At 39.0% G+C, this 576716-nt stretch overlaps 3 protein-coding genes and 5 long non-coding RNA genes across 11 annotated transcripts; 7 read left to right on the forward strand and 1 right to left on the reverse strand.

Annotated features, from left to right (window-relative positions):
• Positions 1–9825: 9825 nt before the first annotated feature.
• Positions 9826–34804, forward strand: znf507 (zinc finger protein 507). Of its 2 annotated transcripts, none has more exons than XM_008404909.3 (7): positions 9826–9969; positions 12032–14353; positions 17215–17332; positions 17440–17548; positions 21992–22096; positions 28780–28914; positions 30363–34804. In XM_008404909.3, exons 2-7 carry the CDS (start codon positions 12035–12037, stop codon positions 30751–30753), a joined length of 3177 nt encoding a protein of 1058 aa, XP_008403131.2. In that variant the 5' UTR covers positions 9826–9969; positions 12032–12034; the 3' UTR covers positions 30754–34804. The 2 variants fall into 2 exon arrangements, with proteins under 2 accessions (XP_008403131.2, XP_008403132.2); XM_008404910.3 differs by having other exon boundaries at positions 9831–9969; positions 30507–34804.
• A 3988-nt stretch (positions 34805–38792) lies between these two features.
• dpy19l3 (dpy-19 like C-mannosyltransferase 3) lies at positions 38793–95422 on the forward strand. Of its 2 annotated transcripts, XM_008404908.3 has the most exons (18): positions 38793–39572; positions 40504–40631; positions 49591–49681; positions 50623–50744; positions 51036–51181; positions 52383–52506; positions 52616–52750; positions 54358–54489; positions 55816–55917; positions 56124–56197; positions 57668–57826; positions 60215–60343; positions 65481–65592; positions 65992–66048; positions 68778–68860; positions 83290–83422; positions 88289–88447; positions 90524–95422. In XM_008404908.3, exons 1-18 carry the CDS (start codon positions 39455–39457, stop codon positions 90725–90727), a joined length of 2208 nt encoding a protein of 735 aa, XP_008403130.2. In that variant the 5' UTR covers positions 38793–39454; the 3' UTR covers positions 90728–95422. The 2 variants fall into 2 exon arrangements, with proteins under 2 accessions (XP_008403130.2, XP_008403129.2); XM_008404907.3 differs by lacking the exons at positions 38793–39572; positions 40504–40631 and adding an exon at positions 45990–47146.
• Positions 95423–96555: 1133 nt separating this feature from the next.
• Positions 96556–450344, reverse strand: LOC103462246 (neural-cadherin). Its single transcript, XM_008404906.3, has 37 exons — positions 447254–450344; positions 349027–349224; positions 346808–347033; positions 339596–339800; positions 313953–314064; positions 304761–305010; positions 290310–290452; positions 275081–275253; positions 270555–270723; positions 270283–270453; positions 269385–269557; positions 268375–268542; positions 265289–265538; positions 263556–263683; positions 263249–263435; positions 256354–256497; positions 249266–249386; positions 245805–245967; positions 243801–244469; positions 240300–240491; positions 239592–240035; positions 238773–239103; positions 237681–237774; positions 232776–232960; positions 224934–225163; positions 216332–216609; positions 206574–206788; positions 188077–188204; positions 182591–182718; positions 179337–179460; positions 173970–174150; positions 169315–169481; positions 158994–159258; positions 148193–148373; positions 134173–134417; positions 108299–108453; positions 96556–102108 (listed from the first exon to the last, which is right to left on the reverse strand). Exons 1-37 carry the CDS (start codon positions 448278–448280, stop codon positions 101500–101502), a joined length of 8829 nt encoding a protein of 2942 aa, XP_008403128.2. The 5' UTR covers positions 448281–450344; the 3' UTR covers positions 96556–101499.
• LOC103462245 (uncharacterized) lies at positions 105073–107288 on the forward strand. Its single transcript, XR_001776464.2, has 2 exons — positions 105073–107127; positions 107207–107288. It is a non-coding gene; the product is annotated as an uncharacterized LOC103462245 (long non-coding RNA).
• LOC145551033 (uncharacterized) lies at positions 318234–320113 on the forward strand. The gene is made up of 3 exons (XR_014086789.1): positions 318234–318933; positions 319424–319538; positions 319633–320113. It is a non-coding gene; the product is annotated as an uncharacterized LOC145551033 (long non-coding RNA).
• A 4468-nt stretch (positions 450345–454812) lies between the features above and the next one.
• On the forward strand, positions 454813–464318 carry LOC145551034 (uncharacterized). Of its 2 annotated transcripts, XR_014086792.1 has the most exons (4): positions 454813–456420; positions 462209–462402; positions 463984–464073; positions 464164–464318. It is a non-coding gene; the product is annotated as an uncharacterized LOC145551034 (long non-coding RNA). The 2 variants fall into 2 exon arrangements; XR_014086791.1 differs by lacking the exon at positions 454813–456420 and having other exon boundaries at positions 458743–462402.
• A 68-nt stretch (positions 464319–464386) lies between these two features.
• LOC108166178 (uncharacterized) lies at positions 464387–468115 on the forward strand. Its single transcript, XR_014086790.1, has 3 exons — positions 464387–464471; positions 464590–464632; positions 466468–468115. It is a non-coding gene; the product is annotated as an uncharacterized LOC108166178 (long non-coding RNA).
• Positions 468116–562452: 94337 nt separating this feature from the next.
• LOC145551035 (uncharacterized) lies at positions 562453–565844 on the forward strand. The gene is made up of 2 exons (XR_014086793.1): positions 562453–564917; positions 565030–565844. It is a non-coding gene; the product is annotated as an uncharacterized LOC145551035 (long non-coding RNA).
• Positions 565845–576716: the final 10872 nt, after the last annotated feature.

A 576716-nucleotide genomic window follows, 5' to 3' on the forward strand; every position in this document is an offset into this window, starting at 1 on the left:
CTCAACTCAACAAGTATGAGCTGCTGGTCATCTTCTACAGTACCACTATTCAGAACAGACTGAATACTGGTCCTGTTTGATGAGCCGGACTGGACGAGTCAGGCTGCAGTCTGGTCTGTTTGGCCAGACTGCAGTGAATTCCTCTTGGAGTATTTTTTTTTTTTTCTGTAATTTTACAAAGTGAAATGATGTGGGGGGTTTTCCCACAATTTCTTACATGTTCAAAACAACTGAAAAGGACATAAAATTCAGTGTTATGCATTGACCTACAAATTATGACAGCGGTGGTGGTGGAGTAAGATGTTTTATTTTGAGTAATATGATGATATTATTCTGTTTTTATGCTTAAAAAATTTACATTTGTGAACTCTTACCCTTAGAAATGATTTCTATGGTCCAGAAAGCAGTGACCACTCACTCTCCCTTTATATTAAAGAAGCAATCTGGACGATGTACCTACCCATCAGAATGTTTGAGTTTGGGCTCAGAATGGGGCAAAATGGGATTAAAGTGGAGTTAATCTAGCATAAATACGGGAGGAAGTTGTAATACTGACGCAAAATCTGCACAAAATGTAACCGGCTGGTATAAAATTTTTTTATCTGGCCTCCTTCAAAAAACCAAAGAGATGTAAATCACCAGAGCTAGTTGAGATTGTCAAGAGAGCCCAGATTCTGATTGATTCCCAGAAAAAAAACAAGCAAATAGTTGTGTTTTTTACAAAACTATAAAGATTGCTGTTAGATTTCCTGTTTGGTGTTATAAATGTCTTAATTTTATCATCAGAATGGTTGACTCAGAAACAGTTGGTTGTGTCTGACTGACGCAGCGGTTTGCGTTCATATTTGTTGGAACTTTGTGGCACATATAGAAGAGATAAATTAGGCACTGAAGAGACAATAAAGTTCTGTGTTGGTTTTGTTGCGACAAAAGCCCTTTGACTCCATCTTCCTCATCGATGTGCGTGATCAGCACTTAAAGCGAGTTGCCCAGAGAAGTCACCGCGCCGAGACACATTTCTTCATTCACACACTAACCCCTCCATGCACAAACAAAGCCCTTTGGCCAAACACACATTGGCGCTTCTCTCGGCACCTAGGAACCCCACCTCAGGCCCCCTCCTCTTTCCATACCCCGGTGTCCTCCAATTCCTCCAGAATATCATGATCCATATATTTGATGTGGCCCAGATGGATCATGAAGATGCAGTGCTTCCCATTCTTCAGGTGAAAGCATTATTATACCATGTTGTTGTTGTTAGCACCGGTGTGTTGGTGTAGCCGTCACACTATTTTTCTTTTCTTTTTTTTTTTTTTTTCCAGGTGAACCATGGCCGGGAAATTGGCCGGGGCAATAGAAAGAGAAATCACAGCGGAGAGGAAGGGAAATCGGATCAGCGAGCACAATAAAGCGGCAGCTCCAAGGAAAATGACCTGGGAAAGCGAGCCACACGGCAAACTCTCTGAATGTGTGTGTGTGTGTGTGTGTGTGTGTGGGTGTGTGTGTGTGTGTATGCATTACCAAAATATATATTTAAGGGAAGAAGGACTGCGATACATATAACTACAGGCTGTCGTTTTGTTTGCTCACTCCCGTGGTGAAATAGGGGGCATACATCGTCTCTTATTGCTTAAAAACGGGGGGAAATGGTGGCGTTAGGGCGGTGCTGCAATGCAATCTCAGTTGCCCTTGGGTGTGGTGTGGTCCTGGTCACTCTGGGAGTGTGCTGCGGGAGTCACATGGTTCAGATGGATCACATCAATTTGCTACAAAAACAATATACCTCCGCCTATTCCTCTCTCCTTCATATAGTCCTGCTTATTTCTCTTCTAAGCCATCAGTCCATCTTCACAGTATAGAAGAAGCCAATCCACACTTCTTTCCTCAGTTTGCTTTTCCTTTCTCAGATTGTTTTCTCACTGACTGTGCAGGCTTTCCTTACCTTCCTTATTAGGTCTTAGCCCACACCGGTATGTCATATACTACATGTTGTTTCTTTCCTCTGGATTTTTCCTCACTTTTTAAACTTTGTCATCCTCGCAGTTGTTGATCTTGAAGTTGATAGGTAAATAATTAAAAAGTATCAGTCACCACTGACATCCACTAACATGACGCAATGTGCATTCCATTTAAATACTGAGCTTGTAGTGTCTGAATCTCCCTAAATGCCACTGCTGTGCGTTTCTACAGTCCGCAGCTGAAGACCACTACTGCCACCCTGTGGTTGATGTTAGTATAGATTCAGAATTGCATATTATGCTGTAAAACTGGCACATGGGGAATACCAGAAAAAACATGCTGTTAATATAAAGCAATTTGATTAGGTGAGCAATCGGCTGTTTTTGTTGAAAAAAAAAATGCAACTTACAATTAAAATTATACCTGAGTGTAATTGGTATCATGAGGCATTTTGTAAAAACAGAAAAAAGGATGGGGTTTTGAAATATGGTCATAAAAAATATTTTAAAAATATTTCACTCTCGACAAAAGAAGTGAAGTGACTTTATTTACTTGATGCTTGATTTTTGTCTCGGAGGAATTAAAAAGAAAACATTTTTACCAATTTTTTTTTACGTGAATTTAAAGTTTCAAAAATAATTTAAAAAATGAATAAATTACTATGAATAATATTATTTCTCTGTGTTCTTTGTCATACAACATAGCTCATTTCCACTTTTTGGATCAGGAAGTGTAGAAAGTTTTGAACACGTTTATCCAGCTGTATCTATTCAATGTATCTGAAAACATTAAGAGGATTAATAATTATTACACAGAATGTACCCAATTTATCACTGCATTATATGATCTTCGAGCAAAAAATGATCTGACTGGATAGACTCTGTATAGAAACATTAAGGTATTTTAGTTTTTTTCTTTTACATCTGTTATGCATTTTTCAAACATTGGAAAGCTACATGTTTATGATAACACATAGTGGACACTCTGTTGTTTATTCTAGGATATAATTATTTAAACATCAATATGGATAAAGCAGCACAACTCTCCTTCTGATATCTTGACTGGTTTCTTTAAATTTGTCCATCATGTTACACAAGGAACAAATGTGTTTAAAAATACATTTTCAGCTTAGGTGGGTCTTCATTTAACCCAATTGTTGTGCATAAATGTTATCATAATTTTTAAAGGCATGGTATATCTAAGCTTCTAAATTTGAAAACCGTAATAAACAAATCTCTAAAAATGATCCATCCATTATCTCTAACCTGATATCCTGCAGGGCCATGGGGACCGATGCCTGTAGTCAGTGCTTATTGGGCCACTGGCTCAGTAGACAAAATGGCAAAGGAGGTTAAAAAAAAGATTAAAGAAATCTTATTTTTTTTAATCAAATAAACAAATGTGCTTATTTGATTAAAATAAACAAATCTTCAAACCTCACTGGTAGAAAAGCTTTTTCTGTCCTACCATCACAAACATGAACAAGGGAACTTTCCTGGGATATTAACTGGATCAGTGTGCTTTAGTTGGATGAGTCTAGAGTTAGATGTGAAACAAAAGCTGGACATGTAGAAGAGCCTCACATGGCATCGGTTAATGATAGTGGTACTGCACTGTAAAACATATCTGTGTATTTGTGGTGCTGCAGTAGAACAGAGGTAAAACACAACCAATGTATGGAGGCCTCAGTCCTCGACGCGGACATCACAGGTTTGAGTCCCGACCTGGTGACCTTTGCCACATGTTTTGCAAATGAATCAATTGATCAAAACAGTTATTTGTACTTTTTTTTTAAAGGGGAAAAAAACTTGTTTTTCTAGGAAGTTGGAGGGGGGATTAGGGATTTTTTTTCCTAAAGTTTGTAATGGTCAAACACTATGAATTTTACTTAAAAAATAAATAAATCCAAGCGCATGTAAAAGCTTGAAAACATCACAATAAAATTTCAGCAACCTGCTTGATTCTCAAACATTTATCAATTTTCAATCCAACATCATTTTGGGACTCAGATGCAGAACTTCTTTTGTCAGTCTCTGTTTTATGTTATGTGTTAGACGTCTTTTTTGCTCACAAGAAACCTAAACTGAAAAAGCACATTTCTCTTTTCTTTTCCTTCCTTTGTTTCTTCATTCCTTCCTCCTTCCCTCCTTCAATCTGCCCTCAGCCTCTCAGCTGGAATAAAAATAACAGACTGTGGAATAATAGCTTAAACTGAAGTATTACTTTAATACCTCGATAGAAATAACCTGGTTTGAACATTTTGAAAGAAGCAGCCTCCGTTGCCCGGGGCTACACTGTAATGTGTGATTGAAAGTCTATGGGCTGTCACTTCAGATTAGAGAACAGCCTCGCTGTGCCTGTGATGGAGAGGCAACAGGGGTAATAGGAGGTGGAAGGAATTACACTTCATAAAAATCACATGTGAGTGGTGATGGGGAAACAAGGAGCGATTTCGTCCTCTTTTTTTTTCACTCAGGCTTGTTTTTTATCAACTGGGCCTGTGTTAAATTCTGACTATTTTGTGTTTTGTTTTAAGCATATTAGAGCAAATTTCCATTGCTTCTTATTTGAATTTAAAAGCCTCTTTAGTAGTGGATCAAGGACAGCACTTCATGTAAATTTAGGTTGGAGTGCATTTAAAAATGTTAGCACTTTAAAACATATTCCATTAAAGACTCAAAGGTCCAGATGATGTGCCAAAAAGACTTCAGTCTAAACACTGTACATACATGCATATGTCAGAAATTATAAGAATTATTAGAAACTTTATTGGAATTCAGCCTTATTTTAAGAATTTTAGTCACAAATGTTACTACTTTCAATGTAAATTGAGGAATTCACACATGTGTGGAAGTGACAAGAGGATTCACATTTAATTTACATATAGTTTAGAATAGGATTATATACAGGACATTTTGACAGCTAGTAAATGTACAGCAATTCTATCTATCTGTTTGTGTGGACTGAATTGACATAGTACACTAGAGTTAAGATCACTTATTTATTTTGTTTTATTTTCTTTGTTTTTTGTGGGGAGGAGTTTTAGAAGAAGGGGAAAATGTATTTTAAATCTCACAATTTAATATATGTACCAAAAATTTATCAAATAAATTGATTTTATAGGATGATACTTTTAGAGTTACTAACTGAGAGAAATGGTTATAAAACACTGATATTTGTTTGGCATCAAGGCTTCTTTAGACCACCGTTTTAGGTAGGTCTTAATCTGGTCTCTGCATCAAACACTCAAGCAGTCATATTTCAAATTCTTGAACTTTTACAAACACATTAATGGTATAAATAAGAAATCTAACTGTATTTAGTGTTGGATGTGTCAGTCCAGGGTTTGTTTCCCTTATAAACATTAAAGTAGAGTTGATTTACCTTATCAAAAATGACAGCAAATGATTTCAGTCACCACGTTGATGAACAGGAAGCTACCATCTGAATTGTGTTGGGTTTTGTTTAGTTTATACAACACAGAGATAAAAGAAATTCATCTAGTTTAGGGATTTATTTTCTTTGGTTTTGAAAAACATTTTTGAAATTACTTCCAATGGGCTCACCACCTGTCGGAGGGGCGAAAGGGGTCGGGTGCATGGTGTTATGGGCGGCAGCCGAGGGAGGGGACTCTGGCGGTCTGATCCTCGGCTGCAGAAGCTGGCTCTTGGGATGTGGAACGTCACTTCTTTAGAACCGGAGCTAGTGTGTGAGGCTGAGAGGTTCCAGCTAGAAATAGTCGGCCTCACCTCAACACATGGCTCTGGTTCTGGAACCAGTCTCCTTGAGAGGGGCTGAATGTACTTCCACTCTGGAGTTGCCCACGATGAGAGGCGCCGGGCAGGAGTGGGCATACTTGTTGCCCCCCATCTCGGCGCCTGCACGTTGGGGTTTACCCCGGTGAACGAGAGGGTAGCCTCCCTCCGCCTACGGGTGGGGGATGGGCTCTGACTGTTGTCTACGCTTACGGGCCGAACCGAAGTTCATATTACCCACCCTTTTTGGAGTCCTTAGAGGGGGTACTGGAGAGTGCCCCTCCTGGGGGCTCCCTTGTTCTACTGGGGGACTTCAACGCTCACGTGGGCAATGACAGTGAGACCTGGAGGGGCGTGGTTGGGAGGAACAACCCTCCCGACCTGAACTTGAGTGGTGTTCTGTTGTTGGACTTCTTTGCTCGTCACGGATTGTCCATCACGAACACCATGTTCAGGCATAAGGGTGTCCATATGTGCACTTTGCACCAGGACACCCTAGGTCGCAGTTCGATGATCGATTTTGTCATCGTTTCATCGGATCTGCGGCCGTATGTCTTGGACATTCGGGTGAAGAGAGGTGCGGAGCTGTCCACTGACCACTACCTGGTGGTGAGTTGGCTCCGGTTGGTGGGGGAGGAAGCCGGTCAGACCTGGCAGGCCCACACGTGTAGTGAGGGTTAAAGGCGGAGTCCCCTTTAACTCCCATCTCCGACAGGACTTCGAACACGTTCCGGGGGAGGTTGGGGACATTGAGTCTGAGTGGACCATGTTCCATGCCTCCATTGCCGAGGCGGCTTATTGGAGCTGCAAGATTGCTGGTGCCTGTCGCGGCGGCAACCCTCAAATCTGTTGGTGGACACTTTCGGTGAGGGATACTGTCAAGCTGAAGAAGGAGTCCTATTGGGCCTTTTTGGCCTATGGGCTGATGGGTACCGGCGGGCGAAGTGGCATGCAGCTCGGGTGGTCGCTGAGGCAAAAACTCGGGCGTGGGAGGAGTTTGGAGAGGCCATAGAGAAAGACTTCCGCAAAGGCTTTGAGGTGATTCTGGTCCACCATCCAGCGTCTCAGGAGGGGGAAGCAGTGCAGCACCAACACTGTTTATGGTGGGGATGGTGTGCTGCTGACCTCAATTCGGGACGTTGTGGGCCGGTGGGCGGAATACTTCGAAGACCTCCTCAATCCCACCAACATGCCTTCTGTTGAGAAAGCTGAGCCTGGGGACTCTGGGTTGGGCTCTCCAATCTCTACGGATGAGGTCGTCGAGGTGGTCAAAAAGCTCCTTGGTGGCAGGGCCCCGAGGGGAGATGAGATCCGCCCGGAGTTCCTTAAGTCTCTGGATGTTGTAGGGTTGTGTTGGCTTACGCGACTCTGCAATATTGCATGGACATCGGGGGCAGAAAAGCTGCCCTTTGTCACCGATTCTGTTCATTACTTTCATGGACAGAATTTCTAGGCGCAGGGGATCCGTTTTGGTGGCCTTAGGATCGCATCTCTGCTTTTTGCGGATGATGTGGTCCTGTTGGCTTCATCAGATGGTAATCTGCAGCTATCGCTGGAGCGGTTCGCGGCAGAGTGTGAAGCGGCCAGGATGAGGCTCAGTGCCTCCAAATCCGAGGCCATGGTCTTGAGCCGGAAAAGCTCTCCGGGTCAGGGGGATCGTCCTGCCTCAAGTGGAGTAGTTTAAGTATCTGTGGATCTTGTTCACGAATGAGGGAAGAAGGGAGCGGGAGATCGACAGGCGGATTGGGGCAGCATCTGCTGTGAAACGGGCGCTGTACCGGTCCGTTGTGGTGAAGAGAGAGCTGAGTTAAAAAGCAAAGCTCTCGATTTACCGGTCGATCTACGTTCCCACCCTCATCTATGGTCATGAGCTTTGGGTCATGACTGAAAGAACGAGATCACAGATACAAGCGGCCGAAATGGGTTTCCTCCGCAGGGTGACTGAGCTCTCCCTTAGAGATAGGGTGAGAAGCTCGGTCATCCGGGAGGGACTCAGAATAGAGCCGCTGCTCCTCCACGTCGAGAGGAGCCAGTTGAGGTGGCTCGGGCATCTGGTAAGGATGCCTCCTGGACGCCTCCCTGGTGAGGTTTTCTGGGCACGTCCCACCGGGAGGAGGCCTCGGGGAAGACCCAGGACACGCTGGAGGGACTATGTCTCTCAGCTGGCCTGGGAACGCCTTGGGGTTCCCCCGGAGGAGCTGGAAGAAGTGGCTGGGGAGAGGGAAGACTGGGCCTCCTTTCTGAAGCTGCTGCCCCCGCGACCCGACCCCGGATAAGCGGAAGAAAATGGATGGATTGATATCCGGATGGATGGATGGATGGATGGATGGATGGATGGATGGATGGATGGATGGATGGATGGATGGATGGATGGATGGATGGATGGATGGATTGATTTTTGAAATTAGATATGTAATTTTGAAGACATGTAGAAACATAGAGTTTTGTTGCAGGTCAAATGATGGAGCATTCCTGCATGTGATTTCCAGTCACTCTTCCCTTTGTTACATGCATATTTTGTACATTTTTTTAATTATCTTTCTTAGCTACACATTCCTTTGACTCTGATTATACTTTTGGAATAACTACAGTATTTTTACTTATGTTGTAATTTTTCCCTACTGCCCAGTCTCTTATTTCTCATTTATTGTTTTAATGTTATTACCTTTGTGTGAATCTACATGATTCCATTTTGTCTGTTACTTTCATGCTGGTAAACCTGAATTTCCCTACTGAGGGAAATTCTATTTCTATTCCTTTCCATAAATCATGAACCATTAACTTCATACAGCCACTAGATGGCAGTGTTTAGTTTTGGCGAAACTTGAAAGCAGTTTATTTTGTCACGGACGCGCCTGGTCTAAACTATCCCTTATCCAGGAGTTTCAACCTCCTGGGCTCTTCTTTGCTGCCCATTTATGGAAACAGAAGCTTCTTTCTGCTCCTGACAATTGCTTTCCCTCCGGACAATCCTGAGACTGAGAGCAAAACAAACAGTGTTGAACAAATGTTCACTTCTACTTTATCAGTCTGGTTTTTTGCATTCTTTCTTTGTGCTCCTTATTCCTCATGTCATGCTGCTTTGCAAATTCGCATGACAAAAAACAACAATGATAATAATATAAAAAATACTGGAATTTTCTGAGGGATCAGTGAACATATTGTTTTTATTTAATGGTCTTGACTTTCCTGTCCGATAGAAAAGAAATTCGAAAACAACCTCTTCCACCAATCCTGGAACAATACAAATACAGCTCAAGAAATTAGGATGCCATAAAAAAAAAGTTCAGAATTTTTGTTATGTGAGTCACGCATAAAACATATAAAACGATTATGGCTTATAATAAAAACCCAAAATTAAATCTCTCAGAAAATGTAAATATTACATATGATACAAAGTACATATATTTCTAAAGCATTGAATAATTGGGGCTTTAATTGACACATTTATCTAATATATTTTCTATCTCAACGTGATGGAGTGATACGACTATTGTCAAGCTTGCGTTGCGACATTAGTAAACGCTAATTTCTGTCAATAATTTGGTCTTAAAAAGCTGAAACTTATAACTCATAACACACTGTTATTTACTTAAGAACGTTTAGCTAATAATGACTTAAGGATAATAAAAACCTAAAATGTCAATTACATTTTTTTATATATAAGATGATCAAATGTAAAATTAGTAGTCTAATGTATATGCAGTTAATACTCACGACCCCATTTGGATAATCTTTATATCAGTGTTCAGTGTAGCGTGTAGTGGAGGGGATCAGTCTGTGGTTCTGCTAAGGTGTGAATGAAGTCCAGTTAACGGCGGTCGGTCTTGTTGGCTCTGGTGTCTCTCACCCTCTTTCCTCGTAGGCTACAGCTGCGCTGACCTTGGCCTTAACAAAAAAAAAAACAGTAAACCAAAACCAGTAAGCTTATATGAGCCTTTTCACACGAATGCTATGTTATATTTATAGCTCGTTTTCACTTCCTACTGCGTGGCAGATATTGTTCATTGTTGATAAAGTGTGAAAAGAAGACTGTTTTATTGAACTCTATTGTTTCCGACAGCGTCGCGGTTTACGAGCGGCACCTGAAGACAGCGTTGGTCACCTGACCCAAACTCCAAGTCACGTGACTGATATTCCATCCTCGCCATTTTGCAATGTGGTGGAGAGAGAGAGGCCACTTTTTATAGCTAACGAATAAAAACTCCCGAGTTTTATGCGTTGAGGACAAAGAGCGTCGCACTTCATTTAGTCGGTGAGTGTGTTTTCGTTCACGCGCCTCCACGTGCTCTCCGTCACTCATTAACCGTAAAGAGAATACAGATGCCCTTGTTCATGTGTGGAACTATTAGCACTGTGTGTGTATGTGTTTAAATAGCAGACAGTAAGATGTGAAGCTAACACTGTCTGCACTTTTGTTGGTTATTTATTGAAAGAACACACGAGAAAACTGACTTGTCCGAGTCGGTTTAGCTTACCAGCTAATTTGGGTCTGCGTTGAGTTTGGAGGCTGTGTTCAACTTCATTTCACAGGCTAGAGGAGAAAATATTTTTAGATCCTGACATAACAGGTGCCCCTCTCAGACGGGTCAAAGGACATGGTGATGGAGGCTGAGCTCAGCTTTATCAGGATCATAAATAATCGCTACTAAACTGAAGCGCTAATTTTAAAGCTTGTATGTGGAGTTGCTGCTTCCACTGTGGCTTCACTAAACTCTCACTCACTATCTTTTTATGATATACTTCCCAAAACTGTGTCCCACGTTGTGAGCTGCTGGTGTAGTTGCAGAAATGGGAGAAAGAGGAAGCGAGAGCTGCGGTCGGAAGATGGGAAGCTGGGAAAGTGTTGGATTTGGAGAGATGAAAGGAATTTGAACCGCTTCGGTAGTGATCATTTCCTCAGAGTTCAGTTTGTAAACAGAAGCACATGGTTCAGTGCGGAGGCCTTATCGTGAATTGGTTAAGCCGAGTCTTTCTTATCGAAGGAATCGTTTGCAAACTCACACTTTAACTAGACAGATCAAGATTTGTCTGTACAGCACGTTATATTTATAGAGAAACATCCAGAGATGCAGTTTGTTTCTCTGTTAAAACAAGATAATGTTAGATCTTAAGCACGTGTTGAGCTGTGTAGATGCCTTTCAATTATTAGGTCAATTTGTTTAATTCAGAATGTTTTCAAGTGTTTATTTTGGTTAATTTAAAGATAACAGCTGATAAATTAGAACATAACTGACACAGATGGGAAAAAAGCAACAGAGATGACTTTCATAGCCAGGTAATAGGCAACTTATTGACATATCCAATTTCAGAGAGTCATTGTGGATAGTGACACTGTTAAAGACAATATCTTGTTGTCACAGTCCCAAGTTGTTAGGAATCACAGCTGCCCAAAAGGGGAAAAAAGTAAGAGCAAAAATCCTTCCACTTGCAAGGCATCTAAAATAAGAAGGAATAATCAACCAAACACGCAGCACCTTGACCACAAATATTATGAACTAAGTTAATAAAAAGACCAAATCTGAACTAAAGCGACAGAGTTGCCACCATGAGTAGCACAGTTCTACAGTAATCCATTAGAATAAGTTTAAAGTTTTATTATTTAACTTATCTAGCTAAATAATGAATATTTATGTACTTAATTGTTTCATATTAATTGTAATACAATATATATTGTGGCCTATAGGAAGACTGCTAACCTGGCAGTTGTCCAGGAGAGTGGCTTCACCCTCCATAAGGAGGAGAAATTACAAAAAGCCAAAAGTTCATAGAGTGCTGTACCGAGGTATATTAAGGGAAAGTTTGTTGGAGGGAAAAAATTCTATAGAAACAGGTGTGCAAGCAGTAAGGACAAGTGCAGCTCCAAGAAGCTTGTTAAGCAACAAATTTACTGGTGTCCTGTAATATTAGTACTGTATTTTCCGCACTATAAGGCGCACCGGATTATAAGGCGCACCTTCAATGATTGGCCTAAAGTTAAGTTCCGTAATTTACCATGATGGGCATGAGATTCCTAGTTTTTATTTGCTTACCATACCACACAGTTCATAAAAAAAAATAACACGAGAGTGTGAGTTGATCTTTAAAAAAAATAAAACAGACAATTACATCTGCAAAAACAAATGATTATTACAATTTATAATTTTTCTTTGTATAATGATAAATTTGGCATATACTAACCCTAGTGATTATTGTGGCAGAGTACAAACAAAACATACATCAAGCATGTCAACATGAATGAATTTAAGAACAAATTCTACAGCATTGTGTGAATACCGTGCAGTAACCACAGAGACTATGTACTGCTATGTTTCTAGGTGATGGATGAGAATTGCAGCGATGCTGTCCTCATCTCAAAGTCCTCCTCTACATCTGATGCTTCTTCCTCTGCTCCAGTACCTGGATGTCCCTTTGAACACCAGCCTCACAGGGTCATAGGTCAGGGTGTCCCAGGAAGTGTCCAACCAAAACAGGTGGATGAGTCCCTCATCCAGGTCATTGAGAAACTCAGCAAGATAGTGGAGCAGCGTCCGCAGAGGCGCTGCCCTCTGGGGGGGCAGAAAAGAGGGAAACATCTGGACTCCTCCGAGGTGAGGTTGAATCCAGGAAGCTCTCCTAACAAGAGGATGAAGAATAGCTGCGACGAGGAGGCGAGAGCAGAAGGTAGTGAAACAGATGGCATTTCTTCTCTTGCTCTGGGTGACAATAACAACAGCATCACTACTGAGCCGAGCGAAATTGCTGGCGGTTCAAGCCACATCGACCTCAAACGGACAGTAACGTGCTACCAGTGCAGCCTTTGTCCCTACCTCTCCCAGACGCTGGCCCAGCTCAGAGAGCACCTGAAGCAGCACAATGAGCAGCACAGCGACCTCATCCTCATGTGCTCCGAGTGTCACTTCACGTCCAGAGACCAGGAGCAGCTGGAGGCACACGTCAAGCTGCACTTCGACGACAGGGGCGGCACGACGAGAACCTCCATGGAAGAGGAAGGAGTTCTGAAACAGTGTGGGGAGGGGGAGCGGGACAGTGAGGTGAGCAAAAGTTCACTAGATGAGTCAAGCGACCTACCAAAGAAGAAAAAGTGGTATAGCTACGAGGAGTACGGTTTGTACCGCTGCTTGATTTGCAGCTACGTGTGCAGCCAGCAGCGAATGCTCAAGACCCACGCCTGGAAGCACGCCGGCCTCGTCGACTGCTCCTACCCCATCTTCGAGGAAGAGGAAGGCGGTACAGCAAGACAAGAGACTCAAGCAGCTACCAACAACATCATACCCCGAGAGGATCTAGTGATCCTGTCTACAGGTCTTCACGATCAAAATTTACAGAAGCTCCCAGCTGCCATCAAATTGCAACTCTGTGTGCCTGTCGCTACTGAGAACCAGCAGGATCAATACAATCCATCGGTCTCGCATTCCAGCGAAGGTTCTGCAACGGCTGCAGATAAAAACGAGGAGGAGGGTTATGCCAACAAAGACGTGAGCTCTGAGGAGTCTGTGGTGGAGGTGCAGGTGACTTTGGAGGGAGATGGCGACATGGAGGTGGACAGGACCCAAGAGAGCAGCTCCATTCCTGACAGCCTGCTGTCGTCAGCCCAGAAGATCATTAACAGCAGTCCGAACAGCGCCGGACACATAAACGTGATCGTAGAGCGCCTTCCGTCAGCCGAAGACACCGTCATGGTGACAAAGCCTCTTCTCCTCAACTCAGATGTGGATAGGGACAAGGGTTTGCTGGCTGTGAAAGAGGAGGAGGAGCAGGAGGAGAACCCTGCAGGAAGTGTTGGCTGTGTGGATAACTCCACTAACAGTCTTCCAGTAGATGCTGACTGTAAGTCTCCCCTTCCTAAAGGTGACACGTCCCTAAGGGATGAAAACATCCCCCCAACTAGCCGCAAGCGAACGCATTCCGAGTCGCTCCGCCTCCACTCTCTGGCTGCAGAGGCTCTTGTTGCTATGCCAATGAGGATGCCAGAGCTGCCCACCTCCAGCCCTAAGGTGACCCTGAGGAGCGCTTTACCCCAGATTCAGAATCAAAGGATCTCGGACGGAACTCAGAGCAAACAGAGGGCGTCGGACGTAGAGAAGACAGCAGCCCTGTTGGAAATGGAGCTTTGCCAGGCCAAACAGGAGGAATTAGGATCCCTGGGCCTTGTGGAGGGTGATGAGGAAGGTCCCACCACTAAAGCTGGAATCAGCCTTTCACTTCTTACCGTCATCGAAAGACTTAGAGAGCGCTCAGACCAGAACATCTCCGATGAAGACATCTTGAAAGAGCTTCAGGATAACGCGCAGTTCCAGAATGGGGCTGTAGCTGCAGCGATCACCAGCAACGGAGCTGAGAGTTACGTGTGTAACATTCCAGGCATTGATGGGCTGGTTGGCCCGGCCGACGGAGGGTTGGTGGATTACAACCCGGGCAACGAGCGGCCGTACCGGTGCCGGCTGTGTCACTACAGCAGTGGCAACAAGGGTTACATTAAACAGCACCTGCGTGTTCATAGACAGAGGGCGCCATACCAGTGTCCCATCTGTGAGCACAAAGCCTCAGACAGTAAGGACCTGGAAAACCACATGATCTACCACTGCAAGAGCAGGATGCACCAGTGCAAATACTGTCCGGATGCCTTCCACTACAAGGTGAGAAGAACTTCCTGCTTCTGTTTCTGCCACGCTCTGTTCACTGACCCGGCCCAGAAACCAGATATAGATGTGTTCAGCTGATATGCTGGCGATAAAACTAGCTTTTTTTGATAAAGTCAGTTACAGCAGATTTTCATACTTCCAGTGTGCCTGCTTTATATCTTTATGTGCAGACGCTAAACGCACAGTTATTAAAAGTTGATTAAAAGGTGACCTACACTGTGACGTTTCATATTCTTCATATTATAACAGATACTGTTATTTTTTGTTTGGGTTGTCTAACAGTGAAACAGTTGCAGTGGATATATAAAGTCTTCACATCCCTGTTGACATGGCAAGTTTTAATGATGTGAAAAAAGAGACGAGATAAATAATTTAAAATCTTTTTTCCACCTGAATGTGACAGCGTAAAAAAACAAGAGAGAATTGACTTATAGTTAGAGCTGAGCATACTTCCCTAGTAAAAGAGCAAGAAAAACATTCCCAAAGCATGATGCTATCACCACCTATATTCACTGTTTCTAGTTGTCTTTTGATTTTTCTTTTTGGAAAAAAAAGAGGTGTTTTTTGCTACATTTAGGTTGACTTAGATGTTTTTCTTAGTAAGAACAGGCTTCCTCCAACCACATAACTCAGACATCTAAAGATTTTTGGTGATTTCTGCTACATGTTCTACACAGACTGACATTCCTGCAGCTCCTTCTGTGTTACTGTAAGCGACTTTGCAATCTTTTGGTTTTCTTATCTTTTCATCAGTTTTGGAAGGATGTGTGAGTTCTTGCTATTGTTGCTGTTGCGCCATATTTTGTCCTGATTAGGACTGTCTTTATTTTGTTCCATGTTATGCCTGAAGTCTTGGTTGTTAATTTGTACTCTTCTTCAAATTTAGACCCAGTAATGAGATTCCTCTGATGACCTTGAAGATCTTTGCAGATCCCTGCAGTCACACTTGTGCGCCCTTGTGTAAACTTGTGCAATCACATTAACTTTTCTTAGAGTTTCTTTTCTCTCTTAAAGGCTTCAGGTTTATTTTCCAGTTGAGTCATTAGACATCTCATGAAAGGTGGAAATTATTCAGAAATCCCTGGTGTTGTAGCAGGGGTGTGTATACTTTTTATATTCGCTGTATCTCAGAGTTGCCTGTATTATTGTACTGCAAACGTGTCACGTTTAGTACTGCATTCCTTAAAATGACAGTAAAACATTCCCGGTTCCAGAGGCACTGATCAAAATATTGTGGCTGATTTCGTAACTCTTATTGGTGTGAAGTCTGCTAAAAGTACAGGTTTTAGCAGACTTCAGTTTCTCTTCAAGAATTAGATTGTTTTATGGTCATTTATACTGAGACTAGATGCAACATCACACTATATGTGTGAGAGCAGACGCTGTACAACAGGGCTTTAAAATAATACAACATGAAAACGAGTGCGCTTAGCATGGCTAGCATTATGAAGTGAAGTCTTTGTTTTCCCTTAAGTAGATGCCACACACACTTACAAATGTAGTATGTTCAAACACAGGTTGCATGTATGAAAGAATAAAAACTTATTTAAAATAAATAAATAAAAATACACACCACTTTATCTATTGAAACTCTCGCTGTTCAAAAGTAGCAGCCTGAATGGACAACTACCTGCCCGCTTGGAAAGAACAAATTTGATTTAAATGGCCTGTTGCTAGGAGTGCACTTAGTGCAGTTTTCTGGCCAATCAATCACCAATATTTAAAAATCTTCTCACAATAAAATGTGTGTCTTTTAATAGCTGCACTCCTACCTAAGCAAATCTGCTTTAAATTCATTAATTTAGTTCAGGTGAATACAGCTGCAAGCCTTTATAAAGAGCAAAACAAATCCAGTACTTATGGCTGAGAATGGATTATGTTTGTTTGTTTTTTTTTTTGTTTGCTTTTAATTGCAACAAGAAAATAATTTCTAAATTGGAAGCGTTTCTTCCAATTTGCAAAGCAATGTGTAAAAGCCTTTCAAGATTTTGCATTAACAATAATTAACACATCATACTGCTTTACTTATTTAATACAGTATTGCAAACTTAGTTTAATGTTAACCATCTAAATCGGCCTGTGATTATTTTTGACTTTACTATTTTGGCTCACGAGACAAAAGTAAAGTACAATAAAACAGCATCTACATCAGTATCGGCCAATTTTTATTGACATGTTTAAACTGATCTGACAAGTAAAACTGGACCAATATTAATGACTGGCGCTTACTTCCATCTTTTTGCCGTTTGTGTTTCAGAAGGGAAGAGGGTGGTGGTTTTTACTCGGTGTTGAAAGAGAGGGAATTATAAAATATATATAAAATAACCAATATTTTACATATTTGCTATCAGAAGTAGCAATATCGGACGTATCCAACATTTCGTTAACAGAAATGTTGGATGTTGGTTTCATGTGTGTGAAAGAGCCTCAGAGTGACTCATAGAGATTTTCTAACAATACAGAGAGGGTATAAACCTAACTGGCTTCCTTACGCTCATTTCTTTGACCAAGTAAATAAATGACCTTATTATCATGTGGAACAAAGTGTAATTCTTAAAGTTCTTTGGATTGTTTAAAATAAAGTCTGGGTAGCTGTTCAGATATTAGGATTTGGATGAATTGGCCTTTTTTTCCACAGTTAGCAGAAAAGCTAATTAGATTCATTCCACAGATTTGGGAACTCAGGCAATAGAAGTTGTAATTGTAACTGATGCCCTACTGTGACGTCTGCACTGCAGATGGTAGATGGGATTTAGACCTATTAAGCCCAATAGTGCACCAGTAGATAACTTATCTGTTGTCATGCCTTTTATTCCAAGTTCCCTAGTTTCCGTGTGTGTGTTTTTTCTAACTAGAGTCAGTTAAGAAATCATGAAAGAGAGCACCACAGCTGCAGCAGCGACACGCCATCACCCACAACGGGGACCGACACCATCATCCCAGTGGAAGAATCTGAACGGGGAACAGACGAAGGTAAGAAAGTGAAAAGCTCAGATTTCTAACTCTGTCGCTGAATCTTTGAACATGCACACCTTCTCAGGAGGCTAACAGTATTGTCTGCTTTTGTCTTTTCCTTCCAGAAGGTGGGGTGCCAAAGATGTACAAATGTGATGTGTGCAACTATACCAGCTCTACTTATGTAGGGGTGAGAAACCACAGGCGGATCCATAACTCTGACAAACCGTATCGGTAAGTTGTTCATGAAAAATAATAGCAGAATAGTAGAAAGTAAACGAGAAATCTATCCAGGCTGCTGTGAGGCTAACCTCTTAACGTCTAAACAGTGGTGGGCACCGCTAACTAGAAGGTTAGCTGCACTAAACCTAAAAGGCTAGTCAAACAGTTAGTTTCTCTAACGCTAAAGCGTTACATAAACACTTTATTTATCAAATGCTAATTCTGAAGAGCTAACTCTATCTGTCCTTGAAAGACTACAAACCTCAAATCAATTTGATTTTGACATTATTATTTACATGTTCTATAATGCCCTTATATTTTAGGGCTTTTTTTAGATTACAAACAAAAAGTACAGTGGCCCAGGAGCAGATTTCTGCTGTAAAAAAAAAACAGTTTTTAGAATTGCACATATTTACAAGAAAAAAAAATATTTTGATGTGAAAAAGTGGCAAATATGCGAGGAAAAAAAAGCAATCCTCCACGACAAAAGGTAAAAATTTATGATGTTAAAACTAGGACATTATCCGACATTGTAAGAACTTTGAAAGAAAAATAGAAATTTCCCGAAGCGGAAGATCCAATCTCTTTTTGTGTATCGGAACAACTTGTCACAGGTAAAGACTTGACATGAATGCCTTCTACAGGATCTAGACTACATTTCTGGCTTCATTGTGTCTTACTGTTGACATTTCTGTGTCTTTTTCTGTGAAAGTCCAGTTTAAATGTCTATTAGTTGCAATGCTCCAAAGAACCTTTAGATGGCAGTAACAGTTTGCTAATCAGGATGAAGGTGTCCCCCCCCCCCACTCAGAGCTCTCGCTGTGTGTATCACATACACTGTTTGTGATTGGATGTGTTGTTGACCAAAACCACATATATGTGCTCATCAGTCTAAAAATGAAAAATCTACTCAGAAACTTGTGTGTGCTGCTTCTGTGAGCCTGTGATTCACAAGACCTTGAGCTGTTCCAGACACAAACATTTCAACGAGGAGAATGAGAGGGCAGCCATCTTGCTGCCACCTTGCTGGGGTCACATGTGCAGCTTTCTGATTCAAATCAAGTCTTCTGTGTTGGACACACGAAGGCGCTGTAAGGACTGTTTCTCATGCAGAAAATCCTCTCTCCCACTGAATTGAGGAGTAAATGGCCAGAGCAAGAAGCTTTTCAGCCAAATGCAGGAAATCATGACAAAATAAAACGATTTCCTGCCTATAGCTGGGTTTTCCTGCTATCTGTCTGTGTTTTGTAGAAATTCGCCATACTTCCTTCTTAAAAGGTGTGGTCCAAAGTTCCTCTAGGTATATTGTATGTATATTTTCTCTCTATGCCATGTAATCTGGCAGTTTTGTGGTGTCTTATCCACTTGCTTGCCAGTAGAGTTTTAGGCGACATATTGAGAGGGAATGCAAGCACAATGTAGGACTGCAGCTAGCCAACAATCGACCTCATGTTTCTTTCCCACAGAGGAAAAATGCAAAAACACACAATTATTCTGCAAAGCTGCCTCACTGACATGACATATGCAAAAAGAGAAACCTATGAAGTCAGATTTTCTTTATTTCAGCAGTAAAAAGACTATGTCTAAAGTGTAGGTGTTATCAATATTTCATTAGAATTTGAGAATATTTTAGGAAAAAGTTGGAATCCTCTCATTTTGTTTTTTTTACAAACACAAAAAAGTTTGTGTTGGGAAAATATTGGCAAAAAAACTAAATGTGAAGTCAAAGTCAAATCCCCAACAGGGAACTTGGAGTTGGATTGCATTTGCTTCAGTAGAGTGAGGCAGCTACAGTTCTACTCTGTTCTGCAGCTTCAATCAAACCCTCAGATAAACGCTGGAAGTTGCATGTCTTACTCCAAGTCACTCCAAAATTGTCAGACGAAATGTGTAAAGAATGCAGTTCATTCTTTACGCACTACATGTAACTGCAGTGTGAACATGATGCTTTGTGTTGCATCATGTCCACTGTCTCCCATGCTGAGAAATCTCTGCAACTGTTGGAACAACTACTTTAATTAAGGAGTTACAATTCATTGAGCTTGAAGAGCCAATAGAGTGATCTGATTATATTTGTGCAGTAATACTGAACAATTTCCCCGACTGGATCAGTGTAACGGACAGACTGTGGAGATGTCCTCTATTATCTTGTTTTTATGCTGTTAAAATTAATCACCACAAATGACATAAATGCAGGCATTTCCTGTTAGAAGGGAGATGTTCCTTTTATTTCATTAAAATGTTATTTTCATTTAAACTGTAGCTCTGGTTTTCTTGAAACTGAAGGTTGGTTTTACTCACTGCCTGCTATTTAGGCTGAACTTACTGTACTTACAAAATTTAATCAAGTGGACTCATGACAATGCATCTATTGCACATTACTTACAGATATTACATGTCAAATATTTTTCTCGTGTGTCAAATCCAGTGGGTGCCTAGCCTTGGCATGCTAGCTGTTAGCCTCTCCAGTGCTAACATAAATGAGTAATCTTCTTCTCAGTTGTCAGAATCTGTCTGATAATGGCCTATCATAACTCAGATAAGAACATAGGAATGCTATAATCTTCATTTTGGCCTTAATATTGTTACAATATAATATCATTATAATTTAATATATCATAAAATAATGGCTATAATATTTTGATGGGAAAGCTAACAAGTTTTTTGGGTGACATGAAAACCTTCGAAACGTTCTGTTTTATTAAACATCCAATCAAGCTTTCACCAATCTGATGCTGTTTGCAAGAATCTACTCAGTGAGGTTTAGACTCTCTGGACATTCACACCAGCCCTGTTTAGTCCACTTTAATTAAACCCTAGTTTTGTTTCTCTAGAAAGTCCGGTTGGTTTGAGAAAGTGTGAATGTGGATTCAAACTCTGCTTTGGACCAAAAATAAAAACAAAAACAAACTGGTCCGCCAAAAAGCTAGGGCTCAGCTCAATTTAAGTGAACTTGGATGGTAGACTGCTCCAAAAACAGGAAGTGGACTAGCATTCTGGGTAAATACAACCAAATCAAACATGCCAGTCTAGCGCCAAAAAAGAAATCATCCAACCACTAAAATCTGACGCCACTTCATTTTTGTTTACATTTCGTAAAGAAGTGAGTTGCGTTCAGTGTCGTCTTCAGAGGTCTTCATGCTGTTTACATCAGTGGTTCTTGTTGCAGCGCCACCAAAGGCGAGGGAGGAAAAAAGGTTTTCAAAGGGTTTTGTTCATTTGACACAAAGCATTGTGAAAGTGAACCTCATCAGCTGAAAATGTAACAAATGTTGCAACTTTAGTCCCATTTCAACTGTGTTTACCGGAATGATCTGTTGAAAACAAAACTGTAAATAGCCCTTTGGGTTTTTGTTCCAATCAAAAGCAGATGCTATAACATCACCATAGTTAGCAACTAACAGGTCATGAGCTCATTCTCAGTGCCTGTTAATCTTTTCCATGTTGAATCCAGAAAGGCTGCAGCACATTGTCACAGTGCTGGAGGACTTCTCCATGATTTTGTGACAGAGCGTTTATCAGCCTCTTCAACTGCAAGTCTTTCTCAGTCAGCTCCATCAGAACATTTTTTCTTTGTGTCTATCGTTGTTGATGTTCTTTATGTAAGACTGTTGGAGGATCTTAGCAGGCACACAAAGAGTGTGGTGTTTATTTATCCATGTCTCTGTAGAAACCAAAAGGGTTCAGCTGTGTATAATGAAGTCCAGTAGTCATTTTAAAGTGGAACAAAACTTTTTCTGTTACTATCTTTCTATACTCCACACTTCTATGAAGAGTACATTCACCTCATACATTTTTAATCAAACTGCACAGCCCTCCCTCTTCTAGTCTTGAAAGCTGCTTGAATTTCATTTTATGCATTGTTCTAATAACACAAACTGTTTCCATAGATCCTTTATTTTCCCTAAACCCTCGGTTTAAAAAAAAAAAATAAATAAATACATCAGTTGGGATTTCTCCATTATCCTTATGACTGTAGAGATGCAGAGCAGCTAAAGAAGCCAAAGTGCAACTAAGGAACAACTTGAAGCAGTCATAGAAAAGAAAAGGGAGATAAATTATGATGCATATGTTTTCTAATTAGGTTAGTAAGAGTTTGCTTGTGTTGACTCAGAAAGTTCTTGCTTAGTTTTAATGGCGTCCACATGGCCACGAGCGCAGCTCCCGTCTCCAGACCTTGAGCAGAAGCATATTTGCCCCTGAGCAACAACCAAAGCCAGCCTCATCTTCCAAACAGAACTTCCAGAGTGCAGTGCAGCAGAACGTGCCACGATTTATTCCTAAAGTAGCAATTTCCTCTCTGTTTTTTTTTTTTTGTTGCTGTAAATCCTTCTTAGCTCCCTTAAGGCTACAAGTGTAAAGAAGCAGCACAATGACCTCGGTACGCAACTCGTTAAACTGACGGCTCATCTTCCTGTTTCTCCTTTTTTTTCTTCAATTCCTTTCGTCTTCTAGCTGCTGTAGCTGTGATTTTGCCACCACCAACATGAACAGCCTGAAGAGCCACATGAGGAGGCATCCTCAGGAGCACCAGGCTGTGCAGCTGCTGGAGCAGTACAGGTGAGAAGCAGAGGTGGAAACTACATCTGGCTTCAAAATGAGCTGAACTCTATGAGCCTCCCTCCTGTTCTGTTTTCCAGAACAGGAGGGAGGGTTCTCTACACCACCATGAGAGATTTGTGCCGTCAACCCATCGGTTTCTTATAACTTGTAATGAGTGTTTACAAGCTCTTAAAGTGCACACTCAGGTAGGGTTTGACAATAAATCAACAACAGTATATGTTGATATAATAGATAATATGTCTGACAGAACATTGAATGTTCTGTTAACTTCCTAAAATAATGACCCAAATCACTTTTTTCAAAAGCTTTTTTTTTCTTCTTTGTTTTATCTAAATTGTCTTTTGGCAATGATAATTTTATTCATATAGCACAGTTTCAGCAACATGGCAGTTCAAAGTGCTTTACTTCAATTAGAAGAAAATTCAACAAAACAGCAAACCAAAGAAAAGGGCAAAAGAAAAAATAAATTATAAAACTACAAAAACGGGACACATTTTTATGGTCAAAATTACTTTTGGGAAAATATATAAGCCGTTACATTAGGAAAGTGAAGACTGAATATTCACCGAACTCCCATCCAGTACCACACACCATTCGGGGGAATGGACCTTACCACAGGGGCCGCGTTTCATTGGCTAATGCCAATTTTACGTCACATCGCAGCTACCACGTGCTTGACCGTCTCACAAATGTAAGCTACTGTAGTAAATACATGCTAATGTACATTGTGGACTAGCAGACCGGAAGAAAGTTTTTGCGTCAGGACTTGAAAAAGAATGGTTCTCCACCGTCAGTGGGGAATCTGTACAGGCGATGTCAGGTATCCTGATCGTGTTTGTGGAACTAAAATTCACAGATTTCCAAAATCTGAAACGGAAAGCCTTGCTTGGATCAAAGCTTGTGCACAACCGCATTTGCAGCTCAACCGTCGTAGGATCAATAAGAACAAAGGAGTGTCTGCTGGTGTAAGTATTATTGCTTTGCGTTCTTTGTGTTTAGTGAATGAAAAAAAGAAAGTCAATAATAAACGCATCCATTATGAAAACCTTTTAGCCAAGTACAGCATAATGGCAGTACCGATACAACTTCTACACCTTGGCCTGTCTGTTACAGTCTTACGTTAGCTGAACAGATCAATATGCAATGTGTACCGTATCTGACATACATTAAAGATTTTATTTTACCTGAAAAGGCTTTTTACTACTGTAATCGTGTTAGCCACGCTAGCACCGAGTACAGTGTATAAGGCCTAGGCACATTCGAACCCTCTAAACCATGAATGACCGACTTCCCAGCCTTGCAAGAACAATAGGCATCAGTGATCTTGTCCACAGCTATATTTATGCTGAGGATCTGCTGTTTTCCTCATCGACCGGTAGCATTTAGCTGTGACGCGCACAATGTTGGAGGCATCGTGTGGCTAAAACACCTTGATGTTGTCCAAAAAAGATGACATGAACTTGTTGGTTCCCCTTGTCGTGGCTGATATTGTGTGAAAATCCGGCAGAAATGCTAAACTAATCGACTCAGAAATACTCTGCAGAGAGTCAGTCGAAATGAAAAATGCCTTGTTTACACATAGAAACTCAGCACCGCTAGGCTCTGCTTGTGAGACATGTAGTCACGTGGGACTTTCGAGGGGCGTCTCTGGGCGGAGCTTGGTAAGGTCCATTTAGGCAGCGGAAGGATTTCAGCGACTTAACCTCTCATGACGCACTAACCAAGGAGGCCGATATCGACTAAATCGCTCCCTCCTTGGTTACCTAGCAACAACCTGTTCTTGCGCAGCAGCAGTTTCAGGTTTCGTCACTGTGTTTCCTTATTCTTAAGGAAGTTTTTATTTTCCTTAAAGCGACAACTTTGGATAAAACAGGAATGGTCACGACACAAGTTTGTCAGTGTTTCAGATCTTTAAAATTAAAACAAATCATCAATTATCAGTATCGACTGATATGAAACACTGATATCATGGTATGTTTTTAAGCCATATCATTCTGCTCTAGCCTCATATAATAACAATAATTAGAGGTGTGCCGTTCGATCGGTTACCGATCATAATCGGGCCGATTTTCGTGAAAAAGTGCATGATCGGTGATCGGCGATCATTGGCTCTTGTTGCCGATACCGATCACCTGCATCGCATCCTGCCTGTGCAGCTGGTCTCCTCTTTCCTTCACATTGCGCAAACGCGCAGCAACAAATCCTAAGCGGTGTGGAACTATAACGCACTGAGTGAATGGGGACGTTTGCGTGTTGCTGCGGAAAATTGAAGCACGTCAAAATGCATCAACACAATGAAGATAATACGACATAAAAACAATGCCATACTTGACGGAGTTTGGCTACATCGAGGCTCACTGCAGTAAAAAAGACATACGAACAATCAGATAGCAGGTAAAGCAGCGCGCAGCTACAAACACTCACCCGGATTAGCATGACGGTCAGAAAGCTAAACAAATAACCCGCAAAATTATTTAAGTCTTGGAGCTGCGATGTAAGACGCTGGTTCTGCTCTCGCTGTTGAACCGCTGCTACACGCTACAGGTAGTAATATTTCACAGATGGAGCACCGCTTCTGCTTCACCTGGTAGTGACTCTCACACCGAACCTCTGCTTAAAGCTGCAGCATCTAACCTAAAAAAATACATTTTACATACGTATTAAAACTTTCGCTGTCCTAACATGAGAAAGATAATCTCTAAAAAAAATAATCGATCTCCTCCCTGCTCTGCATAATTACTCCACTCAGTCAGAAACGGCCAATCAGAACTAGCAATAATCAGCTAGCCGCCATGCTATCAGGAAGTTTTCATTCAGTAATTCTGGATTGTTTATTGTAATGGAACCTGTATTTGCCTTTGAATGCTAAGTTTTATACTTGAATTTTTTTGGCAATGTTGAGAGGTTTTATTTTGGCTCTTTGCATTATTTAGCCTCTTCAGAGCCTTCATATGTTATCAGTCTGTTAAAGATAGTATTATTGATAGCAGTACAATTTACACAATGCCTGTTTTGTTTAGTTTTCTTCTTGGAAAAAGTTATTAAAAACAAGTTTTTGTCTAAATTAAGGTGAATTCATGGTTCCTTTTTCTACATAATGTAACCGGTAGTGTTTATGATAAAAAATAATAATAATAATTATGTGATCGGTATCTGTGATCGGCCTTCATGGGTTATCGGTATCGGCAACGGCAGGAAAAAAACCTGATCGGCACATCTCTAATAATAATAATAAAGTTTTGCTGTTTTGTCTTTTGCCTGCAGTTGTTTAGAGAACCTTTTTAATTACAGCAGGACTCCAGAGACAGGTTAAAAAATGAAGCAGCAGATCAATAAAGCTTTTGATGAGATTAAAGATCAGAGGTCAACTGATTTATAAATAATCTTGGATAAGGTAAGACAGTTTAGAAGCTAGTAGGAAAAATATAAATTACAGCAAAAGACTTGAAAATTTGCAGCCAAGCCCTAAAAAGTGCTCTGATCTTTAAAGTTAACACAAAAACAAAACTGTTTTCCGAAACCGAGCAGTCGACGCGCGATCACATGATTCCATAAAACATTGAAAATACAATTAGTGCAACTTTGCCTTCCACCTCCTAATATTTAAAATCACTGCTCCTTAATTTGTTAAGTCATTGTTGTTATTGGTTGAAATGTAAATTCTCTGTTTGTGCTGCGTTTTAATGGCCAGGTGTGGGCTGTGCCTTCATTATTTCTTCGTCAGATAAGCAAGAAAAGTAGTTAAATGGGAAACTGCTGCTGCCGAGCCAACAACAAGCACTCAGAGCTCTTAATTCAAGTAAAACAGGCCACAAATAAAGCAAATCAGGTTAGAGAGTGAACAAGAATATTAGGGAAGGACAGTTCATTTAGGAGAAGCTCAATATTCTGTCTTCAGTTCCACTGAAGACATTATTGGTTGACCGATGGACAATAAAGAAAAACTCCAAAAACTTCAAATTAATTTTTAAATTGAGTCCAGACTTCACTTTTAAAAAGCTAAACTTTTTTATGCTTAATCAAGTTCAGTAGTGTCTGCTTACCCTTAAATTAATGTATCTCGAATGAATGCCTTAAAATGTCTTCAATTCAATTTTTTTTTTTCATGTAAAATGAGAAATTTCCGTTTCTGCGATGATTAATTGTAATTAAATAGGATTCCCCAACCAGCCCCTGTATTTATATAGTTTTCTGTCTTAAATTTCATTCAAGGTGGCAAAAAAAATCTTAAAATGTCTCTAGGAGGCTAAGCTAGGTGGGCTGCATCAACTGATTAACTCACTCACTCTCTGGTTACCCAGCAACATCCTGTTGAGTAACTTGTGCAGCAGCAGTTTCACGTTTCACCACTGTGCCTTCTCTCTTCACAGTGGAGGATGGTTGTTTACAGCACAGGAAATTTCCAGTAATCTTCTTGGCATTGCACTAGAGCATTACATACGTCACAGATAAATGTTAGTAATTATGTAAAACTAAAAACCTCAATACAGAACATGAGTTCAGGAAACAATCATTGCTCAACAGCTGAGAGCCTAGACCCTCTGGACGAATCAAAGTGTAGAACAAGGGGCTGGTTTTTACCAGGCTAGGTTAGTGGATGCTGTTGTCCACTTTGCTCAGAGCCTGATTTGTAAAGTTTTGGCAGTGATTTTCTTATGGTAAATGTCTGTTTTATCCACACTAACATCTGTGTCACAGAATCTCACAAGAAAACAAATTCAGAAAATTCCAGAGTTTACGTCTCCAGGTTGTCTCATTAGTGACGATTAGTGACGGTAAACAGAAATCAACTTAAGGCAACATGTGAACATGTTCTACTAATAGGAAGAGCTGTTGTGCCAACTGGAATCGGATGAATGTGTGTTTGGTTCTGCTGCTGTAGCAGCACCAGCTGTGGCTGCGGCCCAGGTTGTTAGGTTCTCCATCTGGACGTTGTTAACGCAACGTCTCTCCAACGGCTCCGGGGAATTCCTCTAAACTTACTCTGTGTAATTACTCAGTGGATGAACAGCTTTCTGTGGTCAAACAGCAGTCCACTGTGACATCATGTTCCCTTGTTTGACACGTTTGTGTAATTCTGGGATGATTGATGATATATTAAGTTTCAATTTGCACCAAATTTCACATTATAATCAGATGATCCCTCAGTGAAATCTATTGGCATTATCAGCCAACCTGGAAAGAATCGCAGAATTGAGATGGAGAAGTGACAAACTTTTTCTGGCTGATGATGATTCCTTGTTTTCTGCTAATGTTGGTTTTGGGTGATTCAAGTTTGCGCCATAATGATTTTACAGCTTGACCTGTATTAATTTTAAAAAAACAACAACTAACCATTAAAGAAAGATATGATGCAGGTTTCCTATTAGAGGTAGCAACTTTAAATTCAATAAAAAAAAAAAAAACATTTTAAGATGAATTAATCTCCAGTGTTATCCCAAGTCCCAAAACTGCCAGGAAGTTTTGGAATTTTAATTAGAGCTCAAGTTTATTTTGTCATCACTTTTTCTTTGTCTAATTCAGTTGGTTTTAATTATTTTTTAGAGTATGTTGGGTAGTTTTTATTAGTTAAAGAAAGCAAAAAATTAAATAAATAAATAAATAATTTGATTAACCTGACCTAATACAAGAAAGCTCCAATCTGTGGGGGGAAAAAACTTTTCAAGGTTTCTAAAGATGTTTCTGCTCTCATCTGAAATGTCTAAAGAGAAACTGAAAATAAGTTTTGGATCAGACGGAATAGAACAGAAATTGGGGTTCAGCCGCCTGCTGTCTGATAGCTCGGTGTTGCCTCCACTGCAGAGCATTCAGAGCAGCCTTAAGGCAACCAGCTACAGCAGTTGACACACACTCTGTTTTTAGGTTTCCAAAGACTTTTTTGCAGTTTGTTTCTTCTGTCTTTTTGAGGTGTGCGGGTTGTTTTTTTTTTTTTTTTTTCCAGAATTAGAACGAGTTTAGAAGCAGGTATTAGTGAGAGGTAAGCAGAGAGATTCTAAAGATTATGGTAAATGAACAACTTCTGTGGTCATTTCTATTATTTCATGTTTTTCTGTATGAGAGGACAACAGATGAGGACAACATTTTTATGTTACGGTGATGGGCAGCACTGTCAGGGCATTTAGACTAGTAATAATTTGTGTACTAAGTCACCCTATAGAGATTTATTTATTAAGATAAATACTAACACATTTTTCATTGTCTGTCACCGGCATGGAATAATCAGCTAATGTTCTTTTCAATGTTTTCAATTGTTCCAAAATGAGTAGAACTTAAAATAAACACAAATAATAAAATTAAATCAAAATGTTCAATCCGACATTTGTATCGGATGTCGATACAAATGTTGAGTTTGCTGAGTCAGCTAGTTAAGGGAGGCGGGCTTGACTTTCTTCGTTCTTAACATTTGGAGCTCTGAACCTTTAAATAGTGCTAACAGAATTACCTGTAATTCTATCAAATTTGACAAATGACTCCAGCAGTTTGCTGTAAATCCCCTGTGCGCTCTTTGTCTCCAGAGCTCGCCGTCTCCATTCTGGTTGAGTCGGGATGATTCCTCCAGATAGAAAGGAGGAGGAGGATTAGCAGAACCTCAGCTCGCGTATTAAATCATCTTCCACTTGATCCGCTTTTGCTCTGTCGTTCATCTTCTCCTCCGTCACACTTCCTCTCCTCCATGCCAGGTGCTCCTTGTGCGGCTACGTGTGCAGCCATCCGCCGTCGCTCAAATCCCACATGTGGAAGCACGCCGGGGACCAGAACTACAACTATGAGCAGGTCAACAAGGCCATCAATGAAGCCATCTCCCAGAGCAGCCGGTAAGCACTGTTCACTGTTCAGGCTGGAAAAGGTCTGCAGACATGGGCAGCCTGAACTTTTCTGCATTTTGCAGAAAACCTGTAGTGTGTTTTATTGAAATTTGATGTGATGCGTACAGCCTGTTGGACAGGCAGCAGAGACCAGTTACAGGCTGTCCATGCATCTTTAAAATGTCTTAAATTTATGTATTTAAAATGAAGGCCTTAAATTCTTTTTAAAAAGAGAGAGTTGGCCTTTAATTTGTTGATCACATTTTTATTTAACCTTGAATATTCTGCACATTTATTTTCTCGATGGTATTTTTTGTCAGTAAAAAGGTTGAGTTGCACGCAGGTTGCACGCAACTCAAAGAACTCATAGAAGATTGCAATGAAGATGCAATCTTCATTGCAATCTTCTGCAATGAAGATGTCAGAATGCAGACATCATCATTGCATTCTGTGACTCATGGCCGATGAGGCTACAGCAACTCACTGCTAACATAAAAACTAGCTAGCTTTTTTGCGCTTTTTATGGGTAAGTATAAATTTATTGGCAGTTGACTGGAGAAAGTTGACATAAAGGTCTTTTACGTGAATCGATTCATAAAGGCCTTAGTAAAAAGTCTTGAAATCCTGAGTTAACTCCAGTCGTGTTGTTGGACTGTGGGAGGAAGTTGGAGCACCCTGAGAGAATCCTCACTTCCTGTGGCAGGAAGAGAATTTAAACTCCATGCAGAAAACCCCCAGAATGGGATTCCAACCCCAGACCTTCTGTGACCCCATATTGTCTGATTTTCAAAATGTTCCACAAATAAAGATCTAAAAAGTGCGGCATACAGTATTATTGATCCCTATTTAAGTCAATAACAGCATCATGCTGTGTGGATGCTTTTCCTCAGCAGGAACAGGGTAACTGGTGTGGAGATGGATGCAGCTGAAATGGCCTTATTCATACTTTTATGTCACACAGATGATGACAGTAGATGTCATCATCTATAGCTGTCCACTAGGGGTCTCTGTGGACGTCTGCATTCTTGGCATCATTTTGTTAAACAAGTGCTTTGGCAGGAATAATAATAGGCACCAAACACACAGTATTAGTAGAAAAACAAAGGAATAAGATCATAAACAGAATAAGAAAGTTGTTCCCAGTGTGGATCATCTATCTTATCTTGCAACGCTGAATAATTTTAAAATGGATCCATAGACCAAGGTGACCATTATTACTTTGGACATTGACCTCTAAGTTCTTCTGTGCATGCGGATCGCTTTGGGGTCATAAACCCTTCACTTGGAAATCAGATTTAATTGGCATGAACGACTCTGCCTGTCGCAATAAGTAATCACTCAATTAATGATAATTATTTGAATGTTCGGACATGTGAGATTATGGAAAAGTTAGATTTTTGTGAAACCCTGCCACATGTTGTGGATTCCTCCCTGAAGCTGACTTGTGTTCCCTTCAGAGTGTCTCAGAGACGGCCTGCTGGCCCGGAGTCTGGGGCCGAGTGTCCAGCGGTGACCCTGCCTTTAAAGGAGATGGCCAGCTGCCAGGTGGACCCTCACCCAACACTCGCATCAGTAACAAAAGCCTCTCTGCCTTCCGACAGCCCGGCCGGACCACCCACACCCCCTCCAGACTCCACCCAGGGGAAGCGCACAGGGCCCGCCACGACGGGGCCCCCGATGGAGTACTGCATGCTGCTGTTCTGCTGCTGCATCTGTGGCTTCGAGTCCACCAGCAAAGAGCGTCTGATGGAGCACATGAAGGAGCACGAGGGCGACATCATCAGCATCATCCTCAACAAGGAGCAGCAGGAGGCGGAGGCCCAGGCCGGCCTCCAGACAGCAGAGTGACACGCATCCGTATGTGTTGAGGTCAGAGGTCACTCCGATGTCTGCTGTGTCACACAGGCACCTCTTATAGGCTTCAGGAAGAGGAATGTGATTTTAATCCGTTAATATTCATGTCAAATTATTTCACCTTACAAAGCTTCAGCCCAAGTTCGAACAGTAATAAGCTCAACCTTCAATAAATCACAAAACATTCAACTACTTCCTTCCCTAATTTGATCACTTTCCTATGACGGCAGCTCTTTCATTGCTACTGTAGTATTTACCGTGTTTGGTGCGACATGGCTGAGGTTCTCATCCTGTAAAGAGTTAGCAGCACACCTTCATCAGAGCCTAAAGGCTCTCATCGCTGCTCCAACAGAAGGAATATTTATCCGTTTGTTTTTCCGTTAGCTTCCAGTTTGAAGAGAGGTTTTAGTTTCTTTAAGTTTGTTGTATGGTTTGTAAAGTAGAGAAGGAAGTGGAAGTAATATACATTGACTGAGGGGTTGTTTTAAATGCCTGTAGACAAAAGGAATGACAAAAAGGGAAGTCTGTTAGTATGTTAGTTATTTGAATCTGCCAGTGCCAAGGTTAGGATGTAGGAAAACGTTTCCTTAAAGTAGTCACGGTTATCTCTCATGTTTGTGGTGCTATGTTCATTTGAAAGCAAACATTTGTATGTATTTTTATATCTCCTGCTGTTTATGTTGCTTGTGTGAGTGTGTGCGTTTAGTAAAGTTTTTATTATATTTTAGCGTTCTCAAAAGTACAAATCATCTCCTGACCAGAGCGTTTCTTAACACAGCAGACCCCCACCACTCATGGTTCAGTACTTACAAATTATCCTGTAGACATGATTACAAATTTTTTGCAGAAAATTCACCCATTTATTAATATGGTTTGTAAATACTCTACAAGAAAATTCCACTTGGGAAGTGAAACTACTTAAAAGCAATGCTACTTGACACACCATTGGCTGGCGTTAGCAAAGCAGCCAATCCAGAAGCGGCATTCGTTTTCAAGATAGATGAGTAAGACTCGCCTATCTTGAAAACGAGATGGATGAGTCTCGTTTGGCGAGACTCGTTTCTCTACTTTGGCGATAGCGTTAAGACGCTTTCCACTGTGTGTGTTAATGCATATTACGGTATATCTGGTATTTGAGCTGTTAATATAGCAGTTGTAAGCATTTTTAGACAGGGTGTCGAGTTTTCACTGATCACTGGGGGTTCACTGTAATTGCCTACACAGTGGAACATTTTGTTTCATGTCATGGTTGAAACAATGCAGTGAAACGTTTTTGAGTGGAAGCAGCTGCATTGTTCACCTTATTCCTGTAACCATGATGCTTTGCATGAACTGTTTAACACACACAGGTCAGGAGAACATGGAATCAGGAATACTACTGCTGAAAATTGCAGTGACAACGTAGACGAGCGCAATCTCTTCTAAACCTTTTCCTTCTATACCTTGTCACCACAACCATACTGTTCTAGGAGTTTTGAATCTATGATCAATATGTGGATCATGGCACTTACAGCATCACATTCCACCAAATATTCTATCCAAGCAGTACAGGAATAAGGTGGATAAGAAGTTTGGATTAAAACAGATTGGTTATTGCAGGTTGGCTCACAACAAAGCTACACTAAAAAAGATTGTATGAATATTTGATAAATATATTGCCTCAAAGAGCGTACGTACGAAGAGATTAGCTGAAAGCGGTCGTACATTTACTAAAATATGTTGGTTGCACTTAGTGTTATTAATCCCAGCATAAATCCTCATGAAACATTTTACATTAACATAAAAAAAAACATATTTATGTATGAACTCATTCTCCTTGCTCAGCTGCTAGTTAGCATGAAGTGACAGCTCAGCATGCTAGTAGATTTTTAGCTCGTGTTTTAGTTCAATCCAACCAGGTTGTTACTGTTTAATTTAGTCGTCTTTAATAATGTGGGATTTCAGCCTCTTGTAAAAACGTGTAAAATATAGAAATTTGGAAATGTAAGAAACCTCAAAGATTGAATTTACAGAAAATTGGGAAACAAATGCCTTGAACTCCAAGTTAGCATGGGTTAGCCAGTTTCAAGTTGCCAAAGAAAACTTTCCAACACCTTTAAACTGGCAAAATAATGAAATTCTGCATGCAAGTCTACTAGTGGGTTTGAATTTTGCTTTTGTTTTGTAGGTGAAGATTATCTGAAATGTAATGTTACACCAGAGTTAATTAAACTTATTCAAAGCTGTTGTACATGATCTTTCAACATACCAGAACAATAATTACCTTTGTTGGTTAAATGCCAACAAGTTTAAAATTTGATATTTTAATTGGAAGGCAGTTTTTTCTTATGCTGCTTCCTGAAGGGCTAAATTTCTGGTAACTTTGCACAATTAGTAACCAAGCTGTGGTGTGTTGTCACAGAACACACCACATAGAATTTATAATCCACCTGTTTTGAAACATTTCCCCTCCTTTGAAATGAGGTGAAGATGGCTTTGTGGAAACGTTAGCTGTAGCTAAAAACACAAACAGGGACATCTTGAATACCAGAGAAACTCTACATCTTGATCATTTTAAAGTAACACGTGTTTTTAACTAGATGCAAGAATCAGCAGGTAAAATAGGTAATCAAGTCTAGTTCCTGTTACAGATAACATGACCAATAAACTAGATAACATGAGCAGAAAATGACTTAAAACAGTGTTCAAATCTGGAATTATTTTTACATTTTGTCCGACTGCTACAAGATAAAAGCTACTCCAGATTTTATAGCCTCTGTGTGATTAACTCACAATAATCAGTGCAGTTTTTTTTGCTCCTGATTGGACATACTGAGGTTTTCTACAGCCACTCTTCACTATACCCAACCATACCAAAAACTGTGACTCTGAATTATTCCGTCGTAATGCATACAAATATTCACTTCAGTCTTTTTCTTTAAAAAAAAAAAAAAATCTAGCATGGAATGTTAAAAGTAGCCTTACTGGCTTTCGTGTGCCAAAGTTTGAGGATGTAACATGAGAGCTGAAGAAAACCAGTCGAATGTGTAACCTCTAAATTGTCCTGAATTGTTCCAACAAAACTTTCTCCATTTTACTGAATATCAGCAGAGAACTTTAGCACTTGTTGTATCTGTTGCTTTTTGTCTTTTTCTCAGTTAAACCCGACTGATTTTTGATCTTTTAGACGACGGGAAGCTCTGAGGCATGAACCAGACATGCGTATGAAGGCTCACACCTCAGTTTTTTATTTGTTTGAAACATGTCTCAAAATTAAAATATTTCAGGAGGAACAAAATATTGAACTGATACTTTATTTACTAAGAACTGACACAAACTTTAAGCAAAGTTTTTGAGACTTGTGTGTTATATTTCTAATTATTATGAAAGATATATTTATATATAATATGTGGTATATTTTATGTGTGTTGGAGCACATGGAAATTCTATCCATTTTTCTCGCTGTAAGTTTTGCTAAACACCACAACTACATGGCCTTTATTGTGTGCCATATTTCTGTTAAAAAGCAATGATATCTTGTCTGTTTTTTTGTTTTTGTGCCTTTTAGTGTTTTTGTGTCTGAAAGCATTTGTAGAATATTAAATAACCCTGATCCTCTGAAACCTTTGTTTTCATCATTCAGGTCAAATAATCCAACACACCAAGTACATTAGGCAGCCCTGATGTATCACAAACCAGAGCTCAAATGCTTTCACCTTAACAACCTCAAAAACTGACATTTCTATAAAATATGAAATATTTTTAAAAGTTCATTATGCTATACAAGGTTTTCAAATAGATTTTTTTTGCTAACTTTTGATCTATTTAGAAGAAATCTTGGTTTGAAGTTCAGCATAGCAAGACGAGCTATGTCTATTTGAACCAAAGGACACGACGTCTACTCTGTATTTTTATGCTCGTATCAAATTTTGTAACAGATTCAACATGAAAATGTCTCGGACTTTAATGTGACACTTGCTTTGTTTGTATTTATTTTTAAACATCCTACAAAGTATTTCATCACTTTGTCATTGTATCTTTTGCTAATAAAGAGAATGTGAAATGACTTTGGTCAAAATGTTTCAATAAAAACAGGCTGAGGAATCTGAATGCCAGAATACCCTGAACAGGTAAACACAGAGTCACATGACCAATAACTGGATGTTGACCACTGGAGCAAACCAAGAAGAAGAAAATGACATGAAGTAGTTTGAGGGCCATCTTTTTAAACGATTTGTCACATGAACAAACTTTTTCATGTGTGATTAAATTTTCTTTAATGGAATGGAATCACTACAATTACAAAATTGTGTATTTTCGACACTATCAGAATATTGACAAACTTTTGTGCACATTTGTAATGGAAACGCAGCTGCTGTCATTTAATGGTCTGTCCATCTTCCAGTGTTCATTGGCTTTTTCTAGCCAATGAAGTCCTAGAATTTGAACAGCAGCATTCAAACTGTTATCGGACTAACTCATCATTAAAACGTCTACATAACATCATATTTTGGTCTATCTGAAGATGTCATTTTTAAATATTAAAAGATTGATGTATAGGTCAGTTACTCAGTACTTGAGTTCACTTTTTAACAAATACATTTACTTCAGTGAGAACATATTAAAGTATTTCTACTTTAACCTGAGCACAGTTTGATGCTGCTCCTCCCCCCCAGGGTGTTGGAACTGTGATGTGCTTTGGGCCCGTCTGAACCACAGCTTTTATCGAGACGGGTGGGACAGTCTTGCTATTTGTTTCCAGGGGAGACGAGGGTAGGCTTTGTCTTTCTGACAACTCCTTTACATCTTTATTGAACGTTTCTCATTACACTGTGCTGCCAGGCTGTTTTCAAGGTGAACATTTCATTTTGTCTTGTGGACAGGCAATGAAACAAATGAAAATGCAGTCTAGGTTCTTTTATAATCTCTTAAAAAAAAGAAAAAAGCTGATTGAGGATCAATTGAGTTTTACATTTTCTGTTTTTGAAGAAATAAATGAAATCTAATCTCCCTCAGTTCAGCCTTTCCATTACTTCACATGCACAATATCTCCTTGTGAAAGAAAAAAAAATGTCTGCCTCTGCATTCTCATCACGTTTTCCCCAAATCCTGAACAAAATAAAACCTTCAGGTCTATCGATTTCTTTAGAGGATCACATTTTCTACCTAAACTTGTTAATATCACTATGAAAGTGAAGATCAAGATGAAAGAAGGGTGAGAGAGGCAAAGAAAAGCAGGGGGGAAGTAAGAGCTGTTCCTATTGAGATTAATTGCTAATTCTGGGATTTCTTGCTTCAGAAACCTTGCTTCATATGGCAGTGAGTAAAGAGGAAAGAGGATTTTCAACTCCATGCTGTCTAAAGAGTTCAACTGGGAGAAGTGAGAGAAAGACGAGGGTTATCTCAATAGGCCATCATCCAGTTGATTAATCATCAGGACAGGGATGATAGGACAGACAAGAGAAAAAGGATACATTTGGGTGCAAACTGAAATGATTTAAAGGGGCAATATTATGTGTCTTCCAGACACATAGCACAGTTACTTGATTGTACAATTTTATAACACAATCAAGTAACTGTTAACTTCAGTTATGAGAATGCTACATGTATCACATATGACTTGAAATAATTTTCAGGGTGAATGGAGGGGGTGGGTTTGGCTGTGATCAGGACTAAAGAAATGTCACCTTATCCACTTTGTCACCAGTGGTTAGAGCAAAGCAGACCTGTTCCACTCCATGTTCACATGGCAACTCAATCACATATGTAAAGCTGAGTAATATTTAGGTGTGTAAGAGGAAATGAGCAGCACAAGAAAGACTGATGTATCAAATGATCCGAAATAATTCCCTTCAAAAATAAAGACTTGTAGGGAAACAAGATGTAGGTCAGAAGTTTACATATGCTCGTCAGTGCCCGTAAATAGACTCGTAATTTTGGACTGATCAAATTTTCTAGCCTGGATTACACAACTGTAATGGTTTTAAAAACAGGAATTGATTTTAAATTTAAGTGCAAGGAACATCAGAGTGCAGTGACAGAGAACAGAATAATCTGGGAGGGAGGAAATGAACCTGACCGGCTTCAAAGTGCACAAAGAAGCGTCAGCAGAGATCCTTCCTCTTGCTCTATAAACAGAAAGAAATACAAAGAGATCTAATACTAAAATATGAATCTAAACTAAAGCACAAAGTTGAAGAATACAATAATGAACAAAAATAAGAACTAATAACTTATTAGATCAACCTTAGTGACAATTATCAAAGACCAAAAAAAAAAGAGAAAAGAAATTGCATGACATTATCTTTAATCAATTTACAAAAATGTAATGAGGATATTAAGACAAATATAGTGTTCTTTTAATAGTAGAATTGTCCTCTATTATAACAAAAGCTTGTAGAGGAAACGTTTCTATCATTCCTGGACTATAATGTGATCCAACATGCTTTAACTGAGCCACTGTTTTCCACAGAGCCAGGATTTCTTGTGTGTTTGGATTTAAAATTGCTCTCAGTAAACCATGACAGGCACCAGATCATTTTTATTGTTTATTAACTCTTCCACACAAAATCATTGTTATCTTTCAATGCAGGTCTCTATAGGAGACCCTCCAATAATCAGGTTACAGCTAGTCACCAGATGTTTTCAACAAAATTGCTCCAGTTTTTCTTCCTTTGATTCACAAACTTAGAATACCTTCAGAAAAACGTTGATCAGATTCTTTATGGATAATTTACACAAGTCATGGAACCCTTTGAGTGTTATTACCTTTATTGTTTTAAGTCGATTTGTTGCTTTTACGAAGCTTTTTTTTATCATCACTTATTTAATAGGATTTTTTTTCTTGAATTTGTTCTCATAAACGATTTCAAAAATGTCAATCTTTGAATAAAAAAAACAAAAAATTAGAAATGAGTACAACAGTTTATTGGAACATTTATTATTAGATTTTCCAGCAACTTAAAACTTTATATTTTTCTGTTTTCTATTTGGGTTTTTTTTTGTTTTGACGGCCATAATGTCAACAGTTTCTCAGTCATTACAAAGAGCTTTCATCTTCACCGATGCACGAAGCTGCAGGAGGAAAAGGCCAATAACAATGCCACAATATCCAGTCCAATAAGTCCAATATCACTTCTTCATATCATTTCATCACCAAGGTGAGCCAGCAAGCCAGCTGGAGAGTAATAACGACCATTTCGGAAAATGGAATGTAAGGTTTTTCTTTTCTTTTTTTATATATATAAATTAGAGCTAGAAGAAAATTGTAAAAGGAGATGCAGCTTGAAACCACATTATTTGGCAGTGGCCCAGTGATAGCTTAATAATAGTGAGAAAATCATTATGTGCATTTGAGAACTATTACTTTTATGTCAGACTTGTCCACTCACATAGACGTGGGGTCTTTTCTCAAGCAAGATGTTATATATGAAGGACAGAAGTTTTGCTTATTCCATTAGCATGAACCACTGTCTGGATGAAGACAATCAGCATCAAAAGGAGACTAGCAGCAGAACACAGGAGAGGGTCAGAGCTAAGTTGTGAAAAGCGGGGCAGTTTTTGCAGGAAAAACATATTAGCTAAAATTGTAAACTCCCCATCCAGAGCTATCACTAAAAAACATATTGATGTGAGAACAATATTATTATAAGACTAATTCTGTCACATTTCTTAAACTGATATTTTACCACAAGACGGTCTGTTATTCCTAATTAATATTTTGTTTATTTTTATTCTAATTTTTCTTGTCGATCGATCTCTAGTACTTTACGGGATCTGATGGGCCGGAAAATATCTTTCACTGGGATGCAGGCAGTCTAAACAAGAATAGACTTAATAAAGCTGGAAATGTAAGTAAGTTGAAATCAAGTACCATTTTAAAAGATTAAGCGATTTTGTAAAATTTTCTTATAATTCAAGATCTATTTTAAACACTTCATTTATTCAATTTGATTAAACTTATATGTTTTATTCATGTGTTTTGATGGTAGCAAATCACAATAAAATCACCCATGTAGAAGTAAACTTATGATATTTTAGGATTTTATTTTGAAGCACAGAACAGCCGACTTCCGGTACTGAAACACAGTGCCGCAGCCAGCAAATATTAAACACACGGGTAGGATTGAGCAAGTTTTGGGAGAAAAAGGGGGAGAAATTGGGACGAGCAAGTGATATAGGAGGACGCTGGTAGAACAGGGAGACAGGGAGCTGCTGGACCGTCCTACCAGCCGCTCCTTTAGCCCAGAGGAGGGTGAGAGGCTGGCATGGACCGCTTGTATCCTAACGGAGACCGTTCCGCCGTCCGTCTGCAGCGCGAGCGCGCCTTTGTGTTAAAAAGCAGAATGACTGTAATGAGGCGCTAGCTGTGTGTCCGAGCGGCACAGCGGGGCTTCAACCCTGCCTCACCCTACTCTGTGTGTCAATGACCGCATCACCCATGTGTCAGCTAACTGCTGATGATATGTGAGCAAACCCTCCGGTTTAAAGATGGTAGAAATGAATGTGGCTCTCCGTTAATCTGGTCTCGAGCGAATTCTGACATTTCTCAGTCCGGCTGTAACGTGAGCAGAAAATCCCGAGCAGAAGGCCCGTCTATCCCGGTGTTATAGCGGCGCTCAGCGTTGTTTACATCCGCGCATTAAAAATTAAACGTATCTGCGTGGATCTCTACACGCCCTCTCGCTGGTGTTAGGCGTAGGGACAGTTTGGCAACATGACGAGCCTGCGTCAGAGGAAAGGCAGCAGGGGGAAGGAGGCGACTCCGGCTGCTGAAGTTCAGTCCCAGGAGTCCAACTGTTGCACCCATCACCATCCAGACAAGATCCTGCAGGGTGAGTGAGAGAGAGAGAGAGAGAGAGAGAGAGAGAGAGAGAGAGAGAGAGAAAGAGAGAGAGAGGGGAATCCTCCTGGGACGCTGAAATAACGTTAGTCAGTATGAAAACCTGATGACATTAAATAACTAAAACAGCGGTTTTGTTCCATTAAGGCATGACTTTTTAGGACTCAAGTCAATGTGTTGCAGCCTCCTGCCAGTGTTGAACAAGCTCTGCGCTGGTGGTAACATCACTCTGCAGTGAACTCTTCAGTCATAGCTGAACCTTTCACAGGGATGTTTTCTTGTAGTTTTAATAGGTGATGGTGGTTGCCTGCTGCACCCAAGCCTAGGGTCAATTAAAGTAGAAAGTGACCTAAATGCAGCCATGTTTCTGGGCTGTGGGAGGAAGCTGAACCCGGAGAGAATCTACACTTAAGCCTGTCAGCAACAAACCAATTAATTGCATGATAAATTAAAGAGCTTGATAATTTCCATTTGGACATTAGAAGTTATAAATATGCCCCCCTTTAATATTGCTATTAAAGGGGGGTAATAATAATAATATTATTATTTTTAGCTGAAACTGGTCTCTAAAAGACAATATTATCATTTATCTCAGTAATTTCTGTTGCAATTTATCGTCTAGTATACTTAGTTATTGTGCCAGGCCTACAGATTTGTTGGCGAACATTTAAACTCCATGCAGAAGCACAGCCTTTGATTCAACACCAGGACCTTCTTTATTTTAATGTTTCTAGAACACATTAGTCTTTTGCCCCGTTTTGTAAATAAGTTAATGAAAAAAAACCTTAAAAAGAATGAAAAAAAAAATCTAAATGATGAATTACCAAAAAAATAAATAAAAATTGGTTTACCAATAAAAACCAGAAAATAATAATATTTTTTAAAAAAGCTGTAAAAGACTTAACATTTTCATGTCCTTGCAGGCGATTGGTCATGGGGTGCTATAATCTGGACATCGATTGGTTGGTCTGTTTCTGTGGGCCTGGGCCTTCTCTGTTCCATCTACGTGGCCACGCTGCATGAGAACGACCTGTGGTTCTCCAACATCAAGGTAAAGGCCATAACTCCTGCTTTCTGCTGAGTGTTCTTTATGATGAATGTGATTCTCCGGTTCTGTTCAGTCCAACTTTCTGTCTGTCTGTCTGCACTCTGCAGTCTGAGCAAAGGGAGGCTCAGATTTCTGCAAATCCTCCCAGTCTGGAAGTGAATGTCTGGTTTCAACTACCATGTTCTCTTGGAACCAGTCACAAACTGGGAAGCCATTTGATTTGTCCAAATTGGAAAAGCTCATGTGTAAATGCTGAAATATTGCACTCAGAACTTGTTATGATGGTTTGTGTTGTGTTACATATTGTCTCGCAGTATCTCCTCTGAGGCTTACAAGGGCACTTGTTAGAACAAAGCCATCACTCAAGTCAAGCTTTTGTGTGAATAAGTCAGCCATCATGGTTTCACACATTAGCAAGTGTAGAATAGGAACTGTTTGTTCAGGTTGAAGTATGAAATGAGTGACCCTGAATTCACAGCTGTTTTCCTGATAGAGTGATGGTGTACGGGTAAAGAATGAAATGTCCATGAGTTTGTTTGCATACAAAAATCTCTGTAGATTGAGGTTGATTGATCCCATGGCTTTTACATTTTCAATGACACAAAACAAGAGGAATAGAAGCAACAAGTTCTAAAAAACAACCCAAAAAATAACAGGAACAACAAAAATGGTCAAATTAGCTGTGTTTCCCTTGTACAATTGTTCAATCTGACATTTCAAAAATGAATATGCTTAATAGAAGCATATCAATTTAAAAAAAGATTATTTTTTTTGATAAATAGCTTTGGCCATAGGATGAGGTGTTTTTTTTTCCATATTGAAATTGGTTTATTTTGCAAAACTGCAATGGAGACACTTTTTCGCTTCACACAAGTCATGTGATCAACAACTGAATGTCACTGGCACAAACCACGAAGAAGAAGGTGACAGGAAGTTGGTGGAGGATTGTGGCACAGCATGTTTTTTAATGACTTATCGCGTGAACAAACTTACTCAAGTGTAATTTTAATTGCGCTTCTTATTTAATGGAAACACTGTAATATGGAAATTGTATTTTTTTGACATTAGTGGAATATTGACAAAGTTTTGTGCATACTGTATGTGTAATGGAAACACAGCTAATGACATGAATGGCAAAACAAGAACAAAAATAAATAAAAATAAAAAAAACAGTGAAAAAGGACAACATGAACAAGAAAAAACACAAAAGAGCAGAATCAGAGTGGATCACCATGCCTTTATTGTCATCTTACAGAAGCACAAAAACATTTCATTTCAGCACAGGCCATGATGATAAAGAACAATTAGCGCAATAAGAACAACAACAACATGGAGAACAAGAACAAAATGAAATGAAAAAAGACTGCTGGAAGTTAAATAGTTGTGGACGTTTTCCACATAGACAAACAGGTCAATAGAATTCTGATCCGTCACACAACAGCATCACATCAAGGCAAACTAGGGTTCAGTTTAGGATTTCTATTGTCACAAAGCTAATTCATTTTCTAACTGCATCTGTCACCATGGTAACCTGTGCTGGAAACCTAACCATCTCCACGACAAGTTCAAGAGGATTGACAGCTTTTCTTCTAATAACTGCCAGAAGCTTTTTGAAGTTAATGTCAAAATGTGATTGTGTGGCAGAGTTCTGCCTCTGTTAAACTCTCTTTGTAGAGTGAAGATTGTCTTCAGTGGGTTTAAAACCTACATAAATGTGTGCTGTTGGTCTAAAAATAATTTTTTTTACTTAATTTTGACATCATGTTTAATTTTTTATTGCGATTACCTAAATTCAAAATGATGTGTACAAACTAGTGGCTCTAAGAGGTAATTGAAACTGATCATCACTGATTGTCATGTAACTTTGCTTCTAATAGGCTCTTACAGAGTAACAAACTTATGTACGGGTCAAGTTTTAAAATTCTAATTCTAATTTCACATTTTTAGTACTCAATTATAAGGAGGTTATTAAAACTAGGCTTAATTTTTTTTAATTTTCTGCTTTTTGTCGCGTAACAACACATCTTCATCATGTTACAATGATGCACCTCCCCTTATGCTGTGTTCTCCATCAAATGCCTTGGAAACGCATCATAAACACCTCATTGTGTGAAAGGATGATGGTTTTTCCATGCGTAGTGCGGCGCTGATTTCTGAACTCAGCCAAATGGAAGCTTCATTCCTCGGGGATAATGTTTGCGCTGTGTGGTGTGGCAACATTGCCAAAAATGAGGTCATTTTTAATGACCCTTGTAGCAGTGCAGAAAAACATTGTTTTAGACTGACTCAAAGCAGTATTATCTGATTTCACAGTCTGCATTAAGCACAGACAAAAAAACATGGCAATGAAAACTCCTGCTGTGGGTTTTCTCATTTTGTAACACTGTTAGTTCTCATGTGTTTAGGTGGACAGACCCTGCCAAAGATGTGTAGAAAGTAGTGGTGGGACTCCATTGCAATTTTTAGTCAAGTTAATTCCAGATTCTGTAGTTAATGAATTAGTTAATTAACTGGCTTTTAATCAATCAATCAAATTTTATTTGTAAAGCACATTTCAGCAGCAAGGCATTTCAAAGTGCTTTACATAATTAAAATAAAAACAGAATAAACAGTGAGAAAGAGAAATAGATTTTAAACAGTGAGAAAGAGAAAAAGAAATTAAAAAATAAAGATAAAAACATTAAAGAGATTAATCAATCAAATTTTATTTAATCAACTTCATATTGACTAAATAAGCAACATTCTGGATTCAAAAACTCTTTTTTGTTCCTCAATTATTGAACGAGTCATACCAGCTCAACAGCAAAGATATTCATTGGCTTTAGTTTGTTGTTGAGGTTTCTCAACCATCAGGATGTATATAATAGCACATTGCATTATATACACATTCAGCTGTGTGAGCAGATGTTTCAGGATTTGCTCACCTTGAAGAGGCCTGGTGGCTGCTGATTGAATTGCAGCCTCCCTCCTACCAGTCTGCCCAGTTTACCACCATCAGACTGAAGGTCCTGGCAGCAGAACCACATAATCTGCAAAATCGCTAACAAACCTCAGATGAACAGCATATGTTTATTAAGCTTCGAAAAGGTTATTTAATAATCAAAGCCAAAGCTACTAAAACTGTGAAAAACGTTAAACACTAAATGTTCCCATTGGAACTAAGAAAGACAGAAGCAGCAAGGTTTTTCTACCGAAGCGACTTGAGTAACTGACAAAGATTTATTCACAAACATGAAACATTAAAGCTATTCTCTCAACAAATAGATGCTTAAGATCAGCATTATAAATAAGATGTGTTGTTTGGGTATTTCTATCTCTCTTCTGCACATCATTAAACTCTTTAATAAACCTAGAAAAAAGTAATTGCATAAAAGACAAGAAAAAAAAAGCTCGCTATAACCAGACACTAAAGTAATTACATTTGGGAGACCTGTCTTGCTTTGCTTTGTCACTTAAAACTTTACTGGGTAATAAAACAGTCTTAGGTAAATCTTCCTCTGAGAAGATTTAACCTTCTCTGAGCACAGAACCATTCCACTGGTCACAGTGGAAAAAGTCTGTTGATAAATCAAGATTTTCAGATGTTGTGTATCTGAAGCTGTGACCAAAGACATTGTTGTTCTTCTTAATCAGAAAGCTCTGTCACTTAGAGTGCTACATTTGACAAAACTCACTGTTTTAAGATACTTAAGATAGCAGCAATAATGTTTGTTTATTTTTGAGTTTAGAGCAATGCATGGTACAGTCAAGCTCATGAGTTTTTACAGGGAGTTATGTTTTTTAGCAGGCTGATTCTAAAGCAGATTTTGCAGCCATTGAGAAGTGCAGACAATGGAACAAGAAGGAATAGACACCAAGTAATTTAAAGTGGACATATTCACTTAAATTCTTCCTTTTCACATGCAAATCATTCACTTATGGTCTATAAAAAGTAGGACTGCAATGCATTGTTCTGAATTCCTGGTTATTGTAGCTCCACAAACTGTTTTAGAGCAGACGCATTTTAGAGCAACTCATTTTGCTGCGGTCTTTTTAAATGTGAATGAGACGTTTCTTGCCACGTCCCCCTCCAGGTCGCAGAATGTTCCACTCCACCCCGTTCAGCCATTTTTGTATTTTTTTTACACCTCCTCCATCCATACAAACCAACTACAATGTGGAGTGTAGTTTAACTAGTGTTAAACATATGAGATACCTATTAAAACAATTAATGCTACCACAATATGACTGAAGTAAACAAAGCCTTGACATAATCCAGGAGTTAGAAAATGTGTCAATAATGTCACTGAATGCACTTGGGTCATGTGTTTTCCATGACACAAATGGCAAAAACAAAGCCAAATGATTATATTCAAGACATGCTGTACAGTTATATCCACAATGCAGCTAACAGCTAGCATACAGTGCTAACAGAAGCAGAAGGCTCAATGCTACTATCAAACCAATGGCCAGGATGTCATTATCAACATGCAACATTCATGCCTAAAATAAGCTTTGCTGTCATTTCAGTGTTATTAGCAGCTCACTGCCTTGCTGTGTACCTTGTTTATCAATGGAGAAGGAACTGACCCTCAATCAGATGACGTCTTTCAGAAAATCCCTCTTGATATGGTGCAGGTTGCTAAAACATTCATCCTTAAATACTCGGTGCAAACGGACTTTCTCCATTGATGTGGGTATATTCCAGAGAAAAATCTAATTTAACCAGACACTTCGAAGAGGCTCTGATGCCAGGGGATGATGTAAGGAATCCTGTGAGTTAATACACGCTAGAACCAAATATTTTGACTTGTTTACTTTCAACGTCTGCATAACTGAATTTGGACTACAAAATCAATATGAGAAAAAAATAAATATGGTGGATTTACAAAACTGATTAGCCGGAAGTCATGAGCTTGTTTAGCAGTTCTACAGCAAATACGGTGGCGTTATAGACAAGAAGAACATTATACTAGCAAATAGAGAAAAATGATCAGACTAAAAAATATGACCCAAAAAGAATATAAAGATATCTATGCATCACTGGGAGAGAATACAATATTTTGATATTGGTGGGACGTGTAAGGACAAAATGATCAGTAATAAGGGGTTCATGACTGACACTGAAAGCTGTTGTCCATAACAAGAAGTAGAACATATTTTAATAATCCTTCTTTCCTGACGCAGTGTGATCCTGAGATAACGTTCTACGCTGCTGATTATCACCAGTGCTGCTGAACAGTGAGCTCAGTTGGTTCAGTTTGTCCTCTTGAATTCATCAGGTGTGAGCTCATGTCCATGTGGACTCCAGGACCCTGCGGGGGTTTATTTGGAGCATGCGCTCATAGCTTCATACCAGTTTCAGAGCCACAAATTCTCCGACAAACGTTCCCCACGTTTTCCGAACGATGTTCCAACACGTTCCCCTCGGTGCTCTCTCTCACCCTCCTCTCTCTTATCCTGCGCCTGTGTGTGTTTTTATAGACAAGAGGTCAGCAGTAGTCCTCTCTTCTTTTTTTTTAATTTTCCCTCTCCCTCCCTTCGGCGGCTGCAGTTGTCCACAGTCTGTCCTGTTGTTCACACACTTACTGCAGCTTACTTTTTATTTTTTTTCTTTATACTTTGAACTGTTTAAAGATAGCTTTTTATTTTCACCTCAACCAGAAGCCGGGACATTTTTTCTGCTTGAGGAAGGAGTCAGTGGTTCCAGTCGCGACTTCACTCATCCATGGATCCTTCAAGCAATCACATCAGAGATAGAAGTTATTCAAAATTCATCAAGAGGACATGCTGACAGAAAGAAATGAAGGGGAGAAAAATTAAGTAGCTTTCACAAGGAAGGCACTCTTCTGAACTTGTTCACTGGGCTTATTCTCTTTGACCTCAATATAAACCGGGGATTATCCGTATTCCTTATAGTTTTTGGTGAAAAGCCAGTGCTTGTTTTGCCTTGGGTAGACTAGAAAGAGGATTGGAAAGGAAACTAGCTCCTCATTCCCTGTGAGAGAGCTTTTGCATATTTCCTCTGGCGAAGAACTTGAAGCGATTAAAAACCGTTCTTTAATTTATTTGGAGCGACTTCAAGTAAAGGAAAAAACATGGCGTGTTGGTATTTATCCCTGTAATGGATTTGGATTTCTTCTACGAAGTATCCCAGGCGCATCCTGTTTATTTTCCTGGATCTAACACGTCAAACGATCCGACAACATATTGATGATCTCCATTTTTCTCATGCAATGGAAGTTCGGAAAAGAGCAAAGGTGAACCAGGCTGGGAGCAGTCTGGGGATTTTGCTACCCGGATCATCTTTAGAGAGATGCAACAGTGGCAAGAGGACGGAGCCAGCAAGGATTAGAGAAGGAGTTTCCCTGCTTGGACAATCCGGTTCTTTTTCCGGTTCATGCCTTCCGCGCCAGTGGCCTTGGCAACGGTGTGTTTCCATGGCAGCAGGGCTGTTTCTAGCGGTGCTGCTGGCCGTGACTCAGGCCTGGTGTGTCAACGCCATACACGAGAATCTGCTGTGGTTCTCTCAGCTCACGGTAGGAGACACTGCTGGAATTCTAGAAAATGGCTTGCTTTGAAAATGAAATAAGACGAGGCGCATCATGCGTCGCCGTGTACAATAGGCAGCACTAAAGGGTTGGGGGGGATTTGGTCAGTAATAAAGTGGACACACAAAGCTGTCACACCTCTCAGCTGGCCAATCACAATTCACAGCAGGAGTTCCTACCTTTCTGTCTTATTTGTTAGTTCACCCATTGGGGCAGCTGTGGCTCATTTACCAGAGTCCTTGTCTTGCTGTTAGTAAGATGTGGGTTTGATTCCAGCGTCCTGCCCCTGCCACATGTCTGCTTGCTCCTGACTGTAACTCCAAGTTGCCTCCAGACCTGTGTGTTGAATGGTGTGACTGAATGAAAAATGTAACTCTGACTTAGAATGCAGTGATGTCAGTATTTTGTGTTGTAGCCATGTTAACTATGTTCAGGACATGTTTTGTTTTGGAAAGAGTCCCTCTTCACCTTAGTAGTTTTCACCAAAACTGTAAGGTGAAGCAGTTTTGGTGCTTCACCTTAACCAAAGGAGAAGCATATAGGTATACACATGTATTCAAAGTGTACATGTGTATATTACAGAATTTAGTATTTAAAAACTACATTTTGTTTAGTAGTGGGACTCAATAAATTTTTTTATTGAGTTCATTTCAGGTTCTGTCATTAATTTTTACAAGTAATTGCATTTTAATCGAGAAACATATATTAATTTGCTGCTAAATTATGACATAAATTGATATATGAGCTCACCATGCAGCTTGAGAAGCTGAAACTCCTAGACACAACATAACATGACACACTATTCGCTGGCATTAGCCTAGCAGCATTTATTTCCATTGGCAGTTCCTCCCAAGAGCGGAGACAAGGAAGATATTAACTTCTGCTGCAGAGCTTTGTATGGAAGCCCACTTCTGCCATGAAATAAAAAATACTACAAAAGCCCAACTGAATGTCATCATTTTGAATTTTAAACCCATAATTGAGATTCAGAGTCATCATTTTCACTTTAAAGTGATTTTATGTCTCATAATTAGGACTTTGAATCTCTGAATTATGACTTCCTGCTTTTTCTTTCCTGGCAGAAATGGGCTTCCATAAATATGAGCTCATCTGATCAGGGGAAGCAGCAGTCTCAAACCTTCATCCATCTATACATCCAAAGGTGTTATGGAAAAGGAACAGAGGGTTTATTTTTACAAACTCAATCAAAAGATCCTTCCTGCCCACAGCATCACCATCAACAATGACTCTTTAAAGATATGTGGATGATTTTAGTTATGGCAGCATCTAATTTCCCTTTGACTGATATGCAGTAGTATGTGCTTTCAACAAAGAAAGTTCCACGTCAAAGAAAGTCATGTGTGAGTCAGAAGTCATGATGACATTTATGGATTCTGGTTTTCCAGCAAACTAACAGGAGACACATCTTTGGCAGTTTATTTGTGGACTGCGTGTGGGATTTCTTCTGCACTCCATATTTATTGTTCACAAACTGGACCCATTGGCCCAAATTAAGAAGACAGTCTTTTGGTCCATTTAATGTCTTCCTTGCAAAAATCCAAATGACTGTCAAATGATAAATCAGGAGTCCTTTTCCTATTTTTCCTTCAGAACCAGTCCACATTAATCAGAGAAGTGACCAAGAGGTCAACAGTCACTGGATTCTTTTGTTCTACTTTGGAATCTCCTGATATGATGACAAAAAAGTATATTTAGAGTTCATTTGACTGTTTGTTTCATGGTGGATTTTCAACCTTAATAATATTTTAAATTGAAACCCACATGGCTCCAGGCTTTCCCTCTCTCATGTACTTACTTAATCTGCTGATAAATTGAAAGGAAAACTAATCTGTTCCCATTACAGGCTTTTTATGGTTTTAAAGCTGACATTATTACTGGAAAATACCAGAAACCACATTGTAGTAATGCTTTGATATATGGTTTCTTTTTTTTACAGACTCTGGATTGCAGGAACTCTTGGACTGTTTTTATCTTTAGACGGCGGTAATGCCGGAGAACAGTTTGGCAGACTCCTGCTGAATTATAAAAACAGATTTTCATAAGGAAACGGGCTGCTGTTGTCAGAGGATTTCACTTTTAATCAAACGCAGATTGGAAATGTTTCCAAACTAAGTGTAGCAGACAAACAATTGATGTAATATCGTGGCGTGGGACATCCTCAGTGTCTTTTCCTCTCCTTCTGAAGTGGAACAGTAATCATGCTCGGCGGGCGGTGGGGGGTATGGAAGAGGTTCTCCTGGGATGGCTGTGTTACCTCTCTGATTGTTACCTCAGAGGGCTGCCAGTATATCAGCCGGTTTGCTCTGGTCCTTCTCGGCTCTGTTTTGTCTCTCCAGAAAATCTGTTTTCCACATCACGCAGAACAAAAGAGCTTGGATTTATATCAGCACATTCCCCATTTCTGTTTTCAGGAAGTGGAGAGGGAGATCTCTTTCCGGACGGAATGTGGACTCTACTACTCGTACTACAAGCAAATGTTGCAGGCTACATCCATACAGGAAGGTATGCTCAGTGTGAACCACCCAAGTCTTCATCATCGTCTGCAGTTCAGCTCATTATTTCCTTACTAAATTCTCTCTTTTATTAATTACGTAGATATTTACAGCTGTAACAAACTGTAGTTAGAGAAGCACCGATCCTATATTAACATCTGTATCTGTATGTATCTGTATCTGTATGTATCTGTTTCTGTATGTATGTATGTATGTATATATATATATATATATATATATATATATATATATATATATATATATATATATATATATATATATATATATATATATATATATATATATATATGATGAGCTACAAAAAATCTGCGAGTTATTTTGACATTAACCTGGTAAAGATGACATTAACCTGGTAAAAAGTAAATAATTCCCAGTTATTTACAAAGTGATGCTAAATCTAATTATGCTGAATAACCAAAAAAAAAATAAAAATTGGTGCAAGGATGCTGAAGTTTTTAACAGCAGTAAAAGGCCTCATGACTGGAGCAGCAGTGCTTCAGGCGGACATGCTCAGCTATTTATGATACAGTGATCACAGTGGGTCCAGTCATCTTCAAACTAAACTTTATAACTCACACTAGGGATGCATCCATCCACTTTTCTCACTTCCCATACTGATATCTGAGGTTTAGATACAGAAAACAGTGCTGAGTTGACTTAAACTATTTATTTTCCTAAACACAGACATAAATGTCCTGAATTACAAATTTACTTGATAACTCAGCACAGTACAGCACACTTAAATACACCAGTAGCTCCACAAGCTTGGTCAAAGATGTAAAAAAACATCCTTAAGTGGTTCAGAAAGTGCAAATAGGAAGTCTAAATGTAAACGTCCATGTGTGTGTGTGTGTGCGTGCGCGTGTGTGCGTGTGTGTGTGTGTGTGTGCGTGCGTGTGTGCGTGCATGCGTGTGTGTGTGTGCTCTCAGGCCTGTCAGAACTGATCCGTGACAACTTGACAGAATCAAAGAGGACCATCAATCTCTTACAGCGGATGAATATCTACCAAGAGGTGTTTCTCAGTGTTCTGTACAGACTGCTGCCCTTGCAGGTAACACACCACCCACGCTGCTCATTGGTGGCAAAAATTGACTCTGGGGAAAGCTTTTTATTTATTTTTTATTTTTTCAATTTGAGCCATAAATTAAAAAAAAAAAGTTTGCAGGAAAGTTGTTACATATTTAAAAATGATCCAAACTTTTAAACTTTAGCAATTTTCCAAACTGCCCAGTTCCTCTGCTGTCTTTGTTGGCCTAACTATCAGTGCCTAATAAGCCATTTTCTTTTGTGTGTGTATGCGTGTGTGTGTGTTTGTGTGTGTGTGTGTTTGTGTGTGGTCCAGGCATATCTGGAGCCCGTGTATTTCTACATTTACACAGTGTTCTCGCTCCAAGCCGTGTATGTGATCGCTCTGTACCTCACAGCATGGCTCCTGGCTGGTTCCTGGCTGGCTGGTTTACTGACTGGAGTCTGGTACATTCTTAATAGGTAAGTAATAACAATGTTCTGCATGCTCACCGGGACGAGGCAGAGGAGAGAGCACCACTCTGAGTTTCTGTAGAAGTCGTGTTGCACTTATCTGATAGAGTTCAAACCTTCTCCCCGACCAGAGAAAATGTCAATCATAATATAAAGTTTGTAGAATTTTTTTGTGACAGACAGAGTAACTATTGCATAAATATGTAGTGGATAAAAAAGTGATTCACTGTTTTTACATTTTTTTAAATAAACATCTGAAAAGCACATCAGGTATTTTTGTTTAGACCATGTCCAGGACTTCAACATGGTAATCTCCATTTATTAATTACATAGATTTCAACATCTTATTTTTTTATTTTAGTGCAATTAATGGCATATTTTTCTGACATAAAAGGGCTCAGACCAGAACCTAGAAAGGTTAACCTATGCGTCAATGTTGATTAATCAACAGATTTTATTTCAATTAAGCACATTTTTTTCTTAGCCAGCACTTGGCCACCTCCTGTTATGTCCTATATGTGACCGGTGTCCTAAAGAAAAGTAATATAAATGGGGATGTTTGTGGGGATGCAGTGTTTGTGTTAGAGGGGTTATGAGGATGAAGTATTAAAGCTTTAAATCCTTTAAAGCTTTAGGACAAAGCATGACAAAATGTGATAGACTTTGATAATAGCGTCTACTTCAGTAAATAATTCTGTAGATAGAAACTGATATTGACAAAAATGTATTCCGGCAGCTTATGGTATATTAAAATAGAAAGACACAGGGAGCCTGTAGATATAGTTGTGTGACACAGAGTAGCTGTGTTGATGGGTTGTATTACTTTTTATTTTGCTTGGAGCATTTTTGGAAAAAAGGCATACATTTAGAAGAAATTTCAGGATTATCTTGACTTTCTGTTCAGGTCGATGCTTTGGTAGGATTTTTTTTCAGTAAACAGTCAAAGCAGAGGGTAGTAGAGGTCTCCAGCTCTAGAAAACAGCTTTGAGCTGGAAAAACAAGCCTGCAGAGCTTATTAGCATATTAGGCTGCATCTTCCAAATTTTTGATGGCATAACAAATGTTCACACATGATGACCTTAATTAATTTCTCAGGTTGTTTTCTGAGAAATGAGACACATTTATTTGATTGTTTTAAATCAAATAAAGTTGATTTAAAACAATCAGTGCTTCTCCATCTAAGGGCTGCTCTTCCGTTTCCTTCTTTCAGGGTGGACACCACTCGGGTGGAGTTCACCATCTCCCTCAGGGAGAACTGGTCTTTGCCCTTCTTTGCCCTGCAGGTCACTGCTGTCACTTGCTACCTCAGGCCTCAGCTCAGCGCCTTGCAGCAGGTCCAGCTCACACACAAACCGAGTCTAGATGAATAATCTCAGTTATTTAACAAAGGTCGAAGCAGAAGCAGCACAGAATAAGGTGTGTTTTTGTGTGTTTGCTCGCCAGAAAGTGATGGTATGGCTGATGTACGTGACGACATGTTGCTTCTGTCTGACGTGGCAGTTCAACCAGTTCATCCTACTGGTTCAAGCTCTCATTGTTTACATCCTGGACATCGTCGACCTCTTGACGACGACCCAGGTATGTAGGACACAGTTGCTGTGGCATCCATGACACCAACTGGTATCATCCACCCGTCCGTCCGTCCGTCCGTCCGACCGACCGACCGACCGACCGACCGGTCCATTGATCAATATAGTATCAACACAGGTGTCACAGTATCAATGAGGTGTTTGCAGTAACTAGTGACAAGCAACATAAAGTTCACTAAAAAATCCCTTTACGAATATTATATCTGTTGGATTGTTTAATTTAACAGCAGTGATGAGTTTCAGTGACACTTCTTCCGTGTGTTTCTGGGTTGTCTGCATTCACACCGTTACACTGATGTGTTAACATCTGTAATTGGCACCAAGTACACACTTTTCCTAGTGATGGTTCAACATTCTCACTTCTCCATTTTTGCTTAAAAACTTAATCTGAATATGCAGTGAGACTGATTTGAGCACAAATATCTCTGCGAGCGAACAATAATTTTTGACATGTGCATTTAAATCTCTCACAAATCTGCTGAACCCGTACTTGAGTCTGATGAACTCGTGCTCCACTTCGTCTGTCACTCCACTCTGGCGCTCCTGCTCCTTATATACGGAATGTCTGGAGGGCCAAAAAACACACAACATTTAACATGTCCTTCACGCACAAAGTATGTTTCTAATGTGCAATCAAAAGTGCCCACAACTTAAACTGTATGTAAATGAACCACATCACCAGCCAACCTCATGCGGTTGGTTTTGTCTGATTAAAGTAGTCGGATGGTAAAGAAGCAATCAGAACTAGAAAATCTAAATTCTTCACCAAGAGGCATCAATTACAAAACAAAATGTAAAAATTTAGGAAAAACAAAAGCATAACTTGAGTTTTGTATACTAACAATATGTAGTAAAGCATAAAAATATGTTTACTTTATGCATTTCAGAGCTGCTATGTAATATTTAGCATTTTTATATTGACTTTTAGAGATAGGCCCAGTCAAAGTAGCTCAAATGCCACAGTCCCTGGATCAGTCAACTCATTTAGCATTATCCATGGCATAACGTATATGGTGGGTGTTCTAAATTCACACTCCATTGTGATGCTTCATTATTAGTATTTTATTAGTAATCTGCTGCAGTCCTGTCTGGTCTGATCCAAATGTCTTCTGAAGGTGTTCAGAGGGAAGCCGGGTGTGTCCTCTCCTCAGGTCGACTCCAGGACAGAAGCCAGTCCAGGTCTGGCTGAGGTTCCTCTTTTAAGCTAAAAACTCAAAAAGCAGCTGGGCTAAATGAACCGAGAAAGAGGAACATAAGTATTCTCATGGAGGTTCTCCAGGCTTTACATTTCCCCAATAAAATCCGTCCTAATTTACATTTCACTTTAAGAGCGGTTTGGCAGCTGTGTTGACATGTGTAGCCATCCCTAAATTATTCATAGCCAAGCCAAACTTTGATTTTTACTTGTTATTTTTTTATTGGACCAGTAGTTTTCTTTTGGGCTGGAATGATGCAAACCTTGACAAGAAAAGGAAAGACAGTGAATGTAAATGCGGAGTGGCATAAACTGCAAACTGAATCCTCCATGTGATTGTGAAACCACATTGTGATTGTTAGCAGAGCTTGGCTCACACCTGGCTGTGTGTGTCTGCCCAGGTGACCACACTGTACCTGGTTCAGGTGAGCGGCCTGCTGAGCGTTTGGCTGCTGCAATTCTGCAACTCCATGATCCTGGGATCGCTGGTGCTCAGCTTCATTGTTGCAGCACTCTTCATCAGACACTGCCAGGTTAGTACGCATGTGAATCTACTCTGGATGTCAGGATGATTGAATTAATGATGAGTTAAATAGTTAATTAGATCCCGATGTTTGTTTTTCATTGCATATGCTAATGAACAAAAGTAGTTTAAGATTTTATCACAACCAGAGAGCAGAACACCGCACCACTTCTGAGTTCCTGACTCCTCTCAGACTGGATTTTGCAGAGTTTCCTTTCTTCTCTGTTATTATTCAGTGAAATGCAAACATACACAGCAACGCTTTTGTGCTCTCTGCCACTATCAGAGGTTCCTGAGATACTATTGCAATTTAGCAGGAATCCACCTAGGTGAACCTGATGTAAGTGAGCATAATTAGGAAGGTGCTTATGTCTGTTTTTCCCCCATGCACCTTTAAAAGGAGAAATTAAATCATGGCCATACTATTTGTAAAGTCTGTAATGCCACTATTTATAATGGTTCTACTGCTCACTGTAGCATAAACAGGATTGTTTTACAAACCTCAGTAAGGATTTATCATTATTCGTGCTGAATGACCAAAGATGTCGACTCGAGTTGCTCTTAAATCACAAAAGTTAAACGTAGAGATGCATTGATTGGAGTTTTCTGGCTGATCACCGGGCTTTAAAAAACCTGACATACAGATATGGATATTCTTTCTTTGTCTGAAATGTTGCTAAATATAGCAACACTGCGGTGACTGTTGTTAACCGCAGATGTGAGCTGATAGGCGAGTCTGCCAGTCAGTGAACAGGGGACTCAGAGTGTTTGGTTCACTTGACACCAAGCAGATTAACAGCAGGTTGAATGTTTGCACCCTTAAGTGAAACTATTTGTTCTATGTATGCTGCTGTTCATTTTCTGTGTTTTTGTGCCCAAACTACAAAGAAAATATTTTTACTGTAGCAATGAGTTTAAAAGAAAAAGATCTCCAGAGGAATGTGAGTTTCGGTGGGGAGGGTTGTAAGGGCAGGTTTAGAAGTGATGTGGCCCACTATGGGGTTGATTCTACCGTACATGAGCTATAGAAGTGTTTTATATTCCTCAACCAGTTGTTTTAGAGGGATCCACGCCTTAATTAGGGATCAGGGGGTCAGAACTCCTCAGCCTCCCAGGCCTGGTGAAAGGAGGATCATTGGCCCTGGGCTGACCTGTGGGTCTGATTGCTCCCATTAGCACTTCCCTGGTTAACACTCGGTGGATTGATAATAAATGCCATATTTTCTAACAAATATAAAACATGTAAGGAGTGTAATTTAAAGTCTCTGTAAAAACTGAAGGCTTTATTATCTGGCCGATTAGGTTTGAAATCAACACCATGTATTTTGTCTTGCAGTCTGCTTTGAAGACTGGAGGCCTGCTGGTTCGTCTGGCCAAAGTTCTCCTCCACAGCATCCTTGTTCTGCTGCTCGCCTTCATCATCAACTCCTTGACTAAGGTGCTCGTCTTCCTCTGCCTCCCTTCCCTCTCCTCCCCTGTGTTGTCCTCCCGTTCTCTCGTCCCTCCTCTCATCCTCTCCTCAACGCGCCTCAGACCTTCAGAGCAATGATGCAACGTTGTCCGCCCGGTTTCTGCTCCTGTTTACACTTCTGAAGGCTGATCTCTGCCCAGACGTGATGACCTTATCTGTGCTTGTGTTTACAGAAAGCGCTTCAGCTCAGATCAGACGAGCACATTTTTAAATTCATCAAGTCAAAGTTTGCCTTGGGGCCGACGAGGTATGAACACATAAAACACACAAACCTCAATCCAATGCTTGGTTTTTTGCCGAACACCTGTTCTCTAAAATCCCATTTGACTCGCATAGGCTGAGAGTATATGTACAGTCAGTGTGCTGTGGGCTTGTTACAAAACTTCCACTTGATCTAGAGTGACTACATTATTCACTAAGCACTAGTGTCATAGCACCTGCAGCGTTAATGTGTGTGAATAATAGATCGTGGGGTAAAGCCACTAGACCTCTCATCGATCAGTGTGTGTTGCCTTGTCGGGACGGCTGCTCCGGGCCAGCGAATAACACGGCTCCCAATGCAATGCTGCACAACTGGCCCTTCAATTATTCAGGAGATTGTAGAAAATGCGAGGCTCACTCCATGCTCTGCTTCACCCTCAGCTCCTCTCTCTCTCTGCCTCACTCAGACTTCTTTCTGCTCTCCCACTGTTTCGTTCTCCTGTCCTTTGAGTCCTGCTTTGCATTTGTGGGAGCACAGCTTTCAGTTTGAGGTAATTTTCCAAGCCTTTATTTATCTTGGGCTGTATATTGCAAGTAAAAAGTACTCTGAAAGAAAAAGCTGACAGTCGTATTAAAGATGAAATACAGCATCAATACTTATGCCCAAAACCAATCTGATTTGTTTTAGCATCTGGTCCAATGGAAAATGGAGTCGGATTATAAAGGCAGCAATTAGAACGTGTCAAAGTCAAGGTGACCTCACAGCCTGCTGGAGACTGAGACTGTCTGACCAAGACAAACCTCTTAGTTTGAAGCTACAGAGCAAAATGATAGAATTGTAATGAGTGAGACAGAAAGTGAGCCAAATAAAATAGAAAGCCAAAGAAATATTTTACTTGGAAAAAAAGTAGCTTACTCACCCATGATTGGCAGTCTTATTCAAGCTTATTTGCTCTGAGTTTGGATTTCTGGCATGTACTCTCACATGAATACTGGATCTCATGAGTCTGTTGGCTCATAGAGGGAAATATTGCATCGGAGTCGATGTATCAAGTAAAAATCTGGTCTAAGTGTGAAAAGTTGGACTCAAGTGGTGTGTTTTGGACCTCTGCTTCCCCAGGGTAGGACAGATGATGAGGCGCAGTTCCACCAGGTGTTTGCTAATTGGGTTCAACAGAGGCCTTTAAAATCTTCTCCTAACCACAACATATACTTCTCCAACCAATGAGTATTGAGATAGATCAAACAACATTCAAAGTAATCAAATGAAAACATGTTGAACCCCAAATGCATTTTATTTGGGGTTCAAATATTTGGGGTTCAAATAACCCTAAATGCTAATGCAATGCTAACACCAATTAGCTTTACCGGATGTGTTTCTCTGGTGCAAACCTGTTCACTTAGAGAGAGAAACTCTTCTTGCATGTATATCCGCAGAGTTTATCCACTTTAAGTCAAATTTATAGCCAATCATATATTTTGTTGAGAACATCAGGTAATATTATCTCTCCTGCAGGGACTTTGATGCCAGTCTGTATCTGTGTGAGGAGGCCTTTGGGCTGCTACCACTGGACACTGTGGAGCGCCTGGCTGGCACCCTGCTGCTGTACCCATACGTCCCCACTGTCCTGCTGCTCAGTGGCATGCTGGCAGTGGCAGTGCTGCACAACCTCAGGTACGTGATGCTCAGCGGGAAAAGTTTCAACATGAAAACAAGTTGATTTTGATTGTCCTCAATGGCTGAATGAGCTGGATAAACTGAACTATACTGAACCTCATATGGGACTATTGAGCCTCTGATGGCAACAAGTCATCCAGTATGGTTCTTAAATTTGAAGCATCTTGGATCACAGAAAGTCTCACACACAGATCCACACATCTAACACACACTGTTAGGTGTGTGGATTGTCTTACAATGTGGCCATGATCAGAAATTTTTGCTGAATAATACATCAGTTCTTTACTACCTGAATATGATCTGGTATCCCATTCTCTCTGTATGATAACCTGTGAAACAGTTCTGATTTTGTCTCTCTGGGACACTGAATATTTTCTGTTTTCTGTTGTAAACGGTTGCTTAAGTAATCAATTATTCTGACGATTAATCAAGTAATTGAATTTACAAAATTGTCCCGTTCTGTAGTAGCTGTTTAAGCTAGTAAAATAAATATGAAATAAAGATGTTTATATATCAATAATAGTACACTTGAAAAATCAAGTAGATTAATCAGGGGGGCTGCACAGTGGCGCAGTTGGTAGAACTGTTGCCTTGCAGCAAGAAGGCTCTGGGTTCGATTCCCTGCCCCAGTCTTTCTGCATGGAGTTTGCATGTTCTCCCTGTGCATACGTGGGTTTTCTCCGGGTACTCCGGTTTCCTCCCACATGTCCAAAAACATGACTGTCAGGTTAATTGGTCTGTCTAAATTGCCCCTAGGTGTGAGTGTGTGTGTGCATGGTTGTTTGTCCTGTGTGACTCTGTGTTGCCCTGCGACAGACTGACGACCTGTCCAGGGTGACCCCACCTCTTGCCCGGAACGTTAGCTGGAGATTGGCACCAGCAACCCTCCCGACCCCACTGAGGGACAAGGGTGTCAAGAAAATGGATGGATGAATGGAGATTAATCAGGGAAGAATAATTTATGTATTAGGAGTAGGTAGTGAGCAAGTGCATAAGACTGGTAGAACACTGTCATGACATAACACCTGTTATGAACATGAAGTCTTTATGAACGTGAAGGAGTCTTTATGAATATTAATGACTGTTGTCATGAAGTGCCATTTGGTAAATAATGACACTTTTATTGCAAAGTTGCTTTAAAAGTTGCATTGAAAGTGCCAGCTTTGCATTAAAATGTCATTATTTGCCAAATAATGCAAAGTTGGCACTTTTAATGGACTTTTAAAGCAAATTTGCATTAAAAGTATTATTTACTTGCCACTTCACAATAACACTCATAAATACCCACAAAGACTCCTTGATGTTCATGACAAGTGTTATGTCATATTTATGTCAGAGTCATATCAGTCCTATGCACACCCCTTCAAATGAAGTGTTACCAGAACTATTTATTGTTTATTTTTAGGCTGCTGTATGGCTGTGAATGCTTGGCACAGCAGTGGCTCAAGCACAAATATTGTTCTTGAAAAACATTCCCACTTAAAATAGGCTTTTTTAGGACTCCATATTGTTAAAAACGTAAACTGCACATAGTAGCTGCATTTAATCAAATTTTAGAATTTACTAATATTTACTGATGTTCTCATGGGACAATCAGTGGAGAAGATAAAAATAAAATTTCCGTGTATCCCATTGTGTTTACAGGTAATACTGGTATAAGAAGCTGTGTTTATAATTAATGAATCAGATGCCACTTTGTAAAATAAAGAGATATACAAGCGTGGTAGATGAGATGAGGGCTTTTGGTAGTTGAAGGAAAACCTAAAACAGAGGTCACCATGTTTTCCTCTACCCCTGGATTTCCCTCCATTCTCTGAAAAAGCAGCATCATCCACCTGCTAGCTGCCTCTCCCAGCTTCATTTGCCTGTGGTGCAAGGTGATAGGCTGCTCTCAACTAATCAAATTAGCATTTCAACTCGCCCTGCGCCACTGGACTCCTGGAATACTAACCTCACAGAACAAAGGGCTATTTGCCAATTCAGGAATTAATTTAATCCAGCATAGCCAACCTCACGTAGTCAGGGGAGCCAGATTTGATTTATATTCAAATGGAAGTTAGTGTCCGTCTGATTTGGTGCAGGAGGCCACATCGTGGGAGTAATATCATCGCCTTCAGGGCCTCGCTCTGTTTGTATGCGCGCTGACTCCTGCAGACAGAAACGGTCGTGGGTGTGCATCGTTACATGTCCACTTGCAAGCTGCTAATGAAATCTGAACAAGAGCTACTGAAATCTGAATAATCAGAACAATATCAATTCCGCCCACCTACCGTCCGTCCTGCCTCTCCTCTCCAGCGTCTGGATGTGATGTTTTATGTATTTACCGTCGGCTTTTGGTAACGTGCTTCTTTTCTGCTTTAATGTCTGGTTTTTGTTTCCCATTAGACCGAAAGGAGGTTGGGAGGAAGAGAAGAGAGCAGCTGCAGGGGGACAGGTGGAGACTTTCCGGCCAGATGTGGCCTACAACCTGCTGCACTCTGTGCTCTACGGCCTCCTGGCTTTCAGCACCATGAGGTAAACTCTGAATTGGTGAGGCAGCAGAACACGTGTACATTCACACTTCCAGGCATAGGCGCTGATTCCTGAGCACCAGTCATGCAAGCATGGCTAGCACCACTGATATACATCACTGCACCAAGTAGCAACTATAGCTAGCCACAGGCACTTTTACTAGGCATTGAGTCATATCCACAAACCCACAGTTCGATGCGGGATGAGCAGGAATCTGTCACAAAAATGTTCATAACTTTCTTCTTTATTATACGGTTTTCATAAAATGTAGCTTAAATTAAAGCTGTGAAAATTACTGTTTTGATATGTAAACTATGTATTATTCCTAGATATAACTCTATAAACGGTTTGGTTTCTGTCATTTCTTTTATACTGGATAATTAATTTATTTTTACATAATTACCACAGTAGGAAACAGAATGTTAAATACCTTATGAAAAATGTTATCTTACTTGATGACTATTGTGAATATTGGCGATGTCTTCGAACAAATGAGGAAGTTAGAGCAGTTTTTATTGTTTGTTGAACTTTAAGAAATTTCAGTGGCTGCAAATCACCACAGCTAAGGAAAAATTGCATTAAGAAACAGGTGAAGAATAGCTCAAAACCACAAGCACACCTATTACCATGGCGACCGGCTGACAACAGCTAAGACAGAGCAGAGATTAAGTTCAAGTGTATCAGGAACATCAACATTTCTCACACAAACAGAAAATTTATTTCATTACAGTTCCATGTTGTCAAGCTTAATGTTTATTTTGCAATTATTAATAAGCGGTTGCCTGGACATGAGGTGGTTGATTAGCTAGTAACTGCCCAAGAGCAGAAATATAAATCGGCGCCCCAGTCTTGCTTTCACAAAGACGCGCTTCAAGTCTTCTTTTTATTTCATAACTTAATCAGTCGTAGTCATTCACAAGTACCTCTTCAGTCCATTTCACTAAGTTGGTTAATGAGTTCCTTCAGAAGCCTTGATCAGCTCCAAGTACTTTCAGCTTTGTGCTGTTTTTTTTAATGGTAAGCGAAGACATTCACATCAAAAGTAAAGATCCTGATGGATTGTTATGGTTAATATCTATGCTCTGTGTCCATTAATATTATATTTGAAACACAACAGTTCAGAGAGGCAGCAGGAACTGTTCACCCTTCTTCACTTTTTTCTCATTATGTTGCATTCCAGACTAGTTCTAAAGCTTTTCTGTAAAAAAAATAATAATTCGACACAAAATCGAATAACATACTGAAAAAAGTGAAAAAAATGCTGGAAGCATTCTCCTACAGCATGACTGGAGTCCCACTGTGGTGGGCTTATTTTATATGAATGGGTTTTGGGTGTATTTCCTGATTCAGGTGTCCTAGATTACAGTGAGTCTTTAGGCACTTCACGTGTCAGGCCTTTCTGATGCAATGTATAGATGATGGCACTCCTCACTAAAAGGCACATGAAGGTTTGCTTCAATTTTGCTAAAAAAAAAACACCTTACTGATTATTATACCAATCTAAAATTAAATAGAACTTTCTGGAGTGAGATTAAAGCAATGTGTTTGGACAAAAGCAGGCACTTCTCATCTTAGACGTCTTCAGTAGAAACAGTTTAAAACTGGGGATGCTTTTGTGAGAGACTAGCCCTTTTTTGCAGTCAGCTAGTTATACGACTCAACTCTATACAATTTGGGTAGTTTTACATTACAATTCTTCATCATACAGTTGTGCGGTCACTGAGTCTGAAAATTTGTGCAAAGTGATCTTTTCATATTTTATTAAACCTCTTCATGCTTTACTTTACCAGGATAAAAACTCATTGACATTGAAAACCTCTTTTCAAGACAGTCCTGACCAAGAGGCAGCAATAAACACAACCCAAAAACCTACAAAGATACAAGAAAATGACAGACTCTGAAAACATGTACATGTAAGTGAATCATTCTCAAGAACTTTTAGTTAGGATGTAAAAGACCTAAACAAGATCAATTCAGTCAGTCTAGAAGTTTCTTGTAGCAAGTACTAAGAAAGGGGTATGAATGAAATCCTTCTCACTCAGTTCTGTCCAAACCGATACAAAGAATCAGCCATCTCCGTAGTATTTCTGTTGTGTTATGTTTGAATCCATACATGACACAAACATAATTATTTGGGTCTTTGTCAGACTCAGTTTCTGTTGTGAGTTTTTACAAATGCCGGGTCAAGTTTTGTGACGCAAACAGTGACTCCACCCCTTACACAATGTCAGAAAATGTCTTCTGACATTGTGTTTTTAGTTCAACTCCACATGCTTGGAAGCCCAGCGAAGTAGATTCTAGAACACTGCCTTGTACCACATAGCCACTACCAGAGAAAAACCCTTATAACAGAGTTGAGCCATGCCGAGGAGGCGCTAGTGGAAAAGGACCATAGTTTGCATAGAGTGTGGGATGCCAGCCAATTGTAGAGAAACTGAACTGAGCAATGATCCAATGCACACAGCCAAGATTACAAAGGAGTACCTTTAGCAGTGGTTTGTGAAAGTTCTTGAGTGGCCCACTCAGAGCCCAGTTCAGTCCAATTGAACATCTCGACCCATTCTGCCCAGCCAACCAGACTGAGATTGATAGCCTATACAGAGAAGAATAGAGAAAATCCCCAAAACTGATGTTCCAAGCTTGTCAGGACAAGATGACTTGAGTCTGTAATCGCTGTCAAAGGTGCTTTAACAAAAATATTAAGCCTTGGCTATGAATACTTATGCTCATATCATGTTTAAGAATTTCTGTTTGCATTACAAAAATGTCTGAAAAAAATGTTCCTTTGTTATTATGAGCTGTTTTATGAAGACCTGAGCTGAGAATTGAAACATGAGTACTGGTGGGAGTTCAAGTTTTTCTCTTAAAAAGTGTGTTAGGCAAATAATGCACAATACTGTCCAGTGTTAAACACCCAAAATTTTTGTCCCTATTTAGATGAACTATAAACACAATTTATTCGCAAATTATTCTGTGTTTTTACACACTTCTACAGTGGTAATAGTTGGATGTTACGGTGTGATTTAAATTAGATTATCTCACTTTCTCCAAGTTAAATTTTACATTCTGAATCAAACAAAACAGAAAAGCGGGTTATTGGTCCTCATCCACACAATTTGTGATCTACAACCAATGAGAGACGATTGCTCACACCCTTCTCTGTGAGGCTGACACCTGAGCCTCAGTCTATGAGGAATCTGAGCTTCTGGAACAGAAGTACCTTCAGATTCTTTGTCTGTCTGTTAATTAGATCATGAAAATGTAGCAAAATTCCAAGGTATGTATATACTTGTCTTTGCATTTGGTGAACTGTAATATTTATGACATTGAATGATAAGTTTTGTGTTTTCATCATCTTTTTAGTTATGTGAAAGCCTGAAAGCAGAGGAAAATATTTTTTTTTTCAGTTATTTAAAAAAATATCATGCTCTGATCAGTTTTACTCTCCACCCGGGACTGTCAAGTTTCTGCTTAGCATTGCAATTACTTTTCTCTTTCATCCTGCTTTATTTTAAGTTAAACTAAGTCTAGATATTAAATGATAAGCCATGCACACCAAAAGCACTCTGCTGTCAAACATACAGTGTCTGTCAAAAGCTCTTTTAAAGTGCCAGGTTTTGTGATGTAAAAATATGAAACCATGATGAATCATTTTAAAACTTTTTGCAGCTTTGATGTGACAATGTGTGATGTTCAGTCCAACTACGAAACAAACGTTAGGAGAAGAAATGTGAATACTAAAACAGATCCAATCACCTGGCTGTGTACGCACTCCGGAGTCATATTTTGATTGTCTCCAGTCTTGTTGGGTAAACAACTGCCATCAATTATAGTTAATTTGCAGTAACGTTTGGACGTTTATCTGTCAGTTTTAGTTTTATTTGTTTCATTTAACTAGAGATACAGTTTGCAGAAAGGATCCAGTTTCATTTTACAAATGCAAAAGTTGGAAAAGGGCAATAATATTGTTATTATTGATGATAATGAATAATATCTTCACCATCATCATGATATCAGTATCATGAGAATGATAAGCTTCTGTGGTTCTGTACATCAAATTTTAGTTTAGAAAAGGTTTGGTACTGAATTCTAAAGAATTATATTTTAAAACCACTTTATGAACTTTACTATAAAATCCTTCCAGTGATGTTTAATCACAATAAGGGAATTTGCATTGAGAGATTTATTATCAGTGCACTTATAAAATGAGGTTCCAATTTTGAGAGGAGTAAAAATCTTGTAGCTGTGGAAAAAAACTGTGTGTTGTGATGAGATTTACTGTCCTCCACATTGGGTCAGCACCAACTAAAATTTACCTTCTGTTACTTTCAATATGGTCATCAAGTGGAGCAGATCGCACTGGAAGAACGAAGCTGCTTTGATAAAGAGCTGTTTGTGTTTCCCTCCTCTGTTCCACCTTTAGAGGAGGGGTCAATGTTAAGTTTTGAACATCAACAAATGATGATTTCTTCATCAGGCACAAATAATGTTGCTCAAAAGTTAATGCACCGGAGAACATCAGTAACTCAAGACACCAGAGACTGAAGTCAAGGATGCTAAAATTAATGAAAAATCTAATGAAAGCAAACAGTTTATAAAACAGATTCCTGTTGCAGTCAAGGCGCTGACTTAGTTCTCACAGAACCACAGAAGCTTTTAACATGATGCAAGTTGTATTTGGAGAAAAGCGCCACGTCTGATATCAGCACGTTCTCAGACATGCTGATTACGAACGAAAGGTCAAAAGAGCAGAAAGCAGTGTCTGTCAGACAGCTGCTTTGCATTAAACAGACTTATTTCTGGATATTTCTGCACCTCTTTCAGCCTCATCCTCGACGTACCAGTGAACTTCTGTCCCATGATATCTCACCTTGTTCACTCTCCTGTTTCATCTTTCCCTTTGCTCCAAAGGCTGCTGTTGAAAAATAAGATCTGGGCCAACATTTTTTTTTTTTGCTACTAACTTTAAGCTCCCCATTTTCAACACCAGTACCTAGGTTCTGTTGCAAAGATAAAGGCTGAAGAGCTTGGAGTTCAGATTTCCATGCTGCGTTCCTACTTTTCTCTCCATGATGGGAACTCGGACTGTTTTTCTGTTTTCAGATCAGAAACTTGACTCCACTCATGTACTTTCCCACAGAATGAAATACATTTGGACAGGCCACATGTGTGCGGTCGCAGCATATGGTGTGTGTGGGACCGACCTGTGGACTCTGCTTCTCAAAGCTCTCCACTGCAACACTAAAGTTCTGGTACATACCTCTCTTTCATGTCCAAGTCTAGTTTTCTCTGTATGCTTTTATTTTTCATTTTGATTAAATATTGCACAGCTTTTATCTTTCTTTAATTTTCCAGTAAATGGGACCTCCCAGATGTGCTTCTAAGTGAAACTTTTAAATGATGTGTTGGTTTAATGTGAGTGTGACTCATACAGCTGCCCTCTGCGCCTCACCACTAGGTGTCAGTGTGGTCCTAACATGACCACAGCAGGAATTAAATTCTTGATAGTTGGAGAACAATCCTGCTCTTTCTCTCATCCCTGTCTTATGTTGTCTTACATGTTTTCCAAGAGCCGCTACGTTTCTGACTCTTCTCATTTTGTACATCTAACTTTACACCTCAGTATTTTTTGTTATCCTCTTTGTTTGCAGCTCCGGTTTATCAGATATGCAGTTCCAGTGCTGATGATTGGCTGGCTGTATTATAAGGTAGGCTGTCTTCCTGCTGCTTTATGATCGTTATCTTATTGGCAGACCCATCACTAATCCTCGGTCAGTTTGAACAGACCCTAACGAATGCTGTGAGCAAGGCTGAATCACCTGAAGGAAGAAATAAACAAAGCCTAACTTTATAAGACATTTAAACTTTAAGCAATGTAAAGTGCCTTAATTTGAACACAAGAATAAATAAGATAAATTGCTGAAGCTAAAGTTCAGTAGATGTGTTGTGTTTCCCATGTTTATTCAGTATTACCTGCTGTCGATGTGTAGTATAAGGTCACAGAGAGGGATTTCTGTCACTGTCTGACTACTTGTCTGCAGGTTGAAAATTAGGAGAAGTTTGCTTTTGCTCTCTGTTCCTAACCATTACCAGCTTAGGGAAATTCTCCTCTGTCCTGCCTTATCAGTGAATAATTTGGTTGATCTTTAGGAATACACCACTGCGACGGAGGTGTAAAAGCTTTGAGATTTTTACTTTTTTCTCTTAATATTTCCTTCAGCCAGCAGAGTATAGTCAACACAGGCAGAGATGATTCCTTTCATAGGTTTGACAACACTCAACCTGAGCTCTCCATGAAACACAGCTCTTATTTTAGGAGTTTGTTTCTTAAAGGGGCAATTTTTTGTGTTTTCCAGGCTCACAGTACCATTTTATACCACAATCAAGTAACTATGTTAACGTATGTTATTATAAAGTTAATGTATATATTAAATATGACTTAAAAGAAATGTGACTTTGTAATTTAGCTCCTTGAAATTGGGCCTCTGTCTCTTTAAAAACTCCTGCTCTTTCTGAAACTCCAACTTCAGGAAGTCATTGCAATATGGCTCCTCTAATGACGCTTTAACAAAATTTTTACCAGCATTGTTCTGAGAAGTAACTCCTATAATTAGCTCCACAGCTGCAAACATCTGGTGCAGTCCCACCAGATGTTTGCTAATTGCTACTGGCTAGTCTGAAGGAGCTGGGTGGTAGAGTTGTGGGGTGGAAGCTTGGAAACTGCCTCTTCGAGGAGGAGCTCTTGAAGGGAATCCAACCAGGCATTCTACACAGCTAAATGGTTGCCATAAAGATTAAAGGATTTCTCAACCACGCATGAAAAAAATCAAGGCAACACTGCAAGTATGTTTTTGACGAGGGAGTAACATTATAACATGCTGTACAGCTCAAAAAAGTTGATTTTACATAATGCTGCCCCTTTAACTTATGTTCAGTCCAGTCAGCTAACTTCAGCCTTGCTTGTCCTGCTCTCCTTCAAAGAGCCAGGACCAGCTCAGTGTAACTTATTGGGAAATGACCCAGGCAGGCCGACGGCCTTGGAGTCTACAGTCAGTGTGTAATTTTCCAGAATGGACAGATTGCCAGTCCGTAATGTGTGATGTAGAGCTGAACCTCTGGATTAAGCCATGAAACAGGCTGAGATTCAGCAGCAGGGAAGTCATGCGCTCTTTAGTTGTCCTTTCACTGTGGATGTTGTTATAGTACACCTATGCAACACCTCCATCTTCAGAGATTTGGTTTATGATGTTCACAAATAACCAAATTCTATGATATTCTATGTTTTTATGCTAAATTCTGTGATTCAGAGATCATGTAAATGATCCCTCTATGAAGACTGTCTTTTAAGAGGATACTGTACCAACGTTGGCGTTGAGAGCACATTGAGACTAATGTGAGAGCATATTTCTGTGAACAAAGATGAATGTAGATCTATATGTGTTTACATCTCACATACTCTCGTTACACTTGGCTGAGTGTCTGCGCTGTAACTTGATCAAATGAATGTAATGGACCACATAATCACAGACAGGTCTTTTTCAGCCAGTCAAAGTAACAACCAATCACAAACAGCAAATCAAAATCCCACATCAGGCTGCAGACATTATTGAACAAAATGGTGAATTTAAGAAAGCACAAGAAAATGTAATACAAAACAAACTTAGATTCATTACCCTAACAATATTATTAAAGCACACAAATAGTTATTGTTGTCCATTTAGATAATATTCCTTTTTATTTATTTTGCTTTTAAGTGTAACCAGCATTACTTAGCTTGTTGTAAGATCCACAGGCTGATTACTTAATTAGTATTTTATCAAAGTGTAAAAAGTAATATTTTTTATTTTCTTTGTAATTTTTGGTGTTTGCCTTTTTTACAACTCAATAGTTGGTGTTCAACTATTTTCAATAATGTTATCCGGTTACACATATTTCATGTCATATTTTTTAATTTCCTGTCAACTTTGAACCTTTTTTTATGCAAAGACCTGGTGAGGTGCTGGTGGACTGCCCAAACACCCTGACCACCAGGCTTAACTAGTTTTCTGATTGAAACCCTGACAGTTTCTTTACTGTCCAGTAGGCCCACATTTCTCTATTGGAAAGGCATTTCATTGGCTTTAGAAATAATCAACATTTCAAAGAAATTTGATTTTAATTATCTGTAAGCGATAATCACCAAATTAGCAGATATAAAAACCTAAAATGCGTAATGAGTTGATATAACATTTGTACTTTAAAGGTTTACTTTTTGGAATTAAATTGCTGGTGTCAATAACTTTTTGAGGATGTTCTAATCAGTTGAGATGCACCTCTTTCAATCAGTGCAGTTTTAAGTGTGAATAGGTTTGTTGTACTTTGTGTCTTAATGAAGGTAAACCCATGGCTTTCTATCTCTCCTCCTTCTTCCTCTTCTCCTCTTTTTCTCCCTCTGTAGTTCTGGCCTAAGCTGATGGAGGAGCTATCAGAGCTGAGGGAGTTCTATGATCCAGACACAGTGGAGCTGATGACCTGGATTAGGTACTTACACACATGCTCACACATGCACCCAAATTTACAGATCTGGAGCACCCATTATATTGATGCAAATTTGATTAGCTTGTTTCGCTAGATCAAGCTTCGCTTCGCCTGATGTCCTTGATTAGTGTGAGTGTGTTCGTGTGTGTGCGTGCGTTTGTGCGTGCGTGTGTGAGTGTGTGATGCCTGTTTGTGGGGGAGTCTGGCTGATGAGTGATGAGAGACGATGGGTCGCCATGAATAAGACATAGGAGTGCTGGAAGGAGCCTAGCTGCTGGAGAAGCTCTAACCCACCTCGGGGTCTCTGGGGCTGGGCTTGAAGAAGATCAACCTGATGGGAGCAGAAGCAGCGCTCTGATTTGGAGTGGCCCCATGCTGTTGCTCTGTATTTTGGAGCTCTAACACATACATTGTATTGCAGAAATATTAATTGTTCTTAAACTTTTCCATCTTATATCATTTTATTACAAGATTCTGTAATAGGCTTTGCAAAATAGTGAAGAGTTGTGTACCGGAAGAAATTTTGCTAATTTGTGGCCTGAAAATAGAGCTGCAAGTCTTTAAAGGTGACTTTCAACAGTGGGTATTTTTTTTCTCCAGAATTGAGCCCTTTTGGTTGTATAGTTTGTTTGTTATGTGCGTTTAAAATGGCGCCTGAAACCCGGGATGTTTATGTAGACTGAGTCCCCTGACACTGAGTGGTTTCTTCTCCAACAGGAGTGCTGCTGCAGTCTGGAGACAATGGTCTCTGTCCACGACAACAGTAGAGTCCAGAAAGCTAATAAAAACTGGGGATTGAGACTCGTTTAGCTCTACGCCTGGTTTACACAGCGAGCTTTTAAAATTGTTGGCTGATTTTCAAAGCCCGGGAGACCCCAGACATATCAGATGTCAGACAGGAAATCTCGTAAAACCTCTCGAGATCAAACGTGAGTTAAGACTAACCAAATATGACCGACTGAGAAGAAGCAATGGCGATAAGTTTGTGGAGGTGAAAGTGTTTCCGTCGCCTCGCTTTCTAATTGGCTACATGTCACATTCAACAGGCTGTGTGCTCCTTTGTCCTCTGGAAACACCACACATACAATATCTGGAAAGCTTCATAGTGTAGCTTCTGTATTGATTGAGCTGTCTCATTACATAAATCATAAAATCAGATCCAATCATTACAACTTCAACAGAGTCCATTGCTTCAAGGAAACAATTGTTTCTCAATAGCCAAGGATCTGGACCCTCTGTATGAAGCCAAGCCTAGAACCAAAACTTCTTTTACCAAACTACTTCTGTGGTAATGCTAAAAACTGTGGGTATTAATGCATTTTGGTTTATGGGTTGTGGAGTTAAAATAGACAGTAGTTAGTGTTTTTATTGGGGGTCTCAGACAGTTGAGGTCCCTAACTATCTGGGGTCCACTGTAAAGACTTTGCTAAGGCGCTTGCAGTTGGATTTTTTTAGCACCCAATGGGTGTTGTTTTGATTAAAATCACTGTTTTAACAGGTACCTCTATTACTTACTGTTCTGCTAGATGAAGGGATGAGGATTCAGGTTGAATTGGTGCTGGGGTGAGTAGTAGGAAGTACTTATTGGGTATGGATTATCCCCAGGTCAGAAACCTGTCAGTGCTGCTGAAAACATGAACTGAGAACAGAAACAAACTGATTTATTCACAGCTTGACTTATGCAATGTGTAGGAAAAGATGAAACATGTGAACTTAAAATTGGATTCCTTACTAGAATCTTAGTGAATGTCTATTGACTATTTTAGATGATGTATCAAAATCTTCTGAACTTGAAAAGATAAGTTTTTCTACTGTTTCATGAAGACATTGTTGAACTGAGAAAAATATTTGTAGCAGATGTCTATCTATGAAACCTCTTTTTTTCAGTCAATTTCATTTGGGTCATATTGTTGGAGATGACGGCAGGGTAGGGCCCTGAATTATTAAAGCTGCTCCTAATCATATACCTCCCCAGTGTGCATGTTATTTAAAAGAAACCCCACGCTCCTTCAGCTCTCAGGTTTTTCTAACCAGGACATAATAAAGATAAAATAAAACATCTGGTCCATGTAAGACTTGAAATGGGTTGAAATATGGACTCAGATGAACAACTATTCTGTACATGACACTTTTAATTATTCATTTAACAAAAACCAGGCCAAAATGCAAATCCATGTCTCAAATTCGCTAGTCGCTTTCATAGGAAAATGGTCCACCGGACCGTCGGTGCTCCTCCAGACCCGTGTCACGTACGTTTGGCCATCTGTACCACACCATGAGGGTCAGTACAGTCCCCCCGGTCATCCAGAGGCAGGCCACTTTTCTGAGTCTACACAAACTTTTCTTGACTGTAAATGTGTGATGATTAGCTCCTAACCAAGAGGTGGCACCAAGGGAACAATGGGCCAAGAAGAGAATTAGTAACACCAAAGCCGGGGAAAGAAATTGGGCAAGAGAATGTGTGAGACAAATGTTGATAGCTTTATTTGGTCCGATTTTTCTCTTGGGAACTCTGCAACATAAAACTGGGTTGAAGTTCAAGTAAGTAAGAAGTCTTTTAAAGGGGTAGCATTATGTATTTTCCATCCAAATAGTGCCATTTTATAGCACAATCAAGTAACTGAAATGGTTTTTGTGCGTTCCTGCCGTCTTTCTTTCATTGTTATTCTCAATTAGGGATGCAGCTAACAATTATTTTAGCACTTGATTATTCTGACAATTGATTGACAAATCAGATAGAAAAACTGGCATGTTCTACAGTATTTTAATTTAAGCACTTCAGCCTTTCTGAATATAAAATTGGAAATTAATTCCAAGGTGCAAATAAACAAATAATTCAATAATTTTTAAAATCATATATTTTCTTTTGCCTAAAATACAATAAGGAAGCATTCTATTAGTGAAATTGAACCAGGTGAAGGTAAAACTGTGTTACTAGAGGTGTTTTGGATGAAACATATTTTAATAAATGAAGTTCGAAATGTATACATATTTTATATAGTTTTGGCTTAATTTCTGTTCTATGTTGTTTTTCAGTAAATTATCATTTGTTGAGTCTGTACATGACTAACAATCAATTACTAATTTAGTTGATAATTACTTCAATTATTGATTCATCGTGATTAATCGTTTCAGCTGTACTCTTAATAATCCTTCCGTCTTGCTATCAAGCTTGTGGCGTCCTCTTCATCACGCAGCAGTCCAGCCTTTCGAAACACTTTGGTAAAAGCCGTATGTTAGCCACATCGCCATTTTCAAGCCATGTGAATAAAATAGTGGCTGTAGAAATGACAGTGGCACAGGAGTTGGAGGTGTCAGATTTTGTAGAATCCCTTGAATTGTAAAGAAATTTCCTCGTGAACTGGGAGGTTTTTTTTTCATTAGCCCAGGGTAACACTCTCCTGTTGAACAGAACCCATCAAACTGGACCAGGTTGATGTGTTTCTAATAGATTATCATTTGCTTTCTCCAGGACTCCTGAGTTATTGATGTGTATTATGTCCACCCAGGCAGTGGGCTAAAAGAAAAAAAAAAGATCGTTTTGATCTAATCCAATTAGACAAATAGTGGAATGGCACAGCGACTGAAGGACATGGATATTAAGGCAGCAGAAGAAGAGGTCTTCACTGCGAATGTAAATGTCTGTGTGACATGGGTTCCCTTTCCTCTCAGATAATCCTGTCAGGCTGTGGGGATTTGAGGCTGCCTCACGGTTACCTCGGCGGGGGCTGAGAGCAGGGGGCAGCGCTAAGCTTCTTGCTGCTGCGCTAATTACATTCCAGATGAGAGCGTTAAAATAGGGGGGGTGCATAAAGGGGCTCGAGTTAAACTGTGTTCTCTTAGTGAACTGAGGCAGTTTAGTTTTACACGGAAGGTTCATAATGACGAGCGAGAACAAGGACAGACTCGTGCAAACAGCAGCTAGCATGGTTTATGACCAGATGGTGTGTTTATGGAAAGCTGTTAGGAACTCATTGCTGTAATTGTAGCTGCAGGGGGTTTAATGTAGCTGTATATGAAATGAGGAGAGCAATATAGGTTCCTGCAGTTCAACCAGACTGAAAAACGGGGTTATACATTAAACGCCAGTAATGGTTGGGCAGTGGAATAAGCAGCTGGAAGGAATGATCCGATTCAGATGTACCGTATTTAGATCTACACGCATACCCCCAATGAGGGTTTAATTGAGTTAATCTGCAAAATTCTGATGTCTAAAACAGACATCAGAGGGCAGAAGTAGTGATGGTGTTACAGGCAGATCCCGGAGTCTCTGACAGTTGATGAATTGTTGTCATCCAAACTATCATTATGTGTTTGTACTTTTGAAAATTTCTATATTCGTTCATTATTAAACCCCTTCCAGAGTCTACAAATAGAAGAAAAAAGATGAGAAATATATAGCAAACACAACGGCGCGTACATGAGAATGACTGACACTGTAAGACCCTCCCACTAGCTCTGATTGGTTGCTTTGTACCAGCAGCAGTGTATTTCTGCAGATGGCAGTAGGACCACAGGGAGGAGGAACAGGAGCTCAATTATCTGTCTCATACTGTACTGTCAGGACATGGTGACAGTTTTAGCAAATATGTAAAAAAAAAAAAATAAAAAAATAAAAAAAAATAATAATAATAATAATAATTATATATATATATATATATATATATATATATATATATATATATATATATATATATATATATATATATATATAATTTTTTTTTTTTTTGTAAATTACTTTCTGCAGATTTAATTGTTGCCCACTGAATACTTTCTCTTTTTAAAATGTTTTGAAACCGGTAAATCCTAGTAGATCAGCAGTTTGTGAAGACCTCAGACTGACCTCTGAGTCCTCTGGTTCCAACAAACACAACATGTTTAAAGTCACTCAAACCCCAATTGTTCCCATTCATACGGTTTAGTTGAACGTACACTGGTTGTGTCTGGCCCAAATGCATTGCTGCAATGTGATTGGTTGATTCACGTTTTGCGAGTGATCAGGTGTACCTAATAAAGTGGATACAGAGTGTATAATGCAGCTTTTAGGCCAAAGAACATTTCTAAACAGATTTTAATCAGTTTGTGCAATCTTGCCAACTTGTGTCAAGTACAATCGACATTTAATAAATACTGAAGACTTGAAGTACCCTCAGTCTCAGGCTGTTTTCTCCAACTCAAAAAATGATTTTCAATTAATCAGTAAATAAGAACACTCAGGTAAAGTGCACACTTGTTATATAAAATCCAGTTTATGAAAGAAGAAAAAAAAGAAAAGAAATCTGCATCTGCTCAAGAGCAATGAGCAAAACCTGCCCTATCAAACGCATCTCTTCATGTCTTTGCTTACAATTATTTGAAAAAGTGTTCACTCCATTGAACTTTGTCACAGTTTGTAATGGAAAAGTCACACATTTCTTTGTATTTTAATAGAATTCAATGTCATAGACAAACAAGCAGGGCATAAATGTAGAGAAGGGAAAGATTACAGCATTTAAAATGTTCTAAGGTATTTTAGGCTGATAACCCCATATAACATTCAGTGCGAAAATGTAGACTTCACTCAATTAGTTAATAGTGAAACATGTTGGCAGCAACATCATGCTGTGGGGATTCTGTTCCTTCACCAGGGACAGCAAAGGCTGAACACAGGATAATCCTTGGAAGAAAACCTGTTAGAGGCTGCAGTAGCTGTAGACCTGGGCGCAGGTTCACCTTCCAACAGGACAGCAACCCTGAACACACCACCAAAGCTCAAATAATGGGTTGAGATGACAGCATATTTACATGGCCTGGCCAAAGTCTAGACATGAATCTAGTTGATAATCAGTGGTGACTTCTGGGTACGGCAGGGAGGACACGTGATGGAGTACTCTCAGTTCGGTCTTGGATTTTCTCAAAGTCAAGTTTATGTTAAAGCAAAGCGAAAATCTGTAAGACCATAATTAAAAAGAACAATGACTTTGACTTGACCTTGACTCAGGCAGTGGCGTAACCAGAAAACTTTCATAGTGGTGGCCAACAACTGATTGGCTCCAGAGCCACTTCAGAGCACAACATCTGTATTTTCAAAATGATTCACTAAAGACAGGAAATATTTTCCTGAAAGCCTATCTAGATTGATAAATATTCCTGTTTTGGTGAGGAACTAACTGGCCGGTCCAAAGGGGTGTTGTGTTCTGCTGGTGAGTTACCTCTCTATGGGAACAACCAGTCACTGCGTGGATCTAGCCCCACCTTTTCCACACAGCTCCTCATTGGAGCTGCAGTTTCCAAGCTTTCAAGCTTCCACCACACAGAACCTCCCTCTCTGGCGCCTCCCCCACTCCTTCAGACTAGCCAGCAGCAATTAGCAAACACCTGGTGCAACTGCATGAGCTGATTCTACATGCAACTTCTTGGTGCAATGCTGGTAAAAACGCTGTTAAAGGGTTAATAGAGGAGCCATGTGATAATTTCCTGAAGGCAGAGCTTCAGAAAGACCAGGAGTTCTTAAAGAGACAGAGGCCCAATTTCAAGGTGTTAAATTGCAAGGTCAATTTAACACCTTCTTTTAAGTCATATTTGATATTTGCACTTTTTTTTTTATTAACAGAAGGTAACAAAGTTACTTGATTGTGATTTAAGATTGCACTATTCGCATAGAAAACCCATAACACTGGCCCTTTAAGTCACAGTTAGGATTAGGTGTTGGATCAGGATAAAGTTATTACACAGGAGATAAAACTAAATTCATTGAATTTAATGACTCATGCCCTGTGCTCTCATTTGCATGGCAAAGCAGGTTGACATGAGGGATTATTAACACTCCTGTGAGAGTAAGTGCAATCTTTACAAATGTATAAATCTGACTCATGGGATAAAATGGCGTCTCTTGTTATTTTAGCAACAGCATAACTCAGTTTTCCTCTTAATAATGTGAAATGATTTCCCGGCCCAACTGCAGACTGACACTAAGCTCCCAATAAACAGTCACAGAAAATGAAAAGCTGTTCTCTGCCCAGCTCCCTGACCGCTACTGGGCACAGAGGAGTCAAGGCAGTGGGTTTGTTAACAGGTGCAGCACAGAGAGAAGCAGCCCAAGCAGAGGCGCGTGTTTCCCACAAACGGCTGATTGCAGGACTCCCAGGGCTCTGGGCTGTCGCCGCCCTGCAGGTTCCTGCATGCTGCTGCCAGCAACAACCAGAAAGCTCCCAGCACACCTCACTGTGTGCACAACACAATCAGATTGATGTTACAGTATGAAAGTCACAATTTCACTTTGGTTTTGAGAAGTTTCACAAGTCCAAAAATCAGATAATATACATAAAACTCAGCCTTATGAACTAAATTTAATTCTAAAAGATTCTTTTGCTAGTTTTTTTTTTCTGCACTCCCCCCTCCTCAACACTGAGCTGAGATATATATGGTGTGCATTGGAGAATTATGAAGTCGGTGGAAATTATTAATGAGAGCTTTGACAGCAGTTTTGCTGCAGATTCAGGAGGCTCATCTGGCTACTCAGCATGGAGAGCCATTCAGAGGAGGAACGGGCTCCTGTGGACCAGTCAGCAAATTTCACTGTAACACTTAGTTGTTTATACAGCAAGTGCTTTAAAAAAAAGTCCAAGTAGTTGTGAAAACTACAGTGCCACAGGACCAGTGGTGATGTTTCAGCAACAACCACTCATGGAAGATTTTTTTTTTTTTTTTACAAATAAGTGTTTTAGTTTAGGCATATAGTGCCTTGTAAAATTATTATTATTATTATTATTATTATTATTATTATTATTATTATTATTATTATTATTATTATTATGTCTAGATTCTAGAGTTTACTTCAGCTTTGACCTCTTAGACAACCCTGATGCAGGCAGTGTGCCAACTGTAACTGAGTGGAAGCAGAAACTAAAGAAGGTGTGTGTGATGGAAAAAATAACTGAATCTTCACAAATGAAAATAGATCTTTTCACCCAGAGCATGCTTAAAGTATACCTGTGTCTTTAAAGTACACAGGTTATAGAAAGGCTTTTTTATTGTTTGTTTATTTAATCGCCTGTCTCTCATAATTTTCTGTTTTGAATTGTGTAAACCTAAATAAAGAATTCGAAAAACTGGGGGAAAAAAATTATTTACATAAAAAGTCTAGTCGTAAATGTATTTAAAAAGTCTGTCGCCATAAGCAAACTGAGCAGCTTTGTACTGTTGAAACTCAGGTTCAACTTGGTGTAAATCACCTTCCACTCAAACTGGATGATTTGGAAGGTGTTCTTGCAGAGCAGTTTCATCTGTATTGCCTTTGTGAGGACCTCATTTTTCTCTGGGGAATACTTCAGCAAGTGTAAAAGCCACTGCGCTTGCTTTGCTTGCCCAAGCTCAATGCAAACCGCAAATATAACCTATAGTCGCGTTGTTAGAGGGACGCGTTGAGCATGGAAGGCAGTGAGAATGATTTATCTGTGTGAACAAAGAATTATGTTTGGTGTGTGTGTTTACATCTCACACACGCTGCCCATCTGTGTCTTTGCTGCAGCTTGATAAAGTTAGTATGTGTTCCTTGGTGCGTTAATGTGCTGGTGGTTTAGCCCATGGAGGAGCTGTTGCGCTCATTCTGTTTTCTGTTGTCACGTGGCAATACATTAAACTGCGTCATATCAAATGCCCCCTCTGCTTCGCTCCTGTCAGGGACTTCTGAGCGCGCGGCCGCGGAGTCAACCTGCAACATGTGAACGAGCGCTACAGCGCCAGCCGGCTGACAAGAGAGGAGATCAGAAAAAACCCGTCACAATGAGCCCAGACAAACAAAACAAACAGCCTCAGTGGAGCTTATTAAAAACCCAACACTCACTAAATAGTAACGCTTGCTCCCTACCGGTATATATATCTTTATGGCGCTGCTGCCTAGTAGTGCCACATATATTATGTCTTCCTGTTGGTCTCTAGATGTGCAGTGTAGCGACTCTAGCTCATCATGCAGAGCCAGCCGAAGGTTGCATGCAGCCTTGAGCAGAAGATGATTTAAGGGCCCCTCTTCCTTCAGCATCACTAACAGAATTTCAATACAGATTTATTGGAATCTGGTAGAGGGACATAAGTTTAATTGGCAGAGCTGAAAAGTACCGTATTTTTCTGACTATAAGCTGCTACTTTTTTCCCACGCTTGGAACCATGCAGCTTATAGCCTGGTGTGGCTTTTTTATGGATTTTTCTTCAACTGCCACAGGGCTCTTTAGCAGGAAGTGAATCATTGAAAGTCAAAATTGGAAATGAAAAAAGAAAGTGCTACCTTTCATTAGAACAAGCACATACTAGCAGCAGGCAGGACGAAGAAATGTTTTCAAACTCATTCCCTCTCATCATGGAAACAACACAAAAAAGTTCATAAGATGCAGCTTTTAAGTTGAGGGCTATTGATCTGGTAGTACAGGATGGAAACAGAGCCACTACACGTAAGCTCGGCTTGAACAAATCCATGGTTGGGCGTTGGATGGAGGGCTGCATCCTTAATAAATCCAGCAGATTGCATCGTTGTGAAAAACCGACAGCGGCAGAGATACCAGTGCTTTATAGCCCGGTGCGGCTTATATATGTACGTTTCCAGTTTTTTAAAAAAAACTTTGTAGGTGCGACTTGTAGAGAGGTGCGCTTTATAGTCTGGAAAGTATGGTAATCACTGATAATTGTAATTTCCTAAGATGTGCTTGTGAACAGATCGAGTTCAAGCACAAAGATTAAACTTATAACATCAGATTGTTGCTATGGTAATAAAATGAAATAAAACTATGAAGATTGTTCTTTGTGCTTTTACAAAGTAAACTGGCCAGCTCCTTTAAATCTTAAATTTAAATGTTAAACAATTAAAACCTTTTAATTGATCTATTCTGAAACCATTAAGTCAAATTTAACAGCAATTTCATTCTCGATAAACAATTGTGAAAATTTGAAATTTATGGTCTGTGTTAAAATGTTAGAATTGATGGGGCCCCTGAAGGTCTGAGGGGTGGAGGCTTAAGCAGCTGCTTAGTTCACTTATACCTTGGGTCAGCTATAAATGTGACCAGCATTACATCGTACAAACCCTCTGGCTCAAACTGTTAATTGGGATTTAACAGAAGTGCAGAAAATGCATATTATTTATTTCAATTGTATTTTTTGTCGTTATTAAGACAATTGTATAAGTATGTTCAACAATCTTTTCCAGTAACATAATTATCCACTGATATTTTAACAGTTCTTGTCAACTTACCATTTTTTAATACAAAAACAATGTGGGCCGACTACCAGGCTCAGCAAGTTTTCTGTGGGAAACCCTGCATATGTGTAGCAGTAATTCCTATTGATGCATTTTCAACACATACCATTGACTGTATTGAAAGCACTGTCATCTAGTGGACAGACTGCCAGTAATTTTAAAAAAAAGGAGCAAAAGTAGGCTTCTTCCTGACACTCGCAAAAAGTGAGTTCTGTTTGGATGCATTTATAAGGAAAATGTTGTTTGCTTGTTTGATTGCCAGTCACTGGCTGACTGATGAGTTCATCCATAATACTGATGTTGACGTACCAATAATATATTTGGCAACATCAAAACAACCCTTACTGCCCATCATGGGCGAACATGATTAGATGGTAGGATCTGAGAAGCTCAAGCATGCAGTCTGCACTTATGAAAATGGAGTTCAGTAAATGAAGAGGTGTAGTTACACTGGAACACTCTCACCTAAACCGGCTACTTTGTGTTCCCATAAAACATGCAGCATACTGATTTTAGTTGATAGTTGTACTTCCCTTGTTTTAAAATCCCTGTAAAGCAAAAAGGATATTCAGACAGTTACTACATTTTGTAAAAGACGAAAATCCAGTTGCAGTGGGGGGGGAAGGGGGGGAGAGAAGTTTTTCAGTTAAGAGATAATGATTCTGGCTTTTAAAACTTTAAACAGTTTTCCTGTCATATAAATCAGGAATGGCATATAGAACTACCTTGTAATTTACACAGATCTACATATGCTAATGGGGGTAGTTTAAGTAACAATTTGTTGCCACCAGCTGATTGATGGGAACCGTGGCCCCGTCAACAGAGCTGTCAGTGGAAACAATGGGAAAAACAAAATCCTTGAAGACTGTCATTCAGGATGGAGTGCGGGAGAAAATGTTGGTTGTTTATATTCGACTGCGTTTAACCCATGTAAGCTGTTTGGGTCTGTGGGGAGCATTTTCTTGTTATTATTGCAAAATGTATACAAGTAATTCTTTTTTCAAACTCATTGGCTTTGGGTGATTTTCTGTGTAGAACACAATTCAAAAATAGAAAAATAGAAGACTACATTCCACAAGGTCCCCCCAAACAGTGTTATCTGGATTGTTAGTTCATTATGTGACTGGTGTTCTAAAGAAGTGTGTTACAAACGGGATCTTTTTTTTAAGTAGTATTTGTGTTTGTTTGCCATGCAGTCCACAAGCAACATAAGAACAATAAATATTTCTTACCACAGAAATTATCATGATTAAACTTTAAGTCCATATCACTCACTCATAGTTCAAAGGTCACTCAAGAAACCGTTATATTTTTACACTTTCATGCAATGCTGATGGAAGAGTGAGTCATCATCATTTTACTTTATTTGATAGTCATAAATCACAAAAATCAGCTGAAGGTAAACCCAGTAATAATAAACAGGGCCAATTTAAATCATATTATATGCTCTTTATAACTGACCAGCGACCAGATTTGATCTCCTTCCACACTTATTCAGGGAGGGAAGATTATTAAATAGTCATAAAGGCAACTTATTTTAAGTACTAGCCCATTTAACCGAAGCTGACATTTTTATGGCAGGAGCAGTCTCACTTTTTCACCCTGTCGAAAAAAAAGGTTAGTCTAGTAACTCACGTTGTTCCTCCTGGTAATTCAGGCCCGGTCTCAGTAGCTTCAGTCTTCCAGCTTCTCCTGTTTGCTGGGTCTGTGTTCATCTGTCGGCGTAATTAAGACAAATTAGTCAATCGCTTCTATCCAGGAAACATGCGCCACTATTCCTTTGTCTGTCAACCGTTCAATGGAAATCGATTTTTTAAATTTTTTTTTGCAACTTCTGCTTCTCTTTTGTCTGACTCGCTCCTCTGCTTCCTTCGTTCTGCTCCTTGTCTCTAAGTAAGCAACATTTGGCCCCTTTTCGTCCTTCAAGGAAAGGGCTCAATCTGCGCTCTGTTCTGTGGTGTTTGTGTCTCAACTCGTCCTGAGGTGTCTCAGAGAGTTTCTGAGTGGTTTCCTTCATTGAACTACTGTACTCACTTTTCAAGTGGGACTTCAGTAATCTAGTCCTGCATATGAGTCCAATAAGATCACCCCTTTAATCACTCTGAATCTCACTATCAGTCATCGTCCTGATTAGCACTCAGGAGCTCTTACCTTGCAGGAGCCGTTGAGCTGGAATTAGAGTTCTTCATACATGGAATAAAACATTGATAATAGTCTTCTCTGTCTGATGGACGGTTCACAAGTCTTACTTAAAGTCAATCACTAAGTCAGGATGCACCAGTCACTGTTTTGTGGCCAGCTTCCAATCACTCTGGAATTCTTAGAAATCTTTGACCAGACAACACTGATTTTAGCTGATTCCGTTTTCTTTTCGATGCCCTTTCACAGAACTGGTAAGACCGGGGACACTCTTCAGTTGGGTTTGCTGCATTCTGTTGGTCAAAGTTTCCTTTCACAACAGAGCTTGTTAGACGAAAAAGACCCTTTGAAACTGAACTGAAAATGCCAAGAAAGACATTCAGTTCTTCATACTAAGGAAACTTGTCCTTTTTATCTCAACTGTTTTACCCACAATTCCCTGCACTAAAATCTACTTCCTGGATTTGGTTTACTTGAAGTAGAACAGGACGTAAGTCCAAACAAACAGGACTTCCATAGCGACCTGCAGCTGAGGCCACCAGGTCTGGTGTAAATGCACCCTGAGGGCTATGATGTATGAAGATATAAAAAATAGCTTTTGCTATGCTTTTTTTTCTATAGAGTATTATTGCATTATGTGTCAGAGTTTGTTGCTTTCTTTTTTGGTTCAGACCTTTGTGTTGGTGTGAATACGCTCAAACAAAACCAAACAATCGAACGGAGACCCACTTTTTGACCGGTGTGTTTTACTTTTGGTGTGAATACAGACTGGCCTTGATCCGAACCAACAGTATGTCTACGTCTTTTTTGACTTCACGAGACACTGTTGCTGGGCATCGTGGTAAAGCGATCCTTTCAGTATCACTGACGACGCTGCTACTACACGAACTAAAATCATAACCAATTCGCCGTTTCCTGCTTAGTGTTGCTGCTGCCACCATGTTTTGGGTCTCATTCAACTTGCAGCAGCATTTCCTGACACCGTTCAAAAATAAGAGATTTCACATCAACAAACCAGCGCAGAATGAGCTCCTCTTCACATTCAAATATCGTTTTGTTTTTTTCCAGCTCTGTGCTCTGTCCCGCCCCCCCGTCATATCTGTCCAATGGGAGGAATCATCGTCACTGGTGTGGCTATGTTTACAAATTATAATCTGTTTGAAAAAAGCGCAAACAGCACCAAATGGAAAAAAAAAAGTTGTCTTTGGTTTGGACCAAAGCATTTTCCTCGAGTGAATTCACCATTAGCCTTTCTTTACTGATTTATGATGTTAGGGGCAAACAAGTCACATGTCAACATCTGCATGTGAGAGAGCAGTTGCTGTAAACACAGGGTTTCTTTTTTGTATTAACATTTAAAACAAAGACTAATTTATTATTTAGAGTGGCTTGCATGACTAAAACTGCAGTTTCTCTGAGTATTCTCTACTTTCGTACTGACTGATCACCACTCACACTGATCCCACTGCTAATCCACCCAACACCTGACAGAAGATCATTTTGCCTGCGGCTATATCCATATATTTTTCAGACCAGCTGCTGTCTGTATGTGGGCCTTGTAGAGCTTACAGGAAGTAATGATTTTATAACCAGACATGCTATGAAACTGACTTATTAACACACAGCAGCCTCCCTGTGTTTGTCCTTGGTATTTGTTCCTCTTGTTGAGTTGCTTAATTTGTCTGAACAAAGAACACTTTTATATTCGCTCTTCATGTAGATGGCTACTGTCTTCAAAGTCACTTCTCTGAATGAAAAAAAACCTCTTAGTGTGTTTAGTTTATAGCTGCAGATCAGAGAGCAGCTGTGGGCTGAATACCAAAGCTGGAATACAAAGTGAAATTCAATTCAACTTTTTTTTGCTGGCTAAATTCATCTGTGAATAACCTTCAGACTGTTTCATCTCCTCCTTTCCTCCATGTATTCTTTTTTTGTACTTTTTAATCATTTCATTCCTCCCGTTTTCCTCTCTTCCTTTAGCTGGGTAAAAGCCCAATCATGGATTGCATGATAGATCATATTTTTCGATATGAGTGTTGAGTCGTCCTCCTCTGTTCGTCCACAGCACGAAGACCCCAAAGCAGGCTGTGTTTGCTGGAAGCATGCAGCTCCTGGCTGGCATCAAGCTGTGCACAGGCAGAGTTCTCACCAACCACCCACATTATGAAGATAAAGACCTGCGGGAGCGGACCAGACAGGTACGGCCGCCTGCCTGCCTGCCTGCAGGCTTTATGTTACACAGCGACTGTGAAACTTAACTAAAGCAATCAGATCAGAAAACTCCAAGGGGTCTGTGAGTTCAGTTATGGGAAATTTACCTCAGAGTGTCAAGGTAAAAGCCTTTTGTTTTCTTTTTGAAGGTTTCAGAAAGATTATGGCATGTAATGTTGTTTTAGTCTTGATAAAATTATACAGTGCCTAGCATAAATACTCATGCTTATGATCAGTTTTATTTTTCTCATGTTTGCCGTTCTACAGATTGAAATCTTTGCAGAGTCACAGTCATTTCAGTCAGATCAGGCAGAGAGCCACTATGAGCATTGATTTTATAGTTTTGAGACATATTTTTAATCAGATTTAGGTCTGTGCTTTGATTAGGCCATTAAATATGCTTTGATCTAAACCATTGCATTGCAGCTATGGTTGCATGTCTGTGGTTGTTCTGCTGGGAGGTGAACTTTAATCCCAGTTTCAGGACTTCTTTAGTCTTTAAAAGTTTTTCTTCTTACACTAACAATTATTTTAGTTATCGATTAATCTATTGATGACTCTGACTATTAATTGGATAAAGATTTTTCCTATAAGTCCTTTTTATTAAATATTAGAAATACATTAAAGACGCAAATAACCACATAATTCAGTCCCTTATTTTAAATAGGAAAGTAAATATTTTATTGCTTAAAATGTTTAAGCAATAAAACATTTGCTTAAACATTTTTTAATGTTTAAGCAAATGTTTAAAATGCAATAACAGCACTCATTCAGTGAGCACTTGATCATTTGTAGTAAAAGTTTAATCTCCAGCTGAAAATCCTTCTGACATCAACATGTGAAAAGGTCAGGTCTCTCTGTTTTACTCAACATCAATAAGTGAGTAAAAGTTTCCTCCCTGCACAACTCACATTAAAATTCAACTTGTGCTGACTCTTCATGATTGTACAATAGAGGCATTCATTTTCAAATGAACAATATAATCCTGCTGTAGGTCCCATGATGACATTTTAAGAACTTTTCTTTTTTCTTTTTTAGCATTTTAGCATCTCAGCATCTTGCGGTTGTCTCTTGGGGTGAACTACATACTAGTTGCTAGAATGTCATCCACTTATAGATTATTTATTAGAAAAACAAACAAAATTTCATAAAGTGCCTTTGTTTTTGTTTTTTTCATATGCCAGTATTTAAGCAGTAAACTCTCGGAAATGTTACTTTTCCATATTTTAAAGCTGCACTAGGTAACTTATAAAAATATATTTTTTATATATTTGCTAAAAATGTCACAGTGTCCTCACAGCAGAACATGAGACAGATCATCTGTGAAAGAAATCAAGCTCCTCTGCCTTCCTGTGGTCCTACTGCCATCTGCAGAACAACCAATGAGAATGAGGAGGAGGGTCTTAACGCTGTCAATCATAATCATGTGCGCCCTTATTATCTGTCTCATGTTCTACTGTCAGGAGATGGTGACAGTTTTAATAAATATGTAAAAATAAATATGTAAAAAATGTTATATGTTACCTACTGCAGCTTTAAGGTGGGTTTTTTTTTCTTTAGAAGAATCTGTCCATGTGGTAGCATCCAGTCCCTCTTTGGCCTGTCAGAGATCAACCTGCAGATATAAAGGGCTTCATTGAACATGTGAAACAGACATGGATCTGTAGATGCACAGAGTACAATGTGTTTCCATTAAGTAAGAATCAATACAGGGCAGGAAAATGCAGTCTGAAAGGGCTGCGTTCCAGTAAAGTGGGAGTTATCTGTGTGTTGATCAGAAATGCTATCAGGGTTTCCCTACAAGCTGCTGACAGTTTAACACCTTAAAAAAACAAATTATGTATATATGTTTTCTTTTCTGACTGAAGGCTTTTCCTGTCATTTCATTGTTTAGTATCTTGTCTTTGACCTCTGTGCCATAACGTCCAGATCTCATGATTATATAACAGAACTGATCAGTGATCATCAGTCTGGCTGCTCCTTCATTCAGCGCGTGCCTTCCTCTCAGTGAGCAGGAAGTGATGTGTAGGTCATCTTCTGGCCAGCTGAGCCTGTGTTCTTCATCCCAGCGGGAAGCGAGCTATGCTGCGGCGCTGGCGAGGCTGGGGCCCCGCATGGGGCCTCACTAATGACCCACGACACTGCTGTAGACTCAGCCTGCAAAGTGTGTGAATGTGTGTGTTTAAAAAAATAGGTGTAATTTAATGATTTGCTTGATTCTTTTCTTTTTTTTCATTGGATTTGAAGTGAATCTCAGTTTCTGTTTAAGTGGAAATAATGTGATGTTCTCTGTTATAAATAAACAGGCATGTGTTGTGAATCTGGTTCTAGTGGATTTAAGGTTCTGAGACAAAGTGCTTCCCTCCTCACAGATTCCTTCACCACTTTAGGATGATGATGACTTATTTAACTCTTTACAGTCCATCCTTGTCATTGTGGATTTTTTTTTATGGCTACATAATATGTGATGTTATTCACAGAGATTTTACACGATTTGCTACAAACCTTAATTCTTAAGCCAAAGAGATCATTAAAGTGTAACTTTTATCCACATAAACCTGCCCAAATCCCCCACAGAGTGTTGTTTTAAACATGCCAAACCTACAGGGGGCAGTGTTTTGCAAAACTAAACCCTGTCAGCCAATCAAAATCAGATATAAAGGTTGAACTACTTTTAAATGGTGTATTAGAATATAAAGTTCTTAAAACAAAAGACTTTGTTGTGTGTGAATTGTGACAAAGTTTGTGGATATATTGGTGCATTATTTGTCTCAGACAGTAAGTTTACTAAAATCTTTACTTTGGTTGAACTTTTCAGAAATAATCATTTTAGGGATATTAAACTTAGTTTTTGTGTGGACGGAAGGCCAAAATGGATCAAAATGCATTTGTTTCCCACGTATCCACTTACATGTGAACATCACCTGCAGCTTGTAATGAAATGTTTTTGTTGCTTGAGGGTTTATAGTTCAACAGACTCCGGACACAGTGTGTCTTTGTTGATGGTTAGAAATGTGTTGATGCTGAGTTCTTCTGTATTTGTATAGAGACGTTAGCAGGAGTGTGTCAAAGGTAACACACCACATAAAGTCTAAATACTTTGATCCATGGCCATTTGACACAACTCCATCAAGCATAAGACCAACAGACATCAAGTAACTTTCAGGATACTTTATGCGTTTTCAGCCCACAACATGTTTGTTAGGAGCTCTTACATTTAAATCTCCTTTTCTGCAAGTAAAACCTGCTGGTTCCATTCTGCAGGTGACCTGGTGACTGATGAAAGCGGAGCGTGGACGGCCAGTGGGTTCAGGGTCACCGTCATGTCACATCGACTGTTTTATCAGTGTGACGTGGGAAATGGAGTCATACACAGCCACACAAATAAAAACAACTTTGTGTTAACCGGTGAACTCACACCGCAGCTGCTCAAACAGCTTGAATAATCTCAGTTTTGGACCTTAAAAATTCTGAATTATACCCAGATTTTCTGTACCGGTTTTAAAAATACTTGCATGTCTTTAATATGTATATTTCCACTTCTTTTTATTCCTTCCTGTTTTTCTTTCTTTATTTATTTGTTTCTATAATTATTTCCACTACTTACGGATCTTTGGGAATCATTTGGAGAAAATTTTACAGAACAGTCTTTTATTTTTGGTTTTTTATATGACAAAAGAATGAAAGGGGAAAAAAATAGTTGCTGAATTTTTGTCTTGGTCCAGCAAAGTTGGCAATTTATTTGAGATAAAAATATAAAATTAATAATGAACAGAAAACTGATTTTTGAAGAGTCTGGCTAGAGCGAGAGTGATCAAAATATCTGGGATTATGAAGGTGTTCTGTTTGCTATGTTTACATGGATCATTACTGAGTGAATAAATAAGTTTTCAAAAGTAAAAAAAATAATTTCTTTCTCCTTTCATCTCTTTTTCTGTCTTTTTTCTTTTTCTATCTTTGCTTCTTTATTATGTTTATTTCTCCAAAAAGAAATGCCTTAATGCAATTTCTTCATTCCATAGTTTGTAGTTTTCACACATGTTTAATCATCTTCTGTCCAGCAGTACTGATGCCTGGAATTTGAATTAGATTATCTTGTTGCTGTGAAGCCCGCGACTCCAAGCAGTGAGCATCCAGTCAGACAACATTTAAAGCTGAGCATTTTATGTGTCATGCAAATCCTCAAAAAGATGTTCCTCCCAGAATTGCTTATTTTAATTCCTTTAGGGAATATTTATTCACATTCAAGATCCCAAGTCATAAAACAAGGATGTCTTGATGATTTTTGGCTTGAAAACAAGGATTTGAGTTGCTGGCTAAAATCTACTGAGGATTTCAGCCAGTAGATTTGGTAGTGTAGATTTGGCACCGCCCACGTTGAGAACCGCTACCCTAGATGAATTGTTGATTTGTAGTAATTTTGGTTGACCGACCTTGGCTCCTGCCGGGAGGATTCATCACTGCCATCTTCCATAATCCACCATCTTTGTGTGAATTTAGGGCTGTGTTTAAATGTGACTCTTTTTAAATATTCCTACTGACATTTTCTGTTTTTGCAGAATGTTGTTTGGATCTACTTCGTCATCTGTAACAGACAAATTATGACTGTGATTTGTTGCAATACTTCTATTATTCCCATCCTGCTGTTTTTCACTTTTAATTTTTTTTCATTTGTTTTTGTTAAGGAGTCGTAATTGAAGCTGAACCAATGGTGGTTAAAAGTTAAATGTGCCTGTTAATTCAGTTCCAGGAGAGAGGTTCCTCCCTCCAGCAATATTGCTGAGAATTAACGATCCATAGAAACCTGAATAAAATCCACTGTTTACTGTGTGTCTGTGTGTGTGCGTGAGCAGGTGTACCAGGTGTATGCTCGGCGGTCCCCAGAGGAAGTGTATGACATCCTGAGGGCGGTGGGGGCCGACTACGTGGTTCTGGAGAACAGCATCTGTTACGAGCGGAGGCACCGGAGAGGCTGCAGACTGCGGGACCTGCTGGACCTGGCCAACGGACATGTGGGTGGCATTTATTCTACGTGACTCATGTTGACTCGTGTGTGTGTGTGCGTGCGTGTGTGTGTGCGCGTGTGTGAGAGTGTGCGCGTGTGTGCGTGTGTGTCGTTGTTGGGTGTGCCTTCTTGGTCAACGTTTATTGCTCGGTGGAATCTCTCAGCCTCCGCAGAGAGATCAATAGTCTCACTTCTTATCAGCACAGCGCTGCTTCTCACTTTCTTGCCGTTGCTCTTTCCTCTGTCACCACACACACACACACACACACACAGACTTTTCCCTTTTCACTCTTGTTGGATGTGGCTTGCTTGGCTCTCTGGATTACCAGAGGCGAGTCAAGCCTCAGTCTGGCCCAGTGTGCTGTAAGACACTTAAAACGCAGCAGCTCAGAGTCGGCATGTGTGTTTGTGCCGCTGTAAATGTCACGCAGCAAACACAACACCTGACAGGTAGACAGCTTTATTGAAGTGATGCTGTGAGGATGTGTCTTTCTGTCTGAACATTTCATGCTCTCATTCTGTCGTTAATTTCTCACTAGCCTTTCTCTGCCGCAGTTCTTCATTTCTTCTTACCTTTATTTATTTTTGTCGTCATCATTACTATTCCAGCCATTACAGAGAGCATTTTTAACATATGGTTTTAGATTTTGTTTATTTTTAATGACAACCCCTTCAAAGGCTTTGGAGATTTAGGGTCCTGCGCATTGCAGTGTGTGACAAATAATGCGTTAGTGTGTCAACAAATTTGCTTTAACACAAATCCCAATCAACAGTGTTTAATTTTAATAACTTTAATTTCTAATGCACTATTTAAAAGTAGTTCACCCTTTAGATCTATCCACGCCACCTTGTTTAATTTCTAACAGGAAGTCACAGTTGTTTTGAAGGATTCTGATTGGCTGACAGGTTTTAGCTGTGCGCTACACTGCCCCCTTCAGGTTTGGCATGTTTAAAACAGTTCTCAGTAGCAGATTTGTGCAGGTTCATGTAGATTAGCGGTTCTCAATGTGGGCGGTACCGCCCCACAGGGCGCGTTCAGCGGACGGCAGGGGGCGCTGGCGGATTTTATGGATGATTCTCTGATGTCCCATTCTCCTGAAGGCAGCACAGAGCTGCACCACCAGAAACTGACAAACACTGAAGAGAAGAAGAGTTATGATTAGTGTAGTTACAGTTCTATCCATGTTTTAATGTTGCAGAGCTCAGTCATTTCAAATAGATCAAAGTTTAAACTGGCATTGTGGCAAATATTTTATCTGGTCATTTTGTGCAAGATTTAACAACTAGAAAATGGCACAAAATAAGAATATTTTTTCCACTCTGATTGGCTGCTGCTAGGCCTACAGATTTTAACTTGAATGTTCATTGCATTTTCAAAGACGCCTGTGAAAATAACTTCTATTCCCATGACTTTTTTGTTCTCTGGGAAATTATTTTTGATGATAAATACAGAAACAAGCATAAAAATCAAAACATTTACAATAGTGATAGTAACATTAATGATAAAATAATGGTCAGTGCAAAGTAGCCTGCAAATCCTTTGGTGGGGGGCGGTGAGGGACCTGGATAAAGGCCAGGGGGGCGCTGGCCCAAAAAAGGTTGAGAAACACTGATGTAGATGAAAACTTTCCTGAAAACAGTTCTGTGTGTACGATATACTTTTAAAAACAATGTGATGGAGATATTTATTTTTATAAATACCAGACTATGTACATACATTGGATGGGGTAAAACTGACCTCTTCTGGCAGAGTTAGTGATAAAACCTTTTATTTTTTAAATTAAAATGACAGTTTCTTGACTTTCTAAGATATCTACTTCCTAAACTTGGCATTTCTGTGTCCAGGCTTTCTGAGGTAGAGTGTTTATCAATGGATCAGTCGATATTCCTCACTAAGCACTGAAAGTCAGTGTAGCCGTTTTTCTCAGGGTCATTGAAGGGAGACTGAGGGATCACAAAGCAGGAGGCTGTCTGTCCACCTACACAGTTCATCTTCATTTGTCCATGTTGTGTTTAATAAAGAATATACAGTAGCTACCGACTTTCTGCTGCTGCTGACGGCGACACATTTCCTCCCCTTCAGATCATGGATGGACCAGGTGAGAACGAGCCAGACCTTGTCCCCGCCTCCCACCCTCGCTTCTGCGAGGCCATCAAGACGGACGCCACGGCTTACACTGGGCTGTTCACCAGAACATTCCAGAACAAAACCTTCTACGTCTACAGGCTCAAGAAGAAACGTAAGAAAAGCGGCAAAGCGTCCTCCGAGCCCGGCGTGAAGCAGTAGCGGGACCAGAAACACAACCAGAGGGAGCACTTCCCTACTGTACAGAGCTGTGATCATGACTTTTATTTTGATGTTGCTTTGTTCTTGGCTAAGCATGACTCCATGAAGTGTGGCGTCAGCGCAGCGGGCCAGTGAAGTCCGGGGTTGCACTTTTGCTATTAGCGGAGAGCTAAAGCAACTCTTAAAAATGCTGCTGTTTGCTACTGAGATCATGTTTGTCTAAGAAAACAGAAATTATTAAAACTAATGAAGTTTCTATATGAACACAATAGAGCCCTGAAAGTCAAAACATCAGGGCAGTTATGATTTATTTGAAGATGGATAGTTGAAGCGATATGAATTAGAAGTTGAAAAAAAATTATTAATTAGTTTTGTGGTAATATCATAGATTTGTTTACATATTCAGAAATTCGATAAAGGAATTTTTTTGGTTTATTAGTTTCTTGGTTTGTGGATCTGAGATTTTAGATATTTTCTAAGGCAGCAGTGTGTTTCCACCAAGAACTGAATCATTCCAGGCCGTTTTCTGCCTGCCACTCATCTCAGGTGATGGTGCCATGTTCTACAAAGTGTCAATGCTTACATTATGAATCTCTGACTGTATGAGATGAAGTGTTTTCTGGACGTTTTTCACCATATCAGTTCATCTAAGCGATCTGCCTCTGTGTACAAGCAGACCTGCTCACACCTAACATCAGCAAAAACATCTGTGAATTATGAATTTATTGACTAATCTCTGTTGTTCTAAGTTTCGAGGACTTTTCAAGCTGCCAATGTATCTTGTGTAAACTCCTACCCCCTGTCGCCTAGCAACAGTTACATTGCTAACTCAAGCTGGAAAAATGTTTTTCCTATTCAATTAAATTATTAAATTACATTTTTATTATTTTCTTTTTTTTCGCAAAAGAACATGACATAAACCTAACAATACAATCGCTTTAATCTTTTTTTAATCCCCAGATTTTAATATACTTTCATATAAAACCGTATTCCGCTATTGCTCTCCCACTTTATCCGCCATTGTTTCACGAATAAAAATCAGTTTGGCTTAGGGAGAAAAAAAAGATACTCCAGACTCTTCCATCAAATTGAGGGGGAAAAGTATGGATTTGGAGGAGCCTTTGAATTCAGACAGCCTCCGTTGCTTCGCTGTTACATAGTCAGCCTTCAAAGGCCTTCGAGGGTTGCAGTCCTTAAATTTGGACATTTTACAAGATGCATTTTAGGGTCAGGGTTTCACTGAACAGGGACATGACAACATTTGTTTCAAAACAAATTGACGACACACGAAGGCAGTTTTAACTCCGGTAGCTAAGCTAACTGGGATGATGCTAGCTAACTTAAAGATGTAAATTAAAGTTTACCCATCAATAAAGTTAGACATAAACCTCTTTGAGAGTGAAGTTCTCACCTTAAAAAGTCAAAAAAATCTCACCAGCACTTATGTCAAATTCCAACTTATACAAAATGTCTACAGTAGAAGCGAAAAATGTTTTATCACTAGTGTCAAATTTACCCTTTAAATACGGAGACACTTTCCTGAGCTGGCAGCCAATCAAAGTATTGATTAAAATATTCCACAGCAAAATTGGAAACTCTTAAAAATAGATTTGGCATCTGATGGTGAAACTTCAGCAGCAGCAACACTCAGATATAATATGCTATAGAAACATAGTTTACATGAAAACATTTCTTAAGGTGAAATCCAAAAGGGCAATACTGCCAAATTAAATACATACATCACATTGCAACTGTTGTGACATTAAAATATTTTAATGAGTAAAATATTTTTTCTTCTTGTCTGGTGGGAACATCTGTGGGAACAACGTATTTATTGAATAAATCATAACAAGTCCTGGACTTATTTTATTTCCTCCCATGTTTACAGACAGGCTCCGTACAATCGAGCCTTTACTTGTTGACTCGTTTTCTACCGTCAAAGTGAAATACAATATATTGGTTAAAATGTTTTAAGCTAATATGAGCTAGCATATTAGCAGTTCTGTGTCTCAGTCCTGGTGCTTCCCTGATCCAAATGCTTTTCAGAACAAAGTCAAGCTGACTCTGAAGCATCGTTTTACTCATGAAAGTTGGCAACAAATGCGGTTGATGATGAACCAACTTCTTCCCTGAACAGCTGATTCAGTTTACAGAGCGGTTTGCTGTCGGTCAGAAGCGCCCAGAGCTAACATTTGGATTAGCTTCACTTTGTTGAAACTCGGACTACATTGTCACTGTTTGGCCTCAGGGTTAACTGTAACCATTTATTGTCTAAAAGGTAAACATTGAGGATAATTATTCTTTTTTGGTTACACATCTGAGGTCAGAGCAGCTTCTTGGTGATATTTGTGTCGCCTTTGTTGTTGTGATTGCCGTCATGTTTCTCTTTGTGACTCGTCAGCGGCAGCCTCAACCTTTTCACTGCCGTCGCTCCTGCATACAAACACGCATGAATAATGGAAGCTGTGAGGAAATTGCAGCAGGCTGACAACCGCACTGATTCCTCGCCGCAATTTCCAAATAATTCGGAGGGTTGCCGAGGTATGGCAACACTCATATGAAACCCAGGAGGAGGAAGAGGGTGGAAAAACAGACTCATGTTAAAGAAAAGTAGAGAAATGAGAGCAGATCACAACTCGGATCCATAATGATCTACAGCCTTATTTCCTTTATCCTCTCGGCTTAAGGAAAGGCTCTGATTGAAACAGAGATGTAGATGCCAGTCAGACAAGGCGCTGGTGTGTGTGTGTGTCTGTGTGTGTCTCCTCACACACCAGCTTTCCAGTATTTGTGTGCATGTTAATAGGAACGTCGCTCTTTGATAATTTACACCCTCCTGCTTTTGAAAACGTGTCGTTTGTTAACTCCCGTCGTAATGCATACCAATCGGATCGGCGGCGCTTGTTCCTCGTCTGTCCTGCCTTCATGCTGATTGTTTAATTAAGTAGATGCCAGATCGCTTTATTTGAGAGGAAAGTGATTCCATTATGTTTGCTTAATAGGAGTGTACTAATGTCATATTTTTCCAGCACTAGTAATTTCCATACATATTGGGATTGGTGGTTCTGCTGTCGGGGCCCATGGTGTTCTGTAACAAGCAGGACGATTCCTGCTGAAGAACAGCAGAGAGAAGCTCAAACAGTTTTCTGGCTGTTCGCTCCAGTATCAGGTGTCGGATGTGGATTTGAAAACAGCAACAAGGTCAATGAGCTGCTGGATGATGATGCTCAGCACGGCTGACACGTCAGGGGCAGGAACTCATGGAACACTAGAATATTTTTCTGAAATGGCAAATTTAATTTTCAGCTGGAGTGGGGTTTTTTTTATTTTGTTTTGTTTTTTTCCTGAATGATTTGGGATGTGCTGCTGCTCCAGAATTAATTATATTCTGAGGTCGTTTTGAGCATTAGACATAAAGTTCACTGGTGATGTTTTCATGTGTCTAAACACGAGTTCAGATACATTCTGTCAGATGTTGTAGCATCTCATTGGCCAACTTGATCAGTTTAAACAAAGATTTTTCTGTTTAAATCATGAGAGTTAATGCCAACACAAAGTCGTGTATAATTCAGAGGTGGACTGAAAACGAAATGGGTTTCAACATTTTGTAAAGAAAGTATTTCAGTTTTAGCTCCAGATCACTCATAAGAGATTAGATACACATTCTCATATTGAGTTATGTCTGGACTTTGACTAAGCCACTCTGTTTGATTAACAGCAGATGCATGTTTATGGTTGTCATGCTGAAAGGTCAGTTTAAACTGGAGCAGCACAAGCAAATGTGGTGGATGTCAGCAGAGCTTTCCAACAACTGATGGAAAACTCAGTTGTGTAGCATTGTCTTTGCTGCCAGAGCTGCTAGCATGTTACCCTGTTGATCTGTTAGCATGTTACCCTAGTGAGCTGTTAGCATGTTACCCTAATGAGCTGTTGGCATGTTACCTTATTGAGCTGTTAGCATGTTACCCTATTGAGTTGCTGTTAGCATGTCATGACAGTCTTTAGTCAGAGGCTTCTTAAGAGTTGTTGAAAGGCTGACTGGTACTGGAGATCCTTCTTGTCCACATCATCACCAAAATCAAATATTTGATGTTTCCTTTGGGATAAATAAAGCTTTTCTTTTAATTGAATGAGTTATGAGACAAAATGCCCACCATATATCGTTTTCTTTACGCTGCAACACGACTGTGTCGGTGTGTCACAAGAATCTTGATAAAATAAATGAACTCTGTTATAAAAGGCTTTGAAAAAAATGAATTCATACATTTACAAGGAGCTACAGGACTCTTCACCTTCATTACATATCTTTGGTGTTTTCCCTGTGATGTGATCATGCAGTGTTGTGCCAAATATGAAAGTGTAAGAAGGAACATGTGTAAAACATTGGTCTTTGTCTCTTGGACACATTTAGTACAAACACATCCACCTGCAGAAAACTTTAAGGAAACATAATTCAGGACGTCCTCAGAATGTATGGACTTTAATGACAACATGGTGTCTGTTTCTGTGAAGGAGGAATGTTCAGTCCTGGATCCACTCGGCTCATATGAAGCCAGTACTGCAGAAGTGAGTCAGTTTCTGCCAGTTCTAGTGCCAAAGTCATTGTTACAGGACGAATCTGTTATTTTCTACATGTTATATTAAACGCATCTATGTTCCGAAAAACTTTGCTCAATAAAAGTACTCTCCACCCCCGCCGTGTTGTTTCCTTGTCCGTCATGGTGTTAGACCCTCCGGTCAGAAATCTGTTTCTCTTCTTTTCCCTCCTGTTGCATGTTGGAGCCTCACAGCAGGGAGTCTGGTGTCGCCCATCGTTTCCGTCACGTCCAGACGCTCAGTCGGGACCCAGAGCGCCACTTCTTAACCCGCAACATGTGATGGGACCCTGGGAGGCGGGGGCCACGTGGTCCCCTCCCACTGTTCACGTGGAAACCCAGAAAAACTGGGTATTAATCTTTATTATGATCAGCAAAACAAAGTGATGAAACCAAACTCTGGAAGCAGATTTTACTCTGTGTTCTACGGTGCTGGTCAGAAGCTTCCCTACATTCATAGTCATGAATGTCTGATTTTGGGTTTTTGGGCAAATTTGAACAGTTCTTTTCTCAGAGTGGAATTAATAACATAGAGGTTCTGTTTAAAGACTAAATTTTGCAGCAGAAGTTTGAATTTAATGGAGACGATTTTCTCTTCAGCAAAGATTCAAATACAAGAGTCAGAAAAATCACACTTTTTCAACATAGTCCAAATATTTTCAGTAGGGTTGATATCAAGATCATTCCAGAAGCGCTGTGTCAGCCTCCGTTTTTTGCTCCAGAACCAGTTTTTTGGGGCCTGTGATATGAAAAGCAATGTTTTTTATATATATATATATTTTAGGTTGACTTAAAATATGAGAAAGTTTTGACCTACTAACACATGAGAAGAGTGGTCAAACATCCAGTCAGAGTCCAGCCAGAAGCGTGCTGACGGCAATGAAAGGCTTGTGATCGAGGCGCAACTTCCCCTGGAGCAATATTCCAAATATTAACGGAGGCTTGTGTACATTTTTGAGGCTATATCTATAACTGACATCATGTGGACTCAAGAAAATTCACCATGATTTCCAACTTGTGCATCCAGTTCTAGTTTTTAAAATCTTTCCACACTGAAAAGAAGAAAAGGCCCTCCATTAGGACGATGAGCACATGCAAACTTTACTCTGGCAGCGTGTGTGTGCGTGTGCGTGTGTGTGTGTGTGTGCGTGTGTGAGGTGGGGTTGGTGGAGTTAGGGAGGCTGGGGGGGTGGGGGTGCAGTAAGTATCCAGCTGCTTTGTTCACACTCAGTCTCTGATGCAAATAAATGGATTTATTGAGAAAAAGAGATGAAAGCAAATACAAAACACTTATATAACTGTTAAAAGCTCATCACCATCATATCAATAGAAAATATGTTCACTTTTATTTTTTACGTTTTTTTTTTTACCCTGCACATTGCAAGCCTATGCTGCTTTTCTTGACAAAAAGCCATAATTCTCTCTCTCTGTTATTTACAAATGAGGTAAAAACATTACGTTTGCTCACAACAGGGCTGCACCCAGAACACAACACCAAGGAAACGGTTCGTGGATCAGAGGATCGTCAGGGAGACATGAAGAGGAAGGCGACTCAGTCCTTCCCGTCTCAGGCTCAGTCCGCTGAAGAAAAAACGATTCAGACATCCCAAAGTCCCTACAGTCTGACAGGAAATCAAATGCAAGATAATAATAAGAATTAAAAAAATAGAATTAAAAACCCAACACATGACTCATCAGAACATTTCTGGAAAGCTGTAATCTGGGATTTGACCGCTGTGTGAAAGTTCACGCAGTGCTTTGGTTTGTCCAGCTCGACCGCGACCCGTCAGCTCCTGTTAGCTTAGCCGACCTGACCTGATCTCATTAGGGTGACCTCTTTACCGCCGTGGCTCTGATGCGATGAAGACCGGAGAAGGAAAGAAAGCTCTGCTGTGGCCGAGCTGCTGGTGGAGCGGACCAGGACCCGACAGACTCCGCTCGTTACTGGACAATTCTGTTGCTGTCACACATTTGACCTGACCACTTAGCGGTGGTCATATTGTAGGAACCTATAAAACCGTGAGGTTAGGATGTATTTTTTCATTTTTGTGCAGCAGGAAAAAAATAAAATAAAAATAAACACAGAAAAATGTGCCGTTTAAAAATGACATTTTTAAGAATATGACTTTTCACCAGCAACCTAACAGGATGCAGTCAGACATGTAACATCTTTCTTACAAGTTGGCTAAATTAGTCATAATTGGGCAGAACATTACCAGATTGAACCAAAGTGCTTCTAGAATGACTCAGTATGTGTTGAATATGCATCAATAGGTATCGGTGGTGTATATATCAAATATCTTTGGTCTAGAAGGGGTTTAAGTTCTTAAAATTCTTTAATTTCACATTTTATTCCTAGAACTAGTCGCTGTAATCAATCCATCCATGTCCTCCTCTTATCTGAGGTCAGATCTGGGGTCGAGGTCCAGAGTCCTGCAACTTCAAGATGTGTCCCTGTGTTGGACCAGTTAAAAACACAAGCTTATTGTTTTGTTTTACACTTATCATGAGATTGATCTGTGTCATTAAATTTACCCTTTCTATATCAGCAAGTCGCCTTTTTCAACCTCCAATGGTCTCTAATAACTTTGGCTAAAAACTGTAAAGAACAAACTGTTTTCAAATATAGATATAAAAACAAATGCAGATTTTATTAGTTTTACACATTTTAATGGAATATTTGCACTGCATTTTCACAACAGAATGAAAAGGAAGATTCTTTTTTTCTTGTCAAAACTAGGCTGATTGTTTTAACCTCATTTTCCTGAAATATTAATACTCTATAGAAGTGTATAGATCTGCTCTGTGAAAATGTTTTGTTTTAACACCTAAAAATAAAAATAAATTATATATTCTTTTAACATGTCAACAACACTCTTATATTAGCTATTTAACAAAAATTCCAATATATATATATTTTGTAAATCATGTGACATTTACGGCTCTTTGGGTTATAAAGGTTGAAGAGGCCTGGTGCTGCTTTATATAATGTGTGTTTTGAATTTCTGCTGGATTCAAACTTTAACTTTCAGTTTCAGTTTAAGTGGCATCTATTGATCTGGTAAGTGAATTTTGGGATTCTGGATTTACTATTTTAAAAAATTCAGATTTTTATTTTGAGCTACATTTAAAACTTTCCATAGAGTTAATGTATTTTATTCAGTGTTAAATTAACACATTGATACTGTTAACATTTGACACACTAGTGTTGGGTAAATTCAACACTGATGTGATGTGTGTTACATTTAAACTATTAGTGTTGTTTCAACTCCATCATGGCGTGTAATTCTTTTTTAAAAAGTTATTTTACCTCCATTTGGAGTGGATCAGTGTAGTTTGACTCTTTAGGATTTGATTAAAGCTGCAGTATGTAACTTTTATTAAAATATTTGATTAAATATTTGTTGAAACTGTGATGGAATGGTATGAGATACTCTGCCTTTTCCCAGTTCTCCCAGTGCTACCTAGAAAACAACCAATCAGAGCCTGGAGGAGGGACTTATCACTGTCAATCATGTCCATTCACTAACGCTTCTCTGCTTCGCTACTGCGTCTCCCAGTCAGTAGAGCCTGATGTGAATGCTAATGCTAGTTAGCCACTGATGACAGTTTTCCTGTGATAAGTTGTGTATCTGCCATTAGCATATTAGCGCGCTCACGTAAATTGATTGACAGCACTAAGCCCCTCCTCCTGACTCTGATTGGTAGTGCAGCAGACGGCTGTAGCAGCTCAGGGAGGAGGTGGAGGACATGGACCTTTTCACAGGTTGTCTGTCTCACACTAAACTATCACGACTTGGTGACAGTTTTAACAAATATGTACAAAACATTTTTTTAAAATAAAACTTACATAACATTTCCAAATTTATTGTGTGCACGGCTTGGTTGCATCGATATAAATTTTCTTTATTGTGCATTTCTTTATAATTGCGATATAAAGTTGATGACTTTTTGCTACAATTACTGCAAGGATGAACAATGTCTCTTCAAGCCAACCAGAGTGACCAGCCGTCCCAGTAGGCCTGCTTCCTGCTGGCCACAGCAGAGGTCAGGCTGTTTGATGTGTCACTGACTGTGTTGCTTCCTGCCTACATTTCCATCCACACCTCCTTCCTGTCATCACAGAGCCGACCGCTCTCTGCCTCTCTGATCCAGCCCTCCACCATGTAATCACCTCTCTTATGAAAGGTGAGAGGAGCTGGGCCGTCCCACTCCCTGCACCCTGCTTCCTTTCTGGCGTTTATTTCTCCTCTTTGTTCTTTTCCAGATAAATTCTTCTCACTGGGTCAAAAGCATCAGGAGGAGGATTGTGTAGTTTAAGAAAAAGGGTGGTGGGGAAACTCAAAGCCGTAATCCCCTGGTGACGTGGGAAAGACAGTGCAGATATTTCTGTATGATTTCAATGCACAGGTGCTCCTGCTATGGCGTCTGTATGAATAATCCGTTTAAATCTCCTCCGACCTGCTCCTCCATTTATTTGAATTTCTCGAGCTGTCACCTTGGGAAGCCGCTCTGCGTAGTTTGTATTCCGCTGAGCGACCGCCTGTTTAAACAGTCTGTAGCAGCTGCCACATTTGGTATGCCTGTGGAGGCGCGCGGGCCGAGCGTCCGCCCCCCTCACCCCCACCCGGCCCGCGGGCCACTCGTCCACTCGCGCCTCTTTGTTAGAGATCTGTTTGAATTTTCGTGCGGCCCCCGCCGGCCCCCCTTGGGTGAGCTACAATGAGCGGCGGCGGCGGAGCGGATGAGAATAGGAAATGAAATGAAGACGCGGGCGCGGTGCTAAGTAGAGACGGCTTGATGTCTTACAACCCACAGAGTGCTGGAGCTCCAAACACTTCACCAATACTCAAGTACTCAACTGAGCTTAAAGAGCAAAAAATAAATAAAAAGTCCAACCCTTGGCATCCGGGGACATATTACCTGCAGGAACCTTTTCCAGGAACCTTTTCTTAGGGGCCACTCCATGGTGACCAGCAGGTCCAACCTGACAGGCAGGAAGTTCACCCAGAAGGTTCTGGTAGGAACCGAGTATTTTTATCTCTCTCTCTATTGGAGAGAGTTTTGTTTTATCAAGCCAACAGTTTCTTCACTGTAAACTCATCAACGGCTTCAATTTTCTGTCAACCTGAGCTGCATATTTCAATATATTAAACAATTCCTGTAATTTTTTTATTAAATCTGTTTTGTGTGTCTTTGACCGTGTGTGTGTGTGTTTTGTTTTAGACCATCAACCAGTCTGGAAACTACAGATGAAAATTAGTGTGTTTTACTACACTTATGGTAATTAATACATGCCATCTCTTAATAAATCAATTCAAATTCAAAATTTGTCATTAAATTTGAGAGAGGAGACGCTGTTGGTGTTGGTGAATGCTACTTTAAGAGACATCTTTTATGATTTATTTATTAAAAATGCAACTACTACACTTAGCACTTATGTGACTTTGAAGTTATTTTAATTCGGGGCAACTCTCTCCTCTGTAGATAACCCATACTGTCAACTTGTTAGTATGTAAGTTAGAAAGGTTGAAAGCTGAAAATCTGACTTTGTGGCTTTAGAAACTCTCTCTTGCGCTCTGTGGCTGAGGAACTGGTCAACACTCAGGTTGAGTTTCAGCCGCCATGAGAAAACAGGCCAGTAAAGGCTGGAAGGTTCCAGGAAAAGTATTTCCAGAGGAAAATCTGCCCTGATCTCATCGTCGAAACGAGTCTTCAGTTTGTCATAAAAACTTGAAACGAAACTTCAGAAACTGTATGGAGCCAAGTGGCAGAACATAATACAGTATATATATTAAAAAAAAAAAAAAAAGAATCAAGGCTCCATCTCTGTATGAGAAACTGATGATGTCATAGTGCAGTGTGCAACGCATGTCCCTTATTTACACGGCTCTCATTCAGCAGCAACAAGATACAAAATACATTTTCACTGGTGCTGATTTGAAATAAAAACGGCCTCAGAAGGACTCGGTGTGTTCAGGACGCTCTGAAGCCTTAATCTCACCTGGAGATGATGTCTGTTCTCAGAAAGCAGTCGTCCCGCTGAAGGGCTACAACAACCCGGACCGCGGGTTATGAGACAGACCGGAGTGAGAGTGTCAGCCTCTCACACTCTGCTCCCTCACCGCTAACCGTCTCAAAGGTTTATAAGGCGTTCTGTTATTAGAGTCCCGTCGCTCAGAGGTCGCTGGCCTCGGCTCGCTCGTACAGAGCTCTCAGTTTCTCAAAGCGAGGGCCCCACTCCCCCAGCGTCTCCTCCCGCCGCGCCTCCCCAGGCCCCTCCCCTGTGCTCCCCCCATCCAGCCCCGCCGAACTGAAGGAGCTGAGGGAGCCGGCGGGTGACCCCCCACCCTCAGTGGAGAACACCTGCAGGGAGTCGAAGGGCCCCGTGTCCGGGTGCTGGTCGGCGTCGCGGATGATCTCACACAGGTAGCGGGCCAGGTCCTGGCTGGAGAAGGAGAGGGAGCGCCGCGCCAGCTGGGAGGGGCGTGCCTGGCCCTGGGCGGGGGGCCTGTTGGGGGGCACGTCCCTGCGGAGACTGGCGGTGGTGGTGGCCGTGGAGGACGTGGAGGCGGCTGAGGGAGGCAGGGTGGTGGAGCTGGACGTCCGGCTGAGGGGGTCCAGCGGAGGGGCGGAGGCCGGGACGGGCGGAGCTTGGTGAAGCAGGTGGTGGTGCAGGTGGTGGGCGGGCGGCGGGTGGTGCAGCGCTCTGGAGCGGCAGTACTGGACCGACTGGGCGGGGCTTGGCTGAAGGGACTTCTGCAGCTCCGCCATGTCGTAGGCGTTCTGGAGACACAAAATGTGACGAGACGCCGTTAGCGTAGCATGGAGCGGTACAACGCAGCAAGAAAAGGGGATAATTGAATAAATGACTTTTTGAAAATAAATTTGCTTAACAGAAACGTCAATTTATACAAAAGGGTTTGACAGTATGGTGAGCTGTTTTTTTCTTGTTTTTATTTTTTCTGATGAAATATGTTTTTTTGACGTTAGCAAAACATTGACAAAGTTTCTGTTTTCGCTGATTTATTAACGGCAGCTTCAGATCAAATCAACAGTTTTGATTTTTTTATAGTTCACAGATTTTTCCAATACTGTTTCCAAAACAGTACAATTTTACTGTTTATTACTGTTAAATATATGGGTATATTTTTTGTAGGTATATTTTTTTTGAACACTAAAGGTTTCTCATGAATCATGTAGTATAAACATACAGCAGTAACAAATCACAGATGCAGAATAAACCAAATGTCATGAGCAAAGGCTGTCAGCTGGGAGACACAGCATTATGCTACCTTCACACATGCGTTAGCATCATCTGCTATGAGCTACAAGCTAACTATGACTAAAGCTTACCAACCAATGACAAAGTACACAGAAATAGTTGGTAATAAAACGCATTCTAACAGCAACCCCACTTACACCTGTATGTGTAAGTTTATGTGTAAACTAGGGCTGCCATTAATGATTATTTTAGTAATCAATTATTCTATCAATTATTCACTTAATCAGATAAGAAAATTGGTACATTCTGGACATTTTTCATTTATCCACACAAACTTCTTTATAGAATATTAGAAGATGCAAATGAACAAGCTAGAACTTGACATGTTCTGGGTAGAAGACATACTTCTTTAGAACAAATCTACAAAATATAAAATTGCATCTTCCTGTGTCTTCCTGACACCAGCCAGTCACTGCATGTTGGCATTTTGGGTCATTCGCTTGTTTCACTACATTTTGTGCAAGAACTTCAATCTCCCCAAATCCAAACCATTGTTTGTTTGTTTTTCAGAAACTGTACAGAGCAGATAAAAAATAAATAACTAAATAATTGGTTACTAAATTAGTTGATTACTTCAATCATCAATCATAATCTGATTCATCATTTCAGCCATAGTGTAAACTTATACCTGTAAAGAGGAATAGTTGAATAAATGAGCAGCAGCCGTGTTTCTTCTTCTGCTCCAGTTACTCAGGAAGAAGTTCTGTCTTTCTTTACTGTAGCTCACTAGCGCTAGACTCCCCGCTGGTTACATTTGGTTACTACATCTACTAAATCAAATTACATATTAACATGTATTTAACTCAATCTACTGGCAAGCACATTATAAATGGAAACAATAACATCCAAGTCTGTAATGTAAATAACATGCAGATGAGGCCAGAGAAGATTAAATGTGCCTCTGACTTATAATGAACACATTTGAATCCATCACAAATGCTTGCAGGGGAGAGGAGGCAGGAAAAAATCAAATGTGACAGAGAAATGAAAGGAGAGCTGGGCTCATTATGTTTACTGAGAACGTTCCGCCGGTTAAGTTTCCGTCTCCGTTTATTCTCTGTGAAAGGTTTAAAATTTCCTACGAGCGCTCTGACCCTGAGGATAAAAATATGAGCCGAGGCGATTCGGAGAGGAGATGGGACTGAGCCTTAGCTGCTGCTACTCTGACACCCAGTAACCTGCAAGTCACTTCACAAATAATATGAGTCCATGAGAACTGTAAAAAAAAAAAAGAAAGAGAAAAGAAAAAAAAGGCACAGAGATGGAAAAAAAACCTGTGGGAGGAGGAGGATGAAAAGATGCTCATGCATGGAGGAGGAGTGGGAGGCTTTGTAAAGCTGATTATGTGAAAAGTGGCAAGTGGCCTTTTTTTATTGAGGTTTTTTTTTTTCTCTCCTGAGATTAAAAACAGAGACCAGAGAGACGTGAACAGCAACTGGACCTCACATCTGGACAAAAGCTTGTGAACATTTTTGCAGAGACTGTAAATAAAAATTGCATTAAACATAAATGAGTCTAAAATTATTTGTAAAAAAAAAAAAAAAAAAGCACCACCCGCCATTCTGCATCAGTGAATATAAAAATAAAGAAAAGTGCCCGCCTTAACGCAAAATTATATTTAATCCGCAGCATTAATCATTGTGATTTTACTCCAAAATGTTCTAAATTACAATTAAAGGGATAGTTCAGTTCCCTTTCTCTGGGGTTCTGTTGCGTAGTTATTAGCTGTCAATATGTCTGTATTTTAAGCAAAGCTTCATGTTTTCCAGCTAGTTTGACAAATACACTTGTCGCACGTTATATTTACATTTAATGAAAGAATGAGTTCAATTCACTTTCTAAGTCCTTATTTTCTATGAATTAAAAAAAAACTTTTTGACATTTGTATTTTAGCTGAACTGTATTTTCCAATATCCCCCAATAATTTTGAGAATATTTTCCTCTTTTTCAAAATTTTTAAAAACTTTATTATGTGTGAACACATAATATATACTTCATGGTACCTTCTTGTTGCTGATTGTGATACATATATAGTGATATTAAACGACTTGTGACATTTAAACAGCGTAGGATAACACATAGGAAATGTGTTATGCATAGAAAAATTATTCAGCCAAATTGTCTTCCTTCACATTTAACACTGAAACACACACATTTTGATCACCAGCCTGACACTGATTTGTTTCTTATTTTTTTTTCCCCCAAATATCTAAAAACTCTCCCACAGCTCTCACACACCCTCTGAACCTCTCATATGGACCAGCACTAGGCAATCAACACATTTAGACTCATGTTTGGCAGCACTGATCAAGAAAGAAAAAAAAAGACACATTTCACTTAACTTTGCTTATAATTAATTTAGTTTTTTTTTTCTCTTCCTGTAAATTGCTATGAGATGACATATGCTGAACTGACGCTATATAAAGGAACTGAATTGAATTCCATTACAGAGATGCTTTTCTCACCTTAGATGTGCGATGGTTGAAACCGATAATGAAACAGCAGCTAGCTTTCTGATCAAATGGCTAATTAGAGTTTAAATGTATGGAACATTGGAACCTAATTACCAGATGGTGAGTTGTCCCTTTATGACATCAGAACATTTAATTCCACCCGGTTGGTCACCAGACAACACACTGTAAGTCTTAAAGGGCCAGCGTTATGTGTTTCCAGGCACATAGTGCTGTTTTATAGCATAATCAAGTAACTATGTTACCTCCAGCTGTTATCAAAGTGCTGTGTATATCAAATATGACTTAAAAGAAATTTACTCTGTCCAGGCCCGGCGGCATGGGCAGGCATTGGGGACATTGCCCGCCCACAGAGTCAGCCGTGCCCCCCCTGGAATGGAAGCTGGTTGTTGTTTTTACCTCAGAGTGGCAAACTGTCTGTTATTGCTATAACGATTTGATACAGTGGGGGCTTCCACACTTCCCATATCTGTGCCCTCTGTCACTTTATTCAGCAGTTAAAACTGTATAAATAATCAGTTTTAATATATATTAATATATATAATAATGTATATTATAATCCGTTGTAAACACGTGAACCTGTTTTTCCGAGCCGCCTTCAAACGCAACATTAACGCTGAGACGCTTGTGCTGGGTTTACACCTGTGCGGCAGCGAAGGAGACCAGCTGCTGCTGTGCAGAGATACGCAGGTGTGTTAGAATCATGGCAGCAAACCAGCAAAATGCAAAGAACTTTGCACAGTTTCCCCCAAACTAACCGACTGAGTTGAGTAAAGCTGTTGGATGAAGGTAAAGTTAGCTAAAAGATGACTAGCTAATAATACAGCATCTTAAGCTTGTTAACAAGTAGCCTGTACGCTACTGATGTTGTTGTCTATGTTCAGCTATGTACATTCATTTTGCCCCCCAAAAATAAGTTGATGCCCCCCCTGTTAAACTAGTCTGGAGCCGGGGTTGACTCTGTCTCTTTAAGAAACTCCTGCTCTTTCTTAAACTCCGCCTTCAGGAAGTCACCACAACATGGCTCCTCTATTAACCCTTTAACAATGTTTTTACCAGCATTTCACTGAGGTTATATAATGAGGTCAGCAGATGTGCAGTTCCACCAGGTGTTTGCTAATTGCTAGTCTGAAGGAGCTGAGTGGCTGATTAGACCTAGCCTGACTGGGGCTAGGTCCAATCAGGCGTTTTACACAGCTGAGTGGTTGCCATGGAGATTAAAGGATTTCTCAAACATGTATGAAAAATGTTTGAGAAACATTTCTGATGAGGGAAAAACATAATAACATGATGTAAAGGTCAAAAAAGTCAATTTAGCATACTACTGCCCCTTTAAGTAGAGAGCAAGCGGCGTCGTTTTCCAAAGAGTTGATTCATTGGTAATAATCACATTTCTATGAAAGAAAAGAAACAAAGTCACTGTAAATTCTGACTATATCATCTCTCCTTTTTGTGGTGATCCTGGGTGCTCATGGTTTGTTTTGCTGCTGTTTCTCAGTCCTTCCACCAGGGGCCGCCTGGTGGGTGATCTCTGGTGGGCGTGACTGGCAAAGCTGGAACTCTACACACCTGCTGGAGATTGTCTCATCTGCGAGGGGCTTAAGAGTGGAGTCAGTCAACACATCGTTACCAGAGTGTTAACCAGTAATGGTACTTCAGGCCATCAGCGTAAACGTTGTTGATTTCCTTGTGAACCTCCCAGTTCCTCCGTTTTCAGGATACCTCCTTGTGACATCATGGTCCTAACCACTCATAGCTCTGAATTCCTGGCTGTTCCTTGTGTAGTCTTCCCCTCGTGACGCTCGGATTTTACCCTTCGGTGCCCGAGCCTCCACTCAATCACCCCGCAGTATACTAACCTACCTGGAACCTCTCGTTGGCTGCCTCCCTCGAACTGCTCCCGGTGAGCTGAAGTTTGTACCGGTCCGCCCTCCAACGCCGCCCCGCCGGATTTCTCCGGACATCAGGTGGTCCCACAGCTAGATCCTCCTCTCCGAAACCACCCAGGAAATCCCAGTACTCACCTCGGCTCTCCTGCCGCCTGGCCAAGTAAGTGGGACGTTAGAATTCATTCAGAATTCTAACGACCCACAGACCTTGAACTCACCGCTCATTCTCTCCTCCTCAGGGAGCCCGCTCCAGTTGCTGCTTCCCCGTGGAATCTGCTGATACTGTTTGGTGCTTTAATATTAAATGCATCTTTTACTGACTATTGGTTCTCTGTTGTTTTTGCATGTGGGTCAAAAAAATACCTTCCGTTATGACACTTTTACTACATTTCAAGCATTCTGGAGCTCGTACAGTTAGATGTGGGATACTGACGCAACATGAAATTTTAAAATTTTAAACTTTTTGTTGCTGTCTGCCGTCACTGAAAACTTTCACTTTTAGGTCTTTTTGTCACTCCCTGTGTGTCGGGCCTATTGTGTGCATTATGTAACATTAACATGATAATATTTTCACATTAGTCGCAGGCCCTTAGTTAGTTAGAAGTCCAATACTTTTCCAAAGTTTTGTTTTGTGTGTTTTATAAGGGATTTCCAGTTACGCTTATGATCCAAAACAACCCTTAAAAATTTAACAACACATTCTTAATTGTCATCTGTATTTATTGTTGATTAATTTGCCTTGACCTCCAGTTGACCCAGACCTCAGTCCAGGCAAGTATCTGTGCTGGACAAAATCATTGGACACATGGAGACTCAAAGGTAAAGTAAAGGCAGAACCAGCACAGTATTAGACAAGTGGTCATACTAGAATGACTGACAAATACATGTGTGTGTGTGTGTGTGTGCGTGTGTGTGTGTGTGTGCGTGTGTGTGTGTGCGTGTGCGTGTGTGTGCGTGTGTGTGTGTGTGCGTGTACTGTACGGCGATGTGGTGATCACATATTTTTCTCCCATTAAAGCTGTGATGGATATTACGCCGGCTCCAAGTACAGCTGAGTGCATGTGGGTTCCACTGGTGGTGGAGAGCAGAGATAAGGATTTCGCGTGGGCCTAATTAAAACACGCCGCACAATTTCTGTCCAAATTGAACTGACTTAATCCACTGCAAGGCTGGTAGCTTGCAAACACTGCCAGGGATGTAAAAATACACACAACTACAGCCTTTAAAATTAGAGTTCTGCTGCTAAAAGCATTTCCTCTTCACACAAGCAGGAGTTCCTGTTGGGAATGTGTTTGAGTGCCGGCCGTTCAGCGTTCCGCCGGTTTCTGTACCTGGTCCTCCTCGCCACCTCCCTCCTCGTCGTAGTTGAGCACGTTCTCCCGGATGTCCTCCCAGCCGTCGTGGTGCGCCGACACATGGTACACGCCCTCCTTCAGACCTTTGTAGCTCCGCCAGCGGGTGTAGAGGAAAATGCCCAGCAGCAGCACTGCAGTTGAGACAAGACAGCAGCGACAGCTCAGCACTGCAAATTCAAATTAAACAATTAAAACAAAATTCTTCAGTCCATTAAGGGTGTACCCCCAAAAGAGAGCGGCGCATTGATGGAACTGACCTTGAGCATCATTTGGTGATAATGAGACCTAAAACTTTGCAGGTTTGGGGATTTAACTGGTGAAGATGTTTTAGAAATCAACACCAGGAATTCATTTTGTTACCCATATTTTATAAAATATTCCCAGGCTGTCAGGCACTGGAAATTTTTCTGTTCATTACAAACAGTTATTCACACTTTCCACTGGAGAGATGTAAAAACACAACTAGCGGTGGTGAGTTTGGCATGAGGAGCGCTCGTTTGGAGGAACATTTGCAGCTACTTTTATTGTTCTTCAGTTTTACGTGCATCTTCACCTCCTCAGGAGGGAAACACCATCTTCTAGGAGCTAAAGACTTCTCAGTGTTCAACAATCTTTGCTTTTTAGTTATCAAATCTTTTTTTATGCTCCGGGCCGGACAGAGGTGAGGGATGGAAATCAGAATAAGCCGCATGGCCCAAGGGTCATAAAAGCAACACATAAACACAGTTAATGTCTTTAGGACTCCTGAACTGCTCTCACAGAAAGAGATGGCAAAACGTTTTTTAATTCATCTGCAGCCACTGCTAAAGCAAAGAGCAGCAAAATGACTCGATAGAAAACACTGAGACACCTGCCGTGTTTTCACCCAGTGGTTCAGGAAAAGGACGATAAATTGTCCAGGAAATTAGTGAGATAAATGAAAACTTTTCAGACTATTTCCTAGTATAGGAACAGGTCCTTCTAAAAAAATAGCATATTGTAATAAAGTTCATTATTTTCCATAATGTAATGATAAAAATTAAGCTGTCATATATTTTAGATTCATTGCACACCAACTGAAATATTTCAGGTCTTTCATTGTTTTAATACTGATGATTTTGACATACAGCTCATGAAAACCCAAAATCCCTGTCTCAAAAAATTAGCATATCATGAAAAGGTTCTCTGAACGAGCAGTTAACCTCATCATCTGAATCAACACAGTAACTCTAAACACCTGCAAAATATTCCTGAGGCTTTTAAAAACTCCCAGCCTGGTTCATTACTCAAAACCGCAATCATGGGTCAGACTGCTGACCTGACTGCTGTCCAGAAGACTGACGCCCTCAAGCAAGAGGGTAAGACACAGAAAGAAATTTCTGAATGAATAGGCTGTTCCTAGAGAGCTGTATCAAGGCAGCTCAGTGGGAAGGAAAAAGTGTGGCAGAAAATGCTGCACAATGAGAAGAGGTGACCGGACCCTGAGGAAGATGGTGGAGAAGGGCCGATTCCAGACCTTGGGGGACCTGCGGAAGCAGTGGACTGAGTCTGGAGTAGAAACATCCAGAGCCACCGTGCACAGGCGTGTGCAGGAAATGGGCTACAGGTGCCGCATTCCCCAGGTCAAAGGTCAAGCCACTGTTGAACCAGAAACAGCGGCAGAAACTCCTGACCTGGGCTACAAAAAGCAGCACTGGACTGTTGCTCAGTGGTCCAAAGTACTTTTTTCAGATGAAAGCAAATGTTGCATGTCATTCGGAAATCAAGGTGCCAGAGTCTAGAGGAAGACTGGGGAGAAGGAAATGCCAAAATGCCAGAAGTCCAGTGTCAAGTACCCACAGTCAGTGATGGTCTGGGGAGCCATGTCAGCTGCTGGTGTTGGTCCACTGTGTTTTATCAAGGGCAGGTCAATGCAGCAGCTATCAGGAGGTTTTGGAGCACTTCATGCTTCCATCTGCTGAAAAGCTTTATGGAGATGAAGATTTCATTTTTCAGCACGACCTGCTCACAGTGCCAAAACCACTGGTATTACTGACCATGGTATTGCTGTGCTCAATTGGCCTGCCAACTCTCCTGACCTGAACCCCATAAAGAATCTGTGGGATATTGTGAAGAGAAAGTTGAGAGACCAAGACCCAAAACTCTGGATGAGCTTAAGGCTATCGAAGCATCCTGGGCCTCCATAACACCTCAGCAGAGCCACAGGCTGATTGCCTCCATGCCACGTCACATTGAAGGCTGCAAAAGGATTCCTGACCAAGTATTGAGTGCATAACTGAACATAATTATTTGAAGGTTGACTTTTTTGGTATTAAAACACATTTCTTTTATTGGTCGGATTTTTTGAGACAGGGATTTTGGGTTTTCATGAGCTGTATGAAAAAAACATCAGTATTAAAACAATAAAAGACCTGAAATATTTCAGTTGGTGTGCAATGAATCTAAAATATATGACAGTTTAATTTTTATCATTACATTATGGAAAATAATTAACTTTATCACAATATGCTAATTTTTTGAGAAGGACCTGTATATATAATGTCATGCTTCTCTTGATCTTATCTGATTAAAAGTAACATAACATAATTCTGTACATAACGCTCCACACTGGAACTGGATACATTTCCAAAATAAAACAAACACAAAAAAGAAAAAGCAGATAAAAACCACACACAAACAAAACCTAGAGACAAACTGAATTATGAAGACTCTAAGCAAAAATATTAATCACCAAAATGGAATTTACCAAGCTGATTTTCATTTATTACACAAATGATTATTTGTTTATTGATCAGGCTTAAACAAAGGCATCCCAACGGTATTTAATATAGAGATTCACTACACACAGAGTAAGATATTTCAAGCTTAGAGGTTTTGCTACTGTAATGACATGTCTTACATGATAACATGCCATAGATTTTCCACAAGGTTAAAGGTCAGGGGAGTCTACTGGCCAATCAGAGACAGGAGCACCATGGCTACTGAACCAAATCCAGCTGGACAGCCTGACCTCTCTGGGTCATAATCATCAAAAATAACAATAAACAAAGGTTTGGAATATATCACTCTATGAATGATGATCATAAATGATTTATGAGTTTCACTTTCTCAGATGACTGGCCAAAGAAATGTTGCACTTGTTCACAATATTCTAATTTTCTTTAGTTGTACTAAAGTATGTGCTTGACGGTTTTTGCAGGTGTAGAAAAAGTTCCAGATTAGAGGAACAGCAGGCGGCAGAGACAATCCTAATCTGTGTGTGGGATTAGAACCGGCCTGACAATGGGAAGAGTAGGTCACTGGTGTTCTGACAGGACTGGTCAGAAAAAAAAAAGAAAGAAAAGATTGTAAAAGCAGATCAGTGACATTGGACATTTTTTTTTCATTTCCTGACATAAATATTGTTCGGCCTCCACACAAATCCACAGTTCAACCAATCTGCATGTTTTTCTCACAATGACCTTTTAAAATGTCCAACAAATCTTGTTTAGCTTCAAACCTCTCACCTCTTGTCTTCCTATTTACCTCAAAACTCACCAGCCTTTCTGTATTATTAACCTCTATACACACACCACACACACACATAACCAGTTCTTCTTCTTCTTCTTAATTCAGGTGTTTTTCTCACTATACTGCAGCAGAGTTTTGTGTGCAACGTTGAGTTAATATTTAATAATTTAACCTGGAATGTCATCAAGTGACTGAGTCATGCTTCACTGTATCTTCAAATCTGTTTTTACGACAATAATAAAAAAAAAAAAAACTCTCCATAGGAGAGAAGCATTTAATCACATTAGAGAAGCACCAATCCCAGACCGCAACTGATTTCAACTGGCAGCATTATAAACATCCCGGCTGCTCAAATCCCATTAATCTCAGATATCACCATGGAAATCTGTGATCTTAAACAACTCCAACACAGATTTTAAACACGCTCTCGTCCGCTTTCTCCCTCTCTTTCAACTGTTTTTCCTCTGTGCCTCCCACGTCACACCTGAAGCCCAGCAGCACCACGGCGAAGGTACTCAGACTCACCGGCGGATTGATAACATCCCATTAAACAGGCCTTCCCCCTGACAACTGTGTAAGAGAGAATTCGCTCAGCCAGAAACCAGCTGCACTGCATGGGAGCAGAGATCAATACTCATTTACTGTCAGCTTGTCGCCCGCACCACAACTTCAGCGTCTGGCAGATTTATAAGAGCAAATTGTTTCATGAAGTTCGCTGTTCATTTTTAGAGCCTGTGTGACTTTTAATGGCCAGTGAACCAAGGGAGGGAGACGGGATAAAGACAGGAAGACAGACTGATGTTTTTGGTGGTACGCGTTTGGGTCGCCATGATGCCAAGGAGCAGTGAAAGTGCAACAACAACTGCACAGGTTCACAGAGCTTCCTTAACACACAGAAATGAATTGAAACTGAGCTGGAAAAGAGCTAGCATGAAGGAGTCTGAGACAGAATGAGACTCAGTGAATACAAATGTTTACTTTGACTCCACGTCATCATTTCTGACCTGTACCTACTTCTCTCCCTTGTCAGCAAAAAAACTATTGTGGAAATATGTTTTACTTATGAAATCCTGTGTGACTAGTGGCACCGCTAACGTTGATGTTTTCTTTATCAAACCTGGTTTGATGTAAAACAGCCATGGGTACAAAACCACAGCCGCCCACTTAAAATGAATATGCCTATAACCCCCTCTCATAACATTTATAACTACCTATTTTATTAGATCAAATACCAAATATTCACTAATATGCAAAAAAGGTGGGAACCGTCTTAGCTCTACCACAGAAGCTAACTTCTACAGTCTTCCTTATTTCCTCTCTTGAGCCAATGAGCAATAAGGAAAATGAATAGTGTTTATGGATTGGCTGCTTTGGAAACTCTAACCAATAGAATTGCTAAGTAGCTTTGTGTCTTGACATTTCAGCTTCCCAAGCTGAACCACAGTTATAATATTCTACATACACTCAAAGGGGGAAAAAAATGGAATTTTCCATGAATAATATTTATTCACGTTCACATAAAAATCCAAGCATGCTTTATTTTCTTATTTTAAAAATAGACTGAATTATTTGTTTATTTGCATCTTTTAATGTGTTTATAACATGGCATAAATAAAGTTTAAATGAAAAATCTGCAGAATGTAGAAATGTTTTTATCCGGTCTATTGATTAATCATCAAAATAATCAATAGAATAATGACTCAAATAATCATTAGTTGCATTCCTACTCCAAACATGTCAAATGTGCTAATACTTAGTTCAGGTAAAAGGAGCCTAACAACACAAACTTATAAAAGACTCTCTTAACAAAGCATGAGGATCAATATTTTTTTATTAGATCTAAATCTAAACAGCAACTTTCCACACAGAGGATATTCCCTTAATCTCTGACGTGGGCTCTGCTGTAGCCCTGTGTTCTATGAACAAGTTCCACATTTCCTTTGATAACATGAACAAGACATGCAGACGAGGATGGATTTGTGTCCATAATTCACATTTGAGAAGAAATAAAACCGTCCGTTGATGACAGATGAAGGAGAGGAGCAGCGAGCGATGCAGCGCTACATCTGTACTCTACTGAACAAATTGAGCCTACAACAAGAAGCTACGAGGGATTCATGTCACATAATTAATTGAAGTTTATGCGCTAATTAAACTCATTAATGAATCCAGTCTAAAGAGGCAACTTGCCTCAGACATGAGTAATATCAATTATTAATGAGGGAGGGCATGGGCTGGAAAAATTCTGCAGTTGCGTTCAAAAACAATCCAGAACGGCACAGGATTTGTCTCGTTTGAGTTGCCATAGCAACACCTGAAAACTATCAAATATTGATTATCTACTTTAGGTCATCTTCCTTCTTTTCTGTCCGCTAATATTCACATGCCAACTGACATGTTAGAATGCTTGTCCAATGCATTAACACTAATAAATGTTAGTGAGTAGACTTTAATTTCTGTGAGCTTCAGTTCTACTCAATTCAAAAATACTTTATTTATCCCAATGGAAGAAAAAATTTTCTCATAACTTATGTTTTCAAAGTATCTTCAAAGAGTCATTTGACTCTTTGACACGTAGGTGTCATGGTTGTCATAACAACGTGACACCTACGTATCTGAGCAGCAGAGACGGTATTCCACTGGATGACATCAGTTGACAGCAAGCACTGCTAATCCGCCTCTTTTGCTTTTGCCGCTCCTCTTTAAATCCATATCTGGTCGTTTGGAGACGTTGGAGACGAGGATCTGATCCTCACCAACGTTATGACTGAGGGAAGAAATGGTTTGAACTTCCTTTTCAACTCCTCTGGGGTTTGGAGTTAGTTAGTTCAGGTTTTATTTAAGCTTTTGGGGATGCAAATCATCTGTCCCCAGTTGTAAAATAATGCTGTTGTCATAGTTACGCACTGTCCAAAGAATTTTTAAAAGTAGAAGAAAAATAGATACAGTTCCAGTTGCACAGCATCCAGAACAAGAGGGAATAATTGTTGTCCAAAAAAAAAAGCAATCCCTCAACCAAAACAATGATGAACAAAAGTCTACAAAACAAAAACAAATCAGAACGAATGTGACGAAATGAGCTTGGAATTTAACAAGGTTGTATTTTAGACAACCAGATGCATCAAGTTTAAAGTGGAATAAACGCCTTCTACAAATTTGGATGCTTTTAAAACAAATGTAATGTAGCTGATGCAGCTTATAGCAGCTCTGCTTCCCTCAGGAACAGGATCTGTTTACATGCAGCGATGCTCCCTTTGGCAAAGCCTGCAGCTAAAAATCCCTACATGAGGATCTGTTATTGATATCACAACCCGCCATTTCCATCAGTGCCACATTTCTACTGTTTTTTATCGTTTCCTTTATATTTATTCATATTAATTGTTTTGATTTCGATAATAATATGCTCAACTTCAAAACTTAGCTTTTTTTTTTTTTAATGAACAAATATTGTTTTTTGCTTCTTCTTCGTCTCTGAAACAAATAAGCATGGGATGGTACATCGACTCCGTTAAATACTCCCGTTTGGCGCAGCACAAAAAGTCAACATGACATGTGAAGGGAAGTGCAGGAAGAACAGAAAGAAATCTGATCTAGAGCCGCTGTGAAGATGACTGCTCTGCTCTGCTGGAATCAATACCCTCTGCATTAGAGCTCAGGCCCACATGAAGGGGAAAAACACACTACAATAACTCACAAAGCAAATAAACAGCAGCGAATATGAACTGTGTTCCTCTTTGGTTTATGGCAGCAGAGACTGTGTTTTCACGCGTCTCCGCTTTCTGCTGCTGTCCTCGGCGGAGCTGTGTGTGAGTGTGTGAGCATGAAGTGGCTGGAATGAGCTCCACGGAGAGGTGAGTGGGGAAGCTGGGGGTCAGGGTGTACAAGATGTATCTGTGCTGTTCAAAGCCCTCTCTGGAGGGCAAACAGAGAAATGGAGAAGTTGATCGGTATTTCTGACAGGGCGTTTGTGAACTTAAAAGAAAGATTATGTGTTTATCTGTTTACAAAGCCTCCAAGGTCCTGCGCTGTCTTTGACCATCTTTTTATTGGTTTAACTCTCTCACTCTCTCCTCTGCTCCACTGTCCACCACTTTCTGGCCAGACTCTTTTTTTAGAAGTAAACTTCTTGAACTCATGCAGTCAACCTGCTTTTAAAATGGTTTTCCAGTCGTTACCTGTTTTTTGCACAATAACCAGTGCATTAGCCCACTATGTTGCCATAAGTGTAAGCCTAGCTTAGATGCTACAGGTGCTCCTATAAGATACAAGAAATAGATATTTGTGTGGTAAATTATACTAGTGCTGCCAAAAACAAAGGCAAATAATTGTATTGAAAACATGAAGTATAGTTATATTCTCAAGGCAGCTAACAGCTAGCATACAGTGCTAACAGAAGCAGAAGGCTCAATGCTACTATCAAACCAATGGCCAGGATGTCATTATCAACACGCAACATTCATGTCTAAAATAAGCTTTGCTGTCATTTCAGTATTTAATGAAGTCTTTCAGAAAATCCCTCTTGATATGGTGCAGGTTGCTAAAGAATTCATCCTTAAATACTCGGTGCAAACTGACTTTCTCCATTGATGTGGGTATATTCCAGATAAAAATCTAATTTAACCAGACACTTTGAAGAGGCTCTGATGCCAGGGGATGATGTAAGGAATCCTGTGAGTTAATACACGCTAGAACCAAATATTTTGACTTGTTTACTTTCAACTTCTGCATAACTTAATTGGGACTACAAAATCACTACGAGGGAAAAAAATTGCGGATTCACAAACCTATTGGATGGAAATCATGAGCTTGTTTAGCAGTTCCACAGGAAATACGGTGGCGTCATAGACAAGAAGAACATTATAGCACAACTATATACCACCTATCAGCTGGTAGGGTCATAATTTCATGTAAAGCTTGTATTTCCAGGTCAGGTGGTGGAAAGACATGGGTGACATTCCCTTATGGAGATGTTGAGCCCTTAGCACCAACTTAGCATTGTTCAAATGCTAATACTGACTAGCGTTTTTTCAGCGTCCTGTAGAGAACTTGGACAGGTCAGAGGGTGTCCCGATCTGATATTCATATCGGAAATCGGTCCGATATCAGGCAAAAAACGAGTATCGGATTAAATCTCCAATATAGGAACTTAGATAGAAGAACTCCACCCAGGATGTGGCGTGGCGCCGTGGTTACAGCTGGTGCCATGCATTCAGAGGCTAGAAACCTCAACAGGCCGTCCTCACTTCAGATCCTTTCCCCACACTTCTCACTGTCCACAGGAAATATAAAGGAGGATCTGGCAGAACAATCAATAAAACGCTGCCTTTATGGTATCAGACTGAGGTTTAGACTGGATCGTATTACTGAACAGGGCTCGCTTTTCAAAGACTAAACTAACATTTAATACTCACATAAAACCAATATTTCTTTCTGTTTTGAACACTGAAAGTTTATTTTCAGTTGTATGTCTCAAGGCCAACATTGTGATCATGAAAGATGGACGGTAAATGATGTATGTGCTGGCTCATGATATGCAATACATAAATGCTTAAAGGCTCTTGTGCTTGAAAATCAAGGTTTTAACTGTGACGCAAATATTCATGGAAGTGCAAACTGGTCAGAGTTCACACCGAGCGTTTGCTCTGCTCACTGCTGAACAACTCGGCTGATAAACCAGATGGGAATAAAATCCTTCAATAAATCACTGTGATTCCTATAATTGTCCTAAAGCCTAGAAAAGTTGTACTGCCTGTCATGGATTAGAGCAAATTTCTTAATTAAAATCTAAGCACTGGTCTGGGACCAGGTAAAACTTTGTTTTAATCTGAATATGGAGAGAAAGTCTGTCATGTGGGGACCTCAATGGGGGATCCATTGTACTTTGAGAGGTTCAATTGGCGCTAAATGAGTGTGTGCGAGTGTGTGTGTGAGTGTAATGAGATTTCCAGTCAGAAAAATCAATATCCAAGCTGGCCTGCAATGAGATCAGTTTCTATGAGTGCATCAACACAAGTCAATAATACGGCATAGATTTTACCCCATGAAACTATAATTCTGTTTACTGCATCCATCCCTCTGTGTTTGATCTAACACTGCTCACCTTCACTGCTCTTAATGTACCGCCGTTTGATGTACGTTTAAAGGCCAGCACCAATATGCAGTTTATATTCACCAGTAAATATCTGTCTCAAAGTCATTTCTCTTCTTGTTCCCACTTTTAAAATCTAGATTTAGAAAAAAATAATTAGCTGCAGGAAGAGGATTTCTGTGGGAGCTCACATCATCCCTCAGACGCTGTAAGGAGTGCCAAAGAAAAGTACCGTATTTTCCGCACTATAAGGCACCTAAAAACCTTCAATTTCCTCAAAAGCCGACAGTGTGCATTATAATCCTTATGGTCCTTATATATGAACCAATATTGAGCCACAACAGGTCTAGCAACTACGGCAAGCAGCCGCCGACTTCATTTTCGCCCGTAGAAGAAGAAGCGCGCGGTGCATGCTGGGATAGTTGTCAGAACGCTGGTTATTACACATTATTATTATTACACAGCCACATTTGTAGAGAACGGAACAAATCGCATCCCGTATCGGTTCAACAGGTGGCAACCCTAACTGTAGCGTCTATTCTATGCACCTTATAATGCGGTGCGCCTTATATATGAAAAAAGTTTTAAAATAGGTCATTCATTGAAGGTGCCTTATAGTGCGGAAAATAAGGGAACTGAATTGGAAGTTCTTATTACTACTTCTTAAAGAAAAAATATTTAGTTCTAAGGGCAGTAAAGCCTTCAGTCAAATCAAATCAATTCCTCAAATAAAGGCCACAATCTGTCCGGTTCCTTTCCGCCTGCAGTTTGTTTTTTGTTCTTATTTATCAGAACCGTCAGTCTTTCTCTTTGTTCTGGGCACAACCTCAGCAGCAGGGTGTTAAAATGCATCTGTCTGGTCGGACATGGGCTTGTAGGATTCCGTACAACCCAGTAGAAAATGGAAACTTGTCGTGGTAATCAGCATTTTTCTTTTTGCAACTGCTGCCCGACAAAGCACCCAGAAAGCATCCACAGTGCTTCTCTATGTAAACAGCTTCATCCCAAATTTTGTTACATGAATCTGTTTCCGCCAAATTCTGCACACAAATCCCCCATTATGTCAGTGTGAAATAAATGAAGAGAGAAAGAAAAAAAGTGAGAAGGAAAGAAAAAAAATGCTTTACTGAGAAAATGCTGAAAACTATCAATCAGTACATGAGTATCAAACTCATAACCAATGCTGAGCCCAATCGATACCAATCTGGAGAAAATGACCCAATTAATACAAACTGAATCACAAAATACTTAGAATATATCAAAGATCAATTCAGCTTCTCCTCCTGCTGTCTCCATATCTCATCCACAACTTTCCTTTAACAAACTTCTGATCTGAGCCGATTCAAATAGTATACTCTCATCAGGTGTTTAAAAACAGCAGTTATCAAATCACTGATAAAGAACAATCTGGACAAATCACTACTGCAGAATTTCAGGCCGATCTTCAACCTCCCCTTCAAAATGATTGAAAAAGTTAAATGGCTTCCTAACGATGACCAACCGCCTTGAAGTCTTTCAATCTGGTTTCAGTGTCACCACAGTAATGAGACTGGGCTAGTCAAAGTCTTCAATAACATCCATATAAACTCGGGGAAAAAAAGAATAACACAAAACCAAGAAGTCAATGGAAAAAAGACCTAAAAGCAAGACAAACACCAGCATAAAACAGGACAAATGGTAACTAATGGAAAAGTAACTAAAAACAACCAATCAGGATTTTAACACACTTAAAGAATTGTACACAAGGAAACATAATGAAATATGAAATAAATACTATTTATGATCAGAAAATCAAGAATCATGACAAACAGGACAGAGATGGACTGTCATCAGATAGGATTTAAGATCCAAGATACTAAACACAAATTTGATGTATTTGTTCAAAAAAGCCTTAAATGATTCCATTTTTTTTCTCATTGTGCAATACATGTATGTAACAATGATAAAGAAAAAGAATCGACCATCACTTCTGAACACTGGCTTTGGTGTCCAGGCTGTTATGAATTATGAAGTCATATTTATTAATAAACCAGTTCAACTTTAGAATCGATAATCTATGATAGATTATACTATCATATAGTATAATAAGAGCATTTTTGTACACGGCAGCACAACCACACAAGCATCGTCTGACACGATGCTTTTTGTCCAGATATTGTGTTGGGTTATTGATCAGGACTGACTTTGTTATTTCAAGGAAACCATCAAAAAAGAAACAAAAAACAACAAATGAAAATAAATAAATTTAAGAAGGAACAACAAAAGCTCTGAACTACACACCCTGGAGCTGAAATAATTCAAGCTTCCAACAGGAATTTATTTTCAGTTCAGCCCAAGCTCCATCATACTTTGAATCAATTATGCATCACTGCTGTGTTGTGCAAGGAAAGACAGAAATAATTAAAAAAAGACTCTTCTCTTCTTTTTCATGTTCGGGGAAACAAGGATGTGGATACCAGGCACTGGCCAGGAATGAAATCATTTCAATATTTCAGCGTGGACAAACAGGGACTTCATGTTCACAGAGAGCCTCAGTCCTGAACGTAGAATCCCTCCTGGTAGAGTCTCAGCAGCAAAACGTGAGAAAACTGTGAAAAACGTTGCTTTTATTTCTGTTCATTTTGTTTCATCCCAAGTAATCCTGTGAACTCTCTTGAAAACAAACAGTGGTGTCCCGATCCGATATTCATATCGGAAATCGGTCCGATATCAGGCAAAAAACGAGTAAAAAAGCACATAAATGCTTAAAGGCTCTTGTGCTTGAAAATCAAGGTTTTAACTGTGACGCAAATATTCATGGTAGTGCAAACTGGTCAGAGTTCACACCGAGCGTTTGCTCTGCTCACTGCTGAACAACTCGGCTGATAAACCAGATGGGAATAAAATCCTTCAATAAATCACTGTGATTCCTATAATTGTCCTAAAGCCTAGAAAGGTTGTACTGCCTGTCATGGATTAGAGCAAATTTCTTAATTAAAATCTAAGCACTGGTCTGGGACCAGGTAAAACTTTGTTTTAATCTGAATATGGAGAGAAAGTCTGTCATGTGGGGACCTCTAATAGCAATTGAGAAAATGTTGAATTAGCTACACATCGTCAGCTGTTTGAGTATAATTTTAGAACAATTTTGGCATGTCACATATTTGTTACAGATTCAACCCAAATCTACACATTGGGAGAGCTGGAGGCGATAAGGCAACAGTGGTACGCCTGTTTGCATAGCAAGAAGATATTTTTGTCATGTGACAGACTTGGTTTATGAGGATTAAATGAATTTGAGAAAAACAAATTAGACATAGTTTCAGCACATACACACACAATTTTTGTTCACAGCATTCCTTAATTCAAATCGCTAATATAACTGACAGCCCATAAGATCAAGAACATGCAGATAAGTGACAGGCAGGAATATGTGAAAAATAATAAGATCACGTTTAATGTTATTAGCTAGACAGTGAATAGTTTTTATAATTATTGGGTCTTTTACCTGAAGTTAACTTTTCAGCCAACATGAATGAACACATGTCAAGCTCTTATAAAATGAACAGAAAGGATTCAAATGATGAAATATCCTTTGATCTGAAGAGACAATTTGGACCTATTTGGACTCGGTCCACAAACCCTCACACATGAGTGGCTGTTGATCCAACGCCAAGCAGAATTCCCAAGTGCTCATTTCCACACAGGATTTCACATACAACTCATTCATAAAACTCACCAAGTGGTTCAGGAGTGGTTCAGCCTAATCTACAGCATGACTGAGGGTCAACTTACTTCCTTACTGATGGTCAGATGTATGCATCAGAGAGGAAACACTCTCACAAATCAATTGTGACTAGCTAGAGCTTTAAGTGACTAACGTCACCCCTGATTGGACCAGGCTTTGCTTGACCTTTACCTTAATCCCTTCTTATTTAAAAGCAATAAAGGTATTTAAGGACAAAGTGTTAGTGTGTGACTTAATGTGTCCCTGCAGAGGACTGAACACTCGGAGGGGACCTATTAGTTGGCATCTTTAAGACCTGGATCATGTTTATGAAGTAGAGCTCAGTCTCTGACAGACTGAGCTTTACTGTGCAGAGCATATCAAGTAACCCAGAGGTTTCTGCACCAAAGTATACAAGAAACATATTCAGACCAGTTCCTGTGTCACAGAACCAACCCAAATTCTTCAAAAAACGTATTCAACTTGGCATTATAGAGGTCAATATTCAACTTCTTAGAAAAAGTTAAACGTTGTGGAAGCACTGATACAATACCGTTTTAGTAGGGTGCATTCATTCAAGCTTCGTACTGCTTTGCTCAAATGGAATTAAATTTTAAAGTAAACTGAAACACAGCCAATGAAATGTGCTGTAAATATGTCTGGGTTTCTTATGCAACAAGCAGCTGTGAGCCTTACCCTGGGTCGCTGCAATGCCCATACACACCTCATAATGTCGAGCTATGCTGCTGCGCTGCAGTACTTTCAGTAACACTTACAAGTTGTTCAACATTGAACTGTTTCTCATGGACTAGAGGAACTAAAACTACATCTGGTAACTTATGGTGTCAAAAGGAAACAAGAAGCAACAAAGAGTCCACACAGACCAGAGAGGAGACGAAGCAATGTAAGAACCTAAACGAGCCAACCATCACAGACTGGCCAAGTTTGTATAAAATGTACATAAAATAAAAGTGTTCACCTCTTTAAAGGGACAGTATTATGTAAAATCTAATTTACATAATGTTATAATGTCATTCCCTCACAAAACACATACATGGAGTGTTGCCTTAATTCTTTCATGCATGTTTGAGAAATTCTTTGATCTCCATGGCAACCATTCAGCTGTGCAAAACGCCTGAGAGACCGAGAAGCACCTTCGATAACAAAGCTCCTCCTCTGAGCTGCAGTTTCCAAACTTCAGAGGTCTGACACCCAGCTCCTTCAGACTAGCCAGCAGCAATTAGCAAACAGCTGATGCAATTGCATATCTGTTGATCTCCTTATATAACCTACTTTTCAGTGTAACACTGATGAAAATGTTGCTAAAGGGTTTATATTGCAGCAATGTTGTGATGACTTCCTGAAGGCAAAGTTTCAGAAAAAGGTTTTAAAGAGACAGAGGCCCAATTTTCATTTAAGTTATACTTGGTATGTACAGGATTTTTATAACAACTCGGTAACATGATAGTGAAAAATTATTCATTTTGTTCCAAAGAAAAACAAAAGTGTGGCGTGAACTTATATTCATCCCCCTTTTCTCAGATACCACCAAATAAAACCCAGTGCCATTTCAGAAGTCGTCTACAGTTAAGAAAACAACATCCAAAGCTTTAAACATCACAAACCTATCAAGAGATGACTGGTGGGAGAATCTGTCAACAAGACAACTACACACAAACCTAACCTTTAAGCCAAAAACAATAAGAAGCCAAAGGAAGTCCTGCTTAAAGCCAAGCAGGTGCATGAAGGACATGTGGAAGACGCTGGTGAAGCTTTCCATCCAATGATTTTTTTAAAACTTTTTTATTTTCAATAACTTTCTTATATATATCTCATATACACATGTCTGCCTTTGTCACATTTCACATTTTAACATCTTATTTACACAAACCATTTTAGACATTTAACCTACAATAAGGCTGACAGGCTGTCATCTGCGGATTATCAATGGAGGAAAAACAGAAGTACATTTGCCTCAGATAAACAGTGGCCCCATTAAGACAAGCCAATACTCATTGACAACATCCATGAATATATAAATCCACAATAATTACAGTGAAAAGGACAACAGTAGGCATAATGAAAATAAAGACTAAAGTAATAAAAGAACATAATAACATAAAATAAACTCAAAAGGTAAGTAAATAGAAGTATCAAGGTTACAATATGAATCTAGTTATAGGTTCCCATCTTAAGTTGGAGTCTTGATGTTGTTTTTTAAATAATGCAGATGTTTTTCATTCTATCTCTTTATTGTGTAATACTGGGAGGTTGTGGTATTAACTAAGCACGTGTTATTCTTTTAAGGGAAAATCTAATGCAGACATAACCTGGGAAGTTTGCAGGTGTAACTTTAACAAAAGGTGACTCTATAAAGTATTAACTCGAGGACTCTGAATGCAAATGCAAATCAGACCAAAACGTTGAAAACCATATATCATTTTTCTTTGGAATTGTCTTATTTAAGAGCTACTGCCCTTCCTCTGCTGGGCTGATTCAAACACATGAAGTTGGCAAAAGACATTTTTGATGGTGTTCTTTAAAAAAAAAAAAAAAGAAAAAGAAAAAAAAAAGTCTCTTGCTGCTACTTAAATTTTAGAGAGAGGAATGCTTGACCAATCGAGCGCGGAATGCTCCACCGATTGAAATTACTACAGGAGCCCCTGGAGCATTGATCTCAATTTCTGCAAGTTTGAGTAAACAGCACCTTATACGCCTACAAATCAAGTAATTAACACTTAAAACAGAACTGAGCTTCAACAGGATCAAGGTTGGATGTCGCATTTAATACGAGCCTGAAGCTAAATTGCAAGGGAGAACTGTGGAATAAAGGTGAAAAGAGGAGAGAGAGAGAGAGAGAGAGAGAGAGAGAGAGAGAGAGAGAGAGAGAGAGTGGGAGAGGGAGAGGGAGAGAGAGAAATGATCATTTGAACTGTGTCTGACTAGTTCCAGGGTGTGAAGGAGTTGCCCTCTGAAATACCAATGAGACGCGCAGACATTGCCAGAAGCTGTGCTCACTTTCACCATCCTCCTCAGAACTACGCAGCTCCCGGTTTCCTTTTTTCTATTGAAAAAAAAAGAAAAAGAAAAAGAATGTTGTGTACCACCTCTGCTGCATAATCTCATCAGTTCTCTTTTGTTTTCCTTTGGTGATTTTCATTGTCCTGTTGTATTTTTGTAGCGCTCTGATCTCTTCCACTGTTCTCTGTCTCCGTCTTGACTCGGCTCTTCTGTTGCAGCGTCCTCAATTAAACAGAGGGAGCCTGTCAGCGGCAATTCTCTCTGTGTGACTGTGCCCAAGGCAAGTTTCTCCTTTAGGAATAGATTTTACGGAGCTAAAGGTACAGGAAGATGAATATTTAACAGACAAATACAGGCAGTCAGGCAAAGAAAAAATTTTTGGATTTTGATACAGGCAAACTAGACACTAGTGTGTTCCAAGTTCATCCGTCTTCAGGGGAGGAAGTGAGGCTGATGCAGAAGTTTAGCAGCTACAAAATTTCTGCTGCTGCTTTCTGACCTTCTTGCTATGAAAGCGTAAATATCAAGAAAACAGCTTTATCTTCAGTCTATTTCTAGATTCTAGTCATGGAACACTGGCCTTATCAAATGCAGGTCTATGAAACTTCAGAATATGATTCTTAAAGGTTTCCATAGGATTTTGTATGAACAGCTGATGCACAACAATCCAATCATTAAGTGCAAACAGCCACCAACACACCAGGAGTAGGACTCCTGAAATACACAGCAGAACTCCAGGAATTCATGCAGATTTCAGATGCTGTATGTGGAACTGAGGAATTTCTTACAAGAAGAAATACAATAGAACCTGTGGAGTGTTTAATTTTAATGCATGAATCAAATCTGTGAGAGAGTCAAAGACTTTGACGGTCCTATGATCGACCATTTTATTAAAGTCCACTATACTGGCACAAAAAACAACATGGCTTCTGAATGAAATTTAAGATTTATAAAACTATAAATACAACGGGTGGTTTGGGGATCCTGCAATATTACAATTAAGCATAGCAAAAAGTGACATTTCTGGGGCCAGTTTATGGCTCTCAGCAGTGGCTTTGTCCTCACAATGTATGTGGCTCTCTACAGCCATAACTCCTGTAGAGACATGCTTAAAAGTTTTCAGGTTTTTCTGCATAGAATACACCCAGTCTCGTGTGGGTTGGCAACTGAAGTGAGCCAGTGGCAAAAACCAGCATCATCCACTCAACTGGAGATGAATTTGCACTTAAAGACACATGGGAGCTGCTTCATTCATTTTCTATGGAGCTTGCACAATGAGGTGGCCATCGCTAGCCCTGCTCCAGTCAATCACCAATGACATTCAACATGTGAAATTTTGTGCTTGTACATGTAGATGTGGACATGTGGGCTTGAGTCACAACACAGGGAAGCTGTACAATGTTCAACTTTTCTTGCTGTTGTCAGTATTGCCGCTCCATGTTGGGTTTCAGCCAGAATGGAGCGGTCAATGTCAACTTGCTCTTGCAACACATCTACAATCATTTAAAAAATTCAGAAAACCAACATATCCTACAAATGTCCAAAAGTATTCTTTCAAATGTATATAAAGAAAGATTTATATAAAGATATAAAGTATGGCAACAGAAATAAGATCAACATGTTATTAAAATCATTTCAAAACGAGGTGATAGTGAACCAACTGCCCTCCAATAGGCTTTGGTGGGAAACAGTAATAAAATGATCAATTATTTCATATTGTTAGGAATCAAACAGTTTACCAATGGAATGGAGGAAATTACCTCTCCTTGGGCTGCCACCTTATCGTGGTGGAGGGGTTTGAGTGTCCCAATGATCCTAGGAGCTATGCTGTCTGGGGCTTTATGCCCCTGGTAGGGTCACCCAAGGCAGACAGGTCCTAGGTGAGGAACCAGACAAAGCGCAGCCCGAAGACCCCTTATGATGGACACAAACGTTGGACTAGGTTTTCCCTCGCCCGGACATGGGTCACCGGGGCCCCACTCTGGAGCCAGGCCTGGAGGTGGGGCACGATGGCGCCTGGTGGCCGGGCTTTTACCCACTGAGCCCGGCTGTGCTCAGCTCGAAGAGGAGACGTGGGTACCCCTTCTGATAGGCTCACCACCTGCCGGAGGGGCCAAAGGGGTCGGGTGCATTGTGCTATGGGCGGCAGCCGAGGGAGGGGACCCTGGCGGTCTGATCCTCGGCTGCAGAAGCTGGCTCTTGGGACGTGGAACGTCACCTCTCTGGTGGGGTAGGAATCGGAGCTAGTGTGCGAGACTGAGAGGTTCCGGCTAGAAATAGTCGGCCTCACCTCGACACATGGCTCTGGTTCTGGAACCAGTAAGGATGCCTCCTGGACACCTCCCTGGTGAGGTGTTCCGGGCACGTCCCACCGGGAGGAGGCCTCGGGGAAGACCCAGGACATGCTGGAGGGACTATGTCTCTCGGCTGGCCTGGGAACTCCTTGGGATTCCCCCGGAGGAGCTGGAAGAAGTGGCTGGGGAGAGGGAAGTCTGGGCCTCCCTTCTGAAGCTGCTGCCCCCCGCGACCCGACCCCGGATAAGCAGCAGAAAATGGATGGATGGATGGATGGAGGAAATTAATAATCACACTGTGGATAATAATAGGAACCGATAAACTGCACAAAAGCTGAATGTGCATAGATTCTGTTTTACAAACAACAGAGTTTCACAGTTTCTCATAAAATTATTGTTTCTTGGCTCTATAACTAATCCACAATTAAAGTTTTTCAGACCAAAATCCACCAGTGAATCCTGTTTCAGTTTGTTGTTTTGAAAAAAAATCCATGATTTTCAACCAGCAAAATGTCACTGTGTGAAGAATGGGAGTGACACCAGGCCAGTAAACCTTTGGGGATTCTGTCAGACCTGCACTTCTTTTTATTCCTGTGCTTAGCCAAGTGTGACATTGTCATTTCTAAATGAGCCTCCAGTCCTGGGGCCTGGAGGCTTTATGTAGAGTCACGGCCGAAGCCAGAGCCACCTCTTCTGAGAGGTCAGTGATGGTTTTACCAGTTTGCTGGAGATAGGTTGATGGCCACAGCCCAGATGACCATATAGGTACAAATGATCTACAACCACTTCCTGCTCATCATATTCAACCTCTTGACAGTTCTGTGATTTGGGATTTACTCATCGTTGTCTATGTGTCATTTAAAATGACTCTTTGAAGAAACTTTATGACAGCAACATTTCATTTTTCTTTGTACTAAATAAACTATTTTTAAATGAATTGTTCCATGTTTCATCAAGCAACTCGTACATGTTTGTGGCCCCTTGCACTTTAACTTTTTAACTTCCTTCATATATACACAACCCAGCTGTTCATATGCAGATTTCTGGCCACTTGGATAGTAATGGATGTACAGTAGCTGCATTTAACTTACACATGTATGTAAATCTTTGTTGATGTTCTGCTAATGTCAAAAAACAGAGAAAATTTGCAATTACCAAGTTTCCATTAAGTAAGAAAAGGCATTAAAATTGCACATGAATAATAATTTTTGGAATTCCAATTTGTGCAATTTTATGGTTAATGGCAATGCAGCAGGTGTCGTGGAAAAATGAGGAATTCTCCATTAAATATTTGGTTCTTTCAAATTAAATGCTAACATATCTTTTGGGTTCAGACATGGAACAGAACACGGTAGAGAACTACAGATGTTACTACTGGTACAGACAACAAAGTTGGTTTGTTTATGTTTTTCCAGACATTGTGCAGCTGGTCCCACCAGAGCTCTCACAGCATCACAGTTCATAAAGTTGTGTGTCATTCCAACATGTTGAATCCATAACTATTCTGTAAAATCTCCAACTACAATTTCCCCAAAACGGAGCATACATTGCCGCTCCCAAGTAGGTGGGGCTTGTTGCCCCAACGCCTGAATAAGACGTCGAAGTCTCCTCTGATTGGCTCCTCATTGTTGTAGTTTTGATTTCTACTTCTTATTTTGCAGTTGTGTTTTTTCCACATTAGCAGAATATCTACAAAGATTTGTGAACATTTGTAATAGAAATGCAGCTACGGCTCAAAGCTGGTTTGCTGCACTGCATCCTCTATAGTTTTATATGTTATTTTAATTTCATTTTTCATTTTATGGAAACATCGAGACTGCAAAACTGTGTTTCCTCTGACCTTGCTGTAAGTTTTTATTTTTACCATTTTTAAAACCAAAAACATTGCTGTCTGTGATTGGATGCTACTCCAGTGTCACGTAACTCAAGACTTTGTTTTCTGTACCATTTCAAATGATCTTGAGACCTTTTTAAATCTCTTACCAGTTGTGCTGAATTTCTCAATACTGTTGAAACGTATGTTAAGTAAGCACATGTTTAAGGATATTAGAAAAATAAGCAGGCTTTGGTTGCATATCCAAATTTTTTGACGACCTTTTGTTCCACCCACCCACACTCTGCGCCGTCTCAGGGTGGTGCTGGACTCTGTCCAGTGTGGTGGACTCTGGCCTGTTGCTCAGTCTGAAACTATTTGCATCCTTCAGTTCTTTTTAATGTCAACACTTTTGTTTATTTGTGCAAATATTCTAATTTCTTGAGGCAATAAAAATCACCTCAAAGGTCTGCTGCATGCACACCCTCACAATTACAACACCAATCAGTCTAAAAATGTTAAATACATTAGTTATTAAATAGTTATTTACCCACTGTTGCAACATTGCAAGTTATATCACCGTTAAAAGACTAAGAACATATATCTGCATGTTTTTCAGAGATCTATGGATTAATGAAACCTGAGCAGAATTTCAGCAGAATGTCAACTAATGTCTGAATGACTGAATGTGGTTTGATAAACCACATTTATGTGAGGAATCCCAAATCTACAATAAGATAAAATCGTTGCTTTCTAAAGTTTTACTTGATTTGCAAAACATCATTTTAAACAAGAAATGACTTGACAAAATTCCATCCAGTTCCAGCTGCACCCTTTCCACCACTTCTACCTGATTCACTGAAAAAAACCCAATTGATTTGTTGTCCTTCCCTTCAAGGTTGTGCTTCCCATTAGCACCTAATGCAATGCATCATGCAGTAATTATTACAACTGCTTCTAAGTGTTGTGTGTTTACAGGCCCCTGTTAGTGTAAGTGTGATAGCATTATTCCAACAGCTTAACTACCTTCTGCTTTAGTTTACCGCACTTCAAAGAGTTGAGGCAACAATCTGACAGATTTCAGAAATAATTAGAAACATCCAGAAACACACAGCTAATGCGTTGTGTAGAAACACTACAACACCTAAAGTAATGAGACTGCTGCCTGGACACGCACACAGACGTTAATGGCAATCAGTAGATAAGTCTGAATGCCGAGTTAAATAATCCTTTACAGCGATGCTGTGAGAGCTCTGGTGGAGTCAGCTGCATATTGTCCGAAAAACAAAAACAAACCTTCATGCTCCTGCTACTTCCTGTTGTCTTCTCTGTCGTTTTCACCTGTAGTAACATCCTGCTGTTGATCATGTGACTTGTGCAATGCAATAAAAGTGTTTTCATTGCTTTTCATTAAAAACCTTTTTTTTTTTCTAAGTTGGAGCGTTTCCATATAGCAAATTTATTTTCTAAATTTATATTTGCACAATTCTGTGGTTAATGGGAACGCAGCTAGTGTTGTGTTTAAATTCATTGAGATACAGAGAACAGCCAATTCTTTCAGAAAAGTTAGTGGCAGCAGAAATCAAAGAGTTGAAAGGATGTCTGAATACCTTTGGCTATACAGTATAAGTTGTAGTCATGCTAGCTATTTAATGAGTATAATAGTAAATATCTTTAATGACTGCTATATCTTCATTTACCCAAATCAGAGGGGCTGCATACAAATATGGCAACTACCAAAATACAGTATTAAATCCATTACTTCCCCTCCAAAAATACATTAAACTGCAGTTTTAAACATTTAGGAATATAAGGAGCCTGGAAACCAGGAAACTTCACTAAAGATCAGGACGTGTGAAAAGTGTTTAGCTCTTCTCACTGTGATATCAAATGTGAAATCACGGTTTTTTGTCTTTTTTTTTTTTTTTTTTCTTTACAAAAGTAGCAATAAGACCGTCTTTCTTAAAAGTTTGTTGTGGACATTACAGAAGTTGACTTTGACCTCACTGCATCACAGTGAGGTCAAAGCTCTGTCAGCATAGAGTGGTGTCATCATTCAGAGTAAACATTATTAGTTGCAAGGTTTTTTCTCTTACTGGAAAATTGTTTCTTCACAACACCAATCATCTGTTAGCCTGCAGGTCTTTGCGTCCTGCAGGGCGTGGCCACAGCACCGTTTGAATCTCATTGTGGCTCGTGCTCATCAGGGGCTCGTTTAGTTTTCAAAATGTCTGAGGTTCAGTTTTGAAAAATGTAGAGTGTCAGCATGCATGAAGGCATTATGTAAAAGCAAAAATAAATGTTTTTTTGTCCTTCGGCGATACGAACAGATTGCGTCCTGGTGGGCTTACCTGCTCTCCTGAGAATGACTATTATGGATTCTTTCTTAAAACACACTGTCACTGTTTCTCGGTGTACAAAAACAAGAGTTGAAGACTCAGAAAGATCCAGATTGTTTATTCTTTTACAAAAAGTCAAAGACAAGAAGTTCTGGCAGGACAGCAGTTCTCTTAGGAGATTTAGAAAATGATGTTACCAAACCTGATGTGTTCGCAAAAAGCACAAGCTTGTCTGTATCCTTACTAAGACACGAGACAGCTGCACCATCATACCAACTTCAGTGGGTTTATTTTCTACTAGCTTTACTTTCAGGACTCTTTCTACACCCTCTGTACTTTTATTGTTTCACAGAACGAAACCCTAATAAAGCATTTTCTGATCTACCTGAGAAAATTCTGAAACTGACTCATCCTTTCCTTGTCAGTATGCAAAACAAGCTGCTAACAACTAATTGATTAACTTATCAAGTTGACCAAGGTTGACCAACCCTCATGATTTTGACCTGATGTTGCTGCTTTTCCTTTGATTCTCACTCTTATTTTTTACACGTCAAACATGAAAAGTGTCATGGAATTCTGACTTTGCTTTTTTGATAACTGTCTGTTTTTAAGGTACATAAAACAGTTTGGACATCAGATAAATTTAAACAATAATTGATTTAATCAGCCAAGAGCTAAACCTAATTTCATTGAATTTGTAGAGTTCATCTTTTGGAAGCCATATTTAAGTATAAGCAAAATATCAGCATCAACGTCGGTATTGGCTGATGTTAGCCGTTTTCAACATTTCAGAATCGGTCCTGTGAGTAAAACTAGGCTGATATTAATTACTGATAGTTATTTCCATCTTGTTGCCATTTGTACATCCATTTTGAGAGAGGAGGGAGTTGACCATGTGTTATTTGTTTGAGCATGTGTCAGTGAGAGTGATGAGGTTTTTAACTGAAGCAGAGAAGCAATCATAGCATCATTTACACCATCGGTAAATATCGGTTATCGGCCATAAACATAATGCACAATGTAAACGGGGTACAGACTTAAAAAAAAAACATGCTTGAAATTATTTCTTAAAATGCATTAAAGCATATTTAAATGCTTCTTAAAGTTGGTGACCACCTTGTTGCATGTTTCTATTGTCATATTGATTAACTACACATATTAATATTTTGAGGTTAAAAGGCCTCCTTGCCATCAGCTCCTTTCCTCTGTATTGGATTCAAGTTGCGACTCCAGAAAGTGTTACTTCCAATAAAAAGAAACATGTTGATAAAAATAAAAAATGAGGAGTTAAACCAAAATCTTCCATGGTTATGAATAATTTTGGTCTCAAATGTGGATTACACCAAGCAGAAAAAAAAAAATCTCAATCTGGCTGTACATTTCTGACCAACTTCTTAACCTCTGGATCTGTTTGTGAAACTTTCATTTCAGCCATTAAAATATCAGACATTCATCAGACAGCTGAGGTTCCCTGCCATGAAGGACACACTGATATTCCTGCTGATGATTGTTCATCTAAAGTTACATCTGAAAACATTTAAAATTCTAAAGTTTTCCAATGCTTGCAACAGATAAATGACTATTTAAATAGGCCAAATTCAACTCTACTGCAAACCCTTAATAAACATAACAAGTGTGATTTCAGGCACACCTAATGCAACCAATCCAACCAAGTGTTTATGAGTAAACAGAACACCTGAAATAGCTCAAAGTCTTGACAGGGACATTTCATTGTGAGAGAAACGGTGGCTACTCCAGCTTCAAACTGTAAACCTAAGAATATTAATGAACCTGAGTCATTTGGCCAGGAGGCCTGAACTGAGATTCCTCAGGAATGCTGAATTATTCCAAGACTGCATAAGTTGTGAAACACTGAATTTTGTGATGCGACATGTAATATTTCATTTGGTTATTACAAAGAGATGTTAGTCTTTTCATGGAGGTTGAATACTTTCAGGAGAAAAACGCACGCACGCACGCACGCACGCACGCACGCACGCACGCACGCACGCACGCACGCACGCACGCACGCACGCACGCGTCAATCATTTAATTAGCCCTTTTCCATACAACACTTGCTGAAAACAACATAAGCTGTAGCATCAAAGCCGTAAAACACACAGAGTAAGGCCTATCTTTATTTCCTGTCAACATAAAGCCAGATATTTCTCAGATTCTTTTTTGAATCACTGTTTTTTTTCAATGATAACTTGTTTTCTGTTTGTTTTTCAGATGTTCACACTTTCTGTATGCAAAAGGTGCAAGGCTGGTTTCCCCGACTGAATGTGAAGCCCTAGGCTACAATTTGAACCTTTTACCAGAAAAAACATCCTTAAACTCAGTCACTAACACCTCCTCAGCTGTAAGAGCAAAGTAAACAACTTTAGTTTACAAGACACTAAGGAGAATTTGGAAATATACCAGCTTTTTATCCTTATGTGTATGGCAGAGGAAAACAACATCAGCTGAACATAACATTTGTACCTCGGCCTTTTCAGAAATTTCCATTAGAGAGCAGCGAGCAGCAATATGTGAAGCAGTTCCTCTTGATGTAAAACTGTCTAAATTTCACCAATTTTATGACCAAAGAACAGCAAATTCACAAATGAAGAGGACTAATTTAGCAGCTTTGATAACATGTACGTATATATTTAGAAACGGAAAATGTGTTCTAACCTTTCAGTGCCAAACAATACTGAAAAGATCATAGAGCAAAAGGCTAAACATATAAATATTGTCTGATAGAGAACCCATCAGAATGACCTTAATGAAACCAAACTAAACCTGTCCCTCTGCCCCCTCACCTGCGGTGGCGCTGCACCAAGAACCACTGACGGAAACAACATAAAAACATCTGAAAAAGGAAACTTCCTTCTTCCCAAAATGTGAAGAAAAATAGAGTGGTATGAGATTTTGGGGGTTGCAGAATTCTTAATTTGTTTGGCAAGGGGCCATGTCTCCCACAACACAAGTATTTGTTTTGGTAGTATTTACCCAGAATGCCCTCGCTGCAGTCTGCTCCACAACACTGTAAGATCCAGGTTTATACTTATAAGCTGGTGTTCTTCAATCTATGAGATGCAATTGAAGCAACACTTACCTAGCAACGCCATGAAGCAGATACAGATGGCAAAGAGCGAGCTGAAGCTCAGGCCTACATCCTCCCTATAAACAGCCAATGTCGTCTCACAGTGGCGCCCCCTGTAGCCCTCTGGACAGTGGCAAGTGAATTTAGAGGGTGACTGGGCCACGCAGGTTCCCCGGTGACAAGGCCGCGTAGCGCATAGCGTGTACACACAGGACTTTTTGGTGCCGTTCACATGGATCATGTGACCAGGAGGACACCTGCAAAACACGAAAAAACCAGGGAGAAAAACAAGAGTTGAAAAGAGGTTTAAGTAATTTAAAAACAAAAAAGCACCCTAAACATTCAAACATTTGCTATGACAGTTTAAACTGCACTAGGTAAAAAAAAGAGAAGTTTTTTACTTATTTGTTACAATTGTCACCATGTCCTGACAGTAGGATATGAGACAGATGATCTGTGAAAAAATGGATCTCCTCTGCCTTCTTCATGCGGTCCAATAGCTCGCAGTCAGAAACAACCAATAAGAGCCAGAAGGAGGGTCAGCATTTGGCATCAACCTTGCTTAACCGGCCAAGAGAGGTTGAGTGGCCGAAGCTTTTCCTCTGCCTACATCTCCCAGAATGCTGAGCGGTTCTAAACCAAAGTTCAGTGAAATTATTGAATATTCTATCAGATGTATTTTCTATTGGTATTGATTATGTGTCCATCGTAATATATTTTGTTATTGATTTATTGTTCAGCACTGCATGAATGCACACAGCGATAAACAAAACACATGACACACTAAATCACAGCTGTGGAAAACGTGTACCCAAAAGTAACCATAAGCTGGTCCATTTTTAATCTTCCTTATTAAAAAATTTAAATGGTTTGGGGATTGAAACTATTCCTTTAAATATACTTTGGACAGCTACTTTGGATCATTTATCTGAGAAAATTTGACTCATTACCACCCACATCTAATCTTATGGAATATTTATTACAACTTCCCACCAGTGGAAGAAGTTAATTACTCCTTTAATCATTGATCTTACAGGGATGTAGACTTTAATAGAGAAGGAACGGCGGGAGATGAAAACGCTGACTGTGGTACTGGCAGTAACAAGGGTGATTTTATGCAGATGGGGCCACATTTTCTGCTTCACTTCAGAAAGCACTACTGTAATTAAAAGCTCATTTGGGTGAAGCAACTTAAACAAACACTTTATGAGAGCCGCATCTCATTCAGTGTCTACGGAGCAGTTCTGGGCACCACATCCTGATGCTATCTGAAATGAGTTTTGTGTTTCGTCTCTGGTGAGGTGCTCATGCTTTGAAGTAATGGCTTAACCTCACAGAGAAAGAGCCACAATACATTCTGAGCAGAACTTTCATTTATCTCATTATTGTTTGTCTTTTGCCACTAAACAAAGAAATGGAGAGTCAATGTAGTGTGTCTTCCGCCAAGATGGGTTATTATTCTGCAATCATGCTCACATCAAAATAATCTGTTTAGCTATTTACACTTGTTGGATTGTCAAGAAGTGCTTCCAATACTATTATTTGTATAAAATGACATCTGTGATTCTTTATTTAGTGAAGAGGAGGCGTGTGGCAGCTTAGCTCTCGCTCTAGCAAAAGGAAGCTGCAAAGAAAGGTGGACAGTTTGGATTCTTTTCATTCTACATGACCCATATTCCATTAGCTTCTTCCTGCTTCAACATAAAATTAAAGCCTAATTAGTAATTTGCTGAATTTTTATTTTTCTTACAAGTAAAGCTTATTAATAAACTAGAATCTTATCCAAGTTCACTTGCTTCAATGGAGTAATTGAAAACACATTGCACATATAGTGAAACATTTTAAGTGATAATATCAGTTATTTCTACATAGTTCAAAAATACTCTGTTTATCTTAAAAGTAAATGAAATGTTGTCATAATTTGACCCTGGCAACCAGCGCTGCCATCCCTCCAGTGACTGGATGTTGCCATGGGGATGGAGCTCACCAGCAGACCTTTGGAACAAGCAGTTCCCCTCCAAAACAAGTGGTGGCAACAATGATAATATCAATATGCTCCAATATTTATTAAGATAGCAAGGTCTTCTAGAACATATTTTCAGTTTCAGTGAATTATTTTGAAAGTACAGATATTGGGCTCTGAAGCGGCCCTGGTGCTGAGCAGCTGTTTGCCAATCCTGAGTTAGCAACGGCCCCAGCCTGGAAACCCTTAGCACAAGTTTCTGGCTTCAACAGAGGCTGTTGAAGAAGCCTCTGTCTGACTGACAGTCTGAAGACTGTAATGACATGCTAACAGCTCAATATCCAGGCAGCAGAGAGGATATTCAATGATAACATGTCCTGGATGACACCATCAATTTGTCTTTTTGCATCACTGCTAATCCACCTCATTTGCTTTTGCTGCTCCTCTTTAAAGCTGTGTCAAATATGACTTAAAGAAAAGTTGACTTTGCAATTTAAAGTCTTGGAATTGGGTCTCTGTCTCTTTAAAATTGCTCTTTCTGGAACTCCGACTTCAGGAAGTCATCACAACATGGCTCCTATTTAACAACATTTTAACCAGTGTTGCACTAAGAAGTAGCTTCTATTATGAGCTCAGTAGATCAGCAGCTCCACCAGGTGTTTGCTAATTGCTGCTGACTAGTCTGAAGGAGTTGAGAGAGGGAGTTGCGGTGGAGGGCTGATCTGTGAAGCAGAAGCTTGGAAAGTGAAGCTCTGAGTACAAGATTCCACCTGGGTCGTTTTTAGTGCGTGTTGACCGTTTGATCTGAGGAAAAAAATCAATAGAGTCTCACACTCTTTAATGTGAATTATAATGTAAGTCGACACTGTTTCACATCATGGAAGATACACACAATGTTTGTATACATCCACCCATGGGCATTGGAAAATCCATGTATGAGGGAGACTATATGAAATATGGATTTTTTTTTTCCCTGAGAGAAACAGAAGACGATTAATATGTGACCCCCTTTGGAATCAACACTGAAGTCTCCAAACATCCAGAGTCAGCAGTGGGGCTGTGATGTGATGAGCGACTAGAAACTCCTATAGTTCAGTGACTCCTTCCTCTGAATGTGGCTTCTCTGCTCTGGTTCAGTCTGACCCATAAACCTACTATTGTCTCCAGACTTTGAGGTTCTAATGAGGAACAAAATCACTCTGATCTCACATTAATTCTTGTAAATTCCAGTTTTTGGTGGTGCCATTACAGCCAAGACTGAATTCAGTGTTGCTTTAGACACTATTTTGCTGTATTTCATGGTGTTTTTTTCAAGCTATTTTCTGCAGAGAAGAAAGTTTGAGAGTTTTAATGCCATTTTTTATTGTGAAAAAAATAAAAATAAAAATTCAACACTGGTGAGTGTTTAGACAGTCAACGATGTTGCAATTCTGCTTAGCTGTGAAAACAAAGAGGAATGGATTGTCTGAGGCACACTTCAGATTTAATTTCTGCTGTTCAGAGAAAATGCCCACTATCCTCATAATGCTGGTAGGAAACACAGTCCCGGCTGTTGGAGAGATATTTCAGAAGATAATTTGCTCTGTTTGGGGATTTGTGTGCCCTCTCCAAAGCTCAGCACTCAGCGTTCATCATGCCTGGCTGCAGACTGTGTAGGTGTTGAATGCAGGACAGCTGTCAGTCAGGCAGACATCACTGCTTTTCTCGTGGTCTCTCTGTTAACTGCTTTCATTAGCAATGACTAGAGTCTGTGCTTTGATGAGTTTCTCCTCCTAACCTGTTTTAACAAAGCAGCTACTATTCATGGATAATATTTGATAGTTTTAAAAGATTGTCTGACACACACGGACTCATGTTTGTTTCTCTATCTTTGTGGGGATTTTCCATTGACTTCTATTCATTTTTACAGCCTATCCCTAAACAAAAGCAGCATTTCACCTCATGGGGTCCAGGTTTTGGTACACACAAAGTAGTATAAGTCAGGTAAATGATCCCTGCAATGCTTCACATAGATATCACACCCACGTACACAAGTTTTATATTCAGATATATGTCAGATGCATGCTACGTTGGGGTGCAGTTGCCACTAAACACACATTGTTGTGTTAGATTTAACTTGTACCATGTACAGTGATCTGACAATAGTTATTTTTATATATTAGAGATGTTAATCTTTCAGCATCAAGTGATTCAGTTTCAACTTTTAGGGTCACGAGTCGATTCAGAAACTAGTTTTAATTCAGAATCTAATTTTTTTGTTCCAACAATCAAGAGATTAAGTTTAGCTTAAGCAGCTGACGAGGAAAAGACAGTGAACACAAACAGAACATTTACTTAAAGCTAATGTATCAAGTTTCATACTGTATTAAATTCCAACAGTTTGTTTTTAAACAATAAAAGGTTTGTGCATAAAATTTACTTAAATTACCAGTATTAGGTTAGCTTAGATGCCTGGCTTTTTCCTAAATTAAATTTATATACAAAACATTAAGCAGATTAAAATAGATTTTTGAGCATTTTGAACTGATCCAAAATTTCCAGAGCTAGCAACTGCAATTCTGTATAGAATGTATATTTTTTGCAGCTTTGTTGTGTACGGATGCCATTTGTTGTTGTGTTTTTTTCCCCCCCATTTAAAAATTTTCCCCAAATTTATCCTGACTTCAGTAAAAATACAAAAAATGTATTGAGCATGCATTAACAACAACAAAACGTAAGTAATAACTGTTATTATTACGTGTTAACACCCTAGTTTAGTACAACTATGCTTCACTAACTTCTCAGTGTTACTTTAGTGAACACTGAGTAACACTCTGGGCTGTGATTGGTTATTGTGTGGTGGGGGAGGCAGAGCCAAGTGCTTTTTTCTTGTTTCCTCTTAAAATGGTTTCTTGTTTTATCTAACATTAGTAGGTTTAGCTTTGCTATTCTCTATGGATTTTTGCATCTAGATCAGTGGTTCTTAACCTTTTTTGAGGTACCAAACCCACCAGTTTCATATGTGCATTCACTGAACCCTTCTGTAGTGATAAATATAATATGATCCCCCCCCCCAAATTCAAGACATAGGGGTGACCCAACTAGACTTTAGTTAGGTCATCCCAAGACCACTAAGTCTTCTTAAAAGGTAGAATCTCTGAGAACAGTTCTTCAAAATATAGTCAGTGTTTTCAGCAAAGTTGAGCTGACTGTCCAGGAACGACCCAAGGTATTTAAAATTTGCCACAGTTTCAACAAGTTGGCCATCGAGAGAAACTGGAACCACTTTAAGGTCTTGTTTAGATCATTTAATTAGCTCTACATTCTTAAGATAATGAAAAATTAACAAGACTTTCCGGTATTCTGATTTAGTAATGTAATTATATTAGCTGTGTTACCACCCCCTCGCCACTAGAGGCAGTACCAACCCCAAAAAGATTCGACTAAGGAGCAGATTTAGAAGTACAAAGCTACATAATTTGGTAAAAACTGAGCTTTGCTGAAGTAACTAAAGACACAAGCTCAAATCCATGCTGAGAGTGGAGCTCCTTCAATCAGTTCTCCTCCGCAGCTCTGATTGGCTAAGCAATGTAACGTGATCCTCTGCAGCAAGTGATGGCAAAGCGGCGCGTCATCACGACTTTACACAAGTGTGTCTTTACCTCCACGGCAGAGGCTCCGCCGAACCCCTGAGTCCGACTCATCGAACCCCTGGGGATCGATTGAACCCAGGTTAAGAACCACTGGAGTAGATAGATAGACTAGTTCATTAAGGAGAAGTTTTCTCTTGTTTTTGACTCAAGAAAATTCAGCTGTATTAAAATACCTCAGAAATATTTTTACTTTTTTTGATTTGTTTCATGGAAATCTTGTAAAGAACATCAGTAACGCCTAATGAGTGAGAATTGTCGACTTTTATCATAATTATTTTTAATGCAACATAGCATTTGAGCTACCTTCACTTGCTTGTGTTTTAGCTGTTGAAATCTGCCCAACTTGGCGTCTCTAGCACCATTTAGATGAGTAGTTTCAGATCACTGGTCATAATAACACAACCGAAACACATTTCACTAGATCATTCATGGCCACTGGCCATGTGCACGGTGGTGTAAAACAGGAACCAGAGGCTAATGGCTCAGCGGTGATTGGAGTGCAATGGGGGGGTGACTGATCAAAGAACGACACAGATCCACTGCCACGACTCAATCAGGATGCAAATCAGCCGTATTATAAAAATAAAACAAAAAAAAAAAACGTCTGCTTTTCCTCCTTTCCACAACAACTGTGTAAATAGAGTCTCTGGGAATGTTGACGCTGGAAGGATTTTCCCAGAAAGAAAGGAATACACTCGTCTAAATTTACATCTGCATATGAACAACTTGTAGTGAGCGAGGCCTTCTGTGGGCTACATTTGGAGACAATTATTCTTAGCGCTCCCTGAAGCCTGTGCCCAGGCTCTTAGAAATGCAATAAATAGTTATTAAAACATTAAAAAACAGACCTAAATTTAACAACTGCCATAACTTTAATTTATTAGCCATAATCCACTCTTGTATTCTGTGTTAAAAACAGAAGTAGAGCCGTACCCAGCTTTGGCAGGTTGTGGCGTTTTCAGATTTTAATGACAGACAGAAGATCTTCCAGAACAAGAATTCTGATCTGCTGCTAACAGGAGTTAATAAAAAAACATTCTCAGCTACACATTGCTCTCAGCTATTGCTGCTTGGATTTATTTATTTATTTATTTATTTATTTATTTATTTATTTTTGGAATCCAAAAACTGCTAGTAAAGAGAACATACCAACTATCAGTGCCTAAATTGTGGACATGCATATTTATATGGGCAGCATTGTGTGTTTTTCAGGCATATAATGCCAATTTACAGTACAATTAAGTAATTATATCAACTTCAGTTGTTATGAAAATGCTCTATATATCAGATGTAACCTAAGGGAAATTTGACTTTGTAAATTAGCACCTTGAAATTGGGACTCTGTCTCTTTAAAAACTCCTGCTCTTTCTGAAACTCTGCCTTCAGGAAGTCATCACAACATGGCTCCTCTATTAACCATTTTAAAAACATTTTTACCAGTGTTGCTCTGAGAAGTAGCTCCTATAATGAGCTCAGCAGATGCACAGTTCCACCAGGTGTTTGCTAATTGCTGCTGGCTAGTCTGAAGGAGCTGAGTAGGGGAGGTGCGGGGGACGGGTGCTCTGTGAGACGGAAGCTTGGAAAGTGCAGCTCAGAGGAGAAGCTGCAGGTCCACTGAGGTTGAATGGTTGCCATGGAGATTAAAGGATTTCTGAAACATGCACGAAAGAATCAAAGCAACACTCCAGGTATGATTCTGATGAGGGCATAACATTATAACATGATGCAAAGCTCAAAAAGTCCATTTTACATAATACTGCTCCTTCAAGCGTGTTCGTGGTTTCTACATTAGGCTAAATGGACAGCTTTTCTGAGCTTAGGGGCTCAGTGCCAGCATTTATTGCGCTCTTACCATCTTTTAACGTTTAGTTCAGATGATGGAAAAAGGAACAAATGCAATGGATGAGAGTAGAGAGGTAGACCGTGCATTTGGCAGAGGTAGAAGGTTAGAAAATTCATGAAGATGAGTCATAGAAATATAACAGATGAATGGAAGAGCTGCGTGTGAGAAAGAGCATTGTTGGGGGCCGGGGGGAGGAGGTAGATGGATGATGTGGGTGAGTGGATCAGGGAAATGGAAAAAGAAAGAGAAGGTGTGGGTGGGGGCAAGATTAAAAGCTAGAAAGCCAGAAGGCTGGACACACTGATTAGAGACTGATGTTTCCAATAGCAGAGAAATTGCTGGGACTAGTGGATGTGACTAAGAGCACCGTTTGATTGGGTGTGTGTGCACCGCACAGCGTTCCCACTGATTCTAACGAGTGGAAAACACAGAGGTGCATATGAAATGTTGATCAAGCAGAAGTTGGAGACCCATCCAGGGCATCAGTCATCCACAGAGAGCATCGGTCTCAAATGATTCTGTCACCAGGCAACAGGCTTTCAGGCTCTTTTTAGTGTTTATGAAGGCAGATGTGTTGGTTTTGACTTCTGGAAAGTTTTACAACCGTTTATGTAATGTTGACAATGTTTTTGTATCATTTTCATGATACATCATAATCAAAAGAAATATCTATGATCATATTCTAAGTTAAAATATGACACTTTAATAGCAGACAACTGTGAGTTTTAATGTGCAAACCGGTTTAAGCGTATGCACAGAACAAAAGAAAACTTATGTAGTGGTGATTCAATAAATTAAATCCTAAATAGATGACAGGATATTGTATTGCAATTGAATTCAATTTAAGGTTTTAAAACTGGTCAACATCAATGAAAATTAAGTGATTTTTTTCACTTAGTCAATTTTCTCAATTAAGAGCTTTAAAATTATATTCTATATTGTAAATTATTTAGTACAGAAAACATCATGAAACTGAGCTCATAAATGTCTTCAGAGCAAGTTATGAGCTCAGAACATGTTATCATGTTTCTCTTTCTGAGCTTAAATGCAACAGCAGAGAAAATTTTTCAGCCTCATCATGTTGTAGAAAGTTTGGGCTTTGAATTACCGTATTTTCCGCACTATAAGGCGCACCTAAAAACCTTCAATTTCCTCAAAAGCCGACAGTGCGCCTTATAATCCGGTGCGCCTTATATATGGACCAATATTGAGCCACAACAGGTCTAGCAACTACAGTAAGCAGCCGCCGACTTCATTTTCCCCCGTAGAAGAAGAAGTGCGCGGTGCATCCTGGGATTGTTGTCAGAACGCTGGTTTGTTAATAAAGTTTGACTGACCTATCTACCCATAGACATAATATAAGAGTAGACCCCGCATTGGCTGCTCCGGCGCAGGAAATACGGCGGCCATCTTGGAGCGGTATACCCTCCTACTTTGCTCAATCAAAACAGTAGAAGATGCCTCAGCACTGAGGGATATTGTTGTTCTGATCGATGGACTATTGATGTGAGGGCTCCACAGACAACATTTCACAAGTAAGATGGACATATTATTGTGTATATATTGTGATTAGAATATTACTTTACTGTATTTATGTCCACCGGCGAGATACCAGCTATTAGCTACAGTGCTTGGTGTAATACGGGTTCAGCCCCGCTATGAAGGCTAACCGAGATTCCGTAAATCTAAAAAAATTAATTATTCTCTAACATTGACTTAGATTATCTGACACAATAGCCTATATTAGAAATGAAACAATATAACACATATTATAAAACTTGTGTTATAACATTCACCAGCAAAGTTTACACAGGTGGCAAAGACTATTATTTATATGTAATTCTTTCACTAGTAAGATACATCCTAAATCGTCCGTTTTTGTTTTGAAAGCTTCTTAAAGACACGATGTGAGGAAGAAGAGAGCGATATCTATAAAGAGAGACGGATTCACTGCAGCACGGATGAATCTCACATCGGATTTTGGACTCAATCTCAGCTGCTGAATCTCTCTGAAGCTAGAACTCGTCGGCTGAAAAACACATATATATATATATATACACATCTAAACATGTATCCAATATATATTATTCAGTATTAATCATTATTTATTTGTGCCATTATTAATCATTATTTATTTGTGTTTGTATAGTTATATAAATATGTACAACTCACTGACATCACTTCCTGTTACCCGTTATTTTGGGCCTTGTAGTTTAGTCACAGTATAAAATAATGCATATATCTGGACCCAAAACTACATCACAACATGGGACGGCCAAATGAGGCAACAAAGCAAAAATTAAATTCTGATGAATAAAGCAATATAAAACAAGCAAAAAAAAAAAAATCTAAGATCTAAGCAATAATTAGGTCAAAAAAAGTGAAAAAAAATTGGCATTTAAAAATCTTTTAAGTCTTAAAAAAGTTAAAACTTGTATATGTTCACTTATAAACCAGTGAAGAAATTTCAGTCTTGGCCACAAAATTCTGTCTTTTTTCTACATTCTCTCTAGCCTGAAAATGCAATGGTCCAAATGAATCGCTTGACCTTTTTAGAGATTTTGCTTAGCACCAGGGGTATTTATTGATAGTGATCAGACATGAAGTGGGCAGAAGGAGAAGGTTGGAATATCAGCAGCAAAGGTCTAAGCTCTGGACCAGACTTCAGGCAGACCGGGCAGTTTCCCCATGGGCCAATTTTTGTTTGTTTTTTTAATTATGATGCTTATTGGTTAATAAAACTGGTAGATCGGCCCATTAGTCATGACTGATACCAGACTGGACCAATTGCAGCAGCTCAGGGCCACGCCCCCTCCCTCAGTGGCCTCAAGGTTGGGAACTGAACCTAACATGGCCTACACCAGCAACGCCCCACCAACTGAATCACTAACAGTCTATAATTTATAGGACATTCAAGGCCATGTAGAGTGTGTGTAAAAATGTAACTATAACTTTAAAAACAATTTCGTTATGCCACAATTTTGCAGTCCTATTGTTTGTCTTAATATAATAGCAACACATCTAAATATTTGCAGAGAACTAAGAATACAGACTCTGACTCAGCGGGGTGACTAGAAATAAATGGGAGATGAAAACTGTTTGGAGATCCAGGGAAGTTTCTGGAAGCCAGCAGTAAAGGGCCAGCAGAGAGGAAACAACAGCAGGAGACTCCTCTGAGCCGCTGCGACCGTCACCTGGAAGGCATTTAATGGCCTTACTTTATTTACTCATGCACATTTGTTTAACTAACAGAGCTGAAAACAAAATATCTGAAGAGATGAATGCAGGAATATGCAGCCAAAGATGATATCTCAGCTTTTACTCCTAAACTACAGGATCCTTCAATTCCCATCATTTCCCAAAGTATTTGGCAAAATTGTGTTATGCTTGATAAATGATGGCACTTTACCTGAGAGTTTTATTGTAAATTGTATTGAGATTTGAGTGTTCGCCAAGGCAATCTATGAAACTATTTTTTGAAGAGCCTGGGAGTAGAAAACACATTGATTCCTGCGTACAACGCTGGTTATTTAGTGAAGCAATCTTTGGTATGGAACACATTATACTGGTGACTTCAGCGGTGATGTGCTAGATCTAAACATAAACATAAAAATAGATAATTATGTGAAAATGTGACTGCATGTAGCACTAGGGTAAAGCATTTCTTGAATCATAAGCCGTTTTCGCACTGCAAGGAACGGAACGGTACGGAACGGCTCCAGCCCTGTTGTGTTTGCATATACACCGAGGGCGCCATCGAAGCTGTACCTGATGTCATTATTTTTGAAACTAAACAATGGTTTCGATGTAGCGGCCGAAGCCTTTTCCTCAGAGATGCGGCGGAAAACTTTCTCTTTCCTCGTTGACCGATCTAGCTCATTCTGTACTCGTTCATCAGCGAGTAAGCGGAGGAAAAAAATTACCTCATCATTAGACCAGGTGATTGCACTATATTGAGACGAATCCATTGCTAATTAAAACTAATAATAAAAATATTGAAAAGAGCACTCTTTACAAAATAAAATACAGTTTAGTGAGACCCAGCTCTCAACGGAAAATCAACGTCTGACTCCATATTAACCAGCGGCCAATCAGCTTCTGATTCTAAGCAGAACTGCTTAGCCGGCCCGATTGGAACCACAGCTCTTGTGGTTCCAAGGGGCCGGGTGGAACCGGTCGCAAGTTCTAATGCAAACACGGTCGAAACCGTTCCGTTCCGTACCGTTCCGTTCCGTACCGTTCCTTGCAGTGCGAAAACACCTATAGAGATTTTATAGGAGTTGGAATGATATAAAAGTCATAGTTGGATTCACTGAAAGTGTTTTACGTTTGTGCTCAGGCCTGAAATAACTACACCTGGTGCTGCAATCTGAATGTTATAGAAATAGACTAAAACTTTTTAAATCAGGTTATTTTTTAGCTATGTTTCTTCATATGTTAAGTTGGTAAACTTTTGCAAAAGACTTATTTTCTAGACTTCTATAAAATGCTTTCCTGTGAATTGATGAATTTACATCCGAATGTTGCCACCTCATAAGAGGTGAAAATATATGTTTTCTTTTTCCTTGAGATCTACAACAACTGCTTTTGTTTAAATCTGTTCAAAATGTAATTTTAGAAGCAAAGTGTCTGATCAAAAACACATTTTGTTCCTGCTGGTGGTCTAAAATATGATGTGGCTAAAACGTCACCTGTCTTTTGTAGAATGGTATTAATGCATGCCTAAAATGGTGATAGTGAAAACAGCTCATCAGCAGACATTGGGGTAAACCCTGAATCCATCACAGGGAAACACAAAGATACACAGGACAGACAACCACGCACACACACGCACGCACGCACGCACACACACACACACACACACACGACCAGAGGGCAATTTATAGAAACCAGTCAAGTTTTTGGACTGTGGGAGGAAGCCGGAGTAACCAGATTAGAAGAACTGATCAACTTTTCTTCTCTTCTACTAAACCTCAGGTATTGGTATTGTATTAGTCAATACTGATTCGATACAGAAAAACAGCTGAATTTACTTAAAATGTTTCCTTATTTAAACACAGACATAGGATGCACTGAACAACAGATGCATTTGATAACTCTGCATCAGTACAACACACTTAAAAACACCAATAACTTCACAAATTTGGTTAATCATGTAAAAACGACTTTGATTTGTTCACTCAGTTCAATTAGGCATATAAGAACCAATGCAAAATGAGCTGCAACAAACCTTTCAAATGGTTCAGAAAGTGCAATTAGGAATTCAAAGCATAATGTAAAATAAATACTAAAGCATGAGGCACTGAGAGCACAAAGCATAAAGTTAGACTCAATGGATTTGCCCTTGTGGATTGGGTCCATTGTCACTGACACATTTTTTTAATGCAGCGACTGATACAGATATTAGTATCAGATCGGTCCGTCTCTAACCCAGAGAGATCCTACGTGGTCATGGTTACAACATGCTAATTCAACGTAGAAAGTTTGAAGTCCACAACCTTCCTGTTGAAAGGCAACATAGCTAACTGTTCAATCATCCAAAAAGTGCTTGAAAAAAAAATACCTGAATGAGTTTTTATTAACCGTCTATTATGACTCCTCTCACTTTACCACTGATTCCTCTTTTTATTTATTGATCGCTTCTTTGTGCCATTTCCTTGCACAGAAGGTAAAGCTCCCATTGAGTTGATTTGAAAGACTGATAGAAGTCAAGAGTCCATCAAGAAGGTTTTCAGTCAAAGTGAGGACTGACCTTTGAAGACTTGGATGCACTCCAATGAGTTTGTCTGTGTGTTTTTTTTAAGTAAAGCTCTTTAAGTAAATTCCAGTTTTCCTCCAAACATATTGAACATATCCTGAGTGTCAGTAATTTTTGAAGCATTATCATTCCAATTCTGAAAGTAATCCAAAGTGTAGAAGCTCCAGATTAGTGAAAGCCTGTGCACAAAAACACCAGTCTCAGAGACCTTTGGGAGTCCAAATCTCTATTGTTGAGACATGTGACTAACTCTCAGATTGAGGTGGAAGAACTGCCTGGGTATAAATACAAGCTGATCAATAAAGGAGCTTTTTCCTGTTTGGTTGTTGCACCTCTGGTGACAAAAGATGGCAGAACAAGATTATATCTAAATCTGGGCTTCACCGTCTTGTCTGAGAGGTATTAGAACTCTTAGGCTGTGGAGAAACTTTAGGTTTCTGTGAGACTTATGAACTCTTTATCTTTATTCAGGTTAGACAATAATTTGAAAGTTCATTCCCTTGTCATAAAACTTCCTCTTTTACAGAGTTGTTTGTAATGTAGAAATGTTATTTTTGGTCTTTTTTAACCTTCATATTTGTTTTCGGGTTTCTTAGCTCAGTTGATAACTAATGAATAGAAATTAGTTTATGTAATTCTTGACTGGATTAACTCTAGTCGATTACGCTAATAATCTTTAGATGAAGTGTAATGATCTTTGATTGATCCCAAATAAATCCAAATCATGAAGAATACACAAAAAAAGTCAGTCGTTGTGGCTTTGACCTAAAAAGATGAAATGAATGTAAGCCTCCCAGAGTGAATGAACTCTATACCATGTGTGTATGAGTGTGTACCTGCATTCGTGCACTCTCCACAAGTCCACGCAGGTAAACGGGGCTTTACAGTGGTACTTTTTGCAGGAGTCTGATGAACATCCGACGGAGAGCCCTTGCACGCTGACCTGGGAAACCCCGTCCCGTGGCTGGCTGTCTAGTGGCATGTAACGACCGTTGAGGCGTAGATCCCTGATGCAGCCTGCAGAAGGAGGAATCAAAGTGGACGACTCAGTGGAACAGGGAAATGTTGCTGTAGGAATTCATCTACCCAGACATAAAATTAAATAGTTTAGCTTGAAAGTCCATGTTACTAATAGATTAAAGAACTGGTTTATTTTTTCATTCACCAAAAAGGTTCTGCAGAGTGCCAACATGTTTTACGTAAGTTGCTGAATAATGGGGGGCGGGGGAGAAAAGCACTAAGAGGATTAAAGTCAATGATTTCCATGCATATGGAATATAACATTATGTGTTCCGTAGTGCTTTGTTATCTACGCTAATTAAAAGTTCTTCTCGTGCAGTCACCTGATAAACTTATCAAAGTGGAGTGTGACCACTGGCTGTTAGACACTGAAAATATCTGTTTGGAGCAAACCTCTAAACCCCTGCTCAACTATAGCAAAAGTCTGCCAGCAATGCCGTATCTATTAGAGCCATAATAGAGGAACCTTCACTCCAAGCAGCAATTAAAATAAACACATCCTTTGTGATCAAGCTACCAGTCAGTGATTGAACGCAGCAGGAGCTGAAGCTGAGCCAGGTACAGAAGGAATAAAGTGCTTAATGCTTGATATGCACTTCTGTGAACTTTTGAGCCGACCTCCAGCTGAACCCAAAACTAAACTAACCCACAGCTCGTCAGTTCAGTGACATTTCCAGCCAAATTAGAATTGTCCACTTGTTCGCTGCAGTGAAGGAAGCTATGTTAGCAGTGCTGCAATTTAGATCTCATCGCTGCCATTTATTAACCCTCTTAGTGGTGTTGGAGTGTTTCGTTGTGGTTTGGTTTCAGAGACAAAGTTCAGACTGTTGAGTACCCAGTGATGTCGCAGGATTCCTTGTCGCAGGAGGCTATATCCATTCTGAAGCCAGCTACAGTTTGGATAGGCCGGTTTGTGACTCAGCAACCGGTGCTGGCAAATGAGAAAGAGACTACTCACTTATGTTCTCTTTGGAGGGTTAGTGACTAGCATGGTCACTCACTGAATTTGTTTTCTTATCTGTTGGCAATTAGCACGGATAAGCTAGTGTTAGCATTGAATTTGCTAGCTTTACCGTTGGCCAGGAAGCTACTAGCATGCCTATAGGCCATTTACCCTCGACTCATACTTTTATCTTTAAAGGAAACTTTATCAAGATAGTTGGCATACACTGTCTGTAAGAATCATACATTAGATTTATTGACATGTGAGTTTACTGAAATCCAACATGACACCAAGTATAAACATAATATACTATGCCGAGCTGAAGTTGGCTTCTGACTGAGGTTTCCAATTTATCAGATAGCTAAAGGTGATTCCACCTAATTTTTTTCTCCTCCTAATCAGAAGTAGGTAATCTAATGTGTGACCAACCGTGTGCTAGCCACTAGCTTCTCCAAAGCTAATGCAAGGTAGTAACCTCCTTCTCAGTTGCCAGCGCCGGCCATCACTAAACCTGGATATCTCTAGTTTCTAGCTGTAATAACTGAAGCTGTGTGCTGACTCTAGATTGTTCCTCTTTAGGTCCAAATATAATAACTTCAGTTTTGCTTCTGGAGTGAACTGGAGAAAATTATTGATTTCTTCTAAGCATTTGTTCAGGGCACTGTTGAGTTCAGAGTCACCTGGTAACATTGTAATGCAGAGCTGTATATCATCTGCATAGTTATGGTGGCTAATCTTATTTCCTGTTATAACCTGAGCTAGTGGGAGAATATTGAATAAGAGACGTCCTAGAATTGAACCTTGGTGTGCCCTGCATGTGGTTTCTGTCCTCTATGAGAAGTTAAGTTGAATCAAAGAAATCCCAGTTTTGTCTTTTTTGTAAGATTCCAACCAATTGAGTACTTGATTGGAGTGTCAAAGTCTTTAGTTTTACTATTGTAGAAATCAGTGGAAATTTGCTAATTAGGTCATATGGCTTCCTATCAGGATGGGAAACCAGCAGCTTTTACACTGTCAGATTTCAGCTCTATGTCCTGAATTCGATCAATACAATAAAGGTAATTATTTTTGCCTTTTTGTTGTAATAATCTCTGTTCCATTAAACTATAAAAAAAACCATCATGGAAATTAGTAATGATGTTACTCACTATTAGAAACTCAGTGTCCCAGAAACCAAACCAGAAACAGCTTTTAGAGGATTTGTTATGTGTTTTAATATCAATTTAAATATTCCACTATTCCAAATACCTCATTCAGACAATTATAATAAAAAAAAATGGTACACAGATGCACAAGAGCTGTAAAAATAACTATGTGACATATAATACAACAATTAAAACATGTAGGACAAAACAGTAGAGTAAAATAAAATAAAGTGGATGATATTCATTACAACAAGTCAAAGGAAAGAGAGTAAAAGCATATTTTTAATTAGATTTCACAACAGTGAGTGAAAGTGTCTGTCTATCGTGCAATTACAAAGCATCCCACTGTTTTGGAGCCACAGCGCTTTATCACCTCTGAGTCTGCATCACGTCTTTGGAACATATAAAAACATCTGGTGCACTAACCTGAACAAGTGAGATTGTACATATGGGTGCAACAATTTAGATGAATTAAAAAAAAGCACATATATTAATATATTTAAAACAAATAAAAGTACCTTGGAAAATAAATTAGAAACAAACTGGAAGGAGGCGGAGGAGATAAGTCAGAATTTGTGTGCATGAAGCATTTTGTACCAGTTGGAAGTGAGAAATGGAAGACTGACTCCAAAAAGAAGTGGGTTACAGTAATCCAGAAAGAAGGTTCTAAAAGAATTTATTATTGCTCAGCGTTTTATTTCCACACAACAGACTTTCTTCCAAAACAAGTTCAAGAGAAAAATAAAAATATATATATTTCACCCATGAAATTTAGATGAGAGATGCATGCCAAATTTGTGTCATGTGATATCAGGAAGAAAGCGTTGATATATGGGTTCTTTCTGGTTTCATTAAGCCTAAACAGCATGACTTCAGTGTTTTTTCTCATTACGATTCAGTAAATGAAGAGCCCTTCATCTGAGGTCAACAAGGCAATCAAGGAGAGGCTAGACAGAGGATCCAGCCATGCACCTCAGTGGAAATAAACCTAGCTGTAATATGCTTAAAACATGAAAGGAAATGTTATGCTTCTGAAAATAGCTCCAATCTGGAAGGAGGAGAGAAAAAAACAGAGGCCCAGAAATGGATCTTTATGGTACTCCAAGGGGACAGAGATAACCTGTTCTTGTCAGCATCATGTTGCTGACAAGAAAACTACAACCACTACAGAGTGTCTGCTGTCAACCAGACCTTTCCATCCTAAAGATCATCAACTTATAATCTCCTTTAGCAATGTTTCCATCCAACTGTTATGCAAATTTTGAGAAAACTTTTAAAATAAAAAGTTTTTCCATCTACTGGATCAGAGGGAATCAACCAGGCTATGCAAACCATGACTTCATCAGGTGTTGACGCTACGTAGCACTGTAATAAACAAGATGCAGACGCTGCAAAGTAGCAAATATCTATGAAAAATGGAGAGCCATCCCCTTCAAGCTGGAGGTTTGTACTTAGAAATTTCTCAGAGTTTTGTGCCTCTGGTAAGACACAGACCCACCAGTAGATGGGAGCGTTAAACCACTCCTATCCCAGCCCAGAGTGCCTCTCTCTGGCTACTGCAGGCTGACAGTCCTCCACTCCCTGCTGGGGGTTTGGATTGGAAAAGTTCTCTACGTCAAAACTTATTCAGTAAACATGTTTCCTTCTCTCTTTTAATGGATTAACTCTTTTTAGGAAAAACCAAGAATCGCGTTGTGAGCGGAAAAAAATGTTTGTGAAATTGAAGACAACTTTTCAAATTTTGCCATTTCCATCAAACTCTAATGTAAAACTTCAAAATGTACATAAAGAAACAAGTTTGCTTTCCTGAGCTCACAGCATGCTCGCAAAAATAAACATTATAAATGTCAGACCTGCAAGTGGGAAGTAGAGGTAAAGACAGATTTTCTTATTTTCTTCTTACAGGATTTTAAGTAATAATCGTCCAAACAAGAAATAAATGTTCTAAATATTTCACTCTCTCTATAATATATAATATACAAGAGTTTTACTTCTGAAATAAGTGACAAAAAATATTGAACTTATTCAAATTTTTTGAGATGTACTTAAAATGTAATTCTCAGTTTGAACTTGTGCTGTGCTCCACGCTGTCCAGTTGTGTGGTAAACATGTTACAGTGAAACGATTAAGCCAGCACAGACTGAAACAACCCCCGGCTTATATTTGTTTAATGTGCATAATGAGGACAGTATTTTCTATTTTAAATCGATCAACATGTGTTTTGTTTATTGCACAGAAGCTCCATGGCGTGTTATTAGGCATAAATCAGTGTGTCTGAGGACATATTTCCAGTATTTCTGTTTTTAATCTCCTATCTGCCAACTTATTGTATTTAGTAAACATTTCTTTCTCTAGCTACCACATTTTAGAGAAAGATATTCACAAAAGTAAATCCAAACAAATGTGCACATATTCAGTCCCTCATTCCCTGCCACAATCTATCAGTCTTGTCTCTGTTGAAAAGAAATGCTTTAAAAAGCCATTTAATAAACTCATGCATTGTCTTTTATTGCCTGAGGCGCAGCTGTCTAAATGTCTTACTGTCTAACTCCGGGGAGCTCTCAGGCTCTTTTACTCTGTGCCTGCATCTTTTATTTCTGACCCTTTTTCTTTATCAATTATCAAACAGTAACTCTTTTTCCAAACCAAAAAAAATGTTTCCTTAGACTCATAAGTGCTGAAAGAGAGAGCAACTTTTTTTTCTTGCATTTTGTGTGTGTTTGTGCGTGTTAAAGGTTTTTAAATATCTTCTTGCATTCACCCCTTACGCTTTTTATTTAACCTTGATTTAACCAGGTCAGTTATTAAGAACAAATTATTATTTACAGTAACGACCTGGCGTATGAAGATGACCTTTGTGTAGCTTAACTGTTTAAGGTCTCCACCTGCCTGTTCAAGACATTTTGCACGACCCGATTTAATGTAAAAATATATGTCAAGACATCTGGGAATGGATGTCAAAGCTACACTGCAGGTGTTTGATAGGCCATGACAGGAGCCAGCAAACCTCTGTTAGGATGGTGAAATAAGAAAAGAAGTCCTGAATTTTTTATTTAAATAAAAAACAGACATAAATCTGAACTACTTTCATATCTGTAAGGAGATGAGATTTGCAGAGGATGCACAGGAATAAGAATAATTAATGAGCACAAAGAATCATTCATGGTAACATGGTACAGTTGAAACCCCAAGTTTACATACTCTGAATAAAAAGACACATTTTTCTCCCCACTGTGAAGTTATATCAGACCAAACCTCTCCTCTTTTATGTCATTTAGAATCAGCAAAATTATTTTTCTTTCCTAAATGCCACAATAATGAGAGGAATAATATGTCAGATTTGTTTATTAATGTCTTCAAAATCAGAGGTTTACTTACATTTCCTCAGTATTTAGAAGAATTGCCTTTCACTGTATGACTTGGTATCGCTATCGGCCAATATTAGCTGTAAAATTTAAATCGGACATAGGCCATTCCGTCAAAATAACTCACTGATGTAAAAGGTGCGGTTTTATATGACAAACCAGAACTACATCAAATGTGCTCTGTTTGAATGTTGTCATTGTCTTAAAGAGAGCAAATGTCATGAATAAATTTGACATTACACATAAAGCATGGGAGTTCGCCCAAACACTCTACATGTGTTTTGTGGACTTGGAGAAGGCGTTCGACCGTGTCCCTCGGGGGGCCCTGTGGGGGTTTCTCCGGGAGTATGGGGTACCGGGCCCTTTGATACGGGCTGTCAGGTCCCTGTATGACCGGTGTCAGAGTCTGGTCCGCATTGCCGGCAGTAAGTTGGGCTCGTTTCCAATGAGAGCTGGACTCCGCCAAGGCTGCCCTTTGTCACCGATTCTGTTCATTACTTTCATGGACAGAATTTCTAGGTGCAGCCGAGGTGTTGAGGGGATCCGTTTTGGTGGCCTTAGGATCGCATCTCTGCTTTTTGCGGATGATGTGGTCCTGTTGGCTTCATCGGAACGTGATCTGCAGCTCTCGCTGGAGCGGTTCGCGGCCGGGATGAGGCTCAGTGCCTCCAAATCCGAGGCCATGGTCTTGAGCCGGAAAAGGGTAGAGTGCCTTTTCTGGATAAGGGGGGTCGACCTGCCTCAAGTGGAGGAGTTTAAGTATCTGGGGATCTTGTTCACGAATGAGGGAAGAAGGGAGCGGGAGATCGACAGGCGGATTGGGGCAGCGTCTGCTGTGAAGCGGGCGCTGTACCGGTCCGTCGTGGTGAAGAGAGAGCCTAGTCAAAAAGCGAAGCTCTCGATTTACCGGTCGATCTACGTTCCCACCCTCATCTATGGTCATGAGCCTTGGGTCATGACCGAAAGAACGAGATCATGGATACAAGCGGCCGAAATGGGTTTCCTCTGCAGGGTGGCTGGGCTCTCCCTTAGAGATAGGGTGAGAAGCTCGGTCACCCGGGAGGGACTCAGAGTAGAGCCGCTGCTCCTCCACGTCGAGAGGAGCCAGTTGAGGCTCGGGCATCTGGTAAGGATGCCTCCTGGACTCCTCCCTGGTGAGGTGTTCCGGGCACCAGGAGGAGGCCTCGGGGAAGACCCAGGACACGCTGGAGGGACTATGTCTCTCGGCTGGCCTGGGGTTCCCCTGGAGGAGCTGGAAGAAGTGGCTGGGGAGAGGGAAGTCTGGGCCTCCCTTCTTAAGCTGTTGCCCCCGCGACCCGCCCCCGGATAAGCGGCAGAAAATGGATGAAATGGACATAAAGCAAGTAGAAAGTGTTTCATCATTTTCAGCATCTTTTTAGCATTTTCATTTGGTAGCAGGTTAAGTTGACAAAGATAATGCAGTATTTTATTTCCACAATAGAGAAGCTATATAGTTTCAGTAAGTAGGTATAGGAAAGAAAATATTGGTACTGGTATCGGTTATCGGCCAAATGAGTTTTAGTATATCTGCATATCGGATATCAACCACAAATCCAATATCATTTGTCCCCACTCAGCAGTTTTGGGTTTTATTTCCACAAGCTTCTCACCGTAGTTTGCTGAAGTTCTGGCTCATTGATAGTGACAGAACTGATGGGACAGAGTCAGGAAGACCTTTAACCTGCCCACAGATTCTCTATTGGACACCCGGGCTTTATGATGACCAGGCCAAAACACTGACTTTGTTGTCCTTAAGCCACTTTGTAACCGTTGTAGCCGTACGCTGAGGGTCATTTTACATTTGGAAGGCCAGTTAGTCTCTGAACTGTAACTTCCTGGCTGAAAACTTAAAATGCTGAGTCCAAAAATGAAGGTCTTTATCCCTGTATGAAATTGAAATCTGGCTTTTTAATGTTTCTTTCAGCCCAGGCCCACACAGGACACGTTCCATCCAACTTTTTTCATCTTTTGTAAATCTGTAAAGCAAATTTGTAAAGTAGCTGAAACATTTTTTTCATACAAGTTCAGTGAGTATAAATCTGTTAGTGAAGCAGTGTACCGCCTTCAGCTGGTCACTAATCTGAGAGTTGTTGTGGAGTGAGAAGCCAGCTCTGGGGAAACACGCTATCCTGATCGTTTGAGTGAATTAGCCATTAAAGTGTCATATCAATCATTCATTAACGCTCAGAAATGTCACAATCCCACCCTGATGAGGCTGCATATGAATAGATAAAAGAATCTATTTTCAGTGGCGCCTGTTGGATAAAAAAACCTTCTTAACCCATCTCATACAATGGCAAAACAACACTTTTTACTTTCACTGTGACACATCAAACATGTCACATCATATTTAAAGCTTTACTCCGTTTCAAACTTCAAGTGGTGAATGTGGAAAAGATGGCCTGCCAAATTTATTTGGAATGCGGTTGCATTTCTTGATTTCTGTTTAAGTGTTGGCTGTCACCTGAGATGCTTTGCTACGTCTGTTATTTGCGCCATGAAAGAAAAGTTCCTGACCTTTTTCCTTTTGACTCATTTATTTACAGTGTTTAGGATAAAGGTTTACTTATTCCATGCTTTGAAGTGACAGCGGCGACAGCAGTTCAAACCAGTCATAATTGAGCGGTAGACCTGATAAGACGGGATGAATAGACAGATAAATAAAGTCCAAACTCATTATTGTGTTTCACAGACGAGCCGAGCTGGATTCATAACAAGAATCAGAAGGACAGATCTGAACTTCAATCAATTGTTCTACACCGGCCTGAATGATTTTTGTGGCTTTTCAAAACACAAAAACAAAAAAAATCCATCCAGCGAAATATGAAATATCAAAGGAACAGAACCTTGTCATGGAATCTTTCAACCCGGGTGTTACCTCGCTGATTCTGATTCACATTTTAACAGATCAAAACGAGATGAGAGTCTATAACATAAGTTATTAAGAACATATTTGCCCCCTTAGTGAGTGCTTCTGTTTTTACTTTTCCACTCTAAAATGTTTCAGTATCAAATTTAATATCAGACAAAGTCAACTTGAGTAAAACAAAATGCAGTTTTGAAGTTATAATTTCCTTTAAGGTTGAAAAATACCCTGCCAACCAAGCCAACCTGGTGCTGTGACCAAAAGTGATTTTCTCCCACATTTAATCATCAATTAAGTATAATTACCCACAATTTCCTGGTTCAATTTCCTGATTACTGCCTGACCTGTAGAATGAAGAATTAACTTAAATAGAAACTGAAGTAGGCTTGAAAGTCACCAGTAGAAAGACAAAAATGAATCCAAATGCAGATCAGTGACTCATTCCTGAGGAAACACAAGAATTCAGAACAACATGTAAAGTACTGGTCTTAGTCTACTTCTAAATATTTGTTTCATATTCTGAAAGATTTACATTAAAAACAACAAAAAAAGAAAAGTCTGTAAGGGGGTGCCTGCTTTTTCATGTCCCTTTATTACTATGAAAACTCATAAAATAGAAAGAGAAAAAACCCACATAAACACTTCTTCCTTCCCGTTCACTGAGCCATCACTCCAGGTGTGCCTTCCACTCCTGTGGTATCACCTGCAAATTTATTGGTCAGGTGCTCTTCATGTGTCAAAGCATGGTCATGTGTTATAAGTGTGAAAGGCAAATTTGTTTCCCAACGCTAAAAAAAAAAAACAGCTCAACTACGCCTGAGGTATTTTGCATAGATGAGCAGATGTGCAACTCTGGAGGAGGGGAGTGAATACCAATTGCACTTTGCACCTTTCAGACTCGATGAAGATGAGAAAAAAAAGGGAACGCCTTGTGTCACTTTCCTTTCACTTCACGATATTCACGGCGGTGTTGGTTACTAACATAATATCCTAACAAAATACACTGAGGGGGTAAAGCTGCAATATGAAAAGACGTGAAAAAGTTAAAAGGGTGTGTTGACTTCGCATGAGTTTCATAAATATGACTGTAGACTTTAAACAGACATGAGTCATTGTGTTGTGGTCAGAGGTAACAGACATGTTGGTTATGTTTCAATCGAATTGTCATGGAAACGTTCAAAAAGTCTCAAAAAAGAAAATGCAAATTAGGCGTGTTTCTGCTCTTTGGAGTGAATCATCCAGGCTAAGCATAGCGTAATTTCATCAGACGATAATGTTATGCATGGCTGCAAGAAACTAAATCTAGAAAAATACAGAGAGGTTTTCAGGAATGTGTTGCTATCGGATACGATGTATTTGTTCTGTCCTGTCAGCTAGCATCAGTGATGCCACCTGCTGTCCGCATCAAAGAGAGGAAAGACACAGCTAATCAATAGTGCAAGGTAAACATTTGTTACCACAGAACTTATCTAGATGATGTGCGTCTATCTTACAGAGGCGGAAATAAATCATTATAACAAGAAAATCTTGTTATAATGAGACGCAAACCGCGTTAAAATAAGAACTTTTTTTCTTAGAATAAGTAAAACCTGTTTTATATTACATTTTAAGAAGAAACCTTTTCATTAAAACAAGTTGAGTTTGATATCTCACTATAAAGTTTCAAAGTTTCTTGTTTTAACAGGATCGTTCTTCTGACTGATTATGACTTGTTAAAAAGGCGTAAAGAGAAACACTGTGACTCTCCTGGTTATTCTGGACCAGATCAAAAAATCCCAAGAGGTGTTGCTGTTTTACTATTTCTTACTTAAAGGAGATGATATTTTGGTTTTAATGAGATTTAAGTCTATCTTCAGTCTATCTTCAGCTTGTTTTTAAATCTTGTAGCGAGAAGGTTTTCTCATTTTAAAATGATGCTGCACCTGCATTTATTTCCAAGCTCTGGCAGATAAACTCTTTTTAGCACATTAACGCTTTTTCAGAAAAACCAACTCTAGCGCGCGCACAAACTTTTGTTTTTCAAAATAGAGGAAGTGCTTTCACATTTTGTCATTCCCATCAACCTTTTCAACATTGATAATTCAGAGAAATGTTAAGTACAAACATGTTTGTTGTGTGACAGGATGAAGTTACAGACAGACTTGACAATTCCTCAGAAAGGGAACCAACACAGAGACGTTTTGGAGTTTCTAAAGATTACAATGCACAAAATCTTTCTGAACCTTTGATCTTAAGACCTGCAGAATACACACCAAGTTGCACGTCGTTTTTACCCACCTTGAAAGCTCTTGTTGCTTTCCGAGGGGAAAGAGTTCCCCAACATCACGGCGGTCGGGTCGATGATGATTTCTCGGCTTCTGCTCTGCGATCCCGTCACCTCCCTCTTCCCTCCGCCTCCATCCAGCCGCAGCGTCATCTCATTGTCGTGTCTGTCCAAGGAGACCTCGTGCCACTCGCCGTTGTCAAGGCGATAGCTGGGTAGGGTCAGGTTGTACTCTCCGTCCCCGAGGTTGTAGAAAGTGCAAAGAAGGCCCTGAAAGACCTGCAAAAGGGAACAAAAGGAAAACCTGGAGTTTGTAAAACAGTTTGTATATAAAGCAGCAGTAAAATGCTGAGCCTCACAAGCAACATGAATTATTCAGACGTTATTAAAGATGTTCCAGGAATGGAAAATGAATACTCTTGCTTTAATAGATCAACAACAACACAAACAAAGCAAGTAAATAGATTCTATGGCTCATTCAGGAAATGATTACATTACCAATCATCACACTGATTATTCGGAGTAAGAGAAACCTTGTTGCATGAGGACAATTATGTCTACAGCGCTAAAAAAAGAAGGGCCAATGCCTGCTGCTCTAGTCTGCAAAACTGAACTTAGTTTGGATTCTTTCAGAAAACCAGTCAGACCTGATTCAGCACAGGGAAAATGGTATTTTATGCTTTTTACAGATTTCACTTGTTTCTCTGCTGTAGGTAAATTTAACAGTATATTCATGTGATTGATTGGCAGCATTAAGACCCGCCTCCTGGCTCTGATTGGTTGTTTTTGACTTGGAGCATGTCTTCAGACGACAATAGTAGCTCAGGGAGGAGGTGGAGGAGGAGATCGATCTGTTCACAGTTTATCTGCCTAATACCATACATTCATGACATGGTAGACATATTTTTGATAAACGTTACATAGTGCGGTTTTAAGTTATATATATTTTTTAAATGTATTTTTTTAAACTTCTCAATTAAGTACATTTTAATTGACTTACATAAAATGTTCAGACGTTTTGTGGAAGAGTTAAGGTCAGCAGTCACGAATAAACAACTAGGAAGAGTCCAGGACGGACTGAGATGGAATTCATGGGAGCGTTCCAGAGCTAAACCCATGCTAAGGGGCTCAATAGGTTTTCACAGCACGGTTACAATCTTTCATTAAATGAGAACAAGAACAAAAACAGCGTTTTCTGCCCTGCAGCGATGCTGACAGCATCATCATGCAGTTGAGTCATGTATCCCGGTAACTCTCGGCGGTATGAATTTATGAGCAAAATAACATGATATCTATCGAAGAAAAGGAAACAAAAGTCATCCATGATGCCTCAGTTGTCAAATTTTTATCAACAAGTAAAGCGCTTTAAAAAGCCGCCTGATTTATTTTGGAATTACCACTCTCCCACTGATGATTCTGAAAGAACCACAAGTTTATTTGAACACAAAAACAATGTGTCGTTTTCAATGTTGGTGAAACAAAGAGAAGCGAATCAGATTAATGTGGTTGAAGAGTAAATCTCTGCTTTCATCACGTCTCACATTCCACACATTTACACCGTATGAGACTTTCTATGAGACTCACCCATAATCACATGAACTGTAGATAACATCCATCCATCCATCCATCCATCCATCCATCCATCCATCCATCCATCCATCCATCCATCCATCCATCCATCCATCCATCCATCCATCCATCCATCCATCCATCCATCCATCCATCCATCCATCCATCCATCCATCCATCCATCCATCCATCCATCCATCCATCCATCCATCCATCCATCCATCCATCCATCCATCCATCCATCAGTCTGAGTATCTAAGTATATCATTGTTGTTATGTCTGCAGTCAATTCCCAACCATTGAGGGTTTTCTATCACACTAAGTAAAAAAAAACCTATTCAAATATTTCTTTTTATATTTTAATATAGTAGCAGACATCCAAGACTATGAAAAACCACTGTGAGTTCATAATGGAATCAAAGTATGAAATTCTTTTTAAAGTAGGGCTGTGACTTTGTAACGTAAGTTTTGATTAATAACATAGATTGTAATGCAATTAATCTTTTTTTTTCATACTGAAGTTTAAAGCAGAATCTTTGTATTTGCGTGTTCCTAGTACGTTTCTAAATCTGACGCAAAGGCGATAACAATGGACAAAAAAGCTGCTTCTCTTGCACCTATGGGGGTTACAACTGATCTGACTTAACTCTGGAAAAGACTATTGTTGTATTCAAGTTCTGTTTAAGGAGTTAGGCTATTAGCAAATCTATCCAAGCCTAAAATAGCATCTCAGTGCTAAACATGTAGCAGCAGCCCAGACGTCCCAAATGCTAACATTAGCGTCCACTGTCCACATTTCTAAAAAACATCCATGAATGATCAGGAGTTCCTGAAACACTGGAACACTGAATGGTTGGAATAGCACTTTACATAAAGCTAATGGTTGAATAACATGAAAAACAGATAAAAAACTATAAATATCTTAGTTGTTGAGTTCGGATGTCTATTTATTCAAATATCTAGCAGCAAAATTGTTTTAAAGTGAGAATGTTTTTTTTTTTTGATATAAAGTTTTTTATTAAAATTTTAATTGTGATTAATTTGTTAAATAACTTGACTTAAAATTTTAATCAAGTCCCACCACTATTTTAACATCTTCCCACAATGGTGATAAAGTATTAATTTCTGAAATAATGAATCATTCAGAAATCTTAATATTTACCGATGATATCGGTTGTTTAGAACTCATTAGATTGTCAGAATCATCAAACAATTATCAAACCTGTTACTGTGATTTCTTTCCAGCTTTAAGGGAATGAGGTTGTAAAGGTTTGAAGTTCACCTTAATGAGCTTCTATTTCACATTACACCTGTTCACATAGAACTCATCATGCTATGCATCACAGGTTCATCTGTAAAAAGGCTAATAAAACTAGCTACTTATACTTGTCCGTTTTGAAGCAGCCTCAGCACATATTAGCTTTATAATCAGCCTGAAGCCATTCTGAGGAAGAAGCTCTAGGCTACCAGGTTCTGTCAGGCATACAATGTTTGGAGGGAAGAGTCTGTGGCTCCTACTGGGACCCAGTGTCCCCACAGAATGACAAGCAAGTACAGTCTGTCAGCAGTTTACACAGAAAAACCCCCTCCAAGGCATTCACTGTCACAAACAAACTCACAGTGCTGATGGAGACAAAACAAAAAGATTTCTTTCTAAAACAGTTTCCCTCAGCTCAGGCGATTAATCTGCTTTTGTGACAGTCCAGTCTCGGTACAGGTAAATATTACACTGATTTCACATTGAAGCTCCAAGCTTAAAACTGGCCCTCTTTCAGTTGGATCTATTTAAAGTAAAACTTAAATGCTTAGCCATAAATACAATAAGGAAAAGCTTACAAACCTCAGGACAGCAGCCTAGATAAAATGGTGGCAGCATCATGTGTGGGTGTTCTGGTGCTCTTCACAAAATAGATGACATCATGAAGGAAGAGCTTTATGTGGAAAAGCTGAAGAAACCTGTTTCAGAATTTGAAGAGACTGAAAATTTGATGTAAAAAAATAAATAAAAAAATAAATAAATTCTGGTTCATTATTGGGGCATTTAAATAATAATAATAATTTTGGTAATACCAACTTATCTAAAATGGGAAAAACTGAATCTGATTGAACATTCACATAAATATATTAAGTTATTAATAGACAGAATATGAAACATGATTGAAAAGGCAGAAGACATTAGTACTGATAGACCCGATTCATTTATTCTCCCTTCAACCAGCACAGGACCAAAGGCTTCATGTTATGATGTTATTCCCTCATCAAAAACACACCAGGAGTGTTGACTTCCAGGATTAATAAAAACCAGTTTGAACAGTAAACTGGACTTAACTGCATTGTTTGATAACTAGGATCAATATGGAATGCATGTAACTGATTTGGAATCTGTTCGTCTTAATGGATTCAAATGATTTTCTTTGTAAAGTGTTTAGATTTGTTGTGAACTGGAGCAACATAGTTAAGCTTTTCAGTGATGTTACAGTTGTTGATATGCTTATGCTGCGTTGTGGTTTCTTGGCTTTGTGTTTTTCCTCTTTCTGTAGGTTTAGAGGCAAACTGCTACACTGCTGACTTCAGTTCTCTCTGTGCTTCAGTCTCTCCTCTCCTCTACTCCTCATTTTCCTTTAAACATTTCTCTCTTTCTTTCCAATTTCTGTCTCCATTACATTTGAAATAAACCCAGAGCCAAATTTCTAATGAAGTTTAATCTATATATCAAGAGGATCATTACAGGGAACGCTGTAATGCTTCACTTGTGAAAGTAAATTTGTTTGGCTTCACCTTGACAGTCATATAACAATTCTGAGTGCCACAGTGCAATACATTTCTTTCTTTCTTCAAAGTAAATACATAAAACAATAAACTGAACTGAAGTTATGTATCTTTTTCTACAGTATATGCAAATATCTGGTTTCAACTCTGTCATTTTACTGAAACTGAATTTTGTAGGATATCTACAAAAAATAGAACAAGTTTTCTTTAAAAGCAAGCTTCTTTTAAATCAAAAATGGAATTTGTCTTTAAAAACGTCTAACTTGAGAAGGAATTATTCATTTTTCTAAGTGGACAAATCAAATGAAACTCATTTGCTTTAGGGAGATCCACAAATGAAGGTTCTAAAACTGTCTGCATGTTAATTTGAAACAAATCCCAAATCAAAAGGAAACTTGAGGTAATTATGGTGAAAATGCTGAAGTGACTAAGGATTAAGCTTCAGATTTAAATATTTTAAAGGTAGAACGACTCCAGTTGGTCTGACTGATTAGAACAATGAGATAACTTAGAGCTGCTCCTTTTAATACCGTAAGGATCTGCAAATTAGATCCACAGTCCAGGGTAAATGTCTAATGTCTTTTTAAGGAAAAACATGCAGGAGGAACGTTTCTAAGACAAAAACGTACAAATACAAAGCAATTAAGACATTTATTACAACAAGCTGCACTGAGGACCTGAAATAAAACCTGGTGCACTTTTTCTGTTTTTATTTTAATTCCAACGCCTCTCTGTCATCCATGCAGCATGGAGGGCCGGGAATGCAGGAAGGGTGGAGGGGGGGGAGACGGAATATGTCCGAAGGCTGTTTTAAGGGAGACATGGTGGTGGGTGTGTCGTCCTCATTTCAATTTCAAACTGATCCTCCAAGTGTCCCACTGAGCATAATTTCCTCCCCTCCATCTTTGTCTGCCACTGCTAGCGCGTAAACACAGAGCTGAGATGAGAAGGGCAGGCAAACTGAGACAAAGCAGGAGAGATGTGACGAGGACGTGGGCGCACACCGGTAACTTCCTCACTTCTCCTCAGCATAATAAACATAAGGCAGGTTTCTGAAGGAGGACACTGGTCAAAAATGCAGATCACTACTCTTAACTTTACATACCCAACTACAAATGTCCATGTCTTTGCTTTTAAAAAAAATCCATTTCTCTCACCTATTCCAGTCCTAATTCATGCATCAACGACTCCTTACTTTTAACAAGAAGTTGGGTAAGATGTTGAACACCTCCAAGGCTGTTTGGCTTTGGGACGGAGGCTCATTCCAGAGCTCTATTATAAGGTAATAATTATGGTCACAATCCACCAGGGCAGTGCTTTTCATCCAGACATGCTCCCAGCCACCTGATTTAACTCCAATTAAAGCAGAACAGAGTGGTGTGATTTGACTCAAGCTCTGCTCCCTGGGTGGCATGTATGAACGTGGTAGCTGGTGTGACTGGAGTTTGCAGGAGCAGTTTCCGCTTTGTGTGTGCCACTCTGTTTTGCAGTCAGCACTTCCAGAGAAGAGAAACTTTTAATCCCTCAGATGCTTCTTAAGCTCTACAGCGTTTTTTGAACAAAACATTTTAATCTAAACATGTGCTCGTCATGTAATTGGTAATTCTAGGCTTTTAATGATTAATTAAGAAGTTATTTTTTTGATGAGCATCGATTCTTGGGATTTGTACCATTGTACATTCCCCAAAATCACTTCAGTTTATTTATTTGTTTCTTATAGAAGAAATTTAGATAATGAACCTGATCTGTATAAAGACCAGACAGATACATGAAGCATACTGTCATTTCCACCACTGATACTTCTCATATACTCATTCTGAATGCATACAAAATGTGATTGGAAAAACATTTTAATCTTGACTGACATGAAAATGGAAAGAATCTGACATTTTGGTGAATGAATGAATGAATGAATGAATGAATGAATGAATGAATGAATGAATGAATGAATGAATGAATGAATGAATGAATGAATGAACTTCAGACATGGTGGCTGAGGTTGCAGCTCCTCACCCATACAGGAGACGCCACCCTTTATCTAGAGTAAATGACCACATCACGATGAAACTGCTACCATTTAAAAACTAATTTTGAAAACACAAAAGTTTGGTTGGCTGAAACTTTGCACAGTTGACACAATCAACCTAACAAACCCACAAACCCAACTAACTAGAGGTGTGCCGATCGATCGGCTCTGCATAATTACTCCGCTCAGTCAGAAACAGCCACACAGAACTAGCAGTACTCAGCTAGCCGCCATGCTATCAGGAAGTTTTTATTCAGTAACTCTGGATTGTTTATTGTAATGGAACCTGTATTTGCCTTTGAATGTTAAGTTTTATACTTGAATTTTTGGCAATGTTGAGAGGTTTTATTTTGACTCTTTGCATTGTTTAGCCTCTTCAGAGCCTTCATATGTTATCAGTCTGTTGAAGATAGTATTACCGATAGCAGTACAATTTGCACAATGCCTGTTTTGTTTTTTTCTTGGAAAAAGTGATTAAAAACAAGTTTTTGTCTAAATTAAGGTGAATTTATGGTTCCTTTTTCCATACAATGTAACCGGTAGTGCTTATGATAAAAAAAATAAAAAAATATGTGATCGGTATCGGTGATCGGTATCGGTCATCGGCCCTCATGGCTGATCGGAATCGGCAGGAAAAAACCTGATCGGCACATCTCTACAACTAACCTAATCCAACCAACTAATCCAACCAACTAACCAACCCGACCCAATATAGGGCAATAGTGCATAAAACAAAAATAAGATCCAGAAATCTGACAGGCCGTCTACTGTCTAAGTAAATAAATGAAATTCAACATGGTGTGTAGTAAAAGCCCTGATGTGAATTCTTAACAGCTGAGTGTAATTCCTTTGTAATTTTCAGCTCAAGGAGTTTTAGTTTGATGCTTTATGGAGTATCTATTGGTGGTAGTGTTGTTTTAGACTACATGTGATGACAGTAGGTGACCTTAAAACAACTAACAAAAGCAAATCATTTGTCCAAAGCAACATCTAGCAAACTAGACAAGCAGGTGTAATTTTTGTTTTACTCTTAACAAAAGTTCAGGTGACCTACAGTGAGGAGCATGGACAAGTTTGGTCAAGTATTTCATTCTTTCATGCAGAAAGCCTTGTAAAAATAAATGAGCTCAGCAGTGTGACCTTTTGCAAAGCAGCGGAGTGAAAGAGCAGCGTTTTAATGCCGTATCCTAATCAGTGAATGTCGGGTTATGCACCGTCCTCGTGACTTTGAGGAAACATAAAATGGCATTACCTGGTCATAACAAAATATGATGCTGTCAACTTTTTCTCAAAGGAGATGGCAATCAATTTATTAACTCTTCAATTATTTTAACAGGGGTGCTGGCAGCGATAACCTGTGGCAATCCACAGTATAGTTTTCAAACCGGGTTTTTAAAAAAGGTTTTACAACCTGGAGGCATGTCTTGATAAATAGTTTTTACAGTGAGCTGGAACATGGTGAGAATTACCTGTGGAGGGTAATTCATCCACAACAAGGTACTTATATATATATAAAACTTAATTTTGTTTTTACTCGGTTCATCTTAATCTGACAGCTTTAGGAGCTAAAAACATTTCAAGTGTGGCGGAAAAGCAAAAGCTGAAGAAATCTGTAGGGGAACAAATACTTTTCCACTGTGCTGTACGATATGCATTTCTAACATGACATAACATCAGAAATCCACGAAGTGCACAGTTACAGTTCATGTTGTTTGTATATTCAGAGTGGATCTGTACAGTATATCTGCACAGATTTAAAGATTTCCTACAGTTAAATGCTTTAGTCACTCATTAAGCCAAACACAATCAGTCCCCTAATTTCCTGAAAGAATATCCAGCCAAGAGTAACTCACACTAATTCCTCCTTCTGATTAAAAGCAAACAGAGCTGTTAGAGAGAACAACATAACCCTGGTAGCAATATGTTCCTACTCCAAGCAGAGACCAAGGCAGAATATCCCGCATGTCACTGCAGGGAGCTTTTTCATAAGATTCACATATCCCCATGCTGTCTGCACCCAGGAATAAATGCACTTTATGTCGTGGATAAATGATGTGAACCTGCTCCCCATGCGGCGGTGCTGAGAGAGCGCTGTGACATTTAAGAGGAAGTGCAGGAACGGATGAATCGAAGGAAGAGACAGATGGATGACAGACGGGGATCGTAGGAGAGGTTGCACTCTAATGGCGGCTGTGATATGGATCCTGTAATCATCATCAGTTAGACACTGAAGTTTGATCAATACACGCGGGCACGGTGCGGGGTGACAAACAGGAGCGAGCGTCCGGGAAGCACCGGAGAGAGGCGCCGCGCCGTCCAAGACAACAAGTTAAGTCGAGACAAAGCAGGGAAACTGGCAAATGAACAGAAATGAAGGAACATTTAAAGTGTGAACAGAACATTCAGTGGGTGTAATGAAGCCCTGGAGACAAAAAAACAAAAAAACATCAACAAAAAAAAACAACAAAAAAAAACAAGTGTTTAATGCATTCAGACCTAGAGCATTTATTCTTTTTCTTTGTGACTTTGTCTACCAAAAGTGAGCATATTTGTAGTAGCATTAGTACCATTAATAATAATAGTAATAATAACAACAGCAAGAACAACTAGCTGTGCATCAATTGCAGTTTTCCAATTTCAAAAGCCTGACCTATCAATTTCGATTTTAAAGTTGAGAAATAGAGACAAGTGGCAATGTTGACCACAGTAGGTGAATACTGTTAACCAGGCATGACCTGGTGGGCGGGGCTGTCGGTCAGTCATGCCTAAGTATCAGCCGATTTCACAAAATGAAGGAAATCGGCGCCAATTCATCAGCCGAAGGATTTATCGGTGCAGCTCCGTCCAGCAACAGTAGTATAAATATATGCTGCTAGCTGGACTCTTACTAAATTATCTTCAACCTGTAATAATTTTCCATAGTTACACATTTCAGCTGAACTGCGACAATATTGATGAAAATGTACCCAGTAATTATTGATTCTAAATCTTTATTGTTACATAGTTCCAAATATTTCCAAAATCCTTCATTATTTTAAACCCAAAGATCCACCAAGCTTCAGCTAGCTTCAACATTGACTCTATAGTAGAGGTTTGTGGTTAACATGTCATGTGACCAGAGGAAGCCCAAACCACCAGCCTCCACCACCGTGCCTCGGCGCTGATGCAGGGAGCTTCTGATCATATCCTATGTTTGATTTTCACAAAGTCTTAGTGTTGTCTCAACGCGTTAGGGGTTAAGTCAAAACTTTTGAATCATGCATCATTTGAGCATTTTTTTCTATTTTTATTATAATTATATTTGTATTATCCTGAACAAATGAAAACTGTAGTTAGTGACTTTCTTGATGTCTGTCAGTTTCAAAACACACACATCCTGACATAAATAGATAATAGTTGAAGGAGAAGCCACTACTTTCCTGGGAACTGAAGTGTAAATGTGAACACTTCATGGTCCATTCATCCATCCATCCAGTAGATGAGTTATGGTCTGACCGCCTTATTAATAAACTGTCTCCAAAAGTGATATTTCATAGACAAATACTTCATAAGCTAAATTCTTTGACAATTTTTCTAAAATAAAAAAGCTATCATACGCAACAGACACATAAAGAAGGAGCATGTTTGGCAAACACATACCAGAAACTCATCATGTACACAGATGCCATCTTCTGGTGGGTATATTTTGGTAACCTATGTTCACAAGACACTGGACTCCATGTTACATAACCAGATCACAGCTGAAGGATTTGTGACTCTGAAATGAACTGAACAATTCAACAGGCTTTTAATCAGGGCCATCAAGGGTAATGCATGGCATAAAAAGCGACACTGAATGTTGTCACATCAGGACTAAAGGATGAATAGACCAAACAGAAGCTTTTGAAGCTGCTCATCACAAACTCTAAACACGTGGCAATGTACCAGTGATTTGATGCGATCATGATCGTGTGCCTACACGGCCAGCTCACCTCCAGTCGCAGGTATTCACTCTGGTCCCTGGACACCAGGCTGATGATGATGCTGCTGTGTTTCCGGGTTCGAACCAGGACTTGGATCCACGTTCTTCGGGCTGGGAGCGCAGACGCCAGCTGGTAATGCAGATGACTGTGGCCGTCGAAGGAATACTCCGGGGCCTCTGGAATACAGATACACACAAATTAGACACTGAACAATTAAGGATCTTCTCTATCATCTATGCAACTCAATGTAATCTCTTTTTTTCAGTTTCTAGAACAAATGTCAGGCAGAATCGATCCAATATTCTCAAATTTGCTGAGAAAATACATCACTCAAATGTCTTTATATTAACACTGGACCCCCGGTTATTGACAGGTTTTCCAGAGGAATGCAGCTCCACAGATATGTTCTTGGAGGGTATCAAAAACATTCAAAAGAAAATACACCTTTGAAATACCACAGAGCAATGTAACTTGGTACAGTATTGGCTGAATCTCCAAAAGCAGAGAAAAAGAAGGTGGATGTTAGCTTCTGCGGTAGTGCTAAGACAGTTTTCACTGTGTGCATTAATGCATATTGAGGTATATTTGGTGTTTGAACTATTAAAACAAGCATACAAAAAATTATTTTGAGGATTTCAGCTATTTGCAGTTGTGGATCCTGACCTCCACTCTGTATTCCAGGTATCTAAGTTTGAAAGAGATGAGCGCTTTAAGCCAAAACCATATCAAGCCCTTTCTCATTCAGCACTGAATTTGCAGCATGAGCTGTCATCTACAGACCACTTTAAAACTCTGTCCTGATTTTCACCAACTATATTGTAGACTTTCATCAATCGCCTTCCACTCATCCAAGATCAGGCCACTAGAAAGGGAAAACCAGACGTTCCTCTCACTAGGAACACTCTCCAGCTCATTCTGGGGGATCCAAAATGAGACTCATTAGAACTGCACCTCCACTGGTGGCAGCATGTTGGAGCAGCTCTGTCACGTTAGTTCTGATTTGTTCAGTTTGTTCATGAATGTTTTTGGCTGAGGCGTTGTGTATTTAGAAGAATATTCTCTCTGCTTTTGGATATTGTGCAGCTGAAGAGAGTTTTGGACAGTTGTTATGATGTGTAACAGCAGAAACAATGTGTTGTTTTCACAAAAGGAAGCAGGTGGTTAGGATCTCAGAATGATCAAATACCTGAACTACGACCCCCAATTTCCAGAAAATGAGACTTCATAGATGCAGAGAATCAGCAAAGAGCAGAGAGAGGAGGAAGTTCAAACCATCTTCCATCAATCATATCCGGCCTATCATGTCTATGACTCTGAAGATATTTGGAGGACAAGAGTTATGACAACTTACGGATTAATAAAGTATTATTCAATTGAATTAAGTTGAATAGAAAGGCATTTCCCGTGAAGGTATAATCACTCCAGCAAATTCTGCCCTTGTTCTACCTCAGATGACCGACTCACCTACACTGACTCCTTCTGATGTAGAGAAACAGTGGCTCAACTTTAAACCAGTCATCAAGGAAGGGAAGGTCTTTCTAACTGCATCCAGAGTCCTTTCCCTACAACAGGTGATTGCCAAACTGTAGACAAACCAGTAAATTTAGAGCTTTGGCTTTTGACCAACCTTTCTTCACCAGAGTAACACACATGCACACACACCAATGAAGCTCCAATATCCGTCCTATCGTCTCTTCTAAGTAAGACACAGATATACTGGAACAACTCCGACTCCCCACCAAAAGGGACCAGAGGTGTAGCTGCATGAGATTTGTAAATTTAGTGTAATTAATGCTATCCTCTTTTGTGCAATAATCTCTTGTTAATTGGGAAGGGCTGCAATTAAGAAAAGAACATTTATGATGGTGATTATGAAAACCGAGCAAACAAGGAATAGGAACAAATCTCTGAAGAGAGTCTTTGGTTGCTGAATTGTGTGGAAAGTGTCTGAACCCGGTGAGCCAAAAGCAAATGCTTCCTTTGGTGCTGCCTTCTCAAATTAAAGCTGAGTAAACAACTCTTTTCTCTTTTCCAAAGAGGGCTTCCCTGGTTGCCAAAACTCAGCAAAGTAATGTAAAAAAACAACAACAAAAAAAACAAGTCATTGTATAAACAGCAAAAGTGATTAATTGCTGTTTATCATTCGTCTCCTCAACTTTTTTCTCATTAAATTGTTGAATGTTTGACGTTCACATTGTTGCACAAAGCCCTTATCGGCTGCTGTTTTAAAACAGAAAATATATTTTAAAAAATAGCTGCATGTCCAGTGTTATTTATATGACAACAGTGTGTGCGCTACTCTTCTACTAGTTCTGTGGCATTTGAGAAAGCCCTGTCAATTAGTGTCACTCTGAGGCAAGAGGACAGTGGAGGGGAGGACGGCGCAGCCTGGCACGGCACGCTGCGGTCAGCAGAAAGCAAACTGGGATGTGTGCAGAGTCAGACCAGAATCATTAAACATCCCATCTCCTTCCAACAGCTGCAGTCAAGTGAACGCCTCCGCAGCCATGCGGCCGGCGCAGACAGCCTCACAAGGAGAGCTCATCCCCGGGCCAGAAGGAGCCTTAATGCGGGAGCTGCCAAGAGGCTGCATGCTGCTCCGCGAGCAACACACAGCAGTAATTAAGAATCCTTAAAGGAAGAAGCAGCTGACCTGTGTGTTCATTTCCCATAACAGGAAACAACATCTGCTCAGAGGATACCTAGAAGGAATGACACTGCGAAGAATTAGCGTCAGAAAGGCAGAAACACAGGCAGATATGGGCAATTAGTGATGAGTGGTGTTAGCAGAGGACTCTTGCTAGCTTCTCCTTCACTGTTAGGATAAATAACAGCAAAAACGACTAGTTTGTATTTAAACCTTGATAAGTATGCTGGATGTACAAAGCCTTCACCCATTTCATATTCTGTCACGTCAGACATTAACGTAAGTTTTCCTTATTGGTATTATATGTAAGGTTGAGACTTCAACCCATTAATTTCAAATAATTAATTACATTGACATTTTTTTAACACATTACTTTTTTTTTTTTAACATACAAAGGTTCCAGACAGAACCTCTTGCAAAGGTTCTGTCTGGAACCTTTGTATTCACATGTTTCTGGTACACCTTTAAAACTGACACACAAACTGTTTTCGCAAGCAACAGCGATGGACAACGAGCTGCTTCACTCCGCCCACTGAGGGTTAATATTTGCCTCAAAAACCGATCTGATTGGACGCTGGAAAAGACTGTTGGTGTTTTCAATTTGTGCTAAAAGGAGTAAGAATATCAGCAAAGCTATTTAAACCTAAAATAGCATCTCAATGCTAAACATGTAGCAGCAGCACAGACGTCCCCAACGCTAACAGCAGCGTTCACAGTCCACATTTCTATAGAAGATCTCTGAAACAATGGGAAGCTGAACTGATAGAATAACACTGTGCGCAAATCTGATGGTTGGAAACTTTGAATAACAATTTAAAAACCACTAATGTTGTTGGGCTCATGTCAATTTATTCAATAATTTTTCTGCAAAAAGGGGTTTTGAAATAAAAATGCTGCTTATTTTATCACTGTGATATATAGTTTTCAGTTTATTGCAAACAATCCATTACAGATCTTCCTAATAACTTGATAAAACTTTTTTAATTGCGTCCCATTACTCCTTATATGAGACAAACATCGCTAAGACGTGCATAGATGTGGAGTTGAACAAAAATCAAACATGCTTTTTGAAGATTTGCAAAGATAAAAACCTAAAAAGCGATGACCCCCTCCTTTAAATAACATCTGTTCTTTATCTGTTTGTTGAAAATCTTTACCCTTTGTGCACCTCTAGTACATCTGCCTAATGGAAAAATGACCAGCAACGTCCTGCACCTTCAAGGTAAATTATTTTCAAATTTTTGGTCTGGAAAGAAGTTCCAGTCTTCTCAGCAGCAAAGATGGGATGTGGGTCACTCCCCTCATAAATGTATTCAGGCTTTTTTAATAAATGAGTGCAACCCAAATCCGCTTTTGAGTAAAAAGCTATGGATGCTTGAAATCTTATTTATAATGAAGTTATAATAAGAGGGAAAAGTGTGGCAAGTAATACATTGGCTTGTTCCTAACATTTTCCATTTTAAGAATATTTTAATTTGTAAAACAAAATATCCATCTGCATCTGTGTTGAAGTGCAGAACTGGTTCCATTCTTAAAATCTGTCTGAGGGCCCATTTAATCCTCCCATGGCCTTCAGATCACACCAGAGCCATACGTTTAACATCTCTTTCGTTAATATATGAATAGGGAATGTTTATATAAAACTACATACATGTGTTAAAATAACCTAGTCAAAGTCCAGATCCAGTCCATCCAATCGGCCTGCATCTGAGCTACGCATAAAACAAGAATGAGTCACTAAACATAAAATACTGCCATGAAAGGTGATTTAATAAAGAATTCAGTCAGATGGATGAATATAAAGATATAACAGTTTTTTATGTGACCTTTTCCCATAATATCTGAACAAAACTAAAGTTTTTGGTGGTAACCTGAAAAAAATGTGAAAAAGTTAAAGGAGTTTGACTTCGTGGCAGATGCGACGTAGAGTTTCAGGCTCTGTGACCTGCCCTAAGACCTGCTCGGTTACCGTAGAGACGGCGTATAGATTCATGAGCCCGACACAGATCTGGCTTACCTTCTTCACACTGCTGTCCCGTGTATCCGGCCACACACTGGCAGCTGAAGGAGCCCCACTCCCCATGACAGCGGCCGCGATGGCCGCAGGCTGGAAAGCCCATGTTGACACAGCTGCTATCAGTGGTGAGGCAGCCTGGGGAGCTGGACTGCCAGTCGGCCGGGGAGCCCAGATCATACAGCTGAACCCAGGAGATAGAGGTGAGACGACAGAGGTGCAGGAAGAACAGAGGAAAAGATGGGAGGAGGTGAAGAAAGTGGAATGGGGAGAGAAGAAAAAAGGGAGGGAAGAGTACAGTTTATTACAAATAAAAGATATAAGTCAGAGGGGATGTTGGATAACAAAAAAGGCAGCAAAGTCAAAGTGTGATGATAGGAAAAGTTACCAGTGACTGAGCAAGGTTAAAAACAGGAGACAAAACCAGTCGGCAACAACAGAGGAACGGCTGTTTGAGAAGCAAAACGCACAGAGATCCAAGCAACTCCACAGCTACAGGGGGAGACAAAGTTCTTTAAAGCAGCAAAAGTCAAGCAAAGTGAAAGGGAGAACTGAAGAAGGGACTGCAGATTGTGCCGAAGGACATTCGCTAAGGGTTCCCTCATTTCCTCTCTCATCTTCCTCCCTTGTTCTGTTTATACTCTCACTCTTCTTGCTCTCTCTCGCTCTCTCTCCGTCTTTCTCTCTCCAACTTCTCAGAGCCGATCCTCTGATGGAAAACCAGCATGACCAGCTGCATACGGCGCTGAAAGGACTGGGGGAGCTCTGAATACTTAAACGCGGCTCCTTTGACAATCCCGTATTCTGTGCAGCCTTTTTGTGCTGCAGAGAAGATGCAGGAATGCAAACGAGTATAAACTGACAGAACGGTGCTGTCAGGGAACCGCTGGCCTCCAGCAAAGCGGAGCATCCTATTGGTTCCTCCTTTTTCAAAACGGCAGGGTTTGTGCGGATCCAGCTGAGGACTAAGAGTTGAAGCCCAAACATTCCGAAACAGCAAGAGAGAGAGAGATTCCCATCTCTGCATGTAATTTGATCATGCATCAGTATAATGACTGAAGAAGAATCTGAACAAAACACTCAAGTGCCAAAGTTCACCTGCCTGTGCACAAATTGTGAAGCGTGGCTTCAGCAGAGAGGAATGTCAGTCTCTCAGATAGACGACTGCAGGCGGCCCTATTTGGTGAGATTAATGTCAGGTGCTGGGTATAAACATGTCAGCGCTCAGAAAGAGAGAAAAATACGCTGAGAACCAAAATCCAAAGCCTACAGAACAGTGTGTTGTGCTGTGAGCGATGTGTCACCAATCATGTGGCAAAGAATCTATTTTAATGCATTTAAAGAAACACTTGATCTCATCTATCATGGATATTTTTTTAATAAAACAAAGGTACTGCATTTCACTAGCAATACTGGTGACAATAGGGAGTCCAAAGTAAGAAGAACAGCAGTGGTGGTTAAAAAGTTAGTCGCGCTAACCCTGAAGCACTAATCATAAATATTAGTTAGTTAATGCTAAATGTCAACTATGCCGATTACCTTCACATGACAAAAACAAAAAGATGTGCTACAACATAGCAAGAAAGACTACAATCCCAGAGCACCAATTTAATTTTGATATTATAATTGACATGGTCTATAAAGCCCTTAGATATTGTATTTTTACGTTTACATGTTGTCTTTTAACTGTATGTTTAATTTTATTCCTGCATGTTTCATATTTTAAGTAAAGTTAAAATATGAAACTTTACTTAAAGTTAAAGGAGTTTGACATCTGCGGGCTGCTGTCTGTGGACAGGAAACAAGACTGATTTGTACATGGTCTTCACCAACAGCAAAAAACGAGCATGGATATAACAGTGGCGCAAAAAGTGGGTATGCAGGGTATGCAACGCATAGGGGCGCAGCACCAGAGGGGGCGCCAAAACCCCGTCTGGAGGGGGCGGCGCGCCGATGATGTTTTCCCGTACACTAATGCGCGCCTTACGCTCCTTCACCTCGCGCACATAACGAGGTAAATGTAGCGAGTCTTACCCTTCACGTATCGTCGCCTCGGGGGGGGGTGGGTGGGGGGGGGTGCTGAGTGAGCGTCGCTCCTTCACCCTGACGTTCCGTCCCTCGGTCGGGGGGGGGGGGGGGGGGCGCCGATCTATGTTTTTGCATCCACCTGAATAATGTGTAGTTGCGCCACTGGGATATAACGTCTGACTACCTAAATACCCAAAACTTCAGTAAAGATGTAGAACTTTTTCATCTGAAAGGTTTCAAAACAGCCAAGTAAATTATCCAGAAAAAAAAAAAAAAAACGAGGGGAAGCTAAATGCGCTGAACGTCTTTAAAGTTAGCTAAAACGCAAAGCTAAAAATTACTATTAGCGGATTAGCAGAAATGTGCCCACCACTGTAACACAGATGTTTCTGGTATTTTAAGGACAGATTCAAATCAAGACTGCTGGAAGTTTCAAAACCAAAGTATGTAGAAACCTGGCAGGCTGAGACACAGAGATATATACTGGTGCTGCTCTCATTCTGTGGGAGTATTTTACTTCAGCGGGCTGCTGGTTGGATTTGATGGGGGGATGGGCAAAGCTAAAAACACAGCAATCCCAGAATAAAAACTTCCAGGACAACAACATGTGGGCATTTATCGTATCATTATCATAAAAATGTCTTATCATAATAGAAATTTTCATTTATCACAACACAGATAAATTCCAGTAAATGATGTTAGGATCTCCCTGGCTGTATTGTCAGAGTTGTTACTTTGACTATATTCTTCACTACTGGTTCTATGAGAACAGAAATGTAGTTTAGTGACAAAAATCAAACCATGTACTGTATGCTACTGGTGTCCTTATGATGTTTCAAAATTGTTATGTTTCTTAAGAGTTTCTTAGAGTCACGTTTTATTTTAAGCTCATCGAATCCATCCCCGAAACCAGAGCTACGACCATTCAAAATGTATTTGTGTGCTAGGTCAAAGTTCAGACCTAAAAGAATTATAGAAAGATTTAAAACAGACATTTAGATTTTATCTTTGTCCTATTTGACTTAGCTTGAGTTATTCTGCAAATACAAGGCAAATGCTTCAGTCTTGATATGGAAAACTGATAAGAGTCAAAAAAACAGAAAGCACTGTTTGATATCTAGGATTAAATGGAATGTATGTGTGATTGAATTCAATTTATTTTTTTGTAAATTTTCTCAAGACATTTTTTGTGAATTTATGTTACATAAATAAATTGAACAGAAACTGAACTGAAGTGAGACGTAATTTAAAACAAAGGTGAACCTAAATGTTTTAAATCGTAGGAACATTTGTCACACGTTTTGGCCTTATGCCACACTTTCTAAATTTTATTTGTAAAACTATGAAAACCACTTTGTATTGGTCTTTTACACAAAATTACACTAAAGTACTTTTAGGTTTGTGGTTGCAATGTGACAAAATGGGGGAACTCAATACTTCTGCAGTGCAGAGTAACGTAATGCATCAGTAACACCCTGATAAGGCGCTTCGTAAAAACGACCCCACGTGTTGTTACTGCAGGTCAAACGTTTCTGCAGAGCAATGCAAAGCTGCTCGCACTCACAAAGCCATTACCCCAAACTGTTGTAAGTGAAAAGCTCCAACCTAAAAATGGAGTGACAGACGTGTCAAAACCAGAGAAAAACTTAGTGCAGAAATCTAAATGTGAGGGCTGAGAGGAGACAGACAAGCTGGGAAATGACAGGATGAGGATAGAGAGATTTAAAAGCAGACAATGGCGAATGACAGCCAGAGGGAAGAGGCGAGGCTCTGGAATAGAAACATAATTATGAAAGACAGGAAAAAATATGAAAAAAATAAAAAAAATCTTTTTTTTCTTTTTCTTCATCCAGACTTCTACCTCAGAGCGGTAACCTCTCCTCACTGCTTCCTGCTGTTGTTTTTAAAGTGTTTAATGGAGCTGACACGGTGCTGTGAGGGTTAAGAACAGGTATATGCAAATATCCACGGGAACTACCTTCATCTTTTCACAGGCACTTACATCCTGGTTGAAACAGACCATGTTGCTATGGCAATGGAAGTGAAACGTTAACACATTCAGTAAAAAAAAATAAAATAAAAGGGCATCAAAGGAGAAACCATGAAAAACCTGAAGCATACAATGCTGAAGCATGTCCATCAACGTTATTAATCATCAAAACGCCCACTCTTCCCTCTCTTTGGAGGTTTATTGTCTTTGCGTCCGCCCACATATACCGTGCAGATTTCTCTCATTAGCACACAGTTTTTGAACTTACTCTTGCTTTATCTCTGGCTAAGGTAAATCCCACTAGAGCCAAGCCTTCAGTAGTTCACAATAATAAACATACATAGCCATGGAAAAGTGTGTGCCCCCAACAGATTTTATTTCATTAAAGTGTCTTTGTAAGTAAGCTGATATGATTGTCATCAAGTACTTGCTATATTGTTCATATTCACTGTTGAGGAATTTTGACCTATCCTATTTATTTATTTATTTGCACAATTATTTGAATTTAAAGCCTGTTTCAGGTCATGCTGCAGCATTTCAGCCAGATTTACAGTCATGGGAGATAGAGAGTGCTATCTCAGCTCAGGGCCTCTATACTCTTGTGTTTATTACTCTATAGGTGAGACAGCTGTCAGGTCTGCATGCAATTAGGAAAACTAAACCAGAAAAAAAAGCAAATCACACTGAAACTCTAGTTATGGTTGTCTGATATTTCCAGTTAGCTAAAACATTTAATAAGCAAAGAGAAAAAAAACCCAGCACTGTATCACTTATGCCCCCTTTTTTCACACCCAGCGATTTGTTAAAACGCCTGTAATTTTATGCTAACAGTTTTACATTGAAAAGAGCAAACAACATCTCCGTCTCATGGATACTGTTCAAGAAAAAAATGACAAATTTCAAAGTCTACAAATTCACACGCAGATTTCCTACCAGAGCCGTCTGCTCTTGCAGAAACGACTCGGGTTTAGGCAGGGCTGGGTTTGGACTGTCACGCTTTGAGCGTAAAGTCCAACTTTTTATAACAACAACCCAGCAGGAGAAGGTTGAAGGGAGCGCTGGCCAGGAGTGCCGAGGCTGATATTCCATTTCACTCTCAGAGAGTGTGTGTGTGTGCATGTGTGTGTAGTGTCTGAAAAGACTTTGAGGTTCCAGTTAAAAGCTTAAAACCCTCTCTAACATGGCACAAGGGCACTGGGAATGTTGAAACGTGTTATTAACGCATTTATCAGCTGGAGTGCAGGTGTGAGTTTGGGTTTGCTTTCCTGCTGATGTTTAAGTGGTTTGTTTGGTCATATGTGGGTGTGTGTGCATGTGTGTGTGTGTGTGGATAACAGGCAGTGTGTTGTTACCTTGCTGTCCACAATGAGGTTGCGGATGCAGCCGGTGAAGTGTTTGTGCTGAAGCTGAGGGTAGATGTAGGGAATGTCCTCGTTCACACCTCCGAGCTGGAGAACTTGACTTGTGTTTAGGTGTCTGAAAATAAACAACAACAAAAAAAAACACAGTCATATGAACACGTAACGACCAGCACCGTTAGAACACAGCATTCTGGAGGCAGGCAGTGTTTTGGACCAACGTGTGTGTGATATTTAAGAGTGCAAAACAAACAGGAGTTGTGTAAAAACAGAACAATAAGACATGATCCCAATATCTGCAGTATTTATGTAGCTTCGGTTTTTAGTACTTAAATTCTAAATCGACATTATTATATTAATATAATCAAAAATATTTAAAAACCCTTTTCTTTCTGCTATGCTAATATAAGGAATAAAATGCCCCTGTGCTGCTTGGTAAGGCAGAGGTTAGCATTAGCTAAATATGAATCCAACTGTAAATTCTTTAAATGGGCTTTTTAATTAGCACAGAATCAACATAGAGGGAAAATGAAGAGGTTGGCTCAGTTGGTAGAGTGTGTACCATGTACAAAGGATGTCATTCTCAACGTGGTTTTATTAACGCTCTTCAGTCATTTGCTGCATGTCTTCCTCCTCTCTCCACTTTATTTCCTGTCAATTTACTGTTCAGTAGAGGTCACTAGTGCCAAACTATCTTTAAGAAAATTATCAAAATTCAAATTAGGCATGTTCAGCTCATAATGAGGGAGCTTTAGACCTCTGCACCACTCATTCCACACATCCTGCGTCGCTCCAGGGATGTTTTAATTGTTCACTGTATCCATCATGTTTAATGGTCTGTAAGATGATAAACTAAGGATACATTAGACTAGAGGTTTGTATTTCTTTAATTTTATGGGATATATTTTCAGCTGCTGGGGGATTCACAATGTGTTGGCTGGTTTACATGGAGACAACGGCCACTATGGGGACATGGGTTGCTGATACAACACACCCAAAGACATTAGAAATATTAAAACATCATCAGGCAAGAAATGAGGTTTGATGAGAAGAACACCTTCCTGGCTGTAGAGAGGCCTCCTGTCTGTCAGGAAGGACTTACAACTGGCTCTAACATTGACATGTTTTACTCTAATGTTTGGTTTGATTCTAGCAAAGTTGGGTGTGTCTCCACTGGCAGCGTTCCTCATTAAAGCAGGCATGAACGTGGGCGGGCCGTGAGCAGGAGCTGTGGTCGACGCTCAGCTGATGTCATTTTGCATGTGTACTCTTGGGCGACCAGTTAGGAAATTTCTTAGTATATTAGTTTGTTGTGGGTTTCCCCATCCAGTTGACGCTGTAGGGTTTGGACCATGTAGTTATCCATTTTCAGCTCACCATCTCGCCAACTACTACGGTCTAATTGCAGATTCTGCAGGACAATCAACGAACGCAGTCTGCTGCTAATCAAACAGCTGGTGCTCAATACCCTGCTAGGTCTGACTCGTACCACCTGTAAGGTGGATCCAGAAAACAAGGAAGAACCACACAGGACCTGCAAATGGGGACGAATCTGGTCAGGGCTGACTTGGGTTGAACCAGTTAAAGCTGAGCCTTTGGAGAGAAAGGTTATAGTTTGGTCAGTTGGGATTTGTTCACTGGTTCTGACAAGATGCTACATGTTATAATGTTTCAAAGCTGTTCAAATTTTATTTTATTTTAAATATGTAAATAAAATAAATGAAAAAAAAAACCTGACCACTAATGTAAGAAGAAATTAAAAGCAAACAAATTGATACAAAAGAGTTTAAAAGAAAATTTGAAGAGATTGTTTGATGCCAGGACAAAAGAGTATTTTATATAACACTAGATTCATGAAGGTATAATAAATACTTTACTTTACAACAATGTGTTATGAGTGCAGAGCATTAAGATGTTAAACACTGCAAGATAAATCCTCACATGGAGAAAATACAACCAATCAAGTGAAAGTCATCAATTATTCAACTGCAAGTGAAGGAACCTGAACACAAAAATCTTTGGAGAGCACACCAACTGAACCGTTGAAATTTTTGTTGCTGACTCAGCAAGTCTTTACTCTTCTCAACAGTAAAAGCTTCAGGAAAATTTAACAATTCAGAAATCACTCATCTGCGAAGCTGAGAAAGACCCAAACATTTTAGGGGAATCGCTTGCTGCTGGAAGTTATAAGTTATTAAGCCATTTCTAACTAGCTTGGAGTTCGCCATTCAGTTGTCAGTGTTTTCAGCAGTCAGTCAACAAGAAGAAGATTAACATTCATGTACTTCATTAGCAAACTTAGTAAGATGCAATCAAATGTTGCATTATGGAGAAGGTACTTGGCTAATCACTGGCAACCATGCAGGAAATGCTCCACCATCATGTATCCTGCCATGTACAAAAAAAAAAAAAAATCTGGTTAGAAACTACACTTTTGTACGCTATTAAGTCAGCGTCAGTGTTGGGGGGAATGCTGTTTATGACGCAGTGGAGTAAATCATCTGGTGTGAATTCAGGCCAACTTGATGGTTTGATCAAATCAACAAACACGTCAGGAGAGAGAAGGGATGGGTCGGTTTCTAAGCTAGCTATTTTAAAGTCTTATAAATGCAGCTGTGCTACTTCCACAGACAATCCGCTCAACTTGAGCAAGTAAAAACCATTACTACACTGGCAAAAACAACATGGGAAAACAATTGTAGTTCTTTTATTCAATATTCCTGTCCCTCATTTCTGACATCTGTCATGGTGCCTCTATGTGATTAAGTGACATAGATGCAAAGGGTCAGGAAAATAAAGCTAATGTTAAATGTACCATCAGCAAGGTGTCCAACAGCAGGAGCTCAACCCATGTTGGGTCAGAGCAGGCCAACATGAATGAATTAGAATAGGGGCCTGTTGTGTCATCATGTCCCAGTTAAAGTTGAGACAGCAACCCAACCGAGGATTATGGCAGAATTTTGAGAACTGTGTGTAAATAATTTCTCACTAAAACCCCACAGTAAATAAGATGGAGATGAAAGACAAACTCATGTAGCTTTTCATAAATTGCCTCTCCATTCTGGTTTAGTATTATGTCAATAAACAGTGACACGTTGCAGTATTTAGCATTATCAAATGCCTGATGTTATATGTACCTATTGTTTTGACCTTTTAATGATTCTCGAATGCATCTCTAAATGTAAAAGATTTGATTCCAGAGTGCCTCTAAATGCTTCTCCGTTTGGAAAATGAGACGTGTTCTGCACCTGTCAGTGTTGGGTGTAACACCCATCACTTCACAGGACGAGTGGTCCTCAGTGGTCAACCAGCTGCCCAGACCCTCCATTTCCATCACTGCTGCTCCTGAACATCGGTCCAGGGTGAAGCGCACTTCCTGGGGAGGAAACAAATCAGGGTTACGTTTCTGAGAAATAATCGCGTCTAAAGCAAAGAAAAGCTGTTTTTCTCTACATCTTGATGAATGTAATTATTGCTTTCTTGTGGCCTATTAGTATTACTATCATCATGGGAGCAGTGACTCATTTGTTTCTGCACTGCTTACTTCAAAGCTACCTGCTGGGTCTTATGCTAGTCGCTACACAGCAGACACAACTGCTCGTCATCCACAAGTGAATCTGTGTTGTTCTAAAATATACAGATCAATGGTTAAAATATCGTTTATTGTTACTGTAAAAACTTACTGAGTATCTTATTAAATGATGACAATACGTAAGGCGGTTCTACAATGCACTGACTCAATGAAAGCTGAATACAAATCCATAAAATGCTTATTGTGAATTATGTATCATTTCCTTCCATCACACAAAATCCTATGAAAATCTCATCGAATTTGTAGTAGAATGTGAAAAAGTTTAAGGGGTATCAGTGGATCACTGGCACGGCTCACCAAAGCAATTTGATTGTTTGGAAGCATTTTTCACAGTTTGTTGCCACATTTTCCTCCCATACTAAAGCGCAGTGGTGGTAAAATAATAGCACTCAGGGCTTTGGCTGCTGAAATCTGCAGAAAGCAGCCGTGCCCTCACTGCTTCTGATCTCAAGCTGTCAAATCTCCAGCCTGGATAAGCTTCTGCTGACTATCCAGGACAAGTGAATAGATTCATATTTGATTTCAAATAACCGCCATGCAGATTAGTCCCGGTTGCAGGAACAATAGAGTCTCGAAGCCGTCTAGCCTTCACAATGTTCAGAAAATTGCTGTCCTTTGGAGCTAAATATTCTGTGTAAACACACATGTTGATGTGAGGCTGACCTGAAGTATTTATTTTTTATAAATAAAATAAAAAATCAATCAATTCAAAAGATGCAATGAAACCTGTTAGTTATGAAGAGTAAATATGATTTTTTATTTGGTAATGGATGCAAATTTAATACCTATCTTAGTGGTTGAGTGGTGGACTAAGGTCAAGGTTTTCAACTGAGAAATCTATTTATCAGGCTGGTTTTCTTTCCCTCCTTCATTTCCACTGAATCTACCAGGATAAAAAAACATTATCTAGGTGGACATTAGGCAGGTAGTACTTTTGTTTTTACCTTGAATCGTAGGGCTGGAACTTGGATAATTGGAGGGTGGTAAGTATTTTAGATTCTTAATTTAAGTTAATTCATTTGATTAGGACAGTGCACATTAATATTCAAGAATTAGCACAATAAATAGATTTCATCCTCTGTCCTAAGACAAGTAAGCGCACAGAAAAACAAACACCTCACTATACAATTCACAGGACAGAACTCAGTACACATAGTTCTATTAAAAGAATAAACCAAAGAAAATCAACAAAATAAATCATTTACACATTAAATAATAAACCAATAGAGAGAAACATTATAAAAACTAGTTACAAGACATTATGAATAGATATATAACTGGTTGGCTTGAGTTTCCTTTCAAAAATTAGTTGACATAATAATGCAAGCATTATTTTTCAATCAGCCCGATCCCCAACAAATTATAAACCTTTTTTTATGCTAACTGTAATATATTTTAAATTGTGAGGTTTCATTTTACGGTTGCTTCTTTCCTTTGTGTTTCCACTGTGGGTCCAAAACAGTAACTGTGTTTCCATTACAAATGTGAGCAAAACGTTATTGATATTCCGTTAAAGTCAAAAAATAACATTGTGCAACTGCTCTGTTTCAATTTAAAAAAAAAGAAATGGAATGAAAATCACATGTGAATAAGCATGTTCATGCAATAAGTTGTTAAAAAAAACTTGCAGCCCAATCATCCTCATAACACTTTCTGTCGTCTTCTTCATCATTTCCTCCAGTAGTAACATCTGGTTGTTGATCATATTACATATGCTGCAAGAAAAGTGGGTTCACTGTAATTTTGTGAAATTATGAAATGAGATGGCTCTGCAATAAAATCAGTCATTTCCATTCATTCACACGCTGATGGCTCTGCCAGGCTGCCATTTCACGCCATCGGCCCTTCTAACCAACACCAGCAGGAAAAGGCGGGTGAAGTGTCTTGCTCAAAGACACAACAACAGAGGCGGATGGAGTGGGAATCAAACCAGCGACCCACCAATGCAGAAAAAAACAACAACAAACACCTCATTCTAGTGCCATTATATCGAAAAATGAGTTTTTAAAAAGTGTTTCCAATGAGAGAACTTATTTTCAAAATTTCTAAATGCTAAATTTTAAGGTTAAAAGTAGTTATTGGCTTAGCTGGAATGTGAGGTGGAGCGACTAAAGCCTTTCCTCTGCCTACATCCCCTGTGCAAATGCTGTGCGGTTCTGAATTGGAGATCAGTGAAATGCTCACCATGCTATTGGACATATTTTCTATTGATACTGATTACGTTTTTCTCACGATTAATATTTTTATCGCCCTGCCCTTGTGAGACATTTTTTTCCTCTCTCACACATGCAGTAACTGTCCTCAACAAGCTGCAGACTTCGACACATGAGCAGCTAGTAGGGCGGCTCTCTCAGTGCCAGCAGATCTGGTTAGTTTATGTAACCAGATCCGTAGAGGACTAACAGTCCAGGTTAGATTAAAGGTTTGGAGTACAAAAGTTCAGAGGGATAAAGTTTTGAAAACACATAATGGGGCCCTGCCTCATGTTAGTCCTCCTATCAGTACTGAACTGCAAACCTCTGTAAGGCGAGGTGAGGATGTTAGGATGAAAGGAGGCAGACATGAGTCCAGTCCAGCTGCTTCCTATGCTTAAACTAAGACAGAAAAGCTCAAAGTTGTCAGGCTGCGTTATATCAAAGCCTCCAAAAATAGAAAATACAAAAGTCTTGTTGATATTGAAGAGGGAGGAATAAAACTCCAAATCCTTGGAGGTGAAAAGCTTCAGGCAGTTCTCAGTCAAATAAAGATGAGCCTAATTTAGCTAATTCGTTTCACTTTAAAGTGTCAAAGGAGGCTGTTGTAACCATCCATCTCACTTTTACTGCAATTATCTGCCTTTGTGCCGTACAGTTCAGACAGCTTTACAACAGTAAATCACCCCCATCTACCTTGTTTGGATGGAAATAATTAGGCTTGCATGAAGCAAAATTATTATGTGAATTAGTTATATGGATGACTAATTCACACAATGCTGTAATGGCACCTAAATGCATTTCTTTTCCCTTTTCTTTAGTTCTTCAGATTACTCAGATTGGCTCAACAGGAACCATCAGAATTTATTACATTTTTTAAGGACAGAATAAAATTGGAATAACAACAAATAATAAAACTTTACTCATGAATATCTAGACTTAGAGTACAAAAGACACTGAGATAGAACAACTAAGAACATACAGATTGTTTTTAACAACCAGCAACGCAGCTGCATTACTGCTGTCATAGTTCCCTTTTTGTTTGTTCAGTTTTTGCTTTTAAAGACGTTTCACATTATGATTTCATTCAATAAGAGAAAAAAAAAATCTGTCCAATCCCACATAGCCTGAGGTGAAAATATAACAAGTTTCCTCATGAAATCATAAACTACCTACGTTTTTGAGGCACTTTCAGTGATTTCTTGAGTCTACAGGTAAGGGAATAATAAGACCTGTGTGTAAAATGTTACAGCAAAACCTCTCTTATCATAATGTAGGCTGAAAGACCTCAAAACAACAACATTATGCCCCAATCTAAAGAAAATGAAGAACATATGAGAAACAAATTACTTCTCATCTATCAGTCTGGAATAGGTTATAAAGATATTGGTACAGGCGTGTACCATTAATCACAAATGGAAGAAAAATGAAAGAGTGGTGAACCTTCCCAGATGTGACTAGTCTACCAAAAATACTACAGGTGTGCATTAATAAGAGCTCATCCAGGAGGTCACAACAGAATCCAGAAGAACTACCAAAGCACTGCAGACGTCAGGTCCCTCAGTCAGGATCAGTGTTCATGACTCCACAAAGGCTCTGATTGGTCAAAAAACATCTGAGGGTGTTTTCACACCTGGTAGTCCAGTACAATCTGTTCAACCGGGGAATAAAACTTCAATATTTGTGAAAGCTGGTGTGGTTCTCTTTCACACTGCCCTGTGTCAAACTAACCAAACTAATCGAAAAACTGCACCAACAACCACTGAAGGGGACAACATGTAAACGTCAGAAGACGAGTGCAAGCCTTCTCCCTTGACTGAATGAATGTCTTTTTACATTTGTATGATTTAAACATCTGTTTAAGTAAACATGTAAGTGTGACATAAAGCAAAAACAGAAGAAAACTGTAATCTAGCCTGTACATTTTCATAACACTGCATGTTCCAGATGGATTAAACTAGGGCTGAAACAATTCCTCGAGTGATTCGAGTACCTCGATTATTAAAATTCCTCGAGGAAAATTGACCTGCCTCGAAGCTTCGTTAATTTATGTTTTATCATTTAGCGCACCGTGTTTCAGCCGGAACATTATTTGCGTTGAGCGGAGCTCTGACTTCCACCTCTGAGTTGTTGACGGAAGCTACGTGTTAGCGCCATAACGTCCAATCTTCAAGTTCGGCCCGCGGGGATTTTACTGATTGGTGATAATTCCGGGTTTCCATCGTTTTTGTGGGACCAATATACATCCTTAAAATGACCGGCGCGATGCCGGGAGTTCGGCAGCCTTTCTGCTCCGGAGCTGCTGGTTGAACGGCGGGAAGAAGCTGAGGAGGATTTATACAGGTGAGCGGAGACTGAACACGGCGGGCGGCTGAGGGTTGATGCTTACAGGGTAAGAGCAGCTACGGACGAACCGTAAATATCCCGTATTGCTCCCCCGGTCTACACAAAAGTAACTGGTAGGGAAGCTCAAATGTGGGAAAAAATAGACTGATGTTGATATCCGATAGTAACACTGGTGTTATGGAAGATTTACCAATATTTTATTTCATAATTGTTTTTATCAGATTAATCGTAAGAAAAATCTATAGATTACTCGATTACTAAAATAATCGTTTACAACAGCCCTAGATTAAACTTTTAATGACCCTTTAAGCATCTTCAGTGAGCAAAGAAACACCATCAACACTCAACATCCCATCATAAACATACAATTACAAAAGTCAAACGCTGACGGCCGAACAGACTGGATGTCAGGCTACTCACATGGATGGAATTTTAAGTGTTATCCATCCAATAATAAATAGATAAAACATAAACAGTGCATGCAAGAATATTTCTTTAAGAGCTGTTTTGTGGAACATCTGCAGCCATACAACACAGAGTGCAGCTAACACCTGCAGGTTATATGCTAAACAAGTGCCAGCCTGTGTAAAATGAAGTGTCTCACCTTGCTGTTGCTACGGACGTCCAGCCGATGCCAGCGCCTGTCTGCCACGTTGATGTTCCCTGGCAGCTGCAGCACAAGCGTGCCAGAGCCATGGTTGATTTTCAAGGTTGGGGTCCCGTCTATTAGCTCTGGATGGAGAAAGAAAGAAAGAAAAAAGACATGTGGGAGAAGAAAAGTGTGAGACCTGCTGTATGGCCAGTTTAAGGTTTCCTGCCATCTTCATCTGAAACGCATGGCAACAAACTGTATGAGGCATTCATGTGTTAAAACGGCACAAAGCAGGCTAAACTGTATATATTTGCTCAATGGTGATTATTTTCTAAAAGCAGGTTGGGATGTGTTTGTTTTTTTTCTTCTTTTTCTTCATGACAGTGAACAAACATCAAACAAAAGTTATTGCATTCTATTTTCTGACTTACTCAAATGGGAAATTAAAAGTTAATGAACTGATTAGAATAACTGGTGTGCTTTGCACCTTATGTAAAGAACTATAAGAAGACATTTATACTGACCCACATTGACAATCCATCATTATGCAGACTGAATTCCAAAAGTTCAAGTGGGAAATGACAATTACGCCAAAGCATCTTGAAATGTAGTATTTAAATCCATTATTTATGCAGAGCTTTTTACCCTGGGTTAGGTGGAACAAAGTCGTAATGTGCCAGGCAAAAAAATAAATAAATAAAAATAATTCTCTACCAGGAAAGATTTCAGGTGATGTTGCCAGGAGTTGTAGATTTAGAATTCTTTTTATATGTCATACACATATTATCACATTTCTGGCACAAATTCAGTACCATTATAGACAAACAGATGGAGAAGACACTTTTAGAGTAAAGGTATTGGAGACATATTATGAATAACCTTAGTAGATATGTAAACATCAATATTGTAGGTGTTGGAGGTTCTGGTGTTAATTACCTTTTTATTAGCTAGCATCTCCAAATCTAACAAACAGGATGCAATAGTGGCAAAAGTTGAACAATTTTCAACTTTCGTGTGTCGCTTCACCAGCATCTATGTGCAATTTAGTCAGTTGCTTGGCTGGAGCAATTCTTTGCACAAGTTCTATAGAAAATGAACAGAAAGGGACACATATATGTCCGTGTGTGAAGTCCTTCTGAAGGGGTCAGGTTGTAGTCAGACAACCGTCAGACATGTGCTTGGAGGCTTCTGTGTGATCAGATCACCAATAATGAATATCAGTATCAGTCAAACAATCAGAATCAAATTCATTGCTTCATTCTTTGCCTGACTTTCAAATTAACTCTGGTTTTGTTCATTTGAGGGGCCCAGCCCACCTTCATGAAGAAACAATGTCAAGAGTTTCCACACTTGACAATCCAGTAGACTTGGTTCAATTGGGGACCAAAATTTGTCACATTTTCAGCTGGTGTGATTCACTTTCAGACTGCACTGTAAAAACAAACCAAACCCTTTGAGAAACCTGATCAGCTCCATCTTTTTAGCAGTTCTAGGATTTCTCTACTCTTTGGCAAAAGACCACGAGCCATTTCTCCTGCTTCCGCTAGACTCATACATTTGTTTCAGTTGTATTTACCCAGAATGCCCTGCACTAGTTCACTTCCAGCTTTTGGAGCGTTTTCCTATGTGTTTGACATTAACATCTGATTTCAAACCGCACCAAGCAGAGACCAAGATTTTTAGGCAGAGCGAGAGTTTCCTGCGGTTTTTTTTTTTATCAATGTCAGAGTTCGATTATGCATTCTCACTTCCCCAAACAAACTAAACTTTCTAGACAAACAAACTAGAATTTGATTAAAGGGAACTGAACAGGGCTGGCGTGATCCGCAGCACACAGATCCCTCAACAATACTACCTTTCTGTTGCTCCGGCTTTGAGAATTGACGGTGGATGAATTACGATCAACTCAACGGCAGTTATGAACAATCGAGGGAAATCCCAGGGTGGGATAACTGTCCACCAGGATTATTGCCATTAACTCTTCCTGTTCCTCCGCAGAGACTCACAGGACTTCACTTAAAGTTCTGAAATGAACTTTAGGTGAAGTGGAAAACCTTCTAATTCTACAGATGTCTCTAGAGAGAATATGTCTGGAATTATGTCTCATGCCAATGCTGCAGCACATCCTGCTTTTCAATTAAAATTATTATCCCATCACAGCATGAGTCCAGCAGTTCATTGTTTCTAATTTTCCCCATGGCTAGCCTGAAGCTATACTCACACAGGTCCAGTGCCAAAATTAGGGATTCACTTTGCACCTAAAGCATTTGCTCCTGGGTCTCAATAAAAAAAAAAAAATGAATAAACCAAATCCCTTTTGGCTCTCTTACAGTTCCAGCTAAAACACTTTGGTTTCAGTCTAGATTAAAAAAAATCCATAATGAGTTTTGCTAATTTAGACATTCTTACATTGGACTGAATATACCGGTCAGTGGAAGCTGGAAGTCACAAGAGTCTGCCAATGCTATGGCGTCTTACCACAGACTTTAAAATGTAAAACAGCTAAAATGTTTCCTACTTGGCCAAATGGATTTGAGTATATCGCTAAAATTACAACAGTTTGAAAATTACAATGGAAGTTCATCTTCTGTTTTGTTATACTATAGTCGATACAAAACACTGATGGCTAACATAATCTACTTCAATGTATTTTGCTATAAATATTTAGAAATATCATTCACTTGTAACATTTAATTGATATATGCTGTAATGTAAATGATTAATTAAGCCACATCCTGTTCAAATAGCCAAAAAAAAAGAATAAACCACCTAAACTAAATATTTCTAACATGACAAAAGTCACGTTGTAAAGCTTTGACGATGTTTAAGGGCAGTTAAAGATAGAGAGAAAAAAAAGGAATACATTTCCACCAAAAGATTTGGAGATTTTTAGATTACTCTTGGAGATTTCTGACTTTCAAAAGTTAAAAACGTTTGACTTTTAAAATTCAGAAAATTACCAAAAGTTGAACATTTTAAACTAATTGAACAAAGAAATCTCCAAGTTTTTCTATAAAATTTCTGAGATTAATTTCAAATATTCTGTGGTTTTTCTAGTTTGACCGTTCAAACTTGGAAATTTCTTAGTTCTTCCCACAAAATAATCTCAAAATTTCTGAGATTTCTCTTGCAAATTTTTGACTTTTGGAATGCAGCAATATACTTGTTTCATCTAGAAAATTTGAGAGATCTCAAAATATTTCAGCCTAATACTACTCTTCTTTTTTACTATCAACAATGGCCCTACTATGCTGTTGTATAGTTATACTATATACTAGGTGAAATTAAAGATTCTTTTTTAACAAATTTATTCTATAAGTTTGATTGGGTCTGTACTGTGAACCATTTTTGTGAGGACGTGAGGTATGGCTTTTAAAAAAAGAAAGGTTAGCTTGACAACCAACTGTTTGGTCAAGCTAAGCAGGTTGTTTACAGAATAATGCGATAATTTTCAGGGGAACTAATGATGAATTTCAGTTGTCCCAAAGAAGACTGCCGAGGAGATTAAAATCAGAAGTGAGAGAGAGCCACAGGCTGCTGCAAGAGCCAAACGGAAGACAAGAGAAAAATAAGAAGAGGAATGGATAAAATGTGCAGCAACAACCTGTGGACAAGGTGACAGAAGAGGAGAGAGAGGACCAATTTACAGTAAGCATGACTTAACACTAAATTTGGGAGAAGGTCAATTGGTGATAAGAAGCAAGCACCTAAGAGGCGAAACAAAACTGAGAGACGGACTAAAACAGACAGAGCAGTTCAAACGGAGGAGCTGCCGGAACAGAGCTGGGAGTACCAACATATTCCCCACTAAAGGAAGAAGAAACCAGGTTTTTTCATGGACTGTTGAGCTACTGTGTGTTGTTGGCTAACGATCGACACAGTTTAACAAGTGCTTCATTCGCTAAATCAGGCCTTTATGTGCAGCGATTCATCAGTATTCAGTTCCACATCAAATGACTGCAGTTGTCACAGCATTAAAGGAAACAACACCTGGGAGCAGCTGCTGATTTGTAGCAACAAGGCCGTTCCTGGGAAACGTAAAGCTTTTCTTTACTGAAACATTCACAACATTTCAGAAGGAAAACTAACAGGAAAACATATACATGGGGAAAAAGTCACCAATTAGTCTGATAACAGTCTAAATAAACCAAATGTATTAAAATATACCTTAGCAAGTAGATACAAGTTTATTCTTTCATTCTAAGCAAATCGGCTGCTAGCCATATGTAAGTACTAGAGAAGTCATGTTGTGATGACTTCCTGGAGGCGGAGTTTCAGAAAGAGGAGGAGTTTTTAAAGAGACGGGGCCAATTTCAAGGCATTAAATTACAAAGTAAAATTTCTTTTTAGTCGTGTTTGATATGCAGCATTTTCTAACTAAACTAAAGGTAACATAGTTACTTCATTGGGCTACCAAATGACACCATGTGCCTGGAAAACACATAACACTGGCCCATTAAATATTTCTCTGTTATTTACTGGGTTAAAACAAACACTGATCAACCAATCAATTAGTACTTACAGAACTTTTTCTCTCATTTTTTCAGTTTGATGGGAAAACAGCATCTGCTGCAACTCACATTTTAAGTCTTTTACAATAATAGTAATTAAACATCCTTGTGTTTTCCAGCAAATAGGAATTCAAGCTGTGAACGCGCCTCAGAGAGACAAACAAAGAGTGACAGGCAAGAAAAGAAGAAGCAAAATGTAAAAGCTCTGCTGGGTGTGGAGCAGAAGGTCTTCGTAAGATGGAAAGCCTTTTAAATGGTCTGGGAGCAACAGGGTTAGCACAAGACCGGGCCTCTATACCGCTCCTCATACGTAATGCATTACCTCCTACTTCGACCAAAGGCAAGAAGCAGAGAGAGGACGAGAAGGAGAAGGACAGAGGAGAAGTGTTTGCTTTGTTTACAAGGCTAGTTGGAGTTCCTGCAGAGATGGGAGGGGGGCTCTTAAATATAAAAAACTTTTTTCCACTTCTGCGGGTCTGGAGCTACACAGGCGTCAAACTGAGAGCATATGGGCTGAATAAACAGCATTACAAATCACACTGCTCTGCACTCCCCACCTCCGTTCCCGTGACAGAAGCAAACATCAGTCTCACAGAGGCTGGAGCCCGCAGAAGTCAGTCTGTGTACAAATCAGCAGGTGAAACAGCAAGTTTAGAGCGCAGAGCGCCTTGTATAAATGGTGTGTCAGACAGCTAGCCAGCCCTGCAGTCAATGCATATTGGATCTCTGCATCCGCCACTTCCTGTTTTATAGCTAGTCTGGAGTCGGGCTATGGAAGCTGCTGTATGACAGCTTGGTGCAAACCGAGCAGAATGTAAAAGTGAATCTGTGTGCAAGACGTTTTCATTTTTGTCCCCCAGGCATGGTCTCAATTTGTCCCTCCATCTTCTGTTTCAGCAGCGGTGCCATGTGAACTAGCAAACAGCTGCATTAGGTAAGGATAATACGTTCCTCCTGGGCCAGGGGAAATCCTTATCTGACACCCTGCCTGCATGTGATTGAAAAGGCCCAATGTAATTAAGTGAATTTCATTTGTCTTGTTAATTTGCGTATTGATTGGAAACGCGCTGGCCTCTGGCTGCTGGGTTTTGCATGCACATGTTGGCGGGTGAAGCCCGCTGCTCCCAGTCATGTTCGTCTTTTATTGCTGATAAGACCCGGCACAAATCACCACGACGACAAACAATCTCCCAGCAAAGGTAAGAGAACAGGTTATATGTGCAGCTTAATGAAGCTCATGAGAAGAAGCAAAACAAACAAAAAGATCCAGATAGAGTTCTGCAAAATATGTAGTTTAACAAATTAGATTTTATTATTTTAGATATCACTTGAATTAGGTAATGATTAATTTGTCTGCTTTTTACAAAATACCATGTTTAGTTTGTTGTTGAATAGAATATAACAATTCTTAGTGTAGGTAAAAAAAGAGACTTGATTTCCATCTATTTAAAAAAAGGTTTGAGCACCAATATCAAAGATAGCACAGCTAAAGACAAAGTTATTTACAGCATAGCTCATTTAAAATTGATATTTTTATCTTCATTCCATAAAGAAGTTTGCTTCTGAAGTAAATGTCAGTTTGGCAGCTTAACACCTTCATCAAATCCAGCTTCAAGCAAACAAGATGCGTCCATCTGCTTGTGTCGGTTTCTCTGCCACGGTTCCAAAACTACCAACTCTGCAGTAGTTTTGGTACTTTTGGAACCATAACAATCAAAAGTAGTTTCTTCCATTGCTTCTTCCAGTGGACTTGGAAAAATAAAAGAAAGCATAAAAGAAAAAAAGTACAAAAATTATTAAGACAACCAGATTGGCAGAAAGACATAAGAAAGGAATGAAAGACAGCTCTGATTTTATTTAATTCTCTATTTTATGTTGTCTTAATTAGAGCTGATGTCCAATCCTCATTTCTTCCTATCTCCTATATCATTTTATGTCTTAAGTTTGTAATGTTTCACAACAATATGTGAAAAAGGACTCAGTCACTGCCGGGTGTCACTGCAGTGTAAAGGAATCCTGATTCAATAAAAAGTATACAAACTGAAGATGGATATTATGAATTTCCCAGACACATAGTGCCAGTCCATACGTCGATCACATAACTTCAGTTGTTATGAAAATCATGTGTCTATCAAAAATAAATGGACAGAAAAATAGATTTTGCATCATAGCTGTACCTTACCACTTGAAATTGATCTCTGTCTCTTTAAGAACCTCCTACCCTTTCCAATGCACACCCTCAACAGTAATCATGTTTCTCCATTGTGCCGTTTACAACCATCCTATAAAGAGCTCAGCTTGTCACCTCCACCAGATGTTTGCTAATTGCTGCTGACACTAGTCTGAAGGAACTGAGGAGGAGGCGAGGGGGATGGAGGCTCTGTGGAGGTGGGAGCTCCAAGGTGGAGTTTTGGGTAAGTGGCGTATTGTGTGAGCAAGTGTTTAGGGATCCCTAAATGGTTGCCATGGAGTTTAAAGGATTTCTCAAACATGCATGAATGAATCAAAGAGTCACTTCAGGTATGTTTTTGATGAAGGAATAACATTATAGCACAGGGGTGTCAAACTCCAGTCCTCAAGGGCCACTGTCCTGCAGTTTTTAGATGTGCCACAGCTACAAAACACTGGAATGAGATGGCTTTATTACCTCCTTCTTGTGTAGATCAGTTCTCCAGAGCCTTGCTAATGACCTAATTATTCTATTCAGGTGTGGTGCAGCAGAGGCGCATCGAAAAGTTACAGGGCAGTGGCCCCCAGGACTGGAGTTTGACACCTATGTGCATGATGTAAAGTTTAAAAAAGTTGATTTTACATAATCCTTAATAATCAATAATACTTTCGTCAATGTACACTATATTACTGATTAACAAATAAGCTAAACAGTTTTTGCGGTATTATCCAAAGGCAAAGTGTTATGTTTTGAAACCCAAGCAGCCATTCTAGGCTAGAATGTTGTTGGAGCAAGTGGCATGAGTTCAACTTTATGATTCTTTTTTCTGTGTTGTTACTCACATGAATAAAATATGTGTTCACCATTGGTCAATAAAAAAATGAATCCTTCATGAAGTGCGGTAAATCTGGATCTCTGGATGTGGAAACTGTTTTGACCACCTTAAATCTAAAACACATTTATGCTAATCTAAGGCCTTATGTATTACTGAAAGTATGCTGATTTTAAATTCAATATCTACCAGAGGTCAGCCGAGGATTTTTCTTTTTTTCATACCGTTTTGGCCTCAACATACACACACATTACACTCTGTTCAATCCATGTAATATCCTGTTTTCCAAGTGCCTAAAGACTGGAAACAGCACACTGCTGTGTTGACAGTGTTTCTATGTGAATGCCTTCCACCTTCTCTGGCATGCACAGCAGGGCCGGCTTGGCGCAGCTGCCCTTCGGCAGGAAAACAGGGTTGGTTGAGTGGGTGGCTTTGGAAGAGCTACAGCTCTGCAGCATAGTGCATGTAAGTATTATTTGTACTGAAGAAAAAGCCAATGAGGAATGTGAACAGGACAAACCGGATCCCTTCCAACCTGTAAAAATACAAACCCAGATAGCAACCGAAAAATCTGCAGGTAAAGTTTTGTAATATTCAACAACAGACATAAAGGTCAGTCATTTTTTCTTATATTTTCTGACAGTTTTAAGGGGAGTAGTATTATGTTTTTTTTACCAGGCACATAGTGCCATTTCATAGCTCAATCAGGTAACTACGTTACCTTCAGTTGTCTGAATATGACTTAGAAGAAATTTGACTTTGTAATTTAACACCTTGAAATTGGGCTTCTGACTCTTTAAAACTCCTGCTCTTTCTGAAACCCTGCTTTCAAGAAACCATAACAACATGGCTCCTTTATTAACCTTTTAAATCTTACTTGGAAAACAGAACCTTCTCTGTTCATCTTGACCAATCCTGTTCTGGGGCCAGACCTATAAAGTATGGTGTTCCCCAAAGGTCAATTTTAGGGCCCATATTGTTTATCTTGTATTTACTGCCTCTTGATAAGATTTTCCAAAAATTTACTATTTCCTTTCATTGCTTTGCAGATGACATCCAGATTTATTTGCCCCTTAAAATGCAAAATGGTACAAATGATTATCTTCAGCTGTTGCTAAACTGTTTAGCTGAAGTTAAATAATGGATGGAAAAAAAAACTTTCTTCACCTCAATGAAAGCAAAACTCAAGTTCTGTTATTTGGTCAAAAACTTCAGACTACAAATCCAAATCAGATTCTTGGTTCTTTGGCTCGGTCTTGTCAGACCTCTGCTAGGAATCTTGGCTTCACTTTTGACAGCTTTTTAAAGTTAGATAAACAAGTTAGTTCTGTCGTTAAATTGAGTTTCTACCAGCTTCGGCTTTTAGCAAAAGTTAAATCTTACTTCTGTTTTAAGGACTTTGAAGGACTTATCCATGCCTTCATAACAACTCATCTGAATTACTGCAACTCTTTATAGAGGGATGGATAAATCACAGATTCAACGTCTTCAAATGATCCAGAACGCAGCAGCACGGCTTCTCACAGGAACCAGGAAGCATGACCATATAAGGCCAACTTTGGCATCTTTACACTGGCTGCCTGTCCTTTATCAAATAGATTTTAAGATTATTTTGTTAACTTATAAAGTTTTAAATGGGTTAGCCCCCCCTTATCTTCAGGACTTTTTAAATTTCCGGTCTGTGTTCAGAACTTTACGATCAAATAATCAGTTATTACTGACAGTTCCTCAGACTCGACTTAAGAGGAAAGGAGATCAAGCTTTTTCTGTTGCTGCTCCTGTTTTATGGAATAACTTACCTTTCCAGGTTAGATCTGCCCACAGCCTGGATCATTTTAAATCGCTTCTTAAAACTCATTTTTACTCTTGGGCATTTAATTGATGTATTGTTTTGTGCTCTGTTTTGTCTTTTGTGTTAATGTTCTTGTACATCACTTTGGTGGAGTTTTATACCTGTTTTAAAGTGCTATATAAATACATTTGACATTGACTTTGACAACCTTTTAACAACAATTTTACCAGCGTTGCACTGAGAAGTAACTCCAATAATGAGCTCAGCAGATGTGCATATCCACTGGGTGTTCGCTACTTCCTGCTGGCTAGTCTGAAGGAGCAGAGTGGGGGAGTCACGTTGGAGGGCTGATCTGTGAGGTTGAAGCTTGGAAATTGCATCTCTGAGGAGGAGCTCAGCCTCAAAGGAGTTGCTGGGACCAACCAGGTGTTTTGTACAGTTGAATGGTTGCCAAGGAGATTAAAAGATTTCATATACACGCATGAAAGTATCAAGGAAACACTCCGGGTATGTTTATGATAAGGGAATAACATTATAACATGTTGTAAAGCTCAACCAAGTTGATTTTAAATAATCTTGCCCCTTAAATACATAAAGCACGACTCCTCGTTCTTTCTATTCCAAAGCTGTTTTCTGTACTATGGCTTCCTATGTTGCCTGAACTTTCCTCGAATGTTAAGCTCTGCTGGCTGGAAGAGAGCAATACTTTTGGTAACACTCCAAGTTGATTTTTCTTCCTGAACAACTTTTTGATTCACTTTCAATATTTCAGCTTCCAGCTCCCTTGTTTTGCCTTTGTTTCCTGTTAGCAGGAACATCAGCGTGAACAGATCTGGAAGCGTTCTGTTTTAACTGCCGTTATTTCCTTCCACAAAATTAAACAATTGACTGAACCTACTCCAAGAGGTATGATTCCATCATATTCTAGCCAGGGGTTGTGTCACATTAAAGTGAGAGTAAGACATTTAGAACTCCGTTCACAATATATTTAATAGTTTACCCAACTATGTTGAATACAAGCTACGTTGAGTTTTTAAGACCCAAAGAGGCTTTATTTGAGTCAGGCAGGATTTCCATGGTAATATATTGAACTTGTCACCTACACCAGAGTGGGTTACATTTAGATTTTAAGAAAACTAAAGGTTTGTTGGTAATTTTAGCAGAACGGTTGGATAAAAGCAGAAAGGAGTAAGTTGAGGTCATCTGGGATCCATGGCTGACTGGATACATTCTACTGAAATGGGATTCCAGGGAAGACCCAGAATGTCCTCAAAAAGCAACAGTCGCCATTAAGACAAAAACATGACTGTTAGGGTGTTTTCACACTTGATCGTCAGGCAAACTTGGTTCAATTAGGGAACAAAATTGCAACATTTGTTCCATTTTCAGTTGGTATGGTTCACTTTCACGCTGCACCTTGTCAAACAATCCAAACTATTGAAAAACCTGTTCATTGCCCTGCCTGTGAGGGCGCTGCACCAAGAACCACTGAAGAAAATGACACAAATGGCACTGACCACAACTTCCTTCTTCTTCTTGTGTGAGAGGAGGGTGAGTGAAGAGCGGAAGAAGAGCGAAAGAAAGAGCGAGTGTTGAACTTCTATCTTTGTGTTTTTCTTACTGTTTTTTCACTTGGTGTTTATGTTAATTGTTTAGTTGTGATTTTGCGTTGGTTTTGTCACATTTTTAGGGGTTTTTGTTTGGGTTCGGGTGGGGCCGTCAGGCGTGCCTGGCTGGCCGGCATCTGATGACGCCATGGTGGTTGGTGGTGGAGCTTTCTCCACGCTAACACGCAAGAACAGCGTCAAGGTGGGCGCCGGTTCTCCGTGTAGCGTGGAGGAAGTTTGTCTGGCGGTGGGAGAGGTCATCGGACATGGGTCCATAAGGTCTGCGGCCCGAATGAATGGAGCTGTAGTTTTGTTTGTTGAGAAAGAGGAGCAGGCTCAAAAGCTGGTAGAGGTAGGCGTTTCTGTCAACAGCCTGTTTTTACAAGTTTTACCGCTCACTTTACCTTCAACTAAGGTAACATTATCAAACGTGCCCCCGTATATTAGTGACGAGTTCTTAGTTAGAGAGCTGTCTCGGCACGGTAAGGTGGTGTCACCAATCAGAAAAGTTCCGTCGGGGTGTTAATCACCTTTATCAAAGAATGTTGTCTCTCACTGGAGGCAACTGTTTATGTTGTTAAACAAACACGACGAGGAACTTAACCTGCATTTTCATGTTAGATTAGATGACTTTGACTATGTGCTTTTCGCAACATCTGCTAGCATGAAATGTTTTGGCTGTGGTGAGGAGGGGCACATTGTAAAAATGTGTCCCGACAGGGCCGGGCTGGCCCCGCAGAGTGCGGCGAAGCAGCAGCCCGCTGCTGCTGAGCAGGAGAAGGACCCGCCTGGTGAAGCTGGGGCAGCGGAGGACCCCGCGGTGGTGGCGGAGGGACCCGCTGTCACGGTGGTGGCAGAAGAGTCAGCTACTGGAGAACTGACAGAAGGTATTGTTGAGGGTTCAGTAGTGGATGGTGAGGAAACTGAAAATGAGTGTATCTGTGAGAATGGTTGTAAGCACGATTTTGTGTGGTGATGGGGTGAATGGTGGTGGTGATGGGGTGAATGGTGGTAGTGAAGGTGAAAGTGAAGTGGTAGAGAGGGATGGTGTGCAAGGAAAGCAGCAGGTGGAGGTGAGGGGCGATGATGAGCATTTAGGGTGTGGGGATCAGGGAGGGAAAGGAGAGGTGCAGGTGGAGGGACAGAACAGTGCGGAGTTGATTTTTGGAGCTGAAGTGGCAGGAGAGACAGGTGAAGCAGAGGAGGCGATGGAAATGCAGGCTTCAGCCCCGTTAAAGAGGGAAAGCAAATGGAAGAATGTGGTGGCCGCTCTGCAGGCCAGTAAACAGGCCAGTAAGCTGGCTGCACAGAAAAAAGACATGTCAGACAGCAGCGACAATGAGAGCTGGGTTTCTGATGCCAGCGAGGTTTCTCTATCACAAAATGGCAGCAAACAACCTAGATACCCTGTAGAGGCTTTTAAAACATTTTTAGAGGATAATAAAGGGGTGAAAGGAGTAAAAATTGAAAGCATTTTTCCTAATTTAAAAATGTTTTACTTCCCAGCAAGATATTACATTAGGACGAAGGAAATTTCAGGGATTACGGATTTAGAAATTTTTAGACTAAAGAAGAAATTGACTAAAGTTAGAAAACAACTTTCGATTTAAATGATGCACAATAGATTTTTAACATCATTTATAGTCTTCTTGTATTTTATTTTTAGCTTCTTACCCAATATGAATTCTTTTAAAATAGCATCTTTGAATCTTAACGGGGCGAGAGAGACTGGAAAACGAGCTTTGATTTATCAAATGCTGAACCAAAAGAAAATCAATGTAATTTATCTGCAAGAAACGCACAGCGATCAACTAATAGAGACAGACTGGAGCAGAGAGTGGAGGGGGGAGGTCATTTTAAGTCGCGGCACCCCCCAGAGTGCAGGGGTGGGCTTCCTCTTTTCCAGAGCGTTCACCCCAAACTCAACAGAAGTAGAACATGTCATTCAGAGGAAGTGCATTTTAGTCAAGACAAAGTTTGATCGTTTTAGTATAGTTTTTATTAATATTTATGACCCCACTACTAATGCAGAGAACAAGTATTTTTTTGAAAAAGTTGAGGAACGGTTGGGTGATTGTGGGTCCGAGGATTATGTTTTTATAAGTGGGGATTTTAATTGCACTGAAAGCGAGTTTTTAGATCGCAATCATGCAGAACCGCATCCAGCAGCCCAACATGTTCTGAGGAGGCTGGTCTCGTCTCACGGCCTGGTGGATGTATGGAGGAGGATGCATACAGGCTCCAGGCAGTATACATGGTCCCACATTAAAGAAAACAGAATCTCTTTAGCTCGTCTTGATCGCTTTTATTATTTTAAACACAATTTTAATGTGTTTAGAACATGCCAGATTTTACCAGTGGCTTTTACAGATCACTCGTTGCTTTTAGGTAGAGTTTTTATCAGAAACATTTTACCTAGAAGCGCTTACTGGCATTTTAACTCAGCTTTAATTTATGATCAATGTTTTAGGGAGGTTTTACGTTTTTTTCTGGGCTGGTTTTAGACAGAAAGTCTGATTTTACCAGTCTTAAATAGTGGTGGGACTACGAAAAAGTTCAGATAAAACTGCTGAGTCAACAGCACACTCTCAATGTCACCCGTGACATTACCAGATCTATCAGAGATCTGGAGATAAACATCGTGGAATTAGAACAACTTAGTGAATCCACTGGAAATCGAGCGCATATTGAAGCTCTCAAATCTAAAAGGCTAACTTTAGCAAACCTGTTGGAGAACAAAGTCCAAGGCGCATTGGTCAGGTCCCGGGTTCAGAACATCACAGAGATGGATGCTCCCTCTAGCTTTTTCTTCAGCTTGGAGAGGAAGCACGGGCAGAGGAAGCTGATCCACTTCTTGCTGTCGGACACAGGGCAGCAATTGAATGAACCAGGTGAGGTCAGGAAGAGGGCTGTGGAGTTTTATCGTTCTCTGTTCCACAGTAAGTACAAGGAGAACGAGGAACTGTTCCGGGAGTTCTGTGACGAACTACCCCAGGTCTCCGGGGAGACCAACTCCGAGCTGGAGCGCCCCCTGGGGCTCCAAGAACTCCAAGAACTCCACACAGCCCTCCTCAGTATGCAGGGCCAGAAGTCCCCAGGCGTTGATGGGCTCACCGTGGAGTTCTACAAGGCCTACTGGGACATTCTGGCCACAGACCTGCACGACGTCTACAATGAAAGTCTGTCCACTGGTTCACTCCCCTTGTCCTGCCGCAGGGCGGTCATCACCCTGCTGCCCAAAAAGGGTAACCTGCAGGACATCAAGAACTGGCGCCCTGTGTCCCTCCTCTGTACCGACTACAAGATCCTCTGTGTGCTCCTTTTAAATATTGTTTTATTTGCCTATGCTGATGATGTTGTTTTTATAAAAGATCAGCAAGATGTCAGTGTTTTAACCAAGATTACAGAAAAGTTATCTGTATTCTCTGCTGCAACGGTGAACTAGGGAAAGAGCGAAGCCCTGGCCGTCGGAGAGTGGTCTGATGGGCTCCCGGTTCTCCCTCGAGGTCTTATTTGGAAAAGAGATGGTTTTAAGTATCTTGGTGTGTTTTTAGGTGATAAAGCTGTTGCAAATAAAAACTGGGAAAACATAGAGCAAAAAATCAAAGACAAGTTGTCTAAATGGAAGTGGCTGCACTCCCAGATGTCCTACAGAGGCAGAGTGTTGGTTTTAAACAACCTGGTGGCATCGCAGCTGTGGCATAAACTTTCTGTTTTAGACCCACCATCTGGCCTACTTGTAAAAATACAATTTCTTCTGGACCGGTCGACACTGGGTGCCACAGTCTGTATTGTTTTTACCAAGAGAGGAGGGGGGCCAGGGTCTTGTCCACCTGGCCAGCAGAACTGCAACTTTCCGTCTTCAGTTTATACAGAAGTACCTGACAGGATCTCCTGTGTGGAGGGATGTGGCCAGCTGTATCCTCAGACGTGTTAATTGTCTGGGGCTGGATGCTGCTCTGTTTTTAACTGATCTTAGTCTTTTAAAGTTAAAGGGGTTGCCTCAGTTTTATCACGGTGTTTTTAAGTCCTGCGCTCTTTTTAAATTGCAAAGAGCAAAAACGCATAATTCTCTGCATTGGCTTTCAGCAGAACCATTGGTTTGTGGAGCAAGACTAGATGTCCAGGACAGCAGCATGCCGGGCCTGACTGAGCTGCTGTCCAGGTCCGGGACGGTGACCCTGCAGCGGCTGGTACGGGTGGCCGGACCGGACTTCTCTAACATCCAGGAAGTTGGCTCGCTGCTCAGGGTCCGGTCCGCCAGGCTGGTACAGCGCTTCCTGGAGCGGGTTAAAGAGCAGCTGTCGGCTGAGGAGAGGCGGCTCCTGCAGCTGCACACAACGAAAGAATGCCTACCTGACCAGAATGACCCGTCTCCAGACGTGATCCTGAAAACTGATTTTGAAGAGGACAGCGGCCCCCTGCTGGACATGACAGACTTGGACTTGTGCAAAACAAGTTCAAAAATCCTGTGCAGATCCTGTACAAAAACTTTAAACAAGAGAACTCTCCAAAAAAGATCCACCAATGTGTGGAGCGACAAGTTCAGAGGACAGAAACCTCAATGGAAGAATTTGTACAAGCCTCCAATTAAAAAAAGGACTGGTGACCTCCAGTGGAGGATCCTTCATGGAGCCATTGCTACAAATTCGTTTTTATCGGTCGTCAGCCCTGGGGTTTTAAATGAGTGTTCATTTTGCAATTTGTCAGAGAGTGTTTTTCATGTTTTTATGGATTGTGTACGTTTAACTGGTTTTATAATTTTTTTAATGAGAATTTTTAGCCTGTTTGGCATGGTTTTTACCAATTCCGTTTTTATCTACGGTGTGCATCACAGCCGAGCCACCAGTTTTAAATCCCGCATTTTAAACTATTTAATCGCAGAGGCCAAAATGGCAATCTACATTACTCGACGGGACAAACGGGCTGGACAAACGGGCTGGACCTCAACTCGATGTGGTGGCTCTGTGGAAGTGTAATGTAAAAGCCAGGCTTAGATTAGAGTTTTGCTTCCACAGAGCCACCAAGGATTTTAATAGTTTTTTACAACTGTGGGGTTTTAATGGTGTGTTGTGCAACATTTGTGATCAGGGAGAACTAAATTTTAACAAGATGCTAATGTAATGATTTATTGTTTTTATTTAGTTTTCTTTGACCTGATGATTATGTGAAAGTGCATTGTTAAATTATTGTAAATAAACGTTTTGGTAAAAATAAAAAAAAATCTTCTTCTTCTTCTTCACAAAATGCAAACAAAAACGGAGTGGCGTCGGATTTTAGCTGTTGTAGTATTTGCAACTTTCAATAAGAACAAGATAAAGGAGATTATTCAGAGCAGTTATTCTTTCTGGACATTCCAAACACACAAAAATGATTAAAACACTTGTATGCCGTCTATAATTCTGTAGCATGAGCCTCTAACACAGACTGGGCTCCCTGATGGGTTTGTTACATGCACCAGGTCAACCTTGAAACAAGTTAATTAGAGCTCTAAATATATACAGCCTGACTAATTACACGCTGCACATGGATCCCACTAACGACTCAACTAACCTAATCCTAAGTCTTTACGACCCAATAAACCCCAAAACACCCTCTGCAACAAAACAATGAGAGCAAAATGAAATCATTCAGGAATTACACATCAAACCTGCCGGTAACATGCACCCAAACATCCACACACACACGCACACGCACACACACACACACACACACACACACACACCTACACACGTGCACACACGCATACGCACGCACAACACACCCAACACACCCAACACACCCGACTCTCCCTACGGACCTCCCCTCCCACACTTATTACTTTGGCAGTGATAGAACAAAGCATCTCTCCCAGGAGAGCGGACCGGTGCAAGGAACGGAATAGCAAGAGATATGAGGAGGTGTTAGTCTATCAGATTAAAACACTAAATATACCAAGATCTACAACAGTTCCTGCTCTCGTTTTATCTGTCTATAAATCCTGCTCTCTATTAAACCGGCTTTGTTCTCTTAAAACATTGTGAACACGGCTGCAGTGAGAAAAGAGAGGTCAGTCATTTTGACTCCAAACATCACAGACACAAAACTAAATTTATGCAACTTTTTTCTCATCTGTAATGCCTCACTTTGGAGAATGAACAGCAGTGATAACATCGGTGAGAAACTTCCCCCAAGTCTTCTCTGCTCACCTCTTGGAGTTCAACGTGACAGGAAGTTCTTTTCTACCAAAACTTTCTGCTTCCCCTCATGAAGTCCACATATGTAACAGTATATAGGTTGAGGTGTCCTTTTGTAGCTGCCAACTTGTTCTCTTCTCTACAGCCTCACATTGGGGTGCAGTCACTCCAGACAATGGTACAGACAATCCGCCATAAATCTTTGTGAAATATCTGGTTCAACACATTATCTAGGCGAGGGGAAGTATGATAAAATATGGGCATGCGAGTTTTCCATCATGCAGCTGTGTAATAGCGCTCAATCATGAGTTTGGGCCCATTTTAGGGAGATGTTATGCTTTCAGGGATCCTACGCATTTTTCATGTAATTTTTCTTTTTTTACAAACTCAACTTAAGATATTTTAGTTCCGTATGTTCATTTTAAAATATATATAAAAAAAATACAACATCATTACTGCATGTATGTACAGCTGGAAAGAAGGAAAGAGTGAACAAAGGAAGTGTGGAAAACATCACAAGTTCACTGGACTGTGCGTTGCAGGCTTGTCTGGACTGTGATTGGCTGGTCAGCCAGTCAATCATGGTCGACGACAAAATCAGAGCCTTAATGTGCTGGAACTTTCTAGTGTGAGGCAAAACTTTTTTTTTGTAGTAGCTTGCAGTAGTTCAACAGCATAGCAACTGTATTATTAAGATGAGTTATAATTGTGATGTTTGCTGACCATTTAGTTTCCTTGCATCAAGAATTGTAAATTGAACAATAAAGATGGCACATCTTTAACTGGATGCCTGCAGTTTTTTCTGATAAAATGACCACGCCCTTTAGTTCAGGAAGGAACCATGTGTTCGTATTTCAGCAGCCATATAAAAACACACCAGTACAGGATCGTGTTTTAGCAGACCGACAGACGTTCAACCGTTTCAGTGAACTGGATGGTACAGTCATTTCCCTGTAACTCAGTCAGACTTTCATTGCATTCACCGAACAACTCTGCGTTAAACTTAACTCCCTAAAGATAAAGAATTGAGCTGGAGAAAGATAGTTTTACCAAATGTGCAGAACAAGGAATACACCTCAACCTAATCCATCCGTTTTTCCAAAGTATTCTACCTCACCAAACATCTCAGTTATTCAATTCCCTTACATTACCATAAACTCTAGTTTTGATGTGATAGAAGCATACAGTCTCATCATATTGTCAGGTCTTGCAAAGTGGGAGATTGAAGTTAAGTAGGTAGTGATTTAAGAACCGTCACTGGCTCCTTCTAAAGTGAGAAAGGTCACCTTTCCCCTACATTTGGCAGACTTTCTGGTCTAATTTTATTCAGAGTGCAGCTACCTTCCACTGCAATGTTGTATAAATAAAAAGTCTGAAAGCATTTCCTCTCTTTATTGAGCCAAAGTGTTTCTGCATCCTACCTATGGCCATGAAGTCCTCGTGGTCCCAGGCTTGCAGCTGTGCAAGTGGGCCGCTGTACAGCAGCAGTCCATCAGCCACGTCTGTGATAAACTCCAGCGACACATGGCTCTCAAAACAAGGCATCATAGGAGGAAACCAAGCATAGCCATTGCCATGGAAACTGTGCTTGTTCTGCTGGCATTCAGGTCCCTCGAACTGAGCAGGGCACTGGCACCTTGGGAAGAAGGAAAAATCAAAGTGAAGAAATTATATGAATTAGTAAATGCAATAAATGTGTAATTTGGCTTTTAGTGGCATTTCCAGATAAGTCGGTTATGTAACTTAAAAAGCACAATCTCCCTCACTGTTTCTGGATCCCATTTATGTCGAATATTTTTACAAGATTCTGGCGGCGTGTTGAACTCCCGACTCTCTGTAAGTTCACAGTTGCATCCGCCTCTGAGGCGACGCTCCCCTTCCGACGATCACTCACACTCCGTATGTTCCACAGATGCAGATGTTCTCATTAGTGGCAAAGCCGCAGGGAGGGAAATCACTGGATCACCAGGAAACTCTTGCACTATTTTCAGACATTCAAGGTCTCATTTACACCGCTTTCCTGTCAAAATGCACCTCTTACCTTTTCTCTGTGGAAGCACTGCGTGCTTGTTTCAGTCTACGCTCTCTGGGTTTCAATCTGCTTCGTAACCCTTTCTGACTCGGTTGGGTTTTGTGATTGGAAAAAAGCAAAAATAGCCTGACAGTGTAAAATACGTTGCTTGTGTTAACATTTTCAAACAGTTTTAAGTCAGTGATCATCAAACAGCCATGTCCAATCACAGAAATCCTGTTAGTGGTAAACAGCACAAGACCCCATGTCGGAATGCAGTGTAACCCGGACCCAGTTATTAACTGCAGCGCCAACAGAGCACTCTATCCCAGCACCGAGAGAAGAGCGTGACACCGATGAGAGGACGTGCCGCTGTGTGCTCAAAATCACCGCTGACCCCACATCCTGAACCCAGTTCGCTAACAGCTGAACTCCTGGAACGGCGAGCTGGTGTAGGGGAATAATTAGCTGCTGCACCGGTGGGCGCCGAGCGAAGCTAATGAGTAGATATAAGTACGACTGAAGCTGAAAAAGGAATCAGTTATAAAAGAGGCGAGCGGTAATTAGCTACGCTGTCAGATGCTGTTGTTCAGATGTAAAGTTGTTTCAAAAAGTGCAGCAGGGCTAGAATGAAAACATGGCATATTATATTACACTGTATGATGTGCTTGTGTTAGTCTCCATTCACTAATGGGTCCAAACTAAAACTTCTGTTAGCCATGCTTATTGGTTCTGCAGCCTATTCTTTAACACCAACTGTTTATATGTATTTATCACAGCTTTCTGTAACCGTCTCCCCATATTTTTCAATCATATTCAATAAATCAGAATATGCATTCTAATGCGGTTCGCATGGAATAAGCAGATATTAAATATATTGTCATTACACCTACATTTATGTATTGAAACAGTTTTATTTATAAGTCTGATGTAATATTCTAATCATAAATATGGTTGTTATGATTTGGTAAGACTTAGTCTGACCAAATCTATGATATGATGAGGTTGAGAGGTTTGCTGGTCTGGACTTACAGGTGTATAGAAACAAAATGCTGTGAAGGAAAGAGATCAGAGCCATGCGATGGACTGGCAACCTGTCCGGGGTCTACCTCTTTCATGTTCTTCATTTGTACAGAGCAGTATGTTGTTGCTTCAGTGGTGGATAACTGCACGTAAAATGATAAATAGCTACATGTTTTTTTGTCTACAACAGTAAAATAATTTTATCCCGTTTCTATCACTTCCAGCCGCTACAGAGCAGCGCACACTGTCAGCCACAAGTAGTTTTTATGTTAAAGGCCTGATTTTTTGCTGCCCCCACCCCCAAACCCCCAGGCCACTTAGTGCTCTGTGTGTAATACGTTAAGAGTGGTGGCACTGCCTCCTTCACACACTGTTCAGAGACCAAAAGTACTTCTTCAAATGGACTACTCCGCTCTGAATAAATAGATTTTTCAGACTGAAACTTCTTCTCCAGTTCGTCAGTATGCTATTTATTGCACTCACAAACACACACACACACACACACACACTTGGTCTCACTGGTGTTTTCTAGACAGCTCATTTCTCATCCAAATCCTCTTTTATTCCTATTCTCAGTTTTCTGTCTGGTTTCTTCAGACATGAATGAGGAGAAATCCAGAGCACAAACACAATGCTGTCCATGATTTTAGGGGCATATTACATAGACTTTCACTAACATGACTATTCGACATAATAAAATATACCCTTTTACAGTGATTCATAGCATGTGTTTATGTGGGTATTGTCATTGTCAGTTAACAAATTTTAACCTCTTTGTTTTGATCTTTAGTAAGCCGTTGTGTTATGCAACAGGATAATGACTCCACCCTAAAACAGAAGTAATGATTAGCAGTAACACCACCACAGCCGGAGTCTCAGTTTTAATGACATGATGAATGATAAGAATCCCTAATATCTAACATGTTTTTCAAACTACATAGGGACAAAAACTGGCTAACGACATCCATGGATGTCCGTTGTTTGAACAGAAATATCTTCAGTGAAGTGTAATCAAGACCCAAGAAAAAAGCCACATGCTTGTATTTCCATTTTTGTAATGTCACGCTAATTCTCTGTGCTCAATCTGAGACGGTTTTTGGTTCAAACATTCCAATCCTCTTACGGCAGCTTTGTTTTGCAACTTTCGTTGTCAGCTGGAAATTGGGCCGGGGTGCCGTAATCCCAGCCCTCCCCCTTTAACTGTCTTGCTCCTGAAATCTCTTTATTAATCCCAGTGCATTGATTATCTACATGTTCCCCCTTCCATCGTGACTCATGATCTGTTTGTGTGTGATGGGGGGTGGGGTCGTATCAGGAAGCCCGTGAAGCAGAAAACTATTCTGCAGCACTTTTATCTTTTTATTAATTCTTATCTCTTTGTGTTATTTCGCGCCACCTCACTTCTCCTCTCTGGCACTATGTTTTTTTGTTTAGTTTAGTTTTTTTATACCTTTTATCTTCACTCCCATTTTGCTCCCTATCGTATATTGTCATCTGTTTTTTGTCTTCTTACCCCACAAAAACATTTTCCATCTCTCTTCGTCTCACCTCATGTTGCTCTTTTCCCTCAATATCCACAAACTTTATTTTCTTTTCTCCTTACCTTTCTGTTATCCTCCCACTGACACACCTTCCTGGTCTTAAATTTCTCTTTATTTCTTCCTCTCTTCCACATTCTAATTTAAGTTTTTCAGTTTCTAATATCCCACATTTGATCTAGTCTCCTCTCAAAGATCCCACAGCAGATGTTGTGGGTCTCAGGTACTCTGGAGTTATTGGAAATATGACAAACACACAGCAGCTGTGACCCAGGCCTGGCAATCTCACCTATTTCACCTTATTCTCACCCTAACATCTGTTTGGGTTATACTTCATAAAGCAATATGTTCCACATTTCTATTTAAAGAACAGCTGATAGCATGAATGTGCTTTTGCATAAAAGAAGCTTAAAATCTTATTTTAAATTTTTTCGGGGTTGTATTTTCCTAAATTAAACCTCAGATTCCCCGGCAATGAAATATGATACAAGAAGAGAACACCAGGTCAGAGGTCAAAATGTTTCACCACACAATGTATGTGGGGACAAACAGAACAGCTTTGTACTGGTTGCAGTGACTCCTTCCTGTCCAGGGACTACTGGACCCAAATCATGGCAACAAGATTCCCTCAAATGTCCCCCGATTGACTCCTTCAAATGTTTAGCTTTCTAAACATCTAAACATCACTTGGATATGACTGCAGGCTCGCCTTCTTGACTTCTGAAAGTCAAGAAGTATGAATAAATCCCAAAAACTGCAGGAATCCTATCATGTCTGTTATAAATGAAGACATTTCTGGTGAGGAATAAATGACCCATTCTATTTTGTAAGAGGTATGTCCTGTTTAACATGGGGTGCCGTTTGTAAAATTTAAATTAGTGTCTTTAGTCAGAGGCTTCTTCAAATTCACTGTAATACAGACCGCTACCAGAGATCCTTCCTGCCTGCTTTGGGATCAAAGAAGTATTTTTAAATTTGAATCACCAACCAAACACAGACTTAGGTTTTTAGGCGAAACAGAATTCACATTTTTGATCTGGATCAGAGTTAAATTACCCATTCACACTTCCCCAAACAAACTGGACTTTCTAGGCAAACAAAGGACACCCAGAAGCTCAAGAATGATGTCCTACAGTTTGATGTTCTGCCTTACACATCATCGACATGTCGCCAGGTTGCCTAATCTCTTCTGCATAATGACATATTAATCAGAAGAAGGTATGTTCTTTACATACAAGATCAGAAAAACTGTATTTTCTTTATTAGTGTATGAACCTCCAGATAAAGTTTTACTCACTCTGGCCACTCAAAGTGCATAAAAGTGTAGTTCTGCCACTAAATGAAACACAACGCAAGCAGCTGAAATGAGTTTCCTCTTAGAGACGTAGTGAGCTGGTTGACAGTTTGGGAGAAACTTCTCTGTCCAAAAGGAGCCAGCTCAATGAAATCTTCAGTAGAAGTGTTTATGTCATGTCCTACTGTGATGTGACACATCTCCCTCTGTCTCACTGAGAGATTATATCAGTTATCAGATGAGCTCTAGGAGCTACGCAGGGAGAAGGTTGTCTGGGGATATCTGCTAAAGCTGTTGGCACAGCAACCAGGATAAAACAGTATACGACCAACACACAGGCGGCTTGATGGATGGATGGCAGGATATTCTCCCAGTCTAAGACTTTGTGTTGGAGCAGTAATGTGCAATCAATGATTTATAGCTATGCACTTCCTGCACACCACTGGCCTTGCGGATAGCCACTTAGGCCCAAAAATAAATTATATTTGTGACATTTTTTAACCGTTTGAATGCAACCCCTATTATGCAATCTGCAACCTTCAAGTAAATGCACTGAGGTTGGGGCATCTAACCTTTAGGGATCAGTAGTTTCAGTGCCTTCTTTCTGCCTTGAAATGAGTTTAGTCTTCAGCTTGGTTCGGTTGGGTCAACTAGCAACTCTGCTGCAGCACAGCTGTTAATGTATTGATCACATGAAAGCTCAAACTGTACTTCTTAAAAAAAGATCAAATAAATGTCCAACCCTACGGTCCCTCACACAGGAAATGAGAGCAGGCCAATCTCTGCTCAGTTTGTGTTGCAAGACTGCATGTATCAGATCTGTGTTTGGAAAAGCAAGCTGGTTTGTGAGTGTTGCCCAGATTTGCCAAGAGAAAGAAAAGAAGGAGGAAGCAGACAGTAATTTCTACTGAGAGCTGTGTTTTTTAAGTCCGCTCGCCCACATGCTGTCATTAGCTGGTGGCTATGTGCTCACTGTACTGCAGGCTGCCACTCAAAAAGAAGGCCTGTAATCACAAATCAGTGCAACACTGCAAGACATGAAATTACAGGAGATAATTGTTTTAAGTTAACTTTTTGGTTTATTTGTGTTTTAAATATTAGTTATTTTTGTTTCTAGTTGTTAAATGTTTGATTCTCTTTAAATCATCACAAACATGAAAAAGCTCAAATGATGTAAAACAGTTTGCAAATCAGGTTACAAAAATCCAAGAAAAAAGATTCATAGAAACTAAATATTCTTTAAGGCTGAGACTTTAACGTGTTGATTTCTATTAATTTGATTAATAGAAATTTCATTAATTTAACATGTTAAAAATTTTAATGCAAGGAATCACTTTTTTTGTGTGTTTTTATACAACCAAAGTTCTGACGGGAACCTCTGTATTTGCACGTTTTTCTGGTCCGCCTGTAAATCTGACGAACAAGTGACATCCGCAAAAACCACAGCGTCGGATAACGAAGCTGCTTCTTTTGACCCACTAGGAGTTCATTTCTGCTTCTAAACTGTTCTGATGGGATGCAGGTGACGACTATTGTTGTGTTCAAGTTGCACTAAAAGCAGTTAGCCTAGAGGTGAAGCTATTCAAGGCTAAAATAGCATCTTAAAGCTAAACACGTGGCAGCAGCACAGACGTCCTCAAGGCTAACAGCATCAACAGGCTACAGCTTTCTAAAGAAGTAAATTTATGTGTGTTTGTGTGTGTAAGTGTGGTTGTGTATGTGTGTGCATGTGAAAAAATTCTGGGATTAAGTCTAACATCAAGCCAGTGAATCATCCTGTTAAGGTCCAACAGTGAGCCACATGCTAACCCTACCAGCCAGACGCCCATCCTGGCCATTTCACTCGCTGCTTCTAATTAAACGAAGCCGGAGGGTAAAATTACCTTCTGCAAGTCCAGTGAAGAAAGCTTTGTGGACATGTGTGATGGAGGCTTTTGTTCATCTGCAACAAAGAATCTTAAGCAGATGTGAGTGCATGGGGGTGTGTGTGCGTGTGTGGGCCTTCAGTTTCATATATTTGTTCAACTTGTAATTGTAATTCAGAAGGATAAAATCTGCTTATACTAAATCATTTTAAGCTGAAATGTTCAGGTTGTTTCAGTATTATTTTTATGAAAACTAATTCCAAGGTTTCTGTCTCTAAGCTGACTCATGCTTTCATTACCAGATTTCACACAGTCCATACCATTAGCATTTATCAAAGGCCACCAGTTACCAGTTACTTTGTCAGCATGTTTCCTTTAACTCACCGAGACTTGAAATCGCTCATGTCATAAACAATACATGTAGTTGATGATGTGCTGAAAGGAGTTTATCTCACTCATGGTCTTGTTTACAGAGTCATTTATGCTAATAGAGACATTTAGTCTTTGGCACAAGATGCAGCGTTATGTGACAGCTAACATCTTTCATCTAGGAGAGTGTGAGCGGTTTCTTTCTATTTAGAACACCAGGAAACAGAAGCATGTCAGAGTTGTATTTTGTCTTTCATTTTTACATAATGCTTTTAGTTTTGCACCAGGGAAGATAACTGCAAAGATAAAGCAGGTCCTTGAGCCCTCTTGGTTATTTGGCTCAATCTTCTGTTAAAAACTTTGGGATAATGTTCAACTAAGTTTTGAGAATCATGTAAAATTATTGGTTCCATCCTGTTTTTACCACTTGTGAAACACTGCCAAACTTAGCCCTATTGTCTCTCATCCTGAGATAGAAACTTTGCAATGCTCTTTTCACTTCTTTACTCAAGAGATACATGTGAAAAATAAAACATCCTGCTGGTGCGTATCTAACCCACACAATCTTATCCTAAAGCCGAGGCTCTGTTTAAAATCGGCAGTAATAACTTTAACCAGCAGAGGGCGGCTGACCTACTCCTGGCGTTTCAAGACAAGAAGAAGGTTTAGAGACATATTGACAGCAAGTCAGACAAAGACAAAGGGTGTTAGGGTTCTCTTAATCTCTTAGAGATCTCCTGAAAACCTGTTCTAAAGATTCTACAGCCCAGACGACTTTAAACTCTCCTGCTGTACATCCAACTGTCTTTTCCAGCATCCTACCAGATTGTTGTTTGGAGGAAAGCAAATCAAGAGAAGCAGCTTCGTTTTCATTGTTGTTGTTTGCAGATGTAGCCAAAATGTTTTAGTTTGCTAATATCCATGTAATTATTTCATCAAAATAAATGCACTAATGTCCCACCCCTACAGATAAAGTGAATTTTAAAAGCCACAGTCCAATTTTCAAATATTTCCAAAAGGTTGATTCCAAAAGGGACCTATAGATCAGTTCAAGCCCACAGGCCCCCATTCCCTTACATCTGGCCCTGCACACAAAACATATGTGTATTTTGACCAGTAGTAGATTAAACCACGGTCATTTTAGATTGAATCTTCAGTACAATTTCATATTGTAACCACGTTTCTACTACATCAGAGGTTGAGGTAGCTAAGTCCTATTGTTTCTTTTTTTACCTGTTGTCTATCTTTTCCACTCTAAACTCCATGCACACCTCTGTCTGTGTGTGGGAGACAGAACAAACAACCTTTGTAACTTAGAACAACATAAACATATAATGTTGGTTCTGTTGACCTTGCCAGCTGGTCCGCGGTCTGACCAACACGTTGATGTTCACTGTCTCTTGTTGGTTCTTTGAAAAAGAATGAAACTTACCCAGAGATCCATGTGATAACATGATGCAAGATAAAACCCGGCCACATTATGAACCAAGTCCAACAAGCAGTCAGTGAGTCGTGATGAAGGTGCATTAGCAGCACCAGTCATACTGGGTCTGGTTTCACAGCCACCAGTTCTCCTTAATAAACCATGGAGATATTCCACTTTCTGAGACACTCTTGTCTGAATCCAGCCTTTCAAGATGCTGAATGGTCCTGATGGCTGAGTGGCTGAGAGCCGGCGCTGCCTCTTCTCTCACAATATGAAATGTTTGGGAATTCTTTTGTGTCTGCTCCTCAGTCTGACCCCGCGAAAGCTGCGGGATCAGCAAAGGAGGCTTACAACCATCCTCATTTATTTACCATGCTTTTATCTAATTCCTAATGCCCCCAGCTTATTCCTCTTAATGGCCCTTCAGGGCTGCACAGGAGGAAAGGAAAGTGTGCAAACATCACTGGGTACAGCAGTGGAATGTGACCAGAACTGATAAGTAAAGCAGCTTTTCTCTTAAGAGGAAATTGATCTCAGGAAAACCTTCGTTATATGAGAGTTTTTCCACTCTTAATGAAAAATCTAAAGGTTTCATCCCACCCACTCCTTCCAAAATAGCTTGGAAATGTCCTCACCTTTGATGTATGCTGTAATGGACAAGGGTCTAATGTGGTGGATGTGTATTTTTCACATCCACCAGAGTAGAAATGTCTTTTTACTTCACTCAAAGTGTGTCATTTATTTTGACAATTATAACTATTTTAGGTGTTAATTACTCCAAAAGTATCAGCATTTATTAAAGAAACAGTAACCTGCAACTAAGTAGGACCCAGGATTTCCCCAGTGTATTATAAGCCTGGTGGGCCTCCAGGTTTTACTTGTGCCCCCACCAGGCTCAGCATTGGTGATTTAAGTATTTTTTTAAATGTTTGTATTTTTTAAGATTTTATAATTGGTGTTCAGGTATTAATCTTCCAATCTTTCAATAACACATAATTATCAAGTGATATTTTCAAATTTCTTGTCAACTTTAAACACAGAAACAGAGTGAAAATTAAATTAGAAGGAAATTAAAAGGTGAATTATGCCATCCCTGCATTAAATGTATCTTACATTATTCCATACTGTGTCAAAGCCACTCTTTTAGAAAGAGCCTCTAAATTTTGTAAAAAATGTTCTCTTCTCTTGCAAATCATTTAAATAATGCAACCACAAAAAGACACCTAACTAAAGGGGGAGCTACTATTATTTGTAAAGCGTAAAAAAAAAAACTAATCTGAGGTTTGAGAAAGGAAAAAGACTTGACTGACGTTGCACTCCCACTGGCGAAAAAATTTTACAAATCGGAATTACAGAAATAAATGTGCTTAATTGAAAGCATAAAGCATTAATTATTCTTGTGATAAAATTACGAGAATAAAGTCATACTATTATGACTTTATTCTCAATATTTCGACTTTATTCCTGTTCGACTTTATGACTTTATTCTTTTGATATTACGACTTTGTTAACGTAAATAAATCACAAGGGGACTCTTGTAATTAAATTTTTTTCTTAGTTTTTCTTAGCATGGCCGCAATACTGCGCCGCAGAACGATGATGACAGAGCAGGAGAAGTGTGCGGGTCGCTCCCTCCAGTCCTGAGGAACCCACCTGTAGCCGTGCTGCGTGTCCACGCACAGCCCTCCGTTGAAGCAGGGGTTTCTGGGATACGAGGCACAAGGCTGATGGGACTGCTCCCGTCCCGGGCAGGAGCACACGGCCTTGGACTCCACCATGACGGAAACCAGGCTCATGGTGCCGCAGTCCACCACCGTGGGCGCGTCCCGCACCTCCAGCACACTGGTGCAGCCGCTGGAGCCAGCGCACTCTGAACCGGGACACTCATCCACCCGGACCTGGAACACGCTGACCTGCAGGAAGGACTGGAGCTGGAGAGAGTAAAAACAAAACCCAATCGGTGTCAGACTAATAACAGACATCATTTATCAGAGTTCCAGCAGCACAGGCAGTACTCTCTTAAATAAGAGCTGTGCAGCATTTTTTTTCTTCTCCCCCTTTTTGACACTGATATGTTCTCTGGTTGTTATCACTGCAGGCAACACAACTTCTTCTTCCTATTGTTTTGTTCTTCTATCTTTCAGACTCACACAATAGGATGTATTTTCCTTTGCACAGGCACCAACTACTAGCAGGGTGATAGTACAGAGACAGCGATCCCTCACCGACTGCCCACACACATACACACGCACACACAGCCAACTGTGTTGGATCAGTGTAAAAAAGACAAAAGCAGAAGCACTGCAGCCTGGTAATGAACCCAGGTCTCTGCTGCGCTGAGAGAGTGAGTTCCACTTTTTCTGCTTTGCTTGTTTTTCTTCTCAAATGTTGCAGGGAAAGAAAAAAAAGCCACCCACCACAACAACATCATTCATTTAGACTCCTGCCATCTTAAAAGTGTGGCTGGTCTGTTCGGGAACAACTCGGCCTGTCAGTGCATGCAATTCAACAGCTGTTAAGCTGGAAGTGGGATTTGACTTTTCAGTTTTTTTTTCTTTTCCCTTGAAGAAATAATTATAGTTTGAAAACTATAGGCACAAGACATCTGAATGCACTTTATTTCAACAGGCAGTTTAATCCAGACACAGGTCCATTTTAAATGACTCAAGTTATCTTTATCTGATATTTAATTTTCCTAATGATCTGAAACATTTAGGTGTGGAAAAAAAAAACAAAACTGAAAAACATCTGAAAGTGGCCACACAACAGCATGTGCTGTACACTAAGCAGTTCACAGCAAAAAAAAAAAAAAAGTCTGTGCAGTGGTTTTCCGTGCAATAGTCCGGAAAAGTGGGCTACATGGTGGTCAGGCAGGGAGGAATTTATGACCCTCAAGGTTGAGGAGAGCGATAAAGCTTTGGAAGGGAAAATTGAGTGGAAACTGAGTGTGTGCTGTGTGTGGTGTACGCATGAAGATGTCCTGTCATTGGCTTGCAGTGGTGACGCAGCACATGTATGTTTCCGCTGAACTGACGTTGGGTGATAACGTCCACACAGACACATTCAGTGTGAGGAAAAAGTGGAAATGAAAGCAGGTCAGCTTATGCTCAATGTTCTGGACTGAATGGACTTTATGCAGTGTGAAATGACAGCGCAGGCTAAGCAACACTTCCTCACTCGGCTCTGCTGAAATAGTGACTGTAATTGTGATAAGGGCTGTTTATATAGGTCACGCTTTTTGCTGACTGATGTTGTATACTAAATATGTAAGCGATATGCTGCATTTTTGCTGATTTAAAGTATTTTTCCCCCATTTGAGGCTTCCCTAAATGTGACCTGCCTGCATCATTAATGTTTTTGCTGTCCAGGCAAATCAAAGCTGAATGTATTAATTCACTGCCTTCTTTCAACTTTGATGATGCGAAAGGAATGTGCAGCCAGACAGGGAATTAATTTGCAGATGAAAGAAGGCCATGTTGAACAAAGTGATTCACTCATGAATGAACTGTCGATAATTATGAAGTCGCTTAAATATGTATATCAATAAAACCTCTGCTCTTTTTTGTAGAAGACACTATTGACATGACAGAGACTGGAGACTCTCTGGTGAAGTACTTGACTTCTTCTCTGTTTCAATAGGAAACTTTTCATCAGAGTGAACAGAAGTGACATGTGGGGCACCACAAGGTTCAGTCCTGGAGTTTAATAGCTGCTTGTTTCTGATAGTTCACATTGTGAGAAGTAATGAGATAAGTTACCATAGCTACACAGATGACACAGCACTCTATGTTATGTCACCAGGTGACTATGATCCCATCCAATCACTGAACAGATGCTTAGAACAAGTCAATAACTTTCTTCAGCTAAACAGAAGTTAAAGCTATCTTTGGACCTAATGAGGAATGATCTAGAGTTGTAGATCTAGAGTCAACACACAGCTTCAATTATTACAGATAGAAACTAGAGATCTGGGTGTAGTGATGAACTCTGACCTGAACATTCAGAGCCACATAAAGACAGTTACAAAGTCGGCCTTCAGTCACCTGCAGAACATTTCCAGGATTAGAGGACTTATGTCTCGGCAAAAGAGAGTTTCTAGAGAAACTCATCCATGTGTTTATCGGTGGTCACATTGATTACTGCAACAGCGTCTCACAGGTCTGAATAAAATCAATCCTCCAGCTGCGGCTGATCCAGAACGCTGCTGCTGGTGTTCTGACTAAAACCAGGAAGATAGACCACATCACCCAGTTCTAAAGTCGTTCCATTGAGATAATAGACTTTAAAATACTGCTGTATTTTATAGATCACTGAACAGCTTAGCACCAAAATACATTAAAGATCTACTGTTGCATCAGCCTTCCAGAGCTCTCAGGTTTTCTGGTTTCTTGATTAAAACCCAGCTGTTTAGAGCTGCTTTTGATTATAGCACATAGATCATGGATCAATATATTTGATGTGTATTTGTTTGACGGTTTTGATGATGACACTTGACAAAATGTAATGTTTGTTGCTGGTTTCAGAATTGGTTACTGAATTATGTCCTCCTGCTGTGAAGCATTTTGAACCGCCCTGTTGCTGAAATATGCTATTCTAATATTCTAATAAACTTAACTTGTAGGAGCCACTTCTTTATTGATGGCTTATTTTCATCAAAAGTGAGCAGACCTCTTTTTTTATGCTCCAGGAAAGCTTTCGGTCACGCATCAGTCAACTCTGCAACAGACAGAAATCTGTTGATGTCAGCTCTGGCTGTCAGCAGTAGAAACAGCAGTTGGTTTAACACAGTAACTTTCAGCCAAAGCCACATATTTAGCAACTAATTGATTTACCAGCAAGTTCTTCTTTGTGGTGCAGTCATATTTAAATCGTTAAAGTAGCTTAATTGTCTCTAAAAAGCTGGTGGTAAGCTGCCTTTAGGACAGGCGCGAGGATGAAAACACCTGAGGGGTCGAACGATCTCTAAATGTTCTTGGATCAATTACACACTGTACACTCTGAATTTTGTTGGATATAAAAATAGTGTACATCGCATGCTATAAGAGGCTCAACCCACACACTCCAACTGTAAAAGATTAATCGTACAGCTGTGTTCTGTCCATCAAACAGTCACATCCAATAAATTAGAATATGCATCCATATGCAGGTCGCTTGTCAGATTAAAAGTTTGGAAATAACATCACTGAAGCAGGTAATTAACAAACTTTACATGTAGCCCATGGAAGACAGTTTTTATTGGTTTGGTGTAATATTCTCATTTTAAATGTCATATTTTCATTAGCTGTAAGTGGAAAATCATCATAAATAACAGTAATAAGGCTTTCACACACCCACTTGTGTGTAATTAGTCTAATTAATGCATTATTCCTTCCTGAAATAAATGGACTTTACCATTCTATCCTGATTTAATAAATTGGTCTGTATACATGGATGCATGTTTCTGTGACACAAAAAAGGCAGCAGAATTTTTTTTTTACATTAGTTTGAGTGGTGAAAACTTTTCTTTTTGTATTTTAAAATATTCTAGCAGTTATTAGGTTATGTGGAACAGTCTCAATTTTTCTGAATAAATCTCACATGAAATACAATTGCAGATGGAACACAGACAGAGATGCTCTTCAGTGTTCAGAACTCCAGATTTCTGTGTAACAGGTTACAGATTAATACTTGGATTAACCTCTATAGATATTAAAAATTTACTTTACCTGGTGGAAGCAATTTATTGCTGCACAATAAATTGTCCCAGAAATTAAATGATAATATTGTTGGTTTGAGGCCTTTTTCAAGTACTATATTGATAATATCACACTAATGCAAGTTTGGCAGTAAACTTAAATTTTATTTAAAAAATTAATAAATAATAAAAAACACTTAAGAATAAAACCGGAAGATGTTTTGAATAAAATAAAACATATTTTATTTTATTGACAAAAGGCGGGGCTGCACTGTGTTGGTAGAGCTGTTGCCTTGCAGCAAGAAGGCTCTGGGTTCGAGCCCCGGTCTTTCTGCATGGAGTTTGCATGTTCTCCCTGTGCATGTGTGGGTTTTCTCCGGGTACTCCAGTTTCCTCCCAAAGTCCAAAAACATGACGACTGTCAGGTTAATTGGTCAGTCTAAATTCCCCCTAGGTGTGTGTGTGTGTGTGTGTGTGTGCATGGTTGTTTGTCCTGTGTGTCTCTGTGTTGCCCTGCGACAGACTGGCGACCTGTCCAGGGTGACCCCACCCCTCGCCCGGCACGCCCGCTGGAGATAGGCACCAGCAACCCTCCTGACCCCACCAAGGGACAAAGGTGTACATAAAATGGATGGATGGATATTTAAACAAATAAAATACATAAACAAATAATGAAGAAAGCAGAACCAAACACAACTTGAACCATAAATGAAATGAATTGTGAATTCTCTCTAGATAAAATTGCTCTTTAAAAAAATATTAAATTGGAATGAAAATTTATATAAATGCACCAATCCAATATGAATGTTTGTATCAGTTTTGATATTTAAAAATAAATCTCTATCAGCCATCAGTGACAATGTGCCTGATCCATAAGAGCCGATCTATTCAGTCTAATTCTATGCTTTGTGCACTGAGCAATGTGATGCTTTATTATTTATTTTACATTATATCCTAATTGCCCTTTCTGAACCATTTGGGAGAAAGTTTGTAATGAAGCTACTGTTTTTTTTTTAAGTTATCGAATACATTTATAATTCAGTACATTTATGTCTGTGTTTAAAAAGAGAAATGTTTTAAGTCAGGCCAGCAGTGTTTTTCTGTATCGGATCAGTATCAGTCAATACTAAAACTCAGATATTGGTATCAGAAGTGAAAAAAGTGGATCGGTGTCCCTAAAGCTTATTGATTTCATTTTAATTCATCATAACTGATTTACTACTTATTGCGACAGGCTTGGGGCTTTCCTCCAATGCATTTAGAAGCTTCCAGTTCCCTCCATGTGGCCGTCTGGGCAGCGTTAATTAACAGGATGAACATCAGTAACATCATTTTTTATTTATGTTTTTTTATTATTATTATTTTAAAGAATCAAAGTTTAATGTCAGGTAAATAGATTTGGAGTGAGAGCCCAGAGGGAAGGGATCAGACCCAGTTCTGAGGCAGAAACAGAAGGACGGAGATAATCTGGTCTACTTTTTTATATCAATCTACTTCTGAGCCATTACTGGAGAACTGAGCACATTAATAATAAACACCGCTTCATCTTCTGCACGGCTTTCCTTTCGTTCCATTCCTCCCCCCTCTTCCCCCATCCTCCCCTTCGCCACGCTTCACATCTCATTCTGATCAATGTCTTCTCCAGAGAACTTGGCTGAATTCAGATGAAATGCTCTGTGCTCTCCTCACAAATCACACCTGAAAGTTTCTACCTCTGTGCTCTCCCATCTTTCTCTTCCTCAGTCCAGGCTTGTCTCTCCACGCCACTCTCCTCCTCAATTTTTATCCGCGCACGTTTTTCCCTGGCTGCAGCTCCACTCTTTCTGTCATCCTTGAAGATAGCCGTATGAAACGGGAGGAAAGGCTGAAAGGCTGAGGGCTGACTGTGGTTATTCACCTGAACTGACCACCGCAATCTTAACCGGGTTGGACTGTTTCTACCCCCTAACAAACATGCATTTGCAAACAGAGTGTGGCTCATCAGCCCATTCCAGGACACCAGCTCCGGCTGCGTGTCTCTGGGCGGTGGAACGGAGACAATGCAGCCTGGGAGGACGACCTCCTGAAGGCTCACGCTAGCAGAGGTCAGGCGATTCCTCAGACTTCTGAAACAAGAAATTCCATCTGACAGACCTCGCTTTGTATGGATATTTCATTTAAAGTAACCTTAACTTGAACATGTCAACACTAAAAATGGAGGAAACAACATCATATAAAAACAAAATTCTATAGAAGCTTTATAAAGCCATTAATGGCGAGGAATAAAGTTTGACTCAATCCTACTTCCAGTATCTAAAACTATACACAAGCAGATCAGGTGTCAATTAATTTAGTCATTGATTAATTATTAAATGCTCAATAAATCTATTTGCTGACATAACATAGAGCAGAAATTAAGCCAAAACTGTATTCTCTCTGTAGATGCTTTTGAAATCAGCATTTAAGTTCACATGCTCTCTTCTATGGCTAGCAGATCTGCACAATCCATTAGATGTTAATGTTAACAGCTCTCTATGAAGTTCAGGATACGTGTCGGCACGGTAACCAGCCTTTTAAACTCAGAGAAAAGTTATCCCTGGCCTTCTTTCCGGGCTGCAGTCGGTCAGGCGGATGCAGCCTGTGCGTGGCTAGCAGCAGATCTGGGTCATCACTCAGGTTCAAACGGTCTCAGACGAACCCTCAGGGAGAATTACCTGCTGCTGCTGGCTGAAAGGGCTGTTCTCACCACGCTGCCATTCTCAGACGGGGATGCACATTCAATGCCAGCACTGACGGTTGTGCACTTTTGCAGTCATGCTGCTTTATGCTCCTAAAACTGTTTCCTTCACTTCTCAGTTGTGCGCTGACACGCACACGCACTTAAAAAAAATCCACCTATTACTGTGTGGTTCTCAATCAGGTGAAACGACGGGACGCTCTAATCCTGTTTACGCCGTCGTCTTGTTTACATATTCCCTGACAGTCGTGTGTGGAGCTATAGAGTAATCCGGCTGATTATCCTTCCCACTGGAAATGAAAGTTAGAGGAAATATGAATGATCTGTACGGGAAAGAAATGAAGTGAAAGGCTACATGCTTCACACTTTATCTACTGCTAAGCCCTGATATACACACTATGTTTTCTTGTTTATGTTTTCTTGTCTAGTTTGGGGAAAAAAGCAACAGCACAAGGACAAATGAGTATTTAATTATATAATATAGATCAGGGGTCACCAACTCCAGTCCTTGAGGGCTACCATCCTCCAACTTTTAGAGATGTCTCTGCTCAAACACACCTGGTTCACATAAACTGCTCATTTCCAGCCTATTGCTGAGAGGAATGAATGCTGGTGAGGAAATTAAGACATTTTGGAGCAGAGGTATATCTTAAAGTTGCAGGATGGTAGCCCTTGAGGACTGGAGTTGGTGACCCCTGCTATAGATTTTTAAATATGTTTAAAATCAGCCAATTGAGGGACTTTGCTTTTCAAATTTTTTATAGTTGTATTTGTTACTTTTTTATTATTGTTAAATGCAGTTTTTGTCCAAAATTATAGAGTGAGAAGTGCGTACATGAGCATGATTGACCCTGTAGCCCCTCCTCCAGCCTCTGATTGGTTGTTTCCTGATTGGGAGCAGTGTACAACTCCCTGGCAGTGTACAACAGCAGGTGGCTGTTGGACCACAAGGAGGAGGCACAGGAGATCAATTTTTTCACTCCATATCTGTCTCATGTTCTACTGTCAGGACGGAATGACAGTTTTAATAAATATGTAAAAAATATTTATTTTCAAAAGAGTTACCTCCTGCAGCTTTGAAGGACTTACTGGAACAGCAAACTTATTGGACAGACATGAACTTGCTTCAAGCAACCAAGGGCAACAATCAAAATGAGCAACAGATGAAAAATCCTCCAAAATGTATGCAGCAGACAAAACTGACCATCACTGCCCCCTATTGGACAGGAGGGTGAAACTGTCGACCACAATCAAGTTAGAAATGGAGCCACATTTACCTGAACCCAAACTTCAAATAATTATTCCCGTGTGAATAAATCCATGTTTTCTTTTTTTTTTTTTTTCATTTAAATGAAGTGATCCTTTTCATCTCCCGATTGCTCAATATATAAACTTTTTACCGCATTACACTGACATAAGGTCCACCCAAACTTAAAGTCAGTACTATGTGTAAGTCAGCATGTTATTAGGTTAAGGAAACCGAGGTCATGACCTTTGTCAATATGGTAAAAGACACTTTGACACTTGCAGTGGTCGGGAATCAAACCAGCAACCTCTGTGGCTGCAGCAGAAGCACTTTGCCAGCTGAACCACAGTGCCCTGCAGGTACAAGCGCAGCTCCAAACAAACATCAGCTCAAACAGAGAGCACAACCCCGCTTTTAAGGCTCGGTCGCACCGACACCCACAGGTGGAAAGTGCACTTACTCCGTGCAGTTGACTAGATTATGTGAGTGCCACTCAGGAGGCAGAGCTGTCAGTCCAGTGAGAGCAGAGACCCCAACAAAACAATCAAGCTGACAAGACTTTATTGTGTTTACCGGGACTGTCGGCATGAAAGCCTGTGAGATGTACAAAGTGACCTACCTTTTGTTTGTGGGCGGCTAGGTAGCCGTGCATTTTCTCCGGCTGCAGGAAGGAGGGGCCGGCGCTCACAGCAAAGCGGACGTCCAGCATTCGCTCCTTCACGTCCATGAGGCTGAAGATGTTAACATCACCCGGTGGGACGGAGAGCATCTCCGACAGGAAGTCCACCAGCAGCTCGTAGCGGCTACGCTGCTTCCCTCGGAGCTCCATGAACTCCCTGGCAGTGATGTCTGTAGAAAGCAGATGGGACAAATGCATTACTGGTCTCCATTATTTTTACACATGTTGTGTGTCATAGTAGTTTTTGTAAAAAAAAATATTTTTGTCACACAAACATCAGTATTTTATTAGCATTATATGAAGTAGAGCATTACTAAGTAGTGGTAGTATCAGCAGTAAAATGGACAATAATAGAAAATGTAGTCAAGATCCGTCCGTCTGTCCGTCCATTTTCTATACACCCTTGTCCCCTAGTGGGGTTGCCAGACCTAGCTCCAGCTAACGTTCAGGGCGAGAGGCGGGGTACACCCTGGACAGGTCGCCAGTCTGTCACAGTAGTCAAGATTATTAACTAATAAAAAACATTTGTTTCACACATGTACTCGGCACACCTCAGTGACTTCTATGTTGAACCATCTTTTTGTAGTCTGGTGAAAAGCAGCTCTTTGTTCTACGCTGTGATTCACTACTGAGAAATGATTGTTCCTCAAGGTGTGGACCCTGTTGAAGTTTTAAATATTACCCGATTGCTGATGTTTTCCCATGATGTTTGTCATACACCAGTTCCATGTTAGGAAGCTTACCAGAAATCGCCTGCATCAAACAACAACCATCCTCCATTGTGAAGAGAGAAGAGCCGATCTGAACGTGGCTGTTAATGGTAAATCAATATCTGGAGACTTGGCCAAAACGGACTGAATGGCTTCATTCACTTCCTCCATGGCCATTGCTAAAACTACAACATTAATAATAATAATAATAATAATAATAATAATAATACATTACTGTAATTGCAACATTCTTTACATCTTGAAATCTCAAAGGGTTACAAAGGTCTAAAACCAAAACAAGAAATTTCAATAAAAATAACTAAGTGAACCAAAAATGTTCAGTGACTGGATTGTGGTGACCTCAGAGTGTCAGGGAGGGCATTTCTACAATGTTTGAAGAATCTCAATCCTTGAAGAATCTAAATTAATGAGTTACAATAATATTTAATTTCCCTTTGGGATTAATAAAATATATTTGAATTTGAATTGTATAGATCTGGCCACCAAAATGGCAGACTACTACCCGGTGTGCTTAAAAAGCACAGAAAACCACACTCATTGTTCAGACGTCTCCTGTCTATTCACTGATTGGCCTGGTTGAGATTCTACCAGAGAACCCAAGTTCAGAAAATCCATGATGATGTTAATCAATATAGATATTAAATGCTTTTGGTTAATTTTACCCATGACGCTCTGGGTCATAGTTCACTTCCTACTTTTTGAGCGGTCTTTGGTCCGCTTGGCGTTCATTTAAACATTCAAACCACACCGGAGTTCACTTCCACCAAACTGAGTCCGAGGTTTTTAGGCGAACCAGAGTTTGATGGCACATTCACACCTCCGCATACCAACTGGACTTTCTAGACCAAAAATCTAGAGTTTTATTAAAGCGGACCAAACAAGGCTGGTGTGGATGCACCCTTAGCTCCAGCTTAAAGAAAAAATAAAAAAACAAACCTCTCTAATTATTTATCTCCTACTTGTTGTTCCATATCATGCAAATGTTGCCGTTTTCTCTCCAGCAGTGGGATCAGGTGTGTTGTAAATGAAAACGAGGACGGCAGGATGATTAGGTCAGCAAGAGAAAAGAGAGAGTCAGAGTCGGAACATTAGGAGACAAGACTGGGAGCTCAGAACGGGCTCAGCGGATACAGCGAGAGGGATTGAGGCAAATGTCAGCTCCCATCAGTGGGTCCACGGGGAGAAACAAGGACATGGGCAGACAGAGACACAGTCAGGAGGGCTGGGGGAAGAAGGATTGTAACTCCTAATACAGAATGTCAGCCTTTGCACCTGGCTTTGATCCAACCTCACAACACACTCCTGCTTTCTCCTTCCCAGAGGCTTATTGGAGCCGCTGCAGTCTCTCTCTCCTGCCTGTGGGTTTAGCATTTACACATGCAGGTGGGGGGGGGGAGAAAGAAATATATCCTGTTTATCATTGTATATTGTTGTGAGGAGTAGAGTGATTAAACAGTGTGGAGCTTGGAAAGTTTATTAACTAAAAGTAGGAAACTCAGCAGAATCATTTAAAGGCTGGTATGATGGCCAAAGTGTGGCGTCTGCAGCGTCTGCAGCGTCTGCAGCGCCTGCAGCATCTGTACGTGCAGCTCAAACAGGTTGTGAAGCTACATCTAATATATGGGCTAATTCTACATAGATTACATCTTAATCAGCATACTATCCACTAAATAGAACTTAAACGTTTTCCAGACACCACAGCTGAATTCCTGCCCAATGAGAGATGTGCTTGCTCAGATAAAACTTCCAACCTAACCGCTTCATTGTGTCTTGCTTTCCTCCCCGACTGTCTGAGGAGGAAAAACAGCAGGAAAACGCTCACATCTTTATTCTAACAGACATGCAGTAGACTGCAGCAAAACTGCTTCACCATCAGCTGCTGTTTTTGCATGTTTACCTGCAGTATCTATCAGGTGTCAATAAAAAGAGACTAACTGCAGATCCAGTCATACCAACGGAAAGGAGCTTCACAAAACAAAACATGCTCAGTACAGTGTTTGATGTTGCTGTGATGATGACAACTAGCTGCCTGTTTTTAGCCAACCAGATTCATGGCAGACCTGGTATTTTACCTAGTCATACACGTTTTGGTTTTTAGTATCAGTTTGGTTCAGTGTAAAACAAGAAGACCTGCAGCGGTGTGACCTTCGGAAGATTTACTTTGGAACTCTGTTTTTTTCTTTTTAGTTCATGTCCTGGAATGATGGCAGCATTAGGTCTGATTTGTTCTTATTTTTAAAGTTTTTTATTCATATCTTCTGGTTGAGGCGTTGCATGTTTGGACAGATATTTTTTTCTGGTTTTGGATGCTAAGCAGATAGAAGGGTTTTTGCTCTTACTTTATAACTTTTGGATGGTTATTATGTGTGGCAACAACGTATTGTTTTAACAACTGAAAGCAGCTGGTTAGCATCTCAAAAGCTCAGATAAAACCTGAACTTTGACCCCAAATCTCTGGATGGATGCTGAGCAGGGAGAAGAGGAGGATGTTCAAATAATCTCTTCCACCAATAAAAATGCTCAAATATCAAACGAGACACAAAATTGCTTCTTTTCCAAATTTTAACTACAGAAATTTTATAACAACTTTATATTTGTTTTTAGGTTTCATACGTTTTCTTCAATGGGGCATTTAATGTTTATAGAAAGGTACCTTTAAAAAAAGCAAGTAGTGTTGACAAAAAATGACTTCATAAAGAGGATTATTCCTCATGTGATCTGCTTCACACTGCACAGAAAACATCAACCAAACTCTCCTAATATGGACATTTTCTGTATTTAAGCAGATGTTTCACCTCACCATCTTTTAAATCCGAATCATAACCGTTTTCTTTAAGACAGAAATCCTCACAGACATTTACACATATGCTGACTGGAGCATGTTTTTATTTGCTTTTCTTCAGCTCAGCATCTGTGCCAGTACAAATCAAACTGCCGTTCTGATGCTCTTCAGTCTGATGTTTAAATTTAGACACTTTTCTGAAGCTTTATTGTTTTAAACTTAAGACCTTAATGAAACATGGAAAAATAAATTAATAGGTTATCCTAATAGATCTCTAAATTATAAGTGGGTTATGGAAAAACTTAAGCAATTGAAATACAACTTTGTTAACTTAAGTAGATTTTTTTTCACTCATGTGACCGAAATATCTGACATTTTAAAAATAATTATGGAAGATATTCATCCATCGTTTTAAGACATAACATAAACATAAACTCTCATACACCTAATTAGATTACACCTAATTATTTTTACACCAGGCAGATAAAGTTATCATTAAGCTTGTTTCTGACTCAAAATTGCCAATTTCTAGAATTCTATATTTTTTTCCTAACATTACTTAAACCATGATTGCATGTCAAAAAGGAATGTATGGTGATGCAGAAAATGCATTTTTAATTTGACTAATGTGATTAATTAAACAGTTCCACCATCTCCAACTGTGATGTTCTTCCCGCAGAATAATTCTGTCTTAGTGTCGACTTGTGTTAGACAAGTGGGAGAAGCAAACGAAGTGAATCTCACTTATTATTCCAATACAAATTGATTCCCTTCTTTCTTTAAGTTGAAGTAATAATGAATTTACTCTGGAGGGTGGAGAGATATGAAAACAGACAAAAGAAGGATTCTATGGTCTCTTATTCTGTTGCAGAAATCAACTTCACAAACTGCAGTGTGTGTAATATTATTGCCTCAGCCTGCTGAACGTACTGAATGAACCGTGTGACTGTGGTTTTATATGGGCTCGGTTTGTGGGGCCTGAACATCTCAAGGACTTTTTGTTTACTGTATTTTTACCTTTCTATCAATATTGGAAAAGCAAAAGAGAGAGCGAGAAAAAGAGGACGAGAGAGAAGAGAGAGAGAGAGACTTAATCCCACTCAGGCAGATTTAACTAGTGCTTTCTTTGAGCTTCCTTATTGCATTCCACATTTGTTCTTGAAATGGGATTTAGAATGTCAAGGAGGGTGTAAGTAATGCTATAAGTAGAATATTTTCATAATCCCCGGCACTGAAAATCAATGAGTGTTTACTCTAAAGCTCCACAAGGAAAAATAAAATCCTGGAAATGACTACAGTTAAACATTATCCGTGCACGCACGCACTTATGCACACAAACGCAAAAAAATAAAATAAAATAAATTCCAGAAGCTTTCTGTATCCCAGGATGCTCGAGGAGTCATTAGATCTACATTCTGCTTTCAAAGGGCAAGTTTAACATTTTCCTGAAATGATTACAGACTGAACTGGAGGTCAACAGCATTTGAGCGACTTCAGACAGCGTGAGCACACAGGTGTCTGAAACCGGAGCTTTCTTTCTTCTAATCTACTCCTCTTGGTTTCAACAGATGCCATATTAAACAAAGAACATTAATAACCGACTTCTTAAAAAGCTGCTAACCTGCATGATACTGAGAGCAAATTAAACAGTGGAAATATAAGTTTCTCTCATGAAAATCGATTATATATATATATATATATATATATATATATATATATATATATATGTGTGTGTGTGTGTTTTTTTACCTATTTACTGATACATGATTTTGCACATGGATTTTTCTCCTTTACTTAAAGTGGCAGTATGTAGCATTTACTAAAAAATGTTTTTTACATATTTGGTAAAACCGTCACCAAATTGTGAAAGTATAACACGAGACAGATAATCTGTGAAAAAATCAATTTCTCCACATCTTTGCTTTGACATGATTTCCAATCGTGTTATTAACTTTGTGTTGTAATTTGCTATTTAAAAGTAGTTCAACTTTTATATCTGTCCACACAAATGAACCTCCTGCCGCCATGTTTAATTCCTAACAGGAGGTCATGGTTGCTCTGAAGACTTCTGATTGGCTGACAAGTTCTAGCTTTGCATTACACTGCCCCCTGTGGGTCTGGCATGTTTAAAGCAACACTCGGGGACGGATTTATGGATGAAACCTTTTCTGAAACAGATCCCGTGTGTAAAATATATTTTTACCAATGTGGCGGAAATATTCGGTTTTATAAAGACTGGGCTACATAAGAGGCCTAAATGTGTGAACCTGCTTTCCCCCTCGTGCCTCGGGTTTTTGAGAGCACGATTTAAGCTCTTCCTCTTGTTTTTAGAACACGAAGAAATCCTTTTATCTGCTACTGCGAGGCCTCTTCTCTGCTCTCGTCTTCCCAGAGCATCATCCGCCCCCCTCCGTCTCCTTCTCCATAACGCTATCTCTGAAATCATAAAAATCCTTCAGCCACGTCCTATTCCTCTAAAGCGAATTTAATTCCGAGCAGAGTGAGACGCGCCGTACATCAGGTAATGATGGATGCTGCTCGTCATGTGAGGGAAATGTGCAAGCTGAGCAAATCCACAACTAATTATTTCGCAAGCATAAGTAATGAAAAGAGGCTTTTCTGACAGCAGCAGAGATCCCATGAGTCAGGAGAGAGGAATTAATAATGGGAGTGGGGAAAAAGAAATCCTTAGATGTACTTTGAAACACTGCAAACGAGAAAAGTAAACAACAATTAGCAGTGTTCTGAAACCTGAGAGGAGTGTGCAAATAATGAGAAAATTCAACACTTTTTTTCCCCAAATGCATAGTGTTGTAAGTCCAGCAGTACCTGTTGCTGTTATGCTACTGCTCAGAGGAACAGTGGATACGTTTAGAGTAGAGCTTAACAGTGGAAAATATGAGGATTTCAAAAAGTGAGGAAAGCAAACAAGCGCATCTGGAAAGTATTCACGTAGCTTCGCTTTTCTTTTGCTACAGTCTTAATCCAGATTGTGTTACATAAATCTCTTTCCTCAGAATTCAATTTTCTGGGAGCATTTTACATATTCTGTTCTCTTTACAATGATAACCCAAAAGTCAAAGCCATCGCAATCAAGTGTCTTCAGAAGTAAACTGCTTTGTCAAGAGTTTGATCCTTTGTGGTGTAAATCCATCATTGAACGAAGAGCATCATAAAAACCAAAGAACACGGCCAATGGGTCAGGCATCCTGTGAAAGTTTAAAGCAGAGTCAGACTATAACACCACACCCCAAGGTCTGAACATCTCATGTATCAGTGTTCAGTCCACCACCTGAAAACACGAGATAATACGGCATCGCTGTAAATCTACCAAGACGTGGCAGGTTACCTGAAAGGTCGGCCCATCAGAGTCTCAATCAGAGAAACAGCTCAGAGCATAAAGCCGGCCTCCCGCTCCGGCTTCAACAAAACAATCTGTTGACAGCACAGATACTGACTTTGGTCTTCAAAAATACCCCAAAAGTGAGAAAAGAAAAAAAGAATAGTAACACATCCAGTTTGGTGTCTAACACAAGCATGTAAGGCACACGGCAAACATTCTCTAAGCGCTTTGATCAGATGAAATCAAAAGTGACATTTTTGGCATAGATTTTTAATGCCAAAGAAACCTGTGTGGAACTCATATAACACATTACTCTAACCACACCATCCCAATGGTGAAATGCTGTGGAAATGGTTTTACTTAACAGTAAAAGGGAAGTTTGTCAGACTTAATTAGAAGATGGATGGAGCTAACATTAGCCTGGAAGAAAAGCTGTTTAAGGCATGAAAAGAAATGTGAAAGTGGAGCAGAGGTTCAGGACGACCCTGAAACAAATCTCACGGTTTGGATCAGAATTCCTGAATGTTCCAGCTTCAGACCCAAACAATGAAAATGTAAGAGGGCCGTTTGTTTCTGACAACACAATCTGCATCCACAGCCAGTTTATTTACTATTAAATGTTGCTTTCATTTCATTTATTGCTTTCATTTATTTTCAAGTCCTGTCACCTTTTATATTGTTAAAATACTAATCTTTTCCTGTCATCTTTTTTGGCATTTTCATTAATTTCTGAAGGGGATGTCAAGACCCCCAAATTTCCATGTTCAGGATCCCGAGTGGGGTCCCAAACCCCCACTTTGGCAACCACTGGTTTATATCAAAGCACATTCATGAGTTAAAAACCAACTGCGACTCTCTTGCTGTGTAAATCTAGAACAAAACCAAAAACTTGCTGAGGCATTTCCAGCAAAAGGAGTCCCTCTCACCTGCGAGGCGAAGGGATGCAGAGTTGTAGATGGCTTCGTCTCGCAGCTCCCTCAAGTATACGGTTACTGTGGAGACGGCGTCGGGCCAAATCCCATCAGACACGCGGACCTGGAACTGGTAGGTGCCGGGTGGGGTGTTCTCCTTGATGATAAGGAACCCGGTACGCTTGTTCAGGATGAAGTAACTAGGGGAAAACACAAATACGAAATTTAATCAATACACTGTCAGGGTTAAAAGAGAGCACATGCTGTTTGGTGCATCAAGTGCAGTAGTGAAAAGCTTTCCATGTCAACCAGGCTTTAAGTGGAACAAGTAATCTCCCCCTTTATTAAAACTATTAACAATGATATTAACTTGGTCAAGTTTTACAAGTCACACTTTGGCCTGCCAAATGTCTAGCCTGTAGAATTAAAATGCAGTAATCACATAAAAGAACCTGTTTGACAATACGAAGTAGGCTAAAAGAGCTAAAAAAAAAAAAAAGAAAATTTCCCAAATAAAAACAAAATTAAGAAAGGAGGAGTAAACAGTGTGTTATCATAGTGAAATCCATTATCCACTTATATGGAACAGTGGTGAACAATGGCTGGTCTTTCAAAATTACTCCAAAGACTCATTCTTTGGAGTAATGAGTCTTTGGATCAGAGTTCTCTTGTCACTCTGATCCAAGAGTGACAAGAGAACCCAAAACAGGCATTAATTGTCCCAGTTAATGCACATTTTCTCCTTTACTGGCTGTCAATTCAGTACATAGAAGTATAAAAATACTGTGGGACTCGACTAAAATTTTTAATCGAGATACTAATAGATAAAGGAGCTGAAAGACAAAGATAATTATTGTTTTTAATCTGTTATTTAGGTTCTCATATCATCACACTGGTGCAAAGTGTTATTCTACCCATTCAGTGTTCCAGTGTTTGAGGAACTCCTGATCATTCATGGAACTTCTTTAGAAATGTGGCCTGTGGACGCTGACGTTGGCGTTGGGATGCTGCTGCTACATGTTTAGCACCGAGATGATATTTTAGGCTTGAATAGCTTTGCTGATAGATTAACTGCATTTAGGACAATTTGAACACAACAGTAGACTTTTCCAGTGTCCCATCAGATCGGTTTACAAGCAGACATGATCCCCCAGTGGGACAAGAGCAGCAGCTTTGTTGTCTCTTGTTGGTGTCTGCGGACGACGCTTGTGTGCTAGATTTACTGGTGAACCAGAGACATCCGATTACCAAGGTTCCAGTCGGAACCTTTGAAAGTAAAAAAAAAAAAAAAGACGTTACGTTAATTAATTATGTTAACATTTTTCATCATAATTAATGTGTTAAAGTCCTAGCCCTAGAAAAAAAGACTTCTTGACGACATAAACAAAGAATTACTAATTTATTATTGGAAGGTATGTTTCTGACCATGTAAGCTTAAAATTAAAACAGAATTTTGAAAAAAAAAAAGAAAAGAAAAAATATGTACATAGTAAGAAAGAAGTAAACATGGTGGCGGTAGTGTGGTGGTGTGGGCTTGATTTGCTACTTCTTGATGAAGTTTTTTACCTCTGAAAGGCTGGAAAAAAGTTGGTTGTGAAACAGCCTGGTACAATGAAAACCAAGATTCCAAGTAGAACCAAGTAAATTATCTTATTTGACTGTAAAAAAGCTCTAAATAATCAATATAAAGAAAAGTGGGTCAAATTTTCTCTATAGCGACTTAAAAGATGATGTTGTGGGGTGGAGCATACGTGGGATTAGTCCGACCTCAAAGGGGTCCACTGGACCACAGTAGAGCCTTGGAGTTACACTAACACTGTCATGTTTTCCTAATAATCTGTATTCTGCATTTGATCAAGACAGAAACAAGCGTGGAATCCTTTTTTCTGTTTTGGCATTTCTCTCTTTAAGCATTTCATTTACTGCTGTCAGTCTGCTCTTGAGGTTATGAAAAAAAAAGGAAGAAGTGATGAATTAGGGAGAGCGAGTTTAAAAAGGGAAAAAAAAAACTTCAATGTGATGAGGCAATTTTACTTGATTCTTTCAATCAATGCTGCCTTTGTACAGTAAATGAACTCATTCACTTTAATTACAGAGGAAATCTGAGGCAGAGCCTTGGAAAATCAAATAATATACTACTTGTAGCGACAAGAGCTGCATTTAATTCATTTACAGAACATTGTATAAAGCGTGCTTCGCACCCTAGGTTCAGTGATTAGTACCAAAGTTGTTTTATTACTGCAGGATTACTTTATTTGATTCCTCATTATAAAGTTAGTTGTTTCTCCGTTAGGTAAAGGTATTCTATTTGCAAGAATCTGAACAGATGTTGAGTCATAACACAGCAAACGTCTCTATGCCCCAAACAAACACATTCAGTGCCTCTTAAACGTTTTTACAACCTTTAAAAGTTTTAGATTTTTCACATTTATCACCAACTTTTTTTTACTTTGTTTTTACCACATGATCTGTTGTGATACTTTAGGCCTTCCATGTGAAAAGGTTGGTTGCCTACATGTACCAGGGCAACTTTGTTCCACAAAAAGCATATTTAGAGATCAAGCACTAATTTCTTAATTAGCTTTGTTGAATCTGTTGTCAATTGACATCCATTTTTCTCAATCAGGTCAGGTTTTTATTCTAATTTGATTTAGATAAATTTCATCTTCTGACTAAATTGATGACATTTTTGTGACAATTCCATTACTATTTCTCATCCAAAAAAGGTTTTAGGGAAAATAAATTGTTTTCTAACAGAGTTTATTAATTAAATGTTACAAACTTGGAGATTTCTGTAAATTGAATAATAAACACTGATAAGGGTAAGTACATGTGAATTGAACATTACGTCTTCATTGTATAAAATTATCCGTCTCTTCACTGTCCTGATGGAATCTCTCCTCCTGCTCATCACTCATTGATCAGATTGTCAGGAAACTGATCCAGATGTGAGATGCATTTTGATGCTCATGTTGCATCTATAACTCTGAAAGTTGACCTGATTGAGCAAAACCAGTGTGATTTTTGGAATCAGCACTTCAGAATTACCTTAAGAAGTTGAAAAACCCCAGACACATTCTTGGCTATTGACCAGTGTAATCCATAATCGCAGGTAAGGGCTTCACTTGTCAGTGGTCATAATGTTATGCCGCTTTGGCATATCGGTTAGATATGTTTTTGGCAAGATCTTAAATAAAGGTCGAATCTAATTTTTAATAAGACAGTAAGTTAAAACAATAAATAAATATGTTCATGCTTGGATATCAGGTCTGTGATAGCTCCTTATTTGTTCAAACAGAACAGATCAGAGCCTGCTGAAATGTGTGTGAATATCACAATGACAAAAATCCTCAGTGGTTAGAAGGATTTGTATGAAATACTTTATAAAATATGGCAACTCTGATGTTTGTAGTAGGGTTTGGTGGTGCCAAAATCATAAACTTCTTCGCAGCTCATAAACATTTTTTTTTATTTTTGTTTTGTAGTCAACCAGGCGTTACTGTTTTACTATTTTGGTTCACAGCTCCAGAATAATGCAGGAACTTTGAGCTTGTGAACATCATCTCTTCTGCCATCTGGCTAGACAAGTGAGCCACACACGTGCTCTGATGTGAGCAGGACTGGCAGCCTGCTGGGAATCAGGAGACACACAATCAATGGCTCGTGTTGTGTTTTCTTCCTGGTTGTGTGACAACACACAAGACTGGCAAGTAAACAGAGATGTCTCAGGGAACGGATCAGATCGGTTCTGAAGCAGTCAGTCAGTATCTTACCAGCAGCAGGAATTATCTCCCAAGCATCACAGGCTGGGAAAATGTTGTGCACCATTGCATTTTGCAATTTGTGTTTGTCATGGACCCAAGTTGATCTTTAGGATAGACAACTATGGGCTTTACAATCTGCAAATGTTAAAGTAGTGGCAGTAATGTTTGCATAAAAGAAAACATAAAAAAGTAGATATATTTTGTAGTTTAGAAGTCAGCTTTGGATGTGGCTCTAGACTAGCTTTTAGGTGAACTTTTCTGTTTATTTAAACTAAAGTCTTTTTTTAACATAAGCATTTAACTGCCAGAGCTTGTGAATAAATTCAGAAGTAGCATCTCGTGCAAAACACGTTAAAATGAGAAATCACCATCACAATCTGCAGCCACACTGTTTCTGTTCTGTTGCTGTATGTACATTTTTTATTTTTATTTTTTATTTTAAAGTAAGAAAAATTAAGAACATCCGCATTAAATTTGATTTGCCTGATTGTCATTTGTTGCAACAGGACAGAGTATGATGCACTGAGATGTCAACAACTCACTTTTGCTTTCTTCCATAATCTGTGATCAACTGGCAGCCTGGGGATGAAAGTCCAGAGCTCTATTCATAGTCCACTGGTGCCCCCAAAGCCCAGATAATTGTTACATTAGCTCTAACGTCTCCACTGATAAAACATTCTTCGTCAGCGCAGACAGAGTGTTTGCACAGCGTAGCATGAAACTGGAGGAGCTTATCATTGAGTCATTTCTGCAACATTTAAATAGCGCTTCTGCACATTGCATACCATCAACAGTATGTGTGGCACTTAGAACATACAGTTATTAAAATGTATCTAAAATCTGAGCCTACTTGGATTAGATGGTTATACCACTACATTTTCTATATTAAGCTGATCATAGACAGCAATTCAGTCATATTAATTTTACATTCAAATGAAAGGCAGATATGTTTTGGGTTCTTAGCAGTTGACCGACAAACAACTAGCAACAAATACTAATGGTATTTCAGTTCAAAGAAAAGGACAAATTCACGTTCAGCAAACGCAGATCTTTCTGTTTGCATTATGACGTCCTTTCTTACATTTTATATACAAAAGAAAACAGTACAAAATAAACACATAAAACAGAACGCACTTATCTGCTCATTCTGTGTTACCTTGGCATGTGTCCCTCAAAGACGTAGGTCTTATTATCCCAGTCATCAGGGTCAGGAGCGTAGACCTTTCCAAGAACTGTTGTTGGCATGCGGCCTGAAAAGAGAGGCATAAATTAGCTGCTCTATACCTGTGCTGATGATACAACGTATTATTTTTGGCACACATATTGCTGTTTGCCCATAATTTAAATGTCAGATACATCTTTTATGCTTCTTTGAACTTAGACCTGGAAATTCTGTCTAGGGTCGGCACTTAATGACTCAATGAGACTTCAACTGTAACTGGCAGGACTTTCTTTCATTCACAACTTTTCATTCACTGTGGATTTTAAGCTGAAAAGGGCTGACTTATATTCCATCTATAATCAGACTGGCTTGAGTGACATAAAAATGTATTTTATTTATGGTGCATATGTACAAAATTGGATATTTATTGTACCTGTTGTTCTTGTAAAGTGCCTTTTGCTGGGAATTTGTCAAAAATAAAACGATTAAAAACAAAACAAAAAAACAAATAAAATAAAAAACAAAGAGAGGACTGGATGCAAATACTTCAAGTTTCATTCAGTATTTTTCCCAGCATGCATGATTGGAATTGATTTGCCCAGAAAAATGATAATACAGATATAAAAGCCCGGTCAGAATGCATAATGATTATAATCAAGAAGAAAGAACTAAAGGTTGTGAAAATGATTGAGAGTTTATCCTTCAAATATAAAGGCAGACCTTAAAATGATGAAATTTCAAGGTTGCAGTTTGTCTTTGACAGGAGTTGTGAATGTGGAAGTTACACACGACTGAATAAAGTTGTTGTCATTCTCGGCCACTGACAGCAGGTATTTCAGACAAAACTAAATTAAAGTTCTCCCTGCTGTAAGAGGTGCAAAATTATTCTTCTAATACCAGACAGAGTCAAAAATGTTTGAGAACCATGAATCTTTTTCCTTCGGTTCTTGCACTACTTTAAATGCTAGTAGTAAATACACTAAAGTTTGTGATGTAGTGTGAGAAGCTGTGAAAACTCTCAAGCTGTGTCCTTCTCTGTTAAACACCCGCCAGGCTGAGGCTCGTAACATCCGTTCATCTCCTCACCTCTGTGGCTGTTGATGGATATCTGCTTCTCTCCCGCCATGTGAGCGTGATCATTCTGGTCACCAATGGTCACAGTCAGGGTGCTGGTCACCGTTTTGGCCGGGTGACCACTGTCGCTCATGACGATGGGAAGGAGAAACTCCTTCTGGCGCTCGCGGTCGAACGTCCTGAGGGCCGTCAGCGTGGACGTGCCGTTCAGGTTGTCCTGGAGGTAGAAGTCGTTGCTGTAGCGATACTCCGGTGGGACGGTGAAGTGAAAGGGCGGCCCGTTCTCGGGAGAGTCCCGGTCCACGGCTCGGAGGAGAGCCGAGGTTTGGTTCAATCTCACTATCTGAACGAGGAAGAAGAGTTTGAGGAGTTTGTTGCTTTTTCAGAACCACCGACACAAGGTGTTATATTTAATGATAGTAAAAATTTAAAGAAAAGATAAATATTTTTGTAAACTGCAAACAATTTGAGTTTCTGGTTGTGAACTGATCATATCACACTTGAGTTAATTATGTGTATATACCAAAATTACATGTTTGTGTGTTTTTGTTGTTTTATTTGATTTCTAAAATAATTGTTTCAGTGGTATGACAAAGTGACATGTGGACCGCAGTAAGGATAGCCGAAACATTGATGCAGCTAAATGTGGATCGTAACTAAACTAAACTAAACTAAACTAAACTAAACTAAACTAAACTAAACTAAACTAAACTAAACAAAACTAAACTAAACTAAACTAAACTAAACTAAACTAAACTAAACTAAACTAAACTAAACTAAACTAAACTAAACTAAACCATTGCACCTAATAATCCATAGAGTCCAGCCTACCTGTGGACCATCCACATTCTCAAAGACGACAGGAGAGTAGGCAGCCTCAAACTCTGGTCCGTTATCGTTAACATCCAACAGGGGCAGCTGAACTGTGGCGCTGCCTGTCAAAGCAGGCATCCCGTGATCTGTTGCTATGACAACCAAGTGATGCTGAGCTGTTTTCTCTCGGTCCAGTGGCCGGGCCACCGAGAGTAGGCCGGACTGGTCGATGGTAAACAGGCCCTCAGGGTTCGAGTCTTCTGACAGACTGTAGGTGATTTCACGGTTCTGGCCCGAGTCCGAGTCACTGGCCACCATACGGGCCACGCTGGTTCCCACGCTGACGTCCTCTGGTAGCGGCGCCAGGGACAGGAAGTGTGGAATGAAGACAGGAGTGTGATCATTGTAGTCCTCCACCTCGACCACGCAGTGCAGAAAGCTGGAGAAGTCCAGATCCTCCACCTGGAAGATGAGACGCACAGTGTCACGTTTCATAAGGACAAAGAAAAACACCGACTTTATGACAGGCAAACAGAGTTTTTCCAGCTTTCCTTTCACTGAAATGCCATTCAGTATGTACAAGTATAAAGATATTAGTGGTGGGACTTGATTAAAACAGAGAAAAACAAGAATCCAAACCGATATCAAACCTTGGCTTTATGACAGTAAACAGAAAGCAACAGACAGAAATGTTTCACAGGCAGATTTAAAGATACTTTTGTGTACCTTCAGCGTGAGGTTGAACTTCTGTTCGCTGTGTCGCTCGTAGTCCAAGCGCTTCTTCAGCCTCAGGACTCCACGCTGCTCCTGCTTGTGACTGACCATGTAGAACTTCTGCTCTTGATCTCCGGCCACAACGCTGAAGGTCAGTTGAGCGTTTTCTCCAGTGTCTCTGTCCTCTGCAGCCAGCTCCAGAACCTTACAACAAAAAGGGACATTGTGAAAACAAAGCAGGTTCTGTGCATGATTGGAAATGGCTGGAATTTATAGAAGTTCTGTCATTTTGCAAAATTCACAGTGTTCTGCAGCATGTCAGAGCACCAACCGTACAGGTTATCATCCTGAAGAGCTTAGGGAAGAAGGCTAGATACATTCAGAAGAATGATATTGGCATAATTTTGGGTTTTTAATAATTAATTTGAACAATTCTTCTTTTGGGATGATGACACGATATTGTCAGTGGACATTTTGTGAAAGTTTCCATTCATGTGGATTTTGTCTAATCCACATAACACTGACATTAAATATATGTAGATAAAAGCTATGAGTTACACCGCAACTTAACATGTTGTCAGGTGTTCCTTAGTAAGGTGCAGGATGAGCAAAACAAAACAGGCATTTCATCAAGTTTCTGGCTCAGTGAAGTTCATGGTCATTTGGTTGATTTCCTGGAACAAACATGTTTATGTGATTCTTTATGTGACTGGTGTCCTAATTAAGTTTATTACAGATGTTTGCCTAGAGCAGTGTTTTGTGTTTGAGGGGCTGTGATTGCTGCCATGGAGTCACGGCCAAACAGTTATCTCAAAAAGAAACAATAAATATTTCTTACTATCACTTTAGTACCACAAAATATGACAATACATCTTAGGACCCATATTTACCAGCCTTCATGGATGCAGGTTTAACATGAAGATGAACTGAGAGGAAACCAACTAGGATCCAAGTTCTACACTATCAAACAAGACTGGAGATTACAGCTGGCCACACAGACAGAGGAGGAAAAGATGGAGGTGTATGACCACAGCAACAGGAAGAACCACTTTCAAACGCTGTAGGCCCCCTAACTGTCTCACATGGTAATGATAGGAACATGCTTCCAGTATTAGCTAAAAACATTTGACTGCCACTCCATGTCCCAGATCCATGACTCGCAAACAACCTGCTAAAGATATACCAACATCCAACGGAGTATCTACTGAACGACTACAACTCACCACAATTACTATAAATGACATTATTAAATTATCCAGCCTCTGAAATAGCCAACCTTATCCAGAAATCCAAGCCCCCCCAACAGTTCTTGTAAAACAATGCCTTTGTTCCCTTCTGTTTCTGCCATCATTATCTCCTCTCTTTCATCTGGAATTTTTCCTACTACCTTCAAAACTGCAGTTGTTTCTGCTATCCTTAAAAACCCTGGATTGGATCCAAATCATTTCAATAATCTCCACCCTATTTCTAACCTTCCTTCCATCTCCAAAATTCTAGAACAAACATTTGCCTCTCAACTCCATCTCCATGTAACCAGGAGCAGTCTGGTTGAACAGTTCCAGTCCGGTTTTCGCCCTGGTCATAGCACAGAATCTGCTCTCCTCAGAATCACTAACACTCTCCTCATGCCATCAGATTCAGGTTTACTTTCTCTTCTCATTCTCCTTGATCTCAGTGCAGCTTTCAAGATCATCTCTCTCACAGTCCTGCTCCACAGACTCTCTTCCATTGGTATCACACACACACTCCTAGTTTGGTTTCAGTCATATCTCTCTGGCCGCACTCAGTTCATCCAACTTAAATCATTCAAATCCCCTCAATCCTCAAGTGGCTTCAGGTGGGTCCCAGGGCTCTGTCCTGGGACCCCTCCTTTTCATAATCTATCTTCTCCCCCTTGGCAATATCTTTCGTAAATTTAACATCCACTTCCACTGTTTTGCCGATGACACCCAGCTCTTTTTATACACTGCACCAGATTTTTCCCTCCTTTTCTTCTCCCTCACTTCTTGTTTAGATGAAATAAAATCCTGGTTTGTATCAAATGGCCTCCTCAAATTAAACAGTTACAAAACAGAGTTTCTACTCATTGGCATTAAATCTACTCCCTCTAAAGTCAACAACTTTTCCCTTACAATTGACAGTTCTCTGGTCTCGACAACCCAAGTTAAGAGTCTGCGTGTCATTCTTGTCACTCTCATATTAATAATATTATCAGGTCTGCACACGTTCACCTCCGTAATATTAACCGACTTCGTCCGTCACTCTCCTTCCACTCTGCTCCCATCTTTGTCCATAATCTGGTAATTTCTTGAATGTATTATTGTAATTCTCTCCTGGTTGGTCTGCCTCATAAATCTCTCTGTAAACTTCAACTGGTTCAAAACTCTGCTGCTCGCATCATTACCAAAACGGCCTCATTTCACCACATCACTCCAATTCTACAACAACTTCACTGGATTCCTGTTTCATTCAGAATTCAATTTAAATTTCTGTTGTTTACATTCTAGGCAATCCACAACCTTGTGCCTCCTTATCTGTCTTATCTTCTGCACATCACCACCCGTTCACATTCCCTTCGTTCTTCATATTCCGTCCAGCTCAGTGTGCCTCTTGTCCATCTCAGCACCGTGGGGAAAAGAATCTTTTCTTACTCTGCTCCCCAACTCTGGAACGCTCTTCCCCCTGACATCCGTAATATTGACTCTCTTCTGACCTTCAAAGCACAACTCAAAACTCCTCTTTTCAACTTGTTAGCCTTCTCACTTTAACTGTGTAGTTATTTAGTGGATTTGTCTCTTTGTAGCCATTTCTTTACTGTTTAATTTGTGTGTTTATTTTGTAAAGTGTCCTTGGGAGTTTTGAAAGGCGCTGATAAATTAAATGCATTATTATTATTATCAACATTTTAAAGAACCCTCACGATTTTACTCTTCAATAACTGAAAGCATGAACGTTACAAATTACACATCTCAACATGAATAAAAGCTCACTTTAAGCCTAAAGAAACTCCACAAAGCCCTGATGAGCCTCTCTTCAGTTACGCCGTTTTGATCAAATGAACAATTACTGTTCCTGAACTTTGACTTTGTTGTAAAGCTGACTAATGACTCAGCAGAAGCGCTGAGTGCCGCCGCGTTATCCACCTTACTTCTGCTACAGGACAAGTTCCTATTTAAAAAAAAAAGGAATTTGTGCAGATTAAAAAACAAATTAGTTCCACTTAAGTTATCAACAACTACCAGCTGGCATATTTAGGAAATGACTCTGGATCAGTGCCAAAATTCTGATACATCTGAGCATTTTTGAGTCATTAAAGTTGCAAACAGATGCATAAAATAGATGGTCTAGACTTTCATATCTTGGTGAAACATTTAAACCCCTCAAGGTTTAACATATACGAGCAAAAACAATCAGGTGTGAAATCTACATTTGCATTTATTCCTACTAAGGAGTAAGAGCATGCTTTGAGTAAAATAAGCTACATTTCATGCGTTAAAGCCAGTGTTGACCCACCTGTGCGTTGGGCTCTGAATTTTCAGAGATCCGTGCCTGACAGGAATGATCGATGAACCTCGGAGCGTGGTCGTTGACGTCCATAATCTGAACGGTTGCAGTTCCAGTTCCCGTCATCCCTCCTCCATCTCTGGCCTCGACGAGGAGGAGGTAGGACTCCACCTGCTCCCTGTCCAGACCACCCAAGCCCACGGTGATGGTTCCTGTGGTGGGGTTGATGGTGAACATGTCTGAGATGGTGGGCACTCCTCCCACTTTGGCGTTTGTGGCGTCTAAGATGCCCACGATCCTGTAGGAGAGCACAGCGTTCTGTCCCACTGCTGAATCGTCCAGGTCAGTGGCAGTCATCTCCATGACGGACGTCCCGATCGCAGAGTTCTCTGCTACATCTCCGTGGCAACTGAGGGCGCAGGGGAATATGGGAGCGTTGTCGTTGATGTCCCACACGTTGATGATAACGTCCGTAAAGCCCGTCAGGCCTTCACCGCCCTCATCTGTTGCCAGGACGACGAAGCGCCAGACGGCACGTTCCTCGCGGTCCAGCGTCCTCTGAGCGTAGATCTTGCCAGTGACCTCATCGATTATGAATTCGCTCTCAGCGCCCTGGCCATGGAGGGAGTACCGCAGGGCCTCCTGGTCGGCATCCTTATCTGGGTCAGACGCCGTTACCTAGAACGTCACCAGTACAAGGAGAACATAACCAGAGCTTTTCTTTTTTTTTTTTAAATGCCAGACGGTTGCTGAAATATTGCTGAGGTGAAGAGATCTCATGAGGAAAGATGTTCAAATGTTGTTCTGCTCTGTGGAGTTAAGCACTCTACAAAGAAAATCCCTCCCCAAAAATATCTAGCTTAGGATCTGAAATAAAGGTGGAAAATGTTTTGATTTATATACAGCGATGTAGAACTAGAAAAAGTAGAATTGGTCCATATGTAGCTGAAACCAGAAGTGTTCTCACACTGAATAAAACAACACACGCACCCTTTTTTTCTCACTGTCTCTTGTTTTAGGTCAGTTGGAATGATCAAAATTACTTCTACTTGTTAAATGTCACAACAATGAGAAAAAGAATGTGTCAGAGATTTAATAATTAGTCTTCTAAATCAAAGTTTTACTGTCTCTTTAAACAACGAGGGAAAGTCCAGATTATATCATGGCTTTGAAAGTCTCTGATAGGTTAACTGACATGTTCAAGTTAATCTTCATTCTGTGTATGTAAACTTCTGGTTTGTACTACATCTTTACATTCTTAAAGGAATGTTCTTACACCTGTCATCTTCCATGAACATCCAGGCCCTTTTGCATTCCTGAGTACACTAGAAGACTATGTTATTCTCTGACTATTCCAAAATGTAGATTCTTCCTCTACATGAGTTCTTGTAATTTCTTTCATGTACCCTGGAGGTGACCTGCTTTGATGGCATGAGATGTTTTCACAAACAAAAATGGAAACACCACATCTGGAATTAACTCTGGAGTAAGTATATAATGGAGGAATTGTCCACACCTTTGAGTCAATTGCTAAAATATGAAAAAAAAATAAAAATAAATTATATATATATATAAAATAGTGCTTGGGAAACTTTTATAATTAATGTGATCTTTTTTTTATTTCTATTGTACGTTTTATACCAAAAGCATACTGTATTGTTACCGCCACTGATGAGAATAAATAATTATGTGATTTCCTCTAACGCTTTTAGCTATTTGCATGCCTGTATATACTTACACACACACACACACACATAGAGCACAAAGCTAAGACTAAAGGAAATGACATACTAGGGAACGCCTTCTTTAGGGCGTAGCTTAGATAAAGGCTAACAAAAAGAACTACAAACTGTTGTTAGATGCCATTTTGCTCTGTTAGCCCATAAGGATAGCATGAACCATGAACCAGCGCTCTGTATTAGTCTTAATAAATATAATTAATGGATTCAACTCACTGACTCTTCTATAGATATTACGATATGAATATCAAGCCGTATCACATATCCCCAGTACCTGCAGGACAAAGACAGGCGAACCGTCCAGCTCCTCGGTCACGCTGCCGTAATACTCGTTTACTGTGAACACGGGCGACTCGTCGTTCTTGTTCACCACGTTCACCGTCACCGTCGTGTAATCCTCCCACTTCCCGTCTGAAGCCAGGACATGCAGCTTGTATCTGAGGAAAAGTTTCAAATTTCAGAAACAAACCCTCCTCAGTCTGAATGAAGCCTTGTGAGTCACATTTTACGTAGCAACTTCTCAGGCAACAGCCTTTTAAATCGAGGTCCATGTTCAGAAGATCAGCAAAAGAAACATTGTTTAGTCAGTTTTCCTGTGGCAAAACTAGAAAATCTAGTCGTGTATTAGTCAAAACTCTATCTTTATCTGATAATTTTGTCAATTTAAGGGACAGTATTATGTGCCTGGGAAACCCACAGGCACATAATTTAATTTTATTTCAAAATTGTTAGTTTTCTTTCAGTTGTCGTACAAAATGCAACATATGGCAAATCTGACTTAAAGAAATTTGACTTTGTAATTTAGCACCTTGACATTGGGGCCTTGTGTCTTTAAGAAACTCTTGCTCTTTCTGAAACTCCACCTTCAGGAAGTCATCAGTACATCAGTACTACATCACTCATCAACCCTGTAACAATGTTTTTACCAGCGCTGCAGTGAGAAGTGGCTGGTATGACAGAAGCTGTGAATGTGGATGGACGTTCATGTGTTGAGGTTCACAGATGTCTTCTTTCTATTTTCAGCGCAAAGCTTGGGATGTTGTTTTATATCCCAACTCTAGTCTAAATGTCTTGATCTGTCTTTGTTCATTGGTCTTCCTGGTGCTGATTGTTCAGGTATCAGAGTAAACAGATCTGAATACAGATGGATGCCATATTTACTGATGTATATCTAATAAAACATTTGAAAACCAGGCATCACTTTTCTTTCACTTTCCTATTATGCATTGCTTTGAGTTGGTATAGCAAATAAAACCCATTTTTGTAACATAAATGGACTGAATTTATATAACACCTTTCCATTCACACTGAACACTTAAAGTACTTTACACTACAGATGTGAACACCTGTTCACACTTATACACAGATCAGTCGGTATTCTACAACCTTAGGATTGTAAAAGGACCTGGAAGGTTTAAGTTGTATGAATTTACTCACCCTTCCTACACAAAGCTTCTCTGTTTTCTGTTCTGACTTAAACACATGCATCTCTCACATCAGACTCTCCCACACACTTATTAAGTCTTAACTCTACATCTGAATTGGTCACATCGACAGTGAGTCTCACCTGGTTGGATGATGTTGGTAAATGAAAGATTTAAAAGTAGTGATATACTTTATGATTGGGAATTTAATGGGGGTTTTTTATTTCAGTGTAGGAATTGATAACTAACTCAACTAATGATTGAGGTAGTTATCAATTAAACAATTTCTTATTCTGATGATTAATCAAAGAAACAAATTGGCACATTCAGCAGATTTTTATGGTTTTTTTAAACAATATCATAGATGCAAATAGAGAATTAAATTCCTTTTTAAAAAAGAAAAACATTTTATTGCCTAAGTGCAATTTTTTAGAGACATCATACTCCAGTTAAATTTAATCTATTACTGATGTACTACACAAATATTTTAGTTATTGATTAATCTATTGATTTTTCTGAAGATTAATCAATTAATTTGATAAAAAAAATTATTTTTTTAAATGTAAGCCTTTTTCAAACAATACTATAAATACATAAAAAATGCAAATAAAAAAAAAAGAATTGTATTCATTTTTAAATAAGGAAATTAACAAGTAGCAACTACTATTGACAGTTATTGATTAATTCAATGATTGGTTGATTAATTCAATCAATGGTTTCGGCTCTATTGCAGTGACTGTGATTTTCCAAAAGACTTGTTTGGAGAATCAGATCACACATGCTTGCTCAGTCAACACGAAACTAAAATGTCTGAGATGTGCACTTGAAGTAAAATCAGAGGAAGAAGAAAAAAAGGCTCAGATTACAGATTTCCATCAGCACCAGCTGCATTTTCAACAGGCAGCTCATTTAAGTCAAGCTGTTTACTTTCTGTATTGATTTCACTGTTAAGCAGCTATGATAATGAAGCTGTTATCCACCATGTGCACAATAATGACAAATTGCTTCAAACATTTGTCTACCATTGCATGACTTAAGGTGGAAGCTTTTGGCGCACTTCACTGAGTGACTGTAGAGTCACCCTTAGTGCAGAAGCTCCCGGCAAAAATAATTACAAAGAACACAAAGGATTGCACAGTTCAGTGGAAGGAGTGTGTCAGAAAACACCAGTGGGAGCTCTGTGAAGACACCTATAAGGAATGAGACTTCATTTTAATCCCTGCAGGACCGCATGCTGTGAATGAATGAGCTCAATGATCAGAAAGGTATGGGAAAAGTTGAAATGAAGAAATGGTGGCATCAGAATAAGTTTCTGTGGCTGCAATGAAATAATCTCTCTCCTTACTGCTGCTTCATATCAGAATTTAACACATTAGATATCATATATTCCATATATATTTGTAAGCAGGTATAAGAAAGACTTTGGATGTTAGCCACTGCAGCAGCTAACTGTAACTCTGTGTGTTAATGCACATTAAGGCATATTTGTCTGGATATTTGTCTTCTACTGCCTGGACAGGCAGTAAGCAGGACAGGCAGTAATTTTGGCTCTTCATGGGCGTCTGCAGTCCCTAACCCCTCCAAATATTTGGGGTCCTCTTTATATATTTTTTATAAAGGTAAATCATTTTTCTATGCCTCCCTAAAGGTACATGGGTAAAAAAATAATAAAAATAAAAATGTTGGCTTCTCATACACACTGGATACTCTTGGTAACCAACCAAGCAACAGCTCAGGCTACTAAAGAGACTGGAAGCAGTAGAAGAAATATCTAACTTCCTGAAAACACTAAACATAGATGATAATGGCATCCAAAAACTCAAGGAAGAGTTATATCTCTCTTCAAATTTCACAATATTTTCTTGTGCGCACGAGAAAATATCTGGTGCACACAAGAAACCGACTTTTTTTTCTTGTTTTTACCTGCGTCCCCACAGGGAACTCTGTACTTTTCAGTTACCTGAGGTTTATTTTGGATTTTTAATGACTAAGAGAGAAATACCCTGCTGGTCCTGGAATATGTACACACACGTACACGCACGCACACACACACGCGCACGCACGCACACACGCACGCACACACACACACACACACACACACAAACACAAAGAAAAAAATCTGTCAACAAAAAAGATGTCTGTTGAAACAAATCTAAAACAACCTAGAAACATCAACAAAAAAATAAAAAAAGTTCAACTAAATTTTAAAAACTAACTGAATCATCTCCAATTTTAACTTTTACAGCTCAGCGCCAACGAATAGAAGAGGAAAATGAAGTGTTGTGTGGATGTGCTGTGACAGAAGGCTCACCTTTTGTTCTGTTCATAGTCCAGAGGCTGAGCGATGAAGATGGTTCCCACCTCTGGCTCCACGTCAAACACGCCGCCTGTGTTTCCTGACGTGATCTGGTAACGCAGCTTCGCATTCCCACCTGCACCAAAAAAAGAGCATGCTATTTAATATGCTATATAATACTCACAGGGTGTCTGCAAGTTTCACCTGTGAGTGAAACACTTAACACTTTATTCAGATCATTATGAATGAAATTTAAAACCTATACATCCACACAAATATATGAACTTTGTCCAGCCAACTGGTGATAAATGTAGACTTGCCCACGATAAGACACGAAAAAGCTAGCTATAGCTAGCAGGCTAGCATGTATGTTAGCAGTAGCCTCAACAGCCTTGAGTCGCAGAGCACAATGCTTAATTTTAATTTTAAACACATGAATTTCAGCCTTTTTAAGGGTGTGGACACTATGTACCTATAGTAAGTCATAATTTCAAAAAAAAAAAAAAAAAAGCAATAAAAAATACCTGCTTTTTGCATTAAAAAAAAAAAAATAAATAAATAATAATAATAATAATAATAATAATAATAAAGAAAAAAAAACTATTTTCTCACAATATTATAGACAATCTAAGATCCCTAGAATTCACTATACAATCTCTTCATGATTATACCTGAAATAAGCATTTGGTCATCTATTAGTGGCTGATCAATGAAATGCTCTCCTAAATGAAACTCCTGGTAAAGCCATGGTCTGCATCTCAATCCTCCACCCTGGATGTTAATGTGAAAGGGAAAGATGAGGCCTCTAAAGGCTAGATGAGATTCAGCGCTTATTAAGGAGATGAAAGTCAAGGAAGGAGGGAGCAGAATGCTCTAATCCAGATCGTTTTGTACTGTCTGTCTGTTTTCATTCTAAATGAGACATTAGGGAATACATAGGATTGTATTCCGTTGATTCATCCTCATTGTCTTTTTTTGCACTTGTATAAATCCCTTAAGCACTTAGAAAATGCTGAAATCCAAAAGGAGGAAAAAAAGCAGAACTGCACAGGGAATAATTAAAATAAACAAACAACTCCAAAGAAAATTAACGTTTTTTTCCCCCCAAATGTAGCAATTTTGAAGTTATATCTCCTCTCTGGGTGAGAGGCTTTACTGACCCCAGAGTGCCAATAAAGATGAAGTCTGGTGCTGCAGTCATGCATTTCTGGTTACATTCTGTAGATCATGTTGTACTTATGTAATATGAATTTTACTGTAAGTGATAGTGATGTATTTATAATGGAAATGTATTACGTTTTGACTAATGGGTTCCTCGTCCAACCCCAGTATGTTCCCCACCCTCCTAATGCCAATTATATTGAATGAATCACAACACAACTTAACCAAGAGCATGCACTTTGACTTTTTTGTTTTACTTTAAGAGAACTCAGATCATACTGTTATTAATCATTGACTGCTAGGCCAGTGTTTCTGCTCTGTCCTCTCAGACCCTCAGTCGGTCGTGGCAGATGGCCGTCCACGCCGAGTCAGGTTCTGCTGGAGGTTTCTTCTAATTAACAGTCCATTTTTCCAGTCTACTGTCATCACATGCATGCCCAGTGTGAGGAACTGCTACAAAAATGAGGATTTCATGTGATCAAATGTCTGTTGCCACATGTTTTGCACAGGAGGAGGGAAGGATTTCTGCAAGGTCAATGACTCTATGTAACCTGCTGGATCAAGATGGAATGCATGTAACTGAAGGTTTTTACATGATTAGATTGAACTGACTAGATGTTTCTGCATTTAAACTGAATGTTTACCTTGTAACGTGCCATGAGACATTAAATCAGTGCTTTGTAAAGAAACTGACCTAAAACTGAACTCAATTAGATAAAGGTTAAGAGCACATGCCTTGATGCAAATAATTGTCAAGGCAATTATAAAGTTTGAATTTTGTTTTGGAATAAAAATACTATTTCTACAATCAAAACTACTTTCATTTATGTGTTCTATTGCTTAAAAAGAACGTGTTAGCCAGGTCAGAACTCAAAGAAAATTGAAAAGGTCTGATTGGTCCATCTCTGAATAAATTATTTAGAAAAGACTGGGATTAAGATCAATTTATGGATAAGAAGCACGTACAGCATAAGAAACCTACTGCAAGCAAATCCTAAATAAATAAAAGTTGAAAAAATAAAGACAAAGGATGGCAGTGTCATGCCCCTTCAAGGTCTTTTGCCTCGGGCTGCAAAATAACTAAGTCCTCCTCTTCACCAGTCTGCCTACAACATCGTCTCATTTGTCCTAACAACCAAAGTACTGAGTACACTGGATTTGGAATTCTTTGCTGCTTATGGAAACATGAATTCTGCTTTCTACCAAAAAATCTAGAGGGAGAATGTTCGGCCGTCCTTTGCTGACCTTAGTCTCAAGCACACTTTGTGTTTATAGCTGGAATATGATCTAAAGGAAGCAAACCAGCAAGTCTGCTGCTGTGTAGAAAACTAAATGACAATTTGGAGTATCTGAGGTAAACACTGCAAATGAACAGAACTGAGATGATGTGGTCTGGTCTTAATTAGGCTATCCGTGTTGTAAAGTCCTTCTATGTGTATGAATTGTCTTTTCTTCCTCCTTGTGATGTAAAAGACTGGCTGGTTTTCACCAGTAGTGCTTAAGTTTAAGAGAAATTGATCTTTCCTGACTGGGAAGGTCAGAGCACAACAAAAAGTTGTTGATTTGGGGAGTTTTTTCTTTTTACAAGTGAAATCATAAATTGAAGAGTTCTTTTTGTATTTACTCAGGTTAAAATGTGACAGAACATCAATAACAGAAAATCTAAAAGGAGGCAGACTTTTTGTCAATTGCATTAATATTATTGTGGACATAAAATATTTAAAATATAAGCCTAATGTTGCATAATTACAATACTTTCTTTGTGGATGTTTATCTCTATGTTGTAAAGTGCCTGTTAGACTTTTTTTACATAGTGAATGTTTTTCCTTAATATGAGTTTATAGTACGCCCATGCTGTCGCATGGAGACAAGAGCAAAAATCGCTAACTTAGCATTTCTAGATAAGTGAAATAAAACATATCCCAATGTTTTCATTTGATTATGAGTTGTCAAATGGAGTCTTTCTGATGTGAAACATTTAAATACTAAGATAGATTATGGCCACGCTAAGAAAATAATTGAAAAAAGAGAATAATGTTAAAATAAACTGCAAGACAAAACTTATCAAATTTAGAGAATAAAGTCATATGGGAATAAAGTCAAAATAATATAAGAATAAAGTAATAGTATTATGAGAATAAGGTCAGAATATTATGACTTTATTATTTTATTATTATGACTTATTTCAACTGCATTCTCATACGATTACTCTCATAATTTTAATTAAGTAACAAATTTTTTTCTTAGTATGGCCCTAAAACTCTGTCAGCCAGCAGTACTATCAGCGAAAAGCTATACAAGAAAAACCTAATTCAAATACAGATAATAAAATATACACAGTTACTCCTATATAAGCCTCTTTCTCTCACTCAGGACGTAAAGGTGTTAGTTTCTGTCAGCCTGAAAAAGAGAAGATGCTGCGACATAAAGCTGCTATATTTGGAAGTTCATTTTCAGTCACATTACCTTTAAAGATAGAAAATGACACTGTGAAGCTCTGTAATAATCTTATCTACAGGATTCACATAGGAAGGGGATTATTATCCAGCAACACATTCCAAGTTTGGCACAGACCAATAGCATCGTGTTATTGCAGTACAAACACTTAATATGGATGTAATATATATTTCAGTGTCTCTGTGGACAAGCACAACTTTATGTTCTCTAAAGGTATTTTGACTCCCTTCTATAAGGTCCGAGTCAGACAGGCTGTGCTGCCTCTGGCAGATGAAAATATTGAAAACTTGTGACTAACAGCTCGGAGCACACATCATGGGATTATTCTAATTAAATGTGTTGCTGCACTCCCGATATAAAATTAAAATAAAGATTTCTCTGGTGATGCAGTCATCCAGCCCGACTGTTGGTGCACCAACACATCACCTTTGTCACACTACCTACAGGCTCTGGTTATTTTTAGTGAGCGCCGAAAGATATGTATTATACATGGATTTCACTAAGTAGCATCGCAATTTCTTCTGCTCTTAGTCTAAAGAAAATCTATTGGAAGATATCAATTAGAAAATGATCAAAATATTAATTTATTTACATTCAAATGATTACATTTTTAAAAAATATATGTATAAAATCATAGCAATGTTGATTTATTTCACTAATTTAATCCCAAAATTCACTCTATATAGATTTTGTAGATATAGATACATAGAGTGATAATATATTTGTTTAGCATGTATTTATACTAATTTGGATTAATATGGTTCACAGCTAATGAAAACCCCAGATTATTACTACTACACCGACTCCATGACACATTCAATCAACGCAGTAATTTATGCCAGTTTATCTTATTCTAATTTATCAAGATGCACCTGTACACTAAAGGCTTCCCACAAAGTCTCCAGAAGTAGAATGACTATAAGAAACACATTTTCTTTTGAGGTGAAGTGAATGACATGAATTTTTTATGATAATCAGCAGGAAATCACATCTGGCACACTGTGATGCAGACGTTAAATTTAAAGTTAGAGGAAAAGCTTTTGAGTGTCTTTATTTTGGAGAAGAGACACTTTTTTCTAAATTTTCAATCTAAATTCATGCAATCAAACAGAAAAAGTCAAACATTAGAAAAGCATGGATCTCCTGCAGCTCTTTCAGTTTGTCCAACTGTATATTACATAAGAAAAAAACCGGATTTAATGTATAAATACGATTATTTTTCCCTGTAGAAATTCTCCCCCAATATTATTGATTGGGGTGACGACTAAAAACTGATAATTCAGAGACTTAAAAACAAAAACAAAAAAATCTAAGAAAGAGATCAACAGAAGGACTGACCCAGAATTGAAGAATTGTGTATTAACTGTTTAAAAGAAACAAATACATTGGATGAAAGCTGACTACGGCTATAAAGAGAAGAGTTGCAAAAGAATTCTGGCTGGTCTTCATTCACATAAGGTAGAGAGTTTATAGATAGATTTTCAGTGATCAGCACCCAAAGGAACTTTGACTGTTCCAGTTGTCACTGCAGTGCTGCTGATAAAGAGAAAAAGCTCTGCCACTTTTCCAGAAGATATTTTTCTGTTTTCCATCCAAAAGATGCTTCAGCTCATCCTTGTCAGCGACTGCTTGCCTTAAATCTCATGACTGCTAAATTACATTGTTCTTGAAGTTCCCAAGACGCAGCTGCTGAGGGTTATCAGAGCGAGAAGAAACAGGCTCAGCACATGACCCCACGCTGAGCTGAGGGCGCCGTGTTAAAAAGCTGCAGTCTCTCTGAGGAAGGTGCAGTCTGCTCTATCAAGCTGCTGTCAGCTGTGGCTTAGTCCAGAGGTTTGAGTCTAAGTGTTACAATGAGCCCTGAATACGCATTGGAGTGTTGAATCAACACCCTGTATGTTTGAGACTCTTATTTTGAAGTAACAAAGGAAGCAGTCCTTAAATTGCCTGCTTATTTTGACTTAATAAGGACCAAAAAATGTCTATGACACCATTTTGTTTAAGCAGAATATAGTGACAGACAAGATGCTTCATAGCTTTCTATTGATGCTAAGCTAAAGGACTTTGTGTTTCTTTCCAAAGAGTCTGGACTGCATTTGATCTTCTTGAGTAAAATATCTAACATATTTAAACTTGGACTAGATAATTGTAAACTGGGATGCTTTAACACACGGTTTGGTGTTTATAGAACTTTTATTGTACTGTATTTATAAAAAATAAAAAAATCTCCACCAGAATAAGCCATACCAGACGTAAACAAAGAAAAAAAAGAAAGAAGTTTGTGTCAGTGGAGCTGGTCTCAACCCAGACCTGTCACTCTTGGTCTGACAGACTTCCCTACATAAGCTGTCGTACATTGTCCACAAACAGTCGCCGTTGTTGTTAGTTGTGCTTTTTTAAAATATATTAGATTGTATTGCATTTGTGAGCTTATCGATTAAACGTTGCTGAACAAACTACAACTGATCCAGAGTCGGCTCCATCCATGATGACTTCTGTACGCAACACGCTGCTGTGTGACGTCAACGTTCTCCTTCTGCGCAAGCAGGTCACTTTGGAGTCGTATCCAGTTCACTCAGATGTCTGCATGATACTGCATTGTTCTGTAGAATGACCATGCGAAATAAATAAACAAATATATTGGAATTTAGCATCAAGACCTTCTGTATGAGCGCAGCCACTCTTTCCTCCATGTGTTCTTCATGCTCTTGTTGGGCGCTATGGGAGTAGTTTTGGCTGCTATGTTTTAAGTCATTGGATGTAGTGCCAGTGAAAGGTTTTCATCACAATTACGGGTTACTTTACTTGTAATTTGCTGCGCTGAATAGTTGAAAGAACTAAAAGTGTTTAGGGATCCTTTAAAGAAGAAAACCGCCTCGTAGGCCGTTACCAGACTGAGATCCAGAAGTGACAAGTTGAAGATATGAGAGAAAAAGAAGCAGACATTAGACTCCAGGGACGTCCGTCAGCTGCACACGGCTTTTAAAGAAACCTTAGCTGTGAGATATAATTGACTTTAGTGATGGAGAATATTTTCAAGCCCCCAAAAAAAAATCATTAGAGAACACATTTCCAATCCTTCAGAGTTTCTTCATGCAGCTTACATTCAAATGTTATATTAAATTGATTCTTTCACGGTGGCTGATTCAACCTCACATATTATTGTGATTTTCTTAGCTCTATAGCATGTTTTATAGTGCTCCCTTCCAAGTAAGCGGGCGTCAGACAAAAGCAGCAGAGTTAAAAGAGGATTTTTCTCTTCCTAAAGTGAGGGAAAAGCGAAGCAGTCTGGCAGTGTGGCTTGTGTAAATGTGTTTGATTATGCATTTCTAGCACTGGCCTCACATTCACGCCTACATATTCTATTCTGCCTCTATATCACCGGATGTCAAAGCACACACACACACACACGCACACACGCGCGCACACACACACACGCATTCACGTTCACATGTAGAGTCCTTTTTTCTTTCCATTCCACCTACCTTCGTCCCCATCATTGGCACTAACTGTGAGAATAGCAAAGCCCACGTCAGCGTCCTCATCCACATCAACTTCATAAGACGCCTGTGCAAACACAGGCTTGTTATCGTTCACGTCGCTGATGAAAACGCGAACATATGCTGTATCTGAAAATTTAAAAAACATAGAGAGAGAGAGGAGGAGAAAGGCAATTAAAACCAGAGGTTGCTCCTATTCTGTCAACGTTAACATGAACATCTGTTTTTTTTGTTTTTGTTTTTTCCCTCTTGGTGCAGCGTTTTAGTCGCTTCGATGGAGAGTATCAACAAACCCGAACGCATACAGGAAATCTGGAGATACTTCTACAAACACGTAAATCCTTTCAGCTATTATTTTATAGCACTTTTTTACTATTTTTAACAAAATGTCTTTGTTGATTTTGACAGTTTTGCTGCAAAATTCAACATCCAACCTAAGGGGAAGTGAGCTTCACAGGGAACCTGATCAGACGGGGATCAGGGCGACGCTCTGCGCCAACCAAGACACTACATACGCTTCCTTTGATATCTGTATCAAGAAGTGCAAAAATTGCAAGGCTTTTGAGACTTAGATTAATTATTTACCCCAGGGCGGTGGAGTTGGTACACAGTTCATGGTAAACCCCCCCACCCAAAACAACAGTGAATGGATGTAGCCTTAGAGCTGCACACACCGCCAGAGCTCTGCACATGTTCAGAGAGGTGGGCAGCAAAGGAAGATGAATGCAGGAAGTGACCAAGTGGATTTCAAAGTCATAGCTCCTCTGTGTTTTCACACACAGCACCTAACTCCATCCTACAGTCTCGCTCTTCGGCAGAACTTCCTGCCAGCAAAAACCGTCTTATCAGGGTTGTTTCTGTGAAAACATGACAACTCACTGTTGTCTCTTGTCTATGTTTGTGCACTTAGATCTGCAAAGCAAACACAGAGCATTCAAGTGCCTTCCTTTCCTGCATTTGTTCTAAACCTAAAGTGAGAGACAGGCCAAGATCAGTTCAGGGATTTTGAAAGGAAATGTCAGGATTTTTAACTCTGGGACTACAGTTTGATTAAGTGGCATGTATGGATGATTACAGGCAGTAGGTCATTTCCTGTTATTCAAGACGAAGAAAGATTAATTTCATTAAAATTGTCATTTTGTTTCCTATATTATATTGTATATGTATGCTGAAATAAAGAAAACCCTATGGTGCGCAGGACTAGATGGGGGGGAATGATGGGATTTCTGTGAAACCATAGCTGCATTTCCATTTTAAATATTCGCAAAACTATTGATATTCTGCCTATCTTTAAAAAAAGACTCACTTTTGCAACTGTGGTGTTTTCATTAAATAAGAAATGCAACTAAAATCACCTGTGAATGTATGTTTTCATGCAATAAGACATTTAAAATCATGGCGGAGACGGATGTAAACACTTCAGCAATATATTCATAATTCAGTCATGTCACAATCAGCCATCAGCGTCTCACTCAGGCGTAGAAGCAGAAAGGCTCTTATACTTGGGAGCGGCTACGTATATTAGTGACATTTAGGGGAAACTGTAGTCTTTGATTTGAAGAACTTTGGATTCAACACATTTGAACAACAAACTCAACTTTTGATGAACAGTGCTGCTGTCAGAGCTCTGGTGGAGTCAGCCGTGATAGGAGGCCAGTTCCTACAGCTGCTGTTATGTACAAACTGGAGCGATGTGAAAAAAGTGTTTCCATTGCAGTTTTGTAAAATACACAAATCTCAATTATGGCTGAAAAACCACGTCATCCTAACGCAAAAAACGTTTATCAAACATAGTTAGTTTTTTTTTATTTTTTTTATTCCACTTTGCTCAATTTTATGGTTAATGAAAACCTGGTCCCGAAGCGGCTGCTTCAGGACCAGGTGCATTAAATCTGACAGGACGTCTTTAAATGTCCTTTCAATACTCCAAGTGATCAGATAATCACTAGCCCAATAAATCAGAAAGTAGGTCAAACCATCAGTTTCAATTACAGTTCTAACATCTTGCATGCCGAGACGAGTGAACGGAGCATCGTCAAACTGAATTTAATCTGATCACTCTCCATAGCAACCTCAAATCAATCCAAACTACCAAAATAAAAAGAAACAAACCAGCAATGTTTGTGAAAACTAGGAATCCTCAGTCTCCAAACTTTTGGTTAAAACTGTTGAGTCCAACATTGTCCTGGCCTCACACAGCTGTGTGGCTGTTCCATTCCCTCATCCAGCAAGCTGATCAACAGCTGTTGCAACTGGCAGTTGAGATCTGGCAGACTCAACACAGACAGAGTCGGAGTTGACATTTGAGATAATTTAAAACGTGTCTGACTGTCAAGAGAAGAAAGACCCAGCGAACCACTGAAGGACCTCACGCATGGTCCCCATACGTCTGTACCAGCACGCTGGAGGGTAAGGCATGCAAATGTAGAACATAATTAGCTGCTACTGACAAAGAAGGGAAGAAGTAGTAGGAGGAGGATGGTTTGTTTTTGTTTTTTTTAGACAATTTGCAGCTGGCTCCACCAGAGCTCTCACAGCATCACAGTTCATAAAGCTGTGTGTCATTCCAACATGTTGAATCCATGACTCTTCTGTAAAATCATCGAATACAATTTCCCCCAACGCAGCAAACGTAGCCTCTCCCAAGAAGGCAGGGCTTGTTGCGCCACTAAGATGCCCACATCTCCTCTGATTGGCTGATAGATAATGAGTACTAGCACCATGACTGAATTATGAATATATATCTAGTAACAGTTTTCATCAGTCGCTGCCATGTTCTTTAATGAATCATGACAGGAACAAGGTCAATGCTGCAAATGATGGACAACTGCAGGATACAAACACTCCGCCTCATACAAATGCTCAGAAGGAAACATGTAATAAACCCACTAAGTCATGGTAAAGCCCTGGATATGACCCAATGCTGCCTGTGGCACTACCGGTCAGAATGACACCAGTTTTTCTCTGCGGTGTCTGTTCTAACCATGCTAACCATCTGAATCATCTACACCAATGGTCTGCAGGTACAGCGCTGATAAAAAGTATTCAGTTATTTTTCTTCATTTACGTTTTTTGTTCTACTGCTTTTGTTGATTTTACAAATCAATCATGGTTGCAATATTTTGTCTTTTTTTTAACAAAAGAAATTACAAAAAACACCTCCAGTGTGAACTGATTTCTACAAAGAAGTAATTAAATGAACATTTTTAACATAAAACAAGAGATAACAGAAATCTTCACCCCCTTCAAACCAACATTTAGGTGAAGCACTGTTGGCTGCAATCAGGGTAAATCTGTGTCTCTATCTATATGGACTCTCTTTCTTCCTCTTTTCTTTCATACAAAACCATTCAAGCTCTGTCATATACCATGGGCACCTGGGGACGTGGCTCAGAGTTAGGCATAATTATGCTTCAAAAAATGAGCAGAAGTCAAAACAATGTATTAATATGGATAGAAATTCAAACGTACAACCTTCATTTCTTTCACTGTCATTCATTCCTTTTCTGGTTCATTCTACATTCAAAACAAACCAAGAACAACATCAAATTACTGCCAGTGTCTCTGTAGTTCCTGCACTTCTTAATATTTAACATCTGTTTACACTGTTACAAATGCCAAACCTGAAGTGATATTAATAATCAATGGTGATTCATAAAAAATACAAACCTCTTTTTGAAAAGAAACGGATGCACTGCTTCTACAAGAATGCAATACAAGAATAATTTGCTCAATCATTTCAACCTTGTATTTAACCGAGAATGATCGAGAGACAAAAAAAATATGAATATTCATTCTGACAGTGCTTGTAATATTACAGCTGACATAATAATTCTGCTCTTCAGAAACAAAGTAGTATTTTAAAAACTCCATAAAACCCTTTTTAACTTCAGTAACACGTTTCTGCCAACCAGTCCCAGCAGCCTGATTAGTATCAGACAAACATACAGAGTCTTAGATATTTGCATATCGGAGCATAAGTGTACAATAATGTCAGACTTTATGAACTGGCTAACTATAGCCCTGCAGAATCATTAAGGTCGTGGAGCGATTTTGACTTTGGCAGCTGACTGTTCCACAGAGAGAAGTAGCAACATTATGCTGTAAAAACAGATTAAATCTTTGGATTAAATAAGGAGCTAACTTTTTTATGTGCCCACAACCTGCCACGTTGAGGAGAGGAGGGAAACATACATTCATTGCCTTGCCATGGATTTTCACATGGATTTAGATCTGGACATTGACTGGGTCAATGCAACACATAAATATGCTTTGATCTAAAGCATTTCACTGTATATTTAAGGTGCAACTCAGAAATTCATCTCTGTTCTAGTCACAGATCTTTGCAGCTTCTAACAGGTTTTAATCCAACACAGCATGTGCTCTTTGTGTCCTAAGTCACCTGAAAGACTTGTGGAAAACTGGAAGTAGGCTTTTTTCTTCCCAGTCTTCCTTCTAAATGTGTTAACTGGCCTCACTAACAGCAGGGACCAGTCGCTGTGATCCCGAACAGCCGTGTCTTAGTAGGTTTCTCACAGTTTCTAATGCAGTGATGCCTGATCACTTTGGAGATTACAATCAAGGAAGGTTTTGCCTTTTGGTTTTCCAACATTTTTTTGTAACTTTTTATACAATTCATTTATCTATTTTTGGTGAGATATTAGATGATTTTTTTTAATCTACAGATCTTCACTGGACTTTTGATCCTCCTATTATTGATCTCTTTAAGATTTCTGCTGCCACCAGGTAAAAAATGATGATTTAAAAAAAAAAAAAAAAAAAAACACAACTTAGTTTAACATTTGATGCATTCGTGCTGAAAATTGACAGTAAAATGCAGTCCTTAAGTTAAGTCATCCACATTCTGCTTTGATTAACGCCCTTCAAAGTCTTTGGTGTTTTTTGGAGAAGGATTATGGACTGTGGTCTGTTTTGAGGATTTTTTTTCCTACCATCACCTTTTCTTATCCATCCTTCTGTCTCAACAGCTGTTCTGTTTCTTCATCATCTCGCTATGCTTCTTGTCTACGTATGCATTTCATCTGGCAGCAAATGAGAGAGAGAGGGATAGGGAAGAGGGGGGATCGGGCTGACACGCTGAAAGAGGGAGATACCCTTTGGTTTTGAGTAAAGAGATCGAGACGGAGCAGATGTGGGAAAAATAAACATCAACACTGCCTTCGATCGCGATTTGGAGGCTTAGATGAAGTCTGTAGAGCAGCTGTCTGCTGCACCGAGTTCTTTGTGTTGCTCTGTTTTTCAAAAGAAAAAGCAATCGCCAAGATCTTGTTTCCTGTTATGAAAGGATTTTGAATTTGATGTAATAACATTTTATTTGCCATAGCTTCCACAGCATACTCATAAACAGCAAGAAGAAGCTTTTCTATTTATTCATTAAGGTCTGTATGTCAACTTAACATGAAGCTTTAGACAGAAAGACCTATACAGTTTGGAACAGCATTCGTCGGTATGGCAATTCATTTTACCTTCCTACAATTCATTTTGTCTGTGCTTTTATTAGTGGATAATGCTTGACCACTGTAGAAATATCCTTAGAGTAGTATTCATACCTTAAAAATATGCCAAAAAAGACAAGACACTGAACATTTGAGTATTGAAAAATATGGAACTGTGATCTGAAAATGATTAGGAACCATGCATACATCCTGTATTTTTACAAATAAAGTCTGCTTTTAAGTAAAAGTCACTGGATGGATGTGGTGCTATTTAATATAAAAGTAAGGTGGAGGTTTTAAAATAGTAGTACTGTGTGTTGTACATAACATGTTCTCTTGTATTAAGATTTTAATATTATTGCCTCAAATAAATAAAAATTCAACTGAAATAACTGGTCAAATTTTTTATCATTCCTGAAATCAGTTCTGGCTAAACCTTACTGAATAAAAAAAGCATGTGCCAATTTAGATGAGTGTAGACATTCGATTTTGGTGTCACTGTCTTCGATTGTAGGAGAACAGAAAATGTAGTAACGGTGTCAATCGGCTGCCTTAGCACCAGATTAAAACTACGTCCCTCCATACGAGTCACTAATCATAACCTGGACCAAATATAGGCAGAGAGAAGCCGTTTAATGAATGTGATCTCATGGGGAGGTGTTAACATTTTAGAGGAAAGGTTATAACCTCTCAGTGAAGAGAGTTAGAGGGAGGGCTGTAGCACCTTCAACAACATCCCAGGCCACAATGTGGACACCGCTGGTTTACAGTTTACATCTGTTGTTTCTTTAGGATTTCAAATTTTTATTGGACAGTTAATTGAATAGAAACATCCTGCTTTGTCACAGTGGGACTTAAGTGATTATAATATTCCTATTTTCTTTTCCACTAAACATCTGAAAGTGTAGCTGAAGTGAGCCCAGAGAAACTAACGTCTTTTCCTTCTGTAATATCATTCAGCTAGACGTAGAAACATCTTGGGTAGCTGCAGCTCCTAACAGATCCCCTGTCACAGCGAAAAAGATTGAGTACCCAGAAGAAATACAGAAATACAGTCAGAATATTTTCAAAAAAACAAATCTGATATTTTGCTCTCCATGTCATTTTGTTCTTGCAATAGCAGTTTTCATATTCTCACTGTAATTCTCCACTGTCAATCATTATGACCATATCTGTGAGCAAGCCGCGGACAAAAGATCATGTACAACCAGTCCTGTGCACAACTATCTGCTCTGCCAGACACATGGCAATGACACAAGGATAAGATCACACTAAACCTGTACTTCTGACAGAGAGGAGGGAACGCTGCAGGTGTGTTTTTGATGAGGGAATAACATTATAACATGATGCAGCGCTCAAAAGAGTAAATTGTACATAATACTGCTCCTACAAAGACGAGCTGTAAAAGTGTCACTCTAAGTTACCAGAGTTGGGTTGGCCATGCTTTCCTGGTCGCGAAGACTCCCAACCATCCACAGACTGAACCTCCAACAGGTACGAGCTTTTGGTCTCTCTATCAAACACAGCCTGAGAGTAGATGAAGCCCAGCTCCGAGTCGATGCGGAAATACTTGTGATCCCCACTGCGGTCCTCCAGCAGCGAGTAGGAAATCTGAGAAGAAAGGTGGGAAAGCAAACCTCGGGTCTAAAACAAGCAACAGGCATTTTTATGTATTTATTGTCAAAGATTGTACACTAAAGTGATCAGTTAATATGTGAATTTTTTTTTTACCTTGCCATTAAGGCCCAGGTCCAGATCATTGGCTGATACCTGGAAAATCAAAGTTCCTGATTCTGCTCCTTCAGTGACTGAAGCCTCGTAGATGGAGGAAGTGAAGAATGGAACGTTGTCATTAACATCTGAAGATGGAAAAAGACAATTTCCCTTCAAGTCAGAAGCACTTGATAGAAAATGCTTCTAGATCAAACCTCTTAGAAGTGCATTCTTCCCTATAATGACTGACACTGGGCCACAGATACATTAAATGTTAAATCAGTACACAAAAACTAGAGAAATGCAATTAACTAAAGTTTTACAGCTTGTCTCTAATAAACCTTGTTTCTTAGTGACATAATTCCAGAATATAAAGTGGCTATTAGCAGCTTTTGTCTTTAACTGATAGAAGTCAGAACATCACGTTAAACCTCTCTACTGAAGACCAATAAGAGATGCAAAACAAGAGAAAAGATTTTCAGAAAAGTAAAAATCCAATTTTAACAAAGCAGATTAATGTCCAAAAGCATTACAGATTGTACTCAAAAAGTGCCACACATTAAATCTGCTGCTGCCTCATGAGCCTCTTTTCCTCCCATGTCTTCTGAGCAAATGTCTTAATCTATGAATAAAAAATTGGGTCTTAAATCCATTACAGACCTCCCCCTCCTCCTCAGAATAACTGCCTCTGGAGAAGTCAAAGAGCTTTCTTATTAAGACAGATACGGACAACGGGGAGGGCTAAAAGAGAAATGGAAGTTAGAAGAGGGACAGTAGGGGAAGAGAGGGTCTGTGAGAATTAATTATTTCTCACTGGATTAAGCACAAATGTGACTGAACAGTGTGTGTGTGTGCGTGGGTGTGTGTGTGTGTGTGTGTGATTGTGTGTGCGTGTGTGTGTGGGTGTGTGTGTGTGTGTGTGTGATTGTGTGTGAGTGCAAGCTTTATAGGAACTGGATGCAGGGGCACCTATATGAGAAAGGTCAGGATTTCAAAACTTCACGTCAACAAAGTTAATTCAGACGTAAAAGACATAACCAAACAATAAAGATAGGCATAAATGGTACAGTGAACATGGTGTCAGTATTTACATGGGCAACAGAGACTGTGCATTGTGATCAAACGTGTTCTGAAAGGATTCTGAAGTTAAGTTCTGATCCGGTGTTCTATTGTTTGAGCTGCAACCCGTCTGTCATTTTGACTTCCACCAAGAATGGAGTCTGTGGTTTCCAATATTAATAAAGACTTGGCTAAGCTCCACACATCACTTTGGGGGACTTGTTTACTTTTCCCCAACAAACTCACAGTAGCCGAGTTTCCATTACAAACTTTGTCAATATTCACTGATGTCAGAAAAGGAACACAATTTCACAATTGCGGTGTTTCCATTAAATAAAAAACTCAAGAAAATCACAGGTGAATAAATTTGTTCACATGAACAAAACCATTAAAAAACATCATCGTCCTCGTCTTCTTAGTAGTTTGCACCAGTGACAACATCCAGTTGGTGATCATGTGCAAGAAAGTGTCTCCATCGAAATTTTGCGAAATAAACCAATTTCAATACACTTCATCTCAGCGTAAAAACATTTTATTGCAAAAACAAGTTTATTCTATAGTTGGGATTTATCCGTTTAGCCAATTTATTTTCAAAATGATATGGTCAATGGAACTGCACCTACTGATTATTAGAATAATAGGTTACATTCTGGAAGAAGCACAATGAACAGAAATGTTTCATAAAGACTTACCTGTGACATTCACATAGACCGTGGTGAAGGCAGCTAATGGTACAGCTGCCACATTCTGAGCGCGAACCCGCAGAATAAAGTTCCTGGTGGTCTCATAGTCCAGGGGCTCCGCCACCAGGATGGAGGCTGAACCGTCTTCTCGATTGGGAGTCAGGTAGAAGCGAACCGGCATGTTGGTCTCTGGGACCATTCCATCCTCCAAGTTGTACGTTACCCTCGGATCACCAAGAGGGGATGTGGCTTTGATGGTCTTTATGGACCAGAAACAAGAAAAGAGGACAAAAGCAAAGGTAAGCTTTCAATATCAGAAGATGGCTTATGTAGAATGATCCCCACCTAAACATCTTACTCAATATATTAGACCTGAAAAAACTAAAACCACAGTAGAAACTGGAGTCTTACACAGGCTGAGTGAAAAACCCTTTTTATCTTCACTGTCAGGCATCGCAGGAGATTAAATATTTGCTGTTTGGAAATCAGGAAAAATTGCTAAAAGTTAGAGTAAGCTAAATATTTACATAGGTCTGTCAGTTAAAGAAAGCCAAAATGACAATGTCCCAGCTAATATAAACCTCTAGCTTAAAACATGTGGGTTTAATAAAGACACACCTCTGAATGTTAAGATGTTAAGATGTGTTAACAACACACATCTTTCTTGAATCTTTGGGTCCAATTTCTATATGCGTAAAATACTTGCAATCATCTATTCAAATAAAAAAAACATGGGAAACACTGCAGGCATGTCTAGGCATCATGTTCAGGAAGGAGACGGTTCTACAGCCTGCCCCAGAGATCACCATGTTGTCATTTTCCACACTAAAACAATTCCTGTACGTGGCAGGGCTGAAACACCACTCTGTGAAGAAGAACAAGTCCTTTTCTGCATACCAACAGAAAAAGTCGCATTTGAGTTTCCAACACATTCAGGGGCACAGACATTCATTTTTGGAGACACGTCCATTGGCCTGATGAAGCCAAAGTTCAAGTGTTTGACTTTTTTGGGCATCATGCATTTGGAGGAAAAGGTTTAATATGTAGGAGTGACTGGTGCAACTTAAACAAAACAACAACAAAAAAACTATGGATTAAGCATTTCAAAACATTAGCCAGGAAGTAAAGGGCTGAGCTCAAACGGGACATCCAACTGGATTAGAACTATATGGATACTAAAATTAATGAATTAGCTAAATTAGTTACAAAGCAGCAAGTCAAGGTTTTGGGGTGGGTGGCATCACAAAGTTATGACCTCAGTTCCACAAGGGTAGAGATGAAACAGTGTATCAGAAAGGTAGAATACAAATATAGCAGCTCTGTGGAGACCTGGGGCAAAACTCCAGCAAACTATAGTGAAAAGCTTGTGGAACAAAACCAGAAATAATACTAAAAAATGTAGTATTACACGTAAACGTCCAGCAAATAAAGTACATCGTTTCCTGATATCTTGTTAGTAAGCAAATAGCAATATGCTGTCAGACAGTGGCAGTTTCAACTGCATACTTATGCAGCATGATGACACTCGCATCATAATAGTTGTCACTTTCTGAATATAGAAGGAATGTTCTCACAGTGTGTTGTAAACTAGCAAACAAAACCAAAGCTTAAAAGGTTATACTGATTTGCATTTAAACAATTTTCACACTTACACTTAACAATTTTGAGACTAAGTTGCAGCAATAAAATTCAATCTAAGCACCAATTAAAAAGACAAAGGTTATCCAAGGGACTTTTACAACACAAACAGTCAGTTTGTCTTGTATCCAGTTTTTTATATATCCAAAAATATATAAACAAATAAATCTATGACAGTCCAGTGGCATATAAAGGGTCCCGGTAGGTTCAATTCCAATTTGGTCCTACTTATCCAATACGTAGCAGTCACAATCAGAATCCAATTGGCTGAAAGTTATCTTAGAAAGTCCAGCTGATTGGTTGAAATGAACCCCTTCTAAATGCAAACAGCAAAGCTACAACTGAATTGTGCATAATAAACGGATCATCTCCTATAAAGCGAACATAGAAAAGCTCCAAACTGTCTAAATCTAACAGCAGTCAACTGATATTGTGTGGGATCAAACAGAGACACACTCGCATCCAAATGCAGCTTTCCACCTACACTAATTAAGGATGAGGCTATTCAACAGCTGATGCTGCATACAAGCCAATTAAAATTAAGAAAGCCATCTTGGGATTGACACGGCTTGCTTATAGGTGACCCACATGCATCCTTTCAACCTGGAAAGAGAAGTGGCGGCAATAATGAGACACCCTGCAAAGCAAAATGTGTCAGAGCACACAGTGTGCTTATTTAGGCCATAAAGACTTCAACTGTCCAAGGCAGAGGAATCAGAGCCAACCGAGAGTCATTGCATCTCTCCATAACCGCCGAATCAACTCTGAGCTGCAATCTCGATTAATGCATGGCACCGCTGGGACCTTCCTCTGTCTTCCTCTTTTTATTAGCGTCTCTCACAAACACAATAAAGGGCGCGCATTCCCATTTAAACTAACCTTTCTCCATCTTTATCTCCACCCAAGGAGTTAAAACATTCATCAGCCACTCTAATGGACTGGGCTACTTTCAGGAGAGTCTTAGAAACGAAAAAAATAAAATAAAAAATGTTAATTCATTAAAAATATCTTGGTAGTGTGGAAAAAAAGCAGTAAGATAGATGGGATAATCCAGAGACGACATGTCGATGGGGGATGTTGACTGTGCACGGTTTTCAAAGCGGCGGTGAAACTTATAATCACCTGGTTCCGTTACACGCAACTGATCTGTGCTGATTTCAATCAATTTAAATTTTCAAGTTCATTTCAGCAAGTCATTTTCACCATGCCTTGATGCCTCCATAACTAGAGGTGTTGTCATGTGATTGGCTGATTTCTGTTAACAATCAACTGCACAGGTGCATCTAAACAAGTGGTTGGTCTGCGTCAGACCAAACAGGTAGGAATCACCAAATGAAAACCCTCTGTGCAATTCTTCCTTTGCAAACAAGCTGGCATTTACGTTTTTGTTTCTTTTTCTTTAACTTTATAGACGTTAGCAAACAAGTTCACGCTACAACATCCGCAGTCCGACGTACCACGACGGGCGTGTCCCGAACTGTGTTCTCCGGTATCACCACACTGTAAGTGTCTTTTTCCCACTGTGGAGGCTGGTTCTTCACATTGGTGATGGTGACAGCCAGTTCCACCGAACTGCTCTTGTTTCCTCCGTCTGTTGCTACAATCTCCCTGGTGATGTATGTCCTCTGTGGACAGAGTAAAGGCAGTGAGGCTAAAGGACAGGAAGAGAAAGCAAAAGGCTGAAGATGTGACTTTATGTCAGAAACTGCAGGGTAAAGAGTGTGGTGTGCTAGACTAACAGCATGCTTTATAGCAGCTCTGTATAGCAGACTACTGTGAATTAGGCAATTTTGAATTAAGAGTTTTGTTGTGTGTTTGATGATGTAAAGCAAATAAAAAAAAGAAAAAAAAGAAACTTGGGTTGTTAGTAGGAGCTTCAAGGTGCTGAGGATACAAATTTTCAGTCCCCTTGGTCCTGGAAGAGTCCGAGATGTGGAGTATGGAAATCGTTACATGGAATTTTCCTCTCTTTTTTTCTTCCAAACAGAATTGATTTTTCTTTGTTGTTGGTAGTGAAGCAAAGGACAAAAAGGAAGCAGATATCAGATAGCCTCCTCTGGGCATGGGGCTCTGGTGAAGTTAGAACCGTAACTGTCAGCAATAAAGTGCTGATACAAACATTCTCTCTTTGCTTCAGGTTGACTAAAATCTTTTTTTATTAGTGACAAACTAACGTTTAATTCTATCCTCTAACAAGTTCTTACCTTTGACCGTATATCCAGGCATTCTTCTTGAGAAACTATTGCAAGTGAACTTTTGAGTGTCATCAGCGACCGAGTAGCAACACTTAACACTTCAACAATTTTTTTACTTTATTTTTAAACCACTATTTGGCTACTTTCACAAATTAGCTCTGCACAGCTTTCGTACAAGTAACAGAGCATTAGTTTATGTTAAAAGCTTTTTTGTTCTTGAACTTTCGATTTCCACCGATTTAAGTGTCAGCCTGAACTCGACTCATATTTACCTGGGAGATGGGCTGGTTGACGTACACCCAGCCCGTCAGCGGGTTGACCCTGAGGTACTCCGGCTGCTCACCAGACATGGTGTACGTGACGGCTGCGTTGCTGCCAAAGTCATCGTCATGGGCCGCCACCCGCAGGAAACTAGTTCCGATCATCGTGTCCTCACGAAGGAAGTCTGAGAGAAAACAGACGTTTCTGAGTTGTTAGTATATTTTTCTCGTAAAAAAAATTTGCCCCTTTAAAGATTCCTTCTACATTTTCCTTTTGTCTCCAAACGTTTCAGATCATTAACAAATTTAAATATAATATAATAATATGAATGACCACATTTTTGGTGAGACCTGATTTCTAGCCTGACATTAAAGAAATAACTTGTCTGACAACATGATGTAGACTGTTCACACAGCAGGTCTTATTGCTCAATTCTGATTTGTTTTGCTGAAATCTGCTTTTTTTTAGGGTGTGGGGGTTGGCATTCATACTGCTGCATGATGTGACCACAATCAGATATCTGTGTGAACGGTTTATAACCCCAAAGTGACCCGCATGCAAAGAAGAAGATCGCAGACGACACACAGCAGCGTTCTGTTCACGGAAGTAAACTTTAGAGAAACCACAAGAAAAACACACCAGAGATCTGCTTCTACACCTGAAGAAAGAGAAAAAAAGCCCAAAGGACTGACAAATAACAAATGTATATAACAGTAATACTCTGTGTTTAGGGGGTGATGGAGGGTTAGGATGTCTTAAGTGGGAGTGTCCTAGTTGTCCAATAGAATCAGGGCCCAGGATGCAATGAGGCTGTGAGGTTAGAGAAGAGTACCCTGCAGCCCAAGGCCCTTCATGTGTGTATGGGGAGGAAAGGACACAAACTCAACGGGACACACAGTTTCTTCTTACACTCATATCGGAGGTTCTCAAACTTCGGGCTGTTGTCGTTCTGGTCCAGGATGAGAATGTTGAGCTGGCAGATGCCGATCAGGGGGTCGGCTGCCTGGTCAGTGGCAGTCACTGTCACCGCATACTCCCGCTGACGCTCACGATCAAATTTCCTGGCAGTCACGATCACGCCTGGAAACGTTAGGGGGACAATGCAGATCAAACAGAGCAGAGAGCACCAGATTATCTCAAATTAATCTGATGACAGAATCCTGCCAGTTGAGTTTACGTACCAGTATCAGGGTGGATACTGAATGCAGGAACTGTAGAGTCTTTGTGCATGAAGCCATATGTGACCCTGCCATTGGAGCCTTCGTCTGCATCCACAGCGTGAACCTGCAGAACGAACGACCCCGCCGGCTGGTTCTCCAGAACCGCTGTGCTCTCTCTGTACTGCTGACACTGAGGAGAGAGAAAACAGCAGAGACAGCGGTGTGTAATAAAAAAATAAAAGTAGAATAGAAAGCTTGCATGGAGATTGTTTCTATTTAGTAAAGAGAAAGGTTTGGTAAAGTTGCTTCTTTCGGATTATTTAGAACTGCATTACAGACTTGCACTAAATTTATATTTAATGCACATGTGCATGAAAATGAACATGTGATATAAAACCACACAAGAAGAAATGGTAGAAAATAGTTCCCACTCTTTCCCTTTTATTTTAGTGTTTTTACTGCTCACTTAAAAACCTTAAGTTAGTATAAATAACTCTTAGTGACATAGCAAAGTAGATTAACAAATTTAATTAAAAAAATAAAAAAACACACAATTTCAGTTTATCTTTCACAAACTAACGCATTTAATTTCAAATTCCAAAACTTGCTATATTTCTTTGACTTAAGGGGTAAAAGTTAGCAGACATAATTAATGCTGTTGTAATATTTTACAGTGTATGTTGCAGAAAAGATAGCCAATATTAAGTAATCAATTAATATACAACTGATATTAGAATTAGTGTTCTTTGTGACACAAAAGCTTTAGATACTTATAGTTGCTCCAGTGGGATTCACTGGAAGAAGTTGTACTTGATCTTTTTTATTCTTTTTCTCCTGTTTAGATCCATCAATGAAGTTGTCAGACATGTGCAGTATTATTCTCTTCATTTCAACAGTGCTGACGTTTCTGCTGTTATTTCCCACTGTGCAGCTCTCACATTCTTCTTTAGTCCTCAACTCGTGTTTTTTTTTTTTTTGGTGTCTGACAGAAGTACAGATGCCCTGCACGCTTTAGGGAAGGCATCCAGCCCGTTCTTCCCTTGGCGCCGCCTCGTTTTCAGATCCACTCGTGTTCCGTTTGGTTCGTCCCTCTTCACAGGGAGCAAATACTTTGTGAATTAGATCAAGTTACTCAGCCAAGACAATTAACCCAGAGGGTCACGCGGAGTGCGGTGTGTCACAAATGGCTTGTTAATGCGAAACAAATTGTTCACAGGTTATTCAGAGCAAATGGTTTACACGAAAACGAACCAAAACAAAGAAACAAAAAAAAAAGCAATGAGATGCATTAAGCAGGTGAAGTGTCAGGCTCGGTGTCTAGTGGGATTATTCAGGGTACAGTGAACAAGACTCTGCCTGTAAACTATTGAATTGATATTATTAACTTTGAACACTGAAAAATGATAATAATAATAATAATAATAATAATAATAATAATAATAATAATAATAATAATAATAATAATAATAATAATAATAATAAAAAAACAAGCAACAAACTGCTAAATATGTAAATTGTTAGAGATTCATGCCGTCTCAATAACAGTCCAATGGGACACTGTAAACGCAACAAAATCAGAACTCCCATGTCTGCAGCCATGTACTGCTGCAGGTCACTGATTTATCATTTCTTTATATTTAAAACAGTCCAAATATATCGCGCCCAGTAAACTTAGCTTGAAATCCCTTGGTCAGGACCTTTTTAGCCATCAAAGACTAGTATTTACCATGACAACCAGCTGAATTCTCTGATGTAAATGTAGCATTAAAACGAGACAACAACCTGAAATTGATCAGTCTGATCGCATCACTGTTCATCCTTAGATTACATTTTTTTCCACATTCCTCCTGGAGGTGATTTTCACTCAAATCAACCTGAAATAAGTTCATCACATCAGATTGTTGTGTTTGTATTAATTTCTCTCATTTGACCACGTCGGGTAAACGCTGCAATGGGAGCTGTCATAAAATTACTAATCACACTATCATATTAATCTGTTCTTCCATGTAATGTCTCATTATGTGGTAATGAAGTAATGTAATGTAATAGTAATAAAATCAGGCGTAAAAATGCAACAAAAAAAACATGAAATGATACTGATTAGGATGAACATAAACAATGGTTTGTTACTGTTTATTACATAACGCAGCATTATAACATTATCATTTCTAAAAAATCATTTAAAAAAGACTAACCTCTGCATTTTTGTAATAGCTGGTGATAAATGCAATAATATTATTATATAAAGTGACATAATGAGCATTGTAGCCCCACAGCCACAGCATTCGTGTTGCGTTACAAATTCCTAGTATTTGACGAAGCAAACATCATGAGACTAAAGGTTAGTACTGAATGCAATCAGTGGCTGTGTGTCTGTAGTGCCACTGCCACTGGGAAATACAAGAACCTGTTATGCTCCGAATCACCACCTTTCTGTGATTTTGTCTCTTTCTTTTGCCGTCTTGGTCTACTGAATGCTGCCCAGAGGCCCGAGAGGTTGCGGCACATCCAAAGATCTGGAATCCAAACAAGATGAGGGCTTCTGCCGGCTTCACTGTCCAGATGCTGACTGTGAGCGACAGAGGACACAGAGACTAACCCGGGTCGTCTTCTGTAAATGAGCCATGGTGTTCTTCACGTTTACGTTCTTTTATAGATTTTGCCACATTAAAAACAAGAAACTTATTTATATTTACTTGAGACATTATGTAGTAGACCATGGTGCCTGACTGGAGTGGAAGAAAAATGAAAACCGGATGTGTGCAATGCTTTCTATTTTGAAATACAACTAAAAAATAATTGAAAATAATAAATACAGTAGGCGCAAAAAAAAAAAAAGAGTCCACCTGTGTGTCATTTCATGTCATTATAGAAACAGTTATATGAAGGCCAGCAGGGTTTGCTAGAGAATACTGGTGAGAAAACAGAACCATTAAGGAAAAAAACGGGGAAAAGAAAAATTTAAAGCACACTGCAAAAGCACAAAATCTTACCAAGTACTTTTTGCTCTAGTTTCTAGTGAAAATATCTCAGTAGAGTTAAAATAAAACAAAACTAACTGATAAAGTAACTTGTCAATAAAATATAGGCGCTTGTTTTAAGTCAATACTTTCTTAATATTAATAAAAAAGTACTAGTTCCAATGGCAGATTATTTCACTCCAGACGTTGTTACACATGGAAAAAGATTTTGTGGTTTTGCAGTGTGCTTTAAATTGTTCTTTTCCCGTTTTTTTTCTTAATGGTTCTGTTTGCTCACCAGTATTCTCTAGCAAACCCCGCTGGCCTTCACATAACTGTTTCAATAACAGTGGTTTTCTAAAATGTCTTCCTTCTGAATCAACAGACTTTGAAGCTCTCATGCAGCACTGTTCAGTCCATTATCACTTTTGATATTTCCACAGTTACACATTTTGAGTCAGTCTATCATATAAAATCTCAACACAACACATTTTTGGTTGTAATTTAACAAAATATTTTAAGAAATTCTTTGAGAAAACCTTTGAAATTCACCTTACACTTAATCGTTTTTCATTCCAGAACTTTCTTTTAATCGCATCCCTATTGAAAGCATTTAACTTCAACTTCTTACCTTTTCATACTTTCATAGTTTTGCTGATAGTTTGAATGTTTCAGTTTGTCTTGGAGGAGGCAAATGTCAGGTGCCAGGAGACTGTTTGTCTTTTTCAATCAGCCTCCGGTTAAAGAGGAAGAGAAGAGCGATTGAAGTGGAATACACAACAGAAAACCCCCGAGAGAGAACTGAGCGTGAAGTTTCAGTTCATCGTGTTTTCAGCTGTAACGTTTCAGCGAGAGACGAAAACACGGCAAAAGTGACTCCGATCTAAACGAATTTGGAATTATTAGCAGCTTAAAAGTGAGGTTGGTTTTTAATTTTGACTTTGGCGGCTCATTTCCATTGGTCCAACATTATCCCTTTAAAGACACAGAATCCCCCTTCGTCTTCTTGTTGCCTGGCTAACAGGATATGAAGCAGAAAGGAAAACACTTCCCGTTTCACTTTCTTCCCACAAGAGAGTAAGGAGGCTTTACTCAGCAGCAACACACACACACCTCCTATTCTTGGCTCGGGATACCTCAGGGGGCTGAAAAGTCACCTCATTTAAAATTGAAACATGGCAAGAAAAAAAAAGCTGGTGGAGAGGCAGCTCTTCTAGAGCAGGTCGGTCGGGATTTCCCCCACATCCCTTAAAGCCTTAATTAAAAGACCAAGATGATGTAGGATGGAGATGCGAGGAAAGAGATGAGGGTCCTGCTCGCTAATCGCTCCTGTAGAGGAGAGAGATAGGGGCTAACGAGGTGACGAGATAGGAAGACAAAGACATGGATACAGAGAAATGATGGAGAACACTTCCACAGGATGGAAAGGCAGCGGAGCGATACTTGGAGAGGAACGTTTTAGATTTGTCTGGGAGAGGTGAAATAGAACCGCAGAGCGGCTGTGGAAGCTGAAAACAAAACATGTGGGGAAGTGGAACGAGCTAAAAATCGCACTCAATAACGCCAACGCGTGATGGTGCGTTGTACCTGCTCAAAGACGGGCTTGTTGTTGTTCACGTCGTCCACTCCCACTATGACCTGCGCTGTGGAGGCCAGCGCCTGCGGCCCGCCCGAGGCGTTGTCATCTGTGGCCGTGACGTTGAGGACGTACTCCACGCCCTGCAGGCGAGGCGGCGGGCTGGAGCGCAGCCGGATCAAACCTGCAGCCAAACAAACACAGCGGCGGCAGCAGTTAGCACACCACACGTCTTTATGGAGGATCGAGTTCAGACATTTTATTCAATATGACCGACCTCAAACGAACGTAGAGCCTTCCTGGGTTTTTCATTTTACTAGATCACATGTGTCAAACTCAAGGCCTGGAGGCCAAATCTGGCTTTTCATGTGGCCCTCTGGACTCCAAATTACATCAATAAGTCCCTTCAGTTTTTCACAAACCCACAAAATTCATGCAAAATGAAAAAAACTTTTCTAATTTTACTGTTAATTTTTCTCTAAACTGGCCAAACACGTTGGGTATAAGTGACTGTTCAGCCCTACTGGATGTCAAGTTATCTTTATGGTGATTAATAAAAAGTCACATTTGGCATCATACATTAGCACAAATATTGTTAAATGTTCACAAAAATATTTCGAAAACAGCACCACGAAATTTGTGATTTTAATTGCAAAAATCCACAGAAACAATCACAAAATCCTGCATGGACTGAACAGCTGTTCAATATAATGTAATTTTAAGAAACACTTATAGAATGCTGAAACAAACAGTTTTTATTGACATTTTAACAGTTTAATGGGTTTTATCATTAATTAAAAAATGATTAACCACCAGCATTTATTGAGACCTCATAAAATTCACAATAAATGGAAAACCTTTTACCTTTCAGAGTCCAAACCATATTGATTTTCTGCCTTGGGCAATGTTCACACAGCAGGCCAATGAAAACCAAACTTAAGTTTTTTTTCTCAAAACGCAACCAACATCATGACTGTTTGAATGGACCAACTCCAAACTTTTCACCCAAAAAGTCCAATCCAATCTGACCCAACCAACAGCACAATGACCCACAGTACTGTAGAATGTCCACTTTCGAATGGTTCAAAAAAAGCAGAATGAAGATTTTGAAGAGGTCTAGTCAAAGACTTTGCTTAAATCTGATTCAGGTGCTATGCTGGGACCTCCAACACGATGCTGATGCTCAAAAGCCTTGCAATGAATCTGAATGAGAAGGACTCCACAAACATCCTCTGATAGTCGTTGCAGAAAAGGGTTCAGGGGCTGATTATTTTTTGCACATTGGGCCAGGTGGCCTTAATAATCGAAATAATTTTTAGAATGTTTCTGTATTCCTTTAAGTTACCTTTGTCTGATTTCAGATTTTGCTTTTAACCGCACTGAAATTTTTCACTTCAAATCAAATGTGGAAAAGTTCTGCTAGCTTGTGGTGAAGGGTAAACACAACAAATGAGTCAAACAAAGTGCATGGAGCTAAATTAAAGCACCGTTCTCTCCACAAATGCCAGAAGATGACTCTGTGTCCGTTTTTATCTCAACCATTTGTCATTATTTGGACCGCCCGATGTTAAATTGATTGGTATTCCCTTTGTAGCGCTGCTGCATCCCATTTCTCCCTTCCTCCGACGGACTCTTTCAGTCTGCTGTAGGCGTCTCATCTGCATCCCACTCTGTGCTCTGAATGACTCTCCTCCACTCTGTATGCATCTCATCATTCCGCGCTCTGTTTACCTTGTCTGTGTGTTTGTGAACGTGTGTGTGGGCCAAAAGTGTGGACACACTTATTACATCCTCCTTATCTTCAGAGACAGCGGCGGGTGCCACTGTTGTCATGTCCCCATTTGACTGCTGTTGCAGCTACGACCCTGAAATTGTAATCATATATGCGCTTACTGTAGATACGCATGTGTGTGTGCTATTCATCCTTCTATCTTTGCCTAGCAGACCAAGGGGACTGATGTGACAGATTAAAGTCCCAAAACGTATGATCATTGTGTTTTTATCCTAGTTTCGTGCGTCTACTACACGCAGCAGCCAAGTCACTGCAACTGCAACTGCAACAGCGCACTGCGTGAAACATGGCAACCAAAGACAGACACTGATCAATCAAGAGGTTTCTAAGAAGAAAACCATACTAAATAAAATTACAAGTATTTTATGCACCCAGAATCTTTAAAGCTATTTTGGAAATACATTCTGTGTGAAATCCTGACCTTATTGTCCAGGTAATGTTTTTGAATGATTGGCTGCCCAGTGACGAAGGTCTGAATGAATTAATGCCATGTACATGAACAACTTTGGTTAACATCTCAAGGTAACTGATCGGGTTTGGGAACAATTCATCTGAAAATTGGATAGCCAATTTCTCACTAACTGCATTTCCATTGACCATATAACTGCAATTATTGCCGCTGACCCAACCCATGAAGAAGAAGAAAACAGAAAACAAGTCATTTCATAAGCAGGGTTTATTAAACCAGAGATCAGCGAGTAGTTCAACAATAACCCTGCCAGCATGCCTAGGTGGGCCCCATATAGGAAAGGGGGGAGGGCAAATGATTTATTACAAAATGTGCAGATTCAATTATCAAAACATCTCACACTGAAATACTTTCTTTTGTGTTATTCCTAAGTCTAATTCAACATATACTAAAAACAACAGATCCATGTATAACTCTAACTCCTTTTCCTGTTTTCCTCAAAGGAGAAGGAAAAGTTAATGTACAGTCTTGTCCTGCGCTTCACCTCATCCTAAGCTTTCCTTGCTGTAAAGTTTTAGCTGAGCGTTGGGTCCTAAGTGGTAGCTTATAGCCCATGCTGCCAAATTCGGGTCACAGAACACTCAACATTTACTCAGCAGGAAGTCCACTTAAAGGCATCTGACTGAGTTTTCTGTCAGCTGCTTTTTGCTGCCGACATTGAACTGTTTTCAGTTGCTGTCTCTTTAAAACCTCTATTTGATAAAAGCAACATTTTATCTGATTTGCAACCACAGGGATTTAGATGTATTTGGGGAGAAAGAAATAAACCTGAATAAAACCTCCTTCAATTCTACTGCTAATAAAAGTAGAAACCAAGATGACTGTAGGAAGTATGAAAAGAAATCCACAGCAATCAAACATTTAAATGTAATTCAAAAAATATCTGCCACTAAAAAGCCAAATTGGATTGTTTTAGTCCACCAATGCTCTGTTTAAGGTCAGGCCTTAACGTTACAAAAAGGTTCAACTCCAGAGTTTGACTAGGACACTCCAAATAAATTCAATTTAGTTTTCTTTTTGTAACCATTTCTAGACTGATAAATGACAAATGGCAGTATTTGTAATTCCGCTAATGTAAAAAAATAAAAAACACAATTTCGCAATTGCAGTGTTTCCATTAAATAAGAAACAAAATTAAAATCGCGCGAGAATAAGTTTGTTTATGCAATTGTTCTGTTTATGCAAATTGGTGTTTCCATTAAGCAAATTTATTTGCTATTATTATTGTTTTGTTTTTGTTTTTTGTACATCGTCTATATTGATAGTCTAAATGGTGTAGTAAGACACAATTATGTAAACCAAACATACATGATGACTTCATATTCATATGGTTGACTAAATATTGCACAATTATGTGGCCAATGGAAATGCAGCTGGTGACTTTATAATGTGTTCTTGAATAGCTATTAATTAGTGAAGATATATTGCTTCAGGATATCGTTGAGCCTACGTCATGTTGTCATACAGGTTCTGTTTTATTGCTTTCATCACTCAGTTCTGTCATGAAACTGGCATGGGTGTGACTAGGAAACCTGAATGAAAGATGTGGTTATGCAGTGTGAATTTAGTAAGACAGATTTATTTTGTTTGATGATAAAATCTGTTTTTGATTATGAAAAAGCTAAAGAAGTAAACCTTTTTTTCATGGTTCTTCACTCTCGCCCTGCATTAAGAGTAAAATGTAACTGTTTTCAGCGCTGGTAGAAATAAAAGCACAACAATGCAGAGACATCAGCAGCTTCACTGTGTTCAGAGTGGACACACTAACTGCAGAGCCAGACGTTTCAAAGCTACCTGTACTGATTATCCACAACTCAGAACGGCCCAGTGACAGCGGGAAGATGACAGACGATCCTCTGGGTAAAGTGGGTTGTAGAGAGAGAGATCTCCGTGGACTGGAGTTGTTTTTCTGACACTTCCCACAGATGCTCTGAGGAATTGATGCACGGGGAGCTTGGGATGCTTTGCAAACAGTCACAAAGAGTGGTTTCCTTATGGAATGCTATGGAAGACTGCTGTTGACAAGCATTACATGTGTGTGAGTCGGCCTGTGTGTTGTCAAATTGAACATCTCTGCTATACAAACTTTTAATTATAGCAACATTTACAAACGGGGGTCACTGACAGTTAAAGCTCAAATGAAGGAATCTGTTAACAAAAATACTATCATTGATGCACTCCATAAATCTGGGGTTTGTAGAAGAGTGGCAAGAAGAAAGCCATTACTGAAAGACCGCTACAAAAAGCCAAACTCACAGACTGCTGTATGCAGCAAACATGTGGGAGAAGGTTAGCAGGTTGAATGGGAACAAAATGGAAGTTTTTGGCCTAAATCTAAAACAGTTTGTATTTGGGAAGATTAAAACTTCACAGTATATCAACACGGTAGTGGCAACATGATGCTGTGTGGAGGCTTATGGAGAGTAAATGAAGAAGAATCCAGAAAAAACAAACAAACAGTAGATGCAGGGAACTGCAAGAATCCAAATAAAATAAAGAAAGTTTCCATTTGATTATTTTGACTAAAAACAGAAGCAAGAACAAGTTTCTGTGAGAATAAAATTGCTATTTTGATAGTTTTGTAATAACAAAAAATGCACAGAAAGTTTTAGGGTAGATGATAGAGGACACAATACATTTAATATTTCACAGCTACAGCTAACCCAACCCTGGTTGTTATCGTTACTCTGATTAAAATAAATGCTTGCTTTGACAATTAGCAAGTGTAGCATTGGTTACACAACCACAACAATTATTACAACCTCATTACCAAGGCAGATAACAAGGCTAGTTATAGGTTTACAAATGTTGCATCATATTCACAAAGATGTTGATTCAAATTAAAACTTAAGGCAGTGAAGTCAACCATGTATGTTTGGTTGCGTCTTTTATAGATTCATACAAAAATAAAATTTTTGAACTGCTGGCTCTCGGTGTTTTCATTGTGTATCGACGGCCCCAAAGGAGAATACTTCACATATTCTTAAAGTGATATTTTTGCCTTTCATTAATAAGAAAATTGTTCATCCACAAAGTCCCTGAAATCCCCAACAAAAACACTGAACTACCCATGCTGCGCCATTAACAATACATTAAAATTTGCAATAGCAATAGCCTGAACATTGCAGAAGTAGCACTGGGATCAAGATTTTCCACAAACAAGAGATGCAACTCAACATGCATGTTTTTGAACAACCGCAGAGAGCACCAAGTTCACACAGACAGCATCAAGTTCACACAGAAAGGGCTCAGTGAGTTTTTTCTTTAAGGTTTAAGAAAGGGTAACAGCCCCCAGCCATTTCCCTGCATATAATAAATAACATAAAATGTATCCCCCCCAAATTAGGGCCTTTAACATGATAGCTTCTACAAATGAATTACAAAGATTTTAACGCAATTAATTTCACATTGATTTTACATACAAAAGTCTTAAGATGGAACCTTCAAATTTGTGTTTCCATTACGTCCGTAAATCTGATACGCAACCGCAAGCAACAGACAAAAGAGCTGCTTGTCTTGGCCCGCTAAGAATTCATTTTGGTTTCTAAAACTGATCTTATGAGACACTGGAAAAGACTATTGTTGTATTCATGCTGTGCTAAAAGGAGTTAGCCTATTAGCAAAGCTACTCAAGGCTAATTTAGCATCTCAATGCTAAACATGTAGCAGCACCACAGTCGTCCCTAATGCTAATGTAAGGTCCACAGTCTACACTATTATTATTGTTTGTTTGGTTTTTTTGGGGGGGGGGCTTTACGCCATCTACATTGATAGTTTAAGTTGTGTAGTAAGACATTAGTGCAGTGGTCTGTCCTCTCCTTTTCAATGTGGTTCTGATGTGAACAGCATTCAAAGGCAGGTGTGATTTTAGGTCTTAAATCTAATGCTAACCAGTTTGTGATCTCATGTTTTGCAGTGACAGAACAGTTCGTGCTGACTACGACGCCAACGTTACAGATATTTTATACAACATCATCCACTCTGTCCGCTCTGCATCACGATCACGTTCGGCCGGCCAGTCCAGAATGTGATCAGCAATTGATCACTTTGATGGCATCCAAATGTCAAAGTCTGTGAGTTTAAATATCTCTGCAGACAAAGAGAATCACAGCTTCAACAGCAAAGAGTCGTGACTGAACTGGCTTTCAGGCTTTATTCCGATGGTGGATCTGAAAGAAAGTATGAGATGTGCACACTGTAACAACACAAAATCCTACCAAGCATTTGTCCAGTTTCTAGTGCAAATATCACAGTAAACCCAAAATAAGACAAAACAAACATATAGGCAATATTTCAGAAAGATGTAGGATCTTGTTTTCAGTAAATAATTCCTGAATATATATTAAAAAAAAAATTCAGTTCCACTGGCAGATTTTTCCATTTTAATAATCTGCCAATGGATCTATAATTGTTCCTCAATATTAGGGAATTATTGACTTAAAACAAGCTTCTATTTCTCAGACCTTACTAAAAATACTTGGTAAGATTTTGTGTTTTTGCAGCGCACCTGCCACACTTTAAAACTGCCTCTCCTTCTATTCAGATCTGAGACCTGGAGCATTCTCAAACAGGACTGAAAAAACTTTCAGGTTTAACAAACTCTGTGTCTCCCTCACATCTTTGTAATCTCTCATTATGACCTAATTATCCAGGAACAAATGCCAGCAGCAGCTACTGAAGAACCGGTCTAGAAACTCTCATCTCTCAACAGGATAGTTTGGACTCTGAACCCAAAAACAATGATTTAAAAAAAAAAAAACACATTCCAACAAAACATGTTCAACCACTCTACTCCGGCCGTGCAGCGGAGTGCACTCAGACCTAATGAACTGAGACAGATGACCAGAAAAAAAAATGCGACCAGTTCAATAAAGGCAGAGGCAGAGAGCAGCTACAGCCTGCCTACTACGCTACATATATAGGAAGAGCCAGAGGCGCCCCGGAGTCTGATCCCAGCTTTACTCTGCCTAGCATCGGCATAAACATCTAATAGGGCCTAAAAGGCTCAGTTGAGAGCAACACATGCTGGGTAAGTGGCTGAAAATGGGACATGGAAAAGGTTTCAGGACATTCCAAGAACAAAGCATTCAGCATGTGTCTGTTTGAATCTAGGAGACGTGTCCCTATAGTATGGGTTAAGGCGTGGAGAGCGTAGAGAAGTCGATGGTCTTCTGTGAGTTTAAAGCAGAGTTGCATATACACATAGAAGTGTTTTCCATCTTTAATGGCATGGGTGTGTGTGTGTGTGTGTGTGTGTGTGCGCGTGTGTGTGCGTGTGTGCGTGGGTGTGTGTGCGTGCGTGTGTGTGTGCGTGCGTGTGTGCGTGCGCGTGTGGGGTGTGCGTGCGTGGGTGTGTGTGCGTGCGTGTGCGTGTGTGTGTGCGCGTGTGCGTGTTTTATGGGTATCTTTTTTCATGTCAGTGCATGTTTCTTTTCAGCTCGTTAAGAAGGGTCTGTGCTGAGATGCATGCGGACGATCAAAAACTAGACGGTTTCTGTAGGCAAACAAGTTGGATTTCATGTACATAAATATGTGATTATTACTGTGAATTTGACTCTGTGTGAGTTTGGATCAGGGCCAAAGGGGAGTGGTATGTGGCTGCTAACAAGGTCAGCGCATATCGTCACTTAATGGAAATGCAGAGAATGTTTCCTGGGGGTTCAGCAGGCAGCTGTCACCTCTCATGAAAATAGCCAGGAGGGACCAAACAGACGGGGGGAAAGTTGGAAGATAAACTTATAAATGAAATCAGGATCAGCAAAAAACAAATACAAGACAACAGCAAAGTGCAAGAAAGACATTGAAAGACTATACAACAGAAAACATACAACAAAAAACATATTAATGTTTTTTCTCAGTAGATATTTTGGGCCCTATTGATAAGAAATTCACACCATCGTATGCTGCAAAAACAAAATCTTATAAAGTATTTTGTCTAGTTCAGGAGTCTGTACTGGCTCTTTCCTTCCATGATGGCTCCTAATCCCTTAAAAACAAAAAACAAAAAAAACCTAATATTTTTAAAGGTGGATCTAATAAAAACTGCAGATTTTCTAAATGAATTCCCATTTTGTCTTGGAATAAATGCATTGAATATCCTCAATAAGATGATTTGTAGGTATAGTTTTTGTCTTTATTTATCAACATCCAACAGAAGAAAATATATTTATCACTTTATTATTTTTTTTATTTTTTTTATACAAAGTTTCATGTTTTTCTTTATGCCAAAACCTAAAAATAGAAGTAAAACAGTGACAGTTAAAAATGGCAACAACATATCTAGAAGATACATTTATCTCTTATTTCCAAAAGGTCACATAACATTTGTGGCTCTAAATGAGTTTTATTTCAATAGACTGAGGGTGAAAATGGCTCTTTATACTGGAAAACGTCCAGATATCTGGACTAGTTTCTAGTACAAATATCTTAGCTCACTTGAAACTTGCAAGTAACTTTTCAGCAAGATACAGGAGCTTGTTTTAAGTCAATAACTTCTTAATATGGATTAAAAAATACTAGAACTAGCTTTTACTGTGTCAAACGTCCTGTGCGAGGTACCTGGTTGTGTCATGGGACATGACGATGTTTGAGTCAAGAGCTGGAGATCCTCATAGAATACACGATTCATGAAAAAATAAGAAAACTTGTATGTCACAAGGGGATATAACAGAGAAAATAACAGACTGACATGAAGAAACACAAAAACAGACCGTGGAGATCAATGAAACCAAAGTGCTGGTGAAATGACAGGAGAACCAGAGGAGCTAGACAGAGTGAAGTAGGAGCAGCTGAGGAGAGGAGAATAAGGTGATGGACAACAGCTGTGCAGAGAAGCAGGCTGATGAAGGGTGAAAGATGAGCAGACCAAGGGAAACCGCAGGAATGGAAGACTACAGAACGTAAAGGGAAAAAAAACTCAAACCATCATAAACAATGAAGAGAAGAGAAGACTAGCATAAAGAAACAATACCAACTGCGTTAGTGATAATAAATGCACAAATAACTCAAAGGAGAACCATTTGACCCAGTGATAAAACAAGAAAATGATCTAAACAGAAACCCAAATGATGCCCAAAGTTCAAACACCCACTTAGCATGGCAGGTTTATGGTGAAATGTTGTTCTACCTACTTCTAGTTAATTGGCTCTGTCTTCATGTGCTCAGTATATGTTTTCTATCATTCAGTTTATTATGCAAAACCAAATATATGGGGTAATAAGAGAGAGACAGAGGAAACAACCTAACCCCGCAGCAACAACAACAACAACAAAATGGAGCAAATTGACAAAGAACAAAAGAAACAAAATCAAATGATGAAAGAAATAAAAAACCTTATAATGAGTGGGAGTATTTTTTAAAGCAGAATACAGTACTGTATGTTTGCCAGAGGGAAGCAAGCAAAAAGACTGAGGTAAAAAATAGTTTGTTGCATAAAGATACAGGTCAAAGCATCATGGCAGACATGAAGGGGCGAGAAGCTTAGAACAGAAGTCTAAATAACAAATATAAAAGACAAGATGATCAGTACGAGTCGAACACACACCAAAAGGAAGAATAAACAAAATCTGTCCATGTCAGACAAATATCATTTCTCAAAATAGCTGAAATGATGGCTGAAAAAAAAATAAATTATGAACCACACAATAGATGCGTGTTTGTTAGCAGCATTTCTCTTTAGGTGTCCAGTAAACACTTCCTCTGATTCAGAAGAGCGTTTTGTATTTATGGGTTTTAATAGGAAGAGCCGGAGCGTCATATCGACTGGCCCGCTCAGATCCTAATGGCCGTCTTAAATCTCATGGACACACACTGTATTCTGGGGTGAGTTACAGACAAATTAACATGGCGAGCGGAGCCAGTGAGGCCACTTCTGCCAGAAGGGAAGAAAACAATCACTTGAATGATTGTCGGACATTTAGGATGAGTACGGACAGTGGGCGAGGTGACGGGAGTGAGGGGGGGCAGCAACAGGAGGGAAGCAGAGGCTGGAAGAGATTTTCATCAGCAGCACAGAGCGAATGAGACGAGCTGGAGAGGGAGAGAGGAACACAATGTGCTCGCCTTCCATTATAAGAATCGTAAAATACTTTTAATGACCAAATATTGGGCTCTTTGAAACACGATATTGGATCATATTACAAGCCTTATGGTGTCACACTTTACTTCTCCCATTTTACTGCAGGCAGGCTGAATAATGCCTCTGGGTGTGTGTGTGCATGTGTGTTTATGCATTTCTGGGGTTGTCGGTTAATTCACTGTAAACCCATTACTACTAAAGGTTACCTGAAACAAGATTTAAGGAAATCTACACAGCTTACGGTGTTTAATATGTAAATGTTTTATTTCACATTTAAAACATGTTTCAAATGCTAATCATTTTTGGCAAAATGGCACTATAAGGTCATCTTTATGTCTGTGACAAAGAAAAGCAGAAATCACATTAATATTTAACCCCTCAACTTAAAAAAAAGCACACTATGTAATGTTGAAATTTTATGTGAATGACCAATAGGACATAGTCTAAGTAAAGTTTTTTTATTTATTTTATTTAATTTTTTTTATTTATTTTACAGATAGAAATGTAAAAAGTGGGGCATACCTATCTATTCAACCGCCTCTATTCTGGTGCTCCTAAATAAAATCCTGTGCAAACCATCTTTTTAAAATGATATCCTAAGTATCACAGATCTCCCTGAGGTGTCCCAGCGGAGGAGAGTATCGTTCAGAGAAGCAGTCAAGGTGCTCACCATAACTTCAGGGGAGCTGCTGGAGACCCACAGCTCAGGTGGAAGAGATGCTCTGTAAAATCTGACTCCAAGAATTTCAGTGTTAAACGAGACCCATGATGCAATATTCATACTTTGAATGTCTTTGTTCTTCCATTTGAGTTTTTACTGCTTCTAAAAAAAATACAACGCACTTAAAAAACACCAGTCGGTTTTTGACAATCAGAAAATGTTTTTTGGCATCTGGAAAATGAGCCATTTTGAAAATCCTATAGAATGTAATGTCACAAATCACAAAGATGTTGGATTTTGAGGAGCGTCTTTCTTCCCTGTACTTTTAAAACTTGTTGACAGAGAGCGTCCTTTCTCCATTTTCTCTTTGTCCTTTCTGATCCTGCTGTGTTTGCGATGCAATGTCAGGTTTGGATAACTGCAATCTGATGCAAGAGGAGAGGAAATGTCTCACACCAGCTGAACTTGAAGGGAGTGTTTGTCACACAATTGGAGCTGATCAATATGAGAATCTAAAGGAGGATAATATGCTAAACTTGATGCTAAATCAGTTCCTGAGAGGGACTACATCTGTTCCAACCGCAGTTTGTTCCCAAGAACATCAACCTACAGATACTAAGGTCTAAAGGAGAAAAGAAAAAGACAATTTTGGTCTGTACAAAAAAAAAATAATAATAATTCTGAAAATGTAACGTTTTGATATTTTAAAATAACAATAGTCCTATAGTTTGATAGTTGAAAACTGATCTATAGGACTAGAAAAGACTAAATGAAATGTAAATTAAAATAACTATTTTGATGCTTATGTATCTGAGATGTTGACTAAATTAATATCGGACTGAAAAGATAACACTCAGTTAAAACCATGCTTCTTCATGCCTGTGATAAAATTAGGTTGAAGGTAATCTTATCCCTTTACCAGCATGTTGCTTCTGGCTGGAAGCAATAGAAACATTTCCAGAAGAAGCTAAAGATAAAGATTTCAGTAGGAAGATTTTTAAACCTCAAAGATTTGGAGCTTATCACCAAAGATAAAACACCAAAATTAAAAGTGAAATGAAGCATGTCTTGGTGACCTGTCTAGGTTTGGCTCTGTGGAATATTTGGGTTGAGGCTTGTTTTGTAAGTTTCTTTTTTCTTGATCTTGTCTTCTTTGATCTTTATTTTAATCCGGCAAAATAAACTAAGCTAAATATCACAAAGCCCTATTTCTACCTACTGAAAAATTACTTACCGCTTAACAATATATGGAACATTATTCTGCTTCCTGGACTGCTGTTATTTTGTCCACAACTTTTACAGTTTCCTTCATTATAAACTTTTTTGGTAGATGTGTTTGCATCTCTTCTTTAGTGCTTTAGCTCTTTTTGGAAAAGCAAAAACTCACCGCAAGCAAGCGTAGAAACCGTTTTTGCGAAATCAAGGAAATTATTTAGAATTTTGCTGTTTATATCAACCTTTTCTAATGCGATACTTCAAAATGTGCAGAAAAAGAAGCTGATGAAAAACAAACATATTATAACCATCCCAAGTGAAAATTCACACAATCCTTCATAAATCTTCCTGCCTTTAAGAACTTCCATCCATCCATCCATTTTCTTACACCCTTGTCCCTTAGTGGGGTCAGGAGGGTTGCTGGTGCCTATCTCCAGCTAACGTTCTGGGCGAGAGGCGGGGTAAACCCTGGACAGGTTGCCAGTCTGTTGCAGGGCAACACAGAGACAAACAACCATGCACACACACACTCACACCAAGGGACAATTTAGAGAAACCAAAAGTCATGTTTTTGGAATGTGGGAGGAAGCCGGAGAGAACCCACGCATGTACAGGGAGAACACGCAAACTCCATGCAGAAAGACCCAGGCTGGGAATCAAACCCAGAATCTTCTTGCTGCAAGGCAACAGTGCTACCAACTGCACCACTGTGCATTTAGAAATTGGGTCTTGCTGGTAAAACTCAACAGGAAATAATCAAGATCAATAGCAAACAAAGTCTGCAGTCATGTGATAGCAAATGAAATTGAGTGCTTTCAAGTCTTCTCTCATGGAAAAAAAAAAAACCACAGCTGCTATCGGCTGGCAGTGAATGTCATTGCTGGTGAACAAAGGGAATTATGCCTTGACGTCTTAAGTAATTGAATCTCCAAAAGGTCCTCGTTTTACCCTATAATGTGATATAAAGACTCAGACTGGGTGTGCAGTCGACAGAAACGATGAACATGTATGAAACAGCATCCAGAAGAGATGACAGACAGCAGTGCCATTAACCCAGCTTCCTATTTCATGTGGTTCCTGCCTCAGAGGAAGTGAAGATGTGAGAGCATAAACCCCGGGAGGGTGTTCTGTTACCAAGATGGTGTGGGAACACGCCTAACACTTTGGCTGATATACTAATATTATCATGACTTAACCTGTCAGGACTCATATGCTTCGCAAAGAGGTGAGTCAGTGTCGTTTACAGAGAAGTGTCTATGGCAACAACTGCCTTCAATTTTTCATAATGCAGATTCTACAAGATGTTGGACGTATGCCGTAGGTCAGCAACACACAGACGCACTGACATGCCTTTGGTCCACATCGGCCCACATCCATGATGCAAATCTCATGTTCCACCACATCCCTGAGCTGCTCTATTGGACGTAGATCTGGTGACTGTGAAGGCGATTTGAGGGCACCGAACTAATTACCATGTTTCAAGAAATCACTTTGAGAACTTTGAGTGTTGAGACACGACACGTCATTCTGCTGGAAGTAGCTGTTATAAGATCGGTACAGGGCAGTCACGAAGGGCAGCACATGCTCAGCAACAGCACTGAGGAAGGCTGGAATATTTAATGTCAGTTGGTGCTCAAAATGTGACAAGAAAATAATCTCCACACCCATACACTGCATTTGAGACAGTTTTGATAGTTCCATGCTATTATTTTGCTTGCACTGAATCCTGTTCTCACAGCTGAACTTGAGTTAATCTGACCATGCAACAGCATTTTAATCCAACTCTCCAATTATTGCAAAAATGTGTTAAATAAACCATAATTATGTTTTTGTAGTTCTTTCAGAGTTGGCACTCTGTATATGTTGGATGTCGCAAGTGGTTAGGTGAAATAATGTTAGCTCTGTATTATCTCAAACCAGCCTAGTCATTCTCCTTTCAACTTCAACATCAAAAATATGCTGACCAGTCCGTCTGGGGCTATAACAGCTACACTTCTATTTATGTGAATTTGGACCAAACTTTTAAAATGCTGCAAGAAAATAAAAGAAAAAGAAAGAAACAAGAAAATGCAAATTCAAGTTTCCGTCTACTGGTTTGGGGCAACTCAACCAGGCTGATTTCATCAGATGCTGATGCTATATACAGTTATAATTAATAAAATGTTCAGACTGCAAACCATCATGGACCACACATCTCAGAAAATTGGAGAGTCCTCTCCTCTGAGCTGGAGTTTTAAACTTTGAGATTATTCAGAGTTTCGTTCCTCTGGTAAGACCCAGACCCACCAGTTGATGGGACAATTCCACCACTCCCATCAGAGCCTAGAGTGCCTCTCCCTGGCTGCTCCAGGCCGAAAGTCCTGTCCTCTGTGCTGGACGTTTGGGGTGGGAGAGTTCTCTCCTTCAGCATTTATCCAGGAAATGTGTTTCCATCTCCCCATCAGTGCATTAACTCTTTTTAGAAATAGCCAAAAACCACCTCAAGCGAACACAAACTTTTGCCAAAATTGAGGAAGTTATTTTGAATTTTTCAATTTTCCTCAGCCTTCTCAAATTCAATACTTCAAAATGTGCATAATAAAATGTTAATGGAAACACATATAGTGTCACGTTGGAATCACTTCAACATTTTTGCACACCCTGTCACTTACTGTAAGTACGCTGAATTGCTACCATGTGACAGCGACTGATTCGCTGATATACATTCATTGTCTATTACACAATATATTAAGCTCAAAGCTGGAAAGCTTCCCCTTCCTAAAATATTGGCCTAAGTCATTTTGTGCCAGAAGTTCCTTTTTTTAATTTCTTTCTTTTTGGGCAAAATCACTTTTGGCAGAAAACGACTTTGGTCATTATTCCAGGAAGGTGACAATATGCTAGTGCAGTAGGACTTCCAACATCAGAAATCAATATTTGACAAACAGAGTATGAACACTGTATTACAGTGTTGGAGTGATGAACATGTGAGCACAGAGAACACTGTGACCTTGTCAAGTGACTAAAGCATAATAGAGAAGTCTTACCTTTTTGGCTGTCAATGACAAAATTGCCCTCATCATTTCCTGTGGTGATTTTGTACGTGATCCCATCCCCATCAGGGTCCTTTGCCAGCACCGTGGCAACAAGTGTGTTGGGCCCCGCATCTTCTGACACAAATGTCCGGTATCTGATGAGATACATGCAAACAGCGCTGTCAGTACTTTACCTACGCTCCATGTGGGACACATCTGCAAACTGTTGTAAAGACAGGAGTTTGTTTTCAAATTGAAAATGTCAACATCCCTGATGATTGATGTTAAGCCAGCAATCAAATTTTTATCAATCCATACCTGAGTCTAACGCAGGTTTCTTCAACAGAGGATGAACAACCAGCTCTGAATTGGGAATTCAGAGATTAACAACATATAAGCCATAGGATAATCCAGGTCCAATGTGTGTTCACATTCTAACTGACTGAACAAAGTCATAAAAAATATCCACAAAATTAGGAAAATCACTGACCAACGGCTCCTTGGGAGAGCAGATATGAGTTTTACAATCTTCCACCATTAAAATCTGGTCATATTTTAATACAGCATCAGCCAAAAATTCCAAAAAGTCAGTGAAGAAGCTTTTATTAAACCTTGGAGGAGAATAAACTACTGCAGAAAGTAGTAGGAGATAACAGCCCATCTTAAAATGTTGGATTATGGGTCATTGGGGAAACTTTATCTGCAGACAACAGCTAAACCGCCACCATGACCAGAAGACATGGAGAAACAAAATATGCGCAATTGTCTGTTTTTTTCAGAAAACACACTTTACTCTCTGTTGGAAATTCAAATCTCAGTTAATATATACTGGAGATTTGTAATCACATTTCTACAGAGTAGTTTAGATGTAAATTATGGAAAATTACTGTAAATTTATAACCATCATCAAAAAAGAAAAATAATTGAAAGATCAAAATATCTGGTGGCATGTGGATCCTTTTCAGTTACAAGAAGACCAGAACTGCTTAAAAAACATGTACAAGTGGTGTAAGAAAAGTGATTGAAAAAAAAAAACAAATAACATGAGTTTATTCAATAATAAGTCAGGAATATAATATATAAACCTCCATCAGTGTTCCATGTACCTAAACAGCTTGAAGTAGTAGTTTTGTAATAACAAGATAATGTGAATTTCTTGAGCATTAAATAGTCTCACATGTATTTTCTATTTTATCAACCATACATACTGTAGCTGTAGCTTCAAAAATTCCTCCTCTGTTTAATCTCCTTATCTTGAAGTAGAACACTTTGAACCTCAGCTTTTAACTTTCTGACCTTGCACATAGATCAGAGGGATTTTATATGCTTTGGTAGCCAAGCTTTTCTTGAAAGGTTGACCTCTTTACTTTGTTGACATGAGGTGGAGGCTTTCTGGGAAAAGCTTATCCTCACAACACCACAGCATATTTGACTTGTAAGGTCAAGATTCAATAAATAAAATCCTCTTTTTTACCAATGTAAAGAAAGACTGGCCACTTAAACTAATATATAGGATTAGTACCTGCTGAAAACCACAATACCTACAATGTTATAAAAACTATCTAACTCCTTTCAGGTTATTTTTTTCTTTTTTGCCACATGCCAAATTAGCCCTACATAACATTTACTTGTTGTAATGGTATACGCTTTCCAAATCAATATGGCTCTATGCAAAAACATAGACGGTAAGAATTTGCCCTGCAATCGGTGGATTGCCGGTTCAATTCCTGCTCTGTCCATGTCTGTTGTTTTATCTTTGGGCAAAACTGAGACCGATGGTGCGATATAGCAGCTTTGCGAGATGGTGAAGTGTCTTTGAGTGTCCTAATAAAGGTCTATTTAAGTCAAGTACCACCACTTGAGTCATAAAATGACCTCCTAATTTTAAGATGTTAATTTAGATTCTTACAAACCAGACACAACTATAGAGAACTGCACAAAAATAACTGGAAAGCAGCCAATTTCTCTATTCTGTAGAATAAAGAAATTGCTTATATGAAGTAGACTTAAAGATTTCAAAAAATATAATTAATTCAGCAAAAATTACATCTGTCAAATAGGGTCAGGTTTTTTTTTTTTCCTGCTGTGACAAAATGGTTCAGTTTGTGTTCACCACTTGTCCCTTATTCTGTCTCATTCACTTATTTTTATATTTGGTTATAATAATTAATTCAAACATTGCCATTTTGCTTCACTTACTATACCGGGTTTGTTTGTGTTGGCATTATGTTGCAAGATCTATCTGTTTAGGTTAAAGTTAGTATTTCTGGATTATGGGTTGAATTTGTTTCAAGGTGTATTTACTTTTCTTTGTACTCACCATCATTTGTCCTTGTAGATCTGCAGGAGTATGGGAGAGGCCGGCCCAGTACTTCCTGGTTAAATGGCTGGATGATGTCAGTGATTACCTTATTGGGTTCTACCAATTAGAGGGTTTTTCTTTTGTGTATTGTTTGTTTGTTTTCCTTTTAAAAATAACCTTTTGAGTTATCTTGTATTATGTAATTTATTTTGCAGATAACTTCATTATGTAGGAGTTTGTAAATTGATTTGTAGTTTTTTGTGTTTCTCTGTTTAAATGTTTTTGACCTGTTCCTTGGTGGCTCTGTCCAATCAAGCACAGGTGTGGTGCCAATTTTGTATAAAAACAGTGAGCTTTTGGATGCTGAGAGGGAAGTCCGATTAAAGACTGAATAAAAAAAGTAATTGGAAGAAACTCAAGCGGTGGCTGGTCCTGATTTTCTGCTCACCTCTGATCCTTGAGCCTAAACTACCTTACACCTGCATAAAACAAAATTGGGACCAATTGGTCAAAATTGGAAAATTGGATGAAAAATATTTTAAAATGTTAAGGAGGTTCTGGAACCAGTCTCCTTGAGAGGGGCTGGACGTACCTCCACTCTGGAGTTACCCACGGTGAGAGGCGCCGGGCAGGAGTGGGTATACTTGTTGCCCCCCATCTTGGCCCCTGTACGTTGGGGTTTACCCCGGTGAACGAGAGGGTAGCCTCCCTCCGCCTACAGGTGGGGGGACGGGTTCTGACTGTTGTCTTTTCTTACGGGCCGAACAGCAGTTCAGATTACCCACCCTTCTTGTTGGAGTCCTTAGAGGGGATACTGGAGAGTGCCCCTCCTGGGGACTCCCTTGTTCTACTGGGGGACTTCAACGCTCACGTGGGCAATGACAGTGAGACCTGGAAGGGTGTGGTTGGGAGGAATGGCCCCCCCGATCTGAACTCAAGTGGTGTTTTGTTGTTGGACTTCTGTGCTCATCGGTGTCAGTGTCCATCACGAACACCATGTTCAGGCATAAGGGTGTCCATATGTGCACTTGGCACCAGGACACCCTAGGCCGCAGTTCGATGATCGATTTTGTCATCGTTTCATCGGAGCTGCGGCCGTATGTCTTGGACACTCGGGTGAAGAGAGGTGACAGAATTTCTAGGCACAGCCAAGGTGTTGAGGGGATCCGTTTTGGTGGCCTTAGGATTGCATCTCTGCTTTTTGCGGATGATGTGATCCTGTTGGCTTCATCGGATCGTGATCTGCAGCTCTCGATGGAGCGGTTCGCGGCCGAGTGTGAAGCGGCCGGGATGAGGCTCAGTGCCTCCAAATCCGAGGCCATGGTCTTGAGCCGGAAAAGGGTAGAGTGTCTTCTCCGGGTCAGGGGGATCATCCTGCCTCAAATGGAGGAGTTTAAGTATCTGGGGATCTTGTTCACGAATGAGGGAAGAAGGGAGCGGGACATCGACAGGTGGATTGGTCTGCTGTGAAACGGGCGCTGTACCGGTCCGTCGTGGTGAAGAGAGAGCTGAGTCAAAAAGCGAAGTTCTCGATTTACCGGTCGATCTACGTTCCCACCCTCATCTATGGTCATGAGCTTTGGGTCATGACCGAAAGAACAAGATCACCGATACAAGCGGCCGGAATGGGTTTCCTCCGCAGGGTGGCTGGGCTCTCCATTAGAGATAGGGTGAGAAGCTTGGTCATCCGGGAGGGACTCAGAGTAGAGCCGCTGCTCCTCCACGTCGAGAGGAGCCAGTTGAGGTGGCTCGGGCATCTGGTAAGGATGCCTCCTGGACGCCTCCCTGGTGAGGTGTGCCGGGCACGTCCCACCGGGAGGAGGCCTTGGGGAAGACCCAGGACACACGGGAGGGACTATGTCTCTCGGCTGCTGCCCCCGCGACCTGACCCCGGATGACGCGGAAGAAAATGGATGGACGGATGGATGGAAGGAAAAAAATGATAGCTTTAGTAGCTTTTACTAAAGTAATGCTTCAAATATAGATTTTGTGAAGTATTTTTTTCAAACTTTTAACTTTAACTAAAGAAAATTAACTCATTCATTTTAACGAAAATGTTTGATATATATATAAATGTTCTTTAATTATGACTTTCTTTAACAAATTGTGAAAATAGTCAAATACTGTATATAAAGAGAATGGGAATGGATTGATAGGCATGTTTTCCATCAAATGATTACAGCTTTTTCTAAGAATTGCTGTTACTTTGGAACAAACAATCTAACCCATTTGTCAACTCAGTATTAATATGTATGGAAGCATTTAGTGCATGACCTGATATCCTATTCTAACATGCAAAATTTCCCTGTCAAAGTTGCCATACACAGATTCCATACAAACAGTGAACTGAAATCTTTCAAATACCAACTTTTCAATTGACAGCAAATAAAAAATTCAATATCTATGAATTTAATTAGGCCATTATCTATTAAATCTCCTCAGGACATTGACCAGCAAACTAATTATGCTGGAAATATTTTTGCGCTGCCTTTTTCCTCAGTTTGTTTCCATCGTTTCATTCAGACAAGAAGAAAGACGCTTCCTGGAAGGTAATGTCTGTGGAAATTAGTCTCAGGATTTAATTAGAAAGTTCATTTTGTTTCTGCAGATAAGGCAAACAGAGACTTGAAACAGGAGCAAGACGTTAACACTATAGTGAAATTTGCATTCATTGAAATGTTTAATTATTTTATAAATATATTTTATAAAGAATATATTCTTTATAAATATTTTATAGAGGTGATATTCTTCTGTCTATATTCAAACAAAATTGTTATCACCACTCAACAAGTGTGATTTCAACTATATATATATATTTCTTAAGTACATACATTTACATAAAATAAAACCTTCCTCTTGATTGAAAACTTAAATCTGCAGTTAACAATTTAGAAAAATAGTTTTCTTTACATATTTGTTAAAACTGTTACTATGTTGTGACAGCATAGTATAAGACAGATCTATAAAAAACCCCAAGCTCTTCAGCTTCCTTGTGCAAACTACAAAAATACCCCGCAGCCAGGAGGAGGGTCATATCGCTGTCAATCTTGCTCAAGTGTGGCCATTAGCTCACTTAGCGGTGCATGCACAAGTTTAACTGACAGAGTTTTTACTTAGACTTAACATCGGCATCAGAATGTAGAAAAAAAAAAAAAAGAAAATCCGAGAAGTGGATGCAAAGGTGATTTAGTACAGAAGCTTCAAGCGGATAATCAGAAGAAATATGATATAGGCTATGTAAAAAAAAAAAAAAAACTTTAAGAAGTATGTGATGTTCTCTCATAGTTGCAACAGTCACTAGAGCCACATTAGCTGGTCTGGGATTAGCTTGCCTTAGGGCTTAAACCATAAAGCAAAGCATACAAAGCATGAAACTACAACCAAACCTCTTTGTGAGTTCAATCAAACTGTTCAGACAAACATCAGAGATATTCTCAAACATTCAGGGCCTGGATGGTCAGTGATTGTACATCATAAGCTTTAGATCACATATAAGAAAAGATGAAGAGAAGCATCAGAAAAATTATCTATTTTAAATTTAATATATTCCTCTGAACACACAATATATAGATCTGTGTTAAAAGAGGGAAACCGCCTACCACTCTGGATCAGTTACTGTGTACACTCACATAAAAAACAACAAAAGTAAAAACGCATTTCGCTTGTTTTTTTTCTGCACTGCTCAATAAAGCTGGCCCACTGTGTAAAAAAATCCATCCCCCTGTAAAATCTGAATTTAGCTGGAATTAACTACATTTTCTTTCTTAACATCAGCTGGTACACTCATGCTTTATCACTGCCTGAAATGTAGAATAAAACAAATCCCACTAATACAACATAAAAAGAAGAAAGGAAAAAAAAAGTGACTTACATCCATCAGTCTGGAAAAGATTGCAAAGTTTTTACTAGAACTATGAATAGCAGCAATAATAACCATAATAATAGTAATAATTTATTAACCATAAATGAAAAATGGCATAGAACGGTGATGAAATTTCACAAACTCACAAACATTATTCCAATGACACAGAGATGACTCACCGAGCTCACAACACAACCCATAACATCATCACATGCCTGTGCAGGTCTCACTTGCCTCAGTTAGGGTCAGAGTTCATGACTGAACATCAAGAAAGCAACTGGAAAAAATGGCATCCATGGGAGAGTTCCAAGGCAAAAAAAAATACCAGAGTACATTTGGAGCATTTCAGGACAAGATCATTATAGATTAATAAAAAATGGTGATGTTAGTTAGTGTGATGCTTCTATGCTTCATCATTACCTAGACGACATGCCATGACTTTGTGATTGATTGAAGAAAAATTCAGCTTTCAACTGGAAAACTTGGTGGAGAATGTCCAGCTACAAGTTCAAGGCAGTAAGCTGGACAACACTTGGTTTTTGTAGCAGGTCGATAATATAAAGTCTTCTAGGTTGACCTCTAAAAAACCAACAACAGCAACAAAATAAAAACTGCAACAATTGTTTTGTACACACCTGAAAAACTGTGAAGCATAATTAGTGCTGGATGGTAGGCCAGATGAACTGATGTAGGATTGATGGATATCAGATGGAGAAAATGAGACTGTTGAGAGCAAATATGTGACATTGAAATGACATGATGTTGTATGGCATTTGCAAAGACTTTACTTACCATACCATACCATACCAACTTTATTTATAAAGCACTTTAAAACAACCACAGCTGATACAAAGTGCTGTACATTAAAACACAGCATAATAAAAAAAAATAAAAACTCTTACAGTTTAAAAACAAAAACATACACTCTAAAACTAGATCCCGCAGGAGTTAAAAGCCAAGTAAAATAAATGGGTTTTAAGACGAACTTTAAAAGTTGTGTAACTTGTGTAACAAGTTACAGTTCAGTGGCCAGTTTTTCACAACTCCATTATCACAGAAATTCACGCAAAATCAACAAGTCCCTGCATTTTTTCGTGCAAATGAGTAATTGTGTATTTATTACAAATTTTCTGCAAAAAATTGTCAAAAACATTGGGTCAAAGTGACTGCTAACTCCCACCAGTATTAGTTGCTTCTATCACGCTGGTGCCTCAGCTTCACTTGATGCGAAGTTATAGTCCATGGTCATTCACATAGTCAGTAACAACAATCGAGCTAAATACCTTTTTGTGTCAGTTTTGTTTGCTTTTCTCTCTCATGTTTTCTTCAATAAGTACATCTCAAAAGGGGTTTGATGAGAAATGAAGTATAGAAAAAAATTCTTGCAAAATGTCTGAAGTAGCACCAAAAAAAATGCAAAAAAGAAAAAAAGAAAAAATTCAAAAGAAAATCACAAACAAAAAATTTTGAAATTCAGGAGGGACAGTATTATGGAGTTACTTCTCTTTTCCAGCCATTGTAAGCTTCACCATGTTGCTAACTCTATGTGTAAGGCCACTGAAACTGAAATACATTGATAAGTAAACAATGACATTCATATTTCCGATATTAACCAGTAATTAGACTTGTGGGATTGGTTTTTATGGACTTAAAAAAAAACAACTAGTTTCTCATGTTCTATGCTACATACACTTTCTTGGAGAGTCGTTTCATTAATGCTGCATGCTCTGTACCTCGGAAGGGACACATTTAATTAAAAACACAAAATCTGACTTTCTAAAGTTGGTAAAAACAATTATGGAACAACAACAATAGTGTAGCATTATTAGCTTTCTTACACCCAGAAGGCTGCAAACAATTACATACATAAATTCTAATATGTGCCTGTGAGCAGTAATAAAATGCTGCTGTTTTAGCCATAGTTAGCCCGTGTTACTGCACCAACAGCTTTTCCCACCACGTCCAGCTCAACTGTGCACCATGCAGCAGTTTCATGAAACTCACAAAGCTCTCATCAATATTCTTCATGTTTCTTGTACTATTGCGCAGAAGGACGTGAGCGCACTCCTTGTTGATTTCTCAGGTGCCTCTTTTTGATTGGTTGCTTACACGTCCTGCTGTAGGAGATCCACAGAGGTGATTGGCATGCAAAACCAGATGCTTTTTATCATAGGATGAATAACCCAAGTGGGCAGTCATATTAAGCATTGATACCGCGTAAAAAGAAATATGTCGTAAAAATTGCTGCAACAGCAGATAAAATGTTTCCTAGTTGGAATAGAAAAAAAGATCCCAGCTTGAGCAAGGTTGTGTTAAAATATGATGAAAAGCAGCAATACAAGCAACAATAAAAAACTTTTGTCTTATTCTTGTGTTTACCAAAAGTTTAAAATGTAGGTTTAAAAAACAAAATAGCTGGGACGATACTCTGTTGCTATTGCCTCATGAAGCCCTCAGTTTCCTGACAGAAAAGGTTTGGATTGTAACCACCCCCCTCCCCCGGTACATCTTCAACATGAGTGTCTTTTTTTCAGTGGAAGATTCAAAATCTGTACATCATCAACACAACTGCAGCTGAAGCATCACAGAATTGATACTAAATGAACATTACTTCATCTCACACTATCCTATGCAGACACTCTCCCACCTCGTCATGCACGGTGCTTGAAACTGAAACACATGATGTCACTTACGTCATTTATAATTAATTCAAATAATATTTATCGGACCATCTGGAAGCCATCAGAGCATTCATTCACAATCAGTCACAAGAACTTTTAATATAAAAAATGCTAAAGCCAAACTTGAAGTTCAGATGAAGTACCATCCATCCATCCATCCATCCATCCATCCATCCATCCATCCATCCATCCATCCATCCATCCATCCATCCATCCATCCATCCATCCATTTTCTTACACCCTTGTCCCTTCGTGGGGTCAGGAGGGTTGCTGGTGACTATCTCCAGCTAACGTTCCGGGCGAGAGGCGGGGTCACCCTGGACAGGTCGCCAGTCTGTCACAGGGCCAGATGAAGTACCCTAACAGAAAAATACCTTCAGTGCACAATTATCTGCTTCAGTTGTCTCTCTTTGTGCAACTGCAGACTTACAAACTTTTTCTGAGTAAATGAAAAACAGAATGTACAGTACAACCAAGAACACAACATTTTATATACAACAAAGGGTAATATTACTGACAAGTAAAAGTTGTTACCTCAGGATGCAAAGTTTTCTAAAATAATATTTCATATTTTTATCTAAGTTTTTCTTCAAGGACAGCTGCAACTTGGAATTCTCAGGTATTCGTATTAGTTCTGGAATTTTATGTAGAACTCAGGCACAGTCAGGGAAAAGATAATGTAACACTGGCTAACAACAGATGGCCTAATTAGAGCTAGGTGCTAAAAGAAACAAGAAGTCCAGAAAACTGCAAAACAGCCGAAACACAGTTCATTTTACAACCTGCCTTTGATTCATAATAACTGAAACGCTGATCGACATATTTGATGCATATTTGATGGTGAATATTCTTCATGATTTTGATGAGGGCTTTTGACAAAATTTGTTTCATAATTGCTTACTGTATGACGTTTTTATGATGTGAAGCATTTTGAACTGCTTTGTTGCTCAAATATGCAATACAAATAAACTCGACTCATGACAGTCCAGCACTACACATATTCAGTTGATCAATCAGTACAGTCGATAGCCAATATTTCAGTGCAGACACCACATGGGCATGCAGGCTGTGAGGACGAATATCGAGTCCAAGAAAAAGTGGTCCAGATCAAACTTGGGATGACATGAGGATTGTTGCAGATGTTGCCTGTCTTCTTTAGATCTGTCATGGAGAGAGCAATTTTCTCTGTAAGCCGTCTACTGTGAAATCAGGATCTAAGCCACAACCTCAGAAAACTGAAGAAAATGAAAGAAAAGACTGCTTTTGTACTCAGGATGACAAGTTTGGCCTGAGCACATGGACTTCTCTCTATAGCGAGGCGATTTGTCCAGGGAGTGTCAAAGCAAACAGTCAGCCACAGACAGTTTTTAACCTTAAGTATATGTTATTATCTCAGATAGAAGGCATTTGTAAAGGTGTTCAATAGGTTATATAAATAACTCAAATGATATTTTAATGGCATAAACAAATGGCAAAGGGACTAAAGTTCATAAAGCTGCAAAACATCCTTTCTCCTTTCTGCTCAGTTCCAAACCAAAAGCTCTTTAAGTTACAGAATAGCAATCTGACTGAATGCTGAAAAAGACTAATGCTGTGTTCAAGTTGTGCTAAAGGAACTTAGTCTATCGGCAAAACTATCCTAGCCTGAAATAGAATCCCAATGCTTCAAATAGAAATTTATATGAATATATGTACTTACTCCTAAAATTGTGAGCATTTCTTTTTAACATAATTATCTTTACTGCTTTTTCTTGAGTATATTTAAGAGGCAACAGTAAATATTGCAGAGAGAAAAGGGGTACATTAGGTAATTTACAATAACTAGTTTGGTAATTATTGAATTTTTTTTAGATCATCAACAGTTAAGTGTCAGAAAAAATTGCAATATTGTGATACTCTTTTTGACAATATCAACCCTTGGCTAAAATACAATAATCAACAACAAAGATCTGAGTCGTAAACAATTAAAAAGCAGGAGAAAAAAAAATAATGCAGAAAAACTTGATTGCTTAGACAAGCTTCCCTCTTGACCTGGCAAAACACACACACACACACATTCTCGCACACACATGGGTACTCATTACTGAACGCTTCCAACTCCACAGATCGATAACAACAGGCCACATTTTCTGCCTGGATAATGACATATTTAATGAGCCTTCTATCTTTTGCTCTAATTTCCTGTCTTTTCATCATAGCCATTGTCCCGAGCCTGAGGAAGAGTTCATCAAAGGCATCATGGCATCATGGATGCATTTAAATGAACATAAAGAAGAAAGCACGTGTGAGGCTCCCTGAATAAGTGTAAATTGGTGTGTGTGTGCGTGTGTGTGTGAGTGTGTGCGTGCGTGTGCGTGTGTGTGTGTGTGTGTGTGTGTGTGTGTGTGTGTGCGTGTGTGTGTATTGTCAAATAGTATTTCTGGGTCAGTTGTGCCAGAAGACTGAGGGTCAGGAAGGGAAAAACTGATTATTCTGTTGTCACTGTCATTAAATCAATACCTTCCTGCTTGAACACACTCAAACGTATGCACACACACGCCCACGCACGCACACGCACACCCCCCCACACACACACCTTCTCACATTCATATCAGATGCACTTTACAAACGACACCACTTTTCCATATCCAGACCGTATTTCCCTTGGACTCCCTCAATTACAGAATGCACTTCCATGCACATAACGTTTGGGCTCAGGACCTCCTGAGGGTGCTAGTGGGCATGGTTGATTGACCCTGCCTCACCAATCTGCCCAGCTCTCTGCCAGAAAATCAACCAATTAAAAGATGCAAGCACCACAGCAGCAAGAGGGGCCGGGGAGTGACGGGGGTCTGAGGGGGGCGTTAACAGAAGCTGCTACGCTGAATTTGGAAGCAGCTGCAAAGTTCCAAGCTGAATATGCAGGACTACCAAGCTCTTTCTGCTGGGATGTTCCGGGTTCATAAACTTAATACTGAAGCACTTTTCAAACATTTTAAAGGAAAGTTTGCAAACTTTTTCAACATCACACTTTGGAGATAAAAACAATACAAATGAACAATTCTCCGTTACATTTTACCATAATTAATAATATATGGAGGTAGTATTCTATATTGTACAGAAGTGATAAGGTAGATTAAAATACCGTATTTTCCGCACTATAAGGCGCACCTAAAAACCTTCAATTTCCTCAAAAGCCGACAGTGCGCCTTATAATCCGGTGCGCCTTATATATGAACCAATATTGAGCCACAACAGGTCTAGCAACTACGGTAAGCAGCCACTGACTTCATTTTCGCCCCTAGAAGAAGAAGCGCGCAGTGCATGCTGGGATAGTTGTCAGAACGCTGGTTTGTTAATAAAGTCTGACTGACCTATCTACCTACCGACCTGATAATCAGGTCGTCTGCAGGTCACTTTAGCACCATGTTCTCCATGAACATGCTGTGCGCGAACCGAGAAGGGTGACCATCATCCGGCCACGCACCGGCCCAGTCGCGGAAGGCTCTCCTCGCCGACCCGAGTCTGACTGTTTTGTTGACATTTTTTATGTCAACAAAGTGGCTTTAGATGTTCATCCAGGGTGCTTCGACTAGATTAGAGTTACCAAGGGACCAGCCCCTATACATTTAAAGCCGGGGGGGGTCAGGGGAAGAGAGACAGAGACTGCGGCTGCAGCGTGTCGGTTGGTCTGTGTTACCCAGAAAGCAGTTGGGCACAATATCGCAACACCAACACCGTGAGTGAAACAATGACTGGGGCAGACTACTATATAAGGTACCCGGGACCACTTCTTTGTTATTACATATCCACATTTGTGTCCCGTATAGATTCAATATGTGACAGGTGGAAACCCTAACTGTAGCGTCTATTCTATGCGCCTTATAATGCGCTGCACCTTATATATGAATAAAGTTTTAAAATAGGCCATTCATTGAAGGTGCGCCTTATAATCCGGCGTGCCTTATAGTGCGGAAAATATGGTAGTAAAATAAAAAATTATACACCTGATTGGTCTAAAAACAAAATTAATTTAACAAAACAATCCCCAATTTCAAAAAAATGTTTATATCACACAAAATATGAGACAACCTTTATTTCGATTAAACAGATCAAAAAGTCATTGAGCCATTAAATTAATTTAATTTGAACTACATAAACAAATTGTATTAAGGTACATGACATTCCTGCTCAAATTAAATTCTTTAACACAATATAAAAAGAAAATTACAGTTAAAAGTCAAATGTTAAAAATGGCATTTAGCAAATAGAAATAATTTTGGTAATTCTAACTGACATAAAACAAGTTTTTCTGATTTAACTGCCGACAGTGAGAAGTAAATGTGTCTGTGTCTTATTAGGCATATAAAATATCTGTTTTCACCCGTAAATCACATTTTCAAAATGTAGGTTTTTAATCAAACATATTGCACCTTATCATAAAACGGTGCTGTCTGAATATCAAGCACTTTTAATCGATGACTTTATATAGAATTCAATCTCTACCTTGAAAACACCCAAAAGAAATTCAAGCATTTCCAAGGATTTCAAGAGTCAATAATTTTCTCATTTATAAAACCAAACGTTTTAGTTGTTTTAAGTTACAACAATGTTGACTATTGTTTTACTTTTAAAAGATTGATTTGATATTCGGATTAAAAACAAAACATTTAGCAGCATTTAGCAGCTCATTAGGAGAGTTGCTATTTCTGATCTTCTGAAGCTCTGCAATGTATTTAGTGTTAAAAATATTTTCTCCTTTACAGATTTATTCTGCTGTTAAATATTTCTGAACATCAATTAAATGTTAAAATTGGATAAAGAAAAACTGATAAAATGTCTTCAATTAATGAATTCATTCGGGAAACTGTAATCGCCCTTTCTGAGTTATGACTGAACTCCATTTTTTTTTCTTTTTTTTTTTAGAAAACAGAGCTGAATTTCACAAGTCAAAGCCAGGCCTGGTTATAATCTGACCTGTAGATATAAGAAATATTCTAACTAAAACCTCGGTGGTGGCTAAAGGATCAGAGTCCCTGACACTCAGCCCACGTTCAGAGTGTCATGGACTGGAAGGCCACTCAAACAAGCAACGGAAAAGCACATCACAGTTCTAAAATACCCACAGATCTAAAGATCTGTTTTTCCATAATCACTATCCTTACATTTGTAGAAAAATCAAGAAAAGCTTTTGTAAGCATCAGAACTCCACTCCAATTATAAAGTCTCTGGTGTTAGCATCACGTTCTGCTACTCTTCCTGAAATATGGTGTAGTAAAGAAGTAATATTTTATGGAAACACTGAAACAATGTCTCAAGACATAGACAAAAACTTTTCAGTTTGGGTGCGAATAAAAACATAGCTTAAGGACAACAAAGTCAGTGTTTCAGAACAGCCTTCACAAAGTCCTGATCTCGTTCCTTGAAAAACATAGTGGACAGAACATAGAAGGTTGGTGCATGCAAGGCAGCCAAGCCAACCTGACTCAGTTTTTCCATGAAGAAATACATTTAGTAAGACTATTATCAAATCTAACAACCTGCATATGAAATTCAGAATTTTAATCAACCATATTTCTACTGCTAACTGTAAGTCTCATCACCACCGACTGTAAGTGTTTATCTCAGCTCTTACTCACATATGTTGGGAAAACTCAGGTGCCTCGTCGTTCACGTTGGCCATTCTAATTCGTACCGTTGTCGTTCCCGTCCGGGGGACCTCTCCCTTGTCAATTGCCATGACGACAAACTCGTACAGGTGATTGGGTCTCTCGTAGTCCAGAGGTCCCGCTGGGAAGATGGTCCCGTGAGGGGAAATGATAAAATCTGGACTCAGGGTGTAATAGGTCAGGTCGGCATTCGGTCCGGAGTCGCAGTCGTTGGCGGACACTAAGAGATGGGGAACAGAAGAAGGAGTTAGAGAATGAAAAAACATCACAGTTAGAGCTCAACTAAACTGTTTCATCATTACAAATGTCCCACAGATTGCAGTTCCTCAGACTGCACTTCCTCTATCCTAAATTCACAGAATAGAGGTGATTAAAGAAAAAGTAAAAGACTTTGAACAGCAAGCTGAACTGAATGACATGAGCTGTGGTAGAAAAAACCCTGGAAATCAAATAATTGGGTTGATTTCCTTTTTTTGGTCTTTTTTACAGTTCTTTTGGTTTTCGACATGATGATGCTGAAAAAAACTGAAAAAAAAATCAAGGAAATCTACAGTGTATTACGCAAGCATGCTAATGATAGAAAAGAAGTTATGCTTCTACTTTCTAGAATAGTACAAAGTGTTATTTGCACAGCAAGCATTGAAAACACTGTCATTTTGCAACATTTCTGCCCGTGCTGCTCACATTGGGAATCCATGGAGCCCGGACCCGCTTGTCCGCAAATTGATTGCCTTGCTAAAACAGAAAATTCCACCAGGGATTTGAATAAGCATATTTTTACACTAACAAGAACATTTCCCCATCAAAAGCTCAATTCTCCAATTCACCTTACATTGCATTTAGCTCATGTGCCCGTACAAACAATGTACACACCCACACACACAAACACACACACACACACGCACGTACACACATATATGAATAATACATGTGCGAGCACTCACACATAACGAAGAAACAACAGCTAACAAAGTGGAATTCTTCATTGCCATGAAGCCTTAGGGGATTTTAAACAGCATCAATTGAATAGTTTGAGGGTAGTTAATTGAACAAAAGCAGGCAAAACTAATTTTTACAGTTTATAAAAGGGAGGTTTTTGAGGTTGCCGTTTATTCACCTCATTTGTTATAATCCATTATTTTGTCTTATTTTGTGCAGACTGCATCAATTGATTTTTTTTCTCTTCGTTTTACAGGAATGTGAACAATAATTAAAACTTTTGCAGAGTGTGGCCTTCGTTTTTAATTTCTCCATCCATCAATCAACTGCGATAAAGTCACTATAAAAGAGAGGAGTAGGAGTGTGTGTAACCTTAGGTTTGATACAGAAGAAGAACCATTTTCTTAAAACATACCTACAAACTTCCAATAAGAAGAGCTGCTGTTTTTGGGTTAGGGGTTTGGTCTAGTATTGAGGCATGAACCGAGTTCGGGTTAGGTTTAGGTTTAGATATGTACTGGTAATGCTTAGGTTAGGATTAGGGGTTAGGCTATAGAAATAAATGAAAAAAGAATGGAAGTCAATGAAAGAAAGAGAGAACAAGGTGAACTGACAGAGGAGTGACATTTTTGATTAGTTCCTGTTCTAACTGATGTTCCGGAACACTCACTAGCGAGGGTCACTCAGTGATTCTAGGACCCTTGACTTTCACAAGGAAGTGCAATCCGTGGGACGGGGCCGTCCCTGGCCCCTTAATGTTGTGAGGAGAGAATGCCTCTTCATTTACAAGACTTGTTTTCTTTATCCTGGCCGTCCTGATGAAAGAGAGAGCCTGGGTTTTCTATGCTGATATTAAGGGGAATTTGCTACAAAACAACTGTTACTGGAAGAGAGAGCTGTGGTTGAAGATCTGTGAGACAATCCAGGGTCGAGAACAGTCCACCGTGTTCTTTCAGGGCCGACTGAAAGAACAAATACCTACACTGTAAAAAAAAAAAAAAAAAAAAAAACTCTCAAATTTACAATAAAATATCGGCACCTGTGGTTGTCAGAATTTTATCATTTTTATACGGTAAAATTCCAACAGCAATAGTTGCTGGTACTATACTGTAAGTTAGAGATATTTTCTCATAGTGTACACGTCTCTGCCTTGGTGACGCTGTAATTTTGCAGCATGCTGCCAGTGTGTGATCCCTGGACAGGAGAGACTAAAGCCTTCTGCCACCCAGGTGGGACTGTTTATAAAGTGAGATCCAAGGTCCCTGAATGTACAAGATACTCCTTTTCCTTCTTTCTCCCCTTCCCCGTCCAAAATCCCACAAAGAGTTGAGGAAATGATCTGAAAAATATTTGAAAAAGTCTTACAGTTCTTGGAGCTTGGAATGGTTGAATAATCAGTGCACAAAGGTTTCTTTATTGTTGTAAGAATTAGATTAACTTTATTTTTTTTGCTGGTTGTGAGTGTGTTGGGAATGTTTCTTGCCAGGTACGACCTGTAAATGTGGATTAGGTTGAATCGTAATAAATGCATTCTTTGATGCAAGATGTAGTTTTGCACTGACAAATGTACAGACTCCTTTTGAATGTCTTATAAACTGATCGTTTAAGGTGTGAGGAGAATCATTCATATCACACTGAAAATTAGATGATTGATGTATGATGATTTTTCCCCTCCATCAGTACTCTTAAAAAAAAAAACACACCTTAAATTTTTTTGAAAACTTGCAACGTATTTCAAATGAATGCTTTTTCAATTTTCAAAAAAATGTTTTGTGAAGAACCACATGTTTTTAAAAAAGGAGTCAAATAAGATGTTACCTTGTCTCATGTCCTAATGTATGAAAATAGTACTATTTCTTAAACATACATAACTGACAGAGGTTGTGTATTGAAATAGAAAATATTAAATCATTGGGAGAAAAGTCCGAGCCAGCCTGTGAGAGATCACGTTTTAAAATACATCATTTAGTCAGTTTCCTTATGACATAAAAGATGAGTTTTAAATTTGCCAAAGGAACAGAGAGAAAACGGTTAGAAGAATAAGGTATGCAAACACTTGAGCCTGCATTTGCGTTATATCTCATCTTCACATCACCAACGATGAATCTCACTAAGAAGAAACATTGGGATGCACAGTTTAAAGGATACCAAGTCAAGCCGGAAATGTCGGTGTCTTCTTCACGCGTTTTCTCTAATGTGAGAAATTAAAACTAAAGTCCGAGTTAGGAGTTGGACAAAACGCATTTGTGTGTTTACTCTGCAGTGTCCGCTTGCTTAAAATGACTGACAGGTTTGTGAAGTGCAGCTGAAATGCAGCAGCTATTCTGCTGGTAAGTGATGAACTACCTCTCATGCATTGATAGGTGAAAAATGAACGGTAATAGTAGTGTCTGCCCTGAGTCTAACTGCATGCAGCAGCCAGCCACATGGCACACGAGTCAATATTTAATTTACTAAGTACAGATTTCTACTCCTCAGAGCACCGTTTGAACATTTATCAGAAAACCTTTTGGAATCTTGCATCAGAATTGTTGAGTTAAATCACTATAAAGGAGCCTGGAGGCCACTATGCACTGATGAGCCACAACAGTGAACGCCTCTCACTGGTTCCCAGCCTTGGTCCTTGGGGTGAACTGTCCTACATGATGTAAAGAGACTTCACGCTCCATCACACTTGATTTAAAAATAAAGATCAGTCCAACACATTACAATAAGTTCTACAAACTTAAATCAAGCATGTTGATTGTGAAACATCTGAAGCAACGTGATCTCTGAAGGTTTGGGACATACTGGATCAGACATCATGTGACTCTGGGGTGACACACATGCTCCGTTCCTGTGCACTGAGTCAGGAATATCGTGACTATCATAATAAGTAGGAGGTTAGTTCTGCTAGCTTGACTCTAAGAGCCTTAACATGCACCTGTGTAGGTCGGCGAGTTTTAGTTCAGGTAGCACTAAAATAAGGTGATCTAAACACCTACATTCTGACAGATCACCTGTAGAGCAGGTGTTTAAGTCAGCTAACCACCGGCCACTTACTAATGATCAAAAAATAAACATCAAGTAAATGTTCTGTTTTGTGGGAGAATTTTAGCTTTTTGTTGTTGATGTTGGTGAAACACCTGAAAGTATCTCAGCTCTTTCGGCTAGTTTAGCTGCTGTTAGTTGGTTGCCACAGCAGCGGATCTGAGTGTGGAACAAAGTCAACACAGAGAGTGCGAGTAAAAAGCAGTACATCAGTGATTTTTAAGTTGTTTTCTCACCTGTTTTTCTGTGTTATTTTTCCTCTGTGTTATTTTTCCTGCAGTGCGCCACAACATATTTCAGTTGTGGCGCACTGCAAACGCTGTAATTTCCAAGTTTCACAAATGGACAGAAACTGAACTAATTGCCTTATTTGCTCGTAGAACTTGGCAACAATCATATCAATCATCAAATAGGATAAAATGTTTCATAAAGCATGGGAGCCATAGCAGTTATGGAAAATGAAATAATTAGAAAAAAAATTGTTTAACCCTCTGTTGCATTTTGACAGACACCAAACTATAGATACATATTTTAAAATCCACAAATACTTGAAAAGTCCCTCAACGAACATTGATAACTATAAATATTAAGACTTCAAACACCAAATATATCTTAATTTGAATTCATGCGCGCAGTGGAAACTGTCTTAGTGATGTAGTGGAAGTGAAAATCTGTGATCTTATTATTTCTGCTCTTGTGGTTTCAGCCAATCTGTGAAAGGGAAAATTAACAGGAATACTGGATGCTTTGCGGACTCCAGCCAATAGTGTAGCATTGAACCTACATATTTCAGCTTCCAAAGCCGTTTTTTCCTCATATTTTAGATATGTTCCAGGCAAAAACCCACAAACTGACGGATTTTCTGTGAATAATTTGGGGTCATGTTACGCAGAAATATCCATAAATCCACATACATTTGAGGGTTCACTGGATTGAGGTTGCTCAGTGTTGGGCTGTTCAGTTTTAGACGTAGGATCAGAATAGAACAAATCTAATTGTATTAAATGGAGATTTTCTTAAAATATTAAAACTTTCAAACTGTAAAAAAAATATATTCAAATGTACTTATTTCAACAATTAAAGTCTAACCATACTGCTTTCACATTTGCTTTCTTCCTGTTTGCACATCATCCTCTCCCAAACCAGTATTCACGTGTGTGTGCACAGGAGCACAGGAGGGGGGGAATCTCTCTCCTTCTCTGTGCCCCTGTTGATGGCACCAAACTGCGCCTCCTACATCACACATCTCACAAACCCATCCACCAATTTACTCCCTCACTCACACACCATTATGTTACACCTAAGGACTATTTTATACATGCAGATCCTACAAACTAACAACATTTCACCTTTAAGTCTTAAGAAGTTCTGGACCATGGCCTCCTTTGAAGTGGGTGAAGAGTTTATTAAGTCACTGCACTCAACTGGGGACAAATATAGCCTTTTGCTGGAAGTTAGTGAAGTGGAATAAAAAAGGGTTTATTTACGCAATATCAAAAGCACAGCCCTGAGTTTTATTCATATTTTAGCAATTATTGTTTTGCTATTATCCACTCCTAAAATTCCTTGACAATACAGCATGAAAAAAAAAGATTTTAGAGAAAACTCTTAGATATTTTAAATAGAAGGATTAAATGTCAAGAAAACAAACCAACAAAACCACTGCAAACTCACCCAAACGGCCTTACTTTTATGTAATGGCCTGATTAAAGTATGAAGATGATGACGCTGAAGAGGGTGATGATAATACCTTTGAGCAAAAGCAGATGTAAAAACAGCTGACATGAGTCCAACACTCAGAGTTTCAGCCTGTAGTCAAGTATAATGAGCATTTCCAGTGAGGGGTCCAAACTGTCATTATAGTCAACCATAGGCTGCAGAAATTTGCTTTATTGTCATTAATTATTCTTTATTCACAATGTTGTCATTCAGCTACACTTTCATTACTAGAGAAATTAATAATGTGTGTTAGAGAAAATGTGTGTTAATTAGAGAAATGTGTGTAAATTAAACACACATTTAATTTAAAAAATGTGTGATGTTTTTAAGTTGTCCAGGTGAAAGGGAAATGCTTGGTAAACAACAACAACAAAAAATAAACAAAAATGCTGCAATGTTTTGTAAAAGTAGATAAGAATATCTTGATTACTTTCATCAGTTTTGGCCATAATTTTTTTAGACATGTCAGAAAATGCCACTGCTTGACCACTGCAGCATGTAGTCAATGGTATTAGCTTATTTAAAGACTGTTTGCAATTTAATAAAAAAAAAAGATTTTATTCAGAACTGTTACACAACCATCAGCCTTTACATCCCAGATTTTTGGTCTCTATATTTCCTTTGTGACCCTTTGGGGAAGGGTGTCCAAAGGGTGGCCCAGCGGCTGCTTGAGGGCCACAAAATATTTTAGTTTGAACCTTGACTACAAAAGAATAAAAATAAAAAAATGCACAAAGTTGGTTTTCCAGCTCAAAGTTAGAGTTTTAAAACATTTCTAAAAGAAAATAATCTTGCAAAGAAATTTTCAAAGCCTTTCAAAACAGATACAGTTTAAAAGTGAAAGGTACAACACAAAGGACTCGTCTTTTATCAACCATGTTTTTCACGTTAATTGAAGGTCATAGTGAATAGGACAGCAAACATTCAGGGATTTTTTTTTTTTTTTTTTTTACTGGAGCAGATTTTGGTACATCCATTTGCTAAACTCATATAAATAAAGCTAGATGCTTTTTGAAGTCCAAGCGACCAATATTCCGTTTATTATGCTGAGAATAGACAAATGAACAAAAAAATCAAGATGACGGCAGTAGGAAACAATCAGCATTTAGGACGTTGTGCAAATTTATGTTTAGATATACAATGATTTCCAGCTCCCTTTTCTACAGATCAGACTTCTTTATTTGCAGCATTGCAGCATGTAGTCAATGCCACTGCCACACAAAAACCCAGCACCGAGCCAGTAATAACATTGCTTAGTCATCCACTATGCATTGACAAAAGCACACTCACCTTAACATGCTAGATGCTTGAAACTGAAAATGTTGACACTGCAATACTTTTGGTTAATTTTACTAATAATTATCTATAAACCTCTCACAAAGCAAAAAAAAAAAAAAGTATTTACTGAAGTGTTAAGTAAAAAAAAAAAAAAACAGTGATCCCAGTGAACATGCAGTATTCAGAACTAGAGTGCATGGTGAAGTGTCACTTGCCAAAACTTCATCAAAATCAGAAATTCCAATTTTACTGTTAATTAGATCTCTATTTCCTCTAGTTTAGATAAACTGCAAAAATACTCTCATAACACAATAGCAGCATTTTTTGTTGTTTTTGTTTTTTAATGTTAGCTAACAGATCAAACTTCTTAGAATATTCACAACCCATCATTCCACTTAATATTAAACACTCCTGTGCTATGAATTTTAATAAAAACACAGGATGTGACTCATTAGGTTTATTTGTGAAACCATGATGTAAACCCAAATAATTGTTTGATTTTAGCCCCTATTTAGCCTATGTAACTGCACCCGCATATCTTCATTTATTTACTATCTACCAACAACAAAATATTGCTCCATAAAACTAAGAGGTTTTTTTAAAGTCCATTTTAAGTTGTATAATATCACAAAGTATGACATATCATAACAGCAAGTAACAAAAGCATCCACGTCCAAACATTGGACAAAACTCCATATCCACAAATTTAATCTTACATGGACTGATCCCAAATAAAAGTTGGAACTTAAGGTTCTCGCACAGTAACTAAGCCTGTCCCAATAACAAATAAATCAATTAATTGCATGATAAATTAAAATGAGCACAATAATTTTCATTTGCATGTTTGTGTAGTCTGCTTAATCTTTTAAGTGATGATGCCTTGTAATGTAATTGAAGATGCTGCAAATGTTTTTTCTGCTGCTGTGCTGAAAAACCAACAGGTTTTTCAGCACAGCAGCAGCAGCACATTCACATTGTTCCTGTTTACCCAGTCTGAGCCTATGATTAATATGTTTTGAAGGGCAATTTAGTTTAGAGACTTCATAAATCATTTTATTTATAGTTTATGTTGTTGCTTTTTTTGTTTTGTTTGGTTTATTTGTTATGGATATTTAAAATGTCTCCCAATTCCATGTTAAATGTTATTTGAAACTTAAAGGTTATTGATTTTTGAGAGAGTGTGCTTGCATTATTATGCCAGTTGAAAATGGATTCAAAACAACAATATTACCGTGCATCACAATAATTTCTGGGACAATTTATTTTCAGCAAAATTCGTTATCATGACATTTACCTTCATCCGTTTTAAGTGGCACATTTCTAGGTCTTACAGGTTAGATTTATGATAATCGCTCTACCCTTAAGACCTTAAAAAGTGGTTCTACTGCAAGAAAAACTGCCCCGGATTTAGCTTTTAGCAACTATACCCACAAAGATCTAAAGCCGCAGTTGAACAGATCCAGCAGAATATTGGCAGAGCCACAGACAGAAACACTCTCAGACTCTGCACAAAAAACATCCTTCCTATTTCAGAATATAACCTGTCTGCCACGGGCCTCACATTTGTCAGGAATATTTCCATGTGAAAAGGAGAAACAAGGAATAATGTTTTCATAATGCGGATATTCTGTTGTCAAACGCCTGCTCTTTATTTTACACTTTAATGCTAAACTTTTTGCTCTTCAAGCTGAATAGCTAGTGGCATTTTTAATTCAGAGATGACAGGTTTAATCCCCAACTCTGGCACCGCTCAATTATTTATTCCAAGCCCACCTAAATATAAGTGTCTGTTAAATTTGTAAGACTCTATTTTAGATGTCAACTAGTCTTTCACTTTTTGACAGTGTTTAGTCCAGGCATCGTTTATACACTAACAAACAATTTTGACAACATTTAGACATATTCCCTAACACTTTCATGCCCTGTGGAAAGAAATGTAAATAAATTCCCAGAACCACTATCTCCCACGGATTAGCATCAGATTAAAGTTTAGATCTGAATAGATATTTGCACTTCATATAGGTGTTCCTTAAGGCACCAACAACTTTATTGTGAGGGGAAAAAACGTAGCAGGAAATATGTACAAGAGCTGCACATAAACTGTGTTAAATGTGCAGAGAACTGAAACAGGGAGTGCAATCAGTGATGGGAGAGAGAATGGGTTTTATGGGTTTTAGGTCTTTCTGAAAGTCTCACCTTGCAACAAAGAGGTTGCCGTTGTGACCGTCTCCGGAACGCCGTCTTTGCTGTAAATCGACTGCAGAAATTCTGGAACGCAGTCATTCTCATCAACGATGACAACTCGCACCTGGCAAAGAAAAAAATAAGATCTTAGGTCCAGTTATGGTAAAAATATATGTTAACCATTTCTACTTTCACAAAAACAAAAACAGCACATAACATCAGGAGGAAGACTTTTCAAGTTACTAGTTTAATTGGTATATTTAGTTGGGTTTTTTATGTTTATATTAAAAGTTTACTTTGAACAATATTTACATGTACCGATATGATAATATCTGTATCAGTCTCGATATTGGGAAAAAAAATTGTAGATTGGGTACCAGTGACAATGTGCCCAATCAATAAGGCAGATCTACTCAGTGTAATTCTATGTTTTCTGCCACGAGTAACACCATGCTTTATTATTTATTTTACATTATATTTAGAATTTCTAATTGCACTTTCTGGGGAAAAAAATAGCAGAAAATGAACCTAAACTAGGTAGAAGTCCACTAGAACTTTGATCCTGAATAGAAGAGTGTAAAAACTGAGGCAAGGCATGAAAGCTGTTGAATCTTGGTGGACAGGCAGCCTTTACTTCTAGGCATAGAACAGCATACCAGCATGTGAAAAGGCAGTATGTTCACCTTCCTAACCCATCATATCCAAGGGAGCAAGCAAAAGACACAGGGTGAATTTCAGGTCAGTGACCTCATTCAGGGTGTGTCATACCTCCTTTCAGGAAGTTTTGCTAAACCAGGACAGATCAACAATTTATGGATTACAACGTTCTCATCCCTGCCAAATCCTGGCTGACATGGATTTGGACAAGTGGGCTCCGTGAATCACCTTACATTGAAAAAGGCACAAATTAATATGGGATTTTCTACAATGAGTCCCCAATATGATCTGAAATAGTCTTACTCATGCTGTGCTGTGTGCTTTATGCAGGCTGGTTTGTTATATAAAAATGTTTTTAAAGTGAGGAATGGCTGCTGTAGCTACATGTCCTGGACCAAATCTGGTTCCAACACCAGACAAGTAGAGTGACTTTTAGCCTACCTGTGATCAGCAATTTGAATATTACAGTTGAAAACTATTATTATTATTAGATAAAAATGACATCTGCACAGTAGTGATAGATGAAATTAGGATGTATAAGCCGAACCTTCTTGTTAGATTTCTGTGACTACATGTTAGAAACTTCCATTTGCCTTTCCAAATAGAAAGTTGTTTTCTCATCATTTCTCATTAGTGGAATATTGAAAACATTTTGTGCACATTTGTAATGAAAATGCAACTACTGATCCTATTAGAAATATTTAAACTGAGGACAACAATACTCTATATTTTGAAATAATATTCTGCTACTGCATACCCATACCTGCCTGGGCAATCTCACATATTAAAGGTCACATTATTACAGCATTAGGACATTTTCCAGTCGGGAATTACCTCTGCAAAATTGTTTTGTTTTTTTTACATCCAGAGTTTTTGAAATAATCTAAATTAACCCTATCCATAACCAAAACGGGAGCCTCCTCCTCCTCCTCCTCCTCCTCCTCCTCCTCCTCCTCCTCCTCCTCCTCCTCCTCCTCCTCCTCCTCCTCCTCCTCCTCCTCCTCCTCCTCAGGGAGGGATCTGCTGTACTTCAGTAGGTCAGTACAGTTCCTCTGAAGCCTCGAGCTAACAAAAGACACATGTGTAAAGATGACTTTATAATGTGGAAGAGACTGTGCTGTGCTGACACACTGTAATGTCGCTCTGTTCATTAGGGACATGAAGGCCAACAAAGGCTACTCCAGCAGATGTTGACTGCTTGCCCAGAGTATACAGGAGCAGACAGTAGAGACTGGAGCTGGCAGAAAGCTTCGGTGACCCCTAACCATTGTCTTTTCTTCCTCATAAACACACCAAAGTATGACCGAGCACTTTGACACACACATACTGTACGCACGCCGTGAGTGTTTTGAAAGTACAGCTGGTATTAGGTCTGGGTAGGTAAGATGAAATTCTGTAATATCAGTTAATCCTTCAGCAAAGATCAGCTTCAAAGCAACAGACGGAAAGGAAATAAATTGTGACCATGTCAGCTCCCTGAGGTGATTGGTGTGCATGTGCATGTCACTGTCAATCTGCTGAGGTGTGTGTGTGTGTGGGGGTGTGTGTGTGTGTGTGTGTGCGTGCGTGCGTGCGTGTGTGCACGTGGGTGGGGAGCATATAAGTAGTGAAAGGGATGCAGAGATACACATCCATGTGCTTACGTGATTATTTCCTTAAAAACAAACCCACGTGTTTCATTGAGTTTGATGATTAAAACTAAGCCATGGAGCTGAGCAAATGTCACTCAGATGGAGAGTTAAAACCAGATATTTTAAAACTACATAATAAAGTTTTTTTTCTCACTGACATTGAAGTAATATCATTGTTTTCTCTTTTAGGTCAGTTGGAACTGCCAAACTTATCTTTTTTTTTTTATTTCTTTACTAAAAGCTAATGAATAAACTGCTTAATGTACAGTCAGAATTCATGTGCAAACTAAATCATCCAGGTAATTTTACGAATAAAGATAGATGGGTGAGGTGAGATGTACCAGAGATATGAATTTGATCAGCAACACAGCATTATAAAAGTACACTACTAGGACTGACTGAAAGTGTTGCTAAACACCAAAGACAAATGTTGCTTCCACACCTTTATTTCAAGATGTAAGAAATTCTGATTGCTTGTACCTGTTTGTACCCTGTTTGTATTGCAATAGCTGCTTAGCATGTTTTTTTTGTTTGTATTTGCTCTTTACTTTTTTCATTTTCTCTAAAATAAATTCTCACTTGTTCATAAATATTGATCAGTTTAATAAGCTGAGCTGGATAAAACCCACTTGACCTGCACTGCAAAAACTGAAATCTTAGTAAGATTAAATATCTTAAATTAAGGAGATTTTTCTTGTTTTCTTTCTGTCAAGATAATTTTTCTCACCAAGAGGGATTTATGTTAGAATATTTTTCTTATTTTAAGTGTTTTTGTACTTAATTATCTCAGTAAGATATAAAAGCTTAATGTTAAGAAAATATTACTTATTATGAGTAAATATGTGCTAGAATCTAGAATATCAATATTTACCAATCAAACTTCAAGTCTAGAACTTATTTTATATAAGTAAAAATTTCTTATTTCAAGCACAGAAAGCGAAATCACATACTTAATTAAATGTATTCAGATAATTAAAACAGACTATCTCCAAATGGAATCCTTTGTGTTATAGTCAATGAAAAATTAAAAAAACCCCATGAACTTATATTCTTGTATAAGTTGGCAGAGTGTACAGGAAATTATAATTTAATATTTAAACGATTGACATTTAACACAACAATTTCAGAAACAATATCAGTTTATATATCAAGATAATTCTTGGCATGTTTCCATCTGCTAAGGACCTTCTTAATTTGATCTTCTTGATGCAACCTCTTACTGACATGTCATGAAATTTCTATTGATGTGTGATTTGAAATGGCTGGTATTCCACACAATGAGATTAGAATCAACAATATTGATTAGCTCAATGTCATGATAAATATTTTAACTTTTGGTTTATATTTCAAATTCTTACTTTATAAGTTACTAATATTAGTTTGAACAATATTTTATTCATCATGTTTGTAACCCCTTTTATGACATCATACAATCCACATGGGAAAGCGCCCAAAATGTCAGTGAGATAGTATTAATGTTCGATACAACAGATTTTCTCTCCGATCCAATACCGAGTAAAATTTAAGGTGGTATTGGCAATACAGATCCCATACTTTGTGCAAAAGACAATTAATTTGTTTCTTAATTAAATAAAAAATAAATGTAATCCATATCTTGGCTTCATAAAAAGAACACAATGTACTCTGATGCACAGTGGCGCAAAAAGTGGGTATGCAGGGTATGCAACGCATAGGGGCGCAGCACCAGAGGGGGCGCCAAAACCCCGTCTGGAGGGGGCGGCGTGCCGATGATTGTTTTTCCATACACTTCGGCGCGTGTAACGCTCCTTCACCTCGCGCACATAACGAGGTAAATGTAGCGAGTTTTACCCTTCACGTATCGTCGCCTGGGGGGAGGGGGGGGGGGGGGGGGGGGGGGGGGGGAAGAGAGAGTGCGTCGCTCCTTCACCCTGACGATCCTTCCCTCGGGAGGTTGGGTGGTGGGGGGCGCCGATCTATGTTTTCGCATCCACCTGAATAATGTGTAGTTGCGCCACTGCTGATGCACTCATTTTAAACTCAGAAGTACATTGAGAACAATCTCGTTTACTATAAGCTATTTTAATTCAGCAGAAATATACAAAACATATGAAAATGGAGTTGCAAACTAAAAAAAAGAAAATTAGTAAAGTAATAACCCTACTAAACACATCCTTGTTTAATTATTAAAACTACTATAAAATGACAGCTGAAATGGCTCCATGTCACTTTTTTAATAATCTGTCAACATGTTCATTTCTGAGTGAGTGAGCGTCAGCAGCACGCTGCGCTTGGGCATTACGTCCTTACACATTACATACTCACCAGGCGGAAGAAAAAGTAGTTCCCATTAACAACGTTTCATTTCGGCAAGATCTCAATAATTTAGTTACTTTCTAACTTGCTCTTGTTAATCTACATTATCTCAAATTACTAAAGTGTTGAAAGTATTGATCCTTGGATCTGACAATAGATTTTAAAGAATTAAGTTCTGGTATCGGAAGAATCGATATTTCAGTATCAATCCGCACATCACTAACGGCAACGCCAGAGATCATTTAACTGCCCTGATTAACCGTTAATTCAGTTGTAACAGCCTAACTAAGCTTTTATCTACTGTACTTTTATAAGATTTTCTTTTGGCAAATTCTCTAATCTCGGTTGGACATGAATGAAGATGGAGGACTTTTTTACGTGTATAGACCCTACAGCTGCTGTACTCAGAGGTAAGTTTAAAGTTGTCTGTCTTTCTAAGATAAGCTAACTGAAGCTAGTTAGCATGTCGTGATATGCCAATTTTCATCCGCGGTTAAAGAGCCGCTCTTGTGAATATGAGCTTTGAACAGTTATTAACCACAATAGCTGTGGCTTAAAAATATCGACACGAGTCTTGGTAGCTTCCGTTTTTTAACATAGCTAAGGTGGCTTCTCATTCGTAGCTTATGATTCGAGAAATGGTTAAAGAGCAATTCCGCCTAGTATTTCACTAACTGAGGGTGTTTGATGTGCTGTAATTTAAAAACTTAAATGCAATGAGACTAAAGCCTAGGTTAGATATTCCACACTGTTACCAGGATATTTTAAACACTATTTTTGATTTGTGAATTTAAGTAGTCCTAGTTTGATTTAATTAAAATAACTTTCTTGCCATCTTGAATTCATGTAATATTGTAATTGAGCACATAAACTAAAATAAGACTTGTTTTATTTTTCAAGTAAACCAAACTGTTGCCATGGTGAAGCCTATGCCAGACACATCTCCTATCACGTATTGCACCATCTACAAGAAACTTTGGGAATTGCAAGTGACGGCATCCTTCACATTCTTGAGGTAAGAAATTTATGATACTGATTCATCATTACACTGATTAGTCCCTAAAACGTGGTTTGTTTTGTGACTGTTTTTCTGTCTGTGCTCCAATTAGCAGATGACCCAACAACTTCAAACAAGACCACTTTTCAGCTCTGTGGTGATCGTGAAACCAACTTTCTACTGGCCATTGGAACCAGGCCTGCCCTGATCTTCTGAAAGGAGGACATCATAGCTACTACACCTTTCAGCATCCGTGTGTGTGGCCACTCCTCTCTGTGCTGCTGACAGACGTCTTGAGAACGCTGTCCGTAACTGAGGCAAGACTTCCACATATAAAAGGCTATGGCTTATTGGAAGAAGTTCATTGCGGGGGAAGCTCCTATTGTTGACATCTAATCCCAAGATTTTTTTTTGCTTTGGACAATTTGGTTTGCTTGACTCTTAGTGCAGCAGATGTGTCAGATCTTCATTGTTCTGTCATTTTACAGGATTGTTTCAGAATCAGATGCCCATCCAGACTTTAAATTCTGACCAGTAGTCATGTTTTATTGTGTTTATGTGAAACTTAAACGTAATAAAGATGTTAAAAGTAATTGAACTTATGTCTTCATTTCAGCAAGCCAATAACATCTCTAGTTCCAGTATTCACAGGATCAATGTTTAGATGTTTGTCTTAGCATAATAACCTTGAGTAAAGCTGTGACAAAATATATATTTTAATCCTATGCAACAATAAAAATAAACTAGATTTAGGTATACACTGCAAAAAGTCCCCTTTCAAAAACAAGAAAAAAAAAGTACAAAAATAGGGTATAATTTTCTTAAAATAAGAAAAATTATCTGCCAACAGAACAAGAAAATTTATCTTGTCAAGATTTTCCAAAACAAGAAAAAATATCTAACCAAGATAAACCTACAAATATCTTAAAATTAGTGTATTTGTACTTAAAACAAGCCAATTTTACTAATACAAATAGAATATATGAGATTTATTTTCTTAATACATAGAACAATTTTCTTAAAATAAGAAAATTTTACGCTATTTTAAGAAATTCAGTGTCAAGTAACATTTTCTTTACTTGAGATAATTTTTCTTAAAATAAGATAATATATCTTACTCGTATAAGTAAAATTGGCTTGTTTTAAGTAAAAATACACTAATTTTAAGATATTGTAGGTTTATCTTGGTAAGATATTTTTTCTTGTTTTAGAAAATCTTGACAAGATAAATTTTCTTGTTCTGTTGGCAGATAATTTTTCTTATTTTAAGAAAATTATACCCTATTTTTGTACTTTTTTTTCTTGTTTTTGAAAGGGGACTTTTTGCAGTGTGCTCAGTTCTGCTGTTACTGCGGCAACAGGAGAAAACTTTATTCTCCACCTATCGTCCTAGTCCCCCTCACTGATGGAGGAAGAAAAGCTTGAAATAACCTCAGAGACCAGAGAGCTGCGACATTTTGACAACAACCAGCTGCATGTGCCTGTAGACCTGTTGCTATGGAGCAGTGTGTGCTCAAATTACCTGTTGTTGTTTTCTTAGGAGTTCATAGTAACAAGTCTTGTACAATGAATGCAATGTAATGCATGCAAAATGGAAAACGTGTTTAATTCTAACTTACGGGCATCATGTAGGTTTTTAATGTAAATTAAATTGAATAACTGAATAACTTCATGAGATCTGGAGTTATTGAAAAAACATCAATTGCAGGATACTGAGATTCCAGTGTCCTGCATCTTTTTGTGTGTTTTCACCCCTGATAATCCGGTAGACTCGGCTCAATTGGGAACCAAAGTTACAACCTTTGTTCCATTTCCAGCTGCTGTGGTTCACTTTCCCACTGCACTGTGTCAAACAAACCAAACCCTTTGCAAAACCTGTTCCCCTCCCCACCTGTGGTGGCGTTGTGTCAAGAAGCACTGGAGAAAACAACACACAAACCTCTGAAGAAAAGATGAGCGCAACTTCCTTCTTTATAAAATGTAAACAAAATGGATTTTTGTGTCAGATTTTAGTGGTTGGAGGATTTCTCTTTTCTGTCTTTAGTAAAAACTAAACCACCAGCCATTACTAGATGTTTGTTTTTGTTGTATTTGCCCAGAATGCCCTGCACTGTAGTTCAATTCCTGCTTTTGGAACAGTCTCCAGTCCGCTTGGCATTCACATATGCATTCAAACCACACCAGAGTTCACTTCAACCAAACCCAGACCAAGGTTTGTATGCAAACCAGCATTCAATTGCACATTCACACTTCCCCACACGAACCGGACTTTCTACAGGAAAACAAACTAGTTAGACTAAACAGCACTGGTGTGAATGCACTATTGGACGTGTTCCTAATCCAACACACGTGTATCAAAAGGGTGAATTGGCTCCTCAGCATGCAGTCAAGCTCTCCAGACTTCTCCAGAGTCCTGCTAATGACCTGAATGTTTGATTAGGGCGTGGTGACGCAGAAAGACATCTAAAAGTTGCAGTAGCTCTCAAGGCTGGAGTTGAAGACCCCTAGTTTACAGCCCGATTCAATGTCACATAGGAAGAGAAGAGGTCTGTTTGTACTGTGCGCATACATATTGGGCTTCAGCTCTACATTCTGAGGGCATCTGCTCCTTCATGACCTCCAGGTTGTCCATTTTGCTCCAGCTATGATGTTTATGAAACAGTGCAGGCGATAGGACTAGGTTGCATATCGACTTCATCTTTTATTTTTCCTTCTGGTTACTTCTGTGTCTGTGTTTATAGCTCTTCTGTCATTCAGCCCACACTCGCTGGAAGCGAAATGTGAAATGCAGACATTTGTTTTATTATTGTTGCTCCCATCTTTCAGGCTTTTACAGAAGAGGACCTTGTAAAAAAAATAAAAAAAATAAAAAAACACCATTGAGAGAGTTCTTGGATATTTTCCCTGGGAAACTGGTGACAAAGAGGCTCCTTTAAACATGACTATGTTTTCAACAGACACTCTGGTATGCTACCTGTTTTATTTTGGACCTCTTCTCCACTGGGATCTTTGCTAAACAGCATTCAGATTTACCAGTCATACTATGTTTTCTACAATTATTTAATTTATGACAGCATACAAATAAGCCAAACAAGAACCCATGACAAACCACCAAACAAAATGTAACCATTTTAAAAAAATAAAGTGGATTTTGGTGAAGAGTAGCAAAAATCAAAGAAAACAACAACTTATGCTAAAGTGGAAGTTACAATACATTTGCTAACAAAATTTCCTGGTCATATTGTGTTTTTGTATTTTTTTATTTTACACACCAATAGACTGAAATGTGGCTGCTTTCTAGCTGTTTTTACTCCCTAGAACACTGAACCGAAAGTCACCAGGTCCAGCTTTATATGGTGAAAGATGCGAAGAATGTTTGTTTTTATTAGAACGCTATGATAGCTCACTAAGATGTATGGAGGCGCAGCATGAGTGTTGAGTGTGTGAACAGGGAACCAAGATTGTAAGAGCAGAGAGAGGAAGTCAGCTGTAATAATGCGAGATGAGTGCAAACACACATAAACCTAAAGGTGTGCGAAGCCACACACTTAAGAAGCTGCAGGCAGGTCTCAGGCTGGTTAGGTGACTAATGGTGCCGATGAGCCATCACTCCTGGAGTGAGAAACTTGAAAACTACCTGCAAATTAAAGTCATGCTCAGTGAGTCCAGCGCACATATATGCTGGCCGGGATCGCTACTTTGACAGCAAAAACCATATTTATTTCACAGCAGATTACATTCAGAGGCAAAAGTGTAGAGGAACAAAAACTGAAGCAAACAAGTTTTTTTCTGAAATTGTCCTTGAAGCATTTTTTCTACTCATTCCTGATATCAAGACTGCATTTACCTTAAATAACAGAAAGTGGAGTACATAATGTTTTTCTTGGTTTTTTTTTAACTGCATTAGCAGTTCATGCATGTTCATTAACAAACACTGTTCTTCTCCAGCTGAGAATGAAACAAGCAGCAGACCAAGAGGGATCAGTGTCAGCACAGCTGCCTTTTGAAACATACAGCGAAGCTGGAAAAAGGCAGAGTGCCCGCTCTGGGTCTGGGATGAGGTCCTGCCCCCTAGAACACATGTGTCAAACTCAAGGCCCACGGGCCATATGTGGCCCGCCATGTCATTTTATGTGGCCCCCGCCCAGCGTTTCATAGGCCCATGATTGACTTAAAATAGGTTTTGAGCACGAATTGACTACAAACTACATCTCCCATAATGCATTCCGATTGTTACCAGCCAACATTACGGCTTCTCGCCACTAGAGAGCAGCAGAGTCACCTCAAGCTGCTTATTAATTTTCCCAGCGAATAAAACTGAGACATCGACAAGCAAAACGTACAAGAAAAGAAAAATCGATTTACAAGTAAGACTGTGAATGAAGATGTGTGTGAATTGGTGTCCGGACGGCAAGTCATGCTAGACTTTTTTTGTTACCGGTTTTCTTGACCGACAGCATAAAAAAAATCGGTCATGTACTATTTTTATCCGTGAAATTACAATCATATTAACATCGGCTATTTAGCCGCATTTTATGCGGTTTAGCTAATATTCACCAAGAATCCAGATCCCATCACAAATTAAACAGATAATCTACATTTTTCTCCGTAGTGACAAAAAACACTGTCTGTGGCCCCAATAACTTTTCATAAATTAAATTAAGCGACTTGACTTAAATTACCAACACTTAACTCGCTGGGGTCTGAACGCACTTCCTCCTGGTTCCCATCTGCAGAAAAATCTGTGCTATTCATCAGTCAGTTGGATCTGTCTGATCCAAACAGATCAACTGAACTCTGAGTGCGCGCGGTGTGCGCTTTTACCAGGATTTATTTATTTATTTATTTATTTATTTTGCGTGGTTTCGCTTCTCCGAAACGGACAGACGTTAGCGCTCCTCCAGAACGCCGCTCTCCTGGGTAACGTGCACCAAGGCTCCATTTCTTAAATCCGCTGAATGAGTTACTTCCAGCGGTTTTTAATTCTTCGCAGCGGCGGAGCCGCGTCCTCAGTGGCTGAGCAGCGGACTGCGCATGTTACAGTCTAATTAACGTTTGCATCGTCATTTATTTCTCTGGTCTGTAATGGAGACTTGAATTTAACGCGCCATTTCAAAGGTTTTGAATGCGCTTCCTAACCAGACGCTCCAAAGCGTCCGATCCATAACTCTTCAACACGCTGTCAACTCCCGGTCAGAAAGACGCGTTTAGTTCAGAGACCATGAGATGATATTCAGAAAGGATTTTTTTAAATGAATAGATTTCAGTTGCCTCTGAGATTAAATCTTTGCGTAAAGTCTATAATGTCTGCCCATGTGAACCAGTCAAGGGTGTTAATTAGACGGGATTTAAATGTTGTGGTTGTTCTGGTCAAATACGGAAAATATTCGGTTAACGCGACCTCTGTGTCAGGGTGAAGAGGGATCAGCTTTGCGTTCAAGGACAGGCAAACATCACCTAATTGATTTGTTGTTATGTGAAATACATGTTGGTTGTGTAATAACAAAAAACGTTTTGTGAATGAAGTTAAGAGTTAACATCAAAACTTGTTTTTATTATTTGTTTGCTTACCTTTAAACACTGATTTAAATATTGTAATTTTTAAACTGAGCATTAATTTTTCATCCATGCAAACTCAAATGTAATATTTAAAACTTCAATACATAAAATCAGTTATTTAACAATATGAGGTGTTTAATTTATTTTTAACATTGTATTTTCATACATTTATGCTAGGGCTGCCCAAGTCTAGTTTTCCAGAGCTACCATCTGCAACTTTAGATGCGTTCCTTCTCTAAAACACCTGGATCATTTACTCATTATAAGCCTCTACAGCAGTGGTCCCCAAGCCCCGGTCCGTGGACCAATTGGCACCGGGCCGCGCAAGAAATAGAAATAGTGAAATATTTCCGTTTTATGTATTATTTGAGTCTGAAGGATCTTTTATTTTGAAAATACTTTAACCGGATTCTCTCGGTTACTTGCACGCCAACACTGAGGCCACAAGCAGCAAAATGACTAAGAAACAGATCAGATGTCTTTGGAAAGTTTCTTTGCGAAGGGGAAAAGGCCCAGAGAAGAGACAGGAGAATGGATTTATCCTGGACCGGTAGGTGAGTCCCACATTACAAGCCGCTCTGCGTAACATGCGGTGACCGGCTGCTAATGAGGCAATGAATCCTCAAGCTGTTTCACCACGTAGTGACTAAGCAGGCTGTGGATATAAGCAACACTTCAGGTGTTATTGTCTCCCATCACTCCCAGATCGGACCGTCTCGTTGCAGAGAAACAAGCTCATGGCTCCCGTTAGTCATTATCGTGAGTTAAAATTTTCACGAAAGTAAAATGTTAGTTTTTGTGGCACATCTGTATCTTATTTTGAAGGGATATATAAACCTTACCATAGCGACCAGAGTCAGAGCGTTTGGGCTGCGGTCGAGAGGAGATGAGTAGAGCTTGTGAGTCTTAAGTCTGGCTTAGACGGAAAGATTTAAGGATTGTCGGCCGATTCTCCAAACCTCTGTGACCACAGAGCTGATAAAAGTACAACAGGTTCGATCGGTTCGTGTCTCCAAGGCAGGAGCAACACGAACCGATTCCAGTCACGAACATCCAGATTCCAGAGGATAATCAAGTAAAACCCCCAACATAGCGAGAGTTTAGAATAACCAAACACGGATGACGATGTAGAAGCAATAGTGATAGATTGTGGAGTTATTTTAAGAGATAAAAGATGAAAAGGCGGTGGATAAAAGACGACGGGAGCAGCCGCTCTATTTGCTGCACTATGATTTGGAGGTGAATATGTTTTTTCATAACATTTTTAACTGAATAAACATAATAATGACCTTTAGATTTAATAATATTAAATTTCCACATATCATCTCCGATATCCACCGGTCTCAGTTGCGCGATATGTCAGCTGTTTGGGATTCCCCTTTGTTCTTACCTCACCGCGCTTTTTGATTGGCTACCTGTCACATTCAGCAGGTCGTATTCTCGTTCCCAGACAGGAAAAACCCCACAGGTCGCGATAAAAACTCCAAGACAATATTCTTGTCTTGGAACAATATTCAATATTCTGTATTTTGTTAAAATACAGAACAAATTACTTATATGGGTATATTCAGGATTTAAGAGGCTGCCATTAAAAGGGAAGTTTTCTGCTCATTAAAAGGCTTTGCTTTGTTTTTCTTTACAGTGACTGTAGTTTTTGCAAGTCTTTGCTGTTCTCAGTCAACCTGGCAGGTGAAATCCACCTTCCTGTGACAACATGTCAAACACGGCTTGAATAGAGCAAGCTTTACACAAAGTCTCTTTCAATCAAAGTTTGATAAAATCCATGAGTTTTGGGTTTTACTTTTGTTTGCATGTATTATTTAAAACTCAACAAGCATTCAGTGAACTGACTTCATGGACCTTACCACAGGGGCCGCGTTTCATTGGCTAATGCTCATTTTACGTCACAGCGCAGCTACCACGTGCGTGACCGTCTCACAAACACAAGCTACTGTAGTAAATACATGCACATATCACATATTGCACATTGTGGACTAGCAGACCGGCAGAAAGTTTTTGCGTCAGGACTCGAAAAAGAATGGTTCTCCACCGTCAGTGGGGAATCTGCACAGGCGATGTCAGGTATCCTGATCGTATTTGTGAAACTAAAATTCATAGATTTCCAAAATCTGAAACGGAAAGCCTTGCTTGGATCAAAGCTTGTGCAAAACAGCATTTGCAGCTCAACCGTCGTAGGATCAATAAGAACAAAGGAGTGTCTGCTGGTGTAAGTATTATTGCTTTGCTTTCTTTGTTTAGTGAATGAAAAAAAATAAAGTCAATAATAAACACATCCATTATGAAAACCTTTTAGCCAAGTACAGCATAATGGCAGTACCGATACAACTTCTACACCTTGAAGCCTGTCTGTTACAGTCTTACGTTAGCTGAACAGATCAATATGCAATGTGTACCGTATCTGACATACATTAAAGATTTTATTTTATCTGAAAAGCCTTTTTACTAAACTGTAATCGTGTTAGCCACGCTAGCACCGAGTACAGTGTATAAGGCCTAGGCACATTCAAACATTTGCCAACAACAGAAATCAGTAATTTCAAAAGTAATCCTCAAAACCATGAATGCCCGACTTACCCAGCCTTGCAAGAACAATAGGCATCAGTGATCTTGTCCACAGCTATATTTATGCTGAGGGTGTGAGGATCTGCTGTTTTCCTCATCAACCGGTAGCATTTAGCTGTGACGCGCACAATGTTGGAGGCATCGCGTGGCTCAAACACCTTGATGTTGTACAAAAAAGATGACATGAACTTGTTGGTTCTCCTGTCTCCTGTCGTGGCTGATATTTTTTGAAAATCCGGCAGAAATGCTACACTAATAGACTCAGAAATACTCTGCAGAGAGTCAGTTGAAATGAAAGACGCCATGTTTACACATAGAAACTGAGCTCTGCTAGGCTTTGTTTGTGAGAGATGCAGCCACGTGGGACATCCGAGGGGCGTTTCTGGGCGGAGCTTGGTAAGGTCCATACTTGTTGGAGTGTGAGGATGTCACAGTCTGTGCTTTTCCACTTGGCTTTTTGCTCATGTTTTAGTCTGTACTCTGCTTTGTTTCTGTTTGCCATTTCTACTTTAAGTGGTTCTGGAGACTGTTCATTGAGAAAATTTGCTTTTGTGTTGGTTTGTTTCCCTCTCTTAGCTTTATAACAGCTATGTTGTAAAGCTAAGAGAACTTTACCACATTCTTGAATTTTAACTGATTTTATGCGTTCCGGACTACTTCCTACTCATCCCTACTGGTTTGTTTTCTGCCCATTTATCCCAGCTGGGTTTTATGTTCTGCGTGATCTTTATTTGCATAAATGCTAGAACTACTTTTTTTTTTTTTTTTGTATATCCTGCTCTGCAGCTACTTTGCGTTACACGCTCCACTAAGTAATCTTTTTTATTTGGTCTCCTGCCTGCCTTGAGCATTTAAGCAAACCAAAGCAGGTCGGACTTGGTCAGACGGAGGCAGATTTAAACGAGTAACTGCTCTGGTTTCCAGTTACTGTAATATGAATGAATGAAAAAAACTGCTTATCTGCTTGCTACTCCTAAGAAAGGACTGTTCACATCAACATGCAGAGAGCCTTTAAATCTGTACTCTCAGTAATCATAGTAAGCTCAGCTGCACTTAACTCATCAGCTATAAATGCATCCTGCTATTCTCTCAAACCCCGTGTATAGATCACATCTGTAAGCTTTCTGTAGGCCATTTGAAGGCTTTAGTAGTTTCTGTTTGTCATGAATCAATAGTTGCAAGGCTATCTTTGAATGTAATCTGGCTGTAATGCAAGGTTTAATACTGTTTACTTGCTTTCACAGAAAATCTTTGTTCCCCACCATACAGTCCTGAATGAAATTAGGGTAAGCTCTCTATGGTATGAATACAAACCTTCAGGTTTCAACTGTAGAAAGCAATGTAGTTTAGAAACTGGGGAACTACAGAAAAACAGAATATTTTCAGAGACTAACTCAGTGTCATGGAGGAACATAGGGGTAATAAAAACAAATAGTCTTTAAAAGTGAAAGACCTCATAATCCACAGCTGGCTAAAGATCTAAAACGACAGATCATAGCTACATTAAAAGTCCATCCATTCGTCCATCCATGCATCTATGATTTTCCGCTTTTTCCAGGCATCTTTACTAGTGGCGCCACCAGGGGTCAGATCACCTCAGCAGAGATCTGTCCATTCTAACCAGATGCCCAAACCATCTCAACCGACTCCTCTCAATGTGGAGAAACAGCAGCTCTTCTCCGAGTTACTCCTGAATGACCAAGCTTCTCATCCTATCACGATGATAAAGGATCTTGATCTTTATCATCAAGTTAATATTCAAAGCTTGTGACCATAGATGAGGATAGGAACATAGATCATTGACCTTCTAACAGTTGGGACAGGTCATCTTCCCTGATCCAGACAAGGAAATCTACCTGTTTCTGACTCAAGACCATGGCCTTCAAACTCTGCTCCAGTGAAAGCACGGCCTGATAAAGGATAGGACCACATAAACTGCAAAAAACAGAGACGTGATCCCAAAGCCACCAAAACGCCTCTCAACATCTTGGCTGCACCTAGAAATTCTGTCCATAAATGTTAAGAACAGAATCAGTGACTAAAGGCAACCTTGGTGGAGTCCAACTCTCACCGGAAACTTACTGCCAATATTGTGGACCAAGCTCTAAATCCGGTCATACAGAAACCTAACAGCCCAAGTCAAAAGGCGCTTTTCCACTAGATTTTCCACTAACCGGTTTGGTCGAAGTCCCCACATTGCTACAGATAAGTCCCCAATTTATCCATCTCTTACTCTATCCACCTTTAATTCATATACAGTTTAAGATACAAAGTTACTTGAACTTCTCCATAACATCATACATAGAGGAGCTGACTTTCATCCTGGCTCTTTAACACTCAGCTATGAACCTCACTCTAGAGATCATGGTGTACTGATGCCTGCAGAATAATGATCATCATGTGGATCGGACACCCAAACTCCCATCACGCCCTCAGCAATCCCATGACAAAAAGATCTGGTTGACTCTTCCATGCTGATAAAGGTGATCCTCCTTAGTCAAAAGTTGAACAATGTATCATTGTCTTTCAGTTTCATTAAGCATTATCACACCATTTCTAATCAATGTGTACAATATTAACTGAGAGTTATAAAATATAAAAAAGTTCTGACAGTAACCAAGTGTTCACCTGAAAGGTCAAACTGTGGAATGTTCTGGGAACACACTACACACTACAGAGTTGCATCTCAAATGGTAAAGGCTAAACACAGCATAGCATGTTAAACATTTAGGTTAATGACAGTAAGTTCAGAAAAAAAGTTCTGCTGTTTAGGAAAGGTTGACAGGACAGTGACTTTTTTCTAACTGGAACTTGAAACCACACCTAAGCTAAGCTTTTTTACTTTTTGTAAAAAATTGTAGTCTGGCCTGTGAAGCTTCTAAAGAGAGCAGCACAGAAACAGGACTGAAAAACATCAAAGCGATTGGTCATTTTTAAGAGTTATTTAACTGTTTAAACATTTGGAAGATCGGGGTTTGGCCTGTAATTCTGCAATAGAAACTTTGTTGGTGCATTGTTCTTTTTCACTAGAGGTTTGATAACTGCTGTTAACGCCTGGGAAAAAAAAACAAAAAAAACAACACAACACCTGACAAGAGCTATTGGCACAGCTTACTCACATATGGTAGTAAAAATGGACTAAAATATAGCTACTAAAAAGATTGCTGATAACTTGGTTGGGCTACCTTGACTTACTGACACTGAATATCTTTGTATTTGTCTAAAACAGATGAAGATAAAATGAGTGGACCACCCAAGGAAGAAACAGGAAGTACTGGCTGCAAATTAAAAAAAGCTGATGAATGTATACATATTGCGACATATTGTGTCAAAGCTCATGCCATGTAATTTTGCAATAAACATGATATAGATTGTATTTTTGAACATTCTTTAAAACCAATACAAGCAATATGTGGAATGTCCAATTGTTTCAGTAAAACAAGGAAACCTTTTCAAATCAAGAATTACCCTCAGTCTCTAATTTTCATCTTCTGTAAGGAAAAAAAACTTGAGACCACAGAAAGTTAGACATAACGATAAAACTCTGTGAGGAGTCACATTATTTAGACTAATCAACCTAAACTCCTTAGAGCAGTTTGAGTTTCCAGCATAAGTTTCCATGGTGATAGACAGAGGTAAGAAGGGAACCAACGTCATGAAACTAAAAAAAAAAACCTTTGACCTGATTGAGCAGAGTTAGCTTAACAAACCACTAACTTTGCTTCATAGTACAGGCCCCTAGGCAGTTTACAGTGAGTGAACTGATCAAGAAGTCTATATACCAAAATATAGGGCAATCCGTCAGACAGCTGAAAAGTCATTTCAATCTGGGTCATGCACAAATTAAAGTAAAGTCACAATCAATTACTTCCAGCTACTGTGGCTACAAGCTGTTCTAAAAATGTCTGAAAACGCCTCAGACGTATTTAGTTTTCTGTACATTGCGTTTGCCTTTTGTGTAGCTGTGAATTTTAAAGGTAGAATTCCATGGGTTCTACCACTCTGGCAGCAAGTTTACTGAACATCTTGGTTTGTACATTTTACATTTATGAGGGAAAACATAAAGATTGTCAAACATCTATAGGATTCACCTGTAGCCACATGTGATTCCAGAAGAAAGAAACAGCATGACGTACAACAAATACATGCACTCAGGTGATCTTCATGCACGCATAATGGGCTCTTTGGACGTCAGCTTCCGCATTCAGGGAAAAGCAACTCGGTCATTTCCGGTCTATTGAAAATGGCATTTTACACTAAGCAGCTTGCAAGGCTTGGCCAAGGTAACAATTAATGATGTACATCCATCCGAAGCCCCAACAAGTAAGCTGGTGAGGAGAATCATCCGTTCTCCATGCTAAGTTCGTGATGTATGAGGTTGAAGAAGAGTCAGTGAGCTGAATTCATGAATTCCATTTATTAATACCCAAATACAGCTGGTCCATTCTCTTAAGAGTTAAGAGTCAAAATGGCATCCCACAAGCAGGGCCAGCCCAAGTCTCCATGGGGCCCTAAGCGAAATTTGGTTTTGGGGCCCTCTAGTTCTGCTAACAATAGCAGAACTATTGTTAGCAGATCAGACTGTTGATCAGACGGCAATCAACAGTTCGATCATCAGATCATTCACACAACTGCAATAAACTTATTGCATCTCTGGCAGTGCTGTTTACATTACATACATGTATAATATAGGACACATTTATTGGCCAACTGATTTATTGACCAGTGGATTTCTGGATGCCGATTTCCTTAATTTTGGGGGATCGTGATTGGCCGATACTTACATGTGAAGCCCATGTTATCCCCTAGTCTTATCTTCATCAGGAAAGGTTTATAAGTCATCCTCTGTTCTTTTCTGCACTACAATGAGAGGTTTGACTGATAGACCGGTCCACCAGGTCAAGTCTGCATGTTCACAGTTAACAATATTCACCCCATTGTTGCCAACTCAGCAACTTTCTTGTTATTTCAGACAAAAAAAAAAATCACATCAGCCAAAATCAAACTCGGCAGGTCAAGTTTTTTTAAAGATATGTAACCAGGGATCGGCCAGAAAACTGCAATCGGAGCAGATGGAATACATACACACATATTCATGACATTCTTTGATTAAATAAATTTCTCTTAAGCATTACTCCAATACAGTGGTTCTTAACCTTTTTTGAGGTACCGAACCCACCAGTTTCATATGCGCATTCACTGAACCCTCCTGCAGTGATAAATAAAATATGATTTCCCCCCCCCCCCAAATTCAAGACAGGGGTGACCCAACTCGACTCTAGTTGGGTGACCCAACTAGAGTCTAGTTGGGTCACCCCTATGTCTTTGCTTTCACCCCAAGATCACTAAGTCTTCTTAAAAGGTAGGGACTCTGAGAACAGTTCTTCAAAATATAGTCAGTGTTTTCAGCAAAATTGAGCTGACTGTCCAGGAACGACCCAAGGTATTTAAAATTTGAAACAGTTTCAACAGGTTGGCCATCGAGAGAAACTGGAACCACTTTAAGGTCTTGTTTAGATCATTTAATTAGCTCTACATTCTTAAAAGAATGAAAAATGAATAATAAATAATAAAGACTTTGCGGTATTCTGATTTAGTAATGTAATTATATTAGTTGTGTTACGACCCCCACACCACTAGAGGTAGTATAGCAACTCCGAAAAGATGCGACTAAGGAGTAGACCGAAAGCAACAGAATTTGGTTAAAACGGTGAGCTTCAAGTAGGCTGCACAGTGGTGCAGTTGGTAGAGATGTTGCTTTGCAGCAAGAAGATTCTGGGTTCGATTTCCAGCCCCGGTCTTTCTGCATGGAGTTTGCATGTTCTCCCTGTGCATGCTCATGCACGTGGGTTTTCTCCGGGTACTCCGGTTTCCTCCCACAGTCCAAAAACATGACTGTTAGGTTAATTGGTCTGTCTAAATTGTCCCTAGGTGAGTGTGTGTGTGCATGGTTGTTTGTCTTGTGTGTCTCTGTGTTGCCCTGCGACAGACTGGCGACTTGAACGGAACGTTAGTTGGAGATAGGAACCAGCAACCCTCTCAACCCCACTAAAGGACAAGGGTGTAAAGAAAATAGATGGGTGAGCTTCAAATACACCTCGCTGCAGCAAACAGAAAGGGGCAGGGACGGACCACTGTCACTCTCATACCTTATTTGGAAATATGACCATTGCAATCCGGAAGTGAAGGTGGCACTATTTCCTATACTTCCGTTTTTATTTTCTTTTGAAATCTGTGATATATTTTAACCTTTAGGCATGGGGGTGGTAACACAACTAATCTAATTACATTACTAAATCAGAATACCACAACGTCTTCATTATTTACTATTAATTCTGGCATTACTGGCATTATAAAACAACATATTTTTTCATTTTCTTAAGGATGTAGAGCTAATTAAATGACAAACAATACTTTCATACATTATAAATAATATCTACATATCTCCATCAATTATAGGAGGAACAAAAGAAATGAGGCATGAAAAATAAAATGATCAACTATAATAAAAATACCATTTGCAATGTATACGTAAGAAATTTAATTGAGCAAAAGTCAATAACAAACAAATGAATTGCACAGCAAATTCAAAAGTGTTAAATGTTTTGGTTAGTAGACTTCATGCAAAAGCAGAGTTAATTTTACTCTAAGAGTCACATTCTGTTTATGTAAGTCTGGGGTGTATATTATTAGTAGTTAAAATTCAGTGTTAAAACAAAGTGTTTCTGTAGCAAATCTAGAGGTGTTAAAATAGAATCAATAACTCTTTACTTCTTAACTCTGAACTCCACCAGCGGCTTTAACACTGAAGGAGTTAATTCACTGACTCCGCCCCCAGAATCACAGATTCCCACCGAAGCAAAGCCACAGAAGCCAAGTCATTTCAGGACTATTTACTTTCCACATGTCTGAGTTATTTACTGCACTTGGTAAGTATTTTTTTTTCTGAGATGGTTTATAACTATTATTTTGAGTGGAGCTCAACCTGTATGATAGACGTCACGTTCAGTGTTAGCATTTTTAGCTTAGCATGCCGAATGTTAGCGGAGTATAAGCGTTGGAAAATATCGATCCGGTGAACATTTAATCAAATTATTGGCTAACTTGAACAGATCCGTAATAATCTGGAGTATGTTTTTTCATGATGTTGAACGTTTACATGCATATTTGTCAGATTTATTAACCTTTCTGATAGATTTTTTTTCTTCTGAAAAAATGTAAAAGCCTTTTTCACATTGAGAGCATTATTTATGCTGCAGTGTCTTCTTATATACGTTTTGCAGCATGTTTTAATGCTGCAAGACGTTTTAATAATTTCATTGCCTTTTTGTATATATTAGAACCAGTCTGGTTGAGGATGAATCGCCAGTCGTCAGCGTCAACCCCCCTCCAGATCCCTCCATGGATTCTTCGAAGATTCAAGCTCTAAAAATGATTATGTAAGTGTTAATATCTCTGAAACTCTACATTTCTGTAATGGAGGCTTGTTGTTATTGTTGCAGTAAAATGTATTCCTTCGTTCCATTCCTCATTGTTATGTTTTTTGTTTGTTATGATCCAGAGACCGACACTGGCTGTCCTACTCAGAGACTGAGGACTGTCTAATGCAGTGGTAGAGGAGCATGTTGGTGTCTCCGGCCAAACGTCACGAACAGCCCAACAACCTGAAGACAGTCTGTTAGTGAGTGGACATCTCTTTGGTGGAGTGCAGAGAGGATCTGTCTCTTATCAACAGAAACAGAAACTGGATAAGAAATGATGGGTCTGAATATCAGGTTGGTTTGTTATGTATTGTACATATCTGGCAATCTACCTGTTAAAAAAATGTACTCTATCATATTACATGAACTGCTTGCTTTACTTTCTCCACCTTGTACTTTGAACAATTTCATGCATATGGTATTGAAGAAAAATTTATTAAGCATTCTGCATTTTGAATTGCACAGCTGATATGTTAGACCATTTGATAACAATATGTGAATGAAAGTGACACGGGAAACATGCACATTATTCCACATTATAATATGTTTTGTAATTATGGTGCATATTTTGAAATAAATGCATTTGAGAAAATAATTGCCTCTTTATTAAATGTTTATTTTCCAAAGAATTTTTAAAAGTTCAAACAATAAAATACCTATTTAATATTAATTACAAATAACTCTTAAGAAGTTAAAAAAAATACTCTGTGAGAGTTGATCTAACACTGACTTGGTGTTAGTGTTAAATTATTAACTCCAGCAGATTTGATATCTGACACTTTATAAGAATTAAGGTACTAACACTCCAAAAAGAGTTAAATTAACACTTTTTGGTGTGGACCCATATAGACTCTTTAAAAGTATTGAAATCAAATCTGACAATGTTAATCTGGGCCTGCTGGATTTGCTGTGTGGGTACAGAAGAATAACAACCCAGGTTGTTACAACCAGGGTTGTTAAACAGACATAAGCAAAAACTCATTTTTTTTGTATTTACAATGCCATGTATATTATTAAGAGACTTTTTGTTGTAGAGTCTTATATATAGAAAAAAATAAGATGAAACTATTTAATCTATAAACGAGGAAATTTTCCTGACTGTCCAGGATTGACTCGAGGTATTTAAAATTTGCCACAGTTTCAACAGGTTAGCCATCAAGTAAAACTGGAATCACTTTCAGTTCTTGTTTATCTCATTTAATTAGCTCTACTTCCTTAAGAAATTGAAAAGGCATGTTCTTTTGTGAGGGAATTTATCTTTTACTGTTCCAGTAATGCCAAAATTAATAAGTAATAAAGACTTTGCGGTATTCTGATTTAGTAATGCAATTAGATTTGTTGTGTTACCACCCCTATGCCACTAGAGGCAGTAGCAGGCCCGAAAAGAAGCGACTTAAGGAGCAGATTTAGAAGTACACTGAAAGCTACAGAATTTGCTAAAAACTGTGAGCTGCCGTGAAGTAAATAAAAGAAAGAAGTTCAAATACATGCTGAGTGTGAAACTCTTTCCTAAAGGTGAAAATATATCACAGTTTTCAAAAGAAAATAAAAAGTAGAATAGAAAATAGCGCCCCCTTCACTTCTGGATTGGTCCCATTTCCAAATAAGGTATGAGACTGACAGTGGTCCGTCCCTGCCCCTTTCTGTTTGCTGCAGCGAGGTGTACTTGAAGCTCACCCATCTATTTCCTTTACACCCTTGTCCTTTAGTGGGGTCGAGAGGGTTGCTGGTTCCTATCTCCAACTAACGTTCTGTTCAAGTCGCCAGTCTGTCGCAGGGCAACACAGAGACACACAAGACAAACAACCATGCACACACACTCACCTAGGGACAATTTAGACAGACCAATTAACCTAACAGTCATGTTTTTGGACTGTGGGAGGAAACCGGAGTACCCGGAGAAAACCCACGCATGCACAGGGAGAACATGCAAACTCCATGCAGAAAGACCGGGGCCGGGAATCGAACCCAGAACCTTCTTGCTGCAAGGCAACAGCTCTGTCATTGTGAGAATACGAGCACCAACTGGCTGGACCTCTGTTGAAATAGGTCAGTTACAGAAGGGGGTAAATATCTGCGCAATCACTTATTTTGTGTTACATGTTTTGGTTGAATCGTAATTTTTTATAAACATCGTTTGCCACTTTGACATGAAAAGCTTTTTTGGTCATTTGTTTTTGTAATAAAAAAAAGCCAAATTTTGTTGATCATGATTGATAGGTTAGTTAAGTAGAAAATGTTATGAATCCCTTTGACCTTTTCCCTCTGGGAAATTGTCATCTCCATCTATAACACAGCCCTCTTACACATATAAAAAACACTTACATTTTTAAAACAATGAATACTTTTTAAACACACTGTATTTGAAATTAAAGCAACTAAAACATGCAAAGTTAAAACTAAAGTGGATGAGAAACAGGATTCATGTTCGAGTAATACATCTGTGTAATTGAGGCAAGTCTTGGGTTTTTTTTTCTCATGTCAAAAACAACGTTGAGACAAGGAGAGTCGTCTTGAGAAAGAAATGAAAGATTCAACAGGATTAGGATGTTATAAACGCCAAAAGAAAAGAGCTCACACACACCCTACCTAAGGTTTCCCTTTCTTTTCACCTGTCTAGTGATTTCTCACCTCTGACTTCACTTCTCTTTCCCTAATCCATCATTTTTCACTCTCCCACTCTGCCTCCACACAGGCGTCTCAATCTCCGTTGGCCACAGAGTCCCAGAGTGGAGCAGCTGAGGACAGATCGGTTCAGCAGGACATGTTTTAGCCCGAGGCCAGAGTAATGATGGAAACCAGACCAGATGCCTCAACGCCTGCAGCACTCAGCCTCTGTTGTGCCTTACATCCTGACAACATGAGGAAGTCATTGGGAGTCCCACAGCTGTCATTCCCAGTCAGACAAATCTGTTAGGGCTTCAGTGATGAAAGGGTTTACACTTTTTAAGTGGACACATGCAGTTATCTCTCAAGTTTTACAATGAAAGTGACGCCCGGGAGCTGTTGGGTTTTACATTGTTTTTACTTTTGTTTAGGAAAAAATGAAAAAACTAGTCGTCAACTACTGGCAAGAAACCCAGATTCCCACAGGCTGCTGTTGCTGCTCCTGTCTGCTGACATCTCGCATTTGACATAATTGGATGCTGATCTTGTCTAAGCAAACTTTTTTTTTATGTCAAACTCTAAAATGGTAAAACCTACCAGCAAACATAAACTGACATCGAACACTTTGTTTGGTCAGTTACAGTTTTCTTCTCTCCTGTTTTTTTGTTGTTTTTTTGCCACACTTGCTCTTCTTTTACTGTACAATCTAATATGAACCAACCAGCACACAACAGCTCACAGTTTGTTGAAAAATAGTACACTTAAGGAAGAATACAATACAATGAAATTAGAAATAGTACAATGCAACAATATGAGAGCTATCAGAACCTGTTGTTATCAATCATTCCAGAGTTTAAGTATATTGTGATTCAAGCGGGGATCCTACAGAGGCAATCATCCAGCATAACAATATAACCACCTGCCAGTTTTACTTTCCCTTTTGCTTCAAAAACAGTCCTGATTCGCTGAGACATTGGGTTCCATTAGGCCTGTGACATGGCGTGTGGCTTCTGGGACTAAGATTTTAGCAGCAGATCATTGTGCAGATCGGCGCCGATCTATGTTTTCGCATCCACCTGAATAATGTGTAGTTGCGCCACTGGTGGTATGCATCAAAATAACATCCGAATGCAGTGGCGGCCACACATTTTCACTAATGTGCTAACAGCAGAGCTAATTAGTGCATTTACTATCTTTGAAAACGTTTAGCACACTTAGCTTCCCCAAAATTGCTTCTGATCGGTTTCATGAATTCAAAATGTCTGATTTAGTTGAATGTTTTATAACGTTTCAGTTCAACATCAGTGTTGAAGTTTTGGATGTCGACTGTTAAGAATTCTTCAGGTACTTAAGATTCATAAGTACCTGAACTAAAGAGTATGAATGCTCTTAGCTCTTTTAAACTAAGGGCATTTCTACTTAGTTTGAAATGGGTGAAAACTAATTTCAAAAACATACTGACATTGTCCAATGTGAGATATTTATACCAAGTGAGACTGTTCTGTCTGCAAAATTAGTTATACTGATAGAACCTTCTTTGAGAGCTCACCAACCTCTTGCACTAATTCACAATGTTCTCTAAATATATGATTAGCCCAAAATCCAGTAGCTCATAGAAAGCAACAGGGGCTGCAAAATCTCAGCCATCCATCTTTTAACTGCCCACCGATAAGGATTTAAAGAGCCACCAGTCTCTGACCCCCATATTATAATTACACACACACACACTTTTGGGAAGACTGATGACACAATCTTGCAGAGTCAGAAAGTGGCACTCTGAAGACCAAGCAGTCGTTGCATTTAACAATGGGAGCGTGACTTTGAATTCACATCAGACTGACAAACCTCCGCTGCACTGCTCATGCTGTCCTGGCCCTCGCTGGCCCGCACCAGAAGCAAGTAACGATGTTGGTCACTCTCGTAATCGATGGTGCGGGTCAGGCTGATTTCGCCCGTGTCTCCCGAGATGGAGAACAGACTGCTGGGATTGATGAGGAGGCTGTAGCTGATTGGTTTCTTTTGGAAGGACACAGCAGGTGTCACCAGAAACCTGGGGAAACAGAAGGAGAGAGAGAGCTGATAATCTATTCCTGCAATGAGATTTTTATAGAGAAGAATACAAACAAATACCCCAATAACCAGTGAACTGTTGGGTCTCAGTGACATATAGCCGTGAGAAGCCAAACGTACACTAGCAGAAATATTTTGCTCCGAAAATATTTATTTAAACGGTATTGAAAGGACATTCAAATCAATTCAGAAATACTTTCTCCCAAAGAGAAACTAAAAGTTGTCATGACTTCTATCATCCAAGTAACTTTCAAGATTCGTGGACATTGATGATATGGACAGGAAGGATCACCAGTTTCCCCAACAAGTCTGAAGAAGCCTCTGACTGAAGACACTGTTGACAGTCACATGACCACGATGACATGCTAACAGCAACAGATACAAAATTCCACGGTGACATTTTCTGGATGACACCATCAGTTGTTGGCAATTTCAATCTCTATCTAGTAGCATGGTTATGAATCTGAGCAGAGAGACGATGGAGTGAGGATATGACATTTATTCTTCATGGTTGCTAGAAGATGCTTGAATTGTCCTTCTCTTTCTGCTCCTTTCTCCTTCTCTGAATCTATGAAACCTCATTTTCAACTTTTCTGGGTGAGGAACCTTAGGAGTGTTTCCTTCATGTTTTTCTTATGTGCCCTGCCTGACAGTGTAGCAATCAGAATTGTTGTCTTACACAATCTTGTAAGACAAGAGAGGCCTAACAGATTTAGGTTCGGCCTTAAGGGACGTTGTTGATGACGTATTTTGCCTTTTTTCTTTTCACTCGACTTGCTTTAATGAGCAATGATGAAAGGTATTCTGCAACAGAAAACACTGGTACATTTTTTGGTACAAGTATGGTTTTTTTTTCCTTTGTGTTGAGTCACTACTTTTCAAGTAATCAAGCATATTGTTTTCTTAGAGCACTCTTTCTTGGCCAAGATGAAACTTTAAAAAAAGGCTTAGACCAGTGTTTCTCAAACTTTTTAAAGATAAGATGTTAAATGGGAAATACTTACACCACCATTTAACAAAAGCTCATGGCCACATAATTTGAAATTGCTTCTGCAACAACACAATATGAATTGACAATATTAATAGATAGATAGACTGGCGACCTGTCCAGGGTGACCCCGCCTCTCGCCCGTTAAAAGCTGGAGATAGGCACCAGTAACCCTCCCGACCCCACTGAGGGACAAGGGTGTAAGAAAATGGATGGATGGATGGATATGAAATAAATAAAAACATCCAGTAACCTGGATAACCATAGTAAAATAAGCATCTTTTACTAGGTTTCACTTCCTGAGTTCACATTTTGCCAAAACCTGAATCTGTGGAATGTGAAGTAAAATTCAGCTGTTCTCATAGGATTCATTGACCGCCGTGACTGTGGCTCAGTAGGAAGAGCAGTCGTCTTTCAGTTCACAGCTTGTGTGTTTGATTCCACCTTCCTCCTGACCTGTCAATGTGGCCTTGAGCAAGGCACTTAACCCCAAGTTACCTGGTGTATGAATGTGTGTGTGATTGAGTAAATGTGCAGCTAGAGTGTTTGGCTTGGCTAAAATATTTTATTGTTGTCCACTCAGTTGCTTCCTTTAACACCCTCATTGAGAACGAAATGCCATCCCACAGCAGTGTGTGACCAAGCAGGTGACTAACAGTTCTCCCACACATTGGTGTGGCCCATTTGTTAAACAAATTAATAGCTACATTTCCAAAACTTCAATTATCCAACCAAATAAACACCAAACAAAAGTCTACAACAGGATAAGTCATTTGGCGCTGGCAGAAAGGATTTGGCAGGTTTTTCATGGATGCAGCACAAATACTTAAATCTGCTGCTCAACTCACAAATGCTTTTTTTTTAAACAAATATGGCAACGTTTAAAAGGAATTACACAAGCTTTCCAACAGAAGAAGATTTCTTGCCAAAAAACAAAAAAAATATCAACAAAAGACAAATGTTCTTATCTTATTTTTTTTAACTTTTGATAAATTTATTAATGGAAATGTATTTGAAAGTTTTTATAAAACCTTTTTAGACTATTTTTATTGCTCCAGTTTTATCTTTAAGAAGATCTTGTCTACTTTAATGTTAGAAAGGATCGGCACATCAAAGAGCAAAGATACCAGCACAGGAGAACAGAAATGATCTAAACATTATTTCATCAGAAGAAAATTACACGCCTCAAGTTTTGGACCATTTCCCTGAAGTTTTACCTTCTTTTATGGTTTGGACAACATTCTACCCGCCTTTACATTTTTTTTTCTCTGTATCTCTAATTTCTCTGAGAACTGCAGAGTCTAATGTTGAACAAACTGGATGTCCACTCCTGAGCAGATAAGGAAACTAGCTCGTAATAAAGGGTTCAAGAAGATTCTTTCCCACTGCAGAATAATAGAACGCATTACTTTGGAAATAAACATACAACTCTACCTAGATTTATGACCGGCTGCAGTTACTTCTAACACCTAACCCATCAGACTGCTGTTAAACTGACGCTCGTTTCTATCAGGCTGTATGTCACCACACCTGCATTTAATGTATTTGAAGAACTATTATTTTTTCATAGCATTTTACAATTTTTTAGATAATATGTTATAGTTATTTCAGTTTTACACTTTATTAATGCTGGCTGCATACATGTAATAAAATAAATATGCTGCACTTTCCAAAACTGCCAGGAGATTTCTTTAAAGAAACAATTTGTTTTATGACACTCACTCATGGTGAAAACTATAGCAGGTGTACAAAATGAAGAGTCACCTGGAGAGACATGAAACCACGAGTTAGCTTAACATACCTGGTGGCTAGAAATATATTTTGCTTTTCAAATTTTTTGGCTCATTTTAAATTTGAACTTTTATATTATATTTTCGGGGCTGCACAGTGGCGCAGTTGGTAGAGCTGTTTCTTTGCAGCAAGAAGGTTCTGGGTTCAATTCCTGGCCCCAGTCTTTCTGCATGTAGTTTGCATGTTTTCCCTGTGCATGTGTGGGTTCCTTCTGGCTTCCTCCCACAGTTCAAAAGCATGACTGTCAGGTTAATTGGCCTCTCTAACCTGTCCCTGTGTGTGTGTGTGTGAATGGCTGTTTTGCCCTGTGACAGACTGGTGACCTGTCCAGGTTGTACTCCGCCTCTTGCCCGGAATGTTAGCCTGAGATAGGCACCAGCACCTCCCGACACCACTAAAAGACAAGGGTGTACAGAAAATGGATGGATATTATATTTTTGCACTATGTTTTGTTGTCTGGTGCTGCTGCCAACAGAATGTCATTGTATCGCCTTGGGCATGTGTTAATTAAGTTGTAAATTTAAAAAGGAGGCGAGTATTTAAAATAACTAATATTACCTTTATGGAGGCAACATAAAGGTAATGTTTATGTTGCAGTTTATTTATTATTATAAATAAACTGCCTTTATTTATAATAATAAATAAATAATAAATATTTATTATTATTTATATTAATAAATAAAGGCAGTTTATTATTATAGGAAGTAATACATTCAATTTAAAGCCTCCATGAATTCCCAAACAAAGGTTTTATATTTATGACAGAACTGAAATAATACAAAGATAAAATACTGATGTTGAGTTTTTAGATAAATACTGTAGCTCCGGTTTTCCGAGAAGAAACTCGGCTGTTGCAACTCCTACTAGCTCCTAATGTTAGTCTTCTGAAAATCCACCTAGTGAAGAGAAATTTCTGATAATTGTGTGTTTTTCAAAACAGACCAGGTGAGTTAGAAGTGTGAGCAGCAAAGACATCATAAGGAACAACATGCAGCAGGTTAATGACTGAGCCTATTCTCCTTCACAGCCGTAGCAGGAGAATGAGCGCTGCACCATGTGCACGACTGGCTAATGAGAACAGTTTTTAAGAAATGTAAAAAAAAAAAAAAAAAAGGACAAAGATTAATGCATATTGCAGCATATTCTTGACTCGCCTCACTTAGCATAGAAGAGATTCTCTGCTCACAACCAGCTACAGGAACTGTTTGGATAACAAAAATTAATATACAGTTGAAACCAGACCATTTAGAAATCCAAATGGTCTTCTAAATGGTTTGAGTCTTCAAACACTAATTAAGAATTGGAAAATGAATTGTTTGGTTGAAAGGAGGCCATGGTCAGGTAGAACAACAAAAATATGCACAGGATGAAAAAATAAAATACACACAAACACACACAAGGCTTTCTAAAAAGAATTGTCGTGCAGCTGTTTGAAGGGGCACAATAAGGAGACACTTGGGGAAAATGGGCTACATGGTTGAGTCGCTAGCAGAAAGCTGTTACTAAGCCAAACAGCACAGAAACAAGCCTAAAAATGTCTGGAGCAATGAGACCAAAACACAACTTTATGGCCACAATCAACAATGTTACATGTGGAGAGGTGTCAACAATGCATCTGAAAAGTACAAACCACTAGGAAGCATGGCGGTGAATCAAATCAATGATAACAGCTGCCTGTTGTCAGAAAATACTAGAGAAAGACTTAAAGAGACAGTATTATGTATTTTTCAGGCACATGGTATCATTGTATAGCCCAATCAAATAACTAGGTTACCTTCAATGGCAATAAAATACCGCATAAATCAAAAATAACTTTAAAAAAATGGATTTAACACCTTGAAATTAGGTCTTTGTCTCTTTAAGAAGATCTATCTAGATCCAGCACTCCACTTTCAGCATATTATCACAACAACGCTCCTCCATAATGCCATTTACAATTGTTCTCAGTGTTAGACTGAGAACTATTTCATATAATGAACTCAGAAGGTGGAGCTTTGGTAGACTGTGAATAATATGAGCAAGCATTTAGGCACCCCCTGAATTTTTGCAATGGGAGATTCAAAGATTCCTCAAACATAGAAAAATAATTAAATAAATCAAAGAAACCTTTCAGGTACATTTTTGATAAGCAAATGACATTATAACATGATATAAATCACAAAAAAGCTCAAATTTACACAATACCCCTGTTCAAATAGAGCTGATACTTGGAAAATTGAACACCAAGTCAACCAACACCATTGGCAACATGACATTAAGAAGTGAAGGTTCTGGTGCAGTCTTCTCTGATTTATGACCTCTGCTTCACTGAGCCACTTTAGGGAGATCTCAAACATGCAGGTCGTGCAAGATCCTGCAAGAATTTACAAGAACTGTTGACATTTTGAACCAAAATTCATATTGAACTGGACCAATAGACAGCAGTATTTTGTAAATGTTTAGATCATTTCATTTGCATCGCTAAACATGAGTGACAGAAGGGATTCTGCACCTTTTAATCAGTTAATTGTGGAATATGTAATCTGATCCTAACCTTAAAAATTCTCCCTGATCTGACTGCTCAGATTATTATAATCTTTAATTTTATGTTATTTTATTTTGCTGTTCACCTGGAAATGTTTTGCTAAGTTAGTGAAGATGCAACAACAGCATGAACACATAAGGAGATCTCAACACACTGATATTTCACACTGTGAATTTAACTGAATTAAATGTGCGACTTGCAAATCTAATAGCAAGAATCAGTTATTGGTTTCAGTCTAGTCTAGTTTAACACTTCTTATTGGAAGCACTTTGTGTTAGAAAAGATGAAGAATGCAGTTGAAAACATGGTAAATAGTGACACTGCAGTGCACTGCAGTACGATAAAGAGCTTCTAGTATTTCATCACAGTGCAGAATATTACACCGCTGTTAAATATAAACACTAGATAACATGAAAAAATTAGGTGTCAAACTTTGGTAACCAAGACAGAATGAAGCTTAAATCTGCTCCATCAGTGGACATAGAGGCAGTTCATATGCAGTGGAAAGTTATACTCTGCAGCATGTTGATTATAAGACAGTCTGACATTAAACTGAGTAAAATGAGCCTTGAAAAGTTGACACAGGCCATAGAGAATAATTCACACTATTTGCACTTTGGAACGAGTGTTATTTGAATTCCTTCAAGACTTAAAGTGACATCCATTTATTACTGTGTGCCCAACTCTTGAGTTTAATGACAGAAGCCAATAAAAAGCATTCACAGCGCATTAAAGTTTGTATTAGTCATCTATATGTCTGGCTTTACGACGGGAGTATTAAATTGAATAAGAATAATCCCTCCTCCGTCTGCTGATCCAAACAAGGCTGCTGTGCAAACTAAAATAAATAAATAAATAAACAGAAGAAAATCTCCATATGCCTCATCACCAGTGGTTTGTTTACTGGGCCCATGTCTGCCACATCTGTTTGTGTTAGATTAAGGCTCTTTCATGGCTGCTGGAGAGAATCTGCTGCCATTCTAGCGCATCTGTGTCCAAGCAGGTGCCCTGGATTACACGTGGATCAGCGGGTCATGTCATGGTTTAGGGAAATATGTAAAGCTCCTAATTTGGCCTTATTAATGTTATTATGTTATTTATTTATTTTTTTTTGTTTTTTCTTCACTCCTCACATATTTCAGAAACAACTAGTTTGTTCCATTACCTAGTTGTTTCATTGTTCAAATGCAGCCCTGATTTTATGATGGCTGCATTGTCTAAAAACAAGTTTAACATTTCTTTCTGTCAAACTGCATATTTGTAATATCCTAAGATTATAAAATAACTATGAAAGTGTGGATGTTTGCAAAAAAAATCATAATCCTGTAAAATTGAAGTTACTCCTCTCATTGGAATACAAACATGTCTAACTGAAGGGGCCTATTATGTTGTTTCCAATGGTGCAAACCACAAAGAAGAAGACGACAGGAAGTAGTTGGAAGATGATAGCGCAGGCATGTTTTTAGTGACTTATCACATGAACAAACTTATTCATGTGTGATTTTAATAGTGATTTTTATTGAATGGAAACACCGCAATTGCAAAATGTTATTTATTTTAGTTATTTTTTTAACATCAGCAGAACATTGACAAAGTTTTGTGCACATTTGTAATAGAAACGCAGCTATAAATACTTTTGCAAGGCCCTGGTTTATGATAACAGAGAGCTGGTGTGGGAACTCACGGCTGTAATTCCGGCGTGTTTTCTGGTATAGCGATGGTGAAGGAGGCATTAGTAAACTGCGGTGGCCGGGCTCCAGCCACCACAGATATGATGGCAGGGGCACTGCGGCTGCCCAGCCCGTCGGCTGCCACCACCGTCAGCAAGTACTCTCTGTCACGCTGCAGAGGAAGCCCCGTCGTCCGTATCTGGCCACTCTTCCTGTCCACTTCAAATCGACCGTCACCACCTGCACATAAATTGGTGGACAAGACATTGAAAATCAGTGGGAAAAAAAACACAAGCAGCAACAGAGCTGAGCTGCCATGATGGAGCGCTCTGCAGAGTCGTTTCTCATGCACAGTTGGACAATATGAATGACAGGCGGCTTCGTTTTGCCTCCACCTTGATGCTACAGGAGCTGAATATGAAGCTTCAGAGCAACTACATGCTAAAGCATTTTAATCAAGAAGTCTACCACCATGGTAGCTCATCTGGCCCTCCACCAGCACAGGGTCGGGTCGTTGCTGAACATCCTCTGATTCTGTGACAGCTCATGGGTTTTTCTGTCATTTCTGACTTGTGGACTGTTTGAGAACAGACTGACATATGCAGGACTTTAAAACGTTGTCAGTGAGCGGAGCTGCCAGCTCTAACCCGTTCAGCAGGAGAACCGTTTTGCCACACAGTGGAAAATGTCCACAACGGATAAGCCGTAGAGAGAACCCCCACACTATCGACGTCTCTGTATTTTCCTAACTTCTTTGGAAATATGGATATTCAATATCAATTTCAACACTGAGAAATGTACAAACAAATAACGCTAAGCCCAAAATTACTTCCAACCCTGGCAGATTTAGATTCAGAATTATTCAACAGAGATGTTTGTTTCTGATAGAGAAATAAGAAGAAGCATTTTTCAGAAGATAAAAAGCGATAAAATGAGTATTGGTTTTTGGAAAAAGGGAGGATTTCTTTTTACTTTTTATTAAAAATGACAACTCAAAAATAATGCAGCAAATAACATTTGTTTTACACCCACAATTCATCACTGTAGAACTACAGCCTATAATTCAGTTTAAAATCTGCTCATGTTCTGCATGTTTTCTAACCAAACAGTGGTTAATAAGGCAAAATCAGCAACAGAGTAAGCAACACTTAACAACTGTGAAACTGGAACCATGGATGAAAGGTCTTGTCAGGTGCTAGTCTGTTTTGAGTTGTTTTGAGATTTATTTATTGATTTATTAATTCTAGTTATTATCATTCTGCTTCTTAGTCTCTTTCTTTAATTAGATCTACCTTGTTTCTGTTTTATTTTAGTGATTGTTTATTATTTCTAAATATTCTTTAATGTTAGAATAATTTCCTAGTTCCCACTGTACTCTTCCTTGCCCCATGTCATTCTCTCTCTATCTCTTTCCTCACACCTGGAACCCATTTCTAATCTGTTCCTTGTTCAGTGATCAAGGTCCCCAGTATAAATATAAATCATTCTAAGTGACTCCTTGCTGATTCCTCCCATTATTAAATCCCATTAAATCCCATTTTCTTCCACATAATTTTCTTGCTGTTATTGCTCATGGATTCCTGTTTTTGTTCTGCTCTGTCTCCCTTTGTTCCCTGTGGTTTCTGTTCATCCTTTTTTTTTTTTAGTTAAACCTTCATTTATTTGATGCCTCTGCCTCTCCGCATTTGGATCCACCTTCACCATACTGAATCATAGCATGTCTGCTCCAAAAAAGTCAGTTCCTAAAGGCATAACTTCAGGAAGGAATTTTCAAAAACAAATTTGACCCTGTCGAGGGTTATATAATTTGTTGTAACACATGATGTGTCAGTGACACATGACAGATCACAACATGGCTGAATTGAACGTTTCAGCATTAGCTTTTGTGAAATAACATATTGGTATAATGCTAATGTTTAGTACTGTAGTGTTAGTGCAGCTACCTTTACAGCAGCTAATATTTTAGCCAGCTAAAACATTAGCTAAACATTTTAGTTAGCTAACAAAGGTTAATGCCGCTACCTTTTTAGTTAGGTAAAAAGTTAAATGCACTAGCTCTAGTTAGCTAACTAAAAAGTTAGTGCCACTTATCCTAAAGAACTACTGATAACATAATGAGTTTAAATATTGTCCTAAAACTAAAGTCTTCATTACATTAATGCAAGCATGTTGGAGTTGATAAATAAAAACAAACCTGCTTCAGTCAATATGACATGAAAAAAAAGCAACCTACCATCAGACAGGAAGTACTCCACTTCACCATTAAGACCTTCGTCTCCATCCTGAGCAATGAGTTTGTAGACCAGATATCCGGCAGTTGCATCTGGGGGAACCACTGCAAGGTAGGGAGCAGGAACCATGCTCCATTCTGGGATGTTGTCGTTTACATCAGTCACAGTCAGCTCCACTCTAACCAGGTACCACTCCAAACCTAAAGGGCAACAAAAAGACGCAGGCAGTTTAGAGTAGGTGTACTGTTGTGGCAGAAAGATAATATAATGGATAGTGAACTGTGTTTAAGGGATTTTTCCTTTTTCTTGCCATCACATTCTTAGTCTGTAACCTTTAACAGGTACTTTAAAATGTCACAGCGGCTGACAGTCTGCCCAGTAATTTAGCCAATGCTGATAATGTGGAAAAAAGAACAAGTGATGCAATGGAGGATAAAGGACAGGTAAGAACTTTTAAGGTTTATCAGTTAGCAGTAACTCCTAGTATGGGGAAGTTATATCAATGAGAGCAGGTGGGATTATTGCCTGGCTCTGGTGGAAATGAAGTTTCTTTTGCAGGTGAGAGAAAGTGACAAAATTCTATAATGAAAGTAAAAATGGTGGTTTGACATTGAAGACATCAAAGTTTTAACAACAGAGAACAATTACTTGCTAATTTAGCTTTGACTGGGCATATCTGAAAGGTTGTACCCAGCAAACAATGTGTGTGTATGTACAGTATGTATACATTTTCCTTCCACAATGGTAGAGTTAAGTAGCAAAGAAGAATTTATTCATGAAAACCAAATACCTAAACAAAAAAAAAAAAAAACAAGTTAGGGAGTTTTACTGTTCACAGTCTTCAAAAAGAACCTTCTGCAAACACACACATCTATGTTTGATGCACATTGCTCAACCATATTTAACAGACATTCACATTTGAGCAGTGGGTGAGACACTAGCAAAATAAGGAAAGGAGCTGGAAAACAGCACAATAAAAAAAGTAAAGACATATCAGCACTAAATTCAGTCTGATAATAGTCATTTTTTAACATATAATTTTTTTTCTGATAAACAGAGCTGGGTCAATATTAACAATCAATATTCTTGTTGCCGTTTGTTTAGGAAGAGGGAGTGCAGGGTGCTGGTCATGTGGTATTTGTCTGGTCATATAGTGATGATGCAGTGCAGGACTGTGATGTGTTTAACTGAAGCAGGGATGAAGTGGTCAATGGTATTATCATTTTTTTCCAACATTTCCAAAAATTAGTTAAATATTTACATGTAATATAACATAATATTGGTAAATATCGGGCATGATATTTAAAGCAATATTAAAATTGATATTGGCCCAAAATTTTACATTCCTTGCATCCCTTCAAAGAAATTTCTGAAATATTTTAGGTAGTCCAAAAATAGTCACACCCATATCAAAAATGATCAAATAAGCACTATATCATAACATTATATCAGCAAAATTACAGTTTTATTTTCATAAATTACAGTTTTGTTTTATAATAAATAGACTTAATTTACTTGTGCAACTTAATCAACTGAAATCCAGAACAAAACATGATTAGTAAATGAAAAATACTTGAAGGGAACTCAGTATGAGAGTTTTGGCTTAGAAAACAATTCAAAGTGCTGTAGAGGAAAGAGAGACTGATTACAGTCATATACCACATTTTACCAGAAGTAGTTCTAGAGGATAAATTTTCATTTGTATAATAGACTAAATCATTCAACTTTTGTTTCAAAAATAAAAAAGTAAAACCATGACACTGGTATTTGTATTCAAGGTCATCATACTAACCCAGTCACACTTGATTTTTGCTTTATATTTTTAAGAAGAGACCAGAGGTTTATAATCAAAAAAAATTTCACAAGACAATCTCAGCATCTAAACTAGTAATTACAATCAGTGCACTTAAATGCATTGGGAATAGCAATCAAAAGAACACATCAGTTCACTCACCCTTTACACACACACACACACACGCACCCCCCTCCCCCCCCCCCCCCCCACACACACACACACATACACACATATCAACACACACATAGCACAGCTTTCTTTACTAGTGACAGCAGGCAAGTGAAGGAATGATTGAAAGAGAGGAACCAATAGACTGGCATTTTGGGATTTGATAGCTGCTAGGAAGACAAAATACTTTGTAAATTAAAAGCTTTGCATTGTTTGGACTTAGAAGTCACTAGAAAAGTTTCCAAAATTTCCCATACCCCTTAAAGATTTTCATATTGTGTCCTCTAACTACCACAAAGATTTTATGGTAAATACCAGCCAGAAGTAGTGCATTGCTGTGTAGTATTAAATAAAACACAGTTTTGAGTTTTTCCACAAATACAAATTTGAAAAGTGTGACGTGCATTTCCATTCAGTCCACCTGAAGCAATACTCTGTAGAATCACCTAGAATCACCTTTTTGCTGAGATTAGAACTTTGAGTGTTTCAAGATGAATCTCCATCACCTTTCAACATATCAACAGCTCAAGTTCCAGCCCATTCTTCTTAGCAAAATAGCTCATCTTCAGTCAGACTAGATTTGTGAACACAATTCTTCGGGTCTTGACATAAATTATGTTTTAGATTTGTGTCTGGACCTTTATCTGGTCATTGTAACTCAGTTTCAAGTCTATTGCAGCCTTCAACATGTTGTCTACCAAGATTGCCTTGCATCTCGTCAACCTTGACCAGCTTCTCTGTAAAATGACTAAAACAAATAGTCAAAATGATATAGCACTAATACAGGTTGATACGTACTAAAGAGGAGGAGGAGACATGCTCCATTATGCTTAATAGACCAAGCAAGGCCGGGCTGAAGTAGAACAGTCAAAGCACGGTCACATAGATTTTTTTCTCACACACCTTTCAAGGTCCACAAGACATACCGAGCCGAGTTCCTGTCAAAGCCCTCCCTCTCCAGGATACATATGTGTGGTTTTCAACAGTACAGTAAACACAGCGATAATGGCAGAGAGGAATGACTATTATGAGTTCACAAGTTCATCACAGCAGGAAATAATGGTTGACGAGCTGCAGCATCTCATTTTGTTTTACATGTTATCAGGGAAAAAATAACGGAAGACTTCAGTGGGACATTCGCCTGCTCCATCAGGGGAGTTTAGAGTTTTGGTCCAACAGAACATACTTCTTCTTGACCTTGGACAATTGCTCTTCAAGATTACTGCTGTTTGGCAGAAAAAACTGCTTCTGGAAGTCAAATAGTTGGGGATGTTTTCCATACCCACAGGATTCTGACCAATCACATAAGAGTTTCTTATGCAGAGGGTAATGAGACATTTGCCAGTGGCTTTGTATTAGGAAGGGGTCGATGACATGAGGCTGAAAACAAAATGACGCAATTTTCGTCACCTGAAGATAACCGATTACGTCACATCCTCCCCATCCCTGACCAATCTGTTTTTCTTGGTCTTTGTGATGCCATTTGTTGTCTAATGTTCATTAATATGCAGTTGTAATTCAACTGGAAATGAATTACACACAGGTAAACTGTTTACTAGTTAGGTAAATATTTAAGGCAGTTGTAAAAACAAAAGAATCCCCGTACATTAATGTTTGTGGATGGAACGTGGCAAAATGTGAAACATTTCAAGAGGTTGGGTATGTGTGGCTTTCCTCCAAATGGTTTTACCTCCACAAAAATACAGAGAACAAAGTGCTGTCTGAATGACAAGACACCACGGCGTAATGGAGAGCACAGCCGGAACGAAGGAAAACGAGAGTCGAGTGTCGTATGAACGGGATTAAGACCGTAGTGCTGGAAGGAGCTGAAAAATGACCCCACGGTTGTTATGGAAACTGAGAAAACAACGAAAAAAAGAAAATGGTGGAATTAAGAAGGGGATAAAAAAAAGCAGCAGTGGCAAGCAGTTGCATAAATCAATGTCATTAAAGAAGAGAGGATACTGTATAGGGGAGCAATACAAGGAAAACACATAAGCAGACATCAAACGAAGACAGAAGAGCAGGGTTAACCAGCCACAGCTTACAATAAAATACATAGCACTGCACTTGACTCTGGGGTTCAACCAAAGAGAGTGTTGATAATGTCTCCCCCTGTTTCTCTCAGAGGGTGTAACAGATTCAAAATTAATTGGCTAAAGGACAATGCAGCTTTGGGGAAGAAGGGACGTCATTACCCAGATAATAAATCACCGGGCTAATATTCCGTATGCTTTGCCAAAATGCATCTCTCTTTCTGTCCCCTAACAATTTCTTTCTCCCGCTCTCTTTTCCCTCTCACGAACACTCATATATTCACACAAGCACTGCCTTTCTTACTAATGACAATCATCACTGGATTAGTTTGTAATGAAAGACCATAGGGAGATCCAGATTGGTGCAATGGCCATCATTCACACTAATGCATTTTACTGGATCCAATATCCAGAGGAACAGTGGGAACTGGGATCAGGAACGGTTTTACTGGAGGCTTCTTCCTGGGCCTGTTTGCTACTAACATTTGCAGTTTAGAGGATGTCTAACTTATTTTTCTCTCATTTTGTTTTAGACTACAGGTATACTATGAACAGCTGAAAAATTGTGTACAAAAACTTCAATTTATATTCAACTACTCCAAAGTTGTAATACTAGAGGTGCAGCGATTGCAGTTTATTTGGCCGATCACTGATCACAATCCTTAAAAATCCTGACCTGCAGATTCAGATATTGACCAATACTGTCGTTTTTTTTGTAAGTGAACAGTCTCTCAGAGCAGAGCAATAGAGGACAGCGGTTGATTTTTAGACCATGCTGTGTTATTCTTATGTTTTTGCTTCGATGTTCTGTCACATGTTAGTCTGTCTGGATCCAATATAGTTGAATTGATCGTTGCTTGCTCTCATTGGCTCCTTTCCTTTCACTCTTTCCTTTCCGCCTCTTGTCGCTCCTTCTCTCTTCCTGACTAATTTAGTTAGTCAGTTTTCTGCCTTTTCATTCTTATTATCAAACGCACATCCATTTTGCATTTATCAATACTAAATGCAAAGTTTATTATTAATAAACTCTCTTTTGTCTAGGTACAGACAAAAGAAAGTTCCTTTTGTCTAGGTAGAGGTTAGCCAAGAAAAACATGAGTTTTATGATCCTGTCTCCAAAGCCAAGGGCGGATCCCAACCAGATAACAAAGTTTTACCTGATATAGTCTTCCTTTCTATTCCCCCTTTTCCTGTGTTCTTCCTCCTCCTTCGCCAGACAGAGGATGTTACTCTGTTTTAATGCTGCATTTATGGTTCTGCAAATCTGATTTGTCCTTCCTTTCCTTGCCAATTTAGTTAGTCAGTTTTGTAGTTGATTTTCAATATTCCAGTTTCATTTTGGCATGGTCCATTCATTAATCTGATGTGATTCTCATTTCATTATTCTATATCTAAAAAAAAAATATATATATATATATATATATATATATATATATATATATATATATATATATATATATATATAGGCTCTCATCCTGGCCGCCCAGGAACAGGCCCTAAACACCAGAGCAATAGAGGCTCAGATCTACCACACCAGACAAGACCCAAGGTGTAGGTTGTGCGAGGAGGCCCCTGAGACAGTCCAGCACATAATGGCAGGGTGCAAGATGCTGGCAGGGAAAGCATACATGGAACGACATAACCAAGTGGCGGGCATAGTGTACAGGAACATCTGTGCAGAATATGGACTGTAAGCCCCGAGATCAAAGAGGGGAACAACCCCAAAAGTGGTGGAGAATGACCGAGCTAAGATCCTGTGGGACTTCCAGATCCAGACAGACAAGATGGTAATGGCGAACCAACCGGACATTGTGGTGGTGGATAAAGAACAGAGGAAAGCCGTTGTGGTGGATGTAGCAATACCAAGTGATTACAACATCAGGAAAAAGGAGCATGAGAAATTGGAGAAATACCAGGGCCTCAGGGAGGAACTGGAAAAGACCTGGAAGGTGAAGACCACAGTGGTGCCTGTGGTCATCGGGGCCCTCGGGGCAGTCACCCCCAAACTGGAGCAGTGGCTCAAACAGATCCCAGGAACAACATCAGACATCTCAGTCCAGAAATGTGCAGTTCTAGGCACAGCCAAGATACTGCGCAGAACCCTCAAGCTCCCAGGCCTCTGGTAGAGGACCCGAGCTCAGAGGATGAAACAGACCACCCGCGGAGGGTGAGAAGGGAATTTTTATATATATATATATATATATATATATAAAACCTTTTTGTCGGTAGTTAACCTTTTAAAGAAAGGTTAATTACAGTATAATTCAACAATGTCTTACTGGTTTTCACAATTGTTGACTGTATGAAGTTTTTATATATTTTTATGTTTTTATGGTGTAAAGCACTTAGAAATGCCTTTTTGCTATACAAATACTCTTCAATAATTGACTGAAGGAAGGAACAATGGTGAATCAGTGGCATGAATGGACTGATGCATGGGGTATGGGGTGTGTGAAGGTTGGTCAGTGGTGGTTCCATCCAACAGACAAACATCTGTCTCAAATAACCACAGACTATTAAAAGAGTTAAAACCAGCTTAGACTGAACCATTGTAGAAAACTACATTGCTGTTTGAGCCAGCCTCCAGTCAGTTGACCCCTGTCCCCCAGTGACTTACAACAGAACTGGACCAAGGAGTAATAAAGAATGGTGGCCATGCGCATGTTCTTCCCTGAGGAACCCGATGCACCAGGATGCATTGTGGGTAGAAGTCAAGCTGACAGAGCAGCGCGGTGCTTCAGACACCTTTGGTCCATCCATCCATGTGGATCTTACTTTCACATATACCAACTACCTAAGCATCACTGGACACCTCATAGACCACTTCATGAAAACTGGATTCTCTGCTGGCTGTGGACCACTGTGAGCTGAAGTTGGATCCTTACCAGAAAACAAAAATATTTCTGGAATAGTCTGAGGAGCAAAACCAGATGTAGAGGTTGATTAAGTCTCCAAATTCTCAAGATCTCAATCCATTTTGATCCATGAACGCTCTAACCAGCAGCCTTCAGAACATAGACATATTAAATTGAGGATATGCCTTTTGATGAGGCTTGTGTGGCAAATTAAAAGCAGCTTTAGAAAATTACATCCCAAATGAATGTATTGAGCACACTTTACTGTGTTAAAAATGTGTTCATGCTGTTTAGACAGCAGAAGAGGGACCAACGTAACACCGGGGTCATACTGGCATGCTTCACTGGGATAAATAAACTAATGAATAATGTGTCACAGTTGGATACAAGTTTACATTTTCTCTCCATTTCAAAGCTAAAAAGCAATTTATTTTCATTGACCTTGTCATATTAAACTGAATAATCACCCAAAGATAAGGGAAGGTAGAAGCAACGATGGGAACCACACAGTGACAACCTCACTATTTTGAAGATGTGTTTTAAAGTACAATAATATTTTTTTAGCCAACAGAAAAAGGAAGGCGAAATAATAAACTGTCAAAGTTAGCTGAGGTCTGAGCAACCGCTATTACAACCAAACAATTTTTCATATTCACAGGATGTCAAATCCACTGATTATTGTTCTGCTCCTACACTCCCCGAAGTGGAATGCTTTTAGCACATGGTTACAAGCTGGAAACCAGCAAACCAAAACGCATAAAACAGAGGCAGAAGATACAAGAGCACATCACATTTAAATCAGCATTCTGAAGTTTAAAATGGCTCTACAAACTGCAACAGCTCCAGAATAAGCCAACAAAAAATATCACATTCTTATCTTTGCCTGACATCAACCATGTTTTGTCACTTCAAGGGTGCAGCATGATCCTACAGGATGAACATCTTCCTCTTACATACTTTACATTCGCTGAACAAACTCCATTTAATTGTTCTGTAGTAGTTTTAAATTCTTGGGGGTACTATGACAAAATATATATATATATATATATATATATATATATATATATATATATATATATATATATATATATATATATATATATAAAAGCTGGTAGCTCTTGAATTGGTAGCTGTATTTCCTCCTTCAGCCCACTGGCTGCAATGTCGACACCTTGAGATGCCGTGAGACCTAAATTCTGAACATCATGGTATGGAGTGCATCCCAGTTCCAGTTTTCCATGTCTGGCATATAACCATTCATTTTAACTTTTAAACTGGTTATATTGATCCTGTGTCCAGACAGAGGGATAATCAGTAGCCCAGCATCATGATCTGTTTTTTCTGAAGATCCTGCAGCTTCCACTTCTCTTCCTAACATGATGCCTCCTCACCCTGACAGCACCAAACTATTTTTTTATATTAGACAATTTAATTTCACATAATTATCGCGGTAGAAGCCATTTGTTTGTTAAATACTTAATGAAACGTATTTGCCTTGTTTGGCGTTTGTTGTAAATGACTTATACTCACAAAGAACGAGGTAATTAGTCCAAGTTTGTCGTTTATTGAATGTTCAGAAACTACAGCGGCTGTGATGAGCCACAGCAAAGGTAAAACAACCTGAACAGGTGATCAACTTTAAACCACTTGCACATTTTTACTCTCCGTCTTTCTCTGTTATTTAAGCACACCCATTGCCATGGCAACCTCCTGCGCTCCACAAGCAAACCAGAGATTATGTTAAAAACATAACAACCAGTCCGTTACAATATTAGGCTTGTAGGCTTCATATTTATTTTGCGATTATTAATAAGCGTTCCCCCGAATGCTGTTCTGCTCGTTATTTTGATCATGGAACCGAAACGCACAGAATTGCGCAACACCTTGTTGAAACAATAATCACTGAGATTACTATTGTTGTTGGGTCATTAATTTGAGCACGTTATGTTGATTTTTGTTGTTGTTGTTCTTTAATAAAATACGAACGTTTTAAGCGAGTCAGAGGACGTGCTGCTCTCAGCCTCCTGGCTGCGTTCAGTTTGTCATCTAATGTCGAGATCGACTCAAAACCTTCCGCGATCGACATATTGCACCGCTGCTCTAGCAAAGCACATACAGTTCAGAAACAATATGAAATTAGAAAAAAGCTATTTATTAACTGATTAAGTCCTGTTTTAGATTGTTCTTTAAAAACTAATCAGTCACGGTTGATTAGTGGGTGAACTCGGCTGCACAGTGAACCCATTAATTTTTTACAGCAGACAGCCGCTCCTCTCTTGAGGTACTGTGTACCCCCGCTAAATCTTTTAGGGGTACGCAGTACCCCGCCGTACCCCCTTACTTTCACCACTGCCTATAGCCAGTTATAAATTATTTGTAATTATCGCTATCACTTACTTCAAGTTGTTTCACTGTGTTGCTTCCATAGAAGTTCCACTTGAGCCTCTTATCTGAATGGCTTTACAGTCATTAAAGTTGCAGTATGTAACTTTTATAAAAAATGTGTTTTACGTATCTGTTAAATATATCGTGACAGTTTGTTATGAGACAGATAACCTGTGAAAAGATCGATCTACTCCACCTCCTCTCTGAAATAATTCTGGAACGTTAAAGAAATGCACCACCGACCAAAAACAACCAATCAGAGCCAGGAGGAGGGGCTTAGTGATGTCACTCATTCTTATGTACTCGCTGCTAAATGTGCGAATGGCAGAAAACAACTTAATGTTACAGGAAAACCTTTTATCTGCTGTCGTCGATGGCCATGCTAACTAGCTGTAGCATTCACAACAAGATCTGCTGATGGGGAAAAGCTGTAGTGGTAGCAGAGAGCAAAGGGGTGAAGGGGATGAGCAGCGCCCACGAGATTGTGACTGACAGTATTATGACCCGCCTTCGGGTTTCCACTTTTGCGGTGATGCTTCACAAACATCTTTAAAAAAAATTATAAAAGTTGCATACTGCAGCTTTAACTTTAGCCATTTTTCCATTGTCAAGTCTCATTTACATACGTAAATGTACATAAATACATTTCTGACACGAGTGCAATAATAGTATATGCTACATCATGATTGCCTTTTCCACCAAAGTGGTTCGAGTGTTTAACTGGTGCTAGATCTTACTAGGACCTTTTTTTTCTCCTTTTTTTAAAATATATTTCCACCTAAACAAACTCTAGCCCTTGTCCTGCAAAACATGGTGTTAACATGGAACAGGAACTAGAGTTTTGTGAGGAGCAGCAGACAAACAAAACATTGTGAGAGCCGTGTTTGAAGCTTCAGTGTTCAGTTTAGGTTTGGAAAGGTCAAATTCGAAACAAAAAATGGGAGAAACGGCAAGGCACTCACATTCTCACGCCCACACAAAGGAACATTTTTACCACTGCATACACATAGCTCAGGAAGAGCCAGTTAAATAATACAATCTTAAAAAAAAAATTAATTTAAACATCTGCAAACCAGACCAAGAGGAAAGAGCTGATTTTTACACTCTGTCAACCTGCTTTGGCCCTGTAACATCTGCACTGCCTCTGAGCCAAAAGCCTAGTTATCGTATAATGATTTGAGTGGCAGTGGGCAGAAATAATTGCAAAAATATTGTCAGTGGTGACCATCTTCTTCTGCAATATCACAGGGAGAAAAACCGAGTGAGGAAAGAAGGGTGGGTTAGAGTGTTATGGTTGGAACTAAAAGATGCAGCTGATTAATCTGTCTGTCAGTACAGTCTTTTTTTATGCTACATTATTACATAATGGATGTGCCATAAATCTGTCAGAGTGGAGGGCACTCGATTTAACAGCTGATAAATCAAGCAAAGAGCCATCCCTCCTTTTCTGGCCTCCTTCGATTACCCTCATCAGCACCTTTCTAACTCCCTGCCTCAAAATTTTCGTCTCAATCCATTTCCTCCAAGCAATCTGTTATGTTGATGCCATAGTGTGGGACTTCTCTTTTTCGGTGCCCCATCTCCCTTCTTGTTGCAGTGGTTCTCATTAGCTTTAACAAAACTTAATGGCGTGGGAGTCGAGCAGAAACCAAAAGGTTTGAGTGAAGCTTAAAACAATACCTGCACTGCGAGCGCGTCCGCGGTGGATTCATGCGCGCGCGCTTTAGAGCTCTGCCCTCAAAACGCTCTCGCATCTTTGTTCAAGCGGTGAATAGAAGAGAGACAAAAGATAAAAAGCAAAGAAGAAACTTTAATAAAGAACTGAGATAAACAGAGAAAAAAGGGTAGAGAAGGACAGTTAATTAAATGAGCTCCATGAGGATTAGGAAGGGCTATTTGGCTCTTAATGGTAACGGTTCCGTCCACAACGGATGGAAAGCTGTTGCTGCGCTTGGCGACTTTTTTCAAACTTTGCCATAGGAATGCCAATTAAATCAGTGGATTAGAGGAAAAAACAGAGATAGTTGGAGTGAGGAGGGAGAAGCGAGATCAAGCTTTGGTTCTTCTCTAATTGCAAATGATACAAATGACTTTGCCAATAGTTTCTCTGTTTAGTCTTCCAGCACCTTCTCATAACTGAAAACCCTCTCATAGCCAATAATGTGCTAAGAAATGAGCATGTTGTCTGAACACATAGAACAAAAGCAGATAGACAGACAGACAGATTAAAATAAGCACATGGGCCAGTTAAAAATCAGTAAATCAGCTGTGAAGATATGAATGTGGCTAACAAAAACCTAAATTCTAATGAAGTTTACCATTCATTTTAATATCCACATAAAGACAAATAAGTGCAGTAATAAAATGGCTATGAATCCATCGACCATGATGGATCACCAATGACAACACGCTGACAGCTCCCAGAAAGTGTTTCATATTCCTAATAACTTCCTGTTGTATCTGTATTGCTAAAAGAAAACAACATTTCATGGGATTAAATATAATTTCGTTTATTCTTCATGTTCCCAAGCATAAACGGGAAGCAGTATAAAAATACCCAGCAATATCGGTTATTTTCTTTCTCAGAAAATGCCCAAGTAGTAAACACAGTGACACATTTAGCCTTTTATCTGTCTCATTTCCTCAAGAGACCAAAAGAGAAAGAGAAAGAAAAGATTAACTAGCACTTAGCAGCTAATGCTAAGATTGGCAAAGAAAAGATTGAGTAAATATACCCAACAAAAGTGTCTTATTCCTTTTTCACTTAAGTGAAAATGTATGGAAAAGTAACACATTGTAAATTCATTGTTTTCCAATGTCCAATTTTTAAAGCTGCAAACTTTGAGCTGCAGTCGCCAACAAGGAGGAACAACTTTCCATTAATTACCAAAAGCAGCCGTTGGCCTTCTACATACAAAAATATGCCAATCCCTTCCTGAGGTCGCTCTACTTCCAATGTGGACCAAACGCCACCTCTGCTTATTGTTCAGCGCATACACACTGTCGCTCTGCTGTTAAGCCCTGGCTCTGGGAGTAATGCAAATCTTAAGCACACATTTGGAAGACAATGTGTTCCCTTTTAAACAGTCCACTAATGATCAAATCCTTTAAGTCCAGCCGTGTTCAGGTCGGTTTGTGTGTGGTTATAAACCGGTGTGAGTTGAATTTGGAGTTGAGTTGAGGTAATCTCTGTCATCTCCAGTTAGTCTCATTAAGGTGTGTTGTCTTTCTGTAAGGACTACAGTCTTCTGTTTCCCGTCCCTTTAACATTCAGTGGACGTCCAGTATTATTATGAACATGTTGAAACGAGGAAAATCCCAGGCTTTAAGCCAATGTGATCTATTCTTTCTGCCAAACTATGTAATGAACTTTCATTTAATTAGTCAAACTGAATTTTGTGTGCACTCTAGCGTGGAAGAAAGGACCTTGAACTTTTGTTTTTTGAACCACTTTCACTCTGCTTCATTCTGTTTTTGATGTGGGCACAGGATCAAATGAACGTGTTCAACATAAAATCTGGTGTCGCTTGATTATCCGCACTTCTGGACACAGAATTTCCAGGTCACATAAACCCAAGCAATGAAATATTAAGATCAAATGGGAAAATGGTCCTGACGTCTGTTTCTCCATGTCAAAATTAAAATAGAAAATATTTGAAACCAAAACAGTTTAATTACTTTTTCCTGTATGATTTAAAAGCAAATAAGTTATTATTTTCTTTCTTTTTTTTTTTTTGTCATTTGAAAATGAAAAAAAAACACACAAAACAAATGATTGATTCTTCTTTGGCCATTTTTTTTTTAAAGCTAAAGTACAAACATCATTCTGAACTTAATTATTTACCTGAAACCACATCCAAGCAACTGCAAAAGAAATAATACATAAAAAAATAAGTAAATAAAGTCCTAACCCAGCTGCCTTCAGTATCCAAACAGCCTCACACACCATGGGAGTGTTTCTAGCACCAGACAGGGATACTGTGTCTGTCTTTGGAAGATGTTTTCCCTGCCAGGTGAGCTTTCTATTCTGCATGCAAGTACAAATTGTACCCTGGATCGTGTGCCAAAGAGATTAGTAGATATTATTTTTACAATCAAATCTCAGCAAAGATATTTAAAAAGAAAATACCTAAACAACATCACTGATCGTATCTAGTGATTTTATTGTTGCATACGAGTTTTAATAATTTACAAAAATCAAACCGAGATTCTGATCATTTTCTGATCATTTTTGTACTGCCACTTCATGAAATGTTACAACTTTACATTTAATTACTGTCACATAATGAAACTGAGTAAAATAAATTATCTATACTGTTTTTTTCTTCATTATAACATTACAAAAAGACAAACCTTCATTTTTAAACCGAGGGTGGTTCGGAGGCAATAACAGTAAACTGCTGCCGCATCTCTGGCTCCTTTATGCTTATTGTTCCAGCTAATTACATGCAGCTGTTGTTCTCAATTCCCTCACAGAAGAAACTTTATAAACAATTTATAGATAATTAAGATTTAAATTATATACAGAATCGAAGGTCCTAAACACGGATGTTTTTGTTTTATCTTAAGTCAAATCTACAACTTTAACAAATCCACCCAGGTTTCTTTACAGATTAAAATAAATAATAATAATTTTACACTCACTTTTGACCAAGAAGATGTGTCTGCTGTGCAACACACACCTACAGACAGGACAGGTTAACCATTTACTCAAAATATACATTGAAAACCAGAAGTTTACATACAACAATAACAAAGATGCAAACATCCCCCCCTCCCCGCCTCCCATCCTCCTGATAGACCAAAGTCAGACCAAACGTCTCTTGTTTTAGGTCAGTGCGAATCACCAAAATTATTTTTATTTGCTAAATTCCCCAATAATGAGCGAAAAAACCAGCAAAGATGTAATTACTTAATTTCATGTATTAAACATGTCCTTTCTTGCACAGTAGAACTTGGAATTGTTGTCTGAGAGACAAACTTTTGTTCTCAACTCTGTCAAAGGCAAAGTGCTCTGATGGCATCAGACATGTGTTAAAAAAATATACCTCTATTCATTTCTATGAAACACACACTCCGTTTCTGATCTGTTCTACTGAGGAGGGCCAACACCCATAAACGCAAATGTCAAGCATACATTGAAATGCCACAGCATTCCGACTCCAGGCTCTTCTTCTGTGGTTGTGTAGTTCAAAACTGATAATGAAAGATAAATATTTGGTTGAACAATACACCTCTAACACTGACCACTGGCTGTCTTAGCACAGGTTACAATATCTACAAGTCAATCAGTCTCAACAATTAGATTGGTTAAGTAATTCCTATTGCTGTGAAAACTAGTTTACCTTTGCTTAGTTTAGCTATTTTTTCCCTTTTCAGAAATAACTTCTAAAAGAAAACAACGTGATGAAAACAAAAGTCTTTGATTTCATTTGTGAAGATGAAACTGGCAGCAGTTTTTTTTTTTTTTTTGCTTAATGGCTACAATAATTAACTGTCACACTGTCGCAGGAATTACTAATCAAATTTCCATTGATTACACAATCCATTAATCAAGTCTGTACAACATTAGCACTTAATTCTTCATTAGTTTATGTGAGATAATATCCTAATTACAAAGAGTGTGCTAATAAAGACGGCATCACATGATTTAGTCCTACTTCTTTTTAGGTTTCTACAAACGTTCCACTGTTTTTTCTTTCTTTTTTTTTTTTTTTTTTTACTTTCAGAACAGCGAGACTGCAGAAAATACTCTGCATCATTTTTCCAATTTCCTCCTCCTGCATATTGGTCCTCCTGTCGAGTTCTTTCTGCTGATTGTACAAGATGGAAGCTAATTGTTTCATCTCTCATTTATGCTTAGTTCCAGCAGATGCAGAAGGCGAGCACAGTGGGTTTGGAGACCCAAAGATAATGAGAGATAAAACCATGATGGATCTGGCAAACTACTAGTTTGGGCTTAGTGAGAACGGCAGCTAGGAGCTGGAAAACATGGACTCCTGTCCAAACCTTTGAGATTGGCACTATTCTAAATGTGAGGGGAAAAAAGGATAGGAGAGAAAAACAGGCAGGGTGTGGTGTTATGCATCAACTTCCTGTCTGCAATTTTAAACCATATTAACTGTGTTTCCACTGGCCTTAAAATTTTGCAAATTGGAATTATGAAAATAAATTTGTTTAATGGAAACATGCCAATTTAGGAAAAAAAAGTTTTTGGGCCAGGGTCAGCTGGTTTTATGGCCGTTTTAAAATTAGTGTGTTACACAAAACTGTAATGGAAAGACTTTTTTTCACATCATACAAGTCAGATGATCAACACCTGGATGTTACCGCTGGTGGAAAAGAAAGAAGTGTTAATTTAACTCTGAAGAGTGTGGACTATATAAACACTGAAAAGGTGTTAATATCAACTCTGTGGGAGTTAACAACATAATTCCCAGTGTTGATTTAACTCCCACAGAGTTGATATTGACACTTTTTCAGTGTTTATATAGTCCACACTCTTCAGAGTTAAATTAACACTGGGCTTTTTGCTGTGGAAGCAGTTGGAGGATGATGGTACATCATGTTTTTTAATGACTTATTGCGTGAATAAACTTATTCACGTGTGATTTTAATCATGTTTCTGCAATTGAAAAATTGTGGGGGTGCAGGGGGGCGGCGTTTACAGTGGAATGTAAAAAACAAAGTTTTGTAACAGAAATTCTGATATAGATACACTGAGACAAACAAGTTGTTTCTATTAGTATTTGTAGATTAACAGAGAATATTGGCTGCTCACCTCACACTAACCTTTAAACCCAATATTTTTTGGGCAATCTTGAGAAAAATCAGTCAAATCAGACAAATGCGGGGATCTGTTGATTTCGTGCAAATTTGTGAAAAACTGGAGGGAGACACTGATGTCTTGAGGGCCACATGAAAAGCTGTGGCGAGCCAAATCTGGCCCCTGGGCCTTGAGTTTGACACATGTGACCTAAAGGAATGTTAGAGTTCCACTTTGGTTCTGGATGTAGAGCTTCAGTAGCAAGACAAGCTTTCTAAACACCATCAATAGATTTGATTTTCAACATCGATTAGCCATAAAATGGAGTGTGAGTTTCATCTCAGTCACAATTATAGACAAACACAATCTTATTCAGTTGATTAGAAACAGATGCGATTTTCAAGTCTCTCCTAGAGACACCGAGTAAATTAGCCAGTGGAGGCTGGAAAATGTATGCAAAGCCAGCAGCTGCTCAGAAATCATTTTCTGTTTTCACTCTTTTCTACAAATCTCCTGACAAACAAAATTACTTCCAGAGTATTCAGAATCCACCACTTGGTATTGTCTTTGTAAAGTTCATGAACAAAAGTTACAGTAAAACCCAAGTGTTTTCACTAAGGCTGATATCAAACAAAAGGGCCAAGACTTCGACTTGACATTTAATTTCACTGAATATATTAAAACAACTTTATGAAAAACAAGGATTACCAAACACATTCCAAAATGCAGACAACATAATAACCAGGGCTTCTGGACATTTCTTGGTTTTCCATTTTTTATAACTCAAACTTTTTTTCCACAAAAAACAAACATAAAGGTTTATTGAACTAAAAATGAAATCACGACAACGATAGAATAGATTCCTGTGTGTTTTGTAAAGTGTCTTATCCTAAGGTGATGCACTGCAGCTAAAAAGCCTTCAGCATCTTAGATGCAATTCAGTACTTGAAGAAAATCACATTACACGCCCGCATATAAATAAACAAATGCAAAAAGAACGTGATCTGGTTTGGTTTAGGTAAACAGTGTTCCTGCAATTTGGGCTCCTTGCAGCAGTGAATGCTTGCCTGAGTGACAAGGCTCAAGCAAAGTATTTCACACATGGCTGTATGACACAGGGTTATGTTAGGGGCGGAGGCAGCGTCGGAATGAAACGCCACAATTCACCTCTTTACTTTTCCGCAGCAGCCATAATGTCAGCAAACAGCACAGCATGAAAGCTGCTAAACGGATTATTAACCGGATTATTAACGAGCAAGCATGAGAGGATTAGCCCTGTTGCTTTGAAGTCAATCTTGGGAAGGGGAAATTGACTTGGAACACATTGCCTCATCCCTCCTTCTCCTCATTTTCTATCCATTCTCTGTTTTTAATTTAAAAAAAGAACAAAATGAGTTCAGACATTTCCACTAAGCAAGCCCACACCTTGGCAAAAAAAAACCTCCATCATGTTTGCGCTGCGGGGACGCATCAGCTCGCCACCCTCTTCAAATAAACGCAGAAAAGTGACTGATGATCATATATATGTTTTTATATTCCCTTTAACGTCTCTCTGCATATGCTCTCTGGCTTACAGAGATAGCTGGAATGTTGAGAATAAGAACGTGTCCTTGTAAAGCAGGAATTGTTCAAAGTAATCAATCTCTGGTTCTGTGGTGAATCCTCTCCTTGCCCAGCCACTGCAGGTGGACTGCCATGTCTTGGCATGTCAGCAGTTGTACCATATGTTTTCTCTTGATGGACAATAGACTGAACGGATTCATTGCTCGGTGGGTCGAAGCTGGATGTGTCTGTTTTCACTTAAACTTCCTTAAACCGCTCCGCAGGTTTATCCCTCACCTGTTTGCTGCGTTCTTTAGTTATTGTTTTTACAATGCTGTTTGTTCATTTTTAGTAAACCTCTCATACCTTCACAGGACAGCTGGAATCACACTGACAATAAATTACACAAAGAAGGCTTATTTACTGGTTAGGTGAGTCGCAAAGGCAGTCGGTGTCATAGGATTTCATTTTGTAACATTACAGTAAAGGGGTATGAATGTTAATATACACTATAGTTCTATTTTTTTGTAAAAACAAATATTAATAATGTACCATTTTCCTTTTATTTCACAATTGTGCACTAAAATTAGGGCTGGGACTTCATCACATTATTTTAATTAATTGATAACATAGGTTTTAACATGTAAAGAAAATGTACAAAATCAGTCACTTTTGTTTTTTACGCATAAAAGTCCCGAGGTTTGTATTGCATTCCTGGTACACCCGTAAACCTTGACGCACAAGTGACACCTGCAAACAGAGACTGAACACAAAGCTGCTTTTCTGAAACACTGGAAAACTGACAGGCTAGACCAGAATGTTGCACCAATGTGATTGCTGAAGAACCCAAATAGATTAAAAACAATTCATATCTTTGCTGTTGAGCTCATATTTCTGTTTATGTAAGAATTCAGCAGCAAAAATGGGTTTTAAACTAAAAATGTTGCTTATTTTGTTGACATAAGGTTTTGGATTAAAGTGCAATTGCTTCTAAGTCGATTACGGTTATACTATGACAAAATGTGGAAATGGTTATGAGTGCAACAAAGGATTAAACACTCTCAGCACTAACTTGAGGATTTGGTAAAATTCGGGACTCCAGAAAATACATTTTCAATGTTTTGTAACGACACTTTTTTTTTTTTAGCACTTTTCAACAAGCCTTTAGTGATCTGCTCCTACTCTGTCTGTTTTTAGAAAAAAGCACAAACACTTTTTATAACTGTGGAAATAAGACTTAACACTGCTGAGTTTGTTTTTTTTCCTCCTCTTAACAGAAATAAGAACCACATCTGTTCAGGTTTGTATCCTTTTCTCACTTGAAACAGATGAGCACCAGTACTGCAACATTTAACTCACTCTGCTGCCACTGCTCTCTTCTCAGTAGAATAGGTTCAAACTAAACTCATTTTGGTGTCAACCGTTTGCTTGCGTAAATGGTTGAGCGTTATTTACCGATGGATGGATTTGATTCGGAGTGAACTTCACTTCAAAGTTCCTAAGAGAGACATGTGAAAGTTTTCCCTGAGCAGAATGTTGAGGGCATCGCTTTACGGAGATTAAAGCACTTCGCCATTGTGTCAACCTTGCACATCTGAAAGTGGATAAGTGAGACTGGAGCCCGCTTCAGCTTAGCTCACCCTGCTGTGATCCCAGATTAGCCACCTTGCAGAGTTAAGACTATTTTAGAACTTAACCCACTTAACCCGAGGCTAACCGGCAGTAGGTTAATTAAGGGGCCTTAAGCCAGCCAGAAAGTATGTGCTGTTAAACTTTCCAATGTGGTTTAGTTGCCTGAAAATATACCATTTTTCATTTCTCCTACAAATGCTGAGTCCTGTTTTCTGTATGCTGTGATCCCAGCTCCAGCCTCCAGCTCTGACACGCTCACGCAGGTTACAAGCATCTCTGTCTCCGTTCCCACAGTCTCCGCCTGGAGTAGATGCGCTCTGTCATGGCATCAGCATCACTCACATCATGAGACTGTGTGTTGTTACAAACATCTACATCCACGTCAGTGGGCCTATCTGCCTCTCCATCTGTGTGGTTTGGAACAATTTTTCTTTTTTTTTCTTTGTTTGTGTCCCACTCATCTCTGCAGAGTGATGTGAAATGGCAAGTCGTCAGACCGGCAAGCCGCTGTGGGCAGCGAGTGTTTGCGCGCCTCCGTGCTACGCCGGATGCTTGTTTGTGTTTGCGGATATGAGTCTCTGCAACTATGACCGCTGGCACAGCTGGCGCCTTCTGACTCGTTTAAATAGCCATAAAGGAAGCATAGAAAAGCAGCTGGTACGTACAGGCACAGTCTTCTCCGAGTTCGCACACTTTTTTATTTTGAGAATGGGCTGAATTTTAAATGGAAATAGTTTGTGGAGATATTTGTTTTGGGGCACAGTATCAAAATTTATTAACATTACATAAAAATCTGCTCCAATTCATACTGTTTTTCTATAGTTATTTTTAGACCTTCAAGCTGCTGTTACACTAGCTAAGTTTCCATCTGATTGGTATTAGAATTTTAAGCTAAATTTTGAAATGTTGCTAAAAAAAGAAAAGAAAAAGGAAAGTACACATCAGGAGGTTTGGACTTTGTAATTTCTCAGAGTTTAATGCCTCTGGTAAGACACATATCCACCAGTGAATGGCAGCGATCAACCACTCCCTTCCCTTCTTGGAGCGCCTCCTGCTGGTCATTCCAGGCTGACAGGCCACCTCTGTGCTGGAGTTTGGAGTTTGACATTTTCAGGGTTTACCTATTTGGCAAATGTGTTTCCATCTCCTCTTTTACTTACACATCAACTCTTTATTGTTATAATTATTCTCTGTTTCACAATAAAATACTGAAATTGCTTTATTTCCTGGGACTAACAGTAACAACAGCACAGTCCTCAGACTTTGAGAATACACTTTAATGCTCTGACATGCAACAGACTCAGAAGAAATTGAGTTCAGTTTTACAGATGCTAAAATGTTCCTATAAAAGGAATTACAAGTTGCTGGACTGCTAAATTTTTTTTAGTATAAAAGACAGAATCTCTATTATACTAAAAAAAAGAGTACATGACGATTGTACTTGTCTTAAAAAAGACGATTTTATCTCAGGAATATTTTCAGAAGAATATTGTAGAAATTGTGGATTGTTGAGGGACACACTGCCTGCTGCCAGTCAGGTTAAACTCAAAGATTCAGATTCTTCTCCCACTTTGTTCCTGCTACAACTTCAACCACCTCATAACAACCCATAAAACCAAATGTCTATACCAGACCATTAGAAACATTGTTACATCGGACACAAATCAAGCTGGCAGATTTTATTGAAGAAACAATCTTCTTGAATACCTAAAAGATTAGAGTGTTGTTTTTTTTTTTATTTTAATGAAGTGTCAGCAAATGCACATGCAGCAAAGCACAATGGGGGAGTGTTTATTGCTTAGTGATGCAGCACTTTTATTAAATTATTCATTTCATAAATGGACAACTTAAAGAGCACTTGATTACAACCTTGTTTGATAGCAGCAGCTTACACCCCTATGCCTGTTTTTGTTTGACAACCTTTATGGTTTAGGCATTTTAGGCCGTTGACTGCTGGAGATCACCAAACTACTGAAGCCATGAAACGTTCTGCTAGTGGTTCCAAATAGTGTCAAAAGGGCCATGAATTAAATGAACTATTTCCAAATGTAACAGAGCCAAGAGGGACAGTCAATCTACACTCACTGGATGAATCCTTTAGACCTGTCCTAATTCTTAAGGGCATCGATTCAACAAAGTGTCAAATGTTTAAAAGATTTTAGGCCATGTTGACATGATGACTGCAAATTAATCAGCCGCACACCCATAATTTAAATCTACTGGACTGAGACGTTGTATCTGAGCAGGCCATTGGGTCTCCATAAACTCATTGTTGTGTCCAGTAAACCAGTGCCAGATGACTTTAAACAGGCATGAACCTGTCTGAAGAAGCAGACCTTTACACTTTGGTCACAAAGACATGGACACGGTGAGCAACGACCCTCAGACAGGCCGTGGGCTTCACAAGATTCTCAGTTGACACAACGAGGCTCAAGCAGAGATCCCCAACTCCATCCCACCACCAGCAGCATCATGTGGCTTTAACGCGATGCAGGACAGTCTCAACCTCTTCATGCCGTTTGTGCTCAGTTCTGACTCTACCATCTAAATGTTGTGGCTGAAATTGACTCGTACGTTTCGTCAACGTTTTTCCAAACTGGCATCGTCCAATTTTGGCAGTTGTGCAATGTGTTGCCTCAGTTTGCACTCCAGTATATGAACAGTTTGTGAAATACTCCAACAAGCCTGTCTGGCACCAAAACATGCCTGGCTCTGCCTCCCTCATGCGTCACTGTAAGGGTTTAGGTTATCCTGAGCTATCGTTGTAGTTATACTGCTGGAGGACAAACTGACCACTTTTCCTCACTTTCTTCTTCTACTACTCTCCAATTTGCTGATATCTCAAATGTTAACTTTATGTTTACTTTATGTTTATTTCTTCAATTCAATTCAAAAATACTTGTCTAATCCTACATGGAAATTTAATATTGTTGTCACTCGTTTAATTCAAAATCTTCAAAGAGTTACTGCAGACAGTGATGGCTGTTGGCAGGAACAATCTTCTGTAGCAGTCTGTATTACAGTGAATTTGAAGAAGCGTCTGACTGAAGACAATGTTTTTGTAAGACAGCTTCATGGAGAGGATCGTCAGGGTTGTCCACAATTTTCTTAATTTTATGTAAAATCCTTCTTTGCATCATCATCTCCACAGGTTCCACAGCTGCCCCCGACAGAAAAAACATCTGATTGGCTGTAATTCCCTCCTGATTTATTCCTGGAGGAAGGTCATTGGCTGAGCGACTGCTCGCTGTCCCTCTCCTGCTATTAATTTCTTAAGTTTAATTAACATAGAAAGTACTTCTGCATCAGTTCTTCTGTTTCTTTTCTGAGGCTGTGGCAGATGGACGCTCTTACTAAACCAGATTCTGGTTCTGCTGGAGGTTTCTTCCTGTTAAAGGGGAGTTTTTTCTCTCCACTATTACCACTTCCATGTTTGGCATGGGCATGCATGAGTAGAGTCAGTGACTCAAGGCAAGTAAATGTTACAGTTTAGTGTCACATATCCCTCATCTCGCAGGTTCGGCTTTCAGGAGACACCGTGAAACAGGAAGTTATGTTAGAAGGCGGTGAATGGGATCGGTCAAAGTTTAGCTGAGCTGCAGTGATTGGTCAAAAAGAAGGAAATGCAAAAATAAAACATTAAGATGGTAGGTCAGATTTGCAGGAAAATTGCAAGGACTGTTGAATACTTCAAGTCTGTGCCAAATTTGCAAATGATGAGGGAATTTGCATTAATAGCTGCAACTGCATCACGGCATGTCCCTGCAGGGACTGAAAAACATCATTACCTTCCGATTTTGAAGTCCAATTTAAACTTCAGCAAGTCATCTTCCTCTAATTTACATGTTTAAATGCAGTTGCTGTCATGAAATTAGATAATTTAGCACAATTAGATCATTTAAATTAGATAATTTAAAATTAACATTCAATTTTAATTTGACAGATGAGTAAGTCACTACGTGTGACTTACGCACCTGTAGTAAAATGCTGAGATTTTTAATAAAACAAATTGATAAGAACAAGAATAAAATGAAAACAGATAAAAGTACATCTAATGTTCAATCTTTGTGCCTCTGTGAAAGCATAAAAAAGTTCAAGTTTCTTTTTTAGGCTTAAAATAATAGCAGCCATTAAATGCATCAAATCACACCATGACAGCTCTGACTGCGTTAGCTTCTGAAACAGCAGCAACATCTGCAAAATATGTTCTCACTCTGACAAGGACTTAACATTGTTATATCAGGCCTGTCTCAGCAACCAGAAATTATCTGCCAAAGAAGAGCAACGACTGAAACGCAAGAAGGAGCATATATAGAGCCGATAACAGGAGGCGATATGAGTCGAAATCCGTTCAAAGTTGCATGTTCTTGCTGACATGTAAGGAGAAAAAGAAACATTGGGTGACATCAACAATGAAAGTATTGCTAGCCTGTATTTCACTGAACATGAATATGTTGCATAGAGGTAAGAACATCTTCAGATAGATTTCCCTGCCTCGAAGGTATTTAATGGAATCCTTTGCTTTCACTTTGCAGCAGCAGCTCCATGAGATTCAGGTGATTCTGCAGCTGAATCCTGGCTGGGGCAGTCAGGTATTTACATGGCTTCTCCTACAATAAGCTCAACCTGAACTGATGTTTCTCTTTGTTCACATGAAAAAAAAAGACTTAGAAGAGCAGAGCAACTCATGTTCTTCTTCTTTGTGTTTTCATGCGCTATTTTGCGTTTGATCTCTGAGCCTTGACACATTAACACATGTGGCTAAGTCTCAAGCACAAGGTATTTTTGAGGCACTTCATCTTTTTTCTCCACCCTAATTTGTAGAGAAACGCATGAAAGGAACTGTAGCGTTATTTTTACAGCGGCTGATGGGTAGTGAGCGCTGCAGAGGTGAAGACAAATGGCAGCATTGATTTTTAGCTTCACCAAATTAATGATGAAAGAAAGAAGTGCCGTCAGCAGCGTTTTACCTCGCATCACCTGTAATCTGCTCCCACTCACCACGCTCCAACCGCAGGAGAGAAGACAAGTTTTGTTCCTGTTTTATAATATTTCTTTTATAGATTATAAAGGTGTTGTCAGCAAATTTCACATGCTATTTTGATTCAACACACAAATAGTAAAAAAAAACAACTAAAAAATCTAGTCCAAGATTTGCATTTTATTAAAGACTCATGGTGGTTTGCACACTGTCTAATTAGAAGAGCAGACAAAAGAAATAGAAGAAAGAATAAAATTATCAATCAGTCTTTCCAGGATTTCACAATTGTTTTTGTGATCTTTTTTTTTTTTTGCAATCAAAAGCACTGATTTTGTGCTAATTTAGAAATATTTGCAAATACCCCAAGAAGACAGATTGGACACACAAATATGCCATTCTTCAAAGAACTTAAACAACTTGATTGGTCTTACTCACAAATCATGGACCATGACAGAGCATAAGGTAAGCCTGAGGCAACAGTGTAGGAAATAAATTCTGCCACCTCCAGGTTGGAGTTAGCAATCACTCGAAACCAATGATTTTGATCAATTTTGTGAAAAATTGGCAGTAAAAATATGACTATATGTCTGTCCAAAAAAGCCAGGAATCTGATGATTCTTTGTTCATTTTCATGTAAATCACGAAAAACAGGAGGGATGTATCGATGCAGGTTTTGTGATTCTAGATATAGATTATACCTTGGTCAGCATGGTCAACACAGTAACCATGGTGAACGGTGGCTGAGCCTAGTGGCTGGGTGCAAATGCATAGGCGTAGGCTTCTAGATTGAGTGGAAAGAAGAGTTGATTGGAAGTCAGTCCTTAGGAAGGGGTCTGATGGCAAAACTAACAATTTTCCATTACTTTAATGACATCCCAGAGAAAGCACAGCAATGAGCAGTGCTTCATCCAGCTGTAAAGATCATCTTTCTCCATCTTTCTCACTGGATATCAGTCACTTCTACACTCTTTTCTTCATTACAAGATGTCAGCTGTCTGAAAAACCGTGGCCGGGAAGCAAAGTAACTGCACTCATGTTGCTAGTGTTACGCTGTTTTGACCCCTGATTCCAGAGTTAGTACCAAAGAAGGAATCCTGGGGAAAAAAATACTATTGCTCCTTCTGAGCCTCTGGACTGGTCTTTGCCTCAAGCAGTAGGGTTTAAATATCCTGGTGTAAGGCTGATGAGTGACGGTGGGATGGAGTGGAGATGGATGGATGGGCTGGGGCATCGCCTGCAGTAACGTGAACATAGTAATGTCATGGTAAAGAAAGAGCCTAGCCATCGATTTACGGGTCTGTCTGCATTTGGACTGTCAGTGATAGCCATAAAACATGTTAGCATGAGATCCTGGAAAAAGAAGACCAACACAACTTTCTCTGCTCCACCTTGGAGATAGGCTCGGTAGCCACAGCAACTTCCTGGGTTGCCGTTCAGGTGGAGGTAAGAGCAAGCTTTTTGGCGATTCTTTGTCTTTCCTTCAACGGTATTCCTTTCATCTGCAGCGTCCGTTACAGTTCCATGAACATGACCAATTATGCAAATTACAGTCAAGCCTCAAAATCTGTCTGCCTCTGGCAGATTCAAAATTACATATCAGCCATCAAAGGGTATTGAGATTACATTCAAGGGCGTCATTTTTGAATACAAAACAACAAGTTCTCCATTTCCTATTTACAAGCTAAAGACAAAAGTGGAATATCCAAAATTATTTATACTCTTGCCTATAACAGATGATAAAGCCTTTGCTGGCTTTTGACTGCTGGATAGCTTTTTCACTGCTATTTTTGATGATTCATCTTTTGCTATGAGCTCCAGTTGTATGTGATTGGAATCCCTTCTTCAAATCCCTCTTGTCTGTCGCTTCCTCCACAGATTCAGTGTCGGATTCGAGTCGAGACGCTGTCTGGGTCACTCCAGAATGACATCATTTTATATAATCTGAATAAATTTGTTCTCCTTATGTTAAGGGACTAAATCTTAATCTCTCTGGGATGACTTTAACTGTATTAACAGTTTGTTATTAATTATATATTAACATGATCTTACATTTTTTGCCTTATATCACAATATTTTTACCCATTTGTTCTTGATTATGAAATTTGCCACTGCTACCATGAGCTTTTAGAAGTGGTGATGTTCATATGTGTGTATGCTTGACACCCTTCGACCACAGATGTTTTCTCCTTATACCAGCTGGGAATATTCACCCTTTGCACGTGACGTCACTGTCTTCAAAACCCCACCCACTATGTGCTCCTGTAAAGCCAGGACCACATGTGCTTGCCTAATTTAACTTTTAAGTTAATTTCACATTAAAAATGGTCACAGAGTGCTGGTCGGTTGGCTGCATAAGCAAACAAGGCCAGAAAACAAACGTCATTTTATTGTGTAACATTTATTGAGGAACGTTACTGCGGCGATGGACATCAGCCGTTACTCATAATGACGGTCATCCCTCGGTGTAATCGCGGATTTGCAGCCAACACTTTTTACAAAGTATGAAGATAAATGTTCATATTAGAGGTGTGCCGATCAGTCGGCCACCGATCATAATCGGCCGATTTCCATGAAACAGTGTATGATCGGTGATCACCGATCATGGTCTCTTGTTGCCGATCACACAAACCGATCACCTGCATCTCATTTCGCAGCCTGCCTGTGCAGCTGGTCTCCTCTTTCCTTCACTCTGGACAAATGCGCAGCAACAAATCCTAAGCGATGTGGAACTATAACGCACAGAGTGATTGAGGACGTTTGTGTGTTGCGACGGAAAATTGAAGCACGTGGGGTGAAGGACTTAGAAATGCATCAACACGACGAATCTAATATGGCATAAAAACAATGCCATACTTGACGGAGTTTGGCTACAAAGAGGCTCACTGCAGTTAGAAAGACATATGGAGGAACAGACAGCAGGTAAAGCAGCGCACAGCTACAAACACTCACCCGGATTAGCATGACGGTCAGAAAGCAAAAAAAATAACCCGCAAAATTATTAAGTCTTCGAGCTGCGATGTAAGACGCTGGTTCTGCTCTCGCTGTTGAACCGCTGCTACGAGCTACAGGTAGCAATATTTGACAGACGGAGCGCCGCTTCTGCTCCACCTGGTAGTGACTCTCACACCGAACCTCTGCTTAAAGCTGCAGTATCTAACTTAAAAAAAATACATTTTACATACGTATTAAAACTTACATGTCATAACATGAGACAGATAATCTCTAAAAAAATAATCGATCTCCTCCCTGCTCTGCATAATTACTCCGCTCAGTCAGAAACAGCCACTCAGATCTAGCAGTAATCAGCTAGCCGCCATGCTATCAGGAAGTTTTCATTCAGTAACTCAGGATTGTTTATTGTAATGGAACCTGTATTTGCCTTGTCAAGTTTTATACTTGAATTTTTTGGCAATGTTGAGAGGTTTTATTTTGACTCTTTGCATTATTTAGCCTCTTCAGAGCCTTCATATGTTTTCAGTCTGTTGAAGATAGTATTACCGATAGCAGTACAATTTCCACAATGCCTGTTTTGTTTTTTTCTTGGAAAAAGTTATTAAAAACAAGTTTTTGTCTAAATTAAGGTGAATTCATGGTTCCTTTTTCCACATAACGTAACCGGCAGTGCTTATGATTAAAAAATAAATAAATGATGTAATCGATATCGGTGATCGGTATCGGTGATCAGCCCTCATGGGTGATCGGAATCGGCAGGAAAAAACCTGATCGGCACATCTCTAGTTCATATACTTTAGAAGTAAGTATGATTAGAAAGAAACATTGCATTATGGCTAACCATTAGTAACCATGGAAACAATGCCCCAGCCAATACTAGCATGTATAGAAAAAACTGGTTAGCATCTCATCTTTTGTATGGTTTTAATGCTGCTCCGGTCTAAGAGGAATGATGGTTTAGGACATAGTGAAAATAATCAGGAGGTGTGAATTCAGACGGTAATTTGATCAACACGTCAGGAGGGAGGATGTGAGTCGGTTTCTAAGATAGCGTCTGTGAGCCCCAAACAGGTGTGTTACGTTTACAGACAAATTAGCTCCACTTGAACAAGTAGAGGCCACGAATAAACTGGAAAAAGCAGCTTTGGGAAAACAATTTCAGCCACTCTGTTAAACACTCCCATCTCTCACTTCCGACGTCCATCATGGCGCCTTGAATGATTAAGTGACGTAGTTGCAAAGGGTCAATAGGAAGCATAAAACACCAACAGCAAAGAAAAGAGAAGGAGCATTACTCATGTTAATGTCACAGAACATAAATATGGATCTGATCTGACTGCAAACTGCAATAACATTTAAGTGACAATACTGGTATGTTCTGTCTATAATTGAACACTGAGCATCACATCTACAAACAAGGCAGTGCAGTGCAAAAACATGTAAAGTACTCTAACACAGACACAAAGTTCTCTATTGCCAGATCCGTTTGAAACGGCCATCTCTGTCAATTAGCATCAGTCCACACGATGACCTATGTACTTTCTGACAGTAAAGCCTTTCACCACTTCCATCTCTTGTTTCGTCTTTCACTAGAAAGCTCATAGAGGAGCAGGAGAAGGCACACATATTATGAAGAGCAAAAAAAAAAAAAACCCTCACAGGAGGGCGAAGCACTGACAGCCCATTATAGTTCCTCTGAGACAGGGAATGGTTTACAGGCACTTAAAACTCTGGGGGAAGCACTCAGACACATGCACACACACACACACGCACGCACACGCACACACATGCACACACACACACACACACACACACACACACGCACGCACACAAATATGCAGCATATCTGTTTAGAAAAGTGTGGCGTGAGCCACCGCAGGCACTTTAATATATTTTCAATTCAGTTGTGACAACGGGACACCATTGTCTTATCTAGATGTCCAAACTATGCTACAGCTAGATTTCATATAATGATACAGCCATCACAAGTCCTTAAATCATTAGTGGGCATCTTATCACTAATAACATTTCACTGAGTGCAAAAACACATATCAGCCTCTGAACGTCTGGAACAAGCAGCCTCACTGGAGCGCCGCCTACAGAAACAATGGATGAGCTTTAATGCATGTCTTTAAAAATAATGTAATGTATAATTAAATGATTTAATGAATGAAATGCTGTGTAAGCTGTGGAATTTAATTGGATCAGAGTGGCATGATGATTGTGACATGCCCAGTACTTAGGGGAGAATGTAAGTTCATCAATAGTTTTGACGTTTTCTTTTTTTTGTCTAGTAGGCCATGGTAGTTACTGTTAAATTTAGGGTTTATTTTGTTTGCAGTGGTTCACAATAATGAATATAATTGGATGATTATTTTGAAAAGTGACACTCAGAGTCAGAGATTGCCCTACTTCCATTGTCGAAAACTGTCGGCGTCATCATGCTAATTTACACTGCAGAAAAACGAAGCTACTTCATCACTCTGCCTGTAGAAACGCTTCATTACAGGGACATTATTTTATCACCACCCTATGAAAATAAGCTTAAATGGCCAGATTAACCGCTGATGATATCTACACTAATAACTAGTCCTGTAGGTTCCTTATATATTTTGTTAGTACCTTGTATGTACCTATTACCACTCCATACAGCCACTTCATTTGCCCCAGTAGGCAGCCTCTCAGTACCCCATGGATGCCCTGTAAGGTCCTTGTATTTAGTCCAAAACTACCCCGAGAAATAATTTAAGTGCCACATAGATCTCTTGTAAAAACCCTTTCAGTACCTTACAGGTACTATTTCATAAGTAACCAATAGATACCCTGTAGGAAGCATTTGACCAAGTCCCAATTCTAACACAATACATGAATATTTATTACTTTGGAAACGTTTTTCATGATATTTTGTTTCTGGTTTATCATTGCAACGATAAGCTAAAACATTAAGAGCTTTTTGGTTGTACTATAACATTCACTGTTATGTATTTTATTGTCAGAATATATTATTAATGTGCAGATTTTAAGTCCATGTGGTATTTCTTCATTCCTCCTGCTTTCTTTATTATGATGAAAGGTTGAACTCAGACTAATTAAACAATAAAATTCAACCTAATAAAGCTCTAATGATGCTCTAATGACCTTATGATTAATCATTACTAACATAGAATTTCGAAGTCACAGAAGTGATCAAATAGAAGAGGAAAACAGAACAGCCAGGCAAATGAGAAAAGCATTTACTGCTACATCAACTCGGGAATAAATAAAAACCTGTCAGACACACAAGCACACGCAAACACGCACACACACATTAGACAAACATAGCCACAAACCACATCATTGTTCTGTGCTTTCTTCACAGTCCATGAGGCTCTCTTCTCCCTCACACATCTCCCCTTTTCTTTCTGTCACCTCACTTATTCATCTGTCTATTGCCCACCCACTGTACACACATACACACATGCACACTCAAAAGCATGCACACACACTCACTCCCCTATCTTCTCCTTCAGTGAGACAAGCAGGGAGTAAACACACAAAACACTGTGCCTCAGAGTGTGAGCGTGTGTGTCTGCTTGCAGGTAAACATGGAGTGAACAGTGTGAAGTCATGACAGCAGAACAAGGACTGAGAGAATGAGAGAGGGCGGAATAGAGTCAGGAAACCCGAAACGTTTGAGAGAATCTTGACAACGTTCAGCTGCAGCGACACACCAACGGTGGCGGGTTGGGGGGTGGGGTGTGTGTGTGTGTGTGGGGGGGAGGGGGGGTTCCTGGATCCAGCAGGCAAATCTCCATACAGAAAATAAAGTATTAGATAAAATGTCATCCCCATGAAGTGACAGAGCTACTGTTTTGAAAGTAAAAAAAAGCTTATATCTAGCTTATGACATAAACAATAAAACACTTGATTGTGGTGTATGCCACCATGGCAACCTAATTTGAGCATAAAAACCAACATGGTTTGTGATTATCATGTTAATGGGTTTTCGCTTTTCAAAATGTGGTCAGAATAAAAACTTGCAGTAAGTATATTGTGTTTACATGGAGTCATACTGATAGAGCAGGGGTGTCAAACTCCAGTCCTCGAGGGCCGGTGTCCTGCAACTTTTAGAAGCGCCTCTGCTGCACCACACCTGAATAGAATAATTAAGTAATTAACAAGGCTCTGGAGAACTGAGGAGGTAATTAAGCCATTTGATTCAGGTGTTTTGTACCTGTGGCACATCTAAAAACTGCAGGACAGCGGCCCTTCAGGACTGGAGTTTGACACCCCTGTGATAGAGGAACATGATGCAGGTGTTTAGTTCAGTTGCTGTATTACCGCCACCTTGTGGTTAGGCATGGATCAGCATGAACGTTTTACGGAATGGTAACCATAACTAACAAATTCACTGTTTGGTGATATTATGATATTTATACAAAAACTTGAAACCTTTAGCATTATCAAAGTTATTTTACTGAAAACTGGTTGAAACATTTCCTACTCCTGCGTGTCATGCACCATGTCATATATTTTGTGTTGTTGTGGAATAACACAAAAAAGAAACATTACATTTTCATATAGTGAGTAACTTTTCACTTTCATTTTTGTGTTTCTGCTCTTCATAGAGTAAAACATGGAGTAAACAAGGCTGATGTTAGCTGGTTGATTAGTCAGGCTATCTGCTCAGGTAAGGAGGAGAGTTGTTTGTTTAAAAGACATTGCTTGTAGCATCTTAACTGGATTTGATCGGTGGTGCTATTTTAGTTTGCGGTTTATTTCCATTCAATAGTAATGCAAATTTTGAGTGAACTTTTAAAAGCTTAAAAAAAAAGGGAAAACACAAATTATTCTAGTTTGCTTCAACTTTTTGAATCAACTGGCTTGAAACAAATCAACCAGACTATGTAAAGCAAAATTGTATCACATGTTGATGCTTTGCATGTTTGTACTAAACATGAGTTTGAAAACTAGCATGGATTACACATCTCAGAAAAATGGAGAGAGTCCTCCTGTCCATGCTGAAGGCTCAGACTTTTTCTGAGTTCCATGCCTCTGGTAAGGCACAGACCTAAGAGTGAATGGGAGCATTTTGTTGCGTCAGAACTTATTTGGTAAACGTGTTTCCATCTCTCCTTTAGTGCATTGAATCTTCATACGAAAAGTCATAAATCACCTCAAGCAAGCCTAATGGAAGTTATTTTCGACTTCCACCTTTATTTTGCCCATAAGGAACATTTAGGTTTTGTGAATCATTGTAACAAAACGATTTATTTTTGTTCTAAATCTTATCTTTCGTTGGCCTGGTATAAATATTAAGTTATGAAAAAAACTGGCCAAACAACTGTTGAAAGCATTACTGCATTTTGATAAGTTAATCCTAACATGTTATATGCTGGATCCAGGTCTGTTTTGATATAATAAACACAGGTGAAAAGTAGAATATTTGCAAAACTCTGAGAATCAATTAAGACTGAGCAAGGACAACCAGATGAATAAGAAAAAAAACTGAAACAGTCTGAAAACTATTTTGAGAAAGAATTAGTCATCACTGAGAAAATGCAGGAAAAAGCTTTGTATTCCCGTCGGAACAGGTTCACATTAAAACAGTCGCTTTTCAAGCTTTTTTTTCCCAAAACTGTGGCGACATGCTCTCTGTTTTATGATGAGGAATAATTTCAAACAGGAAGTCCTGTTCAGTTAAATAATCTAATAATGAGCCCATCATTCTTATTATTAAAAGGAGTGAAAGAGAGTCATATTTCTGTCTGAGAACAGCAGACAGTGATTATTTTTTTAAAACCGGGATTCAATATGTCATTAAAAATCTTATTGATTTGCTGGCTTTAAATCCTCAGTCAGGCCGATGCAGAGCGAGGAGCGTCTGACTGAAAAACCCGGTTACCTTTGTTCTCGAACCAGGATTTAAAGTCGGGGGATTTGCGTCTGAAGCTAAACTCTGGCGTATAAAAAACCAGCAATTTAGGAAGATCGCTGTGAGCCGGGACTAAAACCCACATTCTCATTCAGTTCCCCACCGTGAGACAGGCAGGGGCAAAACTCTAACTTTTCCACTTATTTTCCACTACATTCTAGAGTCTGGATTGTATTTTATTTATTTATTTTAGATACTTTAGCAAATATTTTACATGTTCTAAATGGTTGCTTTTTTTAGTGAATGCTATAACAAATTGATGAAATATTGAATTCAGATTAATTCCTTTCATTCAATACCTGCAATAACAAAGTTAAATGGAACAGAACTCAAATGAAGAGACTCTTGTTTGTTTCCAACAAAAATATTAAAGAGTCAGACAAGTGGTCAAATGGAAAAGAAAAACTGCCAGACAAATGAGGGGAAAAACATTTACTGCTACATCAACCCATGAGTAAACACACACACGCGCACACGCACGCACACACACACAAGTTTTAACCACAACCCACATTATAGTTAATGCCTCTTTCACAGTCCACAAGGCAATTTTCCCTTGTCTCTTTTTCTGTCGTCTCTATTTTCATCTGTCAGTAACTTACCTATTTATGCGCATACTCGTCACACTAATCAATAAACTTTTCCAGTTTGACAACGCGCCTTAAACACATCAGGAACTCCATGGATGACAACGTCATTTAGTAAAATACGTTACGTATAGAATGAATATGGACGGAAATGCTATTGTATCCCCGGGTTAATGTAGCTTAGCGGTTTATAGAATATCATTAGTCTGAACCACTGTGAGGTTTTAGAGGCTGAAGCTTTGAGTCCAACAACCATACACATCCTCCACCTGGGAATTTAGAAAGGTCATTTAACTTAAAGGAAAAGCAAACCCACACCCTTGATGAATTTAGAAAAAAAATCCACCAACTTTAGTATTGACGAAAGAGGCACAGTTACCAAATTATCCATTTTGTCTGTATATGTAGCTACTTTTTTTTTTTTTACCTTTTATAAAAAAAAACAAGTGATAAATCTTGCAACGGTTATTCTTGTGTTGTTTGAAACTTTCTAATTTGTGTTCACATTGCAAATAAATCACATTTCTGAAGTGGGTAACCCTATGGATCAACACCCGCCACTGTCGCGCTCACTCTTCCAGCTCCTGACTCACCACTGGGTGGCGCCGTATGTCTGAGTGACATGGTTTTATACTAAAGTTGCACCATATTTACCACTGCAGCCAACAGGAAGATGAAACTTCCTAGACACTATCTGACCTAAGGAGGCCAGCAATCAGACGGTTTCAGGCAAAAATATTGCAGAACAAATTTACATGAAAATGTCAAACTTTACAAAGAGACATAAAGATAGAACCCAACATAGGGCTCTGGATCGGTCAGAGGGGTTTTCTGATTTGGACTTCCACTTCTCAGGACCAGAGGAACCACCAAAAACTGTGATTTTCTAACCCCCCAGAATAATAATATATTTTGTGTTTAAACTGTCCAACAGTTTGACAAGGTGAGCGTTTGTTACACTGGCTCTACTATTACACTGTCACCAATACAAGAAAAATGGATTCATTGACCCTCAAATAATGCAGTTTACGTCAAGTAAATGGACTAAACTTGGGCTTTTCTAGTGTTCCCTAACACTTAAAATGGTTTGTACTTCACCCTGTAGGAATATTGATGACAACACACACATTTTACACTCTGACCAAAACTTTGACAGGAAGGCTTCATCGTGGCATTAGAAATTTTTAACAGCACGCAATGTTTCTAACCATGGAGTTGTTAACTATTTAGATGAATGTGAATACATTTCAAACACTGATACTCTAAAGTCTAAAGACCTTCCGTCGGCTCCCTGGAGCTCAGAGAATACGCTTATTGTTACGGCCAGTGGCCTTTTCTGTGTTTATTTTCTTTTGCAGTGGCTAATTGGACTCACTTCACCTGGAAGCAGGTGTTGTCCTGTGCCACACCCTGAGGCCTACCGTGATTGGCTCACCAATTGCCAGCTCCACCAATCCCTGAAGAGACCTACCCTTTAAAAACCAAGGACTTCCTGGGAGAAGGTGGCTGATCCTTTGTTCAGACAGCTTGCCTCTTTGTTGGGTGTTTATTCTTGACTGCTACTCACTTTGTTAGCTCTGATAACTCTGATAGCTTTTGTTAGTTTTTGCTAGCTCTTGCTAGCTTGTCTTGTCCCTGTGGGGGATCTTTGAATCTCTGTTAGAGATTTGTAGTTTGTTTTTTGTTTAACCTGTACTGAACCTCCATTTTTGTTTGATTAAGATCTTTGGTTTACAACTCTGATTGTTTTGTGGATTTTGTTTATTTAGTACACTTTTGTTGTAAGTCCCTACATTTTGATTATTAATTTTTTCCTTTTTATTTTTTTGTTGTTAAAACCCAAACAATAAACCTGAATTGTTAAACCTTACCACCTTGGTTTCTTTAATGTTACTTCCCTTCCCCCTGGCTGAGCCGGGTCGTAACACTTATAAATCACTGAATGCCTTAGCACCACAACACATTAAAGATCGGTTGTTGTATCAACCTTCCAGAACCTCTCAGATCTTCTGGTTCTGGTTCTGCTCTGCATCCCCAGAACCAGAACCAAACATGGAGAAGCAGCATTTAGCTTCTATGCACCACAAATCTGGAACAAGCTTCCAGAAAACTGCAAAAGAGCCGAAACACTGAGTTCCTTTAAATCTAGACTAAAATCCCAGCTGTTTAGAGTTGCCTTTGAACCATAATTAATGAAACACTAATCAACATTTTGATGTGTAATAACAACACCTGGAAAAACCTAATGTTTCCAATGTTGCTTTTTGTGTTTTTATGATGCAAGGCATTTAGAACAACTTTGTTGCTGAAATTTGCTATACAAATAAACTTGATTGATTGATTGATTTTTTGTTTAAACTCAGGAGGCTTTTGATGTGAACACATTGTTGTCTGCTCACTTTGCAGAAGGACAACATGTTAGTAGGCCTTGGATTAGACTGGTTACATGGATCCATTATCTAGCTGTGTTGGAACTGTCTCTCCTTGAAATGTAAGAAAAAAACCATCTGGGTTTGAAATAATAATTGCTTTCAGCCTAGAAAGTATAATGTGCAACAAAAACACATTTACTAAGCTCCTTTATAATCTGCGCCTGACATGAGGCGACTTCTGTCATACCCTCGATGGATGAAGTTAATAATATTTTCTACATGGTACCAATTCACAGCAGCCTTTCTTACAGAACGGTTCATTACTCTGTCCTTTTGTTAACCAGAAACATACATTTGCTTTCAAAACATCACCATTACAGAAAAAAATACTGAGCCAAAATGGCCACCAGATTCTCTGGTTTTTCCTTTACCATAAATCTCCAGCAACTTTGAGTTTCTACAAACTTTTCAGGGTTTTAAAGTGAAAGTTTTGATATAAATCTTTTTTCTTATTTTTATTTTTACAATAGGCTATAATGTTATTCTGCCATTAATAAAATACCTGGAGTGTTGCCTTGATGTATTTTTGAGAAATCCTTGAATTTCCATGGCAACCACACAGGGTGCCTAAACTCCTGTTCATAATGCACTGTCTATTTCCCCGAAGCTCTGCTGTGGAGTTGCAGTCTGCAGCATCTCCCCCACTCAGCTCCTCCAGACTAGTGGCAGCAGCTACTAGCAAACAGTTGGTGGAATTGTGCGACTGCTGAACTCATCCTACGAGTGAACACTCCTACAACATCAATGGATGGCATTGAGAAGCATTGTTGTGACAACATGCTGAACCTGAAGTGTCAGAAAAGAGGCAGAGACCAGTTTCCAAACATAAAATTCAGCTAGTCATATAATATATTATATAATCCTATTTTTAAGTTATGTTTGATATACACAGCACTTTCATAAAAACTGTTATTTAACTGCACTAAAAATGGCACTATGTACCTGGAAATTACATAATACTTTTTCTTCAGCAAACAAATTATTTAAAAAAAACTATGAAGACTTAGAAGGATGGGATTTTGTTCTTGACCAGTAATCGGAAGCCTTTATTTACAGATATGGTTTGTTTAGCCGAGAAATACTCTTTTAAAATAACAAAATAAACGGGGTCATCAAGTGAATGGAAAGGAGTTTGTGTGTTTACCTCTGCATGCTTTTATCAGTGTTTGGACCTTTAGATTGATGTATAACTGTGTGTCAGAGGAATCATAGAGTCATCACAGCAGAACCAAGAGCCTCACAGTCACTTCCCCAGGTAGAGAGAAGCAGCTGCTGGACTTCCAGAGAGGAACGAGAGAAGATGGAACCTGGAGCAGAAACCCAAATTGGTTCTGAAAAAGCAAACTGGCCCAAGCGTAGGTACTCTCTTGCTCTGCTCTATGATTATGGCAGTTGTAGATGGAAATTGAAGGGCCCCGTTTATGCTCTCTTCAAAAACCTTTCCCTACATTTAAGACAAGTATTCAGCTGATGTCTGCCATTTGCAAAGTAGCCAAACATGGAGAAGCATTTAATTTCTATCCGCAAACAACAGTGATGGACGATGAAGCTGCTTGTCTTAGCCCACTGAGGGTCCATTTCTGTTTCATTAACCTGCTGGTAAAGACGATTGTATTCAAGTTGTGCTAGGAGGAGTTAGCCTATCAGCACAGCTTTCAAACGAAAGATAGCATCTCAGTGCTAAATATGTAGCAGCAGCACAGACGTCCCCAACGCTAATATCAGCATCAACAGTCCACATTTCTGAAGAAGATCCATGAATGATCAGGAGTTCCTGAAACATTTTATAGTGGAATTGGTATAAAAGCACTTTTTATGGATGAACAGCCTGAGTAACAGATTAAAAACAAAAAATATAGACATCATATGTCTGTTTATTCAATAATTAACCAGCATAAAAAGCTTTTTTGCATTTCAATCTCACTCAATTGAAATACGAGTGACAATAATTTATTACAAATATAACTGAGTCCCAAGACTAATTTTTATATAATAGTCTTATCTAATTTATTTAGCCATAACATTCCTGAAAAATACAATTTACTCCTTTAGTTTGATTGTGGGCAGAAAAACTGACAAAAAAGAGAAAACAAAACAAAACAAAAAAAAAAAACAATTTGTGACACTGATAAAAACTTTTACTGAATCATACAATTTACTTGCCTGGCACTTTCAATGCCGATCTGAATAGTTTCCTGCAATTCATTCACAAGGATTGTCTGGATCCACAGATCCAGACAATCAGTTTGGGATCGTCTATGTTTCTGTGTCTTCGTTCTTTAAAATGGAACGAAGGGGGAAACAATTGTTCAATTGTCACTCCTTGCGTCTCCTCAGAAACACAACAACTTCTCAGTGAAAAACTCTAAAAGCTAAACTTCCGCGCCACAACCCAGGCACGATCGCATTGAGGTTTCATAAACAAGAGTTCAGTCAGGAACTGGTTCAAGATGCGACATTTTGCACCACATTTTCATTTCGTTGCCTGTGGCCATCGCTGAAAAATGTGACGGTTAAAAGTGGGACTCGAACAAAAACCAAAAAAAAAAACAACTGATGTTTGTTAATGCTCTGCAGTCTGATGGAGCGTGTTTCATGTTTCATCCCGCTCTCTCCCAATATCCTCCAGCGACTGTTGGAAACCCCCTAGACCCCTGTCAGCGCAGTCACTGATTCCAACAACCCATGCCACCAGGCTCCCATTTTCATACCATCGACCCAGATAAGAGTGAGTGAAGACTATTGTTTGGAACAGCGGTCTGTGTAATTTCACCATTAGTCTCAATCAAAGACAACAAGCCTTCGGGCGTCTGTGGTGTGTACGTGTCTGTGCTGCTGGACCTCGTAGTCTCTAGAAGGGAGTAATAAGACACTCGCACCACAACCCTGGGGCCGTAGAGCTGAAGGAAAAGAAGATGAAAAGAAAAGCGAGCAAGAAATAGACGCACGAATCAAAAGGAAGGAAGGAAAGAAAAGGGAGAGAGAGGGAGAAAGAAAAGCTGAGGGATAAGAAGTTAAACACAAAGTGAGGAAGCACGCAGAGGAAACTATGAGTGAGCTCATGCAAAGAAATGGCAAGAAAATCTGAAATGGAGCATCTTAAAACCATTAGATTCACACGGTTGTGTCACGATACACACACATGCGCGCTCGAGCGCACACACACACAGCAGTGAGGGTGGCTTCCAGGCATTTTGGCTTCTTGCAGGATTGTGTGTCTCCCGTTTCTCTAACCAGCGCACCATGCAGCCCTAATCTGTTATAGGCCTCAGCTTATAAGCTCTCGCAGCAAAAGCATAATGCACAAAACATTTCCCTCTGGCTAAGTGCTATGTAGGTCCTTGGGGAAATCCAGATGGGTTTGCGTGCATTCACCAGGCACGTGCAGACGTACACTCCAGTGAACAATGAGGCGGGACGGGCGAAGCTAACGCGGCCTGCGGGCGTTTAGCCGCTCCTTGGGTGTTCGGCAGCGGCGGGGATATGATTTAATAAAAGGGATTTTGGAGACGGCGGCGGGACGTCGGCAGGAAGACGGAGGGAGAAACGTGGACAGGGGAGGAAAGAGCAAAGACAAACAGAAGTCAGTGAGGATGATGATGCTGATGAGTGCAGTTATTATAATTATCCCACTGCTGGTAGCAATAGGCGTCTCAATGTTCACTTGAAGATTTCTAAAAATTGCCATGATAATGACAATGATGCTGATGATGATTGTGATTTTGCCCATAATTGAGATGACAATAGTAAATCCACATGAGAACAACAGTTTGTCTGACAATAATAACATGAGTTAAGAGTTAATTTGTAATTTTCCCACAGTGTCAAACACAGATAATAATTTACATTTTCTAAACTTTTATAAAAAAAAAAAGAAAAAAGAAATTTACATCTTTGTTTAATATTAATTTTTTGACCACATTCGTCCCCAGAGAATAATTAAAGTTTAGATATCTTTCTGATTTTCTCTTTGTTTAGTTGGGCCCTGATTCAATGTGACAAAAAAGTAAAAATAAAATAAAAAAATTGTGAACCATCAGAAACAGTGGTACTCAGATTAGGGAAAAGTGTGCCACGTGTAGAGAGTTCCCAGTAAATCCACTTCATTTTGTTTAGGAAAGGATTTTGAGAAATTGTGTTGGAGAGAGTGTCAGTAATTTGGAGGATTAGAATCCAATATGTTCCTGTCTACAAGCCCAAAGGCTGATGGAAAGTCTCTCTTGCTGAGCTGAGAGGAGTGATTGCCGAAGAAGATGAAATGACATCTGATTGAATCTCTTGATGGTAGCCTTCTGAAAACACTCTGTCACTAATTCTGCTCCCTACAGATTTAAAGGTCTAAAACTTGTCATTCGTCCATCCAAACTTCAAAATGAACTCTTCAGTCTCTGTAATATGTTACATGTAAAGGTGCAGTATGTAACTTTAATTTTAAAAAAATAAGTTTTTTTTTTACATATTTGTTGAAACTGTTGCCATGTCATGACAATTTATATGAGCCGAACAATCTGTGAATAACTTGAGCTCCTCACCTCAATCAACCAAACAGAGTCAGGCGGAGGGTCTTAACGTTGTCAATCAATCACAGGAATGTGCTGCTCAGTGTTCTGAGCAGAGAAACAACTCACTGTTACAGGAAAATTGTTTATCCACCATCCCCTGCAGCCATGCTAGCTAGCATTAGCATTCTCAACAGACTCTGCTGATGGGCTGAAACAGTAACTGAGAGCAAGGGGAAAGGAGGAATCAGAGCCAAGAGGCAACCAATCAGAGCCTTTTGGCTCTGATTGGTTGTTTCTAGTTAGCAGTTGGAGAAGTAAGAGTAGTTTGATTTATTTTTCCATAGCTTTTCTATGTCACACCGTACCGTCATGACATAGTGACAGTTTAAAGCTAAAGTACTGGTACTGATATCAATTCTTGCAAATTATCTAAAACAATAAGTTTTTATGAAATATTTTGTTCTCCATAAACTCTCATCACAAAAGTTCTCCCTTTAAATCTCAAAATAATATGTTGAGATTTACAATGATTGGTTCTTTTTGCATCAGAATATTGCATTTTAAATTTACCAACAAAACAAAATGTGTACCTCTTCCTCCACAAGAGGCTTTAGACATTGGTGACAAAGCAGGACAACATCCCATTCATAATGCCATCAGTGACCAATAAACAGCAAAGACTGGCATCAATAACAATCATTTCACACCATCTACATGCCAACTGGTTTCTGGGAGCTACGCCAACAAAAAGTCTCATTTGTCTACCACCACAAAGGTAGATGCATGAAGTCGGCTAAGCTGCTCAGTTGGGAAATTAATAGAAGGCATCTGCATTGATTGGACCTGACAAATACTAAAACTCCAGGTGGAATTAGTGCGAAATTCAGGGTCAATGTTTGCAAAAACGTGACAGCGGAAGATTTGCGATACAAAGGACCAAGTAGCCTTGTTAGTGATGTTTGATGAACTTTTAAAATATCAATGTTTCAAAATTTAAAAGGGCTCTACCAGTAAACAATAAATAGATTATAATTGGCTCTTCCAGCTGGAATTCAAACGAATAATTGTTTGCCAGAAACAAAATTAACCTTTTTCCATGACCATAAGTTTGAAATTACAATTTCTTTTCTTCATTTCTCTTCATTGTTTTTACCCCAAATTTATTAATATTATTATTATTATTATTGGTTATGGTTATTCAACCCATAAACCAATAATCTAAGACGAAAACTTCTAATCATCAAGACGAGCATCTTGCTAAATGTGCAAAAACCTTTAGTGTTACTTGAACCCCGGGCTCCCACGCAGGTGTCACAGTTTGAGGCTAATTAGACCTCTGATTAAATGAAAGCTGGCTGGAGCTGCGTTATGAATTAAGTGATGTCAGTAAACTACACGAGCTAATTAGAATCACAACAACCAAAGGACGAGCAAGGAGGTTGTCAAATAAAAAGCCGATTTGCTCCCACACACACTTCAGAGGCCACATCAGCCATCTTGAGGGAAAACACACCTGTGAAGGCAAAGGACGTTCTGTGGAATTCCTACCATCATTCTGGTGCTAAATTAAGTTTTCTGCTTGTTAGCTCGTATTGAGTTTATTTTTAAAGAACATGTTAAATGCCACAGACTGATAACTAAAATAGCCCACTCAGTGCACTGCACTTCAGAGGGTGCCATTATCTGAGTCCTCTGAATCTGCCCGGCTACGAGAAGTTTCAGAGTTCATTGGGGCTATGATTAAAGGATTCACGCTCCAGTGTACTTGTTTAATCAGATTTTAATAAACTGATTTGCATAACCATCAAAACACCCACTTGGTAATTACCATGTGGTAAACATGATAATTACCTCAAGATGCTTCAACAGATTGATCAAACTTACTAGTGAGCTTATTATTCATCTGCTGATGAGCTCATATCTTTTTTCCTGACATATCAAAGAAGAAATTATCTGTACTTTTCCCCCTTAAATGTTAATTGGATGTAGCTACACCTACAAACAATCCAGATCGTTTGGTTTCTGTATCCATGGTTACGTTCACACAGCATGCAAATGCCACCCAAATACGACTTTTTCTCCGAAGTCTGATTCCGATCTTTTCACCCCAAAAAAGTCCGATCAGTGGCACTAAATCAGTCTGAATGGTCATTTAACAGTCATGTGGTATTTTACCTGACTTTTACGTCACCGATGGGAGACGTGCATCATAATTCTTCATCAGATGAAGCCGGATGATGCGATAGTTCCGGATTTAAACAATGACTGTTGCCCATCCAAACAGACTTCTCTACAGAAGTTGCAGTCAATGCTCCACCAGAGGCTGCTACTGTTAGCTGGACTGTTTTTAAACTATCAAATTCTTTCATCTTGTGATCTTGTGACATTACCGTCAGTTCCTGTTGCTCAAACACTTCAAAATCCATCCATAGTAAGCAGCGTCCATTATTACTCTGGAGTCCGCTTTTACTACAGCTGCTGTGTGACGTCTCATGCAGTCACCATGGGGTCTTAAACCATCGTTTAACTTGTAAGTTGTACTCAAGTAAAAGTAGCACTGCTTCAATATATTTTACTCAAGTAAAAAGAAGAATTTACTAAGAGTAAAAAAAAGTATTGGGTTAAAAGTTAACTCAAGCACTGAGTAACAGATCAAAGTATTAATCATTTCACATTTAAAAATTACATAATCATACGGTCCAAACTATAAAGTTAGGTGGACATTTTAGTATTTTAAGGACCAAAATGACAATAATTCATATTGGTATAATTCATTTTGTCATAATTGAATGACAAAAGTATTATGACGAATACCGTCATAATTGAATTGTTATGAGTAACAAATAAAAATCAGGCAAGGGAAAATATTCCTTATCAGTTTCTTTCAAAATAAAAGTTATGAAACTAACAAAGACTGCAGGTGTGTGTCTGTGTCTGGTGAATTTTTGGTTAAAACATTTTTGTTCTTCATTCAGTGAAGTTAGTCACAATGGACAGATAATCCAGACATTTTACTAAAGTAAGAGTAGAGATACTTCACAGTAAAATTACTGAAGTAAAAGTAAAAGTACAAGCATAGTAAAAATACTCCTAAAAGTATTTTTTCCAAGAAAAAAAAACTTCCAAGAGTTTGATTAAAGGATAAATTACATTTATCTAAGTAAATATAATTTACTTGGATAACTTACATTTACCTTGTCTATTCTGGACAAGACAAAGCTACATCAACAGATTAGTATCCTTGTGCTGAACTTCCATTGTTCTGTCAGAGAAGCCTAAATTCTTTATGGGATGAGTTCAACAAGATGTCAGAAACATCCCTCACATATTGTGGTCCATATGACTTCAGTGTCACACAGCTGCTGCACTTTTGTGAGTCTTCTCCCAAAGGTCGACTCATTATGGATGATGTTTATGGTGCAAGATGGCTACACTGTCTTGTTCCTTCTAAACTCTGACTGACATCTTAATGCTGCATCTGAAGTTGGAGCTCGGTGGATCAGGAAGCGTTTCCCCGCCGTGTCATTGGGCCGGTGTGAACGCTCGCCTCAGTTTCAAGTTGACAGCTGACAGGAGTGGGACCCGCTGTGGTCCTCTGCTGCTGTAGCCCATCTGCTTCAAAGTTTAATGTGCTGCACATTCAGAAGTAGCATTCCACATACCTCAGCCGTGACCCATGATTTTTTGAGCTTATTATTGGTTTCCTGTTGTCAATGTTGTGCATTCTCCGCACGCAAAAAAAAACCCCAAAAAAAACCTGGATATTTACTTCTTTTTTTTTTCTTCTAATTTCTCACTATTAACGATTTACTGTTAGAGGCTTAAATGCGTCTCTGCCTTGTGACTGGCTGTTACCGAGAGGCAAATAAACGGGTGAACCCAGTAACGTGTCGTTGAATGTGAACATCCTCGTGTTAAGTTTTCACAGAGTGCCACAGTGTCAGCTTTTAAAGTTTAAATGTGCAAAGTTGGTGTAAAATTAGGTTAAGGTTAAGTTAACTGCATGGAACTGTGTATATGTGTGTGTGGGTGCACGTGTGTGTGTGTCAATGTGTGTGTGCTTGAGCTGGAAGGAAGAAGGGGGCTATAATTGTAACTGCAGCACATAAGAGGACATGCTGACTCTACTTGTTACAAAGTTGAAATGAGCTAGAAGAAAGTTTAGATGGAACCGTCTTTCACAGCATGGCTGTGTGTGAGTGTGTGCGTGTGTGCGTGTGTGTGTGTGTGTGTGCGTGCGTGCATGCATGTGTGTGTGTGTGTGTGTGTGTGTGTGTGTGTGTGTGTGTGTGTGTGGGTGTGTGCGTGAGTGTGCGTGTGTAGTGGTGTATGTGTGGTTTTTTTTGTATTTGTAGCAAAATTTCAGTTTAATTTGCCCAAATGCACTTAAAAATGATCCAAAAATAAGATCTGCTCTTTTACGCTCGCTTTCTAAAGAGCAAACGAATGTTTCTACACGTTGCTGTGCTGCTTGGAAATTGCTTTAATTCACTCCAGTATGTTTCAGTGGTGTTCAAAAATCCAAATCTAATTGCATATTATTTTATAAAGACTGTCTGTATTTCAAAGCTCAGTATAAAACTTTTTTAGATCCATAATAGTTGTGGCAAAAATCGTTATGTTCCAAAAACCTTTAGACCTTTGATGGACAGTTGAAACCAGAAGTTTGATAAATCAGCTTTAGGTTGGGTAGAATCACCAAAATTATTTATTTTTCAATTACTTTAAAATCAGATTTTTACATACATTTCCTCAGAGTTTGGCAGAATTGCCATCGAATTGTATGACTTGGGTCAAACTTTTTGGGTTTCTTTCTACAAGAGCGAAATCTGCTCATCTCCTAAACACAGAATCCGTCTCTTCCTGAGCAGCATGATGGTTGTACACTCCCACCATGTCTGCTGTCACATTTATTTAAATAGATGAACGCTCCACCATTAGTTATCAGTAAATTGTTCCCAAACATGAACCAGACTTCTGCAGCGCTGCAATTCTCTTCCTGATATATTAGTGGATTTTTACAGAGCCCGTCTGGCGACGTGGCAGAAAAAATAAAGAAAACTGTGGTTACGTGTTCTTATAATTAAGTAATTCTCATGAAATAAGTTGTTCATATTAAATATTAAGTCATGGCCACATTTTTTTTCCTGCTCCATGGATTTCTTTTAGCTTTCCCATTATGCCAAACTAGAAAGCAGTGTGTTTCAGGTGAAATACATCCACAGGAGTAAACTTCAACTAAATCAAGTGTCAGTTGAACCTATGTGAAGTTTTCAAAACCATGACATCATCATTTGGGCTTTTTTGTCATAGTTTTAAAAGATAAAGTAATTATTTTGTATGAAAGTTTCACATTTTGAAGACGATTGTCTCCACTTAGTGCAATATGTGCATAACTCTCCATACCAGTTGAAGCTTCATCAACACGTCATAATCTGCATCAGATTCTGCTGCTCGACATGTTTCTCAGACAGGTCAGATAAAGGAGGATTCTCAAGTCCCTGTTTGGACTTTTAATGCTGTTTACCTTTGTGTCATGATTGTTCCGGGTGATCACAGGTTCTGACCGGCTCTGAAAGGCAATGAGAGCCTTAGTACTGGTCAATCATCTTCATCCTCCAATTGCAGCCATTCAATTGATCAAGAGTTGTGGCGAAAGCTTGTAGCTCATGACACGAAAGTTTGATCTGAAACAAGGCATTCAGATATAAAAATGGTAGAACTGTCGGTAATGCTTTTGTTTACTGTTACCCATCAGGATTAAAAGATATTGAAACACTACAGCTATCAACATGTGAGTCGGTTTATGATGCCTTTAGCAGTGTAACTGAGGCGTTATACACTCTTGGTTTTTGGACAGCACTCCCTCACCCTCATTGATCTTTTTACATAACTGGAGCTTCCTCCTAACTGACTCAACGTTCTCAGTTATTTTCTCTCAAAGTTGTTTTGCTTTTGTTTTTCGGCTCCTTTTTTCTTTTCTTTTTTTTTTTTTTGCTTAATCCCCATCGACGGCTGTCCTGAGCTTAGTGAACCTCGGCTCTTAGGTCTATTGTTTCTTGCTCAGCACTTTTCTCATTGAATTTTCTGTCTTTGTGATCATTATTCAATCTGTGTTACACTTTTACTGGCAATTTCCTCTGTGAATGGCTGCACCGAGTAGAGCAGAAAATTGTGCAACTATTCAGTAAAAAGAACATCATTTGTGGTAAGCTGTGCCCTATGACAGCGATCATTCAGTTTTACTATTCGAATCAAATACTTGACAGGACATGCATTGTTTCTTTCCCCAGAAGACTCTTGGGTAGAACTTGAATGTTAAACAGGAAGGGAGAAATTTCTTACTGAAGTGAACTGAAGGTGTCAGAGGTAAAAAATGTAATAAAATCGAACTGTCTTAAATTGACATTCAGATACCACTCAATGGAATAAGCACACAAAGCTGTGAAATCAGCTTTATTTTACACAAAAGACAGTTCTAACCATTCACTGTTTAACATATAGAATTTCCAATATATATGTAAAAGAGTACAGGATCCTAATACCACTTAAGACAAATAGAAGACATGAAAATAATATAAAATAGGACAGATGGGGATTAACAATTCACCAATTTGGAATGTATGAAGAAAGGTTTAGTTTTCTGAACACCAGCTATTACCATGTTGATCAGTGTACCAAAAAATATTGGGATACAAACTACAATTCATGTGGTAGAATAAACTATAATTAATGAGATGTGTAAATTTAGAAAAAACAAACTGTGTGATGTGTTACTACAGCCACTTTTCCACAAATCAAAAATCATGCTTCCATATCACAACATGATCTATATTTATCTATGTTGTGTAGCATTCTGCCATAGTGTTGACTATATTTACTGTCAATGTTTTGATAGTGAATAAGTTTGGTTTTCATAGCAATATGCATGCTTATGAGGCTCGAGTTGTTTCCATGATAGATTTCTACAAAGGTTTTTTTTTTGCCATCATAATAAAAACCTCAACTTTTTTTTTACACATCAAGCGAGGTGTTGGCATTTTTACTGTTATGACCAAAATATATCCTCATTCAAACGAGAATATATTTGGATGATAATGAGACATAAAGCTCCCTATGACCAGTTTTATCTGTCGTTAAAGTGAAAAAATTTACAGCCTCCTCAACATTGTTCCTAACGTGCAATGGCTGCTTTCTCTGCTGAAGCCATGTTTGTCACTGCAGCAATCAGCAGCTGACTACACCACATCACCGACGTGACTGGAGTTCTGGGTCGGACTCTTTGGTACAGTACTGAACTGCTTTGGGTCTTACTTAAAGAACAGGGACTTTTTAGGTTTAGTGACATGATCCTTCAGAGATGCATAAATACAAAGTCGGCCTTCCATCACCTTCCATTGAAGGACTAATGTCCCAACAAGATCTTGAAAACCTCATCCATGTGTTTATTTTTAGTCAAATTGATTACTGTAACATTTTCATAGGTACTCCTCAAAAAGAAAAATATAGCAGCTGATCCAGAATGCTGCTGCTGGCGTTCTTGCTAAAACCAGGAAGATAGAACAAATCACCCCAGTTTTAAAGTCCTTCCACTGGCTCCAGAGAACAGACTTTAAAATATTGTTAGTCTGTAAATCACTGAATGGCTTAGCACCACAATGCATTAAATATCTAATTTTGTAATGTAATATTTAGTTTTTTCTATTATATTTACATTATGTAACATACTTTGAACTGCCTTGTTGCTCAAATGTGCTAAACAAACAAAGCTGACCCTTGAAACTACACAAATGTTGGTTCATATTGTTCTTGCAATTCTGCAATTGCAAGCCAGACAGCAAGGTCTGTTTTATAAGTTATTTGTTTGCTCATTGTCAGATCTGGGCAGGTTTCAGACATTTATCCAGGATGCAATCTAAATGTTCATTTGTAGTACAGAGAATGTGGATTATATTGTATAATCTCAGAGACTCACTGACTGACTCACCTGTCCTTCTTTTTAATTGTGTGTTTTGAACAAACCCCCGGTCGCTGCTGCCCCCGCGACTGGGGGATAAGCAGAAGAAAATGGATGGATGGATGGATGGATGATTGAAATTAACACATTAAAGCCACAGACCTAAAATAAATTCTACAATCAATCCAAACTGGTTATTTTTGGATTGGATAGGCTTTCTAATCTGCCACATTTCACAATAGTCAATTGACCCAAAAGGCTTTAGACTCAAAATAAATAGCAATAATGTATATTTTTAAGGTTTTAAGGGAATAACATGTCTAAAATATTAATAAAATGTTTACAGAAGGAAGGAATGAACTGTCAATGAGAAGCTATGAACAAGAAATCAGTAGGAGATTATGTGTCCTTTCTCTCCTGTTCAGAATAAGACAAACATAATTAATTGGTCTCTGGCTCCAGTGTTGCTCTTGATACTTGTTTGACTTTCTGCCTTTGCAGAATGATTTACTTTTGTTCAAATACAAATTAAACTGTTTTTTATCTGCTTTAAATGTCTCAGATTTGCTTCATCTCTGCGCGGTCACTGAATAAAATTGTGTTCTAGTTAGAAATTATAAATCTTTCCGCTCTCAGCTGTCAGTTTTAAGTTTTGCTCTCTAGCGGTAACAGCAGCACTTTCCGCCCAGCTTACTTTAACAACTCAAATTTTGCAGAAATAATGTTGACTATTCCAAAAAAATATAAAAAAATTTAAATTCAGTAACAAATCACAAACACCAACCGAGAATATTTTTCCACTATTCTTGACTGCAAGAAATTTAGTATCCCAATATTTTAAAAGAAAACCAGCAAAAACAACAAACCATACTAACAGAATAAAATATTTTATTTTCACTTAATAAGCTACATGGAAAGCAGACAACCATCAGATATTAGTATTCTGAAAGTAAAAACCAGGCCTGCAGCAACTGGTGCGGCACTTTTTTTCCCCCATTTTTTTTGCCCAGTGAACCCAAAACACCTGTAACCATGGGACCGTTTTGTTAGTCATAGGAGTTAGTCATCATTGAACCTCCATTAGCAGACACTACCTGCTGTATTCCAGGTTTACCCTATAAGACCTGCTATTTCTCAGACGTAGTGACCCATTGTACCAACCATCACAACTTGGCCTTTGAAAAAGTCAATGAAATCGCTTGAATGTCCGTTTTCTTCAGACCAACACATAAACTTCAAACCAAGAACTCAGTGATCAGGTGCCGCTTAATATATCACATCCCCTGACAGGTTCCTCTGTTACAAGATAATTAATCTTCTTTAGTCCGCCTGTCAGTGTTTTTAAATCTGCCGCTAATAAATAAATGGAAATTGTTTATTCAGTCGTTTGTTCACTTAATTACACGAACTAAAAGTAGACTGTTGTATAAAATCCTCTTGTAAGCTATCAACTTCATATCCTCGGCTTGTGTTCAGCTGGGTTTGTGTGACATGAGGCCGGTTTTACTCATTAATAGCAGATACATTTATGCCGACTGGGGAGAAAGCTGAGAAAATAGAGCTTGTGTTTTATTTGTCTGTCATTTTTAGGTTTATAGCGTACAGTATGTCTCCACTCAACATCTCTGCTGAAGAGGTAGAGTGATGCATCAGCATTTGTGGTTGTCACCAGGTTTCACTGCTGCCTGTTTCTGACTTGTTTTTGGAAGTTTTGTCACAAGCTTCAGGAAGAACTCTTTTGTTATTGCATACACAGCATTTGGTGTCGAGCCCTGGGCACTAACAGACACTATATAGAGTTCTGGAAAGCTGTCAACAACCATCGGGTCACTGAGAGATCTGACAGACTGAATTATAGACGTAAACCTTTAAAAACATTTGTGAGTGAGGGACTTTCATTAACGTATAGTTTGGTCACCGAGCACAGATGTGCGAAGCGAGGAGTTGACAGGAAAATGACAGACGCTGAAAGTTGTTGAAGTGCAAAATTATTAGCCAATAAACCTTTCCTAATTACCTGGAAGATTTACTAATATGTTGTTCACTTAAACTGTACTCTTTATCTCGTTAAATATTACCTTGTTCTTATTAGGAGCATATAAACACTATCACTCCGTTCTATGAACTCCACCAACAGAATTCCATGTTTTTGTCAAACTTTGAACTGTTTGGGGTTTTTTCTGAAAGATGAGTTTCCACAAACATAAATTCTGTGGTTCCAGCCCCATGTGGATTAGCGATTGGTGATGTGGGTGACAACTTTGATCTGCTCAGCAGTTACATGATAAGAGTGTTGATGTCCAAGTCCTTATTGCATGTGGTGGTGTGTGCGTGGAAATAGTGTAACCTGGTGTTATGTGTTGAGTAGATCACAGATGCGGAAGGTAAACCTGCACACACACCCAGCAAATGATCAGTTACTTGCGTGGAGCCAGTTTTTAACACACATCAGTAAAAACAACATTCAGAGATGATCCACTGGTTCTTCAAACGTTCTGCACTGTAATGTTTCTGTATGAAGCTAATCCATTTATCTGTTGTTGAGATCAGCAGTTCTTCACTGCATCTTTAAGTTAGTTATATTAAACTTTTATTAGAAGGCCTCAAACTGACCCAAATACATGCAGAAATAACTGAATATTAGAATAATCTCTAGGCAAACAATAATATGCTAGATTTCTGTAGGATCATTAAAACATGGATCTAATCCGGAAATAAGTATACAAATGAACGATTATCAAACTAGAGTAATAAGAAATAACTAGATACAGGAAATAATTAAACATAATAAACTAAAATCAGGAGGAAAAGACAGAAGAGAAGCAAGACGGATCTAATCAGAGAAAGAGACTAAAGAACAGAGAATAATAACGAAACTAGAATCAATAAATCAACCCCCAAAACAACCCAGGACCAGGCAAAGACATTTGCAAACAGAAGATGCATATATTCTTCTTCTATTGGATGTTGATATTTGTGGAAAATTATGTCAAATAAAAAACAGATTGCACCATTGTGGAAGATCCAAAGAGATACTTGTGACTCCAGAGCCGCCGGATGCAGACTCCTGGTCTAGTCCAATCCCTAAATGTACCAGTATGACATGTTGTTGTAAAAGATCCCAGCAAACCTGCATCCAGTTATTGTTCCTTAATTATATAAAAAAAAAAGCAATAACGGAAGGACAGAGAAACCATAATGGTGCTGCTGGAGTTAGAAAGCTCACTGACCACACATTCATGGACAGCGGCAACAATATAATCATTTCTTGCCCACCTGTCCACTTTGATCTGCCGGACCAGCAGAATGGATCAAAGTGACAGGCAGAACTGGCAAAGGGGAAACCTATGTGAATTCTGTAAGTGATCCCTGGAGCCAAAATGCTGAATCATGTTTTCAGTGCCGAAACTACTGTATGCAAGAGGGCATAGCATGCTGACGCAAAGTCTTTACTCTCCATTAAAGTGCAGAACATTTCAGCGTGCAGAGTTTGGTCAGTGCCAGCCAGTAAACTGCTTAAGAAAACAACTTTGTTGCAATAATAAGTGAATGAATTTCTACTCAAGGACCAGATAAATCGTTTTAACACCATCAAGGACAGTTTTTCATTCCGAGTAAAAATAGGAGACTAAAACGATTGTTAGTTTTTTTGTGTGTTTTTTTTTTTTATACGAAGGGGAAAAAAGAGTTTCTGAGTTGATGAAAGACATTCCCTGGAGCTATCGTTAATTAAAATCCAGTATTTATTGAACTGGAAAACTTTGACTTTTGTGAATAGAATGAAAGATCACAAACATAAAGTATTAAAAGTTCACATGCACCAGAATATGAGCACTGCCTGAAAAGAGCTCAGACTGGAGTTAAATGACTGAAATAGCTGATATCCTCTTTGGTTTATAGCATTAAAGGAAGGATTAACAAAGTAATGACACAAAATGAGAATTTTAAGGTTTAAATATTTCTTTACTTCTTCTTTAACAATATGTTCTGAACATGGCCTTCAGATGACTGAGCACAGGAGCCTCTTGTCATTCTTTACTTGAAGCTTCAAATAACACATCAGGTAAAGCTGCAATAGGTATTTTTTAAATATAAAAATATGTTTTTGGATATTTTTTAAAGGGGCAGTATTCTGTGTTTTACAGTCACATCATATTATAGCACATCAAGTAGCTTTGTTAACTTCATATTTCTCAAATATGACTAAGTTTAATTTGACGCCTTGAAATTCTCCCTAAAAACCATTTTTTCTGAAACTCCGCCCTCAGGAAGTCATCACAACATGACTCCTCTATTAATCCTTAAACAACTGTTTTACCAGCGTTACAAGCTTCTATAATGAGATCAGCAGATGTGCAGTTCCACCAGGTGTTGCTAATTGTTGTTGGCTAGTCTGAAGGAGCTGAGTGGAGGTGGGAGGGATCCCAGGGATTTGCTGCTCTTTGAGGCAGAAGCTTGGAAGCTGCAACTCTGAGGAGGAGCTGAAACTCGAAGGCGGAGCAAGGTCCAACAAGGTGTTTTGCACAGCGGAGTGGTTGCCATCCATCCATCCATCCATTTTCTTCTGCTTATCCAGGGTCGGGTTGCGGGGGGAGCAGCTTCAGAAGGGAGGCCCAGACTTCCCTCTCCCCAGCCACTTCTTCCAGCTCCTCCAGGAACCCCAAGGCGTTCCCAGGCCAGCCGAGGGACATAGTCCCTTCAGCGTGTCCTGCCACGGAGATTAAACAATTTACCAAACATGCATGGTAGAATCAAGGCAACGCTCCAGGTATGTTTATGATAAGGGAATAACACTACAAGTTCCTCTGTCTCCTCTCAGGTCGTATTGCCATCTCCAATTGTTTCCATTCAGAAACAACCAATCAGAGGCAGGAGGCAGGTCTTAGTGTTGTCAATCAATCTTATGTACATGATCTCTACACCCTTCTCAAATTCAGATTGCAGATTTCCAAAGTTCAAATGATGCATAATAATGCAAGTTTGTCCTAACAAACACCAGCAAACTTCAGTTTTGCAAAGAACATTTAAAACTGGAAGATATTCTAAATATCCAAAATAAGACACGACAACCAAAAACTAAATTAACCGAAAATAAAAAGCACTCTCACCAGAAACCAGAAATAAAATGTCTAAAATGTCTAAATAAAATAAACAGAATTGCCGTTCAAACTCTGGAAGCTACTGCGCTCACTATGCTTTGCATATTTTGCTCACACAAGGAACATATCTAATTTTTCTTCAGTTACCTCTAGACTTCAGAAGTAGAGTTCTCTGTGTTCAAATATGTTGAACTACAACAGGAGTTCTGTAACTTTAATAAGCAGAAAACTTTCATCTGATGGAAAATCTCCATCACTAAGCATTTGAAACAAACAGTCTAAATTCAAACAGGAATTGAATTTAGAGAAGGCTCGATGATCATTAGTGCAACCAAATGAGAGTTGAAGGACAAAAAATGATATGAACAATGACATGAACCAAAAACATGTCACCAAATATTCACAATTTAATGCATCAAACTTCCATTATACATTCAGCAGAGATGGGGAGTCCGACGTTATTAATTAAACAAATGGCAGTTTGCTTTTCCTGACGCATGGCAAAGGAACAAAGCTTGTTTGGAGATGACGATAATTACTTGGCCATTTCATTATGACACTCATAAAGGTTTGTTCTTTTTTAATTACAGCATCATGCTGATGGTTCTGACATTTAAAAAGGTTCTAATTATTTCTGCACAGCGGATGAACCATTAAGAAAAGCAAAAACTAAAGCAATTTTATCAGTTTAATGTTGTTTATGATTCCATTCAGACTTCCTCTTCCTCATTGTCTGAAGTTAAATCTGACCAAACCAATCTGAACAAACTTGTTTTGGTTGCGCAAATGTTTTCAAATGTCTAAATGTTTTCAAAACTGGTAAGAGGAGAAATAAAAATCTTGATAAACACTAAAATGGAGTCTTGACAAAAGTTCAGTCTGGAAGACTCTAGTCGCACCTGCCTCATCAATCAGCGCCTCCCTCTCTGCAACCTGGACCTATCAGCGCCGGTCCAAGCCTCGCTCCAGCCAATCATCGTTTGGGCTCCAGTTCAAAAGGACCTTCACTCACGGCCTCCTCTGCTCACCAGCTGCGATCAACCCTCCTCCACCCCATCTCCACCTTCTGCTCTCAGGCCTCATCCTCCTCCGACCGCCGCCCCCAGTACAGGCCCCGGGGGGTCTACATTCATATGCTGCATCAGGAATGTTCATCAAGCTTATCAAAGTCCAGCTTGACGTCCCGGGCCGGGGCCTGAACGCCAAAGGACTTTGTGTTTATTTTTATGTTCATTTTGTCATTAAACTCTTTTAATCGCTTTCTTTCTCCGTTTGAGTCTCTCCAGATTGAAATAATTTTGCATCAACATTGGCACCACACACTAAAATAAATACAATTATTTAAAATGATAATGGAGCTACTGTTATTAAAAATGATCTGTGCAATGACTACAGAAGAGTTGAACAATATGAACACATTATAAAGTAAGTAAGAAAGTGTAAATGTCTAAAGAGTTAAATTGTGCATGATTCAAGAAGCATGATTGAATAACAGATCTTGTTTTCAGTGTTGATAATGTACCTAAACAGAATATATTTTATGTTTAGAATATTTTCATGAGCTTTGGAATGGACAGATAAACTTATTTTAGGGAAATGTATGTTTATTATTACAACAATACCAAATATGACAAATACTGTCAAAAGAATCTATAACGGTTGTCAAGTTAAAACAGCAATAGTCTCATATAAAAAGCCACAATGGCGCAAAGTTTAACTTTCATTGTTTTAGACAAAAGGGGTATTTGTGAAAATGCTACGAGTAAGTCTGTGTGTTTCATATTTACATTTATCATTTTAACTTATGGTTTTAGCTATATATAAGCTGTCTTACATCTACGGCTCCGTTAACACAGGGAAGCCTTCTTAATTTTTCCAAAGACGTGTTCATGGCTTTAAAAATAGCTGTGTCCACATGGGACCACTCCCGATAAATTGTTCATGCACAGGAAACCATGAAGAAGATCCCAAAATTGTTATGGTCAGTTCCTGTAGAACAATACCACAAAAAATTAAAATCCTGCAACAAAAACCACCAAACACCCAGAAATCATGATCCAAATACTATTATTACTCCCCCAGACCTGCGAGTGGCATTAAACATGGAGCATGGAACAAGCGTATAACACCTCCACATGAAGCTAGATACAATTATACATTTCAACTTATAATGTTTGAAAACCCTAAAAACTGGTTTGTACCTTGGGAATTGTTGTTTATGCTATTTTCCTTCCCTGCTATTTTTTCCCCATAAAAGTGTCAATACATATGAATAAATGCAGGGCAACATTTTATTCTTGTATAGAATAAATCTATTTTATTGTCTCTTTTTTCAGTATTACAATAAATACTTCAAAATATTGTGATAGGACTTTAAGAGCATTTCACTTCCCTCTAATGTGTGTATAGTTTGTTCTTTATCATTTTAGGCAAAGTTATTATGGGCCATTGTGGAAGGTCAAAAGAGCCACTTGTGTAGGCCTACAGACAATATTACACCTGAATCAAATCATCACTTCTTGAGGTAGACTCTGTAAGACCTAAATGAGATAATTCAGACATTCAGACATTTAATGTTGGTGTAAAAAAGTGGGGACACATAGAAATACACATAGAGTTTGAGGCGACTGATCTAGACTCTGCTACTAGTGTTAAACACATTTCTCACCAAGTCATATGTGAAAACATTCCACAACTTCTTGTGTTATTACGCTTCTTTTCATTTTTTATTTTTTTTGCAAATCCTAGAAAGCAGCTGGACCAAGGAATGGCCATTATGTGGAATGTATCATCAGTGTCAGAAAACACATATGCAAATTGATGGAAAACACGAGTAAATGACGGCATGAAGGTTCCGATTTCTTTCCTCTGACTGCTAAGGCAAAAATGATGTGTTATGCCGGCTGGCAAATTAAAGCTATTTTCACTGATTACACTCTTTAAATGTACTATAATTGAAGCCGAACAACAATCCCTGTGGTCGAAAATAGTTGAGCTTTCCATCTGACGATCAATTTGTTCTTCCTGACTGAAGTATTGTGAAGGGTAACAAATGTGTTTTCAAATGGAAAAAATGGGTTCAGAAATTCCTGCTTTCCGTGCCCCTGAGAAGTCTTTAGAAAGCAAAACCTGCTTTGCAGTTTTAGACACTCACTCTGTAGAGAACATAGAAAGAACTGCATTAAAATGACTGCAGAGCAATGACTTTAAACATTTGCCGTCCAAAAGACACATATTTATTTTATCCGAGTGACAAGTCCGCTCCCACTCCAATGACAAATCTTCATTCTATAAGCTGCAGCCTGCTTGTCCTTCCACTGATACCAGGCGATGCCTTCAGCAGTGAATATAACAAAATGGGATATCACACATCTACATTCATACACCCATACACACTCCACCTACACCACAGAGGGCTGTTCAGCACCGGGGGAATGTGAAAATGCCGCTGATGTGACGGGACGGAGAAAGAAAGTATGAAAGCAAAGTGGATTAAAGGAGAATAGGACTGGAGAAACCGACGCCCCTTGAAGAACTGAGTTTCCGTGAAATCCAGTCGAGTTGGTTTTATTCCTCACACTAGATGTCTCGTGGTGGGGAGGAAGCAATCAGGGAAAGAAAAAAAACAACAAAGAGTCGTTCGTGTCAGAAAGGCGGCAAGAGACTCAGGACGATCAGACAATAGATGCAAAACGCTGCGAGTCCGACTGAACGCACTTCAAAAAAAAGGCAAATAGTCGACCAACCTACGGCTCTTCAGCAATCAGATGTCCTCCGCCCTCACAGCCCCATCACAAAAAAAGGAGAGCACTTTGAAGTTCAGAGGCGACTCTTCTTATAATACACAGTTCCAGTAGAGGCTGATATTATTGAAGGAGGCGGATGAAAAGTCTAGTGAGATTTTGAAAGGTGGACAAGTGATGTTTAACAAGGCAATCTAGGGCCAAATGGTTCTATGTCCCTTGACTGAATTGACTCTGTATCACTCTGTGAAGCTTTGAACCCATCACACACACACACACACACCCACACACAGAGAGGGAGAGAAAGGGAGAAAGAGAACTACAAATTGATCCTCTCGTATGAGGCCATTAAAGTGTTTGAAGTTGCTGTGTCTAGAGTCTGCCTCAAAATCAAGCAGCAAACTGAACTTCTGATTCGGCGCTGCATTGGGTTTGTTACCAGTCAAGATTGTGTCTAGACTTGGAAATTACATTCTAGTACTTTCTAATTATGGCAGGAATCCTTTTAAAGAGGCGGTGTTATGCTTTCTCCAGCCACATAGTTAATATAACATGATATAAAGCTAAAAAAATGTTTTTATTTTGGTTAGAATATTAAATTAAACCAATAAAAAATGAATACAGAAATGTGAGCTTAAAGCTTGTTAAGCAGGTACTAACAAACACTTGCTAACAGATTAACCTACCTGCTAACAGGTACTTTAATCTGATGAATGTCCCATGAACATCATGTTATAACTGCTGTTAATTATGATCTTTTATTTATTAGGGGTGCACTGATTGCAGTTTTCTGGCCGATTACCAATCTTTTAAAAAGCATAACCTGCCGACTCCAATTTTGGCCGATACCAATTCTTTTCTCTGGAGTGTTGCTCAATGTAACAGGAAAGTCGTTGAATTGCAAACAGTGGGGTGACTATTGTTAACTGTAAACATGCAGACATAACATGGTGGGCCGGTCTACCAGTCAGACCTCTCTCTCTCAGGAGAGCAGAACAGGAAGGTGGTTGATTTTTAGACATTTGCTGAGGTTTGCTTATCCACCAACTTAAAATTGGTGGATAAGATCGGCTTCTCATGTAAAATCACCAAGCTCCCAAAATTAAGAATAAATCAGTGCACCCACATTATTTATTGTTTATCATCTCTCTTTCTAACTGATTAGAACACATTTTCAGTACTGCTGGCGACTAGTTTACATGAGGTATGTCTTAAAAAACAATGAGCCTTTTTAACCTTCTAGAGTGTAATAATAAACTCTTAGCAGCTCTTTTAATGGCTGCATTCAGATTTTATTCCAATTCCTTTGCCATGAGCGCCGTGTTAAGCGTACATGGTGGCATGTAGAAATATGCCTCCACCCGGAGCCAATCACTGACACCTCTCAGGGCGCTGCAGAGATGAATGACAGAACAGCAGCCATTAGCGAGCGTGCCTGACAACAAGAGGTCGCGGCGTAACGCGGACCCCAACGCAGCGCGGCCGCATCATCAGTCATGGTTGGCGGGTCGGATGGAAAACAAGTGGGAGAGGCTCAGGCCTCTATCAGATAAACGACCTCACCCTCCTCCACAGAGGCGGCCATTGTTCCGCTCTGGACCATTGCTTCCCAGCCTCCTTTAATAGCCGGGTGTGGGGAGCGGAGGGGCCTTTAGCCACGGGTGGCGGTGAAAATAGACACACGCAGGCGCGCCGGAGCAACGTGCGCCAGCATGTATGCACGCTGTAATTTTCCTCTGACAGCCACGAGAATGAGTTGTCAAAATAAATTGGAGTGACTGGCAAATAATTTCCCACAGAGGGAGGATAAGAGAAGAGATGAAAGAGGGCAGACAAAAAGACGAGGAGATACGGAGGAGAAATGAGAGGGGACCGCAAGACAAAACAGCAAAAGCAGAAAGATCCAGAGACTAGAGTGAAGATGTAGCCGAAAATGAGAGAGAGAGAGAAAAAAAAGAAGACATTTAAAGACAGAAGAGCAATGACTTCCCCTGAAAGGTCAGTGTCTTCACTCTTCATTTGTCTCTTTGATTGAACTTGCCAATTAGCCACAGAGCACTACACTCCCCCAGTGGATGGGAAACAACCTAATCACAGCCAGGGAAAAGATAGATTAGGATGGGTCTGACTGTTGATAAATTAGAACAGTGCACTGCTACGTAGCACCAGTATATTCACATTACTACAATGGTGCTTTCAATTATTTAACAGAGAGACTGGACTGGTTGTGATGTGTTTGAAAGAACATAGAGTGGGGAGGCAGGGAGGCAGCGGCATGAGGCACCCCGGGTCCAAAGACGTTGGATCAGAGATCAGAGATAAGTGATGAAATGATATTTTGTGACATTGCATGCTGACCTAAGACGGGAAATAAGGAGACTTGACAGCAGGCACGTGCAGAGGGGGGGGCTGGGGGTGCTTGAGCAACTGCCCTTTTTGCTCCTTGCCCCCAAGTGCCCTTTTGGTCAATTTTTATTGTTTTATTTTTAATTTTTTTGTATTATTATTTTCTAAGTCCTCTTCTGACACATAACATGTACTAAAATTATTATTTATTTATTTATTTATTTATTTATTTATTTATTTATTTATTTATTTATTTATTTATTTTTGTACAACGTAATAAGCCCTCCGGTCACCTTGTTACCTTTGACCTTTTGCCCGTGACGCATGACGCAGTTGCCTCTCGCGCAGTGCGATAAGGCGGCTAACTGGAGCTCAACGTAGCGAATGTTCCAGATTACAGAACAGTTTTTGGTGAATAAAAAAAAAAACGTTTTTGGTGAATAAAGTGGAGTAGACTTGCTAATTGTCAGATGATGGAAAACGTTGAAGTATCGTTTCTGCTTCAGCTCGGAGTCGCGGTTTAAACAGAGAGGTAATGAAATACAACAGATACTGACAGGCCTCTGCGTCTGCCTTTCTCTGAAGAACTACTGAGCGGGAGGAGACAGTCAGGTGAGGAGAAACTGTTCTTATCTATCGATTCAGTATTTCTATCATACAGACATTAGGCTGTTGTTGTGCTATTAGCTGCTAGCTAACGACTTTGCTAGCAAAGCTAGATAACTAAAAGCTCCTTCCCTGTACCGTTAATGATATCAGTAATTCTTCAGTATCACTTATGCAATACGAGGCAATTCACCCGTCCAAAACCGATCATCTCAATAATGGATATATGTCCGATCTTCTAATTTCCTTTGCTGCATAATGTACATTACATTTATTCTAGCTTTAGGTAGAAGGAGAATAACACTTAAATAAAAGTCCAACAAGGATATTAATTTAGAATTAAAAAATAATTCACAGTGAATTACCATGATAGATATAATGAATTTAATAAAAAGTGTCATTAATGAAGGGAAAAAACTCAACCCAGACTTTAAGTTGGGTTGAGTTGAGCTGTATAATATTTTTGGAGCTCCCTACAAATGATTTACTCCTAATTGTTAGTGGGGAAATATATCATTTATTGTAAGACAATTTAAAGATAAATTTAAGGTTCGCAGTGTATGCAGTTACATTTTTTTCCTCCCAATTATTCAATGGGGGAAAAAAAACTAACTTCAGTTAAGTAAAATAAAATTGTAATCAAAACTTTTGGAATTGTAATGATTCCTTTTTTAAAAAAACAAATCGCTTTGTTTAAAAAACTTTTTTAAATTAAATAACAAATTTTTGTCTTGTGAACTTAAAAAGTTATTTGCCAAACAAAAACTTTTATTTTCACACATCAGAAATCTTTTGTTGTGATTTTGGGCCCTGCCCACGACGTCATGTGAGAATCACAAGCAAAACTTTGACTCCAACAAAAACTTAGAATAATAAGAAAAGATTTCTGACATGCACAAATAAGTTTGTTTTGCAAAAAAAATGTACTTCATGAGACGAAAGTGTGATTTAAATGTTTAAAAAAGTTTTTTTAAGCAAAACTCAGTAGGTTTTTCTCATTGTTGCATGTATTAACAAGTCAATTTTTGCTTTTGTTTTTTTTTTTTTTTTTTTTCGTTTTTCTGCAGTTCCACCTTAAAGTTTGATGCAGCTCTGCTTTCCTGAATGGACCATCTTCATCTCCACTGCATCAAACTTTAATGCAGTGGACTGTCTTCATCTCCACTGCAAGTGTAGCAAACATGCAGCTCTTTGTTTTATAGAGTACAGTACACTAAAAGGTTGCATTGTGCCCTTGTTTACATTTTTAATAGTGTAATTCTGTAAAGACAAAATATGTCTGGTGGTCCAGCTCTGATTTACATATCTTGCTAAATTGCGGGTTTGAATATTGCAATACTTATAACTAATAAAATCTCTTATATATGCATAGTTGTATGCTCTGTATAGAGATTTCCCTTAACATTGATTGTATATCTCACAATTTTGTAATTTATCATTGTTTATTGAACTCTGAAAGCTGAGAGGCTTTGTTGTTAATATTCTGTCCTAGAATGCGGTTAGATGTGCCCTTTTATTTTGAGCACCTGCCCCTTTAGTGGTCTCTGCACGGCCCTGATATTACTTATAGTCTACTTTACTTCATGTTTACTCATGTTTCAGAAATGGAATTTACTGTATAAAAAACCACCATAAAACCATCGTAAATCTGAAAAATCTGAAAAAATGTTATTTTTTGAATGCGAGGTAAAACATTCATTCATCCACATTCATCCAGTTTTCCCTGGATACTGAACTAAATGCGTCTTTCTGACCGGGAGCCGGCGGCGTGTTGAAGAGTTATGGACCGGACGCTTTGGAGCGTCTGGTTAGGAAGCCCATTCAACAACTTTGGTAGAAATAGCGCGTTTAATTTCAGTTTACATTACATACAGAACAGAGAAAACTAAAGAGAATGCAATGCTGAATCCATTTATAGTCTAAACAGAGGAGCCGGCAGTTTATCTTAAGGAAATAAATGAAGGTGCACAAGTTAATTAGATTTGCATGCGGCCGCAGCCGCATGCACAGTGCGCTGCGGCTGCACAACCAAAGCGGATGCGGCTCTGCCGCTGCAAAGAATTAAACTTAACTCACCCAGTGGCTTTAATTAATGGAGCTGAAGTGAGCGGCGCTCAGAAGCGCGGTAGACATAACATCTGTATCTTTCAGGGGGAGTGAAACCACGCAATAATAATAATAATAATAATAAATAAAAATAAAAAAATCCTCGCACGCCCGGGCCGCACATGGTAAAAAAATTAAGCTCAATGGATCGGTTTGGATCAGGCAGATCCAACTGTCCGATGAACCAGCGCAGATTTCTCTGCAGATACAACCAGGAGGAATTTGTAAATCTGTGAGATCAGACCACAGCAGGTGAAGTGTTGGTAATTTAAGTGGAGTTGTAATTTCATTTATTATAAGTTATTGGGGCCATAGTCAGGGGTTTTTGTCACTACTGAGAAAAAGTTAGATGCATTTATCTGCTTTATGTGTGATGGGATCTGGATACACGATTCAACTGGGTGAATATTAACTAAACCCATGCAGGCACGTGCAGAGGGGGGAGCTGGGGTGCTTGAGCACCTGCCCTTTTTGCTCCTTGCCCCCAAGTGCCCTTTTGGTCAAATATTTTTTATTTTTTATTTTTTTGGTATTATTATTATTCATTGTATATGTCACATTTTTGTAATTGATCATTGTTTATTAAACTCTGGAAGCTGAGAGGCTTTGTTAATATTCTGTCCTAGAATGCGGTTAGATGGGCCCTTTCTTGTTGTTGAGCACCTGCCCCCTTAGTGGTCTCTGCACGGCCCTGCTTGACCTAGAAGAATATTAGAAATGAGTGGGATGAGTTAAAATAAAGCTAATGAATGTTTTATTCACCTTCTATGTGACAAATAAAATAATTCTACAAAATAATACAAAAGGTGCAAATTTTCCATTGACAACTGATAACGTGAAGAGACAGAAAAAGTTGAGCAAGTAAGTCTTTTACTGGAGAGAAGATACTGTGTTTTTATGGACGACAAAACCATCAGACAGACTTTGTGTTTCAACCAAAAGTGAAACTGCATTTTAATACGAGATAAAACTGTTGCAGCAACTGCAAGGTGCTGCCAAGTCAGTATGGCCCAAAATCTCTGAGGAAGTTTTCGGACACCTTGTTGAAGTTGTGCTCTAAATCAATTCCAATTCAGGTTTATTAATATAAGACATTTCACTAACAAGGCAGTTCAAAGTGATTTACATCATAAAAACATCATACAGTCGTCAACTGTGAAAAAAACAACAAACATTACATTTTGTCAGATGTCATCATCAAAATCATCAAGCAGATATTCATCAAATATATCGATCAACGTCCCATTTCATCGAAAGCAGCTCTAAACAGCTGAGTTTTAATCCAAGGAACTCAGACCAGAACCAGAACAGCTGAGAGGTCTGGAAGGTTGATCAGATCTTTAATGTATTGTGGTGCTAAGCTGTTCAGCTATTTATAAACTAACAAAAGTATTTTAAAGACTTTAGAACTGGGTGATGTGCTCTATTTTAGTCAGAACACCAGCAGCAGCGTTCTGAATCAGCTGCAGCAGGAGGACTGATGTTTTAGGTAGACGTGTATATATTCAAAGTGCAGTTATGGCATTATTATTATTATTATTATTATTATTATTATTATTATTATTATTATTATTATTATTATTATTATTATTATTCAGAATTTTAATTCCCAATTTTAAATATACTCCAGTTATTCAACAGATAAGGACCAAAATGACTGATACTCTGTGCTTTTTAACTAACGTATCAACAAGAACTACTTGAGCTCCAACATGAATAAAAAATATTAAGGATAAAATTTAATTGTCATAACAGCAAAGAAATGATGAGAGAAATGTCAGACATTATAATTAAAAAAAATACAGAACAGAGACAAAAGAAGAGGCGTCATGAATAATTGAACAAAGATCCAAAATCTCTGTTGTTATTCTGTTTCTCGTGATCTCCTGATGTAACGGCGTCTCTGTGAGCGGGATCAGACACAAACCAGAGGCGGAGAGCAGGACGGCAGACGGGAAGGCAGAGAAACACACGAAGGCGGACGTGAAGGAACCGTGATCAGAAAATAGGTTTCATCAACTCATTTGTTTCTTCTTTCACCCAGCTATCCATCCTCCTGCCGTTTCCCCTCTTCTGCTGTCATTAGATACTGTGTAGCGCAACGCACACAAACACACACATGCACACAAAGTCATCAATGGGTTCTAAGCATTCCTGTGATCTCTCAGTCAGTGGTATCGATCTGCCACAACTGGCAGCCTCTCCCTTTCTCTCGGCTCAGACACACGCACACACACACGCACACACACACACACACACACATGGATAGATAAGGAGTGAAAGGAAGGACAATCACGACGGCAATGACAGTAGCTGTGTTTCCATTACTAATGTGCGCAAAACTTTGTCAACATTCCACTAGTGTCAAAAAAGCATAATTTTCCAATCGCACTCTTTCCATTTACTAAAAAACGTAATTAAAATCACATGTGAATAAAAGGTTTGTTCGCATGATCTCATTAAAAAATATGCCATGCCATGATCCTCCATCTACTTTCCTGTTGTCTGCTTCATGGTTTGTGCCAGAGCACTAAAGGCTACATTCACGCTGCAGCCAGAAAAGACCCAAATCCGATTTTTTGTAAAAAAAGAAAAATAAAAAAATCACATTTGGGTCCAAATTGTGGGTCTGTTCAGATTTCCAAATATATGCAACTTATATGTGATTGCCAACGTGAACTTCAAACGACCTGAAAGTGTCCCAGATGAGCAGTAGAGGGTGCAATAACGTCACACATAGAGAGCGTGCTGTGTGTTTAGCCAACCGCCATAAAGAAAAAGAAGAAGAAGTGCCCAGTGTTTGCGGAAGTAAATATAGCTGATAATGGAGAAGCGTATCTTACGATTTCTAAGTTGTTATCCAGCCGGAGCCAGCTCATTATTATTGTTTGTCGAGTGTCAATGGCTTTCAGGTTGGACGAATACGATGAGTACAGACTCAGGTCACATTTGAAAAGATCTGATCCTTATCAGGTTTAGAACCACACAGCCAGGTGAACTGGGTGGAATTCGCAAAGATCCGATGTGTGTGGTTCAGCAAAAGATCAGATTCATCTGGAATTTGGGTCACTTCAGGCTGCAGTGTGAGTGCAGCCAAAGTGACTTGTGCGATGTGAAAAAGTTTTTCTACTTCAATTTTACCTAAACAAACTTATCATCCTAGCACCAAAACCTTTTATCAGAAAAACAAGTTTTTTTTCGAAATTGGCGTGTTTCCATTAAGCAAATTTAATTTCAAAATGTCAAATTGCACAATTATATATGACTGTCAGGTTAATTGGTCTCTCCAAATTGCCCCTAGGTGTGAGTGTGTGTGTGTGTGTGTGTGTGTGTGTGTGCATGGTTGTGTGTCTCTGTGATGCTCTGCGACAGACTGGCCACCTGTACAGGGTGTACCCCGCCTCTCGCCCGGAACGTTAGCTGGAGATCGGCACCAGCAACCCTCCTGACCCCACTAAGGACAAGGGTGTAAAGAAAATGGATGGATGGATGGATGGATGGATGGATGGATGGATGGATGGATGGATGGATGGATGGATGGATGGATGGATGGATGGATGGATGGATGGATGGATGGATGGATGGATGGATGGATGGATGGATGGATGGATGGATGGATGGATGGAAGCCCTGGCCTACTAGATACGTCAAATGTAACTGAAGATATCTTGAATTGTTTTTTTAGAAGTCAAACTATTAATGAAAATATCTTAAATTACTATTAGTCAAAATGAAGTTGTTTTTAGACGTCTAGAATGTAATTACAGTTAGTCAGAAGAAACGGAGTATATATTAAAATGGCCTTCCATACTATTCTTACCAGGAGAACACAATGTTTTAAAAAATGCTGACACTAAAGTTTTACTTTCACATGTCTTTTTCTGTGGTGCAGATTATTTTCTGTTAACATCTAACGGCAGGTAAGACAATCTTTTCATTGCGTACGGAACAATATAAATAGCAATTAATCTATCAATAGGATTCCTCTTTATGATTACTTTCAGATTACAGGACTCAGATGTTTAGTCACAAGAAATAATGCAAACTCTTTCTATATTGTGAAATCTAAAAATTTCAATGGAAACATGGTTTTTAATATGACGAAGCTGCACTGTAGACAAAAGTGGACAAAGACACAAGCATGTGTGTGTGTGTGTGCGCGCGTGTGTGTGTGTGTGTGTGTGTGTGTGTGTGTGTGTGTGTGTGTGTGTGTGTGTGTGTGTGTGTGTGTGTGTGTGTGTGTGTGTGTGTGTGTGTGTGGAAGTGAGATAATAAGAGCCCATGTTGTGAGCAGTAATTTCCTAACAGTGGATTGTGTCGACTCTGCTGGATCATCAGTGGTGTGAGACACAACACACACTCAATTACTGCCACACAGTCGTGTTGATGTGGGGGGCAGACAAATTGAAAGGGGGGACGCTTTTAACTGTCGGAACGCATCGGCCAGGCAGAGGAAAAATGAAAGAGATGAAGATGAAGTTTGTGTTTGGAGAGCGTAAGAATGTTGGAGGTGTCTGTATTTGCACAGAGAATCTGCAATTAATCTAGCATGCGCTCACACACATGCAGACACACACACATGCACACGCACGCACACACCCACGCAAGCACACACACGCACGCACACACACACACACACACACACACACACACACACACACACACACACACACACACACACACGTGTGTGTGTGGCAGGGACTTGCTGCCTTCACCTGATAAGATCCACACGATGAATTGTTTATGTGCTTAAGTGCAACCAGTATTATTATGACACCTCGAGGCTCTTTCTTTTTCTTAAATTAGATCCCGACTGTTTAGTTTAAGGTAATGAAAATTCCCTGAATCTTTTAGAAGAAATGGTAGAGCAGGATACGAGTAAGCTGGAGTCTTTGCATAATTCCTCTGGCAGCTGGAGTTCTTATTGCAATTTAACTTGCTGTGGTTCAACCTCCTGACACACTTTTGATCCTGGAGCACATAGACTACATGCTACTGGATACAATCAGCTTCTCCACTAACCATATGAAGTAGATATTCATTGTGGTTCTTCAAATTAACCCCTTTAAAAAAAAACAGTTATTGTTTTTTTTTACCAAATCGTGAAAGATTTTCAGTCCATTAATGTGTCTGTCCATCCACTGACTCAGCAGGGTCATCGTTTACAACTGTGAGTAGGAGTCAGATCAAGTCAAATTTATTTATATAGCACTTTACAGACAGGATGTAACTGCACCAACGTGCTTTACAGGATCAAACACAAACAGCCAATGTAAAAGACAACACAAATCAATAAAATACAGTCTCAGATATGATCAAATGCTGCAGAATAAAAAATAATTCTCAAGAAGTCCATTGAACTGATCCAAAGTACGAGCAGGTCTAATGTGAATGGGCAGACTATTCCAAAGATTTGGGACAGTAGTCACAAAAACTCAACTTTTAGTCTTGATCTTGGAACTTATACACATATTTGATTATTTGATCCTAGTAGTCTGGGGAGAGAATGAAGATGCAAGAGATGCTGAACATAAGGTGGAGCCATGCCATGTAAAGTTTGAAAAACAGCTAATAAAATCCTAAAACTCAATTGAAATAGATATAAATAACCAGTGTAAAGAGGCTAAAACTGGCGATGTGCCGTCACAATTCTGTGTCGCGGTCAAAAGTTAAGTGGCAGCATTTTGGACCATTTGAAGTCGGGGTAAGTTGACATTATTCAAAATGTCTTTGTTATGACAACTTGATCAATACCTCTGTATAAAGAATTACAAGAGTGTAAGCAGGCAGTGATAAAGGCATGAATATGTTTCTCAAAATCCTTGAAGCAGCAACAAGACTTTGCGCAAATGAATAAAGCTTGAGTTAACAATTGAACTCACTTGCTTAGTGTCAAAAACAAAACCGACAGTTCTGACAACTACTGTGTTATGATATGGAGATAAAGGGCCAATGACTGACTCAAGTATATTTAGTGATGTTCTTTTGCCCAAAGAGAATAACTTGCTTTATTGTTGTTTAAATAAAGAAAATTTGAGTCCATCCATGATCAAAGTTCAGACGGATAGTCCAATAAAGATTTGAAGTAAACGTGATGTTAAAACCATTAAATGCTATTGGAAGCTTAAAAGATGTGGTGTAGAAAACTGTTTTGTCCAGTCGAACTTTAGCTATATTTGGTCTGAGTTATTTCTCAATACCCAGCATTGAGGCTGAGGCTTACTGCATACTGAAGAGCTTATGCACTCAGTAAAATGTCCTTGCACGTGCTTTGTCACAGCTATCCTTCTCTGCCTTGTGTGAAGTGCCTATAAAACATTTTTGAAAGAGAATCATCTGAATAAAGGAACATGCACATAATACAAAGTGCTTTACAAAAATATTCCTATCCTTTGAACCTTTTCACACTTGGTCACACTACAGGCTAATATGACAGACCAACAGTAACCAGTGCATGACTGGAAGATGGAGACAAAATGAGACATTTCTCAAACTATTTATCCTCCCTGAGTTTTTTTTTTTGTATCTTTTTTTCAGTTTTTGCTGTAAATTAATACTGCGTATCTCCAGCACTTGTACATCTCTGTAAGGTGACATTGTTGTGGGGATTTTCTTGCCATTTTCAAGAGGTTTTCTTGTAGGATTCCTTTGTATTTATCACCACCCAGCTTCCAATGAACTCTGACCCACTTAGTCGTCCTTGTTGAAGAAATTCAGAGCTAAAGCATGATGCCGCCACTAATGTTTTGGGTAACACTTTATTTGAAGGGGGGTGAATAAGACTTTCATGACACTTTCATAAACATGACATAACACCTGCCATGAACATGAATAAGCCTTCATGAATATTTATGACTGTTGTCATAAAGCGTCATTCGGTAAATTATGACACTTTTAATACAAAGTTGACATTACTCAAAATATCTTTGTTATGACAACTTGACATTAACCAAGAAATCATTACTGTTTAAACTTTACCTTTAATAACATAAAGTTACCTAATTTTTAAAGCGCAATCAGTAATACTTTTCTAACAAATTTATATCCGTAACTTCATTTTTGCCCGTAGAAGAAGCGCACGGTGCATGCTGGGATGGTTGTCAGAACGCTGGTTTGTTAATAAAGTTTGACTGATCTATGTACCTACCGACCTGATAATCAGGTCGTCTGCAGGTCATTTAGCACCACGTTCTCCACAAACATGCTGTGCGCGAATGGAAAAGGCCTATTTTAAAACTTTTTTATATATAAGGCGTACCGCATTATAAGGCACATAGAATAGAAGCTTCAGTTTTCCAATTTGTTCCATACTTTATTAGTACACATCCACATTATTAAAGAAGTGGTCCCCAGTACTTTAGTCTGCCCCAGTCGTTGTTTCACTCACGGTGTTGGTGTTGCGATATTGTACCCAACTGCTTTCTGGGTAACACAGACCAACCGACACGCTGCCGCCACAGTCTCTGTCTCTCTTCCCCCACCCCCGCCCCCCCTGGCTTTAAATGTATTATCAAACTTTATTAACAAACCAGCGTTCTGACAACTATCCCAGGATGCACCGCACACTTCTTCTTCTACGAGGGAAAATGAAGTCAGCGGCTGCTTACTGTAGTTGCTAGACCTGTTGTGACTCAATATTGGTCCATATATAAGGCGCACCGGATTATAAGGTGCACTGTCAGCTTTTGAGGAAATTTAAGGTTTTTAGGTGTGCCTTATATAGCGGAAAATACAGTACTTTTATCAAATTTCTTTATAGCAACAATAAATTGTGCTATGCATGGTTTTATTTTGGCCTTAGCATAATATAACAATTTGCTTCACTGCCACTTTGTCAGTGATGCAAAGCGGCATGATTGTGGTTGTTAAGCAATGTGCCAGTCACATGGCAACTGGGATATTATTATGATATTTTATTATTTTAGACTCCTGTTTCCCAGGTCTGCATGTTCTGCATGTCACAGGATGTCCCCTGAAACACGCTGAACCTTTCCACCCGGCTGTCTGTGCATCACTAAAAGCACAGCGTGACCCAAAAGAACTGAGGACTAAAGATCTCTTTGTGAAAGTGTGAGCCAGCAGGTGAAAGTGGCCTTGAACATAAAGGCACTCTGAATGGTCAGCAATTTTAGTAAACTGATACACGAATGCAGCCTGCATTCGTGTATGCAGGCTGCATACACGTATGCAAAACTACTCTTACTGTAGTTTTGCATAACTACAGTAAGAGTTATGCAAAAGCCTATGATGTTTCAGCCTGTCTAACTCAATAGAAAATACACATACATAAGTGTATGTGTATTTTTCTTAATTACAGCTGAGGGTCAGCTGTGAAAAACCTTCTGATATCTACATTTTTACAGATGGATGGAAAATGTACAGTTACATCGTATTGTTTCATTCTGTTGTAACTCTGTAGTTAAAATCTCCAACTTTATTCCACTACTAAACTAAACTACAAAAATAAATAAATAAATAAATAATAAAAATAAAATAAAAATAAATAAACTAGTACAAAACACCTGAAAGCTGATGTTGGGGTTCTCCATATATCCCTGCCAATTAGCTGAAATACAATATGGCAACCATAACAGTAAAACCAGGAAAGCTCTTGTACATGCTGCAGCTGTACTACTAGTGGAACAACAACCTACTGTTGCAGAAAAACTGTTTGATTGCTATGCTAACTAGCATTCACATTCTCTGCAGGCTCAGTTGTACAGAACTGGCTCAAACATAGCAGAAATCAGTGGGGAGGGTGTAATCAGCACATACACAAGCCTGACTGACAGCACCAAGACCTGCCTCCTGGCTCTGATTGGTTTGTCTCTGACTGAGCCGCGTATTTTCACAGATGGCAGTAGAACCACAAGGAGAAGGCAGAGGAACTCTCTCATATTATACTGACACAATAAAGTAATCATTTTAAATTTTTACAAAACATATTTTTCAATTGACTTTACAAAATTCGGCTTTAACTCATCAAATGTTAAGCTAAACCGTGGATCATTAAACATTCCGGTCACCATGTTCTGATTGGCTGTTGATCCTCATGACCTCTAGTCCCTGTCAAAAGCAGTGATTTTCTCTGGCACAGCAGAAAACTGTTGGCCAGCCAGAAGTAGAGTCACTGGATGGAGCCAGAGTGGTGGAAAACCTTCAGACTGGATTTTCAATACTCTGATGTGATCACTGAACTTTCTTTAGAGTCTCTATCACACCAGCGATTTGAGGAATGCAGGCAAGTTCAACACACATTTTAACAGTTGATAGCCTTCCTGTTAGGTTCACCAAACAATTACACTAATCTAGAGGAAATTCAAATAAAACCATCATTTCTCATACTGAATCACAGCTTTACTGGCTGGCTCAGCTGGTGTAGGGATGTAGCAGTTGGTGTTGGTGGGTGTGTTTCCATAGGGCCAGACACTAAAATCCACCTATTTATTCTATATATATATTTGGTTCCAACACGCCGATGTTCTGATCTGAAAGAAAGCCTTTCTTTTAATTTTTCTCTCACAGTCCTTTAATCCTTGACACCTAAATTATACGCCGTCACTCATCTGCCACTGTAACCACTCGTTCTGTCACTGCACATGTGCTTATTCATGGATCCAGGAAAAAAAACACCAAAATGGCTCATTTTGGAAGGAATAAAAAGAAAATCTGCAAACATTAAAAATAATGTAATCTATCAGCAGAAAGCTACATCAAAACTTCTTTGTTGCTTCTTATTGATAAAAAAAAATACAAATTTCTATCAAACCTCTGATTTGCTTCCATTTTAATCAGCTCTGGTACTCCTGTAGAACAGCATTCCATGGGATTTTTACTTTCCTAACTTTATTCTGCTCGCACTTCACTGTCATCCCTTTAATACAGCAGGACTACCGCAGCCCTGACCTTTCCCCAACTTCTCCTTTGCATACTTTCTTTTGTTCCTACCGCAGCAGAGAACATTTCCAGAAGAAAACACACAGGATAAGAACACCAGCTAAACGTATAAAACGCAACAGGAAGTGCTTGCAGACGCAGCCATCGCTGAGGTCTAATTTAACTGATTTCCTGCTGCACTCTACCCTCGGTCTTGGAGTGGTTTCAGGCTGACAGATGATCTGACAAACACTGCGCTCTGCGATGCCAGCTCCACTTTCAGCAGCGGCGACTACTGCGGGGCACAGATAAGAGATCAGGCGCTGCTGCGGGAGCGTCGGAAAGAGGGGCTTCCAATCTTTAACTCTCGACTCGTCTGTCTTTCATCAGATCTGGTGTTCAGATGGAAAATCAATTCCCCCGGTGAGGCGCGACAATCGCCCGTTTTGCCCGGGCGACCCATGCACCCCGCTGCGACCGGGTTTCTTAACGCTCTCCATTCATTTCTAAATGGAACCAAACGTGTCATATATTCCTGCATCAATGTGCGAGCGTGGCTTTCTGCGTTTGCTCGCGTTCGATGCATGTTAATGCTTTCCAGCATTTTCTTTGAGTGTGTCTTGTAACTTTTCAGTGTGTATGTGTGTGTGTGTGTGTGTGTGTATTTGAGCAATGCCGTGCGGAAGAAGGTTAGAAGACATATTCAGACGGTGTCTATTGATCTGTTTGACAGTCTCCTCATGTCTTTTACACGCCCCAGGATTGCACAATCACTCACATTGATAGCGCAACCCCAAAGCAGCAGAGAGGGAGGAGAGGAAAGGGGGAGATTTGTGTCCCCGAGAAGTGATACTGGATAAAAAAAAAGAAAAAAAGGTGAAAAAATCAGGTGTAATTATTCACCAAATTGGCAAAAACAATGGTGTGGGAAGATCTGGAAGAGGATGGTAGCAGTGTGATAAGAACCAGCTGGAAAGGAGGTTTGCCAAGAGTTTGAGAGAGAAGAGAAAGAGAGAGACGGAGAATGGAGGACACACAAAAAGAGGGCAAGTAAAGGTGTTGTGGCGAAAACAAATGATTTATAGATGTACGATATACGGTGCCATAATACATGTGCCAGCGCAAGATGGAAAAGAAAACACTTCCCAAGACTAACTGTGTGTGTCTGGATGAGATAAACAGAAAATGAAACAATGGAGAAGAAGAGCAAACGGGAGCTCTCTTGTGTGCCGAGCATATTAAAGGAGGTGCTGCGGGGCAGCGGTTCAACAAGAGGGGTTTACATAGCGCACACACATTCTCTCAAACATATTTGCTTGATTTCAGCCTGCGTGCAATGACCCTCCCTCCCACACACACACACACACACACACACACACACACACACACACACACACACACACACACACACACACACACACACACACGCACGCACATGCAGACACTAATTGATCCCGTTGCAGCAAAGAAGCTGGCAGGAAGGCAAGACATGAGGATGCTACCTTGTGGCTTCTGCCCACACAGAAATAAATAGGCTACTCTCGCCACATTACAGCAATGCACACGTCAATTAGGGAGCAGCTGCAGAGGCAACATGACTTAAGCATGGCAGACGACCTTTTCTTAGGAGTAGGAGGCATGCGGTAAAGAGGTTCTTGACACATTACCACCCGATTTCTTTTAATTAAACAGTTTTCATAAATATTCCCAAGCGAGCGGCCGGCTCAAACATTGTTCCAAGAGTATTCATATCGGTCGCATGGCCTTGGGAAGAAAAGAAAAGTGAAAATAAAACAGCCCACGATGCAACTGCTGAAGTCTCTTAATGTATTTTCACTGTCATTTGGCCTAAACCTAAAACCCCTGCGATCCTTCTCTGAATTTGCTTGAACTCACGTGAACCCAGAGCCAAGGTCAAGTTTTATTTCAAGGATAAGCAGAATGTTCACAAAGCAAAAACATGACTGCAAAGAATGAGACTGTAGAGGATGAACCAAATGGTAACAGGGAAACAGCCATGACACGGTGACTCACCAGATGGAAAGAACGCCTTTTCCCCTACGCAACATTTCTGACCAGAACAGAGAGCCTGCCTGTAATGGAGCGTTTGCAGTGTCTGTGCACTTCTGTATCTTTGGGTGCGTATTGACCCTTTGTACATGACGTCCTGCTCTTCAGAAAGCGGCCCACTCTGCCATGATGGACATCAAACCAAACTTTTCTCCTGTAAAACTTGACAGAGCAGACAGTTGCTGGACTAAAAACACTTTTATTTAGATGATTTCACAGTAAACATGGATGTAGGGTGTCGGCTGCACAAACAGACAAGGATGCAAACCAAGCTTGTCATTTTATTGTAAAGCTTCTGATGAGGAAAGAAGGCAGTGATGGGTATCAGCCATCAATCACAAGGACTGTGAGCCCTCTGTGTATTCTCAGATTTGCAGCAAACACTTTGTACACGATAAGAAGATTAAGATTCATGTTCTTCATAAGTAATTATGATTGTCAAGATGTAGTCAAATATTGCATTATTTACGCATACTGTTATTAGTTACTATGGAGAGAATTCCTCACTATCATGTAGCCTATATGTACAAAAAAACTGGTTAGCATCTAGACTTTTGTAAGCTTTCATGTCTGTGCGGTGTAAGTGGAAATGCCGTTTATGACACAGTGGAGTAAATCCTGTGGTGTCAATTCAGGCAAAATTCTAGTGCTACACTGGTGCTAGTTTGTGTTTAACACCACTTTCCTCTTAAAAATTCTTAATCTGGCCCCTAAAAATGGATTTCTCCTCCTACCACGCCCCCTTAGCTTGGCCAGAGGAGGGATCCTGTTTTATCAGGAGCTTGATGTTGTCTGGCAGAGACCACAACCTGTCAGAATGTTACCATGGTTAATGAGAGCTAGTTTCATTTTTTCAACCGCATGAGCAGAAAAATACACTAATTTCAGCTTAGAATGTCAGAACAATACAAGCTCCCATTTTGATATCACCCTCCACAGAGAACGATGAATACATGAAACACAAATTCTGGTGTTGTAATAAACAGGCAATGAATGATGTGGAAAATGAAAGAGGACCACCTACCAACAGTGAAACTGCTGTTGGAAAACTATGAGAAACATTTCTGGAAATTAGCAAACTAAAGCCTAGAGCAGCTAACATAGCTAAGTAACCGACTAAACCTGTTAAACTTACATTAAAATAAGAAGAGCAGGACAACAAAAACATACGATATACAGGAAAATAACTGATTAATTACTTGAAAATCAATAATTTAATCATTTGTTATGTATTTGCTTTAATTTTTAACTCCAATCTATGTATTAAAATGAAACAACAAAAAAGGTTATTAGTACAATTACTATATAAAATTGTAATAAGCAATTTATTTTTGCAGCAGTATGACATAAGCATGCTTTTCTGTTTTAAATAAAACTGATTATTGTATGCATTTTTGCTGTATATTTTTGTAATACAGTGATCCTTCGAAAAGGTCAAATCTTTACTCAACATTATTATGCTGTGAGAATTTTATATTGGCCCATTAGTCATCACCACATTGCAAGGTGATTTTCTAAACACGGTTATTCAGGATCGTTTCATCATTTTTTACACATCCTTTCAATCATTACACTCACTCCCAACGTTGTAAATTTGTAAATGATCAATCAAAACATCTTCATGTTTAAAATATGAATTTGAAGGTTTTAAAAAAAATCTGTTTTTATGGCATTAAGAAATAAAAGAATATTTTAGTAATAGGGAAACATGAGTCAGAAAACGAGATTATGTCATTATTATACATTGATTTTTATCCAGCGAATGTGAACATTTGATTTCAAATGATTGTCAGGACTTATGTTGTGAAACTTTAAAGTTAGGTGGATTTATAAAGCAATCCAAACTGTAAACAAAGCAGGGTAGGTAGCATTAGCTAGGCCATATTCTGGTAGACCTGGCTGCTACTGCTAACATTACCATATAAATTCACATTATTTTCCAAACTGCACGTCCTTTCTCCTATTAATAGTAAGATATCATTAAAAATACATATTGCTTGAATATAGTATCAAAAATGAAGCCATGACAATCTTCCCATCTGCTTTACATTTGTGTAGTACATGATAAAAGCACCATTTTAAAACATTAATTCATCATAGCTCACAGGAGCAACTGTGACACAGTAGGACCAGAGGTAAAAGTGTAAAACACTGGGACATCCATTAAATCAGTGAGGAGCCTACTAAAAATCAAATTTACTGCATAGAAACTGGAGCTGATACTGGCCCTATGAATTGCTCCTAACTATGATGAATTATTCATAATGAACTTTTTGGATAGTTCGACTATGCAAATGGACCCGCGCATTAACACTGAGAGCCAGCACTTCAGGGTTTTTGGTTTTTTTTGGAGCCATCTTCATCTGTTCTCTCCTGGAAATGAATTAAAAATAATCATTCATTATTAATGGGAGGAATTTGCATAGCCATTACAAGACTATGATATGTCAAATCAGATCACTGTCTACTATTTTTAAACGCCTCTGTTTGCTCAGTGGGTGAAACATGCTTCCACTGTGGGTAACACTAATCAGAGCGGCTCTAACAGTTCTGTAGGGTGAAGGAAGAAGGTGGTATATGTGATGAAGAGTTCACTGGGATGAGAATTATTGTCCTGCAAAGTTATACATATCCTTCGGACTTTTCCAGTGTGTTTTGTTATTTTTTTAGAATACTTGGTAGAGCAATACAAAGCAAGTGGAAAGAAAATGACACTGGGTTTTCTGTTCTTTGTTACATACAAAAAAAAGTTTTGAAAAGTGGGGCAACAGAGTCCATCTTCAGTAATAATTTAATAAGTAGAAATCACAAACGCCGCTGACTATGGATTAATTTTAAAGTTATTCAGTAACGGGAGCTGAAAATGTTGTCATCACATCACAACAAGATGGAGGAAGTTCATGGACAGAAAGTACAACTAATAGAAGCGGCGTTTAGTGGAGCGTTGACTGCAGCAGTAGACAAATCTGTTTGGATGTGGAATGGGAACTCAGAGTGGAAGGATTGTGATCCGATGCACCTCACTGACACAGACTTCCTTCATTAGGTCAGAACTTTCAGAAAAATTATTTTCAATTTGTTTACGTCTGGATTTACCGTTTCTGACTTCTCTTGGTGCAGAATCAGGACACACACCTCATGTCTCATGTGGTAGTTGTTCGTGTGTGTGTGTGTGCGTGTGTGTGTGTGTGTGCGTGTGTGTGAGCTTAGTGAGTTGGTTGAATCAAATATCTTAACTGTGAAGTCATGTTGTGACTAAACTCTTCTATGTTGGATAGAAGTTGTCTGTTTGTTCCACACACGCTTAGCGTCCTGCGGTTCAAGATGACGCCATAACGCCGGTGATGAACTTTTGCCTTCAATTATTGTTATTTTAAGACCTAGGCCTTTGTGCTGCAACAAAATAATTCATTTTATTCATAAATTAATTTATGAGAAATTATTAGTTGTAATTACTAGTAATTACATATGATTCCCAGCAGGAAAATGGAAAGACTGAGGAGTTGACGGGATGATCATAAAAGAAAACATGTCAGCATCTGCAAAACACTGGAAGTCCTGCCATCCAGAAGGCCAACGACTCAAACGGAAAACCAGTTCCACCTCACATTTCTGGACTACTTTCTGTTGATCTGCCACATAAAATAAAAAATCAAACATATCTAACTCCGTGGTTATAATCTCACAGAGAGTGGAAAAGCATATGATGACTTTCATAATCCACTGTAAATGAACTGATCTCTGACTTGGGTCTAGACCACTAAAACTAACATCACCATCGTCTGCTACATTTCCTTTCCCGGAGCCATTTACAAGTCATTAATCCTCTGGGCGTTGCATCTCTTCAGTCTGGCTGTTAGTGCTGCACACAGAAGTAACATTTACTACGAGTCAGACTGTTCACCTGTTGTCTTCATACTGGAATCCAGTAGATGACAAGGCAGGTTGGCATAGTGACCACAAAGCAATTAGGGGCAGTGAGAAATGCCGCTATAAAAACACAATAGGCATAATTCATACAGTAATTTGATAAGTGCTTACAATATATACGGTGTAATTGATTAGAGTGGTTTGTTTAAGTCTTCTGAAGGTATACTTCCAATGAGAATATCTATTGTGTGAATTAAAGAGCAGAATCATGGTTTAAGAAAATGTAAACACATTGATGCACCCAAATTACATTTGATTTCAACATAACTTGATACTTATGCAGACCAGGTTTCATTCATGTAAATTGTTACATTTGCAAGATTTTTTTATGTCCAGAATACAGTTTTTGTTTCTTGTGGTTCCTCAGAGAGGTTATTGAACTATGGAACCCAGCAGACTTCAACACATTATTAAAGAACAAGCATTGATGTTGTTTTTTATTTTTCTTTTACTTGTAATATTAATCTCTCTTTTGGGAGTACTATTGCCACTGTTGGCTCTCTCACACAGTGAGAATACAAACATCTGGGCTGCATGCAGATATCTGCGAAGGGTCATCGCAGAAACAAGGGGACAAGTGCTGTGATTGTCACCATAGTAAAATTACAAACTAAATCCCAATACTAAGATTACAAACTTGATACTCAATACCCTTTTTGATGCTTTTGATGGTATTATCTCTTGGTGTTTTCGCACCCCAGTCTTAGTTGAACAGAGTTCAGTAGACTCGGTACAACTGGGGTCCAAAAATGTAACATTTGTTCCATTTTCAGCTGGTGCAGTTCACTGTCACACTGAACTGTGTCAAACGAACCAAACCCTTTGAAAAACCAAACCCTCGTCTAGTGATGGTGCTGCACCAAGAACCACTGAAGGAAGAAACATGAAAACCACTGAAGAAGAAACTGAGCACAACTTCCTTCTTCATGAAATGTAGACAAATGGCATCACATTTTAGTGGTTGCAGGATTTCTCTTTTGTCAATGGCATCTGAGCACGAGTCATTTTTCCTGCTAGTGCTGCTAGGACCCAGCTCAACTTCTGTCAGCTTTAGTCTGGGTTTTTGTGAAATCTATTTTGAGGTAGAAATTTAGTTATCTTTGTCTAATACTCAACAAACCTATCTGGTTTCATGCTTGTCATTTCATATCTGAAAGGAACTGACAAGCATTCTAAAAGATTCAACTTTAAATTTTGACCAACATTTAACATTTGACACTGGAACTGGAAGACATTTTAAATATCCAAAACAAATAAACAAAAACAACAGAAAACAAAACAAATAAAATGCGTTTTTAAGTCTCTGTAAATAAAATTGTCCTTCAAAAAAGGGCTGGTTGAGACCAAAACACCAGACTTTCCAGTTTTTGGTAGAGAGAGAAAAACGACAAATCATGCAAATAGAAGTTATTGAGCTGGCTTTAATTTATCATGCGATTAATTGATTTATTGTTCATTGTGACAGGCCTAATGGTGCTATCAATAATTTGAACCACAGAAGAAGAAATTTATGTCCCACAAGCTGTGCAGCCGAGCGGGCGGCGGAGCAGACAGGGCCGTATGAATGAGTCCTTACACAGCATTACACAGCATGACTGAGTTTGGTATGAGTCACATTTTGGGTTTGCATGTGGTCTGTTGGGCAGTGGCCTGATACAACCACCTGGCCAGTACATGGGGGCACCCACTCACATCCTGTCATACTGCAAATGCTGTAAAGAATCCAATACCTGATTCTGGATGACAGGCACAGATGGCATTGCGATGAATTTTCTTAGTGTGTTCTGTCTTAAACAACACAAAGCCTTAAAAAAGTGTTTGAGTCCACCCATCCGGCTCATAATGGCACCACCTTTGCCCTCTTGGATGTGCCGTCTTCTTGTAAACTGAATCGCTTGAACGCCAATTAAGGTTCTGCATTTGGGCCAAGTTACATCTCAGACCATTTCTTCTGGATGATGAAGTAGATTATGAATCTTTTCTTTTTCTGCAGAGTATATGTAGAATGAGCATTCTGACAAAACAAATGTGGATGTTTTAGGTCATAATCTGCTTGAGCTGTTGCGACTGATTCAAATCCCTATTTTTGAAACATTGTCTTTCCGTCCCCGTCTTCGTGGTTTAGCACATATGAGGAGCATAAAATAATAATGACACAGATAAAGGATTAGTCTATTATGCAGACTTTTTTTATGAGATGAATGTCTATGCTTTTTAAAGCTTTAAAGTTTATTTTGATACAGCTTGGAAGAAAGTTTTTCAGACTTCATACAGGCAATTTATAATGTGATATTTTTTTAACAGTTGGGACACTGAATTACTTATGTTGAAATTAAATAAGAATTTAATTTAAAAAGAATTTTTACTTAGCTTTCATCATTAAAGGACAGCAGGTCACATATCAGCCAAGTTACAACCACCAATAAAACTGTGTAATGAAACTGGATGATAATGTCCCATTCTGAAGTTGCAGAAACAGTCAGACATCTTGTTTTAGTTTCTGATCTCTGGGACTTTACTTTGGATGTACAGTACTGGACAGAGTCCTACAAACACCTTTAACCCAAGTAAAAATTACATATTGGTCCATATGGATAGGACATAAGGGTGGGCATTTATTGCATCATTTATCATAAAAAAATTATTGTAATATTCTTATAAGATTTCACTTCATCACCATCACAGTAAATAATGTAATAAGTGATAGTTTAAAAAACCCTAAACCTTCCATATTGTCAGGAATTTTATTTTTACTATTTTTATCCACTGCTTGTTCAATAAAGGTGTTTCAATATATTTCTAAATATGATTAAATGCAGTTAGAGTGTGAATTTTGGGGAAACAAATCAGACTTCTTTATGTGTTTGTTGTCCTGAAGAAGTATATCACAAATAGTGTGTTGTATCACAAAATACTGTGATAAAACTTCACATTTATATCGCCCACCTCTAATAGTATGCTGGCTGACAGACAGCTCCCAAATGGAATGAAAACCAGAAGTTGCATAACAATCTGTAACTTGCCTATTCAGGATTGATGCAGGCCGAGGTAGTTAAAGGGAACCATACAGCACTGGAGTTGTTGCCCAAATTGATCTGTTTTTCATCTGGAACCAAAGTAAGACCCAGATATGGGCCTCGTGTCAGGATCCTGGTGTGTTTGTGTGAGTGTGAGATCGTTGTTGGAGATGTTGGGCTAACCTGCTGCACCTGTGGGCAGTAAGATGATTGTAAAGCACTGTCAGACAGTCAGCCTTTGGTAGATGTTCAACCTTCTTGGTAGAGTCAAGCCTGAACCCATCTTAAGTTTCCTAGATCTAAGAGTCTTCAGTCATTTCTTGTCTCCGAACTTCCTGCTTCCATTAACACTCCTCTGCCTTCCACACATAGACTCCTGTTCACCAGAAAGTTCTCCATCCTCCAGCTGCCACCTGCCTGCCCACTGTCCAACTCCCCTCTGACTGCAACCATTCAGATCTCGCACTGCAAGACCTCACATCGTCTGGAAGACCATCTGAAAACCCTGAACTCACCAAACATCTCTCACCAGCATCCTCCACCCATCTCTTAGCTCAGTCTCCTCTCTACAGAAGTAAACCTCCCCAGTGCACTTCCTTGCAAGACTCACATCTACATTCACACCTCTTGCTAACTATTTTTACCCTTTCCAGAAAATCCGAAAACAAGAGATCCGAATCAACCATCACTGTTTGCAATCTTGTTCGTTCGGCATCCTGTATTGGGTTTTGCATTTTGGTCAGGAAGACAGCCAGAAACATGACACCTCAAGTCATTTTCCCAATAAAGGTCCTATTGTGAGTCCAGAAAAATCCACATAGGGCCTGTATACACATGCTAGGTGTAAAACACATAGATCAAGCTGAGAAAAGGTGGCTTCAGGATGTGTAGTTCATTTAAATTTGGAGGCATATTGTCCAGATCGGTGTAAGAAATTGCTTCGTTAGTGAAGGAGAAACAAAGCTAAACACTTGCAGAGTTTTTGACAAAGACAGATGGAGGGAGTGACAAATCTTTTTAAAAATCATTTCTGCGTGTTTGTTTTATAAATCGAGGCAGACAGAGGGGGAACAGGAAATGACACTACAATAAGAATTGATAATGATTAAGAACAACAAAAAAAGGTGTGTTATAGGACTACCCGGCATGGTGCCATCACTTTTAGCTAAATATCTATAACTTCACTTGACCAAAGCAAGCTCGTCCTGTCGGCACTTCAGCTCTTCAGATTACTGAGGCTCTCCCTGGCGCATCCCATTCAGTCCTCATGCTTCTCTCCGTATTTGAGCTTCAGCTTCATTTACTGCACACGTCAGTCTAACTCTTCAGCTTTATAAAGTACACAGATACAATAAAGTCCAACAGTTCTAACTGCCCTTTACAGTTTATTTCATGCTTCAGTGTCCAGGACAGGGTTTTGATCCGTATAATCTCTTCGACTTTGATTTTTGACATGACATAAGTAATGAGGATGCAGCCACATGGCAACTTAAATTCCTCACAGTCATCAGAATCATGTTTAAAGATATATATATATATATATATATATATATATATATATATATATATATATATTTTAAGGCAAAATTATTAAAGAAGTTTAATATTTTTATGGTGATTGGAAAATTGGAAGTTTACACAGCGTTTATGTTAGTATGGTGTCTTCATATTCTTTAACTCTGTACAGACTGCCTGTATATGTATTTATATTGAAAATAAATTCCCAGTGGAAGTGCAAAGAAACCAGGAAACACCAGCCTGGACCTACTGGGTTGGGCTTCAAACTGTTGATAACTGCTTGCAGTTTTTTTTGCTTTGTTTTTCAAATTTAAGTTTAGACTATTAATATGTAATTACCTAACTTAGACATCATTTTTCATAACTTCTACCACTGATGAGCAAAGTTATTCCATTGTGATCCATGCAGTTCATCCAGAATACGCATAAATAAGTCATAGTGGCATATGTTCATCACCGTGAGGTTAGCAGTTTATTACTCCATTAATCTCTATGTTTTAGATGGAAGGCAGCCACATTAGATTTGAAGGGGAGGATGCAACAACTGTGAATTCTTCTCCAAGTTGGATCTTTCCCAATAGGAAGTTCTGTCACCCAGGTACAAAATGGAATGCTACATTTAATGACGTTTTTTTTTTTTTTTTTTAGTAAATTTATTCATTTCATTTTAAAACAAAACAGATGCTATACATACAAAAAGAATATACAAAACACAAATCAAAAATAAAAAATAAAATGAAAGGTAGCAGTAGAAGAATAAAATTCTTATTAATATCTGCCCCTGTTTTCCAATAAACACATTCTAACAATAATAGTTTTCCATTAATAAAGCATTACAAAAAGTGAAGAAAGAAAAAAAATAAACATCAGCTCCTTCTTGTACAACAACTTTTATGATTGCACATTATACATTTGAATATACTTTCAACAACTTAACTTTTATCATTCTCTTAAATATATCTATCGAACCAGCATTTTTATAATCACTTTCCAGATTATTCCACAATCTTATACCTTGTACTGATGTACATCGGTCCTTCAAATTTGTCCGAATCTTAGGCTTTACAAACATTTCTATACCCTTAAGATTGTAGTTACTTGCTCTCTTAACGAAGTATAATTGCATATTAAGAGGTAATAAACTTTTATGAGCTTTATACATAACCTGCAAAATATTGTAATCAACCAACTCATAAAATTTCAAGAATTTCAACTGACAAAATAAAGCATTTGACGGGTGATTATAATGTTTCCTGGTGATACATCTTATTGCTCGTTTCTGTAAAATATAGATGGGATTTGTAATTGTTTTACATGCTTTCCCCCAGACTTCAATACAGTAAGTCAGGTGTGGAGCAATTAGTGCATTATATAACATAAATAAAGCTTTGTCATGAAATAAATCCCTTACTTTGTACAATACTGCCATAGATTTGGCTATTTTTGTTTTTAAGTAATTTACATGGGGTTTCCATGTCAACTTTTCATCAATGATAACACCCAAGAACTTAACCTCATTGACCCTACAGATCTCAACATCATCGACTTCAAAAGGAAGATCGATAACTTTTTTTTTTTTTTTTTTACTAAATATCATGTAATTCGTCTTATTCAAATTTAATGTTAATTTATTTAATTTAAACCAAGTTTGTATCTTAATGAATTCTGTTTGTATCATCTCCATCAGTTGTTCTATGTCTTTTCCTAAACAGAAAAAGGTAGTATCATCTGCAAATAACACACATTTAAGAAGCCCTGATACATTTACTAAATCATTCAGATATAAAAGAAACAACTTTGGCCCAAGTACAGAACCCTGAGGAACCCCACATGTAATGTTACAGAGTTCAGATCTTGCATCATTCACCTGCACGAACTGCTTCCTATTTTCCAAATAACTAGATACCCACTGTAAAGCTGTACCTCTTATGCCATATCTATTTAACTTTTCCAGAAGAATGGTGTGGTTTATGGTGTCGAAGGCCTTCTTTAAATCAACAAAAACACTAACACAATACTGTTTTTGATCAACAGCTTCTGTTATTTGTTCAATGAAGTCCATAATAGCCATTGATGTAGAATTTCCAGACTGAAAGCCATATTGACTTCTACTTAATAAATTGTGTTTATCAATAAATAAATTTAATCTATTTACAAATAATTTTTCCAAAATCTTTGAAAACTGTGGTAACAAAGAAATTGGTCGATAATTTGCAAACAAACTTTTTTCTCCATTTTTGTAGATAGGGATTACCTTGGCTATCTTCATACCGTCTGGAAATACACCATTTTGAAATGATAAATTACAGATATATGTAAATGGCTCAATGACATAATCCATTATATCCTTCACAACCCTCATATCCATGTTCACCCAGTCTTTTGATCTTTTGCTTGCAAGGTTGTTTATAATATTCTTTATTTCATTTTTGTCAGTTCCACCAAGAGAAATACTGTTAGTACAATCCGTGATTGTATGACTCAAATTTATATCTACTTTTGGTATTGTAGCTGCAAGGCTAGGACCAACATTCACAAAATAATGATTAAATTCATTTACAATGTTGTTCAGATCATATATTTCATTATCTTCCTTTACAAAGTGCTGTGGAATGCCTGCATATCCTTTATGATTTTTCAGAACACCATTCATTAATTTCCATGTTGCCCTCATATCACCAGTACTTCTTTTTAAAGAATCACTATAAAATTTCTTTTTATGCTGCCTTATAATAAGAACTAATTTATTTTTATATTTCTTATATTTATCCTCCGATTCTTTTGTTCTTAATTTCAAGAAACATGAATATAAGTAATTTTTTTTTTTACAAGCATTTTTTAAGCCTTTTGTCATCCATGGTTTGTTTACAGTATTGTTTTGTGTGTAATTGTTTTTTACACAATGTCTTCCATACAAATCTTCTACAATACTCATAAACACATCATAAGCTTTGTTCACATCATCAACATATACGTTCTTCCAGTTCTGTTTTTGTAAATCGTCTTTTAATTTATCCAAAGCTTTTCTGGATGTATCTACTATTTTTTTATCCTTAATTATAATATTTTTTGAACTACTTTGAACATCTTTATATAGTGTAAAGATCGGTAAGTGATCACTTACATCAGTAATCAAAATACCAGCCATTATCTCTGTATTTGTTATATTTGTAAAAATATTATCAATTACTGTAGCATTGTGGGATGTTATTCTCGTGGGTCTTGATATCATTGGATAAAGATTTATACTGTGCATTAAGTTTATAAATGTAGCAATATGTTTTGAGTCAGTTTTATTGGCCAGGTCAATGTTAAAGTCACCACACAAAACGATTTTTTTATTACAACTCCCTTCAAAAACGTTTATAATTTTATCTGTGAAAAAATCTATATTTGATTCAGGTGATCGATATACACAACTTATAGTAATGTTTTTAGAAGTCTTATTTATTATCTCAATTGTTATTATTTCCATAATATTATCTATAGTCCATGACATATTATTGATGACTTTACATTTTATGTCATTATTAACTAATAGAGCAACTCCTCCTCCCCTTTTATTGCTCCTGTTTTTATAATATAACTCATACCCATCAATATGAATATTATCTATATTTGAATCATTAAGCCATGTCTCTGAAAGTGCTATTATTGAGAAAGTTTTGTTTAACTGTTGTAAATAATCTGTTATTTTTGATAAATTTGCATTTACACTTCTACAATTAAAGTGGATAATAGAGAAACCATATGTTGTATTTATATTCTGGAATTTGTCAATATCATAATATTCAGAATCTTTAACAACAGGAAAGAAATCTGGATTAATTACATCGTCCAAACTGTAAACATTTGTCTCTACATCTTCGTATAATGCCATATATAAGTATATGTCACATTTTCCGATATATTATTAAATTATTAGTACTATTTCAATTTTTGTAAAGTTTGTCCTCTATAAATCATTTGAATGTGTCCAAGTCTTTGAGTTCTTGGACCATTTTAGCCTGTGTTCCCTCATTTTTCTTGATCCAGATGTTTCCATTTCGTGTCCATGTTGCAACTATTTTTTTTTGTTTTTTCAACAACCTTGCCTCCCGTGCAATAGCTCCATTTTTTTTGGTTAAATGTTCATTTATATAGACGTTTGTACCCTTCAGTTTCCTTGCCTGCATAATTAAGTTGTTTCTTGCTTTCCTACTAATGAATCTAATAACTGTTACCGGTTTAAATTTATCTGATTTGGTGGGTAAAGTGTGGCAGAATGAAATATCCTCATGTTTGATTTCAATGTTCTTGTCCTGCAGAAATGTTACAACCTGTTGTTCCAGAGTCCTCAGGTCTTCATGTGGGGAGTCCTCTGTAGTATGTACATTTGCCACTGCTTTTGCATAGGATCTGGGTTTTATTTCCAGTCCTGTGATTACTAAATCATCACGTCTAGAATATTGTTCCAGATCATCCACTCTTTGTTCCAACTTAGCTATTTGTTTATCTCTGTCACTTAAAAGAACTCTTAACTGTTTCACCTCCTCAATCAGACTAATGAGGAGTTCCTGCTGTTTAGATACTTTTGTCATTTCACTCCCCATAAAATTCAGTGATCTTTTAATTTCCTCAAGACTGTCTGGGTTCTCATTACATGAGTCTTTTCTTTGTCCGCGTCTACCTGGCCCCGGCATAACTCACGCACTCCTGAGCCGTCTCAGCGGCAGCTGTCCCAGCCGGGTTCGCGGCCTCCAAACACAACGCCGCGGGGCTCTGCTCACGATGTTCTCCACCACCAATAATCCTCCACACCACCGCAAATATACCAAATTTTGCAATGGACTGTAGGCCCTCAGGTTGATGCAGTTGATACGCCGAACGTAGCGGGATCTGATGAATCCTGGATGAAGTGCGAGGGTCGTGTATAGGCCTCCACCGTTTTCCCGTAACTTCCGGGATCCACTATGGCTAGCTCAGTAGCTAGCTGACTGGCCATGCAGGAAAATCCTGGTTTCTCCCGGTCCTTCCGTCTCCTCCTCCGCTCTGGTGGGCTCCGCCAAACGGAGGTCAGAACTCAGACGTATTAATCCGAAGCGAACCTCACGCAGCGGGAATCGCGGGCAGAGGCAGTTGATTCTTCAGGACGCCGTTGCTTCCGATGTCGACCGAAGTTTCTCGCTAATATATCTTTAGTCCCCTCTACAGTCACCAACGTTTTGGTTGGACGAGCAGCAGTAGTGTTCTCCGTAGTTAACTTGCCATTTTAGTTCAGAACGTCCACTCTTTCTTAGGTAGCTGTTCCTCTTTACGCCTCGGTGCACTCCACCTCGGTCTTCTCAGCAGCCATGTTCTCCCATGTTCTCCCATGTGTTCTCCCATGTGTCTCACGTTCTCCCATGTGTTTTGCTAGTAATTTATATGTTAAATTTTCTGCCAACCCTTCAATCAGAGAGCAACAAGCAATTCCATAGCACATTTAAGAGCATGTGATGCCGAGAATAGGAATTTCTGCAAAGTGCTAAAAGATGAGGAGTAAGCAACAGATTGTTTTCTTTCTGCGTTAACAAGTGAGTCAGGTAAATGTATATCTACCTCCTGCATGTGATTTTAGGAATACACAGGGAATGTGAAGAGCAGATTTCCAATTTTGGTAGAAAACTACTAATAAGAAACCCAATAAAAAGAAAACAGAACTATGATTCAACAAAAACAACAATCATTTGGCACACAGTAAACACATAAAACAAAAAAAGGGAAAGAAACGCATTTACAGAGTAAATGACAGACTGCTGTGAGCTGCAGTGTAGTCGGAGTGAAAGTCCTTGATAAAACCAGAGCTCCTGTGGATAAAACACTGGATTCTGTGCCAGAGCCAAAAATACATGCAGCTTCTTTGTGTTGATGCAGATTATTAAGCACTGAGAATGCATACATGGGCACAGTATGAGCCACTAATGCTCTTCTAAAAGAACAGGACCGCCTCAACTCACACAAAAGACACAGCAACATGTGCAGATGTCAGTCTGCTCTCACTGCCATCTGTCAGGATGCTGTACAGTAGTTTGGTCACCTGCAAAGCAAGGTGCTTCTCAGCCCACAGTGTGTATTTGTGTGTGTGCGCATGCATGTGCATGTGTGTGTGGGGGTGCATGTGTGTGCGTGTGTGTAGGTGTGTGTCCATGAGGGGGTGTGTGTGTGCGTGGTGTGTGTGTGCGTGGTGTGTGCGTGTGTGTGTCACCTTGCAGTTTCCAGACAGAAAACAGCAAAGACACATCTTAGTTTGTTGCGTTAGGAGACACTTAGTTTCTGAGTTTAGTTCAGCGGCTATAGATAGAAAGAGATAGAAAAGTGTTACACAACAAACTGTTGTCTTGATTAAAAGCAGCTGTTTCTCTTCATCTATCTAAATCCGGAGCTTCCAGACTCGATTCGCACGACAGACTGGTCTGAGCGGCTCACATTTCGGACAGATTAAACAAACAATAAAAAAAGAAATGGCTTTTATTCAGTTGAAAAACATTTTAAAAATGGTCTGTGTATATTTTTAGATCACAATTACAATTTATGCAGATGATAACATTTTAGTTATGCATATCCAGCGCATAACAATTATTTTAATCCATTACTCTATTAAACATCATAACAATTAATTGCCCAACTGTTGTTGTTCAACATGTTTTATGTTTTTTCATCTATTGCTTTATGTACCTTTTTATTTGTGCTTTTTCTTTTAGCTTGTGATGGTCATGCTGTGGTCTGTCAGTGGGTGTTGTGTGTGTTCAAATTAAAATTCTATAAAGAAAGTTTGAAAAACAAATTCATTGATTAATCCAATTTAAAAATGGTACATTCTTCAGGTTTTTGCTTAATCAATTTAACTAATCTTATACAATGTGAAATATACATAAAGATTAATTACAAAAGGAATCATTTATTGCCTAAAATTCAATAACATAGCATTAATCTACTGTACCCATGATCATTTGTGATAAAGGATGCACCTGCAACTAAAAAATACATTTAACATCAACATGTGAAAAGCTCAGGTCATTCTGCATCAACATCACGGTGAAGAGCTGATCTGTTCATTATTACATTTCTTTTCATAACTGGGAAACCTGCTTCGTTGGATTACGATTTTATTTTATGCCCAAAATTGTACAAAAATGTATGCATTTTGATGAAAAACGTTCTTTGTCTGTAAATATGTTATTTTTAGCTTCACTTGGATGACATTCTGTAAAAAAAAAAATCTACAGTTAAAAAATCTATCAGTTATTATCAAAAAAGTAAATACAAGTGATGGGTTTTCTCCATCAGTCCAAACTCACTGGGCTGTTTGATCAACAAGATACAATAACAGCCAGTGCAATATGGTGAGCACAAAGACAGTTTGATTAATCACTAAAGAGATGTCAATGTCAATGTCAATGAAAAACCAGCATTTTGAAAAATGCTGCGACCATTTGACACCCAGCACTCAGTAGTAAGTTTACATTTCTTTTTTAATATTTTTTAAACTAGTTTATTGTCTGTTTTCTCTGTCTGAGTCTGTTAATTAATATATTTTGTAGGGAAGGTTTGTTTACAGACAATTCATAATAAATTTGATTTGTTTTTGGTTTGTTTAGTTGTTTTGTTTATTTAAAATATTTTCCACTTCCAGAGGTATATGTTCTTTAGAAACTAGTTTATTGATCTTTTAAAGGGTGTCCTTGTGTCATTATGATATTTTTGTCCTATTAGTTCACAATGGTCACAATTATCATTACCACAATAATTTCTGGGACAATTTATTGCCCATAAAAATGTAGTACTTAAAACTCCCTGAAACCTCTTCATCTGGTGTGAAAAGATTGCTAACATCACCGTTCCTGTCACACTTCACTAGCTTCTGTGCAGCTTTCCGCTTTTTTTTCTTCTCTTAGAAAACATAAATCAGAAAACTGGACCAGAAAAAATATGGATTATCTTACGCTCTGAGAATGTTCAGTCACTTGTATTGAAGAAAAGAAAAGTACATACAAAAGCAATGATTTATTTAGCAGTTGACCACTCAGAGAAAGAAAGATAATTTGACTGTTGTATAGCATTTACAGCCCTTCTGGTTAAGAGGAGAGGAAATATGGAATCACCCTGGAATTTGAATTTCTTTAACTAATCCCTTCACAAGTCTGATTTCAAACATGAGTGTACAGAAAAGAGAGACCTTGCAGATCTTAATGAACTGGCTGAGTAACAGTCAGCACATTACATACAGCCAAAACACAACACGTCATCTCACGGCACCTTACTAAAATGTTAATTCAATCCAGTCACACACAAGTGATCCCAGCTTACATGTATTCAACATGCCTGGTCAGTTACAACCTTGTAAATAGTTATGCAACCCTGTTATCTGGACAGGAAGATTATTTTTGTAGCATATATTTTTTCATCCAGTTGTAGTCAATCAGAAAAGCTGAGCATGTTGCTGCTAAACCACAGCAGGCTTCCAGAACACCTGACTGAAAAACCTTTCATCCTGAGCACCAACCAGCGCCTCTCTTTTGAATATGTACTCCTTTAGGATATGCACCTGTTCAAATGTTGGGGTTACAAATGTGAAGCAATCCATTTTTTAAAATTATTTTATATTATGTGGACTATCAGTTAACATCATACATGATATTAAGATATCATGTATGAACTCAATGTGCACTCCATTGAGTTCATACATGATATCTAATCTACTTAATCTGGTAAATCTAAACTTTTCTTGACATTACAGATTTGCATTACTGATGATGTAAATGCAGGTTTTACTGTAGAAAGTTCTGTTTTTAGGTCCCAGCTGTCCTGGTTCAGGATGAATGACCTCTTCATTCTTTTTAAAAAGGGAAACTGAAAAAAAAAAAAAAAAAAACTTAAGAGGTGTATCAAATACCGATTGTCACCATTGTGGTTGCGTGCATAATGTTGATAATTTACCAAAGTGAAGTAAAACTGAACTGAACTGGTTGTTGTTCATTTTCTTTAGATGGAATTCGACTTTCTTTGAAGGAGGATGAATTCATTAACAGAACATGACATACAAGAGAGCTTTTATTGAAAATCTCTGCTTGAAAGAGGATGAGGAAAGGATTTTATTGAGTAGAGTCATATGTCAATACCAACACAGAAGAGTTTGCCACCGGAAAACTGGGGATTGGGGGGGGTTTAGCTTATCTTAGCTTAGCTTAGCTTAGTTTAGCTTAGCGGCTGAGGTTGCTGCAGCGTTTTTGAAATTCACATCACAAAACTCTGACATATTAATGGGGTGTGTCGACTTTTGACTAAAAATGCAGGCCTTCTGTCCAGAACAGCCGATGCCAGAACAGTGCTTACAACAAGGGAAGTGCATTATAATCATTAGCTAAAAGGTCTACAATACTAAACTTTTATCTACTTGATGCAGGGCTGGCTGGATAATGTGAAGATGACAGATGGTCATACCTTAATTGAGACAGAAGAAGAAATTAAGAGATTACACAGGATAAAAAAAACCTTCTGCAAGTCACTCCTCTTCCTCAAAAGCTTGAAAGACGAGAGGGGGGAATAAAAAGATCCTCCTGTAACCTAATAAATTAATCACTCAACTAATTAACCAAATGAATCATTTCCTTAATCACCACGCCAGCAGGAGTTACTGCGGTCAAAGAACAGCCTCATCTTGGCTGTTTTAAAGGGGGAGGAACAAGCTTTGGGGGAAATTAATGGGGCACTCGCTTGATGCTCTTACTGCGGCTGGCAAGGCATTAAACAACTGGAGATATCAAACCCAAATCCTGTGTGCATAAACACACTCGGGTCTGTGCTGGAGCAATGAAAGAGCAGATAGTGTTATTATTCTGTCTTAAAGATAGAACAGCTGTGCATTAAAAACAATCCCTGTTAGAACTGTGGAAAGCTCGCTTTTGCCGTGGCAACGACTTCCATTCCAGGAGATTTATCCTAATCTTAACCGCGCCAGGCCCGTGTGAACACACAGCAAGGAGAAGCCAGAGTGAGCGGGAGCCGTGATGTTTGGTTAACAATAACCTGACTTATATAGGACAGCTCCAACACAAACAGGCAGCAAACTCAGAGAGGAGGAAGTTATCCAAGATCCTGACAGATCACACACATCCAGTCTGAAACACACACATACACACGCACGCGCTCCCCCCACACACATACACACACACACACACGCGCGCGCGCACACACATATGCACGCACACACACGCACACACACACATGCGCACACACACACATGCACACGCACACACACACACACACACACACACACACACACACACACACACACACACACCTTTATCCCTCCAAGAATCAGATCGGAAGGGTTCCCTGCTACACTCTTCAATTGTGCTTCCACTCATATCAAAATCCCTAAAGTGGGAGCAAAAATAAAATTGAAAAAAAAAAAAAAGAGAGTAAGCGAGCGAAGGGAGAAAGTGCAACAGAGAGACAGACGGAGAGAATGAGATGGGATTACAGGGATAATGGGAGCAGATGGAGGGAGGTCAAGGCTCCGGCAGGACTCTCCACTCCACGTGGATTAAGAGACTTCTCTAGTGAGCCGTCAACAACCCAACGGATGCTCCGTTCCTAGCGCCTGAGACACCAATCTCAGCCTGATCTGCCCCCCCACTGCCCACTTTTAAAGTCTGAAAATGAAAACTTGCAGTCGTTTAGCATGAAACTTGTTGAAAAAAAAAAAAAGTGAGGTCGCAGAAACACATTCGGTCCCTCTGCTCCACCCGGCACATCAAACTCCTAAACGGTTTGGCTTTTCGGCTCTTTTAAAAGCTGTTCAGGCTACATTTTCACTGATCCTCCTCGCAAATGTCTGTATTGACCTGCATCTTGTGGAAAACGCATCAAAATTCAAATACAGGAGCAAGGCGGGACACAGCGAAGATTGAATGAATGACCCGAATGAACCGAATGAGATGAGCGCCGGTCAGAAGAGGATTTAGACAGATAAGAACAATATGTGACGTGTGTGTAATGCTGAAAGTCACGAAGCCATTCACACGTCATGGTGTATCTCATTTATACAAAGATACAAACAGCAGTGCATTATCAGGACAAACTTTTCTTGCACTAAACACGCTGGGTTTAACATCTTCATAATTCAGGCTCATGTCTGGGTGTTTACATTGAAATCTGAAACACGATTCAGACAGTAGCTGCATTTAGAACAGAAACAAGATAGGTGAGCAGAATGTTGGGGAAGCAAAATGTAGGGACAAAGACTTTGTGGTCGTACATTAGTAAAGTGGTAAGTAGAGTTTCTGTAACTGCGTTTCCATTACGAATGTGTGTGAATCTTTGATCTTTGTCAATATTCTGCTAATGTCACAAAAAAATGTTGACAATTGCAGTGTTTCCATTACAGAAGAAATGCTATTAAAATCAGACTTGTTCGTGTGATGTCATTAGAAAACATGCTGCGTCATATTCCTGAAACTACTTCTCATCAACTTCTTCTTCGTGGTTTGCTCCAGCGGCAACATCTGGTTGTTGATCCTGTGACTTGTGTGATCAAAAAAAAGTGTCTCCCCTGCCGTTTTGTGAACTAAACCAATTTTGATATGGCCAAGAAACCCACCTCATCTAGAGCCAAAATATTTTTATTAGAAAACAAGTTATTTTAAATTGTTTGTTTCCATTGAGCAAATGTATTTATGAAATGTCAAACAATTACAATGGAAACACATCTTACTAGGCAAAGGTTGCACTTTAAAATCTCCTTGCAAGTTTTCATCATGTGTTTTTTTTCTTCCTGGAACCCCAGTTTTGTTCCTTAGTCCAAAAAAGCCCTAAATTCCTCTTAGGACTCAGTTAAGCATCTGTCAGCCTGCCCCCGCTGTCCTCCTTAAAGGGGATTAAGGCTTTTTCATACTTCATCTGAGACCAAACAGTTGATACGTGGTCACACAGTCACAGGAAGTTCTTATTCACACACCTTTCATACGGCATGGTGTAGACCACCTGGGGACATTCCTCCCATTTCAGTGTATGGGAGGGCATCCCCATACACTGATAAAACTGTCACAGAGAAAGCTCCACACCTTTCTGCAGACAGTCGCCTCCATAAACAACGACTTTGTAGCTTCCATTCAGGAGTCTTTAGTCTTTTGATCACTGTAGGTATTTTATGAAGAATCGTACAAACATACGTAATTTCTCACCGCTTCTGATAAACGTTCCTCAAAAGTTTTTATGTTACCTGCAAATACCAAACCCATGGAGTGGAAGTGTGTCAGTAGAAGTGAAATACAAAAACTGCTGTCTGAACGCATTTCTGCATTACACAAACTTATGACCAATCACACAACACACTGCACTGAGCTGTGTGCAAATAGTTTGACTCTGGCCTGGTGTCCATAAGGGGAGGAGAACACCTCCTTGTGAAGGCAGAGTGATACGGCTCTGTTAATAAGAGCTGATTTCAATGCGTCGGATGATGAAGGGGAGAGCCGATTAAGTTATAGCACAGCAGTACAGCCCTTTGAAAGGTCAAAGGGAAGCCCTTTGAAAGGTCAAAGGGAAACTTTTAACCTTGGAGGAACAGTCCACTTTTCTTTACTTCAGGAACACGGGCCCACACTGAAAGGAGCTGGCTGCCACGGACATGGTCAGACAGTGAGGAAGTGGGAAATTGTCCCGTCAGACCGTCAGTTTCCGAAACGACACACAAAAAAATACCTTGGAAAACCACACACAGGATCGTTATGACCCCGCTGGACCTCACACAGAGTAAAAATCTCGTGGCATTTAAATGACCTTGTCTCTGCAGACTGCAGGGGGGTTAAGAACGAGTTTTATAAAAACAGAGGGGAAAGACAGTAGCTTTAGCCTAGCCTAACATTTCAGTAAACTACTCAGTATGGTTTTGCTACCAACAAATGTCTATTTTGACTCAATATACAGGTCGAGAGTATTAAAACTTGTGCGTGCGAGGACTGAGGCAAACGTAGAGGTCTATGGAAAATGATACAGGTTTTACATGTGTGGATTCGGTTGGACCCCATTTCGACATATAAGGGTAGGAAAAGCCTGATATCTTATGGGCTCCATAGAGTTAGGTGTAAACCCTATAAAACTTAAATTGGATTGGATTTCAGTAAATTATTAGGGACACATAAAACATCTTGTTAGTCTTTTAGAGTAATTATTATTGTTATTGATAGAAAAAGAGTGACTTTTGATAAAATGCAGAGTTTATTTAAAGAAAAAACACACACGCACATCAGCTACAACATATTTTATCATTTGACAGATTTTGGAACACTTGTTATAATTACAAAAAGTCTGGGTCCTGGCCCATAACAACACGTACTTGTAAAAACAGATGTCAAAACTCTCAACTGAGTGCCTCCTTATAATTAAAAGCAACAAACCAGCCCTAATTCTGGTCTGGGTCTCAACGGGCCATACTGGATCTATACGGCGAAGTTCATTCAAGTGATTCAGACAATCCATCCTGTTGGGCCGGTCCTGTCCCAGAAGCAGGATCAGCTCTCCTGCTCCGGGATAACCCACATTACCAAACCCAATAGTTTGCATTGATTGTGTGATACCAGGCGACGGCTGATAACTGGAACAAGGGAAGCCTCAGATAACTGCAGCAAACAGAGAAACGGTCACGATACGTTTTCACGACTCCGACGATGCTACGTTAAAACTTTAAGGTTCTGTACTGAAGCGATTCCCGAAGCGACTGGTAGGTCGCACCGTATGTTTGCTCTCGCTGCGAATGTGCAGGTGATAATGAAGCTGCTGCTGTGGTGGCCGTTGCACGCGGTGCGTCTCCCCTGACATCCCAGCATCTGTTGCCGCTGTCAGCAACAGCAGCAGCAGGCACATTCCCTCTGCCCTAATTTATCCAGGCGCATGAATCATCATCGCCGGCGTTGATGAATGTCGCTCACTTTAACCTCTACTGCGACCGCTTTGGGACACTCTGACACCGCTTAACCCACAACAAGCTGGAATGTGTGGCTCTTAGCAGTAAACCTTACACACTTCTTTTTAAATGTCCATGATTCAGACCTCAGGTTGTTGACTGTCCACTAACCAGTTTCCTCATTAGTCACATTTACAAACACAACAAACACTGACCTGCAGGTTATATGGGATCCTAAGCAGAATTTGATTTGGGTTCTCCCAATTCAGCCCACCATTCACCACAGCATCACTGACTAAAATATTGACTTCCACATGCTTCACATATACAGACATTGATATTAAAACAGGGGGAAAATGTTTGCTCTCATGTGGTCCATTTGTAAAGTTACAGGGTCAAAATTTAAGAGCAGTAATTTGGGGTAAATATTGCCTTGTCATAAAAGAGAAAAAATGGGGATTCATTTTTCAAAGTCAAATTTTCACTTTGACTTGTATGTTTTTCATACATTTATAAATGTGAGTTTCAAACGAAATGTTTATTCAGCAAGAACATTTTGAAGCTAAATATTTGGTTTGCAAGCTAAATACATACATTTAATTAGCACGTTAAATCTGAAGCTATTTATTTGAAACTGAATATTTTATTAACAAACCAAATATTGCTTTGAAGCTACACATTTAGCACAAAGGAAAATATTTAGATAATATGCAAATTTCCTTGCCGATAACTGGAAGTGGACTATCAAAATAAAACCCAGGTTTTCTTTTGTCACCTATTTAAACAAAGCTGAAGTGGAATTCACTACTTTTCCACCATCACAACAGTTATATCAACAAGAAGAAATACTCAACATTGATTTGATGCAGTGCTGATGGGAACTTCAGCTACATATACAGGTAGCAGATATTCTAAAAATAGCTCTGTGGATTGAACATATCGCATGGGAATTCACAGAGCTCGCTTATAACTTGGGCCAGCCGTGGTTCAAGACAACGAAACCCACCAAAATGTCTGCGTAAGCTGAGATGACAAGAATTTTCAATAACAATAATGTTTAAAATTCAGTGTATTTTCCTTTGTTTGTTCGAGAATGGTTTTAATTCAAGCCACTAATCACGCAGATAATCAGCTATACATTTATTAATACATTGCTAATAACATATTAACAATTTAGATTTTTTTTTTACATGCAATGTATCACAACACAGCTCTCGCTGCGCATATTTGCGCGTTTTCGGGAAAAAATAAAAAAGCAAGTAAAAACCAAACACTTCAAATGTATAAAACTCTAGTTATAGAGTTTATTTTAAAAGGATTTGTAAATCCTTTGTATTGCACAATTTTCCACTCCAGAAAAGCGCACTGCAAACCACCACGCTCTGCTGCCTCTCACTCTCACACACACACACTCTCTCTCTCTCTCTCTCTCTCTCTCTCTCTCTCTCTCTCTCTCTCTCTCGCACACGTGTGTGAGCGCCTCTGCTCACCTCTCTTGTCCTGCACCCTGACGGTGATCTCCACCAGAGGTTCGGTCTCCCGGTCCAGCCTCCGCATGATGACTACATCCCCGCCGTCCCGGCTCACGCTGACCGGGGAGCTCTCCAGCTCCGGCTCCACCAGCTCGAAGGCGGCCGACTGGAACCTCACCGGGTTCAGGTTCACCACGACAGAACCGATCCCCGCGTCCTCGGACACGCTGATGAGAACCGGCATTTCCTCCTCCGTGACCGATCGGGACTTCCGCGCTTGCGCTTCAACTTGCTGCCGCGGTCCTGGGGTCGCGGAGCGCGCGGCGGGCCATTGCCGTGGGTTTATTTCCACGGAGACACCATGACTCGTGCGGGGTGGCCAGCCGCGGTCCCGCGCAAACACTTGAAACTTGATGGGCTCCTCCAGACCCAGGATGGAGTCGACCAGGAGGATATCCCCCGTTTTGGGCACCGCGTAGAAACTTCCGTTTTTGGGCTCGGCGAAGTAAATGAGCTCCGCGTTCTTGCCGCTGTCTCCGTCCCGCGCGCTCAGTGAGCAGATCGCCGCGCGCAGCGCAGTGGCATCGTCCAGCTCCAGCCTCATGTTGGCGCTGGGGAAAACGGGCTGGTGGTCGTTGGTGTCCAGGACATCCACCTTGATGGACGCCACTAGTTCGGACGCGTCCTCCCCTTCCGCGCACTGTCCGCAGCACAGACCCAGACTCAGGGCGTACTCAGCCCGTTCCTCTCGGTCCAGAGTCTGGGTCGTCTTCAGCAGAACATGACCTCGTTTGTGGTGCGCAAAGACGCGGAAGTCCTCGCTCCCGTCTCCCAAAAGTTTGTAGTGCGCTGCCGCCGAGCCGGGCTGCGCGGTGCCGCACAGCCGGCGCGAGTTGAGTCGCTTCAGCGGGACGCTGAGCCCGTTGACCCGCGAGCCGGGAGACGAGTTCTCGAACACATGCCCGTGAAAGAACGGCACAGGATCCGACGTCCTGTTCGCGGCCACGCAAGGCATCAAGAAAGGTAAAAACGTGACCCAAATCATGTCTGGATGTCTCTTTGGCTTCGCTCCGCTCAAAGCGCCGGTGCCTCTCCGACGTCCATGCTTGCTTCCCAGATCCCTTGGGGGGATGTGGAGGTTCCTTCCGTCCTGCTGTGATCCAAAAACTTTGACTAGACTGGAGCGCTGGTATCCCCTGGCAGCATGCTCCAGCTGGAAGTGAGAGATGCGCGTTTGAGTTGTGCGTCCTTCTCTCCTGCTCTCCTCAGTCTGCTGCCTCACCAGCAGCGCTGTCTGCCTGTGCGCGTTCCAGGAAGAAAAAAAAAACGCTTCTTACAACACGAGTGCGCGCTTACCTCCGTTCACTTCCTTTGCGACCCATCTATCTCATGCAGGCAGAAGGCTTAATGTGCGAATACGCAGCTCCACGTACAGCTTCTAAATAGATAACATTTTTATAAGTCGCAGCATTCATTCCATTTATTCGTTCTCATATCGTGAGGATCTGGCACGGAACCGTTTGCGTTACGCACGGTCGATTAATCAGTTAGAGCGAGATACGCAGGGGGAAACTTTCAAGAAAAAAAAAATCTCGCTTTCACGTGCAGAGACGCGTGCGCGTGCACCGCTGACGCGCGTTTATTAGCGTCTCAGAAGGATCCTGGAGAAAACGAGCCGACCTCCCCTCTCCCGGTGATCAATGCCCAGTCTTGCGCATCTAGATCCATCACTTCTCTTTCCAATAACCCGTCAGCCCTCTGGATTAAAATAATGTAAAAATCAATCATCTCGAAACGCCTTCTGAGGGCGAAGGGAATAAACGGGCTCACGGATTCGGGAAAAAGAGGGTTCGGTGAATCCGGGTTGAACCCGTTTCTAAGCCGCTGATGTTTGGCAGAGTTTGGGCTTCACGGGGTGTGTGAACAAGTTTTGAATTTAATATTCCAGATCTATTATTTTCTTGTATGTATTTCCTTCTCATATTGCTTCTTTGTCACCGAGTTCAATACCGGAGCCAACTCGGTGTGCGCGTCTAACTAATAAATCTGAGACTATTTGTGGATACAAGGCGTGCAGAGCGGTCAGCTCCTCACTGGCGCAGCTCTTCTGTGTGCTTTTGTGCTTACTGCTTATTGCAACCTGTGCAGTTTTCGAAGTTTAAGATCAGCACTCCTGGAACTTTTTTTTTGTTGTTGTTTTGCAGGAAGGGGTTCCCCCTCTGGCTCACAGTGACATTACAAATCACAAAGTTAAGAGGAGTTCACAACAGTCATGCAAAACGTGCTGAAATGGTTTCTAATAGCACAAAAAAAAAAAAATAACATAATGGCTTCAGCTAACGATTATTTTATAAATCGATTATTCTGACGATTAAATGTTTAATCAAACATTGGCCCATTCTGAAGGTCTTTCATTTCACCACTTAAACTTAGTTTACACGATATTAGAAATACAATAAATAAATGCAAATGACCAAATAATTCAATTCTTTTTGTAAAAACAGAAAAGAAACATTTTATTGCCTAAAATGCTATGATAGCCTTCTAAACCTTAATCATTTATATCAAAGGACGCAAATGCAGCTAATAATCCATCCAACATCAACATGTGAAAAGCTCAGGCCTTTCTGTTGGACTGAACATCAACACAGTGTAGGACTGATCTGTGTCTGATAACCAATTATTAATTGGATCCCAAAATGTGCTTAATATGATGTTTTTTGTTGTTGTTTTGTTTTATTTATTTTGTTTTACAGAATTTGAATCAAGTGAAGATAAAACTTCACCTGAAGTTTTGCGCAGCACAAACTTACAGAAAATGAAAGTTTGTTGTTTTTTTGTTTTAAAATACAAAACAGATACATTTTTATAGTTTTACTTTTGTTACTGCTGTGAATGTGCTGCTGTTCTTTCAGCAAATGGTCTTTTTTAAATCTATATGCTCTACTTAATGAATAATGAATTGTTGAATTAGTTGACAGTTATTTCAATAATCAATTCACCACAATTATTCAATAGAAAACCTTGATCTTTCTTTATGGCAGAGCTATTATATTAGAGCCACGAAATCTGTCTATTCTGAAATATTTTGCCATATTCATTACTTTTGCACAAATGAAAGCTTTCCAAACTAACCTGAAGTAATCATTCTCCTTGTTAAATTTCTTGGTTTTGGACATTGTCCTGGAGAGCTTTTTTTTCTGTTTGTTGGGATTGGATCTTTCTAGTGTTGACATTTTAGAAACGTCATGGTGTAATAATAAAACTTACAGTTGCACAAGGACAACTTTGTTTCTCTGCAGTTTTCTGGAGCTCTTTAATTTTAGATTTAGTTTGTTGCTTGGTACTGTTTAAATGTCAAATATCATTTAAGATACAAGCTATACTGTTTACATTAAAAGGGAAATAAATTTATCTTTAAATCATTGCAGAGTTTAGGAGGCTGGCTTTACATTTGCTAAGCTAAGTGATCAGATTAAATGGCCCAGAGGCCAACAAATAAGTACATGCTGATAAAACTGAACCAATAAATTAATTTGGTTGCAAGTGATTAAAACCACTGGAAACAAAAGATTTTAAGACTTTTTTTTCGTCTTCTTGACCTTTCTTTACAAGAAGAATCAGCGAAAATGCCACATTGCAATTTTTGCTGGAAGGCATTATTAATAGAGACAGAGAATTGGCTGAAAACAGAATTAGAATATTGACACTGCTGACCAAACATGAAATCTAATCAATCAGGAAACGGCACATGAGATCACTTTTAGACAGAAAAGATACTTTCTCCATATCTGCTGGGTTTCCTCAGAAACTTTTAAATCTATTTTGAATAATAATTCAGCACACTGCACTGTCTGATAACAAGGACCAGTTGGGAATTAAGTATGATTGAACTGAAGTGATTTTGTTCTTTTTTGTAAAGTGCCAACATTGGTTTTGAATTGGCGCTTTAGAAATTAACTGAATTGAACTGTGGGACCAAAGAGGTCATTTCTATTCTATTTATCAGGCAATCTTATAATTTGTTGTTTGATGTTAAATAAATAAATAAATAAATAATAATAATAATAATAATAATAATAATAATAATAATAATAATAATTAGTAATAATAATAATAATAAAGCAAAACCGTAGTATTAGGGTGCAGTCAAAGTGCACACTTTGACTGCATTGTGTGGGTTCACGGCACTAATATTGAAAGTAAAAACGGCCAAACTCCGTCTTCTTGCTTTTTGCGTGTATGTGATTCAGGTGGGGGAGGGGCTGGTCATGTATTTGTTTGGTCATGTGACTGATGCAGCGTGGGATTGTGGGATGTTTAACTTAAGCGGCGTAGCGTTGTCAGCTGCGTGGTCTTTTTCTCACGATGCCAAAATGGTAAGGAAATATTAATGACGTCACCCATCAGCAATAACAGCGATGTCAATATGAGATGTTGGAATTAAACCAAATGTTCAAACCGGTGCATCCCCTTGATTCACCTCTGAGTTCTAGAATCAAATGTGTTCTTCTTCTATGAAAGCACATTACATCCCGAAGAAATGAACGGCCATGCTGACCACAATAAAGTCATATTCACACTAATTAGCAATTATCCACGACCCCATGAAAGCCTTTTCCACCCTCTGCATTGTTCGCTTGAAGGATAACAATTAAACTGTGTGCATGAGCTTATTTTAATTAGAATTTGCTATTTTGTCATTAATAAAATGTCTGTGTTTCTATTTGGCTTCATGCACTCACAACTCTAAAAGATTTTAATCTGTTTAATAGATTCTCTACAAACCCTTTAGCGCAGCACTTTTAGAAATGAAATGCTTTTTGAAAATTATTTCCTTTGTGTTAAATTTTCATTTCCTAACAGACAAAAAAAGAAAAAAAAAAATCATTACTCAAATGTGATATTCTTACTGCATGAAGCAGATAAAGACTGATTTGGTCAGCTGTCGAGGAATCCTCCCCACTGTGGCCCAGTGAGCGTAACACTGAATCATGTCCTCCTCTGATCCCTTTGTGTCTTCACATTCTTCTTTGTTGGATTTGAAATGAAAGTTCATATGCATGAAGCATCTGCTGCAACTGCTTGGTTATTCATATGAAAGCGTTGGGCCCGTCAGTACCACAGACAGCTCTTTAGCCCGTCACGTCTCTAAAAGAAAAAAAAAAAGTCACATTTTCAAGTGAGGAAGTCAACAGAAAGTTGAACATTCAAACAATAAAGTCATCTTCCAAATACATATTTGGAAGATGACACAGTATCAGACTTTCAATTAAAGTGGAGTTTTCCCAAGCATTTGCTGTGCTGGTGTGAGGCCAGAGAGTGTAAGTGAAATATCGCTTTTTCCTGCAGAGAGGATTTGTCAGAACATAAAAAATCTGTTTGTCTAAAAACAAGACATCATGGTGAAAACCCAAAATAGTGACTGTTGTTGTTACAGGAGAAATGCCGGGTACTGTTGGAGTTCTTGTACAGAACATACAGACATCTCCAGCCTTTGTGCTAATTGGCACTGTCACAGCCACACATCCAGTCACACTCCAGGCCGCGGTCCTATTAACATATTCCACCAGACAGCTTGAGTCACACTCCTCTCAGAGCTCCACGTCTCGGTGACACTTGTCTCATCCTCAGCCACAGCCACAAGTCTTTGTCACTACCGCAGTTATCAATGACTTAAGGGGGCCCACGAGGGACAAATGTCTGAGGAAAGTTGTGCTTGCTCAATCTTGTAACCCAGTGTTAAAAACACAAGTAAAATGAATAGATGTTGATTTAATATCTCATTCCACAACGAGATTAAAAAGTATTTAAGTTAAAAAAAAAAGAATGTTTGTAAATATGTTCTTAAATATTGATAAAAAAGTGCTAAAAATCTTTTAAACCTGTGAAATATCCCTTTAATGATTGCTTTTAGTGACATTTTAAACAACCAATAACTGGCACCGTCTGATTTCATATCAGCCAATCAGGTTGATTGTCCCGCCCCTTTAACTGCAGCGCTGAGATTTAGCTCAGATTGCATCTAACTCCCGTGAGAGCTGAGAGCTGACAGTTGTTCCGTGAATCCCCCGTAAGATTCTGTTAAATTCTACGAAAAATCCTGGAAAATGGTAAGACAATGTTAAATTAGTATCTCAGAATTCATAATTCAAAATAGTGAATCTGGTTTTTTTTTATTAGATCTCCAAAAGCAACTTAGCCTGCCTATGTTTCTTGCTCGTTTGTCACTTTTTTCAAAGGACAGCACTAAGTAATTTTATGTCTCTGCATTCATTCATTTTTGCACCTGTAAAGTGAAGCAATCTTGTGAGTTCAAGATTATAATTTTCTAAAAGGCTGCAGTTTTTCAGTGTGAGAAGTGGGAATTCATTGCAAAAAGCAACTTTTACTTGAAAACTAAATAAATTAACCCACTGTTGTCTAAAATAGGTAGGTAAAGTTAAAAAAGAATTCACCAAAATTTGGACTTGGAAAAACAGAAGCATAGGTCTTCTTGGTCGTTGTAATGTTGTCTTCAAATAGGAAGTAAAAATTGATCAGTCAGATGCTGCCTCCTCATACCAACAAATGGAACCTATCCGTCTTTAAAGGGGAAGTATTATGCATTTTCCAGGAATAAAGTGCCGTTCTATAGCACAACCAAGTAACTATGTCAACTTCACACAGGACGAAAAATGGGATTTTTGACAGCTATTGACGCCTTGTTCTGCCGTGCGCATGGAGATTGAGGGCTTTCGGCAAGAGGTTTTTGTCAGAGTCGAACACTGCCAAAAATGGTCAAAAACGCTGTGTGTCCGTGTTCCCCTATCACCTCCCTCCCCTTGTGCCTAGCAGAGGTTTTCGTATTTAAATGAAGTTGCTGAGTACCATGCAAATGCAAATCAACCCTCAATGCACCGCCTATTGACTCTTATTCATTTTGTAGCTAATCCTTTTCACCTTCTGTTCACCATAAAGAAGTATGTTTGGAGAAAGAATATTAAAACAATTTATCTTATCCATTAAAATATATATTACATGTGTGTTAGGAGCACTGAAAAACTTAGTTTTTGTTGAATTGATGATATAAAAGAATATGCATGATTACATACAATAGACTTTTGTGAAACGTGATCTTACTTTGACATTCCTCCTATCTGAAGATTTATCTTGTGATGCAGGCACATGCAGAGGGGGTAACTGGGGATGCTTGAGCACCTGCCCCTTTAGCTCATTGCCCCCAAGTGCCCTTTTGGTCTTTTTGTTTTTTTTTTGGTATTATTATTTCCTAAGCCCTCTTCTGACACATAAAAACATGCGCTAAAATTCTTTGCTTTTTTGTTTCTTTTTTGTACAACATAATAAGCTGGTCACCTTGTTACCTTTGACCTTTTGCCCGTGACGCATGACGCAGTTGCCTCTCGCGCAGCGAGATAAGGCGGCTAACTGTGGAGCTCAACGTAGCGAATGTTCCAGATTACAGAACAGTTTTTGGTGAATTAAAAAAAAAACGTTTTTGGTGAATAAAGTGCTACTTGTCAGATGACAAAAACATTGAAGTTTCATTTTTGCTTCAACTCGGAGTCGCGGACACTGACAGGCCTCTGCGTCTGCCTTTCTCTGAAGAACTACTGAGCGGGAGGAGACAGCCAGGTGAGGAGAAACTGTTCTTATCTATCGATTCAATATTTTTATCATGCAGACATTAGGCTGTTGTTGTTGTTGTGCTACCTGCTAGCAAAGCTAGATAACTAAAAACGTCTCCCTATCGTTAATGATATCAGTCATTCTTTAGTATTTATTATGCAATAAGGGCACATCGCCCGTCCAAAACCGATCATCTCCATAATGGATATATGACCGATCTTCTAACTTCCTTTGCTGCATAATGTACATTACATTTATTCTGGCGGTAGGTAAATGTATCTTGAAGAATAACACTGAAATAAAAGTCCAACAAATTTAATTCATTTAGAATTAAAAATAACTCACCCTGAATTGCCATGATAGACATAATGAATGTAATAAAAGTGACATTAATAAAGGGGAAAAAAATTTAACCCAGACTTTAAGTTTAGGGTCTGGTTCACAGAGTGTGAAGTTAATTTTTTTTTTTTTTTTAAGTTTTGTTTAAAAGATTTTTTTTAATTACCAAACATAAACATTTATTTGCACACATCAGAAATCTTTTGTTGTGTTGTGAAAACTCAGTAGGCTTTTCTCATGGTGACATGCATTAACTATTCAATTTTTTCTTTTTTTTCTTTCTTTTTGTTTTTTCTGCTGTTCCACATTAAAGATTGATGCAGCTCTGCTTTCCTGAATGGACCATCTTCATCTCCACTGCAGCAGCTCTTTTTATAGAGTACAGTACACTAAAAGGTTACATTGTGCCCTTGTTTATATTTTTAATAGTGTAATTCTGTAAAGACAAAATATGTCTGGTGGTCCAGCTCTGATTTACTTATCTTGCTAAATTGCGGGTTTGAATATTGCAATACTTTTCCTATAACAAAATAGACCTGCAGAAAGAAATAAAATATCTAACATAGGCACAGTGTTGTGCTCTGTATGGAGATGTTCGTTAGCTTTGATTGTATATGTCACATTTTTGTAATTTATCATTGTTTATTAAACTCTGAAATCTGAGTGGCTTTGTTATTCTGTCCTAAAATATGGTTAGATGTGCCCTTTTTTTGTTGTTGAGCACCTGCCCCTTTAGTGGTCTCTGCACGGCCCTGTCACTAACTGTGTGTATCGTGTTTTGTGTGCGGAGGAGCGATCAGAAACGGCAGAAAACAGACTCGAGGTGAGGCAGGCAGTTCTCTTGCCTCATCGCTGGGGGCGCTCATGATGTCAGCTATTGTGACTGCACAACTGCAGAGTAAGACACAGTGAGCTAGCCATGGAGCTAGCCATACAGTAAATAAGTAAAGTACAGCAATATATTTGTTTTCTCTCTTCCGACGTCAACATGAAAGACTTCATTTCTACACTTAAACAGTTTTCTAAAGTGGATTTTCAATTGAAGCAGGAGATAATAACTAAAGGAAGACCAACACCGGAGCTGAAAGTTTTGCTTTGAGACAGTTTGATGATTCTCAAACCGAGTAGAAAAGACATGCCGAGGATCGACTTGGCTTTGGATGAACGGATATTTTTGTGCAGAATTAGGGGTGCATGGATTTCATTGATACGTAAAGGTAAGACAGCAATAAGATGTTTTTGTTATTTAATTAAATGTGCGTTTTGTGGGCTACAGATATGTTTAAATAATTCAGTAAAGTAGAAGGTAGCTAATCTACCACAGCAATTATTTATTAATAAAACATTAAGTTTAAAACGTACTACTACAACAGACTGAATGTTCTGTTCTGTGTGCAAAATTCTTGAATGTTTTTGGTGTTAAATCCTAAAACATGAAGTGGCATTATTGTCATTTGCTATGGCAACGAGTCTGCGTAGCTTGGCTAATACCGATCACTTTGCTGTGGATCATAGCACAAAATTAATACCTACATTTTTAAGTTTCACTGAGTTAACGCGGCTATGGATGACATGTAAAAGATTAGTCTTTTTGCCCCCTAGCGTTGTGTGGATGCGCGAAATATCCGTAGGTCCAATAACATGGACGGTGTTCTGTCAGATCAGCATACGTTGTCAGATCGTCATACGCTTAGCTCAAACATGCATACGCTGTCATCACCATATGATTTTATTTAATCAGCAACATAGAATCATGACATAGATCATCATACACTTGGTTATTGACAGTTATATGGCATCCTGACTTAGCGGTTAAGTAGGTTATTGAGTTTTACACGTGTTGTGTATGATACACTAGGTCAAATAAAAAATATTCAAGCAGATAACTGGAGATAGCACATGGCAACGTTTATTCAGGAACGGGGAACTTCATCTTCCTCTTTGTTACATGTTCAGCTCACATCTCATTGTGCACAGCAACAGCGCCACCAATGGCGATTTGTTATATTGCTTTTATCTTCACATTTACAACCAAACAGCCTCCAACACATAGGAGCATAATCATACCCAAAAATGTGTAACAATCTTAAATCTAGAGGTTTGTTCTTTTCTGGAACACCACAACACGGGCGTGTGTTGTAGTTGACTGCAGCTAGACCCTGCTTTAAATACACTTTGAAACCACGACAACGCATGTATATCTATCTAGTTATCACATTATGTCATACTATAAACAATTTAATGACTTATTTTCGTCATAACTTGTTGCGTATGCTGAACTGACAACTCCACTGACGGTTGGACTTCTTAATGCGCATGCGCAGGCATGGTATTCACCGCATGTATGCTATTCTGACAGCGTATGGTAATCTGATAGAACAACGGTGCCATATATATATATAATATTTATCTTTTACTATTTCTTTTATTTATATATTTATCTTTATATGGAGGACCAAACCTGACATAATAAAAATAATAATTTATATATATATATATATATATATATATATATATATATATATTTGATAAAAAATAAAAGCATAAATACATATTTTGATAAGAAATATATTATTCTTTATATATTTATTATTTTCTTTATATATTTATCTTTATATGGAGGACCAAAACTGACATAATAGAAAAAAAATTATATATAATATATATATATATATCAGGCTGCACAGCTGGTGGCATGGCTGGTACCTGAACGCCATCCTGTTTTCCTCCATCCGCCGCAGTCTTCTCGCCTCCTGCCGCCGCAGTCTTCTCGCCTCCATCCGCCGCAGTTTTCTCGCCTACATCCGCCGCAGTCTTCTCGCTTCCGTCCGCCGCAGTCTTCTCTCCTCCGTCTGCCGTAATCTTCTCTCCTCCGTCTGGCGCAGTCTTCTCGCCTCCGTCCGCCGCCTCCATCCGCCGCAGTCTTCTCGCCTCTTGCCGCCGCAGTCTTCTCGCCTCCGTCCGCCGCAGTCTTCTCGCCTCTGTCCGCTGCCTCTATCTGCTGCAGTCTTCTCGCCTCCGTCCACCGCAGTCTTCTCGCCGCTGTCCGCCGCCCCTGTCGCTGTTCACCTGTGCGCCTGGATTTTGTGTTTTTGTCATGGGTCCACTATGTCAACCTCATGACCTACAAACCGCAATTTATGACGATCTGTCCAAGTCATTCTCCATGGGCTCTGGGAACGTCTTCTACACCCGAGTGTTTGCCTTAGCGACCACCCGAGCTGCATGCTAGTTGGACTGCCAGTATCCATCAGCTGCTTCCAGGGTGTCAGTCCAAAAAGACCTGATAGTTCTCCATCTTTGGTTTGAGAGCATCCCTCCCTTCTGGTGTCTACGAGCTGATTTTAGGGTTGTCCCCAAAACAGGCACAGAAAATCTTGTGGCCACATCTCCGATAAGACGCATTGACAATTGAGTTGGGGGCGATGTTCTATCCACTTGCTCCAAAATGTGTTCAAAGTTCTTCCAGAGGTGAAATTTGAAGCTCTATTTCACAGATGGCTCTGCCAGGATCCTCACAACACTTTTGGGCCTCTCTGGTTTGACTGGCATCCTCCCCCATCATCAGTCAACTTACAACCAGGGAGTGGTCAGAGGACAGCTCTGCCCGTCATCACCCAAGAGTCCAAGACATACAGCCACAGATCAGATGGGAAACAACAAAGTCTACCATAGAACTGTGGCCAGGGTGTCCTTGTGCTATGAGCACATATGGACACCCTTATGCTTGAACAAGGTGTACATTATTGACAGTCCATGATGAGCACAGAAGTCCAATAATAGTACACTACTCAGGTTTAGATCAGGGTGGCCGATCCTCTCAACCACAAGCCTCCAGGTCTCACTGAGAGTGGCCATGTGAGTGTTGAAATCTCCCAGCAGAACAAGGGAGTCTCTTGGAGGGACACTCTCCAGCACCCCTCCAACAACTCCAATGTGAACTGGTGCTTGTTAGCTGTTTCTCCTTGGTAGGAGATTTGCCAACCTACTGCCCTGCTGGTGAAGCCACTTGGAAACTCGTGACCTTAAATTTCCGGCATTTCTGCTTTCAGACTGGACTTCCTCAAAGAAAACAACCACTTCTTCAACATCATTGCTTTCATGATGTTGTGGCTCAATTTGAACATGTTCTGAGCTTTCATCAGAATCCATTTCTTCTGATGTAGAACACTCAGAAAATCTGTCAAAAGGTGGCACATAATTCTCCAGATTTAAATATCCCAGGATGGATGACTGCCTAGAGGAAAAAACCCTCCTGTTAAAATTTTCAGAGAATTCAATGTCATCTTCTGTGAGAATTTCTGTAGAAGATTGTTTTTCTGAAGAATGCTCAGAAACCTCTTCAAAATGTGCCACAACATTATCAGCAGTTGTGTCAGCAGAAGGGATTTCTTTAGAGGCGACGTCCAAATCCGCAGCGTCTATGCCATCAAAATGGTCTGCGTTATTTTGAACACTATCTTCTGAGTTTCCATCAACAGAAGAAGCTTCTTCTACCAATGGATCCTCATAGACTGGTTCTAAATGTATCGCATCTTCCTGGCCGTCACAGCTCGTTTCAACGGCCAGGTCCATTATGTCAAGGGGAACATCAGCACTTGTGAAAACATCAGTGTCTGCGTCCCCTGGACAAGTTTCCAAGTGGAGTCTGCAGATGCTTTCCAAAGCCACAGGATCTTCATCAGTAAAAGTTGCCAAACTTGTCAAGACACCTGAAGTGCCACTGACAAGGTTGGCAGAAGCGTCCATGTCACTTTGTACTTCAGCTGCGTCCCCAGGGCATGTTTCTAAGTCCAGTCCACATATGCTTTCAAAAGCCACGCTATCTTCAGGGGTAAAATCGGTTAGAGGTGTCAATACCCCTGAAGCGGCACTGACAAGGTTGGTGGAAGCGTCCATGTCATTTTTTTCGTCATCTGCGTCCTCAGAGCAAGTTTCCCAATGCATTGCACAGATGCTCTCCAAAGCCACGGCATCTTCAGGGGTGAAACTTGTTAATCTCGTCACAACACCTGAAATGGCACTGGCGATGTTGGCGGAAACATCCGTGTCACTTTGGTCCTCTGGAATTAACTCCTCAAACCCAAAATATCTCCACCTGATATCCTCGTCGCGGTCTTCGGCAACTTCTTCGTGATGATTTCCTAGAAGTTTCTCCACTCCTTTTGACGCTAGGTAGCCCAGACCCCAACCGATCGCAAGCATCATTTTCTTGTTGAAATGGTTTTAAATCGTCTGTCTGAAAATGGATCTGCAAGGCAGCTGAAGGGCAAACTGAGCATTCTTGTATTCCAAATGATAATAATAATCTTTTGAACCTTTATGACATCATAGATGAGAACATTGGTGGCATGATGATGTCAAACAACTTGTGTCAGGTTCTTGTTTGTTTTAGTTGCTATGGAAACACAAGGAGTTATGTGTAAGGTGGGACTACTGTCAATAAAAAATGCATGCGTAGACTTCTAAATCTATAAATGCAAGTCAATAAATGTGCATAAATTTAAGTTTTGTATTTGTCCTGTTTTTCAACTCATACATACGTGTAAAAATCAAAGATTTTACCTATGACAATACCCATAAACAAACAAATTAGTACAAGTGTTTTATAGAGTATTTTTCCAGAGGTTAGACACAGTCACATTTAGAAACTGTCTCTAAGCCTCTGCTGGATCTATTTTGAACCGTCAGTGAGGAGGATCCCCTTAAACATATCATATCTTGCCTTAATTGCTTGTTTTGTTCATAAGGAAAATATTTAACATCTAACAATTAGATTTCTTTTTACATTTGAATTAGGGCTGAAACGATTCCTCGAGTGATTCGAGTACCTCGATTATTAAAATTCCTCGAGGAAAATGTACCTGCCTCGAAGCTTCGTTAATTTATGTTTTATCATTTAGCGCACCGTGTTTCAGCCGGAGCTGCTGGTTGAACGGCGGGAAGAAGCTGAGGAGGATTTATACAGGTGAGCGGAGAGACTGAACACGGCGGGCGGCTGAGGGTTGATGCTTACAGGGTAAGAGCAGCTTTACGGACGAACCGCACAATAAACTTATATAATCCCGGTCTGAACAAACGGGAGGCGGAACATGGCTGGTAGATGAGTTTCTGAACAGAGGAGCCGTAAATATCCCGTATTGCTCCCCAGGTCTACACAAAAGTAACTGGTAGGGAAGCTCAAATGTGGAAAAAATAGACTGATGTTGATATCCGATAGTAACACTGGTGTTATGGAAGATTTACCAATATTTTATTTCATAATTGTTTTTATGCGATTACTCGATTAATCGTAAGAAAAATCTATAGATTACTCGATTACTAAAATAATTGTTTACAACAGCCCTAATTTGAATCAGTGACAAGGATGATGCACCAAGCAGATCAGCCAAATAATTTTATGTTTAATCTGACCTTATTTATTTATTTTTGTACCTTTTCTCATTCTCTAACATCTCAGCCTCTTCACTGTGTGTTTATGAATTGCCCCTTTGTGAGATCTCCTGTTTACTCTTAGCACCGCAGCATAAAGTGACAGTCTACCCAAAACATTTTGCTTCTTTGATTACACTGCAGGACCAGTTAATGTTGTTCTATCAGTTTAGTTGCGTTTTGTTGCTCTCTCCTAGTCATTTTTGAGTAAATGAGTTTTTTCCCCCAGTTGCGTTATTAAGCATGTTGCGATAAAAAAATCATAATTAAAGTAGCAGGGAGAACCTGACACCACAGTTTTGAATATATCCCCATTCATTTCCAAGAAGTCACCTCATTTGGAACAAACGGCAAATACCTGCAGCGATACTACAGCTGGGTTGATGTAAACATCCATACAGGTCAGCGTGGGTCCAGTTTGAGTGAAACGAGGCGCGTGGGATCTGTGCTGAGGTAAACTCAATCCAGCTGCGGCAACGCGCAGAGGCAATGCACAGAGGCAGCGCGCAGAGGCAACGTGCAGAGGCGCCAGCTTTCAATGCATAAACTATAAACCTATCTTCTATTTTGTAGGACTAAATCTGCTCCGCCAGTGAAGTGTTCAGAGCAACAGAGACAAATAAAAACATGACGGAAAACGTTGAAGTATCGTTTCTGCTTCAACTCGGAGTCGCGGTCTAAGCAGAGAGGTAGTGAAATACAACAGACACTGACAGGCCTCTGTCTGCCTTTCTCTGAAGAACTACTGAGCGGGAGGAGACAGCCAGGTGAGGAGAAACTGTTCTTATCTATCGATTCAATATTTTTATCATACAGACATTAGGCTGTTGTTGTTGTGCTATTAGCTAGCTGATAGCTAACGACTTTGCTAGCAAAGCAAGATAACCAAAAACTTCTCTCCTGTATCGTTAATGATATCAATCATTCTTTAGTATTTATTATGCAATAGGGGCACATCGCCCGTCCAGCAAACAGGCAGCTCTTTTTTTTATAGAGTACAGTACACTAAAAGGTTGCATTGTGCCCTTGTTTATATTTTTAATAGTGTAATTCTATAAAGACAAAATATGTCTGGTGGTCCAGCTCTGATTTACTTATCTTGCTAAATTGCGGGTTTGAATATTGCAATACTTTCCTATAACAAAATAGACCTGCAGAAATAAATAACTAATAAAATATCTTACATAGGCATAGTGTTATGCTCTGTATGGAGATGTTTGTTAGCTTTGATTGTATATGTCACATTTTTGTAATTTATCATTGTTTATTAAACTCTGAAATCTGAGTGGCTTTGTTATTCTGTCCTAGAATGCGGTCAGATGTGCCCCTTTTTTTGTTGTTGAGCACCTGCCCCTTTAGTGGTCTCTGCACGGCCCTGTTGTGATGGGAGGAATTGCACAACTTAATCAAAAATAATAATAAAAAACATGTTCCAGAGTGGTAGATTGTACATAAAGTATTTTTGTGAATAATATTCAAACTAATGTTAATGTTCACTGATTGTTTTAAAGACCCAGAGTCATGCTATATTGGAGTGGTAGTGGTCATTCCGCATCACATTACAGGATTTAAGAAACTACAGATTTTTCAGTATTCAGTTGCTTAACTCTCAAGTTTAAATTGAAGAACAAAATGGTTGAAAGTATGTGATACCTTCTGATAGAGTATAAACATTTGTATTCTTTTTTTAAGTTTTGTTAGTTAAGCACTAAATATAACTCACGGATTATGAATCATATTCTGTATAAACTAAAAAGGAGACAGCTCAAAGTAGAATTGAGTAAATAAACATATATACATCTAAAAACATTTTAGTAATTAATTATAATAAAAATAAAATGTACTGTCACGTAAATTTTGAAAAAATAACTTTTAGAATGTATTTTTTTCTGTCAACTTTCATTTAACACTCCAGTCCAGTTGGTGGCAGTAATGCGCTTTCATAGTCGGTCAAGCAGCCGCCATTAAACTCCAGAGGAAGATTTGCACTGGCGGTAACGAGTGCTAACTGCCAACACCCAACATGAACGAAAATACCCGTGCGTTGTGTGAAATGGTGGAAAAAGTCCTATTTCACGGAGTTACCTTTTCAGTATCGTTTTGATATTAAGCAATGTTCCGGCGGAAAACAACAGATGACACCTCGGCGGTCCAACAAGACGAACTCACGGTAAGAAAGCTTTTATAAATAGTGGAGCGAGACCAGTTGCTTTGTTTGTTTCTTACAGAAAGCGGTCTGTCGTTTTCTTAATGCCGAAACAAGTGTAGGGTGAGATTTTGTATTGTAATCTCTATTACATGTGATGTTCTGAACTCTTAAAAATACTGGCATCTTTGATTTTTTTCAGACCTGAAAAATGGCCAAGCCGTACCAGCCAGACCTCAGACCACGGTGCCGAGGAGCTCTTACGGAGTCCACCAGGACGAAGAGAAATACAGTAAGTTATGATTTCACATTTAGTGAACACTCGCATATTTGTAAGGAAAAATGATCTTCCCGTTATTTTATTTATTTTGTTGTAACGCAGTACAGCAAGGCAGAGTGTGGAAAGCAGTAAAGATCTACAAAATGGCGGACAGAGGACGGATCTGAGGACCAAGTCATGAAGCCGGTATGTATAATCACTGTGTTGATTCCCGACTGTATAATGGTTGGTTGAGAATAATTTTAACTTATTTACTTATGTATTTTTGAGAGCGATATATTTGCTACAATATTTTTTTAATTTTACATTTATTTCCACAGACACTCCACGGAATGGGAGTCACATGTGTGTCAATCAGACTCTTCTGGAACGTTCTGATGTCCGTGATGAGGACAGTGATGCAACTGTGTGTGAGTATCTACTATTTTAGAATGTTGATGATATTTTATGCTTCAATATTGTTTATGTACATAATGTAATTATGCTATGTATTGACAATGCACAAAAATGTTTTCCGGCTGCATCCAGGACCTACTGCCAGTCATCCAGATGTAGCTAAAGAAAGAAGCAGGTAAGATTTATTACTAATCTAGAGATGTCACAATTACTTGAATGATTAAAGTACTGTGATTTATTAAAATCCATCAAAGCAAATTATCAAAGCAAATTATAATAGTATTAGGGCTATTATTATAGCCCTAATACTATTTATTAGGGCTGTATAAATAATTCGATTCGGCGATATATATTGATATTTTCTGCCCTCGGAAAGTATCGATTTTTCATCCGCGAGTATAGATCCGTTAAACCATAGGGATCCATAGCCTTACAGCTCTTTTTAACGTCTAGTTTGTTACGGCGTAGCAGCAAGACTCCGCCTCCCTCAGTCTCACATTCAACTTGAGCTTAAAGTGCACATTATAAACTACACACCAGTTTTTAAATTGTGTTAATAAGCCAAGTATAACCGGAGTTATTCTAAAATTAGTAAACCATATTTTTCCGAATGTCAGAGAAATGTCAAAAGCGCCGCCATTCCCCGGCTTTTCCGTTTATGTGAGAGGGAATGAGCTTCCAAACGTACAAAACGAAACGAAACATTAGATTCCTGTGTTTTTGGAAATGTAAAATCTTCCATAAATAACGATGGGCTGTATTCTGTTGCTGAGAAACGAAGTAAAGTTGCGCAAGTTACAGTGAAAGAGAAGCGTAAAGGAGTAGCGGCGCGAACGGAGCAGCTGCAAAAGCAGTGAGATCGCGAAATTAATGCAAATTTCGACTGATAGCAATTTCGTAATTAGTTTTTATCTTAGCGGTTTCTGTACTGTATACAAAGAATTACCTGAAGAATGAACATGGGTTGATAACATCCGAAGCGGGCGCGAAGTGTTTTGAGCAGGAAGACAAAGAGGAAAAACCCGCAGCCGGAATCCGCGGCGCAGTGAGGATTTCCATGATAACAATGGCTGATCGGTCATTCTTATTAGCAACAGACAAAGAGTATCAGAGACTGAGAGAACGATGAGATCCTGGCAGTCTGAGAGGCAGCTACTCAGATATCCAAGCAAGGGAATAGCGGCGCTGCGTAGCTGCAGGGAGTCGATCACTACGGGGTGAGGCGGAGCCACTACTTTAGCAGCTAGTAGTAAACAGCTTACAGCCACGGCTAATTCCAGGAGCCAAGGTAGAAAAGCCTTTTTCCCCATAGTCTAAAAGACTGGATTTGTGGCTGCACTTTTACTCCAAAATGCAGCCACAGTGTCCAAAAGAAAAAAACATAAGTGTAATCATTAGCATATTGAGAGACTACAGAGGCTGATAATCTCCCCACTCTGCTCCTGGATTACCGTTTAAACTTTTGAGTTTTATGTCAAATCCACATGAATTAAATGACAGAAACTAATTCTCTCACTGCATCTTTGATTCATTTTGTCCAGCTGCAGACTGTTAGACTGTCCAATCAGTCAGGTATTGTGTAGTTGGTGCTTTTAATAAGTTTTCAGTTAACTAAATTAAAGTCTATGGAACACAAAGTGTCACTAAAATCACTCTGTCTTTCTAAAATCTTTCAGAAAATTGTAAAAACGCACTGAATCGTATCGAATTGTATCGCTCAACAAATATGATACATATCGTATCGTCACCAGAGTATCGTAACGTGAAATTATTGTATCACTATACCCCTACTATTTATTACCAACTACTTTTAATTCTTCTTCCAATTGTTTCCAAGTGTTTTCTCTTTTTCATTAAAGTTTTTATTTTTTGTAAGAATGTATTAATGTGTTTGTTTTAATGTGTTATGTGTGCATACTAAGCTGGAAGTTGCCAAACAATTTCACTGTAGTTTCATAATGACTAAAAGATGCCTGTAGCACCTAATGATTGTCTGTTCTGTATTAACAGCTGATGGAGGAAGGCAGAGAGTACAGACAGCAGAGGAGGTGGCATTCTGGGAGAATGGCAGCTATGAGGCGGTGTCAGGATGGACCCCAAGTTCCTCCAACCAGGAGTGACATCAGGACTACAAGACAGGAAGAGCGTCAGGTCTACGCTACAGGAGAGACGTTGGGCCTGTCTTGAACGCAGCATAATGTTTGATCTTGTTTGGACAAAAAACACTGCCAGATGGTCCAGAAATGGACAAGCATTTATGTCTTATTTTGTGTGCAAACAGTAAAAAAAAAAAAAAATGAAATAAAGAAAATAAAACTTCTGTCTCTTTTATGTTCCTCATATAGGAACATGTTGCATATAAGCAATATCAAATGAATATATTTTAATACAGCATTTATTTTTTATATAGAATTTTTAAAATGCAGCTTTAAAAATATTATTGATTGGGGCGGGGTTTATTTATAAAGATGTAAGTGCTATCCAATGGGCACACATCAACCAATCACATGTCAATGATGAACTCTGATGTCATTGTTTTTCAACCAATGACTTGAGAATCCACGTGGGTCTGCTGAAGCGCCTTTGCATATCCTAGGCTATTCGTATGCTAAGTAGAGTCGTTAACACCTCTTGCCCGCCCGCTCCCCTGCACCGCCACCTCCCCCCTCCAAGGATTCCGCAATCGACAGATTTCTACTCCTGTGAGTAAAAATGTAAACTGTCGATTGCTGTCGATATCTGTCGCTGACTAGCTGCGTTTGCGTCAGAATACAGGGTCAAAAATCCCACTTTTCATCCTGTGTCAGTTGTTACAGACATGCTACATATATCAAACATTACTTAAAAGAAATTTGACTTTGCATTTTAGCTTTGAAATTGGGCCTCTGTCTCTTTAAAAACTCCTGCTCATGACAATGTTGCTCCTCAATTAACCCTTTAGCAACGCTTTTACCAGCATTGCTCTGAGAAGTAGTCTGCCTCATGAGCTCAGCAGATGTGCAGTTCCACCAGGTGTTTGCTAATGGCTGCTGGCTAGTCTGAAGGAGCTGAGAGGGAGAGAAGCAGGGGGAATTGAGTTGCTTTATATATGTTTTTGATGAGAGAATATCATAACATGAGCTGCAGATGCATACTTTGCTACACAGGATCAAGAATTCATAAAGAAGTAATTTGTTATTGCATTTTAGGCCATTAAATGTTTATTTAAAAAGTATTGGGGTTCCATGTTTATTTGCACCTTTTAATGCATTCCTAAAATTGTATTTAAAAAAAAAGACAAAAAAAATTCACAGTCTGCAGATTTTTTTATTTAAATTGATTGAATGTCAGAATACTCGATAGATTAACTAAGTTAGTGTTAGCTGCAGTCAGTGTAGACTAAAACAAACCTTCTACCACTGCTGCTCAGGTCATCAGTCGTTTCTGCTCAGTGCTTCCAGGACTGGAAGCTCCTTCCTCAACTCTTCCTCAACTCCAATATAAGATTTTCGACTCCATGAAAATCTTATATGTGCAGAAAATGTTGACTCCTTCAAATCAGGACTTATTTAAAGCCTCTGAAATAAGACAATGCTTACTTTAGAGGCTCATTTTTATCAGCTCTCATCCATTTCTGCTAAATTTCAATTTTACTACTTATTTTGATTATATTCCTAAACTTTACTGTAATTAGTTTATGTATTTCTTAATACATAAAGTATTAAGATATATTAATACATAATATTCGTATTATGTATTAATATTAATTAATGTTTTTAATATGAGTTTCCTCAAGCATGCGTACTTGTTGATGCGAAGCACTTTGAATTATTTTGTGTATAAATATGTCCATAAAAATAGAATTGCTTTGCCTCTCATATAAATAGCACAAACATATGGCTACAGAAGGACAATGCCCAGTTATACATTTCCAGTGCACCACTGAAATCATTTATTGATGCACCAACTGCAGCAAGAAATATGGAGCAGGTCACTAATATAACATAAAATTAAATGTGTCAAAGGAGCTTTCTGAAGTTAATTTACTTGAACAAAACATTTTTATCTGAAGCCAGAATGCCAGCATTCTGATAACCAAAAGATTGCACACCTTGGAAAGAATGAGGTGTGTGTGTGTCAACACTGTGTTGAAAGTGTAGCCCAGAATGCATCGGTAGAATCTCTGAAATGATATTTTCAGGGTTTTAAATTGCTCTTCTAGTTCTTTCACAGAATCCATGCATTGTCATTATTCAGTTCTTTGATTTTTGTTGGATGAGAACCAAAGCATTGTTTAAGGAGCAACGCATGGCCACGAAACCCGTAACCGCCATTTTGAAATGTATCCACTCTGGAAGCCATTTTATAAAATGATAGTGTCTGGTTTCCCATGACACCAGATCCGTGTGGACATGAAGCCTAAATGACAAACATTTACGGGTACAACTAAATCTGTATTCGTGTGGACGATACAATCGGAATTCGATTGTCTGGGATCTTTGAAGCTTTGACAGTAAGAAAGAAAAATGGTTCAGTTTACTGGGGATTGTTTCACCCGCAGAATGTTATAGAAACTGTAACTATACCCTGGAAACAGAGCAGTGTAACCATGGGAAGCAGGAACTCTGACAGGAAAGTAAACTGGTGTGAAGTTATAAATCCTTTGAAGATTTATTTAAAAAGGGAAGATGGTTCTTTTCCAGGTCAGTTGTATGAAGCAAAAATGAACTTCCTCTCTAAATGACCTCTAGATTTACCTCAACACTGGGATACACTCACTGCTTCAAAGATCTGGCTTCACCATGACAAACAGAGTAATGACTTTGTAGTTTTTATTTCAGTGGTTGGATAATCAATGCAGGTTGGCAACAGAGGATGAAGAGGAAGAGCAAATCCAAAGTCCACGAGTCTGTTATCAATATCCAGATACATGAACCAAGAGTCACAGGCACACTCTAGGAAACCCTCAGAGAGTGGACAATGGTGCTGGTCAGGAGCCCAGGAAAAGGCCAGGTACACAATCAGGACATCAGCCACGCCCGCTCACAGGCTGGGTTGATGACAGATGACACACTGAGTGAGTGCAAAGCAGGAGTTTTACATAGACAGCAGCACAGGGCAATGAGCTAATCAGCGGGTGAGGGAGGGGCTGCAAGCACAGGGGCAGCATGAATCATGGCAGGAAACAGGAAACAGAGCAATTATGACTGGAGCTGTGCTTCCATTACAAATGTGGATGAATCTTTGTCTATATTCTGCTAATGTCAAAAAAACGCAATTTCTATTAAGTAAGAAATGAAATAAAAATTGCACATCAATAAGCTTGTTTACGCAATAAGTCATTAAAAATTGTGGCAGTGACGAATACAAACAGTTATTTGACATATTCATAATTCAGTCATGGCACTAGCGCTCATCATCTATCAGTCATCAAAGGAGACGTCCATCTTATTCACACGTTGGAGCAACAAGCCCCGCCTACTTGGGTCAATATGCATGTGGAGTTTTGGGGAAATTGCAATTCATGATTTTACAGAAGAACCATCAATTCAACATGTTCAAATCACACATAACCTTTTATGAACTGTGATGCTGTGAGAGCTCTGGTGGAGCCAGCTGCACATTGTTCGAAAAAAACAAAAAGACCAGCAAAAATCTTGTCGTCTTCTTCATCGTTTCCCCTGTAGTAACATCTGGCTGGTGATCATGTGACTTATGAGATGAGAAAAATGTGTTTCCATCGCAGTTTTGTGAAATATGTCTATGTCAATACAGCCAAAAAATTATTATTTTTTTCTAAACCGGATGTGTTACCGTTAAGCAAATTTATTTTTGTCATTTCAATTTGTGCAATTCCATGGTTAATTGAAACACAGTTATTGTGGCATGAATTTGTACACAGAACCCTTCAGTTTGACACAAGAAAACCTAAACAAATTTACCAAGGTGCCATCAGAAGTCACCCAGTAATTCAATAGTGTTGATAGCCCAGCCTCAGCATCATACAGGGCTTGAGAAGCCTTTGAGGTCTCATAAAGCACTGGCCAGCATCCCTACAGCCAGAGCTGACACGTCAACTGTTAATTCTGAACTCCATAAATCTGGCCTTTGTGGAAAAGTGGCAAGAAGAAAATCTTGCTACCAAAGCTTTGCAGGATATACAGCAAACATGTTGACGACAGAGTTCTGTTTGGACCAAAATGGAACTTTGTTGGCTTATATGTGAAACGTAAACTAACACCTCACTTCAGCCTGATCACACAATCCTAAAGTAGGTCAAGTTCTCAATTTCAGATTTTAATAATAAGATCATAAATGCTGCTGTTCTCTCCTCTCAGTGCTGTTAACTGGGGCTGAGAGGTCACACAACACTTCTGAGACTCACTGGCATTTAGGATTCTTCAGATACACAAAGGTGTCCTCGCAGATAGTCTGGCCTCTCTCTGATGTTAATCCTGGTCCAAAAATGCTGTCATATTTAGCTCCCTTGGCTGCCCTTGTCATGAAGTTTGGCTGTCTATAGCTGAGCGCAGCAAAGTGAGAACAGTTGGCACTGAACCTGTCATCTTTTATTCATTATCGTGACAAGTGACAAACTACACAAAGGACCCCTCAAATCCATGTAGGCTTCCCTAAATCTCAATAAACTGGAACGTCAATCTGGCTCTGGCTCTACCAGGCAGTCTGGAGTTTGTCCCCCCTGAACGAGAACAAGCTGTTAGAACGACACAAAACACACACTTCCCTAATTTGTATTGATTATTCCTCCTGCCCGACCGGCTCAGCCTTAATTCTCTGTCTATATGTCTTTGTCCTCCTCATACTCTCTCGTTGTTGAATAAAATTTCCATTGAAGAATAAGCAAGTGTGTGACACTGCACGATTTTTGCATTCATTGAACATCATCTAAGAGGCTGTTGATACAGACACAGTGGGACAGCAGAGCAGTTATGACCTTGCTGGGGTTTCTAAAATGTTTGACAGTGAAAAAGGAGGTAGGAGTCGGTTCATTATCTGAAGACAATTTTTCTCTCTCTCTCTCTCTCGCTCACCTGCAACAGGCTGGCTATCAGGGGAAATATCCTGATAGGACGATAAAGGAAACACAGACAGGGAATATGCTCAACAGCGCTTTGGAAAGACGCCAATTGGACTTTGCTGAAAACACAATCAGGAGATCCACCAAGCTGTAAATTGGCTAGATATAATGTGTGTGTAGGTGTGTGTGTGTTCTTTTGTACGTATGGATGCGAGTGTTTTATAGAGTGGGTAGGGACATCTGGGAATGCTAGCCCGGAGCTGTTAAGTCTATGCCTAACCATCCAAACAAACAAGAGTTTCTGATTCCAGTGCTGCCCGTTCATTCCCACGAGGCCTCGCAAGATTAGTTTGTGAAGCAACATGTTGTATCAGTAAGCAGGTGTTGTGTTAAATGTTGTTTACCAAAAATAAAAACAGATAACTGATTTCTGTGTCTTTGTACATTTCTATATGTACTACTGCTTCCCAGCAGTGCATTTCATGAAAATGTATACATTGCTGCCAATGTAAAAGACAGTAATAAATAAATCTGACATATTGTTGTGTTATTTGTTGTGGCATTTAGCAAATACAAATAATTGTGGTAATTCAGACTGATCTTAAACAGGAGAAGTTTGGTCTGGTTTACCTTCAGACGGGGGGGGGTGGGCGGGGGGGGGAAGGTGCGTCTTTTTATTTGGTGAACTTCCGATTTCAACATATCAACTCATTCAATCCTCGTCTTTTCACTCTGATGTCATCTGATTTATGGATGAGAACAGAGAGCAAAGGGTAAAGCCAGACAACAGCTAACAATGTGTCATGCTAGGTGGCAGAAATATGCCAGAAAAGGCCATAAAATAGCACTTCTTGATGTCACTGTACGAGAAACACGGCTGCTTAATTGTGTGTGACAGAAATGTTGGTGAGCAGCAGAAACGAGGATAAAACGTGGATCTGGGTTTCTGTCACAAATAGACTAACGACTGTTGCAGAACCTGGCAGCAGCCGAACAAAGTGATCGTTGTTCCAGCTGATTCCAAGCTGCAGATGGTCAACTCTGCCTCATTAGTGATGAGACTGATTGGACCGGAAGCCAAATCAAAAACAAACCGCTGCTGCGAGGAGATGTTGACTCGAGAGCGTAACTCCAGGTTGTCTGTGTCGGAGAAAACGAAACTGCAAAAATGTCTGAGGATAGGTAACATCCCCACTCTACAAGGCATGAATTACAATTCAGTTGACGATGGACTGCAGGTCACAACCCAAGATGCTGCTGCATCATTTTGAATGGGGAGAAGAATTTCTTTGGTTGGAAATGGGGAAAAACGAGAAACAGCATGAAATACTTTAATATGTGATGGTCATTCATTTCCACCCTTCACTGATTTAAATTTACATTTAAATTTAGTGTACATGCTACAGAAACAATGTTGATTAGTGTGAATTATTGAAATAACAGTACTAAATAATTTGTTAGTGTTTTTGTTGTTGAGAAATAGGTTCTTAGAGTAGAGGTTGCTCATTTAAATATAGCACAACCAATATATGCATATATAAATAAATGTAGATATATTAAAATGAGCTAAATTAGAATTTGGAAAAATTGATCAATAAAAGGCAAACGTGCTGGTGAGATGATTTCGGGAATCAATTAATCGGGTTAATTGTTACTGAAACAATTGTTAACTAATTTAGTAATCGATGATTAATTATGAAAAAAAGGTTATTTGCTGAAAGTGCAACATACACAGAGCTGTAATTAGGTCAAAGCTGTATAAAGAACATACATCGATTTTGCATTTTAGATGAGAAAATCTTTGTTTTTAAATGTTTCTATGCAAAAATCCTGAAGTGGCAGAGCAAAGTCATGCTACATTACTGCTTTTTAATAGTCTGGCCATTGCCCTCCTGCAATTCTGCTCAATTTTCCTCTCGCTTCACAGACAGTCTGTGGTTTCACACTTTCACTTGGATTACTGCAGTAGATTTTCCACTGGGCCAATCAGCAAACAGAAGAAGACGTGAACGAAATGTTTTGGATTGTGTGTAAAAAGAAGAGTAAAGCGCAAATATTTTTAAAAAGCAATTTAAGCAATTTATATACGCTGCAAATTTGTGAATTGTAGTTTTTTTCACGCACTTTGCGGCAGCACACACTTGTCAAATACAGAAACACACAGACATGAAGGTTATCGTAAATACTGAAGAAAAAAAAAAGAATGTGCACCTATGACCAAAATAGTGATATAACTAACGTAGGTTTAATTAACGTGTGTGCTTTGGTGTACCAGATGTTATGTACCATTTTCATATCTGATATAAAGTTATAATACAGGCCCAAAGAGACAAGTTCCAAAGTAATGCAGAAACAGTGATGACTGGCACGCTTTTACACAAGCACAACCTGAGAACCTAGGTAGAATAATAAAGACCAGCTAAATGTCCCAGGGGACCGGAGACAGATGTGCACTGAATTTACAAAGACCGCCAAACTTATTTGAAACCAAACACAACACAAAGCCCAAAACTCTATGCATACAAATAGATTTTCGTTCCACTGTCTATTGGAATTTTTCACCACAGCAATCACGTATATGTGAAACAGACCTTGACAGAACAACAGATCCATAAACACACATATGATTAAACATTTACTTCTCTAGGACTGCAGGACTCGATTTCCTTTTGTACATTCAGTTTGTACTTTTGGGAGTCACATTCAGTTCAAAATGTGCCAAAAGCCATTTCAGTCCCAGTCCAGCAAGTGATGCACAAATCAACAAAAAAAGAGAGAAACACACAAGGGGACTGAGAGGTAGAGGACTTAATGTCATGTCTGGAGTCTGTCTGCTTGCAGAGGCAAGTAGACACGCTGAGAGGAGGCTAAAGGAAATTTAATAATAAAAATGAATAACAAAAACCAAGAAAAAACAGGAGGACAGGGAAATTGACAAGGAGTCCATTTCACCCAGGAAAAACAGGCAAGGTGAAATGACATAAATGATCAGGCAAGGCAATGGACCAATGAGAGGCCAGAGGGGGAACAGTTTAGTAGCAGGAGTTACCAGGTGTAGCTAACCAGGAGGTTGTGGTACAGCTGAAAAAATACAAAGTTATTAAAAAAAGCTGTTTTAACAGTTAAATGGCTTATCCACATAAATATAGACTGTGGAAGAACAACAGTGGTGGTTCTGTTGGACCTCAGGACAGTATTTTACAATGTTTATCATGACAGATTACTGAAACAGCTGGAGAGTTGGTGAGGCTCTGCAGCCCAGTACCCAACTGGTTCCAACAGGGACCCATAGGTTCAATCCTGGGACCACTGCTATGTAATATCTACATGCTCCCACTCACTCAGGTTATAACAGATAACAGTTAAGGTACAGATGATACACAGCTCTACATAAAAATGCCACCAAATGATTATGAACACATTCAAGTCTCGAGGCTCAAAATAGTTTTATGTGCTAAAAAACTGAGAAGTTTCCATCCACTACAGTTAACTTGTAAGTTTAATTTGAGAATACCCAGATAATGTCTTTGTGTGTACTCATGGAAATATGAGCATTTTATTATATGCTCCTCCAATCAGAACTCCTGATCCCTCAGGTACCATTGAGCCTGTTTCTTAGTCATTTTACCTCTTGGAAAAGTGGAAGACATAGTATGGAAATTATGAAGCTGTGATGGCGAGCCACACAGGGTAAGAGCCACACCTCAATTTGCTTTGTAGTTATTTGAGTATTCCTTATTATATGATATTATCTTCTAACACCTTACAATGTTTATATGGATTGCAATGTCAAAATTCAGTTTTATCTTGTATTAATACTATGTTCTTTGTTTGAGTTACCTGAGTGTTTGGCTTCCCCTCCCTGATGGGTCAAAGGTGTGGCAAAGGGCTGAGGTTCCTGAAGTACTGCTGATGGCCTCATTGGACTGAACCACATGCTTCATGCTGGGGGTGTTTTGGGATTTATTTCATTGATTTGTGTTAGTTGTCATGTGGCAGCCATTTTGTTTTCCCACATTGTGTCCATATGGTTTAGTTAAACCAGTATTTAAATCCCCTTATGTGCCATTTCAGGAGGTTGGTCTGTCTTATGTCAGTTTGAGGGTTTTGTCAGTCATGTCTTTGAGTTTAGTATTTTATGTTGACTTCTTTTATTGGGATGCCTGTCTAATTATTGTGTTGATCATTTTTCATAGTTTGCGGTAAATAAAAACCCACTTTTTTTAATTCAACACCTGTGTTCTACATTCTGCACTGTCCATGACAGAAACAGATATTAATAACAGCTATTGTTCTATTAACACCCATTGTCTAGTTTATAAAAAGCTTAACCCCTATTCAGCAGTAAACTTTGGGTGTTAAGACATTTGCAAAAACGTTTTCATTCAGGGCAGGTGGATGAGCATGCTTTGACCATCAGACACATTTTCTCCTCTTAGCCACGGTTTTTAGACTCAAAGGACAGACAAGCAGCTTCTATTTTTCACTGGTGCTGACATGTAATTTTACATCATTATATACTTACATCAAGTAATGTGTGGTTAAGAGGTTATGGTCATGTGTGCCAGACTCATAATTACATGACCTTTATAAGATACGCTTGTATCTAGATATGAGAAACTCTGTCTTGCCTAAGGACACTCTGTAGCCTTCTAATTTAAAACTGTCTCTTCTAAGCTTAGTGTGACACTTTAAGTAGTAAGCTGACTTCAGAAGTGAGTGCATTCACACCAGCCCTGTTCAGTCCGCTTTATTGGAACTTTGTTTGTCTAGAAAGTCTGGTTCATCTGGGAGGTATGAATTTGCTTTGATTCACCTACAAACCTCGGTCTCAGTTTGGTTGAAGTGAACTTTGGAGAAATGGCTCACTAAAGACACTTGACCAAAGAGACAAAAGAAATCCCCCAACCATTAAAATCTGACGGCACTCCATTTTTGTTTGAAGAAGGAAGTTATACTCAAGGTCTTCTTCAGAGGTTTTTATGTAATTTCTTCTTGGTGCAGCGCCACCACAAGTGAGGAGGTAAATAGGTTTTTCAAAGGCTTTGATTTGTTTGACACAGCCAAGTGTGAAACAGAATAGCTGGAAATATATAAAATGTCGCAATTTTGATCCCCAATCAAACAAACTCTACTGGACTACCAGGTGGGAAAAACCTTTAGATTTATATAGTCCTCTCATAGCATAAAAACTTTGGACCACCTAGAAAGTCTTTTTTTAAATGTGTCATTTGCTTCACTGTCCAGCCACACTGTAAGAGCTCCATGAAAAGAAATGACCAAAGCACTGGGACCAACTTATATTTCTCATATTGGTGACATATGAGACGCAATTTGAATAAAAACATCTATTAATCCAGATGATGGATGGAAATGTGTCAAAGATAAATGAAATTGTATTTGCTTAATATAACTAATAGCGTGCCTATCAAGTAATTTGTTGAACATTAGCTTCCATGTTACATGATACTATAACAGCTCAGTTGGCTGACCTAATCTCCTTCCTGCAGTCTTTCCCGCACTGCAGACCTGACACAAATAAAATGAATGTGCTTTTTCCTTTTCAAATTATTTCACTACACATTCAATTATTTCAATACAGATTCAATTGTCTGGCAAACAGTGGGAGCATATTGTTATTTTCTTTTTGAATGACCTGCCTATCCAACGCCCGTCAAGATCCACGCCGCTAGCAAGGGACACACACTCAGGAAAAAAAAAAACATCACGCACACATGCGCCGACGAACACACACAAACGAACAGAGTTTCTCAGGTAAAGGTTATAGACTTGAAGAATGTTCTCATTACTTCTTTGCACAACCCAATCAGGACGCCGCCTGCACTGTGGAAGGTGCTCAGTGTGTGTGTATGTGTGTGTGCAGAAATGGGTGTGCATGCATACATGGAGATAATGAGCTGGTGGAAAGCTCAAAGTGTGAACTTGCGTGTTGAAAGCCAAGGTGGTTTCGAAAACTCTGACAACACTTTCCATCACCTAAATCCTCCTGCTGCTGAGCGCACGAGATGGAGCACAATTATATTTATTAACATCTCTTGCTGTCACTCACAGACGCATTATAGCATGTGCTATGTAATAAAATGTCAAAGCACACTGAAAAAGCTGCACAAAAAAAACTGCATTTGAATAAATAAACATTTTACAAATGCATTTTTCTGGTGTCTGTAGGAGAGAAATGTAATGATTGTTCTGAAAGGTCGATTTAAGGGTCGGCGACGTGACACATGGTCAAAAACTGCGTTTCCATTTCAAACGTGTGCAAATGTTCTACTAATGTTGAGAAAACACAATTTCGCAATTGCAACGCTTCAATTAAATAAGAGATGAAATTTAAATCATGCATAAGTAAGTTTGTTCATGTGATAAGTCATTAAAAACCAAACCCCACCATCATGCTTTCTACTGCTTCCTGTGATCCTCTTTAAGATTTGCACCAGTGGCAACATGTGGTTGTTGATCATGTGATGTGATCCAATGTCAGTACAGTCAAAAGAACACGCCATCTTAGCACCAAAACGTTGTATCAGAAAACAAGCATTTTTAATTATTGCTTTAAGCAAATTTATTTTGGAAAGGTCAAACTGCACATTTATATGGTCACTGGAAACACAGGTACGGTGTTTGACGCTGTCACTCTGCTTTTGTTTTGGAGAGGAAGCACAGAGTAAATTCTGCTGGATTAAACAGATTTGGCACCTCAGGCTGGGATTCACTCCTGGGTTTCCCTTCATTTTGTGCAAACATTTTCTTTTAAAGATAGTTACAGAAATAGAACTTTTTATATTTTTTCTGGTTTTTTTAAAGCCTCTAGTGTGTTCACTCTACAATAAACATGAGAACTTTTACATTTACTGTCTGAAATTTTAACACCTAATATTTCAGTTTTAGCAATTAGAACATTTATCACACGTGGGTCAAGTGAAGTACTTTGGATGGTGAAGCCAAAAATTGGCAACAACATTGATAGTAATCATAGTTCCACCAAGGATGTTAACTTTTTCATTCTCTATGAGAGAATGAAAAAGAAACCCAGCAAACATATTTATATGGCAGTCTATTCAAAAAAATGCATTTTCAATGGGATTCAGTGGCATAAAATTATGAAGGGACATAAGTTATGCTGTTTATTTAAAAAAAATAGAAGAGAAAAAAATAAATTGTAAAAAATAAAAATTAATCACTTGGTACATTTTATGCAATTTCCGTCAAGACAGCCAGAGTTATGCAATTATAACATTCAAAAACACATAAAACGTCCAGGGAGCCTGCAGGGTTGAGCCAAACATTCATTAAAAAAGAAAATGTCTGTACTTTGGAACGGCCAATTTTCTGCTGGCTGTATGTTGTGGGAGTGTTTGTGCTGGCTGTTTCCTGTGCTGTGGCAAACGTGTATCTTTTATATTTTTATTTTTTTTATTCGTCATGTCTTATCAGTTTGTGCCATCTGTTTGAAAAATATTGGAAGAAGCGACATACACGGAGCAGGTAAAATAAGAAAGGAAAAGTAATAACATCAGGATTATTTCTTTCAGTTGTAGCTTTTATAAGAGTAGGACCTTGTGTCACAGAGCTAATCAAAAACAGCGAGATCAGGCCGTAGCTTTGAGGCTGATACAAAGGGCTGGTGGTGGTGAAAGAATGATTTTCATGTACAAAGACTTGGTGCGACCATGTTGGCTAGAATCCCACTGAGCTGAACTGTTGCACGTTGCTGATACATCCTGGTTTAAAAGTTGAATGCATTTCCACGTACAGTACAGCAGCAGTGGCTGCATGTCCTGCTAAAACAGACACACATCTCAGTGTTGGAGGGAGGCAACACTTCAGGCGAGCTCAGAAATAATAGTCTAGGAGCACTGCCACTGAGCTACAGCTAACTGTACAGGGAAATTCAGATATTATTATTGTATCTACTGATAATAAAATGTTAAGCAGTAGTTTTTTTAACTGCTAATCACAAAAATAAATCAGTGTGGTGCGGAACTCTTTTGTTTTCACAGATTTTCCATCAACATTAAGTCTCAGGGTTCCCTTTGAACACAGAAGCTTGTATTTGTGTAAAGCAATGCTATTAGCTTCCTTGGTTTACAGCTTCTGAATACTGTTTTATTCTAATACTGGGTGTAGTCAAGAAAACAAACCCTCACCCCAAACAAATGATCATACTGATTGCTTTAACTTTTTCACATAAATGACCATATGTTTCTATATGTTTTAGTAGAACTTTAAACTGGGTTATTAACGTATAGTGGTGGATAACTGTACAGTGAAAGGAAAATGTTTGGGTATTAAGATATTATGGGGCTGCACAGTGGCGCAGTTTCTAGAGCTGTTGCCTTGCAGCAAGAAGGTTCTGGGTTCGATTCCCAGCCCCGGTCTTTCTGCATGGAGTTTGCATGTTCACCCTGTGCGTGCGTGGGTTTTCTCCAGGTACTCCAGTTTCCTCCCACAGTCCAAAAACATGACTGTCAGGTTAATTGGCCTCTCCAAATTGTCCCTAGGTGTGAGTGTGTGTGTGTGCATGGTTGTTTGTCCTGTCTGTCTCTGTGTTGCCCTGCGACAGACTGGCGACCTGTCCAGGGTGACCCCACCCCTCGCCCGACACGCCAGCTGGAGATAGGCACCAGCAACCCCCACTGAGGGACAAGGGTGTCCGAAAATGGATGGATATTAACATATTATATTTTTCAAAGCTGAGGTCAATACTTTATAGAATCAACTGTATTTACTTTCCATTCATTTGGTGTCATTTTTATAGCACAATCAAGTAACTATGGTATCTTTAGTTGTAACTTTGTAACTAACGTTTGTGACAAATGAATAAAACCACTGTATGTAAAGCAATGGAGTTTAAATAAGTTGGCCAACAGCCTCAGGAGATCAGAGGACTAATTACCATTAGAATCATATGAAATTTTTCTAATTCTAATTACCACTGAATTTACAAACTAAATGTACAAATTCAATGATGTGTTTTATCTGAGATCCCTGACGTGGCCTTCTTTCTTTTTATGGCACATTTGTAATCCATATAACTGTGATGTTTACGAGCATAAAGAAACATTCAAACTGTATTGATTCTATTAAATGAAAATATGTAGCTATTTCTCAAGACTTGAACCTCTTAAGTGCCATCATAGCTTAAGGTAATTAATCCCAAACATATCCTTGCATATATTTCCAGTATTGTAAACATTTAATTGACTGTTTGGCATTTTAAAAAATAATAATGAGTGGCTGCTCATCCTTACAGCTTATTTGTAATGAATTTGACCTTTGACCTGTGGTCTTCTTCTGACTGGCAGGAGTGACTCACACATATTGTTTGGTCACAAATGGGTGTGTCTTTTCTACTTTAATGTTATTCTTAATGTTAAACAGATTTAGAAACCATACCAACTTACCTTGAATATGAATCCAAATCTTCTCATTTCAAGATATGTAATGCTAGTTTATAGTTTCTAAATGACCTTTGAAACTTCCTTTAAAGCTGAAGTATGTACCTTTTATAAAAAGAAAAACAAATTGTTCAAACTATCCTGAGCATTCTGCTCTGTGACGAGCGTTCTACCATACTGCCATGTTGTGATAGTATGGCATGCTCCCAATGCTAACTAGAAGCAACTACTCAGAGCTAGGTGCCGGGGTTTAGTGCTGTCAATTACCCCTACATGTGCCTCTTCATGCAGCCTGCCTCTCTCCCTGTGGTATGCTACGGCTTCTTCCTGATAGCTGAGTCGGTCATGAATACTAAGCTAGTTAGCATGGCCACCAATCACTGTGACGGTCGTCCTGTCACGGTGATTTGTTTCTCCACAATTATCACATTAAACAGCTAGTACACAGGGTTGATTGAGAGCACTAAGCCCCTCCCCCTGGCTGTGACTGGTTGTTTTTGGTCGGAGGCGGCGTATTGCTTCAGATGGCAACAACAGCTCAGGGAGGAGCTGGAGGAGAGCGATCTTCTCACAGATTATCTGTCTCATATTATAAGGTCATGACATAATGTGACAGTTTTAGCAAAAATGTATTTAAAAAAAACACCTATATTTTATAAAAGCTATATACAGCAGCTTTAAATCATACCAGAATATGAAAACTTGGAAATCTGAAATGTTTAATTTCAGTCACTAAACATTGGTGACTGAAACCAATATTTCAGTCACGTTTTCAAAAGATGTTTTCTTGAACATCTTTTGAAAACGTTCATGTTTACATTTCAAACTTACAAAGTGTGCTGGAGCTACAGTGTGAATAATCTGATCTTTTTTTTATCGATTGACAGCACTAATGATAACTAAATACCTTTAACTCAGTTACCTTTACTTGAGTAACTTTTTGGAAAAAAAATTACATTTACAAGTCTCCTTCCAACATTGGAAGAAGATGTTGACTTTGTTGGGATTCCTGAAAACTGCTGAGGAGACATAGATCTGGTTTTTCCCTGTCGCTCCTGGTTCCCAACACATTCAGATAGTAAAGAACAATGAACAGAATTGTGTGAAGGTTTAGGACATGGATGGAAGGGAGTCTCTGATTTCCATTGTTATCCCAGAGAATAAAACACTAATAGTGACTTTAGTAGTTGGATCTGACTGTTAGGTATCATTGGGTTTATGGATAATTAAAAACTCAACATCACTAATAATACTCTAGAATAAAGCACATCCCACTCAGTTATTAGATTTAATCAGAATAATTTATAAAGTAGGACTATATAGTCAATGCGTGGGTGTTACCAGGTGCAACCTGAAGTCACATTTACAAGCACTTTGAACCACATTTCTTCCTTCAAAAACTACACTAATTTGTCCGCTACTGAAAAGTGTCACCTTAAATAGTCTTTGCACACACCCACACACACTGGCAGGGCTTTTCAGCTAGAATCACTCCTGTGGGTGTCTGGTGGATGAGAGAGTTCTTTAAACACTCAGAACACACAGCGTTTTAGAGCTTGAGATTACATCAACTAATGGTTTTTTCCTGCAGCAACACTAAGTTGATAGGAGGTTTATTGTATGAAAAAGCCAACTGATTTTCATTAACATTCAAAACTTCTGGACATTCATCAGGCAATCAGCTGACCACATATTTGGTTTGTACGGAATCATTCGTACGTTTTGTGACTTGAACAGGAAACTGAGATGACCCGCAAAGGCCGATGAGAATCAAACATTTCTTGAAATCCGGTGAAGATTCTCCTGTTGAAGTCAAACAGCTGTTTCATCCAGGAGGCAAACAAGACGGATCGCTCGCTTCCTTCACGTTTATCAGGCGGCCTTTCTAACTTTTGCATCCCCTTTCCTTCCATCTCTGCCTCTCTCCTCTAACCTCTTCATTTATTCAGGCCTTTCTTCAATCTCTCACTTCCCATCTCTTTGATTACCGTTTATCTCTTCAGCCATTCTTCAATCCATGTTTCGCTCTCCTCCTCCTTCTCCTCCTCCTCCCACTCTTCTTCCACTTCCTTTCCTCTGTGTATTAAAATGCCTTGTTAGAATCCTGTCAACGTTCCTTCACCGTTTCTGTCAAATAAAAAGAAAAAAATCTCCTAAAGAGCATCTCATAAGCTTTGTGGAGATCAGTTTTTCTGTCCTTCCCTCCTGCTGTTTCCCTTCGCAGAGATTAACAGATTATCGCCGCCTCCCACTGGAAGAATGTCTGTTTGTCAAGTTAAGTCGAGACCCAGAGTGAGGGGAAAACAGATATGGTGTTTTAAAAGTTTAGGAGTCATTAAATAATAGCAAGTTACATCAGTGATTTGAAAAGTTTTGAAGTTTTTCTTGAACTAATGCAAAGAAGTTTTGTTTATGTTATTTGTTTCAAGTTTTTGTCGTCTTCTCTTTATTTTGACTGTGATTTTTGTTTTTGCGTTAGCTTGACAATTTAACATATAAACACAAAGGTGAAACCAGAAATTAACACACACTGTATAAAAAAATACCTTTTTTTGTAGACAAAACCTTTTCTGTTTTAGGAAAGTTAGCATCACCAAAGCTATTGTTATAACCTTTAACAGAGCAACAGGAAGGTGAACAGAACAAACATGTTGGATCTTTTACTGGAGGTAGAACGAAGATGATGAGCACCACTGTGTTTATCTTGTAAGGCGATACCTCAGTAAAAGTGTTTCCTGGTGTGACATCATGGAAAAATCAAAGGACATCATCAACAACATTGGGGAAAAAAGATGGATTTGATTCATCTTTGGCTGCAATATCTAGATCGCAGAACATCCACCATTCATCTGCTCAATGTGGACACAAACCAGATGCATTTGGAGACAAGGACTTTCGGCTTTTGGGGAAAATTTGTTCCGTTGTCTTAATTCAGTGAAGTTAAAGTATTTTTTCAAAGTGATCATAGTTGTTCTTGGTGGAAAAGGGAAAATTGAAAAGTTAAAGAACACCAAGCCAACTGTAAAGCACAAGGATTACAGCACCATGCTGTAGTCAGAGTTTTGCTGCAGGACGGACTGGTGCACTTCACAAAGCAGGTCAGGAACTATTGAATCAATATCAGAAGAAAGTCTGGGCATAAATGGGGTCTTCTGAACAGACAATGATCTAACCATGCCGACAGATTTGCTGCAAAATGGCTCAAGGACAATAAAGTGAATCTTATGAGTTTGGTGGCCTGACTAAGTTTCCTTCTGCCAGGAGGAATGGGCCAAAATTCCAGCAAACAATACAGAGGAACCATGAAGAACACCCAATATGTTTGACTCAAATCATACAGTTTAAATAGTAATTATACCAAATACTAAATACATGTGTTAACTTTTGATTTTATAGAAAAAATCTTTAAGATATCCTCTGTCTTTAACATATTACCAGGCTAACTGGTTATCACCGCTGACCTAACGCAGGAAAGGTTTGGTCTGACTCAAAGACAGTGTCTGACAGGGTAAAAAACAGCTGAGTGTCTTTTTACACAACATATGTAAACTGAAGGATTGACGAATATGTTGTTAAACATGAAAAGATAATTTAAGCATGTTAAATTTTTAAAGGAAGTAGAAAGAATGTAGCTTAATTAGAAAAGACAGGAGATGGTGACGATGCATCTTAATGTTGGATGTCGCCTGCCAAAAGAAATCCAAGAACAGTAACATGAACAAGATGAGTCAGGTAGAAAAATGAGTAAATAGTTTTATACCTGGAATATCAAAGTTAAGATTAGGTCTGACGAATACATGATTTTGCTTGAATTGACCAGACACACATGCTTTCACTTTGCCATCACATGTTGAATGCATCCCTGCTAAAATCCACATCTTTCCTGTTTTTCTGGCCAGTCCAGGGTGAACATACTGTACATTACACAATCTCAGCTGAGACTGAGACTCTCTTCCTCCTGCTGCTGCTACTCTCCAACATGCCACCTTGTTTTCTTGCACATTCCGGTGTAGGAGGTGTTGTGCAGTCTGCACGGCGACAGAGAGCTGTGTTTGTAAAAAAAAAAAATCAGCACCAGCTTAACGGTTAAATATGGAGATTTAGTCACATGTTGTTTTTGATTATTTGGGGAAGTTACTCAGCGTTCTGATGCAGCATTTTGCTCTCTTTAACATTCCCCTGGGTTCCCATGTTGAACCCACATGGCCGTTCAATCACGTGAACCCCACGGGGCAAACGGCAATCAAAGCTTTAATCAGCGACTTTTGTACTATCGAGACAGGAGAGAAAAATTAAAATTTGCGCCAATCAGTGGGGTTATGCTGAATGCTGGGGCCACATTTATGTTTATGCATTATGCATGACTATTTACAGATGGATATTTACAGACAGAATTGTTTTTTAATCTTAAACACGTAATGTTTCTCTTTTTTCAGTCTGTATACTTCAGTTAACGATTAATTGCTTATTAAATTAGCTGATGATCATTTGAATAATCGATCCATCACGATTAATCTGATTAATCATTTCAGCCTGAGCAGGAACTAACTCAAGGCATGACAGTGCTGTTGTACTCTCTCATTACCATGTGCTGTGTTGTTTATCCATTCCAAAGTTCTTGTTTTTTTTTTTGGTACTTGCACTGCTTGTGATTGGGCCCTGATGTGTAAATAAAATTGAACCCCAGACTGTCATGAGTAAAGTGGGTCTGACAGGATGAGAGAGGCTGAGGTTTGGTATTCCACATGCGCTCAGTTAGGGTGTTAAGATGTGAGACGTAATACTCTGAACACATCCTGCGGAGTTGTTATGATGCAGTCCAGTCACAACGAAGCTGCGAGTTACAAGCCGAAAATCATCTTATCTATGCAGGTGGACAGATGATTTACCCATTATTTATTTTTGACACCTACAAAAGGCTTTCAGAGTAATACGTTTCAGCTGGATGCTTTCTTCATGACTGCACCGCATTACGCGTCTTGCTTGTAGATGGATCGCTTCCAGGAAAGAGACAGTGACTCTCAAAAGTCTACAGACCTCTGTCAAAAGTTTATTATGTTGTACAAAAAAAAGTACATTTCTTTTATTATTTTTCTCATTCTAATCATGAGAAACAAACACTTTTCATGAAATTTTGTATGACATTTTTATAAAAAAATTTCATCTATAAACTGGTAACCTAAGTGCAAACACTGCTTTCTTTCTTTATTTATTTTGAACAATTACTAAAAATAAAATAAAAACAAATATAGATATATGTATATATACACACACAACAAACAGGGGGAAATATTAGCAACAACATAAAATTTTATAGAACAAAAATCCTGGTGTTCAAAAAGGGAGCAGGAAGAAGCAATGGTTTATTTATTAGCAAAATATTACTTTGATAAAATATCAAAGTATCATCATCAGGTAGTAAAAGTTTCTTACTTTATGTTCTCCAAATCTATCAAACAGTAAAAACTAAAATTTTTAGTTTTTACTGTTTGAAAAACAGTAAAAACATGAAGTCATTCTTTTGTTAATTTGGGCTTCCTGTGACGTGACAAAATGAAATCCATGTTCATCTTCAGTTTTGTAGCAAACATTTGACGCAGAACCAAAACAATTAATCGGATTAATCATGATGAATCGATTATTGTAATAATTGTCAACTCAATTAGTGATCGATTAATCATTAACCAGAGCATACAAACTTGACAAAGCTAAAAGAACAACACAGTCAGAGTCATACAGCCAAAAATGTACAAAAAAAATAGACATTTTGCATTTAAGATATAAAAAAAAACATCCTTATCTGTAAACATATTCTACCCAGAAATTATAAAATGGAGCTTTAGCTTCACCTGGTTCAAATTCAGTAAAATAAATCTACTAGTAAGCACATTTTTCTTTCTAATGATTAATCAAAAATAGTAGTGAACAGATGAGCCCTGGCTGTATTGATGCTAAGTCAAGTAGATAGAAGGATTTCTTTAGCTGCAGATGAATCCTTTACTTTAAATGTCCATGCCTCCACCAAAATAATGCAACTTAGACAATAAAATGTTTGTTTTCTTATTTTAAAAAGGATTAAGTTGTTTTTTTATTTGCATTTTTATGTATTTCTATTATTGTATAAAATGAGCTCAAATGGTTAAACAAAAAAATCTGCAAAATATGCCAATTTTTAAAATCAGATTAGTTGTCAGAATCATCGATAGAAAAATCGTTAGCTGCAGCGGTAGTCTGACGGTCATTCCGACTGGTTTTTAAAACCATTCATAATTGAATCTTGAAAGAAACCCCAGTTCCATGCAAAGAATTCCTTTATTTCAGACTAAATTCCTTTGTCATCTAGTCTCAACATCTATGAGACTAGATGACACACGACAAGATCTTCACCAGAAGATGACGCGACAGGATTTGAGCCACCAGACACGAGGCGTGAAACATCAGAGCATTAGACTCAGCGGATGAATTGGACCGGGCCGTTTCTGGATCTGTGCTCCTGCTATGTCACGTAACATTCCTTTTGTGTTCACACTGAGAGGAGCTGGGTGGAACTGTGCAAGGTGCACAGCTTGCTCGCTGCATGAACAAATCACATTCTTCCATGTGTGATTATGATCACAGCATTCATGCTTTTGTGTAACTCAAACAGTACAGCCGCTGTGCCTGGCTTCTGCCCTGAAAATGGTGGAAACTCTTTCAGAAATTTCTTGCGGTTGCCCCAGAATTCCTTTCTTATTATCAGCAAAAGATTTCCTCTTGAAAAACTGCAATAGCCTTAACCAGATTCTTAATTTCAATCTGATTCTGTATCTAGAATGTTCTCTTTTTGAGTGGAAACCCCTATCTAGTGATTACATTTAGTCAGAAAAAGCACAGTTTTTAAAGAGACAGAGACCCAATTTCAAGGCGTTAAATATTGGAATCAAATTTCTTTTAAATCATGTCTGATACATAATTTTTTTTAACAGCTGAAGGTAACATACATAATACTGCCCATTTAAGTTGGATTGCAAGGAATAATTTTTTTCCATTCCATGGATGGAAATGAAATGATTTCTCTCCATTTTTGGCATGTTTTCTATTCCAACTAAGTTAGAGTAGTTTTCAATCACAGTTCAAGACTAACTGAAGACTGCAGAGCCAGCTTTAGTTTAAGACTGACTTACAGGTTTGGTGGCAGGAGTACAAGTCTGTCAGAAAAGCAGAAAAAAGGAATGAAAGAAAGAAAAAAAGAGAAAAAGAAGGAAAATAAATGCCTCCCCCTCCCCCTGCACCTCTTCCTGAATCAATAAACAGAATCTCTTTTCATCATGAACATGCCAGACTGTTTGTTCTGTTCATCTACCCTTTACAGCAAAAATTCTTAAAAGCTTTGCTGCTTTGATGTAACATAGAAACTGAAAGACTGTTCCTCCATTATTTTTAACTGTAGTAATAATACATGTACAGTCACATGAACGAATAAAGATTCCCTGATAAAAATTAATTTCTTCCAGGCTAAATGTTCCCATATTCCCTTATTCGTTTTCATTTATCTTTGTTAGCAGAAAATCTTTTAATTAAAGATAAAAGCATTGTTTTACTTGTTAAAAACAAGATATAATAATCATTTCTAAGATAAACAAATTTTGACATTTGTCCAAAGATCCAGTTCAAAACACAAGAAGAGGCATTAAAATAATGTTTCATTAATTTGCGGAATTAGAAATAAATAATTTTGGACACTTGATCAGTCATTGCAGTGATGGAGTAAATGTACTATTTTGGGATACCAAGATGGCGGCTTAAATGGACATGAATAAGTTGGTGTTTTGATCTGCTAAGTCTAAAGCACCGTCAATAACAATGGCACTCGGCTACATTTAGCCTCATTTACATCCCTCTTTTACCTTTAGCATTTAGCTAACACGATGTCATAAGTAACGTGATTGCGGGGGCAACAGAATATGGGATATCAACAAGAAATTTATAATATAGGAGCACAGCAGGAGAGGGGGGTAAAAACGGTAGCTTCCCAGCATAAACGGGAGATTTGACAGACATGGAACGGGTCTAAGAATCAGGAAGCCTGCTAACATAGCCCTATTAGCTAGCTAGCTTTTTTGCATCTCTCATGGGTAAGTGTCAGTTTATTGTTGATTAGCTGGACGACATTCACTTTACTACTGTTGCCAACCCATATGAGGCTTGGCGCATTCTGTACAAAAAATGTTTGTAAGCTTGGCACTATGGGCATGTAGAGAACGGTAGGCAGTGCGAGTTTCTACCAAGAGTCATAAACTGACCCCAGAAAATTTCAGCTTATGATGTTCTTGATTGCAATACACCAGATTCTCCCAAAACCCTTTATAGTCACTGTTTTTTTCCGTCTTAGATTTCATTCAAGATCATATTAATAAGGTCTTAAAAAATACCCTGTTTATGAACAAACCACCATGGCACTTTTCTTATTTTTAAATTTCTGGATAAGTTGAAATGATTCAAAATCAAAGATTGGGTCGAAAGTGATTAGAATCTGAAAAGGGCAAAACTGTTACACAATTAGAGCAGGAAACCTTGGTCTGACAGGAGATCCTGATTAAGTTCCTGTGTGAGGCGCTCTAGATGAATGAGTGTGTATATGCAGGTTATTTAATTACAGGTGAGCATGCTACCCACAGCTGCTCCCTGATTGATTGTTTCAGGTCTTCCATCGGGTACAAACATTCTCTTTTATTAGTCGCATATTGTATTACTTAAAGTCGCATCTCGAAACGTATTTACTGGAACCGCAGCAGGGAGGAGCGCAAGTGATTTAGCACCACCATCAAAGTGATGCGAAATTGTGTGTATAAAGATGAAATTAAATTTTAGCTCCGTTAGGGTGGAATGGTAAATCACTGTTTGTTTACTTTAGGATCTAAAGCTGCTCTGTCTGAACTGCTGCTTCAGCACAATAAGATGGCAGAACTGGCAATATGAGGCTATTCAACCACTGTCACACACTTTAAATGCCATATTTGTGGATTACTGCTACTTTTACTTTTAGTTCCCTTTTTAGATAAAAACGACAATTATATTTATATGTCTGAATTTGTGTGAAAAGTGCTTGAAAACAATAACATGAAACACAGTGCTATCTTAAATGTTTAAAGGTTCACTTTTCTGCATTTTTTAAGAAATGTTGCAGAGTAAACTAAACAGTCAAATGATTATTAATCAGATATCATCTGGCATGTTTTAAGGTATCCAAGAGTTAAGCTAAAATGGATTCTGAGGTGAGGTTAAAGGTCAGGCTGAACTGTTGTCAAACCATTTATTGTTATATTCCCTCCAGGTTCTAGCGTTGGACTCTCTGGCAGACTTCCTCTGTACACTGGCGTCTGTTGAAGAGTTTTATCTTGATCAAATCCTTAAGATTGAAAAAAAAAGTGGCCTTGCAAGAAGAAAGTCAACTGAAGATAGCAACAAATATAACAGCCTCTGTCTGACATTGTTTCAAAGAAAAAGTAATTTTTCACCAATCTGTGGTGACACCTTTAATGTGCACCACAGGAACCTCTGTCTCTTGATGTTTTAACACAATTAAAGGATTCATTTAAAGTCATAACATATGAAAAATTAAGTTCTTAAATCAAATGAAACTTTCTATGTTTTACTACTGAATGGTTTGATTTCATTAGCTCATCAAATACTGTTGACCTTCATGTTAAAGTACAATGCAAAAAAAAAACAAAAGAATAGAAAATATTTCATCAACTTGGTTTAGAGACTATTTATTAATACGAATTTGCAAGTTTTGGTTAAATGTGTTCATTGAACCAAGACCTGGAGGTTGGAGGAAGGGTCACATTTAAAAATAGGCGGTGCATCGCATGGACAACTTCTTAGGCATGCCCAAATGGTTGCCATGGGAGATTCAAGGATTTTTCAAACATGCATGAATGAGTCAAAGCAATACTCCAGGTGTGTTACTGCCGAGGGAACGATGTAGAGATCAATAAGGTTGATTTTGTATACCAGCCCCCTTTAAACAAACCCAGGACTGAATAGGCCTAACGTTGGCAAAATAAACCAAATGAATGTCGGTTATCTCCCCCAACAGGTTTTAAAGTGAATAAAACTTTGTTTGTTTCTACATATTTCTTCATGTAAAAAAAAGCTAAATAAGTTCTCAGTGTCCATTAGATGTTAAAAGGAGCTGTGTTTGACTTCAGCCTGTTGTATAATTGGGCTAAATGTCTTGATTAGACCCCATGCAGTGGCTCCTTGGGTCTCTGTTTGAGCTTGTCTGTGCATGTTTTGCTGAACTGGACTGACACCAAGTGTTCATGCGTCATGTTTGTAGAAATTTCACACCATGAGACTCTTTTATGTAAGCAGCTCTTAGTAGAGGTGTTTCCACTGGGTTACAGACTGTAGACTGGGTTAAAGAGTGTGTGAGTGTGAGTATGCTTGCGTGTGCGTGTGTGAGCGTGTGTGTGTGTGTGTGTCAGATCACGGAGCAGAGACTGGAGGCATCGTGTGCCGTGACAAGCCTCATTAAGAGGGAATCTCTCCACTGTTCTGGCTGTCGACATCACCGCCAGACTTCTCTAATTACATTCTCTAAGTACCGTTTCGTGCAAGCAATCAGCCCACTGCTCTTTGCATATGCAAATATGACAGACCTGATCATTAGCTTTTATATCTCTCACACTCTAATTGTTATTGTAAAAACCGCCGCATGCAGCCAAGGGCAAATTCAACCGGTCCTCGCGCTGTCTTTCCCACTCTCTGCTCTATCTATCACCGACTGTCGACTTTAATTCCTGCTACATGTTTTATGAGGTATTGTTGCTTTACACAAAGTCATGTGGTTGAATGTCACAGTGGTATAATCAGCCAGCAAAGGCCTCTGTCTGACATTGTTTCATCAGGGAGGAGGGGAGAATAATAGGACCACTTCCTAGAGAGGGCTAATTGGCCAAATGGAGTCACTTATGCAGAACAACAGCCCCATCACGGCTATGATGATGATGATGATGATGGTGATGGTCCCAGAGAGAGGATTTGGAAGCTCAGACTCCAGAATAGGTCTGTTGTGAAATAAATTGTGAATTGCGCAGATTTGTTAAAAGTAAAAAAAAGAAAAAAAGAAAAAGGTTGGCGGGGAAGTTACTGACCTCAGAGAGATTTGCATGGATTAACTTTTGGCAGTTCCAAACTTCCCAAGAAAAATTGTTGTAGAGTAACAAAAGTAAGGGACATTTCTACAGTGTTTCTGGAAAGAATTCACATTAGTTGACATTTTATTTTACATTTTATGCACCAGGGCTGCACAATGGCGCAGTTGGTAGAGCTGTTGCCTTGCAGCAAGAAGGTTCTGGGTTCAATTCCCAGCCTGGGGTCTTTCTGCATGGAGTTTGCATGTTCTCCCTGTGCGTGCGTGGGTTTTCTCCGGGTACTCCGGTTTCCTCCCACAGTCCAAAAACATGACTGTCAGGTTAATTGGCCTCTCCAAATTGCCCCTAGGTGTGAGTGTGTGTGTGCATGGTTGTGTGTCCTGTGTGTCTCTGTGTTGCCCTGCGACAGACTGGCGACCTGTCCAGGGTGTACCCCGCCTCTCACCCGAAACGTTGGCTGGAGATGGGCACCAGCACCCCTCCCGACCCCACTGAGGGAAAAAGGGTGCAAGAAAATGGATGGATGGATGGATTTTATGCACCAGCCATACTTCAATATATTACTTGAAAGTCTTTTCTCAAAGTTCCACAGAAATACCCCTTTGTGGCAATGTGGACTACTTCTGTGTTTTGCAAATGTATTAAAATAGAAAATCAATAAATCACATTTCCAAAAGTATTCACAGCTTTTGCTTGGTAATTTGTTGATCCAGTTCCAGTCTTATCCAGTCTTATTGCTCAGTTCAGACAGCTGGCCAGATATAGGACGATGATGGAGGCCGCTGACCTCAGTGGGACTTTAAAGCAGCAGAAATGTTTCTGGATCTGTCCCCAGACTGGGGCCTCAAGTCAATCCTGTCTCAGCAGTCTCCTTTGACTTCATGCTTGGTGTTTGACCTTTGGCCTGCTGTCAACTGTGGGACTTGATAGACAAGTGTGTGTCTTTCCAAATTAAGTCCACTCAACTGAATTCACCAACGGCTGATTGTAGAAACAGCTCAATGTTGAGCTGCATGGCAAAGGCTGTGTCATGATTGTGTTTTTGTGTGTTTATTTTTAGAGTTTTTTTGTGTTCAGTTTGCTTCCTGTGTCTCCGCCTCTGCGTCTTCCCCGTTGATTGTCTCCCAGGTGTGTCTCGTTTCCTTGATTACCCCGTGTGTATTTAATCTCACCTGTTGTCTGTGTTCTTCATCGGGTTCTTGTCAATCACTGTCTAACTCATGTCTCACGCTGTCTTTGCTCTCCAGTAGTACTGCTAAGTCCTGGTTTGTGTTCGCTCGCATTTTGTCCTGTAAGTCAGTTGCTACCGGCAATTAGCTGTTTGCTTGTCTCCTGCCGTGCTGCCTGTCTTGGACTGTTTACTGAGCGATATTATCATTAAATCACCATCATCTTCATCTTACCTGGGTCTCAGTGTCCTCTCCTCACCACAACCACCACCCACTATGACAGGCTGCAAACACAAATGTAAATCTGATAGTCTTGTTTTTCTATTTTAATGAATTCACAAAACACACACACAAAAGAAATTCCACATTGTCATAATGGGGTGCTTGTGTGAAGAATTTTGAGGAAATTTAATACAATTTGGAATAAGGACATGACAAAATGTGGAAGGCTTGAAGCGCTGCGAATAGTTTCCGGATTGAACAATTGTTGATTTGTTGATTGCAAATAATCCGTATTGCCTATCATCACAAACCCCGACATGATCCTGTCACTGTCACTGACTGCCATCATTAATGTTACTCTGTGTTATTGCGTGTCTATTATTCAATCACAAACAGGGGTTGCATCGAAACAGCTTTCACTGCAACCGAGCTCCGTGGCAACATCTGGAAAGCAAGAAAACATCTGAAAAGCGATTTTGTCACCTTAATGCTTTCAGTACTTTTACACACCACCATTTTTATGACAAGCATAAAGAAAATTGCTGACAGCTATCCAGTATCAATCAACAAAATACATTTGTTTTTGCAGCTCTATCACTTTAATGATACCCTACCAACACATGAAAGCAGCTGAAGCAGGTGGCCTGGTCATTTGTTATTATTCCCTGGGTTTGTTTTGGGGTTTTTTGTTAAAAAGGGAACTGTGTTCATGGGTGTAAATTATTGTGATTCTTTTGTTGTTGTCCACATGGCATCATAATTATACACATGTTGAAATATGTACATCACCAGCTAATATTTGGGGATGTACATATCGTGGCACATTTCTGCCTGACTGTTTGATTAACACAATTAATGTTGCGGTTATGGGAAAAGTTATTTTAGGGAGGTTACAAGCAACTTAAATATCTCTTTTTGGGCAGTTGTGCTATTGGGACGTCAAATGGTGTTTAGGGTTTAACCTCTTGACCCAAACTATCACCCTTGGATATAGAGAAATTCTGAAATAACCCAAGAGCCAGACCTTTAAACCTCTAGAATCTAGATCAACTTCAAGCATGACCGATCATGTTTAAAAGTTTTTGGTACCCACAGAGAAAAGCCTTTTGGTCGACAAAAGTGATTGGACACAAAGACTACAGGCATGGTCATCATTCCTGTCATGGATATTTTTCTCCAAATTTGAGGAACTGCACTTAAAACTGAATAATAAAGACTAAAGACTACCTCTAAATTCTTCAAGTCTCACCTTGAACCAACAGCTAAAAACTAAAACCAACATTTATGCTTTTTTCACATTATGTTTTTGTCAACATAATGAAAAAAACTGACAAAAACACATCAAAACTGACTTTGGAATGGTTACACCAAGTTAATGTGAGGCATCTAAAGAAGTAATTTATTGATATTTATGGATTACTTCTTAAAAGTCAGCCGAGTTCCAGAAAGTCCAACAATTGCTATTATTGCTTAATTGCTATTAAGCAATTGTTGCTTAAATAGCAACAATTGTTTAATAGTAATACTTACTGGAATGAAGTCCCTCCATCCATTTTCTTGGATGGATGGATGGGGTCGGGAGGTGCCGGCGCCTATCTCCAGCGAACATTTCGGACGAGAGGTGGGGTCACCCTGGACAGGTCGCCAATCTGTCGCAGTACTGAAATTAAGTGTGCAATTTATTTATTTTTATATTTAAATCTCAAATCTAATCCTGAGATAAACAGTTTACTAATCAAATTCTTCAATCAGAAGTTGCTGGTTTCAGTGCTGATTTAGTCAAGTCAAAAGTTTCTGTACATTCCAGGTTTTCAGACTGCCCGCTGTTATTTTTCTTACAGACAGTTGCAGAGTCATTGCTGTAATAATCTAACATAATGAAAAAAAACTGACAAACACTATCCTTTATTGACAAAAAAACAGTTTTTTTCTAGGAATAAGTTCTGTCTGATACTTGAAGCAAACAAGCCGCCGATAGTAACATTCATGCAGTAAATCAGACAGACATGTGCAAAGACTGATTAAGACGCAAAATAACAACAAAACAGTGACTAATCAAGAACCAGATTATCATTAAAAAAAACAACCCTGTTAACTGTATGCATCATTGCTTTGTTAATACACTGTTTGGCAGCAGTGTTGTGCTTTTTCATTTTTAATAAATAATTTCTAATTGCAATACGATTTCATTAAGCAGAGTTGCATCTGTAATGGGTTGAATCTGTTTGATAACACATAGTGTTATCAAACAGATAACATTTTTTACACAAATGTATGTAAAAACAAAGAAATCAAAAGAAAAGAAACTGTTGCGTGAACACGACTGCCATGAAGAGTAGAGAGGTCTGTAAATGTTAAACTCTTTAAATTCAGTTTGAAATAGATTTCTACTGAATGTGACTCAACCTGATTAGATCCAGTACAATTAATTAGGAAAATAAAATCAAGATAATTAGACACTTGACTTGCTCTCATTCTTTGTACTGTTACGCCCAAAATTAATTTAATTTAACTAACAAATGTTAAGTCTGACAGGGAATAAGATAAGTATTGTTCAAAAGGCAGTAAAACAATGTAAAAGGGTGATAGGTTCTGAGAAAAAGTACTTTTTCTTAATCATCAATGACGAAATCTTTATTGTCATTTCAGCAATCACACATTTTATATGGTTTTTGATCATTTATCTTTGGTGATAAGCTTCAAGTCTTTGAGGATGTTTTTGCTGTCATCCTACTCTTTAGATTCTAATATGTACTAGTTAGCTGAGATTTGATCACAATTCAAAATCTGACAGGTATTTAAATAATTTTGGGAGGTTATTTATCTGACTCAAAATATATGATTACGTCGTTTCAAAAAGAGCATGTTAAGGTTTCAAAACCTAAAATACATACAGCAACATTTACTATGTGTATCACCCACAATAGTTTTAATTAATTTCAGTGTCCAAAGTAGAACATTATGTATGTAAAAGTGAAAAGAAAATAACTTGGCACAAGACAGCTGAAAATGTAGCCAAAAACTGCAGTACACAATGATCAAGCTAAAGAAAAGTAAGAACAGAAAGACTCAGCTTCCAGTTAAGTTCATAAGGTGAAACTTTGTTGTCCAATGAGAAATCTGAAAACAGAACAAATGTTTGAGGACACCTAACGTACTGGCACTGTGCCCATTAATTTAAAAGGGCTCACAGTCTGGACTCCATGTAAGTCCAGACTGTGTAAGTCCATGTAACTGGGGAAAGAGTACTTATAATAAATACTACTCACAGCACAAAAAGTTATCAAATTTCTGCTTTAGTTAGCTGCAAAAAAGTTATTCTGGATTGAGTTTATTCATATGTTCAGTTTGTTTTTTTATTTTACTGTTCTGCTTAGGTTAGTTCAGTAGAACAAAAACATAACTTAATTTAGTCAGCAGTTAAGAATGAAAGCAAACATGCTGTGGATAATGTGATTTTGTCAAAAATATTGCCTTTTAAAAAGTGATCAGCATAGAACTGACTGGATATTTGATTTGACTCAGTCAATTAGTAAAGGATAAGTAAGTATGAACAACGAATTATTCAACAACGAAAGCACCTAAAAACAAGTTCATGTTTTTAATACAACTCTGCCTACATTTCAACAAATGTTGAAATTACCTGACATGATTTAAAGACAGTCCTCTGCAGAATCCCCTTCTTAGTCACTTGTATTTAATTAAAAGTGGAAAAACTTAAAAAAAATAAATTCATCATTGTCACCGTTTTTGTTCCTACAAAAACCTGGTATATTAAAAGGTTTATGTGGAGAGTTTATCACAAAATGTTGCAGCAATTTGCATTAAAGAGGATTCCAGGTTTCCTGCCTTTGGCTGCAAATTGGGTTTTATCCAGTACTTCCAGCGGATGATGGACTCTTCTGATCAACCAAAATTGAGTCCAAGACCCAAGGTTGGTTGTTGTGTTCTGTGTGAGGCTTCGTTATCATTTTTTAGTTTGGGGGTTGTAAAGTGTTCATGACATGTTATAAAATGTCCAGGGTTATTTTTATGTGAAAACTTTTTTCATCCAACTGCAGTGGTTCATTTATTTCATCTCTGAAAAATGTCTGATAATCCTGTAAATGTGTATGCAAATGTATTTTGACAACTTCATAACCTCAGTGCAGTCAAAGCTTTGCATACCATCTGTGATATCTGGCACCCAAATTCAAGGGGAACAGATGCCAGGTTTGAAACCCTGGAGATAGATGAATGTTAGAAGAATAAGTTTCGCAGCAGAAAACTCCACTGTAACAGCATACATGCTTCACCTGTAAGTAGCTTGAATATTTCAGTTTGTTGGCTATGTATGAAAAACACTATTGATAAAGTTTCTTAAATAAAAAATTTATGTATTCACTAAAATTTTTGATGGTTGTTTGAGAAGGCACAACATGTGCAGGTAAACAGATTAAAGTATTAATCAGGGAGACCTGGAGAGATCCAGACTCAGCTCCAAAAGAATTCATGGCTTATTTTGGTGGGGTCCAGTAGTAAGACTTTTTTTTTAAAAGGGCCAGTATTATATATTTTTCAGGCATATAGTGTCATTTTATAGCACAATCAAGCAACTAGCTTACCTTCACTTGTTATAAAAATGCTGTATCAAATATGACTTAAAGAAATTTGACTTTGCAATTTAATGCCATGGTATTGTGCCACCGTCTTTAAAAACTCCTGCTCTTTCTGAACCTCAGCTTTCAGGAAGTCATTACAACATGGTTCCTCTATTCACCCTTTTGCAACGTTTTTACCAGTGTTTCGTCAAGAAGTAGCTAATTCAATGAGCTCAGCAAAAGCACAGTTCCACCAGGTATATGCTAATTGCTACTGGCTAGTCTGAAGGAGCTGAGTGGAGGAGTGGCATGGGAGGGCTGCTCTGTGAAGCGGAAACTCTGAAGCTTGGAATCTGCAGCTCTGAGGAGGAGCTCCACCTCATTCTCCAGTAATTCAGTATAGGAAGATTATCCACTGGCTTTTTATATTGGATATGTGCTTTCCACCTTCCAAGACAATCAGTACAATATATTCACTTGTTCAGACAGCAAAATAGGGAGTTCGAAGGATTTTTTTATTTATTTTTTTGGAAAACCTACCAAAGAGAGACACTCAATTCAACCATGGTGTCAGTGCATAACGCCTGTGATAGCGTTCGTTTTCTGAGGATCACTGATAGCTTGTTGAGTTCAGATACAGAACAGAGGGAAACAATCTATTCACTTCCATGTATTATTAAAAGGAAGCAAGAACAAGACTGTATCTACTATTTTTGTTCCTGTAAAGGAAGCAGATAAAAAAATGGATTTGGACAGCTGGCTTGCCCACTTAATGTTTGCTATCAAGTGCAAGTTGCATAAAATGAAAAAAACATTTATTCATCTGTTTTCTGTTTTTCACTTGCCCAAGATTAGGTCACGGGGGAGGCAAGTCCTCTTCCAAGTGGGGTGAAACCTGGAACACCTCCAAAAGGGAGGAGCACAGGAGCTGAAGGAGTAGTGGTCTACTCTGACCTCCACCCAGGTGAACAAGGTCTTCTTCCAGCCCCCCGGACAAGGGAAACAATTCAGCCAGGATCTTCAATCAGCGATGATCCATTTCTTCTGACAGGCAGTGTGGGCTGGAACATAGATGGATTGGTTGGAAAAAAATGAGAGGGAGAGTTTTGCTTTTCTGCTCAGACTTTTGTTTTCATCCTGACAGACTGGATAGGCACCTGCATTAGTCCCCAATCTGTTCTGAAATCTTTTTTAAAGGTTTTGGCTCTAGTGGCCTTTATTTGAAAGTAATTTTGACAGGAAAGAGGGGGAAGACATGCGGCAAATGTCACCAAGCCAGGAATCGAACCCGTGACCACCAGCAGAAGTCATTTCTTAAAAAAAAAAGGCATATTTTTTGACATGTCTAAATATGATATAGATAGTATGTAGTAATAATAAGCCATAACGCTGCAGATGTTCAGTGTTTTACCAATCCACAGGTGGCCTGACCAATCTCTCCCATGTTAGAAAGTCAGTAGAATGTGACGCTGTGTAGAGTCTTCCAAGACACAACTGTTTGTGATTTGCTGTTAGATTGCAGACGTTGTTGTGTGATTTCTCGTCATTTCTCGAATCTGAATGATGAGGTTAGCGCTGCTCGTTATCCACAAACTCTCCGGCCAACCGGGACCACAGACATAAACTTTACAGAGAAGACAGACACAGAGTCACACGCTGAGCAGCGTATTGAGATGTAAACGCCGCATATAATTGTTCGTTCACAAAGATGAATCATTCTCACTGCTCCACAACGCGACCTCTGAATTTGCTACAAGTTATTCCTGCGGTTCACATAGAACTGCGCAACCAGAGCTAACGCGGAGGGTTTTAAACTCTTACCTAGAGTTCTCCAAAGGATCATAATTCCTCACAGTAGGTTGATGTAAATATCCATACAGGTCAGCCTGTGTCCAGTTTGAGTGAAAGGAGGCGCGCGCGGTCCACGTTGATGTAAAGCAGCGGCAGCGCGCGATTCAAAGCGCAGAGGCGCCAGCTGTGTGATTGGTCCGCGCGCTGTCGGGTTTACTATAAACTATAAACCTATCTATTATAATCCTATCCTTTAGGAATAAATCTGCTCTGCTAGTGAAATGCTAAGAGCAATAGAGACGCGTCTTTGCAGCCCGGCTTAAAAAAAAGTTATTATTATATTTTTTTATTTTCCTAGAAACGTAAATAAGCAACGCTTAGCCTGGCGGCGGGGCTAGTAAAGCATGGCGGGCCGCCAGGCTTATAATACACTGGGGGAAACCCTGTTCTCGTTGTGAACAGATCTTTCATAAAACAGTCAATAAATGTAAGGCAGCTAATTTAGGATTAGGAGATTATAATTAGGCAATTTGGTTGGGGCCAAAATTATCTGGTTTTGGAGCAGCCCTTATTTTTAATATTGCTGTATAAATTCTTATTTAAGAGATAAAATTATAGTTGGAGGTGATTTTAATTTGGTGTCTGATCTTTGGTTGGACATAAATTCAACTGACAAACATGATGACTTGGTTGTTCAATGAATGAATAGTGCAAATAAAGAATAGAATATCTGCTAAATATTATTAGTAAGTGTTATACCTCTGTTTCACCTCTAACTTATCATTGTGTTATCTCAGTAGCTCTTACATTTTCAAGGTCCAGACGATAAAAGCTATGATCATTTTTATGCAAATGTTTTCTTCTCAGGCTAGAGGAGAAGAACATTTGGTCATGCCCATTTTGTTCCACTGGCTCAGCTCTGGTTAGTGCTTTTGTGTTTTCCAGTGCATTTATGGCCTGTGTCACATTCAAAGCTGACTGACTGCAGACTTCTCATATGGTGCATAAACTCTACCACTAAGCTACCCTTCTGACTATTTTTTCTGACTTTACTCTGTTTAATTGTCCCTGAATGCATGCTGCCATTTTCTACTGTCACTACCTGCTGGTCCAGGATGAATGAATGCTTCTGGGTTTCCTTAGAAATACACTTTTTAAGCTAGTACAGTAAGCTCGTACAGTAACCGAGCTTACTGTACTAGAATCAAATCTTGCTACAGTGAATATAAAATTGAGAAAAAATAGAAAGCTAAAAGTGGAAAACAGCAAAATAATGCTGAAGGAGGAGTTCATTTCTCATGCAGATGCATGAGAAATGAACATCTGAAGTACTGAAATTGCTCTTTATTAAAGCAAGCTAGAATCGGAAGCCAACTTCAGCCTCGTATCTCTTAGCATAACATCCTCATCTGGGGCATCTCTAGACCGAAGAACACGTTGTAAAAAGTCCTCTATGCCTCTCGTTTAAACTCCACCATCATTACCGGCACGCAGAAGCTGTATAAACACGCCTTTTCACCCAAAAGAGAAACGAGGGATTTTTCAAAAATATTTCTCGAAAAAATAAGTCGGGATTGTTTTTTTTTGTTTTGTTGTTGTTGTTGTTGTTTTTTCCTCCTAGATGTCCCCTTAGGGGCACCGTACTTATGTGCTCCGTATGGGTGATTACATGGAATTTTGCTCTGTATTCAAGAAGTTCATAACAACACACAATGGAACACTCAAACATCTCTAGCGATGACTTTTGATAGCAAAAATACCTATACAGTACCTTTGTTGTTGTAGTTGTACTTTTTAGCAGCACAAATGACTACACAGTGACCAATCCGCCATATTAGATGTCGAAGTTACCACACAGCCTGTCGTTACCACACAGCCGGTAACAATGGACCTTACCAATGGACCTTACCAAGCTCCGCCCAGAAACGCCCCTCGAAAGTCTCATGTGACTTCATGTCTCACAAACAAAGCCTTGCGGTGCTTAGTTTCTATGGGTGATTTCATTTCGACTGACTCTCTGCAGAGTATTTCTGAGTCGATTAGTGTAGCATTTCTGCCAGATTTTCAAAAAATATCAGCCACGACAATGGACAGGGGAACCAACAAGTTCATGTCATCTTTTTTGGACAACATCAAGGTGTTTAAGCCACGCGATGCCTCCAAGATTGTGCTCGTCACAGCTAAAGGCTACCGGTCGATGAGGAAAACAGCAGATCCTCAGCATAAATATAGCTGTGGACAAGATCACTGATGCCTATTGTTCTTGCAAGGCTGGATAAGTCGAGCATTCATGGTTTTGAGGGTGATTTCTGTTGGCAAATGTTCATATGTGCCTAGGCCTGATACACGGTACTTGGAGGCTAACACGATTACAGTTTAGTAAAAAGCCTTTTCAGGTGAAATAAAATCTTTAATGTATGTCAGATATGGTACACATTGCATATTGATCTGTTCAGCTAACGTAAGACTGTAACAGACAGGCCAAGGTGTAGAAGTTGTATCGGTACTGCCATTAAAAGGTTTGGCTAAAAGGTTTTCATAATGGATGTGTTTATTATTGACTTTATTTTTTTCATTCACTAAACACAAAGAAAGCAAAGCAATAATACTTACACCAGCAGACACTCCTTTGTTCTTATTGATCCTACGACGGTTGAGCTGCAAATGCGGTTGTGCACAAGCTTTAATCCAAGCAAGGCTTTCCGTTTCAGATTTTGGAAATCTGTGAATTTTAGTTTCACAAATACGATCAGGATACCTGACATCACCTGTACAGATACCCCACTGACGGTGGAGAACCATTCTTTTTCGAGTCCTGATGCAAAAACTTTCTGCCGGTCTGCTAGTCCACAATGTACATTAGCATGTGTTTTAATACTGTGGCTTGTGTTTGTGAGACAATCAAGCACGTGGTAACTGCGCTGTGACGTGAAATGGGCATAAGCCAATGAAACGCGGCCATTCTAAGAGTTTTGCACACTGAAAGTAGGCCCAACAATGGCAGGAAGTAGAATAAAAACGGCGGGTCAGGTGGATTAGTTTCCCCCCTGATGTTTTCTTTTAGAATCTATACTGACAGGTAAGGGATCCATCCATCCATCCATCCATCCATCCATCCATCCATCCATCCATCCATCCATCCATCCATTTTCTTTACACCCTTGTCCCTTTGGGGGGTCGGGAGGGTTGCTGGTGCCCATCTCCAAAGCATTGGAATTGCAGTGAGTTCTCTTTTTCCTGTTTTATTAACGAATTTAAGATTTATTATTAGGGGAAGAATCATCTTGCAACAAATCGCTAAAGAACGTAGTTTCACTCTTTTATAATTATTAATTTATTTAATATAATTTAATTCCAGTACTCTAGCTCCAGTGGACCCAGTGGCGCAACTACACATTATTCAGGTGGATGCGAAAACATAGACCCTAATCCCCCTCCCCCCCCACCCAGGAAAGGAACATCAGGGTGAAGGAGCGGCCCCCGCGGCGACGATACGTGAAGGGTAAAACTCGCTACATTTACCTCGTTATGTGCGCGAGGTGAAGGAGCGTAAGGCGCGCTGAAGTGTAGGGGAAAACATCATCGGCGCGCCGCCCCCTCCAGACGGGGTTTTGGCGCCCCCTCTGGTGCTGCGCCCCTATGCGTTGCATGCCCTGCATACCCACTTTTTGCGCCACTGAGTGGACCTATTTGTTTTTTGTTTTGTTTTGTTGTTTTTTTTTTTGGTCAACAAAAACCCCCAAATAGGTCCACTATTTTCCTCAGTGTCTTTTAATTTTATTTATTTATTTTAAAGACTTGAGTTTCATCAGGCATTGCCGAGTCTACCTAAAAAATACCCGCTACCGGACACATGTTGTCCTATCCCCCAAAGACTGGTATCCCTGCAAACTAGAAACACACACCTTTCCAGGGAGTCCTTGCTCAACTTTTTGAGAAGCTGTCCGGTGGCGGATTTGCCGTGCTTTACAGAGGTAATGTTGCAGTCGCTGCTGCTTTACGCACAGCCCTTTTTACGCACTGCTGTTCATTCAGTGAGTTGTTTTGAACGTCAATATATGCGAATCTTTCCGGTTGTGTTGTTTTCTTTTTTGCGTTCAACAGCAATAGAGACAATGGCGGAGAAGACGGAATGCAGAGATTTGACAGATTTAGAAGAGGTTCTAAATGCAGGTGAGGTTCAGTTCGAAGAATCTTCAGAGAGAAATGAGGACTGTGACTCGGAGGAAAACGATGAATCGTATGTGGAGTCGTCTGATGAGTGAGTTATGCAGTTGTACTTATTTATTTTTATGAAATAATTTATTATCTTGCAGTTAGAAAACATAGCAATCAACTTTCTCTCTCCCCACCCTGGCATGTAGAACAAAGGAAGCGTGTCCTGCATGTAGAAGTGGTTCATAAAATGCTAGGGAGCTGTTAAATCACTGTGACCTCACATTGTTACAGCATTGGGTCCCCCTCGCCCACCTGTAGAGCAAAGGAACAGTAGGGTCATTCCCCTGTTTCTAGGGAACCATTGAAGAAACTGGTCAACTGACCAGACATTTTGAAGAGTCAGCCATCTTACTCAGGAAAGCCTCAATGTTCAATAAGGTGGGCACATTTAAGTTAAAGAAACTGTTTTATGCCTTTCAAAGTAAAATTTCTGGTGCTTTCTTAAGCTAGACTGCAACTGTGTTTCCATTAACCATGAAATTGCGCAAATTGAAATTCCGAAAATGAATCTGCTTATTGAAAATATGGCAATCATGTTTATTCATAAAGTTTTTGCACGAGGATGAGCCGTATTGAAATAGATGCACCGTATTTTCTGAGCAGCTCATATAGATAAGCCACACCCACAAAGTAAAAAAAAACAACTGGAAAAGTACATAAGACGCACTGAACTATAAGTCCCTGGTATCTCCGCCGCTCCGGAGATGGGGAATGAGTTAGAAAACATTTCTCCGTCCTGCCTGCTGCTAGCATGTGCTTGTTCTAAATTGAAAATCAGCACTTCTTCTTTGATTTCCAATTTTGACTTTCAATGATTTACTTCCTGCTAAAGAGCCCCCTGGTGGTTGAAGAAAAATCCACTGAAATGCCGCATCGGGCTATAAGCCGTATGGTTCAAAGCGTGGGAAAAAAGTAGCGGCTTATTGTTCAAAAAATAAACTATTTCACAAAATTGCAAAGGAAACACGTTGTCGCATCATCCGAGTCATGTGATCAACAGTCGGATGTTACTACTGGAGAAACCAACAAAGAAGACGACAGGAGGTGGTTGGAGGATGATGATTTGTTTTTATTTTTTCCGGACGATGTGCAGCTGGTTCCACCAGAGCTCTCGCAGCACCACACAGTTCATAAAAAGTTTAATTTGTTATTCAAATGTGTTAAATCCATATCTCTTGTGCAAAATCTGACAACCATTTTCCCAAAACACAGTTTATGTTACCTCTCCCAGGTAGGTGGGACTTGTTGCTCCAATGCCTGAATAAGACACCGACCTCTCCACTGATTGGCTTATAGATGAGCACTAGTGACATGGCTGAATTATGAGTTTATGTCATGTAACTGTTTAGATCCGTTGTTGCCATTTTTGATTACTCATCGCATTAGCAAGCTTTGTAATAGAAACACAGCTTCTGATTTTAAATGACAAGCAAAAAAATTACCAGATTTTTCCTAGATCAGGTAGTTTATGCTAAAAACATATTTTACTGTTATTGTACATTATGTTCTTACATTTTCTCACTAAAACCTAATTTTAGAGCATAAATAGAAGTAGACCATCATGTCTCAGACAGATCTTGAAGCAGGTCCAGATCCAACGGAGACACCCACTCTTCCAAAAACAAATCCCAAGTGATAACTTTGCTTTTTATGCCCATTTGGATGATATATCTCCAAAAATCACAGGATGAAGGGCCAGAATGAGAAGAAAGAAAGTAAGATAAAAGATTGAGACTGATGCATCTAAGAAGAGGAAGCTGGAGATGGCACAAGAAGTAAAAGAAGATAAAACGTCTGAAAAGAAAAAGAATGAAAGGCAGAAGAAAAGGAATCGAATCAAACTGAACTGACATTGTGCCGATTTTTCACTTACTGCAATTTTCTATATATATATATATATATATATATATATACACACATGTAAATATATACACATTTACATGTGTGTGTATATATATATATATATATATATATATATATATACACACACATGTAAATGTGTATATATTTGTACAGTTTTGGCCTAGTTACTGCACTGAGCATATTGTTCTTTCAGCAAATAGCCATTTTGAGTCTGTATACTCTACGTAAGGATTAATCGGTTGCTAATTTTGATGATTATTTTAGCCTTACATGTGTGCTATACTATTAACTTTTTTTCTTGTGACCAAGTTGTTCTCTGGGAAAAGAGGCCCCAATTTTCTCATTAACATGCCAGTAATGTTTTTTTTGCAGTGACTATGACGGTGGTGAATATCAGCCACCTTCCCGAAAGCCACGTTTCTCCTCAACTGCTACGAAACCCAGAGTAGCTTCTGCCCAAAGACAAAGGAACATCCCATCCAGAAGAAAGAGCAACACATTCTGGCCAACACCAAGAAGCAAAAAAGGTTTAAAGTGGGCAAGTCAGGCTACTCCTCCACCTAGTGATGACGATGGGGAGATGTGGCACTCATTAGAGAATCCTGACGCCCAACCAGAAACTCCTACCTTTTGCCCTCGTCATCCGCCAGGGCCCCAAATTGATGCTACACAATCATGGTCACCGCTGAGCCTATTCAAACTGTTTTTTAGTGCACGTAGCATTCGAACCATAATCAAGAACACGAATAAAAACGCAGAGAGAAAACTTTCAGGCGGCATGAAGTTCAAATGGTCATCTGTTGGTGTCCAAGACTTCTTTATCCTCTTAGCCATTATAATATTCGGTGGATTAGTGCAGGTCCCTGCTAGAAGCGACCTATGGAGAACAAAGTGGCCGTTCAACTTCCCGTTTCCCCGAGAGTGCATGACGCGTAACAGGTTTGAAAGCATCTTCTATTGCATTCATCTTTCCGATATCGAAGATGATGCAGAAAATGAGAAAAAGAGGGGAACGCCAGAGTATGACAGACTGTTCAAGATTAAACCCCTCTATAAAGACATACAGGTAGCATGTCGAGCCGCTTTCCACCCGCACAGGGAGATATGTGTGGATGAACGCATGGTGGCGAGCAAGGCCAGGATAGGGTTCCGTCAATATATGAAGGACAAGCCCACCAAATCTGGCTACAAGCTATTTGTTTTAGCCGACTCTTGCTCTGCCTACACGTGGAACTTTTTTGTCTACCAGGGAAAGATCGAGAGAGTTGAAAAGGAAGCTCTCAGCGTCACATCGGTGATGGACTTGATGGAGTTCGACCTTCTTGGCAGAGGTTACCACCTTTACGTCGATAACTTCTACACCAGCCCCAAGCTGTTCAATAAACTGAAATCCCACCACATCGCTGCATGTGGAACCATCCGTCAGACGCGCGTCAACTTTCCAAAAACGACGAGAAACACTCTGTCCAGATCAGCGGACAGAGGAGACATGAGATGGCTCCGTAAAGACGGACTGCTGTTTGTGAAGTGGAAGGATACCAAGGAGGTGGCAATGTGCAGCACCTTCCACAAAGCCTACAGTGGGGACACCGTGAAGAGGAGAGTGAGGGAGGAGGGGAAGTGGTGTGTCAAGGATATCACCATTCCTGATGCAGCGAGGGATTACAATAAGTACATGGGAGGAGTGGACCTATCGGATGCTCTCATCCAGTATTACACTGTCAGGTCAAAAACCATGAAGTGGTACAAAACTTTCTTTTATCATTTCATAGACATCGCCGTGGTGAACTCTTTCATCCTGTTCAAGATGTTGATGAGAGAAAAAGGACAGCCTCTTCTGGGACAGAAGAAGTTCAGGGAGCTCCTCCTGGAGGAGCTTGTAGGTGAAGCTAAAGCTCTAGTTCAGGCATCCAGTCCAAAAGCTGGTCCACCTAAAATGTGCATGCCATCACATTATGGATACGTTGGAGTTGACTTAAGGAGAACTTGTGTGTATTGTAAAAAGGCTGGCCAGCTAAGAAAAACGTCAGTGTATTGCATCAAGTGTGATGTTGCCCTATGTTGCCTTTCCAGCAGAAATTGTTTCAGAGATTTTCACTACAAGAAGAAAGGTGTGGTTTGGTGACTGCTTGTACATTGGTTTTAGTTTTTTTCTAAAATGTTCTTAGTTTTTGTCCTTCTGTTTTTCTACAATAGTATTAGGGAGTTTTCTATTGTATTTTTGCTTTTATAGTCATACAGGTTTTTGTTTTTCTTACATATGTTGTCAACGTTTTTCAATAAAAAACCTTTTTTAAAATAAAATGTCACTAAATGAAGCCAAAAGAATGCAGTTCAGTTCACTTTCTACTCATTGCAGTGATTTCATGGAAGGCACCTTGGTACATTTTGTAGAGGTTCACTGAATGTATTTCTTTTGCCAACCTTGCTATTCTGATTTCCAATATTTTGAATAAAATGAATTTCTTATATAAATATCAGCCAATCACCCAGAATTAGGGTAAACGTCACGAGAAAGGCTGTGTCGTAAAATTCTGACAAAAGAAATCACTTTTATTTGACCAGATTTATTCTGCCATGTATTTTCAGATAAAGTTAATTCTAAAACCTTGTGGACTTCACAGGCTAGAAGATGGGAAACAGCTGGGAAAAGAAGTATACTGGGAAGCTAGTGTATACACACATATAAAACAGGGAACAGGGGAACCACAGATGAAGGCAAAATCCTTTAAACTAACAGAAACAAACTGGTCCAAAGAAGATGAACTATATACCAGTCTTTGGTGAGATACAGATGGGTAAATAGAATATAGCATATTCTTCTGTCTTTACATATCTATAAAATAGTTGATCTTCACATGGTGACCTCAAATGAGTTAAAACATTTCTATGCACAATTTTAAAGAAGCAGGCTCCTATTAAAGAACAATTTGATATAATTTACAGTGCAATTTCAATAGGCCTTCGCAGCGCTTAGCTGCTCGGGTCTAATTAAACATGTCAGTCATCGTCCACCTGTTGGGAATTAAAACAGGCTTTTAAGTTTATTACATTATAATCGAAGAGCAAAAGCCAAAACACTTCAACTACTGACTTTAACAGTATCATCACTTTCTCTTGAACATTCAGCCCCAAAAAATGCTCTTTCAAAAAAAATCTATGCCATTATGCATTAAACGTGACATAAAATATTACTATGTCTTTACAGTACTCATCAAACTACTCCGCTGATAAATACCGGCCACTTGTTCTACGCTTTACTTTGTGTAGAGCACAGGGTCAAACTCCAGTCCTGGAGGGTCACTGCCCTGCAACTTTTAGATGTGCCTCTGCTGCACCACACCTGGATAGAATTAGGTAATTAGCAAGGCTCTGGAGAACTGATCTACACAAGAAGGAGGTAATTAGGCCATTTCATTCCAGTGTGCTGTGGAACATCTAAAAACTGCAGGACAGTGGCCTTTGAGGGCTGCAGTTTGACACCTCTGGTATAGAGAGTCTTGACTCTCACCTACGGTGGCCCACAGGTGTAAACGCGCAGTAACAGAGAAAAGATGCAAACAAAAAAAGACGCAACCAAATGAAATGCAGCAAACAAAAAGACACAAACAAAAAAGACTACAACCACAAATAAAATGCAGCAAACAAAAAGAGATGCAAACAAAAAGCGAATGCAGCAAACAAAAAGAGATGCAAACAAAAAGAGAGACGCAAACAAAAAGTGCTGAAAACGGAAGTGCTCCAGACCACTAGGGGGAGTCTAACAAAAAACAGCTGCGTCCGAATTTAGGCTCTGCGGGTGTTCAGAAAAGCAGCAATGGTGACAAAATAATTTTTGCTGTATTACACTTAAAATTTACACAAAATAATTTTTTTACAATGATTTTGTAAAAAATCATTGTCCTCACACACATCCTTGTGTGTGTGAGGACTGAGGCAAACGTGGAGGACTGTGGCAAACGATACAAGCTTAACGGTGTGGGGTAGTTTGGACCCCATTTGCAAACACAAGGGTTAAAAGAAAGAATCTCAGAATAGATGAGCCGGTCACCTCAGGTCTTCATGACTAAGCTTTGCTTGAAGCAAAACAACTTTTTCCTCTAGTAATTTTATTACTTCTTTCTGGTAATATTGTCTTTATCATGATAATATTACCACTTTGAGAAATATTTTTTTATTGTTCCCCTTCAAGAAAAATGTGTTCAATGTGAAAAAAAATAGATATATGCAATTTTTGTATAAAGGTTTTGTTAGGTCTTTGTGACCTGAGAATGGAACCAGGACTACAGCCTCTACACATGATGCATTCATTCTACCAACTCACCCAGTGCGCCATAAAAATATTCTAATCCAGAATGGGCTTTTTCTTGTTGCTGACTTTAAAGCTGAAAGAAAGTCTTCTGTAGAAGGATATGGTGAGGGCGACGTAGAAAGTCAGATTTCTCCCTCGTGGTATTTTGCGAGCAGAGCTTTCTTCCATGTTCTTACTACATTGTGTGTAGCAAAGTTGAAATGGGATTTCTTTTGGCTTTCTTTCAACTTTGGCTTTCGCTGTATCACTTTTCCATAAAAGCACGGAGCACACAAGAAATAGTCTTGATTCTGTGATTTTTAAGTCATCTTAGTTTCCGATTTGAGTCAGATAGCAGCATTTCAGCTCCTCCTTGTACACAAGAATGAACGTCTTACTAAGCAAACAATATCCCAGATAGCAAGAGAGGGTAATTCACTGTTGAATTATGGTTAAAAAGGTTCATTTTGTTTCTTCTCCATTCCCCACCTCCTCTTTGAGCTCTGGGTGACAACGTTTTGGTTGTGGACGGTAAAGAATTCTTCATATATTTTGCCGTTTAAGTTCATGCTCTTATTTCTAAGGAGGTAAAGACGGTTTACGCAGAAGTTCCACTTCCACTTCGTCCCAGGTCGGGTTTTTTTTTGGCTTTTTCAAGGGTTTGCATTTTTGGCCCATGTTTCTTTGTACTTTGCCTTAGTTGTTCTTTTCCCCTCATTTTTGTTTTTATCTAGGTCAGTCTTTCCTTTGCTGTTGTCCGTTTTACTCTTCTGGATCACCTACATGTCCAGTTTATTCTTTGCTGTTTGAATTGTGTTTTTACTAATTATCAAAAAATATTGTTTAGCATTTGCTCTGTATTATAACCGTGTCCAGCTTGACTTTAATTAATTGAGCAATGTTTCAATGAGTTAAATTAAAACATAACTCAATTCAACTAATTGAGCCATGTTTCAATTAATTATATTAATTCAAACGAATTAATTGTTCTTGTTTATTTGTTTTGCTTTTTTGTAACAAATTGTGTTGCTCATCTGTAGGTTTTCTTTCAAGTCTTATTTTGACCATGATATTGTTAGTTACAGCCTATAGTTATGATGTGTATCACAGTTTTTTCTTTGTTTCTTTTTTAGGTTTCATTACTCAAAGAACAAAAACAATGCTCCATTTTGCTAACAACACAGACGAACAAATATGTCTCTCCAGCTACATTTGCAGGCCTGGCTTTATTGCCTGAAACAGAATCTCTCCCCACACTTTAACTCAGACTTTGTAGTCTCTTCATGTCCAGAGAATATTGCACTGTCACTTCCTTCCCGCAGCTCGCCTTTTCATCATTTCTGCTCTCATCTTTGCCACACTTACTTTGCTCCCTCTTTCTATCTCTTCTTTTATATTGCATCCTCCATCTCTGACCCGTTCTCTTCACTGGGTCATTGATCTTTAAGCCTCTCACCTCGCTTCTCGTTGAGCTCTTTTGTTACACTCCTCTTTCGTTCTTCCCCGTGCTTAACCTTTCATATCTGTTTTGTGCCTGAGCCTAGGGCTTGCCCAAGTCTGTCAACCGTCTCTTTCTGTTGCTCCTCGCCTCTGTCTCGCTTCCCTTTTCTTTCCGTCTATGATTTTTCCTGCCCTGAAGATCAACGTGCCAAGTTGTACTAAACTCCTGCCAGCCAGGTGAGTTTCATGGAAAAAGACCTCATGGGAGTGTGTGGGTGAACTTGACTTTCTTTGTGCTTCTAGGCGTACTCTATTGTGACTGCGTCTCTTTCTTTGTGCACTTTTCATTCTGTTTTACGTCTGCGTTTTGTGTGAGAGAGAGAGTGTGTGTGTTAGATATAGAGAAAGAGAAATCCCGGTGAAAAAGAGCTTTGATTTCACTGGATTTCTCTCCTGCAGGCATTTGCTACCTTCTTCCAATCTCTTTATGAAGCTAAGATGCACAGTGAGAGGCTGCTGAGGCAACTAGATAACCCCCCACACTCAGTCACAAACACACACACACACACACACATGCACGCACGCACACACACACACATTTGTTTCTCTGTCTTTGGAGGGACTTTCCATTTGTTTCTACAGCTTAACCCTGACCTTTACCCTAAATCTAACTATTACCAGTACATGCCTAACCTTTGACCTAACCAAAACTCAATTCACACCTTAGTCCTAAACCTAACTCCAAAGCCAAAAACGGCATTTAGCCGTGTGGGAGCCAGGTTTAGGTCCCCACAATATAATATATGTTATGAGAATGGTCCTCGCAATGTATCAAATCCATGGTACACACATACACACTCAATCCCTCCCACCCAACACGTACATTTTCCCACACCTCCCAGTGTCTCTCTCTCTGCAGCATCCCCATCAGCAGCCAACACCAATAACATACAGAAAAGCACACAAACATCCTCGCATCAGCCTCACCTACGCTCCCACCCTCAGAAGCCTGCTGAGTGCGGCGCTATCCTTAGGTTGTGTGGCAGGCACACACTGAGGCTTAAGATGTGAGAAGGAAGGTAGGGATGGGGGTGCAGAGGGGGAGAAGGGGTGGGAGGAGATATAATGGCACACTATCAGCAGACATCCACCCTCCCTTCGCTTGTCATTCAGATACCGCTTACAACGAGACCTAACGTTTTCGCTCTGAGACTCTCACATTCTCAGCTGCCAAATTGGGTTTGCGCCTCAGTTTACGAAGTAAGACAGCTGCCAAAATTTTTTTGTGGAGCTGGCTTCCAATCAAAAAGAAATAAGCAAGGGCTTTCGACTGATGCTCACTCTTGACTAATTTAGGGAAGGACTGTCTGCGGGAAACGAAGGGAGAATAGTTGTGATCCAAAATTCTCGACAGAATGTGGAGTTTGGGACTGAAATAAATAAGACTGTTGGTTCTGAACGTGGCTCTTTCAGAGGAAATTGAGACGAACCCTAAAGATGTTCTGGTTAATCACCGTTGTCTTCCTAGGAAGGAAAACAGAAAAGCACGCCAATGTGTTTGCTTGGACTGGCCCTCATGCTTTAACCTGACCATTTAATCTGATGATAAAGTTTTATCACATGCTTGAATTTCATAATTAAAAAGTAAAACAGTATGGACAGGGCTGTGAAAAAAAAAAGTAATACTTACAGATTTCTTCTATTTTCGCATTTTGTGTCACATAAATGTTTTGGATCATCAATCAAGTTTTCATATCAGGCAAATATAACCTGAGTAAATTCATAAAAAAAACAACCTTTTTCTAATAAGCTATCAAAGCTAACGTGGCGCTACATGAAGCAGTAACAAGTCTTGTACATCGATGAGGAGGAACACTGACTCACACTCCTGCTTAGATTTAGATTTATTTTAGCCATGCTGCATCATACTCTGTTTTTGGGGTTTCAATAATGTTTGTATTTTGATGTTTTCTGATATTTTCTTGTTGTTATTGTGGTCTTGCTGTTTCACTTCATTATGTTGTATTGATTAAACCCCTCTATGTTTTAGTTCTGGTTTGGAATGAACCAGGCTGCACCAACCTTCATTTCATCAGATGTTGATGCTACATATGGCTGTAGTAAACCAGATGTAAGTTTGCAAACAAGCCTGGACCACACAACTCAGAAAAACGGAGAGAGTCCTCCCCTCTGAACTGGAGGTTTGGATTAAGAAAGTTTTCAGAGCTTTGTGCCTCTGATAAGGCACAGGCCAACCAGAAGTTAGGAAAGTTCTTTAAATCCAAAACTTATTCTGCAAATGTGTTTCTAGCTCTCATTTAGCACATTAGCAATTTTTTTGGAACAGCCAAAAGCCATCTTAAGCAATGTAAAAACTTTTTTAGCAAAATTGAGTAAGTTATTTTATATTCTGCCATTTCTATCAACATTTTCTAATGTGATGCTTCAAAATGTGCATAAAAAATGTTGTTGCTATATATTGTCTCCTTTCCTCACCACTTTAAAACCTTCATTTTGTTTTGGTTGTCTTTCAGCCATTACGAGGAGGACTTGCTAGTGTCCATCACACTACCACGCCAAAGTTTGATGTTTTGTTCAGTGAAACATGACTTATTCTGGTTTCTCCCACACAGGTTCTGGGTTTGCTGGACTCCCAAAGCTTAAAAACTGCTTTTTATATTCATTTTATCTGTCTGGTGATTTTTTTTTGATGGTCATAAACATCTAACTTCACTCAAAGAACTGATCCCACCAGTCAAATAATAATCCAGTAAACATAGCTCTGTCAAATTATTACTTAAGTCAAAGTACTGGAGTATATACTTTTAAAAATACTTGAATATAGAAAGTACTTAAAATAAAGAATTTCTTTTTGTGTAGTAAACCCCAGCTCCAGTGGTATTTAGCTAGGGAGCACAGTAAATAAGCTTTTACTTTAATATAAAAAATACATAAGCAAACTTTATGTAACTTTTCAAATATAATAACCCTGTTTATTAGTACAAAATAAAAAATGAGGATGTAAAAAATTTATAAAATGTTGACTAATTATGTTCAAATATACATTAGCTCATATGTTGAAGAAATCTAAGAATCAAATGTTTACAGTCTCTGGAGATTTAATGTCTAATTCATTAAATGAAGAATAAATATACTCAAGTAAGAGTAGCAATAATAATATTGTTCAAGGAAAAGAAATAAAATACAGTGCAGTAAAACTACTCTTATAAGTACCTTTTTCCCAAAACGTTACTCAAGTAAATGTAACCAGTACTATCCACTTATGAACATACATATAAACAAAATTAGTAGCCCATGCTTGTTGACAAGCATAACATGATATACTGCCATTAACTAGTCATTATTTAACTAACATTTTCTGCATCCAACAGCATTACTCAACTCACTCTATTAGAAAGTTAGCCACTGAGGTAAAAATTAAAAAAATTGCTTCCAGTCCAGGATGGGCACTGTTGACTGTGTGGGTGGGCAATCCCCCTCCCCAAATCCCTCAATGCTGCCGGGCCTGAGTCAACGCTGTAGTCAAGGATGTTTGGGAAAATTGCATCACTACCTAAAAGGTAACACTAGCAGCACAAAAATAATTCTTCTTCTCTAAACTGGTATAAAGCTGCATATGGCACCCTACCATACAAGAGTGTAGTGTGTAATTATACTCTGTGCCTGTGGAACGAAACACACACAACACAAACACTGCGTAACGGAAGAAACCTGTAACAAAAGCCTTGGGAGAAATGTAGATGAGTAAAAAGTCTGATTTTTTTTCTTATATTCTCTAAAATGTAGTGGAGTGAAAATATAAACTTTTACCACAAAAAAATGCTACTCAAGTAAAGTAGAAAATTCTCAAAAACTGTACTCAAGCAAACTTACCATATTTTCCGCACTATAAGGCGCACCTAAAAATCTTAAATTTCCTCAAAAGCTGATAGTGCGCCTTATAATCCGGTGCGCCTTATATATGGACCAATATTGAGCCACAACAGGTCTAGCTAGCAGCTACGGTAAGCAGCCGCCGACTTCATTTTCGCCCGAAGAAGAAAAAGCGTGTGGTGCATGCTGGGATAGTTGTCAGAACGCTGGTTTGTAATCTATTAATAAAGTTTGACTGACCTATCTACCTACCGACCGTCTAGAATCAGGTCGTCTGCAAGTCATTTAGCCCCACGTCCTCCATGAACATTCTGTGCGCGAACGGAGAAGGGTGACCATTGTCCGGCCACGCCCTGACCCTGTCGCGGAAGGCTCTCTTCGCCAACCGGAGTCGGGACTGTTTTGTTGACATTCCGTTTAGTGCAGCTCCTTCTAGTGGATGCATAACTTACTCCAGCCTCTACTGTAGTGTCTTTTCTATGCGTCTTATAATCCAGTGCGCCTTATAGTGTGGAAAATACTGTAATTTGTTTCTGCCTACTTCTGCAACTTAAGTGTGAAAACGAAAAAAATCTATCTGTCATCTAAACCCGTTCATCCTTGCAGGGTCACTTTGTCACAGAAAAGAGGGTACACATTTCACAAGACTGTAAAGTAATCTGCAAATTACAACTAGATATTTTACTGGCCAATCATTGTTACTGACAGTAGGGTGGATTGATCCGCTGTGGCTTTGAATTATTGATGCGCAGGATTTTGGTTATATCCAAAGAAATCTGACTTAAAAAAAAAAAAAAAAAACACCAGCATGAATCTTTGATGTTCTTCCAGCCCACAGTGAAGGTCTGCATGAGTTTATTTTCTAATTTCTTTCCAGTTTCATGTTTGTGATGTTACAATACATACATTTTTTGCACCAATTTTTAATGAGCCAAAACCCCCTTCTAAAAAAGCTGACAGAAAATAATTTCCAGATTCTCAAATAGCAGAGCGCCGAGCCAAAAAAGTCTGCGCACCGTCTTCACTGCAGTTAAGGGAAATCTTAAAAGGACAACTTTCTCTTTGTAAGTTCTTTTTAAAATGGCTCCCACATACCTACACACTGCGTAGTATGGAACACTTATTATCCCGCCTAATTGTACTGTTTATCCGAGTTTTGGAGGAAAAGTGTGGTGCCAAAATGAAAATGCGAAGTCTTTTCCTACATGAGCTGTAGAGCAGATGACGATGTGACATTTGACAACACACTCACCATAAATAATTGAGGCTGCCATCTGCGATAGAGATGGTGTCAGTCATAGCAGCAACAAATAACACAAGTGTAGTTTCTCGTTTGACGTTTTCAAGAAGTCACTTCCATGGCAACTTTTGCTCGAATCCTTGTCAGAACAAAGCAGAGGACCTTGTTTGGAGCGCCCTGTCTTGCTCCAGCCACTCTAGCTGCCATGCAACACCTGTTGGGTGAGCTGGGAAAAGCAACAGTGAGCATTGCTTTGTTTGCCAGCATCACTGTTTGCCCTCACTACTAGCTGCAGACATGAAAGACAAAGACTTTTATGTTGAAGGTAAAATCTGAATAATTTGGTGGATGAACAACTCTTCCTTGAAAATGTTCTTGTTTTTGTTATTTTACAACCACAATTTCATGTAACAGACTGCGTTCTGCGACCTGCGGCTCGGGAGCATCATGTGGCCCCTCAGGGCCATTCCTGTATATATGACCAATAACAATATAGAACTGAGAAGTGATCAGTCAATCAGCCTGGTCTGTGGTTCCACTATTTATTCACCTCTCTCTCATTCCTCCTTGCTGGTTCCTCCTGTCAAATCTTGTCTCTTCCTTGTGTTGCCCTGGGTTTCTGTTTTGTTTGCTTGTTCTCCTCTGGCTCCCTGTGCTCCCATGGGTTTTTTTTAAATTATTATTATTTAAATCTTCTCCCTGAATTTGTATAGAAAGACAAGGTGACAGTTTTAAAAAAATATGGGGAAAGAAACAGTTTTGGAAACGACACATTGCAGTTTTAACTAAAAGTCTTGTTCATTTGTTTTTTGGCATTTTTAAACCTCCAAGAAGAGCAATGAAATCCTTCTTAGCAAAACCAGAAATTTCACCAAATGTATAATTCTTTCATCACCTAATTTGTAAATAGAGACTGGGTATCCGTTCTGATTTTTGTAATTATTTCGTGATATTTTGGGTTTTCTCATTAAATCCTTTTCCAAATATTTAAAAGAAAAAGGGGGAGAAAAGTAGTTTTTCCTGTAACCGTGTTTTCCCCCCTGAAAAAAGTTTTTCTATGCTTGTGTTCAAGCAGACAGATTGGACACAAACATTGTTATTCTTTCAAGAAGTTAAATAGCTCATTTTTTATCCCTCACCATATCGATCACGGACTATGTAACTTGACATCAAGTCAGGCTGAGCCAGCAGTGTAGCAGAATAAGAAATACTGCCACCTGCAGGTGGGAGTTAGTCACTTAAACCCAATGATTATTTAGAAAGGCTTGGAAACAAAAAATTTAACTATAATTATTTTATCTTGGCTAATTGAGATGCTTTGGTGTGTAGTGTGCAATCTATTTCAGTACCAGCAATGATTTTCTCAGAACCTATGCAGAAATTAAAAATGCTAGGGGTTGACAAATGAGACTCAATGAAAGGCTGTGCATGGGGAAAAAAAAAGTGTTACCCAGTAAAATAAGCAATCTAAAACTAAGATGATAGATTAAAAAAAAATTATAAATTCTCAAACCAGTGGTCTGAGAACACTGAAAAAACACCCCGCTTTATCTGCATGAAATGGTTTGTTCCTGCTTAGCACACTTGAGGTGTTCAGCAGCAGTTAGTACAGGGTAAGAACGAGTAAGTCAGCATGTAGCCAAGAAAAATAATACAGTCAAGTTTGAAAAAATTGAGAGAGAAAATGAAGACAGAAATGTGTAACCCAGTTTTTTTCCAAGAGAGATGGGTAGGCTAAGTGTGAGTTTATCAACCATTTAGCAGCTAGCTTAGCTACAGACTACTGTTTACCTCTTCTTCACCAGCATTTAATCAGTGAAGGAAAAGAAGTACTAAGATATTCATATATTCAACTTGTCCCTGTATCTTTTACCACAGATAAGTCAGTCAGCAGTAGCTCTAACCTTTTATATCAGCATAACCTTTCACCTGTATCCCAGTGAAAGAGGTGAGTAGTAATGTGTTCAATGACAAGCTAGTTAGCATCATGCCAGTCATTTCATTGGCTAATTTTCAGTATATGATATATTTATTACATTGGTCAGTTTCATACACCAGATTATTAGGACCAGACTAAGAGATTTTTTTTATCTATTTGTAATTCTGAGAATAAAGAGAAAATGATTTATGTAAGTAATTAAGTTTGTCCTATTAGTAAAATCGATTCCAAAAGTATAGCTTCACAAGTTGCTCAACATTACTTATTTTAATATTTTATAATTTGTGTAGAAGTTAAGCATTTATTACTTAATTCTACTGATACGACTTTATTCTGGTCATGAGTTTAATCTCATATTATTTCAATTTTATAATCATATACCTTTTTTCTCATATTATGACAATTATTCTGGTAATAATATGACTTAATTCTCGTATCGCTTTGACTTTTTCTCCTATTATGACTTCATTCTCATAATATTTTGACTTTATTGTACAACTTTGTTCTCATATTATGATTTTATTCTGGTAATATGATGATTCTTGTATCACTGCAAGTTTTTTCTCATACTATTACGACTTTATTCTCATATTATTCTGACGTTATTCTCATAAGTTCATAGCCAGGCCTTAATACATTGTTGTAGTTTCAATTTATTTCAGTGACCTTTTTGGGTTTTTTTGGTCATTAACTGAGGGGTCCCAACAATTTTTCCCACATTAGTACATATTCCACCTTGTGTAGTGGCTTGATGAAAATTCATAGCAATAGTTTGTAACAAGTCGTGAACAATTCTAGCAGGAAGCTACAGATGCCAAGATACAGACTTTAAAGTTTAAGTTGAGTGCAGACAGATAAACTGACAGTATTAGATTTGATGCTATTCAGTCAAATGACCCCCAGCAACTTCTCCATTTCCTCTTAATCTTTAAAACCATTTTAAGTACTCTTGAATTTATTGTGTGTATGTTTCCTAGTTACACTGTAAGGCCCAATGAAATGTACAATACTTCTATCATAAAATAACAGTCAAATCTAGCATCACAACAACGTACATTTAATTTCTCATATATGTAGCGCTCAGACAGCAGGCTGTTTGAATCAGTCGCAGGCACATTGGACTCCAAAGGACTTTATTTAGAGTTTGATTGCACAATTGTAGATCAAATAACTTTTGACTTAGTTTAACCTTGTCATCTGAGAGCTCTGAGTGTTCTACATTTCAAGCCCTGACTCACAGTATTTTATTTATTTATTTATTTTTTATGTTCCAGATAAAAATACAGGCCCTTTTAGTAGAGCTGGTTTAATAAGCTTAAAGATTAATCTCAAAACTTAATATTTTACTGTTGGAAAGAAAATGCTGAGAAATAATTGGTCTTGCTAAATCATACAGACTGTCAGTTGAGCTAATTAAGACGTTTCCACATCACTCCCGTACATATATCACATACTTTTGGCTTCATACTATATTTTCAATATGTTTTTCAAACTTTTCTGATATGTTGGAGTTTTTCATGCCTTGAGTTTAAGGGTGCGTTCACACCAGCCCTGTTTAGTCCGCTCTAATTGACTTTGTCTGTGTAGGAAGTTCAGTTCGTTTTTTGGTGTGAATAATCAAACTCTGATGCAGACTCTGGTCTGCCTGAAAACCTCGTACTCGGTTCAGGATAGATAGTTTTCATTATTTCCTCATCTTTCGAACTTATGAACTCATAAGAGTTTTTTCTCTCTGCCATCATCGCTATGCTCACTATGCTGTTGTAAAGCACATTAGTTTTAGTTATCTATTTTACACAGTATTTTTCACAACTGTTTGGGTTAATGAAGTTGTTTATTCTTGATATAGAATAATCAATTCTAATCCCAATAGATGTTATGCATTTTTATGTTGTGGGACAAGGTCCAACATAAGTCATAAAACAATTAATTATTGGCAAGTTAGACTCTGTTTCTTGACAGGATCCAAGAAAATATATATATATATATATATATATATATATATATATATATATATATATATATATATATATATATATATATTTTCTGTCAGTTGCTGAAAGAAGACGTGAAAAACCTCCAGGAAAGATTTATTTGTTATCCTCTGGAAAAGATGAATAGAAGCACATGATAAAATATGCAAACTGAATGCTTGCACTTTTCAATCTTTTTTTTGTCTGTCTGAGAATAAAGAGACATTTTCTTAATATGATGTATTGGCCTTCAAGTATTTTCCTGGAGTTGTCAAGTGATTCCAACTCTACTTTTCTGTGCAAACAGTGTTAAAGCACCTCTGAAAAAAACTTCTGTGTATTTTTTTCCTGTTCTTGTTTGTGGGAATCATTGTGTCTCCACTGTCTCTAGGGAGAACTGAGAGTTGTTAATGCGAAAACCATACCGAGTTCTGAGAGAATGTAAAAGTTAACGTGGCTACATGCACGCTAGGGCTGAAACGATTCCTCGAATGATTCGAGTACCTCGACTATTAAAAGTCCCAGAGGAAAATGTATCATTTATCTGCCTCGAAGCTTGTTTTGTTATTTAGCGCACCGTGTTCTGCCCGGGTTATTATTTGCGTTGCACAGCGCTCTCACTTCCGCCTATGAGTTGTTGACAAAAAGCTGAGTGTTAGCAGCATAACTTCTAATTTTCAAGTTTGGCCAAATATGCATCCTTAAAATTACTGGTGCGATGTGTGGAGTACAGCAGCTTTTTCAGCAGCGCTGAAGGTGTATTTATACAGGTGAGCGGACAGACTGAACGCTGCGGACAGCTGTGCTTTAGATACGTAGCTTTATTGTGGACGAACCAGAAAATTAATTTCATATTATCCTAGTCTCAACGAATGGGTGGCGGTACATAGCTGGTAGATGTGTTTCAATGTGTGACAAACGAAGGCGTCAAATTCCTTCGCTAACATGGACACAAAAGCTATAAAGGGCTGGGCAAGGTGAGAGTTTTAAAAAACCCTCAAATATTGAAGCTTTAATTTTGTTTTTAAAACAAACCTTTTATTATGAACACTTTCCAGATATGAAGCTGCTCCCTCTTGTACCCACCAATCTTACACATAAGTTGTGCAACCTCCATGTTTTCCACCCCTTGACCAGCATGTACCCTAAAAACAAATCAGATAACTTATTCAAAATTTGCACAATCAATTAAAAATATGACATGCATTAATCAGAAATTTGAGCAGGTTAAAAATTCTTTCCAACCAGGTCGCTATTTAAAATTAGACCAAACTATATTAACACCAAAAGACAAAACATTGTCATTAAGGTTGAGGTTGGTCTCCCTTTTGTCTGAATGACAAATTGTCTTAGAAATTATTGCGATAAACAGTAATGTTTTGACACCAGTTTCAAGTAATATCGCAGTAATGGCACGATACAGAAAGAACACATTCTCAAAGAGCAATAAACTAAATTATAATGAACATCTAACACTGGAACTGGAAGACATTTTAAATGTACAAAAATAAATAAACAGAAACAACACATTAAAATGAATTATCTACAGTCCATTTTAAGCACTAGCAACATCCTTAAAAGATTCCAGTCAGGCTTTAAAACTCCTCAGTACTGAAACTGCACTTTTGAAGGTCTTTATTGACCTTTTATTAGCTGCAGATGCAGGCGACTCAGCTATTCTTCTCCAACAACAACCTTCAATGTAGTTGATCACAATATTTTTATCTCCTGTTTGGATCTGTGCTTTATCAAAGGCTCTGCATTGGACTGCTTAAACTGGTATTATTTTCTAGGCGTTTCCCTGTGTGCCTCGGATATTACGTGACTCATTCTTAGTCCTATTTTATTTTCCATTTATATCCTTCCCTTAGGCTCTGTCTTTAGAACATTTATTAAGTTCTTATTTCATTCATATGCAAATTATACTGAAATTGTTAAGTCAAAAATGTATTCTGAATACATTTCTACACTGAAAAAGTAAGCATGAACATAGAACGCTAGAATTTCCATGGCCTTGGATGAGTGGATGGATTTTGCTCATCAAAGAATTTCCGTTTCATTATAATTTATCATTAGAAATATGTTGGGTGTCGAGTGAAAGACTTGCTAACTAAATCTTTTTCTCCTTTGTCCCGGTCAATGTAGCTTTAACTGCTGTTCAGGAAATTACTAAGCAATGTTTAAATGATTAAAAACGGTTTATATGACACAACTGATATATTCAGAAATCTGTTTTTCCCTTCCTTAAGGTCCTAAATAATCCTGGTCAGGAACCATCAGCTGCTGCTACCCCCTTCATGGTTTTGTTTTATTAATTAAGTGAAGGTGAACACCATTTTATACAGAAATATTAGAAATTCATAAAACACTCCAGATGTAACAAAAAAGACCCCAAACTAGGATTCAAACAATTTGTCCTACAAAGTGGCATTCAACAAAACTTTCCTATGTTTCGAGGAAGAAAGTGTAAGCTCTTACAAACACTGATGTGTATGCAGAGCAGTTAATGGCAGCCGACAGGCTAAAAACAAACTACATGAATAAAACATGGAGGATAGTCTTTTCATCTCTGCTCTGCTTTTCTACCACTCATTACTTCGGCTTGGGTGCAGTCTCTATCAGCATCTGTTTTGGCCTCCCCCTCACTCCCTCTCTCACCTCCCCCAGGATTCTCTGTTGTTTCCCATGACTGTTTAGTTGTATCAGGTCTGAGGGCGCCACCTTGAAACCTTGGCTAACTGTTGCACCTTCATCAAGAAAGTTTGGAACGTGAGTGTATGTAACTTGGGTGTAAATATACTTCCCTTTATTGCATCAGATCTATTCCCATGTCCTCCTATTATAATTATTTAACATCGATAAGTCAGAGTTCTCCTAATATTTAATAGAATGCAGCATTCAGCTTCTATGCTCCACAAATCTGGAACAAACTTCCAGAAAACTCCAAATTTGCTGAAACACTGAGTTCCTTTATATCAAGGCTAAAAGCTCCCCTGTTTTTTGTTGTTTTTTGGGGGGGGGTGGGGGGAGTTGCCTTTTGATTCGTAGTGCCATTGATATATTTGATATGTTTTTACTTGATTTTTATTATAGCATTTGACAAAATGTAATGTTTATTATTTTTTCACAATTGATGACTGCATGATGCTTTCAACAGGCTTGTTGGTGGAAAGTGCTGTACAAGTAAACTTAACTTAATGTAAATGGGACAAATTCTTTAGTCCAACTCTGTGGACAACATAATTTGCTGAAATATTAACGGGAGTCTGCTTAGATGGAATGTTGCATTTACTGATCTCGCCGTGATTTTGATTACCTTTTGGGCCAGAATGTCAAGTGGTAATCATTAACTGTCTTACAAATAGAATATTTAAACCGTTACTTTTCAATAAATGTTGGGGATCATTTAAAGTGGAATGTGGGTTTCAGTTCAATCTATATTCAGATTAGTCTGAAGCAAATTTACAAAAGGAAGGCACATCAGTATCATGCTATTTTTCAGGCCAAGGACTTTGATAAAAATTTTTCTCTTCATCTCCCAAAGTTGGTACATGGTTCTACCTGGATATATGTTCTGACTGACAGTTGTCCTGATTTTTAAATAGATAGAAGTACTTTTTTTCTCGCTTTCCCAGGTTCTTAGAGTTTGCTTCCCTTTGAAGAGTATCACAAGTCTGTCAATTTTAATCTTAAATCCAACTTTGATGTGTGGAGAGGTTAACTTGAAACAGATTAGTGAGATTTCTCATTTTTAGCTTGATAGCACTTACAGCTTTTACAATAATTCACAAATATTGTCATTTTCTTCAAAGGACATTGGCTTTGAAAAATGTAATTAGGTCTCAAATAAGCTGCCATGCATATTGCTCATGAAAACTATGCAGCATGTTCATCTTTGAACTGAATGAGAGGAAACAGGTTTTATCACAAAGCTGATTGACACAGCAAGGAACTTGTTATTATAAAGAAAAGAAGATAAAATATAGTTGTGTAAGCCTTGTCTCTTTCCAGTTAGTAGCTCTGGTCAGAAAACCTTATTGGCCAAATGAGTTACAAAGCTTTGGAAAAGTATTCACACCAATTGGATGTCTTAATTTGTGATGTTTCATGATAATTGCTGTTCATTACCTTTTAATCAAATGTTCTTACAAAACCCAGGGTGACCGATTGGGTTCTGCTGTCGCCTAAAGGGCTCAACACGCGTCGCTCCCTCTCCATTCATTTCCTATGCAGCTGGTGCAATGAGGTGAAAATCACTTACACTCCAGCCAAATAACCAGTAAAATATCATGTGTTTGAAATTTTGAGCTCATACATGTAGATGTGCACACTGGGGCTTGCATCGCGACACAAGAAAGTTGGAAAGATAGACATCAAACATAGAACTAAGGTCTGGCCATGGAGCGCTGCTTTCTCGCTCAAGTTTCCCCAATCGTCTCCATGGCTGAGTTCTGAACTATAACTAATTGGAACAATGTTGTGCATTTATAAAACTTATTGTTTTTATAAATCTATATGAATCTATTTGTTAGTCTTTCAAAGTGATGTGAAATATTTTTTTTTCCACACAGGCACTTCAGTCAGCTGTCTGGAAGCTACAGCACTCCACGCTCCCCCTGGTGGCTCTACGTTAGTCTGCAAAATGGCGACAGCAAAACTTTGGAGAAAACTCCAGTCAGTTGTTTTTCAAGAATAACTGAATACAATTTTGTGAAAAAATGTCATCTCCTATTGAGTATTCATTACCCAGACGATGTATACATAATACTTTTTTTGCAATTTTAGGGGCAGAAGTTAAAAATGTCAAAGTATGAAAAAACTAATGAAAACTAAAACTAAACAACAATTAACAAATAAAAAGTGGCTAACATCTTCTGAAAAATAATTAAAACTGAATTAGACAAATGAAAACTCACAATGACATTAAACTAAACTACAGTGAAAAACCCAAAACTAATATGAATGACTGATTTAACTTTGATTCATAGAGAATTAGTACAAGTCAGGATATTTACTTTACATTTACTATTACTGAAGCTGTCTATTATTAGTACAGTAAAATTCCCTATGTTGCTATGGTGGTTTATGTTGGTTTACAGTTTTCTTTTCAACAGTGAGAAGTCAAGGCAACACATTATCATATAATTTCTGGAATGGGATTTGGGACCCCAGCATGCGTCCCTTCCTTAACGGTTCTAAAGCATCGCGCTTTCATAAGCCTATCTACAGGGAACCTCTACAAAAGCCTCATCCGTGCTAAGTAGTCGTATATATTTATAGAGCATAATATCAAGTTTATAGAAGTGTGCGTATGCGAGTGTGCGGTGGAGAGAGGGGGATAAATAATTTAGCTGAATCGATGCCGATCGGGATTACGGCAGCAGGTTTCTGAGCATCAAGGACAGAGGTTAGGGAACTCAGATCTATCAAAGACATGGCAACACAGCCGACTCTCTGCTCATTACCTGGGTTCAATAAGTCAGCAATAATCTTGCTCTCTGTTTCATATACAAGTACACTTTCACATGACTCAAAGATGTCCCTGCCTTTCTTTGAATCCATCCAGACGTTTGTCATGAGTCAAATCGTAGGATTTTGATTTTCCTTTTCACTCTGGTTTTTAGTGCCGGGTTGTTTTCTTTTTTTATTATCTTGTTTTAGTTTTGTATTTTTCTGTTCTTGTTCTTGCTGCCTAAATTGAAGTTACTCATTTCTTTGTTCTTTGTGTGTACAGGCCTGTTATGAACGTTTGATGATTGGACTTTTAGTTTCAGTTATGTTTCGTTGATTTCTTGCGTTAGTTAATTTAGTCTCATTGTTTTTGTTTTGGATTCATTTCTGTACATCAGTATTTCTTTGTGTTTGCTGTTTGTATTAGGTTCAGGTTTCTTTCTCTTTTTTTCTCCTCATCCTCATCCTCTTCCTTTCTGCTCCTCGTTTTGTTTGCCTCTACCTGCACCTTTCCCCAGCTTCACCCACTCAATACTCATTAGCTCTTGTGGTTCCTTTGTCATTTCCACCTTTCTGTCAGTATATTGAAGGTCATCGTTTCTCGTTGTTCTCCACTGGCTCCTTCTATTGCATTTGGCTACATTCTTGTTTTTCTTATTTGCATATACGTTTCTTGATGAAATGCATTGAAACTAGCCAAAGCAAGACATTGCTGCAAAGCAGGGGTCCCCAAACTTTTTCCTGTGAGGGCCACATAACTTTTCCCTTCTCTGGTGGGGGGCCTGAGTCAGTTTGTAACAGAAAAAGTGTGACGATTGCAGGAGTGCCTAAATGTAAAAATTTATTGTTTTCCAGAAAGCACAATCAAATAAGCCTCTCTGGGTTCTTCACAGAAAAAATCCAGGAAATAACACTATGGAATAAATACTGTATTTTCCGGACTATAAGCCGCACCCCCAAAGTAAAAAAAAAAAAAAAAAAACAGTAAACATACACATATAAGCCGCAGATATCTCTGCTGCTCTAGGTTTTCCACAACGATGTAGCAGAGGGGGACGGACACCCAAAATTTGAGTCATGACAGGTCAATTGAATATCACATTTATTACGATGAAAAAGAAAAGTTGCCAAGTTTAGATTCAACTGTACTGATTACGGTAGTTTCCGAACAGTAACTGTAACAGTAAAAGTGCTGATCCTTCGTATTGTAGCATGTGCTAAATGAAAATTAGTGCTTTCTTCTTCTTCTTCTTTAGATTTCAACAGCAGCGTGAATCCATTATTGTTGCACTACTGCCATCTATTGGATCCTAATATCTATGCCTCAAATTCTCATACTGATCCCAGTATTATTAAAAAAAAACGAAAAATGTTTCCCCTCAATGCTATTTAACTGACCAACAACATTCTCAAATTTCAATTCCCTATTAAAACCTAATTCCGTTTTAATGGGCGCTTTCTTCTTTTATTTCCAATTTTGTCTTCCAATGATTCACTTCCTGCTAAAGAGCCCCCCTGGTGGTTGAAGAAAAATCTTCATATAAGCCTCACTGGGCTATAAGCCGCATGGTTCAAAGTTTAGGAAAAAAGTAGTGGCTTATGGTCCGGAAAATATGGTGTATGAAAGAAAAAATCTTAATGCTCTCTGGTATTGTTCAGGGGGCCGGACCAAATGTGGAGGTGGGCCGGATCCGGCCCGTGGGCCGTAGTTTGGGGACCACTGCTGCAAAGGAAGGTGTGCAGCAATGGATTTTATTTTATGCTAACAGGAAGTATTTTGATTCGATCAGTCAAAGAACATAACTATGTGGTGTGCAACTTTGATTCAGGGACTTGAATCTATAACAGTGGAGCTGGAGATGCCTGTTTCAAGTGTCAAACACTTAAGTCCATCTTGTAAAAAATGAAAAGATTGCATGTTTTTTTTTGTGGTATTTACTAAGTAATAATTATTAAGCTGTGCAATTACTGAGGACTAATTTCTGAGCCATGCAAAGCCTCTTGTTTGTGCTGTTCATTGCCGTGTGGAGGACGCACGCTAAGGAGCACTTGAAATAATGAGGCCGTCTAACGTATGGAAACCCAGGCAGGAGTCTCATTTCAGGAACATTTACGAAGGGATCAGTGCAAGAGTCATTTCTCATAATGATAATCGCTCCAAAGAGCAGCTGCAGCTTTAAAGAAAATGCAAGCCAAACAATCACTTTGAGAGAAAATAAAAGCAGTATTCATGAGCCTGTTGCTTCACACACAGACAGAAAAAGGAGGATCGACAGAAATGGGCTTGAAGAAGGAGCATGTGAAGGCAGGGAGGAGGAGAAAACACTTAAGAGGCTAAAATATTTAAATAATTAACGCCTGCTTTCTCTAATTTCTTATTCCCTTCAATAAATGATTTCTAAGAAAAGGAAGTCATGTAAAAAAATGGAAAAAGAAAAAGACTAACAGTCCTTATTCAGGGTATGTTGTATGTTTGTGAAGAGCATGTCGATAGTGTTCTACTGTGGAGGACCAAAACTGACATAATAATAAATAAAATAATAAATATATAAATAAAAGAATAAGCATATCAATAAAAGAATATTGAAAATAAAAAAATATTGCACAGTGGCGCAGTTGGTAGAGCTGTTGCCTTGCAGCAAGAAGGTTCTGGGTTCGATTCCCGGCCTGGGGTTTTTCTGCATGGAGTTTGCATGTTCTCCCTGTGCATGGTGGGTTTTCTCCGGGTACTCCGGTTTCCTCCCACAGTCCAAAAACATGACTGTCAGGTTGGTTGGCCTCTCCAGATTGCCCCTAGGTGTGAGTGTGTGTGTGCATGGTTGTGTGTCCTGTGTGTCTCTGTGTTGCCCTACGACAGACTGGCGACCTGTCCAGGGTGTACCCTGCCTCTCGCCCGAAACGTTGGCTGGAGATGGGCACCAGCAACCCTCCCGACCCCACTGAAAGGGTGCAAGAAAATGGATGGATGGATGGATAAAAGAATAAATATATATCCAACATAATAATAAATAAAAGAATATATAAATAAAAGAATAAGCATATCAATAAAAGAATAAATATATATCCAACATAATAATAAATAAAAGAATAAATATATATTTTGATAAATAAAAGCATAAATATATATTTTATTTTTCATTTCCCCTTACACAAGTTTCCGTCAAGAAAAATAGATATTTTGCTTTTGATTTTTTTTTTTTTTTTTGCTTCTCCCTTTTCTGCTCGCTGTTTTTCCGTTTGCTGTATTTTTTGCTGTATTATTTGCTGTTTTATTTGCTCGCTGTATTTCTGCTGCATCGTTATGTTAATGAGGTGGGCTGCCTTCTATGTCCAGCTCTTCTACTATTGGTCAATAAACAGGAAAAAGAACGATCCGTGTGCAGATCGAAGGACCTTACCACAGGGTCCGCCTTTCATTGGCTAAAGCCCATTTTACGTCACAGCGCAGCTATCACGTGGGTTACCGGCTCACAAACTCATGCTAATATACATTGTGGACTACCAGACCGACAGAAAGTTTTTGCGTCAGGTATCCTGTGTTTGTGGAACTAAAATTCACAGATTTCCAAAATCTGAAACGGAAAGCCTTGCTTGGATTAACGCTTGTGCACGACCACATTTGCAGCTCAACCATCATAGGATCAATAAGAACAAAGTGTCTGCTAGCGTAAGTATTATTGCTTTGCTTTCTTTGTGTTTAGTGAATGAAAAAAATAAAGTCAATAATAAACACATCCATTATGAAAACCTTTTATCCAAGTACAGCATAATGGCAGTACCGATACAACTTCTACATCCTGAAGCCTGTCTGTTACAGTCTTACGTTAGCTGAACAGATCAATATGGAATGTGTACCGTATCTGACATACATTAAATATTTTATTTTATCTGAAAAGGCTTTTTACTAAACTGTAACCGCGTTAGCCACGCTAGCACCGAGTACAGTGTATAAGGCCTAGGCACATTCAAACATTTGCCAACAACAGAAATCAGTCATTTCAAAAGTAATCCTCAAAACTATGAATGCCCGACTTACCCAGCCTTGCAAGAACAATAGGCATCAGTGATCTTGTCCACAGCTATATTTATGCTGAGGGTCTGAGGATCTGCTGTTTTCCTCATCGACTGGTAGCATTTAGCTGCAACTCGCACAATGTTAGAGGCATCGCGTGGCTAAAACATCTTGATGTCGTCCAAAAAAGATGACATGAACTTGTTGGTTCCCTTGTCCATTGTCGTGGCTGATACTTTGTGAAAATCCGGCAGAAAATGCTAAATTAATCGACTCAGAAATACTCTGCAGAGTCAGTCGAAACGAAAAATCCCATAGAACCTAAGCTCTGCGGACATGAAGTCACGTGGAACTTTTGAGTGGCGTTTCTGGGCGAAGCTTGGTAAGGTCCATTGTGAAGGCCTGCGCTGTGGTCCTTTTGGAAGACCCTTTTCACATGACGTCAGACAACATCCGTTTTGACTCGATGCAGTGTATCTTTAGTTCCGGTGTGTGTAGTTAACGCTGATTCTGGACTCTAAAGCAGCTGCCACAAATACGATTTAAAGATATATCACTATTTGCAAACAATTGTTATTTATCAACATAATCTAAACTGGACAAATTCCTCGCTGATTGACACCAGTTTGACTACGAAGGTACATGTTTTGGTTTTTTCTAGCTGTTGGTTGATATGCTAGGATAGCAATAGTAATTTGTTAGCTGGCTAACATTACGTAGCCTTTCTGTTTTGGAAATAGAACATATTTAGGCTCTAATCTTAATAAGATCTTTATAGTATAGACTGGGGTTGCCACCCATCATGTAAAATGAATGATTGTATTCAACCCTCCTCACTTACGCTAGTTTCACCACCCGCTAAATAGCGACATTACCTGTTATGCCACAAACCCGCTACAGCACCACGTCCTGAAATCTATCTATCTATCTATCTATCTATCTATCTATCTATCTATCTATCTATCTATCTATCACCCTCCGCGGTTGGTCTCTCTCTGTCTTTCATCCTCTGAGCTCGGGTCCTCTACCAGAATCTGGGAGCTTGAGGGTTCTACGCAGGATCTTGGCTGTGCCTAGAACTGCACTGCATATATATATATTAGCTCATTAACTTCACATTTCTCCAATTAATATTTATCAAATGTTATGATTAGAAGGTTAAGTTTCTTATACTTTGTCTTCCTGCAGTTGTAGACAAAGCAGTAGAAAATTGATAACATAGGAATAACAACTTCATGTCCCTTTTAACAGGTTACACTTGATTCTGCTGTGGTGCCTGTGGAAACAAAGTGCATAAAGTTTGTGCTCAGGTGGGAAAATCCTGTGGATCACATGGTGGGACTTCTGCTTCAAACTGCTCACTACAGTATACCATTGCCTCTGTCATCCACCAGTTCACTGCAGACTGGCACACGCCAAGGACCCTACATGGATGTCTTCTTAAGTTGTAAACCCTGAGTACATACTGTTGAAATAAAATGTATATGCCTTTTGTAAATACATTTTCTCTATCAATGACTTAAATTGTTAACTGTGGTAATTATGTTTGTGTAATGTAGTAACCATGTACAGTGTTTAATATAATTATTAAATAGATGTTTTAAAGAAACAGCCACAAACCTTATGTCTTTGTTCCACAATGGCAGCTTTAATTTTAGCATTTCCTCTCCTCCACATACTTTGTTGCCAGATGTGTAAAATTTACAAAAAGAAGCAATTTAAATGTAAAAGTTGCACATATGTAGATTACTCAAGAGAAGCTATTTACAATAGTTTTTTACAGAACTCTACACAACATCAATTCATTTTTTAATAGATATATATAGATATTAATTACAGAATAGATAAACAAAGATTTCATTTCTAACAGCTGCTTGCAGTAGTGAGTGTTCATCCAAGAAGTGTGACTTGCACAGGGAGGCTCTGTACTGGTTTGTCTCCTTTTAAATCAAGAGGCCAGTGATAGTTTGACTAGGCAGCAGATGTCCCACAGCTGATTGACTGAACCTGCCATGGATAGAGGAACCGGATCATCTCAGATATAGTAGGTTAGGTCGGCTACTGTTGAGAAAGATGGACAACAAAGCAAATGGAGAAATTATGAATCACATCAGAATATGTAAATTATTTGGCAGATGGTGCTTAAATCAATAATTAAAATGCTTTTCTAACCAACAGTGCTGGAAGATGTGATTTTAGTGAAACTTTTAACAACACAGCACTGAAAGGCAGCGGTGTACCTGTATGTTTCCTAACTGTGGCTAAAGCTGCTGCTAGCTGGTTTACTCTCCGATCGGAGGCTGGTTCCTTTAAATACAGTTGGAGAATGGTAAATTGACAATGACTAATAACGGCTAACACTTAAATGCTGTTTTATTAAAGTTGATACAGAAAGTGAACCTTTTAACGTTACAACACTGAGAGGCACCTGTCTATATATTTTCCCAACTGTGGCTAAAGCTGCTGCTACCTAGTTTACTCTCCCATCGGAGGCTGTTTATTATATAAACAGTCAGAATGGTGGATTGATAATGAGTAATGACGGTTATCTAACACTTAAATGCTGTTTTATTAAAGTTGATAAAAGTGAATCTCTAAACGTTACAGCACTAACAGAGGGGTGTATATTTTTCTTAACTGTGGCTAAAGCTGCTGCTAGCTGGTTTACTCTTCGATCTGAGGCTGTTTATTTTATACAGAGTGAGAGAATGGTAAATTGACAATGAGTAATAACAGCTATCTAACACTTAATTGCTGTTATTAAACTTGCATTTTATTGTATCCTTAAGATAATGAGTATTCGTGAATTTTTCAGTCAGGTTTCCCGGGGCAAAATCACACCGGAAGTAAAGATACACCTCTTCGAGTTATGGAAGCCATTGTCTGACGTCACTGTGAAAAGGGTCTATTCAGAAACTGAGCGTCGTTGTGCTTCCTCCATAACTTCAGGGCTGTTGAACTGAGGCCGAAAGTGCCAAGTAGGTCAAGTACACCTCGCTGCAGCAAACAGAAACGGACCGCTGTCAGTCTCTTACCTTATTTGGAAATGGGACCATTGCACTCCGGAAGTGAAGGGGCGGCTATTTTCTATATTATCCGCGTTCTTCCGTTTAAATCTTCTTTTGAAATCTGTAATATAGCTTCATCTGTAGGAAGGAGTTTAACTCTCAGCATGTATTTCAACTTCTATTTTTTATTACTTAAGCGCAGCTCACAGCTTTTAACAAAGTCCGTAGCTTTCTGTGTACTTCTAAATCTGCTTCTTAGTCGCATCTTTTCGGGCCTGCTACTGCCTCTAGTGGCGTGGGGGTGGTAGCACAACTAATATAATTATGTCACTAAACGACAATACCGCAAAATCCTTATTATTTACTATTAATTTTGCCATTACTGGCAACGTGAAAGATAAATTATCTTCTAAAATACCATATTTTTCTTCAGGATGTAAAGCTAATTAGGTGACATAAACGACACCTTTATAAATTATAAATAATATCTATATATCTCCATCACTTATTTGAGGAAGAAAAGAAATAAGACATGAAAAACAACATTATCAACAACAATAAAAATAACATATACAATGTAAATATAAGAAATTTCATTGAACAAAAGTCAGTAACGAACAAATTAATTAGGTACACAGACGAATAACCAGGGTTGTTAAACAAGCAATAATCCACTTTTTTTTGTTGGCAGAGTCCTATATATAGGAAAAAATATGATTAAATGATTTAATCTTCCAAGGTGGAAACTTTTCTTTGACTCTAAAACAATAAAATAAAACTCATTAATAGAATCACAATATCAACAATTTGTGCATCAAGTAAACACTTAGCATGCTACAGGTAAATGTTATCATTTAATTTGGCTAAGAATAATTATTCCACTGTCAATGAATAACTTCTAATAGATGTTATATAGTTACCAGAGGAACACAGTAACGCCTCCATGAGCTCAAACTGACGAAAAAAAGAGGATGGGTGCTATAAACAGTTTAGACAGAGTTGTTTTGGGTTTCATTACTATTTACCTACTATTTTTCCTGCTATTCCAAGTATTCTTAAAAGATTGTCTGTTAGTCAGCAGCTCATGTGACCAAACCAGCAGAGGAGATGAAAAGCTAAAGCACTCAACAGTTAAAACTTGAGATGACTTAAAAACTGTGAGCTGCGCTGAAGTAAATAAAAGAGAGAAGTTGAAATACATGCTGAGAGAGAAACTCCTTCCTAAAGATAAAGCTATATCACAGATTTAAAAAGAAAATTAAAACGGGAGACCGCGGATAATATAGGAAATAGCGCCCCCTTCACTTCCGGAGTGCAATGGGCCCATTTCCAAATAAGGTAAGAGACTGACAGTGGTCCGTCCCCGCCCCTTTCTGTTTGCTGCAGTGAGGTCCTTCTCAAGTAGGTAGGCATTAACAATCGATCTGCACACTGATCGTTCTCTTTCCTGTTTATTGACCAATAGAGAGCTGGACATAGAAGGCAGCCCTCCTCATTAAAATAACGATGCAGCAGAAATACACCGAGCAAATAAAAAAGCAAATAATCCAACAAACGGAAATACAGCAAACGGAAAAACAGCAAACGGAAAAACAGCGAGCAGAAAAACAGCGAGCAGAAAAGGGAGAAGCAAAAAAAAATCAAAGCAAAATATCTATTTTTCTTGACGGAAACTCATGTGTAAGTCGAAATGAAAAAGAAAATATATATTTATGCTTTTATTTTTTATCAAAATATATATTTATTATTTTATTTATATATTTATTATTTTATTTATTATTATGTAGGATATACATTTATTTTAATTATATATTTCTACTTTTATTTTTATATTTATTCTTTTATTTATATATTTCTACTTTTATTTTTATATTTATTCTTTTATTTATTATTATGTTGGATATATATTTATTCTTTTATTGATATGTTTATTTTATTTATATATGTCAGATATATATTTATTATTTTATTTATATATTTATTCATTTATCTATTATTATGTCAGTTTTGGTCCTCCATATTCTACCATCAGTCTCAAAGCAAAATAAGTCAAATGCCATAAGACCTGTTAGAATCAGTCTGATGTAGAAACATTACTAAGATCTCCAGTCGTCTTTTATAGTACAATGAATGCAGAGCCCTCCCTCCACTTTTCCATCAGGCCTGTAGGTGAAGATTCTGCCACTGCCTGGAGCAGGACGACTTCAGGTTGCTGTCCTAACTAACAATTGTCTAACAGTGTTATTAAAATGCGTTTTCAACTTTGATAACATAAACATGCTATTAGCAATGGGAGCTGAACTTGATAGGATGGTCTGGCTCACAGGAAAGGTTTGTCATCTTCATTTTGGTCAAAGCTTTCTATGGTAGGTTCAGCTATAAACCTTGATAAATTGCAACACGACCATTCTGATTGCAAACACTTGAAAAACTATGGGGTATGTATCAGATTTACTGCCACATATGGAAGTGGCACAAATCAGATTGTTTGGCGGTTGTAAAAATTGGAATTGAGCCGTTCTGACCGCCATGAAAAACTCAGATATGAGTATCAAATGCATTTGGGACGAATTTGCCTGCTTTGTGAGTGTAGCCTAATGGGCTCGACACCCCGGAGCAACAACAGTAAAAAGCTCAAATTTGTCACTTGGGGTGAATTCAACAGACGGGACGCAGTAGCAACAGTAGCAAAAGTTGATATTTTTATCAACTTATGTCACGTTTCTAGCCTACGTGCTTGAAATTTGATATGCTTGAACTTTGCCAACCACAGGCGATTGTCGTCTCACCTCACGAGTTCCTCAGGAAATGAATGTAGAGGGAAAGACGCCACTTCCTTTAAGTTCGAAGAAGAGTAGCCAAGTAACTGTGATTTAAAAAAAATATTTTTGTCAAACTTCATAATTTTCTCTACATTGAAGACTGATATGTACTTCAGTACTTCAGTGTTGTTTGGCAGTTTCACTCTCACCAAATGTAAGAACCCACAATCGTCCTTCTGAACTTTATGGACCCCCATTTTTAGTCCCCATCATAACGGGACCATTGTCAGTTCCTGTGCCCAGGAGTTTCTGTTTCTTAAGACAGCACTTTTTCCAGAAAAGCCACATCAGCTTGGGCTGTAGATCTGACATTTCCTCCCTCCAATTCAACAAGCTGCAGAAATGTATTTGTTGTGAAGTGCCTTATCACAACCCCCAGGCACTTACAGTCACATCAGTGAACTCATCGGATTTAGACTGAAACTGGTCACCCTCATCTCTACAATCAACTTTTACGAAGGTATATTGTGCTAAAAACAACATTAATCATTTATGTACTTTGTCCTGTACATTTCAAAGTGAGTCGCAGCAGCAGAGTCTGATAAATGACCTGTACAGGCTTCTCTAAATTGACTGCATGGTAGCATGGAACAATGCTCAGTCGTAGTTAATGCTGTGGTGGTTTCAGTCTTTTTCACATCATGATTTTGAGTTCCCACTTGTTTTTTTTTTTTAAGTTCAATTTAGCATAAAAATTAGTCTGCCAATATAAAATATATATAACAATGGCTCTAGAGTACAGTAATAGTTCAGAACAACATAACATTGGAGAAGTTGGTTTTTCTGTTTGGTTCTAGTTTAAAGACCTTTTCACTGTGTGTGTGCGTGCGTTTGTGTGTGTGTGTGTGTGTGCGTGTGTGTGTGTGCGTGCGTGCGTGTGTGTATGCGTGCGTTTGCGCGCGCGTGTGTGAGTGTGTGTCTGTGTGTTTTATTTTCTGTTCTCTTCAACATGCTCCCTGCTGGCTGGAGTTCCTGTCTATAGAGTTGTTGATGAGCCATCCTGGGAGGAGTGGTGCGGGTAGAGAACACAGTTTGAGCTCCACAACATTTGTTTAGTGGAGAAAAAGGAATAAGCCAATCACTCTGTTTTCCTTCAGCAGAGTTAGCACCTGACGCCAGCTTACTCTACTTGCCTGCTCTGCTTCTGGAGTTATCGGGGGGCCTCAGAGTGTTGGTGCTACTGTTAGCGTATCCTCGTTAGCGTTTGCAAATATTGTTCAGAAGAAGCCTTTCTGGGTTACAAAAAACCTCTGAAGAACTCAAATGACGTAACGTATTTCACTTGCAGAGACAAACAAATACCTCCTCAAAGTGGTGTGTCAAAGATAATAGCCATGTATCCACCAGCAATTTTTGAAGTATTGCATTAGAAATGGTTGATAAAAACGGTAAAATTCTAAATAACTTCCTTAATTTTGTAAAACGTTTTTTACGCTCACTTGATGTGTTTTTTTTTTTTTTGCCTTTTCCAAAAAGTGGGCGCTAAAGGGGAGATAGCTAACACCTTTACCGATTAAGTTTGAACTGTCCCATTCCAAAACTGCAGCACAGAGGGGAGGGCTGTCAGCCTGGAGTGCCCTGGGAGAGACATTCTAGGCCGGGGTGGCAGCAGTTCCCATCTACTGGTAGGTCTGTACCTTACCAGAGGCACAAAATTTGTAAAGACTCCAATCCTCCATCTTGGAGGGGGGAGAAGTCTCCCCTTTTTTCTGAGATGTGTGGTCCATGCGAGGTGGCAGCTTCTGCATCCCTTTGGTTGACCAAGATCTGCAGAAGGACAAATTGACTTTTTATTTATTTAATTGTTTTACTTTAATGCCATGGAGATGGAAGGGGGGATATATTTACATAGCCCACAATTTATGTATTTTTTTTTTTGGGAGCACTTTTTTCCCCCAACAGGACCACATGATAAATTGGATTGAGAGGGTCATACACTGTAATGTTTGATGATGTAATGTAATAATTTAGTCCCAGATTTGTTTCATTATCATTAATATTCTATTCTATGAGGTTCTGTCTACATCTACCTGACATTTTCTCTGTAAATGTTACATTTTCATGGCAAAAAAAAATAGCCCTTTTATTGATAGCGTTAAGCCACTCAAGTTACCTTCGCATGAACTTTCTCAGCATACATACAAAAATGTGTGTCGATGCAGCTCATTTTGCGGCAGTGTGAGCTTCTAAAACACCTGCTACATTCATTAATCTCCTTCTCTTTACAAATCCTCCCACCAGTTTACTTCCATTTAGATAAGGGAAATACAAACTTATACATGCACACACACTGACGTACACAAGCAAACACTCACGCTCACACACAGCTCTCCAGTACATTTCTCAATCCTGATTTCTCTACATGCTCTAATATTTGTTGTAAAGGCTCCGTAATTAATTGCCTCCAAGCAATGTATGCCTGAGGGAGCTACGTGTGCTGCGGTGCTTGCCATTCACTTCACTATCTGATGTATTCCCAGGAAGGTGTTTACCAAGATAAAGCACAATTGTTTCAAGTTTCACCAAAGCCTTGCAAGCTTGTATTGTTCTCGTGTGCCACAGCTTATTGATGGCAGGTTTCTTTTTCTTGTTGTACTTTAGCCTAAAGTCTCGCATGTAAATAAACGAGATGTTTGATGCATGTTGGTTTTGTCATCAGCCAACTGTCGAGCATAGTCTTGACTAAAGGTTTCACAATTACAGAAATTTTGTTTTTTGTAAATTTTAAATACTTTTGAACTGAGGGGTGATGTTTGTAAAATCACAGTCAAATAATTTGGGTTATTTGGAATGTAAAGAGAAAAAAAAATATTTTTTCAGTCATATTATCATATTATCATATTCAGTTATTCATTTGTTTACACATGTCTCAATTTAAAAGTAATTATTTATTAGCATGCCATTTATTTGGCTCCAAATTAATATTTTGTTAGCAAAATAAATATTTAGTTTTGAGCTAAATATTTTGTTTACAAACTGAATATTTAATTTCAGAATCAGTCTGTCTTGGATGTTTTCCTTCTATTCTTCTCTTGCTGACTCTGGGCCAGTATTTGACGTCCATGCAGAAATACTTCCACCTACCTGCTGCCATTCTTGAATAAGCTCTGCATTGTTGACAATCCCTAAGCATTAATAGCCGGTGGCTTGCTGGATGTTGTCGGGCTTGAAGAAGAGCTTTGTGGATTGCATTAGAAAAGATTGATGTGCTTTCTTAGACGTAACCGACATACCAAGAATGAGTTCAAGCACCACTTGGCTTTAAAAGAACCGCTCTGCTTGTCTAATTCATTCAGAATGACAGATATCAGCTTCTATGTCCTTATTAACATTTTTTTCCTCAAGCAAATGATAAGATAATTTAAAATATGTTAGCAGGTGATTTTGTGGGAGGACGAGTGTTTCTTTATTATTTATTTTTCTTGTGATGAAGTTAATTTTCATTGACCTTCCATTTAACTGCATTTCATCTGATCACTCTTCAAGCTAGCGGAACCTAATAAAATTGCTCTCAATAGACTGAAGCAGTAATATGTGTGTCAGTCATAATTCTGTCAAGTTTCTAAACCATTGGCTCTGAATGCAGACCACAGCATTTAGAACAGAAATCCATTTATAGATGTGATTGCTGGTGAGGCCCTTTGGTTTAATTTATCACTATGAAGTCATGTATCGCTGCTTTTCAATGGCATAGTGGTGACTCAGAGTTGAACCAGTACAGGCTCTTGTTTGAGTTGTTTTCAATGTGTCCGGGTGAATTTGCTGTGAACAGAAGTGCTGTTTTGAAATGGTTTGACAGTTTTTATTGTTTCCAAAGGCTGTAGGTTTTATTTTTAAGCCGTGAAGGTCAGTGTCAGCAGGAATAATGACAAGAATCGTCCTGTGCTTTAAACTTAGTCCAAAAAAAATTGAATTAGTGAATTATTACATCACTGGAGCATATGAGATATGTTTATCTTTGGTTGCTAAAAAGATGAACACTCTGTAGTTCCAGATGTTTTCCTGTGGTATGTTAAAAACACAAGTTGTCATAGTGTGCATGGAATTTTCATAAATAGACATCAGCTGGGCATAGTGAATTGTAGATATTCATATACGCTTCTTTGAAATAAATTAATTCACCAGCAGCTGAAATATTATAGCTGGGTAGTCAGCTACCTAGATAGCTGGTTGATCTTCTGATGATTTTAGCACAGACTTAAAAAAACTAATTGTATATTGCTGTTCAGTAGACTCACCTCAGGGTGTTAGCACAGCACTTGTTGGGCTAAAACAGAATTTCATAACTTAATAAAAAGTGTTGCATTAACAGCAAAGCAGACTGCTTATATTCCATTGTTATTATGCTATTCCCAGCTGGGTGCACACAGTAGACCTGTAGGCAGTTGGAGGTTTAATACTGAATGAATGAATACACACTAGTTTATTTAACATGAATATAAGAACCTCAGGCTGATTTTGCATGTCATCATGACATATCTACAGCGCTCTGAAACGAAATCTGCCCCCATACAGGAGTCTGCTGTTTTGTTTCTTTTGTCAGCTCATCATACACATTTTATCAGAGTAAACACAACACAGAGCCGTTGTTCTAGTTTTGCATTCAATGGCATTTTCCCCTATAATACATAAAATCATCATTTGAAAATTGCCTTTTGCATTTACGCACATCTGACACAAAATTATCTGAAACATGGAAGTAGAATAAATGTCTAAGGGAGCACAATTTTGTTGTTGACAGTTAACGACATGATCACGGTACCATTTAGCCATACAGTATATCATCTAATCTGACAATATTTCAGTGGTTTATATTTTTTTTTCATTGTGACTCTCCTAATTTACTGTCATGGATATTTTTGACACTCTTTGTGTACATTTTGGTTACAGAATTATGCAATTTTGTCAGTGAAATATGCATTAGCTGCTAGGATGTGATAATAATTCTCCAGGTTTTTTACACATGTGTCTTACATGCTGACATAACTCTTTAACAAAGGACATAAAGGGCTATGATAAGAGTCATCTGGGGGGTTTCAGATGCTTATTTTTGGCTACATGTGCAATATTTCATCAAATTTGCAGTAATACTACGTATTTTACGTGTCAAGATTATGCTATATAATATAGTATGTGTTTGTATCTGTCTTTATAATAAGTACACTGCCCCAGAATCATAATTTTACACTTCAATTGCATATGACGGTTGCTACTATATGCAAATTTAGTAAAGAGTAAAGAGCCAGAAGGAAGTAGAAATGGAGCCCAAAATGAAGTATTCTTCTTATCCAGGGAAAGGAGAGGCAAAAAAAATAGTCCTTTTTTGTTTGCTCACTAATTAATCGCAATTTTGTGTGATGCCATTTTCTCCATGATTTATGATTCTTTGAGACAGTCATGTTCAGTAGCGAACAGATGCTATAATTTTTCATGATGATGAAGCTTATTTAAATGATCTAAACAGAGAGGGAGGAAAGCCAAGGGTTATCTGGCATCTGCAGTGTCTCTGGTTTTTAAATAAACACAGATCAACGGATCAGCCAGATGAAACAAATGTGAAAAAGATTCAGTCAGTGTGTGTGTGTGTGTGTGTGTGTGTGTGCATGCGTGTGTGTGTGTGTGTGTGTGTGTGTGTCTGTGTGTGTGTGTGCATGGACAAGTATGCATTTTATTTTCACTTATCTTGCTTACGTGTGAACCAACTCTAAGAACGTTCTGCTGAATCCCCATTTTCCTTTAATCTTCAGCCGCGGTTTATGCTGAAATGAAGCATAATGCACATCAATCAGAAATACACACACGCATACACACACACACACACACGCACACACACGCATACACACACACGCACACGCACACACACACACAAATTGATGGATATATCAAAGATTAAATTAATGATATCAAACAGAGTTATAAATATGTAAATTAGGTTCTTACCCGTTGCCGTTTCAATACAAACACGGGCCAAGATTGCAACAAAACACTTTGACAGCGTTACAAATCCTGTCACAAAAAAAAAAAAAAAATGAAGGACGCATATTTTGTCAATAACTTAATCCAGAGAAGATTAGTGAAACAAAATCTGCTCATGATTAAAGAAGTTTTTTCATTGTGGACTAGGTGCTAAAAGATTTAGGGTCACTTTCATAAACATGACATAACTCATGTCATGAGCATGAATAAGTCTTCATGAATATTTATGGCTGTTGTCATAAAGCATCATTCGGTAAATAATGACACTTTTAATACAAAGTTGACATTATTCAAAATGGCTTTGTTATGACAACTTGACATTAACCAAGAAATCATTACTGTTTAAACTTTACCTTTAATAATATAAAGTTGCCTAATTTTTTAAGTGCAATCAGTAATACTTTTAGAACAAATTTATATCAGTAAAGAATGTTTGCAAAGAACCAAACATTCAGTTAGAGTTTTGCATTTTATATTTATTTAGCGATTATTGATAATAACGACCTACTACCCTCTCCCTGGCTACTTATTTTGCAATGAAAACTTCACTGACCTGTGAATGGGATACTCTTGGATACTCCATTTTTTGTGATGTTTTTTGTCATCTAGACCTCTGGCTCAATGTTTGGATAGAATAGAATAGAATAGAATAGAATAGAATAGAATAGAATAGAATAGAATTCAACTTTATCGTCATTGCACCGTCAAAAGTACAAGGCAACGAAATGTAGTTTGCATCTATCCAGAAGTGCTATACAAGGTATAAATATGTATTTACAGGTGTACAAAGGTGGTTATAAAAATGAAATGTTCAGTATAAATATAATATAAATATAAATATGGGAGCTAAATGCACATATACAGATTATGCAGATTATACAGAATATACAGAAATGTTAGGAGTGAATTGTATATATATTAGTAGATTTACAATACAAGATAGATAATGGCAATAAGATTTCAATCAAATTTCCACTTTGGAGAACAAAGTTTTAAAAAACCAAACTGTCCAGAAGCATCTCTCTGTCAGTTTGACACAAAGTTGACATATATTTTTAAAAATAATTTGCTCTGGAGTTATTGAAGGACATCCTTGGATAATTCATGGCTGCTTATGTGACACAATGAACTGCATTGGTCTGAAAGGGATGACAGAACTGCTGGTTGAGTTATAAAGAGCATCTTAAACCAGAGCGGCATTATTAGTATTATATAAAAAATTTTTTTAAATTATCAGTTCTTGAAATCTTGATTGAAAAAATCGTGACAGATTTTACTCACCCATTGTTTTCTTATGTAAAATGCTTGTTAACACAAATAACCACTCAGACGACAACATGGCAGAAACTCAACAAGCGGCTTTAGGCTTGTAGACGTGACGAAGACTCGCTGACGTTTGGATTTGCAGAAAAGCAGGGAAAGGCAACAGTAACGTTAATAGCCACTCGTTATAATCAAAGTATACACAATGCCTTCTCTGAATTCATAACAGATGCGAATGTTGAGTAAACTTTTAAAATGTTGCAAAAAGGAAAATAGGCTTATTTCCATCTACTTGTTTGGAGCGAATCACAAAGCCTACATGAAGAGTCATTTTGTCAGATGTTGATGCTACACATGGTGGTACTAAACAGGAAGTAGAGGTTGCAAACATAGCATGGAGCACACGTCTTAGAAAACATGCTACTTAACCTCTGCTTTGACAGCAGAACATACTGCAAAATGTTGATGTGAAAAAATCCTCAGACATCTACTGATGGCAAATGCCACAGAAAAGAAAAACAACTCATTATTTTAATTATAATTGTAGGAACCAGAGCTGCATGTGCCAGGCGGTCATTTGCAGTGCAGATGACAGAAAGCCTTGCTTTGTGGTGAAAATGACTGACATAGTTGTCAAGGTCTCACTTTTGTCCTTGAAGATCATTTTCAATAAGAAAAGCCTTATTATTCAAAGAGATGATCCTCACACTCCAAACAAGCTGCTTCAGAAACATGAAATGATTATTTCATCAAATGAAGCACATCCAAAATATCTAAGAGGCAATAACAATCTAGTTGACAGGGTGGCTACACTGGGCTTTAACTCATGAAAAAATGGGAAATACATGATTTAAGCTGATTACTGAGTAAAGGAGGTTAGAAATGATAGCCAAGCCCTAAACAGAGAGGAAACAGAGGAGAAGGTTCTAGGTGCTGTGCAGACAGAAAGTTGCTTTTTAACTTTCAGACAGTTGATATGATGCATAACTGTGGCATAAAGGTGTTGTTTTATCAAGTGGGAGCGGCTAGTAAGCATCTCAAAAGCTCTTCCATCCATCCTAATACGGTGCAGTATTAGTGCCAAAATTAGGACTACTGCATGCTGGCCGGTTGTTATGTTTTTTGTTTCAGGAGGCTACATCCATTCCAAAGCTAGCTACTGATCTGATTAATCATTAGCTGGCCCTGGTAACTCAGATGCCGGTGTTGGCAAAAGAGAATGAGGTTACTAACTTATGTTAGCTTTGAACAGGCTAATGACTAGCATACCTGGGCTGATCAGTCAGTGGATTGTTTCCTCTGCTGTCCTTAGCATGTACAGGCTGTACATGCTAATGCCATGTACAGCCTGTACATGTACAGGCATGTACTGGCATGTACAGGCATTAGCATGTACAGGCTAGCATTAATCTTGGATAGGCTAACAACGAGCTTGCGCAGAATGGATGAGATTAAACAACACTAAAACCTAACTTACTGTTTTATGAAACCTTTATTTGATTAGAAAGTTCAGTAAAGGGCCATATTTGTGTATTTACGAATGATGATTTTGGCCCATGCGACACAAAGTTTTGACACCACTGGTCTAAACACACACTTTAAAACATTATTTGACAATTTTATTCAGCAACCAATGGGCAAGAGAAGAGCTGCTCCCTGGGCAGGTCACCAGTTCATTACAGGGCAACTTTGCTGGAACAAACTCAAATTGGCCACACAATCTAACAGTAGCTGTGTCTCTATTATAAATGGGTGCAAAACTTTTTTGATATTCTGCTAGCATCAAAAAACACAATTTGTCAGTTGTGGTGTTTACATTATGCAACAAATGCAGTTCAAATCACACGTGAATAAATTTGTTCATGCGATAAATCAATAAAAAACTTGCATCTTCTTCATCTTTTCTGCCAGTAGTAACATCCTGTTGTTGATCACATGACTTGTGTTTCCATTGCACTTTTGTGAAATACACTAAATGCTAAATACACAGCGAGTCTTTTTTTAAATTGGTGTGTTTCCATTAAGCAAATTTATTTTTGTAATTTCAATTTGCGCAATTTTAAGTTAGTTAAAATGCTTCTGGACAGTGTAAGGAAGCTGAAGCACACAGGCAGGGACACGCGCGCGCGCACACACACACACACACGCATACACACCTAAACACACACACACACGCACGCACACACCCACACACACACCCACGCACACGCACACACACACACACACACACACACGGACGGACGGAGAAAACAAAACTCATCGTAGCTTCTTCTTGTTTGCAAGATAACAGTGCTATTAACTGAACTACCATGCAGCCCTGAACACAAACAGCCAAATAACAACAACAAAAAAATCTGTTTTACTGCGGCACATGCTGCAAACAGTAGAGGAGCTTAAAAACACACAACATATAAATCAAACTGCCATCTAGAGACTCTCCTAGATCATGAAATAAAGTGAAGGAAATGAAAAACTCCCAGCACTAAAAGTGTGGCTGCCACAGGGCTGGGCACGACTGAGAAGATCCTCTCAGAAATCCACAACCACTGCTTAACCTGGGGTGAGACGGTACAAGAGGGAGCGCGTCGCAAAAGTCACTGTTTCCTTTCCAATCTATTTGAAATATAGACGGAGACATACCCTCATTGTTTTTTTCTATTATTCTGTTCCGAGATATTCAATTTCTCAGTCATATAAAGGTTATTGCCAAATATAAAGTAGGAGCAGTCAGACGGGATTGTGGGTCTAAGGCCCTGCAGAGCAGCCAGTGAATGGTACATCCCAGCAGGCAGCGGCAATTTCTAGACGCTGCGATGATACAAACTTCCAGTCGACACACCTGCTGCTCTCCTGAGAAGCTGTGTACCAGTTTTTACCAAGGCATCGTCACAGAGCGCCAGCGGGAACTCGACACAGACATTTTAACGAGCTGACGCTGAGAGAAAACGTCAGAACTGGATTATTTCTCAAACAAAACAGACTTGAGCTGTGAACAATGTGAGTTTGTTTACCCGGCGTTGTTTGTTGGGAACGGTGCAGCACAGCCAAGGTAGATTCAACACACAGTGACCGACTGAGCACAACACACAGCAACATGAAGCATTGGGACAGCCCGTCCCACTGAATGTTCACTTCAGGCTAAAAGAAAAGTTCATAAATCAAAGTATGTGATCAAGGTTTTTGTGCTAATGAAAAAGACATTTTTACTGCACTAGCCTTACTTTACCTATTTAACTAAAATATTCGTGGTTGCAACTAATTAAATTAATAATCGATTATTCTATCGATAGTGTATGATGATTAAAAATTGCCACATTCTGCAGATTTTTCGTTGAACCGCTTAACCCTAGTCTATAAGATATTAGAGACACATTAAGATTCTTAAATAGTTCAATTTCTCTTTTAGATAAGAAAACAAATATTTATTTTTGCCTAAAATGCAATAACATCATGTAGCAAAAGATGTTTCTGCAGCTAAAAAATGTTTCTAATCCTAAAGGCTAATCTCTTTCTTCTCTACTTTAGCATCGATACAGAGCAGCAGAATTTGAACTAGGTGAAGCTGCAGCTATGCCGCTTGAGGAGTTCTGGGAAGGTTTTTACAGAAGGATTTTATTCAAAATGTAATTCGTTTTGTACAATTTTCTACTTAAATCTCACTGAAAATAACTTGCCAGACATTTTTTTTTTTTTTGGAAGGAAGCTGTGGAAGTTTAGTCTTTTTGCAGCTAATCTAAGTTTTGAAATAAAATAATATGTTGTCTGCTATAAGCAATATCACGTTCATTTAGCAGCAAGTGTGAAGGGTCACATGACCAGACTTCCCTACCTCCTGCCTGGAACTGTCGGGGTAAATGTCTGTTTCAAACTTGTACATAAAGTGAGTAAAATACTTTATTGAACAAATATATTTAATCATATGCTCCTTAAAGGCTTTTCTACTGATGTTTAATGTGAATCTTTTTCCTGCTAGCATCTTTTAATTATAAATAAACACTTGTTGAAGTTCATATGCCTTTTGATTTAATAATTTAGCAGCAAAAGTGTTTTTTGAATTGAAAATGTTGCTTATTTTATTCTATGCGTGGTTTTTGATTAAAATGTGATTTTTTAAATTACAGATCTTGCAATTAAGTTGATAATTTTTTTTAATGAAGTCCAACTACTGGATAAAAATCATAACACAAAACCACAATAAATAAATACATAAAATAAAAACACAAAACCATTTTATAAACAAATGTCAATACATTTGAAACTGATAATTAATGAAAGCAACCACACAAAAAGTGAGTGACCAAAGAGTTGGAGTATGAAAACAACAGGGGAGCAGGTAGGACTGGCGGGTCAGTGAAGTCACAGGGTGTTTTTTAGGGTTTGTTTAAAGCTTTTTTCTGTTTTTTTTCTTCACCCAAACAGGGAGCTGTTTCTGCTGGAGAGGACACTGACTAATGGCTTCGCCTACCCTTTGTCTTACTAATGCTAGCAGCAACAAACACGCCTCCATACAGAGAACTTATTGTTAGGGGCATGCCATAGCAATGCATAAGGAGAGCAGTACTGACTTGCGAAGCAAGTCAGTACTGCCTCCATGCATTGCATGGCAGGCACCTATTGTTCTACACCCAATAGAATGTCTCTTTATTATTAGGGGCATGCCATAGCAATGCATAAGGAGAGCAGTACTGACTTGCGAAGCAAGTCAGTACTGCCTCCATGCATTGCATGGCAGGCACCTATTGTTCTACACCCAATAGAATGTCTCTTTATTATTATTAGGGGCATGCCATAGCAATGCATAAGGAGAGCAGTACTGACTTGCGAAGCAAGTCAGTACTGCCTCCATGCATTGCATGGCAGGCACCTATTGTTCTACACCCAATAGAACGCCTCTTTATTATTATTATTATATATTTATTCTTCCGTCACCGTTAATGCGGCTCGTACCGCTGCGTACCCACCCACAAAAGTGGTATCAAAACGTGCGGCTCGTACCCGAGAAGGGAGCTATTACTTTTATTGGGGATTGGAGTTAAAATGATTACATAAATTAATAAAAACGAAAAAATTTGAGATTTTGTGTCTCACAGAATCAGTAATCTTTCTCTATGAAACACACACACAGGACTGTTTATGGCTGACTCAAAAACCCTTTTTAAATCCCCCTCACAGGCATAAATATCGCCCTATTGATCTGAAAGTTGGTCATAACATAGATACACATGCCTGCTCATGTACAATGTTTACAAAAATTTGCTAGGGCTTATGCTTTTTGTCAGGGTCCTTCAGACTGACGCCTGGTGTCTCCCAAGTATAGAAACTGTGTCTGAAGAGCATTTTCCCGCTCTTTGGCTCTCACAGCTGCAGGGGATTAATTACCATAGCAACAGAAGAACACAGTGTCTGGAACTGCAGCTACCCAGGACTGCACTGTAGGGTTTACTGGTATTTACAACTTCTTGTGTTTTCAGCATTATACTACTGATTCAAGACTATAACCATTACACATATGTCCCCCCATGTTAAAATCTGACATAAATAAGAATAAATAGTTGATTAAAAGTCTGTGGACAGAAAATAACGTCGCTGCTCCTTTAAGGAACCAGCGGCACAGACGCGGCGCCTGGGTGATGCTACAGATCACAAACCTGACAGAGAGCAGAAGAGGATTCGTAGGAAAAGAGCGGTGATGAACGGAAACGCTTAATATAGTTGAGAAAACATAAATTACCTGGTCGAAAACTGACTGGGATTTAATGAGAACTAAGTTACATCGGTTTTGGTGAGTTTTGTTTTTATTTTCTTACATTTTCATCGTGTTGTACTTTTCCTTTTAGCAGAGAGCTAAGGCTAAAAACGTAGCCGTTTGCAAGGAAATACTCCGTCATAAACTGTTATCAGGTTAATATATAAACTGTTATCCGGGTAATATATTGGGTTTATGAAGAATTTATTTGAATAATTTCAGGATTTAAAAAGACTTTTTTCGTGTTTGTGACCTGTTACACAGGTCAGGTTTTTTTGTTGGTTGGAAGCTTGGTCGGAGCAAGGATTGGTCTGCCATGTGTGACGCAAGTAATGACAGACAACATGCTACTGATGCTCCAATAGCATTCATGCTATTGTTAGCATTTTGGCTCATTTTAGCTTATGCAACATACTAAAATGAGCAAAAATGCTCATACTACCGTACGAGTACAGCTTAAGAAAACATGCTTCTGACTCCCCGCAGGTTATTGACCACACTGAAGCTTTCTTAAGCATGATTGCTTAATGCTAATTTTTAACATCATAACGCTGCGTCAAAGCCGACGGGCACACTTTGGCATGCCCCTTTAAAATTTCTGCAGGAATTTTCTAGTTATAAATATAATTTATTATTCTTCCGTTACCGTTAATGCGGCTCGTACCGCTGCATGCTGACCCACAAAAGTGGTATCAAAACGTGCGGCTCAATCCCGGCAAGTGAGCTATTACTTTTATTGGGGATTGGAGTTAAAATGATTACATAAATTAATAAAAACGAAAAAATTTGAGATTTTGTGTCTCACAGAATCAGTAATCTTTCTCTATGAAACACACACACAGGACTGTTTATGGCTGACTCAAAAACCCTTTTTAAATCCCCCTCACAGGCATAAATATCGCCCTATTGGTCTGAAAGTTGGTCATAACATAGATACACATGCCTGCTCATGTACAATGTTTACAAAAATTTGCTAGGGCTTATGCTTTTTGTCAGGGTCCTTCAGACTGACGCCTGGTGTCTCCCAAGTATAGAAACTGTGTCTGAAGAGGATTTTCCCGCTCTTTGGCTCTCACAGCTGCAGGGGATTAATTACCATAGCAACAGAAGAACAGAGTGTCTGGAACTGCAGCTCCCCAGGACTGCACTGTAGGGTTTACTGGTATTTACAACTGCTTGTGTTTTCAGCATTATACTACTGATTCAAGACTATAACCATTACACATATGTCCCCCATGTTAAAATCTGACATAAATAAGAATAAATAGCTGATTAAAAGTCTATGGACAGAAAATAACGTCGCTGCTCCTTTAAGGAACCAGCGGCACAGACGCAGCGCCTGCGATGCTACAGATCACAAACCTGACAGAGAGCAGAAGAGGATTCGTAGGAAAAGAGCGGTGATGCTCAGCAAGGCAGGTCATTAGCATTTGTACAAAAGTTAGCATTTCACTGTCTATGACTAGTGCACTAGCACTTTTACCTAAAGTTAGCTTTTACCTAATTTTCTCATTAATTAGAAATGTTTAGTATACTGAATAGAGTAGTAAAATTAAAACAACATGGTCGTGTTGCTCCACATCCTACTGCCAGCATTTGAGCTAACATTAGCATATTGGCTAATTTTAGCATATGCATCAATTTTAACATAATGAATGGTACAAGTACAGATTATTCTACATGCTTCTGCCTCTCCACAGGTTATTGACTACGTTGCAGCTTTCTTTAGCATTAATGCTAATTTTTAGTATAAAAACACTGGCTCAAAGCCGACGGGCACACTTTGGCATGCCCCTTTAAAATTTCTGCAGGAATTTTCTAGTTATTAGGGGCATGCCATAGCAATGCATAAGGAGAGCAGTACTGACTTGCGAAGCAAGTCAGTACTGCCTCCATGCATTGCATGGCAGGCACCTATTGTTCTACACCCAATAGAACGCCTCTTTATTATTATTATTAGGGGCATGCCATAGCAATGCATAAGGAGAGCAGTACTGACTTGCTTCGCAAGTCAGTACTGCCTCCATGCATTGCATGGCAGGCACCTATTGTTCTACACCCAATAGAACGCCTCTTTATTAGGGGCATGCCATAGCAATGCATAAGGAGAGCAGTACTGACTTGCGAAGCAAGTCAGTACTGCCTCCATGCATTGCATGGCAGGCACCTATTGTTCTACACCCAATAGAACGCCTCTTTATTATTATTAGGGGCATGCCATAGCAATGCATAAGGAGAGCAGTACTGACTTGCGAAGCAAGTCAGTACTGCCTCCATGCATTGCATGGCAGGCACCTATTGTTCTACACCTAATAGAATGTCTCTTTATTTATTTCTTTATTTTTCTTCCATTACCGTTAATGCGGCTCGTACCGCTGCGTGCCCACCCACAAAAGTGGTATCAAATCGTGCGGCTCGATGCCGAGAAGGGAGCTATTATTTTTATTGGGGATTGGAGTTAAAATGATTACATAAATTAATAAAAACTAAAAAATTTGAGATTTTGTGTCTCACAGAATCAGTAATCTTTCTCTATGAAACACACACACAGGACTGTTTATGGCTGACTCAAAAACCCTTTTTAAATCCCCCTCACAGGCATAAATATCGCCCTATTGGTCTGAAAGTTGGTCATAACATAGATACACATGCCTGCTCATGTACAATGTTTACAAAAATTTGCTAGGGCTTATGCTTTTTGTCAGGGTCCTTCAGACTGACGCCTGGTGTCTCCCAAGTATAGAAACTGTGTCTGAAGAGGATTTTCCCGCTCTTTGGCTCTCACAGCTGCAGGGGATTAATTACCATAGCAACAGAAGAACACAGTGTCTGGAACTGCAGCTCCCCAGGACTGAACTGTAGGGTTTACTGGTATTTACAACTGCTTGTGTTTTCAGCATTATACTACTGATTCAAGACTATAACCATTACACATATGTCCCCCCATGTTAAAATCTGACATAAATAAGAATAAATAGTTGATTAAAAGTCTGTGGACAGAAAATAACGTCGCTGCTCCTTTAAGGAACCAGCGGCACAGACGCGGCGCCTGGGTGATGCTACAGATCACAAACCTGACAGAGAGCAGAAGAGGATTCGTAGGAAAAGAGCGGTGATGAACCGAAAAGCTTAATATAGTTGAGAAAACATAAATTACCTGGTCGAAAACTGACTGGGATTTAATGAGAACTAAGTTACATCGGTTTTGGTGAGTTTTGTGTTTATTTTCTTACATTTTCATCGTGTTGTACTTTTCCTTTTAGCAGAGAGCTAAGGCTAAAAACGTAGCCGTTTGCAAGGAAATACTCCGTCATAAACTGTTATCAGGTTAATATATAAACTGTTATCCGGGTAATATATTGGGTTTATGAAGAATTTATTTGAATAATTTCAGGATTTAAAAAGACTTTTGTCGTGTTTGTGACCTGTTACACAGGTCAGGTTTTTTTTTGGTTGGAAGCTTGGTCGGAGCAAGGATTGGTCTGCCATGTGTGACGCAAGTAATGACAGACAACATGCTACTGATGCTCCAATAGCTTTCATGCTATTGTTAGCATTTTGGCTCATTTTAGCTTATGCAACATACTAAAATGAGCAAAAATGCGCATACTACCGTACGAGTACAGCTTAAGAAAACATGCTTCTGACTCCCCGCAGGTTATTGACCACACTGAAGCTTTCTTAAGCATGATTGCTTAATGCTAATTTTTAACATCATAACGCTGCGTCAAAGCCGACGGGCACACTTTGGCATGCCCCTTTAAAATTTCTGCAGGAATTTTCTAGTTATTATATATTTATTCTTCCGTCACCGTTAATGCGGCTCGTACCGCTGTGTGCCCACCCACAAAAGTGGTATCAAAACGTGCGGCTCGTACCCGAGAAGGGAGCTATTACTTTTATTGGGGATTGGAGTTAAAATGATTACATAAATTAATAAAAACTAAAAAATTTGAGATTTTGTGTCTCACAGAATCAGTAATCTTTCTCTATGAAACACACACACAGGACTGTTTATGGCTGACTCAAAAACCCTTTTTAAATCCCCCTCACAGGCATAAATATCGCCCTATTGGTCTGAAAGTTGGTCATAACATAGATACACATGCCTGCTCATGTACAATGTTTACAAAAATTTGCTAGGGCTTATGCTTTTTGTCAGGGTCCTTCAGACTGACGCCTGGTGTCTCCCAAGTATAGAAACTGTGTCTGAAGAGGATTTTCCCGCTCTTTGGCTCTCACAGCTGCAGGGGATTAATTACCATAGCAACAGAAGAACAGAGTGTCTGGAACTGCAGCTCCCCAGGACTGCACTGTAGGGTTTTCTGGTATTTACAACTGCTTGTGTTTTCAGCATTATACTACTGATTCAAGACTATAACCATTACACATATGTCCCCCCATGTTAAAATCTGACATAAATAAGAATAAATAGCTGATTAAAAGTCTATGGACAGAAAATAACGTCGCTGCTCCTTTAAGGAACCAGCGGCACAGACGCAGCGCCTGCGATGCTACAGATCACAAACCTGACAGAGAGCGGAAGAGGATTCGTAGGAAAAGAGCGGTGATGCTCAGCAAGGCAGGTCATTAGCATTTGTACAAAAGTTAGCATTTCACTGTCTATGACTAGTGCACTAGCACTTTTACCTAAAGTTAGCTTTTACCTAATTTTCTCATTAATTAGAAATGTTTAGTATACTGAATAGAGTAGTAAAATTAAAACAACATGGTCGTGTTGCTCCACATCCTACTGCCAGCATTTGAGCTAACATTAGCATATTGGCTAATTTTAGCATATGCATCAATTTTAACATAATGAATGGTACAAGTACAGATTATTCTACATGCTTCTGCCTCTCCACAGGTTATTGACTACGTTGCAGCTTTCTTTAGCATTAATGCTAATTTTTAGTATAAAAACACTGGCTCAAAGCCGACGGGCACACTTTGGCATGCCCCTTTAAAATTTCTGCAGGAATTTTCTAGTTAGGGGCATGCCATAGCAATGCATAAGGAGAGCAGTACTGACTTGCGAAGCAAGTCAGTACTGCCTCCATGCATTGCATGGCAGGCACCTATTGTTCTACACCCAATAGAACGCCTCTTTATTATTATTAGGGGCATGCCATAGCAATGCATAAGGAGAGCAGTACTGACTTGCGAAGCAAGTCAGTACTGCCTCCATGCATTGCATGGCAGGCACCTATTGTTCTACACCCAATAGAACGCCTCTTTATTATTATTATTAGGGGCATGCCATAGCAATGCATAAGGAGAGCAGTACTGACTTGCGAAGCAAGTCAGTACTGCCTCCATGCATTGCATGGCAGGCACCTATTGTTCTACACCCAATAGAACGCCTCTTTATTAGGGGCATGCCATAGCAATGCATAAGGAGAGCAGTACTGACTTGCGAAGCAAGTCAGTACTGCCTCCATGCATTGCATGGCAGGCACCTATTGTTCTACACCCAATAGAACGCCTCTTTATTATTTATTATTCTTCCATCACCGTTAATGCGGCTCGTACCGCTGCGTGCCCACCCACAAAAGTGGTATCAAATCGTGCGGCTCGAGGCCGGCATTATTGCTATTATTTTTATTGGGGATCGGAGTTAAAATGATTACATAAATTAATAAAAACGAAAAAATTTGAGATTTTGTGTCTCACAGAATCAGTAATCTTTCTCTATGAAACACACACACAGGACTGTTTATGGCTGACTCAAAAACCCTTTTTAAATCCCCCTCACAGGCATAAATATCGCCCTATTGGTCTGAAAGTTGGTCATAACATAGATACACATGCATGCTCATGTACAATGTTTACAAAAATTTGCTAGGGCTTATGCTTTTTGTCAGGGTCCTTCAGACTGACGCCTGGTGTCTCCCAAGTATAGAAACTGTGTCTGAAGAGGATTTTCCCGCTCTTTGGCTCTCACAGCTGCAGGGGATTAATTACCATAGCAACAGAAGAACACAGTGTCTGGAACTGCAGCTCCCCAGGACTGCACTGTAGGGTTTACTGGTATTTACAACTGCTTGTGTTTTCAGCATTATACTACTGATTCAAGACTATAACCATTACACATATGTCCCCCATGTTAAAATCTGACATAAATAAGAATAAATAGTTGATTAAAAGTCTATGGACAGAAAATAACGTCGCTGCTCCTTTAAGGAACCAGCGGCACAGACGCAGCGCCTGCGATGCTACAGATCACAAACCTGACAGAGAGAGCAGAAGAGGATTCGTAGGAAAAGAGCGGTGATGCTCAGCAAGGCAGGTCATTAGCATTTGTACAAAAGTTAGCATTTCACTGTCTATGACTAGTGCACTAGCACTTTTACCTAAAGTTAGCTTTTACCTAATTTTCTCATTAATTAGACATGTTTAGTATACTGAATAGAGTAGTAAAATTAAAACAACATGGTCGTGTTGCTCCACATGCTACTGCCAGCATTTAAGCTAACATTAGCATATTGGCTAATTTTAGCTTATGCATCAATTCTAACATAATGAATGGTACAACTACAGTTTATTAAACATGCTTCTGCCTCTCCACAGGTTATTGACTACGTTGCAGCTTTCTTTAGCATTAATGCTAATTTTTAACATCATAGCGCTGCGTCAAAGCCGACGGGCACACTTTGGCATGCCCCTTTAAAATTTCTGCAGGAATTTTCTAGTTATTTATTATTCTTCCATCACCGTTAATGCGGCTCGTACCGCTGCGTGCCCACCCACAAAAGTGGTATCAAATCGTGCGGCTCGAGGCCGGCATTATTGCTATTATTTTTATTGGGGATCGGAGTTAAAATGATTACATAAATTAATAAAACGAAAAAATTTGAGATTTTGTGTCTCACAGAATCAGTAATCTTTCTCTATGAAACACACACACAGGACTGTTTATGGCTGACTCAAAAACCCTTTTTAAATCCCCTCACAGGCATAAATATCGCCCTATTGGTCTGAAAGTTGGTCATAACATAGATACACATGCATGCTCATGTACAATGTTTACAAAAATTTGCTAGGGCTTATGCTTTTTGTCAGGGTCCTTCAGACTGACGCCTGGTGTCTCCCAAGTATAGAAACTGTGTCTGAAGAGGATTTTCCCGCTCTTTGGCTCTCACAGCTGCAGGGGATTAATTACCATAGCAACAGAAGAACACAGTGTCTGGAACTGCAGCTCCCCAGGACTGCACTGTAGGGTTTACTGGTATTTACAACTGCTTGTGTTTTCAGCATTATACTACTGATTCAAGACTATAACCATTACACATATGTCCCCCCATGTTAAAATCTGACATAAATAAGAATAAATAGTTGATTAAAAGTCTATGGACAGAAAATAACGTCGCTGCTCCTTTAAGGAACCAGCGGCACAGACGCAGCGCCTGCGATGCTACAGATCACAAACCTGACAGAGAGAGCAGAAGAGGATTCGTAGGAAAAGAGCGGTGATGCTCAGCAAGGCAGGTCATTAGCATTTGTACAAAAGTTAGCATTTCACTGTCTATGACTAGTGCACTAGCACTTTTACCTAAAGTTAGCTTTTACCTAATTTTCTCATTAATTAGACATGTTTAGTATACTGAATAGAGTAGTAAAATTAAAACAACATGGTCGTGTTGCTCCACATGCTACTGCCAGCATTTAAGCTAACATTAGCATATTGGCTAATTTTAGCTTATGCATCAATTCTAACATAATGAATGGTACAACTACAGTTTATTAAACATGCTTCTGCCTCTCCACAGGTTATTGACTACGTTGCAGCTTTCTTTAGCATTAATGCTAATTTTTAACATCATAGCGCTGCGTCAAAGCCGACGGGCACACTTTGGCATGCCCCTTTAAAATTTCTGCAGGAATTTTCTAGTTATATATTTATTCTTCCGTCACCGTTAATGCGGCTCGTACCGCTGTGTGCCCACCCACAAAAGTGGTATCAAAACGTGCGGCTCGTACCCGAGAAGGGAGCTATTACTTTTATTGGGGATTGGAGTTAAAATGATTACATAAATTAATAAAAACTAAAAAATTTGAGATTTTGTGTCTCACAGAATCAGTAATCTTTCTCTATGAAACACACACACAGGACTGTTTATGGCTGACTCAAAAACCCTTTTTAAATCCCCCTCACAGGCATAAATATCGCCCTATTGGTCTGAAAGTTGGTCATAACATAGATACACATGCCTGCTCATGTACAATGTTTACAAAAATTTGCTAGGGCTTATGCTTTTTGTCAGGGTCCTTCAGACTGACGCCTGGTGTCTCCCAAGTATAGAAACTGTGTCTGAAGAGGATTTTCCCGCTCTTTGGCTCTCACAGCTGCAGGGGATTAATTACCATAGCAACAGAAGAACAGAGTGTCTGGAACTGCAGCTCCCCAGGACTGCACTGTAGGGTTTTCTGGTATTTACAACTGCTTGTGTTTTCAGCATTATACTACTGATTCAAGACTATAACCATTACACATATGTCCCCCCATGTTAAAATCTGACATAAATAAGAATAAATAGCTGATTAAAAGTCTATGGACAGAAAATAACGTCGCTGCTCCTTTAAGGAACCAGCGGCACAGACGCAGCGCCTGCGATGCTACAGATCACAAACCTGACAGAGAGCGGAAGAGGATTCGTAGGAAAAGAGCGGTGATGCTCAGCAAGGCAGGTCATTAGCATTTGTACAAAAGTTAGCATTTCACTGTCTATGACTAGTGCACTAGCACTTTTACCTAAAGTTAGCTTTTACCTAATTTTCTCATTAATTAGAAATGTTTAGTATACTGAATAGAGTAGTAAAATTAAAACAACATGGTCGTGTTGCTCCACATCCTACTGCCAGCATTTGAGCTAACATTAGCATATTGGCTAATTTTAGCATATGCATCAATTTTAACATAATGAATGGTACAAGTACAGATTATTCTACATGCTTCTGCCTCTCCACAGGTTATTGACTACGTTGCAGCTTTCTTTAGCATTAATGCTAATTTTTAGTATAAAAACACTGGCTCAAAGCCGACGGGCACACTTTGGCATGCCCCTTTAAAATTTCTGCAGGAATTTTCTATTATTAGGGGCATGCCATAGCAATGCATAAGGAGAGCAGTACTGACTTGCGAAGCAAGTCAGTACTGCCTCCATGCATTGCATGGCAGGCACCTATTGTTCTACACCCAATAGAATGTCTCTTTATTAGGGGCATGCCATAGCAATGCATAAGGAGAGCAGTACTGACTTGCGAAGCAAGTCAGTACTGCCTCCATGCATTGCATGGCAGGCACCTATTGTTCTACACCCAATAGAACGCCTCTTTATTATTTATTATTCATCCATCACCGTTAATGCGGCTCGTACCGCTGCGTGCCCACCCACAAAAGTGGTATCAAATCGTGCGGCTCGATGCCGGCATTATTGCTATTATTTTTATAGGGGATCGGAGTTACGACGGCGACGTAAAAAGCGAAAAACGAGCGAAATTTCCAACTGCCGAAACGTTAGAGTGTAACTGAAACCAACTGCCGCTTTTTAGAGTGAGGAACAGGGTGGAATTTTGACCCAAAAATAATTTTGAAATCGCTCTCATGGCCGTAAAACTTGTGCTATAGGTATGAAAGTTGGTCAGGAGATAGCACCGCATGTCTGCTCCGGTAAAATGTTTTCGAAATTTCTCTAGGGCTTACGGTTTTCTGTCCAGGTGCTTCAGAGCAAAGTGATGGGACATGACCAACTGACGCTCGTCCTCAGTGTTTAATATAGGTTTTTGAAAAATTACTGAGCTCACCACACACCATTTTTCTCTCATCAGTGCAATTATTGTGAATGACCTACAGATATGAATCACGGGACTATCAGAGACGACAAGTAGCCCTCTCATACGCTTCAAACGGCTTTTGGATCGGCCTAACGGTTCCCGAACGGGAAGGGGTCGTTCAGACTGCTTTTTTCATGAAAAGTGACTGGGTGTTCTCAAAGTTGCATGAAGTGTCTCACACACACACACAGCAGTTGGCAGAGGCTTGATCGCTATGGCAACTGCTGGTTTGGCCTACAAGGTCTCTGTAGTTCTAAACATGGCGAAACACCTTAATACAGAGGGCAGAGCAGAAGGTCAGAACTACAACATGGCGGATCATTCAGTTATTACAGAGGAGGGCTGAGCTGGAATGTAGAGCTACTTGCTGTTTTGGGCATTATATTGGTGGATTAACCAAACCACTGTTACACATTGGATTAGTGTGTCTATTTAAAATGAAGCTTACTGAAAATTTCAAAATAAAAGTCTGCCTATTCCTCTAGTGTTAGTGCACCGCCGAAGGCGGTGCAATAATATTAGCCTTTTTTATGTTATTTATTTCTCAGGATAGTGAACTGCCTTGCGCAGCAAGGCAGTTCATTAACATTAGCACAAACATTAGCATTTGAGCCCCCTTGACTATATGCTTCACACGGTTTTCGGATCACTCTAAAAGATCCTGAATAGGATGGAGATGTTTGGACTCCTTTGTTCAGATAAACTAACTGCTTCAAACCGTTAAAATCTGTCTATCCCTTTGTGTCTCACTCACACGATAGTTGAGCTGCTCTTTAGAATTATAATGACTGAAGGTCAGAACTACTCTCAAATAGCACATAGGGCTGAGCAGGCATTTAGACCTACTTGCTGTTTTGGGCATTATATAGCTGGACTGTTACACGTTGGAATAATGTGGCCATTAATCCAATGGGTAACAAAAGTGAAGCTTACTGAAAATTTCAAAATAAAAGCCTTGACATTTTTCACATCAGGTATTTCCTCTTTTGTGCTTTATGTGACTGGTTTAAACAAACTACTGTTACACATTGAATTGGTGTGGTAGTTAAAAAAAAGCTAACTGAAAGTTTCAAAATAAAAGTCTGCATATTCTTCTCGTGTTAGTGCACCGCCATAGGCGGTGCAATAATATTAGCTTTTTTTATGTTATTTACTTCTCAGGATAGTGAACTGCCTTGCGCAGCAAGGCAGTTCATTAGCATTTGTACAAAAGTTAGCATTTCACTGTCTTTGACTAGTGCACTAGCACTTTTACCTAAAGTTAGCTTTTAGCTAATTTTCTCATTAATTAGACATGTTTAGTATACTGAATGGAGTAGCAAAATTAAAACAACATGGTCCTGTTGCTCCACATGCTACTGCCAGCATTTAAGCTAACATTAGCATATTGGCTAATTTTAGCTTATGCATCAATTTTAACATAATGAATGGTACAAGTACAGATTATTCTACATGCTTCTGCCTCTCCACAGGTTATTGACTACGTTGCAGCTTTCTTTAGCATTAATGCTAATTTTTAGCATAAAAACACTGGCTCAAAGCCGACGGGCACACTTTGGCATGCCCCTTTAAAATTTCTGCAGGAATTTTCTAGTTATTTATTATTCTTCCATCACCGTTAATGCGGCTCGTACCGCTGCGTGCCCACCCACAAAAGTGGTATCAAATCGTGCGGCTCGATGCCGAGAAGGGAGCTATTACTTTTATAGGGGATCGGAGTTACGACGGCGACGTAAAAAGCGAAAAACGAGCGAAATTTCCAACTGCCGAAACGTTAGAGTGTAACTGAAACCAACTGCCGCTTTTTAGAGTGAGAAACAGGGTGGAATTTTGACCCCAAAATAATTTTGAAATCGCTCTCATGGCCGTAAAACTTGTGCTATTGGTATGAAAGTTGGTCAGGAGATAGCACCGCATGTCTGCTCCGGTAAAATGTTTTCGAAATTTTTCTAGGGCTTACGGTTTTCTGTCCAGGTGCTTCAAGGCAAAGTTATGGGACATGACCAACTGACGCTCCTCCTCAGTGTTTAATATAGGTTTTTGAAAAATTACTCAGCTTAGTGCACACCATAGCAAAGCAAGGCAGTACATTTACATCAGTCTTTCCTACAATGAGCATTTTAGTTATTTTTTTCTCTCAGGTTAGTGGACTGCCTTGCGAAGCAAGGCAGTATATTTACCTCATTTTTAAAAAAAATGAGCATTATAGCTATTTTTTTCTCTCAGGGTAGTGGACTGCCTTGCGAAGCAAGGCAATACATTTACCTCATTTTTAAAAAAAATGAGCATTATAGCTATTTTTTTCTCTCAGGTTAGTGGACTGCCTTGCGAAGCAAGGCAGTACATTTACCTCATTTTTAAAAAAATGAGCATTATAGCTATTTTTTTCTATCAGGTTAGTGGACTGCCTTGCGAAGCAAGGCAGTACATTTACCTCATTTTTAAAAAAAATGAGCATTATAGCTATTTTTTTCTATCAGGTTAGTGGACTGCCTTGCGAAGCAAGGCAGTACATTTACCTCATTTTTAAAAAAAATGAGCATTATAGCTATTTTTTTCTCTCAGGTTAGTGGACTGCCTTGCGAAGCAAGGCAGTACATTTACCTCATTTTAAAAAAAATGAGCATTATAGCTATTTTTTTCTATCAGGTTAGTGGACTGTCTTGCAGAGCAAGGCAGTACATTTACATCAGTCTTTCTTAAAATGAGATTTTTAGCTATTTTTGCTGTCAATGCACACAGAACACTGAAGTGGACACTAATGCATCATAAAATACAATATCAATCTCTTGCCATCATCTGCAAATGCAAGAATTTTTTAAAAAATATTCAATATTGCTGACAGACAAAAAATTATGCTGATTGGTTCTTTCTTCTGCTGAAGACAACTCCTGCAGGTAAAAAAAATATTGTTTCATTATATAACCCCTAAAGAACAATACTACTGGTGCATTTTTGAAATAACAACTTTTTATTTGGAAAAAATTACAATTGATCATCAAAAAATATAATAAAATCCTTTTTTTCTTTTTTTTTTTTTTACAAAAAATATTTTCCTTCCTTTTTTATGCGTCAAGAAAATAAAAATAAAACATTGGGAAAAAATACTGACACAAATGATCACAATTCATTAGTGCATGATCAAAATCCATGCACTAAAGGGTTAAAATAAGCATTTCAGCTATTTTTTTCCCCCTCTCAGGTTTGTAGACTGCCTTGCTCAGTCTCTTTTAAAAATAAGCATTTTAACTATCGTTGTTGCCTTTTTAACATTTGTTGTTTAGCAAAGCTGACCGGTCAGCAGAAGAGTCATACTCGCTGGAAAATGTCAATCTCTGATTGGCTGACACCTAACATTTTGTTCCTACGCCTGTGACGTAAGGTGCTAAATCTGCCAGCCAGCTGTGTTGACAGTCTCAAAAAAAAAGCTTTTTTGTTGCATTTTTTAAAATTGTTGTTTAGCTGAGCTGACTGGTCAGCTGTAGGACACGTCATACAGGCTGGAAAATGCCAATCTCTGATTGGCTGACATGAATTCCCAAGCCGCTGAAGCTTCTGGAACTTTCTGGCACTCTCTGCTTCCGAGTCTGCTACGGTCAAGGTAAGACGTTGACCGTATCAGTGTTGTCTTGTGGATCAAAAGTGACCCATTGGCATGTTTAGCTGTAGAAAAAATATCTTAACCCTGGTGCGATCGTCACATTCTGTTTACTCCCCTTCTCCTATGGGTCAAAAAGCGGGTAAAAAAACGGGTCAAAAGAAGCCCCAAAATAAAGCAACTTGAATTTGATATCCAAAATCTATTTTGCATGATGAAACGATCTTATCAATTAAATTAAGTTTAATTCATTTTTATGTGTTTTTTTTTGGTACACAACATAAAAAGACAACCAACAGTATTAAACGTTTCTTTTTACGAACAACCAGCTGCCATAAGGTTTTTTTTACACAGTAAAGGTTTATTATAATTATTTAAATGTGAAGTAATTACTTCTGAATTAACTATACTGAAAGGTGAAAGAGTCAACAATCTAACTTTTTTGTCAACAGTTATTCTTTTATATAGTTTAGGACATCAATTATAAAAATTCTTCTATCATACAACGTCCTTCAACATTATAAGTAAATTATAAAAGAGTGAACTGTTGATAAAAAAGATCCAAATTCTTGACTTTTTCTCTTTCATTATAATTAATCCAGAAGTAATAACTTAACATTGATCTAATTTCAATAATAAATCTTTACTGTGTAAAAGAAAACTTATGACACTTGGTTTGTGGTAAAAAGAAAAAAAGGTGTAATGCTGTTCAAAGACAATTTTACATGATAAAAAAAATAATTAAACTTAATTGAATTAATAAATAACAGATTGTGTCATCATGCAAAATAAATTTTGGATTTAAAATTGTATCAATTTGTTTTATTTATGGGCTTTTGTTAGGGTGGGTCATTTTTGACCCGTAGGACAAGAGGAGTAAACGAGGAGTTACTATCGCACCAGGGTTAAGATATTTTTTCTACAGCTAAACATGCCAATGGGTCGCTTTTGATCCACAAGACAACACTGATGATTTTTCCCTGGCATAGTCTTTTCTGGGGTCCTGGAAAGGAGGGTCTGTAAGGTCCTGGAGAATGCATGGGGGTTTGTCCAAACAATCTACATGTGTTTTGTGGACTTGGAGTAGGCATTTGAGAGTGTACCTCTGGGAACCTTCTGGGGGGTTCTCTGGGAGTATGGCATCCAAGGTCTTTTGATACGGGTTGTAAGGTTTCTGTGTGACTGGTGCCAGAGTTTGGTCTGCATTGTTGACAGTAAGTTTGGTTCATTTCTGCTGAGAGTTGGACTCCACCAAGTAAACGAGTCTGACTCTGCTGGCAATGCACACCAGACTCTGGTACCGGTCACACAGGAACCTAACAGCCTCTAACATAGGGTCCGGTGCTCCATACTCCCAGAAGAACCCCCGCAAAGTGTTCCACCCTGGTGACTATCCGACAGAGCCTCCTCTCCAGGACCCCCAAATAGACCTTGCCAGGGAGGCTTATTCGGATCACACCATCCGGTTCCCCCTTTTTGAAAAAAGGCATGGTAGGGTGTTCTCCGGTGACCTGTGTCTGAGTGAGGGAGCACTGAATCAAACGGTCTCACTCATCATAAGGGGGATTCAGTTTGGTCTTTCATATTACATTCCGATGAAATATATTTGTGGTTGTAATGTCTCAGTATGGAACAATTCAAGGGGTATAATTACTTTGTAAGCACTGTACATCTTAACCCTGAATTCATAACATGGGATTCTTTTTGGAGAAAATGTCAAGATCTCACTTCATTTTTAATGTCACTTTATCTGACTGTTTCCTTCGTACATGTGACAATCAGAAGGCATTGTGGATTGTTTTTCTTAAATCATTGTTGCAGTAGGTTTGCTATATGTTTATTCATTGTGCACATTTGTGAATTATGGTGTATGCTTGTGGATTTTGCTGTAGGCTTACAAATATTCTTGTACACTTTGTGAATCTTTTTAGTACTTATTTAGTTCCATAGAAAGGAGGCTTCATAAATAGGGTTTGTATGTGCACATGAAAGTTTGTTTGAGCTTTGAGAATACGAAAGTGGCTGATCTTGAAACACTCATCGGTTCTCTGTCAGAGGAGTTGTTGGAAATATTGCACCAGGGAGAAGTAGATAAAACAATCAGCTACTACATTTATATTCTGTTCTGTTTTGAAATAAAAATAGTTTTAAATAGGTCTTCAATGTGGCCCAGACTTTTCCTTATTTTTCTAATCCAGTTAGAGTACCTGTTGCCCTTCTTTGATAATTTTTTGCGAAACTCCTTTTTTTATTCGTCACTATTTGCGTCATTTAATTAAAGCTCTCCTTTTTTCATCGCTCCCCAATCACACTGCATTTTTACTGCTGCAGCCTCCTAGTGGTTACCTTCACGTCTCTAGCAGAACAAAAGTTAAACTCACATTTGTCCTGTTAGACTCCCTCCACATGGTGAGAATTTGTCTGGTTTTGGTGGATTTAACCCTTTTTCTCCCAGTTTTAGTCTGTTTTAGCAGGTTGTTTTGCAGGTAGTTTCAAGCGAAATGATCCTATGGAGGCTGCCCAAGAAGAGAGAGAGGAAACGAGACCTGGAGGTTAGGCCCATGAAATGTAGCAAATGTATCTAAATTGTAGCAACCTCAAAAGTAGTTACTTTTTTGTTGTTGATGATGGCTGTCTATTGATGGAATGACTGTGTATTTTTAGTCCAAGACACTCTCACCTACCTCATGGGCTTGGACACTCACCCAATCTGAGGAGAAGATGGAGTTCTTGTTTCTTGAGATGTCCCAGGTGGTGCAGTCTGACCAGATAAGTACATGACTAATTAAGGCTAATATATTTGCAGATTTTGTTTATTTTAACTTGAGATTAATGATGTTGTATATGTAGTTTTGATGGGAGGAATCCAGTGTGTCTGCTCTTTTTTTCTTGGGTGACCTTGGTTATCTATGTTAATCAGAAACCTTTGTTTAAACAAAGTTTCATTTTTACTTTATTCATTCATAAATCAAATAGATGTTTAAAAATGTCATGTATATTAATTTGTTTTTTTGTCTTTTTTTGTTTTGTCTTTTTTTTGTTTTTTTTACTACAGAGTCCGTGATGTGTCACTCCAGATTGGATGCCGAAGAACTACTTGGCCAAATAAAAGAGCTTTGGAGAAGAAGCAGTTTTTTATATTGTTTCAAATTGTTTTTCATATATGTATATGTTTAATAGTTTCATATTTATAACAAGTGGATCATTATGGCAGAAGCCATAATGTTTCGCTTGTGAAAGTAAAACTGTTGGGTCTCATCTTGACACTCAGAAAACAACCCTGAGTGCCACACGACCGGACAGGACACATGTAAAATAAAAAAAGATAGCAAAATATTTTTATTGCAGAGGCATCCAATTTTCAATTTAATTTGTTGTATTCTTTAAATGTTGTAATTTTTGTTCACTGTAATCTTCACCTGTAAAAAGTTTGTAGAAATCTTTAACAAAAGCTCAATATATATATTTTTAAACTGTGACCTGTTTGTGTGGTTTTTTTTTTATTAAAATTTTTGTCACAGTCATGAAGTCCATTAACATACCTTTATACGTGACCATATTCACTGATAAATACATTTAGAAATATTTTATTGATTTCAAAGAGGAATTAAGAGATAATTTTGTCTCCACCTGTGACTAACTTGAATGACAGATGCAGTGTTCAATTATTACAGAGCAGAGCTGAGCTGGCATTTAGAACTACTTGCTGAATGGAGTAAGTCAATGATGGCAAACATGTGAGTGATGTGCATTCTTCAGACTAATATTAGCATTTAATTTTAGCATATGCATTCATTTTAACATATTTAATGGTGCAGGTAGGGCTTAGTCCACATGCTTCTGCCTCTCCACAGGTTATTGACTACGTTGCAGCTTTCTTTAGCATTAATGCTAATTTTTAGCATCGTAACGCTGGCTCAAAGCCGACGGGCACACTTTGGCATGCCCCTTTAAAATTTCTGCAGGAATTTTCTAGTTATATATTTATTCTTCCGTCACCGTTAATGCGGCTCGTACCGCTGTGTGCCCACCCACAAAAGTGGTATCAAAACGTGCGGCTCGTACCCGAGAAGGGAGCTATTACTTTTATTGGGGATTGGAGTTAAAATGATTACATAAATTAATAAAAACTAAAAAATTTGAGATTTTGTGTCTCACAGAATCAGTAATCTTTCTCTATGAAACACACACACAGGACTGTTTATGGCTGACTCAAAAACCCTTTTTAAATCCCCCTCACAGGCATAAATATCGCCCTATTGGTCTGAAAGTTGGTCATAACATAGATACACATGCCTGCTCATGTACAATGTTTACAAAAATTTGCTAGGGCTTATGCTTTTTGTCAGGGTCCTTCAGACTGACGCCTGGTGTCTCCCAAGTATAGAAACTGTGTCTGAAGAGGATTTTCCCGCTCTTTGGCTCTCACAGCTGCAGGGGATTAATTACCATAGCAACAGAAGAACAGAGTGTCTGGAACTGCAGCTCCCCAGGACTGCACTGTAGGGTTTTCTGGTATTTACAACTGCTTGTGTTTTCAGCATTATACTACTGATTCAAGACTATAACCATTACACATATGTCCCCCCATGTTAAAATCTGACATAAATAAGAATAAATAGCTGATTAAAAGTCTATGGACAGAAAATAACGTCGCTGCTCCTTTAAGGAACCAGCGGCACAGACGCAGCGCCTGCGATGCTACAGATCACAAACCTGACAGAGAGCGGAAGAGGATTCGTAGGAAAAGAGCGGTGATGCTCAGCAAGGCAGGTCATTAGCATTTGTACAAAAGTTAGCATTTCACTGTCTATGACTAGTGCACTAGCACTTTTACCTAAAGTTAGCTTTTACCTAATTTTCTCATTAATTAGAAATGTTTAGTATACTGAATAGAGTAGTAAAATTAAAACAACATGGTCGTGTTGCTCCACATCCTACTGCCAGCATTTGAGCTAACATTAGCATATTGGCTAATTTTAGCATATGCATCAATTTTAACATAATGAATGGTACAAGTACAGATTATTCTACATGCTTCTGCCTCTCCACAGGTTATTGACTACGTTGCAGCTTTCTTTAGCATTAATGCTAATTTTAGTATAAAAACACTGGCTCAAAGCCGACGGGCACACTTTGGCATGCCCCTTTAAAATTTCTGCAGGAATTTTCTAGTTATTATTATTATATATTTATTCTTCCGTCACCGTTAATGCGGCTCGTACCGCTGTGTGCCCACCCACAAAAGTGGTATCAAAACGTGCGGCTCGTACCCGAGAAGGGAGCTATTACTTTTATTGGGGATTGGAGTTAAAATGATTACATAAATTAATAAAAACTAAAAAATTTGAGATTTTGTGTCTCACAGAATCAGTAATCTTTCTCTATGAAACACACACACAGGACTGTTTATGGCTGACTCAAAAACCCTTTTTAAATCCCCCTCACAGGCATAAATATCGCCCTATTGGTCTGAAAGTTGGTCATAACATAGATACACATGCCTGCTCATGTACAATGTTTACAAAAATTTGCTAGGGCTTATGCTTTTTGTCAGGGTCCTTCAGACTGACGCCTGGTGTCTCCCAAGTATAGAAACTGTGTCTGAAGAGGATTTTCCCGCTCTTTGGCTCTCACAGCTGCAGGGGATTAATTACCATAGCAACAGAAGAACAGAGTGTCTGGAACTGCAGCTCCCCAGGACTGCACTGTAGGGTTTTCTGGTATTTACAACTGCTTGTGTTTTCAGCATTATACTACTGATTCAAGACTATAACCATTACACATATGTCCCCCCATGTTAAAATCTGACATAAATAAGAATAAATAGCTGATTAAAAGTCTATGGACAGAAAATAACGTCGCTGCTCCTTTAAGGAACCAGCGGCACAGACGCAGCGCCTGCGATGCTACAGATCACAAACCTGACAGAGAGCGGAAGAGGATTCGTAGGAAAAGAGCGGTGATGCTCAGCAAGGCAGGTCATTAGCATTTGTACAAAAGTTAGCATTTCACTGTCTATGACTAGTGCACTAGCACTTTTACCTAAAGTTAGCTTTTACCTAATTTTCTCATTAATTAGAAATGTTTAGTATACTGAATAGAGTAGTAAAATTAAAACAACATGGTCGTGTTGCTCCACATCCTACTGCCAGCATTTGAGCTAACATTAGCATATTGGCTAATTTTAGCATATGCATCAATTTTAACATAATGAATGGTACAAGTACAGATTATTCTACATGCTTCTGCCTCTCCACAGGTTATTGACTACGTTGCAGCTTTCTTTAGCATTAATGCTAATTTTTAGTATAAAAACACTGGCTCAAAGCCGACGGGCACACTTTGGCATGCCCCTTTAAAATTTCTGCAGGAATTTTCTAGTTATATATTTATTCTTCCGTCACCGTTAATGCGGCTCGTACCGCTGCGTACCCACCCACAAAAGTGGTATCAAAACGTGCGGCTCGTACCCGAGAAGGGAGCTATTACTTTTATTGGGGATTGGAGTTAAAATGATTACATAAATTAATAAAAACGAAAAAATTTGAGATTTTGTGTCTCACAGAATCAGTAATCTTTCTCTATGAAACACACACACAGGACTGTTTATGGCTGACTCAAAAACCCTTTTTAAATCCCCCTCACAGGCATAAATATCGCCCTATTGATCTGAAAGTTGGTCATAACATAGATACACATGCCTGCTCATGTACAATGTTTACAAAAATTTGCTAGGGCTTATGCTTTTTGTCAGGGTCCTTCAGACTGACGCCTGGTGTCTCCCAAGTATAGAAACTGTGTCTGAAGAGCATTTTCCCGCTCTTTGGCTCTCACAGCTGCAGGGGATTAATTACCATAGCAACAGAAGAACACAGTGTCTGGAACTGCAGCTACCCAGGACTGCACTGTAGGGTTTACTGGTATTTACAACTTCTTGTGTTTTCAGCATTATACTACTGATTCAAGACTATAACCATTACACATATGTCCCCCATGTTAAAATCTGACATAAATAAGAATAAATAGTTGATTAAAAGTCTGTGGACAGAAAATAACGTCGCTGCTCCTTTAAGGAACCAGCGGCACAGACGCGGCGCCTGGGTGATGCTACAGATCACAAACCTGACAGAGAGCAGAAGAGGATTCGTAGGAAAAGAGCGGTGATGAACGGAAACGCTTAATATAGTTGAGAAAACATAAATTACCTGGTCGAAAACTGACTGGGATTTAATGAGAACTAAGTTACATCGGTTTTGGTGAGTTTTGTTTTTATTTTCTTACATTTTCATCGTGTTGTACTTTTCCTTTTAGCAGAGAGCTAAGGCTAAAAACGTAGCCGTTTGCAAGGAAATACTCCGTCATAAACTGTTATCAGGTTAATATATAAACTGTTATCCGGGTAATATATTGGGTTTATGAAGAATTTATTTGAATAATTTCAGGATTTAAAAAGACTTTTTTCGTGTTTGTGACCTGTTACACAGGTCAGGTTTTTTTGTTGGTTGGAAGCTTGGTCGGAGCAAGGATTGGTCTGCCATGTGTGACGCAAGTAATGACAGACAACATGCTACTGATGCTCCAATAGCATTCATGCTATTGTTAGCATTTTGGCTCATTTTAGCTTATGCAACATACTAAAATGAGCAAAAATGCTCATACTACCGTACGAGTACAGCTTAAGAAAACATGCTTCTGACTCCCCGCAGGTTATTGACCACACTGAAGCTTTCTTAAGCATGATTGCTTAATGCTAATTTTTAACATCATAACGCTGCGTCAAAGCCGACGGGCACACTTTGGCATGCCCCTTTAAAATTTCTGCAGGAATTTTCTAGTTATAAATATAATTTATTATTCTTCCGTTACCGTTAATGCGGCTCGTACCGCTGCATGCTGACCCACAAAAGTGGTATCAAAACGTGCGGCTCAATCCCGGCAAGTGAGCTATTACTTTTATTGGGGATTGGAGTTAAAATGATTACATAAATTAATAAAAACGAAAAAATTTGAGATTTTGTGTCTCACAGAATCAGTAATCTTTCTCTATGAAACACACACACAGGACTGTTTATGGCTGACTCAAAAACCCTTTTTAAATCCCCCTCACAGGCATAAATATCGCCCTATTGGTCTGAAAGTTGGTCATAACATAGATACACATGCCTGCTCATGTACAATGTTTACAAAAATTTGCTAGGGCTTATGCTTTTTGTCAGGGTCCTTCAGACTGACGCCTGGTGTCTCCCAAGTATAGAAACTGTGTCTGAAGAGGATTTTCCCGCTCTTTGGCTCTCACAGCTGCAGGGGATTAATTACCATAGCAACAGAAGAACAGAGTGTCTGGAACTGCAGCTCCCCAGGACTGCACTGTAGGGTTTACTGGTATTTACAACTGCTTGTGTTTTCAGCATTATACTACTGATTCAAGACTATAACCATTACACATATGTCCCCCCATGTTAAAATCTGACATAAATAAGAATAAATAGCTGATTAAAAGTCTATGGACAGAAAATAACGTCGCTGCTCCTTTAAGGAACCAGCGGCACAGACGCAGCGCCTGCGATGCTACAGATCACAAACCTGACAGAGAGCAGAAGAGGATTCGTAGGAAAAGAGCGGTGATGCTCAGCAAGGCAGGTCATTAGCATTTGTACAAAAGTTAGCATTTCACTGTCTATGACTAGTGCACTAGCACTTTTACCTAAAGTTAGCTTTTACCTAATTTTCTCATTAATTAGAAATGTTTAGTATACTGAATAGAGTAGTAAAATTAAAACAACATGGTCGTGTTGCTCCACATCCTACTGCCAGCATTTGAGCTAACATTAGCATATTGGCTAATTTTAGCATATGCATCAATTTTAACATAATGAATGGTACAAGTACAGATTATTCTACATGCTTCTGCCTCTCCACAGGTTATTGACTACGTTGCAGCTTTCTTTAGCATTAATGCTAATTTTTAGTATAAAAACACTGGCTCAAAGCCGACGGGCACACTTTGGCATGCCCCTTTAAAATTTCTGCAGGAATTTTCTAGTTCTTCCTTTACTGTTCTGCATCCTAAGTTCTTACTGATAAGAACAATAAGATCTTCATTCAGTTATGTCACCGTATAGAGAAACATGATCTGTCAGTGTTTCAGTTGGATCATTTCAGATGAAGTGAAGTCATTCTGAGCATTATGTTGGGACATGGGTGCAGCAGCGTTGCAGTAGCAGAGCTTAGATGTGATAAATGTGTGGAGCGGTTTCCCACTGGCTCCTGGAGCTGCACACACTTCGTTTGGACGGTTCAGGTGTTATTAGTCAGCTGCTGTTCTTTGTCAGCTCCAAAAGCTTTGGCCTAATTGCTAGCGACCTCTACAGACAACTTGTTGCACTGCATTTTATTCAGGGGTATCGGAATAAATTGGGGTGATTATAATGCATGGGATACATTTATTTATAAAATATTTAATGTAATGTTTATTTTCCCTTTTGTTTCAAAATGAGTTTCTGATTCATTCTGATCTATAAAAATAAAAAACTACACTGAAGTTTATGGTTGCAATGTTTAAGAGCTACGACTTGTTTTGCAATGTGTTGCATGATAACATGTGAAGTTTCTTATTTGATTGTATTTCTTATTTGGACAGTTGGGTTCAACAGTTCCTTTTTATGCCTAATATTCATTGATTAAGAAATGTAACAATTTAGTTAAGAAATTCTAAAAATGTTCTCAGAGTTTAATTAAGGTTCACTTTCTTCCAGTTCTAATCAAGTTTTTTTTTTCAAGAATGCTGTAATCAGCATATTTGTCCTTGTCTTTACTAAAGAAAACTTGTTAAAGATTTGCATATGTTGTTTAAAAGGGACATCATTATGTATTTTCAAACTTACTAGTGACATTTTATAGCACAATCAAACTGCCACCTTCAGTTGTTATAAAAATGCTGCACACATCAAATATGATTCGAAACAAATTTGACTTCCTAATTTAATGCCTTGAACTTGGACTTTCAGGAAGTCACCGCTGGCTGCACAGTGTGAGGCGGAAGCTCAGAAACTGCAGCTCTGAGGAGGAGCTGTGTCTGGAAGGCGGAGCTAGATCCACCGAGGCATTTTACACAGCTGAATGGTTACCATGGAGATTAAAGGATGTCTCAAACCTGCATGAAAGAATCAAACCAACACTGCAGGTGCGTTTTTTATGAGTGGATAACAATACAAAGCTAAAGAAAAGCGGATTTTACAAAGTACTGCCTCTTTAAGAATGTGTTACTCTCTTGTGAAAGGTGAACAATTACAAATGTATTCCCTAACCACATTCAGCTCAAATCATCTTTAATAACTGGCGCATAAACATGATGTCTGTTCTCCATCAGCAATAAGTCATACATCAGAACCATTGTTCAACCTCTGGGCTTTTTGTTGGACATCATATTTTATCTAAAATGAGTCATTTTGCATCTGATAACTGTTGCAGATTTTCAGAAAAGGTGATGCTATAACTTGTGTATATTATGCAACAGTATCACTGAAAGTAGCTGCAGAAAGTTTTTATTTCCCATATATTTTAATTTTCCAATTAGGCAAACCCCTGAATGCCACAAGCTAAGACATAATCACTGGAAAAACATGAAGTTCTACTCCAACGGGAGAATCATATTCATCGTAAGATGAGGCATTAAATATTAATGATGACATTAAAAGGTTTCTACTCTAATGATTAATAAAGCAACCTTCAGGAAAATCAAGGAAAAGTTAGTGAAGACTGTCCAAAAACAGAAAAAAAGCACTGTAAAATATTGGAAGAATTCACATATATTTATTATGAGTGTAGGGTTGAGCCTTCAGCATTCGGCTCTCTGAACAAAGCAGACCTTCGTCTCTGAAGGCCTTTGCATACGACTCCACTTACTTTACTGTTCTGCGTCCTAAGCTGAAAATGTGTGTTTCCGTTCAGATTTTCCTGGAATCATCTATTTATTGTTGGATTCCCGGTCAATCTGGTTTAGACCTTTACTGAGCCCCTTTCAGCGCAGAGAGGAATGATCAAATAAGCACCGATTTACTGAAACAAAGAACACTTAATATTCAAAACACATTCAGTAAATCATTATGTGATCCGATACAGATCTTGATAATAGCACTAATGTTCAAGCAATTAATGAGACGCAGTATCCTTATTGTCACGCTTACATGTCATTTACACCAAACCGCCTCCTGAATAAGTTACCCCTATTACAGTAATAGCATATGTCATGGTTATTAGTGCATAAAAGAAGGTGTTCAGGAAGAAGAAATGTGGGATTTAACCTTTGACACTGTAGAGGAGGCAATAAAAGAAGCCTTCCACCAAGGGATCATCACTAAAAGTACATTTAAATCCTCTGTAGATTCTAATTAGACTCTGCACAGATCATGTCTGGAACACCTCTAATTTCAGTAAATGACACAATCCATTTTGTCAGCCTTCTTCTTATCTTATGTAATAGAAATTCAGCTCCCCGAGCTAATAAAGACCTTCATGCAAAAAAAAAAAAAAAAAATCCACTTTAGGTCCTCCTTTCTTCTTGTGATCTCAGCCCAAGCCAATTTTATACACTTGAACATTTTTATCCTCAGGCTACACACCTGGAAAGAGAGGGCTTTACTCTGAAATGTCAGAACGAGACAAAAACCTGCAAGCGCTTCATTAAGAGAAGAGCTGGGAATTGACGGGCCGTTCTCACACAGCGCTGTATGTTCTCACTGCAACGTCTAAAAGATTTAGTAGCCGTCCTTCCTCTGCTTTCGTTGTGCCGCGGCGTCGATGATCAGAGACGTCCTCGGATGACGCTGAGCGTCGGCAGCAGGTCTGGAGTCACCGTGAACCGGTGGATGTTTCTGCTGCCGTCTCTCCCCAGCTGGATTAAATGTCTGCCCTGATATTTCCTGCATAGTTTCTTCACAGTGGACAGCTACTCAAAAGCTATTTTCTTGTGTTTGTTTGGGTATTGATGGTACGCTTGTGGGAAAACCAGCTTATGGAGCTGTAGCGCGGCATTCTATACGTTGTGACATACTGGGCAGCTCGTTCACAAAAAAATGACTGAGTAAGCCACCATTTATTATTATTTTTTACAAAATTGTAGTGAGTTTGGTTATTGAGGCATCCTGATTATGTTTCTTGAAAAGATGGTCACTGCTTACGTTTTCATGACCTTTTTGAAAATGACCTGAGTAAAGTCAAGCATTTACTATCTGCAATACTTTTTGCAAGACAAATTCATTTAAAAAAATGTAGGAGCCATATCAATGCAACAAGTCATGAAGACTTTCTGTCAAAGATACGACCTGGAGCGGTTCTGGATGAGGCCAGGTCACATGGACACGAGTTTCTCACCCTATCAACAACAGTAAATGAGGTCCGGGTGTTATTAGGGTTTTTATTGACACTTTCAGGAAATTATAATCGGTTCCCTCTTTGTAGTTCCTGATTATAGATGTGATGACTCTGCTCTTAAATGTCATATTGGATGTGTGTTTCAGCGTTTCTCCTCGTGTGTTCAGCTTGTTTTCTCTATTAAGCGATAAAGGCTGGAGCGTTTCTCCATGGTGACCTTTCAGTCATCAGCATCATGCAGCGTCTCCTACGGGGCAATATGCAATACTATTCATTTGGTTTTTTTCACTTGAATTTTTCAAATCTACATGCATGGAGCACCCTCAGGAAATCCATGTTTGTATTTGCAAACAAAATAGCTGCAAAACGGCTTCTAGAGAAATCAACCGACTTTCCTGCAACGCATATTTGTTCTGTTCTGATGGACATACACGTTTTCATGCATGAAAAACTACATCAAATCAATTAAATTTGGATGGACATACACGTTTTCATGCATGAAAAACTACATCAAATCAATTAAATTTGGTAGAATATAAAATAATTTGAAGGAATTCTTCAGTTCTACTTTTTCCTTTGCAAGCCTTCACAGTCATTGCTCTGCCCGCCACAGAATTAGTTGCATGTTTTTAACAAACTTACATCTGTTTTATTTAATCAAATATTATAAATGATTGTGTTATCAAATCATTTAAATTTAAACAGCTTTGTAAACAGACTCAGATTCTGTTCAGAGTATAAAATGACCCTTCAGCTCTCTGACTTAAAGCTGCAGTATGTTACTTTCACAAAACAATTTTTTTCTAAATATTTGTAAAGGTCACAGTATGAGACAGATAATGTGTGCTCCTATTAGTCTAAAAAAATGCACCACTCCCAATCAAAAACGACCAACCAGAGCAAGGAGGAGGTTCTTAGCGCTGTCAATCAACTTCATGTATGCGCTTCTCACTGCTACTAAAGGCAGAGCAGAAACTTACTGTTCCAGAAAAGATCTCATCCAGATGAGAGCAGGACCAGATATGTTTTTCAGATCGTCTTATTTTATACTGTCACAACATAATCATAGTTTTAGCAATTATTTAAAAAAACATAATAAAAGTAGCTTTAAAGAATGGAAGTTCTTTGATGAAATCTCCCATAACTCATGATGGTTATGGGGGTTATGTTTTTTTTTGTTCTGTTTTTTTTTTAGAATTGAAGATGAATGGTGAGGAACTGACATCATTTTCATTTTTAGGTTTTGCTGTTAAATGCAACAATAAGATTTCCATCCCGTGTCTGTGAGAGGAGAAATAATTTAGGTCATTTCAGCTCTTTGCAGGGCTGAGGCCACAGAATGGTGCTGTTGTTTCTGAAAGCTGTGCTAATCAGCAGGGCCTGAATACAACCTCAAACTCACTCTTGTGTTTTGAAGCATTTTTTGAACTAACGAGCTGCGGTTTAGAGAGATGGTGAAGGGGTGCGGGTTTCTAGCCTGTGAGAAACATTTTTTTTCAGAGAACATTGGAAACGAAGTACTTGGAGCTGCTTTTTCAAATGCTCCCTCAATTGAAAGGATTTTCTGAGCTAAAAGGTTTTCACTGTCACAAAAAGACCTTGAATGTCGACTTTGATTCATTCAGATCAGGTGTCGTTGTCGGTTATTCCTGAAAATTGTACAGCCAGCAATAAGCGGCGTGCTTTGCAGCTCTAAACGTTTTACAGAATTCACTTTTTAATTTTTAATGACACCAGCTCTTCCTTTTAACAAGCAGGTTTGTTTTGTTTTTTTTTCTGTCGAAACTGATCTAATCACAACAACATGAACACAGAAAATGTCAATTAGATTAATAATGTTATGTATTTTTGTTGTGTTGTGCTGGAACACATCATGTGTGGCTCTCAACTGTTAGTGGACACAGTCTGAGTTTTATACAAGATGGAGGCGTCGCCAAGTCAACCTACGGCTTTAATCTTTGAGTGGGCGGGGCTAA

Source organism: Poecilia reticulata, chromosome 3 (assembly GCF_904066995.2).
Source record: "Poecilia reticulata chromosome 3, P_reticulata-male-v2, whole genome shotgun sequence".
NCBI classification, from domain to species: Eukaryota; Metazoa; Chordata; class Actinopteri; order Cyprinodontiformes; family Poeciliidae; genus Poecilia; species Poecilia reticulata.

Coding starts and splice junctions, on each gene's coding strand:
- znf507 (XM_008404909.3), top strand. CDS start 12,035: ATGGATGAGAATTGCAGCGATGCTGTCCTCATCTCAAAGTCCTCCTCT. Junction 17,333..17,439: donor TGAACGGGGAACAGACGAAG/GTAAGAAAGTGA, acceptor TTTTCCTTCCAG/AAGGTGGGGTGCCAAAGATG. Junction 22,097..28,779: donor CAGCTGCTGGAGCAGTACAG/GTGAGAAGCAGA, acceptor CCTCCATGCCAG/GTGCTCCTTGTGCGGCTACG.
- dpy19l3 (XM_008404907.3), top strand. CDS start 46,844: ATGGAAGTTCGGAAAAGAGCAAAGGTGAACCAGGCTGGGAGCAGTCTG. Junction 49,682..50,622: donor GGCTACATCCATACAGGAAG/GTATGCTCAGTG, acceptor GTGTGCTCTCAG/GCCTGTCAGAACTGATCCGT. Junction 52,751..54,357: donor ACCTCTTGACGACGACCCAG/GTATGTAGGACA, acceptor GTGTCTGCCCAG/GTGACCACACTGTACCTGGT.
- LOC103462246 (XM_008404906.3), bottom strand. CDS start 448,280: ATGATTTGGGTCACGTTTTTACCTTTCTTGATGCCTTGCGTGGCCGCG. Junction 270,724..275,080: donor ACAAGCCCGTCTTTGAGCAG/GTACAACGCACC, acceptor CTCTCTCCTCAG/TGTCAGCAGTACAGAGAGAG. Junction 256,498..263,248: donor GCATGGCCAACCCAACTCTG/GTAACTTAGAGT, acceptor TTAAATTTTCAG/ATACAGCATATGTTCGCGTT.